This window comes from Ranitomeya imitator, chromosome 4 (genome assembly GCF_032444005.1).
Source record: "Ranitomeya imitator isolate aRanImi1 chromosome 4, aRanImi1.pri, whole genome shotgun sequence".
In the NCBI taxonomy this organism is placed as follows: Eukaryota; Metazoa; Chordata; class Amphibia; order Anura; family Dendrobatidae; genus Ranitomeya; species Ranitomeya imitator.
This window is the reverse complement of record NC_091285.1, coordinates 386,175,298-386,752,013: the sequence shown is the minus strand read 5'-3', so window position 1 is coordinate 386,752,013 and position 576,716 is coordinate 386,175,298. Positions and strand designations below refer to the sequence as shown.

The 576,716-nt window shown below is 43.4% G+C and overlaps 2 protein-coding genes, 1 long non-coding RNA gene and 2 pseudogenes across 10 annotated transcripts in view; 3 read left to right on the top strand and 2 right to left on the bottom strand.

The window, feature by feature from the left end:
• Positions 1 to 133,536: 133,536 nt before the first annotated feature.
• On the bottom strand, positions 133,537 to 140,451 carry LOC138674518 (uncharacterized; annotated as a pseudogene).
• Positions 140,452 to 157,610: 17,159 nt separating this feature from the next.
• On the top strand, positions 157,611 to 184,210 carry LOC138674517 (piwi-like protein 1; annotated as a pseudogene).
• Positions 184,211 to 267,919: 83,709 nt separating this feature from the next.
• On the bottom strand, positions 267,920 to 517,208 carry USP6NL (USP6 N-terminal like). 6 transcript variants are annotated; one of them, XM_069765232.1, is made up of 15 exons: positions 517,043 to 517,208; positions 510,975 to 511,022; positions 410,441 to 410,514; positions 404,724 to 404,806; positions 381,509 to 381,548; positions 378,346 to 378,426; positions 377,741 to 377,848; positions 375,706 to 375,815; positions 363,529 to 363,577; positions 343,796 to 343,916; positions 343,597 to 343,691; positions 333,532 to 333,597; positions 328,189 to 328,288; positions 285,711 to 285,863; positions 267,920 to 272,738 (listed from the first exon to the last, which is right to left on the bottom strand). In XM_069765232.1, the coding sequence occupies exons 6-15, from the start codon at positions 378,382 to 378,384 to the stop codon at positions 271,345 to 271,347; spliced, it is 2,235 nt and encodes a 744-aa protein (XP_069621333.1). In that variant the 5' UTR covers positions 378,385 to 378,426; positions 381,509 to 381,548; positions 404,724 to 404,806; positions 410,441 to 410,514; positions 510,975 to 511,022; positions 517,043 to 517,208; the 3' UTR covers positions 267,920 to 271,344. The 6 variants fall into 6 exon arrangements, with proteins under 6 accessions (XP_069621333.1, XP_069621334.1, XP_069621336.1 ...); XM_069765233.1 differs by lacking the exons at positions 510,975 to 511,022; positions 517,043 to 517,208 and adding exons at positions 465,347 to 465,409; positions 465,539 to 465,741; XM_069765235.1 differs by lacking the exon at positions 510,975 to 511,022 and having other exon boundaries at positions 517,043 to 517,181.
• On the top strand, positions 489,734 to 491,013 carry LOC138676213 (uncharacterized). The gene is made up of 4 exons (XR_011320764.1): positions 489,734 to 490,062; positions 490,154 to 490,213; positions 490,322 to 490,390; positions 490,954 to 491,013. It is a non-coding gene; the product is annotated as an uncharacterized lncRNA (long non-coding RNA).
• A 40,032-nt stretch (positions 517,209 to 557,240) lies between the features above and the next one.
• ECHDC3 (enoyl-CoA hydratase domain containing 3) overlaps positions 557,241 to 576,716 on the top strand; it is a 42,017-nt gene continuing 22,541 nt past the window's right edge. Inside the window, exons 1-2 of one of the 3 annotated variants that reach the window (XM_069765227.1) lie at positions 557,241 to 557,421; positions 575,218 to 575,339. In XM_069765227.1, the coding sequence (XP_069621328.1) occupies positions 557,288 to 557,421; positions 575,218 to 575,339 (256 nt within the window). In that variant the 5' untranslated portion in view covers positions 557,241 to 557,287. The remainder of the gene's footprint in view (positions 557,422 to 575,217; positions 575,340 to 576,716) is intronic. The other 2 variants (XM_069765228.1, XM_069765229.1) reach the window with 2 other exon arrangements.

Here is a 576,716-nt window from a genome sequence, read left to right as displayed (position 1 = left end):
TGATGCTCAGTAGTGTGTGTGGCCTCCACGTGCCTGTATGACCTCCCAACAATGCCTGGGCATGCTCCTGATGAGGTGTCAGATGGTCTCCTGAGGGATCTCCTCCCAGACCTGGACTAAAGCATCCGCCAACCCCTGCACATGCGAGACATGATGGATGGTGCGAGACATGATTTCCCAGATGTGTTCTGTAATTTACATCATAGGTAGACCTCAACTATGGGAGACAAGCTGAGAAAAAAAAATCCAAAAAATCACATTGTCTGTTTTTTTATCATTTTTTTGCATATTATGGTGGAAAATAAGTATTTGGTCAGAAACAAACAATCAAGATTTCTGGCTCTCACAGACCTGTAACTTCTTCTTTAAGAGTCTCCTCTTTCCTCCACTCATTACCTGTAGTAATGGCACCTGTTTAAACTTGTTATCAGTATAAAAAGACACCTGTGCACACCCTCAAACAGTCTGACTCCAAACTCCACTATGGTGAAGACCAAAGAGCTGTCAAAGGACACCAGAAACAAAATTGTAGCCCTGCACCAGGCTGGGAAGACTGAATCTGCAATAGCCAACCAGCTTGGAGTGAAGAAATCAACAGTGGGAGCAATAATTAGAAAATGGAAGACATACAAGACCACTGATAATCTCCCTCGATCTGGGGCTCCACGCAAAATCCCACCCCGTGGGGTCAGAATGATCACAAGAACGGTGAGCAAATATCCCAGAACCACGCGGGGGGACCTAGTGAATGAACTGCAGAGAGCTGGGACCAATGTAACAAGGCCTACCATAAGTAACACACTATGCCACCATGAACTCAGATCCTGCAGTGCCAGACGTGTCCTACTGCTTAAGCCAGTACATGTCCGGGCCCGTCTGAAGTTTGCTAGAGAGCATTTGGATGATCCAGAGGAGTTTTGGGAGAATGTCCTATGGTCTGATGAAACCAAACTGGAACTGTTTGGTAGAAACACAACTTGTCGTGTTTGGAGGAAAAAGAATACTGAGTTGCATCCATCAAACACCATACCTACTGTAAAGCATGGTGGTGGAAACATCATGCTTTGGGGCTGTTTCTCTGCAAAGGGGCCAGGACGACTGATCCGGGTACATAAAAGAATGAATGGGGCCATGTATCGTGAGATTTTGAGTGCAAACCTCCTTCCATCAGCAAGGGCATTGAAGATGAAACGTGGCTGGGTCTTTCAACATGACAATGATCCAAAGCACACCGCCAGGGCAACGAAGGAGTTGCTTCGTAAGAAGCATTTCAAGCTCCTGGAGTGACCTAGCCAGTCTCCAGATCTCAACCCTATAGAAAACCTTTGGAGGGAGTTGAAAGTCCGTGTTGCCAAGCGAAAAGCCAAAAACATCACTGCTCTAGAGGAGATCTGCATGGAGGAATGGGCCAACATACCAACAACAGTGTGTGGCAACCTTGTGAAGACTTACAGAAAACGTTTGACCTCTGTCATTGCCAACAAAGGATATATTACAAAGTATTGAGATGAAATTTTGTTTCTGACCAAATACTTATTTTCCACCATAATATGCAAATAAAATGTTAAAAAAACAGACAATGTGATTTTCTGGATTTTTTTTCTCAGTTTGTCTCCCATAGTTGAGGTCTACCTATGATGTAAATTACAGACGCCTCTCATCTTTTTAAGTGGTGGAACTTGCACTATTGCTGACTGACTAAATACTGTTTTGCCCCACTGTATAAGCCAAGCATAATAAATAATAATAAAATGCAATTCCTTTACATAAATGCAAGAAGAAAATGAATTTTAGTTAAGAAATTGAAACAGTGGTTGTATATTCCATAGGAGGTAAATTGATGAGCAGTGACCACTAGGTTTAAAAATTGCTTCAGGGTAAAAAATAAAATTAGAGGTTAAGTATCCATCAAAGTCAAGGTCACCAGGTTGCATTTTTTTTACAGCAAAAAATCCAGAAGGTGGTTATCTGAAAATTATTTGGCACTTCGTATCTTGAAAGAGATGAAAGAAGAGGAGAAAGGTGAAAGGAGTCAAATCAAGCTATGGCGGAGGTGATGATTAGGTCAGGTGACACACGGTAAAGACAAAAAAAAGAGATCAAAGTACAGAAAGGCAATTAGATGATCAAAGAATCAAGAAATGTTATGAAATACAATGGCAGATTTGGAGAAATTAATAATTCCAGGCTCTCTGGGGGAATTGTCAGTATGAACAATGTTATAATATACAGGACATTGTATTCACTGACTTCAGTTGACTTATTTACTTTAACCCTATCTTAGAACTTAATGTATGGATATCATATTCTTTTCAATATGTGATCAAAGCATTGATGCATTGAGGATGACCAGCATGTTTCAGACATATTTGTACATTTTATATATATATATATATATATATATATATATATATATATATATATATACATATATATATATATATATATATATATATATATATATATATATATATATATACTGTATATATACAAATACTTCTCACAAAATTAGTATTTCATGAAAATGTTAATTTACTCCAGTTATTTAATACAAATAGTGAAACTCATACATTATATGTAGTCATTATCAACAGAGTCATGTATTTCAAACATTAATTTCTGTTAATGTTGATGATTATGGCTTACAGCCAATGAAAACCCAAAAGTCAGAATATCAGTAAATTAAAATAATTAACAAAAAACACCTGAAAAGGCTTCCTAAGCATTTAAAATTGTCCCTTAGTCTGTTTCAGTAGGCTCCACAATCATGGGGAAGACTGCTGACTTGACAGATTGCAAATGGTAAGGTTTAAGACTGTGGTCCCAGCTCTCTTCATGCCATTGACGAGGTCCTCCCATGTAGTTTTGGGCTAATTTCTGACCTTTCTCAGAATCATCTTTACCCCACAAGGAAAGATCTTGCAAGGAGCCCTAGACCGAGGAAGATTGACAGTCATCTTGTGTTTCTTCCATTTTCTAATAATTGTGCCAACAGTTGTTGCCTTCTCACCAAGCTAACTGCCTATTGTCCTATAGCTCATCCCAGCCTTGTGCAAGTCTACAGTTTTGTCACTAGTGTCCTTAGCTCTTTGTTCTTGGCCATGATGGAGAGGTTGGAGTGTGATTGAGTGTGTGGACAGATGTGTTTTATAAAGGTAATGAGTTCAAACAGGTGCAATTTATAGAGGTGATGAGTGCAGAGTAGGAGGGCTTCTTAAAGAAAAACTAACAGGTATGTAAGAGACAGAATTCTTGCTGGTTGGTAGGTTAGCAAATATTTATTTCATGCCATAAAATGCAATTTAATTATTTAAATATCATACAATTTGATTTCCTGGTTTTTATATATAGATTTTATCTTTGAAGGTGGGAAAACTTGCAAACTCGGCAGTGTATCAAATACTCATTTTCCCCTCCGCATATATTACATTATTATCAATTTTACAGTCATTAAAAGGGTGGATATGTGAGAATAACCTTTTCTTTAGAAATATACAGTACTTACCTTGAATCTGATTTTCTACTGACCATTAACAGAATATAAAAATAATATTTAATGCTTTTGCTAACCTCACAATGGAAAAAGTGAAGAAATAACCAAGGATTAAACTAAGAAATATTTTTTGCTATCTTGGCTAGACCTTTAGTGAACATAAGGAAAGGTCTGGAGTTGCTAGAAACTGTGTCACATTAGTCCATAGGTTGTGCCCACGTCTGTTTTCATGTCTTTGTATAACCAGCCAGGTATTCTTTATACAACTTAAGAGCGAAGAAGTGCTTTCATTATTTCTAAAATATATAACATGCATGAAATCCGAATATGAAAGGCAATCTGTTCCTTCCATATCTGTATGCATAACCTTAGAATTAATCATGGTAACTAATGATGTAACAATAAGGGATGCAGAGGTAAGAGACCATTCACCAAGCTCATCTTGCCTATGGCCCCCTTACTACTCATCGTAGGTTGAATATTGATTTTATAGTGGGACCTTGAAGCATTAAGCTACTATTCTGTTATTCTGTAGTAAAAGTATTCCAACTTTTAGAATAGTGTTAGTATCTTTCAGGTGGATTTTGGTGCCCAATAATATCTCATAATCTATAATGCGTGAGTGTCTACCCCTTCTGGGCAGAGTGCATGTCGTCACATATTAGTGTACTTTATGCTAATACTTACAAGTGGAAAAGGTTTAAATTACTTCATATTTCTTCTATGTATTAACTACTGTGTACCTACCACTTAATAATCATCATTTGCACAATAATATTATTCTGTCCTTGGAAGCTTATTATGAACTCAAGTGCTTTACACACAGTAGCTTGATCAATTTACTGTTCTTTGACCTTCTACTTTTACTTTTAAATGTTCCCCGGCTCATTTATTCATTAGGGAGCCATCCTAAGGTTTTTTCTTGATATATAAAGGGACCATGAATTACACAAGGTGGAGTAAAAGGTAATGGGAAAAGGGAATTTGGCACTAATAACCTTATATATGCTAATACAGTATATGTATACAATACAAAATATAATGCAATAATGTCATATTTTCATGTTTTATATATTTGAATAAAATACTTATTTTTAACTTAAGCTAACTCAGGCAATATCTAGCAGAATCCCATAAACAGTAGTGAGCTTGGAATATCACATCATAAAGCCTCATGTACATGCTGCCTTGAGGCATCCTTGGTATGGAGACTTCAAATGTCATCTATGGCACCATATTTGGCATCAGTGTGAAACCAATACCAAGTTCAAAATCCTGCTTATGAATATCAATAACCTTCAAGAACAATGCACTAGTAATTAGACAAATGTCCAATGACCTTTATAATACATTTTCACCACATTTATGATTCGTGCATACTCCGCTTTCCAGGAGCTGTGGTATGGGCTGACCATGAACTGGAGCAGCCCTGCATGGTTGGACACAGCCATTACACAGTACACAGCAGGTGCACTTTTATAAAATTATCTCAGCGCAGGAAAATGTTTTGAAACACATCCAATTGTGGAATTTATTATTATTCAAAGATCTATTAATTAAAATGTATTTTGCTCATAGGAGATCTCCTCTAAGGTGGTTATTGTATTTTAACCCCTTAATGACAGCCAATATGCCTTTTAACTGACCTGAGATATAAGAGAATAGCCTCCCCATACAGTTAACAATCCAGCATCTGTCGGTTGTGCACAATAGCTGACAACTTTCTGCATCAACCACAATCAGCGTTTGCATCATCCAAATCTGTTTAACCCCTTAGATGCTGCTGTAAATAGTGACTACATCATTATAAATGGTTAACAGAGTGTGGGGGCTTCCTCTTTATCCCAATTGGTGTCCTCAGATCATGATTTTGTGTTCCTGATGTTTGCGGTGGCAATTCATGACCAAATAGCGGCTTTAGAGTCTGACAGCTGTAGTAATCTGTTCAGAAGTTAGAGACATTTAGGTGGTAAAAATGCACATTTTCACTTCTGTCATACCACTTTGCATTAATTCCTGTAAAGCACCTGAAGGGTTAATACTACCTGACTGCAGTTTTTGATATGTCAGGGGGTGCTGTTTTTAAAATGGTATCATGTTTGGGGGTTTCCCAATATATGAGACCCTAAAGCCACTTCAAACATGTTTAAGGCCCTAAAAAAATAAATTTAGTAAATTTCCTTGAAAAAATGAAAAATTGCTGCTACATTTTTAAACCTCCTAAAATGCTAAAAAAATAAAATAACATTTTACACATGATGCTGATGTAAAGCAGACATGTGGGAAATGTTATTTATTAATGTTTTTTTTGTAGCATGACTATCTGGATTAAAGGGATAATCATTCAAATTTTAAAAATTGCTCATTTTTTAATATTTTTCTCAAATTTTTGATATATTTTATAAATAAAAACAAAACAAATTGACCTAAATTTACCATTATGATAAAGTATAATGTGTCACGAAAAAACAGTCTCAAAATCACTGGGATTTGTTCAAGCATTGCAGAGTTATTACCACATAAAGTGACACTGGTCAGATTTCAAAAATTTGGCTCCGTCACTAAGGCGTTAAGGTTTGATTAAAATAACATTAAAAGTTGCTCTGCTTTCCAACATGGTACAATAGATTTAGAGCATATAAAGTTCCACATCTATATATTATTCTTATTAGATAAACTCGAACATTATTTCATATTTAGTCTATAGAGTGGACTTGTATAAAAAGATTTACTACAGTTGGGATACCCCAAAAAAACCTCACTAAGAAGCCCTAAAACTTAGCTTTTATTATTTATTAAATAGTAGGGTGAATAGACCATTATACATAAAACATTCTTTCCCCATACTGCCTAAATAATTATGATATAGTATACAAGCAATTACCTAAGTATTATTTGATGAAACCCCAGGGTGTCATCTCTATTCGACAAAATGGACAGTTGTACTAAAATGCACTTTGCCCCAACATGTTTCACTGCAGATGTGGCATCATCAGGCGATGGGACAATAGCTAGATATGTAGGGAGCTGACAGATGATGTCAGGGGAGATAAGGGTAAGCCATTTTCAACTTTAATGCCTGATCCTTTACTTATTCAGGAGAGTTGTATGGCATGAGCATTCTCCTAATTCCCCTTTGAAAATAAATGCACATGTGCAATTAATGGAGGACTTGAGAGAAATACTCAATGGCCAAATGAGCGCTCTGCTGTCAGCCATGGTATAGAGCAGTGTTACCCAAGTCTGGTCCTCAAGAGCCACCAACAGATCGTGTTTTCAGGATTTCCTTAGTATTGCACAGGTGATTGAATGCTTGTCTGTCCAGGTGATGCAATTATCACCTGTGCAATACTAAGGAAATCCTGAAAACACGATCTGTTGGTGGCTCTTGAGGACTGGACTTGGGGAACACTGGTATAGAGTATGGCCACCTTTACACTTTATCAAGGTCCCATCCCGCCACTGTGCCTATTTGGTGCAACTAATTATTGGCAGGCATTTGCGCATAGAATGGGAGTAGAGACCAGTACACCGATCAAATTGTAACCTGGTACAAAAAAGTATGAACACATTTCAGTGAATGACGACTCCCTGCTCCAGATTTGTACTTTGTTTCATGCAGGAAAATGTCAGCATAGTACAGTGTCAAAGTTAATAAGCAGTTTGTAGAAGAAAGTTCTGCTGGGCTGAAACAACTTGGACGTACCGTTCCATTACAAGGATGCTTTCTGATGTGTCTATTCGAAGGGGCAATTTTTACTCCACGATGATAACACAGCTGTGTTTGGTAAGTCCGCTGACACAGCATCTGCTTTCTGATGAGTCTAACCATATGTTTGGGGCAGCCCAAGTCCCTATTTTATCTTTCAAATTGAAAATCATATTCAACAGGTCTGGAAAAAAATGTCACCGTTTGATTTGTAACGCTAGAGTGAATGAAACAGTGTAATTACCCCATGACTTAGAATGCCTAAATCACCCTTCGCTTCCAATGTTACGAGCTTTGCATCTCGCAGCATACATAATAATTACACTCCAGAGTTGCCAGGTCATTCAAACTGTAATTATAATGTGATTTGTATTGTTTATTTCATAGTAACATAAAGAACCTTGTACAGTAATTACTTTTTAAGTGCTTGTTCTTGATAATTGCAAGGTTGAATTGAGGAATGCGTGGATGCAGCTAGATTTTCCATGGGGCTGGTCTCTTTCCCACCTCTTCCTTTTCACATAACTCAGGGTCCCAGAACAAAGAACTAGCAGGAAATCAATATGCAATTTAAAAAAACATTTCACATGCACTTTTATTCAGATTAGAGTTGATATTATCGTGTCATACTCTTATAGAGGGCCATTTTCAGTAATGGAAAAACTAATGTTGAACTGTCTGAAGAGGACAAACTAAGTATGCAGAACATAATAATATTGTGCAGGATGGAAACGATCCATACAAGCATTTCCATGTACAACAATTAGGCACCAGGTTGTACTCTAGTGCTTAGATTCCTAAGAGACCATTAACATATTGAAATTCACATTTCAATACACGCCAAGCTACTTTGCCATTAGCTTCCATTATTTTCTTCTAAATTGCATGCTGTGTGTCAGATCTATTGTCATCTACGTATGAACCGGAGAGTTTTAAAGGAACAGACATTGCAGCATATTTATCAAAATAGCTTCACATGGCATCTATGCAGATGGTACTGTAAATTTAATATTTTTATTTCGAGTTATAAAGTACATAGTAAGGATCAAGTATTACTTTTCCGTGTAAAAATTCATGTGTCTATGTGCGCCAGAAAACGTATATTATCCCTTACAAGTCCAAAATTCAACTGTATTATAAGTGTCACATATAAAGACAAGTAGGATACACAAAACTATTGATTCTTCTATGAATGGAACCTGTAAAATTGAAGTTGTACACACGTAGCCAAAAGTTTTGAGAGTAAATCAAATATTGATTTTTACAAAGTTTGCTGCTTCAGTGTTTTTACTTTAAGTCAGATGTTTCTTTCGGTACGGAAGTATAATTAATAGAACTTCATACCTTTTTATACTTTTATTGACAACTATCAAATTTATGCAAAGACTCAATATTTATAGTATTGAATTCTATTTTTAAGAAATTTTTCAATTTGCCCTGGCAGCTGGATATCAGATTTTGGAGAAAATCCTGACTGATGGCAACCCATTCTTGTCTAATAAGTGCTTGACGCTTATGAGAATTTCCATGTTTTTATTTGTCCAAACACTTTTTGAGGATTGACCATAGTTCTCAAAGGAGTTAGTAATTCCACTGAGACCTGTGGTCAATCCACAGCAGTCACTTTTGCCTTGTGGCTTAGTGCTGTAAAAAGCATTGCTCATCACCAAATTGCTCCTGGATTGCTAGGAGAAATTGCTATTTTAGGATGTTTAGATACCATTCCTTATCCATGGCAGTTGTTAGGCAAAGTTTTCCAAGTAAACAGCCAACTACCATGGATGAAATGCAACGCCATAGATGAATGGTTCCAGGATGCTATAATGGCATCACAAAGGACTCAAGGTAGCACTCACCTTATCTTCTCCAGACAGTCACTCATCCAGGTGTCCCAGACAGACTAAAGGGGGCTCTTTCAGAGAAAATAACTTTACCTCAGACCTCTGCAGTCCAATCCCTGTATTTCCTGCATAATGTGTGTCTGTCCTTTATGTTTTTCTTAAAGAGAATTTGCTTTTTTGCTGTCCTTCTAGACACCAGGTGAACCTCTAAAAGCCTTCGACTCACTATACATGCATATGCACTGACTTGCCTACAGTCATTCATGCAGTGGTGTGAAACTGATCCTGTATTTGAATCCCCTTTAAGAGTCTTGGCACTTGCTGGACTTTCTTGGGCACCTTGAAGCCTTCTTCACAGCAGATGAACCTCTCTAAAGTTTTTGATAATCTGAGAAACAATTAATTTAGGAACAATTTTACAAGCCACAATGTCCTTGCCTGTAATACCATTTTGATGCAAAGTAATGACTGCATGTGTTTCCTTGGTTCAACTTCTGGTCCATTCATTGTTTAAGGGTCTGTGCTTGACTATTTCCAGCAATTTCATAGACAATTAATGGTATGGAGTTCAAGCATGCGCACTTCCACTCTATTCGAAAAGGAACTAGAACTGCAGCGCCCCAATGTCAAGATACCTGGGGGTCCAAAAGGACAGACTTCCAGTGATCAGCAATTTATCTCCTTTCCTACTAATACCCAATAACTTGATTGTTGAGGAGTTACCCTTTTATTATTCACATCTATCACTTTAAGAGCATTAAAAAATACAAACAGGGATAAAGTAACATACAATGAATATAAACAGTCTACACACTCCTGTTAAAGTACCAGGTTTTTGACAGGTACAAATATAATACCATGAAAAATAACATTCAAAACTTTTTCCACCCTTAGGCCAAGTTCACGTATTCTATATTTTACATCAGTATCTATAAGCCAAAATAAAGAGTGGAACAATCAGAGGAAAAGTATAATAGAAACACGTCACCACTTCTGTATTTTTCACATACTGGTTTTGGCTTACAAATACTGATGTAAAATACTGACCAAACACTGAATCTGTGACCGTCGCCTTAATGTCACTCATAATCTGCATAATTCAATTGAAAAATTGAAATCTTTTGGGGAGGAAAAGAAAAAATAAAGAAATAAAACACCCGGATTGCATAAATACACACCTTTAAACTAATACTATGTTGAATTACCCTTTGTATCTAAGACATCATTCAATATGTTTGGGTAGCAGTCTAACAGCGTGGCATATATACAATTGGCAATCTTTGCTGACTCTTCTTTGCAGTAGCAATCGAAATCTGTAAGATTGTGGGGGCATCTCCTGTGTAAACCCTTCTTCAGATGCACCAATGGTTCTGGAAGCGTACCACGATGGAGGAGGACACTTCGGATGGAAGAAGTTAGAGATCCTACTTTGTGGAAGGTTCTACTGGATTGGCATGAGAAAAGCCATTGAAAAGTGGTACCGAGAGTGTGGCCCATGCAACCTGCACAGAAAGGACCGTGCCAGCCAGAAGGCTCCCCTACAGCCCATAGTCACTAAACAGCCACTTGAACTGGTGGCCTTAGACCACGTGAAGCTAACTCAAAGCCGGTCAGGCTATGTCTATGCTTTGACTATTGTGGACTATTGCTCCAGATTCCTGGTAGTAGTACCTGTCAAGGACCAGACAGCGAAGATGGCAGCCAAAGCCTTCTAACAACACTTTTGTCGACCACACAGATACCCTGATAAGATACTCACCAATCAAGGCCCAGCCTTTGAAGCAGAAGTGTTTCAAGAGTTCTGCAACCTGTACGGATGCAAGAAGATAAGGACAACCCCGTATCACCCACAAACCAATGGTATGTGTGAAAAGATGAATCAAATAGTAATTGACCAACTAAAGACCTTGCCTTTGCAAAAAAGAAACTTATGGCCAGAGAAGTTGCCAGACTTGGTAGATCTGTACAATCACATCCCAGTGAATTCCACCAACTGCACTCCAGCCTACCTGATGAGAGGACGATCTAGCAAATTACCTGTCGATCTACACATGGGAGTTCTAACACCAGAAACTACCTCACCAGATGCAGATTGGGATAATGAGCAACAACAGAAATACCGCCAAGTACAAGAGTGTAGAAAGAAGCTTGTCCTATGCGAGACAAAAACAAGAGATAAACTACAATCAACATGCCCCTGCAATTCCCTTGACACCAGGTGAACAAGTGCTAAAGCGTAAAAGGAGAATGCACAAACTTGATGACCAGTGGGAAGCAGAACCATATATCATCTTACATCAAAGTTTGACAATACTAAAGTCTGTCTAATAAGCAAAGATGGAGGAGAAACTTCAACTGTGGTATCCAGAGATCACCTTAAAGTATGCCCTGATAAACTGAGAGACAAGGAAAAAGACCCCGGTACTTCTAAACCTACAGTAGAAGAAGAAAAGAAAATACATACTGTTCTTGGAAATTTTCCTCAGTCTTGGACTCAAGTACACCAAGCCATAGTGATACCTGTCTTGACTTTTCCCCAGTTGGAAATACCAGAAATGATTCAGAACCATCCTGAAACAGTAGAGACTTTACACCAGCGGGCTCAAGTAGCAAACGTCTCCCCGGCAGTGGAACAGAGAATCCACCCTCTCCTATCGGCAGTAGCATAGCAGAGGGTGTGGGCACCTCGGTGCTCAGAGGGGGCCCACCCGGAGCTACGCTACTGTAACTGATACAGTTACCTTCTGCGAAAGAGCAGGGAGAATCGATCTCCCTGCTCTGCCGATGGGGCCCCAGAGCAGGAGGGGGGCCTGGTGCCAGCAGTGGGCCCCCCGCCTGTCATCGCAGGGTCAGCTGTACAGGTAAAAAATCCAAAGTTTGTTAAAAAAAATGCATTTTCCGAGACCCGTAGCATCTCCATTTTCCATGATCTTGGATTGAGTGAGGGCTTATGTTTTGCATGCCAAACTGTCATTTTTATTGATACTATTTAGGTGCAGATACGATCTTTTGATCGCCCGTTATTATGCAATGTCGTGGCGACCAAAAAATCCCATAATTCTGGTGTTTTGACTTTTTCTTCTCACTACGCTGTTTAGCTATCAGTTTAATCCTTTTTTTATTGATGGATCGGGCAATTCTAAACGCAGCGGTACTAAATATGTGTATGTTTGTTTTTTTATTGTTTTATGTCTCAATAATCTCCACGGGAGACTAGAAGCTGCCCTAACCCGATCAGCTCTGCTACATAAAGGCGATGATCAGATCACCTGTATCTAGCAGAATTGCTGACTTGCTATGAGCGTCGACCATCGGGCGACCTGTGTATGTGTATATTGTATATATGGTGTGTGCATGTTCCTGAACATATGTGCATAGGTGTATGTGCCTACATATTTGTGTATGTGCATACTGTATATATGGCAGGGCCGAATTGGTCATCTGGCAGTTCTGGCAATTGCCATATGGGCCAGTTCCAGCAGTGGGTCAATTAGTCACTCTGCGTGTCTCTCCTGTAATAGAACATTTAGATCCTTATGCTCTCGCCCACGTGACCTTTTTGTGCTCCACTTTACATGAGGCACATGGAGAAGGAGAGAAGTCAGCCAGTCAGCATCAGTCTCAGATGCACTCAGCCAACACATCCTCCAAGGCTGAAGAGCAGCATGGTTACTGCCTAAACTACAGCCCCCTTCCCCATTCCGGCTGGTGAGTAAAGGTACCGTCACACTAAGCGACGCTGCAGCGATACCGACAACGATCCGGATTGCTGCAGCGTCGCTGTTTGGTCGCTGGAGAGCTGTCACACAGACAGCTCTCCAGCGACCAACGATCCCGAGGTCCCCGGTAACCAGGGTAAACATCGGGTTACTAAGCGCAGGGCCGTGCTTAGTAACCCGATGTTTACCCTGGTTACCATCCTAAAAGTAAAAAAACAAACGCTACATACTTACCTACCGCTGTCTGTCCTCGGCGCTCTGCTTCTCTGCTCTGGCTGTGAGCGCGGGCAGCCGGAAAGCAGAGCGGTGACGTCACCGCTCTGCTTTCCGGCCGCTGTGCTCACAGCCAGACCAGAGAAGCAGAGCGCCGAGGACAGACAGCGGTAGGAAAGTATGTAGCATTTGTTTTTTTACTTTTAGGATGGTAACCAGGGTAAACATCGGGTTACTAAGCGCGGCCCTGCGCTTAGTAACCCGATGTTTACCCTGGTTACCAGTGAAGACATCGCTGAATCAGTGTCACACACGCCGATTCAGCGATGTCTACGGGGAGTCCAGCGACGAAATAAAGTTCTGGACTTTCTTCCCCGACCAGCGACAGCACAGCAGGGGCCTGATCGCTGCTGCCTGTCACACTGGACGATATCGCTAGCCAGGACGCTGCAACGTCACGGATCGCTAGCGATATCGTCTAGTGTGACGGTACCTTTAGGCTTTTTCCGGTATGAGGTGACCTATGAAACACTCATGCTCTGTTCCCCTCCTGCACCTCCCGCCTCTGATATGCAGCTCCCATTTAATTACACATCTTCTTATCACCCTCCTGTGTTTATAAAAGTTATTTGTACAGGACCCTTTCATTGTTAACGCTTGTTAACCCTTTCATTGCCTCCCTGCAGCTGAGAAAACAATGTTTGGGTGAGCAGTGAAAGGGTTACATTTTGTGACTGGTACAAATAGCTTTTTATAAAGGACAGTGAGTGCAGATGATGTGTGCTGACACTTGGTCTCTGACTGATGCAAATGCTACTGACAAAAGGCCCCTCCGCACATTACATTATGGTCGGGTTCAGGAGGTTTAAACAAAATGGCCAATCACATCCACAAATTGCGTACATGATGGGCTTAGGGTTAGTTTTCCAGCAAAAATGCAGCGTTTGACAGTGCCAGCAAAGACAATGAGATTTCTGAAGCCTCATACACACGCTGCTTATGCTTTCCTTTACAGATTTCACATCTGCTGCATGTCAATTCTGTCAGCATTTTTGCAGCATTTTTCAATTAATAGACAAAAATTGAAAATCTCATATTTTATGCAGCAATTTTCCTGCCAAGAGACACTTTTTTTATGCAGAAATGCAAACCCTTACATAGACCGACCAACAGCAAATAAACAACTGGCAATCGATAGATGTTTACCAACTGGCTGTTGTTTAATAGCCTGTTAATACAGGCAAACTGCATTATAGGATGCGCACAGAGTGATCAATAACAGATCGCTCAGCATACATAATGTCACGCGGTGACTATCACAGTGTGACACGACCCAATAGATGGTCGGTCAGCTAACGGCACAATACACGAGGATGGTATAGGTGAGAGGAAGGCCCTACCTGTAGGGAATGGGATAGCAACTTATATGACGTTTCTGCATGGTACATGCAATTAATTTGATTTGATTAATAACCAGTACCCATATACAAAAGGACTACCTGACCTATCATCATTATTACATATCAAACACAGAAAAAAGATGATACTAAAATCAAAAGAGTATCAAACTGTAAACAACTTTATTATTAAAATCATCAGACACAGGTGAAGAAAATGAAGTGCAGACCCATAGTTGAAAGAATGCTGTACAAAAAAGGGGGGCACGTGCCCAGAGAATCTAATGATCCACATATACAATCTATAGTTTCTCACGTTTCACAATGTAGACATGTTTACTATAGTCTCTATTAAGTGTCACAACCTGAACATATTATATATAAAATCTGAAGAGACATAATCAAAATAGTAGTATGGTCACTGCAACTCAGTGGGTGGCACAATCCACCATCATATCTCCTATGGCTAAAGGCGCCCTGGATTATCTAATAGATTAATGGCATAGCACCAAAACTATTTACCCGTCAAGAAGTGCAATCAAGATGTCCTGGGGACGCGCCTCCGCCCCAACCCGTGTTTCAGAGAACAATCTTCATCAGGGGGCATTCAATTCTGAGTCGCAAGTGGATTAAAAAGGTTTGAACCTTTTTTGAACCTGTAGGGAATGGGGAATGGTCACAACTAGGGTTGAGCGAAACGGATCGGACAAATTCAAAAATCGCCGACTTTCGGCAAAGTCGGGTTTCATGAAACCCGACCTGATCCTAGTGTGGGATCGGCCATGAGGTCGGCGATCTTCGCGCCAAAGATTGATGCTTTCAGCGCCATTTTTCAGCCAATGAAGGAGGACGCAGAGTGTGGGCAGCGTGATGACATAGGTCTCGGTCCCCACCATCTTAGAGAAGGGCATGACAGTGATTGGCTTGCTTTCTGCGGCGTCACAGGGGCTATAAAGGGGTGTGCACGCCAGCTGCCATCTTACTTCTGCCGATTGTAGCATAGGGAGAGGTTGCTGCAGCTTCATCAGATGAAGGGATATAGTTAGGGAGGGAAGATTAACCCCCAAACTGCTTGTGCTGTAGCGATTTCCAGTGTCTAACACCACCATTTTTTTGCAGGGACAGTGGAGGTTATATTTTTGTGCATCAGCGCTGTTGCTTATTAGGCTGCCTTATAAGGCTCCCTGATAGCTGCATTGCTGTTTGTATGCTGCTGTGCAAACCAACTGCTTTTTTAAAAGCAAAAATCCTGTTGCTCCTTTCTGCACAGTTATCTTGTTCATTTGTCCACACTTTTGTGTGCAGCGGTCCTTTTTATTGCTGCCATACTTGTCCTGAGATCATTGTAGGGAGATTGAAATTGTACTACAGTTCTTGTATTTTTTCATATATCTTCCAGCCACTTTCTGCCACTTACATTGTATTGTTTTATGCACAGGGCCTGAGGTTTGGTTTAGTCTCCCCCCCCAAAAAAAAGTGAGATTCAAATTATCACAATGTGGATAAATTTCAGTCCTGTTTGTTTGTGGTATATCAGCCAGCCACTTTCTGCAACTTACATTGTGTTGCTTTATGCACAGGGTCTGAGGTTTGGTTTAGTCTCCCAAAAAAACAAGTGAGATTCAAATTATCACAAAGTGGATATACTTCAGTCCTGTTAGTTTGTGGTATATCAGCCAGCCACTTTCTGCCACTCACATTGTGTTGTTTTATGCACAGGGCCTGAGGTTTGGTTTAGCCTCCCCCCAAAAAAGTGAGATTCAAATTCTCACAAAGTGGATATATTTCATTCCTGTTAGTTTGTGGTATATCAGCCAGCCACTTTCTGCCACTTACTTGTGTTGTTATATACACTGGGCCTAAGTTGTGGTTCATAGTATACAAGTGACTAGCACACTCCAAGAAATTGTGATGCAAATAAAGTGGGGTTTATTACATACAAAGATCACAAACGTTTCGGTCTATTCTTTGACCTTCATCAGTGTGCTGGAGAGAAAATTATGTACAGAACGGAAAATTATAAACACTTATAAAACAAGGTGGGGTGTCAACAAAATAGGACATGGTAATAACAAACAACAACAAAAAAAGTATATACATCACGAGATATGACGTCATGGGACATAACGTAAATTTATAAAGAACAATCAAGGAGAACCATCAACAGATACATGTCTATACATAGATAATGTTGCAAATCGACGTATGTGAAAAGGAACCGTAAGGATGGAGCAGTGTAGAGGAACCGTAGCGGATATACAATGTGACCTAGTAAATGAAACGGTAACAAGGTGTATGGTGTGAGACCTACCTAAGTACACTTGTATGCCTATATGGGCCCCAATAATGGATAGTATATTATTGCATCTATAATAAACGAAATAAGAAAATGACATATACAGTGGTGGTGCCGTTACAGTGTACTATGTGTGGCTCCGTATGGATACAATGTGGGGGTACATACCAGTATAATACATGTATAATACATCTGGTGGACTTGAACCAGATAGGATTTACAGGAGGCTGTCTATAAAGGAGAGTGATGGAGTATAATAAACGCCACAATCAAGTAAAATACTGGGATACCAACTGGCTATACTAGGAAAGGTACATACCCAAAACAGAGGTAAAGCCAAAACGAAACTACGGCTGTACAATACAAACAGCCAATCTGTAAGGGCAAAATACTTGGTCAGCACGGCCGCTTAAAGACCTACATGTTCGGTAGAAGACCCCTAACAGAATTATAATGGGGAGATCACATAAAGCTAAACTTACCAGCGCCAAGAAGAGGATTAGATCTCCGCGGTATCCACCGCAAGGAGCTGTAAGGAAGTGTGCCTAGTTCTGCCTCTTATATTGTGTGTGAGACGCCTGACATGCGCGCGGTGTGAGCCGGCATGTGAATCGGAAACGGGGCAGGGCGATAGTGACGCAGGTGTCAGATGACCGCAGGGGGCGGTGACTGGTGCGTTCCACAAAGGAAAGAAAGATGGAAGTGCGTTCCAGGGAGGAGGGTGGAAGACAGCTGTGCAGGTGGCCGTAGAGTGTCACAGGCGGCAGCGGTCGTGGAATCAGAACGGACGATTCTGTAGGGACAAGACTGAAATTAGTATAGGATAAAGATGAAACATAATAACAACCACATAACAATAATAAATGACTATTGTATGGCTAGTCTGGATCGTTACAAGGTCCCTATTTGTAAATAAACAGAACACTAAACATTGTAGGTGATAAGGACGTATCCCAGTATAAACATAGTATCTATTACCGACAATGCGGATATATAACATACAAGTCCGATACCTGTTAACAAAGATAAACGTGTTAGCAAAGATACACGTAAATGGTCTAATACCATAGACCATATTACTAAGTAACTCATCTACTAAGATGTCGGGGTGGAGGCCCCTATGGGTATCAAAGGGCCCATGTTATGACTAGGGTGTCAAGTAATAGTGTCAGGATGGGATACCAAGGTACGCTTACAAAAACTTGGTGTAGGGACATCATATAAGGTTCCAAATAGGTAAGTTGTTCTGGTCCAGAAGAGACAGCTGCAAGTTATAGACGGTGATACGATTACACGGTAGTTCACAGAGACAGACATTGGTCCAGATGCTGCTATTACTGGCCTAATAGGTAAAACATAGTCTGGCTACTCAAATCTAGGATATAATAAAGCTTAAGCCTTAAAAAAGGAACATGATAGGAGAAAAATATATATATACAGCTCTATTAGAAGGACAAGAAATGAGGCGAATATTACATGAAGGACAGAAGTTCGTAGTCCCTATTTAGTCCTCTGGGGGTGAGAGTGTTGAGTTCATGGATCCAGTACGCCTCTCTACGTTTCAACATAGAGATGCGATGCCCGCCCCGTCTAGGTGAAGTCACTTGTTCTATAATTTGAAATTTAAGTTGAGACAGGTTGTGGCCTTTTTCAATGAAGTGTGACGGTAGGGGAAGTAGTAGGTTCTTGCACCGGATGGTGGATTTGTGTTTAGATATCCGTGATTTGACTGATTGAGTAGTCTCACCCACGTACAGCAGACCGCAAGGGCATTTAATGAGATAGACTACAAAGTTGGTGTCGCAGGTGAAGAAGCTGTTGATTGGATATCTTTTCCCAGTATGTGGGTGGTGGATGATATTACCTTTTATAACATTATTGCATTGGTTGCAATTGAGACAAGGGAAGGTGCCTGTTCTTGGGTTACTCAGGAATCGTTGAGTAGGCCCAGGGTGTATTGGACCAATGTCTGCACGAACCAGACTATCCTTAATGTTGCGAGGTCGCTTAAAACATGGCATGAAGGGGTGTTGGAACTCTTTGACTGTTGGGAATGCTGTTTGGAGGATGTGCCAATGTTGGCGAATGGTTTTATGCAATCTGTATGCGGCCGGATGGTACTGGTGCACAAATGGAATACGGGACACTGCAGAATCCCTTACCCTCCTGGTATCATTGGTATTGGCAACATCTAGGATGCGTGGGGGATATCCTCTCTCTCGGAATTTGGACTTCATCTCTGATGTCCTCTGTTCCTTGATTGCAGGATCCGAGACGATTTTGGTTACCCTATGTAGTTGTGATTTAGGGATGGATTTCTTCATATTTTTAGGATGGAAACTATCGTAGTGTAACAGACTGTTGCGATCCGTGGGTTTGGAGTATAGGTCTGTTGACAGGTTGCCATTACATAGTTACATAGTTACATAGTCATTAAGGTTGAAGGAAGACTATATGTCCATCTAGTTCAACCCATAGCCTAACCTAACATGTTGATCCAGAGGAAGGCAAAAAAAACCTTTAATAACTACTGTGTCTAGGAAACTTATTCGGTAAGGGTCATGTGTCATGGTAAAGTCCAATCTGGGCCATGCCGTTCTAAGAAATAGAAAGAAATCCTGCAGAGAATCAAGATCACCCCTCCAGATGCAGAAGACATCATCTATATATCGCTTCCATGTCAAAACATGGTTCTGGAAGAGTTCGTGGGTATATATAGATGTGTCTTCGAAGTGGGCCATATAGGCATTGGCACGAGTCTTTCTAACAAAAAAACATCCAATTACACCAGTTTTCTATATCTTGCCCAAGATACACAAGAACCTGCAAAATCCACCCGGAAGACCCATTGTGGCTTCCACAGACTCGATTCTGGCTCCTCTCTCTATCTATCTGGAGAAAATTCTGACACCTCTCATCAGGAACACAAGCTCTTTTCTACTTGACACTGGGGCTTTCCTTGAAATCATCAGGAACATTACACCTATCCCTCCTGATACCTTTCTGGTATCATTCGACGTTAAAGATTTGTACACGTCTATACCCCATATGAATGGTATACAATCGACCCGGTGGCTCCTCTCCATTAATGACACCAATCCTGATCTTGTCGACCTATGCTGCGATCTTTTGTCCATCGTTTTAAACAATAATTTTTTTCTTTTCGAGGACACCTATTACCTCCAAATAAGGGGCTCGGCCATGGGCTCAAATGTGGCACCTCCTTATGCCAATGCCTATATGGCCCACTTCGAAGACACATCTATATATACCCACGAACTCTTCCAGAACCATGTTTTGACATGGAAGCGATATATAGATGATGTCTTCTGCATCTGGAGGGGTGATCTTGATTCTCTGCAGGATTTCTTTCTATTTCTTAGAACGGCATGGCCCGGATTGGACTTTACCATGACACATGACCCTTACCGAATAAGTTTCCTAGACACAGTAGTTATTAAAGACACTAATGGCAACCTGTCAACAGACCTATACTCCAAACCCACGGATCGCAACAGTCTGTTACACTACGATAGTTTCCATCCTAAAAATATGAAGAAATCCATCCCTAAATCACAACTACATAGGGTAACCAAAATCGTCTCGGATCCTGCAATCAAGGAACAGAGGACATCAGAGATGAAGTCCAAATTCCGAGAGAGAGGATATCCCCCACGCATCCTAGATGTTGCCAATACCAATGATACCAGGAGGGTAAGGGATTCTGCAGTGTCCCGTATTCCATTTGTGCACCAGTACCATCCGGCCGCATACAGATTGCATAAAACCATTCGCCAACATTGGCACATCCTCCAAACAGCATTCCCAACAGTCAAAGAGTTCCAACACCCCTTCATGCCATGTTTTAAGCGACCTCGCAACATTAAGGATAGTCTGGTTCGTGCAGACATTGGTCCAATACACCCTGGGCCTACTCAACGATTCCTGAGTAACCCAAGAACAGGCACCTTCCCTTGTCTCAATTGCAACCAATGCAATAATGTTATAAAAGGTAATATCATCCACCACCCACATACTGGGAAAAGATATCCAATCAACAGCTTCTTCACCTGCGACACCAACTTTGTAGTCTATCTCATTAAATGCCCTTGCGGTCTGCTGTACGTGGGTGAGACTACTCAATCAGTCAAATCACGGATATCTAAACACAAATCCACCATCCGGTGCAAGAACCTACTACTTCCCCTACCGTCACACTTCATTGAAAAAGGCCACAACCTGTCTCAACTTAAATTTCAAATTATAGAACAAGTGACTTCACCTAGACGGGGCGGGGATCGCATCTCTATGTTGAAACGTAGAGAGGCGTACTGGATCCATGAACTCAACACTCTCACCCCCAGAGGACTAAATAGGGACTACGAACTTCTGTCCTTCATGTAATATTCGCCTCATTTCTTGTCCTTCTAATAGAGCTGTATATATATATTTTTCTCCTATCATGTTCCTTTTTTAAGGCTTAAGCTTTATTATATCCTAGATTTGAGTAGCCAGACTATGTTTTACCTATTAGGCCAGTAATAGCAGCATCTGGACCAATGTCTGTCTCTGTGAACTACCGTGTAATCGTATCACCGTCTATAACTTGCAGCTGTCTCTTCTGGACCAGAACAACTTACCTATTTGGAACCTTATATGATGTCCCTACACCAAGTTTTTGTAAGCGTACCTTGGTATCCCATCCTGACACTATTACTTGACACCCTAGTCATAACATGGGCCCTTTGATACCCATAGGGGCCTCCACCCCGACATCTTAGTAGATGAGTTACTTAGTAATATGGTCTATGGTATTAGACCATTCACGTGTATCTTTGCTAACACGTTTATCTTTGTTAACAGGTATCGGACTTGTATGTTATATATCCGCATTGTCGGTAATAGATACTATGTTTATACTGGGATACGTCCTTATCACCTACAATGTTTAGTGTTCTGTTTATTTACAAATAGGGACCTTGTAACGATCCAGACTAGCCATACAATAGTCATTTATTATTGTTATGTGGTTGTTATTATGTTTCATCTTTATCCTATACTAATTTCAGTCTTGTCCCTACAGAATCGTCCGTTCTGATTCCACGACCGCTGCCGCCTGTGACACTCTACGGCCACCTGCACAGCTGTCTTCCACCCTCCTCCCTGGAACGCACTTCCATCTTTCTTTCCTTTGTGGAACGCACCAGTCACCGCCCCCTGCGGTCATCTGACACCTGCGTCACTATCGCCCTGCCCCGTTTCCGGTTCACATGCCGGCTCACACCGCGCGCATGTCAGGCGTCTCACACACAATATAAGAGGCAGAACTAGGCACACTTCCTTACAGCTCCTTGCGGTGGATACCGCGGAGATCTAATCCTCTTCTTGGCGCTGGTAAGTTTAGCTTTATGTGATCTCCCCATTATAATTCTGTTAGGGGTCTTCTACCGAACATGTAGGTCTTTAAGCGGCCGTGCTGACCAAGTATTTTGCCCTTACAGATTGGCTGTTTGTATTGTACAGCCGTAGTTTCGTTTTGGCTTTACCTCTGTTTTGGGTATGTACCTTTCCTAGTATAGCCAGTTGGTATCCCAGTATTTTACTTGATTGTGGCGTTTATTATACTCCATCACTCTCCTTTATAGACAGCCTCCTGTAAATCCTATCTGGTTCAAGTCCACCAGATGTATTATACATGTATTATACTGGTATGTACCCCCACATTGTATCCATACGGAGCCACACATAGTACACTGTAACGGCACCACCACTGTATATGTCATTTTCTTATTTCGTTTATTATAGATGCAATAATATACTATCCATTATTGGGGCCCATATAGGCATACAAGTGTACTTAGGTAGGTCTCACACCATACACCTTGTTACCGTTTCATTTACTAGGTCACATTGTATATCCGCTACGGTTCCTCTACACTGCTCCATCCTTACGGTTCCTTTTCACATACGTCGATTTGCAACATTATCTATGTATAGACATGTATCTGTTGATGGTTCTCCTTGATTGTTCTTTATAAATTTACGTTATGTCCCATGACGTCATATCTCGTGATGTATATACTTTTTTTGTTGTTGTTTGTTATTACCATGTCCTATTTTGTTGACACCCCACCTTGTTTTATAAGTGTTTATAATTTTCCGTTCTGTACATAATTTTCTCTCCAGCACACTGATGAAGGTCAAAGAATAGACCGAAACGTTTGTGATCTTTGTATGTAATAAACCCCACTTTATTTGCATCACAATTTCTTGGAGTGTGCTAGTCACTTGTATACTATATATCAAGGTTTGGGCACCTATAGACTGTGCACCTCCCCTTTAGGCTGTGCTTTACATTTTCTATACCACTAAGTTGTGGTTCAGTCTCCCAAAAAAAAGGGGAAATTCAAATTCTCACAAAGTGGATATACTTCTGTCCTGCTAGTTTGTCGTATATCAGCCAGCCACTTTCTGCCACTTAGATTGCGTTGTTATATACACTGGGCCTAAGTTGTGGTTCAGTCTCCCAAACAAAAAGAGGGAGATTCAAATTCTCACAAAGTGGATATACTTCTGTCCTGTTAGTTTATCGTATATCAGCCAGCCACTTTCTGCCACTTAGATTGCGTTGTTATATACACTGGGCCTAAGCTGAAGTTCAGTCTCCCAAAAAAAAGGGGAGATTCAAATTCTCACAAAGTGGATATACTTCTGTCCTGTTAGTTTGTCGTATATCAGCCAGCCACTTTCTGCCACTTAGATTGCGTTGTTATAACAATGGGCCTAAGTTGTGGTTCAGTCTCCCCAAAAAAAGGGGAGATTCAAATTCTCACAAAGTGGATATACTTCTGTCCTGTTAGTTTGTCGTATATTAGCCAGCCACTTTCAGCCACTTACATTGCGTTGTTTTTTGCAGAGGGCCTGATTTTTTGTTCAGTCTCCCAAAAAAAAGGGGGATTTAAAATCTCAACACGTTTATATACATCTTCTACCTTGTTTTACAGTATCATATAACGGTTGTTATTTTGGTTAGACTTTCCATAAAATGAGGAAGTCAGGTGGAAGAGGCCGTGGCTGGTGGTTGCGAGCTGGTGCTGATACTGATGGTGGTGGTGCATCTGGAGGTAGTGGCAAAAGCACAATAGCACCTAAGGCTGGAGGTGTTGAGCCAGCGTCATCGTCTGGCTACACAAGGCTTCGAAGGCTCCCTTATCTGGGAGTAGGAAAACGGCTTTTAAAGCCGGAGCAGCAGGAAAAAGTTTTGGCTTTCCTTGCTGACTCAGCCTCTAGCTCTTTCGTCTCCACTTCAGAAAGTTCCAAATATTAAAGCAGCGAGTCGTCAGTGGATGCTCCCGGTCAGGAATAAGACGTTTCCTTGTGTCCTTCACCCAAACCAAAAGTGAAGGATGCGTCAGGCGACACTACAGGTTACTCCATGGAGCTCTTTACACATACCGTGCCTGGGTTAGAACGGGAAATTGTTAACTGCCCATTACAAGATGATTCGGACATGGAATGCACTGATGCACAGCCACAGCTAGATTATAATGCTGTTCCATTGACTGAGCCAGAATCTGACCCTGATGAAACTATGGTGCCCTGTCCCGAACGCTATAGCACCTTACACGGTGACACAGAGGAAGGTGCACAGGACATTGAAGAGTAGGTGATAGATGACCCAGTTGTTGACCCAGATTGGCAGCCATTGGGGGAAGAGGGTGCCGCTGCCAGTAGCTCAGAAGCGGAGGAGGATGATCCACAGCAGCCATCTACATCGCAACAGCTGTCATCTGGCAGGCCCGTATCAGGCCAACAACGTTTGTCAAAAACAAAAACAGTTTTAGGACAGCGTGGCCATCCGGTGAAAGTAGCACAGCGTGCAATGCCTGAAAAGGTATTCCATAGTAGGAAGACTGCAGTGTGGCAATTTTTTAACCAAGATCCGAATTATCAGTCAAAAGTTATCTATAAGAAATGCTCAAAGACCTTTAGCAGAGGGAAGAATCTTCAAAATTTAAATACAATGTGCATGCTTAGACATTTAACCAGCATGCACTTGCAAGCCTGGACTAACTACCAAACGTCCCGTACCGTTGGTGCACCTGCTTAGAATGAAGGTAGTCAGCAACGCTACATAGCTTCCCTCACTGTAAGCCCACCGGTTAGGACACCACCAGCAGCAAATGTGGAGGTATCGTCGCAAGGCCAAAGCAGTCAGGGAATCACAAGGTTATTGGTAAGAAACACTGTATATAGGCCAACATCGAGAATACCATCACCAACCCTCTCTCAATCCGCCATGTCCACCACCACCACCACCGCTAGTTCCACCATATGCACCTCTCCAGTCCAGCTCACCATACAAGAGACTCTCGTTAGGAAAAGAATGTACTCATCCTCTCATCCGTGTACACAGGGTTTGAACGCCCACATTGCTAGACTAATCTCGTTAGAGTTGATGCCCTACCGGTTGGTTGAAAGCGAAGCTTTCAAAGCCTTGATGGCCTACGCAAAACCACGCTATGACCTACCCAGTCGACACTTCTTTGCAAGAAAAGCCATCCCAGCCCTCCACCAGCATGTCAAAGACCGCATTGTCCATGCACTGAGGCAATCAGTCAGTAGAAAGGTGCACCTCACAACAGATGCATGGACCAGTAGGCATGGCCTGGGACGTTACGTGTCCATCACGGCACACTGGGTTAATGTGGTGGATGCATGGTCCACAGGGGACAGCCATAGTGGGACAGTTCTGCCTAGCCCACGGTCTAGGAAAGAGTTGGCTGTAGGCTTTCGCCACCCCTCCTCCTCCTCCTCCAGAAGCGAAATCTCATCCACAGAGCGCAGTCGCACAACCACTCCATCTGCATCTGCCAGTGTTGCACACGAGGTGTCACATTATCGAATAGCTAGTGGTAAGCATCAGCAGGCTGTGTTAGAAATGAAGTGTTTGGGTGACAACAGACACACCGCGGAAGTACTGGCCGAGTACTTGCAGCAACAAACTCAGTCATGGCTGGGCAGTGTACATCTTGAGGCAGACAAGGTAGTCAGTGATAAAGGAAGGAATTTTATGGCTGCCATAGCCCTTTCAGAACTGAAACACATACCTTGCCTGGCTCACACCTTGAACCTGGTGGTGCAGTGCTTCCTCAAAAATTATCCGGAGTTACCAGCCCTGCTCCTGAAGGTACGAAGACTTTGCTCGCACATCCGCCGGTCGCCCGTACACTCCAGCCGTATGCTGAACCATCAGCGATCGCTGAATCTTTCCCAGCACCGCCTAATAATCGACGTTGCAACAAGGTGGAACTCCACACTGCACATGGTACAGAGGCTGTGTGAACAGAGGCGTGCTGTAATTAATTTGTGGGAGGATACACATACACGGGCAGGCAGTTGGATGGCAGACATGGAGTTGTCTGGTGTGCAGTGGTCGAAGCTCCAAGACCTCTGTCAAGTCCTTCAGTGTTTTGAGGAATGCACATGGCTGGTAAATGCAGACAACGCCATCATAAGCATGAGCATCCCACTAATGCATCTGCTGATGCAAAGTTTGACGCACATTAAGGAGCTGGCATCTGCAGCCGAGGAGGAGGGAAGCCTTGATGACAGTCAGCCATTGTCTGCTCAGGGAACTCTCCTGGACGAGGTGGTGGATGAAGAGGACGAGGAGGAGGATGATGGGGATGAATATTTATGGAAGGAGGATGCTTCACAGGGGGCAATAGAAACTGGTGGCATTACAAGATCAGGTACAGGGTTTTTGCGGGACACAAGTGATGTTGATTTGCAAGAAAGTGCTCCTCAACCCAGCACAAGCAGTGAATTGACACCTGGAACATTGGCTCACATGCCTGAGTATGCCTTGCGTATCCTAAAAAGGGACCCCCGCATTATCAAAATGATGACTGATGACGATTACTGGTTGTCCTGCCTCCTGGATCCACGATATAAAGGAAAATTACAAAATATCATGCCACATGAGAACCTTGAGCAAATATTGGCTACCAAACAAGCAACTCTTGTAAACCGTTTGGTTCAGGCATTCCCAGCACACAGCGGCGGTGATGGTTCTCTCACGAGCCATAGGGGCAACATGGCAGAGGTGTTAGAGGTGCACAAATCCGAAGTGGCGTTGGACAGAGGGGTTTTGTGACCAGGTTGTGGAGTGATTTCGCAATGACCGCTGACACAACAGGTACTGCTGCATCGATTCAAAGTGACAGGAGACAGCATTTGTCCAGTATGGTTACGAACTACTTTTTCTCCTTTATCGATGTTCTCCCTCACAGGTCATTCCCCTTTGATTACTGGGCATCTAAAATAGACACCTGGCCTGAATTGGCAGAATATGCATTACAGGAGCTCGCTTGCCCTGCTTCTAGTGTGCTATCAGAAAGAGTCATCAGTGCTTCTGGTTCAATACTGACCGAAAAAAGGACACGTCTGGCTACCCAGAATGTTGATGATCTAACCTTCATTAAAATGAACCAATCATGGATTTCAAATTATTTTGCTCCACCTTCTCCTGCTGACACGTAGCTTGCCTGAAAAATGTCTTGCTTTTGGCCTCTTCTTACTGACTTCTCCAATTCCGCCATTTACAGATGCTGAATGTCCACCATAGGCCATTTTATACCTCCCTAAATGGGCTGACTCCCCCCACAGGGCCGTGGTCACCACCTGGCGCAAACACCTATGCAAGTGCCGTTTGCCTGGACAGGTGGGTGCGCCCACTCTTGGGCGACGGCACTGGCACAGGGTCCCTCATAGTACAATGAAGTGTCTCTGACGGTGGTGGTGCACAACCAACGTCAGACACACCGTTGTAATATGGGGGGCCCTGTGCCAGTACCACCGCCCACGAGAGAGTGTTCCCCCCAGCTCAAACAGTGCTCTACCACATGCAATACTTACCTCTCCCTGCTCCACCACTGTGTAGTCTGTGCTGTTAAATCCTTCAATGGCACTGCCAATACAAATCTGTTGAAATGATAGATGATAGTTAAAATATACAGGGGCCCTGGCCTCCATTTAGACCAGTTAATACTTTGCGCCTACTACCACTTTCTGCTACTCAGCAGAGGAGCCCACCCCAGTACCTAGCTATGCCGCCTGTTTAGTCCTGTTACCAAGTTTGAACTGCTTTTAGCCTACTTTTGTATTTGGGCCTACTAACCGTGTCTGCGTCACTCATTACAGTTGTCCTCCACTGAACAAAGCTAGGCCGCCTGTTTAGTCCTGTTACCAATTTTGAACTGCATTTAGCCTACTTTATTATTTGGGCCTATATCTGTGTTTCCTCCTCATCCTGCCCATTGTCCAGCCACTGCTAGATGAGTCTGCTGGTACATTGACCCAGACCACTACATTCCCTTGCACTCTACAGAGCCAGAATCTGACCCTGCATCAGGTTCCCCTTCCTGCATACTATACCACCTTACACGGGGACAAAGAGGAAGGTGCAAATGAAAGTGCAGGTTCCTTCATCAGGTGAGGGGGCATACTCATTGGCGACGTCACTGGCACAGGGCCCCTCATAGTACGCAAAAGTGTCTCTGGCAGTGGAAGGCACCACCCGCCATCAAACACACTGCTGTACTATGAGGGGCCCTGTGCCAGTGCCAATGAGTGGGCCCCCCCTGCTTGCTCAGGATCACAGCACTTGCAAAGTTGAAATACTTACCTCTCCCTTCTCCACCGCCGTGACGTATTCCGTTTCCTGGGCCCACGAAAATCTTGAGCCAGTCCTATCCCCCCACAACTTTAGCCAAATGACCCCCAGTTTTCAATGCCTAACTATTATTATAAAGTAAATTAAGATTGACAAGCTTAAGAAATAAGAATTGATGTTTTTGGCATTAAAATGGGCACTGTAGGTGTTTTCCTGTCCTCCACTCACTGCCGACTTTGATTCCCCATTGACTTTCATTGGGTTTTGTGTTTCGGTCGGCCCCCGACTTTTCGCAATAAACAGCCGATTTCACCCGACCCGACTTTTGACAAAGTCGGGTTTCGCGAAACCCGACTCGATGCTAAAAAACTAAAAGTCGCTCAACTCTACACAGGACTATGTGCCGCTGATGACAATGACAAATAATTGCACCCAAAGAATGAGTAGTTTTCGCCTTCATCCAGTGTTTTACAGCTTGCTTAAATGGGCTGATAATTGGGAATTAGCGTTCCTATAAAGGTCATTTCCTGTTTATCTTCCCATCTTAAATGGATGCTTCCAAATTATATTGATCACCACATTTTCGAGACTGTACTGTGCACCATAAATTAAGAGACTGTGCAAGCTCTTTATACAGTTGTTTCAAGAAATATCACTAAAGTGTAAGCTTCAGACATGCCATGTGTTGTCCTCCTGACTCTTACATTATACATACAGAAACTACATTATGAAGGCATTGCTCATAGTGGCACATACATGTTTTGGAGGAACATGCAAAAAACGTATCAACCAAATACCCTGTTTTTTCCATCTTTTTACTAGCACTTGCTGTCCACTGTGATTTTTTTGCAACAGTGTGTTTTTGGTTTTACTGTGCTTTTCTGTGTTTTCAAGTCTCTTGGTGGTGTGAACATGTCTCTATGGGCTTGTTCACTGTGCGCGCACCTCATGTGTTCTGGTTTCATATAATTGTTTTCTTGTGTCCACAAGACTGGGGAGGCCTCCACCCCTCTTTTTTTGAGCTGTGTGCACAGGAGCTGTTCTGTCCAGCGTGTCCACATGGACATTCCTTTTTCTGAATCCTGCTCATACAGGTATTGTACATATGACCAAGTTTTAAATACATCAGATAGGGATTACATACATTAGTTAGGACTGCTCTGATATGGGTATACCTTGATATTGGTAGAGCGGCTTAATATACATTTTTTGCAAAAAACGTATCAACCAAATACCCTGTTTTTTCCATCTTTTTACTAGCACTTGCTGTCCACTGTGATTTTTTTGCAACAGTGTGTTTTTGGTTTTACTGTGCTTTTTTGTGTTTTCAAGTCTCTTGGTGGTGTGAACATGTCTCTACGGGCTTGTTCACTGTGCGCGCAGCTCATGTGTTCTGGTTTCATGTTTTGGAGGAAGGTGCTGAAAAAAAAACCATTTGTTTGTTTTATGCACATGAATTGTAACAGAAATTACAGAAAATAGAAGGTGTAGAGAAATATATATGGAATGGCACAAAATAATTTAAGGGAAAAAAAATGAAAAATGTTGTTTACCTGAAGCTTTGTACGTTCATGGAATCAGGGGGTGTTATTCCTAACCTCGTGTGATGTCAGACTCAGGTGGGGTACATATTTAGAAGCAGCAGGATAAATGTGAGCTTTTATATTAAATAAAATAAATTTGAGGACATAATGGAAAATTCAATGTAGAAAGCCATATGGTGTAATGTCACGCAGCTCATAGAAGGCTGCAAAAGTGCGTCCCCTGCCAATTTTAAGAGTCTGCTCTTGTTTAAATCTGTCTTAAGTTTTAGTCTTTGAATTATGAACAGGGTATGCAGAAAGCCACAGAAAATGTGACATCCGTGTGCTTTCCAAAGCTTCATTCTGCAGTCACACAACCATGTCCATGCTAAGAACACTCCACCTAATTTCCATGTCTCATTGAACAAAGGAACTGTAGGTAACTGTTCAGCGGAGATGCAAAACACACAGCTATTCTGATGAATACCTTACAGAATTTATTTCTTCAGCTTTCTCACTATAGACAGAGTCAATACTATTTTGCATTGAATAAACTTCAGTATACATAGGCAAATTGAAATCACACACCCCGCTGAATTGTATCTGATGTCTTCAAAATACCACTCATATTTAACATATATTGCATATTAGATAAATGCTGCTTCAGGTAAATGTTTCTTTTATTTTGCCTTGTCATGGACATTGAATGTATAAACTGGAAGAACATTTCTAAGAATGTGCCAAGAAGAAGAGGTTAGAGGGACTCAAGACATGACCTTTAAAGCTGATTGTGATGTTATAAATACAAAAAGGTGCTTCTCACAAAATTAGAATATTATCAAAAAGTTAATTTATTTCAGTTCTTCAATACTAAAAGTAAAGCTCCTATATTATATAGAGTCACTACAAACAGAGTGATCTATTTCAAGTGTTTATTTCTGTTGAAGTCATTATCTCAGTAAATTAGAATACTTTATAACACCATCTTGAAAAATTATTTTAAAATCTGAAATGTTGGCCTACTGAAATGTATGTTCAGTAAATGCACTCAATACTTGGTCGGGGCTCCTTTTGCATCAAGTACTGCATCATTGCGGCGTGGCATGGAGGCGATCAGCCTGTGGCACTGCTGATATGTTATGGAAGCCCAGGTTGCTTTGATAGCAGCCTACAGGTCATCTGCATTGTTGGGTCTGTGTGGCCTAGCCATTTTCCAAACATGAACCAAATAGAAAATCTTTGGAGGGATCTGAAACTCAATGTTGCCCAACGCCAGCTAAAAAAAGCCTGAAAGATCTGTAGAAGATCTGTATGGCGGAGTGGGCCAAAATCCCTGCTGCAGTGTGTGCAAACTTGGTCAAGAACTACAGGAAACTTCTGACCATGCAAAAAACACATATAAAAATATGTGAGGTATTAGTTAATATTTAAGCCAAAATACGCAAGCTCGCAACCCACGTCAAGGGTCACACTTGCGAGTCCTACACTAAACAAATATAGTACAAAAAGAGGATTTATATGTGTTTTTGCACTTTATTATTCAGGGTGCAGTTGGGCCCATTTGGTCTTGTAAACTGTGGTGTCTGTTCACATGGGATGCATCTGGATAGCGCTGGGCAGCTTGCCTGGTCTAATAGAAGGGCGTAACTAATAGGCTGTTAGCCTGGATGCTGTGCATTTCCATTGTGTGAACAGCGCTACATACAAGTCTTCTTTGTGCAATTACGTACCAAGCAACCACCCCCACTGGGATTGGCAGGCTGTGAGTGGTTGCCTCATTGGTATTTTTGCACCTGTGTTGCCATCTTAACTACATGGGTCAGCTGCATCCTGCATTTGTTTGGAGGCCTGGGCAGGTAAGCATATCTGCCTTTTGCTACTGTTTTTTTGAATTGTTGGAGGATCTCTGAATCCTCTTTTGTGCTATATTTGACCTCTGTAATTGCAAACAAAGATTTCTGTACCAAATATTAAGTTCTGTTTTTCTATTTTATCAAATTCATATTTAATACAGTAAAATGCAAATTAATTATGCAAAGATCAAAAAATGTGATTTTCTGGTTTTTTAATTTTTAGATTCTGTACCTCACAGGTGAAGTGTACCTACAATAAAAATTGAGCAAAAAAGGGGAGAAGCCAGCGCAGCCTAAGGTTAAAACGCAATACATAAAGTGCAAATGCACATATTAATTTCTAACTGTATTATCAAAATGAGACATTTAGCAAACAATTGATCAAATCTTTGAGCCACCCCGCCTCTTCACGGCAATCTCATATTGGGGCAGTCCTACACTACGTTTTTTATATTCGCTGTGCCATATAGGCCTCCTAAATGTATTAAAAGCAAGACCACATTAAAAGCATGCTGTACCTGGAGCATTACTGAGTCACCCCCATGGCGCCAGAGTGGGCAAGCGAGGATAAAGGTTGACCAGGTCCAGACAGACATTTCGGATCCAACCTCCACACTGCCCATCCAGTACCACAGATGAAGAGTGAGACAGGCTGAGGCACAGGTGCATAATTAAACAAAGCCTGAGGCAGGGCAGGGCTGCTATGTGTGTGTACAGCAGCCTATCAATCACTGAGACACAGAAAGAATGGCGCACAAGGACTGCCCCAAGAGATTGCCGTGACGTGGCGGGGTGGCTCAAAGAATTGATCAATTGTTTGCTAAATATCTCATTTTGATATACAGTCAGAATTTAATATGCGCATTTGCGCTTTTCAAATTGCGTTCTGACCACAAGCAGCGCTGGCTTCTCTCTTTTTGTTTTGTATTGGTTTGTGGCTGACCACCACTGTTGCCGTGCGCGCTTGGGTCATTTACGCCATTCTTTCTGTTTCCATTGTGATTGATCTAGGCTGCTGTACACACTTACAGCAGCCCTGCCCTGCCCGGGCTCTGTTTTAATTAGTGCACCTGTGCCTGGGCCTGTCTCTCTCTTTAAGCCATGGTGCTGGTCAGGCATTGTGGAGGTCAAATCTGACATGTCCATGCTTGGACCTGGTCATAGTAACATAGTAACATAGTAACATAGTTAGTAAGGCCGAAAAAAGACATTTGTCCATCCAGTTCAGCCTATATTCCATCATAATAAATCCCCAGATCTACGTCCTTCTACAGAACCTAATTGTATGATACAATATTGTTCTGCTCCAGGAAGACATCCAGGCCTCTCTTGAACCCCTCGACTGAGTTCGCCATCACCACCTCCTCAGGCAAGCAATTCCAGATTCTCACTGCCCTAACAGTAAAGAATCCTCTTCTATGTTGGTGGAAAAACCTTCTCTCCTCCAGACGCAAAGAATGCCCCCTTGTGCCCGTCACCTTCCTTGGTATAAACAGATCCTCAGCGAGATATTTGTATTGTCCCCTTATATACTTATACATGGTTATTAGATCGCCCCTCAGTCGTCTTTTTTCTAGACTAAATAATCCTAATTTCGCTAATCTATCTGGGTATTGTAGTTCTCCCATCCCCTTTATTAATTTTGTTGCCCTCCTTTGTACTCTCTCTAGTTCCATTATATCCTTCCTGAGCACCGGTGCCCAAAACTGGACACAGTACTCCATGTGCGGTCTAACTAGGGATTTGTACAGAGGCAGTATAATGCTCTCATCATGTGTATCCAGACCTCTTTTAATGCACCCCATGATCCTGTTTGCCTTGGCAGCTGCTGCCTGGCACTGGCTGCTCCAGGTAAGCTTATCATTAACTAGGATCCCCAAGTCCTTCTCCCTGTCAGATTTACCCAGTGGTTTCCCATTCAGTGGTCGACCGTTATTGTCGCATACCCTTTCTGGCGCCATGGGAGTGATTCGGAAAAGCTACAGGTACGGTTTGCATTCAATATGGTCCCGCTTTTAACACATTTAGGAGGCCGTAATGGCACAGTGAGTAAAACATAAAAAAACTTACAGCGGGACTAATGTGGTCTTTCTCCCAGCATATTAAGGAGGCCGTAATGGCACAGCGAATATAAAAATCGTAGAGCAGGACTGCCCCAAGAGATTGCCGTGACATGGCGGGGTGGCTCAAAGAATTGATCAATTGTTTGCAAAATATCTCATTTTGATATACAGTCAGAATTTAATATGCGCATTTGCGCTTTTCAAATTGCGTTCTGACCACAAGCAGCGCTGGCTTCTCTCTTTTTGTTCTACAATAAAAATTACAGACCTCTCCATTCTTTCTAGATGCGGAAGCTTGCAAAAATGGCAGTGTATCAAATACTTATTTTCCCCACCGTACATTCAGGCGCCATTAAAAAAAATATACAGATACAGTATACTGTATATATCTAACAGGAAATGCAAAAATAAGGTCATTTTCTAAGTGATACTTCGAAATAATATTGTACAAACAATACTGAGAATATTTTTATTTATACAGTACATTAACCATTTCAGTCTTCAGTGCCGTAGAAACTAATCTAGATAATTTATAGCTTAGACCTCAGTCATCCGTTACAGAAAATGTAATTCTTTCCACAACGTATTATGTTCACTTATGATTTTAATTATGGTGGGAAATAGGTTCTTAATCATAACAACTTCATTAACACCACAGTACATACGTCTTCAGTTTTCTGTGCATATGGGATGTTATAATAGGGGAAATAAGTATTTGATCCCTTGCTGATTTTGCAAGTTTGCCCATTGACAAAGACATGAACAGTCTATAATTTTAAAAGGGTAGGTTAATTTTAACATTGAGAGATAGAATATCAAAAATAAAATCCTGAAAATCAGATTGTATAAATTATATAAATTTTTTAACAGTGAGAAATAAGTATTTGATCTCCTCCCAACCATTAAGAGTTCTGGCTCCTACAGACCAGTCAGACGCTCCTAATCAACTCCTTGCATGCATTAAAGACAGCTGTCTTATATAGTCACCTTTATAAAAGACTCCTGTCCACAGACTCAATTAATCTGTCAGACTCTAACTTCTAGAACATGTGCAAGCCCAAAGAGCTTTATAAGGATGTCAGGGACAAAATAATAGACGTGCACAAAGCTGGAATTGGCTACAAAACCATAAGAAAGATGCTGGGTGAGAAGGAGACAACTGATGGTGCAATAGTAAGAAAATGGAGGAAATACAAAATGACTGTCAGTCGACATTGATCTGGGGCACCATGCAAAATCTCACCTCAAGGGGAGTCATTGATCATAAGGAAGGTGAGAGATCAGCCTAAAACTTTGCAAGGGAACTTGTTAATGACCTCAAGGCAGCTGGGACCACAGTCACCAAGAAAACCATTGGCAACACATTACACCTTAAAGGTTTAAAATCCTGCAGTGCCCGCAAGGTTCCTCTGCTCAAGAAGGCACATGTGCAGGCCCATCTGAAGTTTGCCAATGAACACTTGGATGATTCTGTAAGTGGTTGGGAGAAGGTGCTGTGGTCAGATGAGACAAAAATTGAGCTCTTTGGAATTAACTCAACTCGCCGTGTTTGGGAAAAGTGAAATGCTGCCTATGAACCAAAGAACACTGTCCCCACTGTCAAGCATGGAGGTAGAAACATTATGTTTTGCGGGTGGTTCCTCAATAATCAGAACCTCCCACTCCCGTCTCCAAGACTTTACACGTGCTGCGCCGATTCTTTGGACTGCACTACCTAGGTTAATACGATTAATCCCCAATCCCCACAGTTTTAAGCGTGCCCTAAAAACTCATTTGTTCAGACTGGCCTACCGCCTCAATGCATTAACCTAACGATCCCTGTGTGGCCTATTTATAATAAAAAAAAAAAAAAAAAGGTTCCTCGCATCATGTTCTCATACACTTTATGCAGTATTAGCCCTCTGTGTCTGTACTGCTACATACTTAGGCAGGTAACTGGTTCATGCAGCTTTACATGAACACCTGAGCCTTACACTATAGCTGGTCCGAATAACTAAAGCAATTGTTACCATCCACCTCTCGTGTCTCCCCTTTTCCTCATAGTTTGTAAGCTTGCGAGCAGGGCCCTCACTCCTCCTGGTATCTGTTTTGAACTGTATTTCTGTTATGCTGTAATGTCTATTGTCTGTACAAGTCCCCTCTATAATTTGTAAAGCGCTGCGGAATATGTTGGCGCTATATAAATAAAATTATTATTATTATTATTATTTCTCTGCTAATGGCACAAAACTACTTCACCGCATCAATGAGAAAATGGATGGAGCCATGTATCGTAAAATCCTGAGTGACAACCTCCTTCCCTCCACCAGGACATTAAAAATGGGCATGGCTGCGTCATCCAGCAAGACAATGACCCAAAACATACAACCAAAGCAACAAAGGAGTGGCTCAAAAAGAAGCACATTAAGGTCATGGAGTGGCCTAGCCAGTCTCTAGACCTTAATCCCATAGAAAACTTATGAAGGGAGTTGAAGCTCCGACTTGCCAAGCAATAGCCTCAAAATCTTAATGATTTAGAGATGATCTGCAAAGAAGACTGGACCAAAATTCCTTCTGACATTCACACAAACCTCATCATCAACTACAAAAAAAAGTCTGACTGCTGCGCTTGCCAACAAGGGTTTTGCCACCAAGTTTTAAGTCTTCTTTGCCAGAGGGATCAAATATTTATTTCTCTCTGCAATATGCACATACATTTATATAATTTATACAATGTGATTTTCTGGATTTTATTTTTGATATTCTATCTCTCAATGTTAAAATTAACCTTCCCATAATTATAGACTGTTCATGTCTTTGTCAGTGGGCAAACCTACAAAATCAGCAAGGGGTCAAATACTTATTCCCCTACTATACATAAGTAATGAAATAATCAATTGGTAAAGTAAAGGGTGTTGAATTAACCCCTCTACCACTCATGGCTGTAAATTTTTCAATTCTGACCAGTGTCATTTTATGAGGTAATAACTCTGGAACGCTTTAATGGATCATGCTTATTCTGAGATTGTTTTTTTCTGACATATTGTACTTCATGATAGTGGTAACATTTCTTTGATATGACTTGCGTTTATTTGTAAAAAACCAAAGTGGCAATTTAGCAAAACAATGTAAAAATTTTGCAACCTTCAAACTTTTATTTTTTATGTCCTTAAATCAGCTATATCACATAAAATATTTAATAAATAACATTTTTCACAGTCTAATTTACATCAGCACAACTTTTGAAATAATTTTTTTGTTAGGAAGTTATAAGGGTTAAAAGCTAACCAGCGATTTCTCATTTTTCTAGCAAAATTTACAAAAACATTTTTTGTAGGGACCACATCACATTTAAAGAGACTTTAATGGACTTATATGTCAGAAAATACCCAAAAGTGACACAATTCTAAAAGCTGGACTACTTAAGGTGCTCAAAACCACATTTAAGAAGTTTAGTAACGCATCAGGTGCTTCACAGGATTTTTTAGAATCTGGAAGTAAAAAATAAACGTTTATCTTTTTGTCACAAAAATTTTATATTAGAAGCAATTTTTATTTTTGCAAGGATAACAGGAAAAAATGGACCAAAAATTTGTTGTGCAATTTCTCCTGAGCCTTACAATACCTCATATGTGGGGGAAAAATAAACAATGTTCGGGCACATGGCAGGACTCGGAAGGAAGGAGCACCATTTGACTTTTTGAATGTAAAATTTGCTTGAATAATTAGCTGATGCCCTGTCCCGTTTGGAGAACCTATGATGTGCCTAAAACATTGAGCCATGAAAATAAAACAAATCACATTTTTCCCCGAAAAAATGTTTTTTAACCCCAAATCTTGCATTTTCACAAGGGTAACAGGAGAACTTGCACACTACAAATTATTGTGCAATTTCTCCTGAATACTTGAGTATACAGATACCCAATGTGTGAGAGAAACCTAATCTTTGGGCTCACGGCAGGGCTCAGAAAAGAAGAAGGAGTGATGTTTTGTAATGTAGACTTTGGTCGAATGGCCTATCTGGTCTCATGTTGTATTTGGAAAGTCCCTGATATGCCTAAACAGTGATAAACCTCCACAAGTGACACCATTTTGAAAGCTAAACCCCTCAAGGAATGTATCTGGATGTCTGGTGAGCACCTTCATCCCCCAGCCGCTTCACAGAAGTTTATAACATTGAGCCTTGAAAATAAAAAATCACTTATTTAACACTAAAATGTTTTTTTTAGCCCCAATGTTTTTTTTATTTTCACAAGGATTGCAGGAAGAAATTGACCCCAAATTTGTTTTGCAATTTCTCCTGGTTATGGAAAAACCTCATATGTGGTCAAAAACTACTTTTGAGACACAGTGCAAAGCTCAGAAGGAAAGTAGCACCATATTGGAGTTCACATTTTGCTGGACTAGTTTGAGTGTGCCATGTCCCATTGTCAGAGCCCCTGAGGTGTCAGAAGAGCAGAACCCCCCATAAGAGACCCCATTTTACAAACTACATCTCTCAATGAATTCACCTGGGGTGCCGTGATTGTATTGACATCATAGGTGGTTCACAAAATTTTATACCATTTGGCAATGAAGAAAAAAATAATTAATAATAATAATTTTACCACCAAAATTTTATTTTAGCCCCCAATTTCACGTTTTCACACTGGGAAATTGGTAAAAACGTCACCAAAATTTGACCCACAATTTCTGATGAAGGTAGAAATATTCCATATGTGGCTGTAGAGTACTGCTTAGCAATACAGTGAGACTCGAGAGAAATGGAGCGCTATTAGCAAATAGTGATCCGTCCTACCTACCTGAGTCTCGCCACATGGCTAAACAGTACTGTTATACAGGAGGCATCATGGAATGCAGAATTTTCTATAATAGTTTGCAGACTCCATATACAGAGTCCCTAAGTGCTAGACAAGCAGAATACCTCCAAGTCACCCCTTTTTGGAAATGATATCCCTTTGGGAATGTATCTACAGGTGTAGTGACGATTTTAACATCATGGCCATTTTCCAGAAACAAGCAGTAGTGGATGTTGCTGGCTGAAAATTGCAAACTGCCGTTGTAGTGCCCGTACATTGTGCCCAGCTCATGCACTCATAAAGTAGGCGGACTCTCACCACTACAGAAATGTCAAACATGTGGACACTAACTGTGGTTTAGGCACACTGGGACTCAGAAAGGAGGGGGGCATTTGGATATGGGAGCTTAGAATTTGCTGAATTTCTTTTGGGGAGCGTGAAGTCATTTAGCTTTTCCAGAGCCTTTGTACTACCTGTAACGTGGGAGCCCCCTATATTTCCATTAACAGATGACAGACCTGAGTGGTACTATTTTTTGCGGATTGAGTTAAAGCTTGGGAACATTTGGGATCACATTTATTAGGCACTGCACATGATCTAACTAACTTGCTAGTGCTTGGTGACCCTGATGTCGTCATGATGACATCAGGTCACCATGGCAACTATGGGAACCCCACAATGAGGTTGTGGGGTTTACGATCCAAGGGCAGAGGGGTATTATTCTCTCTGCTTGCTTGTTAAATGCTGTGATCGCAGCAATTAGGGGGTTTAAGTGCCAGGAGCAGTGCAGGCACAGCTCCTGGCACTGAGAGACAGGTGTCAGCTGTAAGAATCAGCTGACAGCTGCTGACAATCATGCATGCACAGCCTCTGTGCACGTAAAATCACCTAGACGTATCCATACATCCAAGGTCGCTAAGCTCCAGATGACCTGGACGTATGGATACGTCTAAGGTCCCTAAGGGGTTAAAAAGTACTTGTCATTTTAATTTTTATTTTAGATCTCAATAGAAGGCATGAAAATAAAAAACTTTGTAATATATTTTATCAGTGATATCTTCTTCTTTTTTTGCCAGGACTGATCATTCAGTCCTGAGTAAAATCTGTAATAAAGGGAATGAGCTGTAATTTTTTACTATTTATTATAAAAAAAGAAAATTGAAAATTGAAAAGATTTTTTCAAATAAGCTAGACTATATTGTGTTTATGTTTTGTTTTTTAAATTGTAATGCAGCCACTGGGGGCTGCCATTTTACATTGCAGGTCTGTAATGGTCTGCAAATTCAGCAGCCCCGGTCATAGGAGACAACAGTGGTCAGCTGTGAACTGGGCATGCCTCTATGGGCTGCTCAAGTCACAGCTGTAGCTATGGCCAGGTGCCATTATATTAGAGGCCAGCACTATTTGCTGAGCTCCATTTAAACTCTAATTTATGTTATGCCAGATGCTGTACTGTTCACTTCTGGCATAACAGGTCCTGGGCAAGCTGCGCATATCGGAGGAGCTGCAGGAGATCAGAAGAGGTTACCCAACGAGCTGCTGGAGAGCAGAGATACTGCTGGAGATCAGACGAGTTGCTAGATACCGTGGGTGCTGCTGTGATGACAGGATCGTGGAGGTGACATCAATTGGTATCTATTAGGGCTACAGAGGTGAAGGGCCAGGAATGCTGCTTAAGTGCTGTGTACAGATGGAGGCCAAGCTGGTGTTAAACTCCTGTTTGCCGCAGTGGTTAGGTGTCCTGCCATGATCCACCAAAAGCCAATCACCATGTGAGATAAACATGATCAATATGCCAGCAGCCCTGTTATGGAAGTCGAGTTAGAAGGCCCGCAGGTACCCTATCTAGTTGACACTGGGTTGGAATGCACCATTATGGCCCTGGTGTTCTTCAAAAGACATTTTGGGCACATGAGGGAGCCAGAAGATGGATGTGTCATCAGGCTGACGGCTGTGGAAAATAGTGAGATGGACGTACAAGGATTAGTCTGGACGCTAGTCTTATTGGCAAGAAGAAGGTCATGTTGTGGACCAACCGTCCTGGAGAGGATTGGACGTGACGCTGGGCATGAACGTGTTGAGGGACTTACACCACCATCTCTATGCCAGAGAAGGACCTAAGTATCGGAAATAGGCCACCACACATGGCCAACCAAGAAGAATCTGCAGCAGATGGTAAGAAGCTATAGTCTGCAAAAGACCACCATGTGCGGCCACTCCTTTGGACAAGTGAGGGTGCCGCCGATAACTCCGCTCAAGATCCCGCCACATTAGGAACAACTATTGATACTTTTGGTGAGAGCTGGGTGATGACAGAGTGGGCTGGAGGTCCTGATCAATCGCGCCACCCAGGGGGAGGATGTTGACCAGACCACTGGGAGTCCAGGCCTTCTCTGTGAAGGATGAGTGTGTGCCTGTACACTGTATTAATGTTCTAGACAGCAAGTTAACTGTCCCCTAAGATACCCTGCTGGCAGAAGTCTACAGTGGCTTGCAAAAGTATTCACCCGCTTGTCTTTTTGCCTATTTTACTATAATACAACCTGTGTTTAAATATTTTTAAATCCGATTTGTGTGTGATGCATCAGCACTTAATAGTCTAACTTGGTGAAGTGAAGTGAGAAAAAAATAGGCATAAATTAAATTTATGGGATCATACAGTTAAGTCCATATATATTTGGACAGAGACAACATTTTTCTAATTTTGGTTATAGACATTACCACAATAAATTTTAAACAAAACAATTCAGATGCAGTTGAAGTTCAGACTTTCAACTTTCATTTGAGGGTATCCACATTAAAATTGGATGAAGGGTTTAGGAGTTCCAGCTCTTTAACATGTGCCACCCTGTTTTTAAGGGGACCAAAAGTAATTGGACAGATTCAATCATTTAGATAAAATGTTCATTTTTAGTACTTGGTTAAAAACCCTTTGTTGCCAATGACTGCCTGAAGTCTTGAACTCATGGACATCACCAGACGCTGTGCTTCCTCCATTTTGATGCTCTGCCAGGCCTTCACTGCGGTGGTTTTCAGTTGCTGTTTGTTTGTGGGCCTTTCTGTCTGAAGTTTAGTCTTTAACAAGTGAAATGCATGCTCAATTGGGTTGAGATCAGGTGACTGACTTGGCCATTCAAGAATATTCCACTTCTTTGCTTTAATAAACTCCTGGATTGCTTTGACTTTATATTTTGGGTCATTGTCCATCTGTAGTATGAGACGATGACCAATCAGTTTGGCTGCATTTGGCTGAATCTGAGCACACAGTATGTCTCTGAATACCTCAGAATTCATTCGGCTGCTTCTGTCCTGCGTCACATCATCAACAAACACTAGTGACCCAGTGCCACTGGCCGCCATGCATGCCCAAGCCATCACACTGCCTCCGCCGTGTTTTACAGATGATGTGGTATGCTTTGGATCATGAGCTGTACTACGCCTTCGCCATACTTTTCTCTTTCCATCATTCTGGTAGAGGTTGATCTTGGTTTCATCTGTCCAAAGAATGTTCTTCCAGAACTGTGCTGGCTTTTTTAGATTTTTTTTTAGCAAAGTCCAGTCTAGCCTTTTTATTCTTGATGCTTATGAGTGGCTTGCACCGTTCAGTGAACCCTCTGTATTTACTTTCATGCAGTCTTCTCTCTATGGTAGATTTGGATATTGATACGCCGACCTCCTGGAGAGTGTTGTTCACTTGGTTGGCTGTTGTGAAGGGGTTTCTCTTCACCATGGAGATTATTCTGCGATCATCCACCACTGTTGTCTTCCGTGGGCGCCCAGGTCTTTTTGCATTGATGAGTTCACCAGTGTTTTCTTTCTTTCGCAGGATGTAACAAACTGTAGATTTTTCCACTCCTAATATTGTAGCAATTTCTCGGATGGGTTTTTTTCTGTTTTCGCAGCTTTAGGATGGCTTGTTTCACCTGCATGGAGAGCTCCTTTGACCGCATGTTTACTTCACAGCAAAACCTTCCAAATGCAAGCACCACACCTCAAATCAACTCCAGGCCTTTTATCTGCTTAATTGAGAATGACATAACGAAGGGATTGCCCACACCTGTCCATGAAATAGCCTTGGAGTCAATTGTCCAATTACTTTTGGTCCCTTTAAAAACAGGGTGGCACATGTTAAGGAGCTGAAACTCCTAAACCCTTCATCCAATTTTAATGTGGATACCCTCAAATGAAAGGTGAAAGTCTGAACTTCAACTGCATCTGAATTGTTTTGTTTAAAATTCATTGTGGTAATGTCTATAACTAAAATTAAAAAAATGTTGTCTCTGTCCAAATATATATGGACTTAACTGTATCACTAAAAATTGTCATGTGCAATGCTCAGCACAAAAACAGGGGTGGTACTATTACTTGGGGAGATGTGGTCACATGAAGAGGAAGAGTGGCCAATCTACAGTTATTAAGGGCAGAGGGAGGACGTTCCAGAGAGGGATCCTGCAACATCCATTCGTGGAAGCATTCGACTAGGACCAGAACAGTGTAGCTGATCGCATCCGTGACCAGATCAAGACCATATGGGAGATTTCTGCTAGGAACTCTACTGAGAGATGGAAAAGGACCTAGCATGAGCGGTGTTGGATATCGATGAGATGTGAGCGGCAGCCAGAACCATAGCCATGGCCCACACAGATGTCTGCTTTAGCACGCCCTGACCACCTGCACCACATACACACAGTCCCACTGTCTCACTTGCCTGGTTTTCAGGGTCCTCTCTGAGTCGCAGAGAAACTTCTTCCTTCATTTTAGTGCATAAAGAGACATAAAAAGTCCAGTTACAACTTTAAATGAACAACTTTATTTGATTCTATACGCAGCACATCCAGATCAGTTACAGCATTGACATGGGATTCCACACAGTACACATCCTTCACTCTCACTGTGCTCCTCCTCACATCCCTGGGTATGCTCCTGGGTCATACTGTCTCACTTGGTACTGCAGCGTTTTCCCTGTATGGCTTAACTACTTTCAGAAGTACCGTTTAGACCAAGACATGAGGCCATCTGCCCACGTAGGAAGCCGCCACATCTTGGAGCGACCTGCATTTCTATTCTGCTGTGACTTCTGCTGTAGCCGTCTCATGTAGCTTCTGGCCACTACAGACCCTGGACGGCTGGGCTCCTAGCTTCACAACGTTGTGGGGTCACTATGCTGTCCCAGGGCTCTAAAGCCCGTCCGGACTGTTTGGGCTCCCTGGCCCTACTACTTACAATCAGGAAATATTCCTAGCTTACCCACAGTGGCCCCTCCTATCTTAACTATGTATCCTAATGTACCCCATCTAGTGTCCTAATTGAGGTACTGGACTACCCCTAAGTAACAGTATACATTAAACAGCACATGAGTAAAAACAGTATATAATAAGACAGTGTAACAAGCCAGAGCTGGTATGTTACTCTCCAGAAAGAGAGACCTTACCCCTTAGACCTCAGTCCAGAGCCTCTCACCTAGCCAAATCAGTTCTCATGCTTCACACTGACAAGGGCCAACAGCCTGAAACACCATGTTTGTGAATTGAGATACTGATTTGGCTTTTATCCTAAGTCATATTGCAAGAATCGTTAAAGGATTGATTGTGACTTGTAGGATCGCTACTTCCAACAGGTGGCCCTATAGAGTTTAAGTCCTCTTTTTCTCTGAACAGGCAATTTGCATATTAAATTTCCCAGAGGAGCATGGCATGGTGAATAAGCCTCCTTACCTTGACAAGCCAGAGCTGGTATGTCACTCTCCACAAGGAGAAGCCTTACCCCTTAGACCTCAGTCCAGAGCCTCTCACCTAGCCAAATCAGTTCTCATGCTTCGCGCTGAAGAGGGCCCACAGCCCGAAACACAGTGTCTGTGATTTGAGATACTGAGTTAGCTTTTATCCTAAGTCATATTGCAAGACTCGTTAAAGGGTTGATTGTGACTTGTAGGATCGCTACTTCCAACAGGTGGTGCTATAGAGTACAAGTCCTCTTTTTCTCTGAAGAGGCAATTTGCATATTAAATTTCCCAGAGGAGCATGGCATGATGAATAAGCCTCCTTACCTTGACAAGCCAGAGCTGGTATGTCACTCTCCACAAGAAAAAACCTTACCCCTTAGACCTCAAGACAGAGTAACACATTCAGAACCAAGACAAGTAATAATAATGTCCCTGTAAACCCCTTACATTCTCCCTTCCTTCAATAATGGTCATCCCCAACCATTCGCGCATAAGACTTTATTATGTACAGCGTAATACTCCACACAGGGAGGCAACTGAACTGAGATATATGGCTCACCGGAACAACATTTTTTTAATGACACATAAGAGTCCTTATTTCTCTGAAGAGGGCCTTGCGCACAGTCCTCTACACCCCAGTCTCGTCCTCGAGACCCGAACAAGAAAAACAAATTGGACCTATCTGTTAGGTCCTCAGTCATTGGGGAGGCTGTTCCCCCCTTCCTTTGTCCATAGTACTGCCCTTTCTTTGCATGTGCACTGCCCGTAACTGGAGCACAGTCTGTTGCCACAGCCGCACATGTTCCGTTCCTAGTCCAAGGGCATAGTCCTGCTATCCAGCTGGAAAAGCCCAACAAGCGCAACAAAACAAAAATGCAAACTAAAAATTTTTTCTTGGGCACATCGTCCTTATTGCACCCAACTCTGGGGGTGCCTCATGGAAAATGCTGGTAGAAACAGATTCGCAGGGCACTGGTCTGTCAGCCATAGACTAAAAACGAGGCCACTGTACAAGGGTCATGCAAATGCTTTTGATCTCCTCTCTTGATCAGCTTTATCCAGGTTTAAGATGCACCAGATTTATTAAAGGCAAGTTCTAATCAAATGTCTTCATAGTGCTGACATTAGATATGAGTGAATAAATTCAAGTGGAGTTGAATTTCACAATAATCCGCATTTGCTAAAATGCCGATTTTTGTAATTCGCTTCTGTACGGATTTAGCATAAAGTTTGCCACTGGCTGCATTTTTCTAAAACTATGAAAGGCCATCAAAATGTTAAAAAATAAAAAAAAACACTCATACTCACCTTACCTCTCACCTCTAAGGCTCCTTTGCTTCAATGTCCAATCCTCTCCTCATCCTTAGAGCACCTTAGAAATACTGTATATATCTATCTATCTATCTATGTATGGATTTGTGTTATATCTATGTTATATCTATTATTTCCATATAGTGTGTGTGTGCGTGCGTGCGTGCGTGCGTGCGTGCGTGTTTTAAACAGGACAGGTTAATAGTATGTAAATGATGAAAGAATAGAAACAAACATTTCAAAACACCTCCATTTTTTCATTTTTTTAATATCATGTATGAAGTCTGAGAGCAAAAATACACTCACTTACATTGTTTGGCATGCTATCAGTGAGGTTATTAATGGTTGTCTGAGGGATGTCCCGGAACGCTGAATGCGCGTGGGTATGCAAATCATCAAAATCCACTGTTAGCAGCTCCCTCTACAACTGTCGACCAATCATGTCCCAGTTGTGCTTGATAAGAGGCAAGACCGGAGATGCTGCAAGCCATGGTTGTATGTTTAGGCCATACAGGCTTCTAACAGTATCACAAGCAACATGGTAACTCATTGGCACATCGCAATTGCTCCATGGTTATGCAATGAGCGTCTGAAATGATTAGACACTATGTTCTGCACCTAAAATGCAGCTGTCAGCATTTAGGGGGTCAACTGCAGCAACTTGGGGCTAGTTCTGTCTACTGTTGTTATGGGCAGTTGCCATCGGCCCCATGTAGTGCTTGCTCACCTATTGAGCCCACTCCATACACATGCACCTGACATGTATGGCAGAAAACAGGAATGTGTTCAAATGCATCAGCATAGAAAACATGTTACTAGTCAGCATGGTGAACAACCTTTCTACAAAAGTATTATACAATACAATTTTTTCACCATGAACCCCCACACCACCACCTTCATTACCACCACTATCCTTCAAATTTTTCCCAGAGCCAACTTGTAATATATTGACTTCAATTGAAGCAAAATATTATTTTTTAACCCCTTTCTGCCATAGGACGGAATAGTACATCCGATGGCAGTACCCCCACTTTGATGTGGGCTCCAGTGGTCAAAGTTTTGAACAGCTGACATGTGCTCGCAATAGGTGCGGGTGGAATCGTGATCCACCCGCACCTATTAACTAGTTAAATGCCGCTGTCAAACTCGGACAGCGGCATTTAACAAGCGCTTCTGGCACTTCAGCGCACAAAAAATAATCCCTCACCCAACCTGAGATCATGAAAAATGCAGACTCTACGGGTATCAGAAAATTGCACATTTTTTTTAGCAAAGTTTGGATTTTTTTTCACCACTTAGATAAAAAAGACAACCTAGACATGTTCAGTGTCTATGACCTGGAGAATAATAATGGTGTGTCAGTTTTGGCATTTAGTGAACCTAGCAAAAAAAACAAACAAAAAACAAGTGTGAGATTGCACTTTTTTTGCAATTTCACCACACTTGGATTTTTTTCCCTTTTTCTAGTACACAACATGGTAAAACCAATGATGTCTTTCAAAAGTACAACTTGCCTGGCAAGAAATAAGCCCTCACATGGCCATATTGACAGAAAAATAAAAAAGTTATGGCTCTGGGAAGGAGGGGAGCGAAAAACAAAAACGCAAAACGGAAAAAAGCTCCGGGGGTTAAGGGGTTAAAATTAGTCCTTTTAGATCAACTACTTTATGTACATTTCATGAAAATCAAAACATTAAAAGGAAAAAGACAAGACAAATACCCTTGTTGACAAATTCCTGGTTTTGCCTTTTTCACACACAGTATATGGATTTGTGGAGAGATTTTGTACAGTCGAGGATTAATACTATGGCATGAAAGAACTGTCTTTGGAAGTCAAACAGTTAAAGTACAGGTGTTCTATTTCTGCACTATTATTAAAAAAGACCATAATCAAAAGCTTAGCATTTACACCAAATAACTGTAATTAATAGATTTTGTATAACGGCAAGTCAAATAACTTCAACCAGAAAAAAAAACAGAATAATCAGAAAAATACCACAGTACTTCCAAAATGCAGATTCTATCCTTAGAAAATTACAAGTATTTTTCAATATGGTTTTGTATTTGTTCCTTGTTCTTACTAAGTTGTTAAAAAAAGATCCCAACAAGGTTTTCTTTGCGTAATGCCAGTTCCATAATTACCATTAGGACACTAATGCTAGCTGTGTTCCCCTCCATCGCCCTTATATACCAGTGAAGAAAATTACTTACAAATTACAGCTTTCAGCAAGGTTGAGTGGCAATTACCCAATTGAAGAGTAGTGGGCTGTTAAATTTAAAGTAGATCTGAGCATCGGAGCTATTGGTTATTTGTTTGCAATAAAATATTTTATGCAAATAGTTTTGACCCTGGATTACATGAAAGACAATATAATAGACATGTTCCGGAATGTATGCATTATGGCAATTTACCGGTATGTATTGTTAATTAAGAAAATTCTGCTTCCTTTTCTATAGTATTTCTTTATAAAGGTATTTCTAAAGAAAATAAAATGTATGTTTACAAATTACATTTAATTAAAGGAATCACAGGGTATTAAAGGACACTTTCCTGAAATTCTATCTCCTCAGTCTTTTCATAGCCTAATCGTAAAATTATATTAATGCTATTTTTGTGTCAACTGGCTGTAAGTAATATGTAATATGGAAAGGTACTGAGCTGGAGAATGCAGGCATGGATCTGTTATGTAGAACATGCTAAGTTTTGCTACCCAGAGAAATATGATGCTTGCACCCTCTTCCACACCTTTCCTAGGGCCAGTTCCTGTACTTCCTTGCCAGGTAACAATACAGTTCTTCTGGATATAGGAGCCATGCAAATTTTCTCACCACCCAGCCACAAATAGGTTTAGATTAATCTAGTGGAAGTTAGCAGACTCATGGTCTCACCTGTATATATGACTATTATTATTTTAGAAAGCATTTGGTTTACATTTGCTTAAAATGTACTTAATATGATAACATTTTCATTCTATTTTATCTATCTAAATAGTCTTGGCATCCATCACCAGCAATAGCAGGTTGTAGCCATGAGTTAAGTCCAGGGATGAGATCATAACAGCAAATTAAAATTTATATGACATAAATCCACATTCTCCACCCCAAAATCTTGATTTTGTCATCCAAATTTTTTTTTAAATGAGCCACGTACCACACAAAAAAGTGCTACAAAGATTCAGTCTATTGCACACACTCTACTGTAAGATAAGGGTCCAAAACTCGACATACCACATTCTTCACCAGAAGGCCAAAGCAAGGGTCAATATATGTGGTCTCTCCTTGCCAGATCTTACGGAGAGCTTAAAATGGATAAGCCCTATGACTAAGGGCGCCGTGGTGCGCCAGAAACGCGTCAGGCAGAGAGAGTCTCCCTCTCTCTTTTTTAATATTGTTTTTTAAAATGCTTCAATAAATTTTGGATATTTTACTTACACTGGATGGACGTGCTGGATATTCCCTTTTCCTTTCTTCTACTTCAGCTGAAATCACCAGCAGGTACTGCACCCACCAGTTACATTCATTTGCAACGGCTTACAGATGCATATCTCGGCGTGTCAAACTCCTAACTTTTCCTCTCCCCCCCTCCTCTTTTCTTGAATGCTTAAAATGGATATATAAAGTCTACATATCCCTTTTGTCATATAAAAAAAATCATACCAAGAAGAATCCTTTCAGAACTTTATCTACCTTTAATTAGTCACCCACAAATCAATTGAGTAATCTAGTTGCAACTTTGAGTCTATCAGCATGGCACATGTAGAATTTGCAGTCTGTGCCCTCTCTTCCTTGCAGTAGTGCTCCAAATCTGTCAGATTGTTAGGGCATCTCCTGTGTACAGACTTCTACTTCAACTCACAGTTTTTCAATTAGTTTCAGGTCTGGGATCTGGCTGGGCCATTCAACAACTTTGATCTTCTTCTAGTGAAGAAATTATTTTGTTGATTTGTGTTTGTTTTAGCTTTTAGTAGATGCATGAAGGTTGTGATGCATCCTGCAGATCCTTTAAAGTTGCTGTAGGCCTCTTGGCTGCATCCTGCACCAATTTTATTTTTGACTTTTCATAAATTTTTGATGAATATCCAGTTTTAGGTCACTGCTGTGCAATATTAAGCCACTTCTTGATGACTGTCTTCACAGTGTCCCATGGTTTATCTAATGACATTGGACTGTAATTGTACTCTTCTCCTGACTGATATCTTTCAATAATTAAATCACCTTGTTGTGTTATAAGATTTTTAGGGGCAAAGCTTTTGCTGTAGAATATACCTAAGAAAATGTCAAATTCTACCAGAGCAGCTAAACTTTATGAGGTTAATCAGAATCCCAAAAGGTAGAGAAGCGTATGTAAATTTAGCAAATCTTGGCTCTGGCATGTTGCCTGAAGACAGGATAGTGATGAGCAAAAGCCCAAATGAGCTCAGCAAGGGGCAAGGGTGTTGGTTTTCACTAAAGAGATGTCAAGTAGTATGGAGTTTGCAGCAAGGGTGGAATCTAACCACACAATAGTAATACCCAGTCAAATTATAGTGATAGCAGCAATAGGTATAGAAAATCTAAAACATAACTTTTAATGTATAAATTAAAGTGACATAGTGCACTCAATACTGACTAAGCACAAAAAGAGGAAAAATATTGGAATCACTCTAGACAAAATGTGGTTCTTCCCTGCTTCCTCCATTTGACTGAAAGGTCTCAACCTTAGTGCGTATATAGGCATAGACCAATCAGTCAACTGGAGTGTTGAAGGGAGAAGCCGGCCAGGGACACGCCTTGGAATAGTCAGCCGAGACACAGTCCATGGCCAGCATTTCAAAGTATGTTTACTCTAAATTCTACAGCATTTCAGACATACTATGCTGCAATTGTGTGGTCCAAGCAGCATGAATCTTAAGCAGTATGAATCTTTAAGAGAGATTTTTTTGTTTTGAAAACATTTCCGTAAAATCTGAAAATACAAAAAAATAATATATAACTTTTCCACACATTTCCCTTTCTGGGTGTGTGTTCTGATTGGCATCTAGAATAAAAGTATTTATAGATATTATTCTAGACATTTACTAGCATCCTGGATAGGACCTGTGCACAGTATATACAGTATGGGAATAAACAGACTAGAAATAGGAGGAAACCAATATGGCTAAATAGAGCTGTAAGGGGCGCAATAAGTGACACAAAGAAAGCATTTAGAGAATGAAAGGAAGTAGGTAGTGATGAGGCATTAAATAAATACAGAAAATTAAATAAATTCTGTAAGAAGCAAATCAAGGCAGCAAAGATTGAGACAGAGAGACTCACTGCCAGAGAGAGTAAAAATAATCCCAAAATATTCTTTAACTACTTAGATAGTAAGAAACTAAAAAATGATAGTGCTGGTCCCCTTAAAATAGTCTGGGTGAAATGGTGGATGAGGATGAGGAAAAAGCCAATATGCTAAATGACTTTTTTTCATCAGTATTTACACAAGAAAATCCCATGGCAGACAATATGATCAGTGATAACAAAAATTCCCCATTAAGTGTCACCTGCTTAACCCAACGGGAAGTACGGCGGCATCTAAAATTCACTAAAATTTACAAATCTCCGGGCCCGGATGGGATACACCCCCGAGTACTGCAGGAATTAAGTACAGTCATTGATAGACCATTATTTTTAATCTTTAAAGACTCCATAATAACAGGGTCTGTACCACAGGACTGGCGTATAGCAAATGTGGTGCCAATATTCAAAAAGGGGACAAAAACTGAACTCGGAAATTATAGGCCAGTAAGCTTAACCTCTACTGTGGGTAAAATCCTGGAGGGCATTCTAAGGGATGCTATGCTATTATATATACTAGATTCCTTGATAGGCCGTTGATCCACGAGACTAGTCCGATTGCCGTATGTGGAGTCGGGAAGGAATTTTTTTCCCTAATATGGAGCTTACGCTTTGCCACATGGGGTTTTTTTTGCCTTCCTCTGGATCAGTGTTTCTCAACTCCAGTCCTTAAGACCCAACAGGTTGTGTTTTCAGGATTTCCTTAGTATTGCATAGATGGTAGAATTAATGCTTGAGCAGGTGATGAAATTATCACCTATGCAATACTAAGGATATCCTGAAAACATGACCTGTTGGTGGGTCTTGAGGACTGGAGTTGAGAAACACTGCTCTGTATCAACATGTTAGGGCATGTAAGGTTAGGCTATGGGTTGAACTAGATGGACTTAAAGTCTTCCTTCAACCTTAATGACTATTATGCAGTAATGCAATGTCCAATGTTAGGCTCACTAAAATCATGAAGCAGCAGATCAGGTTGGACAAATGAACACGGGGCATTGGCATAGCAGTCTGGAAAGGATATAGAAGAGCAAGAACTTGGACACACTTGCAGTCGCAGAAACAGGCGGAAAGATGAAGAGGAAAACAGCAGGTCTAAAGCAGATCACAGCTGAAGGTTGCAGAATCCCAACAGACTGTATGTTATGTGAACAGACTCTAACAACCATCTGTGATGCATGTAGCACAGGAAGAAATACCCAGCAGGTCTGAGTGTTTGTAAGATTCATAGGAGTTTGCAAAGAAGAATGCAGCATAATATTAACCCCTTACTGGCATCGGACGTACTATACCGTCCGATGCCGGCTCCCCTGCTTTGATGCAGGGCTCCGCGGTGAGCCCGCACCAAAGCCGGGACATGTCAGCTGTTTTGAGCCCGCACCTATTAACTAGTTAAATGCCGCTGTCAAACGCAGACAGCGGCATTTAACTACCGCTTCCGGCCGGGCGGCCGGAAATGACGTCATCGCCGACCCCCGTCACATGATCGGGGGTCGGCGATGCGTCTGGATGGTAACCATAGAGGTCCTAGAGACCTCTATGGTTACTGATCGCCCGTCGCTGTGAGCGCCACCCTGTGGTCGGCGCTCACAGCACACGTGCAATTCTGCTACATAGCAGCGATCAGCAGATCGCTGCTATGTAGCAGAGGCGATCGTGCTGTGCCTGCTTCTAGCCTCCCATGGAGGCTATTGAAGCATGGCAAAAGTTAAAAAAAAAGTTTAAAAAAATGTGAAAAAAATAAAAAAAACATAAAAGTTTAAATCACCCCCCTTTCGCCCCAATCAAAATAAATCAATAAAAAAAATATCAAATCTACGCATATTTGGTATCGCCGCGCTCAGAATCGCCCGATCTATCAATTAAAAAAAAGTATTAACCTGATCGCTAAACAGCGTAGCGGGAAAAAAATTCGAAACGCCAGAATTACGTTTTTTTTGTCGCCGCGACATTGCATTAAAATGCAATAACGGGCGATCAAAAGAACGTATCTGCACCGAAATGCTATCATTAAAAACGTCATCTCGGCACGCAAAAAATAAGCCCTCAACCGACCCCAGATCATGAAAAATGGAGACGCTACGAGTATCGGAAAATGGCGCAATTTTTTTTTTTTTTTTTAGCAAAGTTTGGAATTTTTTTTCACCACTTAGATAAAAAATAACCTAGTCATGTTTGGTGTCTATGAACTCGTAATGACCTGGAGAATCATAATGGCAGGTCATTTTTAGCATTTAGTGAACCTAGCAAAAAAGCCAAACAAAAAACAAGTGTGTGATTGCACTTTTTTTGCAATTTCACCGCACTTGGAATTTTTTTCCCGTTTTCTAGTACACGACATGCTAAAACCAATGATGTCGTTCAAAAGTACAACTCGTCCCGCAAAAAATAAGCCCTCACATGGCCAAATTGACAGAAAAATAAAAAAGTTATGGCTCTGGGAAGGAGGGGAGCGAAAAATGAACACGGAAAAACGAAAAATCCCCCGGTCATGAAGGGGTTAATAGTCTCTAAATATAAGTTTGTAATTGTCACTGCGAATGATGGCTTAACCAGTAGTTAGAAAAAGGAGGGTTAGCCTGCAGTACTAAGGTTTTCTAGAGTTTGCAAAGATGAATGCAACAGATAGCAATAAATTGTGGGAAACTCTGAACAGCAACTGAGCAAAACACAGAATGAGGCCTCATTCACACGTCAGTATTTTGTCAGTATGTTGCATCAGTGTTTGTGTGCCAAAGCCAGGAGTGGAACTTACAGAGATAAACTACAATTGAGAGATTGACACCTGTTCTGTGTTTTGAAGACATTTCTGGTTTTGGCATACAAATACTGATGGAGAAATACTGACATGTGATTTAGGCCTTAGTTGTAAGACACAGGGGTTGTGTCCAAGAGTGTGTTAAAAGACACTGAGATAATGTAAAAGAAAAATGGTGTTCTATTTCTACTTTTAAGCCCTGACGTGAGGAGTAGCATACATAACCTTATCCATCTGTACAGTTTAGAGAATTGTATTCTAGAGTCATGGCAAAATGTGTTGAGACTGTCACAAACCTTGGTTTTCAAACATTTTGGTACGTCAGTGTTTTTATAATATTTAGTCAGATGTTTGCTTGTTTAAGTTTTAATACTTTTCAAAATCTTTTATTAACTAATTCATCAAGTTTATGCAAAGAATCAATATTTACATGGTAGATCCTTATCTTTCAAAACTTTTGTAATTCGATCTGGCATGCAGGATATCAGCTACTATCCTAAATCCTCACTGATGGCAACTAACATTTATGTGCACATGCAGCCTGCCTTCCAGCAGAGCGGACCCGATCCCCATTCCCTTGAATGGGGGGTCCACAGTACAGTGTTTGACACGCTGTCATATGCATGAAAGCGCAGCAAACACCGCTTCTGATCGGCGGGGAAATACTCCCCGCCAGTCTGAGAGCCACTCTTCCCACCCTGTCATAAGACAGCAGGGAGCGCTCAGCTGTGATTGGAGGTATAAACTTAATTTCTGGTGCTTTGCCCAGGTCTTCCCACTTGCCGTGTTGAGGTGGCAGGCAGGGTAATGAGGGGTTAATGTCACCTTACTGTTGTAAGGTGACATTAAGCCGGCTTAGTAATGGAGAGGTGTCAATAAGACACCTATCCATTACTAATCCTATAGTAGTTAAAGGGTTACATGAACCAACACAGTAAAGGCCCCGTCACACTTAGTGACGCTAAAGCGATCCCGACAACGATACAACCTGTCACGGATCGTTGCTGCATCGCTATGTGGTCGCTGGTGAGATGTCAAACAGTGAGATCTCCCCAACGATGCAGCAGTGATGCGGCGACCTGTAGCGACCTGTACAACGATGTCACATGGCAGCTATTTCATGACGATTCAGACCTCAATGAGGGACGTCCTGTCAACGAGGTCGTTGGTAAGGTGTCAAACACAGCGATGTGTGCTACCCAGCGGGACCTCAACGATCAAAAAAAGGTCCAGGCCATTCCGACACGACCAGCGATCTCACAGCAGGGGCCTGGTCGCTGCTACGTGTCACACATAGCGAGATCGCTACTGAGGTTGCTGTTGCGTCACAAAACTTGTGACTCAGCAGCGATCTCGCTAGCAATCTCGCTTTGTGTGACGGGGGCTTAAGAAAAATGTATTTTAATGAAATAAAACACCACACAGTTTTGCAATCTTTTTATTGTTCTGCCATTCCAAGCGAAGCCATCGATCTTCTGAAATAAAAATAAAATAAAAAAGTATACTCCCTGATCCATCGTAGTCCGATATAACAAGTGTCCCACGCAGTATCTGGGGGAGATAAATCATACAGCCGGGCGCTCTGCTAATGCGACCGCTCCCGCTGGAAGCTACTGGGGAATGAATGAGAAGCAGTGGGCGCAGGCTCAGCAACTAGCGGTGACGTCACTGAGCCTACACTCCCTCACAGCCTGACCTGAGGTAACCTCTGGACCATGGGAAAATGCCAGTGAAGAGGTTACCGCAAGTAATCTATCTACTGTATCTATTCTATCAATCTATCTATTCATTCTATATTTTCTATCTATTCGATATATTCTATCTATTCATTCTATCTATAGGAAGATGTTTTTTTTCTCTGTGTGCACTCAACTTTATCGGTATGCACTAAGAGAAAAAAAACACATGAAAGAAACGCACCAAAAACGTGGCAACAAACGCACCAGAATGCACCTAAAACCTGCGTTTTTGGTGCAGCTTCTTTCCTGCCAAGAAATCAGGTTTTGCTGTAGAAAAAAAAAGCAACAAAGACGCCCTGTGTGAACTTGCCCTTATTGCAATTGTTTTTGCTTAATCCTTGCTGGGAATTTATCACAATTTGTGTTTTTGCTTATCAACCTAATATTTGAGGATTGCTCATAGGTTCGCAATTAAATTCAGATGTGAGAAGTTTCCTGGCAATGGACTCGAAATGTCAATGTACAGTATTGTTCACTGAGCTACTTAGTTATCACTTTTGTCTTGTGACATGGTGCTCCAATATACAGGAAAAAACATTGTTGATAGCAAAATTTCTTAGGAGAAGCTGCCCTTGGCAGTATGTTTAGGATACTATTCATTATTCATAGTAGCATTCTTAGGTACAAGTGTTAGTGAGCCTACTCTGTTGGATGAAAAGCAATCCCATACATCTATTGATACAAGACGCTTTACAGCTGGTATGGCACAGCAATCATTCTTCCATACAGTATGTACCAATATTGTTAATATTGGTTGTAATCTCATGCTTGCATTTTCTCTTTCATTGCCACCACGTGCCCATTTAGTTAATAGTAAAGGTTTTTTAATATTTCACTACTATTTTTTATTTTGGACCAGTTATTCGTGGGGGTTCTCATTTTTTATGTCTATAAGGCTGGGTTCACATTGCGTTAATGGGAAAGCGCTAACGGACAGCGTTGCACGGCGAAATTAACGCCGTGCAACGCGTCCGTTAGCGCGCCCATTCACAGCAATGGGAACACGCAGCACTAGTGTTTCCTGGCGCGCCGCGGACGCTGCTTGCAGCGTCCGAGGCGCGCCCGCGGTCCGTTTCCCGCTCTCGCAGATCGGGGATCTGCGAGAGCGGGGACGTTACCGCGACCCCGGGACGCGGCCCCATTAAAAACATTGCGTTAGCGCAACCCGCTAGCGCTAGTGCTAAACGGGTTGCACTAACGCAATATGAACCTAGCCTTAGAAGGTAACCATGGCTATCACAAACAGACAATGGTCTCAATTCATCAAAGCTTTACACCCAAAAAGTGGCATTTGGAAAAGGCTTTGGAAAGCCTCAAAATTTTGGCACAACTCTTGCAGCAATAAGCATCATGAAGGCATCACGTCATTACTCCGTCACGCTACAGCTCCATCACCCAACAGCTCTTCTAATTCATGACAAGTTGAAGTAAGATTTATGAAGTGGCACAAGGAGGCACACACCACTCATCAGATGCTCCTGATTCTTGAAGAGGCATGAGTCAGGAGCGTTCGACTTCAACAACATCCCCTTTGAAAGCACCAATCCCCTTTAAAAGTCTGCTCTTATAATTCAATCAGCATGGATGAGTGATATTAGCTGCCTTGCCACTATAAAAACTGAAGCAGCAAACTTTGTGAAAACCAACATTTCTGTCAGGTCTCAAAAACTTTTGCCCATGACCTTAGTTTGTGTAGACCTCCCTCAGTACAATACAGCTGTCATCTGTTGTCAAATCTTCTGGAATCTAAAAAAAAAATTGGATTTTGCTGAAAATATCTCGGTCTATACAGAAAAGCTGACACTGCTAATATATAATTTTTATTATTTGTATTTCAACAATAAAAAAGAGAGGATAAAAGGAAACAATTATACATCGCAGAAATTTTGCAATAAGTAGCCACATCCATGATCCCTCTAAGCTGAGTGATCTGGAAATTAAAAAGTTAAAACAGCAAACCATTGAGATGAACAAATCTAATTGCAAATATAAATCTACAAAGACTGGTATGTTACATAGTAACATAGTAACATAGTTAGTAAGGCCGAAAAAAGACATTTGTCCATCCAGTTCAGCCTATATTCCATCATAATAAATACCCAGATCTACGTCCTTCTACAGAACCTAATAATTGTATGATACAATATTGTTCTGCTCCAGGAAGACATCCAGGCCTCTCTTGAACCCCTCGACTGAGTTCGCCATCACCACCTCCTCAGGCAAGCAATTCCAGATTCTCACTGCCCTAACAGTAAAGAATCCTCTTCTATGTTGGTGGAAAAACCTTCTCTCCTCCAGACGCAAAGAATGCCCCCTTGTGCCCGTCACCTTCCTTGGTATAAACAGATCCTCAGCGAGATATTTGTATTGTCCCCTTATATACTTATACATGGTTATTAGATCGCCCCTCAGTCGTCTTTTTTCTAGACTAAATAATCCTAATTTCGCTAATCTATCTGGGTATTGTAGTTCTCCCATCCCCTTTATTAATTTTGTTGCCCTCCTTTGTACTCTCTCTAGTTCCATTATATCCTTCCTGAGCACCGGTGCCCAAAACTGGACACAGTACTCCATGTGCGGTCTAACTAGGGATTTGTACAGAGGCAGTATAATGCTCTCATCATGTGTATCCAGACCTCTTTTAATGCACCCCATGATCCTGTTTGCCTTGGCAGCTGCTGCCTGGCACTGGCTGCTCCAGGTAAGTTTATCATTAACTAGGATCCCCAAGTCCTTCTCCCTGTCAGATTTACCAAGTGGTTTCCCGTTCAGTGTGTAATGGTGATATTGATTCCCTCTTCCCATGTGTATAACCTTACATTTATCATTGTTAAACCTCATCTGCCACCTTTCAGCCCAAGTTTCCAACTTATCCAGATCCATCTGTAGCAGAATACTATCTTCTCTTGTATTAACTGCTTTACATAGTTTTGTATCATCTGCAAATATCGATATTTTACTGTGTAAACCTTCTACCAGATCATTAATGAATATGTTGAAGAGAACAGGTCCCAATACTGACCCCTGCGGTACCCCACTGGTCACAGCGACCCAGTTAGAGACTATACCATTTATAACCACCCTCTGCTTTCTATCACTAAGCCAGTTACTAACCCATTTACACACATTTTCCCCCAGACCAAGCATTCTCATTTTGTGTACCAACCTCTTGTGCGGCACGGTATCAAACGCTTTGGAAAAATCGAGATATACCACGTCCAATGACTCACCGTGGTCCAGTCTATAGCTTACCTCTTCATAAAAACTGATTAGATTGGTTTGACAGGAGCGATTTCTCATAAACCCATGCTGATATGGAGTTAAACAGTTATTCTCATTGAGATAATCCAGAATAACATCCCTCAGAAACCCTTCAAATATTTTACCAACAATAGAGGTTAGACTTACTGGCCTATAATTTCCAGGTTCACTTTTAGAGCCCTTTTTGAATATTGGCACCACATTTGCTATGCTGTTATGGCTGGCAATCAGGCAACACAGCGTGCAGTAATCAGCGCACATACAGAGATCTGGCAATAACCAAAAACAATAGGACGAGCTCTGAGACGTGGAATCTCTGTAGACTGCAGTACCTGATCTATCCTCACACAACTATAAGCAGCAGTGGATTGCACCTATCACTACCTATGCAACTCGGCACTGCCTGAGGAGCTGACTAGCCTGAAGATAGAAATACAAGCCTGACTTACCTCAGAGAAATACCCCAAAGGAATAGGCAGCCCCCCACATATAATGACTGTTAGCAAGATGAAAAGACAAACGTAGGAATGAAATAGATTCAGCAAAGTGAGGCCCGATATTCTAGACAGAGCGAGGATAGCAAAGAGAACTATGCAGTCTACAAAAAACCCTAAAACGAAAACCACGCAAAGGGGCAAAAAGACCCACCGTGCCGAACTAACAGCACGGCGGTGCACCTCTTTGCTTCTCAGAGCTTCCAGCAAAAGTTAATAGCAAGCTGGACAGAAAAAACAGAAAACAAACTAGAAGCACTTATCTAGCAGAGCAGCAGGCCCAAGGAAAGATGCAGTAGCTCAGATCCAACACTGGAACATTGACAAGGAGCAAGGAAGACAGACTCAGGTGGAGCTAAATAGCAAGGCAGCCAACGAGCTCACCAAAACACCTGAGGGAGGAAGCCCAGAGACTGCAATACCACTTGTGACCACAGAAGTGAACTCAGCCACAGAATTCACAACAGTACCCCCCCCTTGAGGAGGGGTCACCGAACCCTCACCAGAACCCCCAGGCCGACCAGGATGAGCCACATGAAAGGCACGAACAAGATCTGGGGCATTGACATCAGAGGCAAAAACCCAGGAATTATCTTCCTGAGCATAACCCTTCCATTTGACCAGATACTGGAGTTTCCGTCTAGAGACACGAGAATCCAAAATCTTCTCCACAATATACTCCAATTCCCCCTCCACCAAAACAGGGGCAGGAGGCTCCACAGATGGAACCATAGGTGCCACGTATCTCCTCAACAACGACCTATGGAATACATTATGTATGGAAAAGGAGTCTGGGAGGGTCAAACGAAAAGACACCGGATTGAGAATCTCAGAAATCCTATACGGACCAATAAAACGAGGTTTAAATTTAGGAGAGGAAACCTTCATAGGAATATGACGAGAAGATAACCAAACCAGATCCCCAACACGAAGTCGGGGTCCCACACGGCGTCTGCGATTAGCGAAAAGCTGAGCCTTCTCCTGGGACAAGGTCAAATTGTCCACTACCTGAGTCCAGATCTGCTGCAACCTGTCCACCACAGAATCCACACCAGGACAGTCCGAAGACTCAACCTGTCCTGAAGAGAAACGAGGATGGAACCCAGAATTGCAGAAAAATGGAGAGACCAAGGTAGCCGAGCTGGCCCGATTATTAAGGGCGAACTCAGCCAACGGCAAAAATGACACCCAATCATCCTGGTCAGCGGAAACAAAACATCTCAGATATGTTTCCAAGGTCTGATTGGTTCGTTCGGTCTGGCCATTAGTCTGAGGATGGAAGGCCGAGGAGAAAGATAGGTCAATGCCCAACCTACCACAAAAGGCTCGCCAGAACCTCGAGACAAACTGGGAACCTCTGTCAGAAACAATATTCTCAGGAATGCCATGTAAACGAACCACATGCTGGAAGAACAAAGGCACCAAATCAGAGGAGGAAGGCAATTTAACCAAGGGCACCAGATGGACCATTTTAGAAAAGCGATCACAGACCACCCAAATGACCGACATTTTTTGAGAAACGGGAAGGTCAGAAATGAAATCCATCGAAATATGTGTCCAAGGCCTCTTCGGGACCGGCAAGGGCAAAAACAACCCACTGGCACGTGAACAGCAGGGCTTAGCCCTAGCACAAATTCCACAGGACTGCACAAAAGCACGCACATCCCGTGACAGAGATGGCCACCAGAAGGATCTAGCAACCAACTCCCTGGTACCAAAGATTCCTGGATGACCGGCCAGCACCGAACAATGAAGTTCAGAGATAACTTTACTAGTCCACCTATCAGGGACGAACAGTTTCTTGGCCGGACAACGATCAGGTTTATTAGCCTGAAATTTCTGCAACACTCTCCGCAAATCAGGGGAGATGGCAGACACAATGACTCCTTCCTTGAGGATACTCGCCGGCTCAGATAACCCCGGAGAGTCGGGCACAAAACTCCTAGACAGAGCATCCGCCTTCACATTTTTAGAGCCCGGAAGGTATGAAATCACAAAATCAAAACGAGCAAAAAATAACGACCAACGGGCCTGTCTAGGATTCAAGCGCTTGGCAGACTCAAGATAAGTAAGGTTCTTATGATCAGTCAAAACCACCACGCGATGCTTAGCACCCTCAAGCCAATGACGCCACTCCTCAAATGCCCACTTCATGGCCAGCAACTCTCGGTTGCCCACATCATAATTACGCTCAGCAGCAGAAAATTTCCTGGAAAAGAAAGCACATGGTTTGAACACTGAGCAACCAGAACCTCTCTGTGACAAAACCGCCCCTGCACCAATCTCAGAAGCATCAACCTCGACCTGGAACGGAAGAGAAACATCAGGTTGACACAACACAGGGGCACAGCAAAAACGACGCTTCAACTCCTGAAAAGCTTCCACGGCAGCAGAAGACCAATTAACCAAATCAGCACCCTTCTTGGTCAAATCGGTCAATGGTCTGGCAATGCTAGAAAAATTACAGATGAAGCGACGATAAAAATTAGCAAAGCCCAGGAATTTCTGCAGACTTTTTAGAGATGTCGGCTGAGTCCAATCCTGGATGGCCTGAACCTTAACCGGATCCATCTCGATAGTAGAAGGGGAAAAGATGAACCCCAAAAATGAAACTTTCTGCACACCGAAGAGACACTTTGATTCCTTCACGAACAAGGAATTAGCACGCAGTACCTGGAAAACCATTCTGACTTGCTTCACATGAGACTCCCAATCATCTGAGAAGATCAAAATGTCATCCAAGTAAACAATCAAGAATTTATCCAGATACTCACGGAAAATGTCATGCATAAAAGACTGAAAAACAGATGGAGCATTGGCAAGTCCGAACGGCATCACCAGATACTCAAAATGACCCTCGGGCGTATTAAATGCCGTTTTCCATTCATCTCCCTGCCTGATTCTCACCAGATTATACGCACCACGAAGATCAATCTTAGTAAACCAACTAGCCCCCTTAATCCGAGCAAACAAGTCAGAAATCAATGGCAAGGGATACTGAAACTTAACAGTGATCTTATTAAGAAGGCGGTAATCAATACACGGTCTTAGCGAACCATCCTTCTTGGCTACAAAAAAGAACCCTGCTCCCAATGGTGACGACGATGGGCGAATATGTCCCTTCTCCAGGGACTCCTTCACATAACTGCGCATAGCGGTGTGTTCAGGTACGGACAAATTAAATAAACGACCCTTAGGGAATTTACTACCAGGAATCAAATCGATAGCACAATCACAATTACTATGCGGAGGTAGGGCATCAGACTTGGACTCTTCAAATACATCCTGAAAGTCCGACAAGAACTCTGGGATGTCAGAAGGAATGGATGACGAAATAGACAAAAATGGAACATCACCATGTACTCCCTGACAACCCCAGCTGGTTACCAACATAGAGTTCCAATCCAATACTGGATTATGGGTTTGTAGCCATGGCAACCCCAACACGACCACATCATGCAAATTATGCAGTACCAGAAAGCGAATAACTTCCTGATGTGCAGGAGCCATGCACATGGTCAGCTGGGCCCAGTACTGAGGCTTATTCTTGGCCAAAGGTGTAGCATCAATTCCTCTCAACGGAATAGGACACCGCAAAGGCTCCAAGAAAAATCCACAACGTTTAGCATAATCCAAATCCATCAGATTCAGGGCAGCTCCTGAATCCACAAACGCCATGACAGAATACGATGACAAAGAGCACATTAAGGTAATGGACAAAAGGAATTTGGACTGTACAGTACCAATAACGGCAGAGCTATCGAACCGCCTAGTGCGTTTAGGACAATTAGAAATAGCATGAGTAGAATCACCACAATAGAAACACAGTCTGTTCAGACGTCTGTGTTCTTGCCGTTCTACTTTAGTCATAGTCCTGTCGCACTGCATAGGCTCAGGTTTACTCTCAGACAATACCGCCAGATGGTGCACAGATTTACGCTCGCGCAAGCGACGACCGATCTGAATGGCCAAGGACATAGACTCATTCAAACCAGCAGGCATAGGAAATCCCACCATTACATCCTTAAGAGCTTCAGAGAGACCCTTTCTGAACAAAGCCGCTAGTGCAGATTCATTCCACAGAGTGAGTACTGACCACTTCCTAAATTTCTGACAATATACTTCTACATCATCCTGACCCTGGCACAAAGCCAGCAGATTTTTCTCAGCCTGATCCACTGAATTAGGCTCATCGTAAAGCAATCCCAGCGCCTGGAAAAATGCATCAACATTACTCAATGCAGAATCTCCTGGTGCAAGAGAAAACGCCCAGTCCTGTGGGTCACCGCGCAAAAAAGAAATAATAATCAAAACCTGTTGAATAGGATTACCAGAAGAATGAGGTTTCAAGGCTAAAAATAGCTTACAATTATTTCTGAAGCTCAGGAACTTAGTTCTGTCACCAAAAAACAAATCAGGAATCGGAATTCTTGGTTCTAGCATCGATTTCTGATCAATAGTATCTTGAATCTTTTGTACATTTACAACGAGATTATCCATTGAGGAGCACAGAGCCTGAATATCCATGTCCACAGCTGTGTCCTGAAGCACTCTAATGTCTAGGGGAAAAAAAAGACTGAAGACAGAGCTAAGAAAAAAAAATGCTGTCAGGATTTCTTTTTTCCCTCTATTGGGAATCATTGGTGTGGCTCCTTGTACTGTTATGGCTGGCAATCAGGCAACACAGCGTGCAGTAATCAGCGCACATACAGAGATCTGGCAATAACCAAAAACAATAGGACGAGCTCTGAGACGTGGAATCTCTGTAGACTGCAGTACCTGATCTATCCTCACACAACTATAAGCAGCAGTGGATTGCACCTATCACTACCTATGCAACTCGGCACTGCCTGAGGAGCTGACTAGCCTGAAGATAGAAATACAAGCCTGACTTACCTCAGAGAAATACCCCAAAGGAATAGGCAGCCCCCCACATATAATGACTGTTAGCAAGATGAAAAGACAAACGTAGGAATGAAATAGATTCAGCAAAGTGAGGCCCGATATTCTAGACAGAGCGAGGATAGCAAAGAGAACTATGCAGTCTACAAAAAACCCTAAAACGAAAACCACGCAAAGGGGCAAAAAGACCCACCGTGCCGAACTAACAGCACGGCGGTGCACCCCTTTGCTTCTCAGAGCTTCCAGCAAAAGTTAATAGCAAGCTGGACAGAAAAAACAGAAAACAAACTAGAAGCACTTATCTAGCAGAGCAGCAGGCCCAAGGAAAGATGCAGTAGCTCAGATCCAACACTGGAACATTGACAAGGAGCAAGGAAGACAGACTCAGGTGGAGCTAAATAGCAAGGCAGCCAACGAGCTCACCAAAACACCTGAGGGAGGAAGCCCAGAGACTGCAATACCACTTGTGACCACAGAAGTGAACTCAGCCACAGAATTCACAACACTATGCGCCAGTCCTGCGGAACAGACCCTGTCGCTATAGAGTCACTAAAAATAAGAAATAATGGTTTATCTATTACATTACTTAGTTCTCTTAGTACTCGTGGGTGTATGCCATCCGGACCCGGAGATTTATGTATTTTAATCTTATTTAGCCGGTTTCGCACCTCTTCTTGGGTTAGATTGGTGACCCTTAATATAGGGTTTTCATTGTTTCTTGGGATTTCACATAGCATTTCATTTTCCACCGTGAATACCGTGGAGAAGAAGGTGTTTAATATGTTAGCTTTTTCCTCGTCATCTACAACCATTCTTTCCTCACTATTTTTTAAGGGGCCTACATTTTCAGTTTTTATTCTTTTACTATTGATATAGTTGAAGAACAGTTTGGGATTAGTTTTACTCTCCTTAGCAATGTGCTTCTCTGTTTCCTTTTTGGCAGCTTTAATTAGTTTTTTAGATAAAGTATTTTTCTCCCTATAGTTTTTTAGAGCTTCAATGGTGCCATCCTGCTTTAGTAGTGCAAATGCTTTCTTTTTACTGTTAATTGCCTGTCTTACTTCTTTGTTTAGCCACATTGGGTTTTTCCTATTTCTAGTCCTTTTATTCCCACAAGGTATAAACCGCTTACACTGCCTATTTAGGATGTTCTTAAACATTTCCCATTTATTATCTGTATTCTCATTTCTGAGGATATTGTCCGAGTCTACCAGATTAAGGGCATCTCTAAGCTGTTCAAACTTTGCCTTCCTAAAGTTCAATGTTTTTGTGACTCCCTGACAAGTCCCCCTAGTGAAAGACAGGTGAAACTGCACAATATTGTGGTTGCTATTTCCTAAATGCCCAACCACCTGCAGATTTGTTATTCTGTCAGGTCTATTAGATAGTATTAGGTCTAAAAGTGCTGCTCCTCTGGTTGGATTCTGCACCAATTGTGAAAGATACACAGCTCACAGCTTAGAGGGAACAGTGGCTAGTTTTAGAAAATATTTAATTTCTAATGATCATAATTTTAGAACGTATATAATATTATAGAAGAAAGGCTTCATTATGGAAATGTAAATCATTCATCTCTTTCAGTGCCTTTTTCTTTTAATAACGATTTTTATTTTGGTGGAAGTTTATATATACTTCAGAAGGTATGATAAATTTTGCATATTCTATTGATTGTTGAATGTTGGGAATTACAAGAATGTAAAAAATACAAAATTGCAGGATATGATTTTCTTACTCATTTTAAATTTAGGCAATGCTGGATGAATATTATTTGGGGGCCGTTTTTAAGAGATTCTAGTCAGGCTGGTTCTTGTTATTCCTGGATGTTAAGAAATAAAATGCCAGAAATATGTCTTTGTCTGGTAAAATGTAGAACAGCGAAAAGAGAAATATGGAAGCAATAAGCATGAAATGGGAGAAGCAATTTAAAGGTGATTACTAACACTGTCCTTTTTTATTTAGTGCCAATATAATGTTCTATAAATAGCTGCACAGAGCAAAACATTAGTATTAGAAATGTCAATAAATAATTCCACTTGCACCAAAAAAGGGTAAAAATGAATGCTCAGCTTGTTGAAGAGCAAACCATAAAGTTTAAATTTGCTGTTTCCTTTATAAATTCCATAACGTCCAAGTAGACTTTAGGTCATATTGTATATGCATTCTATCCAGCCACAACAACCACAATAGGACACCGTAGATATGTGACATCATAGTGGATGGGACATAACTACTGTACCTGCTGGACATGCAAAACTTTTTTTTCAAGCAAAAGCTTGAAAAACTTCAAGACATTTACTTTAAACCTTTGCTCTATATCCAACACACTAATGGAAGGGGGATCAGCTGACATTCTAATGTCCATGGAGGCCTCACCAACATATGATGAAAAGGACCCATCCAGCTGAAATTCAGTGACCGATCCTTTTATTCTCTGGGAGATAAGCCACGGTCAAAGGAGACTCGTAGTGGCTCTCTCAGACAAGAGTACTCAGCAAAGTACTGCTGCAAATGAAGGAGTCAGGAGAAATAGTTGTGACTGACAACTATCTAATATGTATGAGGGTCTTTAGGTCACTTTCAAATGAGCATACGAAAAATCATCTGAATTTCATTCAGAAAATTAGGACGATTTTTACCCGCATTGTCATCCGTATTCAATACAGTACCTTGAAACTCTATTCATATCCCATGAACCTTTGTAGGACCACCTTTTGCTGTATTTACTGCTACAAGTCTTTTGGGGGATGTTTCTACTAGCTTTGCATATCTATATGCTGAAATGTTCACCCATTTTTCTTTGCAAACTAGCTGAGCTCAATGAGATCAGATGGAGAGCATCTGTGAACAGCAATTTTCAAGTCTTGCCACAGAATGGGATTTAGGTCCGGATTTTGACTGGGCCAATCAAACACATGAATATGCTTTGATCTAAACCATTCCATTGTATCTCTGGCAGTATGTTTAGGATCAGTGCCCTGCTGGAAAGTGAACCTATGCTCCTGTCTTAAGTCTTTTGCAGCCTCTAACAGGTTTTCCTCCAGAATTGCCCTGTATTTAGCTACATCCATCTTCCCATCAACTCTGATAAGTTTCCATGTCCCTGCTGAAGAAAAGCATCCCCACAACATGATGCTGTCACCTCCATGTTTGACAGTAGGGATGGTGTTTTGAGGGTGATGTGCAGTGTTAGTTTTCCACTACACATAGCATTTTGCATTTAGCCCAAAACGTTTTACTTTGGACTCATCTGACCAAAGCACCTTCTTCCACATGCTAGCTGAGTTCCCTACATGGCTTTTTACAAGTTTAAATGGGACTTACTTTCAAAAATGATTTTCTTCCATAATGGACATATTTCTGGACTTTACAACTAATAATTGTCCCATAGACAGATTCTCCCACCTGAGCTGTGGATCTCCGCAGTTGCTCCAGGGTTACTATGGGCCTCTTGGCTGCTTCTCCAATTAATGCTCTCTTGGTTTGGGATGTCAGTTCAGCCATGACTTGGTAGGTTTTCTGTTGCACTATTCTCCTTCCATTTTTGGATGATGGATTAAACAGTGCTCCATGAGATGTTCAGAGCTTGGTCTATTTTTTTAGAACATAACCTTGTTTTAATCTTCTCCACAACTTTGTCCTTGGCCTGTCTGGTGTGTTCTTTGATTTCTATGATGCTCTTTGATGCCTAATGTCCTCAAACAAACCTCTGAGGTATTTCAGAACAGATGTAGTGTTGGCAACATATTAATCTCTGTACTGTCCAGCCATTCAACAGTGTAAATATATTTAGGAACAAATAATACACACCGTAAAACTCGGGTTTCTTATAGCTTAGGGAGCTTACGTGTCTGTCAGCTTGCTATGTGAAAGTAAAACTGCTTCAGCTATAAGCACAGTGAACTGTAATTTCCTTCTTTTTTTTTTACAGTGTTTTACTGGCAATATAACTCTATTGCTGGAGACAGAAAACCATGAACTTTTAAACAGTAGTAAATAGTAGTTATTGAAATATATACAATAATAAGCATTGTTCCAATGCCTCTATTCGACAACTACTTATCCTTTTATTCCGATCGAAGTTCTGAATTCTTCAAATTTGGCTCCTGAAAGTGGCTTTGTCATAATATCAACTATCATCTGGTCAGTCTCGCAATAAACAAACTCAATTTTGCCACATTCTATCAAATAATGCAGGTGATGATGTTTAATGTTAATGTGCTTGGTTCTCGCATTGATCTTCTCACTGGATGCAAGTTTAATGCATCCTTGTTAGTCTTCATAAATTACCATCAGTTAAGTTTATGGCTTACCTAGGTTGCCTATCAATTGGTTTAACCAAATGAGCTCTTGAATTGCCTGGACTGCAGACACATACTCTGGTTCTGTAGATGACATGGCTACAGACACCTATTTTCTGCTAGACCAAGAAATTGAACTTTCTCCAAGCTTGAACAAATAGCCAATTGTTGATTTACGATCACTTAAATCACCAACCCATTCTGCTTCCACATAACCTGTGAGTTTTAGATCTACTGTTGCAGATATCTTAACATTCTAGCATTCTATTCTTTTTGGCATGGTTTTTCCACATACAAGTAGCTGCAGAGAATTCCAATTGTTGTTGCGATATCCAGTCAAGTCATATTTGCTATGTATAGAAGTGACCCCACTGCTTATCTGTATTTCTCATTGTTAGGTAACAGATCATCATCTCCTTCCAACTTTAAGTAGCATTCCATTGGGGTAGATATACCTTTTGCTTCTAATATTCCAAATTGATTCAGAAGAGAGTTGACTTTTGCACTTTGGATTAGAAAAAAGCTTCCATATTCCTGTCTTTGGACATTTCCAAGATCATTAGTTTCAAAATGCTGATTTAAAATTTAAGTAATCTGTTACGCCGCCTAATACTTATCTGTCCAGCCAGCGCGCTCACAATGCTCCTTCTCATTCTCCTTCCTCTGGGTTCTCGGGCGCTTGTCCTTTCTGCAGTCCGCGCATGCACAGATGTGCTCCTTTCACCACTGTGGCTTCTGGGAGGTCGTGACCCGGTGGCTCCACCTCCAATACGGCGGTGCCCATCGGGTACTTCTTCCCTGCATCTGTCCAGGTAAGACGCCTTTGCGTCTATTGCATTTGCTGGCTTCTTGCTGGCGTCTATTTAGGTTCTTTGGCTCCAGTCTCTGCTCCTCAGGCTTTGACTCTGACTTCACTCGCTACTGTTTGCCGTTGTCATTCTTTCCAGCCGTTCCTGCCTGTCCTGTGTTTCCAGCTGTCCCTGCCAATCCTGCGTTCCTCCCTATACTGTGTTCCTGTCGTACCTACCAGTCCTGTGTTCCTGCCGTCCCTGCCAGTCCTGTGTTCCTGCCGTCCCTGCCAGTCCTGTGTTCCTGCCATCCCTACCAGTCCTGTGTTCCTGCCGTCCATGCCAGTTCTGTGTTTCTGCTGTCCCTGCCAATCCAGCATTTCCTGCCGTCTCTGCCAGTTCTATGTTCCTGCCATCCCTGCCAGTCCTGTGTTCCTGCCGTCCTTGCTAATTCTGTGTTCCTGTCGTTCCCCGCCAATCGTGTGTCTTCGCCATACCGGTCAGTACTTTGTCTTTGTAGCCTCTGCCCGTCCTGTGTCTCCGCCGCTCTGGTAACCTCAGTGGCCTCGTCTCTCTCCCATCTTCTGTTCTTCTTTGGTCCAGCCCCCAGTCACCCCTTTGGCTCCAGCAGTTGCGGCTTCATCCTCCTTGGGCCTGTCCCAAACACTCCCTGTACAGGGGGTGGCACTATCTGGTCCACTCGTCCTCAGGGGCTCTGAAGCCGCTAACCAGAGGGTCCACTTCTCGGGTTCTTATAGTATGCAAAGGCCATGGATCCCGCTGGACCTGCGGCTGCTCAGAAAGAACTTGTTTTCCTGAGGGAGAATCAGACCCGGATGAAGTCCTTTATGAAATCTATGGACTCCCGTCTCTCAGCTCTCCAGTCCTCTGATCCGTGGAATGCCTCCCAGCTGGCCAGTTTGCAACAAGAAATGGCACACCATATCCTGGGTTATATGGCATCTGTTGATAGCTGAGTTCTGTCTCTACAGTCAGCCGCATCCGTTCCTACACCAGCTCTTGCTCCTCATCCTTCTCCCCGTTTGGCCAAACCTCCTCGTTTTAATGGTGATCCCAAACTATGTCGGGGATTTCATAATCAATGCTGTCTTTATTTCGATCTCCTTCCTCTGCAATACCCTACAGATCGGGCCAAGGTGGCCTTTATTATTTCGAATTTGGAGGGTGATGCTCTAGCATGGGTTAATCCTCTTTGGGAGCAGGATGATCCTGTGGTCATTCAGCTCACTCCATTTTTGGAGACGTTTTGTCGAGTATTCGATGAACCGGGTCGCTTGGCCTAAACCACTGAGGCTTTGTTTAATTTACAGCAGGGGTCTTTAACTGTTGGGCAATACGCTATCCAGTTTTGGACCTTATCTTCCGACTTGGGCTGGAATAATGAAGCATTAATAGGGGCTTTCTGGTGGGGGCTATCTAGCCGTATCAAGGATGAACTAGCTGGCCGAGATACTCCAACTAATTTGGAGGATAAAATTGCCTTCGCTTTCAGGAGCAAGCTCGGGAGAAAAAATTTCCTCGTTCTTCTATGTCTTCTCGCAGACATCCCAGTCCACGTCCCAGAGTCTCAGCTTCGGTTTCTGGTCCTGAGCCGATGCAAGTGGATCATCTAAAACTCTCCAAACAACATCGTAAGGAGAGACGTGCCCAGGGTCCCTATTTTTACTGTGGAAGCTCCTCTCATCTTCTCCGAGCCTGCCCAGATCGTCCGGAAAACTCCTCCACCTTGGTCAGGTAAGAGAGGCCTCCCTAGGTGCATGTGAAACCTCTCAGCCCCTCACTCTGCCTGTCTTGTTGCATATTCATGATAAACGTTTTTCTCTTGAGGCTTATGTGGATTCGGGTGCAGCGGGAAATTTCATTAGGTTAGAGGAGGTAATTACATTTTCTGTCCCTGTTAGGTCTTTAGAGAATCCTCTTTTTCTAGCTTCCATAGGCGGAAAGCATCTGCAAGAGACTATAACTCAAGTTACGCAGTTGGTAGAGCTTCAGGTAGGGGCTTTTCATAGGGAGAGAATTTCATTTTTTGTTTTAGCCAACATCTCTCATCCTATTCTTCTCAGTCTTCTGTGGTTGCGGATCCACGAACACTTCTTAGATTGGCATAGGGGCAACATTATTCGTTGGGGAGATTCCTGTCGGATTCATTGTCTGCTGCCGGTGCATCCTGTGGGCGTCCCCTGTCCCTCCCCCATTCCTTCCGGGGTTGCCCTCTGTTTATTCTTCCTTCCCTGATGTTTTTGACAAAAAGGAGACAGAGACTCTTTCGCCACATCGACCCTACGACTGTCTTATAGACCTCGTTGCTGGTACCACTCCTCCTAGAGGAAGAATCTATCCTCTCTCTCCTGCAGAAACTCAAGCTATGTCAGACTATGTTCAGGAGAACCTCGCCAGAGGCTTCATTCAAAAATCTTCGTCTCCAGCTGGGGCAGGGTTCTTTTTTGTGAAAAAGAAGGATGGTACTCTATGTCCTTGTATTGACTACAGAGGGTTAAACAACATTACTGTGAAGAATAAATACCGATTGCCTCTTATTGCAGAACTCTTCGACCGCCTGAGGGGAGCACGAATTTTTACAAAACTTGATCTTCAGGGAGCCTACAACTTGGTTCGTATCCGTGCGGGGGACGAGTGGAAGACTGCATTCAACACTTGGGACGGTCACTATGAGTATTTGGTTATGCCATTTGGACTTTGTAATGCTCTCGCTGTATTCCAAGAGTTCGTCAATGATATCTTTCGTGATTGCCTCTATACTAGTGTTGTGGTCTACTTGGATGACATGCTCGTCTTCTCTCCAGATTTATCTACTCATCGATGAGACGTTCGCCAAGTCTTACTACGTTTAATGGAGAATTATCTATTCATGAAAATTGAGAAATGTGTCTTTGAACAGTCTTCCGTACCCTTCCTGGGTTATATTGTCTCTAAGGTTGGCCTGAAGATGGATCCTGAGAAGGTGTCTGCCTTTCTAAATTGGCCATGTCCTTTGGGAGTAAAGGCTATTCAGCGATTTCTTGGCTTTGCTAATTACTATAGACAATTTATCCCTCATTTCTCCTCCTTTGAGTAAACCAATTTCTGCTCTGGTCCGCAAGGGAGTCGACCCTAATCTTTGGCCTCCGGAGGCCGAAGCTGCCTTCCAAACCCTGAAGCAAGAATTTGCTTCAGCACCTGTGCTCCGTCGACCGGATACCAATAGACCATTTATTCTTGAAGTGGATACGTCCTCTATTGGAGCTGGAGCAGTACTTTTACAGAGGTCTAACTGGGGTCGATTAGTCTCCTGTGGGTTTTTCTCTAAAGCATTTTCTCCTCCTGAATGTAATTAATCTATTGGTGACAAGGAATTATTGGCCATAAAATTGGCCTTGGAGGAGTGGCGGTACCTCCTTGAACGGGCTGTACATCCTTTCATTATTTTTACGCATCACAAGAATCTGGCCTATGTCCAGTTCGCCCAAAGGCTGAACCCTCGACAAGCCAGATGGTCTTTGTTCTTCGAATGTATCGACTTTGAGCTACATTTCCGACCTGGAAATAAAAACATCAAAGCTGACGCTCTGTCAAGATCATTTCAAGATCATTTCAACCTCTGGATGAAGAGGAGAGACCTGCGCATATTCTTGATCCTGCTAAGATCGGTTTCTTTAGCTCCCCTGGATGTGATCACTCCTCCTCTGGGAAAAACCATCATGTCAAATCGTGACAAGATGAAAGTTTTACATTAGGGTCATTCCTCCCGGTTCGTTGGCGGCAAGAAGACTCTATCCCTGATTTCTCGCCATTATTGGTGGCCTTCACTTCGCCAAGATGTCCTGGATTTTGTTGCTTCCTGTTCCTCGTGTGCTAGGAACAAAGTTCCTCAACAGCTTCCTTTGAGATCTCTGCATCCACTTCCTGTGCCTTCTGTTCACTGGAGTCATATTGCGATAGACTTTGTCCCCGATTTACTGAAGTCTTCTAATTGCACTGTAATTTTGGTGGTGGTGGATAGATTTTCCAAAATGGCCCACTTCATCTCTTTACCTGGTTTCCCTTCTGCTCCTGACCTAGCGAAGATCTTTTTACATCAAGTATTTCGACTTCATGGATTCCCTCAGCATAATGTGTACCGAGGAGTTCCGGTTTCCTCTTGTTTTTGGAGAGCTACTTGTGGACTTATGAAGGTATCATTGGATTTTTCTTCTGCATACCATCCCCAGTCCAACGGTCAAGTGGAGCGTGTAAATCAAATTCTCACATCTTATCTTCGGCATTTTACCAATGCTCATCATGATGACTAGGTGTCTCTTCTTCCCTGGGCAGAATTCGCCTATAATAATCACACTAGTGAACCTTCATCTAAGTCTCCTTTTTTTATTGTTTTTGGGCAACATCCCGGCATTCTTCTCCCTGTTCTCCCCACCTCAGGTGTACCAGCGGCGGATTCGTTGTCCTTGGAATTTTCCAAGATTTGGCAGGAGGCTAAGGAGGTGCTTGAGAGGGCTAGTAGCAAAATGAAAAGGTATGCTGACAAAAGGCGTTTAGATGTGTATCATCCTGGCGATATGGTCTGGCTATCTTCTCACTACATTAGACTCAAGATTCCATCTCAAAAGTTGGGTCCACGTTACATCGGTCCCTTTGAGATTTCTAGTCAAATTAATGATGTAGCTTACAAGTTGAAGTTGCTCGCCTCGTTACGCAATCCTAAAGCTTTTCATGTATCGCTGCGTTCCTGCCTATCCTGTGTTCCTGCCGTACCTACCAGTCCTGTGTTCCTGCCGTCCCTGCCAGTCCTGTGTTCCTACCGTCCCTGCCAGTCCTGTGTTCCTGCCATCCCTGCCAGTCCTGTGTTTCTGCCGTCCCTGCCAATCCAGTGTTTCTTGCCATTCCTGCCAGTCCTGTGTTCCTGCTGCCCCTGCTAGTCCTGTGTTCCTGCCGTCCTTGCTAATTCTGTGTTCCTGTTGTTCCCCGCCAATCGTGTGTCTTCGCCATACCGGTCAGTATTTTGTCTTTGCAGCCTCTGCCTATCCTGCGTCTCCACTGGTCTGGTCACCTCAGCGGCCCCGTCTCTCTCCCGTCTTCTGTTCTTCTTTGGTTCAGCCCACAGTCGCCCCTTTGGGTCCGGGAGTTGCAGCTTCACTCTCCTTGGGCCTGTCCCAAACACTCCCTGTACAGGGGGTGGCACTATCTGGTCCCCTTGTCCTCGGGGGCTCTGAAGCCGTGACCCAGAGGATCCACTTCTCGGGTTCTTATATCATCTTTGCCATTTCTGTTTTCTGTTGATGAACCATAATCATACTATCTACATATAGGAGAATATACATCGATTTTCTGCCTGTACATGTTGTGTATAAACATGGATCAGCTTGACCACTTTTAAATCCTTCTTCCAAGAAGACTTTGTTCATTTTGGTTTTCCACTCTCTAGCCGATTGCTTAAGACTATTGAGAGATTTTTGTAGTTTGCAAACGAGATTCTCATTATCCTCTTTGACATAATCCTCAGGTTACATCATGTACAAGTCTTCTTCAGTATCTGCATTTAAAAAGGCAGTTTTGATGTCCTAATGTTTGACAAACTTCTTTTGTACAGCAGCTATAGCCATTAGACTCTTGAATGTGGTCTGTTTAGCAAATGGAAAAAATGTGGCATCATAATCTTCACCACATTTTCTCACATATCCTTGTGAAATTAAACTTGCTTTAAATATGTGAACCTTGCCTTCAGAGTCATACTTGGTTTTACAAACCCATTTACATTTGATTGCTTTCTTGCCTTCTGGTAGTTTGGTGAGTTTCCAAGTTTGAAGATAATGAAAGCACTTCGTTTCGTCATTAGCAGTATTAATCCACTTCAATTTTTCATGCCAAGCAGTTGTTGCGTCTCACCCCATGACTGCGACTCAGGTAGTGTTTTGACAAAAACCTACCAAAGAAGGAAGTACATGCATAATCTCAAAAATATATAAATCTTTGTTCATGCAGAAAAGATGGTATATACAAATAAAAAGACACAAAATGCAGAGTTGCCATGTTATTTGGAGGAATGTTAAAGATTTTTCACAAATGTAATATCCTTAAGGTGCCATAGTAAACAAGAGTTAAAAAATACATTATTCTAATAAATAAGTCAGAAAAGTCTACTGAAAGTAATAGAAAGCCTGTCAATAATAAGATTTATACATCAAAAAATAATAAGTATAATGGTCCTAATCAAAATTACAAGTGCAATACTTATGATGACTAATGTTTCCCCAGAGCCACATGAACACATCTATAAAGTGCTGTGCAATAAGAAGCCTGTAAGAATTTTTGTGCAATAAAATGACAAAATGGTCACATATGGTGCAATAGAGATAGATAAGCAAATTTCAGAGATATCAGGTAGGACATATACAAAAACAATGGCACAGAAATGATAGATATGTTAGAAGATCAAGATACAACCTGAATGACGATAACACAAAGACCCCAATGCGTCTTTCGCGTTTAGCCTCTTCCTGGGGTGTTTAGGGAATAGGGTGGGAGCATCATCCTTTTATATCAAGACTTACCAATGGAATTTGCGGTTGGAGAAAGCGCTCACACTGCCCAAGCCGAAAATCAGATGTGCAGAGTTTTTCTAAAGCCCTTGAAAGCATGGTAAGTGCATAAAACATAAATGCATAAAACATAATAGAAAAAGATTAAAAGAATGAATGAAAAATGGAAACAGGAAGTGAAATAATAACTTGATTAAAATATAAACAAATGATGAAGAAGACAAGATAAACCAAAAAATGAACATATAAATGGAAAAAGAATCTATCCCGGTTAGAGGCCAGATGGAAGATTAACTCCATTCGGCCAAGTGGCTTAAGTCAAGTTATCACCTTTGCCCCTTTTTAAATATAAATAAGAGGTTCCTTTGTTTTTTGGCGGTGTTTTCTGTGTTGGTTTTAACTATTTATTAATTATGTTTTTATATATTTTTATATTTACTTAAATATTTAGGTATTTGAAGTTGTCCTGTGCTTACCTTGACATCCGATGACATGGAGCTTTCGATCTTTGGACGTGTGCCTCATTGCCTGGTCCTCTATAACTGGACGTTTTTTCTTGGGAGACCTTTTAAAAATTTTCAAACTCAAAAAGAAAGAGAAAAAGATTTGCTTAATTATTTTCTAATTTTTTTGACTTTCATTATTATTTTTACTTTTTTATTTCTTCAGTCTATATACTTTTTCTTACTTATGAGTGCAACCACCATACTGGTTGTTTATATATACACTCCATAGGTATACATGAATTACATTCATCCCCTTGTCATGGATATTTTCTGCTATTTTCTAGCATTCACCTACAATCCTTGTTTATTGCTGAAACTTTCATTCCTATTTTGATTATCACTAATAAACAAAAATATATAGATATATATTTTCTTGTCACGTCTTTTATGTATGCACAATGTATATATTATGTTTGGGTTAGATTTATCATCTTTGTCACTTCCATCACTTAAATGTTGTCTATAAATGGTGCTTTTCACTTTTGTGTCTCTTTTATACACTACTCAAAAAAATAAAGGGAACACTTAAACAACAGAATATAACTCCAAGTAAATCAAACTACTGTTAAATCAAACTGTCCACTTAGGATCAATTTCACATGCTGTTGCGCAAATGGAATAGATAACAGATGGAAATTATTGGCAATTATCAAGACACACTCAATAAAGGAGTGGTTCTGCAGGAGGGGAACACAGACTACATCTCAGTATCAATGCTTTCTGGCTGATATTTTGGTCACTTTTGAATGTTGGGTGTGCTTTCACACACGTGGTAGCATGAGACGGACTCTATAACCCACACAAGTGGCTCAGGTAGTGCAGCTGATCCAGGATGGCACATCAATTCGAGCTGTGGCAAGAAGGTTTGCTGTGTCTGACAGCGTAGTGTTCAGAGGCTGGAGGCACTACCAGGAGACAGGCCAGTACACCAGGAGACATGGAGGGGACCATACGAGGGCAACAACCCAGCAGCAAGACTGCTACCTAAGCCTTTGTGCAAGGAGGAACAGGGGTAGCACTGCCAGAGCCCTGCAAAATGACCTCCAGCAGGCCACAAATGTGCATGTGTCTGCATAAACGGTTAGAAACCGACTCCATGAGGATGGTCTAAGTGCCCAACGTCCACAGATGGGGGTTGTGCTCACAGTCCAACACCATGCAGGATGCTTGGTATTTGCCACAGAACACCAGGATTGGCAAATTCGCCACTGGCGCCCTGTGTTCTTCACAGATGAAAGCAGGTTCACACTGAGCACATGTAACAGACATGACAGAGTCTGGAGATATCGTGGAGAGCGATCTGTTGCCTGCAACATCATTCAGCAAGACCGGTTTGGCAGTGGATCAGTAATGGTGTGGGGTATCATTTCTTTGGAGGGCCGCACAGCCCTCCATGTGCTTGCCAGAGGTAGCCTAATTGCCATTAGGTACCGAGATGAGATCCTCAGACCCCTTGTGGAACCATATGCTGGTGCCGTTGGCACTGGGTTCCTCCTAATGCAGACAATGCCAGACCTCATGTGGCTGGAGTGTGTCATCAGTTCCTGCAAGATGAAGGCATTGAAGCTATGGACTCGCTCGCCTGTTCCCCAAACCTGAATCCAATTGAACACATCTGGGATATCATGTCTCGCACCATCCACCAACGTCACATTGCACCACAGACTGTCCAGGAGTTGGTGGATGCTTTAGTCCAGATCTGGGAGGAGATCCCTCAGGAGACCATCCACCGTCTCATCAGGAGCATGCCCAGGCATTGTTGGGAGGTCATACAGGCACTTGGTGGCAACACACACTACTGAGCATCATTTCCTTGTCTTGAGGCATTTCCACTGAATTTGGATCAGCCTGTAATTTGATTTTACACTTTGATTTTGAGTATCATTCCAAATTCAGACCTCCAGGGGATATTCATTTAAAATTACATTGATCATTTTTATGTTTTATTCTTCTCAATGCATTCCACTATGTAATGAATAAAGATTTGCAACTGGAATATTTAATTCAGTGATATCTAGGATGTGAGATTTTAGTGTTCCCTTTTTTTTGAGCAGTGTATTATGCAAACTTTTTTCAAATATTTTTTATTATTATTATTATTTATTTATATAGCACCATTAATTCCATGGTGCTGTACATGAAAAAGGGGTTACGTACAGAGTTATAGATATCGTTTACAGTAAACAAATTTACAATGACAGACTGGTACAGAGGGGAGAGGACCCTGTCATTGCGGACTTACATTCTACGGGATAATGGGGAAGAGACAGAACGTCGGGGGTGCAGCAGTTCTGGTGGTGGTGAGGCGCCAGCTCTGATGATGGTGAGGCGGCAGCTCGGGTGGTGGTGAGGCGGCTGCATGGTTATTGCAGGCTGTAGGCTTTCCTGAAGAGATGTGTTTTCAGGTTTCGTCTGAAGCATTCGAGGGTGGTGGATAATCGGACGTGTTGAGGCGTGGAAATCCAGAAGATGGGGGATATTCAGGAGAAATCTTGGAGGCGGTTGTGTGAGGAAAGAATAAGGTTGGAGGAGAGTAGGAGGTCTGGGGAGGATCAAAGATTATGTGAGGGAAGTTATTGGGAGACTAGTTCAGAGATATAGGGAGGGGACAGGTTGTGGATGGCTTTGTAGTTCAGTGTTAGTAGTTTGGACTGGATTAGTTAGGGAGCCAGTGGAGGGATTTGCAGAGGGGAGAATCAGGGGAGTAGGGAGGAGAGAGGTGGAGTAGCCGGGCAGCAGAGTTTAGGACAGACTGGAGAGGTGCAAGAGAGTTAGCGGGGAGGCCACAGAGGAGGGTGTTACAGTAATCAAGGCGGGAGATGATGAGGGCATGCACAAGAGTTTAAGTAGATTGTGGGCTGAGGAAGGGACAGATTCTGGCAAAATTTTTGAGTTAGAGGCAATAGGAGGTGGCAAGAGTTTAGACATGCGGTTTGAAGGATAGGGCAGAGTAGAGAGTAACCCCGAGGCAACAGATTTCAGGAGTGGGAGAGAGTGTGATGCCGTCCACCATAATAGATAGATCAGGTAGGGGCTATACGCGGGGTGGGGGAAAGATGATGAGTTTGATTTTGTCTACATTGAGTTTTAGGAAGTGAGAGGTGAAAAAGGAGAATATGGCTGATAGAAACTCTGGGATTCTGGACAGCAGAGAGGTGACATCTGAGCCAGAGAGGTAGATCTGAGCGTCGTCCGCATACAGGTGGTATATATTATTTTGTTTTTAAATTCATTATTTTCACATTATCTTCATTATTTTTGTTTATTTTTTTATTTTTTTCTCATAACGTATTTTCTATTTTTCACATATTTATTATTTTACCCATTTATATATTCATTTTTTTCTTTATTTCGTCTTCGTCATCATATATTTATATTTTTATCACGTTATTATTTCACTTCCTGTTTCCATTTCTCGTTCATTCTTTTAATTTTTTTCTATTAAGTTTTATGCACTAACCAGGCTTTAACCCCTAACCCCGAAGATTTTTTAGTTTTTGTGTTTTCATTCATCCCTTCTTCCCAGAGCCATAACTTTTTTCCGTCAATATTGCCATGTGAGGGCTTGTTTTTTGTGGGACTAGTTGTACTTTTGAAAGACACCATTGGTTTTACCATGTCATGTACTAGAAAGCGGGATTAAAAGCAGTGAAAGCACACTTGTTTTGTTTGGCTTTTTTACTAGGCTCAGTTAGTGCTAAAACTGGCATACCATTATGATTCTCCAGGTCATTGTGAGTTCATAGACACCAAACATATCTAGGTTCTTTTTATCTAAATGGTGAAAACAAATTACAAACTTTGTTAAAAAAAAATTGTGCCATTTTCCTATACCATAGCGTCTCCATTTTTCGTGATCTCGTGTTAGATGAGGGCTTATGTTTTGCATACCGAGCTGATGTCTTTAATGATACCATTTTGGTGCAGAAACGATCCCTTTATCACCCGTTATTGCATTTCAATGCGATATCGCAGTGACCAAAAAAACATAATTTTGGCATTTTTACTTTGTTTCAACACTACGCCGCTAGCGATCAGGTTAATCCTTTTTTTATTGATAGATCGGGTGATTTTGAACGTGACGATACCAACTATGTGTATTTTTTATTTTGTTTTTATTGTTTTATTTTTTTATATATTTTTAAGCCATTCAAGATGCAGCCCTTTTTCGTTTTTGCGTTTTAATTTTTTACTCCCCTCCTTCCCAGAGCCATAACTTTTTATTTTTCCGTCAATATGGCCATGTGAGTTGTATTTTTGAATGACATCATTGGTTTTACCATGTCTTGTACTAGAAAACAGGAAAAAAATTCCAAGTGTGGTGAAATTGCAAAAAAAGTGCAATCCCAAACTTGTTTTTTTATCTAAGTGGTGAAAAATAATTCCAAACTTTGCTAAAAAAAAAAAATTGCGCCATTTTCCGATACCCGTAGTGTTTCCACTTTTTGGGATCTTGGGTCGGGTGAGGGCTTATTTTTTGCGTGCCGAGCTGACGTTTTTAATGACACCACTTTTGTGCAGATGCGTCCTTTTGATCGCCCGTTATTGCATTTTAATTCAATGTCACGGCGACCAAAAAAACGTAATTCTGGCGTTTTTAATTTTAATCTCACTACACCATTTAGCGATCAGGTTAATCCTTTTTTTTAATTGATTGATCGGGCGATTCTGAACACGGCGGTACCAAATATGTGTATGTTTGATTTTTTTATTGTTTTATTTTGAATGGTGCAAAAGGTGGGTGATTTAAAGTTTTATATTTTTTTATTTTTTCATATTTTTTACAACTTTTTTCTTAAACTTTTGCCATGCTTCAATAGCCTCCATGGGAGACTAGAAGCTGGCACAACTGGATCGGCTCAGCTACATAGGAGCGATCATCAGATCGCTCCTATGCAGCTGAATTGCAGGCTTGCTATGAGCGCCGTCCACAGGGTGACACTCACAGCAAGACGGCATCAACAACCATAGAGGTATTAAGGAGACCTCAGGTTGTCATGCCGACGCATCGCTAACCCCTGTTCACATGACGGGGTCGGTGATGCGTGCATTTCTGGCCCGATGGCCGGAAGCAGTAGTTAAATGGCGCTGTCAGCGTTTAACAGCGGCATTTAACTAGTTAATAGCAGCTGGTGGATCGCGATTCCACCTGCCGCTCTTGAGCGCACATGTCAGCTGTATAAAACATCAATTATGCCCGATGTTGTTAAGGGGTTAAAGGGTTTTAGAAAAACTTCTATGTTTGATGGTATTATGGCTATGCATCTTTGTACTATTATGTGCACTTACTTTGCAATGTACATTTGTTTGGCCCAATAGAAGGACCAATAAGCTGTTGTGGGCTGTAACCTAATATCTATGGCACTCCTAAAAAATCCTTGTCGTGCTTGATAAAATATCCAATTGATGCTTTATATGGCACCTTATATTCTATTTGTTTTACAATTCTATAAGGGTGGTTTCACACTTGCGTTTTTGTCTGCAGCGTTATTTACCAAAAAAACGCATGCGTTTTTTTTGCCCTATATTTAACATTGAAAACGCATGCGTTTTTAGGTGTACGCGTTTGCACGCATTTGTGAACGCATGCGTTTTTTAACTGCATGCGTTCATTTTATAAAATGCAACTTGTAGTATTTTGAGGGGCGTTTTTTTTTACCAAAAAAACGCATGCGTTTACATGTGTTTTTTTTTTTTACAAAAAATGCATTGGAGTCAATGGGGACACATGCGTTTTTTTGGACATGTGTTTGCATGCGTTTTTTTGACGCCTGCGTTTTTTTTGGCACCATTGAATTAACTGTAGATAAGGATGTCTAGACACTGATAAGCCTCCCCCATAGCAGCAGGGTTATAAAAGGAAGGTTGGGGGAAGTTTCTGGTCACTTCTCATCAGACTCCAAAGAAGACAGCACCCTGCCCGGACACATTGTTGGACAAGACACAGAGCAATGTGAGTATATCCTAGCCAATGCATTCATTTTCAATTTTTTGGATCTACATGTCCTAATTTCTTCTATTTTTTTCTTTCAACACGCATCAGAATGTCTTCTCCGGTTTCCTCGTCTGATGAGGAGTTCCAGCCACGTCAATCAGAAGTGGATCACGTGAGCGAGGTAAGTTTTTTGTCCGTCAGCTTGGTAAGTATTGACTGTCACATCGACACATGAGGCAATTTTTTTTTTAAATTTTATAGAGCACTTCAACTGAGGGACAGAGAGGTACTGAGCAGCGGAGTCAAGGTCCAGGTGGAAGACGGCAGCGGGTATGTATACCAGGCAGACTGTCCTTATTGTAATATTCTTTTAACTTCCTTTCTGTACCCTTGTTTTTCTTTACATTTTTCTTGTATCATCCTTTTCTGAAAGTTGTCTTTCATATTCCTGCCCTTTCTCATCTTCGTGTCTTATTTTTTCCAAATGTGGTTGAGCAAACTTAAATGATTTTCTTTTAATTTTAGGTTTCACAACGGGATGACGACCGGATTGATAATGACCTGCTGATCAGTCTGGTCCAGGAGCGAGTCCCGTTGTGGGACAGCCGGGATCAACAGCACGCCGTCAATAGTGTTCTCCGTCGTTTGTGGAGTGAGGTGGCCCAAGCGTTGTGGGATGGCTGGGAGAATTCCCCGCCACGGGTCCGTAATGCATTTGGTAAGTATTGCACGGTAGTGTGAAGCAACAGACCTTGGCCATGCTCTCTTGACTGTGTGTGATGAAAGAAACTTTTCGCAGTTTCTGTCATCACACACAGTCACGAGAGCACGGCCAAAAGTCCTTATTCTGACCATTATATTTTATTGTTATTTCACAGTGGACAAAGTAAGGACACGTTGGCGATCCATGAAGGACCGCTTCAACAAGGACCTGCGTGCAGAGAAGAGTGCAGCTAGTGGTTCCGGAGCAAGGCACCGGCTCTACAAATACCACCGTGTGTTGGCCTTCCTGAGACCGGTCCTTCTCATGAGAATGTAAGTATTTCTCACATGCCTCTGGTTGTATTGCATTGACATAATCTGTCATTTTTAATTCCACAGGATGTACCGTCTTGTTATAGTTTGGTATTAATTTTCTATTTTCTTTTTTCACAGCACACACTGCACGACTGTCGCCACAGGTTCTGGATCGGTCCTTCAGCCGGCAGCCACGGACCCGTCCCAGCCATCCAGCAGCGCAGCACCAGGTGGGTCTTCCACACTCACTGGAGACCAGGGGGCTGGCCCATCAGGTCTTCCCCTTTCGCAGTCCTCTTTCGCTGCACCCATTTTTGCGGGCTCATCCCGGCAGCGACAGAGGGCTTCGGATAGGTCCCTCATGCCCGAGTTTTTGCACTTGAGCTCGGTTTTACACGAAGCTATCAAGGCTTTAGGTGACAGAATGGATGAGTCCCATAACCTGTTAGAGTGCCGCATCCAGGATGTCCCCAAAAGCGTTGATCAAGTGAAAGCCGACCTCCAGAAGCCAGCTCATCATTTTTTTAATCAAATCGAACAGGGCATGTCGGAACACCTTAGCCCTGATCTCCAGCTGAGTGTGATGCAGGCCTGCAATGTTGCTTTTGTGCAGGCTATGCAGCAGAGTCAGAGTCGTAATGTGGCGGCATATCCAACTGTGCCGTCACTGTCACAAGTAAACACTATTCCTACCTCTGCTGCATACCACTGCACGGCCACCTCTATTCCCTCTACAGGTGTACTCCACTACAGCGCCAACACGATGACGAGTGCTGTTGGACATCCCACCGCCACCACCGTGACGACCGCTGCTCCGGCTTGGACCTCCTCCGCTGACACCACGATGACGCAGGACCCTGGCGTGGCTTATCGGCCCGGCACCCTCCCGATGCAGCAGGACCCATCCATGCAATATCGGACCGGCCCACCCCCGATGCAGCAGGACCGAGGCCAGGCATATCGGACCGGACCCACCCCGATGCAGCAGGACCGAGGCGTTGCTTTCCGGGCAGGACACCCCCCGATGCAGCAGGACCCATCCATGGCGTATCGCACCGGGCCCCCCATGATGCAGCACGACCAAGCCATACCTTTCCGGACAGGATCCACCCCGATGCAGCAGGACCCATCCATGGCTTTATGTTCCCCCCCCAACGAGGCACTAGGATCCTGGGAGGGTTTTTGTTTCCACCCCCCCAACGAGGCACCAGGACCCAGGCGGGACTTTATCTTTCCCCCCATTGGACTCAGACATTGCCGAGCGCTCCACAATGGAGACTGACTGTGTAATTGTGGAGCCGGGTCCTGACGTGTCTCCCGCCCACACTTTACAACCTAGCCCAAGAAGACTTCCCCCAACCCGGAAAACCCAACGTAAAACTGGCAAAACGCATAAAAAACAAAAAACTTTGATTATTCCTCCCCCATCACCTACCGATGTGTCTCAACCTTCCAGTGTGTCTCAAGCCCCTCATGTTTTAAACCCCATCCCCGAACTTCCAGACCCTTCAAGTTTTCTTGCCCATTCTCCTGCCACCTCTGCCTCCTCCACGGTGAGCCAGGCTTCAGTTCTGAATACCCCCCAGTTACGTCACTCAACCCCAAGCCGGCGTGGTTCAACCCGGCGCGGTACCAAAAAATAAATTTGTTTTGTTTTTCCTCAATAAAAAAAAAGATTATTTGCAACAATTATGTTTGGTTTATTGTGTCTTTCACCGCTCTCAATACACACCAATAAACTTCGTCACACACTTATTCTTTTGGCCTACACATATCTCCAGTAGTATAAAATACCAGACAACATCTATATGTGTTTCTTTAGTATACAGATATGAGTTGGCCAAAAAAATAGTAGTTATTTCCATACTCTTATTTTTAATTTTTAACTAGTGTAGTGTCACTGTACAAAGAGAAAATGGTGGCAATCAAGTTCAGAACTCAACTGAACCGGTCAGATGTCAAAATAGACACCTGACCTGTTTAGTTGATTACTGACTTGTATATTCACCATATTCTATATAGCACATTATGTGAAAATGTTTGTCAAACTGATGGGACAAGGGTTGGCACACGCTAACTATCTATCCTCACCTGGGCAGGTGTAGAATTTTGAATTCATGATCATGTATATGTTCATCATGAATTTATTATTTCTTACACTTGACTTGACGGGTATAGAGAGCGTGCCAGTCTTGACGCAATGACGTCAAGAAGATTACCAATAAATAAATTTAAATCTGGTTACATTATTATAAGTATGCGTGTTTATATCATTCTTTGTAAACCAAAATAGGGAGTGCAACAGAGGTCAATTATGATTAAAAAAATCTAATTATTACCTCATCAACTATCACCCACTCCTAGTTTTGGATTACAAATTATGATATACATATCTACTGCCCATCTTTGTTCAACCTTTTTTTAGAGAGGAAAAAGACAGGAGACCTGGTGAACACAAAAAAGTTTATTAATTAGAAAAATTTGTATCAGTATTTAATAATTGGTAAACATTAACATACAACAGGACATTTAAACAACATTGTCCTGCCATGAAACCCGTCCAATATCGGACACAAAATAGGCCGCAAATTGGTCCCGCATAAGACCAACGGCTGCAGTTGACCGCATCGGGTGATGCTGAAAATCTGGCAATGGGTGTGAAACTGGTTCATCAAGTTCAATGTAGGGTCGCTCCTTAGCCATTATATAATTGTGTAGAACCACACAGGCTTTGACCACCTCGTCCACTGTTTCCACTTTTAGATTGATGGCTGTTGCAAGAATGCGCCATTTAGCAACCAGAATGCCAAAGCTGCACTCTACGGTTCTTCTGGCCCTGGTCAGTCTGTAGTTGTATATTCTGCGTGTGTGGTCCAAGTCCCTACTAGAATAGGGCTTCAGGAGATTTTCACACATCTGGAAGGCCTCATCCCCAACCATAGCAAATGGCAGCGGTGGGCCTTGAGTGTTGGGGAGAGGCTGTGGAGGGGGAAAATTAAAATTGTTGCCATATACCCGACGGCCCATATCCGAGCTCTTGAAGGTCTGGGAATCATTGCCACGGCCAAAAGCTCCAATGTCCACGGCGATGAAGCGACACTCCGCATCCACTATTGCCATGAGCACTACCGAAAAATATTTTTTATAATTAAAAAACTCAGATCCGGTTCTGGCAGGTTTAACAATGCGGATGTGCTTCCCGTCCACCGCCCCTAAACAGTTTGGAAAATCACACACGTTCAAAAATGTTTTTGATATTTCCCGCCACATGTCCACGGTGGGTACGGGTATAAACTCCTCACGGAGTACATTCCATACGCACGACAGGTGTCCACAACAATTCCGGACAGGGTTGAGATTCCAAGGCGGTATTGGAAGTGCAGGGAAGATAAACTTTCTCCTGTGGCCAGAAATCTAGAAGAAAAGGAAACAAAAAAACATTTAAAATTGGCTCTTAATGGTGTTTTTAAATAAGAAAAAGGTAAAAAAAATACATGTCATAACAAAAAATTTGGACTGTCATTGGTTTAGTTTTGGAACGTACCGTAATGTCACTAACAGACGTTCCTCGGGTGGAATTGCTCTACGGAGCCGTGTGTCCTGTCGCCGTATGGAACCTTCTACACGAGACAGTAAATCCCGGAAAGAATCTTGAGACATTCTGGTGTAATCCTGGAATTTCTCCGGGTTGGCATTCAGCTCCGCATAGAGCGTGTGATATGCTCCACGGGTCTCACGCACTTCAATGATGGGGTGCCTCCAAAAATGCCGACGCTGTCTCCTTCTCCATCTTTGGCGGTTTCGATCTTGCTCCCAAGCAAAAACACAGGCAAGGAAAATCTTGAAGCTGAACTCCAGTTTGAAATAAAAGTTCGCCATTGAAAGATCCATCATGACACCGGAAACAGTAGCAAGCTCTGAAAATTTCTGTTTCCCTAGGGTCTATATATTGATTGCCAATCATGTACGCCCTCTCTATTCCCATTGGTTGTGTCTGGTAACCTTTTTTTTTTTTTTTTTTTTTTTTTTAAATCCCCAAAAAAACGCAAACGCATGCAAAAACGCATGTAAACGCGTGTAAACGCTGCGGTTTTTTAACGCACGCGTTAAACGCGTGCGTCAAAAAAACGCAGCGTTTACATGCGTTTACATGCGTTTTTGTACCATGCGTTTTTTTTAAAAAACGCATGCGTTCAAAAACGCAAGTGTGAAACCAGCCTAAGGTAATTGCCCCTATTATTGTTCTCCATGGCAACACACCTAGTGGCGAGTAATGTGATGTTCTGCGTTCACACCTCTATTTGTTTCTCTTTTCTTCTTCACTCTACATGTTAACACATCTGGCAATGAGTCATATGATGCCTTGTATCCATGCCCTTACTCTGAGGTCTTCTCTGGTGTGCCTCCCAGCAGTGTGCCTTCCCTCTGGCCACCCGATACTGGGTATCCAAGGCAACACATCCTATGATGTCCTTGTTCCATGTCTCCATCCAGAAGCATTGGATAGAGGTACGGATTAGTGATGTGGGATGCCGAGCCCCTCACATCCGACTTTCAGCTTGGGCAGTGTAAGAGCTCTCTCCAACCACAACTTCCATTGGTAAGTCTTGATACAAAATACTCCCACCCTATTCCCTAAATCCCCCAGGAAGAAGTTAAACATGAAAAACACATTGGGGTCTTTGTGTTATCACCATTCAGGTTGAATCTTGATCTTCTAACACATGGAAACATACACACACCATACTAAAATATCATAAAAGAGGCCTATAAGGGGGTAGCCACACTATATATTGGGTAAACTTGGGGACAGGTTCGCTTTAAACAGAAGTGTTATAAAGCAGGTGAAAACACAACTGAATTAGAGTACTTGTATTTTAAAAGTTGCACAAAGTTTGTGTCCCAAAATTCCGCCACAATTTACTATTAAAATGTGGCATAAATGCAATAGTACATGTTCCTCAATATGTTAACTATCTCGACGAATAAATAATTGGAACAAGTAGGTGCACCTTTACCGTACCAGAAAATTAGCCTAGATGTAGCCTAAAATCCTAAACTAATTCATGTAGTCAGCAACCAAAGCACATGCATATAGCTGTGCTTTAAAGGAAAAATAATGTTTTCAGTAAACAATTTATTCATGTTTCTGTGACTCTACCTGCAATCCACTTACTATGTATTGAAATTGACTTTGATGTCCTTTCCCGCTACCTCAAAATTCATAAGATGAAGACAACTATTAGAAATTGTAAAAATGACATGCCAAAAATAAGACAGAAATGTCGGAACCAAAAAACAGAAACAAAAACATCTATATATATTCCAAAACTGATATATTCAAGCTATCCAAAATTAAAAAGTATAAAAAATGTTACACCATCCCAGCACAGACATTTATGATGTTTAATTACTACAAATATTTTATCCCCATCTTTATTGAGCAACAATTATAATTTATCATTTTTCATCAACGTATTAAAATGAGGAGTTTCTGTATTTGGAACAAGTTTTAAGTCCCACAATTGAGTGAAAAAATATTTGAGAGGTGAAATATAAAAAAATTGTAGGAATTCAGTCTTTGTTGCTCAGGTTTAAATATTCGTTGTGTGGTATTACGCATTAAATTAAAACTGCAGTTCAGTACAATTATGGCAATGACAATTATCAATGTCTATGAAGAATGGTTAAAAGAAAAAGAGGTTTGGTACCGTGTTAGCCTTAGCCAGTTGAAAAAAGAAGGCTCACAGTGGGAGAAACAAGATAATGTTGTAGTTATGATACCTTTTAATGGCTAGCAAAAATAAAATTATTTTTATTATTATTTATTATTATAGAGCCATTTATTCCATGGTGTTTTACATGCGAAAAATGGTATACATAATAAAAAATAAGTTCAATATTCTTAAACAATACAAGTCACTACTGGTACAGGCGGAAAGAGGACCCTGCCCACGAGGGCTCACAATCTACAAAGGATGGGTGAGGATACAGTAGGTGGTGTCACACAGCAAGCTTTCAAGACTTCTTAGGCGTCTTCCTCAGTCAAGGTATAATAAAGTATCTGAAGAAATGCAAATATAATGTATGCTCACAAAAAACAGTGGCATGGCATGATAAATGGACATTTAAATAAACAAACAAACTGAGCTCAGAGAAGAAATCCTAAATTGGATTACATTAGTGGTGTGAAATTTTTATAGTCCCAATATCCATGTGAGATCAAGGGCCTGGTGCCCTCACAGTCTCTGGAGGGCACCAGGCCTTTGAAAAAATGTACAGATTATCTACAAATTATCTAAAATTTACACGATTACAGATAAAAAAAAATGGTGGCAAAATATTTCTGTGGTCCAGAACATAACATAAACAATATGAAAGTTATCATATTAAAATGCAACTTTAAATCACAAAAACATTGAATAGTTTGGGAATGCAAACTCTTTAGAGTCTTTGATACCCTCCACACAGGACTAAACCTGTCAGGATTCATGACTCACTACAAAATCTGAAGAATCTGCTCAAGAGACAGTGTTTTCTTCTGGAGTTTGCAAAAGTTGTAATTGTGATCCTAAACGATTCTTTAACACTTTTCATTACCTCCTCAGTCCAAGAGTGGAGGCCTCCACCACCAACCTCAGTGCTGAAAACAGGCCAATTATTTCATAGAAAAAAATGATCATATCCGACAGGAAATTTTTTCCCAATCTCCAATATCATACATTCTCTTCTCTCCTGCACTTCATCTAGGTCACTTTCTGTCTTTGAAACAATCACAGAATAAGAAGTTGCCAGGTTCTCGCATTTTCTTACCCTACTACCTGTACCAGTGACCTTATTCCCTCACATCTCTTCAGTACCTTTCCCTGGCTGTCACCACTCACCTAAAAAATATTTAACCTCTCTCTCATCTGGTATCTTTTCCTCCTGCAAACACGCCAGCATACAACCGTTACTTAAAAATCATCCCTCGACCAGAAAGGCGCTGCTAATTACAGATCTTTCTCTAATCTCCCCTTCATCTCTAAACTCCTGAAATGCTTGGTCCACTCCCATGTAATCCACTATCTCTCAGATAACTCTCTTTTTTACCCTTTTCAATCTGGTTTCTGCTCTTTACACTCTACTGAAACTGCCCTTACTAACATCTCTAATTATCTACTAACAGCTAAATCTAATGGTGACTACTCCCTGCTAATTCTCCTGGACCTCTTGGCAGAATTCGACACTGTGGATCAAAAGCTCCTCACTATGCTCTGCTCTGTCGGCCACAAGGATGCTGCTCTCTCTTGGTTCTTCTCCTTCCTCTATGCGTCTTCACGGTATTGTTTGCTGTCTCCTCTTCCTCTCCTCTTCACCTTACCATCAGGGTTCCTCAGGGCCCGGTTCTAGGTCCCTCTTCTCCTTATACACCGCCCCTATTGGACAAACCATTAGTAGATTCCATTTTTAGTGCTCAATGCGGATAACCCCCAATTATATGCATTGTCTCCTGACATCACCCCTGCATTACTACAAAATACCAGTGATTATCTTTCCGCTGTCGCTAACATTATGTCCTCCCTCTATCTAAAACTAAATCTGTCAAAAACTGAACTCCTTGTTTTTCCTCCCTCTACTAATCTAACTATGCCCAATATTGTCATTTCCATGTGTGGTTCTATCATTATTCCCCAGCAATATGCCTGCTGTCTTGGAGTCATATTTAATTTAGACCTTTCATTCACCCCTTCAATCACTCACTCTCTCACTTATGTCACCTACACCTCAAAAACATCTCTAGAATTCAACCATTTCTTATAATAATAATAATATAATAATAATAATCTTTCTTACATTTTACTCTGCAAAAACAATTTTTTGCTCATATTCATTCTCATCTGGACTATTGCAACTTTCTGTTAATCTAATCAGTCTCCTTCTTACTAAACCCCCCTCTTCAATCTGCCCTGAATGCAGTAGCCAGGATCAACACCACCAAACATCGTCTTAAGGTACCGTCACACTAGACGATATCGCTAGCGATCCGTGACGTTGCAGCGTCCTGGCTAGCGATATCGTCCAGTGTGACAGGCAGCAGCGATCAGGCCCCTGCTGTGATGTCGCTGTTCGGGGAAGAAAGTCCAGAACTTTATTTCGTCGCTGGACTCCCCGCAGACATCGCTGAATCGGCGTGTGTGACACCGATTCAGCGATGTCTTCGCTGGTAACCAGGGTAAACATCGGGTAACTAAGCGCAGGGCCGCGCTTAGTAACCCGATGTTTACCCTGGTTACCATCCTAAAAGTAAAAAAAACAAACAGTACATACTTACCTACAGCCGTCTGTCCTCCAGCACTGTGCTCTGCACTCCTCCTGTACTGACTGTGAGCGTCGGTCAGCCGGAAAGCAGAGCGGTGACGTCACCGCTCTGCTTTCCGGCCGCTGTGCTCACACAGACAGTACAGGAGGAGTGCAGAGCACAGCGCTGGAGGACAGACGGCTGTAGGTAAGTATGTAGTGTTTGTTTTTTTTACTTTTAGGATGGTAACCAGGGTAAACATCGGGTTACTAAGCGCGGCCCTGCGCTTAGTTACCCGATGTTTACCCTGGTTACCGGCATCGTTGGTCGCTGGAGAGCGGTCTGTGTGACAGCTCTCCAGCGACCAAACAGCGACGCTGCAGCGATCCGGATCGTTGTCGGTATCGCTGCAGCGTCGCTAAATGTGACGGTACCTTTACTCATCTCTGTCTACCATCCTACCCTAGCTCTATGTTCTGCTAATGACCGAGAGCTAACATCCTCAATAATCCGAACCTCCCACTCCCATCGCAACAATTCGATTACTTTTTGAAACAGTGCCGCCTACAACTAAATTCCTGACTGGTTGGGATAATTAGGTGGTTCAATTTTGCATTTACTTTTGAACTCTCACGAATTGGAGCCTATGGCTTCACCAAGTGGTTCATTTGCATAAAAATTTTCTATAAGAAAAAATATTTTTCACTTGTAGGTGTACGCATTGTCTGTGTTGCAAAACACAGCCTTTTTTACTATAAGTTTATACTTAAACCTTACAACACCTTGCCAAACAAGCCTACTTCAACACACTCATCTCTTCACTATTCAATAATCTAAAATGTCTCTGACATGTTTTACTCCTTCCATAATTACAACATACAGGCATCCATCTCTAACCTCAGTGGTGAAAGAAAAAAATTGACAAATTCCAGCAAGAAGTTATCTCGCAGTCCAGTAGCATTGTTCCTGCTCCCTGGATTTCTCTGCAGCGTTTGACACCATAGATTGCCAATTTTTACTTAGTAAGGTCCATTCCATTGGTATAAAAGATACTGTTTTTCATGATTCTCTTCCTAACTCTGTAACTGCTCTTTCAGTGCAATGTTTGCTGGCTCTTCTTCTCCTCCTCTCACCCTTGCTGCTATTGTTCCTCAGGGTTAAGTCATAGGTCACCTCCTTTTAATCTCTACACTAGGGTTGAGCGACCTTGACTTTTTTAGGGTTGAGCCGGGTTTCGCGAAACCCGACTATCTCAAAAGTCGAGTCGAGTGAAATCGGCCGATTATGGCGAAAAGTCGAGGATCGACCGAAACACGAAACCCAATGCAAAGCCAATGGGAATTTTTTTTTTTTCTCTCTCTCTCTCTCCCTCTCTCTCTCTCCTCCGTCCGTCCGTCCCTGAACTGAAAAGCTGGTGTTACACAGTGCAAATCGCTACAGCGCACAAGCGACAACATGGCGATAGGCGTCCACGCCCCTAAGACCTATGTCATCACTCTGCCCACGCCCCTTCATTGGCTGAAAAAAATGGCGCCAAGCGCGTCATACGAAATGCGACTTTGGCGCGAAAGTCGCGTACCGCATGGCCGACCCCACACAGGGATCGGGTCGGGTTTCATGAAACCCGACTTTGCCAAAAGTCGGCGACTTTTGAAAATGAACGATCCATTTCGCTCAACCCTACTCTACACAGCTCCTAAATTACAACCTATCAGCAGGTTTGACTTTCGGTAATATCTTCACAATGATGACACAAAATTATATATTACTACTAGTGACATCATCTTCATACTACTACAAGTCGCCAGTGGATGACCATCTGCTCTTTCTAGCTTAACTCAAACTGAATCTGTTTAAATCTGAACTCCATGCATTTCCACCTTCTACTAATACTAACCATTTATGCCAAAACAATAAGTTATTATTGTTATTTATATAGCACAATTGATTCCATGGTGCTGTACATGAGAAGGGGTTACATACAAATTACAGATATCACTTACAGTAAACAAACTGACAATGACAGACTGATACAGAGGGGAGAGGACCCTGCCCTTGTGGGCTTACATTCTATCGGATGGTGGGGAAGGAGACAGTAGCTCTGGTGTTGGTGAGGCTGTAGCTCCGTTAGAGGTGAGGAGGCAGAGTGGTCATTGCAGGCTTTAAGTTTTCTTGAAGAGGTGGGTTTTCAGGTTCCGTCTGAAGGTTCCTAATGTGGTTGATAGTCGGATGTGTTGGGTCATAGAATTCCATAGGATGGGGGATATTCGGTAGAAGTCTTGGAGGCGATTAGGTGAGGAGCAAATAAGTGTGGAGGAGAGAATGAGGTCTTGGGAGGACCAGAGATTACGTGAGGGGAGATATCGGGAGACTAGTTCAGAGATGTATGGAGGAGACAGTTTATGAATGGCTTTTGTAGGTCAGTATTAGTAATTTGAATTGGATACGCTACAGGAATGGGTGCTAATGAAGATATTTGCAGAGGGGAGAAGCAGAGGAGTAGCAAGGAGAGAGATGAATTAGTCGGACAGTAGAATTAAGAATGGACTGGAGAGGTATGAGAGTGTTAGCAGGGAGGCCTCAGAGGAGAATGTTTCAGTAGTCAAGGCGGGAGATGATGAGGGCATGCACAAACATTTTAGTAGATTTAGGGTTGAGGAAGGGATGCATTCTGGAAATATTTTTGAGCTGGAGGTGACAGGAGGTGGAAAGAGCTTGTATGTGCAATTTGATGGACAGAGTCAAAGGTTACCCGAGGCAGCGGACTTCCAGTACAGGGGAAAGTGTGATTTCATTTATTGTTAAGGAATTAAGGAAGATCTGTGAGATGGAGGAAAGATGATTTCAGGTTTTTCCACATTGAGTTTGAGGAAGCGAGAGGAGAAGAAGGAGGATATGGCTAATAGACACTCCGGGATTTTGGACAGCAAAGAGGTGACGTCTGGGCCAAAGAGGTAGATCTGGGTGTCATCTGCATAAAGGTGGTGCTGGAATCCATGGGACTTCATGAGATGTCCAAGGCCAAGTAGTAGAAGAAGAGTAGGGGTCCTAGAACAGAGTCTTGGGGGACTCCAACAGAGAGAGGGTGGGATGAGGTAGTGTGAGAGACGCTGAATGTGCGGTTGGAAAGGTATGAGTAAAGTAAAGGTAAGATAACATAGACTAACTGTTAGGGCCAGCGGAACGCACCAAGTAAATATAGATGTTTTATTGTTATTGGTGCGTTCGCAGCCCGGTGTCCACCGTGCAGGAGAACCTGCTGCTAGCAAACGGCAGAACTATATGGCGGTATGAACTAGCTCTGTTTTTTCACAGAGTAGCCGTGAAAGCAAAGCACTGCGCCCTGTTAGACTTCACAGAGGCACAGGCTAACTAACCAACTGAGAGCAGTCAGTGGTCATGCATGCACACAAAACTCCTCGCTGGAGGTGCCAGCATTCTAGGGGCTTATTTCAGCCAGGTCCCGGAATACACACAAACACAATCTCCTCGCCGGAGGTGCCAGCATTCTAGGGGCTTATTTCAGCCGGGTCCCTGAACACACTCTTACATGACCACACTGGCGCAAAGCATAAAACATAGAAAGATACTAGCCGTGCGGCCATGCAAGCTTTAAATAGTTGCAGCACGTACAGGACCTTCCTAGCAGGACCAATGAGAGGCTGCCACAGAGCCTGAGCACCTACAGGACCTTCCTGAAGGACCAATGGCTTTAGCTGCAGTATCTGAAAATGTGACCCTCAATCTCCACTGAGAGATCTTACTCTGGGCATGCTCAGAACGAGAAAAGCAGGACTTAGTCCCAGAAGCGTCTGCTCGCCGCTGCCCAGCACTGACTTCAATGGCAGAAGCAGGAAAAGCAGCAGTAACTCTTTGTACAGAGTCAGACTGAGCGAGACGCTGGGACTGACATCTCCCCTGAGCAGGCTCCTCTGTAGCAGGAGAAGAATGGGAGACCGCAGCGGAGATGGCCCGAGATTTCCCCTGTGCAGAGGTGGGAACTCAACCCCTAACATTACCCCCCCTCCTGGGGCCTCACTACGTTCGAAGGCAGCAATGAGCTGAGGAGCCTGAATGTGCTCAGCAGGCTCCCAGGACCTATCCTCAGGACCGTAACCCTTACAGTCCACCAAATAAAATTTTTTGCCACGTACCACCTTGCACCCCAAAATAACGTTCACCTCGTAATCGTCCGTAGATGAACTCGATGTCCCGGCAGATGACTTAGAAAACCGGGACATGTATACGGGCTTAAGGAGGGACACATGAAAGGTGTCGTGATACCTAGGCGTGGAGGAAGGGCCAGACGGTAGACCACAGGATTAACCTGTTCGAGGACCTTGAAGGGACCCAAGTAGCAAGGTGCAAACTTAGTGGACTCTACACGCAGCCTGATGTTACGGGCGGAGAGCCACACTAAGTCGCCAGGAGCAAAAGGTCGGGGCAGGGCGCCGATGTGCATCGGCGGAGGACCTCATTCTCTCCTTGGAGGCCAGGATGGCATCCTGAGTTCGGTCCCAAATGTCCCATGCCTCCAATGCCCAGTCTGCCACCCTGGAGTCAGCAGAGGACACGGCATAGGCACAGGAACCCGCGGATGCTGACCTTAATTAAGGAGGAAAGGAGTCTGACCAGTGGAGTCGGCTACAGCATTGTTAAGGGCAAACTCTGCCCATGGTAAGAATCTGATTGGCCCTCTCAACCAACCCATTTGTCTCGGGATGATAAGCCGAGGAGAGATTCAACTCAATACTGAGTAGACGACAAAGCTCTCTCCAGAATCAAGACTCAAACTGGGGACCCCGGTCACTGACAATCTTGTCCGGCATACCGTGTAAGCGAAAGATATGCTTGATGAACAATGCTGCCAGAGCCCGTGCAGAAGGTAGCCGTGGAAGAGGCACCAAATGAACCATTTTGGAAAAATGGTCGGTGATCACCCAGATAATGGTGCAGCTACGAGACTTGGGTAAGCCCACTACAAAGTCCATCCCAACCATCTCCCAGGGCCTGTCTGCCACCGGCAAGAGGTAAAGCAACCCAGCTGACCTTTGCCAAGGAGACTTGCTCTTGGTGCAAGAGACACACGCCTGAAAATAGTCTGCGACATCACGAGCCATATGCGGCCACCAGTATGTCCTCGCCAGTAACTCAGATGTCCTTTTGGAACCAAAATGTCCACTCACCCTGGACGAGTGAGCCCAAGAGAGAACCTCTGGTCGCAAACTGGATGATACAAAAGTCTTGCCTGGAGGCACAGACTCTAGCAAAACCGGGGCCACAGTTCTCAGGCTCTCGGTGGGGACAATAAGCTGAGGCTCCTCTTCCTCCTCCACAGATGATACAACGGAGTGAGAGAGAGCGTCGGCACGAATGTTCTTTTCCCCAGAAAGAAAATGGAGGGTAAAATGAAAGCGGGAGAAGAACAAGGACCATCTGGCCTGGCGAGAATTTAACCGCTGGGCTGTCTGCAGGTACACCAAATTCTTGTGATCTGTGAAGACTTGGAAGGGAAAACAAGCTCCCTCCAAGAGATGTCTCCACTCTAAGAAAGCAAACTTCATAGCTAGCAACTCCCTGTCCCTGATGGAATAATTCCTCTCTGCTGGTGTGAAGGTCTTGGAGAAGAAGAAGCAAGGATGCTTCCGACCTTGAGCATCCTTTTGGAAAAGGACTGCTCCAGCACCAACAGATGAGGCATCCACCTCCATAATAAATGGCTTATCTACATCGGGGCGATGTAGGCTGGGAGAGCTAGTGAAATGTGACTTAATGGAGTTAAAGGCCTTGGAGACCTCCTCAGACCACAATTTGGGATTTGCTCCCTTCTTGGTGAGGACAACCAAGGGAGCTACCAAAGTTGAGAAGTGTGGAATGAACTGGCGATAGTAGTTAATGAACCCTATAAAGCACTGCACCACTTCAAGAGAATCGGGTTCCTGCCAGTCCATCACAGCCTGTAGTTCGGCAGGATCAATAGTTAATCCCTGGGCGGAGATGATAAAACATCTCTCCGGTGGGAGTCAATATCTGGAGAGTAGATGAGAATATCATCCAGATAGACTACGACCAAGGTGGAGAGCATATCCCGGAAGATGTCTTTCACAAAGTCTTGGAAAATGGCTGGGGCATTACAGAGCCTGAAGGGCATCACCAGATATTCATAATGCCCATCCCTGGTGTTAAAAGCCGTCTTCCATTCGTCTCCCTCACAGATGCGAATCAGGTTGTAAGCACCCCGCAGATCTAATTTAGTAAATACCCTTGCTCCCCGAAGCCTATCAAAAAGCTCAGATATCAGGGGCAAAGGATACTTATTCTTAACGGTGATGGCGTTAGGACCCCTATAATCTATGCATGGACGTAGTTCCCCATTCTTCTTCTGCACGAAAAAGAACCCTGCCCCAGCAGGTGAAACTGACTTCCTGATGAACCCTCTTGCCAGATTCTCTTGAATGTACTGAGACATTACCTCCGTCTCCGGGAGAGATAATGGATAGACTCGACCCGGTGAGGCTCAGCACCAGGCAAGAGATCAATAGGACAGTCATAGGGGTGATGGGGCGGAAGGGTCTCCGCCGCCTTTTTGGAGAACACGTCCGCATAGGACCAATATTGCTTGGGGAGAGAGGATAGATCTGCGGGTACTTCTGTAGTAGCAACCTGAACGCACTCCCTCTGACACCTACCCCCACAAGATTCACCCCATCCCAGAATTCTGCCTGAGGACCACTCGATATTAGGAGAGTGGTACCATAGCCAAGGTATCCCCAACAGGACCTCATCAATTCCCTCAGGAATGACGAGCAGAGATATAATCTCCTGATGGGATGGCGACATGGACAGAGTGAAAGGGATGGTCTGGTGTGTTATCTGTGAAGGCAGTTTCGACCCATTCACCACTCATACCGTTACTGGTTGAGCTAGCATAACCAAGGGTATTGCGTGACGTTGGGCGAAGGCAGAAGACATAAAATTGCCCTCCGCCCCAGAATCCACGCAGAGTTCTACTGAGTGGGAGGATGAGCCTATAGTAATTGCCCCCTTAAAGGACAATTTGGAGGCAAACGTCGCCGTGTCTAGTGTACCTCCACCTACTACCACTAGATGCTGACATTTCCTTGACCGCTGGGGACATCTGGTGGCAAGATGCCCTGACTGCTGGCAAACATGACAGACCTTGAGTGCACAAGCGGTCCGGCACTTAGATCCCGCTCGTGACACTTCCATGGCCTCATGTGACTCAGGGACCAGGACCGGAAATTCCAGAGGTTTGGCGAAGGTGGGACCCAGCCAAAACCACTGCCTACACTGGGCTCGCTCTAACCTCCGCTGGTTAAAACGGAGGTCAATATGAGTGGAGACAGCTATTAACTCCTCCAGTGTGGCAGGAATCTCCCTAGTGGCCAGAGCGTCCTTCACGTTATCAGCCAGCCCCCTCCAAAATAAGGGGATAAGAGCTTTATCCGACCACTCCAGCTCAGATGCTAAGATACGGAAGTGGACGGCAAAATGGCTGACCAAGGACAAACCCTGAGTTAATGCCAGCAGGTGGAGCGCCGTGTCATGGGTGACTCGAGGTCCTAAAAAGACCTGTTTCAGAGTGCTCAGGAACAGCGGAGCACTCTGCACCACATGATCACCACGCTCCCACAGCGGCGTAGCCCATTCCAGCGCCCTGTCCGACAAGAGAGACACAATAAATCCCACCTTTGCCCGCTCTGTGGGAAAATGTGCAGCCAGGAGCTCGAGGTAAATAGAGCACTGACTCACGAACCCCCTACAAGATTTACTATCTCCAGAAAAATTTTCTGGCAGCGGGAGGCGAGATAATGTCGGAACAGGGGTGGCAGTGGACAAGGTTGCTGCAGCCACGCTAGCAGCCTGTACAGCAACTGTGGTAACATCCACAGCTGAGGTTGTGCTCTCAAGAGCCGCCAACCTACCCTCCAGCTGCTGGATATACCGCAAGGATTGCTGAATGTCTGCCATTTACTAGCCAGACCCTGGCACTAGTATTCTGTTAGGGCTAGCGGAATGCACCAAGTAAATATAGATGTTTTATTGTTATTGGTGCGTTCGCAGCCTGGGGTCCACCGTGCAGGAGAACCTGCTAATAGCAAACGGCGGAACTATATGGCGGTATGAACTAGCTCTGTTATTTCACAGAGTAGCCGTGAAAGCAAAGCACTGCACCCTGTTAGACTTCACAGAGGCAAAAAGTCACAGAGAAAAATGCAGAGATGTTTACCTGCTGAAGCCTCCAACTGAATGCACTAGCAGGGTGCGACGGACACGATTTATGATGGCAAAAACACAGGTGCAAAAATTACCGATGAAACAACCACTTTCAATCCAGTGCTGGCTGTTTGGCATTAGTGCACAAAAAGATAAACGATAATAGTCTGTATGTGGCGTTGTTCACACAGGCAATGCAAAGCATCTGGTTTACACCCTATTACTGACGCATATATATGCGGGCCGCCCAGTGCCGCAAAATGCATGCTGTGTGAATAGAGGCCAACAGTTTACAGAGCCATCTTGGTCCGACCGCACCCTGCAAGATAAAGTGCAAAAAAACCCACATATCAATGTATGTAAGGTATTAGTTTATATTGGGGCCTCAATACGTAAGCTGGCAACCCACTTCAAGGGTCCTTACATCTTGCCAGTCCTAACGCTAAACATAAAGTAAAAGCTCACCGATACAAAAAGAGGACTTAGAAATCCTCCAAAATATGGAAAAAAGTCACAGAGAAAAATGCAGAGATGTTTACCTGCTGAAGCCTCCAACTGAATGCACTAGCAGGGTGCGGCGGACACGATTTATGATGGCAAAAACACAGGTGCAAAAAATACCGATGAAACAACCACTTTCAATCCAGTGCTGGCTGTTTGGCATTAGTGCACAAAAAGACTTCACAGAGGCACAGGCTAACTACCCAACTGAGAGCAGTCAGTGGTCACGCATGCACACAAAACTAAATAGTTGCAGCACGTACAGGACCTTCCTAGCAGGACCAACGAGAGGCTGCCACAGAGCGTGAACACCTACAGGACCTTCCTGAAGGACCAATGGCTTTAGCTGCAGTATCTGAACATGTGACCCTCGATCTCCACTGAGAGATCTTACTCTGGGCATGCTCAGAATGAGAAAAGTAGGACTTAGTCCCAGAAGCGTCTGCTCGCCGCTGCCCAGCACTGACTTAAATGGCAGAAGCAGGAAAAGCAGCAGTAACTCTTTGTACAGAGTCAGACTGAGCAAGACGCTGGGACTGATGTCTCCGCGGAGCAGGCTCCACTGTGGCAGGAGAAGAATGGGAGACTGCAGCCGAGATGGCCCGAGATTCCCCCTGTGCAGAGGCGGGAACTCGACCACTAACACTGTTGTTCAATAATATTTGCCTGAATGAAATGTGGCCCTGCGTGTTGTGTTGCTTTATAGTTAATTATATAAACCGTGATTAGAAAACTAAAGGTTACATTTTTTCCTCCAAAAGACTGTGTTTGATTCTGTTTGGGCAGAAAAACTCCCTTTACTGTACAGCTAAAAAAAAGTGTTTGCCCCCACCCTGATTTCCTATTGTTTTGCATGTTTGTCACACTTAAATGTTTCAAATCACCCAAAAATGTAAATATTACACAAAGATAACACAAGTAAACACAAAATGCAGTTATTAAATGAAGGTCTTTATTATTAAGGGAAGACCATATCCAAACCTACAGGGCCCTGTGTGTAAAAGTGACCCCATGTCATGCATGCATCTGAGCCTCTTGATGATCCTAATTGGTGAAACTCGTTGAGACGTGTTTGGACATCATATATGATGAGTACCCTTTTTCACTTACTGTTATCATTATGATATAGTATATAACACCAGTTGTCAATGTGTGCTGTGTGTGTCATTTTGTTTTCATTCTGCCTTAAGTTGTATAACATGGCCACCCTTTGGGTCTATCACATGGCTAGTCTATAAAGCTAATAGTAAATCTTCAGGGATTCCTAGGGTGAGCAGCCGATGAGTGGGGGCGCCATATCCACTGAACATTAGGGTGCCAACCCCCGCAGATAGGCAGTATCTTACATCAGTAGGGAACCGTTTAGTGAGGTACTACATGTGTAATATGCACTTTTGTACTTTGTTATTGTGTCATTCACCCTTCCACACTAATCTAACATTGCCATCTGCCATTCATCATTTTTCCTTTGGCAATCCCTGTCTTTTTCCATTTTCCTGTGGTGTTTAAATGGTGGTCTATCTGAGACACCAGTTCAGGGTGCAATTAGGAGATTAAGGGAGGGTGCCAACATCCGCTGACAGGCTGTTTTCAATCAGGCTAAAGTGTTAACGTACCGTCACACTCAGCAACTTTCCAACGATCACGACTAGCGATACGACCTGGCCGTGATCGTTGGAAAGTCCTTGTGTGGTCGCTGGAGAGCTGTCACACAGACAGCTCTCCAGCGACCAACGATGCCGAAGTCCCTGGGTAACCAGGATAAACATCGGGTTACTAAGCGCAGGGCCGCGCTTAGTAACCTGATGTTTATGCTGGTTACCATTGTAAATGTAAAAAAAAAAAAACACTACATACTTACATTCCGGTGTCTGTCACGTCCCTCGCCGTCAGTTTCCCGCACAGACTGTGAGCGCCGGCCGGCCGTAAAGCAGAGCACAGCGGTGACGTCACCGCTGTGCTTTACGGCCGGCGCTCACAGTCAGTGCGGAAAGCTGACGGCGAGGGACGTGACAGACACCGGAATGTAAGTATGTAGTGTTTTTTTTTTTTACATTTACAATGGTAACCAGAGTAAACATTGGGTTACTAAGCGCGGCCCTGCGCTTAGTAACCCGATATTTACCCTGGTTACCAGTGAACACATCGCTGGATCGGCATCACACATGCCAATCCAGAGATGTCAGCGGGTGATCCAGCGACGAAATAAAGTTCTGGCCTTCTAGCTCCGACCAGCGATATCACAGCGGGATCCAGATCGCTGCTGCGTGTCAAACACAACGATATCGCTATCCAGGACGCTGCAACGTCACGGATCGCTATCGTTATCGTTGTAATGTTGTTCAGTGTGAAGGTACCTTTAGGGTTATTTAGTCAGCATGGTTGTCTGCATGTTGATTGTGTTTATCTCATGGTTTTAACCCCTTCACCCCGAAGCCTGTTTTCACCTAAGTGACAGGGCCAATTTTTACAATTCTGACCACTGTCACTTTATGAGGTCAGAACTCTGAAAATCTTCAATGGATCCTGGTGATTCTGAGAATGTTTTCTCGTTACATATTGTACTTTATGATAGTGGTAAAACTTCTTCGATATGACTTGCATTTATTTGTGAAAAAAATCTAAATATGGCGAAAATTGAGAAAATTTAGCAATTTTCAAACTTTTAGTTTTTATGCCCTCAAATTAGAGAGTTATATCACATAATATAGTTAATAAACAACATTTACCACATGTCTGCTTTACATCAGCACAATTTTGGAAACATAATTTTTTTGTTAGGGAGTTATAAAGGTTAAAAGTTGACCAGCAATTTCTCATTTTTGCAACAAAATTTGCAAAACCATTTTTTTTAGGGACCACCTCACACTTGAAGTGACTTTGAGGGGTCTATATGACAGAAAATGCCCAAATGTGACACCATTCTAAAAACTGCAAAAACTACACCCCTCAAGGTACTCAAAACCACATTCAAAAAGTTTATTAACCCTTCAGGTCCTTCACAGGAATTTTTGGAATGTTTAAAAAAATTGAACATTTAACTTTTTTTCACAAAATTTTTACTTCAGATCCAAATTGTTTTATTTTAACAAGGGTAACAGGAGAAATTGGACCACAAAAGTCGTTGTACAATTTGTCCTGAGTTTGCCGATACCCGATATGTTGGGGTAAACCATTGTTTGGGCACATGGCAGAGCTCGGAAGGGAAGGAGCGCCATTTGACTTTTCATTGCAAAATTCGCTGGAATTGAGATCAGACACCATGTCGCGTTTGGAGAGCCCCTGATGTGCCTAAACAGTGGAAACCCCCCACAAGTGACACCATTTTGGAAAGTAGACCCCCTAAGGAACTAATCTAGATGTGTTGTGAGCACTTTGAACCTCCAAGTGCTTCACAGAAGTTTATAATGTAGAGCTGTAAAAGAAAATCATATTTTTTTTCACAAAAAATGATCTTTTTGCCCCAAATTTTTTATTTTTCCAAGGGTAACAGGACAAATTGGACCACAAAAGTTGTTGTGCAATTTGTCCAGAGTATGCCGATACCCCTTGTGTGGGGGTAAACCACTGTTTGGGCGCATGACAGAGCTCGGAAGGGAAGGAGTACCGTTTGACTTTTCAATGCAAAATTTGCTGGAATTGAGATCGGAACCCATGTCGTGTTTGGAGAGCTCCTGATGTGCCTAAACAGTGGAAACCCCCCACAAATGACCCCATATTGGAAACTAGACCCCCCAAGGAACTTATCTAGATGTAATGTGAATATTTTGAACCCCCAAGTGTTTCACTACAGTTCATAACACAGAGCCGTGAAAATAAAAAAATATTTTTTTTCCACGAAAATGATATTTTAGCCCCAAAATTGTTATTTTTCCAAGGGTAACAGGACAAATTGGACAACTTTTGGGATCCAATTTGTCCTGTTACCCTTGGGAAAATAAAAATGTATAACACAGAGCCGTGAAAATAAAAAATCTTTTTTTTCCACAAAGATTATTTTTTAGCCCCAGTTTTGTATTTTCCCAAGGGTAACAGGAGAAATTGGACCCTAAAATTTGTTGAAGAATTTGTCCTGAGTACGCTGATACTCCATATGTGGAATTGGCTGGAATTGAGATGGGACGCCATGTCGCATTTGGAGAGCCCCTGATGTGCCTAAACAGTGGAAACCCCCAATTCTAACTGAAACCACAACCCAAACACACCCCTAACCCTAATCCCAACCATAACCCTAACCACACCCCTAACCCTAATCCCAACCCTAATCCCAACTGTAAATGTAATCCAAACCCTAACTTTAGCCCCAACCCTAACTTTAGACACAACCCTAACCCTAACCATAACTTTAGCCCCAACCCTAACCCTAACCCAAACCCTAGCCAACCCTAGCCCTAACCCCAACCCCAACCCCAACCCTAACCCTAGCCCTAACCCCAACCCTAACCCTAGCCCTAACCCCAACCCTAACCCTAGCCCTAACCTTAACCCTAGCCCTAACCCCAACCCTAACCCCAGCCCTAACCCTAGCCTTAATGTGAAAATGGAAATAAATACATTTTTTTAAATTTTATTATTTTTCCCTAACTAAGGGGGTGATGAAGGGGGGTTTGATTTACTTTTATATCATTTTTTGGCGGATTTTTATGATTGGCAGCCGTCACACACTAAAAGACGGTTTTTATTGCAAAAAATAGTTTTTGCAACACCACATTTTGAGAGCTATAATTTATCCATATTTTGGCCCACAGAGTCAAGTGAGGTCTTGTTTTTTGCAGGACAAGTTGATGTTTTCATTGGTACCATTTTCGGGCACATGACATTTTTTGATCGTTTTTATTCCGATTTTTGGGAGGCAGAATGAACAAAAACCAGCAATTCCTGAATTTCTTTTAGGGGGGGCATTTATACCATTCCACGTGTGGTAAAATTGATAAAGCAGCTTTATTCTGCAGGTCAGTACGATTACAGCGATACATCATTTATATCATTTTTTTATGTTTTGGCGCTTTTACACAATAAAAACTATTTTATATAAAAAATAATTGTTTTTGCATCGCTTTATTCTGAGAGCTATAACTTTTTTATTTTTCTGCTGATGATGCTGTGGACAAGATGACATTTTCAGCGGCACCATGTTTATTTATATCCGTTTTTTTGACCGCGTGTTACTCCACTTTTTGTTCGCCGGTATGATAATAAAGCGTTGTTTTTTGCCTTGTTTTTTATTTATTTTTTTTGCGGTGTTCACTGAAGGGGTTAACTAGTGGGATAGTTTTATAGAGTGGGTCGTTATGGACGCGGCGATACCAAATATGTGTACTTTTATTGTTTTATTTTTTTATTTACATAAATAAATGGATTTATGGGAAATTTTTTTTATCTTTATTTGGGGATTTTTTAAAAAAAATTTTTTATATGCATTCTATTTTTTTTTTTTACCTTTCTAGCATTGTCCCAGAGTGGGACATCACTATATTTCATCAGATCGCTGATCTGACACTTTGCATAGCATTGTGTCAGATCGGCGATCTGACAGGCAGTGCAGGAGGCTTTCCGGCGCCTGCTCTGAGCATGCGCTGGTTAGCCATCTCACTTCGTGACCCGGAAGTAGTCCCGTGGCCATCCTGGATCTGGGGACTCCTTCCGGATCACCGGAACAACGCGAAGCGATCGCGTTATTCCGGTGGGAGAGCGCAGGGAGCCCCCATCCCTGCGCGATCCCTCTCTATGCCGCTGTCACTACTGACAACAGCATCAAAGGGGTTAATTGCCCGCGATCGGCGCTACAGCTGACATCCACTCCCGATCACCGTGGCGCTCAGCGCAAGACTGCTGTGATTGGTGCGCCGTACTAATACTGCGGCTGGCACAATTGCAGCTGCCGCAGTGCCGTACTAGTATGGCGCATGGCACGAAGGGGTTCAAGTGACTAATAAAAGGATACATTTTATGTGCCATATCATTGGTATATAAGGTTATTTTTGTTGTTTTTCTTGATTTTTTTAACCTTATTTAAAATATTTTTTTTTCAGTTTTTTGTAAAAGTGACCCCCCCCCCTCCTTAAAACATAAATTATCTGTGGCTTATCACATCTTTAGTAAGCGAAGTACAAATTCCCTAGCCACATGCAGCCCAGATTACTGCCACATCTATTCCCAATGAAGAAATCAACTAAATAGGACCTGCCTGATAAAGTGAAGTTGATCGAAAGAACCTCAAAAGGTACACATCGTGCTGCGGTCCAAGGAAATTCTGGAACAAAGGAGAAACAAAGTACCAACAAAGTACCTTCTGCAGTGGGCTCGACCTCTGCTTGGTATTCTGGAGTGGTTACAGACTTTCTGGTCCCCCAAGCAGTGTACACTGAGCTTCTCCTTTCAGGCTGAACCACAATAACTGGTGATGGTGACATCTGTACAACTACTTGAGTGTGGTAATCAATCCACCAGACTCCAAATCCCAGCCAGTACTCATCCACTGCATACTGATCCCCATATTGACTCTCACCACTTATGTCCTCTGTCTCTGTTGGACGATCCGCCATTGTATTCCAGAAGTGTTCTTCTTTGAACACGAGTGATGCTGTTTTCTCTCTGACTCCCAGCAGACTAATGGCACCAGCCTTCTCTTTACCGCACACTTCCTGTCACTGCTCTGTCTTTCGCTGGGTGGGGTTTTCCCTGGCATACCATCCCGTTTCTCTAACTCCTCTGCCCATTTTCCTGAGTCACACCTTCTTGGGTGGGCCTTTTCCTTCTTTAATAATAATAATAATTTCCTTCGACATCATCTTACCGCAGCGGCCACTTCTCGCTGTAGGCTGGCACTTCCAGTTCTGACTCTCCCACCGCTAGGCATAACCTCTGGAAGGCTGGATAGCTCTTTGTGCCTTTTTGTTTCCTCTATGCCCACGATGGGAGGGACCTTCTTGCTTTTCTGAGTCACTGAATTCCATGTCCCCATAAGGCCTATAACTTATAACTATAATAAACACAAGACACCTTTATTGGTTGGAATAAAATGGCCGTGAGGTTTTATTTTGGGTTACAAAATTCCAATTAATTAAATAAATAACCAATAAATAATATCCATAAGTTCATAAGTCCAAATGTCCATAAAACTTCCAGAAACCAAATCCACCCAAAGTTGAGTGATTTTTACCCACAAATAAAACCAAACGACAGGTGAATGATAACATAAAGGGAGGGAGGGCGGGCTCTTCTTTTCTTCAAGCGCCGGCGAACTGAGTCTCCAACGCCGGCACCCAGGCATATATACTGTAACAACCAATTCTGCCCAGCAACTGATTGACAACCAATCAACTGTCAAAAATTTAGGCGGGCAAAAAGCCAGTCAAAACCAGATCTGACTGCTTTTACATACATTAACCATAAATAGCCTGACCTCAAATTGACCCCCAGTGAATATAATATTAATGAAGGTGCCAGGCCTATGTGGACATGGGACCCCCGCTATATTTCTGCTGTCTGAGCGGGGGGGCTTACATGTCCCCATAAGGCCTATAACTTATAACTATAATAAACACAAGACACCTTTATTGGTTGGAATAAAATGGCCGTGAGGTTTTATTTTGGGTTACAAAATTCCAATTAATTAAATAAATAACCAATAAATAATATCCATAAGTTCATAAGTCCAAATGTCCATAAAACTTCCAGAAACCAAATCCACCCAAAGTTGAGTGATTTTTACCCAGAAGGCCAAGGTTCAAAGAGCCGATGCCCCCCCCCCCCCCAAACCGCACAGCCATTTCTCAATTATGTTGCCCATGTTAAGATTAAATATATCAAGTCCGATATCGGACAAATGAACCAAATCAGTTCTAAACATTCCAGGTAAAAAACCTTCTAAATCCGTGTGTCTAAAAGAAAACCCAGAAATAAGAGGTAAAAACTTCTTCATGGAGAAATTAACCCTCCTCCGGATCTTATCCAAAAATGAAAGTTGACTACAGTGCCAAGCACGCCTGGGAATGATTTCTGAAAAAACGACACCAGACAACGGAAAAGTCTGTCTTAAATAAGTAAGATCTGACCGCATAATGGCCAGCAAATTCAAAGTGTTGATTCTTCCTAAATCATTCCCAGCGAGATGCACTACAATTAAATCCGGATAAGGGAACCTCTCCAAACAACTCTTTACCTCGTACACCAAAGAAGGCCAATTCAGGCCGCGAATGCCGTGCCAAAAAACTTGAACTTTAGAGGAATGGAACGACAGATTTTCAGAATATGATCGAAGGCCGGCCCTCTTCTGAGCCCAGAAGACAAATGAATGCCCAACGATCCAAATAACTGCGGGGTATAAGAGAAATGAAAATTAATCGGGATATAAATCAGGACGAACATAAATTTTGAATCTTTTCGACTCCCATCTTCCCATTTTTTTAATTCTATCATCAGACAAGCCGGCTCTTGAGGCTTCTGTAGCCGCACCTATTCTGAAAGAATGGGAAGTAATTTTGAGATGACCTTTACCCAAAAATGCCAAACATTTCTTTAAAATAAAATTGAATTGAAATACCATCACCGGGGATGAATCCCTATGAATAAATAGGGAGCCATCAGCTGGAGGCCTAAACGTAATCCATTTGGACAGAATAGCCACAGGACAAATTTTAGAGACAGGAAACGAATTCAATCTTAGTTCAGATCCCCTCCCCAGCTGATCCGTTTTAGACTTTCTAATAAACAAAAGAAGAAACGATTAAAAAATTCTGACATCCGAGAGCATGAGCCCAGACGGGACAGATTTCTTGGCTGACACTACCTCACTAACCCTCAGTGCCCCAAAAAAGGAGATAGAAAATATGGAATTAAACAAAAGTGCTTCCTCAAAATTCTTACAAACATGCGCAAGGGCAGAACCAGTGGCGTAACTACCGCGGTCGCAGCGGTCGCCAGTGCGACCGGGCCCGGCAGGTCAGGGGCCCGGGCCCGGCAGGCAGGCTCGGACTGGCAGTGCCTCCCCCCGCTCCAGGGCCTCCCCCCCCCTTCCCCGCCGCCGCCGCTGCCTTGAATACTCACCCTGCTCCAGCGATGGTCTCGGCGTCTGCACTGCAGCTCGTTCCTGCTTGAGCGGTCACGTGACACCGCTCATTAAGATCATGAATATGCGCATATTCATGATCTTAATGAACGGTGTCACATGACCGCTCAAGCAGGAAGAAGGTGCTGCGCCGGCGCCGCCGTCTGGAGTCGGGACAGAGCGCGAGGGATGTCGGCACGGCCGTGCAGTGGGAAGACAGGTGAGTATGAGGGACGAGGGACGAGGGACGGGGGGACGGGGGGACGGGGGGACGGGGGAACGGGGGGGGGGGATGAAGGAGGACATAAGCCGGCGCGCCGAGCAGGAGCGGAGAGCTAAGCCTGCATACAGGGGGGAATATGAGCCATGCAGGGGGGGATATGAGCCATGCAGGGGGGAATATGAGCCATGCAGGGGGGAATATGAGCCATGCAGGGGGGAATATGAGCCATGCAGGGGGGAATATGAGCCATGCAGGGGGGAATATGAGCCATGCATACAGGAGGGGTAATATGAGCTATGTATATGGGATAGGAGGGAGATGAACCATGCATACAGGATGGGGGTCATTATACAGTATTGAGCATCATGTGTGGCCGTTATACAGTATGCAGCATCATGTGTGGCCATTATACAGTATGGAGCATCATGTGTGGTGGCCGTTATACAGTATTGAGCATCATGTGTGGCCATTATTCTATGGGGGTTACATTGAGTTGTATGGCAGGGCTGCAGGGGGGGGGCCCCATTTGGAAGTTCGCACCGGGGCCCCTAACTTTGTAGTTACGCCACTGGGCAGAACAAATGTCAATTAACAAAGAAATGGAAATAGGGCACCTTGAATCCGGAAAAAACCTTTCCCTTTTCAGGCCCTTCAAAAATTGCTTAACTAAGAAAAATTCTGTTAACACGGTACCGCCATGCAATTTCAAAAAGAAAGAGACTCCCGCAAGGCATTTGGCTACTGCGGAGTAAGATAAGCCCTGCTTAACCAGAGACTCAGCAAATTTCAAAGCCGAAGTCGGGTCAGAAACAGGGGCGTCAAAACCGAAAAGTACAGAAAAATCAACCCATTTCTTCCATGCAGCTGAGTAATCAGCCCATGATCTGCTTGATAACGAATTCTGAATAAAATAGGGGATTAAATCGGAATCAGGTCCTGAATTGAAAGGGGGCAATCGTACGCCTCTTTGTCTGCCATTGGGACCTGTAGATAAAAATCATGCCACTGACGATGCAATATAAAATCAGCTAAATAACTAACTTTACCACCCCCTGAGACTGCCTTTAACCAAATATTGCAATTTAAACATTCCAAAACTAATTTTCTCAAAATTTTTGCTGCATATGCATTTTTGGATGAAAGGGTATTGATAGAAAAAATTACTGCCTGATTCATTGAATGTAGTAGAACCCTGGAGTTTCGCAATTCACGGCCCCATAAGCAAATACATAGCAGGATTGACAAAAGCTCAGTAATAAAAGGGGTTTTGTTCAATTTCCTAGCAACCCAATTGACAGGCCAGTCCAGGGATACCCAGTGAGATTGGAACAAACAAGCTACTCCTAGAGTAGCGTCTGTAGAAAAAACGAGGGGAATAGAATTCGAAGAGATAAAAGGAGATTGGACTATTGATCTGCCATTAAAACCTGCTAAAAATGATAGCCAGATTCTGGCATCCTCTTTTACCTCGGAACGCAATCTGATATGAGAAGTAGGGGAAGAATGCCCTTTAGTAGCTTCGTAAAGCGACCTGGAAAAAACCCTGCCAATCGGAATGACCCTCAAGGAAAAGTTCAGCAGCCCCAGCAGGGACTGAAGCTCCTTAAGGGTGATTTTGTCTTTTGATAACAAGGTTTCCAGAGAGCTACGAAGCTTGTCAATTTTCTCCTTAGGCAGGACAGTCTCCATTTTTTCCGAATCGATCGTGATGCCCAAAAATTCAATGCGACAAGAAGGGCCTACTGTTTTCTCATGGGCAATTGGGACTCCGAAAAATGCGCACAATTCAAGAAACCTAGAAAGAGTATTTTCACACAACATAGAATGGGATGGGCCAACAAAAAGGAAGTCATCTAGATAGTGTAGAATACCTGCCTCACAACCGCTAGACTCTAAAACCCAATGCAAAAAAACGGGAAAAATTCTCAAAATAAAAACAGGACAGGGAAAAACCCATAGGGAGGCATTTGTCAAAAAAGAAGCAGTTATCAAAGTGAAAACCCAATGAATTAAACCCCTCCGGATGCACTGAGAGAAGTCTGAAGGCAGATTTAATGTCTGATTTGGACATAAGGGCATTAGGGCCAAATTTTCTAAGCATATCCAGAGCGCCATCAAAGGAGGAGTAGGAGACAGAACACATTGTCTTGTCCACCTCATCATTCAGTGATTGGCCGACTGGATAAGATAAGTGGTGAATCATCCGGAAAGACCCCGGCTCCTTTTTGGGAACGATACCCAGGGGAGATAAACGAAAATTTAAAAATGGGGGGGACAAAAAGGGGCCGGCGACTCTGCCTAACTCGATCTCAGAACAAATTTTCTCCCTAGCGACGTCAGGGAAGTCGGCAATGGACGGGAGATTTTTAACTAAAACACAACCAGAACCCTTGAATTGAGGAACACGAAAACCTAACGAGAAACCGTCATATAGTAAATTACTGATCTCCCTGTCTGGGTATTTGCTTAGCCAGTGGACCATTTTTCCCAGCCTCACTGGCGATTGAGCCCTTTGAAATTGATTCCTTAGAGGATTGCTGGGCAGCCTGCTTTTTAAAGCACTTGGACATAGAATGGGAATGCCCACAGAAAGAACATTCGTGCCGAAAACGGCAATTATTGTTCCACTTACAGAAAGAATCATTGTAAGCAAAACAAACACCTTTTTTACTGACAGAAACAGCAGGCTGCCTAGCAACAGCATTCCTCATAGGAAGCATTAGATTAATCCATAGCCCAATATCTTTGGAGCCCCATTTTACCTCCGGGTGAACTGACAGTTTATGTCTAAATGCCTCATCATAACTGAGCCATGCGGAGCCACCGAAATTCCTATAAGCCTCCAGAATAATGTCGACGTGTTGAAAGAGACTACTACAAAGATTAGGTGATTTCTCTCCCAACACGGCAGCATAGATGGCAAACGCCTGGACCCAGTTATTAAAGGACCTAATACTACGTTTAGGGTCATCGTGCTCAGATTTGTCATCTTTTTTCTCAGGCTTAGGGGGGTGATCCCTACTAGGTAGCAATGAAAACAGATCGACAAATTGATTATTCCAAATGAGCTCCTTCACAGATGGGCTCAGATGGAATCCCAGAGGGGAAAGCTCACAAGTTAAAGCCTCCTTGAACGGGTTCATAGGAGGCACGCTAAGGGCAGGAGCTTCTGAGCGAAAATTAGCAGGAGAAGCTGCTGCCCGAGATGAGCTATTAGCCTCGCTTAACGCTTCAGCTACTACGGACTTAATTAAGTCTCTTAACTGGTTCTGAGGGACAGACATGGGGATATTACAAGCCTCACCCCTCGCAGGTCGGTCGTCCGGTCTTCCTCCTTTTTCACAGCCCGCGCTCCAGCCCGCAGAGTGGGGCGAGCGCAGCTGCCTTGTGATTCTCGGATCATGGTCCTCCTCTTCGTCAGATGACAGGGGGGGCGGAGCGGACCTCGAGCCCCGTGCAGCAGCCGCAGGAGCCGACCGAGCGCCAGCGGAGAGGGGCACCGCAGCGCTTTTACGGCCGGTGCCCTTTCTGGCTCTTCCGGCCGCTCCTGATGACGTGGACGGCTCACCCAGCTGATGGCCGCCGAAATCTCGCAGAGGGCTGCGAGACTTCGACACGCAGCGGCGACGTGACTTCCGGCTTTCCTCTGACAGGCCGGGCCTGGACGCTGCAGGAGACGGAGCAGGGGAGGAAGCCGCCTTCTGACTCCTGGTCCTCACTGGAGGGCTCACGGCGGCCGGAGTTCCCGTCTCAATCCCCGCAGCTGGCACCGCTGGTTCCGGAACAGGAGGAGGAGAGACGGCTTCAGAGGCTGCTAGTGGAGGTTTCATAGCTAAGCAGCTCCTCAGCCAATCCTCTCTGTCATCCCCGCTGGCTCTTGATAGGAGTTCCTGAAGGAGCTTCTCCATCACTCGGTGAGGTCTCTTCTTTTCTTCAAGCGCCGGCGAACTGAGTCTCCAACGCCGGCGCCCAGGCATATATAACAACCAATTCTGCCCAGCAACTGATTGACAACCAATCAACTGTCAAAAATTTAGGCGGGCAAAAAGCCAGTCAAAACCAGATCTGACTGCTTTTACATACATTAACCATAAATAGCCTGACCTCAAATTGACCCCCAGTGATATAATATTAATGAAGGTGCCAGGCCTATGTGGACATGGGACCCCCGCTATATTTCTGCTGTCTGAGCGGGGGGGGCTTACATTCTACAATTCATACTCTGCACCATCTTAGACAGCATAACGGTCATTATCTTTCTTGTAACTCAAGCTTTCCCCGAATGCCAAGAGTGTGCAAAGCAGTAATCAAAGCAAAAGGTGGCTACTTTGAAGAACCTAGAATATATGACATATTTTCAGTTGTTTCACACTTTTTTGTTAAGTATATAATTCCACATGTGTTAATTCATAGTTTTGATGCCTTCAGTGTGAATGTACAATTTTCTTAGTCATGAAAATGCAGAAAAATCTTTGAATGTGAAGGTGTGTCTAAACTTTTGGTCTGTACTGTATATAGAGCAGATAGTAGTTTATCTTCAAGGATATTTCCTTAATCACAAGCGACATGAGCACACACATCACCTTCTTCTCTGAAAACAATCAATCTTCCTTGCTTTCTTCCTCAACCCTTTGCACAGCCCAGCACACTGTCTTGGGAGTTTCTGTTTTCTTCTGTGGGGTCCACACTGGTTGATGTGTAACGATATGGCCCCTTCTTCTCTGTGGGGACTGCATGGTTCGAATTATTACACTATGGCCACTTACAGCTACTCTCAGTTTCCAGTCCACATGAGTCAGACTCAATCCTGTAGCAATGTGACCTGTGATTTGTCCAAAGGAGAGGATGGGTCCGAATATGGCAGCGACACTTGACTTTCTTTGTGTAGATGCGTCGAAGCTACTCTGTACAAACACGGCCCCCGAAGAATCCTACACAAAAAGCGCATAGCGGCTGGCAGTCTGCTGACAACACCGTGACCGATATGGGTGAGGATCAATCTTGAGATAGCCACTATACTATTTGCAACTTAAAGGGGTATGCACACTATACAGTTGGGCTTGTTTCTCTAAGAACTGGATCCTACCGGTCATATACTTTTCAATCCAGTGTTGTCATCTACTGGGTGGGCCATTTATATGGATACACCTAAATATAATGGGAATGGTTGGTGATATCAACTTCCTGTTTGTGGCACAATAGTATATGGGAAGGGGAAAACTTTTCAAGATGGGTGGTGACCATGGTGGCCATTTTGAAGTTGGCCAGTTGGATCCAACTTTATTTTTTTCAATGGGAAGAGGGTCATGTGACACACCAAACTTATTGATAATTTCACAAGAAAAATAATGGTGTGCTTGGTTTTAACGTAACTTTATTCTTTCATTAGTTATTTACCAGTTTATGACTACCCATAAAAGCTATATGCCATAAAATTACACAAAACATTTTATTGATACAATATTAAAAGATTAAACATAAAACCAGTTAATATGGGAACAGCAATATGCAAAAAATAACAGACAAAAAAGGTACACAAATTACAGGTGAATCATCACCTTTAAGAATGGAGCTGTTGTTAGAATTAAAGTGAAGATTAAGTATTTTTAAATTTGTGGAGCAATGAAGCTTCCAAAAATCTTTTTTATATATCATACATAGTGAAGTAGTCAAAATATAACAAGCCCCATAACAGTGTTTGCAATATCCTTATATATATTCCTTTGTCAATCCATATAATAGTAACTGCCTCCATGTGATTCAGCCACAAAAGAATTATGAAAAAGTTTTCAATTAGTGCCTAATTATGATGTATGCAGCAAAAAAATTCATAAGAAGGGGGCATGATAGTAAGGAACAGGGATAGGAAACCTTAAGGATGGAAGTAAAGATAATAAGTACTGTACCTTTAAATGACTGTGGCACCCCAACGCGCGTTTCGCGTTTAAGCTTTTTCCAAGGGAGTGTGCACATACTTAGTGGTTCCATGAGCAAAACATTGACATTTAGGTCCATGGTCATGAAACTCCCAGATCTCAAATCAATTCATAACCTGCGCTCAATCCTCAAATAGTGAGTATACAAACAAAAAACAGAAATGGTGATAAACTCCAAAAATAGTTTGCCATCTGTGAGGATTTGCCCCAGAAGTGGATATTTAGTTTGCCAGAGTTGAGTGCAGAGGTCTTAAAAAATAAGGGAGAAAAATGTAAATACTTAGTCTAGCATAAACTTGATGTATTTGTCAATAAAAGCTGAAAAACGTACAAAATAATTGTCATTGTACTTAAGTACCTATAGAAACATCTGACTAAAAGATCTAAAAACACTAAAGCAGAAAACTATGGGGAAAATAAAATTGCTGTAAGCCTCAAAACCTTTGTCCATGACTGTATGACTGTACATTAAAGGGAATACCGGTAGTACTAGTGAGACACGGCACTTCAGGGCAATAGTGCTCAAGTAGGATCCTATCCCGGAATTCCAGTTTATATAAACTTGGCACTCAGATATGATGAAAATATTATTATTTTATTTGCTGATAGCAATCCAGAAAAAAATGATATTTCGGTGTGCATAATATACCTTCCTCAATATACTGGAAATCCCCCATGATAGAGGTAGCCCCATCATATTTCTCCTATGTCTTAAGGCTCCTCAGGAGGCTCTTGGAATAAACAATGCTCCTGTGACGTGCTGTTGCCCCATTTTTTCTCTTTATATTCTAGCTCTAATTTTTAAATAAAACTAATAAATGTTAAATGTTAGTGGGGCAATCTTCCGAAAAAAGAAGAAACCAAGGGAAAAAATGAGGGGGGGGGGGAGAGTAAAAAAAAGATGGAAAACAGTGTAAACCTGAGAGCCTAAGAGAATAGTGCATATGGAAAAAAATGATAAAGTATAAAACAAATAAGACCTATATATCAAAAGAGTGCAGTACAAAAGAATCAGACAATGGAAAGATAGAGTGGATAACTATGCTGCTAGGAAAAACGAACAGAGAGGGCAAACTGTGGATATACAGCTAGAGAGTTTTCCTCCACATATTTATACTTTAGGTGTGTTTTGTTATTTCTATGTATTTTTCCTCTTTATATTTTAACTGTAATTTTTAAATAAAATTAATGAATGTTAAATTTTAATGGGGTGATCTTCTGATAAGCTAATGTTCTTTGACCCGCCACTTGTTCAATATACTATTTCTTCTTTTTTCCCCGTTTTTTTCTTATGTTTTCATGATTTTCTGTGACTTGATGCCCTTGTATTTGATTTCTAGAATTCGCCCTTTTCTTACTTTCGACTCTGCAAAAACTCTTACTTTCACTCATTCATTCTTGTCTGGACTATTGTAACTCTCTACTAATCGGCCTCCCTCTTACCAAACTCTCCCCTCTCCAATCTGTCCTGAATGCTGCAGTCAGGATCATATTCCTCACCAACTGTTACACCGATGCCTCTACCTTGTGCCAGTCATTACACTGGTTACCCATCCACTCCAGAATCCGGTACAAAACTACTACCTTCATCCACAAAGCACTCCATGGATCAGCACCACCCTACATCTTCTCTCTGGTCTCAGTCTACCACCCTACCCGTGCCCTCCGCTCCGCTAATGACCTCAGGTTAGCATCCTCAATAATCAGAACCTCCCACACCCGTCTCCAAGACTTTACATGTGCTGCGGCGAATCTTTGGAATGCACTACCCAGGTTAATACGATTAATCCCTTCCCTCTCCTAGTGTATCCTCACCCACCCCCTGCAGACTGTGAGCCCTCGCGGGCAGGGTCCTCCCTCCTTATGTACTCGTGTGCCTTGTTATCTGCTCATGTTTAATGTATTTGTCTATATTTGCCCCGTATTCACATGTAAAGCGCCATGGAATAAATGGCGCTATAAAAATGTATAATAATAATAATAATGTATAATAATAATAATAATCCCCAATCCACACAGTTTTAAGCGTGCCCTAAAAACTCATTTGTTCAGATTGGCATACCGCCTCAACATATTAACCTAACTATCCCTGTGTGGCCCATTAACCCCTTAAGCCCCGAGGGTGGTTTGCACGTTAATGACCGGGCCAATTTTTACAATTCTGACCACTGTCCCTTTATGAGGTTATAACTCTGGAACGCTTCAACGGATCTTGGCGATTCTGACATTGTTTTCTCGTGACATATTGTACTTCATTTTAGTAGTAACATTTATTCGATATAACTTGCGTTTATTTGTGAAAAAAACGGAAATTTGGCGAAAATTTTGAAAATTTCGCAATTTTCCAACTTTAAATTTTTATGCCCTTAAATCACAGAGATATGTCACGCAAAATACTTAATAAGTAACATTTCCCACATGTCTCCTTTACATCAGCACAATTTTGGAACCAAAATTTTTTTTTGTTAGGGAGTTATAAGGGTTCAAAGTTGACCAGCAATTTCTCATTTTTACAACACCATTTTTTTTTAGGGACCACATCTCATTTGATGTCATTTTGAGGGGTCTATATGATAGAAAATACCCAAGTGTGACACCATTCTAAAAACTGCACCCCTCAAGGTGCTCAAAACCACATTCAAGAAGTTTATTAACCCTTCAGGGGTTTCACAGGAATTTTTGGAATGTTTAAATAAAAATGAATATTTAACTTTTTTTCACACAAAATTTATTTCAGCTCCAATTTGTTTTATTTTACCAAGGGTAACAGGATAAAATGGATGCCAAACATTGTTGTACAATCTGTACTGAGTACGCTGATACCCCATATGTGGGGGTAAACCACTGTTTGGGCGCATGGCAGAGCTCGGAAGGGAAGGAGCGCCATTTGACTTTTAAATGCAAAATTGACAGGAATTGAGATGGGACACCATGTTGCGTTTGGAGAGCCACTGATGTGCCTAAACATTGAAACCCCCCACAAGTGACACCATTTTGGAAAGTAGACACCCTAAGGAACTTATCTAGATGTGTGGTGACCACTTTGACCCACCAATTGCTTCACAGAAGTTTATAATGCAGAGCCGTAAAAATAAAAAATCATATTTTTTCACAAAAATGATCTTTTCGCCCCCAATTTTTTATTTTCCCAAGAGTAAGAGAAGAAATTGAACCTCAAAAATTGTTGGCCAATTTGTCCTGAGTACGCTGATACCCCGTATATGGGTGTAAACCATTGTTTGGGCGTATGGCAGAGCTCGGAAGGGAAGGAGCGCCATTTTACTTTTCAATGCAAAATTGACTGGAATTGAGATGGGATGCCATGTTGCGTTTGGAGAGCCCCTGATGTGCCTAAACATTGAAATCCCCACAAGTGACACCATTTTGGAAAGTAGACCCCTTAAGGAACTTATCTAGAGGTGTGGTGAGCACTTTGACCCAACAAGTGCTTCACAGAAGTTTATAATGCAGAGCCGTAAAAATAAAAAATCATATTTTTTCACAAAAATAATTTTTAGCCACCAATTTTTTATTTTCCCAAGGGTAAGAGAAGAAATTAGACCACAAAAGTTGTTGTGCAATTTGTCCTGAGTGCGACGATACCCCATATGTGGGGGTAAACCACTGTTTGGGCGCATGGCAGAGCTCGGAAGGAAAGGAGCGCCATTTGACTTTTCAATGCAAAATTGACTGGAATTGAGATGGGACGCCATGTTGCGTTTGGAGAGCCCCTGATGTGCCTAAACATTGGAACCCCTCACAAGTGACACCATTTTGAAAAGTAGACCCCTTAAGGAACTTATCTAGATGTGTGGTGAGCACTTTGACCCAACAAGTGCTTCACAGAAGTTTATAATGCAGAGCCGTAAAAATAAAAAATCTTATTTTTTCACAAAAATGATCTTTTCGCCCCCAATTTTTTATTTTCCCAAGGGTAAGAGAAGAAATTAGACCACAAAAGTTGTTGTGCAATTTGTCCTGAGTGCGACGATACCCCATATGTGGGGGTAAACCACTTTTTGGGTGCATAGCAGAGCTCGGAAGGGAAGGAGCGCCATTTGACTTTTCAATGCAAAATTGACTGGAATTAAGATGGGACGCCATGTTGGTTTGGAGAGCCCCTGATGTGCCTAAACATTAAAAACCCCCACAAGTGACACCATTTTGGAAACTAGACCCTCTAAGGAACTTATCTAGATGTGTTTTGAGAGCTTTGAACCCCCAAGTGTTTCACTACAGTTTATAACGCAGAGCCGTTAAAATAAATTTATTTTTTTTTCGCAAAAATTTTTTAGCCCCCAGTTTTGTATTTTCACAAGGGTAACATAATAAATTGGACCCCAAAAGTTGTTGTCCAATTTGTCCTGAGTACGCTGATACCCCATATGTGGGGGGGAACCACTGTTTGGGCGCATGGCAGAGCTCGGAAGGGAAGGAGCGCCATTTGGAATGCAGACTTAGATGGATTGGTCTGCAGGAGTCACGTTGCATTTGCAGAGCCCCTGATGTACCCAAACAGTACAAACCCCCCACAAGTGACCCCATATTAGAAACTAGACCTCCCATGGAACTTATCTAGATGTGTTGTGAGAACTTTGAACCCCTAAGTGTTTCACTACAGTTTATAACGCAGACCCGTGAAAATAAAAATTCTTTTTTTTTTCACAAAAATGATTTTTTAGCCCCCAGCTTTGTATTTTTACAAGGGTAACAGAATAAATTGGACCCCAAAAGTTGTTGTTCAATTTGTCCTGAGTACGCTGATACCCCATATGTGGGGGGGAACCACTGTTTGGGCTCATGGCAGAGCTCGGAAGGGAAGGAGCGCCATTTGGAATGCAGACTTAGATGGATTGGTCTGCAGGCGTCACGTTGCATTTGCAGAGCCCCTGATGTACCCAAACAGTAGAAACCACCCACAAGTGAACCCATATTGGAAACTAGACCTCCCATGGAACTTATCTAGATGTGTTGTGAAAACTTTGAACCCCCAAGTGTTTCACTACAGTTTACAACGCAGAGCCGTGAAAATAAAAATCCTTTTTTTCCCACAAAAATGATTTTTAGCCCCCCAAATTTTTATTTTCCCAAGGATAACAAGAGAACTTGGACCCAAAAAGTTGTTGTCCAATTTGTCTCGAGTACGCTGATACCCCATATGTTGGGGTAAACCCCTGTTTGGGCGCACGGGAGAGCTCGGAAGTGAAGGAGCACTGTTTTACTTTTTCAATGCAGAATTGGCTGGAATTGAGATCGGACGCCATGTCGCGTTTGGAGAGCCCCTGATGTGTCTAAACAGTGGAAACCCCCCAATTATAAATGAAACCCTAATCCAAACGCACCACTAACCCTAATCCCAACTGTAACCCTAACCACACACCTAACCCAGACACACCCCTAATTCTAATCCCAACCCTAATCCCAACCGTAAATGTAATCCAAACCCTAACCCTAGCCCCAACCCTAGCCCTAACCCTAACCCTAACCGGAAAATGGAAATAAATACATTTTTTTTAATTTTATTATTTTTCCCTAAGGCTAGGTTCACATTGCGTTAGGGAAATCCGTTTAGCACTAGCGGATTGCGCTAACACAATGTCTTTTTAGGTGTCGTGTTTAGTGGTCGCGTTAACGTCCCCGCTCTGGAAGATCGGGGATCGGACCTCGGGCGCGCCGCGGACGCTGCAAGCAGCGTCTGAGGCGCGCCACAAAAGAATGGCACCTTGCTAGCGCGAGCCGAAAATGGCACGCTCTAGCGATGCGCTACACCTGAAAATCACATTGCTGTCAATGGTTGTGCTAACGGACCCGTTGCACGGCGTTAATTGTGACATTTTCGCCGTGCAACGCTGTCCGTTAGCGTTAACCCATTAACGCAATGTGAACCTAGCCTAACTAAGGGGGTGATGAAGGGGGGTTTGATTTACTTTTATAGCGAGTTTTTTAGCGGATTTTTATGATTGGCAGCCGTCACACACTAAAAGACGCTTTTTATAGCAAAAAAGTTTTTGCGTCTCCACATTTTGAGACCTATAATTTTTCCATATTTTGGTCCACAGAGTCATGTGAGGTCTTGTTTTTTGCGGGACGAGTTGACGTTTTTATCGGTTACATTTTCGGACACGTGACAGTTTTTGATCGCTTTTTATTCCGATTTTTTTGTGAGGCAGAATGACCAAAAACCAGCTATTCATGAATTTCTTTTGGGGGAGGCGTTTATACCGTTCCGCGTTTGGTAAAATTGATGAAGCAGTTTTATTCTTCGGGTCAGTACGATTACAGCGACACCTCATTTATATCATTTTTTTTATGTTTTGGCGCTTTTATACGATAAAAGCTATTTTATAGAAAAAATAATTATTTTGGCATCGCTTTATTCAGAGGACTATAACTTTTTTATTTTTTTGGTTATGATGCTATATGGCGGCTCGTTTTTTGCGGGACAAGATGACGTTTTCAGAGGTAACATGGTTATTTATATCCGTCTTTTTGATCGCGTGTTATTCCACTCTTTGTTCAGCGTTATGATAATAAAGCGTTGTTTTTTGGCTCGTTTTTTTTTTTTTTTTCTTACGGTGTTCACTGAAGGGGTTAACTAGTGGGCCAGTTTTATAGGTCGGGTCGTTACGGACGCGGCGATACTAAATATGTGTACTTTTATTGTTTTTTTGTTTTTTTTTTATGTAAAGAAATGTATTTATGGGAATAATATTTTTTTTTTTCTGCTTTATTTAGGAATTTTTTTTTTATTTTTTTTTTTACAAGTGTGGAAATTTTTTTTTTTACTTTTTCACTTTGTCCCAGGGGGGGACATCACAGATCACCGATCTGACAGTGTGCACAGCACTCTATCAGATCGGTGATCTGACATACAGCCGGGCAGGATTAGAGCTGCAGCTGCAGCCTGATCCTGACCCGGAAGTGCTCCCTGCAGGACCCGGATGCAGCCCGGCGGCCATTTTGGATCCGGGGACTGCAGGGAGAAGACGCTCGGTACACGGTGAGCACATCACCGTGTACCGATCGTCTCAGGGAAGCCCGCAGGGAGCCCCCTCCCTGCGCGATGCTTCCCTGCACCGCCGGCACACCGCGATCATCTTTGATCGCGGTGTGCCGGGGGTTAATGTGCCGGGAGCGGTCCGTGACCGCTCCTGGCACATAGTGCCGGATGTCAGCTGCGATAGGCAGCTGACACCCGGCCGCGATCGGCCGCGCTCCCCCCGTGAGCGCGGCCGATCGCATATGACGTACTATCCCGTCCATGGGAATTAAGTCCCAGGTCACCTGGACGGGATAGTACGTCATATGGGATTAAGGGGTTAAAAAAAAAAAAACTTAAACCATAATCAGGTTCCTCGCATCATGTTCTCATACACTTTATGCAGTTAATAGCCCTCTGTTTCTGTACTGCTACATACTTAGGCAGTTAACTGGTTCATGCAGCTTTACATGAACACCTGAGCCTTACACTATGACTGGTCCGAATAACTAAAGCAATTGTTACCATCCACCTCTCGTGTCTCCCCTTTTCCTCATAGTTTGTAAGCTTGCGAGCAGGGCCCTCATTCCTCTTGGTATCTGTTTTGAACTGTGATTTCTGTTATGCTGTAATGTCTATTGTCTGTACAAGTCCCCTCTATAATTTGTAAAGCGCTGCGGAATATGTTGGCGCTATATAAATAAAATTATTATTATTATATTATTATTTCATACCTATTTTGTTTTATGTCTGATTGGTCCTTAGAAATCAGTTTTCTCAACATATTTTTATTAATTTGTTTTTTAAACTTACCGTATATACTCGAGTATAAGCCAACCCGAGTATAAGCCGACCCCCCTAATTTTGCCACAAAAAACTGGGAAAACTTATTGACTCGAGTATAAGCCTAGGGTGGAAATGCAGCATTTACCGGTGAATTTTAATAATAAAAATAGATCATTATTTCCCCATAGCTGTGCCATATAGTGCTCTGCACCGTTCATTATTTCCCCATAGCTGTGCCCCATATAGTGCTCTGCACTGTTCATTATTGCCCTATAGCTGTGCCCCATATAGTGCTCTGCACCATTCATTATTGCCCTATAGCTGTGCCCCATATAGTGCTCTGCACCATTCATTATTGCCCTATAGATGTGCCCCATATAGTGCTCTGCACCATTCATTATTGCCCTATAGCTGTGCCCCATATAGTGCTCTGCACCGTTCATTATTGCCCTATAGCTGTGCCCCATATAGTGCTCTGTACCGTTCATTATTGCCCCATAGCTGTGCCCCATATAGTGCTCTGCTCCGTTCATATTTCCCCATAGAAAACTCTGCCATTGTCGCTGCTGCTGCAGTTAAAAAAAAATAAAAACACATACTCACCTCTCTTGCTTGCAGCTCCCAGCGTCCGGCCCCGGCGTCTCGCCCCGGCGTCTCGTCCCGGCGTCTCTGCACTGACTGATCAGGCAGAGGGCGCCGCGCACACGATATGCGTCATCGTGCCCTTTGACCTGAACAGTCAGAGCGCAGAGACGCCGGGAAGATGGAGCGGCGCCCGGCGGCTGGAACGTGGACAGGTGACTATGCGATACTTACCTGCTCCCGGCGTCTGGCTCCTTCCCCCGCACAGCTGTCTTCGGTGCCGCAGCTTCTTTCTCTATCAGCGGTCCCCGCACCGCTGATTAGAGAAATGAATAGGCGGCTCCGCCCCTATGGGAGGTGGAGCCGCCAATTCATTTCTCTAATGAGCAGTCCCATATGACCGCTGATAGAGGAAGAATTGCAGCACCGAAGACCGTGGGACGGCAGGGGGAGCGTCAGGATCGCTGGAAGCAGGTAAGTATGCCTCAGCGCCCTCACCCCCTCACCCGCCGACCCTGCCACCCACCTTGACTCGAGTATAAGCCGAGAGGGGCACTTTCAGCCCAAAAATTTGGGCTGAAAATCTCGGCTTGTACTCGAGTATATACGGTACCTATTTTGCTAAGCATTGTATATATTCCTTTCAGAATACTGCGGAAGGTCTATTGTATAGACCAAAACGTCTTTTTTTTCTTGGTTGCTGTCATCAAATAAAATAATCGTCTTTTCATCATATTTGAGTACCAAGTTTATATAGAATGTATATTAAAGGGAGTCTGTCAGCACAAACAGAATCAACTAAGCACATAGCCTTTTTATGGGGGAAAAGTTGAATCTTTAATTTTCTAATCAGCGTCTCCATTCTTCAGAAACCGACGTTTAAACAAACATGCTAATTACAGTGCTTGGTGCAACCTTGGTGTGGTCACTGTTACATCCACTGGTTTGTGTGTGCCACCTTCCTCACTGATGATTGACAGCACTGGCTAAGTGGAACTATATATTGAACCTCTTGGTCACAGCAAGTATCTTCCAAACATCCTAATAACAATATTTGCTTAAACTTCAGTTTCAGCAGAATGAAGGCAGCAATAAGCAATTAGAACATCAATTGTGTTATTTTTATAAGGGCTATATTCCTAGTCAGATTATAATGAGGGCAATCTGGGCTACTGCCCAGGTCCCAAGACTCCGGGGGTCCATAGCCAGATTGCCCCCATTAAAATATTTTGTGCACCATCGTCGACGGCGCACATCTCCCTACAGGGAGCTTTCCTGAAGCTCCACAGCCGGTAATACAGAATGACAGCCGAGCTCCAGGAGTGCTCCAGTCGAATTTTCTGTAATGTCAGCCTGTGCCAATACCTCAGCCAGTACCGGCGCAATTACATCATTATGCGCAGGCCTCAAGAAACAGGGAGTTGCAGGAGACTGTATGGAGAGGTGAGTATTAACATCTTTTTTTTTTCAATAAAGTAAATTAAATGAGGTGGGAGAGAGGAAGGTATAATGAATTTAATCTAACATAGAAAAAAAAATGCTAATATACTACAGATATGAGGTTAATATACAGGTTAATAGCATTCTGAAGTTGTGCATTCGAAACACTGAGAGCAGCAGCTGTAACCATGTCCTCCCTCGACAATGACTAAGACCTCTTTCACACATCAGTTTTCTAGAATTAGTCACAATCCGTCAAAGTGTTGAAAAGACGGATCCTGTGCAGATTGTAAAAAACTGATGCACTGGATCTGTTTTTTTTACGGATCCGTCGAAGAAGCTGCTGCCGGAATTTACAGGAACAAAATTCTGGAGAGAGAGAGAGAGTCCGTCACTGGATTCCGTCATTTGATGGACAGCGACGGATCCTACTTCCATAGGCTTCCATTATAGCCAACGACAGACAGCACAGGATCCGTCGCTGGCCAATTTTTCAACGTAAACAAAAAATGTTACTATGTCCGTTGTCTCCGGGCGACACACAGAATTTACGACAGATCCATCAAACGACGGACAAGTCTATGATAAAAAAATGGATCCAGCAGCAACATTTGCTGGATCCGTTTTTTTTCACAAAACTATGGATTTTGACGGAAACAAAAAGACTGAAGTGTGAAAGAGGCCTTACAACTGTCCCTAATGCTGATCCAGCTGTTGGGCAGTGATGGGGACGAGGTTAAAGCCGCCGCTCACTATGCATCGAGTAGTGACTGAAACCAAACCGACTGTACTCCTATCAGTGAAAGCTAGAGGCTGCACCATCTTCAGAATGCTATTAACCTGCAAATTATCCCCCACATCTGCAGATTAATAACCTATTTTACATGACATGTTACCTTTAAAGGGAAGGGGTAAGAGAGAGGAAATAAATTATGAATTGAGGGTGGTGAATGGAACATGACAATGAATTAGGGGGCAGAGGGGCATGTAAATATAATAAATTGGGGGAGCGAGAGGAGCACAGTGGTGGGGCGTTGAAGATGCAGAAGAGTGACTGATATTGAATGAAAGAGTACAGAGACTAATTAATTTATATATTTATTGGGTGGGAAAAAGTGTCTAAGTATACTTAGATAATGGGTCACAGTGGCGGATTATCTTTTTACATTTGTAATGGTGGGTTGCATAAATATGCAATTTGTAATGGTAGATGCACTTCTGGGAATTGGGAATTTCTTATTCAAGAAACGTGTACATATACTGTATGTGACTTTTTTATTTTTAGGGGCACAGTGAATAGTGCAACAAACTGTGAGTCACAGAGTTAGAATGTCGAAGATGATGAAGAACAAGCAAAAGTCTGTAATCAGAGGAGACGTCAGCGGTAAGTTACTGGATGTAAATATTTATTCTGTATAGAGGAATGTTTTCATGGACTGACTGGCAGCACTAAAGTACAAATCGGTAAACCATTTCCGATCGTCCAGGTGCACGGCAAAATACTCCAATAATAACAACAGTCCAAGGATAGCTGGCCCTTTCATCTTCTTAAAATAATTGCTTTATTCATGCAGTAGTAAAAAAAGACAGAAAAAATGGTTGAATACAACAGCACAAAAATTAAAAAGGCAGAAAAGAATGGTCCTCTGCTTCCCAGGCAACATGCTTCAGACCTACATGGTCCTTTGTCAAGCTAGTTAGATAGTGTAGTTAGGGAAGAATAGAGATTTTTTTTATTAAGGTATATTAGAAAACAAGATTAGATTATGACTAAGGTTGATCGATCACCCTAAAAATCGGATCGGAAAGGATCGGTCCGATCACACTTGAAAATCGGCGATCGGGAATTCCGATTTCCGATCCTCATTGAAGTCAATGGGGATAAAAAATCAGAATTCCTAAAACACCTATTTCACATTGTGGTGTTTTCTAAATGACTAAAAATGCCAAAATAACATGTAGAATTGGTAATCGGAGGCAGCGGAGCCCGAGAAATCAAATAACAATGGGCATAAGTACTGTTTTTAGTATGAATAGCGGTTATAATGGGGCACACTTGGTCTACGGGTCAAAATAATAATGTAATGCATGGCAAACTCTTTGGAATTTACTTTTTCTTCATTCATTTCATTTTATTCTTCAATGGTGGGCACAGCGTTGTAGATATCATTATCATGCCTGTGGATCTCCCAGGCCGAGGTGCCTGCTTTGCTCTTTTTTCCGCTATGATCAAGGGCACAAACGGTTCTTAAATGATTGTCTGTCACTTTCGCTGCAATCTACGCTTGAGATGCAGGGAGGCCATACACTGGAACCAGCGGGGAAAACCACAAAATTCACAATAGATACTGATGACCCGAAATCACACCAACATCTTTCTAACCCACGTCGCACACGACAAGATGCTGGAAGGCTCTAGTCTACAGCTAACGCCCGGTCGCCACAGTCAATAAAAATGTTGAAGAGATCTAAAGCTGCGCACCACAACCCAAAATAGAGTGCGCTGTAGCAAGAGTCCTGCCTACATTTTTGGTTGCACATCATTCCGCGGCAGCAGCATTGATGCTATGTTTGCTGTTCCTTGCCCTGGGTACAATATATGGTACCAAGTTCTACCCACTATTAATTTCAATTTTTTTTTGTTACCTTTCATCCTTCATTTTTAAATAGCTCATTCTGATAGCTTTTTTAAGAAAATGTGTTTATTGTTAAAAAAAAATAATAATTTTGCTTGCCCTATTCCTCTGTTGTGTCGGACTAGGTTTAAATATAAGAACTTTGCATGGTTTAGCGACATTTGAAAATTACACCTTCCGGGAGGCCGGTCTCAGGGGACTCTCACTGGGAGGGGTCCGCATTCAGCTTGCTCCGCAGCAGCAGAGAGTCTCCAGGGGTACCACGAGGAGGAATCGACTCACCCCCCATACACTGTTTTGTCTTCTTCTGATTAGACTTATTTTTTTCTTCTTCTGCATTTTATCATTCTGCTTATTCTTATTCTGCTTATTCTTTTTTTCCTGGTCTTATGGTATCTGGTTCTTCTGGTTCTGGTGCTTTGGGTACTGGTGCTTCTGGTTCTTCCCTTTCCTAAACCCTTGCTTTATCTTCTTCTTCCTCTGGTTCTTCTTCTTCTTCTAGGTCTTCTTCCTCTTGTGCCGGTTTTTCTTCTTCCGGTTGTTCTTCTTCCTCTGGTTCCGGTTCTTCTTCTTCCTCTGGTACTTCTTCCTCTTGTTCCGGTTCTTCTTCTTCTGGTTGTTCTTCTTCTTCTGGTTGTTCTTCTTCCTCTGATTCTTCTTCCTCTGGTTCCGGTTCTTCTTCTTCCTCTGGTTCTTCTTCCTCTTGTTTCGGTTCTTCTTCTTTCGGTTGTTCTTCTTCCTCTTGTTCCGGTTCTTCTTCTCCCGGTTGTTCTTCTTCCTCTGGTTCTGGTTCTTCTTCTTCCTCTGGTTCTTCTTCCGGTTGTTCTTAGTCTGGTTCTACTTCTTCTAGTTCTTCTTGTTCTTCTTCTTTTAGTACTTGTATTTATAATTGTAATTTGTGAAGCATGTAGTTCAGGTGAACGGAGGAACAGCAACAAGTACCAGTGTCCAAAAGCACATTCGTGGACCAGCTGATATTAATGGAACCCGGATACACAGTAGAAGGAACCTGTGGCAAAGACATTATCGAGAACCAGGTGGTGGTGTTGGGACTCTGTTATTAAGCAGAAGGTATAAGTGTCATTGGCACAAGCGAGAACCATCTGGTGCTGCTGGAACCCTGTTACTAAGCAGAAGGTATAAGTGCCATTGGCACTATCGAGAACCATCTGGCAGTTCTGGAACTCGTATTGGACTGCAGGGTTAACATGTGTTACTAACCCCCAAAATAAAGGACAGCTTCTGTTACTGGAACCCGGAGCCACAGCAGGAGCCGCCTGGACTAACTGCACTCTGAAGACCCAGCTAACTACTGGGGCATGGAGCAGAAGCAGATCAAGTTGTGCATCTCCCTGATTACCAGTCTACATTACCGGAACCCGGAGCCAAGCTAGGACGCAAATGTCCTGCCGGCACTCTTGAGAACCAGAGAACAGAGGAAACAGTGCAGGGCAACAGCGGGTGGTGCTGAGGCCCAGTGGTACATGATTCATTGTAGGTGGACAGCAAAATTTGAATTGCCAGTAGCACAGCCAGAGTCCAGCTTGCGTTGCTGAACCCCGACAACACGGCATTGGGTGTTCACTGTGCTACATGCACTTCCGAGCAACAGCTAGCGGTGCTGAGGCCCAGGCAGACAGGATTCATTGTAGGTGGACAGGAGAATTTGAATTTCCATTAGCACAGCCAGAGTCCAGCTTGCATTGCTGAACCCCGGCAACACGGCAGCGGGTGTTCACTGTGCTACTGACACTTCCGAGCATCAGCTGACTGTGCTGAAGCCCAGGTGGACTGGAGTATTTGTAGGTGGACTGGAGTATTTGTAGGTGGAGTATCTGATTTGCCAGTGGCACAGCCAGAGTAAAGCTTGCGATGCTGAATCCCGTAAACAAAGCAGCGGTTGTTCACTGTGCGACTGACACTTCCGAGCAACAGCTGACGGTGCTGAAGCCCAGGTGGGCTAATCAATCTAGTGGTGCCAGAGGGCCAAGTGTGGACCTGGAGACTGTTGCCAGACATGTGTTTATTCAGTCTCATCTGGCGCAGGGCTTGCAAAGTCTGGCGAGATCCAGGGGTTCATCTTTGTAAAAGTTATGCAGTCAACATTATCTATGGATAGGCTTGTCTGTTAGGACTCCACCAGCGGCGCTAAAGACACGCTCCGATAACACACTGGCAGAAGGGCAGGCCAGCACCTCCAAGGCATACTGGCTAAGCTCTGGCCATATATCAAGCTTGGAGACCCAAAACTTAAAGGGGGCAGAACCATCCTGGGACACACTTACATGGCTGATCATGTAGTCTGCCACCATCTGACGGTAATGCTGCATCCTGCTGAATGGAACCATATGGGATGGTGCATGACGTGGTTGCGGGCACACAAAACTTTGCCACATTTTGGCAAGACTGAACTGGCCTTCTTCAGAAATCTTGCTCCAGCTCTGTGGTCGGCTTCCTCCCAGTCCTGGAGGCACTGAGCTGCCATGTGAAACACTCGAAGTAGTCCTCTCAGGTGGAAATGAGGACATCATCGAATGTACCAGTGTCTTGGAACTCTTGCATTTCATGATCCCGGTTCAACAGTGTTATCAGGGTTTGTAGGTTGTCCTGGTAGCGAGGATCCAGGAGGCTGGCCACCCAGTAATCATCAGAGTTGAGAATGCGAGTGATACGGCAGTCGTTTCGAAGGCACTGCAGCATCTGGACGATGTCATTGTCTTCTCTAAGACCTACGAAGACCATATGAAGCACCTGGCCGAGGTCTTTGAAGCACTGTCCAACTTTGGCTTAAAGGTGAAACCGTCCAAATGCCATCTGCTCAAACCCAAAGTACAGTACCTGGGCCATGTGGTGAGTGCCGAAGGAATGGCCCCAGACCCCGACAAGGTCACGGTGATCAAGGACTGACCGCAGCCCAGTAACATTCATGAGGTCCGGCAGTTCCTCGGGTTGGTGGGTTACTACCGGAGGTTTATCAAGGACTTCACCAAGAAGGCCGCGCCGTTGCAAGACCTGTTGGTGGGCCAGCCCAAGAAACCCAAGGGTAAGAATACCCCATTGGATTGGAACAACGGACTGGAAGGATCGTTCACTTGCTTAAAATCGGCATTAACGGGAGAGGAAGTACTAGCCTACCCGGAATACGACCAACCATTTGTATTGTACACGGACACCAGCAACGTGGGACTGGGAGCGGTGCTGTCCCAGGTCCAGAAGGGCAGGAACGAGTAATCGCTTATGCCAGCAGGAAGCTTCGCCCCACTGAAAGGAACCCAGACAACTACAGTTCCTTTAAGCTGGAGTTCCTCGCAGTCGTTTGGGCCGTGACGGAGAGGTTTAAGCACTATCTGGCCTCAGCGAAATTCACCGTCTTCACCTTCGGTTGTTCTTCTTCGGTGTTCCGGCCACCGGCTACCCGCCTCAGTAAGATGTTGCCTCGGTCTCACGGCACGACTCCTACTGGCTCTCCTTTGTGCTTGATCTTGTTTCTCACTGTTCCACAATATCCTTCGCTTCGTGTCTCTTTCTTAGAATACCGCCGCGGGGTGTGCAGGCGCGGTTCCGTAACGTTCTATTCTGGTCACTAGGTGCCTGCCAGGTTCCCACGCCTGACAGGGACTCCCCTGTGTCTTTTCCCTGCAACACCCCCTGCCACGGGATGTTGCCTGAATCCAACCCAGTCAGCTTCTGACTAACTTCCTATCCAACCCCTAGTTTTACCAGTGTGAGGAGTGGCCCAATAAATAAAGCCCTTTGCTCCCCCTAGTGGCCAGAGTGTGAAGTGTAATGTGTGCTGGTGATACCTGGTCAGTAGAATTCCTTCAGTGCCATCAGATGTACCATCACTCCCCTTAGTGGCAGAGTGTCATACTGCAACGACCAGATCTCTGGGGCGCTGCATTAATATCTGCCCTACGCTCTCTCTATGGGTCTACACATGTATTTATAATATATATATATATATAAAAAATCACTTATCCGTGTGTCTGCAATGTCTAAAAAAATTTTTTAATTAGTCCTTTTTTTAATCTGAGGAAGGTTTTTAATTACATTTTGTTATCCATTATAGATAAGGGACATGCCCGCCATACGGGACCCGGCCGGTGAGGCATACAAAGATAAATATGCTCGAGAAAATTGCTGGACGAGGATTGTACGTGACCTCTATCCGCATTATGACGGCTACAACTGTACCCTGCAGCTGCAAATTAGTATTATTTTTACACCTTGCATAAAAAAATTTTTTCAAGGGAATGTAATGATCATATTATTTTAATGTTTTAGGTAAAGAGGTGAAACAGCGGTGGCACTCAGTGCGAGACCGCTTCCAAAAAATTCTGACCAGCCAGTCCAAAAGCGGGTCTTCCCCGGTCAAAGGGAACTTTAGCTTGTATGAGGAGCTAAATTTCTTGCTCACCAGCAGGACTTTGAGGAGGTGATTTGTTAAAAATAACGTGAATGCAGTAATGATGAATATAATTTAATGTATCAAACATAAAAATTCCTTTTTTTTTCACAGCACTGAAGGGAACATTCCAGCTCCTGACCCCGTAGAGGACTCAACACAAGAAATATCAGAGTCAGCAGATGACGCATCTGCTTTGGGCTCAACAGACTACAGTATATCCCTGTTGTTGCAGGCACTTCGGGAAATATGTTCCAGTTCAACATCTTCAGCTGACCAAAGTGATGTGCTAAGAACCCAAGGAACCTCTGTCGTTCCAGTGCCAATAACCGTCCCACCCCCCCAAAAAAAATGAAACAAAAAAAAGAAGATAAAACCACAAAAAGGGTCAATGACACCATTGATCTTCTGAACAAATCAGCCAAAGAGGATTATCTTGATATTTTTGGGTCTACTATAGCCAACAAGGCACGGTTATTGGCACCAGAAAGACTGAGCAAATTTATGAGCTCTGTCCATGCCCTTTTGGACGCGTTCGAGGAACCTGCACCAATTGCCCCCCTAGCGGACATTGTAACAGGTATCACACGGAGTGTGAGACCTCCACCTCCACCACCAACACCGCCACAGCCACTGCAGCATGACCAACGGTATCACCGGCCTACCAGCCAGTACTACGCTGATACCAACTCTGACCACTTTGTATTTGGCCCAGAGTACAATAATGATGTTCCATTATATTCTGTCACACTATTTTTTTGTTTTAATACTCAGACCCGACAAGTTTTTTCTGAAAATCAACTCGTGCTATAAAATTGTGATTTAGTTAAAAAATAATTAATAAAAGAATGAAGTTTAACAAAGCAATGACTACTTTTTTCATACCTTTTTTATGATTTATATATAAATAAGGATTTCCACCATCCCATAGCGTATTTTTAAAACTGTATTTACTAAACTCCCTACAATTTGCCTTTTCTTTATTCTACAATAACATTTCTTTGACCTATAGAATATGCAACGAAAAACATATCTTTCTAGGCCTACAACTAATGACTGGGCCCTGATGAAGCCACTATGGTAGCAATCTGTTCACGGGACCACACACACACAGCAATTGGCCCCCAGTATTACATTATCTCTTTTTCCCATTACTCATAATTAGACTGAAATGAAAAAAATAAAGTATAATTCGAAATAAAGCAAAAAATAGTAATATTATTAAGTTTTTTTAATCATTTAAAAGAAAATACAATTTTTTTTCCATAAAAAGTGTAAAATGTTTCTTTGTCTTCAATTTAATTTTCAGTGTTCGGGTTAGTTTTCGTCCATCCTCTGCTGGTCCGGCTGCACATCACCGACACAGGAGTATTGCCAGTGCATGGCACCTTCTGGACTCATAAAGTAGTCAGTGAAGGTTTCTCTCACACACACACCGGAGCTGGATGGTCTTCCCAGACCCACATTGACCACTGGATTAAATACAGGCTGCTGGTGCTCCACATCTATGTCAATGCTGTAGTCACGAACATAGTTGTGGAGCACACAGCAAGCCTTAATCACAGTGTCAACGGTGTCAGTATCCAGCTGGATGGGTGTGTGAAAGATCCCCCACTGACTACTCATGATCCCAAAGGTGCATTCCACATATCTTCGTGCACGACTCAGCCGATAATTAAAAATCCTCCGTCGGGCATCGAGTCCCCTTCGTGGGTATGGGCGCAGCAGGTTAGTCGTTAAAGCAAAGGCCTCATCCGATACCATCACAAAGGGTACTGGATGTGTGGAACCCGGCAAAGGTCATGGGGCTGGGAGCGTTCCACCATCTTGAAGAATTTGCATCCCAATCTGTGAAGTTCGCAACACCCGAGAATCCCCAGTACTTCCATAGGCACCAACGTCAATGGCAACAAATTTGTAATGGGCATCAGCCACCGCCATCAGGACCACTGAAAAATACTTCTTATAATTAAAGAAGCATGATCCTGATCGTGGTGGCTGCTGAACCCTTACATGTTTACCATCGACTGCACCTATGCAGTTTGGGAAATTGGCCACAGACTGAAAGCCTGCTGCAACCTGCAGCCAAGTCTCCTCGGTTGGGGAAGGCATCACTATGGGCTGCAACTTCTGCCAGATGGCGGAAGTTGCCATGAAACAGGATGAAACAATACCAGCAAGCAAAAAAGAAAAGGGCACACAGCAACAAGTGACAGCAAAAAGTACAGCCAAGAAGCAACAAAGAGTGGTGGTGGTGGGAGACTCACTACTGAGAGGCACAGAAGCAGCCATCTGCAGACCGGACATAACTGCAAGAGAAGTATGCTGCCTTCCAGGTGCGATGATCAAAGATGTGACCGATAGGATACCAAAGCTCTTCAGCTCCAAGGACGTCCACCCATTTCTTCTGATACATGTTGGCACCAATGACACGGCAAGGAATGACCTACCGACAATCTGCAAAGACTTTGAAGAGTTGGGGAAGAAAGTAAAGGAACTGGATGCACAGGTAGTTTTTTCTTCTATCCTTCCAGTAGACGGGCATGGCACCAGGAGATGGAACAGGATCCTTGATGCAAACAACTGGCTAAGACGATGGTGCAGACAACAAGGATTCGGATTCCTGGACCACGGTGTGAATTACTTGTACGATGGACTCCTCGCCAGAGACGGACTACACCTCAACAAACCTGGGAAACACACATTCGCCAGAAGACTCGCTACACTCATCAGGAGGGCGTTAAACTAGAAGAAGAGGGGACGGGAAGAAAAACATTAGACTTGAACAAAGAAGATCCAGGAAAACATACTCAGAAGGGAGGTAAGAACATTTCTAAAACAATCCACAGCGAGGAGATTGGAACAAAACAAAATCCTCTAAACTGCATGCTCGCAAACGCCAGAAGCCTGACAAACAAGATGGAAGAACTAGAAGCAGAAATATCTACAGGTAACTTTGACATAGTGGGAATAACCGAAACATGGTTAGATGAAAGCTATGACTGGGCAGTTAACTTACAGGGTTACAGTCTGTTTAGAAAGGATCGTAAAAATCGGAGAGGAGGAGGGGTTTGTCTCTATGTAAAGTCTTGTCTAAAGTCCACTTTAAGGGAGGATATTAGCGAAGGAAATGAGGATGTCGAGTCCATATGGGTCGAAATTCATGGAGGGAAAAATGGTAACAAAATTCTCATTGGGGTCTGTTACAAACCCCCAAATATAACAGAAACCATGGAAAGTCTACTTCTAAAGCAGATAGATGAAGCTGCAACCCATAATGAGGTCCTGGTTATGGGGGACTTTAACTACCCGGATATTAACTGGGAAACAGAAACCTGTGAAACCCATAAAGGCAACAGGTTTCTGCTAATAACCAAGAAAAATTATCTTTCACAATTGGTGCAGAATCCAACCAGAGGAGCAGCACTTTTAGACCTAATACTATCTAATAGACCTGACAGAATAACAAATCTGCAGGTGGTCGGGCATCTAGGAAATAGCGACCACAATATTGTACAGTTTCACCTGTCTTTCACTAGGGGGACTTGTCAGGGAGTCACAAAAACACTGAACTTTAGGAAGGCAAAGTTTGACCAGCTTAGAGATGCCCTTAATCTGGTAGACTGGGACAATATCCTCAGAAATAAGAATACAGATAATAAATGGGAAATGTTTAAGAACATCCTAAATAGGCAGTGTAAGCGGTTTATACCTTGTGGGAATAAAAGGACTAGAAATAGGAAAAACCCAATGTGGCTAAACAAAGAAGTAAGACAGGCAATTAACAGTAAAAAGAAAGCATTTGCACTACTAAAGCAGGATGGCACCATTGAAGCTCTAAAAAACTATAGGGAGAAAAATACTTTATCTAAAAAACTAATTAAAGCTGCCAAAAAGGAAACAGAGAAGCACATTGCTAAGGAGAGTAAAACTAATCCCAAACTGTTCTTCAACTATATCAATAGTAAAAGAATAAAAACTGAAAATGTAGGCCCCTTAAAAAATAGTGAGGAAAGAATGGTTGTAGATGACGAGGAAAAAGCTAACATATTAAACACCTTCTTCTCCACGGTATTCACGGTGGAAAATGAAATGCTAGGTGAAAGCCCAAGAAACAATGAAAACCCTATATTAAGGGTCACCAATCTAACCCAAGAAGAGGTGCGAAACCGGCTAAATAAGATTAAAATAGATAAATCTCCGGGTCCGGATGGCATACACCCACGAGTACTAAGAGAACTAAGTAATGTAATAGATAAACCATTATTTCTTATTTTTAGGGACTCTATAGCGACAGGGTCTGTTCCGCAGGATTGGCGCATAGCAAATGTGGTGCCAATATTCAAAAAGGGCTCTAAAAGTGAACCTGGAAATTATAGGCCAGTAAGTCTAACCTCTATTGTTGGTAAAATATTTGAAGGGTTTCTGAGGGATGTTATTCTGGATTATCTCAATGAGAATAACTGTTTAACTCCATATCAGCATGGGTTTATGAGAAATCGCTCCTGTCAAACCAATCTAATCAGTTTTTATGAAGAGGTAAGCTATAGGCTGGACCACGGTGAGTCATTGGACGTGGTATATCTCGATTTTTCCAAAGCGTTTGATACCGTGCCGCACAAGAGGTTGGTACACAAAATGAGAATGCTTGGTCTGGGGGAAAATGTGTGTAAATGGGTTAGTAACTGGCTTAGTGATAGAAAGCAGAGGGTGGTTATAAATGGTATAGTCTCTAACTGGGTCGCTGTGACCAGTGGGGTACCGCAGGGGTTGGTATTGGGACCTGTTCTCTTCAACATATTCATTAATGATCTGGTAGAAGGTTTACACAGTAAAATATCGATATTTGCAGATGATACAAAACTATGTAAAGCAGTTAATACAAGAGAAGATATTATTCTGCTACAGATGGATCTGGATAAGTTGGAAACTTGGGCTGAAAGGTGGCAGATGAGGTTTAACAATGATAAATGTAAGGTTATACACATGGGAAGAAGGAATCAATGTCACCATTACACACTGAATGGGAAACCACTGGGTAAATCTGACAGGGAGAAGGACTTGGGGATCCTAGTTAATGATAAACTTACCTGGAGCAGCCAGTGCCAGGCAGCAGCTGCCAAGGCAAACAGGATCATGGGGTGCATTAAAAGAGGTCTGGATACACATGATGAGAGCATTATACTGCCTCTGTACAAATCCCTAGTTAGACCGCACATGGAGTACTGTGTCCAGTTTTGGGCACCGGTGCTCAGGAAGGATATAATGGAACTAGAGAGAGTACAAAGGAGGGCAACAAAATTAATAAAGGGGATGGGAGAACTACAATACCCAGATAGATTAGCGAAATTAGGATTATTTAGTCTAGAAAAAAGACGACTGAGGGGCGATCTAATAACCATGTATAAGTATATAAGGGGACAATACAAATATCTCGCTGAGGATCTGTTTATACCAAGGAAGGTGACGGGCACAAGGGGGCATTCTTTGCGTCTGGAGGAGAGAAGGTTTTTCCACCAACATAGAAGAGGATTCTTTACTGTTAGGGCAGTGAGAATCTGGAATTGCTTGCCTGAGGAGGTGGTGATGGCGAACTCAGTCGAGGGGTTCAAGAGAGGCCTGGATGTCTTCCTGGAGCAGAACAATATTGTATCATACAATTATTAGGTTCTGTAGAAGGACGTAGATCTGGGGATTTATTATGATGGAATATAGGCTGAACTGGATGGACAAATGTCTTTTTTTGGCCTTACTAACTATGTTACTATGTTACTATGTTACTATGTTACATGTGCACCTCACAATTTGAGAGATGGTAGATTTACCAACCCTAAATTGGAGGTGCAGGGATGTATAGCTCTCTCCTGTGGCCAGAAATCTGAGAGGAAAACAAAAGATTATTAGTAATGTCACCCTCTTGTTAAAGGAAACCTGTCAGCAGCCGCTATGTCACCGCCTTTCTGTTTTTTCAAGAACATCTTCCAATGCTGCCTCCCCAGTCACACTTCCCCAGTCAATGTAACAATGCAGTAGACTGGTCGGTGTTCAACATGTTCTATAGCGGCAAAAACTACTGACAGGTTTGTTTCACATGTCACAATACTAACGTTAAGTACTAATTGACCACTGATATCTGTGTACAGGTGTGTAAATGTGTCAGACATTAGTAACATATGGATGGCCACCATGGAAGAAGAAAAGCGCTGGTCACCAGCAGCAGGTGATAAAGAGTTTGGGTGCTGAGTCGGGGAGAATAACGCGATCCTCTTCATCACCTTCCGCTGTTGAACATCACTTTTCTTTCGTGGTGGCCATCCATGTGTGTATGTGTTTGTGTACCATGCGCCCGGAAAATCTAAAACAAAACAAAAAAAAATGTACATAACACCTAGCTGACCTGTGCGTACACCCAAACATTGGACCGGGATCACACACACACAGCGAGATATGGTCGAGTCTCACAGGTGAAATCACTCCTCTTGCGTCTGGACTCCAGAGCGGAGCGTGCACCCGCATAGCAACACATGGAGCTGCACGCTCCGCTCATGAGTGCCGGTGCCAGAGGTGGGATTTCACCGGCGAGACTCGGACGTATATCGCGTATGTGTGATCCCAGCGTTCAAAGGGAACTTGTCCCCACCAAAATCGAGGGTGAGGTAAGACCACCAGCATCAGGGGCTTACCAACAGCATTCAAGAATGATGTAGATAAGCCCCTGATGCCGGTGGCCTTAGCTCAGCGTTGATTTTGGGGGGGCAGGTTCCCTTTAAATGGTCATCTGTCAGTGTCTCCAGGACATGGGAAAACTTTCACCACATGTACCGGAGACATTGACGTGTCAAAGAGGACTTATGACAGACAAAACAAAAAATTCAAAAATACTTACCGCAAGGTGATGAGCAGCCTTTCCTCAGCAGAGATGGACTTCCGCATCACAGTGTCCATGTATGTCAGCTCAGCACGGACTACCGAAAGAAGTTGATCGAAAGCTGGTATGCTCAGTCTACAAAACGCTGTGAATTTATCTGGATATCTGGAAAAAAGGAGTAAAAGGTTCGGTCAGACATGGATAAATTTACAGGAAGTCATTTCACATAAGAAAACCTTACCTCCTCAAATCTTGATATAGAACATGAAAATGTCCCTTCATAGTTCTTTCTTCCACTATTGGGTGTACCCACATTTTTCTTCTTTTTCTGGTCTGCGACTGTAGGAAAAATATGCGTTACTGCACAACACAGTCAAAAAAAGAGAGCTGTAATCTTATTGTACACATGGTGTAGCTTAAGCTTCTTTCACACTTCCGTCGGTAGATGCCCGTCACAAATCATCGGCACAATGTACGGAAGGAAGTTTGCGCTTTCACATTTCTACCAGACTGCTGTGTGAGGAAATAGTGTGAGAGCGATATTTCCTGCTAGGCATGCGCAGTCTGAAACAGTGGATGCAACGGACAGAAAATAGTTCCCTTGAACATTTTTCAAAGAAAACGGTCTGCCAAAACCCGGCGCATCCAGTGCACGACGGACGCAACGTGTGGCCATACATCACGATCTATCGGCAATACAAGTCTATGGTAAAGAAACGCATCCTGCGGGCACATTTGCAGGATGCATTTTCTTCCCAAAAGGACGCATTGTGAGGGGCAAAAAAAAGGAAATGTGCAAGTAGCCAAGGCTTCTTTCACACATCCGTCAGTACGCGGCTGTCGCTAAGCATCAGCGCAACGTACCGACGCATGTTGTGCAAAATCTGTGCAACGTGAGCAGCAGACGCAGTATTTCAACACGTCCGCAGCCCATAGTTAAGTCCGAGGGAGGAGGGGCTGTAGTTCCGGTAGCGTCTGCGCACTTTATTGCAGGACCCGACGTACGAAAAAGTGTTCCCTTGAACATTTTTTCGCTACGACGGCCTACCAAATACCAATGCATCCAGTGCACGACGTGTGGAACGTGTGTCCATATGTAGCGATGCGTCAGTAATAAAAGTCTATGGTGAAAAAACGCATCCTGCAAAGTTGCCAGCAGGATGCGTTTTTTCCACAAAACGAAGCATTGCAACGCTTGCCAAAAGCCGGAAATGTGAAAGTAGCCTTACCTGCAATCTTTGCTGATTCAGATACTCCAGTAAAACCCCAATTATCTGGAGGCGCTGTGGCCTGCGTACCCGGACAGAAGTTTCAACATGCTGTTCTGTATGCGGTGGGCTACGTTCTTCATTACCAGCACTCATGGTGAAGCCTGTCAGAAAGTGGTTATGCCTTTACAAAATGGAGGTTGGACTAGGAAATTACATCACGGGCATATTTTTTTTTTTAACTTTATTATTTTAGCTTTAATAAAAAAACGCTTACAAAACTACATGAAAAACGCATAAAAAACGCAGTAAAACCCACAAAAAACGCACTTAAAAACTGCACCAAAACTGCACTAAAAAAAAGCATAAAAACGTATACAACACGCATAAAAAACGCATGAATTGTCAGCTGCGTTTTCTGCCAGAAGATGCAGATATTGTGCAGAAAATTCTGCACCAAATCTGCATCGTGTGCACACAGCCTTAATCTGCCCCTGGCTGTATCACTTATATGCTGAGTCTATACTTAAATATTTAGCTTTGGCTGAAAGACTCCTTTTAATATTTATTAGATTGGGTTCTGTATTGCCCAGCTTAGAAGAAATAAGGAAACAGTTCCAGGTCTCTAACTTCTCTGCTCATTAGATATAAATGCTTGATATTACCAATCATGCAGCTAAAATTTATGCTCAGGCCAGGGCAGTTGTCCGTAGTTAGAACCAAGATACTGTACATTTTGGCACCAGGGTTAATGATTTCTTACTTTGGTGTAAGCTACATAGATGCAGCATGATTCTAATATGTTATTGTGGCACCCCTAGGGGTATTTGCCACAAAAATAGTTACTGACAGTAAATACAAATACTAAAATAGCAAGACTGCACTACCACCTCCGGCCAGAAGGGGGAGCTCCAGAGACTCCCCTTGATCCATTCTGGTCTGAGAGAAGAAATGGCAGTTGGGCTAAGGAGCTGATAGTGAGAGGTCATACAGCTGAATTTCTAACAGCCCTATGACGGTTTCCAGGCCCAAATCACCGGCCTGAGGAGAAAAGGGACAGAGAAAAAGGACATTGTGAGAACCGGGTAGCATTAATCACTACCCAGAACAGGCGCAAAGACGGATACCGGATCCGTGGCTGTATTCATTATATATAATACAGCAACCGGAAAAACGTGAGGTGATATCAGCTTCACTAGGGCCGGACGCAGCAACAGACACAGAGTTCAGCGGTACTCCCAGAGGGGGTAAACCGATAAAAGGACTCGGGTTGCCCGTCGAACCAGGACCCGGAGGGGACAGATTGGGCCGGCAGCCAGTTCACATACAGCAGCAGGGCCACACAGAAATTGCGCACAATAAGAGGCGAAGACCCCGGCAGGGTCAAAGTAACTCAGAGTTCCCATACAGACTCCGGTGACAGGTTGTAAATCCTTTTATGTTAAAGTAAACTGGTTAAACGTTTCAGTGCCTCAGTCTTTCATTTGGACAATAGCCATCTATCCAGGATCGGGATCGTCACCGCTGGGAGAACCTGCTGCTGATCAAGTAAGTGCCTGTCCCCTCACGATACCCCTTACATTGTGCATTGCCTGAGGCCACAGCACCGGGTCAAGCCACCCGTGACATCCCCCTCAAGAGACAGACCCCATTGGTCCGGTGCTGGGTATCCCGGTCTCTTGGGCGTCACAATATGTTATCATATTGTGTTAGTAACTGAAAAATCTATTTGGGCCTGGGTTTAATGAGCCCAATAAAAACAATGACTTGAGTGCTACGGTCTGAAATACATAAGCTTTTTAGTGAGTTTGTTGCATTTTGGATTTCCGCAGTTGCAAAGATCAATTTAAAAAAAAAAACATGTTAATAATGGTAAAATAAGCTTGAGGGAATGTTTGCTTCAATCCATGTTCTAGGAAGGTCCTTAGGGTATCTGTTATGATAGTTTAGCAACTCACTCAGAAAAATAGGTAACACACTAAAAATTGAAACTGACCCTGCCGATTCCTGTACAGACTAGAGATCCTGACCCCGCAGAGCCTAGTAATTCCTGCACTGAGATAGCCCTAACCATAAGCTAGACGATGGCAACTCAGACCTATGCTGCCTAAAAGGCCGTCAAGCTCTTCATGTTCCTCCTAAAAAAAAAACCAGAAGGCAAAGCAGAGTGCAAATTACCTACAGAACGGAGTGTGTGCGGAAATAGAAAGTGATCCCAGAGTGAGTAAAACAAACAACAAAATAAAAAATTAATTACGTGCTGTTAGAGAATATGCTGCCTACTTCCCAAAAAGAAACTATAGATAGGTGCGGGGTAAAGAAACTAACAGCAGAGAGACCTAGCTTATCTTTCACTGACTGGCTTAAACTACAGCACTATGGCTAGACATCCAAGTGAGACTATCACCAGCAGGAAATACCAGCAGGAGGAAAGTATATAAAGCTGCACCCAAAAGGTGATAGGGAAGACAAATGAGTGAATGAAAACCCTAAAAAGACTGAATTAAGGATAAAAGAAACCAAACACCCAGAGAAAAGGTGTATCTGCTGACCACAAAGCACTGACTGAAGGTTTTGAACCCAGAATTAGATTTCTATAGCATAAAAAAGATCTGTAATTTAGCAAAATTTGCTCCAGTGGGAAGATATCTGCAGTAAAATATAACCACTAATTCTGCACAAAAATGATCAGCATTTAAAACTCTGAAATCCTGATGAATACAGAGCATAATATGGGTTAATATTTTGAGCTCGTGTTTTGTTTAGTGCTAGCATAGCCATTTCTTATTTCACTTACAAATGCTGTATCTACATGTGCTCATGTGTGAATGCCAGTAACCATTTCAGATCTATTTTATAGGATAATAAATCTCTAGAGTACGACTATGAAAATGGTTTGCATCACTAAGCACAACAACCAGCACACATCACAATAGAAAAAAAAATGTTCTCCAGGAATAACAAGATGGTTCCTGGAAACATCTCATTATCTTTACATATAAAAGAATAGTTGCAAAAGTTTTGCTTCGACAGGGTGTTCATCTAGTTTCCAAGTAGAATATGAAGCTATTCTGAATTTTCAATAGTTTCCACTACAATAAGTTAAAAAAAACCTAAGGTTTGCAGGTTTTTAGTGATTTTGCCCTGCTAGTAATGCCTGTCATCACTGCTTTGTTGCTTACCAACATTAGCAGAACAGCTCTATTGGTATCTAAATATTTTTTAAATATTTTTAAATTATTTATATGTGATGACTAAAACAATAATTGTCCAATGTTACATGCTATTTTGCTGCATTTTTTATGCATATGCATTTGATTCATGCATTGATAACATTTATTTTACAGAGAAGCTTATAGAAAAATGGCACAAAAATTGCCATACCCACATCGGTGACAGTCCAAGTCCCAGTATCCCTGCCAATTAAGTTGTTTGAAAGAAACCTAGAACTCCGTAATAACCATAATTTACCAGGCACTAGAAGTGTAACTATAGTAAGTGCTGGAGTTGCAATCACACTCGGGCCCTGGTGAACAAAAGTTCTTTTAATCAATAGATTTTGGAATAATAATAATTTCCACAATTGGATGTGTTTACGTAAAATGTTCCTGTGCTGAGATAATCTTATAAATGTGCCCCTGCTGTGTACTGTGTGTTTAACATGGGGGACGCATGCGTTTTTGTGTGTTGCGTTTTGCAACACTTGCGTCTTTTTTGCCGCTAGTGTCGGACCAAGAAAACGCAGCAAGTTGCATTTTTCTTGCGTCCGATTTTCGGCAAAAAACGACGCACGCGTCGCAAAACGCAGCATTTTTGCGTGCGTTTTGCCGCGTTTTTGTGTGCGTCGTGCGTTGCGTCGCCGACGCAGCGGCGCGCAACGCTAGTCTGCACGTAGCCTAATGGCTGTGTCTGACCGTACAGGGACATGGTCTGATCATACCACAGCTCCTGGGCGGGGGAGGACGCAAAAGAAAGAATACAGACAGGACAAATATGACAGTTAAAGACTAGTTATTTTCAGACATGATGGTTAAACACTAAAATGAAATCAGAAAATAATCTACTGTTTAAACCAAGCTTTTACTAAACATATTGGTTGATGTTAAACTTTTAATATTGATTTTTTTTTTGTCATTTGTATAAGTACATTTTTTTAAAATTCTGAAATCTTGCAACTTCCACTCTGGCCACTCAGTCTAATATTAGGATATTAGGCTGATAACCAATGAGTCACTGTGCTGTAACACTGCTTCCTTGCAGCGCTGGAGTCCAGGGATCAGATCCTACCAAGTACAACATCTGCAAGGAGTTTGTATCTTCTCCCCGTGTTTGCGTGGGTTTCCTTCAGGTTTCCTGCCACATTCCAAAGACATACTGATAGGGAATTTAGATTGTGATCCCCAATGGAGACAGTGATGATAATGTATGTAAAGCGCTTGCGGAATATGATAGCGCTATATAAGCACTACTTGTCAGTAGTCATCTCATTTTTACAGGCTCTATTACAGTGATTTCATATTTTAGCAGAGAAAATGTCAATGTGGATGTGTAGTGAGCATGCTTTATATCATGTGCAGAGGACCCTATGCAGGCAGAGAGGATGGAAGGGGAGATGATTCGCATGACTATGTTGTAAGTCCTGTATTTTTTTTATTTAAAAAAATGCTAATTGTTCTAGCAGAGGGTAGCAGAGGGTGGTTTGAACTTTCTAAATAAGCTTCTATATAAACTTTAAAAAAAATTTAATTTTATATTTTACTAGATGGAGGCCCGATGCTATTGCATCGGGAGAGCGGTAATGTCATGATGGGGGCAAGCATGCAGCACTGTTGTTGCCTAATAGCACCCTGTGATAATCTAATGACTTTTGCATCTGGGGACTCATGTGCTTGATGCCTATGCTTCTATGGATTGTTTTTGTCCCAGCGATGCTGTTGCTCTTCAAGAGTCTCATTTGCCCTTTGTGGTACCGTGCAAGAGGCTGCATGAGTGTGTGAGTGTGAGTCTGTGAGTGTGAGTGTCTGTGTGAGTGTGTGTGTGTGTGAATGTAAGAGTGTGTGAGTGTGAGCGTGTGTGTGAGCGTGAGTGTGAATGTGAGTGCGAATGTGAGTGTGTGAGAGTGTGAGTGTGTGTGAGTGTGAATGTGTAAGTGTGAGTGTGTGTGTGAAAGTGTGTGAGTGTATGTGTGAGAGTGTAAGTGTGTGAGTGTGTGAATGTGTGAGTGTTTGAGTGTGTGTGGTACGTACGGCGTATAGTGTGTGTGTGTGTGTGTGGTGCGACGGTGTTCCGCTGGTGGTACCGCGCAATAGGTTGGTACCAGCAGCAGTTTCCATATTGGGATACCCATCACTTGGGTGTCCCAATATGGCGGTCGGTGAACTTCCTCTGCTTGGAATTCCAGAATGCGGTGACATCTGGACAGAACAGAAAATGAAAACATTACAAGGCGATTATATAAATAGATTACAAAAAATCCTAACAAAATATATTTGGCCTAAATGTTTGTGTGTTTATGAATGAAAGCAGAAACCCTTTTTTCCTCGACTATATCTTTGAACAAAATATACCCCAGCAAGAACTTTCTTACTACTTCAACTGATCCAAATATCTATCTGTTTAAATGCTTGAGCCACATGATCAGACTTCCATTTATATTCATAAATTATGCTCCCTGTAGATAATGTTCTATCTAACATAGGAGAAGGGGAAATGACAGTACATGCTGTGGTAATTCGTGTTCATGCCTAAGCACTGAATATGCTCTTCAATAAATTGCTCCTATTCACACACTGGCTGGAACTTGGTGACACTGTTCAGGTTCACAGATATCAATCAGTGGAACTGTTTTGAAAGTGATGGAGTGTTATGAAACATTACAAAAGACCTTGATTTCTGGGCGCGTATAAATGCAGATTATGGCTTTCATGTACAGTGAAGTACTGTTCTGAGCAAGGCAGCTCTAAAGGTATTGTGAAGTTTAGTGTCTTGCCAAGAGCAAAACTGGTATTCAGACTACAGCAAATGTATTTCCACAGGCTGAACCACCTTTCTCAACAGCGTGCTTATGTATCTCTGTAGAGCCAAGCAGCACAAAGAATATTGCTCCAAGGACAGAAGGTCATATACAGAACTGCGTAGCTTCATTGTCCTGATTACTTAGCATTACTTTTGGTATCTAAAGTCATTCTCAGATTAATTGTCATTCAGTGCTCATGAATATTCTATATATCCATGCTTGAAATATTTGAATCCATAAAAAACCTTGCAAGGTAAATACTAAGTGGTAATGGAGAGTGTCCCACCTATAAAGAAGTTTGGGAAAGCGTGGGTCATTCAGTTGGGATCCCATTATTTGCTCAAAGAGTAAACGTCAATTAAAATTGTCTTTCCTATGTCAATAGCACAATAGGAGCTTGAAAGATGGGGTGCACACCTCTATAGACTTGGTTGCAGAAGTCACCAACAGTCAATCAGCTGGAGATTGATAAAATGAACCATTTATTAATGCATGTCATCTTTCAACTCCAGCATTCATCAGCCATAACAATAAGGCAGCAGTGACGTGTATGTACAGTATGTGTGCTAGCAATCAGTAATTACATCATCACTGTGATCAATCATTATATTGATATTTTGTTTCAAGTATCATTTCAATGGATACAGTGGAAAACACTTCGTGTGTCATTTTATAGAACAATATGTGCAAAGACTCTTATAATCCAACAAACATATAATTCGCCAGTGTATTCAGGCGCTCCATTCATTAAAAAAAAAACAACACATTACAAGTATGTTGAAATAATTCTATAGAATTCCTCCACACTTAGTATTCATGGTATTCACAGCATTCTAAGAATGGCCCATGTCCATGAGATGTCGACAGTGAGACCAAGGGGGAGTCATGTGACTGCCAGTATGCAATTTGCATACTGTAGGTCACATTCAGACCAGACGTGTCTAGCCTCACTCAGTTCACTTCTATTGCATGAAACCATGCACGTCTAGTTGGCACACATCCATATGTCTGCATTTTGCATACTGTAGGTCACATTCAGACCAGACGTGTCTAGCCTCACTCAGTTCACTTCTATTGCGTGAGACCATGCACGTCTAGCTGGCACACAACCATATGTCTGCAATTTGCATACTGTCGGTCACGTTCAGACCAGACGTGTCTAGCCTCACTCAGTTCACTTCTATTGCGTGAGACCATGCACGTCTAGCTGGCACACAACCATATGTCTGCAATTTGCATACTGTCGGTCACGTTCAGACCAGACGTGTCTAGCCTCACTCAGTTCACTTCTATTGCGTGAGACTATGCACGTCAAGTTAACACAAAACCATATGTCTGCAATTTGCATACTGTCGGTCACGTTCAGACCAGACGTGTCAAGCATCACTCAATTCACTTGTATTGAGTGAGACCATGCACATCTATCTTACCTGAAGAAGCTGCAGTCAGGGCGGCGATACGCATGGGTGTCTATCCTACACTCTCTCCCCTCCCAGCTACTATGGCTCCATCCAGGACTTGAGGACTCCCACATCTTTTGGTCTGAGTATTTGGGTTTTTGTTTCTTTCTTTTTCTTACTATCAGAAAAGAAATGACAACTCCCCTTTCTATTTCCAATATGGTGCTGTGAATAAGCACGGTTTTTCATGTTTATTTGATCGTGCCTTAGTTTTGTGTAGCATTATATTGCTATCATCTGATCTATCCTTTTTGAGAGCCATATTATACCATTATATTGTGAGGGGTCGTTTTGTGGGTTGTCATTGCGATTACAACAAGGCATGACTAACACATGCATCTTTGATGGTTTTTAAATGTTTTTAACACTGTTGTTGCTGTGTCCTGTTCAAAATTGTTTGAATTGTGAATTTTTTGTAGTTTTTGGATAATAAAGTATGTTTTTACCTGTTACGGGTGTTCCCATTCTGTGGGCATGTTCTGTTTTCTATTTCTTCCTTAGTATATTTCACATGCTTATGGAGAACCCCGAGTACATTGTTTAGTGGTGCTCTCCAACCTTTCCTTATTCTATCATGCACTTCTAGTCGGCATGCGACCGTATGTATGCAAATTGCATATTTGTGGTCACGTGCCTGCCTAGTCCTAGTGCCGATCACTGGATAATCCTGATAGCGTACACTATGCACCCTGTAAAGATTGACAAGTCTGCAGTTACATAGAGTGACAGCAGAATTTAACCCCAAGCCTGGACAACCCCTTTAATGAGCTACTTCTCCCCACCAAAAAAAGGATAAATTATTTACTATGTGGTCCCAATTGAAAAATATAAATTCATTAGCCACTGCCCCCATCAAAAACATTTTTTGTTCATTGTGTTTTCCCCCAATTTAATACCCAGTGTGCCTCTGCTCCCAAATTTATTAGCCATTTTGCTCGTTCCTTTTTAACTAATTTAATTGTAGGCTTGCAGCAAAGAAATAAAAAAAAAAAGAATGACCTCATTTCCTGATGATCCTATATGAGCATTATAGATCCGTTTAGGAACCTGCTGAATGGAATAGGCGGCACATAGACAACATCATGCTGCCTGCGGCCTAAAGTATGTGCCAATCAGGGAGCCAGGGAAGGCTTCCTGCCGCATCACTGCTTTATTCAATGCCCTTAAAACGCTGATACTAATTGTATATACCAGGCAGTGGAACTGTGGGAAACCATTTCTGCTCCCTGTGCTGCCATTACGATTATAGTGCAGGCAATATGGTCATGGGTCTCCCCAGAGCAATGAGCCATGACAGGAAGTAGCCCATATCGTCCATATTATAAATTGCCTCTGGTAATAATATTACAATTTGTGATGAGCGAGTATACTCGTTGCTCGAGTGTTCGGAGATTTTGTTTTCCTTGCCGCAGCTAGCTGATTTGCGACTACTAGACAGCTCGATTACATGTGGGGATTCCCTAGCAACCAGGCAACCCCCACATGTACTTAAGCTGGCTAATAGCTGTAAATCATGCAGCTGAATCAACAAAAACGAAATCTCCGAACACTAACAAATACTCGCAGACCACCCGAGCGTGCTCTGGAAAACTCGAGCAACGAGTATACTCGCTCATCATTAATTACAATGTCTGGTTGTTGGATCTCGAGAGGTGGGTTGCTGATCCAAGTATTCTCCTAGAGTCAGAAAGACATTTGTGATCTAAGATGAGGGAAAACTGTCTCCTACCTTATGTCTTTCTCTGGATCAACGGGCAGCACCTTGGCTCAGTGGATAGCACAGCAGCCTTGCAGCGCTGGAGTCCAGGGTTCAAATCCCACCAAGGATTTGCAAGGAGTTTGTATGTTCTCCCCGTGTTTGCGTGGGTTTCCTCCGGGCACTCCAGTTTCCTCCCACAGTCCAATAACATACTGATAGAGATTCTAGATTGTGAGCCCCATCGGGGACAGCGATGATAATGTGCATGAACTGTAAAGCGCTGCGGAATATGTTAGCGCTATATAAAAATAAAGATTATTATTATTAATCTGAAAAGGATGCAGTGACTAATTTAACCCCTTAGTGACAGAGCCAATTTGGTACTTAATGACCGAGCCAATTTTTGCAATTCTGACCACCGTCACTTTATGAGGTTATAACTCTGGAACGCTTCAACGGATCCCGCTGTTTCTGAGATTGTTTTTTCGTGACATATTGTACTTCATGTTAGTGGTAACATTTCTTCGATATTACTTGCGATTATTTATGAAAAAAACGGAAATATGGCAAAAAAAATTTAAATTTTGCAATTTTCAAACTTTGTATTTTTATGCCTTTAAATCAGAGAGATATGTCACAAAAAATAGTTAATAAATAACATTTCCCACATGTCTACTTTACATCAGCACAATTTTGGAAACAAAATTTTTTTGTTAGGGAGTTATAAGGGTTAAAAGTTGACCAGGAATTTCTCATTTTTACAACACCTTTTTTTTTTTAGGGACCACATCACATTTGAAGTCATTTTGAGGGGTCTATATGATAGAAAATAAAGTGTGACACCATTCTAAAAACTACACCCCTCAAGGTTCTCAAAACCACATTCAAGAAGTTTATTAATCCTTTACGTGCTTCACAGGAACTGAAAAAATGTGGAAGGAAAAAATGAACATTTAACTTTTTTTTGCAAACATTTTAATTCAGAACCATTTTTTTATTTTCACAAGTGTAAAAACAGAAATGTAAACATAAATTTTGTTATGCAATTTCTCCTGAATACGCCAATACCCCATATGTGGGGGTAAACCACTGTTTGGGCGCACCGCAGAACTTGGAAGTGAAGGAGCCCACAAATTCTTATTTTCACAAGGGTAACAGGAGAAATTAGACCACAAAAGTTGTTGTGTGATTTCTCCTGAATACGTCGATACCCAATATGTGGGGGTAAACCACTGTTTGGGCGCACCGCAGAGCTTGGAAGAGAAGGAGTGCCGTTTTACTTTTTCAACCCTAACTTTAGCCCCAACCCTAACCCTAGCCCTAAGGCTACTTTCACACTTGCGTCGTTTGGCATCCGTCGTTTTGGACAAAAAATGGATCCTCCAAATGTGCCCGCAGGATGCGTTTTTTTGCCCATAGACTTGTATTGCCGATGGATCGTGACGGATGGCCACATGTCACGTCCGTTGTGCACTGGATCAGTTGTGTTTTGGCGGCCCGTCGGCACAAAAAACGTTCAATGTAACTTTTTTTGTACGTCGCGTCCGCCATTTCTGACCGCGCATGCGTGGCCGTAACTCCGCCCCCTCCTCCCCAGGACATAGATTGGGCAGCGGATGCGTTGAAAAACTACATCCGCTGCCCACGTTGTGCACAATTTTCACAACGTGCGTCGGTATGTCGGGCCGACGCATTGCGACGGCCCCGTACCGACGTAAGTGTGAAAGAACCCTAACCCTGAATTTAGCCCCAACCCTAACCCTAAATTTAGCCCCAACCCTAACCCTAGCCCTAACCCTAGCCCTAACCCTAACCCTAGCCCTAACCCTAGCACTAACCCTAGCCCTAACCCTAGCCCTAGCCCTAGCCCTAACCCTAACCCTAGCCCTAACCCTAGCCCTAACCCTAGCTCTAACCCTAGCCCTAACCCTAACCCTAACTCTAATCCTAACCCTAACACTAGCCCTAAGCCTAACCCTAATTTTAGCCCCAACTGCTCTTCTCCTGTCGGCCGGCAGATGGCAATAGATGGCGGGCGCACTACGCATGCGCCCGCCATTTTCTTTTCCCCGGCAGCCAGGAGGAGCAGCAGGAGGTTCCAGGGACACCGGTAAGTATAATAGGGTCCCCGAATCCCCCTTTTTCTCTGTCCTCTGATGTGCGATCACATCAGAGGACAGAGAATTACACTTCGATTTTTTGTTGTTGTTGCGGTCGCCCGTAAACAGTTAATTACCGGCGATCGCAAAACAGGGGTCCGTAAAACCGACCCCGATCATGTTCTTTGGGGTCTCGGCTACCCCCGGCAGCCGAGACCCCAAAGATTCTCCAGGTGCCGGCCGGCGGGCGCACTGCGAATGCGCCCGCCATTTTGAAGATGGCGGCGCCCACCGGGAGCCACAAGGAGCACCGGGGGAGATAGGTGAGTATCGGGGGCTATCTGGGACCCCTTTTCTCTGTCCTCTGATGTGCGATCACATCGGAGGACAGAGCAATTAAAAAGAGATCGCGTTTTTTTTTTTTTTTGCGATCGCCGGTAAACGGTTAATTACTGGCGATCGCAAATGCTGGGTCGGTAAAAACTCCCTGAATCATGTTCTCTGGGGTCTCGGCTACCCCCGGCAGCCGAGACCCCAGAGAAAATCCGACTCTGGGGGGCGCTATTTACTTTTTCCACAGCGCCGTTAATTAACGGCGCTGTGGTTTAAGTACCCTTAGCGGCCGCCATTAAAAGGCGTATCGGCGGTCGCTAAGGGGTTAAAAGTCTGAAACTAGTAGGAAACTCATACTAACTGGCATCTTGAAACATTTGTGAAGGACCAAAAAATGGCAAAACCTTAATTGAACAGAGTGACTCTGGTGGATGTAGTTCATCTCTGTAGTACATGTAGGTAACGCATATATGGCTGCCCTTGTTTCTGTACACGGATTTCTGATGCCTGACTAATGACGATAACATATACACTCTAGGCCTGACACAAAAAATATGATGACATAGTAAATTCATAGACAACTTGCATATAACACTAGTTAAGATCTAATAGATAAAACGGCTTTTCTTTAAATAATTCAAAAACTAAGGGTCATTTCCATATAGTTATATATTTTTGCCGCAGTCCCATTCATATGTGCTTACTTGTTCCGCAGGACATGCTCCCTGAGCAGTATTTAGGCTTATTTGCTCATTAGTTCAATTTACCATTAACGAATAAACAAGACATCTTGCTAGTGAATATTGCATATGAATGAATATTGAGAAATGCATTATTTACTATTTGTATCCAGCTTTCCATACTGCTTTCCATTCCTTCTATTATTTGTCATGGTACAACTTAGGTTTATGTTAAAAGGGTTATTTTTTACTGAACTACAAGCTACCAGGATTCATATGTCTAATGTATATTCAAACGTCTGTTTGTCACATAGATGTTCTATCTGTGGTTTTCACAGATAGAACACGTTCCCATTACTGTCTATGGAGCTGTTCACATGCCCATGTTTCTTCGTGGACTGTGAGTCTGCAATGAAGACTTGTCCTTTTTTTATCAATGTCACATGAAAATCACCCATACGAGACTATGGGTCAGTGACAGGGCCGGCTCCAGGTTTTCATAGGCCCTGAGCGAAAGAGTCTCAGTGGGGCCCTTTAACACACACCATGATTTATGATGCACAGATACGGCAAAGAAATATAGGTAAAGCACAATGCCAAAGATTTCACTTGCTTCTTACATTACATGAGTGATATTTATTTTAAATTCTACAATCGCTCAGAAACAAGAAAGTATAGTCCTCCATACAGTGTTATGGACACCACATAGTGCTCCATACAGAATAATGAGCCCCATATATTGCTCCATATAATATTATGTGCATAGTGCTCCATACAGAATAATGAGCCCCATTTGTTGCTCCATACAGTATTATGGGCACCACATAGTGCTCCATACAGAATAATGACCCTCATGTATTGCTCTACACAGAATAATGAGCCCAATATATTGCTCCATACAGAATAATGAGCCTTATATATTGATCCATACAGAATAATGAGCCCCACATATTGCTACATAGAGAATAATGAGCTCCATATATTGCTCCATACAGTATTATGGGCATCACATAGTGCTCCATCTATCTATATAATAGTCTAAGGGGTACTTCCATCTGTTTGTTTGTCTATCTGTCTGTAATGGAAATCCGGCCACGAATTGGCCCCTGCCTACTCTCCTCAAGTCAGTGCCCCCTCCCTACTCCCCTCCAGTCAGTGCCAGTGTATCACCCCATCCCGGACCAACTTTTTACTATTGATGCTGCCTATGCAACATCAATAGTAAAAAGATATAATGTTAAAAATAATTTTAAAAAATTTAAAAATCGTGCTATTCTCACCTTCTGTCGTCCACAGATGACTTAGTGGCCTCGCGAGACCGCTAACTGGGTAATTTCGCAATGCATCACTGGGACCTGAAGCTGGCGGCAGCATCGCGCTCATCGGGACAGCTTCGGTGGACGTATATAACTATTTTTTATGTAAATTCTTTTTTTTAACAGGGATATGGTGCCCACACTGCTATATAGTACATGGGCTGTGTTATATACTACGTGGGCAGTGTTATATACTGCGTGGGCTGTGCTATATACTGTGGGGGCTGTGTTATATACTGCGAGGGCTGTGCTATATATTACGTGGGCTGTGTTATATACTATGTGGCTGCTATATACTACGTGGCTCCTATATACTACATGGCTGTGCTATATACTACGTGGCTGTCTGTGTTACATGGGCTGTGCTATATACTATGTAGCTGTGCTATATACTATGTGGCTGTGTTATATACTACGTGACTGTACTATATCCTGCGCCCCGAACCCCCGACATCCTGCGACCAATCAGCGACAGGCGCAGTCTGCCTGCGAATTGGCGCGGGATTTAAACACCACTTCGGTGATTGGTCGCGGCCCGCCAGGCATGACCAATCAGCGATATTGGCGCAGTATTTAAACACCGCTTCGGTCATTGGTCATGCCCGGCCGGCCGACAGGCTTAGTCCGTCCTCAAATTGGCACCGGATTTGAACCACGCTTTGCTAATCTGCCAGCCGGGCACGACCAATCAGCGATATTGGTGCGGAATTTAAACCCCACTCACAGCGCGACATACATACATACTTACATACATATTCTACAATAACCAATGCGTTAGAATCGGGCCACCGGGGGCGTGGCTAGCAGCTGAAGCAACAGGACGCACATTTCATGAGCTCCCTTGCTGAGACTTTAAATCGGGCCAATCCGAGGGTCTTGAAAGCCCTAATTCTCCATCTGAAAGCCCCTTTCAACTATCTGGGACCACCGGAGTCACTTGCTGCCGATCTGGCCCGTCTAAATTCATTCCGGACCTCAGAAGAGGCTTGAGGCCTAAGACGGGCAGGCCTGAGGCCTAACAGCAGAGACCTAGACCCCGGCGGGTGGCTCACCCTCCCAATAGTGGGAGCTAAAACATGCAGCGCTGAGGTGAAAACAACAACTCTGCCTAAAAAGCCCCAGTGAGCCCCGGAATCCCTGACGCATACGGGAGGTGAAAGAGACATCGCCGACTGGCTGAAGATTTCCCGCCCTCCCTCACCGCTGCCTCCGTTGCGGCGCCAAGCCTGAGCTCCCGGCTCATCTGCGGAGGAGACGGCGTGCCAACTTAACAGTGAGCACCTACCTACCTGCGGAGCGTCTAATAGAATCCTCCAACCGAGGCGAAGGAAAGCTCCCTTCCTGCTGCAGCTCCAGCCGGAGCAATCGAGGTGCGGCGCCGACCGACTGGCTCGTGTGGAGGAGCAGAGCCGCTTGCTGTGAGAGGTGAGGAGACCGACGTGATCGGGCAGGCCGAGCCGGTGCTGGCGGCGCTCCGCGCTCTCCTGGCCCTCCGTCCTCGTGGCGAAGCAGAGCTTGATTGGTGGTGGCAGCGCCTGAGGGGAGAGAGACTGGTGGCGCTTACCTGGCGCTGAATGCTCCGGAACTGCCTCTGGTGAAACGACTCCCTTCCAGCGGCACCTCATAGAATCGGATCCCCGCGGCGCTCACTGGGGGAGAGCGAGGTACGGGGGAACGACCGACTGTCGGGGGTGTGCAGTGACTGTAGTGTGCCGTCGCCTGGGGCTCTGAGCACAAGGACTGAGGAGATTGAGCCTGTGCTAGGTGGTGCTGGGGGCTTCAGGGCAGATCCCACACTATTGCCCATAAAACGCAATTAATCCCCCTAAGGAGGAGCACCCGAAACTGGGACTAAATACAACAGTCCCGCTAGCCCAAGAAGGGGTGCAAGCTGAACTATCAGAGGCTACCATCTTCCTTGGGCACGGAAGGAAAGGTGAAGCTGGGGCATTAACAACCCAAAACACAAACTTTTATTGCCCTTCCCCCGAGACCCTGTAGGGACATAGTGAAAACTACTATAAGAGACATTAGATTGCTTATCTGAGCTTAAGCAGACCTGTACTGACACCTACTGGTCACTTAGGGGAATTTCCAGCTGCAATATCCCCTCAGAACAGCAAACCTTCTATGTACTACCGCCTTGATTGTAGAGATAAAACTGACAAACTACAAGACTGTTGGGGTCCAAATAAGATGAAATAATAATAATAAACTCCACAGGCAGCTAAAGGAGGTATTAGAAGCACCCGTTTATAACCTAAAACAGTGCACAATGGTTAAATCCAGTACTAAAACACCGAAATCAACAAAAGCCAATACTCTTACTTCACAATCAAACATGGACAAATATCTAAAAAAACGCCTAACCGCCGCCAGTATTGCCAAAACAAACTACCCTTCTGACCCAGCTCCAGAGGGAGAGACAGATACAGATATGGAAAGTGACTCTGATATTGGCTCAGGAGGCAATGAAAGCGAATCTTATCCAAAGTATTGGAACCCATTGGGAGAGAGCTGATTGACATTAAGCAAGAGATATCCCAACAAGGCCACAGACTGGAGTCTTTGGAGAATGCCCAAAGCAACTATGTGGAATACTCCAATGCCATCTTGACCTGTATTAAAGCACAAGAGGAGCAGATACAAATTGTACACACTACATTAGAGGATCACGAAAATAGGGAGCGCAGGAACAACATCAGGATCAAAGGCCTGCCGGAATCTGTGGCTGCTGAAGCTCTAACCAAGGCTGCAACAGAGATATTCCGCTCCCTCCTAATGGACCAAGATCCACAAGATATGGAAATCGTAAGAATCCATAGAGCACTCCGTCCCAAGCCTAAGCAAGGGGAACCTCCTAGGGAAGTTTTGTGTAGGTTTCTTGATTTCCGCACTAAAGACTTAATATTAAGACGCGCGAGAGAGGCACGAGAAGTCAAGTTTGAAGGCTCGCTGCTCAAATTATTCCAAGACCTATCAACAATAACACTACGGAAACGCTACTTACTTAAGCCATTTACAGAGGCTCTCATCCAGAAAAAATTGCAGTACCGCTGGCTCTACCCATTTGGGATACAAGTCATTACGGAGGACAAAAGACTCCAAGCCAGAACATCGGTAGACATCAAGAAAATTTGCAAAGAGCTGAACATCACCCTGGACCAGTACCCGGACATTGAGTCCTTTCATGCAGCCTCCTCACTGCAACCCCTCCCTACTCCGGCACCATGGCAATCTGTTTCCACACCCAAATCTCAGAAGACGAGGCGCAAAGGACTCAAAACGACTCCCACTAAAGACCAGGACACTTGAGGAGAACTCCAAGTTACATGGATAACTTTAATAGTCCTGATTCTAAATGGTTTTCCTTGCCTGAGATTGGGTTCTTGCTTCCTTACCAATTGTGCACCTATTGCGCACTAGTTAAGGCACTGTTTTAAAACAATGTTTTAGTTATGGTTATTAAACACAGTTATGTTTTCTTAGCTTACCTCCAAACTAGCTGTCAGTATGTCGCTACTTTCAAACAAATACTCTAAAAGGTTGCACTCAAACGAGTGCGTGGTTGTCTTAAATTTCTATATGTTGTCTCAACCTTTCTTCTATTCTGCACTTTTCCCCTCCTCCCCCCCCCCCCCCCTGGTCCCTCTCCCCTCTTCATTTCCCCAGGCACCTTGGGATGATCTCCTTCGATTAATGAAACACCCAGATGGCTGATAACCAGAAAATATTCAAACTGCTCACGTTCAACACCAAAGGGTTCAACTCTCCGGTACCAAGAGGTCAAACTCTCTCGCACTTCAAGAAGAAAGGTATCGATTTACTCCTTTTACAAGAAACTCACTTTACTGACAATAAAGTCCCTTCATTTAGTAAAGCACACTACGATAGATGGTACCATGCCACCTCGCCACAAAAAAAGTCTAGAGGGGTATCAGTGGCCATAGCCAAGGATGTTCCTTTTCAACTCCACGATCAGATGATAGATACAAATGGCTGCTACTTATTCGTGAAGGGGATTCTGGCGGGAGTGGTTGTAACCATATGCAATGTTTTTGTCCCAAACAAGAAACAGCTGAAATGGCTGTTAGCCATATTCAAAAAAATAAGAGACTTTAGAGAAGGCATACTCATACTAGGAGGCGACTTTAATCTAGCTCTAGAACCAAGTATAGATACTACAAAAAAGTGCGATCTCCCTAAGAGACCTAGCCAGATTGAAGCAGTCCTTGCACTCTTTGAATCTACTAGACATTTGGCGCTACATGCACCCATCAACACGAGACTATACCTTTTATTCACACCCGCACGGCTCATATCACCGTATTGATTATATATTCACACCAAGATCCCTATTACCCAAAATTAAGCATGTGGAGATAGTCCCTTCCCTATTTTCTGACCACTCCTATGTAATGACTGAACTAGTGCTGTCCAAGCAATTTTCCCCCTGCAGAACTTGGCAACTAAATGATTCCTTACTTGATAATGCTGCAAACAAAAAACGTATCCAAAAAGCCATAACAACATATTTTGAGATAAATAATAATGCGGAAACATCACCACTAATAATTTGGGAGGCACATAAGTCGGTGGTTAGAGGAGAATTTATATCAATAGCATCCTATTTGAATAAAATGAAAGGCAGGGAGATTGATTCTCTTTACGAAGAAATAAAACACTTAGAATCACAACATAAGAAAACCTTACTGCCACAAACCCTAGCAGAACTCACAGCCAGGAGGCAAAGATTAAAAGACATTCTAAGGGAGCAATCAGCTAAGTTCTTTGCTTCTTGGAAAAACCGTATATTTGTACATGGTGATAAGGCCTCAAAACTAACCATGTCACTAATAAAAAAAAAGACAGGCCCGTACATTCATCCATCTTATTAAAACAAAATCAGGTTTAAAGACCCAGAACTACTCCGAGATAGAGAAGGAATTCTTGTCCTACTATAAATCACTATACCAATTACGCCCGGAAGAAGGAGAAAAAGAAAAAAAACAAAAGAAACAAGATATCCAATCCTTTTTAAAACGCTTAAAGCTCCCGACCCTATCTAAACCCCAACAAACACAATTAGTAAAACCATTCACACTTGCGGAACTCCGGTCGGCCCTGTCGAAGTGTCCTAAAGGGAAAGCACCAGGTCCAGATGGCTTCTCGGCTTATTACTACAGCACCAACTCCGAGATCTTACTCCCCCATTTGCTCAACATGTGTAATGGTCTTCGGGAGGGGGGAGTAGCGCCACGGCAGCTGCTTGAAGCCAGAATCTCACTGATCTATAAAGAAGGGAAAGATCCGGAACAATGTGGTAGTTATAGACCCATATCATTGCTAAATACGGATCTGAAGATATATGCGAGAATGATGGCAGATAGGGTTGCGGTAGTGCTCCCTCAATTAATCTCCCTGAACCAATCTGGATTCGTCAAAGGAAGAGAGGGGAAAGACAATACTTACAAAATCTTACATCTGATACAATTTGCTAAACTAAAAAAGCTACCAATTGCACTGATGAGTATTGATGCCGAGAAGGCATTTGATAGGGTCGACTGGATTTTCCTGCAAGAAACATTAACACAATTTGGCTTTCCCTCATCAGCAATATCTGCCATCATGGGAATGTACTCTTGCCCCTCAGCTAGAATTAAACTTAATGGATCATTGACAGACTCATTTCAGATTCGCAACGGCACGAGACAGGGCTGCCCCCTATCCCCGTTATTATTTGTATTATCAATCGAACCACTCTTACAAGCCATCCAATAATGCACTGAAATAACAGGCCTGCAGGTCCAGGGAGCCCACTACAAAACTGCGGCGTTTGCGGATGACCTTTTATTGGTAATCTCTAGACCACTGAGGAGCATTCCAGCCATACTAGCTATCCTGGAAAAGTTCAGTGAATTATCAAATTTCAAAATAAATGAAACAAAATCGGAATTTTTAAATTTAGGTCTGCCAACACACGTAGAAAATAAGCTTAAGCTAACATATTCGTTCCCTTGGCAACCGAAAAGCCTTAAATACTTGGGTATACAGTTGTGCGCGTCAGACAAAGACTTATTCGAACTAAATCTTAAACAGCTATTGAGAAACACAACCGAAACCCTCCACTCTTGGAAGGACACACATTTGTCGTGGATAGGTAGAAAAAAATATATTAAAAAGCATAATCCTACCAAAGTTTCTTTACGTATTTAACATGCTTCCAATCCAAATCCCTTCCTCCTACCTCTCTAAAGTGCATTCCCTTTTTTTTAGTTATATCTGGCGGAAAAGTAAACCGCCGATTAATTCAAAAACCCTAACATTACCAAAAGAGATGGGAGGAATGGGCGCTCCGGACATAATAAAATACTATCATGCAGCACACATTTCGAGAACAATTAACTGGATCAGAAAAACTGAAAGCAAACAATGGCTAAATATAGAAGAAGAAATGTCACCTCTCCCTCTGCGCTCTATACTACTCGGACAAAATGAAGACCTCGCCCCACCAAAAATAAAAAACATTCACACCTTAGCTACAATTAAAGTATGGGAAAAATACTGCCATAATTTGGCTCCACCTTTATCCCCCTTAACAAAAATCGCAGACTTGCTGGATTCCCTTCCAAAACAAGCCACACAAATTTCATTAGAGCACATACTGGAGGACGGTGCCCTTATATCATTAGAAAAATTACACAAAATCCCAGGTCTCTCAGGCCTGATATTCCTGCAGCACAGAAAACTCTCTCATATAACAAACCAATATAGCCGCCAGGCTGATCTTAACAGACCATTAACCGACTACGAAAGATTATGTGCCGGAATGAGACCTCCTACTAAGGTTCTGTCAATTATATATCAATCCTTAATCAAAATAGACACAACATTGAAGCGCGCCTACCTGGCTAGATGGGAAAAGGACTTGGGTTGTACCTTTACTGACACGCAAATTAAACAAATCTACAGGAACTCACACGGTCACTCAAAATGTGTGAGAATCCAAGAAAATTCTTTTAAACTGGTCACTAGATGGTATATTACGCCCATGCAGATCAAGAGATGGCATCATGCTACATCTGTTGACTGCTGGAGATGCGGCATAGAAGAAGGTAGCTACTTACACATATGGTGGTCATGCCAGTCATTAACCCCCCTCTGGAAAGAAGTTAATTCAATAATATATAAACTACTAAATAAACACATTACATGTAGGCCCGAAAATATATTCCTGCACATTCCAGTTTGGACAAACGACAGAGCAGCTGACAAATTAGCTCAATTCATCATAGCAGCAGGGAAATCATTGATCCCACTACACTGGAACACCAAGACAATACCCACAGCCACCCAGCTACATCTTAAAATAGAACAACTATATCATATCGAAGAATTGGCTGCCAGAGTCAATCATAATTTAGAAAACTTTAATCATATCTGGAAACCTTGGACCCTCTATAGGACACAACCAGCTTTCCTTTCAAAGATAGCAGAAACAACGTCTTAAGCCATTATACTAACATCCCAAGTGTCAACCCCCCCCCACCCACCCCTACTCTTCCACCCTAACTTTCATTCCCTTTCCTCTTCTATCTTTTCTTCTTCTTCTCCTCAAATGTACATGCTGATTTGTTTTCTTCTTACCAGATTTATCAATCAAACTTTGACTAAGAAGAGAGTTCACTCGATTTGGCAAAAAGATACTATGTATTTATGAATGTATATGTATTCCGGCCAAATGACACTTAAAGAATTAGTAACAAGAGACATTCTGGTATTATACTCTATATTCTAAAATTGATTTATGTTATCGTTAACTTACTGATAATGATTGTATGAACATGTTTTCAATAAAAAGAACATTGAAAGAAAGAAAGAATCGGGCCACCATCTAGTACAGAATAATGAGCCCCATATATTGCTCCATACTGAATGGGCCCCATATAATGCCCCATACAGTATATAATGGGTTCCATATATTGCTCCATATATAATGGGCACCATGTAATGGTCCATACATAATGAGCCCCATATAATGCTCCATACACAATGAGCCCCATATATTGCTCCATAAAGTATTTGATGGGCCCCATATAATGCTCCATACAGTATATGCTGGGCCTCATAAAATGCTCCAGTATATTATGGTCCCCATATATTGCTACATACGGTACATAATGTGCTCCATAAATTGCTCCAAACATAAAAAAATAATAAAATGAAATACTCACCTCTCTTCGATGGCCGCCACTCTGGTCCGGACTTTTCAGCATCGCCATCTTCACTGTGACTGTTCAGAGCAAAAAGCGCACTATAGTGACATCATCGCAACCTCTGACCTGAAACATCACAGTCAGTAGATGCGGAAGAGGAACGGGGAGAGGTAAGTATTGCATGTACCGGGGAGCTGAGCAAGCGGGAGGTGCCCACTCGTGGGCGCTAGCACCCAGCCCCCATAGAGCGCGGTGTCCATGAAGGCAAGTGGGCTCCCTCACCTGCTCAGGGCCCTGGTCCGTGAAAATTATGAACAGCACAGAAATGGCAGCAGTGTACAGTCTGTGGTTAACCATGTAATGGATAGGAGAAGCGTTGCAAGTTTTTATTTTTCCTTATGTGAAAATCACTGATGTTAACTGACATAGTGACTGAACACTGATGAAACTGGGATCCAAAATGCTGATGACACTCATACAATTTTTCGAGTGTAAGGAGGTGGCAGTGACCCTTGTGTGCTTCCTCTATCCTGAACACTGAGCACATGTGTCACGTGCGGCACCCTGACGGTTATTCATGTTCACTAATGCTAATGTAATGTGCGGTTCCCTAATGTTCATTAATGTGTGTCATGTATTGTAATGTGATGCATTTGTTATATACTGTGTGTAAGCTTAGGGACAGTATAGGACCTTAGGGGGATTAGAATAGAGGGGGCACATCAGAAAATGAGAATAAGATAGATAAGAGTATTCATTTAGGCACAGGCAGCAAGGAGTTAAGTAGATGGGAGGGGCTCAGAGCAGAGCAGAGCTGCACAGAGCAGGGAGATATAGGGCAGAAACTTCCTGGTTCTGTCAGACACCCAGGAAGTCTGCCCAAGGGGCAGAATGCATACAAAGTCAGTTACAGTTGTGGGGGATAGGTCTGCAGACAGCAGTAAGGGGCCCCCGGCTGAAGAATAGTACAGTCAGCACCAGCTCAACAGGACCATCCCCAAGAAGGATCCGTTATCTACGACCAGGGCGGGAGCAGCTGAGATGGCGTTCCCAATACCTTTCCTTATTGGAACCGGACAAGGGGCTAACAGGGAGCTGGTAATGCTGAAGGTACAGATGGGACGCAAACTGTCCAAAAATGCTGCCCAGATGGCAGAGGAAAGGAAGGCGCAGACAGGACAGAGTCTGGTTAGCGGTACGGCCGCGAATGCCGAGAGTAAAAAGAAAGAAATGACATAGATACTAGTGTCTGCCCGTATGGCAGAGGAAGGGAAAGTGATGTGAAGAATGCAGATAAGAAGCTGTCTCTGTGTTTGAACTGTGCTGTCTGTGAGATGCATACGCTGCTGTCTAGTAAAGTTAAGCTGTTGTAAAAAGTTCTCGTCTCTGAAGTGATTTGCGGCGCTCATGAATGCGGAGCCGACATGGCAGCAGCTGACGGGAGTCTGACAGAGCCTGTGAGTGTGCTGTGGTGCATGCTGCGCATGCAGCACAAGGGACTTTATCTTTTCATGTACAAGGTGCCGGGGTGCTCACTGACTGTTGCTTAGTGAACTCGCCCATGACTACCACCAAGTGCCACCCTGTTACACGTGCATGTGAAAAATCATTGACTTCCTAATGAGGCCTAACAAAAGCTTCCAGTCCTAATGAAATAGGGACATTTTGCCCAGTTAAGACCAACAGTAGAGCAGATAGATGACTTTAGCAGAAGAACATGACCACGTTCCGTCAATACAGAACTATAGCTTAATTTTATCTGTCCTGTGAAACAAATGCATTTAGAATTGCTTATACAATACCAGTCCCTTCTTGAAGTTAAAGACTCGGTAGGAAAGAGTTCTGTGCATTGTAGCAGGTACCTCAATCTTCACACAGTAAATGACACTCCACACTCACGGACTTACTATGTTGAAGTGTCATTGCCGTGGTGAGCAGTGCTACCAAGTAAGGTTGCCCTGACACTGTGCCATGTGTGATATCATGCTATAAACCAACAACAGCAGGAGTACCTATTTTAATTTTTGCTGTGAGGAAAACGAGGGGTGTGAAACGAAAGCATATATCCTGGGGGCAGATTTGTATTGAGAATAGTGGGGGCACCACACACCATCAGGTGAAACTCACCACCACTAATTCCCAGCTCCCCTTCCTTTGCTGTTTATCTGCTGCCCTAAGTAATACTGATAAATAACTGGGCTGCTTTTTTCAGATCTCTTCAAGTCTGAGCAAGGCATTTTTCTTCTCTGACCAGCTCCATTGTCAAAAAAGCTGAATTTCTCAGTGCCAGTGCCATTTCAAGCATTTGGCCAATTCCAAAGCTCCTGCTAACTTGCCTGCCCAGCAATGTTCTGCTCTGTTATCCCTGCATGGTGAGAAATGGGGTGACAGTGACAGGAGGACAAATTTCATATCCATAACTATGCACTTCAGGGCGGTGAGACACAAGGGACCAGAGGTCACATTTTCTGAAAAACTGTGTTGTAAGATGCCAAGAATGAGGGAGCGGTGATACTTTATGAGGCAGGAATACCCTGATGGGACAAAAAAAACCTCCCCTACATACAGGAGCTGATGTGGCCAAATACTGCATTCAGGTACAGGATAGCATGCTTGTCAGATTGATTGCTACACTGTGCAGTTATGGAGATAAAGCGTAAAAGTCACAACAACAATCAATAACCAATGTTTAACCCCTTCCCGATATTTGAAGTATATATACATCATGGTTGGGAAGTACTTCCCAACCAATGCAGTATATATATGTCATTGCTATCGCCTACGCACTGAGGGCTGTGCGCAGCCAATCGCCGCCAAGTGTTCAGTTGATATGAGAGCTGACACCGCCACTCACTGCCAGGAGTGGTGCCCACAATGCTCCCGGCAATTTATCCCACTGAGATTTAAACCGCTGTGATCAATATCGATCCTAGCATGTAGAAGGAAGGCAGAGGAAGGGGGCCCACTCTCCCCTCTGATCGCCGCCCCCCCCAGCGTCATTGCGAGGAGCCAATCGTTGCTCTGGTGACCTGATGACATCTGGGTCACCATAGCTAGCAAACTTGTTACACCATGCTCAGAGCTCAAGTAAAATAAATAAAAAATAAATAAAATTGTAAAAATATATTTTTTGAAACTCCCAAATAATAATTATAGTATACTGAATGTACAGTATATATATATATTTATATATATATATATATATATATATATATATATATATATATATATATATACTGTATAAAGCAAAACTTAAGAGACCACTAGTTTTTTCTTCATAGGTATATTTTTGAGTAAAATGTAAATTTATCTTTTATTCTATAAACTTCTGACAACATGTCTCCAAATTTCCAAGCAATAAATTTTGTATTTTTTTTCTGAAAAGGAGAAATGGTCAAAATGTAAAAAAATAACCAGTGCTTTCACACCTCAAATAATGCAAAGAAAACAAGTTCATAATTATTTAGAAACAACAATACTAATGTTTTAACTCAGGAAGAGTTCAGAAATCAATACTTTGTGGAATAACCATGATTTTTAATCACAGCTTTCATGCGCCTTGGCATGCTTTCCACCAGTCTTTCACACTGCTCCTGGTGCAGAAATTGAAGCAGTTCTTCTTTGCTTGATGGCTTGTGACTATCCATCATCTTGATTACAATCCAGAGGTTTTCAATGGGGTTCAGATCTGGAGACTGGGCTGCTCATGACAGGGATTTGATGTGGTGGTCTCTTAATTTTTGCCAGAGCTGTATATACAGTGGGTACGGAAAGTATTCAGACCCCTTTAAATTTTTCACTCTTTGTTTCATTGCAGCCAATTTGTAAATTCAAAAAAAGTTCATTTTTCACATTAATGTACACTCTGCACCCCATCTTGACTTAAAAAAAAAGAAATATAGAAATTGTTGCAAATTTAATAAAAAAGAAAAACTGAAATATCACATGGTCATAAGCATTCAGACCCTTTGCTCGGTATTGAGTAGAAGCACCCTTTTGAGCTACTACAGTCATGTGTCTTCTTGGGAATGAAGTCCAATAGTAGAAAAAACACACATCCGCACTGCTCAAAGGTCAAACTCAATGACCGTATTATATTATCGGTCTAGCACCACAGAAAGTGATACTGGCTGTATGAATCCTTTACACCTGAATCAACGGGGTGCTGCTGCCAGAAAAAATGTATACAGAATCCAATGGCAAAATAGAAAAAGTAGGCGCGCACTTACCCTGTTGCGGTGAATATCACTTTATTAGGATATATAAACAAACGGATAGCAGGGAGGGATAGAGTCAGCCACGGACAACGATCGTTTCGTGCTCTACGGCACTTCAACGGGGACCCGTTGAAGTGCCGTAGAGCACGAAACGATCGTTGTCCGTGGCTGACTCTATCCCTCCCTGCTATCCGTTTGTTTATATGTCCTAATAAAGTGATATTCACCGCAACAGGGTAAGTGCGCGCCTACTTTTTCTATTTTGCTTCTTGGAAATGATGCAACAAGTTTTTCACACCTGGATTTGGGGACCCTCTGCCATTCTTCCTTGCAGATTCTCCCCAGTTCTGTCAGGTTGGATGGTGAACGTTGGTGGACAGACATTTTCAGGTCTCTCCAGAGATTTTCAGTACCCACTGTATACCCGTCTGATCTAATAGAATGGGTGTGACTAATAGGCCTCTATTGTGCAAACATATACTAAGCAGTCACCCCCTCCATTAATTGGTAGGCTCTGAGTGGCTGTCTATTTAGTATTTTGCACTTGTGTTGCCGACATCTTTTCTACATGAATTGGATGCATCCTGTAGTGCATTTGTTCAGAGACATGGGCAAGTAAGCAGTGCTGCCTCTTTTGAGCTGTATTTTTTAATTTTGGGAGGATTTTCAATCATCTTTTGTGGCTTTGCTACTAAGTTTAATGTTAGGACTCGCAAGCGTGAGAACCCGTGATGTTGGGTTGCGAGCTTGCATATCTTGGTCAAAATATCGGCCAGTACCTCACATATTTATATATATTTTGTGCACTTTGTTTTTCAGGGTGCAGCCAAGCCCAGCATGTTGGGTCTTGTATACAGGAGTGTTCACATGGGATGCATTTAGAGAGTGCTGGCTAGCCTGCCTGATTGAATAGTATGAGACTGACTAATAGGCTGTGAACCAGACACTATGCATTACCTGTATGTGAACAGCGCCTTATACAGGCCTCTATTGTGCAAACATATACTAAGCAGTCACCCCCTCCATTAATTGGTAGGCTGTGAGTGGCTGTCTATTTAGTATTTTGCACCTGTGTTGATGACATCTTTGCTAAATGGGTTGGCTGCATCCTGTAGTGCATTTGTTCAAACACTCTGCAATAAACGCCCGACTGGTGGAGGGCTGCAGTGACAGTTGACTTTGTGGAATTTTCTCCCATCTCCCAACTGCATCTCTGGAGCATAGTGACCTTGGGGTTCTTCTTTACCTCTCTCACCAAGGCTCTTCTCCTGCAATTGCTCAGTTTGGATGGACGGCCAGGTCTAGGAAGACTTCTGGTGGTCCCAAAGTTCTTCCAGTTAAGGATTATGGAGGCCACTGTGCTCTTAGGAACCTTGAGTAACCTTGGCCAGATCTGTGCTAGTAGTTAATTGCCAGACACTGCATCCTTTTCACATGTACCTCAGGCCATTCTCACACGTCCAGATAATTCCGGTACCGGAAAAACCGGTACCGAAATTATCCGTGTCCGTGTGCTTACTATTGAACATCAGTGTGGCACACATACGGCAGCCATGTGCCGCCCGTGTGCCGACTGAGGACCACATGGACCATGCAGGAGACAGCGCTAGAGTTAAGCACTGTCCCCTGCATGCGGTGCTGAAGCCGGTATTCATCCCTTCTTCCCAGCAGCGTTCGCTGGAAAGAAGGAATGAATAATCTTTTTTTTATTTATTTTTGTTTTTAAAATAAAGTTGCCGGTAATCTGCCCCCTCCCACCCCCTGTGCGCCCCCCCGCTGGCATTAAAATACTTACCCACCTCCCTCGGCGCTTACATCTTCTCAGCCTCGCTGCTTGTCTTGTATGAGCGGTCATGTGGTGCCGCTTATTACAGTAATGAATATGCGGCTCCACCCCTATGGGAGGTGGAGCCGCATATTCATCACTGTAATGTGCGGCACCACGTGACCGCTCATACAGGACAAGCTCGCCCCTGGGTCACAGCTGTAAGCAAAGTTGTCAGAGTTTTGCGCCATTTTTACAGGTGCACCCAAAAACGTACAAAAATTAAACCAAAATGGAATTGGCGGAAAAAAAGGGTAAGGTACATCCTTTCCAGGCTAATGACTTGTATATAAGGCAAAATAATTTACCCCAGACAAAAAGTTCCTCCACCACTTGGCCTATGTTCACACGTAGCGTTTTTGATGCGTTTTTCAACTTTAACATTGCTTTCAACCAATACAAATGCATTCACTTGAAAAAATGTTGCATTGAATGCAAGGTTTGCCCTGCTATCAAGTCATATGCACCCCAGTAAGCCTTTGAATCCAGATACTGCCTGGCAACAGGAAAACCCACTTCACAGTCTTCAGTTGGTCCTGCCATACAGGTTCCTTATGTATTCAATGCAAGGGTCGCCTTTACCCAAATTTGCATGCACCCCAATCCCCTTTGGAAGAAACATGGAGGAGGGCCTCCTAAACAAAACTGTCCCATTACCAAGGAGCATATCTCCTAGACTTGTATTGCCCATACACTAAGTGTATGAGCTGACCAACATTTCCCTATGGGGGATAAAAAAAAAATTTTTTTAAATTCATGACAAAATAGTGTTTACTGTTTTGAGCTAGGGTAACACACAGCAATAAAAGGATAATGGAAGCCTCAAAAGCACACTTTGTAGCCCACAGATAGATGAGGCGTGTCACAGAACTACCACACTGTAATTTTTTTTGTTTTAACCAAGATAGTGTATAGACCTAGGGTATTAGACAGACCAAAAATTGGAATGTATGCATGAAAAAAAACAACTATTTTTAGACCACACATAAAATGGCCGTCGGACAGAGATAACAGACTGTTTCAATATGAGTGATATATTTTTTTAAATTGTAAAAAACCCAAAATACTGTCTACAGCAAGGGTATCAAACCAAAAACTGGAATGTATGGCTGAAAAGCCAAGATTTGAAGACCACATATAGACCAGACGTGTGACTGAGATAACAGACTGTTTCAATAAGTGGGATGTATTTTTTAAAATTTAAAAAACCATAAAATACTGCATACACCAAGAGTAGCAGTCTAGCAGACCCAAAAATGCAATGTATGCCTGCAATAGAAGGATTTGGACACCACAGATACACCGTGCATCTGACGGAGATAACAGAGTGATCAAAGTGTGATTTGGTTTTTTTTGGTCCACCAAAAATGTGTCCATAAGTGGGCTACAACACTAAAATAAAACATTTGGAGTTCTAAAATTGTCCAAACATTTCCCCATGGGCGATACATTTAAAAAAAATCTTTTATGGGCATCATAGACACCCTTGGCAAAAATTGGACTGCCTGTAGCAGCACAAAACCAGTTAACCCAGGTGATCTAGTGTTGGAGAATGAGGAGACATAAGATAAATCATACTGAAATGCAAGAAATAAATACAAAATGTGACTCCACCTATGAAAGAAAATAACAAAAGGGAGGGGTGAACACAGGTTCATAAATATGAATCCAGAATGTGTCCAACGAGATATGTTGTCCCTAGCAACAGTTCAGAGATAAATAAAAATATAATATAAAAGTCTTTGAATAATTTTATATTGTAGAGGTATACACTACCTCATTAGAGGACTGTCCAGAGCTATGCAAAATGGAAAACATAATAATAAATGGGAAGAAGATATATACATCTCCTTTTTACAGAATTTTGCCCTGGGGGGTAACATTTCTTTTGGTTTCAAATTGGTAACGGCCATCATAATGTCACGGGGGTATTGGGTAGACTAAAGCTGATTACCCGGGCCCCTGCGATATCCCTCAGACTAGGGAAAACCCTGTCTGTCCCTCTCCCAGAATTTACACTGATGGTGTACTTGTCTGGGCCGCCAGGCCTAACCCTGACTCCTGTTTCAGCCCTATGCTGAAACCTCCACCCGTCACCCAGTGATAAGACCACACACCAGCCTACACAGAAAGTACAGACAGGGAAAACTAAAAACGCACCACGCCGCAGACACACAGGAAAACACTATAATGCACACAGGGCAAAAATAAACACAAATATAGGAAGGAGAAATATGACAAAGGATAATACACCACCAGATACGATACTTCAACTCTTAGACCACCACTCCAGACCGAGATCACCAGGCACAAGACACAAGCTATAATCGGCGACGCCCAAAGTCCAGAATGACTATTTAAAGGCCACGGGCGTGACCCAGCCTCCAACCAGATTACCAGCCAGATTAACCCTGGAAAACCTGGATAAAATCTAGCCAGCGCCACTGAGTGTATAGTGGACAAATGTGGAATTACCGCTGTCTGTCAGACGCCCTAGTGTGAACAGCGTCCGACATGATACATATAGCCACTTTTGCCAAAAATTGCACTGGTGTATCAGCACAGAACACGTTAAATCTGGTGATCTAGTGGTGGAGAAGAGGAAACATTGATGAAGGCCTTATTAAAAACTTGGCCCAATGTAAAGGAGTGTGTCTCCCACACTTGTAATGCCCATATACGAAGTGCATGGGCTGAAAAACAATTCCCCATGGGGGTTACAGTTTTAAAAAATTATTTATGGGTATCATAGACACCCTTGCCCAAAAATTGAATGGCTGTAGCAGCATACAACATGTTCACCATGGTGATCTAGTGGTGGAGAATGAGGAAACATTGATGAAGGCCTCATTAAAAACTAGGTACAATACACACTAGTGCTTGGTGTGTGTGTACGAAGTGAAAGATCATCTGAAGAGCAACATCCTGGGCCCACGGCAGGAGCAAGCCCCACAAAGACCACCTGGACAGGTACAACAACCCCAAGGACCCCGGCCAGCAGTCAGATCTCAGCAGCCTTCGCCTGAGCCTTTGCTCATCGGAAGAGGGTGCCAGAGACGTCCGCCAGCAGCGGCAGCGGCAGCAGAGAAACCATCGCCCGAGTTACTGCAGGTGTCATCCGGACTTGCAGAAGTGTCTATTGGGGAACGGGGCAGCCGTAGGCGTGCCTTCCATGACATTGGGGTGAACACCTGGCAGACTATCGAACACGTCCAAAAATCGAAAGCTGGCGCCTCTGGAACCAAGATTGCTCTTGTGACCAACCACATCAAGATGGTGTCCCAACCTCAGTGGCCACTGTACCAGTATCACGTTGGCTTCAACCCCGCCATGCAGTCCAAGCGTTTTCGGTATGGCCTCCTGTACCAGCATGAAGAAACCATCTGGAAGGTGCGGGCATTTGATGGAACCATGTTGTTTTTACCAAAAAGACTGAATAAGGTCACCGAGGTGTTCAGCCAAACTCGAAATGGAGAGAACATGTGGATAACAAGCACCCTGACCAACGAGCTTCCACAGACCTCGCCCACCTGCTTCCATTTCTATAACATCATTTTCCAAAGACTCCTGAAGATAATGGAAATGAAGCAGATAGAACACAACTATTACAACCCGAATGACGCCACCGAAGTCAAAGCCCACCAACTCGTCATCTGGCCAGGGTTTTCCACCTCCATCTTCCAATACGAGTCCAGCATCATGTTGAGCATTGATGTCAGCCATAAAGTCCTCAGAAATGAGTCTGTGCACGACATCATGAGCAGCCTCTACTCCTCGTGTGGCCCTCAGAGGTTCCAGGACGCCTGCTGCAAGGAGCTGATCAGACAGATCGTCTTCACTAAGTACACTAAAAGCTACTGTATAGACGAGATCGCCTGGAACATGACTACAGCATCCACCTTCGGGAAGGCAGATGGAAGCAAGATCAGCTTTGTGGACTACTATAAGAACCAATACAATGAACAAGTGAAAGACATGATCCAGCCGCTAATCGTGAACATCCCCTGGAGGCCCAAGCCAGGAGCCACAAACAGAGCCATCGTACTGGTGCCAGGGTTCTGTAACCTTAGGGTATGTGCACACGTTGCGGATTTTGCTGCGGATCCGCAGCGGGTTGGCCGCTGCGGATTCGCAGCAGTTTTCCCCAAGTTTACAGTACCATGTAAACCTATGGAAAACTTAATCACCAGTGCACATGCTGCGGGAAAAAACGCGTGGAAATGTAGCGTTGTTTATTCCGCAGCATGTCAATTCTTTGTGCGGATTCCGCAGCGGTTTACACTTGCTCCATAATAAGAAATTCGCATGTGTAAAACCACAGGTGGAATCCGCACAAAATCCACAAAAAAACGCGGTAAATCCGCAGTAATTCCACAGGTAATCTGCAGTGCAGTTTACCTGCGGATTTACCAAAATCAATCTGGAAAAATCTGCAACACTTTCCGCAACGTGTGCACGTGGCCTAACAGGTCTGACCAACAGAATGAGAAACGACTTCAACGTCATGAAAGACCTAGCCGCTCACACCCGCTTACCACCAGAACAGAGGGAGCAGCAAGTTTGGAAGTTCATGAACTACATACACAAGGATGAAAGCGTTCAGAAAGAGCTACGTGACTAGGGGCTGAATTTCAATACCGAACTGCTACAGTTTGAAGGGAGAATTGCACCTCCGGAAATAAATCCTGCAAAAAGACAAATCTGCTGAATATGATTCACAGTTTGCTGATTCGTTGCGAGAGCTGAGGGGTCCTGTCCTGATCAGCCCCCGAGATATGAATAATTGGCTGCTCTTTTACACCCGTAGAAATTAGGATGTTCTTCTGCAGAACATGTTCAAGATCACACAGCAAATGCGCAACAAGATAAAGCGGGCGGTATTGGTTGAAGTCGAGGACTTTTTGGGGGTTTTTTTGGTGAATTTTTGAAAAAAGAGTGGAACAAGGCTAGCAGAGAGAACTATGCAATTTATGCCTGCAAAGCTACGATTTTTCCACCACAGATACACCAGGCCTCAGCGTGACATAACAGACTGTATATTTGTTTTTTTTGTTTTTTTCAGATTGTTTGAAAAAAAAAAAATGAGTTGAACAAGGCTGACAGACAGAACTATGCAACTTATGCCTGTGAAGCTACGATTTTTCCACCACAGATACACAAGGCAAGGCCTCAGCCTGACATTTATTGTAAAACAATACATACTGAGTACACCAAAGCTAGCAGACAGAACAATGCAATCTATGCCTGCAAACAGAAGATTTTGACACCACACATACACCAGGCGTGTGATGGAGATAACAGACTGTATAAATTTTATTTATTTTTTAAAAAAATTTAAAAACAATAAATACTGAGTAGACCAAAGGTAGCAAACAGAAGAATGCAACGTATGCCTGCAGAGCATGGATTTTGACACCACTGATACACCAGGCGTCAACCAGGGATAACAGACTAATCAAAATGTGGCCTTTTTTAGCACACCAAAATGTTGTCAAAAAGTTGGCTTTGACACCCAAAAATAAAATTGGAGTACTAAAATTTTAAGATATTTAGCACAATGATATGCGATGCGTGTGGCATACAACTCACAGTGATAACTATAACAACTGTCGCTAAATTTTTTGGGGCCAGCTAAAGTTTTTTGGGGCAGCAAAACGGTGCCCAAAAATGTTGTAAGACACTACAATATATTAGATAGTACCCCAAAAAAGGACAGATTTTTAATCCCACTCACATCTGATGCCTGGGTCCCCCCAAAAATAGGTAACAAATTATATTTTCACACTTTTGTATTGCAATGACCTGGCTGTAATCTGCAGCGTGACAAAGCAAATAAATGTCGAAAAAACATTATAACCTTAAAAAAACAAAAATTGCCACGGATAACTGCAGCTAGGTATATATAAAATACAGACAGTAATGGAGCCTTTTGATGTATGCAGGGAAATCTATACACTCACATACAGTGCCTGCAAGCCTTGCAGTTATGTGGATATGTGCACATAGACTCCCCTGCCCAACTAGCACAGTTAAAACTAGGCCCAATGATATGATACTAGAGTTGTAACGCCCATACACGCAGTGCATGGGCTGATGAACATTTCCCCAAGGGGATACACTTTTTAAAAATGTACTATGGACATTATAGATACCCTTGCAAAAAATTGGACTGCCTATAGCAGCACAGAACACGTTAAGCCTGGTGATCTAGTGGTTGAGAATGAGGAGACATTGCTGAAGGCCTCATTAATAACTAGGCCCAATGTAAAGGAGTGTATCTCCTACACTTGTAATGCCCATACACTCAGTGCATGAGCTGACGAACATTTCCCCAAGGGGGATACATTTAAAAAAAATATACTATGGGCATCATAGACACCCTTGCCAAAAATTGGACTGCCTATAGCAGTACAGAACACGTTAAGCTTGGCGATCTAGTGGTTAAGAGTGAGGAGACATAAAGATAAATCATACTGAAATAAAAAAAATGATGTGACTCCACCGATGAAAGTAAATAACAAAAGGGAGGGGCAAACACAGGTTCATACATATGATGCCAGATTGTGTCTAACGAGATATGTTTGTCCCTACCAACAGCTCAGAGACAGGGATATAAAAAAAATATAATAGTATTTCAATATTTTAATAGTGTAAAGGTATACACTAGTCATAAAAGGACGGTGCAAAGATATTAAAACTGGAATATATAAGAATAAATGGGAAAAATATACATACATCTCATTTTGATGAGAGTTCCTCCTGGGGGAGTTTATTTTGGTTTCTAATTAGTAATGGGCATTAGAAAAACAACCCTGCACAAAAATTGAGTGACTTTTGCATCACGGAATAAGTTCACAGTGGTGTTGTACTGGTTGTGGATGATGAGGATGAGGATAAGGAGGAGGATAACACCAGACTTAGGCCGGTTTCACATTAGCGTTTGCATGAGCTGCGGAGGGCTGCGGACTTCCTCCGTGAAGCCCTGCCCTCGGCCGCACCTCCGCCGCTAGCTCAGCCTACTTCTGCATGCGGCTGGCATGCGGCCTGCGTACCTATCTTTAACATTAGGTACGCAGGTCGTGCGGCTGTATGCAGATGCTTCCGCATGCGTCGTTTTGACGATGCGGCGACCAGCGTAGAACGCAGCTTGTAGCAATTTTTTTTCTGCATCGTCAAAACGACGCATGCGGAAGCATCCGCATACAGCCGCACGACCTGCATATCTAATGTTAAAGATAGGTACGCAGGCCGCATGCCGGCCGCATGTAGAAGTAGGTGGAGCTAGTGGCAGAGGTGCGGCCGAGGGCAGGGCTTCACGGAGGAAGTCCGCAGCCCTCCGCAGCTCATGCAAACGCTAATGTGAAACTAGCCTAAATCAGGACGCGGATACCCATGTGTGGTTGGGGAGAGGTGCATGACAATACACATCCACAAAAAAGATAATGTATTAGAGGTTATGTTTCACTGTTTTCACTTGGTGGTGTACAGAAATCATGCCCAATCCAGCAATTGTTCATTTTTATAAGAGTCAGCCTGTCAGCATTTTCAGTTGACAGGCGGATGCGCTTATCTGTTATAATTCCACCAGCAGCACTAAAAACCCTCTCTGACAGAACGCTAGCAGCAGGGCATGCCGGAACCTCCAAGGCGTAGAGAGCCAGTTCATGCCACGTGTCCTGCTTGGATACCCAATAATTAAAAGGCACAGAGGAATCATAGAGGACTTTTGCAAGGTACTCCCTCAGCATCTTTCCAAACACTGCACTTCTTGTCACAGCACCCCTTGCCTCTGTGCCAGCACGTTGGGAGTGTCTGAAAAAACTGTCACAGAGCTTTGCCATTTTTTCCCTGCTTGAGCTGGATTGTACTTCTGTCTCTCTCGCTTGGACTCCTTGGTTGTACAACAAACTCTGACGTCTGCTGCCAGTATTCTCACACGGGAATTTTCTAAGTAATTCCGCTACAAGGGCCCTTTGGTACTGCAACATTTTAGTACACCTCTCTGCGTCTGGCAGAAGAGATCGAAAGTTCTCCTTGTAGCGTGGGTCTGGAAGTGTCACCAATCAGTAATGAGTGTCACCCAAAATGTTTATAAGGCGAGGGTCATGTGAAATGCAGCGCAACATAAAGTCAGCCATGCATGCCAGACTGCTAACAGGCAAGACTTCCGTGTCCTCACCAACAGGACGACTGACCATGCTGTCCTCCTCATCATCCTTATCCTCCTCCTCCCTATCCTCAGGCCATCCCCACTGAACAGATGGTATGACACCTGGGCTTGTAGTACCATCTATAGTGCATGAAAGTAGCTCCTGTTCTTCCTCCTCCTCATTGCCTACCAATCCATGTTGGGAAGACATGAGCATGGGCTGAGTGTAATCACCCTGTATGGTTCCTTGCTCCATGTCTTCATGCTCTTCCTGCAATGCATCCTCTTTGTGAGCAGAGAGATATTCAGAATGCTGAGAAGTGGGATGTTGATGCTAATTATGGCTTAGTCACCGCTCACCATCTTGTTGCAGTCCTCAAAGTTTTGGAGAATGGTACATATGTCTGACATCCATGTCCACTCCAGAGGTCTTATGTGTGTGTGTGGAGTCTGAACTGAATATCGATGGCCTTGTTGATGTTGGTAGTCAACAACTGCCCTCTTCTGCTCACAATTCCTTTCCAACATATGCAGTGTAGAGTTCCAACGCGTGGGGACTAGTGATGAGTGAGTGAGTGTACTCGTTGCTTGGGTTTTCCCGAGCACGCTCGGGTGGTATCCAAGTATTTGTAACTGCTCAGAGATTTAGTTTTTGTTGATGCAGCTGCATGATTTATGGCTGCTAGCCAGCCTGAGTATATGTGGGGGTTGACTAGTTGCTAGGGAATCCTCACATGTATTCAAGCTGTCTATCAGCTGTAAATCATGCACCTGACACAACGAAAACTAAATCTCCGAGCACTTACAAATACTCAGGAGACCTTCCGAGAGTGCTCGGGAAAACCCAAGCAACAAGTATACTCGCTAATCACTAGTGGGGACATCACACACCAGTCGGTGAGCAGGAAGCTGCAAATGCTGCTGAAGCACGGCAAGGGCGGCTGAAGCTGTAGCTGACTTTCTAAAATGGGCAGACAGACAGCGTACTGGGTATTTACGCTTGCGTTCCAATGACTGGGGTATAGACAACCGAAGGCTGTAATGGGACAAGGACGTGGACGGGCTTGATGATGGTGCTGCATGACTGTGGGCAACAACAGGTGCAGTGCTAGAGCGATCTTCACATGCAAGGTGGACTGGGGATTGGCTTCTACGCAAAACAGTGGAAGAAACAGCGGTGTCACCTGAAGACAGTGTTCCTGGAACCTGGGGTTTGGTCCACAAAGTTGGGTGCTTTGCTGCCATATGCCTGATCATGCTGGTGGTGGTCAGGCTGGTAGTTTTGCTACCCCTGCTGATGCGGACATGTCAGGTGCTGCAAATGGCCTGTTTGGGTTTATCAGCAGAGTCTTTAAAAAATAACCAGACTCGGGAAGATCTAACAGTTGGAATGGCAACTTCCCTCATGTTGGTGTCACGGGGAACAGATGCACACTGTTATGAAAGGCAATTCAGTACCACAATGGACATAGCGGTCAGAGCACATACAGTGATCTGACAATAACCCAAAATCATAGAACGAGCTCTGAGACGTGGGAACTCTGCAGACCGCAATCCCTAATCCTCTCCAAACAACACTAGAGGCAGCCGTGGATTGCGCCTAACTCTGCCTATGCAACTCGGCACAGCCTGAAAAACTAACTAGCCTGAAGATAGAAAATAAGCCTACCTTGCCTCAGAGAAATACCCCAAAGGAAAAGGCAGCCCCCCACATATAATGACTGTGAGTTAGGATGAAAAGACAAACATAGAGATGAAATAGATTCAGCAGAGTGAGGCCCGACTTTCTTAACAGAGCGAGGATAGAAAAGGTAACTTTGTGGTCTACACAAAACCCTAAAGAAAACCACGCAATGGGGGCAAAAAGACCCTCCGTACCAAACTGACGGCACGGAGGTACACCCTTTGCGTCCCAGAGCTTCCAGCAACAAAATAGACAAGCTGGACAGAAAAAATAGCAAACAAATAGCAAAGAAGAACTTAGCTATGCAGAGCAACAGGCCACAGGAATGATCCAGGGAAAAGCAAGTCCAACACTGGAACATTGACAGGAAGCCAGGATCAAAGCATTAGGTGGAGTTAAGTAGAGAAGCACCTAACGACCTCACCAGATCACCTGAGGGAGGAAACTCAGAAGCCGCAGTACCACTTCCCTCCACCAACAGAAGCTCACAGAGAGAATCAGCTGAAGTACCACTTGTGACCACAGGAGGGAGCTCTGCCACAGAATTCACAACAGCACACCTTCTGTCTGTGGCCACCACACTGCTTCTTCCTGCCTGTTGGGGTGATATGCCTCCTTCCCCATGTGTGCTGCTATCCTTGCTCTGCATGTCCTCCTGCCAGGTTGGGTCAGTTATTATGTCATCCACCACCTCGTCTTCCACATCCGCACCCTGCTCCTCCTCCTGACTTTCTGGCAATTGTGTCTCATCATTGTCCACCTCTTGTGACACTTTCCCACCATCACCTTCCGTGACCGTGGCTGGTCAAAGCTTTGGGCATCGCTACATGCGATCTCATCTGACCCCACTTCAAGTTGACTGGCTGAAAGCCCGGAATCTTGAAAGGGAAAACTGAACAGCTCTTCATAGTGTCCAAGTGTTGGATCAGTTGTTTCAGGGCACTTGGCATGGTGGGAGGAAGGAGGGTAAGGGTGAGGAATATCCGGTCCACACTCACGGCTACTCAGACTTGACTGTTTGGAAGACATGGTGGTGGCTAAGTGACTGAAAGCATTATCCGCTATCCAACCAACTCCTGTTTCACACTACTCTGGCTTCAATAGTGGTGTGCTGCAATCCCCTAGAAACTGGGACAGGAAGGTCGAGCGAGAAGATGTGGGTCTTTGTTGTGTCCCACTTTCAGCTTGGCCTCGTCCTTGTCATGTCCACTTCCCCGTCCCTTGCCCCTTGCCTTACCCATTTTAAATGGACTACTGAACTATTTCAAAAGCTCAACACAAATGTATTTATTTGGAGCAAAATTATAGCTGATCAGAATGCCTTCAAAGCTATGATTTTTCCACCACAGCTACACCAGGCCACAGCCACAGTTAACAGACTGTATAATTAATTTTTCTGTTGCATGTGAAATTTGGAAAAAAATAAAAAACGAGTACAACAAGGCTAGAAAAATATTTAGAATTGAGAGTCCTCAGTGGTTTATACCTTTTAATGGCTAACTGAAAAGATGGTAACAAATTGCAAGCTTTTGAGACCAGTCAGGTCTTTTCATCAGGCATAGACTAAAAGAAATTCTGGAGAATCACATATTTATGCACAGAACATCACAGAAAAAAAAACATGGATAAGACAGGTGACATGAAGGCTACAACAACAAGGCTAGCAGACAGAACTTTGCAACTTATGCCTGTGAAGGTACGATTTTCCCACAACAAATACACCAGGCCTCAGCCTGACATAACAGACTGTATAATGTTTTTGGGGGGTTGGTGAATTTTTGAAGAAAAAAAGGAGTAGAACAAGGCTAGCACACAGAAGCTCATGATTGATGATATTGACATAACAGACTATACATTTTTTTGTGATTTTTGAAAAAAATGAGCGGAACAAGGCTTGCAGACAGAACTATGCAACTTATGCCTGCGAAGCTCATATTTTTCCACCACAGATACAACAGACTGTATAAAAAAAATTTTTTTCGTTTTTGTGAATTTTTGAAAAAAGTAAAAAAAGAGTAGAAGAAGGCTAGCACACAGAACTATGCTACATATGCCTACAAAACTACATTTTTTTCCACCACAGATACACCAGACCTCAGTCTGACTTAACTGACTGTATCTAAATTTTTTGGGGATTTGGGTGAATGTTTGAAAAAAATTAAAAAAAAGTAGAACACAGAACTATGCTTTGTATTCCTGCGAAACTATGATTTTTCCACCACAGATACACCAGGCTGCAGCCACAGATAACAGACTGTATAATTTTTTTTTCTGTTATATGTGAAATTTGGAAAAAAATTAAAAATGGGTACAACAAGTCTAGCAGACAGAATGATGAAACTTATGCCTGCGAAGCTACGATTTTTCCACCACAGATACAGCAGGCCTCAGCCTGACATAACAGACTGTATAAAAAAAATTATTTTTGTTGATTTTATGAAAAAAGGAGTGGTATAAGGCTAGCAGACAGAACTATGAAACTTTTGCCTGCGAAGCTACGATCTTTCCACCACAGATACACCAGGCCTCAGCCTGACATAACAGTTTGTATACATTTTTTTATTTTTGGTGATTTAAAAAAAAAAAAAAAAGAGTGGCACAAAGCTAGCAGACAGAATTATGCAACTTAAGCCTGCAAAGCGCAGATTTATCCACTACAGATACAACAGGCCTCAGCCTGACATAACAGACTGTATATTTTTTTTTGGGGGGGGGGTTGGTGAATTTTTGAAGAAAAAAAAGAGTAGAACAAGGCTAGCACACAGAAGCTCATGATTGGTGATAATGACGTAACAGACTATAAATAATTTTTTGGGGGTGATTTAAAAAATAAATAAATAAATAAGTGGAACAAGGCTAGCAGACAGAACTATGCAACTTATGCCTGCAAAGCTCATATTTTTCCACCACAGATACAACAGACTGTATAAAAAATTTTTTTGCTTTTTGTAAATTTTTGAAAAAAGTAAAAAAAGAGTTGAAGAAGGCTTGCACACAGAACTATGCTACGTATGCCTGCAAAACTACATTTTTTCCACCACAGATACACCAGGCCTCAGCCTGACATAACAGACTGTATCTACATTTTTTTTGGATTTGCGTGAATGTTTGAAAAAAATAAAAAAAAGAGTAGAACAAGGCTAGCACACAGAACTATGATACGTATGCCTGCAAAGCTATGATTTTTCCACCACAGATACACCAGGCCGCAGCCACCGATAACAGACTGTATAATTTTTTTTCTCTTGTATGTGAAATTTGGCAAAAAATCAAAAATAAGTATAACAAGGCTAGCAGACAGAACTATGAAACTTATGCCTGCGAAGCTGCAATTCTTCCACCACAGATACACCAGCCATTAGCCTCAGATAACAGACTAATCTAAATGTGGCCTTGATTTTTTTGGGGCACAACTAAATTGTATCAACAAGTTGGCTATGACACAAAAAAAAAAAAAGATTTTTTGGCGCACTCACATCTGGTGCCCGGGACAAAGAAAAAAAAAGGTAGATTTGCACGTTCTTCGATTGCAATAACCTGGCTGTAGTATGCAGCGTGACCAAGCAAATAAATGTTGAAATAAGGGGGCTATGGATTGCTTTAGAATAAAAGGAGCAGGTATAAGGTGAAGAAATAAAAAATGCCACACAAAACTGCTGCTAGGTATATATTAAATAAGCAGCAGCAGATAGTAATGGAGTTTTTGGAGGTTTGCAGTGAGAGCTATGTACTCACATAGAGTGCCTGAAGGCCTTGCACTGATGTGGATATGTGCACAAAGACTCCCCTGCCTACTTAGCGCTGCAATCTCTGGACCCCTGAATTAGCCCTAAAAAGGACTGTTGGTTTCTCAGGAGTTGTGGATTCAACAGTTGCAGACCTACACTAACTATTAAAAGGACGATTCTGACCCTATCTCAGCAGTAGCTTTCCCTACACTCGCTAAGTGCGGAGCAGAATGCGGCGAACAGGGTGTCACCAGATCTCTTATAGACTTGATGACGCTGTGCGGCCAGTTAATCACTGTAATAACGCAACACAGATGGCTGCGGCATTACAGTGCATGGCTGACAATCCCTGCATTGTCATTGGTGCTCTAAAGAGCGCCAAATTTGCAGGGTGGAGACTCAAGCTCCTGCCGAATAATCCCAGAAATACTCGGTGCTTGGGCTCCAGCACAGTGGTTCCACCACCCAGACCACTACAGTATACACAGGCCATGGAATGCGCTGGCTCCCAGATGTCTTCTATCTCGGAGTTATACTAGGAGGTCTCCCTACAGAAGGATCAGGTGAAGCCATCTAAGCATTGCCAGGAGGTTTGTCGTGCTGAAGGAACATGCTTCTATTGCGGCAGTAGAACCCAGAAGAAAAACTGAGTAATCAGTCCAAAATTTATAAAATATCCATATCAATTTATTGCATCATCAGTTATTAACGTACCAAACAAGTATAACAACAACTACATATAGAGGGTTAGGTCAGTCACAAGTGTACCGGCAAAATATCATAAAAACATAAAGTGTCTAGTGCTCATGGTTCCTATGGGAAGCATCCACATTACCACCCACCAAAGCATGCCTTAGCTGAAATCAAATTCACTGCATAGTTGCGGCATATTAGTATATGGCGGTGATTATCAGGAATGCTTACCCATCTTATCGTATAGTGCCGGACCCGTGTCTCGCCGCTACCGACGCGCGTTTCGCTGTTCTTTCTCAAGGTGCCTTGAGAAAGAGGAGCGAAACGCGCATCGGTAGCCTACCACAACGACCACTGATGACTGCACGAAGAAGCAGGAACCTCAAAGACATCATAGTAAAAAGCCATTATGTACAGAAAAAACCTAACCTTTTTGGAGTCAGCAATCCAAGGACGGGCTTTTACCCTTGTGGTAATTTCTTGGCGTGTAAAAATTTGAGATGTGCCACATCTTTTATGTCATCAAACGGCCATAAGGAATATACAATCAGGGACCATATTACCTGCAGTACCACCAACGTGGTGTACTATGCAGTATGTCCCTGTAATTTGATCTACATAGGTCTCACATCGAGGGAATTGCATGGTCGTATACGCGAACATGTAAGGGACATAAGGGCCGCACGTGACATGGAGGATGTGGCTGTATTGAAGCCGATTCCGAAACATTTTTATCTCAAACATAATAGTGATCCAGATGGCTTTAAAGCTTGGGGGATTGACAAAATTCGTGTGGGCATGAGGGGGGTGACACCAAGCGTTTCTTGGCTCAAAGGAAGTGTCGGTGGATCACGGTATGAAATACCGTGACACCGGCAGGCCTGAATGAACAATTGAACTTAAGAAAAGAAAAGACCGCACCTTGAGAAAGAGCAGCGAAACGCGCGTCGGTAGCGGCGAGACACGGGTCCGGCACTATACGATAAGATGGGTAAGCATTCCTGATAATCACCACCATATACTAATATGCCGCAACTATGCAGTGAATTTGATTTCAGCTAAGGCATGCTTTGGTGGGTGGTAATGTGGATGCTTCCCATAGGAACCATAAGCACTAGGCACTTTATGTTTTTATGATATTTTGCCGGTACACTTGTGACTGACCTAACCCTCTGTATGTAGTTGTTGTTATACTTGTTTGGTACGTTAATAATTGATGATGTAATAAATTGATATGGATATTTTATAAATTTTGGACTGAGTACTTCGTTTTTCTTCTGGGTTCTATTGTGACTAGGAGTGTCCACTCGAAAGAGATTGCCTGAGACACAGGGTCTTATTGACGTGTTTCATGGGCTTCATATTATCAAAATTCTATTTGGTCTGGCTTTATATTTCTATTGCAGCAGCTCTGAACACTTTATTCAATCCTGCCCTGAGAGAACGGGAAAAGGCAAGATTCCTTCTTCTCCATCATTGGCCCTAACTGTATCTGTCTCCTGCGGCCAAAGGTCTTTTGTTGAATTGGCCCACCTGAACTCCAGCTCCGTGGGCAATTTTGTGGAACAGGCTGTAGTCGAGCGGTATGAAATCCCTATCCTACCTCTTCCAGATCCATTGATTTCTTCAGTGGATAGAAAGCCTCTTCCCGAGACCATTCAGCTCATAATAGAGCCCGTGGAGGTTCAGGTGGCGATGATACTTTCTGAGAAGATTTCTCTCTATGTGATGTCTGGTCTATCTTATTGTCTGCTTCTAGGTCTCCCATGGCTGCAAACTCACGAACCTGTTCTTAACTGAAAGTCTGGAGAAGTACTGTGTTGGGGTTCAGGTTGTCACGAGAGATGCCATGGTCCCGTTCGTCCTGTCTGGTCTCATAATTCTTCCGCTAATTTGCCTGGCATGCCTGTGGCTTATCGGAAGTATGCGTATGTCTTTGACAATAAAAAGGCTGAGACCTTGCCACCTCATAGGCCGTATGACTGCCAGATTGACCTCCTGCCTGGTGAATCACCTCCACAAGGCTGAATCTATCCCCTGTCCCAGGCTTAGACTCATGCCACGTCTGATTGTATTGAGGAGAACATTGCTAGTGGATGTATCCGGAAATTTTCCTCTCTGTCCAGAGCTGGGTTTTTATTTGTGAAGAAGGAAGGCTCTCTGTGACCCTGTATTGACTATAGGGGCCTTAACCAAATCACAGTAAAAAATAAGTACCCCCTCCCTCTCATCTCTGAGCTGTTTGATCAACTTAAGGGTTCCAGAGTCTTCACGAAGCTTGATCTATGAAGGACTTACAACCTCATTCGGATTTGTCAGGGAGATGAATGGAAGAAGGGCTTTAACACCCATGATGGCCATTACAAGTATCGTGTTATGCTGTTTGGACTTTGCAATGCCCCGACTGTCTTCCAAGAACTGGTAAATTACATCTTGGTATTCTCTCCCAATCTGCAAACACACAGGAGGGACATTCGCTTGGATCTGCTAAGGTTAAGAACAGTTTGTATGCCAAATATGAAAAATGCATCTACAAATAGACTTAAACTCCATTTATTGGTTACATCATTTCCGAGACTGGTTTGAAGATGGATCCCAAGAAGTTATCCGACATCCTGAAGTGGCCTCGTCCAGACAGTCTTAAGGCTATCCAGCAGTTTCTCGGTTTTGCAAATTATTATCGCCAATTTATTCTTCATTTTTCCTCCTGGACTGCTCTCAGTCCTAACCCACAAAGGGGACATTCCTAAGGAATGTATACAGTGACATGAGCACAACCACAGAAGGTGCCAGAGTAGGTTCCCACACCATAGATAATGTATCAAAAAACTCGGCACTCAACTTAATGAAGTCAAAGTAGCAAATTTAATGTTGTCCACAGCATAGTAAACAGAAAACGCTTTGGTCACTCTTGAACCTTCATCAGTTACTACAAAATAATCAAATACAAAATAAAAATTATTGACAAATTAAACAACAAGAACAAAACTAAAACAGAAATAAAGTATATACAATATTCATGGTCGATATGACAATAGGAAGAATTGTGAGTTGCAGATATATAAGCAAAACAATCCAGCCTTACGTATTTATTTTATCAAAACACATCCATGTAAATGAATAAGGCAAAAAGACGGATGGGTGAATAAGAAGACTAATGATAGAAAAGGTATACTAGAACCGTACCGGTTCACTTGCTTATACGAAGTCACCACAGTCTTCATCCCAACCCTAACACACCTCTTCAACCTCTCACTCACAACTGGTGTCTTCCCCTCATCCTCCAAACATGTCAAGATCACACCCATCCTCAAAAAACCCTCCCTCGACCCATCCTCTGTGTCTAGCTATCACCCGATATCCCTTCTCGCTTATGCCTCAAAACTACTAGAACAGGATGTCCATCTTGAACTGTCCTCCCAACTCTCCTCTTACTCCCTCTTTGACCGGTTACAATCTGGCTTCCGACCCAATCACTCAACTAAAACTGCCCTAACTAAAGTCACCAATGACCTTCTAACCGCCAAGAGCAAGCAACACTACTTTGTCTTCCTTCTCCTGGACCTGTCTTCTGCCTTTTGACACTGTGGTCCATTCCCTCCTGCTACAGATTCTGTCATCTCTTGGCATCACAGACTTGGCCCTTTCCTGGACCTCGTCATATCTAACAGACCGAACTTTCAGTTTCTCCCTCTCCCACACCGCCTCCTCACCTCGCCACTTGTTTGTTGGTGTCTCTCAATGCTCAGTTCTGGGACCCCTGCTCTTCTCCATCTACACCTTCGGCCTGGGACAGCTCATAGAATCCCACGGTTTGGAGTATCATCTCTACGCCGATGACACACAGATCTACCTATCTGGACCTGACCTCACCTCCTTACTCACGAAAATCCCCCACTGTCTGTCTGCTATCTCGGCTTTCTTTTCTGCTCACTTTCTAAAACTGAACTTGGACAAAACAGAATTCATCATCTTTCCCCATCTCACTCTACCCCTCTACCAGACCTATCCATCAATGTCAATGGCTGCTCACTTTCCCCAGTCCCGCATGCTCAGTGCCTCGGGGTGATCGGGGGGATGCTCTGCCCTCTCTTTCAAGCCACATATCCAAGCCCTTGCTTCCTCCTGCCATCTCAAACTCAAAAATATTTCCTGGATCCGCGCATTCCTCGACAACGAAACCACAAAAACACTAGTGCACGCCCTTAACATCTCCCGCCTTGACTACTGCAACCTACTACTCTCTGGCCTCCCCTCTAGCACTCTGGCACCACTCCAATCCATCCTAGACTCTGCTGCCTGACTAATCTACCTGTCTTCCTGCTATTCCCCAGTCTTGTCCCTATGCCAAGCCCTTCCTATCGTCCAGAGACTCCAGTTCAAAACCCTTACTATGACAAACAAAGCCATCCACAACCAATCTCCTCCATACATCTGCAACATGGTCTCCCGATACTTACCTACACGCAACCTTCGATCCTCACAATATCTCCTTCTCTACTCCCCTCTTATCTCTTCTTCCCACAACCGCATCCAAGACTTCTCCCGTGCTTCCCCCATACTCTGGAATTCTCTACCCCAACACATCAGACTCTCGCCTACCATAGAAACCTTCAAAAAGAACCTGAAGACTCACCTCTTCTGACAAGCCTACAGCCTGCAATGATCCTCAACCTACTGAACCGCTGCACGACCAGCTCTACCCTCTCGTAGTGTAACCTCACCCATCCCCTGCAGACTGTGAGCCCTCGCTGGCATCGTCCTCCCTCCTTCTGTACCTGTTAGTGCCTTGTTTTTTGCTCATGTTTATTGTATTTGTCTATATTTGGCCAATGGTTAGCCAAGATCAATGGTTACTTCACCTGTGATGCATCTTATGCCATATATGTCATCAAATGCCCCTGCGGATTACTATAAGTGGTGGAAACCACACAATCAGTGAAAGACTGGATTTCAAAATACAAATCCACCATTCGGTGTAAAAACTTATTATTACCCTTCCCCCCCCCCCCTCATTTCATTACATATGGACATAGGATCACACAATTGCGATTCCAAATTCTTTTGCAGATACCACCACCAAGACGTGGAGGTGACTGCATAAGACTACTCAAAAGAAGGGAGGCTTAAGGTATTGTCACATTAAGCGATGCTGCAGCGATATAGACAACGATGCCGATCGCTGCAGCGTCGCTGTGTGGTCGCTGGAGAGCTGTCACACAGACAGCTCTCCAGCGACCAACGATGCCGAAGTCCCCGGGTAACCAGGGTAAACATCGGGTTACTAAGCGCAGGGCCGCGCTTAGTAACCCGATGTTTACCCTGGTTACCATTGTAAATGTAAAAAAAAAAACATACTCACATTCTGGTGCCTGTCGCATCCCCCGGCGTCCGCTTCCCTGCACTCCTCCTGCATCCTGTGTAAGCGCCGGCCGTAAAGCAGAGCGGTGACGTCACCGCTGTGCTCTGCTTTACGGCCGGCCGGCGCTGACACAGGATGCAGGAGGAGTGCAGGGACGCCGGGGGACGCGACAGACACCGGAATGTAAGTATGTAGTGGTTTTTTTTTTACATTTACAATGGTAACCAGGGTAAATATCGGGTTACTAAGCGCAGCCCTGCGCTTAGTAACCCGATGTTTACCCTGGTTACAAGTGAAGACATTGCTGGATCAGCGGGTGATCCAGCGACGAAATAAGGTGCTGGCCTTCTAGCTCCGACCAGCGATCTCACAGCAGGATCCTGATCGCTGCTGCGTGTTAAACACAACGATATCGCTATCCAGGACGCTGCAACGTCACGGATCGCTATCGTTATCATTCTAAAGTCGCTCAGTGTGAAGGTACCTTTACTGGATCCACACTCTGCATACCTTATCTCCTATAGGTCTTAACAGGGAATATGACCTTTTAACTTTTATCTAGTGAATTACCATTGTATTGGCTGTTTGAATGATACATCAAGGGCAATTCCCTTGGGCGTCCCCAACGTTTTTCATATATATTAGTACCCCCGTGGCCATTATTGTTATTGACATAAAATCATGATCCACCTCTGATTTATTGTCTTATGTATTGTTCGGATTTAATATTATGTTTCAAAATCACTAATGGATTCTTTTTTCATCTCTTTTAAAGCCGACTGTATTGACATCTTGAGTCCCAGCTGTACACTGACTATGATCTCCTCATTTCTAATCACCCACGTGTAAACACTGTCTCTGTACAATGAAAGAACGATCCTCTCTGCACTTTTCGGACTGTGGAACGCATAAAACTCCCATTGGAACAGACACTCTATTTCCAACACGCACGGCCATCTTCTTCCAGTGACGTCACATCCGGATTCCCATACCCAGCGCTGATTGGCCATACGCCATCATCAGAATTCCACCCACTCCTTCTTAAACAACCACGAGCGGGGCACACTGACATACCAGGACTTGCGGCGGATACCGTGTCCGGTATTACACTCTCTGCATCTAATTCTAAGGTCTGTATCCCGCTACAAATTCCCTCCCTCTCTGTTATAATGGTGGTAGTTTAATTTTTTTAGCATGTATTATCTATATCCTTGGGCCTATTTATAGATCCATTCAACGGCTGGAAGCAGCAGTTTCTTTAAAGAAAGAGAGCCGGATAGGCTCCTATATGGGTATGATAAAACACCTCACCAATTTGACCAGAGACCATTAGGATGTATATATTTATATTGGATATCTTTTCAATATGTGTTGCTTTCGATCCATCTGTGTTTTGCACAAGTACACTGGTGCATCTGACCACGACTTATTAGTGTTCATATAACTTCGTACAAGCAAGTGAACGGGTACAGTTCTAGTATACCTTTTTTATCATTAGTCTTCCTATCCACCCTTCCTTCCTTTTGCGTTATTCATTTACGTGGATGTGTTTTGCACTTTTGATTTAATACCTAACCCTAATTCTAACCCTAGTTGTAACCGCAACCCTAGTTCTAACCCTAACCCTAATTCTAACCCTAACCCTAGTTCTAACCCTAAACCTAGCCCTAACCCTAACCCTAGTTCTAACCCTAACCCTAGTGGAAAAATAAAATTAAATATATTTTCTTTATTTTAATATTGTCCCTACCAATGGGGGTGATAAAGGGGGGGTTCATTTACTATTTTTGTATTTTGATCGCTGTGATAGAACCTATTACAGGGATCAAAATGTACCTGGAACGAATCTGCCGGCGGGCAGATTTGGCGGGCGCACTGTGCATGCGACCCCCATTTTGGAAGACGGCGGCGCCCATGGAGAAGACGGACGGACATCGAGAGGGACATCGGAGGTCGGTAAATAGGCGGGGGTGGGATCGGACAGCAGGGGGGTGAGATTGGACGGCGGGGGAAGCGCACAGGAGGACAGAAAGGAGCGGAGCACATAACAGGACAGGACGGAGCACTGGGGAGGAGATCAGTGGCAGTGGCAGATCAGGGTTTCCAGCCATGGCCGATGATATTGCAGCATCGACCATGGCTGGATTGTAATATTTCACCATGTTTCATAGGTGAAATATAACAAATTGCTCTGATTGCCTGTTTCACTTTCAACAGCCAATCAGAGCGATCGTAGCCACGGGTGGGCGAAGCCTTCCCCCTGGGCTGAAGTACCACTCCCCCTGTCCCTGTAAGTCGGGTGAAATTACAGTTAACCCTTTTACCTGACACAGCATATGCGTCACAGGTCGGATTGGCACCGACTTTCATGACGCATACGCTGTGTCACAGGTCAGCAAGGGGTTAAAGGCACATTGTACCAAATGTAGGTGAAAATATGAAAAACAGACAAGAGCTGTTACTTATTTTAATTCAGTGACTTTTGGATGGCAGCCATTTGTGGAGGAAAATTAAGATGCAAGCACATTTGAATTTAAGCTTGGCACCTTCACAAAGAATTATTGAAGTAAAAAGGTTTTTTACAAAATGCTATGATGTTTTCTTACCAAAGAAAAGAAAAAAGAATGCAATTCCTTTGAGAAAATGGCACACTCAATTCCACTTAAAGCTACTCCATCTTGTTTTGTTAGAACATAGCTTATGAAATTATTTTAGCTATGATTTGCTGGGGCAAACCTGACCTAAGGCATTTTGAGTCTGTATAATAACAACATTTACCGTAGTAGAAAAAAATAGGGAAACTGTAATGTAAGGTGACCAAAACTAAAACTGTATGAAGGGTTACTAGACTCAACAATACAAAGTAGTCACTACTCTTTAATTCAGACTTTCCATTGCTGTGCAGTGTACAGTGATCCCCAAACCTCCACTACCATGACTTATAGTGAGAATACTGCCCCTGCTTCATCAAGCAGTTTTCTCTAAAAATCAGGAGTAAAAATTGTTTGAAATATTGCAATTTTTGTGTTCAACTAGTAGTTGTGAAAAAAAAGTTATGACATTTGGCATTTTCATGTCAGCCCTACTCAGAGATTCAATAGAAGGGCATGGCTAAGCTCAGCTGACAAACTTATCATAATTTATGGCACAGAACTGGCATAAATTACAAAATAAATGTATTCCAGTCTCTGACCAGGGTACATTTTTTATGGTGGTGTACGGCAGCTAAAAGTTGTGTCAAATTAATTGAGTGCTATGTATAGCCAAAATGGTCAGTCTTGTTCACCCTTCTTTTTGCTAAACTGCAGTCAGAACAATGAAGAGTGAGAAGGTGTGACAGGGTCACTGGCAATGTATGTGAGGGGAGATATGTATCATGAAGATTGTTATCTTCCGTGATGTGAAACCCAGAAACTTCTCTCTTACATGTTATGTGCTGAGAGGTTATTCAGCCATGACAGGGTTGGATTTTTTTGTGAGTAGTTGTAAGAGATGGGTGGGATGACTACTCACCATATCTCCATTTCAAAGGTGTGGTTTGGCAGGTTAAATGTCCAGCCACTGAAGGTTTTTATCTGGCTGTGTATCTGGAGTCAAGAGCTCAAGAGAAGTGCTTATGTGAAAGTGGGCTGAAGTCTGTTTTCTGTTGTTGTACCCTTTTGAGTGGATCCCCGCAGGCATATGGATTTACTATATGTTTGATTTCTTTTCCTGTTTTGCCAGAAAGGCCATATTTTTATATTGATCCCCACACTGGTTTATGCAGTGTTTTAAATATACCAGCAGAAGAAACGTTCCAGTGTCTACCTCTGGGAACAGCCGAGTGAGTAGCATTACCACAGTTGGTGTTTCAAATGCAAGCAACGTTCCAGGAACACGTGTAGCCGCTATGGACAAACTGCATATCTTGGGTAAAGGTGGCTATAGGATTGGAACAGCATTCAGACAAAATGGAGGAGCTGATCAAGCACCTCATCCTAACCTGGCAGCAGCACCGTGGGCAGTAGCAAGTACAGCAGGAGACAAATAAACTCCTGATGCAGCATATCCAACAGCAGCAACAGCAGATGGAATTCCGGGCAGGGGATGTCCACCGTAGAGAAACCACCCCTTTCTCAAATCCAGGTGATGACTAACACGTCCGGAAGACAGTAAGATGAGCCATACAGAAGATGTCCCCGGGGGATGATGTGGAGGCCTTTCTCATGGTTTTCAAGAGGCCGCTGATTGGGAGAGACTTCCGCCAAAGCAGTGGATGGATGTGCTGGTGCCATGTTTGACAGGTGAACCCAAAAGGTATATGAATTAGCACTGCAGGTTGCCAAGGAATACGCCAAGTTAAAAGCCAAAATCTTGGCATGCTTGGGACTAGCTATATCGCTTAGAGCCTAATGAGTCCACCACTGGGCATATGATGGCAATAAACCCCCTCGCTCGCAGATACTGTATTTGACTTGCTACATCTAGTCAAGAAGTGGTTGCTGCCAGATTCTTCGACTCCTGCCCAAAAGGTCAAGCAGGTGGTGATGAACAGATTCATCTACTCCCTTCCCAAGCCGGTGCAAATTTGGGTTGCCCAGGGCAAACCCTCACAACGCTGACCTAGTGGAGAGGTACCAGGTTATCGAGAAATTCCTAGGGAAGCAGGTCGTCATCACTTACCCTTACCAGAATACCAAAAGGGGGCAAGCTCACCATGGATGGAGTGTAGAGTTGTAAAAGGGGACATCCAAATTCCACTGAGGGTCCCCCAAAGACTGTTGTTAAGGACGTGATCTGTTGGCAATGTCACAATCCTTGACACATAGCTGCCCGGTGTCACATGTCCCCTAAACGGATGGACTGCAATATAGGGCGATTTGTTCCTATTACGCCTATTAGTGTGAACTGTCAACCTAGCAAAGGGCCGCATGCATGTCAGGTAATATCAGGTAATGTTGTAAAGGTACGTGGGACTTTTGGACTCAGTAAGTCTGGTGACCCTGATTTGTGCTCCACTTCCACACCAGTTGATCCCTGATAAATTTGTGTTTGCTGTATAAACATAGACGCCAAGGACTAACATGTGGCCTGAGTAACCATAGGAACAGACTGTGGTACCAAGTCCCATGGGGTCGGGGTAGTCAAGGACTTGATACATCCAGCCATATTTGGGCATGATCTTTCCTTATTTTTGGACTTATAACAAAAGTGGGCTGTATCGAGTGTTTCGGATAAAAGCCACATCCCTCGGGAAAAAACCCCATTGAAATCAAAGCTGGATAAGTTTCTCCTGTGTGTCCTTGATGGGGAGGAGGACGAGATGGTGACCAAGGAGACCACCCCCCCTGAGTTGTGAAAGGCCTTAGAGAACTTTGGGAATGCTCAAATTAGGGACCTTACCTTAACGGGGGCGTTTCACAATGTTACTGTCTGTAATGGAGTTGCTCAAGAGCCGGATGCAAACACCAGGTTCCCACACTTTGCACTCAATGTGGAGTTGTTGTAATGGGTGACTAAACTGAAGGGAGGGGAAATCGTGGAGCAACTGTTATTTCCAGGTCCCAGTCAGAGGAGAGAGGATAATGCGGAGGTTCCATTGGCCCGAATGCTACAGGAAGATCCTAAATTATTGTAGGACCTTCCCCATCTGCCAGGTAACCACTCCCTTTCTCACTTCCGTAGTCCACTAGTATCATTACCTGTTATAGAGGTCCAATTTGAGAGAATTGCGATGGACCTAGTAGGTCCCCTAGTTAAGTCTGTACAGGGACATCACTACATCCTTGTGGTTATGGACTATGCAACCCGTTAACCAGAGGCTATACCACTAAGGAACTCATCCACCAAGTGTGTAGCCCAAGAGATTGTCCATATTTTTTCCAGAACCAGCTTGCCAAAGGATATCTTGACGGACCAAGGGACACCCATCATGAACAAGGTGATGAAGGAGCTATGTAAGGTTCTCCACAATGCACAGCTGCATACCTCAGTATACCATCCGCAGATGGACGGCCTAGTGGAGCACTTCAATAAGACCTTAAAATCTATGCTTAAGAAGGTCATTGAGAAGGATTGTCAAGACTGGGATTATCTGCTTCCATTACTGCTCTTCTCTGTCAGGGAAGTTTCTCAAGCCTCCACTGTTTTCTCGACATTCGAGCTCCTGTATAGTTGACATCCACTAAGGCTCCTGGATATTGCCAAGGGAACATTGGAAGCTGAGGTCACACCCCACCACAGCATTATAGAGCACATCACCAATATGCATTAGAGAATGTCAAAAGTGATGCCTATCGTGAAAGCGCATCTCCTCCAGGCACAGGAGGCACAGGCAATAAGGGTGTATAACTGATCAGCGTGGTTGAGGTAAGTTCCTGGCCAAGTGGCAAGGCCTTTACAAGGTGGTGGAAAAACTGGGTAAGGATAATAACATGGTCCACCAGCCAGGACAAAGAAAGCCTCATCAATTATACCACATGAATTTGCTCAAGTGGCGTGATCTGTGACCACTGGAAGCCCCTTACCTGGGAGCCTGTCCCGAAGCCAATGTGGAGGATATCACAATTGCAGAGATTATCACAAGCCCAGAAGCAACAGTGTCGAGAACTGTTGCAGTGGAACAGTAACCTGTTCTCGGAGTTGCCGTGGCGTACACAGGTGGTGGAACATGATGTTCTGACAGAGGCACACAAAAGGGTGAATCTTAAGCTATGTAGGATTCCCAAAACTCACCGTGAGGTAATCTCAAACTAGGTGAAGAGAATGCTAGACCTCAGCGTGATAGAGGAGTCTAAAAGCAGATGGTTAAGTCCCATCATCCTTGTCCCTAAGTCCAATGATAAGTAGCCATTTTGGAACAACAACCGCAGACTAAATGAAATGTCCAGATTTGACACAGACCCCTTTGTCGCTGAGCTCATTTATTTGCAAGGTACATTACCACACTTGACCTGACAAAGGGTTATTGGTAGTTCCCCACGTCCCATAGTACCAAGGAGAAGACGGTCTTCTCGACACCTGATGGGTGTTTTCAATACTCCAGAATGCCATTCGAACTGCAGGGTGCCACAGCTACCTTCCAGAGGTTCATGGATCGGATCCTAGCTTCACATAAGAATTATGCTGCAGCCTAATTTGATGACTTTGTAGTCTTCAGCCCAGACTGGGGTAGTCATCTACTAAAGGTACAAGCGATTCTGGAGGCTCTGAGAAAGGCGGGTTTTACCATAAATCCCCCAAAAATGTGCCATGGTGAAGGAAGAATACAAGTACTTAGGCTATATTGTTGGGATAGGCGAAATAAAGCCACAAGTAAACACAGTCGAAGCAATCCAAAACTGGTCGCAACCACTTACCAAGAAGCAGGAAAGCGTATCTTGGATTTGTGGGATATGACTGGCATTTTATCCCAAATTTTGCCATAACCACTGACACATCTCCTTAAAGGCACCAAATCAAAAATGGCCAAATGGATGGCTGAAACATTTCAAGAGCTGAAGCTGTCCCTATGTAAAAAGCTGGTCCTTGTCGCACCGGACTTCAATAATTTGTGGTCCAGGCAGATGCTTCTGAAGTCGGACTAGGAACCATACTGTCTCAAGAGATAAATGGTGTAGAACCTCCCATCCTGTATCTGAGTCGGACGCTCTCTTCCTGTGAGAAAACCTATCCCATTGTCGGGAAAGAGTCCTTAGTAGTGTTGAGCAATACCTTCCGATATTGGAATCCGAAAAAACTTGGCACTCTAGATGAATAATTATCATATGCAAAAGGTTTATTGATGTGCATCCATAAAGGCAAGTCGAACGTTTTCGGTCCACATCCTGGTCCTTCATCAGAACAAATATAAGAGATATGGTGCAGGGAGAAACGTTAATCCTGTCTCTATAAATTCCAATATTGGTAGGGTAGCCTGGATGCAGCAAGAAGTCTTGTCCACGTAGGCGCACGTGTGATGCGACCGGAGTCGATGGGTAAAGGGCGCTCTCGGGAAATATCGGATCAGATTGGATCAGACCGATACCCAAAAAATATCGGGTATCAACGATTCTGATACCGGAAACCAATGCAAGTCAATGGGACACAAATATCGGAATGAAAATAAACCCTTTCTTTCCTTGCACATCCAGTTCGGGAGGGGGGAAGAGTGTGGGTGGTGCATGGGCGGAGACTGTCCGTGTCTGTGTGTGTGGGTGGGGTCTGTACGGGTCTCACAGGGGTCTGTGTGGGCCTGCCGGGGGTCTGTACGGACCTCTCGGGGGTCTGTGAGGGTCTGCCGGGGGTCTGTACAGGCCTCTCGGGGGTCTGTGCGGACCTGCCGGGGCCTGTACGGGCCTCTCGGGTGTCTGTGCGGGCCTTCTGGGGGTCTGTACGGGCCTCTCGGGGGTCTGTGCGGGCCTGCCAGGGGTCTGTGCGGGCCTCTCGGGGGTCTTTGTGTCTGTGTGCAGGCATCGTCCGATGGGACTATAAGTCCCATCGGGCGATGCCTGCTACAATGATTGACACAATAGCTAATGTGTTGAAAGTAAAAAAAAAACCACAAACATACATACTACATAATACTACATACATACAACATACATACTACATACATACAACATACTACATACATACTACATACATACAGCATACTATATACTACATACATACATACAAAATACTACATGTATACTACATACATACTACATACTACATACATACAACATACATACAACATATTACATACATACTACATACATGCAACATATTACATACATAAAACATACATTCTACATACATACAACATACTACATACATACAACATACATACAACATACTACATACATACAACATACATACATACTACATACATACTACATACAATACATTCATACATTACTTACATATAGACATACAGTACATATAACATAGAGTACATACTCACCATCACTTGTCACTTTGTTCCCTGAAGCCAGAGTCATCTGTAAAAAATATTAAAATAACAAACAAACAATACACTCCCTGATCCCCAGAAATCCACGAGTGTCCCACGACGATCTCCCGTGGAGAACAGCAGCATCAGCTGATGCGACCGCTCTCTAGGGGCTCCAGGAATACAATGACGGGAGGAAGGTATCCTTCCGCACTGTATTCCTCCGCCACTGTAAAAAATACTCCGTGGAACAACTCTACTGGCATCACGGCATGGCCTCTCATCTCTTACACTATCTTACCCACTGCTCCAGGCCATGATGTGGTTTCTCTTTCTTGCCAGCTCCAAATTCTGTGCCTCTGCCCTCTGCATGCTTCCTGGCTGTGTGTTTAGTGGGGCGGCGCCTGAACTCTCTGGTTCTTATAGGAATCAGGTGCACCTGTCTACTCTGTTCCTGGCCAATTACCAAGAGGCCTCCAGTATTTAGTGCAGCTCCACCCAGTGGACTGCGCCTGTGCAATGTGTTAGCTCAGTTTGTGTTTAGCTTCTGAGTTTGCCAGGCCTTGCTCTGTGTTACTCTCCCTCTGGAGGCTTTTCTCCTTGCCTTGCCTTGATCTTGTTGTCCGCCTTCCAGGAGACAGAATATCCTGGTCCCTGTGTCTTTGGCCTTGTGTCCTGTTCCATTGCCTTGTCTGTACTTAGTCTTATCTCGGTCTCCTTGTCTGTGGCTTCCTTCTCTGCTGTGTCTTTCCTTGTGTTCTCAGTCTGCTTTTGCTCCGCACTCTTGCGGCTCAGCCTGCTCTGTAGCTTTGTGGTTTTACCTCTGCTCCGCACTCCTGCGGTTCTGCTCCATTCTGCTCTGCTACTGCAGTAATCTCTTGCTGCAGCTCCTCTCTGCATTCCTTGCGGTTCTACTCTGCTTAAGCTTCTGCAATATCTCTTGCTGCAGCTCCTCTCCACATTCCTTGTGGCTCTGCTCTGCTTAGCTTCTGCGGCTGCAGTAATCTCTTGCTGCAGCTGCTCTCCACACTCCTTGTGGCTCTGCTCTGCTTGGCTCCTGCGGCTGCAGTAATCTCTTGCTGCAGCTCCTCTCCACATTCCTTGTGGCTCTGCTCTGCTTAGCTTCTGCAGCTGCAATAATCCCTTGCTGCAGCTCCTCTCCATATTCCTTGTGGTTCTGCTCTGCTTAGCTTTTATTGCTGCGCTATCTCTTGCTGTTATACCACTCCTGTCTGCAGCCTTGCGGTTCTCTTCCTGTGTGAACAGGTCCCAACCTGTTCCTTCATTCTCCTTTCCTTCTGGCTTGTTTCCTTTCCTGCACCTCCTGTGTGAACAGGTCCCAACCTGTTCCTTCATTCTCCTTTCCTTCTGGCTTGTTTCCTTTCCTTCACCTCCTGTGTGAACAGGTTCCTACCTGTTCATTCATACTACATATCCATACCTGCACCTCCTGTGTGAACAGGTCCCTACCTGTTCCTTCATACACCACACCTTCATACACCGTTCCTGTCAGCCCTGTGTTCTCTGCCGTGTTCCTGCCAGTCCTGTGTTCTCTGCCGTGTTCCTGCCAGCCCTGTGTTCTCTGCCGTGTTCCTGCCAGCCCTGTGTTCTCTGCCATGTTCCTGCCAGACCTGTTGTGAATTCTGTTGTTAAGCTCCCTCCTGTGGTCATGAATGGTACTTCGGCTGGTTCTGTCCATGGGCTTCCTCTGGTGGCTGTGAGTGGGGCTGCGGCTTCTGAGGTTCCTTCCACAGGTGACGAGGTTAATTCGTTTGCTGGCTGCTCTATTTAACTCCACCTAGATCTTTGCTCCATGCCACCTGTCAATGTTCCAGTATTGGTCTAGTTCGCTCCTGGATCGTTCTTGTGACCTGTCTTCCCAGCAGAAGCTAAGTTCCTGCTTGTTTTTCTCTGGTTGCTATTTTTTCTGTCCAGCTTGCTGTTTTGATTTTTGTCTTGCTTGCTGGAAGCTCTGGGACGCAGAGGGAGCGCCTCCACATTGTGAGTCGGTGCGGAGGGTCTTTTTGCGCCCTCTGCGTGGTCTTTTTGTAGTTTTTTGTGCTGACCGCAAAGTTACCTTTCCTATCCTCTGTCTGTTCAGTAAGTCGGGCCTCACTTTGCTAAATCTATTTCATCTCTGTGTTTGTAATTTTCATCTTAACTCACAGTCATATGTGGGGGGCTGCCTGTTCCTTTGGGGAATTTCTCTGAGGCAAGGTAGGCTTTATTTTTCTATCTCTAGGGCTAGCTAGTTCCTTAGGCTGTGACGAGGCGCCTAGGGAGAGTCAGGAGCGCTCCATGGCTATTTCTAGTGTGTGTGATAGGATTAGGGATTGCGGTCAGCAGAGTTCCCACGTCTCAGAGCTTGTCCTGTATTGTTAGTAACTATCAGGTCATTCCGTGTGCTCTTAACCACCAGGTCCATTATTGTCCTCACCACCAGGTCATAACACAGACCTGTGTTCTCTGCCGTGTTCCTGCCAGCCCTGTGTTCTCTGCCATGTCTCTGCCAGCTCTGTCTCAGCCATGCCAGCCTACTCATCTGAATCTCATCTGTGCTCATCTGCTAGACCTGCCTGATGCCCGCACCAATCCTAGTGTTTCTGTCTCCCAAGTGGGATCAGCAGCCACAGCCAGACACCACCCTGGAGTAGCACCTGGCAGCTGCCTGCTGCACAAGCCTGACCTCACCAACAGAGGCTCCAGTGAAAACCCAGGCAGCTGTCAAAGTCACGCCCCTTCCAGGGTAGTCTGGTTTGTGGCACAGTGGGGCCACAAACCCCCCGAGCTCACGCCCACCAGTCTGGGTGTGAGTGTGACAGTTTTCACAGGCCATGGTTCCCGCTGAGTCCCATGTCCTTTCGCTCTCGGAGCAAGATGCACCAATCTTTGTCTCTGATGCTATCTTTTATAAACTTCTGGCCTATGAAAAGCAAGCTCCTGTGAATCCGAAAAGGTACTATGGGGATCCAGTTTGTGGCACAGTGGGGCCACAAACCCCCCGAGCTCACGCCCACCAGTCAGGGCGTGAGCGTGACAGTCCCTAGTCTCACTTTTGGCATTGCTGTGTGAGAAAGTTCGCACGCAGCTTTTGCCATAAAGTGAGTCCAGTGAACTACAGTAACCTCTCAGTGATGCACTGCAGGAGCCATTGTCTCCTGTCAGTGTGTCATTGAGGGTCCTATAGAGCAGTGACATCACCCGATGTCACTGTTCTATAGGGGAGATCATCGTGGGACACTCATTAATTGGACTGTGGCAGACAGGGAGTATACGGTTTATTATTTTACGTTTTTTGCAAGCGCTGAAGTATGGTAAGTATGGTTAAATTAAGAATAATAAAATACTTTTTTCTGGCTGTGTCTTTATTTTGTTTTTAACCCTTTCACTACTCTAGGATTAATAATGGATTGGTGTCATATTGACGCCTCTCCATTATTAACCCGGCTTAATGTCACCTTACAATATCAAGGTGACATTAACCCCTTATTACCCCATATCCCACCGCTACTCGGGAGTGGGCAGAGAGGGGCTAAGTACTGGAATTAGTGCATCATACAGATGCGCCATTTCTGGGGTGGCTGCGGGCTGGTATTTGTAGCCGGGGGGGCAATATCCATGGCCCCTCTCTAGGCTATGAATATCAGCCCGCAGCTGTCTGCGTAGCCTTTCTGGCTATAAAATATAGGGGGACCCACGTCATTTTTTGGGGGGGTCCCCCTATTTTAATAGCCAGTAAAGGCTACGCAGACAGCTGCGGGCTGATATTCATAGCCTTGGAGGGGCAATGGGTATTAACCCCTTACCAGGCTACAAAAATTGGCCCCCAGCTGTCGGCTTTCCCCCTCTGGCGCAGAATGGAGCCCACGCCATTTTTTTCCCGTTTTTTTCTTTATGTTCATTAATCAACATCGGCCTATCTATGAATATATCTATCTGATATGGAAATTTGGTTTGGATAAATTTATCTCTGTGTGTGCTGTGGCTGTTCCCAATAAGAATGAGTATTTTGAGCGCTCATCAAGAATGGACTGTACACCATTGTGACAGAAAAGCATTTAAGACATCTGGAGTTCTTCCGCTTTTTTGGGTGGAAATCACCGAACAGTCTGTCTGGCTTAGGCTGGTTTCACATTTGCGGTTTTTTTTTGCGTTTTTGCGGTTAAAAATGCAAAAAAACGCATGCGTTTTTTTTCCTATGTAACATTAAAAATGCATGCGTTTTTTTGCATGCGTTTTGATGCATTTTTGCAACGCATGCGTTTTTTCTCTGCATGCGTTGTGTTGCAGAAATGCAACATGTAGTAATTTTAGCGGCGTTTTTTTGCCGCAAAAAAAGCATGCGTTTTTTCGTGGCAAAAAAAGGATTGATGTCTATGTAAACGCATGCGTTATTAAGCACACATTTTTATAGAAAAACACAAGAAAACACCCTAACCCTAACCCAAACTCTAACCCTAACCCTAACACAAACCCTAACCCAAACTCTAACCCAAACTCTAACATAAACCCTAACACAAACCCTAACCCTAAGGAATCCTAACCCTAACACAAACCCTAACACAAACCCTAACCCAAACTCTAACCCAAACTCTAACACAAACTCTAACACAAACTCTAACACAAACCCTAACCCTAAGGGATCCTAACCCTAACCCTAACCCAAACTCTAACACAAACTCTAACATAAACTCTAACACAAACCCTAACATAAACTCTAACACAAACCCTAACCCTAAGGCTACTTTCACACATCAGGTTTTTGGTTTCAGGCACAATCCGGCAAAGTTGCTAAAAAACGGATCCGGTGTAAATAGTGAAAAAACGGATGCAAACTGATGCACCGGATCCGTTTTTTACCCGGATACAGCTCTATGTACTGCGCATGGTTTTTGAGTTCCTGGGCATGGCTTTTGAGGAGAGAGAGAGAGAGAGAGATTTCTCCATGCCAGAATCAAAAGCAAAGCTTCTGGGCATGCTCAGTGTGTTAAAAACGGATTCGGTCACCGGAAATGTTCTTTCACACATCAGTTCCATGCGTTTATTGCCGGAAACGTCCCTTCAGGCTTTTTCGCCGGACACAAAAAACGTTGCAGGAGACGTTTTTTGAATCCGGCAAAAAAGCCTGAAGGGACGGATCTGGCACAAAATGGATGAAACGCATGTCCTTCAGGCACAATCCGGCAGTAATACAACTCTATGGGGAAAAAACGGATCAGGCATCAGAAAAAAACAGATCCAGATTGTGCCTGAAACTGCCGGATTGTGCCTGAAACCAAAAACCTGATGTGTGAAAGCAGCCTTAGGGTTTGTGTAAGAGTTTGTGTTAGGGTTAGGGTTTGTGTTAGGGTTTGTGTTAGAGTTTGTGTTAGTTTGGGTTAGAGTTTGGGTTAGGGTTTGTGTTAGGGTTAGGGTTTGTGTTAGGGTTTGTGTTAGAGTTTGGGTTAGAGTTTGGGTTAGGGTTTGGGTTAGGGTTAGATTTTGGGTTAGGGTTTGTGTTAGGGTTTGTGCTAGAGTTTGGGTTAGAGTTTGGATTAGGGTTAGGGTTAGAGTTTGGGTTAGGGTTTGTGTTAGAGTTTGTGTTAGGGTTTGGGTTAGAGTTTGTGTTAGAGTTTGTGTTAGAGTTTGTGTTAGGGTTAGGGTTTGTGTTAGGGTTTGTGTTAGAGTTTGTGTTAGAGTTTGTGTTAGAGTTTGGGTTAGAGTTTGGGTTAGAGTTTGGGTTAGAGTTTGGGTTAGGGTTAGGGTTAGATTTTGGGTTAGGGTTTGTGTTAGGGTTAGAGTTTGGGTTAGGGTTTGTGTTAGGGTTTGTGTTAGAGTTTGTGTTAGAGTTTGGGTTAGAGTTTGGGTTAGAGTTTGGGTTAGAGTTTGGGTTAGGGTTTGGGTTAGGGTTTGTGTTAGAGTTTGGGTTAGAGTTTGGGTTAGAGTTTGGGTTAGGGTTTGTGTTAGAGTTTGTGTTAGAGTTTGGGTTAGGGTTTGTGTTAGGGTTTTGGTTAGGGTTTGTGTTAGAGTTTGTGTTAGAGTTTGGGTTAGAGTTTGGGTTAGAGTTTTGGTTAGAGTTTGGGTTAGAGTTTGGGTTAGGGTTTGTGTTAGGGTTAGAGTTTGGGTTAGGGTTTGTGTTAGGGTTTGTGTTAGGGTTTGTGTTAGAGTTTGTGTTAGAGTTTGGGTTAGAGTTTGGGTTAGAGTTTGGGTTAGGGTTTGGGTTAGAGTTTGGGTTAGGGTTTGTGTTAGAGTTTGTGTTAGAGTTTGGGTTAGAGTTTGGGTTAGAGTTTGGGTTAGAGTTTGGGTTAGGGTTTGTGTTAGAGTTTGGGTTAGAGTTTGGGTTAGGGTTTGTGTTAGGGTTTGTGTTAGGGTTTTGGTTAGAGTTTGTGTTAGAGTTTGTGTTAGAGTTTGTGTTAGAGTTTGTGTTAGAGTTTGTGTTAGGTTTAGAGTTTGGGTTAGGATTTGTGTTAGAGTTTGGGTTAGGGTTTGTGTTAGGGCTAGGTTTAGAGTTTGGGTTAGGGTTTGTGTAAGAGTTTATGTTAGAGTTTGTGTTAGGGTTAGGGTTTGTGTTAGGGTTAGGATCCCTAGGATTACTAGGGATCCTAACCCTAACCCTAGGTATTTATGTTTATAGTGGGTTTTCTAGTTGATTTTGATGATTGGCAGCTGTCACACACTTCTCATCATGCGTTTCATAAACGCAAATGCAGGAAAAAACGCGTTTAAACGCGTCAAAACGCCGCATTTGTGTTAAAACATGCAAAAACGCATGCGCCTAAAAACGCTGCGTTTAAACACATTTTTTCACCAAATGCGTTTGCGTTTTAAATGCTGCATTTCTAAACGCAAATGTGAAACCAGCCTTATATCAGTTTATGTCAGCTATTTTAACCAATTGATTATAGTGTATATAGATATATTTGCATTTATATGAGTATATATGATTATAGAGGAGTATACATGCAAGTGAGATCTACATGATATAAATATTTCTATCACAAGCCCCCCTTAGATATCACTTGCCCTAAACCTAGCCTCCTGTCCCAAAGCGCTGCAACTCTTTTGTGCTGTCGGTGAACTGACTCAAGCCTAGTGCCTATGCCCCACTCCGTACAGACTTTTCGCAAATGGGCGGTCAGGAGATGTGTCCCTAATGGGGATTCGTTGCAATCAGTCTCTTAGTCAACAGCATGTGTAGTGTATTCTTTATCAGGTAGGTCATCAATTCGGTCAGGCAGGGCATCCACAACATCATTCTGGCTTGGGTGTCATCTTCTGGTAGGGTAGCTTTCTTGCAATGCGATGCGTGGATTCAAGTGGGTCTTCCCTCCAGCTTCACAGAGGTTGGTGTCATCAGCGGCACTTGGACAGGACCATCAGATCTGGGATCGAGTGGTGTTCTCCTTACAAACTTTTTTCACCAACACCCAGTCTCCTGGCTTCAAGGAGTGCGTACCGGACACTGAATCTGGATCTGGCAATGAAGAAAAAAACTCGAGAATGGATGTTAGCAAGTTTCTTGGTGAGTTCAATTACATAAGCAGACAAACTATCATATTGCATAATCAGCTGCTGAGGGAAAGAATACCCCTAACCTGGGGCTAGGCCCAAACAAAATTTCATATGGTGACCGCTTTTCTGGACCTCTGGAAGTGTGCCTTACACTAAGCAGTGTGATTGGGAGTGTCTCCTGCCATGGTTTGCGTGTCTCTTGGGCAACTTTCAACATCCTGTTCTTAAGTGTCCCATTCAGTCTATCCACTTTCTCGCTACTCTGGGGATTGTAGGGAGTGCGTAGGCCTAAGTCTGACACTACTGCTGACCAGATCTCCCGTGTGAGATTTGCTGTGAATGCGGGTCCCCATATCTGCAAATCTCATCTCTGAGAGTAGCTTCTTTGCAGTGGTCTTTGCTGACTGGTTACTCACTAGGAAAGCTTCTGGTCATCCTGAGAACACGTCCACGACCACAAGGGCATATTCAATTGGCCAGAGTGCATCACCTGCTTTTTAGTTCCATTTATGGCCCAGACATCATTCCAGATGGCTATATATGCTCGCTGGTTCTGCTACATTCTTCAGTAAAATGGCATGGGATGCATCCCTGGGTCTGGAAGATTGTCACCTGACTTGAAGTGCAGTGCAGATAGTGTAATGGTGGTGCCTCTATCTGCCCCTGCATTCTTGGTGCCTTTGGGTTTCTTTTCCTAGTCCTGGACAGCATGTATGATGTTCCCTTTTCATCTTCATCAGAGGAATACTTGTGATAGCAAGTGCTGGGGTCATACACTGGCTGATTTTTGGACTTAGAAGCTGCCTTTTTGTGTGAGGATGTCTCCCCCATTGCTGAAGCTGCGGTGGACCAGGCACACAGCTCCATGCCGATGTCAATGCAGGCAGCTCCGACCGGCGCCGAAGCTGCACACCACCAACAGACGATGACGACACCAGTCCCCCCCCTCTGCACCCAGGGCTGAGCTGTCTGCTGCCTACTGTAGCATGGGGGGTGCCTTCTACTGGGGCATCTCCACCTTGCTCCCCCGATACCATGACTATCAGAGGCTGGGATGTATTGGGAACATAGAATGTGCCTTGTGCTGTGAGCACCTGATACAGAGACACCTCACTGCTTGAATTTGGCATCTTCCCAACAGGCAACAAAGCAGGAGAAGGAAAGTGTGAAACAGGAGGAGATACATGGTGCAGAGGAAAAGAAGGAGGTAGAGATGTAAGGTGCGCAGAAGGTGGAGATGAAGAGTGGGAGGGAGGAGGTGGGTGTGGTGTAGGAGGAGGAGATGAAGAAGAAAAAGAAGGAGGGGTTGATGAAAGGGGTATAGGAGGAGGGGGTGTGGAGGAGAGAGAGAAGGAGGAGAAGAGAGGAGTGGAGATGGATGTGGAGAAGGAAGAGCAGGAGGAGATAGGTGTGGTGGGGGAGTGAAGAAGGAGGAGAGAGATAGAGAGAGGGGAGAGAGAGAAGAGAAAAGTGTGGAGAAAGAGGAGAGGAAAGGAGAGTGAGAGAGAAAAAGGAGGAGAGAAAAACAAGAACAATAGAGAGGAGCAATGATGCCTTCTCCCTGTAGGGAGGGACGGGGCACGCCACATACTGTGCAAAAACTCCCTATACCATGGATTCTGCTGAGAGCAGACTGCGCAGATCCAATATCTCCCATCTTATACACACAAAAATCACTTCCTGGTTTGCTCACATATCTCTCTGTACCACCTAAACGATGTAAGCTCTGCTGCTACTGTATACCATGTATTAGTATTCAGCAATTTAACATCAGCTAACTTCCCTTATTTTCCCTTCTACGTCATGCCATTCTGCAGCTTGAATTCTGCCGTTCTGATGAATTTCACATACGTTATACCTTCTAAAATGCTTCACATACTTAACACCTTCGTGCTCCGCCACTATCTGGGGGGCTTTTTGCTCTCCAGGAAGTAAAAGACCCTCCTGTTGCTTGGCCACCTTATTCCCCATGGCAAAAACAAAAATGAAAAACACACAAAAAGGAAAAAGAAAACAACACCAAAAAACTTCTAAAAATGAAAATATGAACCCCCCCCAAAAAAAAACTCCAAAAGAACAGAAAACCTTCAAAAAGTTGTTTTTTTTTTCCAAAACTCTTTGCGCTCAAACGCAATCAGACACACACACTTCCCCTTTTCTTATGCCGCTGTATCCAATGTTACTAAAATCACATGTCTGAAAAACAAGTATGTCACAGCAAAAAATGATAGACACCATTTACAGTAGTTTCACCTCTTCAAAAATAGCTACACCATAGCCAGCACTACAGAAATAGTAAACTTAGCAAAAAGGAAAAAAAACAGATATGACAGTGTGATTTACAATGGATATATCTCTACTAGAAGCGTTGAGAAGGAAAATGAGGAAGAGATAAAAAACTTCTCTATACAATTATATGCTCTTAACGCAGCAATACGTGACTCGAACCAAACAGATACAGACGTCCGGGAGATGCCCTTTTAATTATTCTGTGACACGTGCAGGTTGCGCTGGGAACAGACTACTGCCAATCGCACTGGGCACACCTGTGCCTGTGCCGCCTGAGTGAGAACCACAACAAGCGGGAAATCTACCACCCCGGTCCGGTCATCCTGACTGGATCGCCGGCACTAAGGGAATCTGCAGTAGCCCTCTAAGTTATCACTACCCGTGCCTGGAGCTACCTGCCCCCCAGAACTACCTGTTCCTCCTATGCACGGGAATCCTGCAATAACTTATCGAGCGATTTGACCTCCTGCGGTCTGTTACTCAGCAACCACAAGCAAAACAGCCACTGTTCCATTCTACTGTCTCCCGGATCTTACACAAACACAGAACACATACAGGGCACACAGCAGACACCTTGATCCCAGGGTTTGGATACAGGCTTTGGACTTTTTACACTACCTAGGAATGCGGTGGTGACCACACCTGACCGGCAAGAGGTATAGACCCGGACTGGGCACAGGGGACTTTCAGGTAAGATGATAACATTTTCTTACCTTACTTATGGAGCTGCGCAGTCTCTGTCCCATGAACCAAAGCCGTGGTCAACACCTCCGTCTCTCCGGTCAGCTGGGTCGCCGTGTGTTTCATCCACGCCTCGCTGTTGGGCGCCATTTGATATGGAAATTTGGTTTGTATAAATTTATCTCTGTGTGTGCTGCGGCCGTTCCCAATGACAATGAGTATTTTGAGCGCTCATCAAGAATGGACTGTACACCATTGTGACAGAAAAGCATTCCATCAATAATGACACTTTATTGTACATACATAGTTTTATAATTGCATATAGAAAGGAGTGGTTAGGGGTGGTTAGTTAATTACCATATTGTCTTGCTCCTCTGCTATTGGTTATCTAAATATATATGGAACATTGTGATTAATGCACATATGAATGCTGATTAAGCAACTAAAATGAAGTTCTCTGCATCTAGGACAAAGTTGAGACATCTCATCAGCACTTAAGACATCTGGAGTTCTTCCACTTTTTTGGGTGGAAATCACCGAACAGTCTGTCCGGCTTATATCAGTTTATGTCAGCCATTTTAAGCAATTGATTATAGTGTATAAAGATATATTTGCGTTTATATGAGTATATATGATTATAGAGGAGTATACATGCAAGTGAGATCTACATGATATAAATATTTCTATCACATATCTATAGATATATCTATAGATACATAGATGTTTCTATCCACATATCTATCTGGTTAATTTCACACATCAGGTTTTTGCCGTCAGGCACAAACCAGCGAGTTTTGAAAAAAAAGATACTTTTTTTTCTCATAGAGTTGTATTAGCGCCGGATTGCGCCTGATGGCCACACGTTTCATCCATTTTTTGCTGGATGTTGTATGTATGTATGTATGCAGTATGTATGTAGCATGTTGTATGTTGTATGTATGTTGTAAGTATGTAGTATTTTGTATGTAGGTTGTATGTTGTATGCATGTTGTATGTATGTAGTATGTTGTATGTATGTTGTATGTATGTAGCATGTATGTAGTATGTATGTAGTATGTATGTAGTATGTTGTATGTATGTAGTATGTATGTAGTATATTGTGTGTAGTATGTATGTTTGTGGGTTTTTTTTACATTCAACACATTAGCCGGATGATGGGACTACTACTGTCCCATCATTGGCTAATGTGTCAATCACTGTCATTGTTGCAGGCATGGCCCGATGGGACTTGTAGTCCCATCAGACGATGCCTGCACACAGACACAAAGACCCCCGGCAGGCCCGCAGAGACCCCTGAGAGGCCCGTACAGACCCCCGGCAGGCCCGCACAGCCCCCAGAGAGGCCCATTCAGACCCCTGGCAGCCCGCACAGACCCCCGAGAGGCCCATACAGACCCCCGGCAGGCCCGCACTGACCCCCGAGAAGCCTGTACAGACCCCTGGCAGGCCTGCACAGACCCCCTAGAGGCCCATACAGACCCCCGGCAGGCCCGCACAGACCCCGAGAGGCCCGTAGAGACCCCCGGCAGGCCCGCACAGACTCCCGATGGTCACGCACAGACCCGGCCCGCAAACACAGACACGCAGTCTCTGCCCACGCACCGCCCACACTCACTCCATCATGACATCATTTGAGCAGCCAATAACAGCCATGCCATTAGTTAACATGGCTAACATGCCTAACACGATGTGCCCACACTTCTTAGGATCCTCATTGGCTGAATAGAATAAAACTGGCTCATTGCACTATGGGAACTTTCGATTCCGGTATTCGATATTGTATAAGTATCAGAACCCAGTATCGGGACTCCGATACAGCGAATATCGGCCGATACCCGATATTGCAGTATCGGAATGCTCAACACTAGTCCTTAGCCATCAAATGGGCTGTGGATATACAGAAGTAGTACCTACTAGGCCATAGGTTTAAACTAGTGTTAGACCATGCACCTCTGAGATGGTTAAGGGAACAAAAAGGGTAAGAATGTCTGAGTGACAAGGTGGTTCTTAGGCCTGCAGGACGTTAGTTTCCACATAGAATATAGACCCGGGAAATTAGATGTTAACTCTGATGCCCTTTCCAGAATTTCCCATTTGGTGTCTGAAGGTGTCAAAACCCCCATCTTTGGGCAGATGGGGGATATGTGACAGGGTCAATGGTAATGTATGTGAGGGGTGATATGTATCACAAAGATTGTTATCTTCCATGATATGAAACCCAGACGTTTCTCTCAAGGATGTTATGTGCTGAGAGTTAATTCATAGAAAAACAGCCGCACACAAGTACTTTTGATTTTTTGATGCAAAGAAGAGCAGTTTATTGTATTCACCACAGAAATATATAGGTGTGCTGAGGTAACGTTTCGGCCCCATACTGGGCCTTTGTCAAACCTCACTTATTGTAGAGAAAATTGTGATGACACATCACCACATGGACTCCTACAGCCCGGTCCCGCAGCCCTGACTGGGACCGCTTCGCCTTCTTCTCTTACCTCCTAGCGCACCACGCATCACCAAGTGCTCTTTCTTTTTGGAGCCTGCTCAACATATTTACTTGTCCCATCTCTGCGGGGTCCTTTGTTCATCACAATTTTCTCTACAATAAGTGAGGTTTGACAAAGGCCCAGTACGGGGCCGAAACGTTACCTCAGCACACCTATATATTTCTGTGGTGAATACAATAAACTGCTCTTCTTTGCATCAAAAAATCAAAAGTACTTGTGTGCGGCTGTTTTTCTATGAATTTACTGGTCAATTGGATAACATCCAAGTTCAGCCTGCACCTGTCCCTATTGAGTAAGAGTGCACGCCATTCCACCACTAATGTGCTGAGAGTTAATCGGCCATGAGAGGGTTGGGAATTTTTTGTGAGTAGCTGTAAGAGATGGGTGGGATGACTGCTTACCATATCTTCACCTCAAGGGTGTGGTTCGGCAGGTTACGTGTCCGGCCACTGAAATTTTTTTTCTCTCTGTGTTCTAGAGGCAAGAGCTCCACAGAAGTGCTTATGTGAAACTGGGCTGAACTCTGTGGGTGGATCTCCGCAGTCATATGCACTGTGCTATACGTTTGGTTTCTTTTTCTGTTTTGCCAGAAAGGCCATATTGTTATATAGAACCCTGCACTGGTTAATGCCATGTTTTAAATAAACCAGCAGGAGAAGCGTTCCTGTGTCTACCTCTATGAGCAATCAAGTGAGTAGCATTACCCCAAAGAGTAAAATAAGAGCACAGGGTATGGTTTGTAGTTTAACACCATGGAGACCCCTAGGTGTGTATAGGGCTATATACACAAATGGTATTTTCAAAGGTGATTTATTGCTTTTTTCAGATGCATTGGAGCAATAAAGCAAAAAATTACAAAAGTGTTCATCCTCTTTAAGTTGTGGGTGACTCAGTTGTCCATAAATGATGCAGAACTTGAGACTAGCCTTCTGTAAAAGTACCATCATAAACGTAATCTCATAATATAAAAAAATAAAATAAAACAAAGCCATTTTTCCCTTCTGAAAACCTAGATCCATATTTCATACACTGTAGGAGAACAAAATCACAGCATGATTTGATTGTATTGTGAAACACAAAGGTTGCACACAGCAGAAGAATGCTACCAAAACACCCCGAGAAGTAATATTCAATACTGGCAGCCAGCATGAAGCATTTAAACAGCTGAATGTTCCACCAATGACATTTACTGCTACAATAAACCATCTCCAAAGGACAAGATTAAAAACAAAATTATATATATATATATATATATATATATATATATATATATATATATATATATATATATATATATATATATATATGAATGACACAGATCTGAGATTTATGCCTGCCTCTTCTAATTGCTGCCGCCACAACACACATGGTCATGCTTTATTGAATGTATCTGAGATGGTGTAGCCTGAAGCATTTGTCAGATAATCCTATGGATTTAAGAAAGATGAACTCCATTCCCCTCCAATTTCCTCTGTTGACAGCACAAAATCACACTTCCATGCTTCGTGCTAGTCATTTCTTTTTTTAATATAAAGGGTTGAGTGTGTGAATTGTGATAAATATAACTCAAAGTTTTTTGTTAATATCAACACAACTATTCACATAACTATAAAGCGACAGCTCAATTTCAACTTTTTGTAGTGCGTGTGATTTATTTTAACTATTGAGAAACGGGCTGCAATCCAAAGCAGTGCATAGCATTATATGCAGCAGTGTGGACTTCAGCTGCAAATTAAAAGAGTTTTCCACTACTGGACAACCCCTGCTTAATAAACTTTAACTCTTACAACGATGCCTTTCCAGCGAGTTAATGTGAGCGCTGCTTTTCCCTGTGGGTCACATGAATGTTGTATAAAGCTCGTTAATATTCTACAAATTTTATAAAATTTCTGCACCTGATATAAAAATGTTCATTCTTTTACTGAATCATAGATAAAGATGCATGTAGTCACATGCCACAGCCACAGCCCGAGAATATTAATTTTTGGATTTATTACCATGAGTCCACAGTCCAGGAGACTGGTTATTTGTATTCCAACCTCTTTTGATACAGGAAAGAAATATATCTTGGTACCGTGTTAGCCAGTGGATAGAAAAATATTTAGAATTGAGAGTCCTCAGTGGTTGATACCTTTTAATGGCTAACTGAAAAGATGGTAACAAATTGCAAGCTTTCGAGACTACACAGGTCTCTTCATCAGGCAAAGACTAAAACAAATTCTGAAGAATCACATATTTATGCACAACATAGTATAGGGGAAAAAAAAAAGAGGGGAAAAAAAACCATGGATAAGCCAGGTGACATGAAGCAGAATTACCATGGGTGATAAACAGTTACGTCCATAAATATTGGGCCAATTCTTAGATAAGGATTGTTTTATTGTCCTGTGATTAGGGTCTCTGTTGTAATGACCCTTCATGGTCTGAGGGGCAAGTTCCTTAGTTGATGTAAAAAGACATAAATCCATGTGACACATTCATTCCTGCATTAAGAGTGTCAAAGGTCATCATCAGTTTATATTCCCAGACTCTCCTGTCTTTCTGCGATTTGAAGTTTCCTTTCAATACAAGTAATTTCATGTCCATAATGTTATGATTTGGGAGACAGAAATGTATTGCCACCGGTAGATCCATTCTTTTTTCTCTTATTGTATGGCGATGGGAGTTCATTCTTGTTCTAAGCTTCTGCCCTGTCTCCCCCACATACAGACCCCCAGTTGGACATTTAGTACATATAATTAGGTACACCACATTAGAAGTGACACAGCTGAAAGTACCTGGGATCTTGTAGTCCTGATGTGAATTGGGGATCTTTATCTTGTCCGTGGTCATTATAAATGGACAGGTTTTACATTTTTTCTGGTTGCAAGGAAAGGTTCCTGCAGCTGTTGGAGAGGACAGGGAGCTCTTGACAATGATGCTTCTTAGATTTGGGGGCTGCCTAAAACACAGTAGTGGGGGGTCTGGAAAAATGGATTGTAAGCGGGCATCTTTTTGCAGTAAAGGTTGCAATTTCCGTGCAGCTCCCCTTAGCACCTCCAGATTTGGGTTGTAGGTAACCACTAGAGGTACCCGGTTATTTTCTTCTTTAGTTTTGTAATGTAGCAGGTGATTCCTTGATATTCTGGTGGCTCTTGTGAGCTGATTTTCAATTGTTCTTGGATGGTAGCCCTGATTCAAAAAGATCTTTCTGAGGCGACCAAGGTGCTCATCCCTATCCATGGGGTTGGAACATATACGATTGTATCTGATGGCTTGGCTGTAGACAATAGAGTTTTTTATGTGTTTTGGATGGAAACTGTCCCATTTAAGGTATGTTGGGCGGTCGATTGGCTTCTGATACAGGGATGTCTCTATTTTATTGTTCTGCAGCTTAATGATGGTGTCCAAAAAGTTAATTTCAGTACAGGAGTAGTTGAGTGTCAAGTTGATGGTAGGATGAAATTGATTAAACTGATCATGGAACGTCTTTAGCTGTGGCTCAGACTCCGTCCAGATGATTAAAATGTCATCAATGTAGCGGTAGTACGCCAGAGGCCTGATGGGGCATGAGGACAAAAAATCGCTTTCAAGCTTGGCCATGAAAAGATTTGCATACTGTGGGGTCATTTTACTTCCCATTACTGTGCCAGTCTCCTGTAGATAGATCTTCTTGTCAAACGCAAAGTAATTGTGGGTGAGGATGAATTTTATAAGTTTCACCATAGAATGTGCATCAGTCCCTGCGTTTTCCAGGAAGAATTTGCAGGCATTTAATCCATCCTGGTGTGGGATATTGGAGTACAAAGATTCCACATCCATGGTGGCCAGGATGGTTCCTTCTGGTAGAGGACCTATTGCTGATAGTTTATTCAATAGGTCAGTTGTGTCCTGAATGAAGCTGGGTGTATCTTTTACCAGGGGTTTAAGAATACCCTCTACCCATCCAGATACCTGCTCAGTAAGGGTGCCCACACACGAAATAATTGGTCTTCCTGGGTTTCCAGATTTGTGGATTTTGGGAAGCATGTAGAATGTCCCTGTTCTTGGACTTTCTGGTATCAGGTCATTGGTTCTTATGGATTCGTCGGGCAGACAAGATACCAACTTGTTTAGTTCCTTGTAATAATCCTGTGTAGGATCCGACTCCAATTTTTTGTAGTAGCGTGTGTCCATAAGTTGTCTGTTTGCTTCCCTCATATAGTCTGATGTGTTCATCATGACTATTGCACCTCCCTTGACAGCAGGTTTGATGACGATTTCTTTGCTGGTTTTCAGAGACTGTATGGCCTTTCTCTCCTGGGCACTGATGTTGGATTCTTGTCTCCTGTTAGTATCTATGATGGTGGATTTTATCAAATATCTGAAGGAGTCTATATAGTTATCCAAATGAGGATTGCGTCCAGGTGGAGGTGTCCAGTCTGACCTCTTCTTTGTTGTTAGGATCCCTTTTCCTTCCGTCCAGGTGGGTCCTGAATCTTCTGCATCACTGAAATATTCCCTCAGGCGCAGTCTCCTGAAAAAATGTTCCATATCACTGCAGAGTTCAGTTTTATCCAGGGCCTTAGTGGGACAAAATGAGAGTCCTCTGGAAAGCACGGCCAGCTCCACTTTGTTGGGTTTATAATCTGAGAGATTAATGACACAGTTATTTGTGCCTGGAATGGAGTGGTTGTCCAAGTTGTCAGGTTTTGGCTTTTTGTATCTGTTTGCATAGAGTCCTGAATTGAGGCGCAATCTGTGCAGTTTCTTTTCCTTGTTATGAATTAGATGGGTCTGTAGTTTGTTGTAATATAGTTGTAATTTTTGCTCTGCGTCTTCTGTAAGTGTTTTCCTCAGAGTTTCAAATTGCCCTTGGACTTTACTCTTTATGCTGTAGCAGACATGCAAAAGATGATTCCTTAATCTCTCAGAAGTCCTGTGACACAGGTTCTGTGCATAATGGGTATTGTAGGTATGAAGAATTGGGTTTGTAATCCAGAGTCCTTTGGGAATTAGATTCTCCTTTTTGCATTTAGATAGGAAAAAAATGTCGCTGTCCATTTGTGCACGTTTCTTCAGAAGTGGTTTTAGTTCCATAAAGATGCGGTACATTCTGGTATCCTCCATTTTGATACAGGAAAGAAATATATCTTGGTACCGTGTTAGCCAGTGGATAGAAAAATATTTAGAATTGAGAGTCCTCAGTGGTTGATACCTTTTAATGGCTAACTGAAAAGATGGTAACAAATTGCAAGCTTTCGAGACTACACAGGTCTCTTCATCAGGCAAAGAATAAAACAAATTCTGAAGAATCACATATTTATGCACAACATAGTATAGGGGAAAAAAAAAAAGAGGGGAAAAGAAACCATGGATAAGCCAGGTGACATGAAGCAGAATTACCATGGGTGATAAACAGTTACGTCCATAAATATTGGGCCAATTCTTAGATAAGGATTGTTTTATTGTCCTGTGATTAGGGTCTCTGTTGTAATGACCCTTCATAGTCTGAGGGGCAAGTTCCTTAGTTGATGTAAAAAGACATAAATCCATGTGACACATTCATTCCTGCATTAAGAGTGTCAAAGGTCATCATCAGTTAATATTCCCAGACTCTCCTGTCTTTCTGCGATTTGAAGTTTCCTTTCAATACAAGTAATTTCATGTCCATAATGTTATGATTTGGGAGACAGAAATGTATTGCCACCGGTAGATCCATTCTTTTTTCTCTTATTGTATGGCGATGGGAGTTCATTCTTGTTCTAAGCTTCTGCCCTGTCTCCCCCACATACAGACCCCCAGTTGGACATTTAGTACATATAATTAGGTACACCACATTAGAAGTGACACAGCTGAAAGTACCTGGGATCTTGTAGTCCTGATGTGAATTGGGGATCTTTATCTTGTCCGTGGTCATTATAAATGGACAGGTTTTACATTTTTTCTGGTTGCAAGGAAAGGTTCCTGCAGCTGTTAGAGAGGACAGGGAGCTCTTGACAATGATGCTTCTTAGATTTGGGGGCTGCCTAAAACACAGTAGTGGGGGGTCTGGAAAAATGGATTGTAAGCGGGCATCTTTTTGCAGTAAAGGTTGCAATTTCCGAGCAGCACCCCTTAGCACCTCCAGATTACAATTGAAAATCAGCTCACAAGAGCCACCAGAATATCAAGGAATCACCTGCTACATTACAAAACTAAAGAAGAAAATAACCGGGTACCTCTAGTGGTTACCTACAACCCAAATCTGGAGGTGCTAAGGGGATCTGCACGGAAATTGCAACCTTTACTGCAAAAAGATGCCCGCTTACAATCCATTTTTCCAGACCCCCCACTACTGTGTTTTAGGCAGCCCCCAAATCTAAGAAGCATCATTGTCAAGAGCTCCCTGTCCTCTCCAACAGCTGCAGGAACCTTTCCTTGCAACCAGAAAAAATGTAAAACCTGTCCATTTATAATGACCACGGACAAGATAAAGATCCCCAATTCACATCAGGACTACAAGATCCCAGGTACTTTCAGCTGTGTCACTTCTAATGTGGTGTACCTAATTATATGTACTAAATGTCCAACTGGGGGTCTGTATGTGGGGGAGACAGGGCAGAAGCTTAGAACAAGAATGAACTCCCATCGCCATACAATAAGAGAAAAAAGAATGGATCTACCGGTGGCAATACATTTCTGTCTCCCAAATCATAACATTATGGACATGAAATTACTTGTATTGAAAGGAAACTTCAAATCGCAGAAAGACAGGAGAGTCTGGGAATATAAACTGATGATGACCTTTGACACTCTTAATGCAGGAATGAATGTGTCACATGGATTTATGTCTTTTTACATCAACTAAGGAACTTGCCCCTCAGACTATGAGGGGTCATTACTACAGAGACCCTAATCACAGGACAATAAAACAATCCTTATCTAAGAATTGGCCCAATATTTATGGACGTAACTGTTTATCACCCATGGTAATTCTGCTTCATGTCACCTGGCTTATCCATGGTTTTTTTTCCCCTCTTTTTTTTTTTCCCCTATACTATGTTGTGCATAAATATGTGATTCTTCAGAATTTGTTTTAGTCTTTGCCTGATGAAGAGACCTGTGTAGTCTCGAAAGCTTGCAATTTGTTACCATCTTTTCAGTTAGCCATTAAAAGGTATCAACCACTGAGGACTCTCAATTCTAAATATTTATAACCTCTTTTTGTTCATCAATATTTTTTCGGCTCTGATGAAATTGTAAAGACTGTAGCTGATCAACAGCCGATGATTGTTGTATCACTTCTCTGCTGCTTGTAATAACAGCGTTGATGTTGCTGAAATAGATGAACATACAATGGGTGAAGTAAGTGTTTGATCACTTGCTAATTTTGTAACTTTGCCCACCTACAAAGACATGAACAGTCTATAGTTTTAAAGGTAGGTTAATTTTCACATTGAGAGACAGAATATCAAAAATAAAATCCAGAAAATCACATTGTATAAATTATATAAATGTATTTGCATTTTGCAGTGAGAAATAAGTATTTGATCCCTCTGGCAAACAAGACTTAATACTTGGTGGTGAAACCCTTGTTGGCAAGCACAGCAGTCAAATGGTTTTTGTAGTTGATGAGGTGGTTTGCGCACATGTCAGGAGGAATTTTAGTCCACTTCTCTTTGCAGATCATCTCTAAATCATTATGATTTTAAGGCTGTCGCTTGGCAATTCGGAGCTTCAACTTCCTCCATAAGTTTTCTATGGGATTAAGGTCTGGAGACTGGCTAGGCCACTCCATAACCTTAATGTGCTTCTTTTTGAGCCACTCTTTTGTTGCCTTGACTGTATGTTTTGGGTCATTGTCTTGCTGGAAGACCCAGCCACAACCCATTTTTAATGTCCTGGCGGAGGGAAGGAGGTTGTCACTCAGAATTTTACGGTACATGGCTCCATCCACTCTCTCATTGATGCGCTGAAGTAGTCCTGTGCCCTTAGCAGAGAAACAACCCCAAAACATAATGTTTCCACCTCTTTGCTTGACAGTGGGGATGGTGTTCTTTGGGTCATAGGCATTTCTCTTCCTCCAAACACGGCGAGTTGAGTTAATGCCAAAGACCTCAATTTTTGTCTCATTTGACCACAGCACCTCCTCCCAATCACTTACAGAATTATCCAGGTGTTCATTGGTACTCTTCAGACAGGCCTGCACATGTGCATTCTTGAGCAGGGGGACCTTGCGAGCACTGCAGGATTTTAAACCTTTACGGCGTAATGTGTTACCAATGGTTTTCTTGGTGACTATGGTCCCAGCTGCCTTTAGATCATCAACATGTTCCCCCCATGTAGTTTTAGGCTGATCTCTCACCTTCCTCATGATAAAGGATAGCCCATGAAGTGAGACTTTGCATAATGTCCCAGAATGTCACCCAGCGTCTTACTTATGGTTTTGTAGTGCATTCCAGCTTTGTGCAGGTCTATGATCTTGTCCTTGACATCCTTATAAAGCTCTTTGGTCTTACACATGTTGTAGAGGTTATAGGAAATATGCGTGCGAGCACCATCTATCTCTACCTTGAGGAAGACACAATTTTGTGTTGATATGCATGGGTCCATGTACCCACTAACCAGACTGCTTGCCTTAAAGGGATGACCACCTGACTGAAATGGGGCTAAGTATAAGCTGACTATGATCTAGCTGATCCTGATCTAGGTTTAGATATATCCATTGCAGGGGAACCTTTGAGGGGGTATTAGTATTTGGATTATGTTATTATATACTTTATTGTCACTTATCTACAGTCATGGCCAGAAGTATTAACACCCCTGCAATTCTGTCAGATAATACTCAGTTTCTTCCTGAAAATTCTTGCAATCACAAATTATTTGGTATTATTATCTTAAATGAAAAAAAACACAAAAAGAATTGTCCTAAAGCCAAATTGGATATAATTCCACACCAAACATAAAAAAGGGGGTGGACAAAAGTATTGGCACCGTTCGAAAAATCATGTCATGCTTCTGTAATTTGTGTAATTAACAGCACCTGTAACTTACCTGTGGCACCTAACAGGTGTTGGCAATAACTAAATCACACTTGCAGCCAGTTGACATGGATTAAAGTTGACTCAACCTCTGTCCTGTGTTCTTGTGTGTACCACATTGAGCATGGAGAAAAGAAAGAAGACCAAAGAACTGTCTGAAGACTTGAGAAACCAAATTGTGAGGAAGCATGAGCAATCTCAAGGTTACAAGTCCATCTCCAAAGACCTGAATGTTCCTGTGTCTACCGTCCGCAGTGTCATCAAGAAGTTTAAAGCCCATGGCACTGTGGCTAACCTCCCTAGATGTGGATGGAAAAGAAAAATTGACAAGAGATTTCAATGCAAGATTGTACGGATGTTGGATAAAGAACCTAGACTAACATCCAAACAAGTTCAAGCTGCCCTGCAGTCCGATGGTACAACAGTGTCAACCCATACTATCCGTCGGCGTCTGAATGAAAAGGGACTGTAAGGTAGGAGACCCAGGAAGACCCCACTTCTTACCCCGAGACATAAAAAAGGCAGGCTGGAGTTTGCCAAAACTTACCTGAAAAAGCCTAAAACGTTTTGGAAGAATGTTCTCTGGTCAGATGAGACAAAAGTAGAGCTTTTTGGGCAAAGGCATCAACATACAGTTTACAGGAGAAAAAAGAGGCATTCAAAGAAAAGAACACGGTCCCTACAGTCAAACATGGCGGAGGTTCCCTGATGTTTTGGGGTTGCTTTGCTGCCTCTGGCACTGGACTGCTTGACCGTGTGCATGGCATTATGAAGTCTGAAGACTACCAACAAATTTTGCAGCATAATGTAGGGCCCAGTGTGAGAAAGCTGGGTCTCCCTCAGAGGTCATGGGTCTTCCAGCAGGACAATGACCCAAAACACACTTCAAAAAGCACTAGAAAACGGTTTGAGAGAAAGCACTGGAGACTTCTAAGGTGGCCAGCAATGAGCCCAGACCTGAATCCCATAGAACACCTGTGGAGAGATCTAAAAATGGCAGTTTGGAGAAGGCACCCTTCAAATATCAGGGACCTGGAGCAGTTTGCCAAAGAAGAATGGTCTAAAATTCCAGCAGAGCATTGTAAGAAACTCATTGATGGTTACTGGAAGCGGTTGGTCGCAGTTATTTTGGCTAAAGGTTGTGCAACCAAGTATTAGGCTGAGGGTGCCAATACTTTTGTCTGGCCCATTTTTGGAGTTTTGTGTGAAATGATCAATGTTTTGCTTTTTGCTTCATTCTCTTTTGTGTTTTTTCATTTAAGACAAATTAAATGAAGATAATAATACCAAATAATTTGTGATTGCAATCATTTTCAGGAAGAAACTGAGTATTATCTGACAGAATTGCAGGGGTGTTAATACTTTTGGCCATGACTGTATGGATATTATTAATGGTGGCAATAGCATGAGTATGCATTATTTTTTGGACAGAGTATATACTTTGTCTGAATCCTTGATTTAATTATTTATAATCCTGTTGTTGATATATAGCCAGCCATTTTGAATTATTGGTTTGTGGGTGTATGAGTATTTGACTCTGTATTATGGATCTTTTTCTCAGTGCAATATCCATGTGGGATTTTTAAGTGTTTTTAAATGTACTGTATGTTGCTTTTCAATAAAATTGTAATTTTTTATGGTGATCCATTGTGGTCTGCATATATTTTTCTCTTTTTCATTGATGTTGTAGAGGTTAGAGTCTGACTGTGGACAGGAGTCTTTTATAAAGGTGACTATGTAAGACAGCTGTCTTTAATGCAGGTAACGAGTTGATTAGGAGCGTCTAACTGGTCTATAGGAACCAGAACTCTTAATGGTTGGTAAGGGATCAAAGACGTATTTCTCACAGCAAAATGCAAATTTATATAATTTATACTTTTTAATTACTTATTTACCCCACTGTATATTGCTTTTATTTTTTATGGAAAAAAGAGTTTAAGAAAAGGACAAATCCATTGTAATATTGCACGTATAGAGGGCAATTTAACAAAGCTTTTATGCCAGAAAACATGTGTGAAGGCTTTGAAAATTTACAAAAAAAGTTGCACTCTATCGTGCCAAAGCAGGTCGAATATGAAATATATGAAATATGAATAGCAAAATGGCTTTTTGAACAGTAGGAAAAATATTTGAGATGCTTTGCACAGAATTTGGCCAAATAGTGTGAGCCAATCAACCATCGTCACGGTGGTCTCATTAATCTGATGGGTCCCTAACCTCCCTGTCCAAATGTGAACACTTGCCGAAGGCTAATGTCTGTATGCATGGGTGAATGTGGACACCTCTCTCAGCAAAGCCTACATATGGGTTGGCCGGAACCAAGTGTGATTAGATGCAATTAAAAACCACATGGTGACGGGAGGAGTGCTCAGTCAGTAAGCTAACATAGAAATGGCAGAAAAACGACTGGCACATCCAAACTAGTGTGAATAGGTGCATACCAGGAGCAGCTACCTCGATATAAAATTTCCTTTTTTTGTACGTTGTATATGGAGGTAGCTGCTCATGGTATGCACGTATTCACACTAGTTTGGATGTGGCAGTTGTTTTTCTGTCATTTCTTTAAAGGCTTTGAAAAGTCATAACATTTTGTGACTTTAGGTACTTTCTGCCAATTTGACTCAGTTACTTAGAAATTGGTGGAACGGGGGCATGGCCATGTTTGCCCATCAAATTCACCAAAGATGCCAGTGCATACTACTCCAGCCACTGAGTAGCATGCAACTTACTAGAGGCACAGAATTCATTAAGTGCAGTACACCTTTTAATGAATTTGACATCTTTTAGTTCAGCAAGACTGGCGTAGCGCAATTTTGTGCTGCGTCAGTCTTAATAATTCGGCCTGAAAGACTCAAAAAACTTATAAGGTTATATGTTCATTAGCATAATATCTGCATGCAACATATCACCATTAACCCCTTCATGACCTTGGGATTTTTCGTTTTTCCGTGTTCGTTTTTCACTCCCCTCCTTCCCAGAGCCATAACTTTTTTATTTTTCCATCAATTTGGCCATGTGAGGGCTTATTTTTTGCGGGACGAGTTGTACTTTTGAACGACATCATTGGTTTTAGCATGTCTTGTACTAGAAAACGGGAAAAAAATTCCAAGTGCGGCGAAATTGCAAAAAAAGTGCAATCCCACACTTGTTTTTTGTTTGGCTTTTTTGCTAGGTTCACTAAATGCTAAAACTGACCTGACATTATGATTCTCCAGGTAAGTACGAGTTCATAGACACCTAACATGACTAGGATATTTTTTACCTAAGCGGTGAAAAAAAATTCAAAACTTTGCTAAAAAAATAAATAAATTGCGCCATTTTCCGATACTCGTAGCGTCTTCATTTTTCATGATCTGGGGTCAGTTGAGGGCTTATTTTTTGCGTGCCGAGATGATGTTTATAATGATAGCATTATGGTACAGATACGTTCTTTTGATCGCCCTTTATTGCATTTTAATGCAATGTCGCGGTGACCAAAAAAACGTAATTATGGCGTTTCGAATTTTTTTCTCGCTTCGCTGTTTAGCGATCAGGTTAATGCTTTTTTTTAATTGATAGATCGGGCGATTCTGAGCGCAGCGATACCAAATATGTGTAGATTTGATTTTTTTTATTAATTTATTTTGATTGGGGCGAAAGGGGGGTGATTTAAACTTTTATTTTTTTCACATTTTTTTAACTTTTTTTTTTTTTTACTTTTGCCATGCTTCAATAGCCTCCATGGGAGGCTAGAAGCAGGCACAGCACGATCGCCTCTGCTACATAGCAGCGATCTGCTGTTCGCTGCTATGTAGCAGAATTGCAGGTGTGCTGTGAGCGCCGACCACAGGGTGGCGCTCACAGCTACCGGCGATCAGTAACCATGGAGGTGTCAAGGACCTCTATGGTAACAATGGAAAAGCATCGCCGACCTCCGATCATGTGACGGGGGTCGGCGATGACGTCATTTCCGGCCGCCCGGCCGGATGCGGTAGTTAAATGCCGCTGTCTGCGTTTGACAGCGGCATTTAACTAGTTAATAGGCGCGGGCAGATCGCGATTCTGCTCGTGCCTATTATGGGCACATGTCAGCTGTTCAAAACAGCTGATATGTCCCGGCTTTGATGCGGGCTCACCGCCGGAGCCCGCATCAAAGCAGGGGATCTGACCTCGGACGTACTATCCCGTCCGAGGTCAGAAAGGGGTTAAGTTTACAAACTATATCCATAAAACTAAAGCACACACACAAGTGACATAAAATGACACAAAAGCAATAATAGCAGTAGGCTGAAAAGTGAAAAATTGCTCACAAACAATAAGTAAACTAAAAGTAGACAATAGTCCAACAATGTAGTAAAAGAGAAGAGTCTTAAGCCAAACATATTCCTGGAGTATAAATGTATTTCATTACAGGGACACAGTTAAAATATGTTATTTTTAAGCTCTCGAATTACATATGTGAATAATGAGTGAACAAATCTGTCAGAACTGCCAATGTATAATGTTCGGATGAGTGACTTTAATAGAGAGTTGCTGGAGGTTAGGGTGCCTGATTTCCCAAGTGGGATCTAGTCCCAGGTGTGAGATAGAACAGTTATTATCTAACTAAAAAGTAATCTAAAGGACAGGGGCTTATTGCAGTGTAACAATTTCACAGAAAGAAGGTCTTAAAGTGTTAACAATTTTTAATACTATTCACCTTAGCTGTGGAAATGCTGATGTTGTCAAATCCATAAATTGTAACAATTTACAATTATATTTAACCCCTTAGTGACGGAGCCAATTTGGTTCTTAATGATCGAGCCAATTTTTACAATTCTGACCACTGTCACTTTATGAGGTTATAACTCTGGAAAGCTTCAACGGATCCCGCTGATTCTGAGAACGATTTTTCGTGACATATTGTACTTCATGATAGTGGTAACATTTCTTCAATATTACTTGCAATTATTTATGATAAAAACGGAAATATGGCGAAAATTTTTAAAATTTTGCAATTTTCAAACTTTGTATTTTTATGCCCTTAAATCAGAGAGATATGTCACGAAAAATAGTTAATAAATAACATTTCCCACATTTCTACTTTACATCAGCACAATTTTGGAAACAATTTTTTTTTTTGTTAGGCAGTTATAAGGGTTAAAAGTTGACCAGCAATTTCTCATTTTAACAACACCATTTTTTTTAGGGACCACATCACATTTGAAGTCATTTTGAGGGGTCTATATGATAGAAAATAACAAAGTGTGACACCATTCTAAAAAACTGCACCCCTCAAGGTTCTCAAAACCACATTCAAGAAGTTTATTAACCCTTTACATGCTTCACAGGAACTGAAACAATGTGGAAGGAAAAAATGAACATTTAACTTTTTTTTGCAAACATTGTAATTCAGAACTATTTTTTTTATTTTCACATGTGTAAAAACAGAAATGTAACCATAAATTTATGTTAAGCAATTTCTCCTGAACACGCCAATACCCCATATGTGGGGGTAAACCACTTTTTGGGCGCACCGCAGAACTTGGAAGTGAAGGAGCGCCGTTTGACTTTTTCAAGGCAGAATTGGCTGGAATTGAGATCGGACACCATGTTACGTTTAGAGAGCCCCTAATGTGCCTAAACAGTGGAAACTCCCCACAAGTGACACCATTTTGGAAACTAGACCCCTTAAGGAACTTATCTAGATGTGTGGTGAGCACTTTGAACCCCCAAGTGCTTCACAGAAGTTTATAACGTAAAGCCGTGAAAATAAATAATCGCATTTGTTTACACAAAAATGATCTTTTCGCCCTCAAATTCTTATTTTCACAAGGGTAACAGGAGAAATTAGACCACAAAAGTTGTTGTGCAATTTCTCCTGAATACGTCGATACCCTATATGTGAGGATAAACCACTGTTTGGGCGCACCGCAGAGCTTGGAAGAGAAGGAGTGCCATTTTACTTTTCAATGTAGAATTGGCTGGAATTGAGATTGGACGCCATGTCGCGTTTGGAGAGCCCCTGATGTGCCTAAACAGTGGAAACCCCCCACAAGTGACACCATTTTGGAAACTAGACCCCTTAAGGAACTAATCTAGGTGTGTGGTGAGCACTTTGAACCCCCATGTGCTTCACAGAAGTTTATAACGTAGAGCCGTGAAAATAAAAAATCAAATTTTTTCTACAAAAATGATGTTTTTGCCCTCAAATTTTTATTTTCACAAGGGTAGCAGGAGAAATTAGACCACAAACGTTGTTGTGCAATTTCTCCTGAGTACGTAGATACCCAATATGTGGGGGTAAACCACTGTTTGGGCGCACCGCAGAGCTTGGAAGAGAAAGAGTGCTGTTTTACTTTTTCAATGTGGAATTGGCTGGAATTGAGATCGGATGCCATGTCGCGTTTGGAGAGCCCCTGATGTGCCTAATCAGTAGAAACCCTCCACAAGTGACCCCATTTTGGAAACTAGACCCCCCCATGGAACTTATCTAGATGTGTGGTGAGAACTTTGAATGCCCAAGTGCTTCACAGAAGTTTAGAATGCAGAGTTGTGAAAAAAAAAAAAAAAAATTTTTCCACAAAAAAGATATTTTATCCCCCAAGTTTTTATTTGCACAAGGGTAACAAGAGAAATTGGACCACAGAAGTTGTTGTCCAATTTGTCCTGAGTATGCTGGTACCCCATATGTGGGGGTAAACCACTGTTTGGGCGCACGGCAGAGCTCGGAAGGAAGGAGCGCCGTTTTGGAATGCAGACTTTGATAGAATGGTCTGCGGGCGTTATGTTGCGTTTGCAGAGCCCCTGATGTACCCAAACAGTAGAAACCCCCACAAGTGACCCCATTTTGGAAACTAGACCCCCAAGGAACTTATCTAGATGTGTGATGAGAACTTTAAATGCCCAAGTGCTTCACAGAAGTTTATAATGCAGAGTTGTGAAAATAAAAAATATTTTTTTTCCACAAAAAAGATATTGTAGCCTCCAAGTTTTTATTTTCACAAGGGTAACAGGAGAAATTGGACCCCAAAAGTTGTTGTCAAATTTATCCCGAGTATGCTGATGCACCATATGTGGGGGTAAACCATTGTTTGGGCGCACAGCAGAGCTCGGAAGAGAAGAAGCGCCGTTTTGGAATGCAGACTGTTATGACCTGGTGGTCAGGACAATAATGGACCTGGTGGTTAAGAGCACACGGAATGACCTGATAGTTACTGATAATAAAGGACGAGCTCTGGGACGTGGGAACTCTGCTGACCGCAATCCCTAATCCTATCAAACACACTAGAAATAGCCGTGGATTGCGCCTAACGCTCCCTATGCAACTCGGCACAGCCTAAGGAACTAGCTAGCCCTGAAGATAGAAAAATAAAGCCTACCTTGCCTCAGAGAAATTCCCCAAAGGAAAAGGCAGCCCCCCACATATAATGACTGAGTAAAGATGAAAATACAAACACAGAAATGAAATAGATTTAGCAAAGTGAGGCCCGACTTACTGAACAGACCGAGGATAGGAAAGGTTACTTTGCGGTCAGCACAAAAACCTACAAAAAGACCACGCAGAGGGAGCAAAAAAGACCCTCCACACCGACTCACGGTGCGGAGGCGCTCCCTCTGCATCCCAGAGCTTCCAGCAAGCAAGACAACAATAAAAATAGCAAGCTGGACCGAAAAATAGCAAACCAAAGAAATACAAGCTGGAACTTAGCTTCAACTGGGAAGACAGGTCACAAGAACGATCCAGGAGTGAACTAGACCAATGCTGGAACATTGACAGGTGGCATGGAGCAAAGATCTAAGTGGAGTTAAATAGAGCAGCAGCTAATGAATTAACCTCATCACCTGTGGAAGGAAACTCAGAAACACCCACCAGAGGAAGTCCATGGACAGAACCAGCCGAAGTACCATTCATGACCACAGGAGGGAGCCCGACAACAGAATTCACAACAACAGACTTTGATAGAATGGTCTGTGGGCATTATGTTGCGATTGCAGAGCCCCTGATGAACCTAAACAGTAGTAACCCCCCACAAGTGACCCAATTTTGGAAACTAGACCCCCAAGGAACTTATCTAGATGTGTGGTGAGAACTTTGAATGCCCAACTGCTTCACAGAAGTTTAGAATGCAGTCGTGAAAATAAAAAAAATATTTTTTTTTCCACAAAAAAGATTTTGTAGCCCCCAAGTTTTTATTTTCACAAGGGTAACAGGAAAAATTGGACCACTAAAGTTGTTGTCCAATTTATCCCGAGTACGCTAATACCCCATATGTGGGGGTAAACTACTGTTTGGGCGCACGGCAGAGCTCGGAAGGGAAGGAGCGCCGTTTTGGAATGCAGACTTAGATAGAATGGTCTGTGGGCGTTATGTTGCGTTTGCAGAGCCCTGGTGTAGCTAAACAGTAGTAACCCCCCACAAGTGACCCCATTTCGGAAACTAGACCCCCCATGGAACTTATATAGATGTGTGGTGAGAACTTTGAATGCACAAGTGCTTCACAGAAGTTTATAATGCAGTCATGAAAATAAAAAATAAAAATTTTTCCACAAAAAAGATTTTGTAGCCCCCAAGTTTTTATTTTCATAAGGGTAACAGGAGAAATTGGACCCCAAAAGTTGTCCAATTTATCCCGAGTACGCTGATGCCTCATATGTGGAGGTAACCCACTGTTTGGGCGCATGGCAGAGCTCAGAAGGGAGGGAGCACCATTTGACTTTTTGAGCGCAAAATTGGCTGTCGTGTTTGGAGACCCCCTGATGTACTTAAACAGTGGAAACCCTCCAATTCTAGCTCCAACCCTAACCCCAACACACCCCTAACCCTAATCCCAACCCGATCCATAATCCTAATCACAACCCTAACGATAATCACAAACCTTACCCCAAAACAACCCTAATGTCAACCCTAACCATAATCAAAACCCTAAATCCAACACACTCCTAATCCTAATCTTAACCCTAACCTCAAACCTAACCCTAATCCCAATACACCCCTAATCCCAACCCTAACCTTAATCCTAATCCCAAACCTAACACTAATCCCAAGCGTAACCCTAATGCCAACTCTAACCCTAATACCAACCCTAATCCAAACCCTAACCCTAATCCCAACTCTAACCCTAACTTTAGCCGCAACACTAGCCCTAACTTTAGCCCCAACCCTAGCCCTAACCCTAAATTTAGCCCCAACCCTAGCCCTAACTTTAGCTCCAACCCTAACCCTAGCCCTAACTTTAGCCCCAACCCTAACCCTAGCCCCAAAGGCTACTTTCACACTTGCGTCGTTTGGCATCTGTTGCAATCCATCGTTTTGGACAAAAAACGGATCCTGCAAATGTGCCCGCAGGATGCGTTTTTTGCCCATAGACCTGTATTGCCAACGGATCGCGACGGATGGCCACACGTCGCGTCCGTCGTGCACTGGATCAGTTGTGTTTTGGCGGACCGTCGGCACAAAAAAAGTTCAATGTAACGTCTTTTTGTACGTCGTGTCCGCCATTTCCAACCGCGCATGCGTGACCGTAACGCCACCCCCTCCTCCCCAGGACATAGATTGGGCAGCGGATGCGTTGAAAAACTACATCCGCTGCCCACGTTGTGCACAATTTTCACAACGTGCGTCGGTATGTCGGGCCGACGCATTGCGACGGCCCCGTACCGACGTAAGTGTGAAAGAAGCCTAACCCTAAATTTAGCCCCAACCCTATATTTAGCCCCAGCCCTAACCCTAAATTTATCCCCAACCCTAACCCTAAATTTAGCCCCAACCCTAACCCTAGCCCTAACCCTAGCCCTAACCCTAATTTTAGCCCCAACTGCTTTCTCCTGCCGGCCGGCAGATGGCGACAGATGGCGGGCGCACTGCGCATGCGCCCGCCATTTTGTTTCCCAAAGAAGATGCCGGCGGCCAGGAGAAAAAGCAGGAGAACCCAGGGACACCGGTAAGTATAATAGGGTCCCCGAATCCCCCTATTTCTCTGTCCTCTGACGTGCGATCACATCAGAGGACAGAGAATTACACATCGCTTTTTTTTTTTTGCAGTCGCCGGTAAACAGTTAATTACCGGCGATCGCAAAACATCACGTTCTTTGGGGTCTCGGCTGCCCCAAAGATCCTCCAGGTGCCGGCCGGCGGGCGCACTGCGCATGCGCTCGCCATTTTTTTGCCGGAAAAAGATGGCGGCGCCCATCGGGAGCCACGAGGAGCACCAGGGGAGAGAGGTGAGTATCGGGGGGCTATCGGGGACCCCTTTTCTCTGTCCTCTGATGTGCGATCACATCGGAGAACAGAGAAATTAAAAGGGAAATCGCGTTTTTTTTGCGATCGCCAGTAAATGGTTAATTACCGGCAATCGCAAAAGCGGGGTCGGTAAAAAACCGACCCGAATCATGTTCTCTGGGGTCTCGGCTACCCCGGGCAGCCGAGACCCCGGAGAAAATCGGACTCTGGGGAGCGCTATTTACTTTTTCCACAGCGCCGTTAATTAACGGTGCTGTGGTTTAAGTACCCTTAACTGCCGCCGTTAAAAGGCGTATCGGCGGTCGTTAAGGGGTTAATACAGATATTTGGCATTGTTATTTTCCCTTTCATTCACAAGTAATCTCATAAATCTGCTGAAATTTGTTCTGTTGTATCAAAAGGTGTGCTCCTGAATATTCATTAGTATTAGAATTCTGCCTCTGTCCACCCAGTACTATTAGAATACATCATTTAGCTTCTTGAAGACAATTAGTTGGCCACTCATACATTGCTAAGCAACACTGAATATGGTTGGTAACCGTGCTGCACCCCAAAGACTTATGTGTATTTCCAATTTGAGGTACATACATGTTGATTGCTTTTTATTGCATATTTTTAGGTAGGTGAGTTGACAAAAAAATTGGGGTGGTTTAATTTTTTTCTTTACCAAAATGGTTAATTAACTTTATATTTTTATTGACCAGACTTTTATGGATCTGGCAATATCAAATGTGTCTATTTATTACATTTCTTTATTTTTGACAAGGATTATATATATATACTTTTATATATATACATATATATATATATATATATATATATATATATATATACACTGTACAGACCAAAAGTTTGGACACACCTTCTCATTTATCATTTAAAGATTTTTCTGTATTTTCATGACTATGAAATTTGTAAATTCACACTGAAGGCATCAAAACTATGAATTAACACATGATTGCCTTGTGCAGGCATGTACTACGGAGGACAGAGAATGAACTTCAATCCAATATTGCAGCCAGCATGCAGCCAGCGGGTAAGGAAAGGGTGAATCAAACACCGAAAACCCCGCCCCTATGGCTCAAGATTGTTCCCTCCAAATTCAGGTGACAGAGTCCCTTTAACAAAAAGAGTGTGAAACAACTGAAATACAGGTTCTTCAAAGTAGCCACCTTTTGCTTTGATGACTGCTTTGCACACTCTCGGCATTTTCTTGATGAGCTTCAAGAGGTAGTCACCGGAAATGGTCTTCCAACAATCTTGAAGGAGCTCCCAGAGATGCTTAGCACTTGTTGGCCCTTTTGCCTTCACTCTGCTGTCCAGCTCACCCCAAACCATCTCAATTGGGTTCTGGTCTGGTGACTGTGGAGGCCAGGTCGTCTGGCATAGCAACCCATCACTCTTCTTCTTGGTCAAATAGCCCTTACACAGCCTGGAGGTGTGTTTGGGGTCATTGTCCTGTTGAAACATAAATGATGGTCCAACTAAATGATTGTCCAACTAAACGCAAACCGGATGGAATAGCATGCCACTGCAAGATGCTGGGGTAGCCATGCTGGTTCAGTATGCCTTCGATTTTGAATAAATCCCCAACAGTGTCTCCAGCAAAGCACCCTACCGCACCATCACACCTCCTCCATGCTTCACGGTGGGAACCAGGCATGTAGAGTCCATCTCTTCGCCTTTTCTGCATTGCACAAAGACACGGTGGTTTGAACCAAAGATCTCAAATTTGGACTCTTCAGACCAAAGCACAGATTTCCACTGGTCTAATGTCCATTCCTTGTGTTCTTTAGCCCAAACAAGTCTCTTCTGCTTGTTGCCTGTCCTTAGCAGTGGTTTCCTAGCAGCTATTTTACCATGAAGGCCTGCTGCACAAAGTCTCCTCTTAACATTTGTGCAGAGATGTGTCTGCTGCTAGAACTCTGTGCGGCATTGACCTAGTCTCTAATCTGAGCTGCTGTTAACCGGCGATTTCTGAGGCTGGTGAATCAGATAAACTTATACTCAGAAGCAGAGGTGATTCTTGGTCTTCCTTTCCTGGGTCGGTCCTCATGTGAGCCAGTTTCTTTGTAGCGCTTGATGGTTTTTGCAACTGCACTTGGGAACACTTTCAAAGTTTTCCCAATTTTTCGGACTAACTGACCTTCATTTCTTAAAGTAATGATGGCCACTCGTTTTTCTTTACTTAGCTGCTTTTTTCTTGCATAATACAAATTCTAACAGTCTATTCAGTAGGACTATCAGCTGTGTATCCACCAGACTTCTGCTCAACACAACTGATGGTCCAAACCCCACTTATAAGGCAAGAAATCCCACTTATTAAACCTGACAGGGCACACCTGTGAAGTGAAAACCATTTCCAGTGACTACCTCTTGAAGCTCATCAAGAGAATGCCAAGAGTGTGCAAAGCAGTCATCAAAGCAAAAGGTGGCTACTTTGAAGAACCTAGAATATAAGACATATTTTCAGTTGTTTCACAATTTTTTGTTAAGTATATAATTCCACATGTGTTAATTCATAGTTTTGATGCCTTCAGTGTGCATTTACAATTTTCATAGTCATGAAAATACAGAAAAATCTTTAAATAAGAAGGTGTGTCCAAACTTTTGGTCTGTACTGTATATATTAAAACTTTCTTAGGGAATTAACTTTACTATTTAGTACCCTTGAGGGACTGGAACCTCTGATTATCTGATTGCTTATACTACATACTGCAATACTGCATTGTTGCAATATCCTGAAAAAATCGCTGTCTCTTACGAACTATGATCAGCATATGAATATAGCACCAGAACCACCATCAGTATATGAACACAGCCCAGAACTGTCATCAGTGCATTAATGTAGTAATATCAATACATGAATTGAGAATCAGAACCACCATCAGTACATGAATACATTAATATAACCACCATCAGTGCATGAGCAATATACCAAAACCACCATCAGAGAATGTTTATAATACCAGTACCACCATCAGTTCAAGAATACAGTACAGGAATCATCATCAACACATAAATACAGCACCAGAACCACCATCAGTACATGAATAAATTTCTATACCCATCAAAAGTACACTAATATATGTCCAGACCCACAAACAGTGCAGGATTAAAACATCAGAACCATCATCAGCACATGAATACAGCATTAGAATCAATTCATGAATATACAACCAGAACCACAATCAGTAAATGTTTACAGCACTAGTACAATCAGTACAAGGAAATAGCATCAGAACCATCATCAGTACATGAATACAACACCAGAACAACCATCAGTACATGAATATATTTCTAGAACTACCATTAGTTCATCAATCTAACATAAGAATCATCATCAGTACATGAATACAACACCAGAACCACCATCAGTACAGGAATACAGCACCAGATCCATCATATCAACATGAATACAGCACCTGAACCACTATAGCACCAGAACTATCACATTACATGAATACAGCATCAGAACCACATCAGTACATGAATACAGCAATAGAGCAATCTTCAGTACATCAAAACAGCAATAAAAGCACTATCAGTAAAATACTCCACCACCAGAACTACCATTAGTACATGAATACATCAGAACCCTCATCATTACATGAGTACAGCAATAGAACCATCGTCAATACATGAATAAAGCACCAAAACCATCATCAGTACTTGAATATAGCACCAAAACTACCATCAGTTTATGTATCAACATCAACAAGCTTAGTACAATGATAAATTGCAAGGGAAGGAAAGTGCAATTCCACAATTATTCGGGGTTTTTTATGTAGTGTTCAATACATGATAAAAATTATCCAGAAGTATGATTCTCCAGGTCAGTACTGTTGTACATGGCAAAAATCACGGTCTCTTATGAACACTAGCCAGAAGTTGGCATTCACACACATACCATCATGACAGGCTCGGTGTCTTCAGAATGTTAAAGGTAATCATGGTAACACAACAGTACTCCAGGATTACATCACGGGAGCGCCAAGGGGTGCATAAAATGATGTGTCACCCCATCCAGTGCAATGTAAATGCTGCTGTCAGAGATTGACAGCAACATTTAACAGGTTAATAGCTGCTGGCGGAGCTCCACTCCATGCCTTCTAGTTCAACCACCCCCCAGCACTGATTAGTAACTTTCTGTCAATATGCAAATTGCACACAGAAAGCTGCCAATCAGTAGTGGGATACACAGGGCTCAACATTATGAGCTCTACTAAATTTGCAACATAGAAAACTGTGGCTCTATCTTAACTGCTGCACCAGTAAACCAATTGATACATCACTGGAATCATGGTCTTTGACCTCATGCTGCTTTCAGATTACATAAGGAAAACCTGCTGACATATTCAATTCAATCTTTTTTGTTGTTTGTACATGTATCCTCTGAATTCCAAAGTGCTATGGGATATGCGGACTATATAAAGATCATTATTATTATTAATACGATTGTTATTAAAAGACATTAATATATCTGGAATATTTTGTATTTACTCTTAACAAGACAATAAAGGTACATTCACAAATGGCAGACTTCTTGAAAACTGTCCCATCCATCTTGCAGAATTCCGCATGCTTGCTGCCAAAATAACCAAATTCAGAAGAAAAGACTTGATTTTGAGTTGTACAAATTATAAATTGACAAATCTGCTGTGTGTAAATTTACCCTAAAATCAGTAACAGATTAAAAACAAGTTTGATGCCAACCCATACAATATTGACACATGTAACTTGCTTGCTCCAGGCAGCAATTTTAAGAAATGCTGTACTGGATACTATATAGGCCAATGTACTAGAACACACTTCATAAAGAGTTGGCAACTGCTGTAACTATGGGAACAGTTCCTTATTAATGAGTATTGTATAGAAAGATAGACATTTATAAGAAGACTTGTATGTTAGGAGTAAGAATGTTCTATAAAATATGGTCACTGACAAAAGAGCAGCTGAAAAATGTGTTTGGCTAAAAGAAGTTTAAAAAATTCTAAAGTTTGCCGCAATGATTCAGAAAGCTGGCTTCAAATGGGTTAACTATTGGAAATGTAAATTCCATTTAGATCCAAAAACCCCAAAGCTGAACATCTCCCAGATATCAGATATTCTGGAGGAAAGGGAGATGAGCAGTCATCTGTGGACAAGGGTAATCATAGCAAAACTGCATGAAACAGAGCGTGCTCTATATTCAAGGCAGTTTGAAGCAGAAAGAGGCTAACTGAGATTGAAGAATTGAAAAGCAAGAAGCACAGGACAGACAGAGAAAACTCATTTATGCAGGCAGTACACTAGGTGCATGCAATGTTCTGCAGATCTTTCCATTAACATCGGGAACATGGAATCAAACATTATTTAAGCTGAACTGGTCATTTTTCCATGTAGCAGTCAAGTTTAATAATATCCTCAATTTAAATATGAACAATGCTAAAATAATTACAACTGGGCAAATCCAGGCGTGGAGTCTTGGCACATTCATTGAACACATTAGCTCCAAATTTCTGCCACAAATTCTTTACGAATCTATGGCATAAGTGTGTGAACAAAAGCCCAGATTCCTTGAGACTGGGGTTTTGTACTCAAATCTTAATTAGGGAAGTGGAAGAATAAGATGTGCTGAATTGATTAAAAGGCGAAAACCTTTGCCTCATCTTATTAGTGGCATTTGTCACAGTGTGCCTCACCAGAAATGTTACTTCAGTCAAGGACTGGAGTAACATTTCTGGCATAAGAAAAACCACCACTTTGGTTGAATGTAATTTCGTATCGTAGTATGTAAAATTCTGGGGACTAGTGATGAGCGAGTATACACGTTGCTCGGGTTTTCCCGAGCATGCTCGGGTGGTCTCTAAGTATTTATGAGTGCTCGGAGATTTAGTTTTTGTTGACGCAGCTGCATGATTTACGGCTGCTATCCAGCCTGAGTACATGTGGGGGTTGCCTGGTTGCTAGGGAATACCCATAAGTATTCAAGCTGTCTAGCAGATGCAAATCATGCAGCTGCGTCAACCAAAACTAAGTCCCCGAGCACTCACAAATACTCGGAGATCACCCGAGCGTACTCGGGAAAACCCAAACAACGAGTATCCTCGCTCATCACTAGCGGGCATCCCTGTTCAACTTACTGTTATTGTGAACTGTTAAGCAATTTGAAGGTGAAATGATCTCTAAAGCTAAAGATTAGTGATGAGCGAATATGCTCGTTACTCGAGATTTTCTGAGCACGCTCAGGTGACCTCCGAGTATTTTTTGTGCTTGGAGATTTAGTTTTCCTCATCTCAGCTGAATGATTTACATCTCTTAGCCAGCTTGATCACATGTACTTATGCTGGCTAACTGATGTAAATCATTCAGCTGCGGAGATGAAAAATAAATCTCCGAGCACTAAAAAATACTCGGAGGACACCCGAGCGTGCTCAAGAAATCTTGAGTAACGAGTATATTCGCTCATCACTACTAAAGATGACACATTTCCTTTGCATTTTAGGCAATATATATGCATTTTGGAAACAGGAATCGTTTCCAAAATGCATCAGGCTTGTTTAGATGTCTTTTGCATACTTCTGATGCTGAATTATATGATGAGGATGCAGTAGAGGTTTTCTTCTGATGACGCTTCCATGAAGGCCATATTTGTGTTGATGTCTCTGAACAGTAGAACAATGTACCACAACTCGTGAGTCTGCTAAATCATTCTGAAGGTCTTCAGCAGTCAAGTGGGGGTTCTGATTTCCCTCTCTAGCAATCCTATGAACAGCTCTCACTGAAAATGTGCTTGGTCTTCCAGACCTTATCTAGTCCTCTACTGTTCCTGTTAACTGCCATTTCTTAATGACATTTCGAACTGAGGAAAAGACAACTTGGAAATGTTTGCTATCTTCTTATATCCTTGTCCTGCTTTGTGAGCCTCCAACATTCATGGCTGCTGTTTTTTGGCACAAGGTTAGAGGAGGTTGGGTTTTTATAAAGCTGAGAAATTTGCATCACCTGGCCTTTCCTAACGATGCCAGTGAATGAGCCATAATCCTAACTGGCTAACTAAGGTCTGAAACCTTGGTCAAAGTTAGCTGAGCACACAAATCTTCAAGGGTGCCCCAACCTTTGCGTTAGCTGATTTTCCTGTTTGCAATTTTTAAAATGAAAAAAAAAAAATGACAATATATATTTTTTTGTCTAAAATACAAAGGAAATGTGTCGTCTTTAACTTGAGGCCTTTTAGAGATCATTTCATCTTCAACTTTAACTGTTCACAATAACAGGAATTTTGACCAAGGGTGCCCAAACTTTTACATGCCACTGTATATTGATATCCGGACATTATATTGTATACTTCCATATATCTATTTGTATATTTATGAAAAAATGCCAGTCCCAGATATTAGTGATTAGGAATTGTAGCAGTTTTCTTTAAATTAGCATACAAAAGACATTTCATACATAAAATATATGAAGGAATTGCACACATTTATCAAAACCATCTAGAATAAATAACGAAGTTGCCCATAACAACCAAACAGAAAACAGCTTTCACTTCGTAGGCTACTTTCACACATCAGGTTTTTCGTGCCATGCCGATTCTGGCATTGCGCCGTAGAGCCGTGAAAACCGGATCTCCATTTCCAGTTCAGACTTATGATTTCCACAAGCTGTGCATTGTGGGACTGTTTGCACAGCGAATTTATACCATATCTCACAATGGAGAGTTGGTTGGAAGTAGCCGAGAAATTCCAGCAAGTGTGCCAGTTTCCCAATTGCTTGGATGCAGTGGACGGGAAACATATCCGTATCATGAAACCGGCTCATTCTGGATCTGAATATTTAAACCATAAAAAATACTTCTCCATTGCGCTCATGGCCATCGCCGATGCGGAATACAAATTTATAGCGGTGGATATTGGGGAGTATGGCCGCTCCAATGATTCCCAAGTTTTCAAATTGTCTGCAATCGGGCGTCATCTGTATGGAAACACCTTCCAATTCCCTCACCCCCCCCCCCCCTTCCCCCAAGACCACTGCCTCAAACCTCTGGGCCACCAATGCCTTTTTGTTTGTGTTGGGGGATGAAGCTTTCCAGCTGTCGGAACACCTGCTGAAACCCTACTACAGTAGTGGATTAATGCAAACTAAAAGAATTTTTAACTACAGCCTCAAACGAGCAAGGAGAATGATGGAGTGCGCTTTTGGGATTTTGACCGAAAAATGCCGAGTTCTATTGACAGCTATAAACTTGAAGACTGACACTGTTGACAAGGTGGTGAAAGCGTGTGTTGTCCTGCACAATTATGTGATATGCAAGGAACATATTTCCATTGAAGACCACTCAGAAGAAACCACCTTGACTGATTATGACAACATTACGTATAGAAGTTCTGTGTCAGTTTCCCGAATGAGGGACCAATTTGCAGAATACTTTATTTCACCTGAATGAAGAATAGACTGGCAGGATGAGAGAGTTTGAAAAATTTGTCTTGGACCTTGTAACCCTTAGTATTTTACCTTATTGTACCCAAGTTGTGTATCTGTTTGTGTTGCCCCAAAGTATTTCACCTTTAACCTTCTTTTACCCAAGTTATGTACCTGTTTGGGTTGTACCCAAAGTATTTAACCTTCTTTTACACAAGTTATGTACCTGTTTGGGTCGCTCCCAAAGTATTTAACCTTCTTTACCCAAGTTATGTACCTGTTTGGGTTGTACCCAAAGTATTTAACCTTCTTTACCCAAGTTATGTACCTGTTTGGGTTGTACCCAAAGTATTTAACCTTCTTTACCCAAGTTATGTACCTGTTTGGGTCGCTCCCAAAGTATTTAACCTATAACCACATTATTAAACCATTTTTACCCAACATATTTAACCTTATACCTTCTAAATAAAAGACAAATTAATAAAACAGTTTTTTTTTTTACACAAACTAAATTTGGAAACAAATATAACTTTATAAGTTAAAAAAGTTTGGGGTGGAGATATTGCTGGAGGGGCTGTCAGATTGGGACACTTTGACAGTGGGAGTGTGGAGAGAGGAATGTGGTGGTGGTGGTGAAGGATCAGTAGGTAGCGGTGAAGGGGTGGAGAAAGAAAGAGAAGGGGTGGACATGAAACTTGGAGTTGTATTTGGAATTTGGAAGGTTGGAGGTGTCTAGTTGATGGATTGGGAGGCAGAAGAGGTGATGGGAGGAGAAGAGGGTTGGGATAGTGACAGGATGGGTGAAGGAGACTGGTGGCAGTGGGCAGGGGGAGTAGACGCAGAAGATGTTGGTGGGAACTGGTATGGGGCAGGATGCTGTTACGTGTCAGGATGCTGGGACGGGTCAGGATGCTGGGACGGGGCACAAGCATTATGCTGGTATGGGGCAGGGGTAGGATGTTGGTATGGGGCAGGATGCTGGTAGTGGCTGGAGGGAGGGACAGTGGCTGGAGGGGGGGCAGGTGCAGGAGGGGGGCAGATGTGGTGGCTTGGGAGGTAACAAGTGCTAGAGTAGACTGGCACGATTGCATTACTTGCATCTGCTGATCAGGAGATAACTTATCCATGCGCTCAAGTACCGACCAGGAAAAAGTGTGGTTCGGTGATTGACTTGCATCTGAATGCATCCATAGTAGAAGTGTATGCAACTCGAGAATGCTTTTATTTATCAAATTGAAACCTGCAGCCATTTACTCCGACAAAAATCTCAGACAGTTCTGGAAAGATGCATTCAGGTGCAAGAACTCGGGCGCATAGCTCTGAACCTGACCCCTCTGGTGCTGCCGCCCTGAAGCCGTAGGTGTAGTAGAGGTGGCAGCATCAGAGGGGTGGGGTATAGGAAAAGCTATATCCTCACCAGCAGATTCATGCATTGCAGCCAGCCAGGATGCTCCAGCGCTGGTGGATGGGACCGAGGGATCAGATGTGAGGGAAGGCTGGGAAGGTGCAGAGGGGCCGCAATTGTCGAAGTGTCCTGCGGTGGTGGACTCCTGAGGGATTGCCCCAGAAGGGTTCAACTCTGCTGCAGGCTCACGAGTGCTGCCGATGGTGCTGTGGAACAAAGAGAAAAAAAATATATAATTAATATATTGATATTGCACGGCCCTGGCTGAAACAGCAAAAGAGGGTTAACCCCTTAACGACCGCCGATACGCTTTTAACGGCGGCAGTTAAGGGTACTTAAAAAGTAAGAAAAAGTGGAAAAAGTAAATATCGCCCCCCAGAGTCCGATTTTCTCCGGGGTCTCTGCTGCCGGGGGTAGCCAAGACCCCAGAGAACATGATTCGGGTTTTTTTACCGACCCCGCTTTTGCGATCGCCGGTAATTAACCGTTTACCGGCGATCGCAAAAAAAACAACGCGATTTCACCTTTAATTTCTCTGTCCTCCGATGTGATCGCACATACGAGGGCAGGGAAAAGGGGTCCCCGATAGCCCCCCGATACTCACCTGCCTCCCCCGGTGCTTCTCGTGGCTCCCAATGGGCGCCGCCATCTTTTTCCGGCAAAAAAATGGCGGGCGCATGCGCAGTACGCCCGCCGGCCGGCACTGGGAGGATCTTTGGGGTCTCGGCTGCCGGGGGTAGCCGAGACCCCAAAGAACATGATCGGGGTCGGTTATACCGACCCCTGTTTTGCGATTACCGGTAATTAACTGTTTACCGGCGATCGCAAAAAAAAAAAAAAGTGATGTGTAATTCTCTGTCCTCTGATGTGATCGCTCATCAGAGGACAGAGAAATAGGGGGATTCGGGGACCCTATTATACTTACCGGTGTCCCTGGGTCCTCCTGCGTCCTCTCCTGCCCACCGGCGTCTTCTTTGGGAAACAAAATGGCGGGCGCATGCGCAGTGCGCCCGCCATCTGTCGCCATCTGCCGGCCGGCAGGTGAAAGCAGTTGGGGCTAAAATTAGGGTTAGGGTTAGGGCTAGGGTTAGGTTTAGGGCTAGGGTTAGGGCTAAATTTAGGGTTAGGGTTGGGGCTAAATATAGGGTTAGGGTTGGGGCTAAATTTAGGGTTAGGCTTCTTTCATACTTGCGTCAGTACGGGGCCGTCGCAATGCGTCGGCCTGACATACCGACGCACGTTGTGAAAATTGTGCACAACGTGGGCAGCGGATGCGGAGTTACGGCCACGCATGCGCGGTCGGAAATGGCGGACGCGACGTACAAAAAAACGTTACATTGAACGACTTTTTGTGCCGACGGTCCGCCAAAACACAACTGATCCAGTGCATGTCGCGGATCCGTCGGCAATAGAAGTCTATGGGCAAAAAACGCATCTTGTGGGCATTTGCAGGATCCGTTTTTTGTCCAAAACAACGGATTGCGACGGATGCCAAACGACGCAAGTGTGAAAGTAGCCTTAGGGCTAGGGTTAGGGTTGGGGCTAAAGTTAGGGCTAGGGTTAGGGTTGGAGCTAAAGTTAGGGTTAGGGTTGGGGCTAAATTTAGGGTTAGGGTTAGGGCTAGGGTTGGGGCTAAAGTTAGGCCTAGGGTTGTGGCTAAAGTTAGGGCTAGGGTTGCGGCTAAAGTTAGGGTTAGAGTTGGGATTAGGGTTAGGGTTTGGATTAGGGTTGGTATTAGGGTTAGGGTTGGCATTAGGGTTACGCTTGGGATTAGGGTTAGGTTTGGGATTAGGGTTAAGGTTAGGGTTGGGATTAGGGGTGTATTGGGATTAGGGTTAGGTTTGAGGTTAGGGTTGAGATTAGGATTAGGGGTGTGTTGGATTTAGGGTTTTGATTAGGGTTATGGTTAGGGTTGACATTAGGGTTGTTTTGGGGTAAGGGTTGTGATTATCATTAGGGTTGTGATTAGGATTATGGATCGGGTTGGGATTAGGGTTAGGGGTGTGTTGGGGTTAGGGTTGGAGTTAGAATTGGGGGGTTTCCACTGTTTAGGTACATCAGGGGATCTCCAAACACGACAGCCAATTTTGCGCTCAAAAAGTCAAATGGTGCTCCCTCCCTTCTGAGCTCTGCCGTGCGTCCAAACAGTGGGTTACCCCTACATATGGGGCATCAGCGTACTCGGGATAAATTGGACAACAACTTTTGGGGTCCAATTTCTCCTGTTACCCTTGTGAAAATAAAAACTTGGGGGCTACTAAATCTTGTTTGTGGAAAAAAAAAAATTTTTTATTTTCACGACTCTGCATTCTAAACTTCTGTGAAGCACTTGGGCATTCAAAGTTTTCATCAGACATCTAGATAAGTTCCTTAGGGGGCCTAGTTTCCAAAATGGGGTCACTTGTGGGGGTTACTACTGTTTAGGTACATCAGGGGCTCTGCAAACCCAACATAACGCCCACAGACCATTCTATCTAACTCTGCATTCCAAAACGGCGCTCCTTCCCTTCCGAGCTCTGCCGTGCGCCCAAACAGTGGTTTACCCCCACATATGGGGCATCAGCGTACTCGGGATAAATTGGACAACAACTTTAGTGGTCCAATTTCTCCTGTTACCCTTGTGAAAATAAAAACTTGGGGGCTACAATATCTTTTTTTGTGGAAAAAAAAATATTTTTTATTTTCACGACTCTGCATTCTAAACTTCTGTGAAGCACTTGGGGGTTCAAAGCTCTCATCACACATCTAGATAAGTTCCTTAAGGGGTCTAGTTTCCAAAATGGTGTCACTTGTGGGGAGTTTACACTGTTTAGGCACATCAGGGGTTCTCCAAACGCAACATGGCATCCGATCTCAATTCCAGCCAATTCTGCATTGAAAAAGTCAAAAGGCGCTCCTTCACTTCCAAGCTCTGCGGTGCGCCCAAAAAGTGGTTTACCCCCACATATGGAGTATCGACGTATTCAGGAGAAATTGCACAACAACTTTTGTGGTCTAATTTCTCCTGTTACCCTTGTGAAAATAAGAATTTGTGGGCGAAAAGATCATTTTTGTGTAAACAAATTCGATTTCTTATTTTCACGGCTCTACGTTATAAACTTCTGTGAAGCACTTGGGGGCTCAAAGTGCTCACCACACATCTAGATAAGTTCCTTAAGGGGTCTAGTTTCCAAAATGGTGTCACTTGTGGGGGGGTTTCCACGGTTTAGGCACATCAGGGGCTCTCTAAACGTGACATAGCCCGATCTCAATTCCAGCCAATTCTGCATTGAAAAAGTCAAACGGCGCTCCTTCCCTTCCGAGCTCTGCCATGTGCCCAAAAAGTGGTTTACCCCCACATATGGGGTATTGGTGTGTTCAGGAGAAATTGCGTAACAAAAGTTATGGTTACATTTCTGTGTTTACACATGTGAAAATAAAAAAAAAATGGTTCTGAATTAAAATGTTTGCAAAAAAAAGTTAAATGTTCATTTTTTCCTTCCACATTGTTTCAGTTCCTGTGAAGCACGTAAAGGGTTAATAAACTTCTTGAATGTGGTTTTGAGAACCTTGAGGGGTGCAGTTTTTAGAGTGGTGTCACACTTGGTTATTTTCTATCATATAGACCCCTCAAAATGACTTCAAATGTGATGTGGTCCCTAAAAAAAATGGTGTTGTAAAAATGAGAAATTGCTGGTCAACTTTTAACCCTTATAACTCCCTACCAAAAAAAATGTTGTTTCCAAAATTGTGCTGATGTAAAGTAGACATGTGAGAAATGTTATTTATTAACTATTTTTCGTGACATATCTCTCTGATTTAAGGGCATAAAAATACAAAGTTTGAAAATTGCAAAATTTTAAAAATTTTCGCCATATTTCCGCTTTTTTCATAAATAATCGCAAGTAATATCGAAGAAATGTTATCACTAACATGCAGTACAATATGTCACAAAAAAACAATCTCAGAATCAGCAGGATCCGTTAAAGCGTTCCAGAGTTATAACCTCATAAAAGGACAGTGGTCAGAATTGTAAAAATTGGCTCGGTCATTAAGTACCAAATTGGCTCTGTCACTAAGGGGTTAAACATGTAAACATTGATAAATGTGGTGGGTAATATTTACCTTCGGCTCACCATCATTGACTTGAGGAATGACAGGGCTTGGGCACATTTATATCTGCTCCTGCGTCCTCCAGATCCACTCGGGGCCTGCATGTCTTTGTTGAACTCCTTCTTGAAGCGATCCCTGATCGACCGCCACCGCTTGACAATCCTCTCACCTGAAAAAAGTGAAAGCACAAATTGGTTAGTATACAACACTTTAAATCCAGCAACATAACTGCACTGTGTATACTTACGTGCTTGATTCTGGACCCAAACATCGAGGTCCTCCCAGTTGTCTACAAGCTGTTGGCAGACTTGCTCCCAGAGTCGACGGGTCACAATTACATCTGCATGGCGTCGGTCACCCATATTCCACAGCGGCTCCCTCACTCGGATCTGATCGATGAGGAGGTCGATAATTAGCCAGACCTCCTCACCGTCCGACTCAGGAGTACGCTATGAAGCCTGTTAAAAAAGTATATTGTGTTAAAAAAAAGTAGTATTAAAAAAATATTGGGATGCTTACACGTTGATGGCCGCCTGAACTCTCACGCCGACGACCCTGGGAGCCGCTCTGAGGACCTCTAGATCTCTAGATCGAGCACCAGAATCAGAAGACTTTAAGAAAAAAAAATTAAAAATTATGTGCTTGTATGTTGCCTTTTTATGTGTTGTGTGCAGTGTGATGTCTATAATGATCATTTTGTATGTGTTGTATGTTGTGTAATGTCTGTAATGATGAGTTTGTATGTGTTGTGTGCAGTGTTCTTTCGGTAATGAACTTTGGTTTTTATGTGTTGGGTGTAGTGTGAGATTGTGTTTCTGTGATGCATGCAAGAAACTTACCAATTGCGATCCCATTCCAGGTCTCTCTCCACCCCTTCGGTTTTCTTCTGGAAGCACCTCTTCTGCTGCACCTTCCTGTTATACAAAAATGATAGACTGATAAATGCATTAATTAAGAAAATATCTATATAAATAGATAGATATGGGATAGACAGATAGATAGATAGATAGATAGATAGATAGATAGATAGATAGATAGATAGATAGATAGATAGATATGGGACAGATTGATAGATATAGGACTGATAGTCAGGGCAAAAAAAGGCAATAAAACAAAACATATATTTACCTCAGTGCGCTGCCGACGCGGGGGAGAGCTCCCAGAAGAAAACATGGCTGAGGCTCTCTTGATGGCAGGCAGGCAGGCTCTCCTTGCTGGCAGGCAGGCTCTTTGCTGGAAAGCAGGCTCTCCTTGCTGGCAGGCAGGCTCTTTGCTGGCTGGCAGGCAGGCTCTCCTTGCTGGCAGGCTCTCCTTGCTGGCAGGCAGGCTCTCCTTGCTGGCAGGCAGGCTCTTTGCTGGCAGGCAGGCAGGCTCTCCTTGCCATCAGGCAGGCTCTTTGCTGGTAGGCAGGCAGGCTCTCCTTGCTGGCAGGCAGGTTCTCCTTGGTGGCAGGCAGGCTCTCTTGATGGCAGGCAGGCTCTCTTGATGGCAGGCATGAGTGAGGGCCTCACTAGCATTGTTTATATATGTGTCCTGGGGGCAGGCCAATTGGTTCTGAGCATTCTCAGATTAAAAAAAACGGATCAGGTCACCGGATCCGGCTTTTTCCATATCCAGCGGATTCTGGCGTCCATAGACTTGCATTGTAGCAAAAAGCCGGAAGCGCCGGATCCGGCCTTTCTGGCTTTTCGCCGCAGACAAAAAACGTTACTCTAGACTTTTTTTCCCAGACGCCGGAATGGAAATTTTCTCCAGATCTGGAAAAATACGGAAGGAGTGGTGGGCAATGCAGCGCAATCCGTCACTAATACAAGTCAATGGGGAAAAACCGGTTCCGTTTTTTTTGCCGATTCCGTTTTTCTAAAAAGAGCCGTAATGGGCCGGAATGAAAAAACCTGATGTGTGAAAGTAGCCTTAAACAGCTCTGCTAAAGTGAAAGCAGCTTTGTGATTGGTTGCTATGTGCAAAAAAGAAATTTATTTGGGACAGTTTTAATAAATTTACAGGACCCCGTCCCACAAGCCAGGTCAATATTCCATGGCCATCAGACAGGCGCCCTGAGAACCACCTCCTCTGAAATGTATCCCATTGTCTATTGAAACATTTTTTTTCTTTTAGAAAATGTGAATGTGAATGTTTTTTCGAATACACTTTAATTAATATTACATTGAAGAATTTATAGTAAATTTGTTATATAAATAAATATATATATATATATATATACACACACACTTCCTTGTCACCCCAAAGGGGAGTGGTCTTTGTTGTCCTTTCTCATTCTTGATTCCTCTACCAGATTCCTGGGAGTTTGAGGGTTCTGCGCAGGATCTTAGTTGTTGCCAGCATTGCGCTTTTCTGGAGAGAGAGCTCAGATGTTGCTCCTGGGTTCTTTTGTAGACATTCTTCCAACTTCGGGGTCGCTGCCCCAAGTGCTCCTATCACCACTGAAATCACTGTTGCCTTCACCTTCAAAATCTTCTCCAGTTCTCCTTTGAGGCCCTGGTATTTCTCCAGCTTCTTATATTCCTTCTTTCTGAGGTTGCTGTCACTTGGCACTGCCACATCTATTATCATTGCTGTCTTCTGATTCTTCTCTGGTTGGTTAGCCAACACCTGCTTATCCATATGGATCTTGAAGTCCCACAGGATTTTAGCCCTTTCATTCTCCACCACTTTTTCTGGGGTCTCCCATTTGGACTTAGGGGGACTTAGCCCATATACTGTGCAGATGTTCCAGTATACAATTCCCGCTACTTGGTTGTGGCGTTCAGTATACACTGTTCCTGCTTGCATTTTGCATCCTGCCACTAGGTGTTGGACGGTTTCTGAGGTTTCTTTGCATAGTCTGCACCTTGGGCTTGTCTTGTGTGGTAGATTCCTGCTTCTATGGATCTGGTACTTAGTGCTTGCTCTTGTGCCACTATGATTAGTGCCTCTTTGCTGTCTCAGAGTCCTGCTTTCTCCAGCCATTGGTAGGATTTCTCCATGTCAGCCACCTCCATTATCTGTCAATGGTCATTTCCTGTTGACATTGTAGAGAGCCAAGCATTTACAGGTCCATGTGTGTGGCTTTCCTGTAGTCAATCCATGTTGTGCTGAGATTGGTCTGTCTGGATCTTGAGTCTTGAGCGACTGCTCTATCTACTAGGAGCTGGTGCTTGAGCCTCTGGTGTCGGACCCAATGCCTTTCTCAGCTGCATTCATGTACATATGGTTCTGTAACTTGGTGGCTATGATGCCTGACAAGAGTTTCCATGTTGTGGTAAGGCAGGTTATTGGGGCGGTAGTTGTATGGAACTGGTCCTTCATGATCAGCACAGTTCTACCTTGTGTTAGCCAAGCTGGGTGGTGGCCTGCTTCTAACAGTTGGTTCATCTGCTTTGCCATGTGTTCATGTACCGCTGTTAATTTCTTTAGACAGTAGGTGTGGATCATGTCTGGACCAAGGGCTGTCCAGCTCTTCATGTTCTTGACCCTCTGTTGGATGTCTGCTTCTGTGATGGTGACTGGTTCTTGCTCTAGGTGGTTGCTGTTTCATTCTCAGATCTTGCAGCTACATTGCACTGATGTTGTGTGTTTTTTCGTTCTCCCATAAGTTCCTCCAGTATTGTTCAGTCTCTGCTATTGGTGGAGTTGCTGCCTTTGTTCCAAGCAATAAATTTTGTATTTATTTTCTGAAAATAAGAAATGGTCAAAATAACAAAAAAATGCATTGCTTGCAAACCTCAAATAATGCAAAAAAACATGTTCATAATCATTTAGAAACAACAATATTAATGCTTTAACTCAGGAGGAGTTCAGAAATCAATATTTTGTGGAATAACCATGATTTTTAATCACAGCTTTCATGCGTCTCGGCATGATTTTCACCAGTCTTTCACACTGCTTCGGGCAGTTCTTCTTTATTTGATGGCTTGTGAATATCCAGCTTCCTCTTGATTACATTCCAAAGGTTTTCAATGAGGTTTAGGGCTGGAGATTGGGCTGGCCATGACAGGGTTTTGATGTGGTGGTCCTTCATTCACACATTGATTGACCTAGCTGTGTGGCATGGTGCAATGTCCTGCTGGAAAAAAAACAGTCCTCAGAGTTGGGGAACATTGCCTGAGCAGAAGGAATCAACTGTTTTTCCAGAATAACCTTGTATGAGGCTTGATTCATATGTCCTTCGCAGAGAACCTGCCCAATCCCAGCCTTGCTGAAGCATCCCCAGATCATCACCGATCCTCCACCAAATTTCACAGTGGGTGCAAGACACTGTGGCTTGTACGCCTCTCCAGGTCTCCGTCTAACCATTAGACAACCAGGTGTTGGGCAAAGCTGAAAATTTGACTCATCAGAGGAGATTACCTTACTCCAGTCCTCTATGGACCAATCCAGCCTCGCTCTCCTTTGCTTCTCATTGATGAAAGGCTTTTTTCTAGCTTTACATGACTTGAACCCTGCCTCTAGGAGCCTGTTATGAACTGTTCTTGCCGTGCACTTCACCCCAGCTGCCATTTGCCATTTCTTTTGTAGGTCACTTGTTGTCACCCTGCGGATGCTGACTGACATTCGAATAAGATGACGGTCAACCCGGTCAGTGGAGAGTCGTTTTCTCCCTCTGCTGGTCTGTAGCTTTATTGTCCCCAATGTCTGCTGCTTGACCTTGTTGTAATGGAATGCCCTCTTAGAAATATTAAGGATGGAGGCAACATGACGCTCACTGTGTCCCTTTGCTAGTAAAGCCAGAATTGAGCCCTTCTTTTCCTCACTCAAGACTTTTCTTTTCAACTCCTTTGGCATGGTTAAAAGTTATTTTTTCATTCCTATTACTTTTGGGAATTACTAGCACTTGTTTTGCGATCCAGCTTGTCCTATTGCAAGAGGATTGTGAACACCACAGCAGTGTTTTTTATACTTTCCTTCGTTAAATAAGATTTGGTTCAGGTGATCACCTAAGTAGAAGCACATTAAGTAGAATGAGTTGTACTCTGGTTGGAATTCAACTGACACTGGTATGGAATTGTCAGACATGTAGAGAAGCTGATTTTTATAAAACTGTGCAGTGGTCACTTAATTTTTGCCAGAGCTGTATATGTGTGAAAAACCACATAACAGCACTTCCACAAGAAATAATAAAATTATGTCCTGCCATATTCTTAACGATAAATCAGCATTGTTGGTTTCACCCTTTAGCACACAGTAGTAATAAGCCTTCATAGTCTTCATTTCTTCATTGCTGGCTGGAGCAAGTTTACCCATTGATGGAATAAGAGCAGAGGTCAGTGGCTTTAATTACAAGTGGTTTCCTCCATGGTCAAGGTCACTGTTCATACATTAAATTGCTTTCAATTGAAATGCACCACTTCTGTTTTGTGCAGCTTTCAGCAGTTGAACATTACCTGGCAAGCACAAAAAAAACAATGACAAGGATTTTCCATAGCACAGTGATAAGTAAAAAGGAGCAAACATTCAATGCTGCCAGGCTGTCAGCCATCAACTTAATGAGGGTCAGTTTAGAACTCACTGTGTATTTTCTTTGTCAGTATGGGGCTGATGTCCCAGAGACACTTATTAGGGGATTGTGAGTGGCAGTAAGGACATACACAAAAGGTATCTATATTCAGACAATAACATGTGGCGTTGCATATTTGATGTAGGTTAGCTTTATTGAGGAAACAGCACTATAGAAAACTCATTATTTTGCTATCGTATGCTTCTGACATACATTTTCAGCTTGCAACTAGCAGGACAACATGAAACAGCAATAGGCGATTGGCTTATTTTCCATAGTAGACCCAGTTGTTCATATCACTGCTGAATTGCTAAACTAGGGAGACGGAAAGATCAGACCTGATGTTTTCTCCCCACAACTTCAGATGCCCCCTAAAATGTCTTGCCTTGGCATTCAGCACCTTCAATAAACAAACATTAGATGTAGATTGTGAGCCTTCGCGGGCAGGGTCCTCTCTCCTCCTGTACCAGTTATGACTTGTATTGTTTAACATTATTGTACCTGTTTTTATTATGTATACCCCTCCTCACATGTAAAGCGCCATGGAATAAATGGCGCTATAACAATAAATAATAATAACATCTTGTATGATCTTCTGATGTGCACATCTCTGACATGCACCCTTCACAATACCTGTTGTTAACCAGTGTGACAGGGAGGAGTTGGTGCTGGAAACAAATTCTGCATTGGAGAGTTGGTGTTAATGTGACCCACCCATCAAACATCCCACTATTCCTGCTGCCCCCCTACCACTAACTACCCGTTTACCCTCTTACTAGGTGCCTAAATGTTCCTGCTGTCCCCCTCTCACAAGGAGGCTACCTATAACTGCTGTCCTTTTTCATCAGGTGCTGCACTATTCCTGCTGTCACTCCTTTCATCAGAAGCACAACTGTTCCTGTTTACCCCTCCCACCAGGAGATTCCCTGTTCCTGTTGCCCCTCTTGCAAAAAGCCTCACTATCCCTGCTATCCCACACTGTACACACTGTTTGATACCATAGGTTTTGTATGTGACGTCTAATTTCACTTTCAGTACAATATGGATAGCTACATGCCATACTTCAAATCTGAAGAGACTAAGTGGGCAATGTCATGAAGACGATTTCAAGAGGGAACGTCCCACCAGTCTTACTCCCAGGATTTTGTTGTGGGGTGGCATAATGTATATCCCTCAATTCTTCATTACAGTTACACCAACAGCTTGGAGTTACATTGATTGGTATTGGAACCAGTGGTATGGTTATTTTTACAAAGTGTTCCAGGAACCATTTTTCAACACGACATTGCCAAGCCACATGTTTTTGGTGCTATTCTGGACTTGTCTCACATCAAGCACATCTGGGATGTCATTAATCAGCAACTGAAAAAGGAACGGCCAGTTGTGAATCTTGATGATTTGCATGGTCAAGTGCATTCAGCATGGCAGAACAATCCTCATACAACCATTTCTAACCTCAATGATAGCATTTCAAGGCACTCACGTTTGGTATTTCTACGCATGGTGCTCCTTCTTGATACTGAGTAAATTGAGATGTTTTGAAAATGCAGCTTCCATTATTTCATCATTTGCATATTATTTACATGTCTAAGTATCATGTCTATGTCACGTAGTACACACCATAAATTGGTTTCTGGCACCTGTAGTTCCATACTAGCCTGCCTGGTTGACTTTCTATGACTAAGCTTGAATGTGGCTTGAACCCTGTTTTCTGTCTCTTCTGAAGTTTCTGGGTGGCCCAGCCTTTTCCCATGACAAACAACCTGTAGTTTCAAACTGCTTCACCCAATGCGAAATACAGGATCTATGTAGAGCACATTTACCAAATTTATGCTGAATATTTTTGCTGCACTCATAACATGCAAAATTGAGAAGTCCATGTGCACAAGCAACAAGGTCAACATTGGATGCTTGTGATCTATGGGCCCTCAGTTGTCACAGCATTAAAATCAGGCAATTTTTGTTGTGAAAATCATTGCATGAAATCAGTAATACTTCTGGAAGACATTGTCTGTGCTGCATAGAGCTTTCACTTGCACTTGCGGATTGTGATGTGTGTTCAAAGTAGCAGGCAAATAGCAGCACAATCCAGAAATACTACTGTCTTCTCTGGACCAAAGCTCATTTAAAATGGAAAAAGGCAAAATGGAAAATTGTATTATTCTCTAGTCAGATTGTTCAAAATGTGAAATTCTTTTTGGAAGTCACTGATGCTGTGTCCTGCAGACAGTTCAAAAGCTTGCATCTTTGATGGTACAGGTGCTTCTCACAAAATTAGAATATCATCAAAAAGTTAATTTATATCAATTTTTCAATACAAAAAGTGAAAATCATATATTATATAGAGTCATTACAAACAGAGTGATATATTTCAAGTGTTTATTTCTGTTAATGTGGATGATTGTGGTTTACAGCCAATGAAAACCCAAAAGTCATTATCTCAGTAAATTAGAATACTCTATAACACCTTTATAACAGCTTGAAAAACTATTTTAAAATCCGAAATGCTGGCCTAACGAAATATATGTTCAGTAAATACACTCAATACTTGGTTGGGGCTCCTGTTATCTCAATTACTGCATCAATGCAGCGTGGCATGGAGGCGATCAGCCTGTTGCACTGATGAGGGGTTATGGAAGCCCAGGTTGGTCTGATAGCAGCCTTCAGCTCGTCTGCATTGTTGGGTCTGGTGTCTCTCATCTTCCTCTTGAAAATACCTATAGATTCTCTATGGGGTTAAGGTCAGGGGAGTTTGCTGACCAATCAAGCACAGTGATACTATTGTTTTTAAACCAAGTTTTGGTACTTTTGGCAGTGTAAACAGGTGCCAAGTCCTGCTGGACAATGACATTTCCATCTCCAAAAAAGCCTGTCGGCAAAGGAAAGCATGAAGTGCTCTAAAATTTCCTGGTAGATGGCTGCGCTGATTTAGGTCTTGATAAAACACAGTGGAGCTACACCAGCAGATGACATGGCTCCCCAAACCATCACTGTTTGTGGAAACTTCACACTAGACCTCAAGCAGCTTGGCTTGTGTGCCTCTCCACTCTTCCTCCAGACTCTGGGCCTTGATTACCAAATGAAATGCAAAATTTACTTTAATCTGAACACAACACCTTGGACCACTGAGCAACAGTCCAGTTCTTTTTCTCCTTGGCTCAGGTAAGACGCTTCTGGCGTTGTCTATTGGTCAGGAGTGGCTTGATACTAGGAATGCTACACTTTTTGCCTATGTCCTGGATACATCTGTGTGTGGTGGCACTTGAAGCAATGACTCCAGCAGCAGTCCACTCCTTATGACTCTCCTCCAAATTTTTGAATAGCCCTTTCTTAACAATCTTTTCAAGGCTGCGGTTATCCCAGTTGCTTTTGTACCTTTTTCTACCACACTTTTTCCTTCAACTCAGCTTTCCATTAACCCCTTCACGACATGTGCCGTACTAGTACAGCGCATGTCGTGTCTCCCCCTTGTTTTGTACAGCTGACATGTGCGCGCAATAGAGGTAGGTGGAATCGCCATCCACCCGCCGCTCTTAACTAGTTAAATGCCGCTGTAAAATGCAGCAGCGGCATTTAACTACCGCATCTGGCCATCGGGCTGGAAATGCGCGCATCGCCGACCCCCGTCATGTGATTGGGGGTCAGCGGTGCGTCGGCATGACAGCCTGAAGTCTCCTTGAGACCTCTATGGTTGTTGATGTCAGCTTGCTGTGAGCGCCACCCTGTGGTCGGCGCTCATAGCAAGTCTGTAATTCAGATGCATAGGAGCAAACAAACAAACAACAAGTGTGGGATTGCACTTTTTTGCAATTTCACCACACTTGGAATTTTTTTTCCCATTTTCCAGTACAAGATATGGTAAAACCAATGGTGTCATTCAAAAGTACAACTCTTCCTGCAAACAATAAGCCCTCACATGGCCATATTGACAGAAAAATAAAAAAAGTTATGGCTCTGGGAAGGAGGGAGCGAAAGACCAAGACGCAGCCCTTTTTCGTTTTTGCGTTTTCAAGGGGTTAATATGCTTGGACATAGAACTCTGTGAACAGCCAACTTCTTTAGCAATGACCTTTTTGTGGCTTACCCTCCTTGTAGAGTGTGTCAATTACTGCCTTCTGGACATCTGTCAAGTCAGCAGTCTTCCCCATGATTGCGGAGCCTACTGAAACAGACTAAGGGACATTATTGAACGCTTATTAAACCTTTGCAGGTGTTTTTGTTAATTATTCTAATCTAGTGAGACAATGACTTTTGGGTTTTCACTGGCTCTAATAATCATCAACATTAACAGAAATAAAAGCTTGAAATAGATCACTCTAATGAATCTATATATGGGTTTCACTTTTTTTATTGACGAACTGAAAAATTCATTTTAATGATATTCTAATTTAGTGAGAAGCACTTGTACATACACACATAAAACACGTGCATGCTCGCTCTAAAGGATGGGTTATACAGCTTTCTATAAAGGCCTAGCTAGGCCGTTATTATGAAATCTAAGATTCAGTTATGTTGAATGTGTGCCTGTGACAGTCTGCATATTTGACTGCTTTAAATAATAGAAAAAAAAACATCTTTCACACACTAACAAGGATGGGAGCTTAAGTACAGTGATTAATTTAAGTCAAATTTGGGAGAAGGAAAGCCTTTGTTTGCAAGCTATACTGAATCCTAGGTATAAAGTGGATATGGCAACTGATCTACGGAGTCTTTTTCTATGTTCTCTAGAATTTATAAGCTTCAGAAATCCATATTTCTCCACTGCAATGGGTAAAAAAAACTGAAACATGTATGGCTTGCTGTTTGATAATAATGCTTAATGATATTTACACCTTGGAAACATTCATTGGATGCATTTTTCACTGAGCAATTTTGCAGCAGCAAAATTGTCAACACGTTTCAAATGTCTTCCATAGTCATATTTATAATGACATTTCAAATTTCAGTACAAAGAAGCAAGTATGTAATGAGGCTGCAGTTTTATTAGTAACAGAGAGAAGGCTGTGGTCAAAGAGCAGGAGAGAAGTTTAATAAAGTTAGAATCTGAGCAAAGAGAGAAAAAGGCCAGATCAATTTTGATCATTTGCAGAAAATTTGTAAAAGGCTGAATAAGGAGAAACTGAACGGCAGATGGGGAGATTGGGTTTTTAAAGGAGGTGTTAAAGTAACCCATAAAAAAAAATCAGTGTTTCAAAGGATAGGAAATAAAACCATGGCTGAAAGGGATCGGCCCAGGGGGTAAAAGACCACCACCACTGGCAGGGAGAATGGTAGAAGTCTGAGGTTATGGACATTAAAAGGAGGGGAATGTGAGTGAAGGTATCTGAGGATTGACAGAAGTATATAGACAACCATATGAATGACACCACTTTCTCTGTTGCAGTGACTGTTTAAGCCATGTTTCCGTTAGAACCATCAGGTTGGTAAATGAAGTTTGATGCACACTGGCAGAGTAAGAAATAATTGTTAAAATATTCAATGACGTGTTATTTCTAAGACAAATGGGGGATTGGATTGTCAATAGGGAATTTAAGGCCTGGCCGCAAATGACCAGGAAACTGGTGGGATGAATCTGGGTGGCTCTAGCCCAGGAGAGCTCACAATCTACAAGGGATGGGTGAAGATACAGTAGGTGAGGGCAGAGCTCGGTATGCAGCGATTTGTAGTCTTGTCAGAAGAGGCAGGTCTTCAGGTTCCTTTTGAAGGTTTCCACAGTAGGAAAGTCTGATATGTTGAGGTAGAGAGAATTCCAGAGTAAGGGGGGCAATGCACGGGAGAAATCTTGTGATTGTGGGAAAAGGGGATAAAAGGGTTGTAGAAAAGGAAATCATGTGAGAATTGGAGGTTGCATTCAGGTAAGTAGCAGGAGACTAGGTCACAGATGTATGGAGGAGACAGGTTGTTGATGGCTTTGCATTCCAAGGTTAGGAGTCTCTGGGCAATGGGGAGCCAGTGAAGTGATTGACAGAGGAGAGGCCTGGGAAAAGCGAGGGGATAGATGGATTAAATGGGCAGTGGAGTTTAGGATAGATTGGACGGGTGCGAGAGTGTTAGGAGGGGAGGCCACAAAACAGGAGGTTACAGTACTAAAGGCAGGAGATGATGAGGGCATACACTAGCGTTTTTGCTGATTCCTGGTTGAGGAATGTGCAGGATCTGGGAGATATTTTTGAGTTGTAGTCAGCAGTAAGCGGAAAGGACTTGGATGTGTGGTTTGAAGTAGAGATCAGTCAAGAGATAACCCAAGGCAGCGAGCTTGCGGGACTGGGGAGAGTGGGCAGCCATTGACTTTGATGGATTGGTCTGTTGGAGGTGTTGAGTGAGAAGGGGGAAACATGATGAATTCCATTTTATCCATGTTAAGTTTTAGAAATCTAGCAGCGAAGAAAGATGAAATAGCAGATATTGTAGAATTCTGGTTACAAAGGTTTGATATCAGGTCCAGAGAGGTAGATCTGTGTGCCATCAGCATAGAGATGATACTGAAAGCCGAGGGAGTTTATGAGCTGTCCCAAGCCAAACGTATAGATGGAGAAGAGCAGGGGATCCTAGAATTGAACCTTGGGGGACACCAATGGGGGGCGAGATGGTATGTGAGTGGGAGATGCTGTCTGGTCTGTTAGGTATGAGGAAATCCAAGATAGGACCAAATCTGTGATGTTAAGAGATGAGAGAATCTGTAGTAAGAAGGAATGGTCCACTGTTTCCAAAACAGTTGCCAGGTCCAGGAGGAGGAGGACAGAGTAGTGTTGCTTGGATTTGGCAGTTAGTAGATCATTGGTGACTTTAGTCAGAGGAGTTGCATTGGAATATAGAGGCCAGAAGCCAGCTTGCAAGCGGTCAAAAGGGAGCGGGAGGAGAGGTGGGAGCACAGTTCAGTTTTGAGGCATAGGGGAGAAGTCATATGGAGCGATAGCTAGACTGAGAGAATGAGTCAAGGTAGGATATTTTGAGGATGGGTATGATTAGGGCATGTTAAAGCATGTGAAGACATCAGTTAGTGACAGATTGAAGAGATAGGTTAGGGTTGTGATGAAGACTGGTGAGGTTAGGGACAAGTTCACAGGTGGTGAAATTTCATTTGGAGAGTAACACGGAAAATTGATCTTCTGTAATGTTGGAGCACTGAGTAGTTATGAGGAAGGGCAGTGGGGGCTGTATGCCAGAGCTTTCTGTGTTGTTATCAATCTTTTGCTTGAAGAATGGGGCAAAATCTTCAGCTGAGATGAGAGGGAAGAGGCACAGGGGGGCAAAGGAGAGAGTTGAAAATGTTGAATAGCAATTTAGGGTTGTGAGACAGGGAGGATATGAGAGATGAGAAACATGTTTATTTTTTTGCAGTGAGCATGAACTTGAAAGTAATGAGGGATGGTTTGAATGTGCTGAAGTGCTCATTGGAATGGGACCTTTTCCATCGTCGCTAAGCAACCCTGGAAGTCCACCTCAGTTTAGTCACGCTGGTGTGCCAGGGTTGCCTGTTGATTGTGCAAGCTTAGGTAACAGTGAGGGGGCGACCAATTTGAAAGCTGCAGCTGTTGTGGTGTTATACAAAAAAAGGCAGCAGTAACTGCATCGTGTAAGGAACTTATGTCTGTAAGAAGGAGAAGCGATACAAGGTGTTTGAGATTTCTGCGAGGGTCTGCAAGCTTGTGGAGTGGGGATTGTGGACCAGGACAGGAGAGGGAATAGTATGTAAATAGATTATGGTCAGAAAGAGGGAGAGGTGAGTTAGATAGGGAGAAGAGGCAAGTGAAAATGAGGTTGTGTGGCTATTTTTGTGAGGGGCTGTGGAAGACCATTGAGGCCGGAGGAATTGAGAGACAGACACTTAGAGACAGCTGAGTAGGAAGTGACATTGGGGATGTTGAAGTTGCCCATGATGATAGTAGGGATGTCAGCGTAAAGGAAATTAAGTAGCCAGGTGGTGAAGTGATCAAAGAACATGGTGGCTGGACATTTGAGGTGTGAAATAACAGCTAGTTGGAGTTTGGAGAGGGAGTAGATGGGTGCACAGTGCACCTCGAAAGAAGGAAGAGTAATCAGGGTGGCAGTGGGATTTTGGTGAAAGAGCAGTTATCAGACAGGAGAAAACCAACTCCTCTGCCATGCTTCCTGCTGGAGTAAGGGTGTGAGAAAGGTGGAATCCACCATACGAAAGAGTAGCAGGGGAGGCTGTGTCAAAGAGGGAGAGCCAGGTTTCTGTGATGGCGAGGAAGACAAGTTTGTTAGTAATGAAAAGACCTAACAAACTAAGACAAAGTATAAGTGCAGCAAAAAATGTATTTTTATTGAATATTTCATATTAAAAACAAGAAAAAAAAAAAGCATAGATAATGTCAGAAGCCGCAATGCCAAATGTTAACAGGAGAACCTGCATAACCCCTTTCTGCCATCGGACGGAATAGTATGTCCAATGGCAGAACCCCTGCATTGATGCGGGCTAAGGCAGTGAGCCTGCATCAAAGCTGGGACGTCAGCTGTTTTGTACATCTGACCTGTGCCCACAATAGCGGCGGGTGGAATTGCAATCCACCCGCTGGTATTAACTAGTTAAATGCCACAATCAAATGCTGACAGCGGCATTTAACAAGCGCTTCCGGCCATCGGACCGGAAAAGCGTGTACCGCTGACCCCGTCACGTGTTTGGGGGTCGGCGGTGTGTTGGCATAACAAGCAGAGGGTCTCCTGAAGACCTCTATGGTTGTTGATGCCAGACTGCTGTGAGCGCCCCCTGGAGGTTATTTAAGCATAGCAAAAGTAAAAAAAAGTTTTATAAAATATGAAAATATAAAAGTTCAAATCACCCCCCTTTTGCCCCATTCAATATAAAAACAGTAAAGAAAAATAAAACATAATAATAATCTTTATTTTTATATAGCGCTAACATATTCCGCAGTGCTTTACAGTTTTGCACACATTATCATCACTGTCCACGATGGGGATCACAATCTAGATTCCTTATCAGTATGTCTTTATTTATTATGTACAGTACAGACCAAAAGTTTGGACACACCTCCTCATTTAAAGATTTTTCTGTGTTTTCATGACTATGAAAATTGTACATTCACACTGAAGGCATCAAAACTATGAATTAACACATGTGGAATTATATACTTAACAAAAAAGTGAAACAACTGAAATTATGTCATATTCTAGGTTCTTCAAAGTAGCCACCTTTTGCTTTGATGACACTTTTGCTTTGCACACTCTTGGCATTCTCTTAATGAGCTTCAAGAGGTAGTCACCGGGATTGGTCTTCCAACAATCTTGAAGGCGTTCCCTGAGATGCTTAGCACTTGTTGGCCCTTTTGCCTTCACTCTGCGGTCCAGCTCACCCCAAACCATCTCGATTGGGTTCAGGTCTGGTGACTGTGGAGGTCAGGTCATCTGACGTAGCACCCCATCACTCTCCTTCTTGGTCAAATAGTCCTTACACAGCCTGGAAGTGTGTTTGGGGTCATTGTCCTGTTGAAAAATAAATGATTGTCCAACTAAACGCAAACCGGATGGAATAGCATGCCGCTGCAAGATACTGTGGTAGCCATTCTGATTCAGTATGCCTTCAATTTTGAATAAATCCCCAACAGTGTCTCCAGCAAAGCACCCCCACACCTCCTCCTCCATGCTTCACGGTGGGAACAAGGCATGTAGAGTCCATCCGTTCATCTTTTCTGCATCGCACAAAGACATGGTGGTTGGAACCAAAGATCTCAAATTTGGACTCATCAGACCAAAGCACAGATTTCCACTGGTCTAATGTCCATTCCTTGGGTTCTTTAGCCCAAACAAGTCTCTTCTGCTTGTTGCCTGTCCTTAGCAGTGGTTTCCTAGCAGCTATTTTACCAAGAAGGCCTACTGCACAAAGTCTCCTCTAAACAGTTGTTGTAGAGATTAGTGTTGAGCCACCTCCCTAGTGTTCGGGTTCGGTTCATCGAACAGGGATGAGTTCAACGAATGTTCGTCGAACGTTCGACGAACACCGTCGAACCCCATTGAAATCAATGGCAGGCAAACACAAACACATACAAACACATAGAAAACACCTTAAAGGTGTCCAAAAGCTGACAAACTGCTCAGAAGACACAACAAACACATGGAAAAGCCACAACTACATATAGTCATGTGAAAAGAAAAGAGGTGGAGGAGTAAAAGGAAGAGGAGACACAGATATAGGCATGTCATGCCCTTCTAAAATCAAGAAAGGCTGGAGTAAAAATCTAAAATCACTCTACCAACACTCAGATGGCTTGACAAAAAAAAATAAAAAAATAAATATCTTTAGGCAGAATGGCAGCGGGTCCATTCAGAACACTTTCCTTAGAAGACGTAGTGGTACCCCCGTTGGAAGTTGTGCCAAAAAATGAACCCAATACATTCAGACTAATCCACCATTTGTCATATCCAAGGGGCAGGTCAGTAAACGACAACATCGACGCGGAACTAAGTACAGTACTATGTACTGTACTTCCTTTGACGAGGCAATCAGGCGGGTCAAGAAGTTGGTAAGGGGCACCCTAATGGCCAAAACAGACATTGAGGGAGCGTTCCGGTTACTACCTGTGCCTCCGAATAGTGTCCTCCCATTGGGCTGCTTCTGTGAAGGAGCATACTACATAGATCGCTGTTTGCCCATGGGGTGCTCCATATCCTGCTCACTATTTGAGGCGTTTAGTTGCTTCCTCTAATGTGTCGTCATGGACGTTTGTAAGGCGGCGCATATTATCCATTACCACGACGACTTCTTATGCCTGGGCCCAAAAGATTCGCCACAGTGTGAATACCCGCGGTAGTTCACCTGTGAGGAGAGAGTTGGAGGGAGAGCGGAGACCCGAGAGCCGAGGGGTTAGATTGAGAAAGGAAGAAGGTGGTGTAGCTTGCTTCATGGGTGGGGTACTCTGCTGAGTAGCAGAAATTGCTACTAGGCCCAAAAGGATTTCCTGGGCCAGATGCTGTTAAAAATTAGTAATTAGATCAACAGGTGGTGTTGGTTGCTTCATGGGTGGGGTACGCTGCTGAGTATCACCAAATTCTACTAGGCCCAAAAGGATTTCCTGGGCTAGATGCCGTTAAAAAATAGTAGTTAGGTAAACAGGTGGTGTAGCTTGCTTCATGGGTGGGGTACTCTGCTGAGTAGCACAAAATACTATTAGGCACAAAACGATTTCCTTGGCTAGATGTAGTTAAAAATTAGTAATTAGATCAACAGGCGGTGTTGGTTGCTTCATGGGTGGGGTACGCTGCTGAGTATCACCAAATTCTACTAGGCCCAAAAGGATTTCCTGGGCTAGATGCCGTTACAAAATAGTAGTTAGGTAAACAGGTGGTGTAGCTTGCTTCATGGGTGTGGTACGCTGCTGAGTAGCACTAAATTCTACTAGGCCCAAAAGGATTTCCTGGGCTAGATGCTGTTACAAAATAGTAGTTAGGTAAACAGGCGGTGTAGCTTGCTTCATGGGTGAGGTACGCTGCTAAGTAGCACTAAATTCTACTAGGCCCAAAACAATTTCCTGGGCTAGATGCCGTTACAAAATAGTAGTTAGGTAAACAGGCGGTGTAGCTTGCTTCATGGGTGGGGTACGCTGCTGAGTAGCACTAATTTCTACTAGGCCCAAAAGGATTTCCTGGGCTAGATGCCATTACAAAATAGTAGTTAGGTAAACAGGCGGTGGGTGGCTGGGCTACTCTGCTGACTAGCAGACACTGAAGCTTTGGAGCAGACCTCTGAATCCCAGTATGAGTAAACAACTCTGCAGACGACTCCACCCACCTGGAATTGACGACGGCAACGTCATGTAAAACTCAGCAAGGGGACTAAATAAAGAGTCTCCATTTTTTCCAAAAATTCGGCCAGACACCACTTAAGTGGCATCAATTTCACCAGAGTTTTTTTTAAAACGGTTGGTGAGGTGATTTTCAAAAATCATCAAGCTTTTAGTCTCCCCAAGATGACATAGGGGTATAAAAGTCCTTGTGGATCCAGGATTTGTTCATCTTGATGAACGTTAGTCTGTCTACATTGTCACTGGACAGCCGCGTGCGCTTATCTGTCAGCACACCACCAGTAGCACTGAACACACGTTCAGAGAGAACGCTGGCTGCGGGGCACGACAAGATCTCCAAGGCATGAGTGGCGAGCTCAGGCCATTTTTCAAGATTGGAAGCCCAAAATGAGCAAGGGTCCAGTTCAACAGTCATGGCATCGATGTTAACTTGGAGATACTCTTGTACCATCCTATCTAGGCATTGGCTGTGCGTCAGACTTCTTGTCTCCTGTGGCCTTGCAAAGGATGGTCTAAAAAAATCTTGAAACGATTGGAAAAAATTGCTGTTACCACCAGATACGATGTTACTGTTACGATTTGAGTGATAACTCGATAGTCATCAAGTTGGCAAGTTAGAACTCAGAGATACACTACGTGCACCACTGGTGTTTTCTGGAAAAGCAGATGTTAGATTCTGTAACAGTCTCTGCTGATACTTCTGCATGCGTGAATCCCTTTTCTATGGCAGGAATTATTTCGGCAAATTTACTTTTGTACCGGGGATCTAAGTGTGGCAACCCAGTAGTCGGCATTACTTCGGATTCTGACAATCCGAGGGTCATGTTGCAGGTAGTGCAGCAAGAAGGCACTCATGTGTCTTGCGCATCCAGGAGGACCAAGTCCTTGTTGTCTTGGTGGTGGCGAGGTGAGAATCATGCTTCCTTCCTCTGTCCTCTCCCCCCAACCTCGCACAACAGAAATTTGATCAAGGTCTCCCTCATCTGATGAGTCTTCCATGCCCAGCGCCAGTTCGTCCTCCACTTCTTCCTCACCTCCTGCACCTTCCTCAACAGTTTGGCTGCTACCATGCGCCCTCGGTAATCCCTCTCCCCCAGCCTCCAATGCCAGCCACCCTGGTGCTGCCAACCTTCATGACCTTGGAGATATGATCCCTTCCGCATAAGACACCTCCTGTTCCTCCTCCTCCTCTTGTTCCACCACCTGACTCTGAACACTGTGTAAGGTGTGCTCCAGCATGTAAATCACCGGAATGGTCATGCTGATAATGGCATCGTCAGCAATAAACATCTTCGTTGCTATTTCAAAACTGTGCAGAAGGGTGCATAGGTCCCTGATCTGAGACCACTCCTGCAGCGTGATTTGCCCCACCTCTTGATCTCGTTGGCCCAGACTATACGTCATAACGTATTGCACTAGGGCTCGTCGGTGCTGCCACAGTCGCTGCAACATGTGCAGAGTTGAATTCCACCATGTGGGCACATCGCATTTCAGCCGGTGAACTGGCAGGCCCAACGACTTCTGTACAGATGTAAGTCGTTGAGCTGCGGGATGCGAAATGCGGAAGTGAGCACACAGCGACCGTGCCCTCTGCAGAAGCCCACCTAGTCCGGGATAGTGGGATAAAAATTGCTGGACAACCAGGTTCAAAACGTGAGCCATACAAGGCATGTGTGTGACATTGCCTCGGCGAAGAGCCGCACCCAGGTTTGCAGCATTGTCGCACACAGCCTTCCCTGGCTGCAAGTTGAGTTGAGACAACGATTGATGGAACTCGGTTTCCAGAGCTGACCACAACTCCTCTGCTGTGTGACTCACATTTCCCAGACATTTCAATGTAAACACTGCCTGATGCCGTTGAGCCCTGGTGACAGCATAGTGAGGAGGTGTGCAGGATTCCTTCTGCACAGTTACAACGCGGGTGGCATTATCAGACAGGCTTTGGGTGCAGGTGGACCGAGAGGAGGTTGAGGAGGCAGAAGCAGTGGAGGAACTTCTAGATACAGAGGATCGATGAGCAACTCGTGGGGACGGCAAGACTTTGACAGCAGCCCCTTCTCCAGATGTCGCCGTAGTTACCCAGTGCCCAGTCACCGACATGTAATTCTGCCTGAGTGCATTATACTGTATTGAGTATCTGATGTATTATGTTATATGGAGGCTATCTAGGGGGCCACCATACAGTGTGGAGATGATAGTGATGGGGCCATCATACAGTATTGGAGCCATTAAATAGTTTGGAGGATATTAAGGGGTAAGTATATATACAGTGAGGGGGGCATTATACTGTGTATAAGAGATCATTATACTGTGTATAGGGGAGCTGTACAGGGGGAGACTCAGGACATTATTAAATGTAAAGTGGGCACTTATTGTTATAGGGGAACGCAGGTTACTGTGACTATCAAAGGGGCACACAGGGCATTATTACTTTCTCGGGCACTTGCACCCGACATTACTATATTATAGAGGGGTGCTTTAGAATTTAGAGGGCACAGAGAACCACACAGCAGGGGCAGTAATAGGGTCACATATGGCAGCAGCAGCTCAGTATTGGGGTATCAGGAGCAATAATAGGGACATATATGGCAGCAGCAGCGGCTCAGTATTGGGGTATCAGGTGCAGGGGTATCAGCAGGATGAGGAATTTGTGCAGGTTGGGAATAGATGGCAATGGGGCTGGAATATGAGAAGTGAAATGTGTCTGTTGTATATTCTGCAGACGATTTGTAGCTGGAAGAAGTTGTCATGTCAGTCTGGGCCAGATGGAAAAGACGGAAAAAATGAACGATTCCATCAGAAAGGATGTCAGCGGTAAGAGACTATCTGTAACTGTGCTCTCTTATATGTTCTGTAGGGCTGGTATCTACTACTGATCATAGGACAGTAATATCCATATTGGTCTTTATATAGAGATCATCTTCAGTAACAGCGCAGTCATCTGCTGAGGTTCTCCTCCAGTATTAGAGCGCATCGCCGAGCTGTAATCAAGGTTACCTGGTTAGGGGCCAACTCAGAAGCTTCGCCCCCCCTGGACCAAAACCCTAGCTACGCCTCTGCTTCAGAGCCGTCATGTGCCAAAACAGTAGTTTTCCACCATATAGGGTATCTGTGTACTCAAGAGACCTTGCACAACATATTTTGGGGTTATCTCCCGTTACCCTTGTAAAAAGAAAAAATCTGGGACTAAAGCAACATTTTTGCCGGAAAAAAAAATATTTTTTTCATTTTCACGGCTCAAGGTTATAAAATTCTATGAACCACCTGTGGTTCAAGGTTCTCACCACATCTCTCGATAAGTTCCTTGAATGGTGCAGTTTACAAAATGGGGTTATTTTTGGTGGATTTCCACTGTTTAACCCCTTCACGACCTCCGCCTTACTATTACAGCGGAGGTCGGATCCAATGCTTTGATGTGGGCTCCGGCGCTGAGCCCACCTCAAAGCCGGGATATGTCAGCTGTTTTGAACAGCTGACATGTGCCCGCAATAGCAGCGGGTGAAATCGTGATTCACCCGCCGCTATTAACTAGTTAAATGCTGCTGTCAAATGCTGACAGCGGCACTTAACTGGCGTTTCCATCCACCGGGCCGGAAAGGAGCGTATCGCCGACCCCCGTCACATGATCGGGGGTCAGCGATGCATCTGCATAGTAACCAGAGGTACTTGAAACCTTTATAGTTGCTGATGCCGGATTGCTATGAGCGCCACCATCTGGTCGGCGCTCATAGCAATGCAGGAATTCACCTACATAGGAGCAATCTCATGATTTCTCCCAGGTAGCTGAGCCGATCGAGTTGTGCCAGCTTCCAGCCTCCCATGAAAGCTATTGAAGCATGGCAAAAGTAAAAAAAAAAAAAAAGTTTAAAAAAAAATATGAAAAAAAAAAATATATATATAAAAAAGTTTAAATCTCCCCCTTTCACCACATTCAAAATAAAACAGTAATAAAAAAAAAAAAAACACATCTGGAATCGCCGTGTTCAGAATCGCCCGATCTATAAATAAAAAAAAAAGGATTAACCTGATCGCTAAACAGCGTAGCGAGAAAAAAAATCGAAACGCCAGAATTACTTTTTTTGATTGTCGCAACATTGCATTAAAATGCAATAACGGGCGATCAAAAGAACATATCTGCCCCAAAATGGTATCATTAAAAAAGTCAGCTCGGCACGCAAAAAATTAGCCCTCACCTGACCCCAGATCACGAAAAATGGAGACGCTACTGGTACTGGAAAATTGCGTGTTTTTTTGTTGTTGTTTTTTTATAGCAAAATTTGGAATTTTTTTTACCACTTAGATAAAACGTAACCTAGACATGTTTGGTATAAAAAAGAGAAACCTGAGTCAATGCTAGTTTATCAAAAGTGAACAATATTTTTTATTTTGATCAGTAGAACACACCATATTTTAATCAAGTACAAAGGTTAAAAAAAAGCAACGTATAGAGCAGTTTAATGGACAAATATATATACACTGGGTCAGTGACCAAAATCCAAGATGATGAGTACCAGTCACCGTGCAGTGCACCACGGGTAAATAGGAAGTAATAATACTGCCATATACATAATGCCAATAGGTGATAATGCGTTGGTACAGTGTAAAGGCACAACGGAGTTCACAGTAGATATTAAACGCCTATTAGCTCAGGAGTGCAGATGGATAACCATCTGGGGGACCATGTCTCCCAATGGACTCAATGAGTCACAAGGTTTTGCCTCATTTTTATAGAATACCTTTTTCTTCTTTGCCTTCGTGTGCCCTTGCCATTGCCCTGTCATCTGTATGATTTTAATGGCTTGTTTTATGTATTTTTGTATTTGTCCTGTGCACTCACATTTGTTCACTTTTGATAAACCAGCATTGACTCAGGTTTCTCTTTTTTATATCACATATTATTTGAGTCGCTAACTTCGCCATATGCAATTAGCATATAGATGTAATTAAATGTATCGCAATATACGTAGCTAAATAATGATTTGGAGAATTTATATACTAGACATGTTTGGTGTCTATGAACTCGTAATGAGAATCAAAATGGCAAACAAAAAACAAGTGTGGGATTGCACTTTTTTTGCAATTTCACGGCACTTGGAATTTTTTCCCCGTTTTCTAGTACACGACATGCTAAAACCAATGATGTCGTTCAAAAGTGCAACTTGTCCCGCAAAAAACAAGCCCTCACATGGCCAAATTGACGGAAAAATAAAAAAGTTATTGCTCTGGGAAGGAGGGGAGTGAAAAACGAGAATGCAAAAACGGAAAAGGGCAAGGTCGTGAAGGGGTTAAGCACATCAGCGGCTCTGTAAATGGACATGGCATCAGCTATAGATTTCAGTCAATTGCGTGCTCCAAAAGTTGAAGGATGTTCCTTCCTTTGCAAGTCCCAACATAACCCATATGTGGTGGAAAACTACTGTTTGGGTACATCGGCGTACTCAGGAAAAACTGCTCAACAAATTGTATGACTTGTTTTCTCTTGTCACCCTTTTGAAAATGCAAAATTTGGGGCTAAAACAATATTTTGGTGGTAAAAAGTAAAATTTTCATTTTTTTTTTCCTTTCACATTGCTTTAATTCATGAATGTGGTTTTGAGCACTTTAAGGGGTGTAGTTTTTAAAATGGTGTCACTTTTGTGTATTTCCTGCCACAAAGGGATCACATTCGTTTTGAAGGGCCCTAAAAAAAAATTGGTTAACATTTAACTTTTCTAACTTGCTAACAATAAAAAAAAAGTTTTAAAAAAATGATACTGATGTGAAGAAAACATGTGGTAAATGTTAGTTATTATATATTGTGCAGTATAACTATCTGGTCTAAAGGCATAAGAATTCAAAGCTTATGGTAGGTTTTTATACCTTCAAAAAACTCCATGAACATTCCCTTAAGGTACTGTTACACTAAACGATTTACCAAGATCACGACCAGCGACACGACCTGGCCGTGATCGTTGGTAAGTCGTTGTGTGGTCGCTGGAGAGCTGTCACACAGACAGCTCTCCAGCGACCAACGATGCCGAAGTCCCCGGGTAACCAGGGTAAACATCGGGTTACTAAGCACAGGGCCGCGCTTAGTAACCCGATATTTACCCTGGTTACCATTGTAAATGTAAAAAAAAAACAAAAAAACACTACATACTCACATTCCGGTGTCTGTCACGTCCCTCGCCGTCAGCTTCCCGCACTGACTGTGAGCGCCGGCCGTAAAGCACAGCGGTGACGTCCCCGCTGTGCTGTGCTTTACAGCAGGCGCTCACAGTCAGTGCGGGAAGCTGACGGCGAGGGACGTGACAGACACCGGAATGTGAGTATGTAGTGTTTTTTTTTTACATTTACAATGGTAACCAGGGTAAATATCGGGTTACTAGGCGTGGCCCTGCGCTTAGTAACCCGATGTTTACCCTGGTTACAAGTGAACACATCGCTGGATAGGCGTCACACACGCCGATCCAGCGACGAAATAAAGTTCTGGCCTTCTAGCTCCGACCAGCGATGCCACAGCAGGATCCTGATCGCTGCTGCATGTCAAACACAACGAGATCGCTATCCAGGACGCTGCAACGTCACGGATCGCTATCGTTCAAAAGTTGCTCAGTGTGAAGGTACCTTTAGTATCAGTTTTGAAAGCACTGTGGCATCACAAATGTGTTTGTCAGTAAGCTCCCATGACATAAGTGGCCATCAGTCAAGTAAGCAGATGTGACTAAACAAATGTGGTTCTACTAACGCATCTTGATGCAACATCATACACATGTAGCTTATAGGTGAACTGCTTTGGTATGGAAAGTGGATTCACTAATAGGCTTTGCTCTGGTACAGTGCTGTGACAGCAAATGTGGTTTATTTCTGGTAAAGGACAAAGATTCTGTCTTCACAAATTTGGTTTAAATAAATCACAAACTAAAATGTGATGTCAAACAGGTGATCTGCCTGGCTGAAATGACTGATTTTAGTCAGGTAATTATCTATCAACTAAAAGAGCTTCAGAAATGGGAACATGATGTGACAGATGTGCTACAGTCAGTCTGACTATGCCCTTTGAACTATTAAAAATGACTAAATTGAACAGTATATCAAATCCTTGAAATATTTTTGTGAAGGCAACCTCTTCTGCTGGTGCCACCCCTTGCATCAATTAGCATTTATTGAAAGAAAAAAAATGGAGAGGGATGAACCTCTATTGTGGTGGGTCTCAAATGATTCAATTGAAATCTGCCATGCTGCTTCCATTCTTCCACGCGCTTAGGGATCATGCAGATGGGCATATAAATTGGCCAATTTTTCATTGGATACCATATGGACAGCACACATACCCATGTTATCCAATAAGTTAATTATTTTTTTCTCAATCGGACCATCTGTGAGACTATATCTACATTATAATATGCATGATTTCCTCCCTCCTCTCCTCCCAAGTGTCGGATGAGACTCCTGGGTGCCTGCAAAAAAACACACCTTGCATGCTCCTCTAGAGAACTAAGTATGCAAATTGTCTCTTTAGAGGAAGGACTTTAACTTTAGTACCACCTATTTGGCTTTTACCCCAAGTTATGTTGCGAGACTCGTTAGAGGGTTGATATTGACTTGTAAGATGGCTACTTCCTATAGGTGGCTTTAGAGTTCTAGTCCTCTTCCTCTCTGTAATTTGCATAAAGTAAAGCTGGGAAACGAATGAACTTGTAGACTTTTTAATGTAGATGTATAAAATCTGATCGCACAAGGACAAAGAAAACAGGCACAAGGATGAAAATTAAAAAAAAAAAAAATCTATTTTTCTGGAAGAACTTCTGACGATTTCTCACACGCAAGTCTGCCAACGGCCTGGAAATTGAAGCAAGGTCTTGTGTTACTTTTGGAGTACCATTTCCTGCCATTACCAATGTAGAACAAGCGAACTTAACGTTTGCAAATAAGAGACACAGTCTGTAGGTACTTAATAACATTAATCTTTAACATATTAAAAATACAGTCACATTAAAAACAGTTAAAAACTGTAGCGAATGACATATGAAAATAGTGTGTATATATTTATACATTAAATCTACAATATTTACCATCACTGGCATTTTTTAAGGAACAGTGTTACCAGCTCAGCACAGTAGGTTGTACAGCTTGATTAGGAATAGGCCTGCAATTAGGACATTATTACAGTCACAGTTATGTACATTGTATTAGAATTCATTTCTGTATTTCTGGAAATGATCAGCAACAGACAACTAACAATGATCACAAAAAAATATCATTTGTTGGGATGTAGTGCTCAGCTAGCTGTTCAAACCTTAAGGCTAATTCCCATGATGAGCTTTTGATGTTCTGCACCTATTATGTTAGAGGGTTTTATTTTTATTTTTTTTTAAGTGCTTTTTACATGCATTTTTAATGCTGCCATTTTTCGTCTTTTGTTGTATGACATGTTTTAAACAAAGCTGCTTTATTTTTTTTTTCATTTTTATTTTTTACATCGTGGTATTTGGCTTTGTCAAAACTTTCTTGATAGTGTCATGTGAATGACATGCTTTGTTGCGTTTCCGCCACGGAGACGATGTGTTTTAGACGCATTGAAAATACACAATCAAAAACTGACAAGATACCCATTGTGGGCGCACAGCCTTACTGCTATGATAGACCGAACACACAGACCACTCACTGCTGACGTTACTACTACACACAGCTAACCGGTTTCCTTTTTTTTCCTAAAAATTTATTACAACTGTACCTTAAAACTTGGAAAAAATAAAAAAAAACACAACTTTTCTGATCCAACTTAAAATACTTACAGAATATGAAATAGAAACGTAACACTTCTATGTAATTAAGGTATTGTGTGTTCCCTGCAAAGAAGCATGCCGTGGTGCAGTACTACTTTGGTTTATGACGCTGCCAAGCGAAAACTGAAATGACTAACTGTTCCAGAAGAAGAGTATAATCTTAAAGAAAGCAGGGGAAAAAAAAGAGAAGTCAAAGAAAAACGTGTCAATCAGAAGTAGGTGAAAAACCCACTTAGCCCAGCACTTGGAAATAAAGCAGACAATTCAAATTGATTTGCCTTCTCTTAACTATTAGTGTCATTTCGGCACACAATGCATTGCTTCGTAAAAGGTGTGATCGTGTAATGATAAAACAGCAGACATTAAGCCATTAAAAGCCAAGGCACACAGTGAAATACACATGCTGATAGAGCAGAGTGCATGATTACTGAAGGAGGGGAGAGATTCATCTGAAAAAATGAACACGCGGAAAAAATATCAACTGTGGAATGTTTACCTATTCAGAGAGCGATCGCAAGGTGTTATGTTCCTACACAAAGGGGTGTAATTACAGGAGATATTGCTACAAATACAGATATTTTTATTCAACTTCATAGAGATAATGGAAATATTGCAAGTGTTATGCATCTGGGGGGGGGAAGAAAATGCAATACGTCAGTAATGTTAAGAGGAATATGCACTAAATGCCTCGTGGATCATCATAGATGGAAAAGAGGTATGTGACCAAAAAGGCAACACAACCGCTACTGCAGCAGCAGTGTGGAGATGTCACCTGTGACTGACCAGCTGTCTGTATACTATACTTCGTATACCAACCTCACATCTCTCTGCTTCACAAATACTATGCTGTCTCGCCTAGAAAAAAAAAAAGAAAATTAAAGTTTTTTTTACCATATTCAAACTGATTTATCAGTGGGGATCTGGTCGATTGGACTCTTACTGATGAGAACCAGGGTCCTTGAGTACCCTATATGCATAAAGCAGTGGTGCACATGCGAGTCCACCACTCCATCCCGTAGCTCTGTCTAACATAGTCAAACGCTGCAGTCTGCACAGTCCCATAGACTTTGAATGGAGCAGCAGTGCGCATGCTCAGCCTCATTCAATACAAGGGAGTCCGGGAGCAGTGGAACACTTACCACCCATTCTATGGATAGTGGATACATTTTGGTTATGGGAAAAACCCTTAAGGGTACGTTGCAATATAGCATGTCAGCCGTGGACATATCAGAAGGAATATCACTGCTGATGATATGGTGAAAAGACTGCATGTGAGCATTTATATGCAATGACCTCCACAGGATAAATTGGTCAATTTAAGCTGCTGATATGATATTTTTGCTTAAGTGTGCATGACATTTCCTAAAATCTCAATCATAATGCTGCTACTGTAAGACAACAGATTTTCCTCAAGTGAACCATGCATTTTTGCTAAGTGGGAACATACCCTTAAGGTTTATAACAAACCAATATAACTAGATCCAAGTGCAGTAATACAAAGAAATGCAGCGTTTTACCATCTTCCATAAGCATATAATATAAATTCACTATTAAGGAGGTTTGTTTTGAGTACATTTCCCAAAACTGCTTTGAATTCTGTCAATGATCATATAGGATTTCTGTGACTTTAAATTTGGACATTCTGACATTATTGCATTAGCTTTTGTTTTGCATGGGATGCACTCAACACCTACATCTCACAGCTGGTACAGCACTTTCAAAATCAATATCGGTAAAGTGCATAGTGTCAAATGGATACAATAAAGCATTTTACAGCGTGAGTAGGCTGGAGTTGTTGGAAGACACACCATTAATCCTAATACAACCTAGGCAGAATCTATAGCAGCTGCTGCTCACTGTTGAAGCACTAAAAAGTTTTACCCCCCACAAGTACAGAACCATCATTAAAAGATTGCAGGGCCTGGTTATTGTTAGCCATCCCATGCATTAGGCGTTATAATACTTTCATGTACTGTCTGTAGAACACAATAACCCTCGCTAACGCAGGTCTCCGATATCTCAACAGAAGAATGTCAAAGAACTCACATGGAGTTTACATTAAAACTTTCATTAGTCTGAGGCATATCAAAACATTTGATAAAGCTAACACAAGTAGTAGGCACATCTTAATTGACTCTTTGCTAAAACTGTATACAGATGTACTGTAGAAAGTAACTGTAGAGAGGTAACAGATTTCCAAAGTTCGTAATATTCTGGGAATAATCCCCAAATGTTATTCTTAGATAAGAATACTTTCATAAATTTCACCATAATCAATAGTCGCATTACTTAAATCTTTTAAATAATTTCATGAACTAAAATCCATTATTGAGGCACTAAAGTTATGTAGCTAAAGAATTAATAAATATCTCAGGACAAATATGTACAGAAAAGGCTACATATAGGACATTCTAAGTAACACATAGTTGGAAGTCTACGCCAACTTTACTGAATGCTTCCATGTATGCTATGGTATACTGTCCCATTCCGGACAATTTTAAGAGACTCACAATAAGTTCATGCTTGAAATGTTGCTTGTGAAGACAAAGCAACCTATCTCCACTGTGAAACCATGAGTATTAGCGGTTCACAGCATAACAGACTCATGCATTATCAGTCCATCACGGTGATTTCGAAAGTGCGGTGCTCCAGGTTTTGAATGTAGATACCGTGGCGGAGTTACTTGCTCGTTGTGAGGTGAAGTCCTTAGCCTCACTGGACTATTAACAGATAAAGAAGAAAAATTGGTCACTGGGCTAGATGGCTGGTAAGAGCCCGGGGATTTCTGCAAATTGGACAAGTAACTTCTAGATGCCTCCCGGTTTAATGGTTGTCCAAAGGTCCCAAAAGACACTTCAGGCACGAAAGTGTGGTCCAGTTGGTAATCTATAGGTGGAATAACAATATATCTGTGGTTTTCCCTCTGATTAAAATTACCTAAGCGTAGAGTAGCATTCTCTTCTGCAGGTAGAACTTCAATTCTGTTGGAAGGCGAGGTTACTGGGTTTTGCCTACCAGTAGAGTTCATAGGTATTTTATCTGAGGGAAAATCAAAACTGTCATCATATGACATATTTGATTGACCGATCCGGGTTGGTGAATGGTGTCCACTATTTAGTCTACTCAATGAGTATTTTGCATTATTTTGATAAAGTGGTGGGCTGCTGTAAGATGGTGGTGGTTGTTTGTACCCATCACCAGTACCCTGAAATGGTGTTGAACGTCCAGGAGAGCGTGGTTGCATACCAAAAGCTGAATTACTTTCAGTTGTTCTTGATGGACTGGATCCTTTAAACGGAATCTGTGATGAAGTGCTATTAAAATACATCACATTTTTGTCAGACAAATCTGACTGTTGTCTGGAATCTTCAATATGATTGTCAATCTCATTTTCACCCCCAGAAACATTATCATACTGTGATGCATTGGATCCTCTCTTACCTCCGGCATCAAATACTCTATTTTTCTGCTTCACTGCTAAACCTCGAGATTCAGTCTGACCTGAAACTCTATATTCTGGGGGATTGCCCCTTACATCACTCATGTGTTTTAGTAGAAGTTCTTTATTTTTGGATTCTGATGGCAAATTCCATTTAGGAGCTATTCCCTTTGATGAACTGGATGTTGCATTTGAGTTTTGATTGGCGGCAGCATGGTCATAGTACTTAACTTTGTCCTGAGTTGGAGTAACCGGCTGAGGAAATTTTCGATTGTGTCCATTTGTCTTGAAATGTTCAGTGCGATATTCTCCAGATTCTCTCTTTATGGATTTCAATGTTGACTTATCAATCGAATTCTTTCTCCTCTTCTCGGTTGGGGAAGCTTGTGGTGCTTTACTTGGAGAATTAACTTTTTCAGGTTTAATTTGGTTTGGAAGCTTGCCGGTACTCTTTTGTCCATTCATCACATGATTTGCAAGTATTTGAGCAGGTTCAGAAGGAATTAGACCAAGAGTTTTCTTAGGCTGTTCATCGTCTTTGCCTAAAATATAAAAAAGAAAGAAAATATGAATAAAAAAAAAATAAAAATAAAATAAGGAGTAAAATGGTATAAAGCTTTCTGTATAAAAAATGTTGGCATTTTACGATAAGATGAAGTAATTAAAATTAATAAGATTGGTCCACTTTATGAGCGAACAATGTAAGGAAACCTTGAGGTCACTCATGGGAAGTGCCAATCTCATAATAAACCATTCATCATGGCAAAGCACGTGTTACCATGGGTCCACATAGCCTTACAGGATAGCTTAACTTCAGTTTAGGAGAACACACATTTCTCTGCTGAAATAGCAGTACAGCATTAAGAATCCCGAGCATTAAAACTGTAAGATGATAATATCCTCCCAGCACAAAAAAACACAATGCGGCACAGGCACCAAGCACAGATTCCGTCCCAAAGCAGATATTGCAAAGCTCCCCCTAAGAAGACGACTTGTTGGACAATTGCTATCGCATCATTCCATAAACAGTGACGTGTCCAGCTCTAAATGTGCAGTATACTATAGGAAGTGTGGATTAAATCCGCGCTGCCGTAATAACGATGAGGCATGGTTTTTAAGTCTACTATCAACTGAAACCTCATCATTATTACGGCAGCGCGGATTTAATCCACACTTCCTATAGTATACTGCTTCATATGGTCGGTGACCGGCTTGTGGATCTGCGGCAGCCAAAATCTTTACATGCCTGCCTTCAGCTTCACCAGGAGAGCGATTTTCTTGGCGATTCCTCCATTCTTTTGTGAGATAAGACCCTATTTGCACTTTGTGTCTCCCTTTTTCCCTTCAAATATTAATCAGCTCTAAATGTGAGAATGCTTATACAACACCCGCTCCTCCTTGGGTATGGGAGTGATGATTTGATAATAAGAGGCTTTTAGGAATCTATTTATAAATTAGACTTGCTTTATTTCCCTCGCACCCTTCCAGTAGACTCCCTTAAAGATTTTAACAGCATTTGCTAGTTACTCAGTGTGATTTCAAAAGTAGATTTGACACATTGCATATAGTAGAACGTATCAAGCCAATTGTAACTTCTGAAGCTTGTTTTTATTGTAGTTTAGTAAAATAAAATACGAAGGAAGGAACATTGACACTTCCAGAGGAACAGTACAAAAGACAAAACAGTGTGTGTACGAGTATAATATGTGAAGGATGCTGCTCAACATCTGTAACCTGTACAAAACGAGTAGTCCCGCTTGTGAAAAGTCTTGTATAAATCAATCGCACTTTGTTTTCACTAGCAAGAGGAAAAGCTTGCTTTGTCATCATTTTGGTGTAAACAAAAAAAAACAACAAGAATTTAGCAATATTATTTCAAGGCTACCCTAGTCTCAAACCAAAACCTTGTATTTAAGTCAAGCAAAAATCAGAGCCAAAATGTATAAATTTCTTTAAAAAAAAACATAAAAAAAAAAAAAAACGCGATCCAGGTTGACTTTTGGAAAGTGAACGTTTCCAGGCAGTAATTGTAATTCTAAATCTACTCAACTATACAAAAATTAAAAAAAAAACAACCTACATAATCTAGTTGTACAATGATTTATTGGCTTAAAATTCTGAAAATGACTATAAATGGATTCGGTTTTATTTTAATTACAAACCTTTCTACATAGAAGACATTGATCATGGCAGTGATGCTTGAGATTTTCTTTATATAAAAGACATATCGAGACCTAAGTTTTGAAGGGTACATACGATGTTTTTATTTACTACAGAATTACTTAAGCGCATATAGATGCAGTGATCCAAGTTCTGGGTGGCTGGGTTCATGTTCTCTGGAATGTTAATTATTCAGGACATTCTTTCTTCGAGAAATAATTTGTTAAAACGAAGAGGGGGGAAAAAAATCAAAGCCAGTAGCACTCTTCTAAAACAAAGCCTTCTAATATAATCCATCTTTGTCTTGCTTGGTATTTAAATGTATGTCCCCTTTGTTAATAATGTCACTCCTGCAGTTCTTTCAGGAGTTTAGCTTAAGCTTGCCTCCCACTTTTCACGGTTTATGCTGATTTTGGAATTTAAATACCAGGTGAAGTCAGATTTAACACTTGAGCTCACAAATCCAGCAAGTGTGTAGGTGAAACTCACAAAGAAAGAAATCTTAACTAGCAGTGTTGCATCAAATATTCAAAGGAGTTCCACAGCATAAATAATTTAGTATATTTACTACACAAAACAATCTGTTTAAAGAACATCAAGTTCTCAATGGTTAGCTTCATAAGCCCAGAGAAAAAAATAAAAGAAACCAAGACCTCCTTGCCTCACAATCTATGATCAACCATTGTGTCCTGACCAGCACACTAGAGAAGAATTGATCTCTTAAAGAGGACTTTTCACCAAATTTTTCATGTTGAAAGGTATTACCTGATAAGTTTTCACAGGGAGCGTTATCTTTTTCCTCATTGCCCAATCATAAGCAGGCAACGCCAATCAAAAGAAAGAGGAAAATGATCATCATAGCTTAGAGAAGGGTTCTCAGTGTGTGGTGAGATTTAGAATGTCAGACAGCTCCGACCTTCCGGCCTAACCTCCTACATGAGTAGTTCTCTTCCTCTCATAGCACTGTCAGTTCTGCTGTACTGCCCCTCCCCCGCGCTGACTTAGAAATGAGGTTAGACCAGGAAATCAGAGCTGTATCATTATATCTCACTGAGTAACCTGCTCTATGTAATGGTGAGGTGGTGTTTTTTTCTACGGAATAATGATGCCTGCTTATGATTGGTCAGGATCATACAGGGAGAAGTACATGCCCCCATTGAAATCTGCTAACACCCACTTGGACGTAACGAAAATTAACTGATTGGAAGCAAATACTTTGATTGCCATTACCTCCGCAATGAAGGCAGAGCCTTAAAAAAAATAGGTTTTTTTTAAATCTATGTTCCGCTCTTGCGCAGTCACTATTACATTGTGTATCTAGTTCAACATGAAAAATGTGGCGATACGTCCCTTTTATAGAGTAACACCAGTTCTGCAAAAGAGCATGTAAGGTTGTTATTGGCAGCAACGAATAAGGTCCATTGTTTCATGACAAGTAGGAAGGTATGAACCATGTTTGAGCTCCCTACTGCAGACTGTGCAGCGACCATTCTCAAATACAGTTGAAACCAGAAGTTTACATACACTATATAGAGACACAGATGCATGTTTTTCTCAATATCGGACATGAAATCAGAATAAACCTTTCCCGTTTCCGGTCAATTGGTATTACCGTAGTCATTAATATTTGCCAAATGCCAGAATACTGAGAGAGAGAGAGAGAGAGAGAGAGAGAGAGAGCGAGAGAGAGCGCGCGAGCGAGAGCAAATGTTTTAAAGCATTTTTATTACTTACTGCAAAGTAAAAATTTTACATTTATTTCATTAGCATTTGGTACCATTGGCCTTAAACTGAATGACTTGGGTCAAACATTTGGGATCTCCTTCCACAAGATTCTCACAATAGTTGGTCAGAATTTGGGCCCATTCCTCCTGACAAAACTGGTGTAACTGATCCAGGTTTGTAGGTCGCCATGCTCTCACCGAACTTTTCAGCTTTGCCCATGAATTTTCTATAGGACTGAGATCAGGGCTTTGTAATGGCAACTCCAAAATATTGACTTTGTTATCCTTAAGCCACTTTGTTACCATTTGGCAGTATGCTTCCGGTCATTGTCCATTTGGAAGAACCATTTCTACCCAAGCTTTAATTTCCTGGCTGATGTGTTGAGATGTTGCTTCAGTATTGCCACCTAATCTTCTTTTCTCATGATGCCATCTATTTTGTGAAGTGCGCCAGTCCCTCTTACAGCAAAACAACCCCACAACATAATATTGCCACCCCCGTGTTTCACAGTTGGGATGGTGTTCTTAGGCTTCCAAGTTTCTTCTTTTTTCCTCCAAACAGAACGATGGTCGTTATGCCCAAAAAGGTCAATTTTAGTTTCATCAGACTACAGGACGTCTCCAAAAATTAAGGTCTTTGCTCCTTTATGCATTTGCAAACATTAATCTGTTTTTGTAATGTTTCTTTTGGAGTAATGGCTTCTTCCTGGCAGAGTGGCCTTTCAGCCCATTTCGTTTCACTGTGGATATTGACACAATCTTACCAGCTTCCGCCATCATCTTCACAGGGTCTTGCTTTTGTCCTTGGGTTGATATGCACATGTTGGACCAAAGCACGTTCATCTCTGGGACACAGAAGCAGTCTCCTTCCTGAGCGGTATGATGGCTGGACATTCCCATTTTGTTTGTACTTGCGTATAATTGTTTGTACAGATGAACGAGGTATCTTGAAATTGTGCCCAAGGATGAGCCAGACTTCGGCAAGTCCACAATTCTCTTCCTGATATCTTGGATGATTTTTTGAAACTTTCCTATGATGCCACACAAAGAAGCAGTGTATTTTAGGTGTGCATTAAAATACATCCACAGGTGTGGACACTAGATAACTCAGATGTTGCCAAAAAATTTATTAGAAACTTCCAACACAAACACATGACATAATATTCAGCAGTCCAGAATAGTTTAAGGGCATAGTAATCTTGGTGCATGTAAACTTTTGAATTTGCAGTAAGCAATAATAATGCCTTAAAACATTGTATCTCTTATTATTACGGAATTTGGTAAATAATAATTATGGTAATCCTAATTGACCTAAAACGGGAAAGGTTTATTCTGATTTAATGTCAGATATTGAGAAAAACATGCATGTGTGTATTTTTATATACTGTATGTAAACTTTTGGCTTCAACTGTACATGTAAAAAAGTGAGGCTCTTAATGCACATTTTGATAAAATTATGTGAGCTCATCTGCCAGCAACTAGACAAGACACTATACAGACTCACTCAAAAGAACTAAAAAGAATTGAATTCAGCTATACTTTTTATACATTTTTACGTGTGTAGTAAAAGTGGGATTCACGTAGTCAATGTTTTGTTTTCAGAGTGCAGTTACGTAAGTGTTTGTGTCTACATTAGTACTTCAACCTCAGTGTAGTTTATTTTTGTGGTTGCATACCGCCCCCTAGTGGCATTACTACTTATAGCACTATTCAGTCAGTCTACCTTGAAGCCATTTCCAGTGAGGATTCATCAGCTTTATTAATTACAGGCTAGTCAGTATAGCTGAAATTTAAGACTGCATCCTCTGCTCTGTAAAATCAAGACTCAGGGAAAAAAAAGAAAAAACTTTACATTTAAAAGATTTAATAAGGTAAGAACTGACACTAAGTAAAGCGTTTATTTTAATTAAGGTTTATATCATTCATGAATTGTTATAAGATATCCCAGTGCAATATGTACACTGATTATTTATGCCTTTAACAGCAGTAATACAATGGGTTAAAAGAAATACATGTACCGGATTTCCTGCTACATTTAGCAACAGCTTTAACATATATGTGTGAGTGCACTATATACATGCATTAATATAGTAACGTAAAACATATCCATCTTTATCTACACATACACATATACACGCCCATGCACACACACACAGATAGACAGAGAGATGTGCATGTGTATTTCTATGTATATCTAGATGCCTTGGGGAGACTTTACAAGCATGAATGTTCCCTTTACCATCACAGCATGGATTCAGTCTAAAGAAAGGGCAGCCATTGCTTTTTTTTTTAGTTAAATGTCACAAGAAAGCACCTGCTTTCTACACTGATAAAAAATTGACACCCTGCTGCAGCATTTAGCAGTCATTATAACGAAAAATAATGTGCTGAAAATTGCCAGTGAAATCAAAGCCTCTTCTACCTGAATGTGAAGGCTACAATGGGCATAAGGTAGATGATCACAAAACGCCTACGACAAGTGTGAAAATAGGTTTCTACCGCTCTGTACAACACAAGAGCGATTCTGGGAGTTACAGAGCACCGAGTGTCAGACGAACACGTTCTAGGCCACTTCACGACCAGTCTATTGTAGCCTACACTCTGCAGCCCCGGTGGGAGAGAAACACACGGCTGAAATGTTTCATGAGGGGTAAAGGTTGGCTCTGTTATTTTTGTTTTCATGTTAACATCATTTTGGATGGATTTTAGTAGTAAGACATTATGTGAGGTAGCACTCCCAATTCACAGGTCTACTCCTAAATAATTTCTTGTACAGTTTAGACTAGGGGTGGGCAATACATTTTCCAGAGGGGCCACAGGAGACACCGTGACTGTTTTGGAGGGCCTAACCAATAGGCTAAAGCCAATTCTGATCAATTTTAATATCAATATATAATCATTACATTATTGGAAATTATATTAATATTAATTGCATCACTTAATATTGATCAGAAGTATGCTGACATCCCCCTTTATCATTTGAACCCCACCCAGCCGCCCAATGCCAGGATGAGGTCCCCACAGCCTCCCCATGTCTAGGCCTCCCAATGCCCAGAGTGAGGCCCCCACAGCCACCCCATGCCCAGGGTGAGGCCCCCACAGCCACCCTATGCCCAGGATGAAGCCCCCACAGCCGCACCATGCCCAAGATGAGGCCCCAGTCACCCAATGCCCAGGATGAGGCGCAGCCTCCACATGCCCAGGATGAGGCCCCCACAAACTCCCTATTTCCAGTGTGAGGCCCCCACAGCCCCCCCCACGCCCAGGATGAAGCCCCCATAGCTGCACCATGCCCAAGATGAAGCCCCACAGTCGCCCAATGCCCAGGATGAGGCCCCCACAGCCTCCCCATGTCTAGGCCTCCACATGCCCAGGTTGAGGCCTCCACAGCTGCCCCATGCCCAGGATGAAGCCCCCACAGCCGCGCCATGCCCAAGATGAGGCACCACAGCCTCCCCATGTCCAGTGTGAGGCCCCCACAGCCTCCCCATGTCCAGGATTGGGCCCCCACAGCCTCCCCATGCCCAGGATTAGGCCCCCACAGCCTCCCCATGCCCAGGATGAGCCCCCCACATGCCCAGGGTGAGGCCCCCACAGCCTCCCCATGTCCAGTGTGAGGCCCCCCACAGCCTCCCCATGTCTAGGATGAGGCCCTCATAGCCTCCCCATGTCTAGGATGAGGCCCTCATAGCCTCCCGATGTCCAGGATGAGGCCCTCATAGCCTCCCGATGTCCAGGATGAGGCCCTCATAGCCTCCCCATGCCCAGCCATACATGTCATGCACATGGAAAAAAAAAAATATGACCACCACATACTCACCTAGGTCCCGTTCCCCAGGCGCTATGCTTCTGCTCCCGTTTTGGAGTCTTCGATGTGCTGACTCTTCACAGTACATAACTGATGTAATGAAATGATGTCATCACATCAGCTGTTTCACATGCAGATTCGTTGAGGAAGTGGACAGAGGCCCCTCCTCCACCACTGGTCAGTGCAGATGGAGACAGCAAGCAGGAGAGCATGGGAGGGCACGGTGCGGGCATGAAAGGGCATGGTGCGGTCCGTCGGCCACCGTTTTCCAGCCCCTCAGCTGTCTCTGTCCATGTGCCAGATTGGGACAGCCAGAGGGCACTTTGCCCAGGAATGGTTTAGACTGAAGATTTTTCAGTCATAGTTAGGATTGAAAATGTATACCCAATCTTTATTGCAGCAGAATAAAAAAAATAAATACTTTCCAGGTACAAGCCAAGGACTAATTAAAGCGCCACTCCAGGGTTATTTTGTAATCTAAGGTCCCTAACCCTACTTTTATACTCACCTACAGCAGTCTTCACTAGTGATGAGCGTGTGTACTCGTTGCTTGGGTTTTTCCGAGCACGCTCGGGTGATCTCTGAGTATTTGTTATTGCTCGGACATAAAGTTTTCATCGCCTCAGTTGCATGATTTACGGCTTCCAGATACCCTGAATATATGTGGGAATTCCCTAACAGGCATTCCTTACATGTATTCAGCGTATCTGGAAGCCGTAAATCATGCAAATGAGGCAATAAAAACTATATCTCCGAGCAATAACAAATACTCGGAGATCACCCGAGTCTCCTCGGGAAAACCCAAGCAACGAGTATACTCGCTCATCACTAGTCTTCACCTTTTATCACTGCAGCACATGTCGGACTCCAAAGGTTAATGGACCTGCCACATCGGCTCCAGTGTTCCAAGGAGTGAGCCAGAGGTTACTATTCAATGCAAGCCTATGAGAGCACCGTTCTGGCTCTCAGACTGCATTGAGAGCTTGTGAAGTAACTTCTACCTTATAGCCATTCAGAAGTTGCGGTCACAAAGTAGTACTGAGGGACCGAAGCAGCGCCAAAGAAAAATAAAAAGCTAAATATGCCAGAAGGTGAGTATTGGACCAGGGGCAAAAGCACCACTGCAGCGTTGAGGGAAAAAAACCAAAACACTGGAGTGGTGTTTTAAATAATTTCCTACGAAGCACCACTGCAGCGTTGAGGGAAAAAAACCAAAACACTGGAGTGGTGTTTTAAATAATTTCCTACGTGTTTCAGACAAAAATATAGGTTTAATTCAAACGAATGAGCAAAGTGCTCGATTAGCAGCCACTATTGGTGCATCTATGTGGCACTTACACTAATGTAAATGTATATGATCTAAATCAGCAAACTAAAAAGGGGACTGCGAAAACAGACCCATTCTTCTATTGATGAACAGCTAAAAGTTAAGGTTAATGGAAAGCATAAAATGACCCATTAAAAAAAGAGAATACCGTATGTCTCTTCAAGTCCATAAATACGTTTCATCTTCCTATTAGACTGTCTTTCAGAAAAGATACACTTGAAGTGCAAATTGAGTGCCTGAACCTTTTTTGTTGCATATCATGTCCCCCATTGTTCTGTGGCTGCAGTGCTTATGTGCTAGCAGTTTTATAACAATCAGTAATTTACTATGGTCATCACAGAGCCCTGATGCTAGCAAGTATGGCACATAACCGCTGTCACCCATCACATAACATTATTAACCATCTTGTGTTTCACTTTTGTTTATTTTGGAGAACATTTTCTAACCTTGGGACAGGCGCATTTCTGGCACTCCCGAGTTCAGGAACAGGTTAGAAACCATGTATAATATCTAATTATCTCAATTTCTCAGCTCTAAAAGTAATCAGTGACCTTCATATGGATGTATTAACAGAGAGTAGACAAAATCAAATGCAAACAAAAAAATAAAAAAATGCAATAACCATAAAATTAAATAAAACAAACAGTACCTCGAGAGGCCATTTCTACAAAATATCCACAAACTTTGCATTATTCATTCATAAAATGAGCAAAATAAACAATTGTGATGAAAACCCGCCAGAAAGTACAAACCTTCAAAAGTGAAGTTTATAATAGTGATGAGCAAGTATACTCGTTACTCGAGATTTCCGGAGCACACTCGGGTGATCTCCGAATATTTGGGTGTGCTCGAAGATTTTGCTTCCGTCTCCGTAGCTGCATGATTTGCGGCTGCTTCCTAGCCTGAGTACATGTGGGGATTGCCTGTTTGTTAGGAAATCCAGACGTATTGATGAAAAGGAATGGTGGTTTTATTCAACACGTTTCGAAGTCTATATATGACTATATATGATATGTGTGTGGTGTTTCCCGAGGAAGAAGTCATATATAGACTTCGAAACGCGTTGAATAAAACCACCATTCCTTTTCATCAATACGTCCGGATTTCCATTTGTTCAGCAGTGCAGACAATATCCACAAAAATCCTTTGTATGGTTCCTGATATGGTCATTCTTTGACCTGTGGATCTGCGACAGCTGACGTTTACATGCCCTATCAAAGGGGCACCAGGTGAGCAGTTTTCTGAATAACAGATTCTGAAATTGTTGGATAAGCCACTATGTGCACTTCTTCTCTCCTATAGTTTCTTTGTTTGTTAGGAAATCCCCACATGTATTCAGGCTGTCTAGCAGCCACAAATCATGCAGCTACGGAGACAGAAACTAAATCTCCAAGCACATCCAAATACTCAGAGATCACCCGAGCGTGCTCGCTCGGGAAATCTCGAGTAGCGAGTATATTCGCTCATCACTAGCTGATAATGACACACGTTCTGTATGATTAAAAATAAACTTAAAAGGGTTGTCCACTATTGAGACAACCTCTACTCATTCTTTTACTGGAGGAGGATGAAGAACCGTAGTAACACCTATACTTACCTCTAATATCCTCACTAGTTATGAGCGAACGTGCTCTGATAACATTTTATTTGAGCATGGTCGGGTTTATCCAAGTATCTCAGGCATGCTCGGATAATATATTCACGTCCCCGCGGCTGCATGATTTGCGGCTGTTAGACAGCTGCAACACATGCGGGGATTGTCCAACAGCCGCAAAACATGCAGCTGCAAGGACTCGAAAATATTATCCGAGCACGCCCGAGATACTCCGATAACATCTTATCCGAGCACGATCGCTCATCACTAATCCTCACCCATCTCTTGTAGGCTGTGAGCCTTCGCATGCAGGGTCCTCTCTCCTACTGTAGCAGTCGGTAACTTGTAATGTTCAAGATTATTGTAGTTATTTTTTTAGGTCTACTCCCTTCACATATAAAGCGCCAAGTAATACATGGCACACTAAACAATAATAATAACAATAATAATTATGCCAGCGTCATTCCAGCGGTGTCAGCACTGGCTCTCTCGGAGCTCACGTAAAAATTTACCTGGGCTAAATCAGCGGCTGCTTCAATGACTCTTCCTTTCAGACACAACAGATATCTAGAGATTGTGAGAGCAGCCGTAGCTCGGATTTCCTCTAGGTGTCAATTACACCCAAAGGAGAGTGGCAGTGAGACACGTCACATGGCACTGCGATGTGCATGGGAGGGGGTGGTACGCAAATTAACACCAGAGGCAGAGTTTTCTTCCAGGCACCGTACGCCCCGGAGCCAGGCAGAACTAATTAACAAGACTAAAAGTCTATTTCTCACCAACAGGATTGCAGCTATGAGGCTTATAGGTAGGACTATTTTAACAACTCTATCACCTGTATGCCCATAGTAATAGCTTATGAGTGCCTCAGGGGTTAACAGATTCCCTTTAACTGCTTAAATGTTTTTTAATGATAGTGGCATATCTAGCTTTGCAAACTATGTAGCGGCAGAGAGTCTACATTAATTGCAGGGGTTTTTTTAAGTCGTTTTTCTCTATCTTTTAGTATTTGCTCACAAATGTCTGTTCTATTCCTGATCTAAGCTTTTAGTGGAGACAATTCTGTGCTACACTTTATGTACATGCTCAATAGTGGGGCAGTGCTGTGAAGTCGGAGTTGTGGAGTCAGATTTCAGCGAAACTGAGGAGTCTAGGTAGGTGGTTTGGCTTACCATCTTGTTGCATCTTTTTCAAAGTGTCAAAAAATGGTTCAAAAATTCAGGCGAACATAACAAAATCACTCCAGTGGGGAGGACTGGAGAAGATTTGCCCCACATTTTGCGCCTTTTTTTAAAGTTACAAATTATAAGTTAAGCAAAAACATCTGGAAACTAAAAATAAAACAGACATTAAAAAGTGCGCACGTGGAAAGATACATTTAGTGAAGAAAAAAAAATAAAGAGCAATACACTAAAACCTACACTAAAAACAGGCAGCAATACAATAATAAATACAATAATAAACTGGGCCGATAGACTACAGAATGAAGTACGGAGGTTGTTCCTGTAATGCAATTGTCATATCACAAATGCTAAGGAAGTTTGACAAAATTTTTCATGAGAAATGCTACAAAATGGAGGTTCACAGCGTAGAGATTTGAACAATTGCATTCATCAGTGCCGTTCGTAAAAAGAAATAACTTCATATTTAACAGAGCTGAAGACTTTGATAACTCTGAACATTAGAGCAATGGTTAGTTTTTGTACAGTAAAAATATCTTGGAAATGCCTAAATTATCGTCACTGAAAAAGGCACCACAAGCTGGTCATACATGCTAGATAATTGTCAGATTGGCGATGCATCACTGTTCCCATTCTGGGTCACAAAGAATCGGCCTTGTTGGATTTTAGCCTGTCCAATTGCCTGCTCCCCCGGTAGATAATTGTAAAAAGCTATCTAGCGGTATGTTCTGCAGAACTTTTTTCCTGCTAAACCATCCACTTTCAAAAGCTTTCAGGATTCAAAAATAAAGCACATCACTAAACATTTCTGTATGTGAAGGTAAACCCTAGTTATACTTGGTTACAGTGGAGGCATATCACGCCATCACCATGGGCTCATTGAGTGAAAGCTTGAAATATTAATTTTATTTTATCATCCTCAACAGCAGCCAGTTCTCTAGAGCAGCTGCGTGAAGAGCCGCTTGGTCAATAAGGCTAGAATCACAAAATCAGTTCTTGATGCAGTTTTCTGAACCAAAGTCAGGAGAGGATGCAAGAAAAGAGATAATAAATGGAACAAATGCTATGCCTTTTGCTGGATACAGTTTATCTTTGGAGCAAACTGCGGCCAGAACTGCTTGAGTGGAAGCTGTCTGGCCACACCAGAACGGTAAAGCATTTCCTAATTTCCCTGGGTTCTCTTTGGGACCAGTCCTTTAAGTGTGGAAGTGCAAAATATCCAGGGCCTATTCCTTTTTTAGCATTTAAAAGATTATGTAATACTGTTAGATATCTTAAAGATAAGCTTTACATCTTTGCATTAGCCATAATAGTAGAAATAAAGCTTATTCCATAAAGTAGGAATAAGCATTATGCGGCTTAAAAGTGGTTCACTGGTACACCCACCCCTGGAATTGGCTTCCTACAAAGAAGCAATGAAATCATGACAACTAGTGATCCGACTACAGATGCCACCGAGGCGACTGGTACTTGGGACTTCATAGATTACAGCCCTTCTGAGACTATGAGAATGGCGCCGGGAGCAGGGGTGAGTTTGTCTTTTTTCCCCCCTTTCTCTAGGCTGGCTTCCCCCTATCAAGTTTATAAATATACCACAGAACCCCTTTAAATTAAAAAAAAAAAATATCTACAGAAAAACCATGTTTTTCAAAATTCAAAGGTGAGGGAATCTCTACTTTCACTATAGACCTAGATCACAAAGACTTGCAAAGTTTCCTACCTGGAGGAGGAAGGTCAAGCTTTGCACGCCTTAACTCAGTCATTGAGAGTTGCAGTTGTTCAATCACATAGTCATCTTCATAACCGAAATTCTTAGCGAGGCTCTCCTGTAGGAACTCGATTAGATCTTCCATAGTCAGCTTCATTAAGTATTCTAAAGGAAAACACAATGAGGTTACTTAAGAACAAAACGAGCAGGTAAAGAAAAAGAAGAGAAAATTACTTCATCACATAACAAGCTCCAATAGCTATAAAGGAATCATTATAGCTTTTGGGTTATTAGCATTTACTTATTTATGAATAATTAAACTGGGAACAACAATAGTGTGAAAAACGCTATGCTAAATTATAAAACTTCATTAAAAACGTATGGTTTCATGGAGAGCATATTAATGATGGCTGGCACATCCCAGCTTGTAGAGAGCGCCTTGTGAATGCATCCAAGTGTTGATTGTGAGGCCATTCAAAGAAAAAACATAAAAACGCAGCGGACACAAAATGAAAGTCATAATAAATACAGACAAGGAAACATTAACATGGCTAACAAATAAAGAAGGTATAGTATGTGGGGAACTCACTTTAACCTTATGCAGGGTTTTAATAAAACAAAAATCAGCCCATTAATGTAGGAAATAAAATCAAACCAACAACAATAAGAGCAATAAGAGCATTATTTAGCCCTGTCTACCTATCTATATCCGATATTATAAAATAAACTACTTGACAATTACCACAAGGGGAGCAAGGACCCCGTGAGGCAGCACTTACAATCTATGATGAAAAAGATGGGACCAAGATTGACGATGCAGGTTTTCCAAATGGTCCACCTACGTTTATTACAAAAAAATAAAAAATATAGAGTAGTACACAAAGCAAAAAACCTGAAAACAAGGATCCCTAAAATGTTACTTTTAATGACAAGTTAAAAACATATTCAAATTTCATTCAGACACATTAAGGGAATATGGTGTGTACCTACTGAACCCTATAGGGTCACTATACTTAGCCCTAACTGACAGTGGAGGTAGGCACCCTAAATTTCTGCAGTAGGCGCCCACACTCCTCGACGGCTCACCCTTGATATCTCTAAAGTTCCCTACAATGCAGGAATCCTAGTGAGCCCTATATGTGATCCCTATTCCGGGTCCTGCCTGACAGTGGAGGTAGGCACCCTAAATTTCTGCAGTAGGCGCCCACACTCCTCGACGGCTCACCATTGATATCTCTAAAGTTCCCTACAATGCAGGAATCCTAGTGAGCCCTATATGTGATCCCTATACCTGCCTGACAGTGGAGGTAGGCACCCTAAATTTTTGCGGTAGGTGCCCCCACTCATCAACAGCTCACCCTAAAGTCCCTATCAATCCCTACAGTGGAGAGACCAAATAAATGTCCCAATACACCCGGCACCCATATGAAACAAAAACAAAAAATAGAGAAGTAAAGAATGCAAAAATATTGATAGCTCAAAGTCAATTAGTCAGCAATTGTCGTCACAAACTAATAAGATTGATACTTATACAACATCCCTTCAAAGAAAATTACCCTGAAAGAAAAAAATATCTAAAAAAATACGGATATACAGGATACAATAATGATACATCATTGTCCAAACGGTATTAACCATATAGGGGTCCCCAGACAAAATCAAAATAATCCATAATGAGATTAAAACAGCATTAAAGTGCACAGTGCAAAGACCGTCATCTTTTCAGCAAAAAAGAGATAATGTGCACAATACAATACTTAAAATAGCTATGTACTCATCTATTTGCCGTAATATTCCTATTATCCAAGAATCCCAAAATAAAGGATTGAATAGTGCTTGATTTGGGTTTCAGAGTCTGCGACATCCCCAAGCAATTTCCAACGCGTTTCCCCACCATAGGACTAACGGGGGTTCATCGGGGTATGATAGCCACACATATAGTGAAAAATGCTGCGGAGAAAACCACTCACCGTCTCCTTCTTATCGTGGCACCATCAATGAAACACCTGCGGCCAGGATGCACGCGGCACACACGTGGTGTTCCCGGAAATGATGTCATATGGCAATGTGGAGCGCATAATGCATTACAGCTCGAAAACTTAACCCGAAATGATGAAGAGGGGAGGCGCAAATGCATTTATGCAGCTCTGTAAGATGCTCCATAGAATAATATGCCCCATATGCTGCGATAAAAAAAAAAAAGACATACTTACCTCTTATCCTGAGCAGGCGGGGACACCGGCACTTGCGATATTCACCTGTCTCCGTTCCACCACCGCGCGTCGCTGTGTCTTCCGGGTCTCTGCAGTGACTGTTCAGGCAGAGGGCGTGCATTAAACACGTAATCGCGCCCTCTGACCTGAGCATCACAGCCAGAGAACGCGGAAGACACAGCATGGCGGTGGAACGGGGACAGGTGAATATCGCATGGCTCACCCTCCTGGCACGATTACGTCCCTGCTTCTCTGATGGTCTCTCCGGCGCCGGCAGCTTGTTTCTTTGTTCAGCGGTCACTGGTACCACTCAAAGTATGTGCTCCACCCCTATGTGAGTGGAGTCGCGTCCATATTAATTACTTTAATGAACGATACCATGTGACCGCTAAACACAGGAACAAGCTGCTGGCGCCGGAGAGACCATCGGAGAAGCAGGGACGCGCAAAGACAGCGCCGGGAGCAGGTGAGCATGATGTGACAGCTGCCACTCCGGCCGCTAACCCTCCCCCCGCCGACCCCCTGGGACAATGACTCGAGTACAAGCAGAGGGGGGCACTTTCAGCCTAAAAAAATGGGCTGAAAATCTCAGCTTATACTCGAGTACATATATATATATATATATATATATATATATATATATATATATATATATATATATATATATATATATATATATATATATATATAATGCACATCAGTGTCTATACAATACATCTGTCACATCACAGATAAAATTGCACATGATAGTCACTAAATGATAATTACCCACACACTAATGCAGTATTTTTGTGCCCAAATGAGACTTAGAATGACTAAATAGCGGCATTTTAAAAACACATCTGTGCATATCATCTGATTGCCACAGCAAAAATAAAGCTGCACACGGTTATAACCACAACATTATGGTGTACATAAATGTTCTAAAGGGGAGTGAGAATCACAGCAAAAATTAAACATACCAAAAAAGGCCAACAAAAAACGAAAGAAAATAACACAATCCGAAAAAAATACCAAAGTCGTCAAATAACATGGCGAACAATAAAACAGTATAAATATACATGGCAGAAAAAAGTTCCCAAGAGATATACACCAGGTGAACTTAAATGAAGATCGTAAAGGACAACTGCTCATTTAGGCCTAACGGACTCATGGATCTCAAGATATACATCAATCTTGTTTCACATTATACAATCTTCTTATCCCAGTCTCCTAATCTCACTGAAGGAGGAATAACCTCTCTAACTATAAAGGACAGTGAACCAAGGTCACCCCCATGCTCTGTATTGATATGATGTGCAAGTGGTGTATCTCTGCCGTGCCTGATGTCTCCAATGTGGTCTCCAATGTGTTCCCCAATGCAGACACGTAGTTCCCATTTAGTTTATCCAACATAGTTTTTGTTTTTAACTTGTTCTCATTAAAAGTTAAATTTTAGGGATCCTTATTTTCAGGTCTTTTGATTTTTCTAGGATTCTGCTTTATTGCAATTGGTTTTGTTGTTAATTGTTATGGCAGGTTTCCTCTCAGGACTATTAGACACAAAGAGGTGGCTCGATGATGCAAGAGAGGTTTTTTCTGTCATTGAGGGCACTAACTGCTCTTCATCCACTCTTAAGGCCCCGTCACACATAGCGACGCTGCAGCGATACCGACAACGATCCGGATCGCTGCAGCGTCGCTGTTTGGTCGCTGGAGAGCTGTCACACAGACCGCTCTCCAGCGACCAACGATCCCGAAGTCCCCGGGTAACCAGGGTAAACATCGGGTTACTAAGCGCAGGGCCGCGCTTAGTTACCCGATGTTTACCCTGGTTACCATCGTTAAAGTAAAAAAAAAACAAACGCTACATACTTACCTATCGCTCTGTCCTCGGTGCTCTGCTTCTCTGGTCTGGCTGTGAGCGGCAGGCAGCCGGAAAGCAGAGAGGTGACCGATTCAGCGATGTCAGCGGGACCTCAACGATCAAAAAATGGCCCAGGCCATTCCGACACGACCAGCGATCTCACAGCAGGGGCCTGATCGCTGGTACGTGTCACACATAGCGAGATCGCTACTGAGATCGCTGTTGCGTCACAAAACTTGTGACTCAGCAGCGATCTCGCTATGTGTGAAGGGGCCTTTACTTTAAGATATTTTTTTTTCAGACCTTCTAGAAGCATATAAAAATAACATCAAGTCCTGGTGGGAGGTTCAATCATTGGATAACTATATAAAACATAAGATTATACCACGTGGTTTAAGGATACACCTTTTACAAACTCCAAGGTGTGTTTCCCCCACATTACTATTGAAGTGGGAGGAGGAGTCAATTTCGTCGTCCGGGATTTATGCAGATCTTATTGGACGAAGAGAAAAAAACGTTGGCAAGCTCTTCCTCCATATCAAAGAATCTCATTGAGAATATTTTGAAATTTAAAAGATATCCAGAGTTCACTAATAGAGAGGAAACCCTAAAGAGTGTGGTAGAGAAATTTCATTTGGAGATAAAGGAGAGGAAACAAACGTATTGTAAAGGACTCATTATGGACCACACAATGCGTTTGTACTTGAACTTCTGGATTTTGTATTGCAGCGGAATTATTTCCTTTTCAGCGGTAAGTGTTACCACCAGCTCAGGGACACAGCGATGGGGAGCTCTTGTGCTCCCACTTATGCTAATTTGCTCCTAAGCTGGTGGGAGGACACATTTGTCTTCAGGGACGGGGATGATGTATGGAGCCCCAGAATTATTTTCTGGGGCCGTTATATTGACAAAATACACGTCCTTTGGAAGGGTGATGCTGAATCCTTTTTGGATTTCCTTCATTACGTTAAAGGGAACCTGTCATTCCCTCCCCCCTGTCACCCCCTCCTTTTTTTAAGTAAAAGAGCCATCTTGTGCAGCACTAATGCTGCATTCTGTCAAGGTGGTTCTTTTAGTTGGGGTCCCTGCCAACGCTGAACTATTCGTTATTAGAAATTGCCTTTCCTACCTGCAGTTTGTCAGGGGGACATGTCTTTTCCCCCTGACACAAACGCCTCCCAGCCATCACTCAGGGCCTCTGTGCGCTGCCTCCACTTCCTTCATTAACGTCCCCGGCGCCTGCACTGTAAGTTCCCATCATACGATAGGAGTCGAAGGGCAGGGCAAGCAGCGCATGCCCGTAAAAAAAAAAAATGACAGCGCAGGCATCGGGGATGTTAATGAAGGAAGTGGCGGCAGCACATGGAAGCCCTGAGTGATGGCTGTGAGGCGTGTGTGTCGGGGGGGGGGGGGGGGAAGACATACCCTGACAAACTACAGGTAGGAAATGCAAATTCTAAAAACGAATAGTTCAGCGTGGCAGGGACCCCAACTAAAATAGCCACCTTGACAGAATGCAGCATTAGTGTTGCACAAGGTGACTCTTAGTTAAAAACGCCTGGGGGGGTGACAGGTTCCCTTTAAAACCAATCTTGAGGGTTTGACCTTCACTTAGGATTGGAGGTGATAGTATAACTTTTCTTGATGTCTCTATCCATAGACAGAGTGATGGCTCTCTCAATACCACCATTTATTGGAAACCCACGGCTACAAATAGTCTTATGAGGTGGGAGAGCCATCATCCTTTTCTGCTGAAAAGGGGTATCCCTAAGGGACAGTTCCTTTGATTATGGAGGAATTGTTCCTCCTTGAGTGATCTTAAAATTTAAATCATCTGAGCTTAAACATCGCTTTAGAGATATGGGGTACCCTGATGTTCTAATAAATTTCGATTATGGTGCTGCATTAGATATGAACAGAACCTCATTATTAAGACCTAAAGTTAAATCTGATCCTAAACCAATTACACGATTGATCGGCACTTTTGATGACCAGTCTAAGAGAGTACTTGATATTTTCAAGAGACATTGGCAGATTCTTAGATCGACCCTGATGTCTGAATTTATTTCTCCACATCTGTTGATCACGTACAAAAGGGGATAGACCATAGTCATTTCGTCGTCCTTCCCCCCCCCCCCCCCAAAAAAAAAGGAAATTGGTTGGCAAATAGGTCTATTGGAACTTTTAGATGTGGGCATTGCTCTTTTTGTAGACATGTAGGGGTTTCAAAAGTCTTCAAGAGCTCGGTTACCGACAGGAGCGTTTTCATGAGACAGTTTGCTAACTGTAGGACATCGGGAGTGGTGTATCTCTGCACGTGCTCTTGCCCCAAGGACTATGTTGGAAAAACTAAACGGGAACTACGTGTCCACATTGGGGAACACATTGGAGACATCAGGCACAGCAGAGATACACCACTTGCACGTCATATCAATACAGAGCATGGGGGTGACCTTGGTTCACTGTGCTTTATAGTTAGAGAGGTTATTCCTCCTTCAGTGAGATTAGGAGACTGGGATAAGAAGATTGTACAATGTGAAACAAGATTGATGTATATCTTGAGATCCATGAGTCCGTTAGGCCTAAATGAGCAGTTGTCCTTTAAAAGCTTCATTTAAGTTCACCTGGTGTATATCTCTTGGAAATTTTTTTCTGCCATGTATATTTACACTGTTTTATTGTTCGCCATATTATTTGACGACTTTTGTATTTTTTTTTCCGGATTATTTGTGCTCTTTTTTCGCTTTTTTGTTGGCCTTTTTTGGTATGTTTAATTTTTGCTGTGGTTCTCACTCACCTTTAGAACATTTAAGTACACCATAATGTTGTGGTTATAATCATCCATTAATTCATCACCGTGTGCAGCTTTATTTTTGCTGTGGCAATCAGATGGTATGCACATGTGTTTTAAATTGCCGCTATTTGGTCATTCTAAGCCTCATTTGGGCACAGAAATACTGCATTAGTGTGTGGGTAATTATCATTTAGTGACTATCATGTGCAATTTTATCTGTGATGTGACAATTGCATTGTATAGGCACTGATGTGCTTTCCATATGGCTACGATTTCGTTATTTCAAGCCTCATTTTGGCACCAAACATGTCATTTCTGGTGTTAACTCTTGGTGGAGCGCACTTGCGCCTCACCTCCATCATTTTTCGAGCTGGAACGCATGATGCGCTCCACAATGCCATACGACATCATTTCCGGGAACACCACGTGCATCCTGGTCGCAGGTGTTTCACTGATGGTGCCATGATAAGAAAGAGATGGTGAGTGGTTTTCTCTGCAGCATTTTCACTATATGTGTGGCTATTATACCACGATGAACCCCCGTTATTCCCATGGAGGGGAAACGCGCTGGGCATTGCTTGGGGATGTCGCAGACTCTGAAACCCAAATCAGGCACTATTCAATCGTTTATTTTGGGATTACTGGATAATGTATTATGGCAAATAGATGAGTACATAGCCATTTTAAGTATTGTATTGTGCACATTATCTTTCTTTTTTGCTGAAAAGATGACTGTCTTTGCACTGTGCACTTTAATGCTGTTTTAATCTCATTATGGATTATTTTTGATTGTCTGGGGACCCCTATATGGTTAATACCATTTGGACAATGATATATCACTATTGCATCCTGTCTACCCGAATTTTTTTTTTTTTTTTTTAGATATTTTTGCTTTCAGGGTAATTTTCTTTGAAGGGATGTTGTATAAGTATCAATCTCATTAGTTTATTGTGACAATTGCTGATTAATTGACAATGAGCTATCAATATTTTTTGCATTCTTTACTTTTCTATATATATATATATATATATATATATATATATATATATATATATATATATATATATATATATATATATATATATATATATATATATATATATATATACACACACACATACACCGGTATAATATATATATATATATATTATTTTTTTTTCATACGAGTGCCGGGTGTATTGGGACATTTATTTGGTCTCTCCACTGTAGGGATTGATAGGGACTTTAGAATGAGCAGTCGAGGAGTGGGGGCACCTACAGAAGAAACTTAGGGTGTCTACCTCCACTGTCAGCAGGACCCGGTATGGGGATCACATATAGGGCTCACTAGGATTCCTGCATTGTAGGGAACTTTAGGGATATGAAGGGTGAGCCGTCGAGGAGTGTGGGCGCCTACTGCAGAAATTTAGGGTGCCTACCTCCACTGTCAGGCAGAGCTAGGTATAGTGACCCTATAGGGTTCAGTAGGTACACACCATATTCCCTTAAAACGTGTCCGAATGAAATTTGAATATGTTTTTAACTTGTTCTCATTAAAAGTTACATTTTAGGGATCCTTGTTTTCAGGTTTTTTGATTTTTCTAGGATTCTGCTTTATTGCAATTGGTTTTGTTGTTAGTCAACAAAGCAACAAGAGCCATTCAGTATCTCTAAATGCATAAATATCAAGCGCATTTGTATATTCAAATGTATGAGATGTGGGGAATCCTGCAGAATGAAGAGATCAATTTTGCATAAGTAATGTAAAAGGGGTAAACTAAAAGGTAAATAGAAAAAATTGGAGTCCGACTCAACAGGACTGGATTTTCCTTTTCTTTTTCAAAAGAAATTTTAGTGCATACAAAAGAAAAATGTGCATGGTCGACATGACCCAGTCAATGCGTTTCGACTGCACTAAGCAGTCTTACTCATGACCTGTTGAGCTGGACTCCAATTTTTCTATTATCCTTGATGTGAGGCCAGGGCGAGGCGGGTGTCTGAGCCCCAGGTGAATGAGCATAGAGCAACTGGGTGAGCTGGAATCAAGTTTCTATAAACAAAAAGATAGATTAGTAAATGATAAATGTGAGAAGAATGACTACAAAGGTGAGTGTTAGGGCAGATTTAATATTGTGAAGATTGTAAATGAACCGTAATGTCTGGAGTAGCACAGTTCAGAGAACTGGTGCAGCTTGAGAAGAGTCTTGGAGATAAGAATGGGATGTTCAGATTGAGAAGGATGATAGTCGTAAATCATTGGCAGAAAGGAGAGATAGGTTAGGGTGGTAAATATAAATGAGGGAGGAAATATTGGGAGGTGCAAAACTGGAGAGCTTTGTGGGTTAGGTTGATCATTTAAGTTGTATTCTTTAGCAGATGGGCAACCAATGCAGTGTCTGGCACAATGTAGATGCATTGACATAGTGATTGATCAGAAATATGAGCTGCTGATTTCAGAGAAAAACACATTACATAGAGGAATCAAGACAAGGATGATTCAAAACAATAGCAGCTTGCTGCAATAAGAGAAGGGTGGATTCTGTAAATAATTTTGAAGTACAGACGGATGTATATATGAATATAGGAAGTGAAGTAAAGAGCTAAGGACAGGGGTGGGAAACCTTTTTTTCTGCCAAGGGCTAATTTGGAAAATTCTATCATTGGGAAGCCAGGTTTGCATCAGTCTAGTGTGCAGTCAACTTTGTGATAATAAGCTTTGTAAAGCATAGATATCACTGGGGAGGACATAGACATCACTGGGGATGGTGGGGCTGCCGCTGCTCTGTGCATTTGTGGGCCAGGAACTCCACCCATGAAGTACAGTTAGGTCCATATATATTTGGACAGAGGCAACATTTTTCTAATTTTGGTTATAGACATTATCACAATGAATCTGAAACAAAATAATTCAGATGCAGTTGATGTTCAGACTTTCAGCTTTCATTTGAGGGTATCCACATTAAAATTGTATGAAGGGTTTAGGAGTTTCAGCTCCTTAACATGTGCAACCCTGTTTTTAAAGGGACCAAAAGTAATTGGACAGATTCAATAATTTTAAATAAAATGTTCATTTCTAGTACTTGGTTGAAAACCCTTTGTTGGCAATGACTGCCTGAAGTCTTGAACTCATGGACATCACCAGATGCTGTGTTTCCTCCTTTTTGATGCTCTGCCAGGCCTTCACTGCGGTGGTTTTCAGTTGCTGTTTGTTTGTGGGCCTTTCTGTCTGAAGTTTAGTCTTTAACAAGTGAAATGCATGCTCAATTGGGTTGAGATCAGGTGACTGACTTGGCCATTCAAGAGTATTCCACTTCTTTGCTTTAATAAACTCCTGGTTGCTTTGGCTTTATGTTTTGGGTCATTGTCCATCTGTAGTATGAAACGAGGACCAATCAGTTTGGCTGCATTTGGCTGGATCTGAGCACACAGTATGGCTCTGAATACCTCAGAATTCATTCGGCTGCTTCTGTCCTGTGTCACATCATCAATAAACACTAGTGACCCAGTGCCACTGGCAGCCATGCATGCCCAAGCTATCACACTGCCTCCACATTGTTTTACAGATGATGTGGTATGCTTTGGATCATGAGCTGTACCACGCCTTCGCCATACTTTTCTCTTTCCATCATTCTGGTAGAGGTTGATCTTGGTTTCATCTGTCCAAAGAATGTTCTTCCAGAACTGTGCTGGCTTTTTTAGATGTTTTTTAGCAAAACCAGTCTAGCCTTTTTATTCTTGATGCTTATGAGTGGCTTGCACTGTGCAGTGAACCCTCTGTATTTACTTTCATGCAGTCTTCTCTTTATGGTAGATTTGGATATTGATACGCCTACCTCCTGGAGAGTGTTATTCAATTGGTTGGCTGTTGTGAAGGGGTTTCTCTTCACCATGGAGATTATTCTGCGATCATCCACCACTGTTGTCTTCCGTAGGCGCCCAGATCTTTTTGCATTGATGAGTTCACCAGTGCTTTCTTTCTTTCTCAGGATGTACCAAAGTGTAGATTTTGCCACTCCTAATATTGTAGCAATTTCTCGGATGGTTTTTTTCTGTTTTCGCAGCTTAAGGATCGCTTGTTTCACCTGCATGGAGAGCTCCTTTGACCGCATGTTTACTTCACAGCAAAACCTTCTAAATGCAAGCACCACACCTCAAATCAACTCCAGGCCTTTTATCTGCTTAATTGAAAATGACATAACGAAGGGATTGCCCACACCTGTCCATGAAATAGCCTTGGAGTCAATTGTCCAATTACTTTTGGTCTCTTTAAAAACAGAGTGGCACATTAATGTGGATACCCTCAAATGAAAGCTGAAAGTCTGAACTTCAACTGCATCTGAATTGTTTTGTTTAAAATTCACTGTGGTAATGTCTATAACCAAAATTAGAAAAATGTTGTCTCGGTCCAAATATATATGGACCTAACTGTATGTCCTCATGCTGGCACTGGCCAGCGTGAGGACGTAATCCTTTAATGCATGCACACACAGTGTTCACTCGCAGTGCAAGTGAGGACTTAAAAGACCGGCAGTCGGCAAAAATCAGCTGCCTGCCTAAGCACTGCGGTCCCCGGGCCGCAGATATTGTTATTGGGGGCCACATGCAGCCAGCCGGCTGGGGGTCCACTACCACTGATCCAAGTTTGTGCGATAGGTGATGTATAGAGGGAAAACCACAAATTAACTAGGACTCAATTCTGAAGCTCCTAAAGGAGTGGTAGTTTAAGTTGTTGAAAAACGGCAAATGTCCATCAAGTTCAACCGTGGGATGGGAAAGTAGTATATACACAACCACAGTTCATGATCCAGTTTGACCTACGAGATCTAATTTTTCTTCCCTCTTTCTTCAACTATGCCTTTTTTTAAATTATCAACAGTTCTCATTCTGACCAGCTTCTGAGGTAGACTATACCAGAGATTAATATTTCTTACTAGATGGTGGCCCGATTCTAAAGCATCGGGTATTCTAGAATATGTATGTATGCATGCATGTATATAGCAGCCACATATAGTATATAGCACAGCCCACGTAACAGACGGCCACGTAGTACATAGCAGACACTTAATATATAGCCCAGCCACGTAGTATATAGCCCAGCCACGTAGTATATAGCCCAGCCACGTAGTATATAGCCCAGCCACGTAGTATATAGCCCAGCCACGTAGTATATAGCACAGAGACGTAGTATATAACAGGCCACGTAGTACAGAGCACAGCGATGTAGTATATTGCCCAGCCACGTAATCTATTGCACAGCCACGTAGTATATTGCCCAGCCACATAGTATATAGCACAGAGACGTTGTATATAACACTGGCCATGCAGGATATAACACAGGCCACATAGTATAGATCACAGCAATGTAGTATATTGCCCAGTCACGTAATATATACCACAGCCCACACAGGCCACATAGTATAGATCACAGCAATGTAGTATAGTATATTGCCCAGTCACGTAATATATACCACAGCCCACATAGTATATAGCATAGAGATGTAGTATATAACGCAGCCCACGCAGTATATAACAATGTGGGCACCATATCCCTGTTAAAAAAAAAAAAGAATTAAAATAAAAAATAGTTATATACTCACCCTCCGTCGGCCCCCCGGATCGAGCCTAGGCGTTTACCGATGCTCCTCGCGATGCTCCGGTCCCAAGAGTGCATTGCGGTCTCGCGAGATGATGACGTAGCGGTCTTGTGAGACCGCTACGTCATCATCTAGCGAGACCGCAATGCATGGACCGGTCACTGGAGCGTCGCGAGGAGCGGGAAAAGCCTCGGCTGGATCCGGGGGTCAACGGAGGGTGAGTATATAATGATTTTTTATTTTTAACATTAGATCTTTTTACTATTGATGCTGCATAAGCAGCATCAATAGTAAAAAGTTGGTCACACAGGGTTAATAGCAGCATTAACAGAGTGCATTACACCGCGGCATAACGCGGTCCGTTAACGCTGCCATTAACCCTTTGTGAGCGCTGACTGGAGGGGATTATGGAGCGGGCACTGACTTCGGGGAGTAAGGAGCGGCCATTTTGCCGCCGGACTGTGCCAGTCGCTGATTGGTCATGGCAATACGGCCATGACCAATCAGCAACTTGGGATTTCTGAGACAGACAAAGACAGACAGAAAGATGGAAGTGACCCTTAGACAATTATATAGTAGATGATAAAGAAATAAAGAAGGCTTGTGTACTATGGAGATGAAACTTTCATTCTGCAGGCAGGAGGAGTGCCCCCTTATCTTTTGAAGGGGTTGTACAAGTTACTCAAGTTCCGCCTTAGACATCTCCTGTTTTCAGTTTTGTGACTCTTTGCATGTTTCCTAGCTCAAGAGAATATTCTATTAAACGGAGGCCTAGAAGTAAACTGCATATTCTAGGTTGAGCACTGAACCTTGGGGTACACCACTTATAACCTGTTCTTATAGAAGGGCGTCGCTAATAGGCTGTTAACCTGGATGCTGTGCATCTTCATTGTGTGAACAGCGCCACATACAAGTCTCTTATGAGCAGTAATATACCAAGCAGCCACCCCCTCCATTGGGATTGGTAGGTTGCTAGTTGTTGCCTCATCAGTATTTCTGCACATGTGTTGCCGCCATCTTAACTACATGGGTCTACTGCATCCTGATAGTGCACTTGTTTGGAGTCCTGGGCATGTAAGCATCTCTGCCTTTTTGCTAGTATTTTTTGAATTTTTGGAGGATCTCTAAATCCTCTTTTTGTCATATATTTGTCTAATCAATATTTGATTTAAACAAACCACAATATTCATAAACTTCTCATCGGCACCGAACCAACTGACTGCAGATGTAGTTTCCTTTCAACTCAGGATGTGATTCCTGGGACAAAGGATACCTCTTCACTTCTCCATTTATGGGTAAACACATGTACCTTTGTTATCTTGACCTTAAAAAAAAAGTTATTTCCTGTTTAATTACCTGTACTCTGTAGGGAGTCTTGCTTAGTTTTGTCACTTCTCAGATAGTTCGTATATATGCAGGCAGCACTCCAATATTTACCAAAAAATAAAGTGGACTTTATTTTTTGGTAAATATTGGAGTGCTGCCTGCTTTTTAAACTTGTATATTTTTGGGCAAATTAAGGATAATTCTGTTTATATAGTGTGCTGTTCCATAATATATTTATTGGTTACGTATAGCTAAGTGACAAAAGCAAGTAAGACTTCCTACAGCTTACAGGTGATTAAACAGGAAAGATTCTAAATTTATAATCTATATCTATATACATACATACATATATACATACACACACACAAAGAAACTGCTAAGTAGGAATTGCACATAACCTTGGGCGCATATTCTCTGTGTCCAGTAGAGTTCATGCTTTATTGATCTTGTAAAGGGAATATGTATATTCAATTCTGGATAGTTAAGCAAGCACAAAGTTGCAATCTTCTTACTCCTCATTTGAGGCAGAATATAAAATACTGGCAAAGCAGTTAAGGCATATAATAAAATGGGAATAAAAAGGCTGCATATTTCATCAAACACAAGAGCGTCTTTGAGATAATTATGGGTAATTTAGTGTGAGCTCTTTTAACCATTTATAAAGACTCTGAATTATGCAGGTGCTTTTTAGCCACAATTTATTCCATGGAGAACAAACTAAACTGTTCAAAGTGAATGGATAAGACCAATTTCAAGAATAGAGGAAAATAAAGCTAAAAACTTGCCTACGGCCTAATCACATACCACTACATTGTAAGATGCAGGTTCACCTGTAAAAGTAGTAAAGATTTTATCTCTTCCCAACATCTGCTTTACATGTCCAACATTCCTGCATATTGCTGTGCATGGTGCGGCATGATTATCAACGTGGCTCGGAAGCAGAGCAGGCTTCATCAGCTGAGGGTCTCATCAATATATCATAGCTGAGAACCTACTGCAATGGCTACAACTGGTGGTAGCAACAATTGCAGCTGTTTAACCTCTTGCATAGTTTTAATATTAATATTACAATCTTGCTGGTTAGTTGAGCGACAGTGCTTTCTTATTATATGACACTGTGTATTTACAATTGCCCATTCATCCTATCTACCCAGCTAATTCCTGTTTCTACATAGAGCAGAGAAAAAAAGTCTCCAGAAACGCGTTGAGATTCTTACCCATATGGTTCGTGCTGAAGTCTGTATCCTCTATGCTTAAAGTTTGTGAATAAAGAAAAATCTTTTTTACGGATTCAGTGAAGCTGGACATTCTCTTCTTGTTTTGGACTTTATACGCCTGGATACAGCGGGTCCGTGCTCCTGAAGTTTGGTTTATGCATCACGGGTGAGCTGGCTTATATTTCTTCTTTCCAAGAGAAAAAAAAATCCCTTGTCCCTGCATTTATCATCCCCCTGTTCAACTCCTGACCCAGCTGCTCCCAAGTTTCATGGGAGTGCTTCTTTCAAGAGAATCTGCTGACATTATATGAGTTTGCAGGTCATAGGAAACTGAATAAAATATTACATCTTTGCACCTGTGATCAGAAATCTGATTTAAGAGAAATACTTGTTTTTCTTAATATGTAAATGAGCTGTTAAGATTTATGGGCTGAACACCCATCTCCCTGAGAATCTAAATCCAGAGCTTATTTTAACCTCTTAACCACCAGAGGTATTTTTGTTTTTGCATTTTCATTTTTTGCTCCCCTTTTTTGCAGAGCCATAACTTTTTTTATTTTTTGGTCAAAATGGCCATGTGAGGGCTTGTTTTTTGAGGGATGAGTTTACTTTTTAAAGACACCATTGGTTTTAACATATTGTGTACTGGAAAACTGGAAACAAAAATTCCAAGTGCAGAGAAGTCGCAAAACAAGTGCAATCCCATGTTTTTTTTTTAACCATGTTCATTAAATGCTAAAACTGACCTGCCATTATGATTCTCCAGGTCATTATGAGCTCAGACACCATGTCTAGGTTTTCGTTTTGTTTTTTATGTAAGTGGTGAAAAAAAACATTCAGACGTTTGTTAAAAAAACAAAACAAAAACAAATTGTGCCGTTTTCCGATACCTGAAGTGTCTCCATTCTTCGTAATCTCAAGTTGAGTGAGGGCTTTCTTTCTGTGTCCGAGCTGACGTTTTTAACCCCTTAGCGACCGCCGATACGCCTTTTAACGGCGGCCGCTAAGGGTACTTAAACCACAGCGCCGTTAATTAACGGCGCTGTGGAAAAAGTAAATAGCGCCCCCCCCAGAGTCGGATTTTCTCCGGGGTCTCGGCTGCCGGGGGTAGCCGAGACCCCAGAGAACATGATTCGGGGTTTTTTTTTACCCTCCCCGCATTTGCGATCGCCGGTAATTAACCGTTTACCGGCGATCGCAAAAAAAAAAAAAAAAAGCGATCTTTTTAATTTCTCTGTCCTCCGATGTGATCGCACATCGGAGGACAGAGAAAAGGGGTCCCAGGTGCCCCCCCAATACTTACCTATCTCCCCCGGTGCTCCTCGTGGCTCCCGGTGGGCGCCGCCATCTTAAAAATGCGCACCGGCCGGCCCCGCGAGAATCTTTGGCCGAGACCCCAAAGAGCATGATCAGGGTCGGTTTTACCGACCCCTGTTTTGCGATCGCCGGTAATTAACTGTTTACCGGCGACCGCAAAAAAAAAAGTAAAGTGTAATTCTCTGTCCTCTGATGTGATCGCACATCAGAGGACAGAGAAATAGGGGGATTCGGGGACCCTACAATACTCACCTGCGTCCCTGGATCCTCCTGCTGCTCCTCCTGGCCGCCGGCAAAAGAAAATGGCGGGCGCATGCGCAGTGCGCCCGCCATCTGTCTCCATCTGCTGGCCGGCAGGAGAACAGCAGTTGGGGCTAAAATTAGGGTTAGGGGTAGGGTTAGGGGTAGGGCTAGGGTTAGGGGTAGGGCTAGGGTTAGGGCTAGGGTTAGGGCTAAGGTTAGGGGTAGGGCTAGGGTTAGGGTTAGGGCTAGGGTTGGGGCTAAATTTAGGGTTAGGGCTAAATTTAGGGTTAGGCTTCTTTCACACTTACGTCGGTACGGGGCTGTCGCAATGCGTCGGCCCGACATACCGACGCACGTTGTGAAAATTGTGCACAACGTGGGAAGCAGCTGTAGTTTTTCAACGCATCCGCTGCCCAATCTATGTCCTGGGGAGGAGGGGGCGGAGTTACGGCCACGCATGTGCGGTCAGAAATGGCGGATGCGACGTACAAAAAAACGTTTCATTGAACTTTTTTTGTGCCGACGGTCCGCCAAAACACAACTGATCCAGTGCACGACGGACACGACGTGTGGCCATCAGTCACGATCCGTCGGCAATACAAGCCTATGGGCAAAAACGCATCCTGCGGGCACATTTGCAGGATCCGTTTCTTGTCCAAAACGACGGATTGCGACGGATGCCAAACGACGCAAGTGTGAAAGTAGCCTTAGGGCTAGGGTTAGGATTGGGGCTAAAGTTAGGGCTAGGGTTGGGGCTAAAGTTAGGGTTAGAGTTGGGATTGGGGTTAGGGTTTGGATTACGGTTGGTATTAGGGTTAAGGTTGGCATTAGGGTTACGCTTGGGATTAGGGTTAGGTTTGGGATTAGGGTTAAGGTTAGGGTTGTGATTAGGGTTAGGATTAGGGTTGTGATTAGGGGTGTATTGGGATTAGGGTTAGGTTTGAGGTTAGGGTTGAGATTAGGATTAGGGGTGTGTTGGATTTAGGGTTTTGATTAGGGTTATGGATAGGGTTGACATTAGGGTTGTTTTGGGGTAAGGGTTGTGATTATGGTTAGGATTAGTGATTAGGATTATGGATCAGGTTGGGATTAGGGTTAGGGGTGTGTTGGGGTTAGGGTTGGAGCTAGAATTGGGGGGTTTCCACTGTTTAGGTACATCAGGGGGTCTCCAAACACGACAGCCAATTTTGCGCTCAAAAAGTCAAATGGTGCTCCCTCCCTTCTGAGCTCTGCCATGCGCCCAAACAGTGGGTTACCCCCACATATGGGGCATCAGCGTACTTGGGATAAATTGGACAAAAACTTCTGGGGTCCAATTTCTCTTGTTACCCTTGTGAAAATAAAAACTTGGGGGCTACAAAATCTTTTTTGTGGAAAAATATATATTTTTTTTATGACTCTGCATTATAAATTTCTGTGAAGCACTTGGGCATTCAAAGTTCTCACCACACATCTATATAAGTTCCTTGGGGGGGTCTAGTTTCCAAAATGGGGTCACTTGTGGGGGGTTACTACAGTTTAGGTACATCGGGGGCTCTGCAATCGCAACATAATGCCCACAGACCATTCTATCAAAGTCTGCATTCCAAAAAGGCGCTCCTTCCCTTCCGAGCTCTGCCGTGCGCCCAAACAGTGGTTTACCCCCACATATGGCGCATCAGCGTACTCGGGATAAATTGGACAACAACTATTGTAGTCCAATTTCTCCTGTTACCCTTGTGAAAATAAAAACTTGGGGGCTACAATATCTTTTTTGTGGAAAAAAAAAATATTTTTTATTTTCACGACTCTGCATTCTAAACTTCTGTGAAGCACTTGGGCATTCAAAGTTCTCACCACACATCTAGATAAGTTCCTTAAGGGGTCTAGTTTCCAAAATGGGGTCACTTGTGGGGGATTTCTACTGTTTAGGTACATCAGGGGCTCTCCAAACGCGACATGGCGTCCAATCTCAATTCCAGCCAATTCTGCATTGAAAAAGTCAAACGGCGCTCCTTCACTTCTAAGTTCTGCGGTGCGCCCAAAAAGTTGTTTACCCCCACATATGGGATATTGGCGTATTCAGGAGAAATTGCATAACAAAATTTATGGTTACATTTCTGTTTTTACACTTGTGAAAATAAAAAAAATGGTTCTGAATTAAGATGTTTGCAAAAAAAAGTTAAATGTTCATTTTTTCCTTCCACATTGTTTCAGTTCCTGTGAAGCACGTAAAGGGTTAATAAACTTCTTGAATGTGGTTTTGAGAACCTTGAGGGGTGTAGTTTTTAGAATGGTGTCACACTTGGGTATTTTCTATCATATAGACCCCTCAAAATGACTTCAAATGTGATGTGGTCCCTAAAAAAAAATGGTGTTGTAGAAATGAGAAATTGCTGGTCAACTTTTAACCCTTATAACTCCTTAACGAAAAAAAATTTTGTTTCCAAAATTGTGCTGATGTAAAGTAGACATGTGGGAAATGTTATTTATTAACTATTTTTCGTGACATATCTCTCTGATTTAAGGGCATAAAAATACAAAGTTTGAAAATTGCAAAATTTAAAAAATTTGCGCCATATTTCCGTTTTTTTCATAATCGCAAGTAATATCGAAGAAATGTTACCACTAACATGAAGTACAATATGTCACGAAAAAACAATCTCAGAATCAGCGGGATCCGTTGAAGCGTTCCAGAGTTATAACCTCATAAAGTGACAGTGGTCAGAATTGCAAAAATTGGCTCGGTCATTAAAGGGCCACTGTCACCCCCCTGCAGCCGTTATAAACTAAAAGAGCCACCTTGTGCAGCAGTAATGCTGCATTCTAACAAGGTGGCTCTTTTAGTTTTGTGTTCAGGTATTATTAAAATAAAGCGTTTTGAAACTGCAGAAATACCTGTCTTTGTCCACGGAGGCGGGTCTGAAGCCTCCTCTGTGAAGTGCCCAACAGCCGTCACTCACATCTTCTGGGGCGATGGTCGCCGCCCCCTGCGCGCTGTTTTCTTTTCAAATCCAACTCTCACCCACGTCCCCCGCCCCCCGCCTTCCAGCCAGCTAGCAGGCAAGTTTGTAGGTTGTTTCTTTCCCGGCGATTGCTATGAGCAGAAGGAGGAGGCGGCAGGATGAGCTCAGCCAGAGGCTGGAAGGCGGGGGACGTGGGTGAGAGTCTGAGACACACAGTGCACATGCCCAGGAATCCTAGCCCCGCACTGTGCATAATGCATAACACATTGCGGGGCAGGGAGTCCCGAGGTGGGTGGCCGCACTGCCAGCACAGGCGCAGTCTGCAAGCCTGGCTGTGACGTCAGACAGCCAGAGCTTACTGCGCCTGCCCCACAAATAGTTACACAGCGCCAGCGTTGGATTTGAAAAGAAAACAGCGCGCAGGGGGCGGCGACCATCGCCCCAGAAGATGTGAGTGACGGCTGTTGGGCACTTCACAGAGTAGGCTTCAGACCCGCCTTCGTGGACAAAGACAGGTATTTCTGCAGAGTTTCAAAACGCTTTATTTTAATAATACCTGAACGCAAAACTAAAAGAGCCACCTTGTTGGAATGCAGCAAGGTGGCTCTTTTAGTTTATAACGGCTGCAGGGGGGTGACAGTGGCCCTTTAAGTACCAAATTGGCTCTGTCACTAAGGGGTTAATACTATTTTGGTGCAGATACAATCTTTTGATTGCCAGTTATTGCATTTTAATGCAATACTGCGGCAACCCAAAAAACGTAATTCTGTCGTTTTGACTTTTTTCTCAATACGCCGTTGAACAAGCGGGTTAATTTTTTTATATTGATAGATCGGGCGATTCTGAATGCGATGGAACCAAATATGTGTGTGTTTAATTTTATTTTTTTTACTATTTTATTTTGAATTGGGCAAAAGAAGGGGGTGATTTGAAATGTTATATATTTTTAATATATATATTTATTTTTATTTATTTATTTATTTATTTTAGTCTCCATAGGAGACTAGAAGCTGCAGTTGTCCGATTGGCTCTGCTACATACAGGCAATGATCAGATCGCCTGTATGTAGCAGAAAAATGATAATTACTTACGGGTAATTTGATTTTCCAGAACCATGACAGCACCGCACCTGAGATGGCATCCGCCCCCAGGAACAGAAAACCTGTAGCAGAGATATAAGAATGGGGCGGCCCCTCTCTCCTCAGTTTGTTTCAGAGTATGGAAGATGACCGCTTTGTTAGTACACAGTTATGTATTATATTTACATTGTATAACCTTTCGTTAGTTTCTATCTATACAAATATCTCCTTACATATATATTTACTTATATATAAGTTTTTTTTGTGTTTTTTTTGTGAATCACACAACCATCACCAAGATAGGGCGGGAATTAATGCGGTGCTGTCATGGTTCTGGAAAATCAAATTACCCTTAAGTAATCATTTTTTCCCTTCACCATGACAGCACCGCACGTGAGAGGAAGAAATAGAAGATTCCTAGGGTAGTACAACAGCAGATAACACCTTTATCCCAAAAGACAAGTCTGATAGACCTAAGTCTAGCCTATAATGTCGGAAGAAGGTAGAGGGTGAGGGCCATACTGCCGCTCTACAAATCTGTTCCACCGAGGCGCTTGCCCTTTCCGCCCAGGATGTGGCAATAGCACGCGTGGAGTGGGCCGTAACACCCTGTGGGGGAACTTGACCAGAAGAGGAATATGAAAGTGAAATAGCCATACGCAACCACCATGCAATAGTTGCCTTTGAGGCCTTTTTTCCCCTGTTTGTCCCCTGGAAGGTGACAAAAAGGGCCGATGACCGACGCCAAGATTTTGTGGCTTCTATGTATTGAAGAAGGCAGCGTCTGACATCGAGACAATGGAAGGTTTGCTCTCCCTGGGATTTTGGTTGGGGACAGAATGCGAGCAGAATAATTTCCTGGTCTCTATGAAATTTTGAGTTGACCTTCGGAAGGAAGGCAGGGACGGTTTTGATAACCACTTTGTCATCATGGAAGGTAGTGTAAGGGGGGGGTTCACCAACATAGCTTGCAGCTCACAGGTACGACAGGCTGAAGTTAGGGCAACCAGGAGGACCGTTTTTAGGGTCAAGGATTTTCTTGATATAGAATCAAGAGGCTCAAAGGGGGAAACAGTTAGAACATTTAATACTAAATTTAAATCCCAGGGAGCCACCTTAGGTAATAATTTTGAGGGTCTGGATGTAAAAGAGGCTCGGATGAACCTATAGACCAAAGGGTGGTCAGCAAGTTTATGATCAAACAGCGCACCCAGGGCGGAGACTTGCACTTTTAAGGTGCTAGTAGACAGACCCCTTTCCAACCCTTTTTGGAGAAAATCAAGAATTTCTTTTACCGGGACTTGCTGACTCGTTTCGGACAATTGTTGTCGCCCTGAGAAATCTAGGAACTTTTGCCAGATTTTTTGGTATTTCTTTGAGGTGACCTTTTTCCTGCTGGCGAGCAATGTGGTCACCAAAGGGTTTGAGAATCCTTTTGCTAACAGAAGTCCCCTCTCAAGTTCCAGGAGGTGAGATGTCGCCTGTGTACTTGGGGATGTTGAACTGGTCCCTGGTGTAGGAGATCCGGGGCATCCGGAAAGATCCACGGGTCCGAGATAGACATGCGTCTGAGCCACGTGAACCATGCCCTTTTCGGCCAAAAGGGAGCTATGAGGATCACTCGTGCCTTGTCTTCCCGAATTTTCCTGAGGACTGTAGGGATTAATGGTATTGGGGGAAATGTGTATGCTAGATGGAAGTTCCACCGATATAGAAACGCGTCGTCTACCCCCTCCGGGTGTTCTCTTGGGTTCAGAGAATAGAACTTCTTCACCTTCCGATTTTCTTTTGTGGCGAACAAGCCTATCTCTGGAACGCCCCAGCTGGCACATATTTTCCCAAACACTCGCTGGTTCAGGGACCACTCCCCTTGATGTAACGTGTGACGGCTTAAGAAGTCGGCTACCTGATTCTCTGACCCTTTTAAGCATGTTCCGGTTAGTGAAAGAAGGTTGTTTTCGGCCCATATAAAAAGTTCTTTGGCTTCTGCCATAAGGGATGGTGATCTTGTGCCCCCTTGGCGATTTATATAGGCTATCGTTGTGTTGTTGTCGGACAACACCACAACATGTCTTCCTCGAATCCTCTCTCCTATATGAAGAAGTGCTAGCCTTACCGCAGACAATTCCTCTAGATTGGAGGACGCTGTTGTCATTGGGCCCCCCCATTGACCCTGTAGGACCTGATCTTCTAAGTGTGCTCCCCATCCCCATGGACTCGCATCGGTAGTAACGACTACTGGATCCCATACTGACCACGGCACTGCGTTGCTTAAATTTTCTGTTTTCAGCCACCATTCTAGTGAGTTCTGAATCCTTGGAGATAGAAGAATCTTTCGATTTAGATTGTATGGATTCCTCCCTTGTTCGGCTAGTATCTGCAATTGTAACGCTCGTGTGTGGCTTTGTGCCCACCGTGTTGCTGGAATTGTTGCCATTAGGACTCCTAAGAGCGACATTGCATTCCTTAGAGAGATAGTCCGTTGTAGCTGGAACAATTGTATTTTCTTTTGAATAGATTGAATTTTCCTCTGTGGGAGGACACACTCCTGCTTGACTGAATCTAATAAGATTCCGAGGAATTCTTGAGTCTGTGTTGGGATAAGTCTTGATTTTTTCAAGTTTATCATCCATCCTAATCTAGTCAGTACCTCCAGTACTCTTGTGGCCGCTTTCTCGCAATTTTCTTTGTTGTTCGCTATTACCAAAAAATCGTCCAAATAAGGTACCAACATTATGTCTTCTTTCCTGATGAAAGATGCCACTTCGGAAATAATTTTTGTGAATATACGGGGCGCTATGGCTACCCCAAAGGGAAGACATTGATACTGTAGATGGACGGGGTTTTTTGCAAGGTTTACCACTAATCTCAGATATTGTTGGTGTTGGACAGCGATTGGCACATGGTAGTAAGCATCTGTAAGATCGATCACTGCCATGTAACAGTTTGGGTCGAGTACTTTCACTGCGGTTGTTAAGGTCTCCATTTTGAATTTGTCTATTTGAATATAATGGTTTAGGGCCTTTAGGTTGAATATCACTCTCAGTGAGCCGTCTGGTTTTGGCGTTAGAAATAAGGTGCTGTAGAATCCTTTTCCTATCTCTTGATGAGGTACTTTTACTAATACCTCCTTTTGCATGAGGAGATGAATTTCTCTCTCTAGTGTGGCCTGATTTTTTCCGGCCACTTGGGTCATTTTTACACGATTTGGTGGGAGGCTGGAGAACTTGAGTCTTAGACCCTCTGACAATAAGTTGGTTACCCACTGAGAAGCCGTCAGTGTTGCCCAGTGGTGGACAAACCGCCGGAGTCTTCCCCCCACCGGAATGCTGGCGTCATTGATGTCTGGGATCAGACTTGGGGGGAGGCTTGTTGAAAAGAAATCTCTTTTCTTTTCGGTCTCTCCAGGGTCTGCCTCGACTAGACCTGTCATCTGATCGGCCGCGGGTTCCTCTATATCCAGATCCACAAAAGGACAAACGAGAGGTTTCCCATCGGCAACTGGGAAAGGAAGGAGGTGGAAACCGCTTTTTCTTGTCCGATGCCTTCTCAAGGATCTTGTCCAGAGCCTTGCCAAAAAGGTATTGCCCTTCACAGGGTACCCCACCGAGTTTGACCTTCGATTGGAAGTCAGCTGTCCAATTTTTCAGCCACAATGCTCTACGTCCAGAATTGGATAAAGCACATGCACGTGCGGCACTCCTAACAGAATCTATTGAGGCATCCGCCAGGAACCTCGCGGCGCCCTGTAGAGAGGGCAATGCTTCCAGAAGTCTCTCTATCGGGCATTTGTTTTTGATTTGGTCACTTAACTCCTCTAACCACTTGACCATAGCACGTGCCGTGCAAGTGGCAGCAACCCCGGGTTTAAATGACCATGTCGCTGCTTCCCAAGCCGACTTTAGAAAAGCATCTGCTTTCTTGTCGAGGGGGTCTTTTAGGGCTCCCATGTCCTCAAATGGTAACGCAACCCCTTTAGATGTGCTGGCGATGGCTGCATCTAACTTAGGAGCCTTATCCCACTTCTCACAGACCTCCTCATCAAAGGGGTATTTGCGTTTTAAAGCCTGAGGGATGGACATCTTTTTATTAGGCTTTTTCCACTCACGTTTTATTAAATTGACTATATGATCATGGAAGGGAAAAAATTTTCGCTTTTTCTCCTCCAAATTACTAAACATGGTGTCTTGGATTGTCCGCGGTTCCTTAGGGGTCTCTACCCCCATAGTCGTTCTGACGAGTTTGAGCAGCTTTCCAATATCTTCGGACTGAAAATAAGGGTGGCCATACTCCTCATCTGAGGAGTCTAAATCTGAGGCATCAGAGGGGGTTAAGGCTCCCGGCTCATCCCCTGAATCTACGTCCGACCCTTGCTCACTTGTTGGGGGATGGGAGGTTTCCTTTGCTGTATGATGTTTCAACTGCTCCTTAACCGTAGATTTAACTTCCTTCCGTATAATTGTTTTAATATTTTGTAATAAGGAAGAAGATTCCTCCGCAACCGTTTTGTCGATACATAGTTACATAGTTACATAGTTATTAAGGTTGAAGGAAGACTTTAAGTCCATCTAGTTCAACCCATAGCCTAACCTAACTTGCCCTAACATGTTGATCCAGAGGAAGGCAAAAAAAAAACCATGTGGCAAAGAGTAAGCTCCACCTTGGGGACAAAAAATTCCTTCCCGACTCCACATACGGCAATCAGACTAGTTCCCTGGATCAACGCCCTATCAAGGAATCTAGTGTATATACCCTGTAACATTATACTTTTCCAGAAATGTATCCAGTCCCCTCTTAAATTTAAGTAATGAATCACTCATTACAACATCATATGGCAGAGTTCCATAGTCTCACTGCTCTTACAGTAAAGAATCCGAGTCTGTTATTATGCTTAAACCTTCTTTCCTCCAAACGTAGAGGATGCCCCCTTGTCCCTGTTTCAGGTCTATGATTAAAAAGATCATCAGAAAGGTCTTTGTTCTGTCCCCTCATATATTTATACATTAACATAAGATCACCCCTTAGTCTTCGTTTTTCCAAACTAAATAGCCCCAAGTGTAATAACCTATCTTGGTATTGCAGATCCCCCAGTCCTCTAATAACCTTGGTCGCTCTTCTCTGCACCCGCTCTAGTTCAGCTATGTCTTTCTTATACACCGGAGACCAGAACTGTGCACAGTATTCTAAGTGTGGTCGAACAAGTGACTTGTATAGAGGTAAAATTATGTTCTCCTCATGAGCATCTATGCCTCTTTTAATGCATCCCATTATTTTATTTGCCTTTGTAGCAGCTGCCTGACACTGGCCACTAAATATGAGTTTGTCATCCACCCATACACCCAGGTCTTTTTCATTGACGGTTTTGCCCAGAGTTTTAGAATTAAGCACATAATTATACATCTTATTACTTCTACCCAAGTGCATGACCTTACATTTATCCCCATTAAAGCTCATTTGCCATTTATCAGCCCAAGCTTCTAGTTTACATAAATCATCCTGTAATATAAAATTGTCCTCCTCTGTATTGATTACCCTGCAGAGTTTAGTGTCATCTGCAAATATTCAAATTCTACTCTGAATGCCCCCTATAAGGTCATTAATAAATATGTTAAAAAGAAGAGGGCCCAATACTGACCCCTGTGGTACCCCACTGCTAACCGCTACCCAGTCCGAGTGTGCTCCATTAATAACCACCCTTTGTTTCCTATCCCTGAGCCAGCTCTCAACCCACTTACACATATTTTCCCCTATCCCCATTATTCTCATTTTATGTATCAACCTTTTGTGTGGCACCGTATCAAAAGCTTTTGAAAAGTCCATATACACTACATCTACTGGGTTCCTTTGGTCCAGTCCGGAACTTACCTCTTCATAGAAACTGATCAAATTAGTCTGACATGAACGGTCCCTAGTAAACCCGTGCTGATACTGGGTCATGAGGTTATTCCTCTTCACATACTCCAGTATAGCATCCCTTAGAATGCCCTCCAGGATTTTACCCACAGTAGAGGTTAAGCTTACTGGCCCATAGTTTCCGAGTTCAGTTTTTGTTCCCTTTTTGAATATTGGCACCACATTTGCTATACGCCAGTCCTGTGGTACAGACCCTGTTATTATGGAGTCTTTAAAGATTAAAAATAATGGTCTATCAATGACTGTACTTAATTCCTACAGTACTCGAGGGTGTATCCCATCCGGGCCCGGAGATTTGTCAATTTTAGTGATTTTTAGACGCCACCGCACTTCCTGCTGGGTTAAGCAGGTGACATTTAATGGGGAATTTTTATCACTAGTCATTTTGTCTGCCATGGGATTTTCTTGTGTAAATACTGATGAAAAAAAAGTCATTTAGCATATTGGCTTTTTCCTCATCCTCATCCACCATTTCACCCAGACTATTTTTAAAGGGGCCAACACTATCATTTTTTAGTTTCTTACTATTTATGTAGTTAAAGAATATTTTGGGATTATTTTTACTCTCTCTGGCAATGAGTCTCTCTGTCTCAATCTTTGCTGCCTTGATTTGCTTTTTGCAGAATTTATTTAATTTTTTGTATTTATTTAATGCCTCCTCACTACCTACTTCCTTTAATTCTCTAAATGCTTTCTTTTTGTCACTTATTGCGCCCCTTACAGCTCTATTTAGCCATATTGGTTTCCTCCTATTTCTAGTATGTTTATTCCCATACGGTATATACTGTGCACAGGTCCTATCCAGGATGCTAATAAATGTCTCCCATTTTCTTTGTGTATTTTTGTGTCTCAGGATATCGTCCCATTTAATTGCACCAAGATCCTCTCTCATCCATTGGAAATTTGCCCTCCTGAAGTTTAGTGTCCTTGTAACCCCTCTATTACACATCTTTTTAAAGGATACATGAAAACTTATTTTGTGATCTCTATTTCCCAAGTAACCCCCAACCCTTATGTTTGATATGCGGTCTGGCCTGTTGGTTAATATTAGGTCTAGCAGTGCCCCCCTTCTTGTTGGGTCCTGAACCAGCTGTGAAAGGTAATTGTCTCTCACAGTTGTCAAAAACCGATTACCTTTGCTGGAACTGCAGGTTTCTGTTCCCCAATCTATTTCAGGGTAGTTGAAGTCCCCCATAATAATGACTTCTCCTTGAGTCGCAGCTTCATCTATTTGCTTTACGAGGATATTCTCCATTGCTTCCATTATTTTTGGAGATTTATAACAAACCCCTATCAGTAATTTATTATTTTTTCCCCTCCCCTTATCTCCACCCACAGGGATTCTACATTTTCATTAAATTCACCTATATTATCACGCAGGATGGGTTTTAAGGACGATTTTACATATAGACACACCCCTCCCCCTCGCTTATCTGTACGGTCATTTCTGAACAGACTATAGCCCTGCAAGTTAACAGCCCAGTCATGGCTCTCATCCAGCCACGTTTCAGATATCCCCACCATGTCATAATTATGCTCCAACAACATTAGTTCTAATTCGTCCATTTTGTTGGCGAGGCTTCTGGCATTAGTATACATGCACTTGATGTTCCTCTCTGTACCTCTACTCTTTCTTAAATTATTAACTGTTCTAACCCCACCCCCCATGCCACCGCCACCCCCAACTTCCTTATTTGTGCCCAGGTCTCTGTCTGCACTATCTTCCCCTCCTATAAATTGAATACCCTCCCCCCCAATTCCTAGTTTAAACACTCCTCCAACCTTCTAGCCATTATCTCCCCCAGCACAGCTGCACCTTCCCCATTGAGGTGCAGTCCATCCCTAGCGTAGAGCCTGTAGCCAACTGAGAAGTCGGCCCAGTTCTGCAGGAACCCAAACCCCTCCTTCCTACACCAATTCTTGAGCCACTTCTTAACCTCCCTAATCTCCCGTTGCCTCTCTGGCGTGGCACGTGGTACAGGCAGTATTACGGAGAATACCACGTTGGAGGTCCTTGCTTTCAGCTTGCAGCCTAATTCCCTGAAATCATCTTTAAGGACCTTCCACCTACCTCTAACTTTGTCATTTGTGCCAATGTGCACCATGACCGCTGGGTCCTCACCAGCCCCTCCCAGTAATCTGTCCACCCGATCAGCGATGTGTCGGACTCGAGCGCCAGGTAGGCAGCACACCGTTCGACGATCCCTGTCTTTGTGACAGATTGCCCTATCTGTTCCCCTAATAATTGAGTCCCCCACTACCAGCACCTGTCTGGCCTGCCCTGCTCTCCTATTTCCCTCCTTACTGGAACAGTCACTCCCCCGGCTTTCAGAGGACATGCCTGGCTGCAGCAGTGCTACCCCTGTACTGGCACCCCCCTCATCTGCCAACTTAGCAAACTTATTGGGGTGTTCCAGATCAGGACTAGCCTCCCTGGCACTCTTCCCTCTACCCCGCTTCCTAACTGTCACCCAGCTTGCTACTTCACCGTCCTGCAGCTCCATCCTACCATCCCCCCCCTCATCTGTCCCATTGAGCGTCTGCTCCGTGAGCAGAAGACTCCTCTCCATATTGTCAATGGATCTCAGTGTTGCCAGCTGCACATTTAGAGTCAGAATCTGGGTTTCCAAATGCACAACGTGCTCACATCTCGCACAGCAGTATGCACCCTCGACCGGCTGCTCAAGGACTGCATACATGTGGCAAGATGTGCACTGGATGGCATTAACAAGAGTGGAGCACATTTCCTAATGGGGATTGCACCAGACAGAAAAGTTAAATAATAAAAAAATAAATAAATAAATACAAAGTATTAATACAAAACAGGCAGCAATTCAGTAATTCCTCCCTTGGAAACTCCCTGACTCCAAAGTCACTGAATCACAAGTCACACTTACCGCCGTCCACACTTACACTCAGCTCACACTCAGCTCGCTCACACTCAGCTCGCTCTGCTGAAGATTTATAGATTATTTTTTTTTTTTTCTAGTTCCCCACAACAGCAATCAACCTTGCTGTTCAAATGCACTTCCAAAATACAGGGCTGGCAGATTTTCTTGCTGTATAGCCTAGGGAGTGTTTCTTTACATAGTGGACAGACCCTATTTTTCTGTTTGGAGGTGGCTTTCCTTCCCTAAAAAACACAGTGTACAAGGTATCAGTGTGTGTGGTTTGCCTTACAAAGGCACTCACCCCTCCAGGACCCCGGATACCGCGCCAGCTTGAGTCTCCTCAGACATTCTGGGCGCAGGCATCAGCAGCGTCTCTGGATCCATCGCTGGTTCGGTCATCTTCAGGCAATTGCTTGAAGTGCAGGACCAGCGACTCCTCTTGCCGCTCTATTATATAGAAGGAGCGGTGTGTGCGCCTCTGGAACAGCTTCCGCCCGGAAGTGTCCAGCACACCGGCTCCTTCGGCGTGTGACGTCACTTCCTGTGCGACCGGAAGCCGTCATCCTTCACTTCGGCGCCAGAATCAGTGAAGGACACGCCCCCTTATCCCCGGACCAGCCGGGGAGTCCAGTGAGGGGGAAGGAAGGCGCGGACCTAGCAGCCTCTTCACCGGACAGCACCGCACGCGATGACGCAGAGTATGGCTAGCCCCCCCGCGGACCTCGGCCTCTGGACCGGAATCATCAGAGGGGGATCCCTCCGGAGGTAGGAGCTCTGCGACAGGCATCCACCTGCAGGAACAGGAAACCAAACTGAGGAGAGAGGGGCCGCCCCATTCTTATATCTCTGCTACAGGTTTCCTGTTCCTGGGGGCGGATGCCATCTCTCACGTGCGGTGCCAACCCATCGGTGACCCGCAATCACGTGACGGGGGTCATCGATGGGCAGGATTTCCGGCATGCTTCCCGGATGCGCGAGTTAAATACCGCTGTCAGATTGACAGCGGCATTTAACAGGTTAAGAGCCACAGGTGGATAGTGATTCCACCTGCGGCTGTTGCAGGTATTTGTCAGCTGTATATATCAGCTGACATGGGCCCGGAAAAGTGCAGGTTCAGGGCCGGAGCCTGCATCAAATAGGGGGACTATTAAGCCTGATGTCGGAAAAGGGTTAAATAAATGGTGGGCAAGATACATGCGTGGGACTTGTAATGACTGACAGTCTGCTCTCCTGATCTACATGTCTCACACTAGTAACGCCCCTTTCATTTTAAATAAGATCTGGAGCCAGACTTATGCAGATCTGTGCCCGTTCTATAGATATTGAAAGGCCATTAACATATTAAGAAACGTATATTCCTCTGCAAAAAAAAGACATCCTTTTGCAGATATTTTATTTATCTTTCTATGGACTGCATGCCCATATAGATGGCTGAGGATAGTTGATCCTGACAGATGCCCTTTAATCCTATTAGCACCCTGTGGGGTTCCAATGGTTGCCATAGTATGCCTAGCAATTACCTCAAGTTCAGCCAGTGGTAGCTTCAATAATCTGCAATACATGAGTATGAACGAAGTGATGCACGAGCAGAACACAACAACCCTCTACATTGCTTAATGGCCGATATTAAGAGCTGCGCTTTAGCTTCAACTGAAGTGCAGCTCTATGCAGCGACCATTATGCAATGCACGGAGTGCTGTTGTGTTCTGCTCGTACATCGCTAAGTACTGGCTGTTGACTGACCGGTGGATATTTGTCATTTCTGAGATGGGGGTGGTGGAGATTTGGGTGGTTGTACTGTTTTGGCACCTCAAATGATCTGCAAGTGCGACATGGTGTTCACAACATCTCCAAAAGTCAAACAGCCCCCCTCCCTTCTAGGACATGTCGTTTGCCAGATTCTAACTGCATATGTGGCATTATCAATTTCAGAAGAAATGGAGTAACACATTTTCGAGTATTTTCAATTTGTGAAAATGAAAAATTTTAGTCTAAATCAACATTTCAGTAGGAAGAATCTAATTTTTCCACTCTACTTTGCAGTAATTGCCATGGAGCACCTAAAGGGTCAATGATATTTCTGAATGTATTTTTAATACTTAAATGGAAAACCCTCAAGTCACTTTAAAACTGAAAAACTATGTAAAAGAATACACTTTGAAAGTTTGTTGAAAAATTGGTATTAAACTTTTAACCTAAAATTCTGTAGACAAATGGGAAATGTTATTTATTAACTATTTTGTGTTGCATGACTGTTATAAGGGCAAAATAAAAAAAAAAAAAGAAAATTGCAAGTTATACAACACTTACATTTGCTTAAGATATATGTTTCAAAATAAAAGAAAATGTTATCAACCTTAACTTACCACTGTAATGTAGTAAAGTACGGTATATGCAAAAAAAACAGTTCAGGATGACTGATTGGAAGGAGCATTTTAAAGTTATTACTTTACCACAATGTGAGACCCATCTAGATTAAAGAATACAGATCTGTCAAGGCGGTCAAAACTGGCTTTGGTGCTAGCGAGTTAAATAGCAGCTGACCGCTGATACATGCTGCCCAATTACACTCAGCCAGGTATTTTCGATTCTGAAACACTGCAGGCTTCAGACAAAAACCTACTTGAATAGCCGCCGGACTGAGCCGTGCTGTAAACTAGTCAGACAGGCGGGCCCCTGGCTGCCCTGAATTGAAAGATCTTTGCCTATATGCCCACATAGGCAGAGACCGGTCAATCGGCACAACGGGCAGGGAAAGACACGCTGAAGTGTTTCAGATTCAAACATACCGGGCTGAGTTCATACGGCCAATGTCTGATACAAGCTGTCCAATGAATGGGCACCATGTATCAGCTGTTAGGTTCACTGTCCGGTGAGTCACAAGGCCGGAACCACAAATTATGTGTATGACTGACAGGTTTCTCCCCATGTGTGCACTCAAGGGATGAGAATAGGGGCAAGGAGAAGCCGGCAGGGACATAATGCCATGATTAGACATTTTTACCACTTCATTCCCAGCCCATGTTTTAAACGAAGTATTCTCTGAAAAACTGCAAAATTTCAGAGTTAAGCATACAGAATTTTAATAACTTGGCCTGTCTCCGCTTCATGCTGCTCGTGGTTCAGACACAATGAATCATCTAACAGGATACCTTTATCTCAATGCACCAATATGCCGGTCATATTGTAAGGGGGTTAAGCCTTACCTCCCCTCTTGCACAGGACAGACGACACAGAAAAAATAGTTGGATGCAGGAGGGAATGAAAGGGTTTGTCCTTTTACAGACAGAAGGAGAACCAGAGTTCGTGAAAAACTTTAGATGAGGGATAATGGGGGCTGGGAGATTTTATGGAGATGCAGCAATTACTTCCTCTCTCCAGACTAAAAGCTTTTCCAGATTAGCTTTGGTTGTTAGGGGGTTAATGCAGGCAGTTTCTGAGACGGGTCTGGTCCAGAGATTGTAACTTATTTACATATCAGAAAAACATGGATTTGTCTGGAATAAAACATCAGGTCACAGCTATCGAGGTTTCATTTGTCCTACATGCCCATATAGACGGATAAGGAGGGTTGATCCTACTGACAGATTTCCGGTAAGACCGGAACCTCACAATGAACCATTGCCAATTGTAAGATAAAGCAACCGCATTGTGGACTCTTAAGGTCAGGGCACAGAACTCGGAAAATTACCATTTTATAGTTCAGCAGTTACTTAACAGAATACATTGCATAAAGAGGACTGCTCTGATTAAATCATTTTTCTATAATCACTTCCTTTGATGAAACAGCAATGGTGCAGATCTGGATAACAGTTCATTGAGGAAAATTGCTCGCGGCATTACACACACATGTACTTGTCATAATCAATGTACTCGCTGTCCCTTAATAATGGTTAGGCAATGCCCAGAAGACATGGGGCTTTTTACATGGAGATGAAATGGCCTGCACTCTCCGAGAGTCATCTTAAAGCTGAAGCTTTTTGTCATGTAATCTTCCCCTTTACAGCATAGGGAGAGCATGCATATTTCAGGAGTGAGAGCAATGCACCATTTGTTCTTGACATACATCACACAATTGTCTCTCTCCGACTATATTAGAAATGGTAATTTCACTTCACAGCGGCTCCGGGATCACACTTGTATAAACGGATTTCCTGAGAGGCTGATAATAGCTCAACTAAAACTACATATGACTTAGTGGAAGAATAGTAATGCACATTACTGCGCACTTACTCATCTTCATATACATTTTATGATCTCCATGGATCACTAAATATACAGAAATCCTATATAGCTAAACACATATCGGTTATCATTATTCAAATGGCACCATCTGGACAAATTACAATAAAACAGGACCTTGTTTCACGAAACATTAAATCAGAATATAATAATTTTTTTGAACAACATAGTACAACTAACACAAATGTGGATTAAACAGGCGACGTTAAAACAGAGGTGAGCTACACACTGTGGTAGCAATTATATTATTGAGTAGGTGCAAACATAGGGATTTTTGTGTTACTCACCGTAAAATCCTTTTCTCCGAGACGCTCATTGGGGGACACAGGACAGTGGGTGTATGCTTCTGCCGCCAGGAGGCTGACACTAAGTAAACTTGAAAAAAAAGTTAGCTCCTCCTCCATCGTATACACCCTGACACTGGCTACCAGAGACTCCAGTTTGGTGCAAAAAGCAGTAGGAGAACAAAACAAAAAATAATATAACAGCATAAATACAGAAACTTTATGTCTAGAAAAGATCCTACTGACTAATGTAATCAGATATAACCAAAGCAGCCATAAGGCTACCAGGGAGGGAGCTGTGTCCCCCAATGAGCGTCTCGGAGAAAAGGATTTTACGGTGAGTAACACAAAAATCCCTATTTCTCCTTCGCCTCATTGGGGGACACAGGACAGTGGGATGTCCTAAAGCAGTCCCTGGGTGGGAAAAATAACTCACCAGTCAAAGACATCCAGATGATGGTTGTCTATAAATGCGCCACTGCCGCTTGAAGAATCCTTCTACCCAGACTTGCATCTGCAGAGGTCTGGGAGTGGACATTATAATGTTTGACAAACGTATGCAGGCTAGACCAGGTCGCAGCTTTGCAAACCTGTTCTGCTGAGGCCTGGTGCCGAACGGCCCAGGAAGCCCCCATCGCTCTTGTTGAATGAGCCTTGATTCCGGCCGGAACCGTCATGCCCATGGTGCGATAAGCCTCCTGAATGGTCGCCCTTATCCACCTGGCCAGGGTAGATTTAGAAGCAGCGCATCCCTTCCTGCGACCCTGCGGAAGGACAAACAGAGCATCTGTCTGGCGAAAAGGAGCCGTTCGGGAAAAGTATCTCCTCAGAGCCCTTACCAGATCCAACGTATGGAGAGCTTTTTCTACACGGTGCGTAGGTGCCGGACAAAAAGAGGGCAGAACAATATCTTCATTGATGTGGAATGACGAAACAACCTTCGGCAAAAAGGACGGTGCTGGTCTGAGAACTACCTTGTCCTGATGAAACTGCAGAAAAGGGGAACGACAAGAAAGGGCTGCCAGCTCCGATACCCGTCTTATGGACGTTATGGCCACTAAAAATACGACTTTCCAAGAAAGAAACATCAAAGAAATATCTTGAAGAGGCTCAAAAGGAGCGTTCTGTAAAGCCCTTAAAACCAGATTAAGGTCCCAAGCTTCCAAAGGAGTCCTATAAGGAGGGACCTTATGAGCGACTCCCTGGAAAAAAGTCCTGACCTGACGATTCGTAGCAATCTTGCGCTGAAAAAGGACTGATAAAGCCGAAATCTGCCTTTTAAGAGTACTTGGAGCAAGCCCAGAATCCAGGCCTGCTTGAAGGAAGGCTAGAATGTTCGGAATGGAAAAACGCATAGGAGGCAGCCCGCGCTCTCTACACCAGGAAAGGAACACCTTCCAAGTGTGATAATAAATCTTGGCCGAGACGGGCTTACGTGCACTGATCATGGTATCCGCCACTTCTTGAGAAAACCCTGCCTGGGTTAAAACCCAAGATTCAACGGCCAGGCCGTCAAACGTAGGACCTCTGAGTTCTGGTGGTAGATCGGCCCTTGAGATAGAAGATCCGGCCGATCGGGGAGCCGCCAAGGAACCCCGGCGAGAAGTTGTACCAGGTCTGCATACCAGGTCCGTCGTGGCCAATCCGGAGCGATCAGGATGGCCGGTGCTCTCTCTGATTTGATTTTCTTGATTACCCTCGGGAGCAGTGCCAGAGGAGGGAACAGATAAGAGAGATGAAACTGGTTCCAAGACAATACCAGCGCATCCACGGCGATCGCCCGGGGGTCTCAGTACCGAGAGACAAAACTGGGCACCTTGGCATTCATCTTGGACGCCATTAGATCCACGTCCGGAGTCCCCCAAAGATGGCAAATCTGCAAAAATACCTCGGGATGGAGACGGCTTAGGAAATCTGCCGCCCAGTTTTCTTCGCCCGGAATGTGGACCGCTGAGATTACAGAGTGATTCCTCTCCGCCCAGAGTAGGATTTGCTTTACCTCCCGCATGGCTGCCTTGCTGCGGGTGCCCCCCTGGTGATTTATGTAGGCTACCGCTGTGGCGTTGTCCGATTGAATTCGGACAGGGCGACCTGCCAGAAGATGGTGGAAATGTAACAAGGCTAGTCGAACTGCTCGAATCTCTAAGATATTGATGGGGAGGGCTGATTCCAGAGGAGACCAGAGCCCCTGAGCAGTGTGATGAAAGAATACTGCTCCCCAACCCAGGAGACTGGCATCTGTTGTAACCACTAGCCAATTGGTTGGGGGAAAGGGCTTCCCCCTGAGTAGAGATGAGCTGTTTAGCCACCAAGAGAGGGCCAGCCTGGCCTGGAGAGACAACCGAAATCTGCGGTTGAGAGAGAGAGGATTTCTGTTCCACACTGATAGGATTGCTTGTTGGAGGGGTCGAAGATGAAGCTGCGCAAACGGAACCGCCTCTATAGTCGCAACCATCTTTCCTAACACCCTCATGCCAGACCGAATCGTATGAGGGCCTGGTTGTTGAAGATTCCTCACTTCCCGCCGAAGGGCTAGGACCTTGTCCTGGGGAAGGATTGATAGGGCTTGAGAGGTGTCGAAGATCATGCCTAAAAATGAGATCTTCCGGGACGGCTGTAGGGATGACTTCCTTAAATTCACCAGCCAACCTAGACGAGAAAGGGTGTCCAGAGTGAAGCCGACATTTTCCCTGCAAGATTGAAAAGTCGGTCCCTTGATCAGCAGATCGTCCAGGTATGGCAAGACAACTATACCTCGGGAGTGCAGAATGGAAACCACAGTAGACATGACTTTTGTGAACACCCTGGGAGCGGAGGCCAGCCCGAAGGGTAATGCCGTGAATTGAAAGTGTAGATTGTTTACGGCAAACCGGAGAAATCTTTGATGAGGTGGAAAGATGGGAATATGTAGATAAGCATCCTGGATGTCTACTGAGGCCAAAAACTCTCCCTTTTCCAAAGAGGCGATGACTGACCGGAGAGACTCCATCCGAAAGTGACGAACGCGGACAAACCTGTTTAAGAGTTTGAGATCTAGAATAGGCCTTACTGCTCCGTCCTTTTTGGGCACTACAAAAAGATTGGAATAAAAGCCCTGAAACCTTTCCTCCCTTGGAACAGGAGAAATGACACCGCTGATACGAAGGGACTCTACGGAATTGAACAGGCTTTGACGAAGAGACTTGGACCTGGGAAGACGGGATGGAAAGAACCAGGGAGGAGGCAGCTGAACCAGCTCTATTTTGTACCCTGATGATACGAGTTCTCCAACCCACTGGTCGTGGATTACCTGAAGCCAGACCTGGCGAAATAAAAGTAGACGTCCGCCTACTCTGTTGGAGACACCCAGAGGAGGCCTCCAGTCACTTAGCCGAAAATCTTTGAGTCCTAGATCCTCTGGATCTAGTAGATTGGGGATGCATTCTTCCCCCCTGGCTGGCCGTATAAGGGGTCCGACCGTCTCGGTCCTGATTGGGTCGACCCTGCGCAGGAGAGCCTGATGCTGGGGCCCATCTAACGTTGCGAAAGGTTCTAAAACGGGCCTGAAATTGGCGATGAAAAGGCTGTCTAGACCTCTGCTGAGGAAGAAACTTACTCTTCCCTCCTGTGGAGTCAGAAATAAGCTGATCCAGCTTCTCTCCGAACAAATGACCACTCTGATACGGTAGGGATGTAAGAGATTTTTTAGAGGTAGAATCAGCCCGCCAGGACCTTAACCAAAGGGCCCTTCTGATGGCAATAGCATTAGATGCAGCCGAAGAAGCACAATCTGCCGCATCTAGGGATGCGTTAATCAGATAACTACCAGCCATTGCTACCTGAGATGACATTTCTGCCAATTCTGCTGACAAATTACCTTCTTGGAGAGCCTTAGATAACGACTCTGACCAAGAAATCATAGCCCTGGCAACCCAAGTTGCTGCAAAGGAAGGAAAAAGTGCTGAACTTGAAGCCTCAAAGACGGAACGAGCCAAGCTCTCTATAAGACGATCCATAGGATCCTTAATCGATGAGCCATTAGGGAGAGATAGCAACGTGTTAGAGGCTAAACGGGACACTGGAGGATCTACAGAAGGGTTTCCTGCCCAGTTACTACAAAGTTCCGAGGCAAAGGGATACCTGGCCTTCAGAGCTCTTTGCCCTGAAAAACGCTTGTCCGGGTGCTCCCGGTTGCGTTGAATCAGATGCTCAAACTCAGGGTGAGAGGAAAAAACCCTATGGGCCCGTTTAGCCCGCTTAAATGAGACCTTATGATCAGAGGATGAGGCGAGCTCGTCCTCTATCCCCAAAGACTGATTGACAGCCTCAATCAGGCTATCTACCGACTCCTGAAAACCAGGTTTCTCAAAATTAAGAGACCCTTCTGACTCGTAATCAGTCTCAACTTCCCCGCTTTCTGCAGGGGAAGGAGAACGAGATACGGAACTCCAGGATGCGGAAGCACCTGAGTGCCTGGACGACGCTTTGCGAATCCGCTTTCCATGCGTCTGTCTAGAGTGAGCGCGGCCCCTGCAGGCCGAAGGCTCCTGAGACCCCGAGGCCCTCTCCGAGACAGGTGGACTACCGTCCCTGACTGCTGGGGTCTGCAGAGATTTGATCGCTTCAGTAAGGGACGCCATGGATTGCGACAAGGACGTGACCCATTCTGGCGGAGCTGCCCCAGCATCTGCTTGAGGAACCGGAGCCGGAGAGACTACTGGAGAACTGGCAGGGGGGGCTCCTGGGCGCGTTCAGAGTCACAGGCCTCGCAGAGGCGATTACTTTGGGCGTGCGGAAAAGGGGCACGACAAGATACACAACCGGTAAAAAGAACCGTGTGAGTCTTAACCCTTCTAGACATAACGATCCGTAAAGCTATACCCAGGGCCAGAGACTGGGACAAAAAGAATGCTTCAGCCAGATGGAGGGAGAAGCACTTACCCCAGTCCTGTGTCCCCCGTGACAGATCCTGAAAGCATATAAGACAGCCCAAAAGCGCTGTCTTATATGCACAGTAGGCCTTAGGGGGGGAGGGACCGCCAAACGATGCTGCGGCCTGGAGCAGGCCCGAAGCCGGGGCCTCAATTTTTCCCCCTTAGAGAGAGGAGAGCCGGAACCGGAAGTGACGCGCCGGAGGGGGCGGAGCCTCACAGCGCGGTCTGATGGCCGGAAGTCCCGGGCTCCAGGAAGCTGCCCCACGCCCGTAGCAGCCAGGCAGGGCCGAAGCCTCTGGGGGGACAGCGGCGCCAAACATACCCGCAGCGCCGCTCCTAACGCCGCGGCGGCGCCCGGATCACGCTGCAGCGTAGCTGCGCCGCAGTCCTAACGCCACAGCGCCGGATCACGCTGCAGCGCCGCTGTCCTAACGCTGCAGCGCCGGATCATGCTGCAGCGCCGCTGTCCTAACGCTGCAGCGCCGGATCATGCTGCAGCGCCGGCCCAGCACACCAAGACACCTCAGCAACGCTAAAAAAGGCACCGCACTCCCGGAGGACGCAGCAGCAGGTAATGCCAGGAGCCCCCCTTGTCATACCGCACTCAGCGAGGGGTAGAACAAATGACGGTGCAGGAACCCTATCTCTATTATCCCCAGGATAAGGAGAGGGACCGTCCACCACCCCAGCTAACACCCGCAGGGGTGTAGAAATCAGGGAGAAACACACGGACATCTTACGGGCACCTGTACAGCCTGGAGTCTAGCTACCTCAGGGTGGTCAGGGCTAAGTCCGGTGAAGAATCCCACGTAGCGGGGAAGGATACATGGAGAAATATCGCACGTACTTGCCTGTTGATGGTTTGGGGAGATCGGACCCTCAAAAAGGTCCGTCGCCCATTCAATCCAAAGATGTTGAAAAATCGGGTCCAACGATCCAGGACCCAGAGATGTGCCTCCTTGAGACACTAAGCATAAACTGGAGTCTCTGGTAGCCAGTGTCAGGGTGTATACGATGGAGGAGGAGCTAACTTTTTTTCAAGTTTACTTAGTGTCAGCCTCCTGGCGGCAGAAGCATACACCCACTGTCATGTGTCCCCCAATGAGGCGAAGATATTTATTTTACCATTGCTGTAATATTTTGGTGTACATGTATTTTTTATACACTAAATGGGATATGGTTCACATCTACAGAGGATACGGAAAGTATTCAGACCCCTTTAAATTTTTCACTCTTTCATTGCAGCCATTCGGTAAATTCAAAAAAGTTAGTTTTTTTTCTCATTAATGTAAACTTTGCACCCCATCTTGACTGAAAAAAAAATCAAATGTAGAAATGTTTGCAAATGTATAAAAAAATAAAACAAAACTGAAATATCACATGGTCATATGTATTCAGACCCTTTACTCAGACACTCAGTGAAAAATGTAAAAGGGGTCTGAATACTTTCCGTACCCACTGTACATTGTTTAGTAGCAATTAGAAGATTGAGTAGGTGCGCAGTGTGTTTTTCACCTGTTTTAACATCTCCATTTTGGTCTATAATTATATTAGTTGTACTGTATGTTATTTAATAAAATTAGAAATTTTATTGATCTTGACCAAGTCTAAATCCTACACTCAGTAAGGAGTATGATGGTTATGAGCACCTTCTATAATAAGATCCATTTATAGATTTCTACTAATGTTTTGTCGGGTCCGTGTGTCAGTGTTTTCCACCAGTGTGTCATCAGTGTTTTCCACGGACACAAAGAAAAAAAAGAAAAAATAAAGCTCCTCCTATCCTTTGTAGCGTTAAATACATATAGCAAACGGATAGCATACAGATGCCATCTATGTGCAGTACGTGCTTTCACCTACCCATAGACTTGTAATGACCAGTGATGAGCGAATATATTCGTTGCTCGGGTGATCTCCGAGTATTTCTTAGTGTTTGGATATTAAGTTTTCATCACGGCAGCTGAATTTACATCTGTTAGTCAGGCAACCAGGCAACCCCCACATGTACTCAGCCTGGATAGTAGCTGTAAATCATTCAGCTGAGGCTATGAAAACTTAATCTCCGAACACTAACAAATACTCGGAGGACCCTCGAGCGTGCTCTGGAAAACCCGAGCAACGAGTATAGTCGCTCATCAATTCTGCAAAAAAAAAAAAATGGGCACGACTCCATGTAGTTGGCACAAACACACAGTACACGAAAAACATGGACATGTGAATAGCACCAAAGATTATAAGGGTGTTGTAACCGTGAAAAAAAAAAAAAGGATAAAATACGTACGGGATACATTCAAAACACTTAAGTCTGAATGAGGCTGAAGTGACTTTTTCTTCAAAATGATTGGCCCACGAAATACACTTATCACTTTTCAACAGAATGGGTAAGAGATACATGATCACAAAAGGTCCCATCACTAGTGCACCTATAGATAAAAAGGGCTTTGCATCCTGGTCTGAAGGAGAGTGAATGGAGCGGATGTCATGACTAAAGCGGTTATACATGTACGACTATCTCTACGCTTATAACTCCTACAGAATGAGATGTCAGGACCTCCATTCTATGACTTACAGACTTCTGCAATCATATATTTATCACCTAACTTGCGCATAGGGCATCAGAAAACTCCTATAAGGCCAGAATAGAAAAAAGCCTTTTAGAATTAAATCTGCTTTTCTGAAGCCTGACCTCAGTAGGACAATTTGGTTATGCAACAAATCTTTACAATCATTGGTGGTTTGATTGCAGCGCAATGGCTCAGTGGTTAGCACTGTTGCCTTGCTGCACCTCTATCACAGACTTGAACCTAACAAAGGATAACATCTCCATGCAGTTCGCATGTTCTTACAATAATTTCAGTTTGTTTCCTCCCGTTCATCAAAAACACTTTTTTTCGCCGATATGAAAAAAAATGTAGATCTAGAAACAGCAATAGCTCTGCTACCTCTATCTACTCAGGACCTAGTAAATAAATACATCGTGACTCTGGAGGTCTCGCTCAGTAGCTGTTGCCAGCGCACTCCTCTACAGACTGGCAGCATTGGCAGGAAGAAACTGCAATCTGCTAACTATTGGAGAGAGGGAGAGTGAGCACAGAGCAAATACATGCCAAGCCATCAAAAATCGTGCTAAATAACAGCCCACAGAAAGAAGATGATTGCTATGTGACAATAAGCTAAGAAATGAGGATATTTTATCAACAATTTCTGAATTGAAGGAAACTAAGGAGCAGATTCATCAAGATTGGTGGCGTGCATGGTCACCCTACGCCAGTCTTCCTGGGGTAGAAGGAGCCAAATTCGAAGCCAATATGTAATGATTTTGCCACTTCTGAGTGGCGTGCACCATGGCACAAATGCTACTCCAGTGAGGGACTGGTGTACAAAATGCTGGCACTTTTGATGAAATTGACGAGCAGGCATGGTCACGTTCCCAGCCCGCCCAAGCTCCTCTCCAGCTCCGCACATTTCAGCAAAACTTATTCCAACTGACATGAAAATGCCAAAAATTGCAAAAAAGTTGCATACTTCCCAGTTGCGTAAAAAACCTGAGACTTTTCAAAGCATTTAAGCCAGTTTTTGTGGTATAAAAGCTTATTTAATCGGCCCCAATGTGTCATTGTGCACTTCTCTTTTGATCAAGGTAACACGTGACGCCGTCAACTGCAAAATGGTTTACAATTAAAAAATTACTTACTTTTATGAAGTTTCAATATTGTGTAGGACATTGTAGTAAGAACTCTGTCACCTTCAAGTACGTAAATGTCCCATATCCTCAGGTTCAGCGTGAAAGGAGTCTATATAGGTGAAAATTATAAGGTTTATTCAACTCATACCCAAACATGGCTTAATGATCACTTAAATTCTATAAGACTCACAAATATGCAAGAAAAGAGTAGAAAGGCAATGTAAAAGTGATAAAAGAAAAAGAGTTTCCCTCTTCAGTTAGTTAGTGAGCTACAACACCAGTACAGTCATCATCAAAAGTACAAAGCTGTGACTGGCAAACAAATAGATTTACTGCAAGGCTACAGCCACTTCAGTCAGATAATGAGCCGAATAGTCTAGAGTTATCACAACCTCTAAATCTGATACAGATGGCCAAATTTAAAAAAGGACTCCCATCACGTTTTTATCCTCTTAATATACTGCAATCATATTATATAGCACTGTGCGCTTACAATTGCTCATTTTGCCTTTCTACCCAGCTAATTCTTATCTTTTCTCTGCTCTATGTAGAAACAGGAAATCTTTGTTCCTGCATTTAACATTCCAAAAAAACCATACTGTTAAGGATTCTAGATTGTGAGCCCCATTGGGGACAGCGATGATAATGTGTGCAAACTGTAAAGCGCTGCGGGATATGTTAGCGCTATAAAAAATTAATTATTATTATTATTCCCCTTTTGAACTTCTGACCCAGCTGCTCTGCTCCTCCCCCCGTCAGGGAAATTTGCAGTGACTCATAACTCATACAACTCAAGTAACTCATAACTAACCTCCTGTTTCAACAAAGTTTAGCAGGATTCAGCTACTCCGTTTTTAATCATGTGATATCATAGACCTAATGAAAAACAGAATTAGCCACGTAGAAAGGCAAAATGAGCAATTGTAAGCAAACAGTGCTATCTAATATGACTGGAAGATATTTGGATAACAATTTGGATAAGAGAGCTTCTTTATCACTAGATATCAATATTATTTTCCAAAATGGAGTTGTGCCACGGAAAACAAAGAAAGGCCAATAACCATCAGTCCCAAACCCCCCCGAGGCTATCCTTACAAATGTGAAACCTGTCAGCTTGGCTGTGATATTACATTTTAATCTTGAGCAGCAGTTTCTCTATACAAATCACTTTAGTGATGCAGACATACCGCTACAACAGTGTGACTACATTACCTATCAGTTCATACTGCTCTAACTGCGTGACCATAGAGCCACCGATGGGCTCTTAGCCTACTGGATCGGTAATTTGGCCCACTTATCTTTATCCACCATTTCATGGAAAAATAGATGACTAGAATAGAGATAGATGTCTTTTTTTTTGTAAAGGAGTGAAACGGACTAGTGGCAATTTGTGATCAGTGCAAAAACTACTTGCACCAAAACGGTGAATAATCATTTTGCTTCCATATGAGCGCTGTACCCGATCCTATTCCTATTCATACCTTTGCATGATGCACACTGGGTGTTGCACTGTTGTCCTGTTAATTGCATCACGGTACTCTTGTGTCTTTACATGCTGCAAGTCAGATGAGGCAGGAGAGCATCCTTGAAGGTACACTCTCTAACAAAGCCCTATCTCTAGTCACGCATTACAATCTTTTGTGAATTCAACAAGGGTATAATTAGAATTTTGCATATGAATAAGCTTTTGAAATCCCCATGAATGGAAAGACAAATGTATACATGAAAAAATAACCTATTTTTTTCTTTATTTCAAGAAGCTTTGAATAATATGCTGCTGATTAGAAAGCTTGTGTTCAAGTTATATTAATGAAATATATATACACAAATGTGAGCGTGGCTTAGTATAGGACAGAACATGGAAGGAAAATCCCCAGATCGGTTACATTTGAGAGAAGGGATCTTTAAAGTGGGCCATAGATGTACAATATCACTAATGGGTGGTCACCCGAAGTGTTCACCACTGCTAGTGCACATTTTAATGAGAGGACATTTCAGATGCTAGAGAAATAAAAACCTAGACCTGTTACAATCAGCCTACCAAGTGTTGTTTTTTTTTAGGTAGGAAACATCAGGGAGAAAAGAGCTATCTCCATACACTATACAAGCTAAATAAACATACATGAGCAATTTAGGAATACTTTGGATCTCCAACCTTTAGCCTCATCTCAACTTTTAGAAAGCTGAAGAACATTTCTTAGTTTACCCAAAAATCTCTAGTTTGCAAAACGAAAAGGGGCTTTATTTTTTTTTTTGTTCAAAATAACACCAGATATCAAGACAATATTATGATTGCTCATTTAATTACCGGTAATAATTCTTTACCCCTACCCACCCAAATAAATTCTCCTCTGAATACTTTTAAGCTAGCCCTGGATAGGAATGCCTAGGACTAGAGATGAGCGAATTTGTTTGGGTCAATCCTTATTCGCCAAGCTATAGCACTTACCGAATAAGCTGCAGAGGGAACCCGGCTTCCTGGATTGCGCTGGCTGATCAGCTATCCAGCGCCGCAACTGAATGTGTCGCGGATGTTTCACTGTCACAACACATGTATGAAGAGCCCAACACACAGGCTATCCATGCATGTGTCGTGACTGTCACACAGCCGCGATACATGCAACTGCGACGCCGGACAGTTGATCAGCCGGAGCGATCCAGGAAGCCGGGTTCCCTCTGCAGCTTATTCGATAAGCGCTATAGCTTGGGGAATAAGGAGGGACACAAACAAATTCGCTCATCTCTACCTATGACGTCATTAGGCAGTGCCTTTGTGACAGGAACCTATTTAAAATCATGATACATGAGGAAATCCTGGTTGGACAAAACGTGATGGTGTGAAGCAAGATAATGGTTTTGCCACTATCCCCATTTGGATTGAATGCAGACACAGCGTTGTTGCCTGAAAGGACGCTGGGGTCTATAAACTTTTCTATCAACAAAACAATCTAATATCGTCAGTACCTCTAGTGTTGAGTTTGTGCTTTTAATACTTTATGCTTGTAAATGTATTAATTGTTTGTGCTGAAACAATGGACAGAATCCGGTTACAATCATTTGTTTATGTTTGGATATAAGATGTTGGCCGCGGGTAGCTTGACAACTGAATGGACTCCTTTTTCTTTTACCAACACAAATTATATCCAAATGCCGCTGCATTGGCATTGCGTAGACAGCATAAATGTAATGCATGCAGAAAGATCATACAGTAAGGATTGTGGATTTCTCATGTTCTAACAATGATCACATTTCCTTATGGGCAAATGAAACACATCCAATGTGCCCATCTACAGTTGGGTGCAGAAATCTTTGGACAGTGGCCGAGTCTTCGTGATTTGGGCTCTGCATGCCGCTATTTTATATTTAAAATGAAACAACGGAGATGTAATTGAGGTGTAGAATTTCAGGTTTAATTAATTAAAGAGGTTCTACAAAAATCTCCTGTGAAAAGTTTAGGAATTGCAATTATTTCGCTACAAAGCCTCCTCATTTCAGGGGCTCAAAAGTGATTGGACAAATTTACTATCATAAATAAAATGTTCATTTTTAATACTTTGTAGGGAATCCTTTGCAGGCAATGACTGCCTGAAGTCTGGAAGCCATAGACGTCGCCAAACTCTGATTTTCTTCCATTATGATACTTTGCCAGGCCTTTACTGCGTATGACTTCAGTTATTGCTTGTTTGTGAGTCCTTCTGCCTTACAGAGTCTTAAGCATGTGAAATGCATGTTCAATGGGGTTGAGATCTGGCGATTGACTCTGCCATTGTGAATGTTTTTTCTTCTCCATGGAAAGGTTTCTGCGATCATCCACTACTGTTATGTTCCGAAGATGACTGGGCCTTTTTATTTTGTAGCAGAGTGTATCAAACTGTTGATTTGGCCACTCCCAAGATTTCTGCTTTCTCTCATGGATTTCTTCTTTTTTTTTTTTTTTTTTTTCATTCTGGTCAATTTCTTTTCTACCAAAAGTCCCTTTGACCGAATGTTGTGAGTTCATAGCAACAACTTCTAAATGCAAATGCCACATCTGGAATCCGCTCCAGACCATTTACATGCTTAATTGATGATATATATGAGGTAATAGCCCATGCAGTCCATTAAAAAGCTTTTGATAGATCTCAAATTACTTTTGGTCCCTTTGAAAATAGTCAGCTACATATTAAAGAGCTGTAATGCCTAAAACTTTACTCCAACTAGGATGTGAATAACCTCAAATTAAAGTTGCCAGTCTTCTCTTTAAGCTGACATTGATTATATGAATATAATAAATATTGAATATGTTTTGGAAAACAGCTAAAATGTTAAAACTTGTGTCACTGCTTAAATATTTCTGAACCTAACTGTATCTCTACCAAGCTAATTGGTTAGCAAGAAAGTGATTTCTTCAGTGTCTGTATTATTTTTTCCACATATTTGGCCACGTACAATTAGCTTTAATATTTTCTATAGGCGCCAACTTGATTATTTATATTACAATTTATTTTGGTCTCTAATTTTTTTTTTCCATGTGGGAATCTGTCTACTTCTGGGTAGAAAATGGTTATGCTTTTAATTTTTATAAAGATCATATATTTTATCAATGGTTAATTACATTTTTCGGTCTCCATATTTTATATAGGTTTGCTAGTTTCTGATCTGCAATGCTTTTTTTCATATTTAACTTATGATGCATAAGAACCCTTTAGTAGTAACTTGTTATATAAGAAAATAATAGATATCCAGGACTGTCCAGATTTGGTGTATACATTTTCTGCAATAGTACACCATCAGACTAACACTGCAGGTCGTAAGTTAACAAGTTTCTGGAACCAAGCCATAAACATGTTTTTGTGGCACAGGTGGGAAAGTAGTTGAAATGGGACAAGCCTTTCATACAGAGGTACACCAAAATGGAGGCGCTAAAATATTTACACTTAGTATAAAAGTTTTTTTTGCTACATCTCTGGATATAGTAACAGTAAGATAGTGCTTCTTTGCGAAGTATATTGGAGATATAATTTCATGTCAATCATTTGTATCCTATTTGGTATGTGATTATAAAATCTCCTTCCGTTGTGCAGCTGTAACAGGACACCTAGCTCAGCAGGGGGTCAAATCTTACTAAAATATGTACACTTTATATAAGAGAGTTTTTTCACATCTCTGGATATAGTAACTAGTGGTACAAGATAGTGCTCCTTTCTAATGGGAGAACATGTAACAACAGACATCTTAATTGATCTGGTTAAAAGTATTGTATCTACATTTTCCTCTATTTGGATATTTCCTAATTCATGAAGCAAATTTTGTTGATTACAATTGTTTAAGAAAAATAGAAAAGCTGTAAATGTACAGAAACTTCATATTTACCCGATCTAGGAAGCACTGGAAAAACCACTTCATGGTATAAAGACTTGTATAGAGTTCCTGAGTTTCCTGGGAAATTAAAACAACTTGGGTTAAAGGATTCAACAACAGTGCTAAAAACCTAAATAAATTGTTACCGTAATCTGCACAACGATAAAGTTTTATCTGTAAATCAAGACATGTACCCTCATTAACTGGCACTGGGCTTTAGAATGAGACACTGATGTGACATGGAGGGAAAGATTTGAAAACTATTTTACCATGTCTGAAGATACATTTAATAGTCAGTGAAATTCAATTTCAATAGACATTCTTTTTGATTTTTGTAAATGGAATATTTAAAAAAAAAAAAACGACTAGTGTAAAGCACGTCAAGAGTGCAGTCCACATGATGCTTCGGACGATATTTATACAATCTGGGCACTATTTTTTCTTACCATGCATCATATATAAACGGTGTGCTTTTATGATAACTGACTTATTTGTGGGATGTTTCCACCCAGTGATCACTACCTGTGCACAATGTTGGAACAAGAGAGACGTCACTTCATGAAGACAACTGATTGATGGATGAAACTTGCAGAACCACATTTTTCTACATTATGTGAACAGATTATTGTAGGATACTATTCCTGATGACTGATCGTGGCATATTACCACAACGAGTGCAAACATTCCATGTCATTCCTACTAGCACAAAGTACAGAAGCCCATGATGAACAACACTGCGGCAACACAACAACCTGCTGCCAGGCTAAGTCGCAACAGGCTGTCCTACAGGTAAGTCAGCAGTAACAAGACTTACATTGGCCTGTATGTGAGGAACAATGGCAATATTGTCAGGTCTGACTAAGGCCAGAGTAGCGTATTCATGCAAAGTTATTCAGGCTTACAGCTTCTATGAATTTCCAGGAAAACAAAACAAGTGGAAGTAAAGTCATGTCTGAATTCAGGTCATGGCAACCTTAACATTACAATAGACCGATCACTGTGGCATTCATGCCTAATCCAGGAAGCATTTTAATAAATACTTATTTTCATCAATCTGTATTATACCCTTTCAGAATCGGTGGATGTCAGACAATTCTCACACTGTCTATATACCAAAAAATAAGTGAACAGAAATCACATTATACAGGCAAGGTCGTGCAAATCTGAAAATAATAATAAGCATAAAAGATTATACATGTTGCCAAATTCCTTGCCGTAGCACCGCACGCTATCAGGGTTTAAAAATCTGTAGTCACAGAGTAAAAGACTTTTATAAGTAGACTGGACATCCCCTTTAGGGCTTGTTTTCACTTGCGAGGAACACGTCCGTGTCTCGCATGTGGAAACGAAGCTCTGGTGCCGGCACTCCGGAGCAGAGCGTGCGGCCGCATAGCAACACATGCAGCCACACGCTCCGCTCCGGAGTGCCGGCACCAGAGCTTCGTTTCCACATGCGAGACACGGACGTGTTCCTCGCAAGTGAAAACAAGCCCTTAACCCCTTCAAGTCGCGGCCCTTTTTGGTTTTTGCGTTTTTGTTTTTCACTTCCCTCCTTCCCAGAGCCATAATTTTTTTATTTTTCCGTCAATATGGTGATGTGAGGGCTTATTTTTTGCAGGACAAGTTGTACTTTTGAACAACACCATTGGTTTTACCATGTCTTTTACTAGAAAACAGGAAAAAAATTCCAAGTGCGGTGAAATTGCAAAAAAAAAGTGCAATCCCACACTTGTTTTTTGTTTGGCTTTTTTGCTAGGTTCATTAAATGCTAAAACTGACCTGCCATTGTGATTCTCTAGGTCATTACGAGTTCATAGACATCTAACATGTCTAGGTTATTTTTTATCCAAGTGGTGAAAACAAAATTCAAAACTTTGCTTAAAAATAATTAAAAAAAAAAGTGCCATTTTCCGATACCCGAAGCGTCTCATTTTTCGTGATCTGGGGTCAAGTGAGGGCTTATTTTTTGCGTGCCGAGATGACGTGTTTAATGATAACATTTCGGTGCAGATACGTTTCTTTTGATCGCCCGTTATTGCACTTTTATGCAATGTCGCGGCGACCAAAAAAATGTAATTCTGGCGTTTCGGATTTTTTTCTCGCGACGCTGTTTAGCGTTCAGGTTAATGCTTTTTTTATTGATAGATCGGGCGATTCTGAACGCGGCGATACCAAATACGTGTAGGTTTTTTTTTTTTTTATTGTTTTATTTAGGATGGGGCGAAAGGGGGGTGATTTAAACTTTTTTATTTTTTAACCCCTTAAGCCCCGAGGGTGGTTTGCACGTTAATGACCAGGCCAATTTTTACAATTCTGACCACTGTCCCTTTATGAGGTTATAACTCTGGAACGCTTCAACGGATCTTGGCGATTCTGACATGGTTTTCTCGTGACATATTGTACTTCATTTTAGTGGTAACAGTTATTCGATATAACTTGCGTTTATTTGTGAAAAAAACGGAAATTTGGTGAAAATTTCGCAATTTTTCAACTTTAAATTTTTATGCCCTTAAATCACAGAGATATGTCACGCAAAATACTTAATAAGTAACATTTCCCACATGTCTACTTTACATCAGCACAATTTTGGTACCAAAATTTTTTTTTGTTAGGGAGTTATAAGGGTTAAAAGTTGACCAGCAATTTCTCATTTTTACAACACCATTTTTTTTTTAGGGACCACATCTCATTTGAAGTCATTTTGAGGGGTCTATATGATAGAAAATACCCAAGTGTGACACCATTCTAAAAACTGCACCCCTCAAGGTGCTCAAAACCACATTCAAGAAGTTTATTAACCCTTCAGGTGTTTCACAGGAATTTTTGGAATGTTTAAATAAAAATGAATATTTAACTTTTTTTCACACAAAATTTATTTCAGCTCCAATTTGTTTTATTTTACCAAGGGTAACAGGATAAAATGGATGCCAAACGTTGTTGTACAATCTGTACTGAGTACAATGTTTGGGTGCATGGCAGAGCTCGGAAGGAAAGGAGCGCCATTTGACTTTTCAATGCAAAATTGACAGGAATTGAGATGGGACGCCATGTTGCGTTTGGAGAGCCCCTCATGTGCCTAAACATTGAAACCCCCCACAAGTGACACCATTTTGGAAAGTAGACACCCTAAGGAACTTATCTAGATGTGTGGTGACCACTTTGACCCACCAATTGCTTCACAGAAGTTTATAATGCAGAGCCGTAAAAATAAAAAAATCATATTTTTTCACAAAAATGATCTTTTTGCCACCAATTTTTTATTTTCCCAAGGGTAAGAGAAGAAATTAGACCACAAAAGTTGTTGTGCAATTTGTCCTGAGTGCGACGATACCCCATATGTGGGGGTAAACCACTGTTTGGGCGCATGGCAGAGCTCGGAAGGAAAGGAGCGCCATTTGACTTATCAATGCAAAATTGACTGGAATTGAGATGGGACGCCATGTTGCGTTTGGAGAGCCCCTGATGTGCCTAAACATTGAAATCCCCACAAGTGACACCATTTTGGAAAGTAGACCCCTTAAGGAACTTATCTAGAGGTGTGGTGAGCACTTTGACCCAACAAGTGCTTCACAGAAGTTTATAATGCAGAGCCGTAAAAATAAAAAATCATATTTTTTCACAAAAATGATCTTTTCGCCACCAATTTTTTATTTTCCCAAGGGTAAGAGAAGAAATTAGACCACAAAAGTTGTTGTGCAATTTGTCCTGAGTGCGACGATACCCCATATGTGGGGGTAAACCACTTTTTGGGCGCATAGCAGAGCTCGGAAGGGAAGGAGCGCCATTTGACTTTTCAATGCAAAATTGACTGGAATTAAGATGGGACGCCATGTTGGTTTGGAGAGCCCCTGATGTGCCTAAACATTAAAACCCCCCACAAGTGACACCATTTTGGAAACTAGACCCCCTAAGAAACTTATCTAGATGTGTTTTGAGAGCTTTGAAAACCCAAGTGTTTCACTACAGTTTATAACGCAGAGCCGTTAAAATAATTTGTTTTTTTCGCAAAAATTATTTTTTAGCCCCCAGTTTTGTATTTTCACAAGGGTAACAATAAATTGGACCCCAAAAGTTGTTGTCCAATTTGTCCTGAGTACGCGGATACCCAATATGTGGGGGGAACCACTGTTTGGGCGCATGGCAGAGCTCGGAAGGGAAGGAGCGCCATTTGGAATGCAGACTTAGATGGATTGGTCTGCAGGAGTCACGTTGCATTTGCAGAGCCCCTGATGTACCCAAGCAGTACAAACCCCCCACAAGTGGCCCCATATTAGAAACTAGACCTCCCAAGGAACTTATCTAGATGTGTTGTGAAAACTTTGAACCCCCAAGTGTTTCACTACAGTTTACAACGCAGAGCCGTGAAAATAAAAAATCCTTTTTTTTTCCCCACAAAAATGATTTTTAGCCCCCTAAATTTTTATTTTCCCAAGGATAACAAGAGAACTTGGACCCAAAAAGTTGTTGTCCAATTTGTCTCGAGTACGATGATACCCCATATGTTGGGGTAAACCCCTGTTTGGGCGCACGGGAGAGCTCGGAAGTGAAGGAGCACTGTTTTACTTTTTCAATGCAGAATTGGCTGGAATTGAGATCGGACGCCATGTCGCGTTTGGAGAGCCCCTGATGTGCCTAAACAGTGGAAACCCCCCAATTATAAATAAAACCCTAATCCAAACGCACCCCTAACCCTAATCCCAACTGTAACCCTAACCACACACCTAACCCTGACACACCCCTAATTCTAATCCCAACCCTAATCCCAACCGTAAATGTACTCCAAACCCTAACCCTAGCCCTAACCCTAACGGGAAAATGGAAATAAATACATTTTTTTTAATTTTATTATTTTTCCCTAAGGCTAGGGTTAACATTGCGTTAGGGAAATCCGTTTAGCGCTAGCGGATTGCGCTAACGCAATGTCTTTTTAGGTGTCGTGTTTAGTGGTCGCGTTAACGTCCCCGCTCTGAAAGATCGGGGATCGGACCTCGGGCGCGCCGCGGACACTGCAAGCAGCGTCCGAGGCGCGCCACAAAAGAACGGCACCTTGCTAGCGCGAGCCGAAAATGGCACGCTCTAGCGATGCGCTACACCCGAAAATCACATTGCTGTCAGTGGGTGTGCTAACGGACCCATTGCACGGCGTTGTGACATTTTCGCCGTGCAACGCTGTCCGTTAGCATTAACCCATTAACGCAATGTGAACTAAGCCTAAGGGGGTGATGAAGGGGGGGTTTTGATTTACTTTTATAGCGTTTTTTATATCGGATTTTTATGATTGGCAGCCGTCACACACTAAAAGACGCTTTTTATAGCAAAAAAGTTTTTGCGTCTCGACATTTTGAGACCTATAATTTTTCCATATTTTGGTCCACAGAGTAATGCGAGGTCTTGTTTTTTGCGGGACGAGTTGACGTTTTTATCGGTAACATTTTCGGACATGTGACAGTTTTTGATCGCTTTTTATTCCGATTTTTTGTGAGGCAGAATGACCAAAAACCAGCTATTCATGAATTTCTTTTGGGGGAGGCGTTTATACCGTTCCGCGTTTGGTAAAATTGATGAAGCAGTTTTATTCTTCGGGTCAGTACGATTACAGCGATACCTCATTTATATCATTTTTTTTATGTTTTGGCGCTTTTATACGATAAAAGCCATTTTATAGAAAAAATAATTATTTTGGCATCGCTTTATTCTGAGGACTATAACTTTTTTATTTTTTTGGTTATGATGCTATATGGCGGCTCGTTTTTTGCGGGACAAGATGACGTCTTCAGAGGTACCATGGGTATTTATATCCGTCTTTTTGATCGCGTGTTATTCCACTTTTTGTTCAGCGTTATGATAATAAAGCGTTGTTTTTTGGCTCGTTTTTTTTTTTTTTTTCTTACGGTGTTCACTGAAAGGGGTTAACTAGTGGGCCAGTTTTATAGGTCGGGTCGTTACGGACGCGGCGATACTAAATATGTGTACTTTTATTGTTTTTTTTTTTTTTTAGATAAAGAAATGTATTTATGGGAATAATATTTTTTTTTTCTTCTTCTTTATTTAGGAATTTTTTTTTTTTTTTTTTTTACACGTGTGGAAATTTTTTTTTTTACTTTTTCACTTTGTCCCAGGGGGGGGGGGGACATCACAGATCACCGATCTGACAGTGTGCATAGCACTCTGTCAGATCGGTGATCTGACATACAGCCGGGCAGGATTAGAGCTGCAGCTGCAGCCTGATCCTGACCCGGAAGTGCTCCCTGCAGGACCCGGAAGCAGCCCCGCGGCCATTTTGGATCCGGGGACTGCAGGGAGAAGACGCTTGGTACACGGTGAGTACATCACCATGTACCGATCGTCTCAGGGAAGCCCGCAGGGAGCCCCTTCCCTGCGCGATGCTTCCCTGCACCGCCGGCACACCGCGATCATCTTTGATCGCGGTGTGCCGGGGGTTAATGTGCCGGGAGCGGTCCGTGACCACTCCTGGCACATAGTGCCGGATGTCAGCTGCGATAGGCAGCTGACACCCGGCCGCGATCGGCCGCGCTCCCCCCGTGAGCGCGGCCGATCGCATATGACGTACTATCCCGTCACTGGGAATTAAGTCCCAGGTCACCTGGACGGGATAGTACGTCATATGGGATTATGGGGTTAAAATTTTTTCATATTTTTAAAAACATTTTTTTTTTTTTTTTTAACTTGTGCCATGCTTCAATTGCCTCCATGGGAGGCTAGAAGCTGGCATAGCCTGATCGGCTCTGCTACATAGCAGCGATCATCAGATCGCTGCTATGTAGCTGAAATGCAGGTGTGCTGTGAGCGCCGACCAAAGGGTGGGCGCTCACAGCAGGCCGGCATCAATAACCATAGAGGTCTCAAGGACCTCTATGGTTACCATCCTGATGCATCGCCGACCCCCGATCATGTGACGGGGGTCGGCGATGACATCATTTCCGGCCACCCAGCCGGAAGCGCCGGTTAAATGCCGCTGTCTGCGTTTGACAGCGGCATTTAACAGGTTAATAGCGGCGGGTGAATAGCGATTTCACCTGCCGCTATTGTGCGCACATGTAAGCTGTACAAAACAGCTGACATGTCGCGACTTTGATGTGGGCTCACCGCCGGAGCCCACATCAAAGGGGGTGACACGGCATGCGCAGTAATAGTACGTCGCATATCGTGAAAGGGTTAAAGGCAGTCTATCACCCCCAAAAAGCAAATTATTCTACTTAAACATTTATATAGGAGACTTAGCCCCTATAGAAACCTTACCAGTAATATACATTTTAGACTTAGTAAATCCATTTATCCATATACAAAAATGGGCACTTTAGTGCACCGTTGGCATGACCAATGGCTTGGTGCACAATTATGCCCTCCGATTTGCATATCTTGCAGTCTCTTAAAGGGAATTTGTCAACACATTTGACCTATGAAAACTATTCATATGGGCATACAGGTTATAGAATGCAAAAAAAAGCCTTGCTATTGAGAAATCATCTTTTATCACTATATAAAATGCCCTCTTCCAGGCTCCATTGAGACTATGTCCTTTAAGATAACTCTGCCCAAGGAGCTTGTTTTACAAGAAGGGGAGTTACCAGTGTAATGGCTGCTCTCCTGATCTCACCACAGAGCTGTGTGTGATTATAACCGACACATCTTCAGGTTCCCCTCCGCTTCCAACTCACATACAACAGAGCTCAGGAGCCGCAAAAAATACTTATGCAATCTGTTGCTCAGTGACTGAAAAATCACTGGTTTGAAATTCCTATGAAAGTGTGCTCTGGGTGTCATCAGAGCACTTCCTAAGCCCCTGCCCCAAAGCCCAACGTTCCTCCGCTTGATTGACAGCCCAGTACACTGTGTAGTCAAGATAGTGAGCAGTCAGTCAAGCAAAGGAAGGTGGGGCAAAGTAGGGAATAAAGCCAAAGTGGAAGAGACTTCGGAAGTGTTTTGACACTCCCATAGCACTTAAGCCTTACTTGTATATGAACTGTGACAGTGATTTTTTTTTAGTCAAGGAGCAACAGACTGCATAAGGTGTGGATGACATCATTGCTCAGAAACAAACATGACCATATAAACAGTTGTGTTTGGGGAATCATTCTGACAGATTTCTCTTCAAGTCACCTTAAGACGGCAGAGTACAGATAAACTATATATAGATCGTACATGAAGAGAGAAATGCCATTTACTGTATATACTTGAGTATAAGCCGAGATTTTCAGCCCAAATTTTTGGGCTGAAAGTGCCCCTCTTGGCTTATACTCGAGTCACAGTCGGCGGTGGGGTCGGCGGGTGAGGGGGAGAGAGGGCTGAGGCATAATTACCTGCTTCCGGGGCTCCTGGCGCTGTCCCTGCAGTCCCACGGTCTCCGGGTGCCGCAGCTCTTCCCCTGTTCAGCGGTCACGTGGGACCGCTCATTAAACTTATGAATATGGACTCCACTCCCATAGGGGTGGAGCCGCATATTCATTCCTCTAATGAGCGGTGCCAGTGACCGCTGACAGAGGAAGAAGCTGCGGCACCGAAGACCAGCTGTCCGGGAGAAGGAGCGGGACGCCGGGAGCAGGTAAGTATTACATATTCACCTGTCCGCGTTCCACCCGCCGGGCGCCGCTCAGTCTTCCCGTCCTCTGGCTCTGACTGTGCAGGTCAGAGGGCGCGATGACGTATAGTGTGCGCGCCGCCCTCTGCCTGAACAGTCAGTGCGGAGAGACGCCGGGACGGGACGCTGAGGAGCTGCAAGCAAGAGAGGTGAGTATGGCATTTTTTTTTTTTTTTTTAATTGCAGCAGCCGCAGCATTATATATATACCGGTAGCACAGTTTTATATGGCACATCTATGGGGCAATAATGAACTGTGCAGAGCACTATATGGCAGAGCTTTCTATGGCACATCTATGGGGCAATAATGAACGGTGCAGAGCACTATATGGCAGAGCTTTCTATGGCACATCTATGGGGCAATAATGAATGGTGCAGAGCACTATATGGCACAGCTTTCTATGGCACATCTATGGGGCAATGATGAATGGTGCAGAGCACTATATGGCAGAGCTTTCTATGGCACATCTATGGGGCAATAATGAACGGTGCAGAGCATTGTATATGGGGCACAGCTTTCTATGGCACATCTATGGGGCAATAATGAACGGTGCAGAGCACTATATGGCAGAGCGTTATATGGAGCATCTATGGGGCAATGATGAACGGTGCAGAGCACTATATGGCACAGCTTTATATTGCACATCTATGGGGCAATAATGAACGGTGCAGAGCACTATATGGCACAGTTTTATATGGCACATCTATGGGGCAATAATGAACGGTGCAGAGCATTCTATATGGCACAGTTTTATATGGCACATCTATGGGGCAATAATGAACAGTATGGAGCATTATATATGGCACAGCTTTATATGGAGCATCTATGGGGCAATAATGAACAATATGGAGCATTATATGTGGCACAGCATTATATGGAGCATCTATGGGGCAATAATGAACAGTATGGAGCATTATATGTGGCACAGCTTTATATGGAGCATCTATGGGGCAATAATGAACAATATGGAGCATTATATGTGGCACAGCATTATATGGAGCATCTATGGGGCAATAATGAACAATATGGAGCATTATATGTGGCACAGCTTTATATGGAGCATCTATGGGGCAATAATGAACAGTATGGAGCATTATATGTGGCACAGCTTTATACAGAGCATCTATGGGGCAATAATGAACGGTATGCAGCATTATATGTGGCACAGCTTTATATGGAGAATCTTATGGGGCGATAATGAAAGGTATGGAGCATCTATTTTTATTTTTGAAATTCACCGGTAGCTGCTGCATTTCCTACCCTAGGCTTATACTCGAGTCGTTAAGTTTTCCCAGTTTTTTGTGGCAAAATTAGGGGGGGTCAGCTACACTAATCAGTAGAAGGAAAGTATTTATGAAGATAAAGATTTTACCTCACAAATGACATCTTTAAAACTTCCATTTATAACATTAGTACAATCTGATGCCTCCAGTAACCCATCCAGCCTATATTACTTGTATCCTGTAAAGTTTACTTACAAAGTGCTGTTTAAGTTTAGGCATATATTTCTTCATTATTTTATCATGATGTTCCTGAAATCTCAATAACTTTGGAAAACCTGGGACAAAAAAGCCTATAAATAAAGAGAAATGGAAAGCATGTATGTTAGATATATGTCTGTATAACAAACATGCATTGAACATGAGAGAATATGAAATGAACGTGAGCGACTCTTACCATGAAGTGTATGTTTAGCCCCAGAGAACAGTCTAACAAGTGCCCAAAACGCATCTTCTTCATTCATGTACATGAGTAGTAATGCAGTTATCTGGCTCATGCCCTGACAATAGCCAACCTCCTGCACAAGAGAATAAAAGATAAAAATGCGAACAAAGTTACTTTACAAAAATAACCTGAGCTTCAACTTGTAATGTGTTTACACTAGTGGCGTGGCTGCTGTACATACCCTGAGGTGTCTGAAGGATCCCAGTGATTAATTGGAAGTTTTAGGATTTCTGGAATTCTCAGTACTGAAATAGGCAATTTTTGAATTACGTGGTGAGGTGGGGGTTGGGTCGAGACGATAAAAAAATCTTGACCCACACAGAACCCGCTGCAAGCAGCAGCACTGGTCGATTATTAAGCAAACAATTCATTTTACAGAGGAAGAGTTGTTTCATCCAGAAAACATCTAAAATGGCCAGATGGTTTGGAAGGTTAAACAGCTGCCCCCCTGCAAAACCAAATTATTGCTTATGCTCACAGCTCAGTGTACTCTAGAAAGTATGCAAATTGTCTCTTCAGAGAGGACAAGGACTAGAACTCTAGTGCCACCTATTGGAAGTAGCAATCCTAAAAGTCAATATCAGCTCTCTAACAAGCCTTGTCATATGACTTCAGATAAAAGCCAAAACCAAAATCTCAATTTGCAGACACTGTTTCGGGGTACTGCCCCTCGTCAGTGCAAAGTGTGAGATCCGGTTTGGCTGGGTGAGAGACATCTGACAAGGGTCAGGATATGCTAGGTACATTGTGCGATCAAGAGAAGTTAAAGATAAATCTTTGCTCAAAAATTAATGAGATACTGCAAGATCTGCCATGGCTGTAACCCCAAAAGCTTCAAGGTAAAAGGTATAGCTACAATTAATTGTGGTATTAAGAGGGGGGGAATGTGGAGCAACTCCAAGCCAAGGTAAAGTGAGGGCGGATAGTTAACATTGACAGTTTTTAATGAAGATCATTAGGCATCATAAGGAGCTTTTCCCCGTTCCTGTAACATCTTTATCCTGCAATCAGATTGTTTAATTTGTATTTCCTTTTGATTTAGTTTTTAGAATGATTTATGTGATTTTGTTTCTATAGAGTCGCTCCTCTTCTACTATTTTGTGCCCCAGTTTTTAAACAGAAATGGATGATACAAATAAGTATCTCGGCCTTTGATGCTCTTCCTCACTGGGATAATTGGGACTACTTAAAGGGAACCCATAGCGTCCTAAATGTTTTTAACCTGCAGATATAGGGTTAATCTGAAGGTTCATCACATTCCAAAACTAAGCGGCTGCCGTGCTGAAAGGAGCGTCTGAAGGTTCATCACATTCCAAAACTAAGCGGCTGCCGTGCTGAAAGGAGCGCTACTGGAAGGAAATTAAGGTTATTCCTCCCTGCAGCCTCCGGCTTTCAGTCAGAGGCACGACCGAAGCAGCCACAGTGATCACTCAGCATACAGTGAGCGGCGGCTGTACATCGGCACACAATTAACATGCAGATTAACAGCATTTGAGGACACGACATGCTCCCTTTACATAACATAGTATTTTATTTTTTTATTACTTGATTCACAGTCTATAGTATTTTAGGAATTTTATTTATATTTTTTGGTGTCAGGAAAAGATTATTATTATAGCAAGATTACACTGGTGCTTTCCTAATTAGCTATACTGTGTCAGTTGCTGGCACCCTGGCAGGTGGGATGTGCAAACCTGCCCAAGCAAACGTCCAAAAAGAAAGTCAAACAGAGGGCTGCCGCGCTGATACACATATAACGATGCCCACCCTGTGATCGCAGGCACAGTAGGGTGGGCATCGTTATGTGTATCAGCGCGGCAGCCCTCTGCTTGACTTTCTTTTTATTATTACATTTGGATCATGCTGCACGTTAATCATATGAGAATTCTTTACGATTTATTTTACACACTGCACTTTCTTTTAATTAAAATGTTCTGTTGCATATTACTTTGATGCTTCCATCACTGCAGATATTTATGATTACATTTCCACTTTATCCACAGTGGCTAGGTTTACTCATTGGGAGAATGTGCACATGACTTCTTTAACACGCCATGCAACCTCATCTGCTTTCCTGCCAAGCTTTAGGAAAATGCAGGCAGTGCTTTCCCAGAAGCTTTTCTGATGATTTCTGATGTAAATCACAATCTGTAAAATGTTTGTGCAATGCAGCAATGCGCAAAATGCTACAACTTTTTGCCGTTTTCATGCCAGCTTTAGATGGAGCTGGGCGGTACATTCGGCACGACAAATTCATGAAGCACTATGGCATTCCTTATGCCAAAAATCTTACTCAGGTCCCTGACTTGAGTAAGATTTCTGACAAGGTGCAAGCCACTTGTCAGACGTTCCCGTTTCATTATGATTGCCGGTCTTAATGAATTGAGGCCATAGTGTGTACTTTAAACCATTAAGCCCTATGTGATTTTTCATTTTCTTTCTCAAACTATTTTCCTGCCAAAATAGTCAAATGAGGGCTTGTATTTTGCAGGACAAGTTGAAGATTTGTGTGACTCCATTCATTTTGCCATACATTGTTTAGAAAAGATCCATGAACCTCAGCGTTGCACTAAGCAGTAAACATTGACATTGGTCCCCATTCACAAGACACAGGAATGTCCTTTTAAATGAGACTCGTAAGCCAGATGCAAACTGTATAGGAAAGTACAGCAGACCAGGTTATCCCAAGCCAAAAGCCACTGCAAAGACCATATATCACACAGTATAGTATTTCTTGGGAACGCGTCCCTATTGTGGCCAGATTACACGTAGTCCAGACTGTAGTATATCTCTTGAATCTAAGTCATTTCTCCACCCCGTCTGTCCCTGTTGTCCGCAATGTGTTAGTGAAATAGAGTACGTGTGCGCCATAGTTGGCGCATGTGCAATTAAATCTTCGGTCGCGGTGATAAATGAAGATGAAACGCCGCCCATCGGACCGGTAAAAACTCATTTAAATATTTCGCCAATTTGAGGTGACAGGTTCCCTTTAAAAACCCTTGTGCAAGTATGTTAGTACAGCTGAAAACAGTTTGGCTGATTAGCTATTAGCTATAAACCTGACCTTCCTTTGAGCTAGTTGAGAATCTGGAGTATTACATTTGTTGGCTCCATTAACCCCTTCCCGACCCATGACGCCACGTAGGCGTCATGAAAGTCGGTGCCATTCCGACCCATGACGCCTATGCGGCGTCATGGAAAGATCGCGTCCCTGCAGATCGGGTGAAAGGGTTAACTCCCATTTCACCCGATCTGCAGGGACAGGGGGAGTGGTAGTTTAGCCCAGGGGGGGTGGCTTCACCCCCTCGTGGCTACGATCGCTCTGATTGGCTGTTGAAAGTGAAACTGCCAATCAGAGCGATTTGTAATATTTCACCCATTATAACGGGTGAAATATTACAATCCAGCCATGGCCGATGCTGAAATATCATCGGCCATGGCTGGAAATACTAGTGTGCCCCCACCCCACCCCACCGATCGCCCCCCCAGCCCTCCGATCTGGCCGGTACACTGCTCCGGCTCCCCTCCGTCCTGTGCTCCGCTCCCCCCCGTGCTCGTGTCCGCTCCCCCCGTGCTCCAATCACCCCCCCGTGCTCCAATCACCCCCCCTGCACTCCGATCCACCCCCCCCGTGCTCCGTTCCACCCCCCCGTGCTCCGTTCCAGCCCCCCCGTGCTCCGTTCCACGCCCCCCGCGCTCCGTTCCACCCCTCCCGCGCTCCGATTCCCCCCCCCCGTGCTCCGATCCCCCCCCCCCCGTGGTCCCCCCCCACCCTATCATACTTACCGATCCAGCCGTGGTCCCGTCCGTCTTCTCCCGGGCGCCGCCATCTTCCAAAATGGCGGGCGCATGCGCAGTGCGCCCGCCGAATCTGCCGGCCGGCAGATTCGTTCCAAAGTGCATTTTGATCACTGAGATATAATCTATCACAGTGATCAAAATAAAAAAAATAATAAATGACCCCCCCCCTTTGTCACCCCCATAGGTAGGGACACTAAAAAAAATAAAGAAATTTTTTTTTTCCACTAATGTTAGAATAGGGTTAGGGTTAGGGGTAGGGGTAGGGGTAGGGTTAGGGGTAGGGGTAGGGTTAGGGTTAGGGGTAGGGGTAGGGGTAGGGCTAGGGTTAGGGGTAGGGTTAGGGGTAGGGTTAGGGGTAGGGGTAGGGGTAGGGGTAGGGTTAGGGCTAGGGTTAGGGTTAGGAATGTGCACACGTATTCTGGTCCTCTGCGGATTTTTCCGCTGCGGATTTGATAAATCCGCAGTGCTAAACCGCTGCGGATTTATGGCGGATTTACCGCGTTTTTTTCTGCGCATTTCACTGCGGTTTTACAATTGCGATTTTCTATTGGAGCAGTTGTAAAACCGCTGCTGAATCCGCACAAAGAAGTGACATGCTGCGGAATGTAAACCGCTGCGTTTCCGTGCAGTTTTTCCGCAGCATGTGCACAGCGATTTTTGTTTCCCATAGGTTTACATTGAAATGTACACTCATGGGAAACTGCTGCGGATCCGCAGCGTTTTCCGCAGCGTGTGCACATACCTTTAGAATTAGGCCATGTGCACACGGTGCGGATTTGGCTGCGGATTCGCAGCAGTGTTCCATCAGGTTTACAGTACCATGTAAACATATGGAAAACCAAATCCGCTGTGCCCATGGTGCGGAAAATACCGTGCGGAAACGCTGCGTTGTATTTTCCGCAGCATGTCAATTCTTTGTGCGGATTCCGCAGCGTTTTACACCTGTTCCTCAATAGGAATCCGCAGGTGAAATCCGCACAAAAAACACTGGAAATCCGCGGAAAATCCGCAGGTAAAACGCAGTGCCTTTTACCCGCAGATTTTTCAAAAATGGTGCGGAAATATCTCACACGAATCCGCAACGTGGGCACATAGCCTTAGGGTTAGGGTTGGAATTAGGGTTGTGGTTAGGGTTAGGGGTGTGTTGGGGTTAGTGTTGTGGTTAGGGGTGTGTTGGGGTTAGGGTTGTGATTAGGGTTATGGCTACAGTTGGGATTAGGGTTAGGGGTGTGTTGGGGTTAGTGTTGGAGTTAGAATTGAGGGGTTTCCACTGTTTAGGCACATCAGGGGTCTCCAAACGCAACATGGCGCCACCATTGATTCCAGCCAATCTCGTATTCAAAAAGTCAAATGGTGCTCCCTCACTTCCGAGCCCTGACGTGTGCCCAAACAGTGGTTTACCCCCACATATGGGGTACCAGCATACTCAGGACAAACTGCGCAACAATTACTGGGGTCCAATTTCTCCTGTTACCCTTGTGAATCTAAAAAAATGCTTGCTAAAACATAATTTTTGAGGAAAGAAAAATGATTTTTTATTTTCACGGCTCTGCGTTGTAAACGTCTGTGAAGCACTTGGGGGTTCAAAGTGCTCACCACATATCTAGATAAGTTCCTTGGGGGGTCTAGTTTCTAAAATGGGGTCACTTGTGGGGGGTTTCTACTGTTTAGGCACACCAGGGGCTCTGCAAACGCAACTTGACACCCGCAGACCATTCCATCAAAGTCTGCATTTCAAAAGTCACTACTTCCCTTCTGAGCCCCGACGTGTGCCCAAACAGTGGTTTACCCCCACATATGGGGTATCAGCGTACTCAGGAGAAACTGGACAACAACTTTTGGGGTCCAATTTCTCCTGTAACCCTTGGGAAAATAAAAAATTCTGGGCTAAATAATTATTTTTGAGGAAAGAAAACGTATTTATTATTTTCACGGCTCTGCATTATAAACTTCTATGAAGCACTTGGGGGTTCAAAGTGCTCACCACACATCTAGATAAGTTCCTTTCAGGGTCTAGTTTCCAAAATGGGGTCACTTGTGGGGGGTTTCTACTGTTTAGGCACATCAGGGGCTCTGCAAACGCAACGTGACGCCCGCAGAGCATTCCATCAAAGTCTGCATTTCAAAACGTCACTACTTCAATTCCGAGCCCCGGCATGTGCCCAAACAGTGATTTACCCCCACATATGGGGTATCACCATACTCAGGAGAAACTGGACAACAAATATTGGGGTCAAATTTCTCCTGTTACCCTTGGGAAAATTAAAAAATTCTGGGCTAAATAATTATTTTTGAGGAAAGAAAACGTATTTATTATTTTCACGGCTCTGCATTATAAACTTCTATGAAGCACTTGGGGGTTCAAAGTGCTCACCACACATCTAGATAAGTTCCTTTGGGGGTCTAGTTTCCAAAATGGGGTCACTTGTGGGGGGTTTCTACTGTTAAGCCACATCAGGGGCTCTGCAAATGCAACGTGACGCCCACAGAGCATTCCATCAAAGTCTGCATTTCAAAACGTCACTACTTCACTTCCGAGCCCCGGCATGTGCCCAAACAGTGATTTACCCCCACATATGGGGTATCAGCGTACTCAGGAGAAACTGGACAACAACTTTTGGGGTCAAATTTCTCCTGTTACCCTTGGGAAAATAAAAAATTGCAGGCTAAAAGATCATTTTTGAGAAAATAATTTTTTTTTTTATTTTCATGGCTCTGCGTTATAAACTTTTGTGAAGCACTTGGGGGTTCAAAGTCCTCACCACACATCTAGATTAGTTCCTTTGGGGGTCTAGTTTCTAAAATGGTGTCATTTCTGGGGGATCTCCAATGTTTATGCACACAGGGGCTCTCCAAACGTGACATGGTGTCCGCTAATGATTGGAGCTAATTTTCCATTTAAAAAGCCAAATGGCGTGCCATCCCTTCCGAGCCCTGCCGTGCGCCCAAACAGTGGTTTACCCCCACATATGGGGTATCAGCGTACTCAGGACAAACTGGACAACAATATTTGGGGTCCAATTTCTCCTATTATCCTTGGCAAAATAGGAAATTCCAGGCTAAAAAATCATTTTTGAGGAAAGAAAAATTATTTTTTATTTTCATGGCTCTGCGTTATAAACTTCTGTGAAGCACCTGGGGGTTTAAAGTGCTCAATATGCATCTAGATAAGTTCCTTGGGGGGGTCTAGTTTCCAAAATGGGGTCACTTGTGGGGGAGCTCCAATGTTTAGGCACACAGGGGCTCTCCAAACGCGACATGGTGTCCGCTAACAATTGGAGCTAATTTTCCATTCAAAAAGTCAAATGGCGCGCCTTCTCTTCCGAGCCCTGCCGAGTGCCCAAACAGTGGTTTACCCCCACATATGAGGTATCGGCGTACTCGGGAGAAATTGCCCAACAAATTTTATGATCCATTTTATCCTACTGCCCATGTGAAAATGAAAAAATTGAGGCGAAAAGAATTTTTTTGTGAAAAAAAATTACTTTTTCATTTTTACAGATCAATTTGTGAAGCACCTGAGGGTTTAAAGTGCTCACTAGGCATCTAAATTAGTTCCTTGGGGGGTCTAGTTTCCAAAATGGGGTCACTTGTGGGGGAGCGCCAATGTTTAGGCACACAGGAGCTATCCAAACACGACATGGTGTCCGCTAACGATGGAAATAATTTTTCATTCAAAAAGTCAAATGGCGCTCCTTCCCTTCCGAGCCTTACCATGTGCCCAAACAGTGGTTTACCTCCACATGTGAGGTATTGGTGTACTCAGGAGAAATTGCCCAACACATTTTAGGATCCATTTTATCCTGTTGCCCATGTGAAAATGAAAAAATTGAGGCTAAAAGAATTTTTTTGCGAAAAAAAAGTACTTTTTCATTTTTACGGATCAATTTGTGAAGCACCTGGGGGTTCAAAGTGCTCACTATGCATCTAGATAAGTTCCTTGGGGCGTCTAGTTTCCAAAATGGGGTCACTTGTGGGGGAGCTCCAATTTTTAGGCACACGGGGGCTCTCCAAACGTGACATGGTGTCCGCTAAAGAGTGGAGCCAATTTTTGATTCAAAAAGTCAAATGGCGCTCCTTCCCTTCCAAGCCCTGCCGTGCGCCAAAACAGTGGTTTACCCCCACATATGAGGTATCAGCGTACTCAGGACAAATTGGACAACAACTTTCGTGGTTCAGTTTCTCCTTTTACCATTGGGAAAATAAAAAAATTGTTGCTAAAAGATAATTTTTGTGACTAAAAAGTTAAATGTTCATTTTTTCCTTCCATGTTGCTTCTGCTTCTGTGAAGCACCTGAAGGGTTAATAAACTTCTGGAATGTGGTTTTGAGTACCTTGAGGGGTGCAGTTTTTAGAATGGTGTCACTTTTGGGTATTTTCAGCCATATAGACCCCTCAAACTGACTTCAAATGTGAGGTGGTCCCTAAAAAAATGGTTTTGTAAATTTCGTTGTAAAAATGACAAATCGCTGGTCGAATTTTAACCCTTATAACTTCCTAACAAAAAAAAATTTTGTTTCCAAAATTGTGCTGATGTAAAGTAAACATGTGGGAAATGTTATTTATTAACTATTTTGTGTCACATATCTCTCTGGTTTAACAGAATAAAAATTCAAAATGTGAAAATTGCGAAATTTTCAAAATTTTCGCCAAATTTCCGTGTTTATCACAAATAAATGCAGAATTTATTGACCTAAATTTACCACTAACATGAAGCCCAATATGTCACGAAAAAACAATCTCAGAACCGCTAGGATCCGTTGAAGCGTTCCTGAGTTATTACCTCATAAAGGGACACTGGTCAGAATTGCAAAAAACGGCAAGGTCTTTAAGGTCAAAATAGGCTGGGTCTTGAAGGGGTTAAACTCTCAAAATGGCCAGAAAAAGAGAACTTTCATGTGAAACTCAACAGTCTATTCTTGTTCTTAGAAATGAAGGCTATTCCATGAGAGAAATTGCCAAGAAACTGAAGATTTCCTTCAAAGGTGTGTACTACTCTCTTCAGATGAAAGCACAAGCAGGCTCTAACCAGAGTAGAAAGAAGTGGGAGGCCCCACTGCACAACTGAGAAACAAGACAAGTACATTAGAGTCTGTAGTTTGAGAAATCGACCCCTCACCGGTCTGCAACTGGCAACTTCATTAAATAATACACGCAAAACACCAGTGTCAACGTCTACAGTGAAGAGGCGACTCCGGGATGCTGGCCTTCAGGGCAGAGTGGCAAAGAAAAAGCCATATCTGAGACTGGCTAATAAAAGGAAAAGATTAATATGGGCAAAAGAACACAGACATTGGACAGAGGAAGATTGGAAAAAAGTGTTATGGACAGACGAATCCAAGTTTGAGGTGTTTGGATCACAAAGAAAAACATTTGTGAGATGCAGAACAACTGAAAAGATGCTGGAAGAGTGCCTGATGCCATCTGTCAAGCATGGTGGAGGTAATGTGATGGTCGGGGGTTGCTTTGGTGCTGGTAAAGTGGAAGATTTGTACAAGGTAAAAGGGATATTGAATAAGGAAGGCTAGATTATCACTCCATTTTGCAACGCCATGCCATACCCGGTGGACAGCGCTTGAATGGAGCCAATTTCATCCTACAACGGGACAATGACCCAAAGCACGCCTCCAACTTATGCAAGAACTATTTAGGGAAGAAGCAGGCAGCTGGTATTCTATCTGTAATGGAGTGGCCAGCGCAGTCACCAGATCTCAACCCCATTGAGCTGTTATGGGAGCAGCTTGACCGTATGGTGCACAAAAAGTGCCCATCAAGCCAAACCAACTTGTGGGAGGGGCTTCTGGAAGCATGGGGTGAAATTTCTCCAGATTACCTCAGAAAATTAACTGCTAGAATGCCAAAGGTCTGCAATGCTGTAATTGCTTTCGTCAAAGAATGATCCCTTTGCAGCAAAGTTTGAAGGAGAAAATTATTATTTCAAATAAAAATCTTTTTTTCCAATCTTGTCAATGTCTGGACTAGATTTTCAATTCATTTGGAAACTCATTTGATTAATAAAAGTATGAGTTTTCATGGAAAGCACAAAATTGTCTGGGTGACCCTAAACTTTTGAACGGTAGTGTACATAAACACATGCACAAACACATACGGTATATACAGTATATGCGCGCACACACACACACACACATACACACACTGCTGTGTGTAGATCTCTATATGCACTGAAAACAGAAAACTCCTGCATCTCTCTCATCTTAGAACATATAGTACAAAGTACAGACCTTTTAATGATAGTAATTTAACAGCATGCTAAAGAGTGAAAACTCTTTAAGAAAACTGTAGTTTGAAACATAATGATTTTAATAATAGCCAGTCTTTTCTTCAAAGGCGCAGGCTGTGAAGTCTATGTACTTAAGACATTTTTTTTTTCAATTCAACACAGGCGCTGTGGCTAGTCAAGCTTTCAACACATTGCCAGGTTCGGAGGGTTAACAAGTCTGGTTTTGACACCATGCAGAACTTTTGCCAAGAGATTTCTTGCATACACTTAAATACCATCTGGTTGTACAGAGATGTAGCATGTGTAGCGCTCCCCAAGCAGTGCGAATTCTCTGCGCATTGTGACCAACATGATAATTACACACAGATGTTTCTGTAAAAGAGATGGCGAGACCACCGATATTAACACAGAAGAAGGGACCTGCAAGACCTTCCAAGCACAGGTAGTGCAATCTATATATAGAGGCTTCATGTTGGGCTATTAGAAAAACTATCAGAACCTTGTACCCCTGCCACCTGTTCAGAGTCCTCAATATGTGAGCAGATTTCCCAGCAAGCACCTTCTGTGCTTTAGCTATAATTTAATGCAGATGAACTGGGGAATTCATCACTCTGTACAATTAGGCCTGTAGAAATCGCACATTATTTCTACAAAAAACACAAGAGAGTCAGTGACAAAACATACGGTTCTCCACTGAACAAATGTTTTATTTTCTTCCCATTTAGGTGAGGGAAAAAAAACAGAACAGAAAGCTAAAACAAATCTCAAGATCCGGTCAAGGCGTTCAAGATCAGATCATGCAGTGAGGTTTGGGTAAAACTACACATGCTGTACATCTAATGCAAATTCTACATTTAGAAGGCAACAACAACTCCCATGTGCAGCATGTCAGTAGGTGCCGGACCTCCACTTGGGTAGACGGTGTGTGGGCCATCAATCACCATTGTAATCAGATTGCCGACCTGGCATCTTCCTCACACCACGCCATGACAACGTACTGGTAAAGAGCACAATCCATCTTCATTCAGTGTACTAATTGGAACTGGCGCCAAGTCAGGAGTTATCTCACCGGGCAGAATAGAGAACAACAAGTGACTTTGGTTCTGGCTCATTACACGAGTGTCTGACGAGGAGGTGGCTACAAGGTCTCACTAACATATGGGATTTTGGAGTTTGGCGTTATATATGCATATCGTCTCCTGAGAGAGCACTGTCTGGCTGTATAGTCCCAAAACATCACTGCTGAGAACAAGGCCTAACTAGCTCAATATATCAGAAAATATGTGTAAAAAGCTGCGTGTCAATAGGCAATAAAGCAGATCAGCAGTTGTTTTACCCCTTCTCACCACATGACATACATCACGGCGTGGGTGCAGGTCTATGGAGCGGGATCAGGAGCTGACTGCCCCACAGGCTCAGATTCTGGCCAGGTTACACAGCATGTAGACGCGTCTAACAGCAGCGATTGACACCAACGCCAATTGCTGTTGACTACTGCATGATCCTGCCTGGGTATTCTTTCTGGCAACTCATCAACCCCCTCTCCTGCTGAATGCCCCAGTGCCAGTCATGCCAATTCTCCTTTGGCGTCTGGGTTGCCAACCGTCTATACATGTACGAGCAGTCCGTAAAGGTCTGGTGCATTTCTCTGCCGTCCGGAAGAAAAAAGGACTGCCCCTGCTCATTTAAAAATGATCCTGACATTTGTACTGCACATATGCATACATTAAGAGGATGCCATGCACCGCACCAACAGGATTGTACCAGAAAGGATGACATCCAAGAGAAGATCAAATCACCATTGAGACAGCTGGATCTCCAAGGCAACCCCGTCTTCTGCCCATGAAGTGTCGCGGCCAGCGCTGGGCAAGTATAGAACAGTGTGTGCCTATAACCGACTGTGGTGTATATACAATATAGGGTGAACTTCACACTATATGGCATACACACCACAAGGGCTGTTGCACTGTGATTCGGGGCCTGCATTTTTTTTTAATAAAGTTTAATTTCATTTTGAAGCTTTGCAAGCCTCAAGGGGAGGTGCTGGGCCTTCACTGCCTCTCAACTACCACATCACCGAAGGAGGTGGAGAATGTTCCGGAAACTTTAATGTTTCTCAGTAATGACTACTTTCATGATCTTATGAAAAAAAGAAAATTATCTAATACTCAAGTATTGCATGCCTGTTAGATCCCACAGAGTGGCATATTCAAAAAAGCTGCTGACGCGCAGAGAACTCCACAGAGGTGCCTTCCTCTTTCCTACTGTGATGACCAGTGACTGTTAGTCCAAAGCTCCGACCATGCTTATATAGGGACCTATATACTGTGCCTGTTCAGGACCCTGTCTTTTGCTGCCCTTATTCACACAGGTGACTGCTGACACATGGACAGTGTAGGAACGTCCCGAATAGGGTCACCTTGACATGGTGGGATGGCTTTTATGCCATTTTTGATTAAAACAGTGTTATTGAGAACCCTATGCTATTTAAAAGCACTTTTGCTTTTTACTTAATTAGGTACAGCAGGGTATATGCTCATTTTGTCTTTATTAGGTGGTGAGGAATGTCTGAGAAACTGTATAGCTGCAGATATGGAATGGGATACTCAGTATCTGCATTATACTGAAAATATACACTGCAAAATATCACCTCTCCTAACCTGTATACTAGGAGTAATTCTCAATATTTGCATTATTCTGCATCTATACACTGCACAGTACCACTTATCCCGTCCTGTATCCTGGGTGTAAATCTCAATAGCTGTATTATTCTGCATATATACACTGTCCAGTACCCCTTCTCCTGTCCTGTATACTGAGTGTAATTCTCAGTATCTATGCATACATATACACACACAGTACCACTTCTCCTGCAATGTAAAGTGGGTGTAACTCAGTATCTGTATTATCCTGTATTTATACACTATACAGTACCACTTTTCCTGGCCTATATATCTGTTTGTATTCAGGATGCAGTTATGGGGGCATGGTCTTTATTGGGGTGTGGCAAAATTTTGTCTGGTCCGTGAATTTTGATCCAGTTGTCCAGAAAAATTTGAATAGTAGGTTGTCAACCCTGTGTGGCGTCCAGCCATAAGTTTAGCGTCTCAGGAAACAAACAGATTTTCTGTACATACTGCAATAGTCATATTGCAGAATGTAGAACAAGCATTGGAATGAAAAAGTCAAAAGTTAAACAAAATAACTGTTCATTATTGAAAACTAAAAATGTTGAAATCCCTCTATTTCTTAGTTACAAATTAAGAAATGTAAAAAAGTAAAGCATTAAAGCGATGCTCCCATCCCCAAGATACTATCCCAATAGGTAGCGGGTGTAATAATAATATTTGCAACCACTTCCAATTAGAAATGTAGTATAGTCCTTCCGATAAGCTATGTTGCTTGGCTAGGTTCACATTGCGTTAATGGGTTAACGCTAACGGACTGCGTTGCACGGCGAAAATGTCGCAATTAACGCCGTGCAAGGGGTCCGTTAGCTCACCCATTGACAGCAGCAATGTTATTTTTAGCTGAAGCGCATTGCTAGCGCATGCCATTTCCGGCACGCGCTAGCGATGTGCCGTTCTTTTGTGACGGACCTCGGACACTGCTTGCAGCGTCCAAGGCCCATTCCTCGCTAGCGCAGATTGGGGATCTGCGCTAGCGGGGAGGGTGAACGTCGACCCTCTAGAAACATTGCGTTAGCGCAATCCGCTAGTGCTATGTGCTTAACGGATTGCCCTAACGCAATGTGAACCGTATCCATGGTTATAACCTCTCATAGTGACAAATAGTTGTTAAGGGTCGTAACAATGGATATCTCAGCTACTGCAATGGCGTGGACATGGAATAAATTACATAGTGGAGCAGAAGAACTATACTACATTTCTAATTGGCGACATTTTATAATATTATTACACCCGCTACATATAGGGATATAATATTGGAGATAGGAATGACCCTTTAAGTAACTCTGCCTACAAATTTGATGTATCAAAATCTAAAGACATCTACCTCAAAATGGTATCCATACAAATGTCATCTTACCATGTAAAAAATGCCATCTAAAGTGAATCTACAGAATACATTTTATAGGTCTCAGAAAAAAATGTCCCACAAAAACAAGACTATATGGCTCTGTTAACTTTTAAAACGATGAAAAAAAAAAACTGCTTTTGGAAGATGTAGCAAATAAATAAATAAAAGGGTCAACTAAAATTGGAACACAATGGTGAAGAGAAAAAGTAAAAAATATTAATATATTCATATCTGTTTCTAATTTGAAGAAAAAAAAATATATACCATACTAGCTGAAGAGCCCGGCGTTGCCTGGGCATAGTAAATATCTGTGGTTAGTTATAGCACGTCACTTCTCTTATTTTCCCATCACGCCTCTCATTTTCCCAATCACATCTTTAATTTTCCCCCTCACATCTCTCATTTTCTCCCTCACATCTCTCATTTTCTCCCTCACTCCTCTCATTCCCGCCTAACACTTGTCATTTCGACCTCACATCTGTCATTTTCCGATCACTACACTATTTTCCCTCACTCCTCTCATTTTGCACTCACACCTTTTCATTTTCACCTCACACCTCTCATTTTCACCTCAGTATATACATGTTTGTCATCTCCCTTATATATAGTATACACCTGTATGTCATCTCCTGTATATAGTATATACCTGTATGTCATCTCCCCTGTATATAGTATATACCTGCTGTATGTCATCTCCCCTGTATATAGTATATACCTGTATGTCATCTCCTCCTATATATAGTATATACCTGTATGTCATCTCCTCCTGTATATAGTATATATCTGTGTGTCATCTCCTTCTATATATAGTATATACTTGTATGTCATCTCCTCCTGTATATAGTATATACCTGTGTGTCATCTCCCCTGTATATAGTATATATCTGTGTGTCATCTCCTCCTATATATAGTATATACCTGTATGTCATCTCCTCCTATATATAGTATATACCTGTATGTCATCTCCTTCTATTAGTAGTATATACTTGTATGTCATCTCCTCCTGTATATAGTATATACCTGTGTGTCATCTCCCCTGTATATAGTATATATCTGTGTGTCATCTCCTCCTGTATATAGTATATACCTGTATGTCATCTCCTCCTGTATATAGTATATACCTGTAGGTAATTACTCCTGTATATAGTATATACCTGTGTCATCTCCTCCTGTATATAGTATATACCTGTATGTCATCTCCTCCTGTATATAGTATGTACCTGTATGTCATCTCCTCCTTTATATAGTATATACCTGTGAGTCATCTCTCCTGTATATAGTATATATCTGTGTGTCATCTGCCCTGTATATAGTATATACCTGTGTGATCTCCTGTATTAGACCTCGTTAACACGTTATTTGCTCAGTATTTTTACCTCAATATTTGTAAGCTAAATTGGCAGCCTGATAAATCCCCAGCCAACAGGAAGCCCTCCCCCTGGCAGTATATATTAGCTCACACATACACATAATAGACAGGTCATGTGACTGACAGCTGCCGTATTTCCTATATGGTACATTTGTTACTCTTGTAGTTTGTCTGCTTATTAATCAGATTTTTATTTTTGAAGGCTAATACCAGACTTGTGTGTGTTTTAGGGCGAGTTTCGTTTGTCAAGTTGTGTGTGTTGAGTTTTGTGTGGCAACATGCGTGTAGCAACTTTTTGTGTGTCGAGTTGCATGTGACAGGTTAGTGTAGCAACTTTTTGTGTGTCGAGTTGCATGTGACAGGTTAGTGTAGCAAGTTGTGTGCAGCAAGTTTTGCGCATGGCGAGTTTTGCGCGTGGTGAGTTTTATGTCTGGTGCCTTTTGAGTATGTGCAAGTTTTGTGTGAGGCAACTTTTGCATGTGTTGCAAATTTTGTGCATGTGGCAATTTTTCCGCATGTGAAAGTTTTGCGTGTGGCGAGTTTTCCATGAGGTGAGTTTTGCACTTGTGGCGAGTTTTGCGTGAGCCTATTTTTTGCATGTGGCGAGTTTTGCGCGTGGTGAGTTTTGAGCGGCGACTTTTGTGTTTCGACTTTTATGTGGCGAGGTTGGTGTATGTGTGGTGAAATGTGTGCTGAGGGTGGTATATGTGTTCAAGCACGTGGTAGTGTGTGGCGCATTTTGTGTGTGTGTGTTCATATCCCCGTGTGTGGTGAGTATCCCATGTCGGGGTCCCACCTTAGCAACTGTACGGTATATACTCTTTGGCGCCATCGCTCTCACTCTTTAAGTCCCCCTTGTTCACATCTGGCAGCTGTCAATTTGCCTCCAACACTTTTCCTTTCACTTTTCCCCATTATGTAGATAGGGGAAAAATAGTTTGGTGAATTGGAAAGCGCGGAGTTAAAATTTCACCTCACAACATAGCCTATGACGCTCTCAGGGTCCAGACGTGTGACTGTGCAAAATTTTGTGGCTGTAGCTGCGACGCCTCCAACACTTTTCATTTCACTTTTTCCCCATTATGTAGATAGGGGCAAAATTGTTTGGTGAATTGGAACGCGCGGGGTTAAAATTTCGCCTCACAATATAGCCTATGACGCTCTCGGGGTCCAGACGTGTGACTGTGCAAAATTTTGTGGCTGTAGCTGCGACGGTGCAGATGCCAATCCCGGACATACACACACACATACACACATTCAGCTTTATATAGTAGATATACTCGAGTATAAGCCGACCCGAGTATAAGCCGAGACCCCTAATTTTGCCTGGGAAAACTTAATGACTAGAGTATAAGCCTAGGGTGGAAAATGCAGCAGCTACCAGTAAATGTCAAAAGTAAAAATAGATACCAATAAAAGTAAAATTAGTTGAGACATCAGTAGGTTAAGTGTTTTTGAATATCCATATTGAATCAGGAGCCCCATATAATGCTCCATTAAGTTTGATGGGCCCCATAAGATGCTCCATATTAAAATATGCCCCATATAATCCTGCATAAAGGGTAATACGGGCCCCATAAGATGCTCCATAGACACATTTGCCCAATATAATGCTGCACAATCGTTATGGCCCCATAAGATGCTCCATACAGTCACTTGCCCCATTATAGTGCTACACAATCGTTATGGCCCCATAAGATGCTCCATACAGTAACTTGCCCCATTATAGTGCTGCACAATTGTTATGGCCCCACAAGATGCTCCATACAGTCACTTGCCCCATATGCTGTGGCTGCGATATTAAAAAAAAAAAAAAAAAAAAATCACATACTCACCTCTCCGTCGCTCAGGACCCCGGCACTTTCACCTGCTCCTCGTTCGGGTGCGGCTCCGTCTAGCACTGACGTTCAGCAGAGGGCGCACACTGACGTCATCGCGCCCTCTGACCTGAGCGTCACAGCCAGAGGACACTGATGACGGAGCCGCACCGGAACGAGGAGAGGTAAATATCGCGCAGCGCTGCGCTCCCCCTCCCCGTATACTTACCTGCTCCTGGCACGGTGCAGTCCCTGCTTCTCCTGGCGCTGCATTCTTCCTGTACTGAGCGGTCACCGTTACCGCTCATTACAGTAATGAATATGCGGCTCCACCCCTATGGGAGGTGGAGCCACATATTCATTACTGTAATGAGTGGTACCATGTGACCGCTCAATACAGGAAGAATATGAAGCGCTGGAAGAAGCAGGGACCGCGCCAGGAGTAGGTGAGTATAATTAGATAGCCCCCGCTCCCCCTCCCCTGCCGACCCCTGGGTATGACTCGAGTATAAGCCGAGAGGGGGACTTTCAGCCAAAAAAATGGGCTGAAAATCTCGGCTTAAACGGTGGGTGGGTGTGTGTGTGTGTGTGTGTGTGTGTGTGTGTGTGTGTGTGTGTGTGTGTGTGTGTGTGTGTGTGTGTGTGTGTGTGTATGTATATATATATATATATATATATATATATATATATATATATATATATATATATATATATATATATATAAAATGGAACAGCACAAATCCTTGTCTTCGGGTGAAAAGCCCTCCACCAGCCTGTCCACTGGTTATCCTTAGTCCATACAATTCAACAAAGCAGGCAGCACTCCTTTTAGATAATATGCAGGATTTACTGTATTTAAACCCAAATGTCTGGGCCCAGACATGTGGGTTTAAATAAATTCTGCATATTATCTAAAAGGAAAATGGAGCGCTGCCTGCTTTGTTGAAATACCGTATATACTCGAGTATAAGCCGACCCGAGTATAAGCCGACCCCCCCTAATTTTGCAACAAAAAAAATGGGAAAACTTATTGACTAGAGTATAAGCCTAGGGTGGAAAATGCAGCAGCTACCGGTAAATGTCAAAAATAGAAATAGATACCAATAAAAGTAAAATTAATTGAGACATCAGTAGGTTAAGTGCTTTTGAATATCCATATTGAATCAGGGAGCCCCATATAATGCTCCATACTGTTCATTATGGCCCCATAAGATGCTTCATACAAAATAGGCCCCATATAATGCTCCATACAGTTCATTATGGCCCCATAAATGCCCCATATAATGCTCCATGAAGTTCTTTATGGTCCCATAGATGCTCCACATAATGCTCCATGTAGTTCTTTATGTCCCCATAGATGCTCCATATAATGCTCCATGCAGTTCTTTATGCCCCCACAGATGTTCCATGCAGTTCTTTATGGCCCCATGTAGTGCTCCATATAATGCTCCATGCAGTTCTTTATGCCCCCATAGATGTTCCATGCAGTTCTTTATGGCCCCATGTAGTGCTCCATATAATGCTCCATGCAGTTCATTATGGCCCCATATAATGCTCCATACAGTTCTTTATGGCCCCATAGATACCCCATATAATGCTCCATGCAGTTATGGCCCCATAGATGCCCCATATAATGCACCATGCAGTTATGGCCCCATATAATGCTCCATGCAGTTCTTTATGGCCCCATAGACGCTCCATATAGCATTGTGCCACATATAATGCTGCTGCTGCACTAAAAAAAAAAAAAAAGACCTCTTCGCTGCCCCTCAGCGTCCCGTCTCTCCACAATGACTGTTCAGGCAGAGGGCGGCGCGCACACTAATACGTCATCGCGCCCTCTGACCTGAACAGTCACTGCAGAGGACACGGAAGACGAGGCGGCGGTGGAACGCGGAAAGGTGAATATGACATATTCACCTGCTCCCGGCGCGGTCCCCGCATGTCCCACGTCTCCGGGAGCGGCAACTTCTTCCTGTAGTGAGCGGTCACATGGCACCGCTCATTACAGTAATGAATATGCGGCTCCACCCCTAAGGGAGTGGAGTCCATATTCATAACTTTAATGATCGGTACCAGTGACCGCTGAACAGGGGAAGAAGCTGCCACGCCCGAAGACCGTGGGACATGCGGGGACCGCGCCAGGAGCAGGTGAGTATTTGACAGGAGTTGCTCCCCCTCACATGACTCGAGTATAAGCCGAGAGGGGCACTTTCAGCCCATTTTTTGGGGCTCAAAATCTCGGCTTATACTCGAGTATATACGGTATATATATATATATTTTTTTTTCAATATATTTCTATCCGGTTTTGCGGGTTATCAGAACCACAACATAAGTGGTCTTCTTGGCTGACATTTTCAAAAACTGCCATTTTAGAGAAAATTAGTGATCATAATTATACTTTAAATAACCACTTACCGTATTATACAATGAATATGCTGCCAACACATGAAATAAAGCCTGTTGCCTGTAGGATAAAACAAAAACTTTCAGAAATACATCATTAAGACTGCTTTAAAACATTTCATACATTTCATCCAATTTTGCATTTATACGTGAAAAGCCATTTGCAGTGCTCTAATAAACTAACGAGAGGCTGAAAGGAACAAAGCATGTGAAATCAATATGAAAAGTACTGACAGCTCTATTCAATAGAGTTTAGCCTGGAAGACATCCAGGGCTCGTACTTCTGCTATAGAAAACTTCAATATGATAAGTGGCTCTATGAAGATCACAAGCCTTACACGCTACAACAACATTCAAGTCAACCAAGTGGCTTCACTTAAAGAGCACTTGTCCTAATGGTTTAAAAAAAAAAAAAAAGTTCCAATCTCAGATTTTGGCTTGGAAAATATAAAGCCCAGTTTCAGTCATGTTTCATACATATGTCTGAAGAAGTCTTTAATTGTTCAGTTAATTTTCAAGATATCTTCAAACTGGAAGTGAAATAACCTGGATCGGATGTCATTTACTCCAGGTACTGAAAGTATTCAGACCCCTTTAAATTTTTCACTCTGTTTCATTGACGCCATTTGGTAAATTAAAAAAAGTTCATTTTTTTCTCATTACTGTACACTCTGCACCCCATCTTGACTGAAAAAAAACAGAAATGAAGAAATTTTTGCAAATTTAAAAAAAGAAAAATTGATATCCATAAAAAGTGTAATTTAAAGTTTACAACAAGCCACCAGGGAAACAAACCAAACACGTGGAAGAAAGTGTTCTGGTTAGATGAAACCAAAATCGAACTTTTTGGCAACAATGGCAAACGATATGTTTGGCATAAAGGCAACAAAGCTCATCACTCTTTACACACCATCCCCACTGTCAAACATGGTGGTAGCAGCATCATGGTTTGGGTCTGCTTTTCTTCAGCAGGGACAGGGAAGATGGTTAAAGCTGATGGGAAGATGGATAGAGCAAAAACCAAAAAGAACGAACAAAGACCTAAAAGATATATGTTTTAATGTAATGATTAAAACCAAAAAACAAAAATACCATAAAGACCAATAGGTAGAAAAACCTGCAGGATCTATGGTCTCCGATGTACGATACCGGACAAAATGTATATCAGAAAGGGCTAGGGAAGATAGACGTGCCTATCCCTAAAGGATTCCCTTCCTGACAGCGGAGGTTGGCACCCTGGGATACGATATGGCGCCCCCGCTCAACGTAGACTGACCCTGAAGACCCTAGCAGGTGTCCCTACCAAGCCACCACCAAATATATCACCACAAAAAAAAAGAAAAGAAAAAATGTGATAGTGTACACTAACAGTGCTGCTAAATGTTGGCTATTGGTGCAATGATAGCACAAGTAAGCTTATATTCAATTGACTCTGGCGTATAGCGTGAGCTGAAGATGAATTATAGTGCTTAGAAGGATTGATAATAGTGTTGTATACAATTACCAAAAAAATGCTTGCCTCCTTTTATTATAATATGCACACATTACAGAGGACAAGCCAAGGTATCAGTAGGATAGTACCCTCAGTGTTCCAAGTATATTCACTTTAGTATTAAGGACATAACTAAGGCCTCAGGCCCCTCCATATAATATTTGATTACGCACCATAGTAATGCCCTTTCAAAACAGTATGACTTGTACAAATGAGATTGAAACAATGATAATAGTAGCTCATATACAGTGCCTACAAGTAGTATTCAACCCCCTGCAGATTTAGCAGGTTTAATAAGATGCAAATAAGTTAGAGCCTTCAAACTTCAAACAAGAGCAGGATTTATTAACAGATGCATAAATCTTACAAACCAAAAAGTTTTGTTGCTCAGTTAAATTTTTATAAATTTTAAACATAAAAGTGTGGGTCAATTATTATTCAACCCCTAGGTTTAATATTTTGTGTTATAACCTGTGTTTGCAATTACAGCTAATAATCGTCTTTTATAAGACCTGATCAGGCCGGCACAGGTCTCTGGAGTTATCTTGGCCCTCTCCTCCATGCAGATCTTCTCCAAGTTATTTAGGTTCTTTGGGTGTCTCATGTGGACTTTAATCTTGAGCTCCTTCCACAAGTTTTCAATTGGGTTAAGGTCAGGAGACTGACTAGGCCATTGCAACACCTTGATTTTTTGCCTCTTGAATCAGGCCTTGGTTTTCTTGGCTGTGTGCTTTGGGTCGTTGTCTTGTTGGAAGATGAAATGACGACCCATCTTAAGATCCTTGATGGAGGAGCGGAGGTTCTTGGCCAAAATCTCCAGTTAGGTCGTGCTATCCATCTTCCCATGAATGCGGACCAGATGGCCAGGCCCCTTGGCTGAGAAACAGCCCCACAGCATGATGCTGCCACCACCATGCTTGACTGTAGGGATGGTATTCTTGGGGTCGTATGCAGTGCCATCCAGTCTCCAAACGTCACGTGTGTGGTTGGCACCAAAGATCTCGATCTTGGTCTCATCAGACCAGAGAACCTTGAACCAGTCAGTCTCAGAGTTCTCCAAGTGATCATGAACAAACTGTAGACGAACCTTGACATGAAGCTTTGAAAGTAAAGGTACCTTACGGGCTCGTCTGGAATGGAGACCATTGCGGTGGAGTACGTTACTTATGGTATTGACTGAAACCAATGTCCCCACTGCCATGAGATCTTCCCGGAGCTCCTTCCTTGTTGTCCTTGGGTTAGCCTTGACTCTTCGGACAAGCCTGGCCTCGGCACGGGAGGAAACTTTCAAAGGCTGTCCAGGCCGTGGAAGGCTAACAGTAGTTCCATAAGCCTTCCACTTCCGGATGATGCTCCCAACAGTGGAGACAGGTAGGCCCAACTCCTTGGAAAGGGTTTTGTACCCCTTGCCAGCCTTGTGACCCTCCACGATCTTGTCTCTGATGGCCTTGGAATGCTCCTTTGTCTTTCCCATGTTGACCATGTATGAGTGCTGTTCACAAGTTTGGGGAGGGTCTTAAATAGTCATGAGGGCGGCACGGTGGCGCAGTGGTTAGCACAGCAGCCTTGCAGCGCTGGAGTCTGCAAAGAGTTTGTATGTTCTCTCCGTGTTTGCGTGGGTTTCCTCCGGGCACTCCCACATTCCAAAGACATACTGATAGGGAATTTAGATTGTGAGCCCCATCGGGGACAGTGATGATAATGTGTGCAAAAAAAAAAAAAAAAAAGTAAAGCGCTGCGGAATATGTTAGCGCTATATAAAAATAAAGATTATTATTATAAAAGGCTGGAAAAAGAGATAATTAATCCAAACATGTGAAGCTCATTGTTCTTTGTGCCTGAACTACTTCTTAATACTTTAGGGGAACCAAACAGAATTCTGGTGGGTTGAGGGGTTGAATAATAAATGACCCTCTGAAAAGACTTTTCACAATTTAAAAAAAAAAATAAACAAAGAAATAACATTCTTTTTTGCTGCAGTGCATTTCACACTTCCAGGCTGATCTACAGTCCAAATGTCACAATGCCAAGTTAATTCCAAATGTGTAAACCTGCTAAATCTGCAGGGGGTTGAATACTACTTGTAAGCACTGTATGGACCAGATTTGCCATACTGCAAAATTAAATAAAATGCAGAGGTGAGAGGGTTAATTCCTCAGCTTTACAGCCGGCTGTGCTCTGCTTTACGGCCGGCCGGCGCTGACACAGTCAGTGCGGGAAGCGGACCCCGGGGGACGTGACAGACAACGGAATGTGAGTATGTACTGTTTTTTTTTTGTTTTTTTTTAACTTTTACAATGGTAACCAGGGTAAATATTGGGTTACTAAGCGCGGCCCTGCACTTAGTAACCTGATGTTTACCCTGGTTACCCGGGGACTTCGGCATCGTTGAAGACAATTTCAACGATGCCGAAGTCATTCCCCTGATCGTTGGTCGCTGGAGAGAACTGTGTGTGACAGCTCCCCAGCGACCACACAACGACTTACCAACGATCACAGCCAGGTCGTATCGCTGGTCGTGATCGTTGGTAAGTCGTTAAGTGTAACGGTACCTTAAGTAACAGACCGAAACGTCATGAATTTGGGATTGCACTGAAATAAATCTTAATTGCAGATATTTTCCATGCCGGATTTCTTTGATTTATATATGATAAGAGAGTGGTATCCCTTTCCGAGCACCTCCCTAGTTACAGAGTGACGTGTATAATCTTTTTATTTCACATTGCGTTATAGGCGTCCGTTAGACGGACTGCGTTACACCGCGGAATAACGCTGTGTAACAGTCCGTTAATGTTGTCATTAAGCACTATTTCGGGCGCATCGCTAGCGCACACCCATAATGGGCGTGCGCTAGCGATGTGCCGTCATTGAGTGACAGACCCTGAGACGCGGGCTGCAGCGTTTCCGGGTCCGTCACTGCTAGCGCAGATAGAGCATCTGCTAGCTCTATCTGCGCTAGCGATATGACACGTCGGCACTTGCTTTAACGCAGCCTGTTTAACGCACGTGTTGAACGGGCTGCTTTAAAGCAATGTGAACCTAGCCTTAGAAGCAATATGGCCGCAGCCTGCTGCTGTTTGCCTGTACTCTCCCTGCCTGACTCCTATTGCTTACTATGAAGTATAATGAAGTTTTTCCCATGATGTGGTGAGTGCCGTCTACTTCACGTCTACTACTTGGGACTATTAGAAGCAATATTTGTAATATCTGTCGTTTGTTACTTATCGATAGTTTGGGTGACTATGCATGTACTATTACACTTTATCTTGTATAGGATGTTAAAACGATGATATAAGCAGATTTTTTTTTTTTATTAATGCTGCCCTATTGTAATACGTAGTGTCTAAAGAACATTATTATAACTGCATAATTTATATTCTACTTCTCTCACAAACTTGCACTAAAACTGATATTTTTTGAGGGATATTTTGGTGAACTTTATTTATACTGAAGTTCTTTTAGTATAATTCTCTGAAGTGATGCAGGATCAAGATGGTCATGTAGAGCTGGAGTCCTGGGTTCAAATCCCACCAAGGACAACATCTGCACGGAGTTTGTATGTTCTCCCCGTGTTTTTTGTGGGTTTCCTCCCAGAACTCTGGATTCCTCTCATTCTCGAAAGGCATAACTAAGTCCTGAAAGGGGACAGTGATGATAATCTGTAAAATGTGAATAAAATAAAAACTGCACATAACGGACCTGCCATGGCTGCATACCGTTAATTGTTCAATGCATTTCCTGTTCTGTCCAGCCATATAATTGCTGTCTAGAAAGTTTAGTCATTTTTTTAACCCCTTAATCCCATATGACGTACTATCCCGTCCAGGTGACCTGGGACTTAATTCCCATGGACGGGATAGTACGTCATATGCGATCGGCCGCGCTCACGGGGGGAGCGCGGCCGATCGCGGCCGGGTGTCAGCTGCCTATCGCAGCTGACATCCGGCACTATGTGCCAGGAGCGGTCACGGACCGCTCCCGGCACATTAACCCCCGGCACACCGCGATCAAAGATGATCGCGGTGTGCCGGCGGTGCAGGGAAGCATCGCGCAGGGAGGGGGCTCCCTGCGGGCTTCCCTGAGACGATCGGTACACGGTGATGTGCTCACCGTGTACCGAGCGTCTTCTCCCTGCAGTCCCCGGATCCAAAATGGCCGCCGGGCTGCATCCGGGTCCTGCAGGGAGCACTTCCGGGTCAGGATCAGGCTGCAGCTGCAGCTCTAATCCTGCCCGGCTGTATGTTAGATCACCGATCTAACAGAGTGCTGTGCACACTGTCAGATCGGTGATCTGTGATGTCCCCCCCTGGGACAAAGTGAAAAAGTAAAAAAAAAAATTTCCACACTTGTAAAAAAAAAAATAAAAAAAAAATTCCTAAATAAAGCAGAAAAAAAAAAATATTATTCCCATAAATACATTTCTTTACATAAAAAAAAACAAAAAAACAATAAAAGTACACATATTTAGTATCGCCGCGTCCGTAACGACCCGACCTATAAAACTGGCCCACTAGTTAACCCCTTCAGTGAACACCGTAAGAAAAAAAAAAAAAAAACGAGCCAAAAAACAACGCTTTATTATCATAACGCTGAACAAAGAGTGGAATAACACGCGATCAAAAAGACGGATATAAATAACCATGTTACCTCTGAAAACGTCATCTTGTCCCGCAAAAAACGAGCCGCCATATAGCATCATAACCAAAAAAATAAAAAAGTTATAGTCCTCTGAATAAAGCGATGCCAAAATAATTATTTTTTCTATAAAATAGCTTTTATCGTATAAAAGCGCCAAAACATAAAAAAAATGATATAAATGAGGTGTCGCTGTAATCGTACTGACCCGAAGAATAAAACTGCTTCATCAATTTTACCAAACGCGGAACGGTATAAACGCCTCCCCCAAAAGAAATTCATGAATAGCTGGTTTTTGGTCATTCTGCCTCACAAAAAAATCGGAATAAAAAGCGATCAAAAACTGTCACGTGTCCGAAAATGTAACCGATAAAAACGTCAACTCGTCCCGCAAAAAACAAGACCTCACATGACTCTGTGGACCAAAATATGGAAAAATTATAGCTCTCAAAATGTGGAGACGCAAAAACTTTTTTGCTATAAAAAGCGTCTTTTAGTGTGTGACGGCTGCCAATCATAAAAATCCGCTAAAAAACTCGCTATAAAAGTAAATCAAACCCCCCTTCATCACCCCCTTAGTTAGGCTAGGTTCACATTGCGTTAATGGGTTAACGCTAACGGACAGCGTTGCACGGCGAAAATGTCACAATTAACGCCGTGCAACGGGTCCGTTAGCACAACCATTGACAGCAATGTGATTTTCAGGTGTAGCGCATCGCTAGAGCGTGCCATTTTCGGCTCGCGCTAGCAAGGTGCCATTCTTTTGTGGCGCGCCTCAGACGCTGCTTGCAGCGTCCGCGGCGCGCCCGAGGTCCGATCCCCGATCTTCCAGAGCGGGGACGTTAACGCGACCACTAAACACGACACCTAAAAAGACATTGTGTTAGCGCAATCCGCTAGTGCTAAACGGATTTCCCTAACGCAATGTGAACCTAGCCTTAGGGAAAAATAATAAAATTAAAAAAAATGTATTTATTTCCATTTTCCGGTTAGGGTTAGGGTTAGGGCTAGGGTTGGGGCTAGGGTTAGGGTTTGGATTACATTTACGGTTGGGATTAGGGTTGGGATTAGAATTAGGGGTGTGTCTGGGTTAGGTGTGTGGTTAGGGTTACAGTTGGGATTAGGGTTAGTGGTGCGTTTGGATTAGGGTTTCATTTATAATTGGGGGGTTTCCACTGTTTAGACACATCAGGGGCTCTCCAAACGCGACATGGCGTCCGATCTCAATTCCAGCCAATTCTGCATTGAAAAAGTAAAACAGTGCTCCTTCACTTCCGAGCTCTCCCGTGCGCCCAAACAGGGGTTTACCCCAACATATGGGGTATCAGCGTACTCGAGACAAATTGGACAACAACTTTTTGGGTCCAAGTTCTCTTGTTATCCTTGGGAAAATAAAAATTTGGGGGGCTAAAAATCATTTTTGTGGGAAAAAAAAGGATTTTTATTTTCACGGCTCTGCGTTGTAAACTGTAGTGAAACACTTGGGGGTTCAAAGTTTTCACAACACATCTAGATAAGTTCCATGGGAGGTCTAGTTTCCAATATGGGGTCACTTGTGGGTGGTTTCTACTGTTTGGGTACATCAGGGGCTCTGCAAATGCAACGTGACGCCTGCAGACCAATCCATCTAAGTCTGCATTCCAAATGGCGCTCCTTCCCTTCCGAGCTCTGCCATGAGCCCAAACAGTGGTTCCCCCCCACATATGGGGTATCAGCGTACTCAGGACAAATTGAACAACAACTTTTGGGGTCCAATTTATTCTGTTACCCTTGTAAAAATACAAAGCTGGGGGCTAAAAAATCATTTTTGTGAAAAAAAAAAGAATTTTTATTTTCACGGGTCTGCGTTATAAACTGTAGTGAAACACTTAGGGGTTCAAAGTTCTCACAACACATCTAGATAAGTTCCATGGGAGGTCTAGTTTCTAATATGGGGTCACTTGTGGGGGGTTTGTACTGTTTGGGTACATCAGGGGCTCTGCAAATGCAACGTGACTCCTGCAGACCAATCCATCTAAGTCTGCATTCCAAATGGCGCTCCTTCCCTTCCGAGCTCTGCCATGCGCCCAAACAGTGGTTCCCCCCCACATATGGGGTATCAGCGTACTCAGGACAAATTGGACAACAACTTTTGGGGTCCAATTTATTATGTTACCCTTGTGAAAATACAAAACTGGGGGCTAAAAAATTTTTGCGAAAAAAAAATAAATTTATTTTAACAGCTCTGCGTTATAAACTGTAGTGAAACACTTGGGGGTTCAAAGCTCTCAAAACACATCTAGATAAGTTCCTTAGAGGGTCTAGTTTCCAAAATGGTGTCACTTGTGGGGGTTTTTAATGTTTAGGCACATCAGGGGCTCTCCAAACCAACATGGCGTCCCATCTTAATTCCAGTCAATTTTGCATTGAAAAGTCAAATGGCGCTCCTTCCCTTCCGAGCTCTGCTATGCACCCAAAAAGTGGTTTACCCCCACATATGGGGTATCGTCGCACTCAGGACAAATTGCACAACAATTTTTGTGGTCTAATTTCTTCTCTTACCCTTGGGAAAATAAAAAATTGGGGGCGAAAAGATCATTTTTGTGAAAAAATAAGATTTTTTATTTTTACGGCTCTGCATTATAAACTTCTGTGAAGCACTTGTTGGGTCAAAGTGCTCACCACACATCTAGATAAGTTCCTTAAGGGGTCTACTTTTCAAAATGGTGTCACTTGTGAGGGGTTCCAATGTTTAGGCACATCAGGGGCTCTCCAAACGCAACATGGCGTCCCATCTCAATTCCAGTCAATTTTGCATTGAAAAGTCAAATGGCGCTCCTTTCCTTCCGAGCTCTGCCATGCGCCCAAACAGTGGTTTACCCCCACATATGGGGTATCGTCGCACTCAGGACAAATTGCACAACAACTTTTGTGGTCTAATTTCTTCTCTTACCCTTGGGAAAATAAAAAATTGGTGGCGAAAAGATTATTTTTGTGAAAAAATATGATTTTTTATTTTTACGGCTCTGCATTATAAACTTCTGTGAAGCACTTGTTGGGTCAAAGTGCTCACCACACCTCTAGATAAGTTCCTTAAGGGGTCTACTTTCCAAAATGGTGTCACTTGTGGGGATTTCAATGTTTAGGCACATCAGGGGCTCTCCAAACGCAACATGGCATCCCATCTCAATTCCAGTCAATTTTGCATTGAAAAGTAAAATGGCGCTCCTTCCCTTCCGAGCTCTGCCATACGCCCAAACAATGGTTTACACCCATATACGGGGTATCAGCGTACTCAGGACAAATTGGCCAACAATTTTTGAGGTTCAATTTCTTCTCTTACTCTTGGGAAAATAAAAAATTGGGGGCGAAAAGATCATTTTTGTGAAAAAATATGATTTTTTATTTTTACGGCTCTGCATTATAAACTTCTGTGAAGCAATTGGTGGGTCAAAGTGGTCACCACACATCTAGATAAGTTCCTTAGGGTGTCTACTTTCCAAAATGGTGTCACTTGTGGGGGGTTTCAATGTTTAGGCACATCAGTGGCTCTCCAAACGCAACATGGTGTCCCATCTCAATTCCTGTCAATTTTGCATTTAAAAGTCAAATGGCGCTCCTTCCCTTCCGAGCTCTGCCATGCGCCCAAACAGTGGTTTACCCCCACATATGGGGTATCAGCGTACTCAGTACAGATTGTACAACAATGTTTGGCATCCATTTTATCCTGTTACCCTTGGTAAAATAAAACAAATTGGAGCTGAAATAAATTTTGTGTGAAAAAAAGTTAAATATTCATTTTTATTTAAACATTCCAAAAATTCCTGTGAAACCCCTGAAGGGTTAATAAACTTCTTGAATGTGGTTTTGAGCACCTTGAGGGGTGCAGTTTTTAGAATGGTGTCACACTTGGGTATTTTCTATCATATAGACCCCTCAAAATGACATCAAATGAGATGTGGTCCCTAAAAAAAAATGGTGTTGTAAAAATGAGAAATTGCTGGTCAACTTTGAACCCTTATAACTCCCTAACAAAAAAAAATTTTGGTTCCAAAATTGTGCTGATGTAAAGGAGACATGTGGGAAATGTTACTTATTAAGTATTTTGCGTGACATATCTCTGTGATTTAAGGGCATAAAAATTTAAAGTTGGAAAATTGCGAAATTTTCAAAATTTTCGCCAAATTTCCGTTTTTTTCACAAATAAACGCAAGTTATATCGAATAAATGTTACTACTAAAATGAAGTACAATATGTCACGAGAAAACAATGTCAGAATCGCCAAGATCCGTTGAAGCGTTCCAGAGTTATAACCTCATAAAGGGACAGTGGTCAGAATTGTAAAAATTGGCCCGGTCATTAACGTGCAAACCACCCTCGGGGCTTAAGGGGTTAATGTCTACGTTATTACAGACATTGTATTTTGTGTGTGTGTATTAATCCTTCCTATATTTCAAGGTAACAGCACCAGCTGCTGGCCGTTTAATGCATAGATTCTAGTTTAATTTGCAATAATATCTGGGAAGTAGGGTATTGTGGGATTGTTCCTGTTGCATCATGGTCTTATTATGACACTGAAGGGAACAGCAGCCATTATTCCTCCATGCATCTTAGGAGAAACTACAGCATTCGTGTTCTTCATGCTCCTTAGATAGTGCTTACCAACAATGCTTAGAGCAGGCTATTTATGTGTTATAATTCTGTGCTTATCAATACGTTTGTTGTACTAAGGAGGTAATCATCAGTTTGTATTACCTCGTGTTACCCGTGTATTACCTCGTGTTACCCGTGTATTACCTCGTGTTACCCGTGTATTACCTCGTGTTACCCGTGTATTACCTCGTGTTACCCGTGTATTACCTCGTGTTACCCGTGTATTACCTCGTGTTACCCGTGTATTACCTCGTGTTACCCGTGTATTACCTCGTGTTACCCGTGTATTACCTCGTGTTACCCGTGTATTACCTCGTGTTACCCGTGTATTACCTCGTGTTACCCGTGTATTACCTCGTGTTACCCGTGTATTACCTCGTGTTACCCGTGTATTACCTCGTGTTACCCGTGTATTACCTCGTGTTACCCGTGTATTACCTCGTGTTACCCGTGTATTACCTCGTGTTACCCGTGTATTACCTCGTGTTACCCGTGTATTACCTCGTGTTACCCGTGTATTACCTCGTGTTACCCGTGTATTACCTCGTGTTACCCGTGTATTACCTCGTGTTACCCGTGTATTACCTCGTGTTACCCGTGTATTACCTCGTGTTACCCGTGTATTACCTCGTGTTACCCGTGTATTACCTCGTGTTACCCGTGTATTACCTCATGTTACTGTGTATTGCAGACTATTTGTGTTTCATGCTCTGTGCAGTTATATATTCTGAAATGCTCCTGTTATTGCATCCTATAGTTTCACCCTTTCCTGTCACATCTGCAATCAATAAAAGAAGGTTACAATTTTACAGCCTCTTTTCTTAAAAGAAGACAGGGGGTTTAGCTACATGTCTCATTGCACACACTGCTAACGTGTATGAGGACAGTGTAATGTCCAGTCTTTGAGGGACTCTTCATCTTTCCAGTCAGTGCATGTCCTACATGTGCAGTCTCACACCATTTATACATTCAGCTTCACAGAGCCCTCTTGGTATGTGTATTGTATGAGCTGGGAGTACCTCCATCACACACCAAAAAAGGTCTAGGTAGAACCTTACAAAAGGATCAACACAATTCCAAAAATCACACATAACTGGCAGTAATGGCAACAACTGCCTCGCTTTTCAACGTATTGTCCAATTCAGTTATAAGGCGTAGTCCGATACCCATAATGCCCTTTATAAATATCCATCTTGTAATTTGCTTTAATATAACATTTCCAGCCATTCTCACTATATACGGTAGTTTTTTTTCCCCCTCATTTCCCATGAGGTTTCCTTTGAGGGCATTCTGGAACAGGAGGTCACAGAAGGATGGCCCTGCATTCATTTCCCAACAGCTTCTATCCCCCATCTGAAACAGGATGTAGGCATCAGACAACCCCTTTAAAAAGGAAGTGCTATTCTTACTGGATACAAGGTCGTACATACTTAACACCATATCGATCTCTAAACATTATGTGGTCTCGAAATGTCCGATTCACATCCAGATCAATCTGTCTGATATCAGGTGAAAGGTTTCTTGCTTTTTGTTTAAGAATCTAAGAAAGAAAAAAAAAAAAAAGTAAAATGCAGCAAATTATAATACTCAGCAAATCCTTGTAACTACTAGTAATATTCTACTCATAGAATTCCTTCAATTCAGAATTAATGAGATCTGATTGGTGACGGATTAGTAGTTGTAAGTAGGCCTAAAGGTACCTTCACACTGAGCAACTTTAGAACGATAACAATAGCGATCCATGACGTTGCAGCGTCCTGGATAGCGATATCGTGTTTGACACGCAGCAGCGATCAGGATCCTGCTGTGACCTCGCTGGTCGGAGCTAGAAGGCCAGCACCTTATTTTGTCGCTGGATCACCCGCTGACATCGCTGAATCGGCGTGTGTGACACCGATCCAGCGATGTCTTCACTTGTAACCAGGGTAAACATCGGGTTACTAAGCGCAGGGCCGCGCTTCGTAACCCGATATTTACCCTGGTTACCATTGTAAATGTAAAAAAAAAAAAACCCACTACATACTTACATTCCGGTGTCTGTCACGTCCCAGCCGGCCGTAAAGCAGAGCACAGCGCTGACGTCACCGCTGTGCTTTACGGCCGGCGCTTACACAGTGCAGGGAAGCTGACGCCGGGGGACGCGACAGACACCGGAATGTAAGTATGTAGTGTTTTTTTTTTTTTACATTTACAATGGTAACCAGGGTAAACATTGGGTTACTAAGCGCGGCCCTGCGCTTCGTAACTCGATGTTTACCCTGGTTACCCGGGGACTTCGGCATCGTTGGTCGCTGGAGAGTTGTCTGTGTGACAGCTCTCCAGCGACCACACAACAACTAAACAGCGACGCTGCAGCGATCGGCATCGTTGTCTATATCGCTGCAGCGTCGCTTAATGTGACGGTACCTTAAGGGGCAAGGTTTCTCCATGTGGAGAACCAAGTCTGTGTAATGAGACTTATAGGTCATGCAAAGCTGTAAATAACCTTGTCAGAGAGGAAGAAAACAAACACTAGTGTCACTTATTGGGTATAGTAATCCTAAAAGTCAATATCGACCCTTTAAAGGGCTTTTGCACACTATGACTTCAGATGAGAAGATAAACCAGAAACTCCATTTGGGTGCTATGAGCAATGGGCCTTTAAGGGGTCCAAGAGTGACTTTAAGGATAGCTACATTCAATATTATCATCATGTAGGCAAGTGTGACGAAAAAGAGTCAGATCCTCAAAATAAAAACAAAGAATCAATATTAAAAAATATATATTTTTCAAAAATTCAAGCTTTATGAAGTAATGCTCGAATTCTGGGTTCTATTGCTCCTAAATGCGGTTTATTTTAAAGTACCAAGCAATGACTGTTAGGCTAGTTTCACATTTGCGTCTATGTGCGCAGAGTATCATCCACTACTGCAAACGCATGATAACGCAGCGTTTTTTTATCCGCATCAGCTTACGCATGACGGCAAAAAAAAAATGCAGCGTTTGCATGCTTTTTTACATGTTTTTGCGTTTATGTGCATGCGTTTTATATTTCCAGGAGGGCATATCATAATGGGCATGTCTAAATCAGTTCCTGGACATGCGCAGTCCAAAGTACGCAAGCGTATCGAATGCATGCGTACACAGAGACATGCATGTGTTCCCATAAACAGTCACATTTGACGGAAATTAGCCGCCTCAAAAATGCCAACATGGTGCGTTAGCCGCGCCCCACGAAAAAACGCATGCGGAAGCAAATGCGGGAGAATGCATGCAAACACATGCACCTGCGTCTACAATGTTAAAGATAGGAAATCAAAACGCATGTGGATGTATGCGTCAGAAACACTGCGGACACAACCGCAAATGTGAAGCCAGTCTTAATGTGGCAGATTTTCACCAGAAACTTCAGTTTCTGCAATGTCGAGGGTGGCACGTATGAATAAAGGTCTACAGAGAAAACTGTAAAATACAACAAAACCTTACTGTGTAAAGATCTTTTTTCTCGTCCTTTAGTTTCGGGACGTCAAGTATTAGAGACCATACTTGACCACGCAGCTGAAGGGGAATTCCTTTGTAAATTCTTCTGTGCAGCTTTAAATAAAAAGAAAATATATATATATATCGTATATATCGATATTCATGGAGTGTTGGTGTTCCAGCAAATACGGCTTCATTTACATGTTTTGATGTGAACATCTTTTTGAAGGTGGAAAACTTATTGCATCTATGCATATTTTCCCGATTCCACTGTAAACAGGCCTACTCCTGAAAATTGCAATAAGCATCTTCCCCAATGAATATACATTAGATAGCAGACCCCCATCTCGCCTGAGGCCTCCATACATAAAGGTTTTGCTGCGGCTACTCTAGCAGCGGGTCATCTCACATAGAACAATGCATTGTCCCGGATTCTTATTTCCCCCAAAAAAATTACGGTAACTGTCGGAGGAGAGTCGGGAGGCCACTGCAAACAGCCTGCTGGCTGATCTGTCGGCTTTAGTCTACTGCGACCTTTACACCGTGCAAAAATAAATCATGAAATGGGACAGCTGGAAAATGGGACCTGTATAAAAAGTCCCAGGCATTACCTTTTCTGAGTTCTTGTATTTGTCCCAGCTCTTCAACATTTTCAGCCATTTGGAAGTTCGCTCAATTTCAAGAAATTTTTGCTAGAAAAACAAAGAATTGACACAATCAACTCAATGCCGCACCCTCCAAGTCATGTCATGTTCAATAATAACTTCTTACACTTGCTTATAATATTTAAAGGGAAATCGAGACGAGCATCTTGACTGTATACGGACATTCTTTGTCCATGCTGTAGGTCTTCAGTAACTTTGTGGTTGGTTCTTATTGGAATAACAAATTGCGTAATTACTTTTGCTGTACGTATAGTCCGTGTAAAGAGTGATTTCATTGTGAAGAGCACAAGTAGCCACTTCTCACATATCTGTAGTCCCAATGATGCCTTAACAACAGTTTTGTGATAAATAATCACAGTCACAATCTCTTTGTATTCCCAGTGTGGATGGGCTGTCAGGTGACAGTGTGCATGATCTTCATACTTGCAGTCACATGCCGACTAGTCTCACTCAGCTTCCCTCAAAAGAGAACAGAAGCACAGGCAACTAGTAGACAGGTGACCGCAGGAATGCAAATTGCATACGTACAGTCACATAACCGCACACCCGCATTGGCAAATACAGGGAACGCTTATCACACACAGTCAAAAATTTGTCAATAACTGCAGAATTTTCATTTCAACCCAGACTACCTGTTTAATATAGATAACTTAGTTAATATTCAGATTTAACCCTTTAGTGACCATGAAAAAGTCTTTTTATGGACTAGAAACATAAAAGAATAGCATTCCCCATCAGCTGTACACTAGGTACTGCATCAGCCACAATCCGTGTTGGCACTGACCACGGCCGTATAACCCCCTCAGATGCTGCCATCAGTAGTAATTACGGCATCTAGATAGTTAACAGAGCGGCACCCTGTGATCATGATTATGCAGTCCTGATGTTTGCCACAGCAATTCACTGACACAAAATGGCAGACTAAGGCATTATTTAAGTTGAAAATTGCTAATATTTTTTGTTTCAACATTTTTGGAAAATTTCTGACATTTCTATAATCGAACACAAAACATATCAACTTAAATTTACCATTAATAAAGTATAATGTGTCCTGAAAAATCTCACAAATTACTGGGATATGTTGAAACATTCCAGAGTTATTGCCACATGAAGTGACATGTCAGGTTTTAAAAGTTAGGCCTGGTCATTAAGGGGTTAAGAAGTGGCAATAGTAGACCTACATTTCTGTGGCCATCCAGTGATACTTAAAGTAGAGGAAATCTCCTTTAACTCAAGCGAATTTTAACTGTTAATCTCAAAAGGACACAGAGTTGGAAAATATACACAAAAAATAAATAAATTCCCCACCCATAGTACCCTTTTTGGAGCGGTGCCACTTCTCCCCTCTCGCTATGGTGTCTCTCACTGGGCCAGATATTGGGGCGTAATGTTACTGCCACAGACAATTCTGCCAATCAGATGGAATAGAAAGGCTGCAGTGGTTATGTGACACCCCCCCTTCAGAAGGAAATGCTGCGAGAGCGGTGGAACAGTGGGGAGGAGCAGCGCCAATCCAGGAGAGGAGTGTGGAAGCTTTATTTTTCTGGGCCCAATGAAAAGGACTTTTAAAGTAAAGGGGAAAACTCCCCATGAGTATTGCCAGTCAGATTCATTTCAAACTATTGAATGCTGGATTAAAAGTCATTTTATTGCATTTATGACTATAAAGATCAGCCAGGACACAGCGGTGGGTAACATAGCAGGAAGCCTGAGTACATCATCCATTACAGACTGATTGTTCATGCGAGTACCTATATGATACAGTGCTCCCATTAGTACTTGTCATGTTACATGGGTAGCGCGAGAGACCGTCTGTATAAGGCTACTTTCACATTTCCGTCGGTACGGGCCTGTCGCAATGCGTCGGGCCGTCGTACCGACGGACGTTGTGAAACTACTGCACGACGTGGGCAGCGGATACAATTTTTCAACGCATCCGCTGCCCATTCTGCGGTCTGCTGGAGGAGGGGGCGGAGTTTAGGCAGTGCATGCGCGGTAGAAAATGGCTGACGCACAAAAAAGTTAAATTGAACTTGCCAAAACACGAGGGATTCGTCGCACGACGGACGCGACGTGTGCCCATCTCTCGCGATCCGTCACTAATACAAGTCTATGGGCAAAAAACGCATCCTGCGAGCACATTTGCAGGATCCGTTTTTTGCCCAAACCGACGGATTGCGACGGAGGTCAAAAGACGGAAGTGTGAAAATAGCCTAACAGAACTCATTCTTCCTAATGTCACGTTCACAATCCATGTAACGTTCCTAGCACCGGCTCACACTTGGGATTTGGGAGGGGGAAAAAAAAATTCAATGAATACAAAAGAAAAAGACCAAAAAAGTATCATAAAATAGCAACAGAAAAAGAAAAAAGAAAAAAAAAAAAAAAAAAAAAATCACACAATAACGTTACCAATACACTCATGTGTCCTCCATACAATGATCATTTGCGGGTTTTATTATTATTATTACTAGATGGCAGCCCGATTCTAAAGAATCGGGAGTCTAGAATCCATATATACTTTATTTATTCAAATGTAAGAATAATACAATTAATAAATAATAGTAAGAAAGAACAAAAATAATAGGCAGTATATGGAGAAAACACCAAACAAAAGTTCAAAATTGGTGTGAAAATGTCACTGAACCACTTCACAACTAAATATATATAGTTTTGGTAAATGGTATTATCATTTTTTTGACGAAATTCGGCAGGAGCTTGAAGAGCAACGTCACTGGGACCGCCTCCACGCAGTAGAAACTTGCTGTGAGGTAAAAATTCAAAAATCACACCAAAATGGCGGGCGGAGTGTGTCACAGTACGGCACGTTTCTGATTGGTCGCTCGCAGCAGGCGGCAACCAATCAGACACTGGACACTGTTGACGTCACTTATCTCCGGACATTAGCTCCGGACATTAGCTCCGGACAAAGCCACGGAAGTTGGCACAAATTGCAGGAAGTAGTATTCTAGGCAATTATATATTAGATTACTACTACTACTACAACTGCTTGTAGGCATCACAGTCCTGGATTCTTTTTGAGAGAAAATCTAAATGAACCCAGATCTGGTGTAATGCACTAGATGTAAAGAACGTTGTCTGTACATACCCGGTCTATTGCTCCATCGTGGATTGGTAGTTCTTCTTCACTAAAAGGGACAGTAAATGAGAGGTGAATGAGTAAGCTGCATGACATGTCCTCATCCAGTTAGGGGCAGTATAAGCACAGACATCACTTCTCTCTGCATTCAGTAGATCAGACAAGCAGGATCACAGCCAAAGCGCACATAGGCTCCAAGCTGCAGGGGAAGTTTCCAAATTTATTGTACCCATCCCCCACCCTAAAAGGATGCAATTAAAGCATTGTGTTTCCAAGACCTTGTCAGTAGATGGTTAACAGAGCGACCAAAGGGACTGCTGATATCTCATACCTAATATTATGAAGGAAAGCACATAATGCAATTCTGAGGAACTAGACCAAGACTTTTATATAGCTTCAAAAACTGTAGAAATATACAAAGACCAAAGTCCTTCATTATTGCTTTAAAGGGAACCTGTCACCCCGTTTTTTCAGATTGAGCTATAAATACTGTTAAATAGGGCCTGCGCTGTGCGTTACAATAGTGTATGTAGTGTACCCTGATTCCCCACCTATGCTGCGAAATACATTACCAAAGTCGCCGTTTTCACCTGTCAATCAGGCTGGTCAGGTCAGGTGGGCGTGGTGACATCGCTCTTTTCTTCCTCAGCTTTACGTTGGTGGCGTAGTGGTGTGCGCATGTTGAAGTGACGAATCCACTGCGCGCACGTGAAGAAGCAGCGCGCGATCTGCGCTATTACCCCCCTGTCATCGGTGGGGGCGGCCATCTTCCTGGGGCCACGCGTGCGCAGATGGAGTGCTCTGCTGCACGGGGCTTCAGGAAAATGGCCGCGGGATGCCGCGCGTGCGCAGAAGAGATCGCGGCGGCCATTTTTCTGAAGCCGAGTATGCAAACATGTATTTCGCAGCATAGGTGGGGAATCAGGGTACACTACATACACTATTGTAACGCACAGCGCAGGCCCTATTTAACAGTATTTTTATCTCAATCTGAAAAAACGGGGTGACAGGTTCCCTTTAATGGCATTTCCACCTTCGGGTGCACTTTCTATACCATTTTAGATTAACTGAACAAATCCGGGTCTTATGAAGACAAGCCATATTTTTATTAATTCTGGCAAAGTGATTAATTGAGTGATTAATTCTCAGCTGTTATTGCAAAGGGGAAGCTGCAGTTACCCATACGTGCCTCTCCATAAGAATTATGGTGCCCTTACACAGGTATATTATAGTCATTGATGGATTAGAGGAATGCTTGTTGTTACCCATCGGCCACTGCAAACAGGCGGCTAATCACCCAGAACAATCGCTCTTTCAGTGAAACCATCTTTAACCCCTTCATGACCTTGGGATTTTTCATTTTTCCGTGTTCGTTTTTCACTCCCCTCCTTCCCAGAGCCATAACTTTTTTATTTTTCCGTCAATATGGCCATGTGAGGGCTTATTTTTTGCGAGATGAGTTGTACTTTTGAACGACATCATTGGTTTTAGCATGTAGTGTACTAGAAAACGGGAAAAAAATTCCAAGTGCGGTGACATTGCAAAAAAAAGTGCAGTCCCACACTTATTTTTTGTTTGGCTTTTTTGCTATGATCACTAAATGCTAAAACTGAGCTGCCATTATGATTCTCCAGGTCAGTACGAGTTCATAGACACCTAACATGACCAGGTTATTTTTTACCTAAGTGGCGAAAAAAAATTCCAAACTTTGCTTAAAAAAAAAAATTGCGCCATTTTACGATACTCGTAGCGTCTCCATTTTTCATGATCTGGGGTCGGTTGAGGGCTTATTTTTTGCGCACAGAGATGACGTTTTTAATGATAGCATTTTGGTGCAGACACGTTCTTTTGATCGCCCGTTATTGCATTTTAATGCAATGTCGCGGCGACCAAAAAAACATAATTCTGGCGTTTCAAATTTTTTTCTCGCTACGCCGTTTAGCGATCAGGTTAATGCTTTTTTTTAATTGATAGATCGGGCGATTCTGAACGCGGCGATACCAAATATGTGTAGATTTGATTTTTTTTTATTGATTTATTTTGATTGGGGTGAAAGGGGGGTGGGTGATTTAAACTTTTATATTTTTTTTTATTTTTTTCACATTTTTTTAACTTTTTTTTAACTTTTTTTACTTTTGCCATGCTTCAATAGCCTCCATGGGAGGCTAGAAGCAGGCACAGCACGATCGGCTCTGATACATAGCAGCGATCTGCTGTTCGCTGCTATGTAGCAGAAAATAAGGTGTGCTGTGAGCGCCGACCACAGGGTGGCGCTCACAGCTACCGGCGATCAGTAACCATAGAGGTCTCAAGGACCTCTATGGTTACAATGTACAAGCATCGCCGACCTCCGATCATGTGACAGGGGTCGTCGATGCCGTCATTTCCGGCCGCCCGGCCGGATACGGTAGTTAAATGCCGCTGCCTGCGTTTGACAGCGGCATTTAACTAGTTAATAGGCGCGGGCAGATCGCGATTCTGCCCGCGCCTATTACGGGCACATGTCAGCTGTTTAAAGGGAACCCGTCACCCCTAAAATCGAAGATGAGGTAAGCCCACCAGCATCAGGGGCTTATCTAGAGCATTCTGTAATGCTGTAGATAAGCCCCCAATGTATCCTGAAAGATGAGAAAAAGAGGTTAGCTAATACTCACCCAGGGGCGGTCCCGGTCCAGTTCTGGTCCGATGGGAGTCGCGGTCCGGCGCCTCCCATCCTCTTACAATGACGTCTTCTTCTTGTCTTCACGCTGCTGAGGGCAGAGCAAAGTACTGCAGTGTGCAGACGCTGGGCCTCTCTGTTCTTTCCCGGCGCCTGCGCACTGCAGTACTATGCTCTGCCCTCAACAGGGCAGACAAAGTACGCCTGCGCCGCAGCGTGAAGACAAGAAGAGGACATCATCGTAAGAGGATGGGAGGCCCCGGACCGCAACTCCCATCGGACCAGAACTGAACCGGGACCGCCCCTGGGTGAGTATAATCTAACCGCTCTTTCTCATCTTTCAGGATACATCGGGGGCTTATATACAGCATTACAGAATGCTGTAGATAAGCCCCTGATGCTGGTAGGCTTACCTCATCTTCGATTTTGGGGGTGGCGGGTTCCCTTTAAAAACCATGGTCAGCAGCAAAATCATCCTGTGTAAACAGGACACAAGCTGCAGTTCTCTGCAGCACATGTGCACGAATCGTATTACCGCTCATTCTGTGCGTTTGGAAAGCGCGGTTAGCCTGTAAACAAGTCACAAGTGGAAACACTGCATTGGTCTACATGGACTGGGCTGTGGAATACTGCAGGTAAAATAAAAAAAAACAACTACAGATCTCATCCAGGAGGTGCAACATTTTTATAAACAGAAAATGTTCAGTTTCGCTGCCTGTTAAATTCTGTTACATATTTGTAAAGTGGATTTTACGTCTATCAAACAGTGGTGAAGTGTAGGGTGAATCTGCAGCATAATCTACATATTGATATGATGACTCCACGTGGGCCATCACCTAACTGCGTAATAAACCAAAATACATACCACAAAGAAATTCTCACCTGTAAATACACAATGTAGTTATGCGAGCTCAGCATCTTCACTCTTCCAAACATATTATGGCGCTTGCCTCCTGAAATAAACCAGGAACCCAAAACTTGGGAGGTTCCACTAATATTTGCATCTCTGTTTAGGTTTGCTTGGATGAGGGAGGCCACAATCCTGTGGTTCCTCTGCACGTGTTCAGATTAACCCCTTCATGACCCAGCCTATTTTGACCTTAAAGACCTTGCCGTTTTTTGCAATTCTGACCAGTGTCCCTTTATGAGGTAATAACTCAGGAACGCTTCAACGGATCCTAGCGGTTCTGAGATTGTTTTTTCGTGACATATTGGGCTTCATGTTAGTGGTAAATTTAGGTCAATAAATTCTGCGTTTATTTGTGATAAAAACGGAAATTTGGCGAAAATTTTGAAAATTTCGCAATTTTCACATTTTGAATTTTTATTCTGTTAAACCAGAGAGTTATGTGACACAAAATAGTTCATAAATAACATTTCCCACATGTATACTTTACATCAGCACAATTTTGGAAAAAAAAAATTTTTTTGCTAGGAAGTTATAAGGGTTAAAATTTGACCAGCGATTTCTCATTTTTACAACGAAATTTACAAAACCATTTTTTTAGGGACCACCTCACATTTGAAGTCAGTTTGAGGGGTCTATATGGCTGAAAATACCCAAAAATGACACCATTCTAAAAACTGCACCCCTCAAGGTACTCAAAACCACATTCAAGAAGTTTATTAACCCTTCAGGTACTTCACAGCAGCAGAAGCAACATGGAAGGAAAAAATGAACATTGAACTTTTTAGTCACAAAAATTATATTTAAGCAACAATTTTTTTATTTTCCCAATGGTAAAAGGAGAAACTGAACAACGAAAGTTGTTGTCCAATTTGTCCTGAGTACACTGATACCTCATATGTGGGGGTAAACCACTGTTTGGGCGCACGGCAGGGCTTGGAAGGGAAGGAGCGCCATTTGACTTTTTGAATGAAAAATTGGCTCTACTCTTTAGTGGACACCATGTCACGTTTGGAGAGCCCCCGTGTGCCTAAATATTGGAGCTCCCCAACAAGTGACCCCATTTTGGAAACTAGACCCCCCAAGGAACTTATCTAGATGCATAGTGAGCACTTTAAACCCTCAGGTGCTTCACAAATTGATCTGTAAAAATGAAAAAGTACTTTTTTTTCACACAAAAAATATTTTTGCCTTAATTTTTTCATTTTCACATGGGCAATAGGATAAAATGGATCATAAAATTTGTTGGGTAATTTCTCCAGAGTACGCCGATACCTCATATGTGGGGGTAAACCACTGTTTGGGCACACGGCAGGGCTCGGAAGGGAAGGCGCGCCATTTGACTTTTTGAATGGAAAATTAGCTCCAATTGTTAGTGGACACCATGTCGCGTTTGGAGAGCCCCTGTGTGCCTAAACATTGGAGCTCCCCCACAAGTGACCCCATTTTGGAAACTAGACCCCCCAAGGAACTTATCTAGATGCATATTGAGCACTTTAAACCCCCAGGTGCTTCACAGAAGCTTATAACACAGAGCCATGAAAATAAAAAATAATTTTTCTTTCCTCAAAAATGATTTTTTAGCCTGGAATTTCCTATTTTGCCAAGGGTAATAGGAGAAATTGGACCCCAAATGTTCTTGTCCAGTTTGTCCTGAGTACGCTGATACCCCATATGTGGGGGTAAACCCCTGTTTGGGCGCACGGCAGGGCTCGGAAGAGAAGGCACGCCATTTGGCTTTTTAAAATGGAAAATTAGCTCCAATCATTAGCGGACACCAGGTCACGTTTGGAGAGCCCCTGTATGCCTAAACATTGGAGATCCCCCACAAATGACCCCATTTTGGAAACTAGACCCCCAAAGGAACTAATCTATATGTGTGGTGAGGACTTTGAACCCCCAAGTGCTTCACAGAAGTTTATAACGCAGAGCCATGAAAATAAAAATAAAAAATTATTTTCTCAAAAATGATCTTGTAGCCTGCAATTTTTTATTTTCCCAAGGGTAACAGGAGAAATTTTACCCCAAAAGTTGTTGTCCAGTTTCTCCTGAGTACGCTGATACCCCATATGTGGGGGTAAACTACTGTTTGGGCACATGCCGGGGCTCGGAAGTGAAGTAGTGACGTTTTGAAATGCAGACTTTGATGGAATGCTCTGCGGGCGTCACGTTGGGTTTGCAGAGCCCCTGATGTGGCTAAACAGTAGAAACCCCCCACAAGTGACCCCATTTTGGAAACTAGACCCCGAAAAGAACTTATCTAGATGTGTGGTGAGGACTTTGAACCCCCAAGTGCTTCACAGAAGTTTATAACGCAGAGCCGTGAAAATAATAAATACGTTTTCTTTCCTCAAAAATAATTTTTTAGCCCAGAATTTTTTATTTTCCCAAGGGTTACAGGAGAAATTGGACCCCAAAAGTTGTTGTCCAGTTTGTCCTGAGTACGCTGATACCCCATGTGTGGGGGTAAACCACTGTTTGGGCACACGTCGAGGCTCAGAAGGGAAGTAGTGACTTTTGAAATGCAGACTTTGATGGAATGGTCTGCGGACGTCACGTTGCGTTTGCAGAGCCCCTGGTGTGCCTAAACAGTAGAAACCCCTAACAAGTGACTCCATTTTAGAAACTAGACCCCCCCAAGGAACTTATCTAGATGTGTGGTGAGCACTTTGAACCCCCAAGTGCTTCACAGACGTTTACAACGCAGAGCCGTGAAAATAAAAAATAATTTTTCTTTCCTCAAAAATGATGTTTTAGCAAGCATTTTTTAATTTTCACAAGGGTAACAGGAGAAATTGGACCCCAGTAATTGTTGGGCAGTTTGTCCTGAGCATGCTGGTACCCCATATGTGGGGGTAAACCACTGTTTGGGCACACATCGGGGCTCGGAAGTGAGGGAGCACCATTTGACTTTATGAATACAAGATTGGCTGGAATCAATGGTGGCGCCATGTTGCGATTGGAGACCCCTGATGTGCCTAAACAGTGGTAACCCCTCAATTCTAACTCCAACACTAATCCCCCACACCCCTAACCCTAATCCCAACTGTAGCCATAACCCTAATCACAACCCTAATCACAACCCTAATCCTAAGGCTATGTGCCCACGTTGCGGATTCGTGTGAGATTTTTCAGCATCATTTTTGAAAAATCCGCGGGTAAAGGGCACTGCGTTTTACCTGCGGATTTACCGTGGATTTCCAGTGTTTTTTGTGCAGATTTCACCTGTGGATTCCTATTGAGGAACAGGTGTAAAACGCTGCGGAATCCGCACAAAGAATTGACATGCTGCAGAAAATACAACGCAGCATTTCCGCGTGGTATTTTCCGCACCATGGGCACAGCGGATTTGGTTTTCCATAGGTTTACATGGTACTGTAAACCTGATGGAACACTGCTGCGGATCCGCAACGGCCAATCCGCTGCGGATCCGCAACCAAATCCGCACCGTGTGCACATAGCCTAATTCTAAAGGTATGTGCACACGCTGCGGAAAATGCTGCGGATCCGCAGCAGTTTCCCATGAGTTTACAGTTCAATGTAAACCTATGGGAAACAAAAATCGCTGTACACATGTTGCGGAAAAACTGCACGGAAACGCAGCAGTTTACATTCCGCAGCATGTCACTTCTTTCTGCGGATTCCGCAGCGGTTTTACAACTGCTCCAATAGTAAACTGCAGTTGTAAAACCGCAGCGAAATGCACAGAAAAACCGCGGTAAATCCGCGATAAATCCACAGCGGTTTAGCACTGCGAATTTATCAAATCCGCAGCGGAAAAATCCGCAGAGGAACAGAATACGTGTGCACATACCGAAACCCTAACCCTAGCCCTAACCCTAATTCTTACCCCAACCTTAATGGAAAAAAAAAATATTTTTTTTTATTGTCCCTACCTATAGGGGGACAAAGGGGGGGGGGGGAGGGGCATTTACTATTTTTTTTATTTTGATCACTGAGATATAACCTATCTCAGTGATCAAAACTCACTCTGGAACGAATCTGCCTGCCGGCAGATTCGGCGGGCGCACTGCACATGCACCCGCCATTTTGGAAGATGGCGGCGCCCAGGAAAGAAGACGGACGGATCCCGGGAGGGCAGGTAAGTATAAGGGGGAGGGAGATTAGGGCACGGGGGGGGCGTCGGAGCACGGGGGGGTGGATCGGAGCATGGGGGGGGGGTGGATCGGACATGGCTGGATTGTAATATTTCACCAGGTTTTTAGGTGAAATATTACAAATCGCTCTGATTGGCTGTTGAAAGTGAAACTGCCAATCAGAGCGATCGTAGCCATGGGGGGGTGAAGCCAGCCCCCCTGGGCTAAACTACCACTCCCCCTGTCCCTGCAGGCCGGGTGAAATGGGAGTTAACCCTTTCACCCGATCTGCAGGGACGCGATCTTTCTGTGACACAGCATATGCGTCACAGGTCGGATTGGCACCGACTTTCATGACGCATACGCTGTGTCACAGGTCGGGAAGGGGTTAATGCATGCTCCGGCACATCTGACATGAAGCTGGGTCTGTACACCCAGAGTCAGTGCGCATGCCCGGGGAGCCGATGGACAGTGCGCATGTTCGAGATTTACTGTGTGGTTGCTGTGACTAGACATGAGCGAGTATTGTCGCCTCCCTCCTTATCCGGCTCACTAATAGCGCTTACCGGATACCTGGAGCGCTCCCGATACACAGCTGTGTGACAGTCACAACACAGTCTCCATGCAAGTGCTGGTCGTGACATTAAGCCAATCACAGCAACCATTCGCAATCCTGCATAATTTCACAACCACACTGACTGATCCATGACTGAAAAAGACAGTCACCACCCCCATGACTGAAAGAACAGGTATGTGAGGGAATCCTCCAAAAGGTATAAACATTTTTTTTTTTAAACCTACCGCAATACTTGGCGATTTTGTTTGACAAATTCATGTTGGTGATGCAGATTGCTTCACAAACAGCACACTGGGACCTTAAAAATGAGGTGACAGGTTCCCTTTAACACAGCTCCATTAATGGGGTGGGGGGGTATCAGCATATAGTCCACATAAAGTTGTAATAGTGGACTGGATACCAGTAAATATATATGAAAGAATACAGAGTGTAGAGGTGTATTTGGGAAGATCTACATATACGTCCTTCTAAAATCACACTAAAATCAAACAAAAAAAAAAAAAATAAGAGAAAAAATTAAATATATGCCACATATAAATGTGTAATTACTAAAGTCTTCCTTGGACTGCATTTTAATCTATCCCAGGACAGTTTATATGACTTATTTCTTATAAAGGATAGTAAAACTGACCCTGTAGACGCATAACCCACTTAATTTACATTGAAATGGCTAATAAATAATATGCGATACTAGCTTTAATTTGTAGCTCCAACATTTTTATGTGCGCTTCGGGCAACAGTCTGAAATGACAAATCGCTTAAAACATAAAAGTCTAAAAAATGGCTGCTCAAAATAAGATCATTCAGGAGAACATGAAGCATCTGAAGAAAGTGCTCAGGAATTTTAAGTGGGCTGAATAGCCTTATAACCACTGAATTGCTTCTGTAAAGGTACTTAAACATAAGGATATAGTACTCAGGAGATGGAGAAGAATATACAAACTGGTAAGCTCAGCTTAGAAATGGGCAGGTTAAAACCAGAATGGTGACATCTACAGCTAGACGTTTCAAAAAAAAAAATGCCTTATTCCTAACCAACCTAGACCAAGAGAGTCCCAGGTCTGAAACAAAAAACTGGGAACATTTCCAATACAAAGAAATAAAAGCTCCCAACCTATAGGAAGTATCAGCCAAGTGGAGGTCACCTATGACAAGGACCCTTAAGGAGCCTAATAGACATGACCTGCAGAGGCACACAGACTTATGCAAGCATACTGCTGAGGAACCTTCCATGTGCTACTGGATTGTTCCAGAAAAGCTTTGAATTAATTGAGTCACATCGCGCACTAAACGTTACACTGACAAATTAGAACAGCCCCATTAAATGAGAATGTTTTTTGACCAGCCTTATGGTTTCATACACAGCCATCTGGGTCAGTTCTACAAGCTAATATTATGTGACTATACTTGTATAGTGCGCCAGGAGCAAATGCTAATGATAGACAAGCTATAAAAAACAGCAGGGTATCTCGACATCTAGCCAAGGACATCTGCAAGGAGTTTTGAGCGAAGAGGAAACAAGAGTACCAAGAGGAAACCCATACAAAGACCTACTGATCGGTAACTCAGATTGTGAGCCCCAATAGAGCCAGTAACGAGGTTTGTAAAGAGCTGTGGAAATAATGGTGTAATACAAGATAAATAAAATATCATCCATCTCCCAAACTTCCACATAAACACCTAGATATGACAACTGCTTTAACATGTAATGCTTGGTTCATCGAACACGAGTAGGCAGGTTTGCCAGGGCAATAAACTAGAGGTAACTATAGGAAAGGGGTCTCCAGCTTGTAGCTCAGTAGTCACATGCGACTCGAGGTCCCATGAATTGTGGCTTGCGGCTGCCAGCCAGTGTGGTGCAGTAGCACCGGGTTTAGCAAACAGGTATGAAGAGCATATCTCAAAATGGAGAATTTTGTAAGAAGCCCTAAACACAGAAGAGCAGATCTGGATGCACATACAGGTGCTTCTCACAAATTTAGAATATCATCAGAAAGTTAATTTATTTCAGTTCTTCAATACAAAAAGTGAAACTCATTATATAGAGTCATTACAAACAGAGTGATCTATTTCAAGTGTTTATTTCTGTTAATGTTGATGATTATGGCTTACAGCCAATGAAAACACAGAAGTCATTATCTCAGAAAATTAGAATACTTTATAATGCCAGCTTGAAAAATTATTTTAAAATCCAAAATGTTGGCCTATTGAAATGTAGGTTCAAGTAAATGCACTCAATACTTGGTCGGGCTTCTTTTGCATCAATTACTGCATCAATGCGACATGGCGGCGATCAGCCTGTGGCACTGCTGAGGGGTTATGGAAGCCCAGGTTGCTTTGATAGCAGCCATCAGCTCGTCTGCATTGTTGGGTCTGGTGTCTCATCATCCTCTTCACAATGCCCTATAGATTTTCTATGGGGTTAAGGTCAGGCGAGTTACCTGGCCAATCAAGCACAGTGATACTGTTGTTTTTAAAGCAGGTATTGGTACTTTTGGCAGTGTGGACAGGTGCCAAGTCCTGATGAAGAATTAAATTTCCATCTCCTAAAAGCTTGCCGGCAGAGGAAAGCATGAACTGCTCTAAAATTTCTTGGTAGATGGCTCCGCTGACTTTGGTCTTGATAAAACACAGTGGACCTACACCAGCAGATGACATGGCTCCCCAAACCATCACTGATTGTGGAAACTTCACACTAGACCTTCAAGCAGCTTGGATTGTGTACCTCTCCACTCTTCCTCCAGACTCTTCGAGACCTTGATTTTCAAATGAAATGCAAAATTTACTTGCATCTGAAAACAACACCTTGGACCACTGAGCAACAGTCCAGTTCTTTTCATCCTGGACCCAGGTAAGACGCTTCTAGCGTTGCCTAATGGGCTACAAGTGTCGCATTCCTTGTGTCAAGCCACTCATGACCATGTCCTGGATACATCTGTGTGTGGTGGCACTTGAAGCAATTACTCCAGCAGCAGTCCACTCCTTGTGAATCTCCCCCAAATTTTGGAGTGGCCTTTTCTTAATAATCCTTTCAAGGCTGCGGTTACCCCGGTTGCTTGTGCACCTTTTTCTACCAGGCTTTTTCCTTCTACTCAACTTCCCAGTAATATGCTTGGATACAGCACTCTGTAAACTGCCAGCTTCTTTAGCAATAACCTTTTGTGGCTTACCCTCCTTGTGGAGTGTGTCCATGACTGCCTTCTGGACACCTGTCAAATCGTCAGTCTACCCTATGATTATGGAGCCTACTAATACAGATTAAATGACCTTTTTGCTTAGGAAGCCTTTGCAGGTGTTTTTTTGTTAATTATTCTGATTTACTGAGATAATGACTTGGGTTTTCATTGGCTGTAAGCCATATTCATCAACATTAACAGAAATAAACACTTGAAATAGATCACTCGGTTTTTAATGACCAATATATGAGTTTCACTTTTTGTATCGATGAACTGAAATAAATTAACTTTTTGATCTAATAATCTCTCTTTTATTTATATAGCGCCAACATATTCCGAAGCGCTTTGCAGTTTTGCACACATTATCATCACTGTCCCTGATGGGGCTCACAATCTAAATTCCCTATCAGTAGGTCTTTGGAATGATATTCTAATTTTGTGAAAAGCACCTGTATATTGGTCTTAGCAGTTTAGAGATAAATTTAAGTATGGTACGCTGAGAACAGGAAGATACTAGCTGTCAGAGGAGGTGCTTGAAGCTGGATGCGACACTGTGGTGGGAATGTTTGATGGGAGAATACTGAATGGGAATTGCTGGATCTTGGTATACTGATTTTGGGAGACTTCTGTTGCAAAGCTTTGGGGATCATTATACCCGTAACGGGGGTTTTGGTTGCCACTACTGTGAGGAGGTGGGAGCTGAATGTGGCTCTCAAGGACAGAAATGTTGGGGCCGCTGCTCTAGGGTAACAAATTATAGATCCTCTGAAAATCCAACATGCCTGACGTTTTTTCCTGATAGCAGATCTGCCTCCTTTTAGGTTAGAATCTTGGCCACAAAATTGATGGCTTTGGATAAAACCCAATGTGTGGCCAGCAATGAAATAGTGAATTGACTGAATAGCCAACAATCAAACAGTGACTTATCAAGGACAAAACAGAACCTTGCTGTAAAGTTTCAAAATGTTTACATAGCAATGAATTAAAATTTCTATTTTAACCCCTTAACGACCGCCGATACGCCTTTTAACGGCGGCAGTTAAGGGTACTTAAACCACAGTGCCGTTAATTAACGGCGCTGTGGAAAAAGTAAATAGCGCCCCCCAGAGTCCGATTTTCTCCGGGGTCTCGGCTGCCGGGGGTAGCAGAGACTCCAGAGAACATGATTCGGGGTTTTTTTTTACCGACCCCACTTTTGCGATCGCAGGTATTTAACCGTTTACCGGCGATCGCAAAAAATAAACAAACGCGATCTCCTTTTTAATTTCTCTGTCCTCCAATGTGATCGCACATCAGAGGACAGAGAAAAGGGGTCCCAGATAGCCTCCCGATACTCACCTGTCTCCCCCGATGCTCATCGTGGCTCCCGATGGGCTTCACCATCTTTGTCCGGCAAAAAAATGGCGGGCGCATGCGCAGTGCGCCCGCCGGCACCGGGAGAATCTTTGGGGTCTCGGCTGCCGGGGGTAGCAGAGACCCCAAAGAACATGATCGGGGTCGTTTTTACCGACCCGTTTTGCGATCGCCGGTTATTAACTGTTTACCGGCGACCGCAAAAAAAAAAAAAAAAAAGCAATGTGTAATTCTCTGTCCTCTGATGTGATCGCACATCAGAGGACAGAGAAATAGGGGGATTCGGGGACCCTATTATACTTACCGGTGTCCCTGGGTCCTCCCGAGTCCTCTCCTGCCCGCCGGCGTCTTCATGGGGAAAGAAAATGGCGGGCGCATGCGCAGTGCACCCGCCATCTGTCGCCATCTGCCGGCCGGCAGGAGAATGCAGTTGGGGCTAAAATTAGGGTTAGGGCTAGGGTTAGGGTTAGCGTTAGGGTTGGGGCTAGGGTTAGGGTTGGGGCTAAATTTAGGGTTAGGGTTGGGGCTAAATTTAGGGTTAGGGTTGGGGCTAAATTTAGGGTTAGGCTTCTTTCACACGTCGGTACGGGGCCGTCGCAAGGCGTCGGCCCGACATACTGACGGACGTTGTGAAAATTGTGCACAACGTGGGCAGCAGATGTAGTTTTTCAACGCATCCGCTGCCCAATCTATGTCCTGGGGAGGAGGGGGCGGAGTTACGGCCACAAATGCGCGGTCAGAAATGGCGGACGCGACGTACAAAAAAACGTTACATTGAACATTTTTTTGTGCCGACGGTCCGCCAAAACACAACTGATCCAGTGCACGACGGACGTGACGTGTGGCCATCCGTCGCGATCCGTCGGCAATACAAGTCTATGGGCAAAAACAGGATTTTTGGTTGCTTACCGTAAAATCTGTTTCTCGGAGCCTTCATTGGGGGACACAGGAACCATGGGTGTATGCTGCTGCCATGGTTCCTGTGTCCCCCAATGAAAGGCGATAGAGAAATTAGTATTTGGTCAGAAACAAAATTTCATCTCAATACTTTGTAATATATCCTTTGTTGGCAATGACAGAGGTCAAACGTTTTCTTTAAGTCTTCACAAGGTTGCCACACACTGTTGTTGGTATGTTGGCCCATTCCTCCATGCAGATCTCCTCTAGAGCAGGGGTCCCCAACTCCAGTCCTCAAGGCCCACCAACAGGTCATGTTTTCAGGATTTCCTTTGCATTGCACAGGTGATGCAATTATTACCTGGGCAAGACTAAGGAAATCCTGAAAACATGACATGTTGGTGGGCCTTGCGGACTGGAGTTGGGGACCCCTGCTCTAGAGCAGTAATGTTTTTGGCTTGTCGCTTGGCAACACGGACTTTCAACTCCCTCCAAAGGTTTTCTATAGGGTTGAGATCTGGAGACTGGCTAGGCCACTCCAGGACCTTGAAATGCTTCTTACGAAGCCACTCCTTCGTTGCCCTGGCGGTGTGCTTTGGATCATTGTCATGTTGAAAGACCCAGCCACGTTTCATCTTCAATGCCCTTGCTGATGGAAGGAGGTTTGCACTCAAAATCTCACGATACATGGCCCCATTCATTCTTTCATGTACCCGGATCAGTCGTCCTGGCCCCTTTGCAGAGAAACAGCCCCAAAGCATGATGTTTCCACCACCATGCTTTACAGTAGGTATGGTGTTTGATGGATGCAACTCAGTATTCTTTTTCCTCCAAACACGACAAGTTGTGTTTCTACCAAACAGTTCCAGTTTGGTTTCATCAGACCATAGGACATTCTCCCAAAACTCCTCTGGATCATCCAAATGCTCTCTAGCAAACTTCAGACGGGCCCGGACATGTACTGGCTTAAGCAGTGGGACACGTCTGGCACTGCAGGATCTGAGTCCATGGTGGCGTAGTATGTTACTTATGGTAGGCCTTGTTACATTGGTCCCAGCTCTCTGCAGTTCATTCACTAGGTCCCCCCGCGTGGTTCTGGGATTTTTGCACACTGTTCTTGTGATCATTCTGACCCCACGGGGTGGGATTTTGCATGGAGCCCCAGATCGAGGGAGATTATCAGTGGTCTTGTATGTCTTCCATTTTCTAATTATTGCTCCCACTGTTGATTTCTTCACTCCAAGCTGGTTGGCTATTGCAGATTCAGTCTTCCCAGCCTGGTGCAGGGCTACAATTTTGTTTCTGGTGTCCTTTGACAGCTCTTTGGTCTTCACCATAGTGGAGTTTGGAGTCAGACTATTTGAGGGTGTGCACAGGTGTCTTTTTATACTGATAAGTTTAAACAGGTGCCATTACTAAAGGTAATGAGTGGAGGAAAGAGGAGACTCTTAGGCCGGCTTCACACTCAGCGTATGAAAATACGGTCCGTATATTACGGCCGTAATACGCTGAAATGTCCCGAAAATAGTGGTCCGTAGCTCCTTCGTAGGCAGGGTGTGTCAGCGTTTTTTGCGCATGGCATCCTCCGTATGTAATCCGTATGGCATCCGTACTGCGTGGTTTTCTCGCAGGCTTGCAAAACCAACATACCGCTATAGAAATGATCCATGTGTCCCAAAAAGAAAAATATATATATATATATACTGTCATATATATATATATATATATATATATATGTCAGTAGACACATATATGTATATATATTACTATTTTTTCCAGCGCTATACAGCTTGAAAGCCGGTAATTCAATTACCGGCTTTTTCTTTCTCCTTCCTAAAACCCGACATGATTTGAGACATGGTTTACATACAGTAAACCATGTCTTCTCTCCATTTTTTTTGCAGATTCAACACTACTAATGTCAGTAGAGTGTATCTGCAAAATTTGGCCGTTCTAGCTCTTAAAATAAAGGGTTAAATGGCGGAAAAAATTGGCGTGGGCTCCCGCGCAATTTTCTCCGCCAGAGTAGTAAAGCCAGTGACTGAGGGCAGATATTAATAGCCTGGAGAGGGTCCATGGTTATTGGCCCCCCCCTGGCTAAAAATATCTGCCCCCAGCCACCCCAGAAAAGGCACATCTGGAAGATGCGCCTATTCTGGCACTTGGCCACTCTCTTCCCATTCCCGTGTAGCGGTGGGATATGGGGTAATGAAGGGTTAATGCCACCTTGCTATTGTAAGGTGACATTAAGCCTAATTAATAATGGAGAGGCGTCAATTTTGACACCTATCCATTATTAATCCAATTGTAGTAAAGGGTTAAATAAAAGACAAACACAATATTTAAAATTATTTTAATGAAATAAAAACAATGGTTGTTGGAGTATTTTATTCTACGCCCAATCCAATCACTGAAGACCCTCGTTCTGTGAAAGAAAAAACATAATAAACCAACAATATACTTACCCTCCGCAGATCTGTAACGTCCAACGATGTAAATCCTTCTGAAGGGGTTAAAACAGTTTGCAGCAAGGAGCTTTGCTAATGCAATGCTACTCCTCGCTGCAAAACCCCGGAGAATGAGTCTAAATATAGATCAATGAGCTATATTTAGCTTCATTTGCGGTGAGGCGCCCTCTGCTGGCTGTTCATAGATCGTGGGAAATTACCTAGAAAGCATGGGAGCATGGGAGCTTTCTAGGTAAGTTCCCACGATCTATGAACAGCCAGCAGAGGGCGCCTCACCGCAAATGAAGCTAAATATAGCTCATTGATCTATATTTAGACTCATTCTCCGGGGTTTTGCAGCGAGGAGTAGCATTGCATTAGCAAAGCTCCTTGCTGCAAACTGTTTTAACCCCTTCAGAAGGATTTACATCGTTGGACGTTACAGATCTGCGGAGGGTAAGTATATTGTTGGTTTATTATGTTTTTTCTTTCACAGAACGAGGGTCTTCAGTGATTGGATTGGGCGTAGAATAAAATACTCCAACAACCATTGTTTTTATTTCATTAAAATAATTTTAAATATTGTGTTTGTCTTTTATTTAACCCTTTACTACAATTGGATTAATAATGGATAGGTGTCATAATTGACGCCTCTCCATTATTAATTAGGCTTAATGTCACCTTACAATAGCAAGGTGGCATTAACCCTTCATTACCCCATATCCCACCGCTACACGGGAATGGGAAGAGAGTGGCCAAGTGCCAGAATAGGCGCATCTTCCAGATGTGCCTTTTCTGGGGTGGCTGGGGGCAGATATTTTTAGCCAGGGGGGGGCCAATAACCATGGACCCTCTCCAGGCTATTAATATCTGCCCTCAGTCACTGGCTTTACTACTCTGGCGGAGAAAATTGCGCGGGAGCCCACGCCAATTTTTTCCGCCATTTAACCCTTTATTTTAAGAGCTAGAACGGCCAAATTTTGCAGATACACACTACTGACATTAGTAGTGTGGAATCTGCAAAAAAAATGGAGAGAAGACATGGTTTACTGTATGTAAACCATGTCTCAAATCATGTCGGGTTTTAGGAAGGAGAAAGAAAAAGCCGGTAATTCAATTACCGGCTTTCAAGCTGTATAGCGCTGGAAAAAATATTAATATATATACATATATGTGTCTCACTGACACATTATATATATATATATATATATATATATATATATATATATATATATATATATATATATATATATATATATATATATATATATATATATACCTATTCTATGTGTACACATTTATTCTACCTATTCTACTGTAAGCTGTCAGTGTGATATTTCTGTACACCGCACTGAATTGCCGGCTTTTCTCTCTAACAGCGCTGCGTATTTCTCGCAAGTCACACTGCTTGTCCGTGTGTAATCCGTATTTTTCACGCTTCCATAGACTTTCATTGGCGTATTTCTTGCGCAGTACGGTGACAAACGCAGCATGCTGCGATTTTGTACGGCCGTAGAAAGCCATATAATACTGATCAGTAAAATACGGCAGATAGGAGCAGAGGCATAGAGAATAATTGTGCCGTATTTTTTGCGAGTTTTACGGACGTAGTTTCTGCGCTCTTACGTCCGTAAAACTCGCAAGTGTGAAGCCGGACTTAAAGAAGAAGTTACAGGTCTGTGAGAGCCAGAAATCTTGATTGTTTGTTTCTGACCAAATACTTATTTTCCACTATAATATGCAAATAAATTGTTAAAAAAACAGACAATGTGATTTTCTGGATTTTTTTTCTCAGTTTGTCTCCCATAGTTGAGGTCTACCTATGATGTAAATTACAGACGCCTCTCATCTTTTTAAGTGGTGGAACTTGCACTATTGCTGACTGACTAAATACTTTTTTGCCCCACTGTACATACTGAAGTACTAGAAAACAGTGATTTGACATCAAGGACTTGAACTTTACAACACGAGAGCCCATTTGTCACCTGACAAGCAGAATAAAAGGTGCACAGTGAAAGCAAATAGTGGTCTTTACAGGGAGAAACACCTTCAGTGGCTTGTGAAGGTATTCACCACCCCTTGGCTTTTTTGTGTCTTGCTACCACACAACCTGGAATTTCACTGTTTTTTAGGGTTTGCATCAGTTCATGTAAAGAACATCCCTACAACTGTGAACATTTGGTTTTCTTTTTATTGTGAAGCAAACCGCAAATATGCACATTGAAGGTTTCCGTAAAGATGTCCTAACTATTCACCGCCCTAAAGTCAGTACGTTGTAGAGCCTCCTTTTGCTTTAATTACAGCTGCAAGTCTCTTTAGAGAAATATCTATGAGCTTTCCACATCTTGATACTGGAATTTTTGCCCATTCTTCAATGCAAAATTGCTCCACTTTCTTCCAGTTAGATGGCTTCTTCTGGCAAACAGCAATCTTCACGTCTGACCACGGACTCTCAATTGGATTAAAGCTCTGGGCTTTGACTAGGCCACTCCAAAACAAATACACGATTCCCCTTAGACCGCTTGAGTGTTTTAGCAGTATGCTTTGAGTCATTCTCTAGTTGGAAGGTGAACCTCCATCCCAGTGGGCAGTGTCAAATCACTGAGATTGAAACAGGTTTTGTTCACGAATATCTCCATATTTCACACCATATATCTTTCCTTGTACTCAAGACAATTTTCCCTGTTCTGCTGCCAAATATAATCTCCATAGCAAGATGCTGCCACCATCATGTTTCACCAAGGGTTAATGTTCTTGGGGTTGATGAGCTGTGTTGGTTTGGCACCAGACAAAGTGTTTACTTTGGGTTCCAAAAAGATTACTTTCGGTCTCATCTGACCACCACAGCCCCCTCTTCCATATATTTTGGGAGTCTCCCATATGTCTTTTGGCAAACTTAAAATGAACTTTACAATTTTTGTGTGTACGTAAAGGCTTTTTTTCTGCCCACTCTTCCATAAAGGCCACCTCTATGCAGTGTACATGTTATTGTGGTTGTATGTACAGATACTCAATTCTCTGAGAATTCTGCAGCTCCTTCTGGGTTACCTTTGGCGTCTTTGCTGCCTCTCTGATTAATGCCCTCTTTGCCCAGGCTGAGAGATGTGGTGGTCAGCTCTCTTGGCAGGTTTGTTGTGGTACCATGTTCTTTCCATTTGATAATAGATTTGATGGTACTCCGGGGTATCAACTGAGATTGGGATATTTTTTTTTATTTATTATTTATTTAATTTTAACCCCTTCATGACCTTGGGATTTTTCGTTTTTCCGTGTTCGTTTTTCACTCCCCTCCTTCCCAGAGCCATAACTTTTTTATTTTTCCGTCAATATGGCCATGTGAGGGCTTATTTTTTGTGGGACGAGTTGTACTTTTGAACGACATCATTGGTTTTAGCATGTCGTGTACTAGAAAACGGGAAAAAAATTACAAGTGCGATGAAATTGCAAAAAAAAGTGCAGTCCAACACTTGTTTTTTGTTTGGCTTTTTTGCTAGGTTCACTAAATGCTAAAACTGACCTGACATTATGATTCTCCATGTCAGTACGAGTTCATAGACACCTAACATGTCTAGGTTATTTTTTACCTAAGTGGTGAAAAAATTTTCCAAACTTTGCTTAAAAAAAAAAAAATTGTGCCATTTTACGATACTCGTAGCATCTCCATTTTTCATGATCTAGGGTCGGTTGAGGGCTTATTTTTTGCGTGCCGAGATGACGTTTTTAATGATAGCATTTTGGTGCAGATACGTTCTTTTGATCGCCCGTTATTGCATTTTAATGCAAGGTCGCGGCGACCAAAAAAACGTAATTCTGGCGTTTCGAATTTTTTTATTGCTACGCCGTTTAGCGATCAGGTTAATGCTTTTTTTTAATTGATAGATCGGGCGATTCTGAACGCGGCGATACCAAATATGTGTAGATTTGATTTTTTTATTGATTTATTTTGATTGGGGCGAAAGGGGGGTGATTTAAACTTTTATATATTTTTTTTTTTCACTTTTTTTTTTTTACTTTTGCCATGCTTCAATAGCCTCCATGGGAGGCTAGAAGCAGGCACAGGCACAGCGATTCTGCCGGCGCCTATTACGGGCACATGTCAGCTGTTCAAAACAGCTGACATGTCCCGGCTTTGATGCGGGCTCACCGCCGGAGCCCGCATCAAAGCGGGGCTTCTGACCTCGGACGTACTATCCCGTCCGAGGTCAGAAAGGGGTTAAATACCCCAACCTTGACTTGTACTCCTGAACAACTTTGTCTCCGACTTGTTTTTAGATGTAAATGGTCTTCATGGTGGTGTTTGGTTACTGATGCCTCTTGCTTAATGGTGTTCCAGCCTCTGTGGCATTTCAATAAAGGTGTGTATATACTCACAGACCATGTTACATTTCGACTGTACACAGGTTTACTTCCTTTCACTAAGCATGTGACTTAGAAGGCAATTGATTGCCCCAGAAATTTTTAGGGGATTCATTGTGTGATGCAGTGACCCCTGTAACAGGTAGGGGGCACTGCATAGTCTCCCCAGTATACGCACGGAGGCGTACTGAGGCTGTGAGAGTGCATAGCAATTGCATGCATGGATGTGATTATGTGGCAAAGTCCGGCATTGTGGTGAATGGCCGATATATATGTGTCGCAGTGGAGGGGACTCTGCGCTGCCAGCCTGAAGCGATGTGGTGTTCTGGGACCTATAGTCCCACAAGTGCATGCTGTATGTTTATAATGGAAGGTTGGCAGGGCTAGTTATGTGAGATGGGCGGGAAAAACTAGCCACACACCCACACTCCCACCCAGGGGAGTGGTTAAGGATATATAATGTGACCAGGGTCTGGGTCACATGTCCTGTGTGGTTCCTGTGTTGGAAGACCTGGGAGTAGGCTTCCTGAAAAGCACATGCTGGTGTTGGGAGGTCCTGGGAGTAGGACCTGATCCCTGAGCAGCACCCAGTAAAACTGTGGACCTGGATAATCTGGGTTGGGGAAGCTACCGACCTTCGGTGGGTCTGGACTAACTAATGTGTGCCGCCGAGGCAAGTTGGTGATCCCCGTGGGCAGCTTTCCCGGGAAGAGAGGACTGACAAGGAGTCAGCAGGTGGAGCAGGAGCTCCCGTAAGGTACCTCCACAGACTGTTGGTGCTTGTGATATGAACTGTGTGGTAACCCACGGCAACTAGTCAAAGGAGGACCAGCGTGTTTAGTTGCTGCAACCGTAATGTCATATGTTGGTGCCTGTTGTGCTCCATGGACATTAATCAACTGTATGGCGTGCGGTCACCCATGATAACTGGACACACAGGTTCAGCGTGTTTAGTGACCAAGTTTCAGTCATGTACTGTTAATGTGAAGATTGATTCAAAGACTGTTTGCTTATTGTTCATATTTCTGTGGTTTATGGTGCCATAATAAACCATGTGGACTGTTTAAGTGGAAAAAAACGTGCCCGTGTGCTTGAATCCCGTGCTAAGCGAGTGTCCCCCAATACACTCAGTAAGAGCAATCTTGCAATTGCAAAAGGGGTGAATACACATGCCATTTTTTATTTGAGCCCATACATGTATTGTATGACTAAATTTTTCCTCACTTCACCAACTTAACCCCTTAATGACCGCCAATACGTCTTTTAACTGACCTGAGATATAAGAGAATAGCCTCCCCATACAGATGACAATCCAGCATCTGTTGGTTGTACACTATAGCTGACAACTTGCTGTATCAGCCACGATCAGTATTTGCACCTTCTAAATCTGTTTAACCCCTTAGATGCTGCTGTCAATAGTGACTACATCATTATAAATGGTTAACAGAGTGTGGGGGCTTCTTCTTTATCCCAATTGGTGCCCTCAGATCATGATTTTGTTGTCCTGATGTTTGTGATGGCAATTCATGGCCAAATAGCGGCCTTAGAGTCTGACGGCTATAGTAATCTGTTTAGAAGTTAGCAACATTTAGGTGGTAAAAATACACATTTTCATTTCTGTCATGCCACTTTGCATTAATTCCTGTAAAGCACCTGAAGGGTTAATAAACTACCTGACAGCAGTTTTCAATATGTCAGGGGGTGCTGTTTTTAAAATGGTATCACGTTTGGGGGTTTCCCAATATATGGGACCCCTAAAGTCACTTCAAACATGGATAAGTCCCTAAAAAAATAAATGTGGTAAATTTCTTTGAAAAAATGAAAAATTGCTGCTACATTTTTAAACCTCCTAAAATGCTAACAAAATAAAAGAACATTTTACAAATGGTGCTGATGTAAAGCAGACATGTGGGAAATGTTATTTATTAATGGTTTGCTGTTGTATGACTATCTGGATTAAAGGGATAATCATTCAAATTTAGAAAATTGCTAATTTTTTAACATTTTTCTCAAATTTTTTATATTTTTTATAAATAAACACAAAAAATGTTGAACTAAATTTACCATTATCATAAAGTATAATGTGTCATGAAAAAACAATCTCAAAATCACTGGGATTTGTTGAAGCGTTGCAGAGTTATTACCACATAAAGTGACACTGGTCAGATTTCAAAAATTTGGCTCGGTCACTAAGGGGTTAAACTATCTAGTGCTGATGCATCACACACAAATTGGGATTACAAAAACATTTACATACAGGTTGTAATGTAACAAAACAGGTAAAAAGCAAAAGGGGGGGAATACTTTTGCAAGCCACTGTATAAGTGACATACTACACATCTGTAAAGAGGATAATACAGATATACATGTTAACTGACAATACGTTACGAACACTTTCACAATCACCAGTGTAAACCGTTCAGCGCTATCCCTTGGAAAAATTCTTCAGCTTTCGCTAAATATGAGCTACACAGCAGCAAGTTCATAGAAACAAGAAGGTAGGGAGGGGTGTTAGAAAAGAGAATGAAAATAACAGCGTAAATGAAGCCGTTCATCTTCATTTTACGCTCTGAATGAATCACTTGTGTTCTCCAGACTCACATAATTTCATTTTAAAAAGACACACATTAAAGTTTAATAACTGGAAATCGGCATGCAAGCACAAAGTCAATCACGCGAGAACTCGGCAATAAACGTTATTAAAATGCAGGCAATATCAGTCACCCCTTACAGCCTACCCCAGGAAGAAACTTACTGAAGAAAGCCAAATCTGTCGGTGACCTTGTAAACAAGATAATCCGCGTCCTCCCAAGGCTCAATCTTTGCACCTTCTCGGCCCTGTTAATGGAAAACAGAGTCATTTTCAGAAGATCACAGTGTGACATGTATATAAAATTCTGGAAGATTAGCACAGTATCCAATATCAATATTTTAGGGAAAAAATTTACAAGAGCCATTATTCACGCATTTTTAGCTCTAGGGAAACTAATTTCTTGGGTAAAGAATGGGCCTATAGCGGCATTAAATTGTGGACCACTCTGCTACATGATATAGGTGTGCACATTAGAGAAGAAAGCAGCCATATACAGTCAGGTCCTGTAGTATTGGGAAAGGGTCAAGACTCAAGAGTTTCATTACTTTACCGCTTACACTCATACAAATGAATTTAAAGCAAAAGACAAAGGCGATATTAAAATGAATTTCAGGTTTAATGAAAAGTATTTTTAAAACATCTAAAATATACATTTTGGAATTATAGCCATGTTCCTAGGTAGCCTTGCCATTTTCACATGCTTGAAAGCAATCTGTCAGTGGTCTGATGAGCCATTTCATGGCAACTGTTGCTTGTTATCTTAAAAATTAATAAGTAATTTAAAAGGGGTTGTCCAACAAATACATTTCAGGCAAGGATTAGTGCTATAAAAAAAAAAAAAAAAAAGTACGGTAATCCACGCTACAGAGGTCATAGAACCACTGACTGGATAATTCTCTGTGACGCACTGTTTGTCACCTGACCACTGCAGCGGACCTTTGCAAGAGAAAACTGATAACCATTAGGCTGTGTGCACACATTGCTGATTTTTCGTGGTTTTTCGCTATAAAACCGCAAAAAAAGCATACATTATGCATCCCATCATTTAGAATGAATTCCGCAATTTTTGTGCACATGATGCGTTTTTTTCCACGAAAAAAAAAACGCATTGCTGTAAAAAATGCAGCATGTTCATTAATTTTGCGGATTATTTGCGGATTTCCCACTATATAATGCATTGGGAAATGTCTGGAAAAATCCGCAAAAAAAATGCACCAAAAACGTGGTAAAAAACGTGCAAAAAACGCATGCAGATTTCTTGCAGAAAATTTCAGGTTTTTCTCAGGAAATTTCTGCAAGAAATTCTGAACGTGTGCACATAGCCTTAGAGTTGGCCAGCACTGGATGCGAAGGGCGAGTTTACTTTTTTAATTACGGTAATCCATAGCTAAAGGATTTTTTTTAAAAACCCCTTACCTTCCTGACAGAGCCCCATTCTTCATATCTGACGTGTCACTTAATCTGGTAATTTGAAATTTTCAAACTTTACAAATGATGCCATTGTAAAGCAGAGTTTTGAGGAAGAAACGATTTTGCATGGTAAGGGCATAAAAAAAAGTGATTTACTTTTTTACATACTGTACCTATGAAGCCATCGTATTAGAACCCCCCCACAAGTGATAACATTTTATACACAACCCCCTATCAAAGTATTCAAATCCACAATCAGGTGCCTCGCAAGAATTCATGCAATGTAGAATGATTGCTATTGCATAGCCCCGGAAGTACCCCTTACAAGTGACCCCATTTTGGAATCTATACCACGTCAAGGAATTTGTCTGGGGTGTAGTGACCATTTTAGACTCACAGGTGATATACAAGTGTTTCTATAGCTTGGGGAGTTAAAATTAAAATATTTTTTCCCCACCAAAATGTTGCCTAAGCTACATATTTTTCTTAGTAGAAAATAGACTACACAATTTGTGAAGAAATTTCTGCGGAGTGTGTCAATACCCAATACGTGACGCATAGTAAGTAAGGCTCAAGAGAAAAATGTTATTTGGCCTTTGAAGTGCAAATTTGGCTAGAATAGCTTGCAAGTGCCACTTGCAAAACCTCCAAAGTGCCAGAATAGTTGAAAATCTCCACATGGGTCACCATTTCAAAACCTAAACCAATCAACAAATTCATCAAGGGATGTGCTGAGCATTTTGAACCCACAGCTGCTTCAAAGGATTTTTTACTTCTGGGACATAGGAATGAAAAAAATATATATATTTTTTATACTAAAATAGTGCTTTAGCTCTAAATTTTTCATTTTAGAAAATGTGAGAAAAATAAATTGGGAAACTACAACCCTCAAGAAATTTACCTAGTGAGGAGTAGTTTTATCCCACATAGGTTTGACCGATTTCTTTATCATTGGGCTGTGTGAAAATAAAATAACTTACATTTATTACAAAAGATGATTTAGGTTTCATCTTTACAATGGCTAACTAGTAACAAAAAAACAAAAAAAAAAACAAACCTGTGAATAATTTCTCCCAAGTCTTGCAATATCGTATATATGGCCTTATACCACTGTCTGGGCACATGGCTCAGAAGAGAGGGAGCGCCACTCGGCTTTTGGGGAGCAGCTTTTCCTGAAGACGATTGGGAATGCCATTTGCTAAGCCAACGAGTTGCCAAATCAACAGAAATCCGCACAAAGTGAACACGGAGGTCAGTTATCAAGAGGTGGTTTTAATCTATCACAACAGTGACATTAGCTAAAACTGGACGTTCTTCAAAAATTGACGCAGACAAGGAATTCCTGCATGTGACAACCATCTCCTGTATTCTTCATATATCTAGCCTGTGGTGTAGGATGGAAACACAGAAGCCTTGTCTTACAAAGAAAAGCACCAAATCCTGGCTATGTTTTGCCAAATCTACACAAAGTCTGCCAAAAGCTTGTGGGAATATGCGTCGTGGTCTGATGAGTCCAAGGTTGGATTTTTTTGGCCATAATTCTAAAAGGAGAAGGTATATTTGCCACAAAGTCAACACCGCACATCACCAAAAGCATACCATACCCTAGTGATCCATGGTAGAGGCAGCATTGTGCTTTTGGGATGTTTTTGGCAGCTAGAACTGGGGCTTTAGTTAAAGTGGAGGGAATTAATGCAAGTTCCAAATATATCAGCTAATTCTGAAACAAAAACCTTCAGGCCTCATTAAAAGCTGAAGATGTAGAGGAATTTCACCTTTCATAAACACTAAACATACATGCCAATCAGCAAAAGAAGGGCTTCATCAGAAGATCAAAGCTTTGGGATGGGCAAGCCAGAGCCCAGATCTGAATCCAAATAAAAACCTGTAGGTGACTTAAAGGGGACTGTACACAGGAGTTGACCTTGCAATCTACCAGATTTGGCATGCTACTGAAAGGAAGCGTGGGGACAGATTGTAAAATCTAGATGTACTATGATGATAGACTCCTGCCAAAATGGACTAACTAAATGCTGCCAGAAATTCAAAGGGTACTTCACAGTATTAGATTAAGAATGGGCATATTTATGCAACCCGTTATATTCTTTATTTTTATTTTTCCACCCAAAAAGATCTCAGGATTTCAATTGAATATTACAAATTTTTATGGGTGGCAATACTGGTGGAAAAAGTTTTGATACCCGCTGAATAAGTCGGCTTTTTCATTGCCTGCTGTGCCAGACATGTACGGTGGTTGTTGGGAGGGAGTTAAATATCGACAACCAATTTCATTGCAAGTGTTCAATTAGAATTTGGTTGCTGTATATGGGATTTCCTCATGTGCAGTACATGTGATATGTCAATGTGATATGTCAAGGCAGGTGGAGGCCATCATTAAGCTGAAAACTAAATGTATCCAAGAGAAAAGCAGAAATTGTAGGATTGGCCAAATTAACAGCTTGGCACACTCTGAAAATGGTTGGAATGCACGGCTGTGCGCAGAACGAACAAAAGACCTGGAAGAGCACATTAGAAAAGTAAACTAAAACAGGAGGTGGGTGCATCACTGCGAAAGTCTTCAATCACAACATGCTTTCATGGATATAAATCCAGACGGTTTATCCAAAGACGCACACTGCTAGGAACTCTCATGAACAGGAAGATTGGATTAGACTTTCGTTGAGAAAAAAAAAATCTATGAAAGCTGCGCATCTCTGGATTGTATAGGAAGATGAAACAAAGAAAGTTGTACTAGAATGATGGGGAGCAAATGGTATGAAGGAAAGGAAGAAATCGTGATCTGAAGCAAATCACATCTTCGTCATTTGTGCATAATGTAACGCTCTGCTGAGATTAGTCAAATGCTTCAAAACGGATAGGGCAGTAATTCCACATAGTGAGTACAGATAATTACAGGTAACACCATCTAAGGATTCAATACATACAGCAAAAGCAACCCCATATTTTCCTATGGTAAAGAAACGGGATATTCGGGAATAGACGAGCCAGTCACCTGGCCTTGGAAGCATTTGACATTCATGTTCTGTTGGAAGCCTACAGTTAGGTCCATATATATGAAAAATGCTGTCTGTCCAAATATATATGGACCTAACTGTAGGTCATCAATATCAAAGTGGTGGAAAACCCCTTCAGCCTGATTTTTTCATGCGTTTTTACTAAAAACCGTACAGTTCGACTTCAGGGATTAGTGGACAGAATCTGCATGAAGCAGTAAAACCATTGCTCATATTTAACATGTTCTTAGTGTAGTTATTCCAATTAGCTTGTGAAAATACAAGATTGTGTGAAAATATCTAGTTCTCAAGCAATGATGACATGTCTACAATATGACTACCGCAGCCAATCAGAGGGCACAGCGGTCTTACATTGTCTACGTGACATCATCGTTGAGACCAGCGATTGGCTGCACCACATCACCTCTCGTGGTCCCGTGAATAAAGAAAGGTACGGGGAAGCAAAGGCAGGGCTTCTGGAGGTACAAAATGCTCATTTAGCATTTTAAAGCATAAGCAGCCTTGGCCTTGTTTTTTTGCAGTTCATCCATACAACATTTTAATTAGATAAAATTATTAAATGACAAATGTTTTTTTTTGTTTTTTTAATAATTCCCATATTATTTCTCACCATATGCAGTAATAGCATGGGTATGAGTAGTTGCGCATCAGCAAAGTGAATAATATAACAAAAAAAAAATGTAAAAAAAATTCTTGAAAGTAACAAGTCAGCCACGCAACCTAGTGTACATTATAAGCAGCAAAGGGATTTAGCATGCAGCGTTAAAATAAATTCCCTCCTGGTAGAATGTGGCCAGATCTTCCGTGCGCATGCTGAGCTCTTGCCACTTGTCGAACAGTGATGATCACAGCTCCGCTCGTGTAGTCAGTGCTGCTAAGAGGTGAGAAAACAGCAGAAAAGTGCAGAGAAAAACAACTTAATATGGGCTTCTAATTATGCATCTCTGTTTCGGGGAACATGGGGGCTGGAGTTTACAGACACACATGCAAGGATGTAAAAAAGATGGAGGGATCTGCATATGAGCATTCAGCACTCAATAATTGACAGTGTGCACGGTCAGACAGGATTTGGGAGGCACCGACCGTGGCTGCAGGATCAGCAGTGGGCACCTCCAAAATCCTGGCAGGCCGAGAGCACAATGCACACTCCAGAGAACACACCACAATATTACTTCAAGGGGAGGAAAATCTGTCCTGATAGTGTGATGTACATACCTTGTTACAGGGCCCTAATGACAGCACAAATTGTATGTGCAGGGAAAACCAAGTCAGGCTCTGTTTTCTACTAAAAAAAAATCATTCCTAGCAGTGGTGATTGGCCGGGCAAGGAGTACATAACTGGCACATAAGAAATCACAGAGACAGAAGCTTGGCTGCACCGGCCAAACTGTCAATTACTGCCAAGGGCGTCTACATAACGATGAGCAGACTCACCTTGTCATATTTGGCAACTATGTCGGCTCGTTCTTGTGCAGATTTAAAAGCCACATCCTGTTCGGAATCTGGATCTGTACAAAAGGGAAAACACAATGAGCTTCATACAATTCTATATTGACTTAGAAATAGGTATTCCAGCAACTCCTCCTTACAGATTTTTTTGGGTAACGGATATTGAAGGCTGAACCTTATTAGTATCAAATCCAACTTCTGGCACCCCACCAATAAGCTGACAGAGGAGGCCCCTGGAGACTAACTTGCAAAACAAAATCATAGACACTGCAAAAATCAGCATTATGCCTACTAAAGTATTAAGGTGACAAGGTCCACTCTGGAATTCTGTGGTCCTCAGTCAGATCATTGAGGGTGCCTAAAGTCGGACACACGCCAAGTCCACGCGGATGGCTGATTTTAGTATTACAAGGGGTTTTACACTTTGTGCAAAGAGGATTCAAAACACTTGCAGGAATGTACAATAAAGCCAGATGGCATTCACTTTCCTGCTCCAGTCTCCCATGTTTTGGTTGCAGCGTTGACATCAAACATCACCACTGCAGCCAAACACTGGGCTAAGCGGTAATACTGATGTACACAGCACGAGCTTCTGAGCTCAGTGTTAGGCTGATGTGGTGATCAACAGGACATCACTGCTACACCCAAAACACAGAGCTCAGCAGGAGGACAAGTACCTCTGGCTTTATTTTACATGACCACCAGCATTTGCAGTCCTCTTTGACATTAATGAGTTTTAAGAGTTTTGTATCCATTTTTGTTCCATTTGTAATCTCCATTTATACTAGAGGGGTCTCAGAGAACCGTGTAGTGTTCAGGGAATGTTCAGTGCTTTACAAAAAGAAAAAGTTGTTCCATATTCTTATTTAGGTAAAAACATATCACAGTCAAGAGGAAGACATTTTTTTTTAAATAGTCCTCATTCCAATTAATCGATCCTTTATTGGTTTTATTTCTATTTTTTACACCCTAAAACACATCCAAACCGGGATATACACCCGGTGTGAAACCGGCCTATTGTTTTTATCATGTTCCATTTATTCTGTGTGTGTCCAGGAAGACCATCTATTTGTCCCTTGTTCTCACAAGTCAGTGTCTGGATGTATAAGTCCGACTACAGTTTGCTACGTAGTGCCAGGAGAGGTCTGCTCGTCATTGTCCTTACCACCCCTGAACCATTGTTGCAGTTCCGGAAGCATGCACGATTCTGACGCAGCGCTGTTGCTCGCCCACAGGCCACTGCATGCATGGAGGGCATTACTCCAGAGCAGTGTTATTATTTCCTAGGCTTCTAGGACGATCAAGGAGCACTGCATGACAATTACCAGCCACCTAGCCGAGATGTAAGGCACATACCGGGTGTAGCAGCTTTACTTCACATAAAGCCGCTGTCAAACTACAAGCCATGACAGATAATCCGCAGGGTTACTAGATGCTTTTGTGCTCAGCACACATCTGTAAGCCATATTTTTAGCAATTAAATTCACGCTGTTGAGATGTGGCAAGTAAAATATATTTAGGAAGAAGCGGCTCATCCAAGTACAGGACAGGGAACATGCCAGCACCGCAGGGTTAATAACCATAATGACCGCACAGAACATGCCAGCACCGCAGGGTTAATAACCATAATGACCGCACCTACTGAACAGAAACCGCTGAAACAAAAAGAACCTCTGTGCCATGCAGAATCCCGTCCATTACAGCTGCGTCTATCCAGAGGGTTATTAATGCACTCCTCCGCAAGGGACATTTAATTAACTTGACTGTCCACTTTTCTTGGCATTTACATCGGATGCCTAGGAAAGGTTGCCAGCGTCCATTTGTATTCATGTTGTGCCTCCTTAAGATTAATGTTGTAGGTGCTGTAAACAAAACGCCTACACATCAAGACTAAAGAAAGCCAGACGGATCGCTAATAATTAACTAGTCACAAAGACCATTTATACTGAGCCGCCAGGAGCTCACACAAGAAGCTGAACTTTTAGATAGATTTATATCCATCCCAGCCATTGTACGGTGAAGATGAACCAGTATCAGCCCACTATTCTCACTGCGCTGCCAAAGACAAAACGGATCTCAAAAGTGCCAGTTTTGATTTCTCCTTCCCCTTGTCAGTAACAGCGTCGGGACATGAGGTAGATAAAACCAGAACACCAGTGACCTCCATTCATGCTCCTAGTTTATTGGAGAAATTCATTACCCTTTTGTTCTCCGTGGAAATGTGCCTTACTATGGAAATGTAAGAGTGCTAACATCACTTTCCCCAATCCCAGGCCCTAAACAGCTGTCTGAGCCGATTCAACGTTTGATTTTGAGGACCGAGAGCCAACAAACCTAATAAACTAAAAGAAATATATGTCCCAGAGTCCTTCAGTGTGATATGGACACAGAAGTGTCTTATTCTGAAGGCAATGGGTGCTGTGTCTGAGGAGGAAAAAATAACAGCACCAGACAACTGGACTGGCATATACTCTAAGCCAGTGTTCCCCAAGTTCGGTCCTCAAGAGCCACCAACGGGTCATGTTTTCAGGATTGCCTTAGTATTGCCCAGGTGAGAATTCCATCATCTAGACAGGCAATAATTCCATCACCTGGGCCATACTGAGGAAATCCAGAAAACACGACCTGTTGGTGGCTCTTGAGGACCGAACTTGGGGAACACTGCTCTAAGCCTAGAAGAAGCGAAGAATATGCATCCGTTGTCAGGACCCTTCCCTGGATAGTTGAGAAGAAAGCTGGAGCAGTCCAAGACAATTACTAGACTGCACACACTCCTTATACAGGTCTGATGCATTGAATGAGGACCAGACATTGGATTTCCTACAATTGTGGGTCCGGCATGGTTTTTAGACGGCCTCAGAGCAGAAAAAGCAAAAAATTACCACAAAGAAGTTCTGTGGTATACTCCCAGTCAGCTGAAGAGCAAATCTGCTCCATTAACTTTGGGATGCAGGGGCACAGAAGAGAAAAAAACTGTTCAAACATCAGAGGAGCAGCAGGAATTGGAGGAGATGCCAAGTTTCAATTTAAAAAACATCCAACAAAAGGTTTACTTTAGGAGAAAGAATTCTGCAATACCCTAATAGATCTGCTCACTAAATATGACTAAATTGTACTTTACCAGTAATCTTATAATGCGCAAATAGTATTAAAGCGACTGTCACCCCCTCCAGCCGTTAGAAACTAAAAGAGCCACCTTGTGCAGCAGTAATGCAGCATTCTGACAAGGTGGCTCTTTTCGTTATTGGTGCAGTTAAAGCCAAAATAAAGTGTTTTATAATTTTGCCAAAATACCCGTCTTTAGTCCTGGAGGCAGGTCTTAACCTCCCTGCTGCAAACGCCACACTGCCGTCACTCAAATCATCTTCGGTGCCGCGTGCCACCCCCTCCGCACTGTTTTCCAATCAAATCCGGCGCCTTCGCTGTTTATTACTGGCTGGTGCAGGTGCAGTGAGCTCTGCCAGTCTGACCTCAGATGCAGTCTTGCAGACTGCGCCTGTGCGGCCGCCCTGCCTGTGAATCCCAGCCCCGCACTGTGCATAATGCATAACACACTGCGGGGCTGGGATTCACAAGGTGGGTGGCCGCACAGGAGCAGTCTGCAAGACTGCATCTGAGGTCAGACGGGCAGCGCTCACTGCGCCTGCACCAGCCAGTAATAAACAGCGGAGGCGCTGGATTTGATTGGAAAACAGTGTGGAGGGGGCGGCGCCGAAGAAGATTTGAGTGACGGCAGTGTGGCGTTTGCAGCAGGGGGGTTAAGACCTGCCTCCTTGACTGAAGACAGGTATTTGGGCAAAATTTTAAAACGCTTTATTTTGGCTTTAACTGCACCAAGAACTAAAAGAGCCACCTTGTCAGAATGCTGCATTACTGCTGCACAAGGTGGCTCTTTGTTTCTAATGGCTGGAGGGGGTGACAGAGTCCCTTTAAACCTATTTTTGGATTTAAAGTATATTCAGGTTTCCTAACCAGCATTAACCCCTTAGGTTACCTTTAAAGGTCAAAATTGGCTCAGTCACTGTCAGCAGGATTGTGCACAGTAACCTACAGTGTCAGGTCGGCGCCGTTATACTGAGTAACCCGTTCACCTTCCAGACCAGGTCAATTTTTACAATTCTGACCACTATCACTTTATGAGATAACTCTGGAACGCTTCAATGGATGCCACCGATTCGGAGACTGTTTTCACGTGACATTGTTCTTCATGCTCGTGGTAAAATTTCTTTGATATGACTTGCGTTTATTTGTGGGGGGAAAAAAGGAAATTTGGCAAAAATTTTGCAATTTTCAAACTTTTCCTTTTCATGTCAAAGCAAACCGTCTCTTTAATGTTCAGCTTACATAAAGTAGACAGCACACTATATCCTCCAGATCGCAGCCAGGAAACATGCGGCCAACACACCAGTCTACCTCCAAGACAGTTTGCCGTGGGCGACTGCACCCCCGTGTACGCTGTGGGTGCCAGGCCTTTCAGTTCCCTAGGCTGTTTGGCTCCGCTTGCCTGTGTTGCCTCACACAGGTGGAGCTCTGCAGAGCCTGCCGAGTTATTTTTCGATGGATCCGGCAAAAAACGGATGAAACGTTAAGCTATCTGTCGCAATCTGGCGCTAATACAACTCTGAAAAAAACTGATCCGGCGGGGGAAAAAAACGGATCCGTTTTTTACAAAATTTGCCTGATTGTGCCTGACAGCAAAAACCTGATGTGTGAAAGTAGCCTTAGACACACTGGGGCTCAGAATGGAGGAGGGGCACTTGGATTTGAGAGCGAAGATTTTGATGAATTTCTTTGGGGGGCGAGGAGCTATTTTGCTTTTCCAGAGCCTTTGTGCTACCAGTAACGTGGAAACCCTTATATTTCCGTTAACAGTTGACAGTCCTGAGTGAGGGCTTAGTTTTTTGTGGATTGAGTTGAAGCTTTTATTGGGAACATTTTACATAACATTTATCCGATGCTTTACGCTGATCACTTACATCGGGGTTTCCATCTACATCTCCAAATGACGTGACAGATGAACACCCTCTTCCCGGGGGATCCATTCACTATGAGGCAGCAGAGTTACTCTGGACTCTGTCTGGCCTCTACTCAGCAGTGTCCTACTTTTCAGAAGTGAACAAAACTGCGTCCGACGGTCCTATGGCATCCACAGTACCTCCATCTGCCTCATTATAGGGAATCTTCCGCCGGGGGTTCTGTCTGAATCACGTATTTCAGAGATTTGCAAAGAAAACCTGGTGTAAGCGCTCAGTGTAAGGCACAGGATAAATGTGCGCCTAGCCATACTGCGATCTTTGGGAGGCAGAATTTAAAAAAAAAAAAAAAAATCAACAGTAGGTGAAGAATTGATTTTTTTTTACGCCGTTCCGTGTGCCTTATAAGTGATTAGGTAACTATTCTTCGAGTCGGGGCAATAAGAGCAATAAAAGATTTATATCATGCTTTTATGTTTGGCTGCTGTCACACTAAAAGACGCTTTTAATTGCGAAAACTAGTTTTTGCATCACCAGTTTGTCGTGTGAAATATGGAAAAATTATAGCTCTCAGAGTCATGTGACGGCTTGTTTTTTTGTGGGATGAGCTGACGTTTTTATGGGTACCATTTTCCGATTTTTGGGAGACAGAATGAACAAAAACCAGCAATTCAGGAACTGCTTTTTGTTTTTTTATACTGTTCCGCGTGTGGTAAAATTAGTAAGGCAGCTTTAATCTTCGGGTCAGTACGATTACAGCGATACCTCATTTTTTCATTTTTTTTTTTATATTTTGGCGCTTCTACACAATTAAAACTATTTTATAGAAAAAAATTATTTTTGCATTGCTATATTCTGAGAGCTATAACGTAAATTTTTCTGCTGATGAGCTGTAGGAAGGCTTTTTTGCGGGACAAGATGACGCTTTCAGCGTTATTTTTATTCACATTCGTTTCTTATCGCATTTTATTGCACTTTTTGCTCGGCAGTATGATAAAGATTTTTTTTGCCTTTTTTATTTTTTTTACGGTGTTAACTGAAGGGGTTAACTAGTGGGACCGTTTTATAGAGCGGGTTTTTACAGACACTGCAATACCAAATATGTGTACTATTGTTTATTGTTTTATTTATATAAATAAATGTATTTATTGGAAAAATATTTCATTTTTTTTCTTTATTTGGGGAATTTGTAAAAAAAAAATATTTTAACACTAATTTTTTTTTACATTGTCCCGGTATGGGACATCACTGTACTACATCAGATCGCTGATCTGATGTTCTGCAATGCAGAACACCGGAGCAGCATCTGACAGGCAGGGAAGGAGGCGTCTCAGGTCCAGCTCTCAGCAGGCACTGGGAAGCCACCTTCCCTGCAGGACCCAGAAGGACCCTGCGGCCATCTTGGGGCCGGGGGTCTCCATGGAGACCATAAGAACAACGCGATCATTGACAGCGCCATCAGAGTTAAAGGCAACGATTGGTGCTAGCACTGATCATGGGCATTGCTGCGGGGTCACATACAGCTGACACCGGCACCCGATCGCTGCAGCACTCAGCGTGAGGCCATGCGATCGGTGCGCCGTACTAGCACTGCTGTTTGCGGAGCAGTACTAGAATGGCGTATTTAGGAAAGGAGTTAAAATGATACCTTGTTTGATGAAATTCGTCTTATGGTTGTTTTTTAATGTTTAATTTTCAGTTGTGTGTTAATTATATGCCCATGCTCCGGGGCGGGGTCTGCTGACGGGTCACTGATCCCTCACTGACCTGCCCCTTAGTTTCATAATGAATAACTGTACATACTGAAGAAAAAAAACCTTCTGCAGGCAGGTGACAGCCGTGGCACCTGCACAGCAGCGTAACTGCATGTTTAGTGTCCAGATAAGTATTCTTGGAACTATTAATTGTAAAAAAAAAAAAAAAAAGTAGCAGCTATCGGTGTGTATAGAGATCCGATAGCTACTATTGCGCAGGAAGCGGCGGCGTCATCTTGCTGGAGAAGAAAAAAAATTCCTCCCCCAAGATAGTGCCACCCGTGCCTGCACAGTAGCAGCTCTCGGAGATAAGAACACTTACAAAGGAGTGCGAGGTAGGGAGACTGTGGATGATATAGGGACGAGTTATCCACAAGAAGCAAAAAGGAGGGCGGCGATCATAAGATGGACCCAGAACGGCGACTCCCCTCGGACAGGACCGCCCCCCAGGGGAGTATAATAAAAGCTCTTTTTCTGGTCTTGCAGGTCGTGTTGGGCACATAAAATGCTGTATAGCAGCCCTGAAAGGTGGTGACGGTAGCTCATATCAATCAACCCTGGTGACAGGTTCCCTTTAAGTGAATGAAGCAAAGCTACAATACCACGTAAAACAAATTATTAGTGGGGGGGGGGTGCTTTTTTTTTTTTTTTTGCTCCCAATCCCATAAAAATACTTCAGGCTACAATTGACAAGTTTGATTTAGCAAACACTTAAATTCCCCATGAAATAAATATGAAGCCACTGAAGAGTCACTAGACGTCAGTGTAAGTCATTATGTAACTGGGAACCACACTGACATGATGCCTAGCAATTACAAGAGGAGCCCAGCATGCGGGCATTTGCTTGCAGACTGAGTATCTTCACACTGGCCATGTCAGGCTGCCACAAAACCCTGGATGCTGAACCAAGGCCTTACGAAAAGTTTTTTTTTTTTTTTTTTGGCTATAATAGCGTACTGAAATAAAACTATTAATATTGGCAGAACAACAAATGTAAGATCACAACGCTGTGAACAGCAATTTGTATTTATTGTGTAGTAAGGCGCACAATTGAAACAATGTAAAGATGAAATTTAATTAGGGAACCAATTACCATTGCATTGAGGATTAACAAAGATGCCTTTGTGATAAATTGTTGGGAATGCAGATCCAACAGCCCACAGATTAACCTTCCACAGCCAACATTTCAGTAATCCAAGCACAGCATGAGGGATTACAAAAGCCTGCTGATATTGCAAGGGTAAAACAAACATTATTGTATTCTCTTAGGTCACAGTCATGACATGTATCAATAGATGGTCCTCAATCTATAAGCTCCAGCCAGCCTCATGTCAATGGCAGTTTCACGTCATGTTCAGCAGTGGTAGAGTTGCCCGGGTTTCTGCTGTGAGTAGCACCCTTTAACAATTGGATTTCACCCCAAGAATCTCATATATGCAGGTTGTCAACATGTCAGCATGTGGTATGACTCCAGAGAGTTGTAAAAAACAAAGTTCTGACCGGTTTTACAGAACGTTGTTTTAACTAAGAGATAACTATAAACAGAAACCTATTATTCATGACATTGCAGGTGCTTAAGACCAGACTACATCACTGACATTTACGACATTTTAGAAGATCTTTTTGACAGGATTTAAAGAGTATCTGTATTGTCCAAAAAAGTGTCTCATGAGTTTTTCAACATCATGTTGCTTGTGCAACTGTGAGCAGCCTACATGATGTTAACATGCATTCCTCAAGGGCTGCAAACAGGTCATATTTTCAAGATTTCCTTGTACTGCACAGGTGATAATTTAATCACCTACACATCATGATTACAGCACCTTGTGCAATGCTAAGGAAATCGTGAAAACACGCATGGTTTGCGGCCCTCGAGGAATGCAGTTTGACACCCCTGCTGCACAGTCTCCGACTTGTCTCTCATCAAGCACATCTGTGACTTCATTGGTCATCAATTACAAAAGGTAGCTGACAGCAGCGGATCTTGATGAATTACATGCCCAAATGTATGCAGTGTGGCAAACTTTCCTGAGACAACCATTAATGCCATAATTTATAGCATGCCAAGGCGTGTAAGTGTGTGTATTTCTGTGTGTGACACTCAGATCAAAGTGATTTGAACATTTGTTTCCTTGTGTATATTTACTATTTGCATACGATTAACATATCCATCTATCCTGTGATTTACAAAATTCCACAACTTTTCCTTTCTGGTGTTGCGATTTCAATATTGTGGAGTGCGGAACTTTACCTGGTATACAAACCCTGGCAAAAATTACGAAATCACCGGCCTAGGAGGATGTTCATTCAGTTGTTTAATTTTGTAGAAAAAAAAGCAGATCACAGACATGGTACAAAACTAATGTCATTTCAAATGGCAACTTTCTGGTTTTAATAAACACTGAAAGAAATTAAGAACAAAAAATATGGTAGTCAGTAGTGGTTACTTTTTTTTAGCCAAGCATAGGGGAAAAATTATGGAATCCCTCAATTCTGAGGAAAAAATTATGGAATCACCCTGTAAATTTTCAATCCCAAAACTAAAACCTGCATCAAATTAGATCTGCTCGTTAGTCTGCATCTAAAAAGGAGTGCTGAACACCTTGGAGAGCTGTTACACCAAGTGGACCAACATGAATCATGGCTCCCACACAAGAGATGTCAATTGAAACAAAGGAGAGGATTATAAAACTCTTAAAAGAGGGTAAATCGTCACGCAATGTTGCAAAAGATGTTGGTTGTTCACAGTCAGCTGTGTCTAAAATCTGGACCAAATTCAAACAACATGGGAAGGTTGTTAAAGGCAAACATACTGGTAGACCAAGGAAGACATCAAAGCGTCAAGACTGGAAACTTAAAGCAATATGTCTCCAAAACAGGAAATGCACAACAAAACAAATGAGGAACGAATGGAAACTGAAGTCGGTGTCTGTGACCGAACTGTAAGAGACTGCCTAAAGGAAATGGGATTTACATACAGAAAAACTAAACGAAAGCCATCATTAACACCTAAACAGAAAAAAGCAAGGTTACAATGGGCTAAGGAAAAGCAATCGTGGACTGTGGATGACTGGATGAAAGTCATATTCAGTGATGAATCGCGAATCTGCATTGGGCAAGGTGATGATGCTGGAACTTTTGTTTGGTGCCGTTCCAATGAGATTTATAAAGATGACTACCTGAAGAGAACATGCAAATTTCCACAGTCATTGATGATATGGGGCTGCATGTCAGGTAAAGGCACTGGGGAGATGGCTGTCATATCTTTAATAAATGCACAAGTTTATGTTGATATCTTGGACACTTTTCTTATCCCATCAATTGAAAGGATGTTTGGGGATGATGAAATAATTTTTCAAGATGATAATGCATCCTGCCATAGAGCAAAAACTGTTAAAACATTCCCTGAAAAAAGGCACATAAGGTCAATGTCATGGCCTGCAAATAGTCCGGATCTCAATCCAATTGAAAATCTTTGGTGGAAGTTGAAGAAAATGGTCCATGACAAGGCTCCAACCTCAAAGCTGATCTGGCAACAGCAATCAGAGAAAGTTGGAGCCAGATTGATGACGAGTACTGTTTGACACTCATTAAGTCCATGCCTCAGACTGCAAGCTGTTATAAAAGCCAGAGGTGGTGCAACAAAATACTAGTGATGTTTTGGAGTCTTTTTTTGTTTGTTTTTCATGATTCCATAATTTTTTCCTCAGAATTGAGTGATTCCATAAATTTTCCCCTAGGCTTGGTTAAAAAAGGAACCATTTCTCACTACCACATTCTTTGTTTTTGATTTCTTTTAGTGTTTCTTAAAGCCAGAAAGTTGGCATTTGAAATGACTTTAATTTTGTAGAATAAAAGCAGATCACAGACATGGCACAAAACTAAACAACTGAATGAACATCTTGCAAGGCCGGTGATTCCATAATTTTTGCCAGTGGTTGTAAATGTTGCTGATCTCCTGAATCTGGCTGGCATGGCTTTTCTTTTGTTCCAGTAACATATGCCTCTCTGTTCCGTCTATGTAAATCTAGACTTTTAGCCAACTGAGTGGTGTCTTCAAGAAGACTCCCGCAGAGAAAAGTCAAGTACAACTTCCACTTTGATAAAAAGCTGATTTACATATAGCAAAGAGGGGGCCATATTGAGGAGAACCAGGTAAAAAGTTACAAATTTATGGCAAGCAATAGGTCCTCTTTAAGGAGATAATGACAGGAGATATTATACTTTACAAGCGCTGCATTCCTTTAGTTCCAGAGTTAAGTGAGGCCCAAGTGCACCCAGCAATGCAAAAAAACACCCCAAACACCTAATATTCACTTTTTTTTCCTCTCAAATTCTATTCTCTTCTGCGGAAGTTATACTTAGTTGCTACTATATAAATAAGTATAATACTTCCAAATCTTTCTAACTTCTGCATTCAGTTTCTAGAGACAGGAAAGAGCATTTATCGTGAGAGAAAAAAAAATGCTGGGACGTATCGTTCAAGGATGCCATTTTTCAGGTAGGGAGAGAAACAACAAGCCTGGAAATCTGGGACAAGAAAACAAAGGCATGGCATTACTAACCAACCTTTAGCTGGTCATTTTTGCAAGTTGAAAGGTCAATTTAGATCATTTTCTGCCGAGTGAAAGATACAAGTTGACCTTTCGTAAAATAAGAACGTTACTTTTTACAAAACACCGGAAATACATTATATACCGATCGACAGGAGGTAGGCCAAGACTAAATTCCACAAAACAATGATGCCATGCCCATACTTGGGAAAGAAGAAACGTTTGGATTTAATTCTTCCGATTACACATTTTTAGTAGACAATAGTCAAAAACAGGAAATCCCTGCCATTGTGTATTTAAGGCCGTTCCATTGTATGATGTAAAGTGTGAAAAAGAACGCAATGACATGAGCTGTCTGCTAGAATAAGGCTCACACAAGCTTTCCGGTCAGTAGTGAGAGAACAAAAAAAAAGGACGGATTTATTTTTACCCCCGCACATTAGACTGCAACGCGCAGCAAAACTCACGCAAATAGACTTTTTTCTTCTTTTGGCACCATCAGGCACATGAAAATTAACTCCAAATAATAGCATCATAGTGTCCTGATCATTCAGATTTGCAGCCTTTGAATATGTATTCAGAACTGCTGTTTATGGCCTAGAATGATTATACAGCAGGGCTCCGGTAAGACAATTATAGTAGTTCTGCCTATGTAGTATGTGTAGAATTACTATGTAGGCTACACGTCACCTCGGAAGGTTCTGCTACAGAGGCTGCAAAACATCCACCAGATCAACTCTCTACAATGCCCCCATAACATCAGGACTGATCTTACCCAGCAGAATATCACAGAGAAGGATGCATACATGAAATCCTAGAAAATCAAGGAATTAGACCTCCCGCCACACTTATCAGCCATCAAGGCAACTTAATAATTAACAGTCAAAACTATACATGAATCTGCTCACAGGTAGAGCAACATCACAGATCCACTATAAGAAGCTAAAGGTACCTTCACACATAATGATTTCGTTAACGATATCGTTGCTTTTTGTGACGTAGCAACGATATCGTTAACAAAATCGTTATGCGTGACAGCGACTAACGATCAGGCCCCTGCTGGGAGATCGTTGGTCGCTGGGGAATGATCGGGACCTTTTTTTGGTCGCTGATCACCCGCTGTCATCGCTGAATCGGCGTGTGTGACGCGGATCCAGCGATGTCTTCACTGGTAACCAGGGTAAATATCGGGTTACTAAGCGCAGGGTAACGCTTAATAACCCGATATTTACCCTGGTTACCATTGTAAAAGTAAAAAAAAAACAAAAACACATACTCACATTCCGATGTCTGTCACGTCCCCCGGCGTCAGCTTCCCTGCACTGTGTCAGCGCCGGCCGGCCGTAAAGCAGAGCACAGCGGTGACGTCACCGCTCTGCTTTACGGCCGGCGCTTACACAGTGCAGGGAAGCTGACGCCGGGGGACGTGACAGACATCGGAATGTGAGTATGTGTTTTTGGTTTTTTTTTACTTTTACAATGGTAACCAGGGTAAATATCGGGTTACTAAGCGCGGCCCTGTGCTTAGTAACCCGATGTTTACCCTGGTTACCCGGGGACTTCGGCATCATTGAAGACAGTTTCAACGATGCCGAAGTTGTTCCCCTGATCGTTGGTCGCTGGAGAGAGCTGTCTGTGTGACAGCTCCCCAGTGACCACAGAACGACTTACCAACGATCACGGCCAGGTCGTATCACTGGTCGTGATCGTTGGTAAATCGTTTAGTGTAACGGTACCTTAAGTCAGGCCAGAAGATATTTAATTTAATTAGGTCATAAGCACACTCATTAAAAGCAGACCCTCTCCTTGGAGCAGCCCCCAAGCACAGAGCTGGCTGACAGCGCTGGAATGGTGATGTGCTGCTAGGTAGACTCCAGTGCCAAGTCCTATTTCATTACATCAGTGTTTATACTTTCCATGTACAATAGTATAAGTGTATGATCTATTCCAACAAAGCATCCATGACACAGCCATAACAATGAATGGATGCGGTTGTGGCAAAAGTACGATTCTCTTACCTATGTTATATTGCTGTACAACACCAAAAGTCATTAATAAAATTGGTGAGGAACATGAGCTACACTTATTTGTTTACTTTATGCACTTATATAGCGCCATTAATTCCACAGCGCTTTACAGATATTATGGGAACTGTCCCCATTGGGACTCAAAATCTAGATTCCCTATCAGTATGTCTAAGGCTACTTTCACACTAGCGTCGTATGACGCACGTCGCAATGCGTCGTTCTGCAGAAAAAACGCATCCTGCAAAGTTGTCTGCAGGATGCATTTTTTCTCCATAGGCTTGTATTAGCGACGCATTGGGACGCATTGCCACACGTCGCAACCGTCGTGCGACGTTTGCGTCGTGTTGTGGCGGACCGTCGGCTCCAAAAAACGTTGCATGTAACGTTTTTTGGTGCGTTGTGTCCACCATTTCCGACCGCCCATGCACGGCCGGAACTCCGCCCCCTCCTCCCTGGAGCTCACAATTGGGCAGCAGATACGTTGTAAAACTGCATCCGCTGCGCCGTTTGTGCTGCGCTTTCACAGCACGCGTCGGTACGTCGCCACGACGCATTGCGTCGTACGATGCTAGTGTGAAAGTAGCTTTAGGAAATGTGGCAGGAAACTCACGCAAACACGGGGAGAACATACAAACTCCTTGCAGATGTCGTTCTTGGTAGGATTTGAATCCAGGACTCCTGCGCTGCAAAGCTGCAGTGCTAACCACTGAGCCACTGTGCTGCCCTGCTAACCACTGACTTCTTTGGTTAAAAGGCTCTTTGACAATCTACAATCTGGTTTCCGCCCTCATCACTCAACTGAGACAGCCCTGACCAAAATCACCAACGACCTACTTACCGCCAAAGCTAACGGACAATACTCTGTACTCCTCCTTCTAGACCTGTCCTCTGCTTTCGACACAGTTGACCACTGCCTCCTACTACAGATCCTCTCCTCCTTTGGCATCAAAAGACCTCGCTTTATCCTGGATCTCCTCATACCTTTCCAACCGCACATTCAGCGTCTCCCACTCCCACACTACCTCCTCATCCCACCCTCTCTCTGTTGGAGTCCCCTAAGGCTCTGTTCTAGGACCCCTACTCTTCTCAATCTATACCCTCGGCCTGGGACAACTCAAAGTCTCATGGATTCCAGTACCACCTGTATGCTGATGACACTCAGATCTACCTTTCTGGCCCAGACGTCACCTCTCTGCTGCCCAGAATCCCAGAGTGTCTATCAGCCATATCCTCCTCCTTCTCCTCTCGCTTCCTCAAACTCAATGTGGACAAATCTGAACTCATCATCTTTCCTCCATCTCATAGATCTTCCTTACCTGACCTATCTATCGCAGTAAAGGACATCACGCTTTCCCCTGTACCGGAAGTCCGCTGCCTCGAAGTAACACTTGACTCTGCCCTGTCCTTCAAATCGCACATCCAAGCTCTTTCCACCTCCTGTCGCCTCCAGCTCAAAAATATCTCCAGAATCCGTCCTTTCCTCAACTGTCAATCTACTAAAATTCTTGTGCTTGCCCTCATCATCTCCCGCCTTGACTACTGCAACATCCTTTTCTGTGGCCTCCCTGCTAACACCCTTGCACCTCTCCAGACCATCCTTAACTCTGCAGCCCGACTAATTCATCTCTCTCCTCGCTACTCCTCCGCCTCCCCCCTCTGCAAATCTCTTCACTGGCTCCCATTCCCTCAGCGTATCCACTTCAAATCACTAACACTGACCTACAAAGCCACCCATAACCCGTCTCCTCCATATATCTCTGAACTAATCTCCCGATATCTTCCCTCATGTAATCTCCGGTCCTCCCAAGACCTCCTCCTCTCCTCCACACTTATTTGCTCCTCAACCAATCGCCTCCAAGACTTCTCCCGAATATCCCCCATCCTCTGGAATTCTTTGCCCCAACAAGTCTGACTATCAACCACATTCGGCTTCCTCAGACGGAACCAGGAAACCCACCTCTTCAGGAAAGCCTACAGCCTACGCTGACCCTGCAGCCTCCCTCACCACTACCGAAGCTACCGCCTCACCAACACTGGAGCTCCTGCAACCCTCAACCTATTGCCTCCATCCTGTAGAATGTAAGCCCGCAAGGGCAGAGTCCTTGCCCCTCTGTATCAGTCTGTAATTGTTAGTTTGCTTACTGTAAGTGATATATGTAATTTGTATGTAACCCCTTCTCATGTAAAGCACCATGGAATCAATGGTGCTATATAAATAATAATAATAATATGCACAAACACTTTTCCTAAATTGCACTAAAAACAGGTGCGGACAGCGTCTAAGAGGCACATTACCTGTAGTATACGCCTTATTCCCCACAATAGTTTGACTATAAATGTCATTGAATCTTCATTTCCTAATTAAAATGTATAAAAACAATGTAGTACAGTACCAAGCAGGAGAGGCAGAAGGGGCAACTGTGGCTTAAGTTTTCCCAGGTACTGTGCAGAAATAAGGTACTGCAGCTATTCATGTGGGTCTCATAGGATATAGAGATATTCCTAGGGAATTAGATGTGGTACCTTAAGTGCAGCATTTCCCCAACACATCATGGTTTCAGGATTTTCTCAGTATTGCACCGGTGATGGAATTATTAAGGCATCAGAAACAGACACCAGTTATCTCATCTGGGCAATACTAAGGAAATTCTGAAAACCTGATGTCTTGAGGGTTTGGGAAACACTGTTCTATGGTATGACCAAAATGGCTTATATAATGCAACACTGTGATCAGATCAAAGAAATTTGCAAAACCAAACTGGATAAGAAAAGTAGAAAATTACAGTACATCTTCAGATGGCCATGTAAAATTTAAGGACCTAAAATGAAGACTAACATTTGTGCAAGCCAGTCTTTATAAAAGGTCTACTGGAGGAAGCTGCGGCCTCCATGTACTGGCTGCAGTGGTGATGTCACAACTAGAGATGAGTGAATTTGATCGGGTCAGGGCTTATTTGGCAAACTATAGCATTTACCGAATAGGCTGCAGAGGGAACCCGGCTTCCTGGATCGCTCCGGCTGATCAACTGATCGGCTTCGCAGCTGCAAGTGTCGTGGCTGTGTGAGTTACAACACAGGCATGGAGAGCCCAACAAACAACACGTCCCTGTGTTATACACCCATTCGTACTTATCTGCCCTGTTAAGGGCAAAGTACTTGCAACGCTCAGGTTCCGGGAAAGGTCAGAGGGGCCCAGCGCCTGCGCACTGCAGGACTTTGCTCTGGATAAGTACGCCTGTGCAGGAGCACGATGCCGGAGAGCCTGAGTGGATGACACAGGGACACGTCATTCACATGAAGCAAGAGGATTGGGATCCCAAGAAGATGGGTGGCTCCGGACCAGCAACACCCATCGGACCTGATTATAGAATGCTGTATATAAGCCCTGAAAGGGGGTGGCCGTAACTTCTATCGGCCAAACCTGGTGACAAGTTCACTTTAAAGTCCCAGAATTTTCGAGCTCCAAAAGGTAGAAATGTTAAAATGACCCCTCTCTGGGACTTCTAGTGTTACCTGTTAACAACAGCAGTAAATTTGACCAGGGATGTCCGAACTTACATGCCACTGTAATAGGCCTGGGCCTCTTAATTTAACATCTCTCTCAGTGGCTGTGTGCTTGATGTACTCAAGTCTTTATTACAATTTTTTAGGGTAAATTATTACTAAAATGTCAGTTTTGCCTGTGCCACACTTAAAGGGAACCCGTCACCCCCAAAATCGAGGGTGAGCTAAGCCCATCGGCATCAGGGGCTTATCTACAGCATTCTGTAATGCTGTAGATAAGCCCCCGATGTATCCTAAAAGATGAGAAAAAGAGATTAGATTATACTCACCTGGGCAGGCGGGCGGTCCGATCCGGTGGGAGTCGCGGTCCGGTCCGGGGCCTCCCATCTTCATAGGATGACGTCCTCTTCTGGTCTTCATGCTGCGGCTGCGGCGCAGGCGTACTTTGTCTGCCCTGTTGAGGGTAGAGCAAAGTACTGCACTGCGCAGGCGCCGGGAAAGGTCAGAGAGGCCCAGCACCTGCGCACTGCAGTACTTTGCTCTTCCCTCAACAGGGCAGACAAAGTACGCCTGCGCCGCAGCATGAAGACCAGAAGAGGACGTCATCTGATGAAGATAGGAGGTGCCGGACTGGACAGCGACACCCATCGGACCGGACCGCCCCTGGGTGAGTATAATCTAACCTCTTTTTCTTATCTTTTAGGATACATCGGGGGCTTATCTTCAGCATTACAGAATGCTGTAGATAAACCCCTGATGCCGATGGGCTTAGCTCACCCTCGATTTTGGGGGTGACAGGTTCCCTTTAATCACTATTAATCTCCGCACACTTTATATCTGCATTCAAAACGCTACAAAACACAAGTGATTTTATGGCCAAGAAAGCAGATTACAGCTATGTGCACACGCTGCGGATCCGCAGAGGATTGGCCGCTGCAGATTCGCAGCAGTTTTCTATGAGTTTACAATACCATGTAAACCTATGGAAAACAAAATACGCAGTGAACATGCTGTGGAAAAAAAACGTGTGGAAACACTGCGTTGTTTATTCCGCAGCATGTCAATTCTTTGTGTGGATTCTGCAGCGGTTTACATCTGCTCCATAATTGGAATCCGCTGGTGTAAAACCACAGGTGGAATCCGCACAAAAAACGCATAAAATCCCCAGGTAAAACACAGTGCTTTTTACCAGCGGATTTCTCAAAACAGGTGTGGAAAAATCCGCAGAGGATCCATCTACGTGTGCACATACCCTTAGGCTGCAGGGGGGGGAAAAAAAGCAGTGAAAACGCTGCATATTAACAATAATGAACCCCTACCTAAGAGTTATTAATGGGCATGCAGCAGTGTAAGAAAAGTAGCTTTAGGGTAAGTGCTCACAACGTTTGTTTTTTCCCCTCATCTTCATGAATCCAACAAGGTTAAGCATAAAATGCATCAGGAGATGCAGGGGGTGTTTTGTTTTGTTACCTTTTTTCCTAGTAATTTCCTGAGCAATTTTTAGATGTTTTTTGACCAACTTTTTTGGGGGTGTTTTCCAGCTTTGCAGACTTTTTTCCCCATTTTTAAACACCATTCAACAATGGAAAAAAAAAAATTCAAAAAATATGCATGCAAAATGCTGACAAAAACACTCAGTCTCCAGAGCGTATTCTGAGAAATTGGTTTCTAAAGAGAAATTGTCACAGGAAATAATCAGGTCACTTCTTTTAACCGATCAGTATTTTTTGAAATCTGAAACGATTAAAAGACGCACAAAAGTCTTAACACATGAACAGCAAGTCATTTACATAGAAATGAACATATGCATTCTTCTGAACGATTCGGGGAGCAATTTCAGGCGGTTTTCAGAACAGACTTGCTCCAAATCCACCTCCCAAGAATAAAAATGGCATGTGAATTAACCCTTACTCGTCAAGCAGACCCTTCAGCATAGCACTCTATGTACATTTAGACCAAATTGATAGATAGCAGATCTCTGATAGAGTACATGACAATTTGTATTTGTACCCTGGAAAGAAAGAACACTTGCTAATCCATATAATGTCACCCTGCCTTGTGTAAGCAGGTTATGTTTAAAGAGCACTCAAGCATTTCCAGCCTGGATCTTAAAGTGAACCTGCCAGGACAATTTTGTACTAAAACTAGTTGTATGGCTCCATACGTCGCAGGAAAGTAAAAATGACAGTTGTCGTTTAGTACAGGTCGATTCACTTTACCAAGAAAAATAGCTATAACTTCTAAAAGACGATCTATCGTACTGAAATTTGGTCTGTACATATGTTCACAAAAAGTCGGCAGGAGTGAAATGCAAGAACCACATACAAACTACTGATGCCCAGAAAGGCGTGCGGCAAGTCTCCTAGTGGAGACGACCGGTGGGGTGACAAGTCAGTGAGACCACGTTGCGCACGGATGCTTCTCGTCGCTGAGGTTCACTTCTCATGAACCAAAGCATGTACAGTCCAAATTTCAGTACGGTCAACTGTCTTTCAGAAGTTACAGCAATTTTTCTGGGTAAAGTAGCCAGTGCATCACCCTGTATAGTGTGCCAGCACTGAGAAATTGAGACTTGAAGCTGAAAGTAAGTTAGCCCAAAAGTGCATTGGGAGTATGTCCATGTGTTCAGAGTGCATCATAACACCCCCTCATGCACAGTGTCATACAGAAAAAAAAAGTTAAATCCATACAGACTTTAAACATATGGGAAAGATAGAAAACTAATAACCGAGGAAGGGAAAAAAACTAAAAAGCAAGGAAAGTAAGATCTGGCCTCAAACTCCATTGAAGTAGCAGCCCCCTGCAGTGGCCAGGTAATTACAGCAGGGAGGTTTGGGAAAGAGACAATCAGTAAGATTCATTTACACAGAGGAGAAGAACCCCAGGCATAAGCATCCTCTCATCAAAGCAACTTTCGTTGTCACCACCTCCGGTGTCCAATGATAAATATCAGGGTTTGCATTGATCCGATAACTGTAGATCTATTTCCAGTATCGTAGGGAAGGAACTAACAGAACGCCTTCACTCACATCACCATAACGTCATAATAACCCCCTACAACTTAATAATGGCCTGAGAGATGATGCTACCCAGGCCTGTTCTGATCTCTTTGTAAAGTTAAAATTGCAACAAAAAATATGACAATATCTACTGCCTGGGACCTCCAGGGGTAAAGATATTCTGTAAGTTAGGGGTGTGTGTGTGTGTGTGTGTGTGTGTGTGTGTGTGTGTGTGTGTGTGTGTGTGTGTGTGTGTGTAGGGGGGTAATATCATAATTCTAACAGACCGAGGAAATTTGCACCCACCCCCTCCCCCACATATGCCAATTTGCATGTGGAATCAAAGCTCTTGATTTCTCAGTGCTGGCTCATTGGATCACTAGAAGACTAGTACAATTTTTATTGTAGTTCAATGACCTATACAGCTACACCGCTGGTTTCAGAAGTAAAATCACATTGACAGGTTCCCGTTAACAAGGAAGACTGGAAAATAATCACATTTTTTATTTCAGCTCATGTATCAGATATTCGGCATAACTAACAATTCAAGTACTCTCACTAGGCTCCGAACAGCAGGAATATGTACAGCTAATGGAAAAGAAGAAAAGTTGATATAATCATGGGAACAAATATTATATTTAGTCAGTTATGTGCCACTATAGATTGTACATTGTGTGGGTGGTTTGAGCTCTATAGTCTCACTGAGCGCACCACTGGGGATCACTTATACATGAATTACAATGGGAATGATTGCGCACAGGGACGCATAGCCCAGCAGCTAGTTATTTTCGACTAAAGAAATGAAGAAATATAATACAATCGTCACAATCTAACGGTATTCACCAGAACAACAAAAATGGGGCAAAACTGACAAAACGTTGTAACATGAATAAGAACATACAGAACAATAAACGGTGGGCACTATAATTATATAGAAATCAACTCTCCAAGTACTCCAACAAAAGACAAGGAAGAGCACAAACTAGGGCGAGGATCACCAATAAGGAATACATTAAGAGACAGAACACCAAATAAAGAACAAGATTAAAGTAACATAATTTATTCTATGGGGGTCTATGTTAACCCCTTTACCCCCAAGGGTGGTTTGCATGTCAATGACCAGGCCAATTTTTACAATTCTGACCACTGTCCCTTTATGAGGTTATAACTCTGGAACGCTTCAACGGATCCTGGTGATTCTGACATTGTTTTCTCGTGACACATTGTACTTCATGATAGTGGTAAAATACCTGCGTTTATTTGTGAAAAAAACGGAAATTTGGCAAAAAAATTTAAAATTTCGCAATTTTCCAACTTTGAATTTTTTTGCAATTAAATCACAGAGATATGTCACACAAAATACTTAAGTAACATTTCCCACATGTCTACTTTACATCAGCACAATTTTGGAACCAATTTTTTTTTTTGTTAGGGAGTTATAAGGGTTAAAATTTGACCAGCAATTTCTCATTTTTACAACACCATTTTTTTTTTTTTTTTTTTTTTAGGGACCACATCACATTTGAAGTCATTTTGAGGGGTCTATATGATTGAAAATACCCAAGTGTGACACCATTCTAAAAACTGCACCTCTCAAGGTGCTCAAAGCCACATTCAAGAAGTTTATTAACCCTTCAGGTGTTTCACAGGAATTTTTAGAATGTTTAAATAAAAATGAACATTTAACTATTTTTCACAAAAAATTTAGTTCAGCTCCAATTTGTTTTATTTTACCAAGTGTAACGGGAAAAAATGGACCCCAAAAGTTGTTGTACAATTTGTCCTGAGTACGCCGATACCCCATATGTGGGGGTAAACCACTGTTTGGGCGTATGACAGAGCTCGGAAGCGAAGGAGGGCAATTTGACTTTTCAATGCAAAATTGACAGGAATTGAGATGGGACGCCATGTTGCGTTTGGAGAGCCACTGATGTGCCTAAACATTGAAACCCACCACAAGTGACACCATTTTGGAAAGTAGACCCCCTAAGGAACTTATCTGGATGTGTGGTGAGCACTTTGACCCACCAAGGGCTTCACAGAAGTTTATAATGCCGAGCCGTAAAAATAAAACAAAAATTTTTTCCCACAAAAATTATTTTTTATCCCCCAGTTTTGTATTTTCCCGAGGGTAACAGGAGAAATTGGACCCTAAATGTTGTCCAATTTGTCCTAAGTACGCTGATACCCGATATGTGGGGGGGATCCACCGTTTGAGCGCATGACAGAGCTCGGAAGGGAAGGAGCATCATTTGGAATGCAGACTTAGATGGATTGGTCTGCAGGCGTCACATTGCGTTTGCAGAGCCCATATTGGAAACTAGACCCCCCAAGGAACGTATCTAGATGTGTTGTGAGCACTTTGAACCCCCCAGTGTTTCACTACAGTTTATAACGCAGAGTCGTGAAAATAAAAAATCCTTTTTTTCCCCCACAAAAATTATTTTTTAGCCCCCAGTTTTGTATTTTTTCAAGGGTAACAGGAGAAATTGGACCCCAAAAGTTGTTGTCCAATTTGTCCTGAGTACGCTGATACCCCATATGTTGGGGTAAACCCTCGTTTGGGCACACGGGAGAGCTTGGAAGGGAAGGAGCACTGTTTTACTTTTTCAACGCAGAATTGGCTGGAATTGAGATCGGACGCCATGTCGCGTTTGGAGAGCCCCTGATGTGCCTAAACAGTGGAAACCCCCCAATTAGAACTGAAACCCTAATCCAAACACACCCCTAACCCTAATCTCAACGGTAACCCTAACCACACCCCTAACCGTGACACACCTCTAACTCTAATCCCAACCCTAATCCCAACCGTAAATGTAATCCAAACCCTAACCCTAACTTTAGCCCCAACCCTAACCCTAGCCCCAACCCTAACGGGAAAATGGAAATAAATACAATTTTTTTAATTTTTTTATTTTTCCCTAACTAAGGGGGTAATGAAGGGGGGTTTGATTTACTTTTATAGCGGGTTATTTAGCGGATTTTTATGATTGGCAGCCGTCACACACTGAAAGACGCTTTTTATTGCAAAAAATATTTTGTGCGTTACCACATTTTGAGAGCTATAATTTTTCCATATTTGAGTCCACAGAGTCATGTGAGGTCTTGTTTTTTGCGGGACGAGTTAACGTTTTTATTGGTAAGATTTTCAGGCACGTGATTTTTTTTATCGCTTTTTATGCCGATTTTTGTGAGGCAGAATGACCGAAAACCAGCTATTCATGAATTTCTTTTGGGGGAGGCATTTATACCGTTCCGCGTTTGGTAAAATTGATAAAGCAGTTTTATTCTTCGGGTCAGTACGATTACAGCGACACCTCATTTATATCATTTTTTTTATGTTCTGGCGCTTTTATATGATAAAAACTATTTTATGGAAAAAATTATTTTTGCATCGCTTTATTCTGAGGACTATAACTTTTATTTTTTCGCTGATGATGCTGTATGGCGGCTTGTTTTTTGTGGGACAAGATGACGTTTTCAGCGGTACCATGGTTATTTATATCCGTCTTTTTGATCGCGTGTTATTCCACTATGTTTGGCGGTATGAATAAAGCGTTGTTTTTTGCCTTTTTTTGTGTTTTTTTTTTTTATTACCTCCCTAACCATCTGAGGCATACTCCAGATGGATGAGGATATAAAAGATTTAGTGGGTGAAAGACCACACATCACCTATAGAAAAAGCAGGACGATAGGAAACCGCCTGGTACACAGCCATTTTGTTACGCCTGTGGCAAACAGAACGTGGTTACCAGTAAGAACTAAGGGATGCTACCGATGTGGTGATAGTGTAGCCTGTGAATACATTTTGGTAGGTAGGAAGTTTGATGGCACAAGTGAGTCTTTTGAGATCAGAGACTTTATCCACTGTAAGACCAAGGGTGCCATTTATCGCATTACCTGCAGATGTGGCAAAACCTACATAGGAAAAACCATCAGAGAATTTAGGAGGAGGATAGGAGAGCATGTAGGTGACATCTGGAACAGGAGAGACACACCCGTGGCCAGACATGTAAATGGGTCACACAATGGAGATCTGAAGGCCATACAGTTTATGGGGATTGAGAAAGTTAAACCACCAAAGAGAGGGGGAGATTTTGATAGGATTCTACTTCAGAGAGAATCAAGATGGATATTTCGTCTTAACACCCGTCATCCTTATGGTTTAAATGAGCAATTGAGTTACAATTGCTTTCTGTGAAATTACAGAATTAAATATAATGACATCCCCCTCCCCCCACCCCCCTTCTTTACCCGGGAAACTTCGTTGTTGCTTATTGATATGTTGGAATATGGGTTCCTGCCCCCTAAGAATACTTAGCCAATAAAACAGTCTGTGTACAATCTACTATGATTTAAGGGCAAATAATAGCCACTGCTATATTTGGTATATGTGTTTCTCTGGCCTCATTATATATGGCTTAAAACAGAGAATTATAGTTTCTTTATATGGATAATCATAAATGGACGGATTTGTTTCTCCACTTTCTATATTTTCTCTCCGATACATCCCCTACTGTATTTACAGTTTATATAAAAATCATAGGGGTGTTTCTTATCACTCCCGGTATTTCTGGGTTCCATAAACAGGTGCATAATGGAGAGCTGCAATGTATGGCCCAATGAAATCTTAAAATGGTGTTATTAGGCCTATCATGGCCTGCAATGTATGGCCCAATGGAATCTTAAAATTGTGTTACTAGGCCTATTATGGCGATTTATCATGTAGCCATTTTTATATGCATGCAGCAAACGTACCATGGTATTATAGATGTGCTATGGTGTCGCTCATGTATGCGATCTATATGCCGGGTACCATCTAGCATCTCCGGGGTTACGTATATGTGCGTTACCTAGAAACATCAATAATGGTATTACAGATGTATTACGGTATTGCTCATATGGGTGATCTATATGCTGGGTACCACCTAACGCCTCCGGGGTTAGGTATGTGTGCGCTACCTAGAAACAGTAACAATAACACATTTGGTGTCTAAACATGAATCTGGCATATTTTATTGTGCGGGGCACGAACGTATCCATGGCAATGCGTTTACATGTTGCTCGGAAACATCAACAACGTCACCTCCTCTGTCCACGGGTCATAGCTTCTGCCGCGAACCGGTAGTATAAAGCACAACCTGCTGGTCTGCATGGTTTATCTCTCTGGTGTCGCATGCGCACTAGCGTGCGGCCCAGGGAACACGAACCGGAAATGCTAGTATAATCGGCAGATCAGGATTCATGTACCATACTAGGTGCTGCATGCACACTAGTGAGCGGCACTGACACCAGAAGTATACGTAGATTTAACTGAGGTATAACAGCGACACAATCAGCTGGTCGGCATGTATTTATCCCTTAGGTGCCGCATGCGCATTAGCGCACAGCCCAGGGAATATGAACCGGAAATGTTAGCATAACCGGCAGACCATGATTTACGTACTACACTGGGTGCCGCATGCGCAGTAGCGAGCGGCACTGATACCGGAAGTATACATAGATCAAATGGAGGGAGAACAGCGACACAGTGTCATTACCGCTGATGATATCAGCGGTTATCTAGAGCACGTGACCTGACGGAAATGAGGTAGGACGCTGTGTAATTGTTGAAAACAGGAAACTATTTAAGTGGCAGTTCACCGTCTTTCATCTCACCCTACCATAGTCTGTACCCATAACTAGGTGCATCGGACATCGGAGCTACCTCCCGATGTAGGGGCTCCTTTTTTCAGAGAAGAAAATCCCACAATTCTTACATATTTTTTCCCCTGATGAATCTCCCCTATAAGAGAAGAAACGCGTCGGGAATTTTACATGGTGATGGTGGGTACAATTTATTAGTCTGACTTGGGGACTGCCCTTGTCAGGGCGGGAGCAACACAGGGGCACGACTGGGGTAGTATAGTAACGGTTTTTCCCCCTCCCCCTCAATGTATATGGATGCTCCCGTGAAGGAAACTACATATTTGGTGAGATAAAACCATTTTTTTTTACTGAGCACTGGTTACATGAGCACTTTTTGCACTTTATCACTGTATTGTCTTGCATTATCCATTTTTTAGACATTTACCACTAAAGGTTATGTTTTAATCTATGTAAGGTGTTCTCCTAGCTAGTCTGGATATTTACAAGTAGAGGACCTCCAGGGGTATCAAATTGGGATACACCCTATATTTGGCTTATTTCGGACTTCGGTGCCAACAGCTCCAATTCCAGGGAGACCCCCACCATCCAGCAAGTGGAGGTCACCATTTTGGAAAATCACTGCGTAACCATTCGCCACCTAGCGTCAAAATGTCAAGATTACTGTGAAGTCCATGGAAAAAAATCATCCAAGACCATCTTCACATAAGATATCGGCTTGCTGGGTTCCCCAGCTGCTCACACCTTTCCAGAAGCAGGAACGAGGCGAATGCTCTCAGGCTCTATTGACGATGTGCCATGGAAACCAGGAGGACTTTTTCAACAGACTGATCATACAGGATGAAAGCTGGGTCCATCTCTAGGATCCTGAGACTAAAGAACCTTTGATGCAATGGAAGCATCATAACTCATCGCCACCAAAGAAGGCACGTGCCCAACCCTCGGCAGGCAAGGTCATGCTCACAGTATATTGGGACCAGCACGGAGTAGTATTGATGGATTTCCTAGGAAAGGGTACCATGATCACTGGGGCATACTATGCTTCAATGCTGCAGATATTGCGGGAGGCCATCAAAACAGAGACGTGGCATGCTCTCCAAAGGTGTCTGCCTTCTGCAAGACAATGCACCAGTTCACAACTCCCATGTTGCCCAAATGGAAGCACGCTCCTGTGGCTCTGACATTCTACCTCATCCCCCTTATTCACCAGACCTCGCACAATCAGACTTCCACCTCTTTCCAACTATGAACTTATTTTTGAAGGAAAAGAAATTCCTGATGAGACTGATTTCCGAAGTCACAACATGGCCTTTGGAGCAATCTGTTGACTACTACAAGCGAGGCGTTTACAGATGCTTAAAGAGATGGAAGACGTGTGTGTCCTTAGGTGGCACCTATGTAGGGAAGGACTAATAACTGTGCCAAGTGTCATTGCTCTCAGTCCACAGGAAGTGGGGCAGGGGAAATCATTAATGAACGCACCTCGTATGTCATACTCTATCGTGTGTGGAGAATATTTCCACACTAAAAAAAAAAAAAAGGTGACACGTTTTCAGGTGCAGGCTTGAAACTGCATGAAAGGCAGAAGAGAAACCTCGCTCCATTCCATCATTTACCATTCTGAATATTACAAAAGAATTGTAAAGCAAGAATATTGCCAAGAGCAAACTGATCTGGAAGGGAATATTGAAGAACTGTCCTTGTCAGTGACACAAACTTATCCATTCTCACTTTTTAAATTAAATCATACAAGACAATAAAGAGAAAAAAGCAGGGATGAAGCAGATATTAGGAAGGTTGAAAGGGGTCCGGTGCCCTAGGCTTATTAATGGAGGGGAGCGCAGAGCAATGCTGGGAAAGTTTATCTGCTGATCAATAGGAAAGAAAATGTAGACTAGCCAAACACCAAGATCACGCTTCAGAATACTAATAAGCAAAGCCCTTCCTAAGGACTCTGACAAGGGGAAAAAAGTTTTCAAGTAAGTCCTCATACACATGACATTGCAGTGGAACTAATGTGCAGCCATCAGATAGCTATTCCTATGCATCTACATGCTCTGCACAGAATGTATACGGTATTTCTTTTAATGGGAAGCGGGAGAAAACTCAGGCAGCGGAAGGGATTACTTCCATGAGAACAAAGATTTTTGAAAATATCCCACCTGCCTGCTACTTCTTTTTCCGACATCTACCATCAATAGATGGTCAATAGCAATGAGCGAACGTGCTTGGATAAGGTGTTATCTAAGCATGCTCAGGTGCTAACAGTGACTTCAGTGTGCTCGAAAACTATGTTTGAGTCCCTGCGGCTGTTTGTTAGATAACACCTTATCCGAGCATGTTTGCTCATCATAGCTGATGCCACTGAAACCAACATTTACCAAATGTGTATGGTCACCATAAGAAAAAGCTTCATGGCAGGAAATAAACAGTTCATCAAAACACTTGGTTGGCTGCTTAAAGGCGTTGCCCAGTGTGAGAAGAGAGGTCTGCAGTCACACGAGCGCAGGGTGTCAAATGGTGGCAGCATGCAATGTGCACACTGTCAAGATTCCCCTGCACCACCTGTGAAGATAGGCGGGCAGGTGTATGCCACTTGCGGCATGTGCCAACTAGACACTCTGCAGCTTTTCAAATAGAAGAGTTTTGATGTCACCGGACTGCAAGCACGGAAATCCCATAAATGCAGGTAATGGAGTGCCAATACCACGCTGCACACTGACTGCAGAGCTTTCCTAGACTGGACGACCCCTTTAAATTGTAACTAACGAGAATGAGCTGAATGCACAGAGCAATGATAACAGGGTTCACTAGTAACAGGGTTCACTAATGACAATCACTTCTACAGCTCCTTTTCCAATCCTAGCATTTTGTTACCATTCCACAAAATGTGTTTATGGAGATGGGTGACGTGAATACATGAAAGAGAAAGAAAAAAAAAGTCAAATATTGTTATAATATTTCAAAAGCTTTCAATAAAAAGTCTGTTTCCTTTGCCCAATGGGAAATACTAAATATTTTTTATAACTTGTCCAAAAACAACCCAGGTCCCTGCAGGATATCACCGAGAACTAATCTGCAGGGGATGAAAGGCAAGAGTGCGCCTTCAGATCCAGTGTGCCTCCATTTTCTGTGCTTTGTATGAATACAGATGATTGTTTGCTTCTAATCTGTAACGTGTCAGCTCGTACACTGACATATACAGCACAAGAGGCAGGAAGCCATGTCAGGACGCCAGCAGAGATCTGACAATGCCTCCATACTTCAAAGTGGACAGACGCCTAAACCTCAGACTGTTTCTCTAGCCTTTCCCTTCTTACCGCACATATCTCACACTGCGATGATCATAGGCTCCGCACTTTACTATTGTCGGACTTTATTGGGCACTCCACAAGAGATCTTCATGCCAAAACGTGCAAGAACATTTTAATATTAGGCATTTTCTAGTTACGCCCCTGTATATGGCAACCTACGTATTGTAGACTCCATAGTTGCTGGAAGAAATACAGATAATAAGAATACAGCAAAATAACTTCACCTGTCATAGTTCTTCAAAGAGCAATAACTTTATTTTTCGTCAACATGACCATATGACGGCTTGTTGTTTGTGGGACGAGTTGTATTTTTGAATGACACCATTGATTTTACCATAAAGTGTACTGGAAAACGAGGGGGAAAAAATGTGTGGTGAAATTGCAAAAAAAAAAAAAAAAAAAAAAAAAAAAATGAAATTCCCCAATTGTTTTTTGGGTTTATTTCCCATGTTCACTATATGGTAAAACTGACCTGGTAATAGGATTTTCCAGGTCACTACAAGCATGCAGATTAAAAAAAACAAAAAACCTATGCATGTTTGGTAACTTTCAGAGGAGAAAAACAAATTCTGAAATTTGTTAAAAATAAAAAACTCTAATGTCATCATTTTCCAAGAGCTGGAGCTAGATGAGGGCTGGATGTTTTGTGGCTTGAGCTCACTTTTTTTTATTGATACCATTTTGGAGTGGACAGTGTTTTGATCGCCTCATTTTTCAGGTTATTGCAATGCTGTGGAGGCCAAAAAAACGTGATTCTGGAGGGTTTTTCCTATGTATGCCGTTTAAAGATCGTATTGTTTTTATATTTTGATGGATCGGACTTTTCGGAACTCCGCGATACCAAATGTGTATATAATTTTTTTGCTTTTGAAGCAGGGCTTCAGCACTGACACAAAGCACCATGTATAGCAAAAATCATGATCTGCTATGATGCCAGCCATGAGCTGGCATTCACAGATTTCCAATGACTGGCACGGGGGTCTTTTGAGGACCCCGGTTCTCATGACAACCTATTGGCACCCCGTGATGAGTGCAAATAGGTGGGATTTGTGGCATGATTTCGGCCAGCGTGCTAAATCCCACTGTCAGTGACTGATAGTGGTTTTTAACAAGTTAACAGATGTGGGTGGAGCGCTGCTCCACCTTTTTGGCAGTAAGGCTATGTGCACACGTTGCGGATTAGCCTTAGGAATTTCTGGTGCGGATTCTGCCTCTCCTGGCAGAAAACGCACCTGCAGATTTGTTGCGTTTTTTGTGCGGTTCCGCAGCGTTGTGCGTTTTTGCGGCGTTTTTACCCCTGCGGTTTTCTATAATGGAATGGGTACAAAAACACTGCAGATTCACAAAAAAGAAGTGACATGCTACTTTTTAAACCGTAGCGTTTCCGCACTGGATTTTCCGCAACGTGTGCACAGCTTTTTTTTTTCTCATTGATTTACATTATACTGTGGTCCCAATTCTTGATGATCCCTTCATTTGGTGAGAAGTCTGTATGAGGAAGCGTTTGTGTAAATACACGCATATTCATTACCAAACGTGGACGAATTGACTCATTCACAATTAGGGGAAGTTCCAAAATAACTCAAGACGTTCCACAGTGGAAGTAAAGTGGACATCTGAAGCATCATGTACGGTCTGCGACACTCATCGATCCCAAGCTTTAATTAGTACACGGATATATAACCTGACCATTAGCATCCTGGTTTATGTTTCTCATCACCACACTGGAAACACAAAGCTGTTTAGCCTAACTGGTGTGAACAGCATACACCATTTTACCAAAACCAGCAGGCAGCATCTGTACCAGCCAGTACTGCAGATGAGCACATGGAGATGCACACAGATTTTCACACTGCACATCTGATCCCAGCCTTCAGATGTGAAGACTTCTTCCAGAAGATCCACCCCAGCAGCACCAATGGTAGACGTGAAGTGTACATATTTTCACATCACATTTGCACCAGACTTGCGGTTGACGTCCGTTGTAGGTGCCAGCAGTTAGGCTGGGAAAGTTCACACAGAAGGAAAGTGTCAAATGTATTGTAGCATTTTTGGATTCCCCACTAATTGCCATCAGTTTAAAATCTGTCAGCCCGTGTCATGCATAACCTATTGCTATGGGCATACAGGTAATAGAAATGTTACACTAGTCCTACCTGAATGCTTCATGTTAATGTTCTTGTTGAAAAATAGTCTCTTTTCTTTATGCTAATTATTTCTTTCAGGCACCGCACGCCCCTAAGCTTGGAAAGAAATCATTAGCATAAAGAAATAAGACAATTTATAAACAACAAGACCACAGCTATGAGGCATACAGGTAGGACTAGTGTAACATTTCTATTACCTGTATGCCCATAGTAATAGGTTATGCACATCCCAGGGGCTGACAGATTTTTTTTAAAAAGAGTCTTGGCTAATCCATTTAAAAAGGGGTTATCACATGAATCTTTTTCATAGCAAAAGTTCGAATCTTTTAGGACTTTTGGTGTGAAAACAAATCATGGGATAACTCATTTTAAAGGGATTAGCCAAGACTCTTAGTACTGATGGTGCATTTATCATGTATGCCAGAAATGCTACTAGTAAATCCACACTGACAGAAAAAGATGGCATCTATTTTTTCCCAGTGTATTGATTTTGAACCAAAATAAAGTTTCAGTGACAAGTCTGCGGCATGTTCCATTTACCGTATCTTGTGTAATCTACCCAGGTTTCCAGAGGGAGCCTTACACATGCACCTTGTGAACATGCCTCAGGAGACTGCCCAACAACATTACACATATCAAGAGACAGTAGGAGACTGCGGCAAGCTAAGGCCTTTTTCACACTTTCATCTTTTTGAAGACATTGCAATGCGTCGTTCTGTGCAAAAAAACGCATCCTGTAAAGTTGCCCGCAAGGATGCGTTTTTTGCACATAGACTTGTATTACCGACGCATCGCAACGTATGGGCACACGTTCCACACATCGTACACTGGATACGTCGGTAATAGGCGGACCGTCATCATAAAAAAACATTCAATGTAACTTTTTTTGTGCGACGGGTCCGCCATTTTCGACCGCCCATGCGCGGCCGAAACTCCACCCCCTCCTCCCCGGACTGCAGAATGGGCAGCAGATGTGTCTATCCACTGCCCACGTCGTGCAGAGAATTATTATTATATTATTATTTATTTATATAGCACCATTAATTCCATGGTGCTGTACATGTGAAAAGGGGTTACATACAGGGTTATAGATATCGTTAACAGTAAAAAAAAAATTAACAGTGACAGACTGGTACAGAGGGGAGAGGACCCTGTCCTTGCGGACTTACATTCTTCAGAGAATTCATAACGTCCGTCGGTACATCAGCCCGAGACATTGCGAAGGGCCCGTCCCGACGGAAATGTGAAAGAGGCCTTAAGCTCAAGCCCAGATCTCTGCTGTCAGATCTGATACACACAGATGGATGTCAGTAGTCAGTTCAGCAAAGACCGACGTGCAGCTCATGTGCAATTACAACAAATACATTAGCAAGAAACAGAGCGGGACTATGCAGAGAAGACTAATCTGTGGTAATAGTCCGTGTACACACGATTCGGAAGTGGCAGCACTATGGATGCAGCGTCTAAAAAGCTGTCATCTATTAAAAGCAGGTGAATCCGCATGTGTTCACTGAACCGTGCGGATTCACAGTGTTCAATGCATTGTATGGGTAAAATTTATATTGCTGAGGCTCGCATCTACACAAGAGAAATTGACATGCTGCAGTCTGGAAAAACGCACCGCATGTCCGTCTACACAGGTGATCTGCGGGCATCTGTGGACGCATAGTGGGCAAGGGATTTCTTGAAATCTCATCCATTATGCTGTAACATCTGGCAGCTGCAGGTTGGGTGCAGCACAAGTACGCAGTGTCCAACCTGCAGCAACCCAAGATCACGTGCACATACCCTTCGGCTGTGTTCACATGTTGCGGTTTTGTAGCTTTTTCCTGCATTTTTTATAGTACCAGTAAAAGCAATGATTTCAGAAATCTTGTGCACACGCTTGTTTGTTTTTTACCTAATTGAATTGGTTTTTAAAACTGCAGCATGCCAATGATCTCAGCGCTTTTCCAGCATTGTTCTGCGCATTAGTTGGGAAAGACCAAAAAAGGAGCGACCAGTGCACATGCACTACAATACTTTGCTCTGCTCAGCAGGGCATAGAGAAGTACGTCTGCACAGGAGCACGATGGAGGACACTGGAAGACATAGGATGCGCCATCCACACTAAGCAGAGACGCAAAACTGCATCACAAGAGGAAAGGAGGCACCGGACCAAGACCAGCGACGGCCATCGGACCAAGACCAGCGACGGCCATCGGACCGGACCGCCCCGTAGGAGAGTATATAAAGCTCTTTGTTTTGCAGGGCGGCTTAGTGACTTATATACAGCAGTCTAGAATGCCGTAACAGCTGAAAGGAGGTGGACCTAGGTTATATGGGACGAACCTGCTGTCAGGATCCTTTTAAAGCTTAGTTTTGGGTGGAGATGACCTTTATTTCTTAAACGGATGACAGATTTATATTTAGCTCTCTTTTGTCTTGCATCAATGCCCCTTCTTTCACATCATCCCCCACCACACCCAGTTATCTATTAGCAGCTGGTAATATAACTACCTGGAGATAGTGAAAGCACCATTTCTATAGAGAAGGATTAAAGAGTTGTGATCTTTTGATATAAAAGGAAAAAAAATGGGAGGGAGACAGGGAGAGAAATAAAAAGTACAGTCCTCTACTTTCCACTTTTAGTACGTTTATATGATGCTCTGCCTTTTAATTAAACTTCATGTCTCCTGGAGTAATAAGGGCACATTAATGAGTCTGCTGGAAGATAAAACATCTTTATCATTGTACTATGGGAAAGACAAGGAGAGCGATCTACCCCAGGTGTAGTAGTTATTAGAGAATATGTACCACACCACATACACTTTGTTATTACATATATTATCCAGAGATCTATAAGATGTACGGTATATAATATAGATAATATACACACAGTTAGGTTATATAGTCCACACATTCTTTGTCCTGTTCCTAGGATTGAGCAGAAAACGGAGCAAAAGTTAAAATCGGCCCATGCACACGATGCAGATTTGTCACAAAACCTGAAGGGATTCTTGATGCCACAGTGACTGAGAATCTTGGTGTCTCATGCACAGGTCGCTCATTTGTGAGAACAGGAAAAAAATTAAAATTACAAATATTTTATTAACTAAAATAATTAAAATATTTTTACCAGACAAGATTTTTTAAACATAAAGGGTATTTCATAAAAATATAGCTAAAGGGCAGAAAAATACTTAAATAAGGACTTTTACAGCACTCGGGAATCTCTAGGGAATGTAATCCCAAGTGTATATGATCATTGAATTTAACAACATTTTTTTTGCTTAGAAGTGTAAAAAGTACAATATATGCGAGTAATAAGTAAATAAATATATAAATAAATGAACCTGTTCAGATGATGGTACATCTAATATTAAAGGCCAAAGTTAATAATACACTGGTAAAGAAAAAAAACCCTAAATATGATCTTTGCAAAAAGTGCCAAATGCTGAAATCCATGTGAAATCAGCATAATCAGGAAATGTGACGGCTCTATAGGCCTCCAGTGACAAACTGGCAGGAGACAATGGCTACTGCAGTGTTATCGCTGATGGATCAATGGCCTCTCACTTTACGGCACTGCTGCGTGAGAATTTTCCCACGCAGCAGTGCCGCAAGTGCAAATATAAACTATACTGTACTCACAGCGGCAGAGGGATACAGTGCGGAAGGATACCTTCCGTCATTGTATCCCGGCGACCCTGGAGAGCGGTTTGCGTTTGCCGATGTGATGGCTCTCCACGGGAGATCATCGTGGGACACTCGTTATTAAATGGATTACATTGGATCAGGGAGTATACTGTTGGTTTATTATTTTAACAGGCGATCGAGGGCTTTGGGGACTAGGTGATTGGTGAGCATATACTGTATGTCTATATGTATGCACTGTATGTGCGTGTATGTTTTTTTTTTAAAAACACAGTAGCCGGATGATGGGATTGCTACTGTCCAATCATCCGGCTACCTGTCACTGTAGCAAGCATAGCCGGATGGGACTAGTAGTCCCATCGGACAATGCCTGCCTATACACAGACCTGCACGCACACATACACATTCAGCCCCGCACATCCACACAGATACACACAAACACAGCCCCCTACATCTTCTCTGCACACACAGTCTTCGCCTACACACAGTATCCACCCACACACTCTCCCCCCTCCCGATCTGCAGCGTTTCTCGCAGGCACATTCGCAGCAAAAGATCTTTTTCACACTTGCAGTTTTGCTGCGGATTGGCCTGACACAATGGAAGTCAATGGGAGCAGATCTGCAAAAAGAATTGACATGCTGTAAGAAAAAAAAAGCTGCGATTCCGTGTGTTTTTTTCCGCAGCATGTGCACATCAAATGCCAAATTTCACATTGACCAACATTGCTTGTGCACTACACTGCGGATTTGATGCAATTCTGCGCATCCAAAAATGCTGCGGATCCGCATCTAAATCCGCAAAGTGTGCACATAGCCTTACTGTCTGGCTCATGTGGGCAAAATCTTATACCACATAGGAGGGGTACCAACTTAGCAAGTTCTGGATTATCCATCGGTGATCACTAGGACCCCTGCTGAGCCTACAAACCCTGGAGGGAACCTTTATAAATAAAGCCATGGACATGTACGCCAGCGCTCCATACACTGACTATTGGACTGTCAGATCTGCACAGTAACAAGAGTCACTCTGCCGCCTGTGTACACGAAGTTCCAAGTGGTCAGACGGGCCAACTGAGCCTGTGGTGTCTTACCCCTAGCCTAGAGCATCAGCAGGATGGGGGGGAACATTTTTTCTAATTATTACAGATAAAATACATGTTTCATACGAAAAGTTAAATATTAAATATATGGCTTATTAAGCATCAGCCTGAATTTATTTTGCAATGATGCCGCACAGAGACCCAGATCTGAATATGTGCACATTCTAGAAATGTATGCCTAACGCTTTGTGAGCGGAAATAAAGAGAATGAAGCTGGATATTTCAGCCACACAATATGAACCATTTAGTACTCACAGGATGAAAAGATGAAGGATTTGAAACAACCTTTACTGAACCCTGATCTTTACTGGAAAAGTTACAGTTGGTGAAAGAACCTAAAAATGTGTCAGGCGTGGGAAAAAAGGTGCTCAAATAGGAGTGGGCAACACAGGCAGTGCCAGGCTCTAATAAGGTGGTGAGCAGGACGGCGCTTTACCCCACAGTGAGCACTGATGCCCCTCTCGTTATTACATAATAAAACTTCAGACTGAGTGAGGCGTTCCTACTCTACATTTCGTTTTTACTGAGAACATGAGGTTTTATTATTATTCGTTGCATGATATAGGTGCCAAGTTATTCCTACTGACTAATGTGGAGGGAAAAAGTCGCTGTACACCGTGTTTACCCAGGCAAGCATGCTGCCAGACATCTCTGGGGGCGGCCTATTTCCCCACAGAGAACCATGAGGGAGGGTCAGAATTGAATAACCTGACATTATCTGATCAGGGGGAGAATTGGGAGGCTCACATATACATTACAGCACACTTGGTCATAAACCATCTTCGTGGGACTGGCAGAGTGTGGCAAATTATAGTCTTGGCTATAGGAAAGATAACAAGGTTAGTAACCCATTCACATACAGCAGGGAAAAAAAGAATAAAGAAATGTAACTATATTACAGATTTAAAAGGCATGCTCTATAGCAAGTTACTTTTACAGGACTGCAGAACCCGATCACTACTTCATTTTGCACTAACAGAATAAATAGGAGGTTTGCATGTGAATTGTAAGATCACTTACAATTTGCATGTATGGTATAAAACCACGGCTGTGGGGTCGGTAAGCCAAACCTCCGACGCCTCAGATTCCCTGACTCCACAGCCCTGGTCATTACTGAGCATGTGCATAAAGTGCAGCACAGATTCATCTCAGGTAAAAGCCCAGATCCTTGGATCAGGAACAGAACAGACTATAATAGGACATTTCATAACTTTCCCAAATTATTATAAAAACAATTTACAGCACATCCTGCATTGTACTACTGTACATGACGAGGAAAAAGCTAACATATTAAACACCTTCTTCTCCACGGTATTCACTGTGGAAAATGAAATGCTAGGTGAAATCCCAAGAAACAATGAAAAGCCTATATTAAGGGTCACCAATCTAACCCAAGAAGACGTGCGAAACCGGCTAAATAAGATCAAAATAGATAAATCTCCGGGTCCGGATGGCATACACCCACGAGTACTAAGAGAACTAAGTAATGTAATAGATAACCCATTATTTCTTATTTTTAGGGACTCTATAGCGACAGGGTCTGTTCCGCAGGACTGGCGCATAGCAAATGTGGTGCCAAAGCGTTTGATACTGTGCCGCACAAGAGGTTGGTACACAAAATGAGAATGCTTGGTCTGGGGGGAAATGTATGTAAATGGGTTAGTAACTGGCTTAGTGATAGAAAGCAGAGGGTGGTTATAAATGGTATAGTCTCTAACTGGGTCGCTGTGACCAGTGGGGTACCGCAGGGGTCAGTATTGGGACCTGTTCTCTTCAACATAATCATTAATGATCTGGTAGAAGGTTTACACAGTAAAATATCGATATTTGCAGATGATACAAAACTATGTAAAGCAGTTAATACAAGAGAAGATAGTATTCTGCTACAAATGGATCTGGATAGGTTGGAAACTTGGGCTGAAAGGTGGCAGATGAGGTTTAACAATGATAAATGTAAGGTTATACACATGGGAAGAAGGAATCAATATCACCATTACACACTGAACGGGAAACCAATGGGTAAATCTGACAGGGAGAAGGACTTGGGGATCCTAGTTAATGATAAACTTACCTGGAGCAGCCAGTGCCAGGCAGCAGCTGCCAAGGCAAACAGGATCATGGGGTGCATTAAAAGAGGTCTGGATACACATGATGAGAGCATTATACTGCCACTGTACAAATCCCTAGTTAGACCGCACATGGAGTACTGTGTCCAGTTTTGGGCACCGGTGCTCAGGAAGGATATAATGGAACTAGAGAGAGTACAAAGGAGGGCAACAAAATTAATAAAGGGGATGGGAGAACTACAATACCCAGATAGATTAGCAAAATTAGGATTATTTAGTCTAGAAAAAAGACGACTGAGGGGCGATCTAATAACCATGTATAAGTATATAAGGGGACAATACAAATATCTCACTGAGGATTTGTTTATACCAAGGAAGGTGACGGGCACAAGGGGGCATTCTTTGCGTCTGGAGGAGAGAAGGTTTTTCCACCAACATAGAAGAGGATTCTTTACTGTTAGGGCAGTGAGAATCTGGAATTGCTTGCCTGAGGAGGTGGTGATGGCGAACTCAGTCGAGGGGTTCAAGAGAGGCCTGGATGTCTTCCTGGAGCAGAACAATATTGTATCATACAATTATTAGGTTCTGTAGAAGGACGTAAATCTGGGGATTTATTATGATGGAATATATGCTGAACTGGATGGACAAATGTCTTTTTTCGGCCTTACTAACTATGTTACTATGTTACTATGTTACCCAATGTAGCATATATTTTAGGAGTCGGTCCTTTTTATACAGATACCACCAAAATGGACAGACTCCACAGCCTTGTAAGAAACATTGTAAGATCCTGTAAATAACTGTATCCTACGTATAAGAGTTTCCCCATTTAAAACCATTCCAACTATTGCATTGTTCCAGACTGAACAGGCTGCTCTTTATAACAAGACAAGTGATCCTTTGTTACCAAACATCTTCAGAGCAAAGGAAGTTTCTTTTGAAACACAGTTACTTGTATGTAACCATGTACAGAACACAACAATCCAAAATATCATTATACTGAGGGCTACATAAAATGTATTCTTCAAAATGTGTATTCCTCTACCATGTTTCACGAAGTTGCTACACTGCAGCACGGTGGCTCAGTGGATAGCACTGGCTTTCCAGTGCTGGGGTCCTGGGTTCATATCCCACCAAGGACAACATCTGCAAGAAGTTTGTATGTTCTCCCTGTGTTTGGGTTTCCTCCCTCACTCCAAGACATTCTGACAGGGACTGCAATTGAGGACAGCAATAATAATACATGTAAATCGCTGCGCTATATAATCAAAGCATAATACGGCAAGTACCCCTCAGAAACATTGCGGCCTTCTGTCCTATGCGGTTTATGTAGAAAGGCCTATTTGGATGTTCCTATAGTAGCCAATGCGAAGAAATCAATATTTCCACTTCAGCCATGGCTGAACATGGCAAGAGTAACCCTTTAAGTTGGAGATTGTTGAGAAACGAAGTGGTCCTGATGAGATCACAAAATTTACTATTTCACTGCCAAACTTATGCATAATACATAATGTTAAAAGGAACCTGTCACCCCCAAAATCGAAGGTGAGCTAAGCCCACCAGCATCAGGGGCTTATCTATAGCATTCTGTAATGCTGTAGATAAGCCCCCGATGTATCCTGAAAGATAATAAAAAGAGGTAAGATTATACTCACCCAGGGGCAGTCCCGCTGCGGTCCGGTCTGATAGGAGTCACGGTCCGGTCCGGGACCTCCCATCTTCTTACGATGACGTCCTCTTCTCTTCACGCTGCGGTGCAGGCGTACTTTGTCTGCCCTGTTGAGGGCAGAGCAAAGTACTGCAGTGCGCAGGCGCTGGGCCTCTCTGACCTTTCCCGACACCTGCGCACTGCAGTACTTTGCTCTGCCCTCAACAGGGCAGACAAAGTACGCCTGCGCCGGAGCCGCAGCGTGAAGGCAAGAAGAGGACATCGTAAGAAGATGGGAGGCCCCGGACCGAACCGCGACGCCCATCGGACCAGAACTGGACCGGGACCGTCCCTGGGTGAGTATAATCTAACCTCTTTTTCTCATCCTTCAGGTTACATCGGGGACTTATCTATAGCATTACAGAATGCTGTAGATAAGCCCCTGATGCTGGTGGGCTTAGCTCACCTTCGATTTTGGGGGTGACAGGTTCCTACCTTAGGCTACCTCAGCCTTTGTGCAAGGAGGAACAGGAGGAGCACTGCCAGAGCCCTGCAAAATGACCTCCAGCAGGCCACAAATGTGAATGTATCTGCACAAATGGTTAGACACCGACTCAATGAGGATGGTCTGAGTGCCTGACGCCCACAGATGGGGGTTGTGCTCACAGCCCAACACCGTGCAGCACGCTTGGCATTTGCCACAGAACACCAGGATTGGCAAATTCACCACTGGTGCCGTGCTCTTCACAGATCAAAGCAGGTTCACACTGAGCACATGTGACAGACGTGACAGAGTCTGGAGACGCCGGGAAGAGAGATGTGCTGCCTGCAACATCCTTCAGCATGACCGTTTTGGCAGTGGATCAGTAATGGTGTGGGGAGGGATTTCTTTAGAAGGCCGAACAGCCTTCCATGTGCTCGCTAGAGGTAGCCCGACTACCATTAGGTAGCAAGATGAGATCCTCAGACCCCTTGTGAGACCATATGCTGGTGCGGTTGGCCCTGGGTTCCTCCTAATGCAGTACAATGCCAGACCTCATGTGGCTGGGGTGTGTCAGCAGTTCTTGCAAGATGAAGACATTGAAGCTATGGACTGGCCCGCCCATTCCCCAGACCTGAATTCAATTGAACACATCTGGGACACCATGTCTCGCACCATCCACCAACGTCACGTTGTACCACAGACTGTCCAGGAGTTGGCGGATGCTTTAGTCCAGGTCTGGGAGGAAATCCCTAAGGAGACCATCCGCCGCCTCATCAGGAGCATGCCCAGGCATTGTAGGGAGGGTCATACAGGCACGTAGAGACCACACACACTACTGAGCATCATTTCCTTGTCTTGAGGCATTTCCACTGAAGATGGATCAGCCTGTAACTTAATTTTCCACTTTCATTTTGAGAATCATTCCAACTCCAGACCTCCGTGGGATATTAGTTGTGGTTTACGTTGATCGTTTTTAGGTTTTATTGTTCTCAGCACATTCCACCATGTAATGACTAAAGATTTACAACTGGAATATTTTATTCAGTGACATCTAGGATGTGGGATTTTAGTGATCCCTTAATTTTTTGAGATATATATATAATCCGTTATCACCCACAAACATATTTTGAAAGGAGATTTTCAAGTTTGGCATAATCCAGGTGCATCTAATCTAATTTTGAAGTTTATATTCCATAAGGATGACTAACGATAAAGAAACCTGACTACGTAGTGTACCCAGTGTAAATTAGACTTCGCACACCAGAGTCGTGCATGCCTCTAGGAAATTATACAGCCAGAATTAGTTATTCAATAGCTGCATCATGGCCTGTGAGCCAATCAATAATTCATGCCCTCCTTGGATGCCTTGTGGAATCTCAATCCTCCCAATACCTGCATGTTTCCAATATATTGACCCACTGGCTCGAATGCCGTAGACCAACTCATTCCGGCTTTGCTGCTGGGGACAAAGCAATACCCAACCCATGTACATTTCATGTTCTGCAAACAGGCACTGAGCGATGAAAACAGACAGATCATCAAAGCTATTTTCTAAAAAAATCACACCAGTCGATTTCTAATTATAGTTTTCATTTCTTTTGAGTGTCTGGTTCCTCTTGAAAACGCCTTTCTCAAACTCTGTTCCAAAATAACGCTGTTGAAAAGGTTCAATGTCACCGAAGCTTCTGGATGCAGGCATTACACAGGAGGCCTGTATGAAAGCAAATATATTTACCTACAAAAATCTCTAGCAATTGTGCTAGAGACGATAAAATGTAATTAAAAGTCCAGAAACTGAACTTCTGTCTTCTATGTCCAATCTCCTGCCTGCATTCAGAGCGTGAATGAGGCAAAAATGCTTATTAGAAATACAAAAAGGAAGAACATCCTAAGCACTACACAAAACTGGATAGATTACAAGGAGAAAACTACTATAAATGTGAGAGATTCACTACCCAGCATTTTATTTTTGCCTTATTGCCCAGGCAATATTGAAATGGATTTGACAAAACCAGCACGGTATTTTTTTCCCTTTCATTACGCAGACTTCCATAGGAACAACAAGTGTTACACTGAAAGAGTATTGGCCTCATCAAGTCGTCAGATCTCGAGGCGAAAACGGGTCGATGAGATAAAACGGAACACATTTATCAGCTAAGTCATTTTGGCTTTCTCTGGTCAATCAATATTGTGTGTCCTACATTACATCCAAGACACAAGACTTCTCCTCCAGACCCTGTGTACAGTAATTCAGAACACGATTGGGGAACTCCAGTTCTTTTACATCACTGAACAAGGTCAAAAATCAAAAGGAAACAATTTTTTAACCCCTTAATGACAGCCAATACGTCTTAACTGACCTTACATATAAGAGACTAGCCTCCCCATACAGGTAACAATCCAGCATCTGTCGGTTGTGCACTATAGCTGACAACTTGCTGCATCAGCCACGATAAGTGTTTGCACCGTCCAAATCTGTTTAACCCCTTAGATGCTGCCATCAATAGTGACTACATCATTATAAATGGTTAACAGAGTATGGGGGCTTACTCTTCATCCAAATTGGTGCCATCAGATCATGATTTTGTGGCCCTGATATTTGCCATGGCAATTCATGACCAAATAGTGGCCTTAAATTCTGACGGCTGTTGTAATCTGTTCAGAAGTTAGAGGCATTTAGGTGGTAAAAATGCACATTTTCATTTCTGTCATGCCACTTTGCATTAATTCCTGTAAAGCACCTGAAGGGTTAATAAACTACCTGACTGCAGTTTTCAATACGTCAGGGGGTGCCGTTTTTAAAATGGTATCACGTTTGGGGGTTTCCCAATATGAGACCCCTAAAGTCACTTCAAACATGGATAAGTCCCTAAAGAAATAAATTTTGTAAATTTCCTTGAAAAAATGAAAAATTGCTGCTACATTTTTAAACCTCCTAAAATGCTAACAAAATAAAATAACATTTTACAAATGGTGCTGATGTAAAGCAGACATGTGGGAAATGTTATTTATTAATGGTTTGCTGTGGTATGACTATCTGGATTAAAGGGATAATCATTCAAATTTAGAAAACAGCAAATTTTTTAACATTTTTCTCAAATTTTTTGATATTTTTTATAAATAAACGCAAAACATATTGACCTAAGTTTACCATTATCATAAAGTGTAATGTGTCAGGAAAAAACAATCTCAAAATCACTGGGATTTGTTGAAGCGTTGCGTAGTTATTACTACATGAAGTGACACTGGTCAGATTTCAAAAATTTGGCTCCGTCACTAAGGGGTTAAAATGTAACTGTTCACATTTGTTTTTTTCAAATACATAAATAGTACACTAGAATATAAGCAACTTTGATGTAGATTTTATCAGAGAAATCCACTCTCCCTTCCTGGACTAATTCTACATTGTCAAAATTCTTTATTTACAGGTATAAAAAAAAAAAAATCTGTCTTCAGTGAATAGAGACTTTCAGAGTCTGCCCGAGATAAGAGATGAAAGTTGGTGATCGCACCGTTCTATGGAGGAGAATTTGCAGTAGAAAGTCTAGCTACTACAATCTCCATAGAATTTTGAAAGCACCAACTCATCTCAGTAATTGGGGGGGGGGGGGGGGAGAATCTATCTTCACCAAGTACAGACTTTACCCATGAATTGAGAAGGAACGATCAATCCAGGAGCAGCATGGATGGATTCCTTTAATAAGAAATATTACAAAGTTTACGCTCTTGTGTTTTGTTTTGTTTTTAAAACAGAAATATATATATTTTATATCCATAGCACACAACATGACATGCAGCTATGCCAGATGACAAAGGTTGTCCTAGCCTTCATCTTTTAACCCAAGCCAGGGCTAAGGCGTCAGCTGCTGTCTGGTGGAGCAAGCTGGCATGTAAAGTCAAGTAGCCGGGTTTCGATCAGGAGGTATAGGACTAGAGCTTCAAGTCAGGTACGCAAGACATTGACTGGCAGTGAACGTCTGAAACCCAGGAGTTTAAAGGGGCGAATGCAAATAAAATATAATAATAATAATACATTTTATTTCTATAGCGCCAACATATTTCGCAGCACTTTACATTTTAGAGGGGACTTGAACAGACAATAGACATTACAGCATAACAACGAACACATAGATCAAAACAGATACCAAGAGGAATGAGGGCCCTGCTCGCAAGCTTACAATCTATGAGGAAAAAGGGAGACACAAAAGATGGATGGTAACAATTGCTTTTGTTGTTCGGACCAGCCATAGTGTAAGGGTCGGGTGTTCATGTAATGCTGCATGAACCAGCTATCAGCCTAACTATGTAACAGTACAGATACAGAGGGCTATTAACTGCATAAAGTGTATGAGAACATGATGCGAGGAACCAGATTATGGTAAAAATTTTGAATGGGAAACACAGGGATAGCTAGGTTAATGTGTTGAGACGGTAGGCCAGTCTGAAAGAGTGCGTTTTTAGGGCATGCTTAAAACTGTGGGGATTGGGGATTAATCGTATGCACCTGGGTAGTGCATTCCAAAGAATTGGCGCAGCACGTGAAGAGTCTTGGAGACAGGAGTGGGAGGTTCTAATTATTGAGGATGTTAACCTCAGAACATTAGCAGAACGGAGAGCACGGGTCAGGTGGTAGACAGACGAGGGAGGAGATGTAGGGTGGTGCTGAGCCATGGAGTGCTTTGTGGATGAGGGTAATAGTTTGTACTGGATTCTGGAGTGGATGGGTAACCAGTGTAATAACTGGCACAAGGTAGAGGCATCGGAACAACAATTGGTGAGAAATATGATCCTGTCTGCATCATTCAGGACAGATTGGAGAGGGGAGAGTTTGGTAAGAGGGAGGCCGATTAGTAGAGAGTTACAATAGTCCAGACGAGAATGAATAAGAGCAACAGTGAGATTTTGCAGAGTCGAAAGTAAGAAAGGGTCGAATTCTAGAAATGTTTTTGAGGTGCAGATAACAAGAGCGAGCCAGTGATCGGATGTGGGGGATGAATGAAAACTCGGAATCAAGTATGACCCCAAAACAGCGGGCATGTTGCTGGGGAGTAATGGTGGAACCACACATGGAAATGGCAATGTCGGGCATAGGTACATTAGTAGAGGGAGGAAACAAGTTCAGTTTCAGATAGAGGGAGGACATGATGTTAGAGACCGTGGTAAGACAATTACTGGTGTTCTCTAAAAAGGCAGGAGTGATATCAAGAGAAGAAGTGTATAATTGGGTGTCATCAGCATAGAGATGGTACTGGAAACCAAACCTACTGATTGTTTGACCAATAGGGGCGGTATACAAAGAGAAGAGGAGGGGGCGTAGAACCGATCCTTGAGGAATCCCAACAGTAAGGGGAAGGTGAGAGGAGGAGGAACCAGCAAAATATACAGTGAAGGAGCGATCAGAGAGATAGGAGGAGAACCAGGAGAGAACTGTGTCCTTGAGGCCGATGGAGCGGAGTATGGTGAGGAGGAGCTGATGATCCACAGTGTCGAATGCTGCAGAGAGATACAAGAGAATTAGCATGGAGCAGTGACCGTTAGATTTAGCGGTTAGTAAATCATTAGAGACTTGAGTAAGGAAAGTTTCGGTGGAATGTGAAGAGCGGAAACCAGATTGTAGAGGATCGAGAAGAGAGTTATCTGAGAGATAGCGGATAAGACGTGAGTGGACCAGGCGTTCCAGGAGTTTAGAGATGAAGGGAAGATTAGAGACAGGTCTATAGTTAGCAGCACAGTTTTGATCGAGGGATGGTTTTTTAAGTAATGGATGTATGATGGCATTCTTAAATGAGGGAAAGATACCAGAAGAGAGAGAAAGGTTTAATATTTTTTTTAGATGAGTGGTGATAGCAGGGGAAAGGGACTGGAGGAGATGTGACAGAATGTGGTCACTGGTGCAAGTAGTTGGGCGAGAAGATGCAAGGAGCCTGATTACTTTTTCTTCTGTGACTGGTTCAAAGTCAGAGAGTGAGCTAGATGCAGTGGGGGAGAGAGGGCAGTGCATGGTATGAAGAGATTGGGAGATAATTTTTTGTCGGATATGATCAATTTTTCTTTGAAATAATTGTCCAGATCGTCAGCGCGGAGATCCGTAGTTGCGGCCTGGACTCTTGCATTGAGTAGATAATGAAAAGTGTCAAAGAGACGTTTTGGGTTTTTGGATAGTGAGGTGATGAGGGTGTTGAAATAGGTTTGTTTGGAGAGGTGAAGGGCAGTGTTGTATGTTAAGCGTTTAAATGTTTCTAACCATCTATCCTTACACTATTAGCACTTTTGCAATTTGCTTTACTGGCACAATACCTTACACTTTTCCTTATCTAGCTAATGCCTAAATGTGTTTTGTGTTTTTACTTTAGCCTCTGTAATGTTCAGGCTGAACTTACTCCACGCAGTATCCATCACCCCTCCTGGAACAGGATGACACAGGGGGCAGCACTGCAATTACGCACTAGTTTCTTGCGTCTCTGCCTCCTTTGAAGACATCTAGATCTTGAGTGATTCACGCTGTGGGAGTGGCAAGTGCAGCACTGGCACTGTGCTTCCATCTCTCCACGCAGCAGTAGCTTTGGAGAAAGAACACCTCGAGGATAGAGATAGTCAGTCAGTGACACCAGCATAGGTGTCAGTCACTGCTCCCATCACCACCCTCTGAGTGTGAGGACAGGGCTAGAAACTGTGGGGCGGGGATGGTGTCACTCACTGCTTTTATGTTGGTCTCCTGGTGACATCGTTCACAGGTAAAAGTAGAATGCAAGAGTGTGCAGGAGTCAACTCTCCCACAAAATCCATCACGTTTTCAGAGGAAGGCAAGAAACCAGTGAGTAACTGCAGTGCTGCCCCCTGTGATATCCTGTTCCAGGAGGGCCAAGGACATTGTGGGGAGAGTGTGCAGCCCCAGTCACCTACGACACCACTCATCTCAACCAAAATGTAACAAAGTACAGTTTAAAAAAAAAAAAAAAAACACCACATTTAAGGATTAACTAGATAGGGAAAACTCTAGGGCATGGTGTCATAAAGCAAATTACAAACATAGCTAGGGTGTAAGGATATATATTTTGAAAGTACATGTTGGGTGCCGGACCACCTTTTGAAATAACAGCCACCCCTCCTCCATACAAGGCTCTCAGAAAGGAGTAATTAAAACCAAAACAACCCTACAGTTCCCTGATTTAGCGGAACCAAATGTCCAATTAGCAAAACAGGACTGATGCAGTTACCCACAAAAAAGGCGAGGTGCAGCCTAGGGTCACAAGGGATACAGGAACCAGCACAGATGTTACTAATGTTATTTTTCCCATCTCACATGTCTTTTCTCTGCAGCGCTTCTGAAAATGCTCCCAAGATACACTGCTCAAAACAAATAAGGGAACACAAACATAATATAACTCCAAGTAAAACCAAACCTCTGAGAAATCTAACTGTCCACTTAAGCTGGAGTCACACATAACGATATCGTTAACGATATCGTTGCAACGTCACGCTTTTGGTGACGTAGTAATGATCCCGCTAACGATCTCGTTATGTGTGACAGCGACCAACGATAAGGCCCCTGCTGGGAGATCGTTGGTCGTTGGGGAATGATCAGGACCATTTTTTGGTCGCTGATCGCCCGCCGTCATCGCTGGATCGGCATGTGTGACGCCGATCCAGCGATGTGTTCACTTGTAACCAGGGTAAATATCGGGTTACTAAGCGCAGGGCCGCGCTTAGTAACCAGATATTTACCCTGGTTACCATTGTAAAAGTTAAAAAAAAAAAAAAAAAAACAGTACGTACTCACATTCTGATGTCTGTCACGTCCCCCGGCGTCCACAGGGTTAAAACTGCTTTCGGCAGGAGCGCTGCTAATGCACGCGCTCCAGCCGAGAGCTTCCCTGCACTGACTGTCAGCGCCGGCCGTAAAGCAGAGCACAGCGGTGACGCAGACCCTGTGGACACCGGCGGGGGACGAGACAGACATCAGAATGTGAGTATGTAGTGTTTTTTGTTTTTTGTTTTTTTTTACTTTAACAATGGTAACCAGGGTAAATATCGGGTTATTAAGCGCAGCCCTGCACTTAGTAACCCGATGTTTACCCTGGTTACCCGGTGCTGCAGGCAGACTTTGGCATCGTTGAAGACAGTTTCAACAATGCCGAAGTCGTTCCCCTGATTGTTGGTCGCTGGAGAGAGCTGTTTGTGTGACAGCTCCCCAGCGACCACACAACGACTTACCAACGATCACGGCCAGGTCGTATCGCTGGTCATGATCGTTGGTAAGTCGTTTAGTGTGACTAGCTTTTTAGGAAGCAACACTGTTTGACAATCAATTTCACATGCTGTTGGGCAAATGGAATAGACAACAGATGGAAATTGACAATTATCAAGACACACTCAATAAGAGGAGTGGTTCTGCAGGTGGGGACCACAGACCACATCTCAGTACCAATGCTTTCTGGCTGATATTTTGGTCACTTTTGAATGTTGGTTGTGCTTTCACACTCGTGGTAGCATGACATGGACTCTACAACCCACACAAGTGGCTCAGGTAGTGCAGCTCATCCAGGATGGCACATTAATGGGACCTGTGGCAAGAAGGTTTGCTGTGTCTGTCAGCGCAGTGTCCAGGGGCGCTACCAGGATACAAGCCAGTACACCAGGAGACATGGAGGGTGTCGTAGGAGGGCAACAACCCAGCAGCAGGACCGCTACCTCCAACAGGAGGAGCACTGCCAGAGCCCTGCAAAATGACCTCCAGCAGGCCACAAATGTGCATGTGTCTGCACAAACTGTTAGAAACCAACTCCATGAGGATGGTCTGAGTGCCCGACGTCCACAGATGGGGGTTGTGCTCACAGCCCAACACCATGCAGGACGTTTGACACTTGCCACAGAACACCAGGATTGGCAAATTCGCCACTGGCACTCTGTGCTCTTCACAGATAAAAGCAGGTTCACACTGAGCACATGTGACAGTCGTGACAGTCTGGAGATCGATCTGCTGCCTGCAACATCCTTCAGCATGACCGGTTTGGCAGTGGGTCAGTAATGGTGTGAGGTGGCATTTCTTTGGAAGGCCGCACAGCCCTCCATGTGCTCGCAAGAGGTAGCCTGACTGCCATTAGGTACGGAGATGAGATCCTCAGCCCCCTTGTGAGACCATATGCTGGTGCGGTTGGCCCTGGGTTCCTCCTAATGCAGGACAATTCCAGACCTCATGTGGTTGGAGTGTGTCAGCAGTTCCTGCAAGATGAAGGCATTGAAGCTATGGACTGGCCCACCTGTTCCCCAGACCTGAATCCAATTGAACACATCTGGGACATCATGTCTCGCACCATCCACCAACGTCACGTTGCACCACAGACTGTCCAAGAGTTGGCGGATGCTTTAGTTGAGGAGATCCCTCAGGAGACCATCCGTCGCCTCATCAGGAGCATGCCCAGACGTTGTAGGGAGATTATACAGGCACGTGGAGTCCACACACACTACTGAGAATCATTTCCTTGTCTTGAGGCATTTCCACTGAAGTTGGATCAGCCTGTAACTTCATTTTCCACTTTGATTTTGAGCATCATTCCAACTCCAGACCTCTGTAGGATACTAGTTGTGATTTACGTTGATCATTCTCAGGTTTTATTGTTCTCAACATTTGACTATGTAATGAATAAAGATTTACAACTGGAATATTTCATTCAGTGATATCTAGGATATGGGATTTTAGTGTTCCCTTTATTTTTTGAGCAGTGTAGTACTGAGGTATTGTGGGAGGACATAACGACGTGCTAGGAAAGATAAAGTGGCAACAAGTGGTGAAGCATTGGACCTTTCCATTTGGACTGCACAAGTTCTCCAGTTACAGTTGCAGGTTTCTTTTGTCTTAATTTGTATAAACCATCATGGCTGTAAAGCCACAGTCACACATTCAGTATTTGGTCAGTATTTTACATCAGTATTTGTAAGCCAAAACCAGGAATAGGTGATAAATTCAGAAGTGGTGACGTGTTTCTATTATACTTTTCCTCAGATTGTTCCACCCCTAGATTTAGCTTACAAATACTGATGTAACATACTGACCAAATACTGAACGCGTGAACGTGGCCTTGCATGTGAACCCCAGTATAACTATTCAAGGAAATGTATAAGACTTTTTTGTTTCCAAAAGCATATAGGTAATTCTACTTTGATCTGTAATATGTAATGTTCTGCTGTTAAATATGGTATGTATTTCACACAATTTGTCGCATCTGGATTCACAGTACATGAAATCTAATCACAGCACCCATAGCTGGAGGGATTACCTCTGGGCTCGCTGTTTGCATGCCGTCAGGTTTTTCCACTGACACATTCACATGTCATATTCTAGCCTGTCGCGTGGACAGAACTCGCCTGTTCACATGAATGGGTCAGTGACAAACACTTTGCCATCTGCTTTTCACTTACTGGTTTATTGAAGAAGCTTGAAAATCTATTGGGGGGGGGGTTATTTTCTTCAATATAAGAAAAACAAATCACACTGAAGGTGCGACACGCAGACCTAAAAATATATACCATATATACAGTACTCGTGTATAAGCCAAGATTTTCAGCTAATTTTTCATACACTAGTCACGGTCCCAGAAAGCTGGCGGCTGTGACATCATATTTACCCTCCTCGCGCGGTCCTGCACGTCCTTGCATCTCTCTGGTCCGGCGAGGGCTGGGCTCTCCTCAGTGGTCACGTGATACTGCTCATTAAGGTAATGAATATGTACGCGTCTCCACTCCTATATGCCTGGAGAGCATATTCATTACCTTAATGAGCAGTATCACGTGACCGCTGAGGAGAGGAGAGCTGCCCGCGCCGGACAATGGAGATGCAGGGACATGCAGTGACCGCGTGATGAGGGCGAGTATGACAGGGTAGGACGCCGAGCCATGCATAGAAGAGGGAGGACCCCGAGCCATGCACAGAAGGGGGAGGACGCCGAGCCATGCACAGAAGGGGGAGGACGCCGAGCCATGCACAGAAGGGGAGGACGCCGAGCCATGCACAGAAGGGGGAGGACGCCGAGCCATGCACAGAAGGGGGAGGACGCCGAGCCATGCACAGAAGGGGGAGGACGCCGAGCCATGCACAGAAGGAGGAGGACGCCGAGCCATGCACAGAAGGGGGAGGACGCCGAGCCATGCACAGAAGGGGGAGGACGCCGAGCCATGCACAGAAGGGGGAGGACGCCGAGCCATGCACAGAAGGGGGAGGACGCCGAGCCATGCACAGAAGGGGGAGGACGCCGAGCCATGCACAGAAGGGGAAGGACGCCGAGCCTTGCATAGAAGGGGAAGGACGCCGAGCCTTGCATAGAAGGGGAAGGACAGGGAGGACGCCGAGCCATGCATAGAAGGGGGAGGACGCCGAGCCATGCACACAAGGGGGAGGACGCCGAGCCTTGCATAGAAGGGGAAGGACAGGGAGGACGCCGAGCCATGCACAGAAGGGGAGGACGCCGAGCCATGCATAGAAGGCGGAGGACGGGGAGGACACCGAGCCATGCATAGAAGGGAGAGGACGGGGAGGACGCCGAGCCATGCATAGGAGGAGAACAGGGGAGCCACACATAGCAGGACAGTGATGAGAGGACAATGCATACCCAGCTTATACTTGTGTCAATAAGCTTACCCAGTTTTCCGTGGCAACATTAGATGCCTCAGCTTATAATCGGGTCGGCGTATACTTGAGTATATACAGTATGTGAAAAATTTGGCAGCTTAAGGGTATATTTCCTTCCTGACTGGGTAATTTTTTTTTTCTTATGCTTGTGCCTCCATTTATTCCTCATCTCCAGAAGTCAATATTTTATATTTTACAGTCAGACATATGGGGGCTTTTTTGTGGGAAGAGTTGCTAAAAACGTGTGGTGTCAATTAAAAACTCAGGTAGAAGTGCTAGAAGGTGGAAAAAAAAAAAAACATCTTAGTTACCGTATTTACCGGTAACCGGATTTTACAGAGCCCATGACAGCACCACCTGAGAGAGAGTATCCACCCACCAGGACAGGGAACCTACTGAATAGAAAGGCATTGCCTCTCCTCCACATCAGTTTGGTTTCAGAGCACGAGAGGACCTCCAGTTAGTAACATAACCATCACCAAATACATTTTTGTTAACACCCTTAAAAGTGCACACCACAAGTGGGGGAGGGAATATAAGGGTGCTGTCATGGGGTCTGTAAAATCCTGTTACCGGTAAGTAAGATGTTTTCCCTTCTCCCATGACAGCACCATGTGAGAGATTTAAAAAGATCAAGAGAACCCTAGGGAGGGATTACCGATTGCAATACCTTCCTCCCAAAGGACAGGTCATAAGAGGAGGACAGTTTGAGGCGATAGTGTCTATAGAAGGTGGAAGGGGAGGACCATGTAGCTGCCTTACATATCTTGTCGATCGACACCATCACTCTTTCAGCCCAGGAGGTCGCCATGGCCCTAGTGGAATGGGCTTCCAGGTTTCCAGGAACCGGCTAATCACTAGAGGTATAAGCTAAGCTAATGGTGTCCCTTATCTATCTAGCTACGGTCTCCCTTGTAATAACACACTCCTTCCCGATTCCCTGGAATGACACAAATAAGGCCTCATCCTTCCTCCATTGTTTAGTTTTATCTAAAGTACTGCATCAAGGCCCTCCTGACGTCTAGTATGTGAAGTCTGTGTTCTTCTGCAGTCTTTGGTTTTCTACAGAAGGAGGGAAGAACTACCTCCTGACTCCTATGAATCAGCGAGGCCACTTTGGTGACATTAGCTGGATCTGGCCTCAAAATCACTCGATCATCTAATACCTGAATAAAAAGGATGATTAACAGATAGGGCCTGTAAATCACTAACCCTGCAGGCCAACATCAGGGCTACTAGAATCACTGTTTTTAGCGTTAGTGGTAAAATGACTTGGCAAAATTCTTCACGTCAGTGATAAACATGCTATTTTTTTTTCTTTTAACGCAGTAAAAAAAAAAATTTGGAAATTTGCAAAGTTAAAAAAAAAATGCACTCGTGTCGCTATTTATCGAAATCATTTGTGAGGGATTGCTTTTTGCTAAATGAGCTGACATTTTTATTGATACCAATTTTTAGGGTAGATAAAAAAAGTCTTATTGCATTAATTCAAGCTATCACGGCGTCGGAAAAAACGCAATTGACGTTATGATGTTTTTCCTCATTAGAGCATTTACCAATCAAGTTAATTCTAGAGTTTAACAGATCAGATTTTAAAGGGAACCTGTCACCCCATACCCCCCCCTTCCCAGGCGTTTTTAAGTAAAAGAGTAACCATGTGCAGCACTAATGCTGCATTCTGTCAAGGTGGCTCTTTTAGTTGGGGTCCCTGCCAAAGCTGAACTATTCGTTTTTATAATTTGCCCCTCATACCTGTAATTTGTCCGGGGGGCATGTCTTTTCCCCCCCGGACATAAATGCCACCCAGCCATCACTCAAGCCCGCCGCACATTGCTTCCACTTCCTTCATTAACGTCCCCGATGCCTGCGCTGTAAGTTCCCATCATGTGATGGGAGTCAAAGGGCAGCGCAAACTGCACATGCCCCCCAAAAAAAAAAAAATTACAGCGCAGGTGCCGGGGACGTTAATGAAAGAAGTGGAGGCGGCGCCCGGAGACATATTACAGGTATGAGGGGCAAATTATAAAAATGAATAGTTCAGCGTTGGCAGGGACCCCAACTAAAAGAGTCACCTTGACAGAATGCAACGTTAGTGCTGCACAAGATGGCTCTTTTAGTCAAAAACGCCTGGGTAAGGGGGGGGGGGGGCAGACAGCTTCCCTTTAACGGACATAGCGATGCCACACATTTTTCTTTTTATTGCTATATTTTTATTGGGAAGGGGAAAATGCTGTGGCCTTTTTTCACATTTTTAAAACCTTTTACTGCATTTTGTCATTTTAGGAGTTTAAGGAGTATAACTGTACATAGGATAAATCACAGTATACTAGGAATACCAGCCACAGGTTGGCTTTCCCTCGAGTACCATCATGATAGGCACGGGGGGTCGTCGGCAAACCTATTATGGCAGTCGATCGGTACTCCACTATTCCATCATGGGGAAACCGATGGGTTATTAGGACAGCACACCCCCTAGGCTGTGCGCTGTACATGCTGCTGTCGGAGATTGACAGCAGCATTTAACAGGTTAACATCCACAGGCAGAGCTCTGCTCCACTGGCATCAGAAGATGGGTGCCAGAGTCCAAGCACATTTGACTTTTGGCTGTAAAAAATTAAAAACTGGAAACCTTTTCAAAAGATTTTGTCCACTACTGGCCAACAAGCAAGGCCCCCCCAGATAATACCCCCAGTGCTGCAGCCAGGGTCATGTCACCTGCAGGAACAGCAGTGCCCACATTGCTGCAGGAGTGCTGTATTGTCCAGGAGCTGTTCAGATTGTGTGGCTACAGTGTATCATATATCATACATGCACCATGATATGAAGTGTGTGCACACATTATAGCTACACAAACACCACACGCTGTAGCATTTCTTTTTCCCGATAACCCATTAGGCAAACATCTCAATTCTGATTCTTAGAAGAAAAATATGCTAATTTGAAAGCGTTTACATAATGGGAAAAAAACATTATTAAGGCCATTTATTATGCATTACGCCTGACCTAATTATCTCGCCACTTTCGACATTCATTCTCTCTGAATGTTAATGATTTCCTAAATTTCATACAGGGCATTTTCAGATACCTGCTAACATATATCCGAATGCAGCTAAGCCGAGCGGCACCAGACCTGACATCTGTATGCTGAACGCTCGCATAAGTTGATAAAGTCAGTAACAAATCCTACAGACAGATACATCAGGGCAGTAAGCATGTTACAGCTTGGCCTCTGACGGAATGTCACCATAGCCCTTTATGCTGTAGAAGAAAGCAGTACAAAAGGGTTAACATGGGAGAAAGAGAAAAAAAAAAAAGAAGTATCCCCATCACTGACCACTGCTTATGTGAACATCTCAAAGGCTGAGTGTCTGGTGAGAAAAAGGCTGGGGACCACACTTTCCAAAGCGCCTACCTTTCTTTGCTGTGGCGGCTCTGCGTCTCGATGGGGAGACCAGTTCTTTCACAATCTGCAAGACTTGAATCATTGCTAGTTAGCGAGACAAGACGCCAGCTGCTCATACATAAAGCCAACAGGTTTCATCGCTAGAGCTCATTGTGTTCCTCGCCTATGAACTCCAGCAATGCAGAAAAAGGAAGATCATACCTTCTCGTAGATGCTTCCCCAGATGCCTTGGCAGGCTTTAAGGCAGCCTTCAGGACTCGCAGCAGATGCACGGAGCATGGATGGATCAGGCAATGCGGCTACGTTCATTACCGTCAAGTAAAGCATATCCAGCCCTCAAAGTCTAGGAGTGTATAGCAGCGTCAATAATCACCTCTTGTAATGTTCATAGAGAGAAGAAGAGCACGACAACAATAAGAAGATGGCAAAGCGCAAACACCGGGAAACTTTTACACAATGAGACGATGCCAAGAAGCTTCGATGTGGAATCTCATGCCGTGCTATCTGCATCACACAGCCCTGCAGCCATACATTACACACCAAGTCAGATCAGGAGGCATTTCCTTAGGTTTTCTGAAAAGGCGCAACCTTTATGTTGTCTACAGATGAAAGCCAGAGACAGGTGCCGTTCTTAATAAGCTTGGAGTTTCCAACTTTAACCCTTTAACTCGATGACATTTTTTTCGGTTTCGCGTTTTCGTTTTTCGCTCCCCTCCTTCCCAGAGCCATAAGTTTTTTTTATTTCTCAGTCAGTATGGCCAGGCGAGGGCTTATTTTTTTGCTGGGCGAGTTGTACTTTTGAACGACACCATTGGTTTTACCATGTCGTGTACCAGAAAACGGGGAAAAAAATCCAAGTGTGGTGAAATTGCACAAAAAAAAAAAAAAAAAAAAAGTGCAATCCCACACTTGTTTTTTGGCTTTTTTTGCTAGGTTCACTAAATGCTAAAACTGACCTGCCATTGTGATTCTCCAGGTCACTACGAGTTCATAGACACCAAACATGTCTAAATTTTGTAAAGAAAAAAAACAAAACAAAATTGTGCAATTTTTTAGAGACACGTAGCGTCTCATTTTTTGCGATCTCGGGTTGGGTGAGGGCTCATTTTTTGCACGCCGAGCTACTGTTTTTAATGATACCATTTTGGTGCAGAAACATTTTTATCACCTGTTATTGCATTTTACTGCAATGTCGTGGTGACCAAAAAAAACGTAATTCAGGCAATTTAAATTTTTTTTCTCGCTACTCCGTTTAGTGATAAGGTTATTTTTTTTTTTTTCCATTGATAGATCAGGCTATTCTGAAAGCGGCGATACCAAAGATGTGTAGGTTTGATTTTTGTTTATTGTTTTATTTTGAATGGGGCGAAATGGGGGCGATTTGAACTTTTAAAAAATATGAAAATAGTAAAAAAAAAAAAAAATATAAAACATTTTTTCTTTACTTTTGCCATGCTTTAATAGCCTCCATGGGAGGCTAGAAGCTGGCATAGCCTGATCGGCTCTGCTACATAGGAGCGATGCTCAGATCGCTCCTATGTAGTAGAATTACAGCACTGCTGTGAGCATAGCAATCTAGCATCAACAACCATAGAGGTGTTCAAAAGATCTCTGGCTTTTATGCAAACGCACCGATGACACCGATCACATGACGGGGGGTCACCAGTGCAAGCATTTCTGACTTGATGGCAGGAAGCACTTGTTAAATGCCGCTGTCAGCGTTTGACAGTGGCATTTAACTAGTTAATAGCAGCTGTACAAAACAGTTGACACGTCTCAGCTTTAATGCGGGCTCACTGCCGGGACTTGGGGCTGGGTGAGGGCTTATTTTTCGTGTGCAGAGCTGCCGTTTTTATTGATACCACTTTGGAGGAGATACGATCTATTGATCACCCGTTATTGCATTTAAATGCAATGTTGTGGCAACCAAAAAAATGCAATTTTGGCGGTTTGATTTTTTTTCTCGTTACATCATTTACGGATTGGATTAATTCTTTTTATGTATTGATAGACTGGGCGATTCTGAAAGCGGCCATACCAAATATGTGTTTTTTTTATTGTTTTATTTTGAATGGGACGATCATCGGATCGCTTGTGCTACACCCAAACACTCATTTGTTATGAGTGCCAACCACTGGGCAGCGTTCATAGCTATCCAGCAATGACAATCACAGGGGGTCTCCTGCAGACCCTGGGTTGACATGCCAACCCATCGGTTACCCGCAGTCATGTGACACAAGCGTCAATGGGCAGGATTAGTGATGCACTTCTGGCGCGAGCATGTTAAATGCCACTCAAGAGCGACAGCGGCATTTAACTTGTTAGCAGCCGTGGATGGATCACGATTCCACTCACGGTTGTTAGGGGCACATATCACGTAATAAAATTAGCCAACATGTGCTGGAAAGGTTGTGGGCTCATTGCCGGAGCCCACACCAAACAAGGGGAGGCAACCTTAGACGTAACTATACGTCTAAGGTTGGAAAGGGGTTAAAGTACAACTTTTTTTTGCATTTTACAACTGGAAAATACATATACATTTACTGTGCGTAGTAAAATACCTCCAGATCACAGTCTTCTGCTGTTGCAGCCATCGCTCCATTCCTCTTTTACACCACGTGACCGGAGTTATGACCAGTGTCACTTCTTAATGCAAGTCTATGACACTCAGAAAGAAGCGCTCATAGGCTTATAGAAATGAAGATCACGACTTAGCAGCGACTTCCGGCCAGCCAGATCTGTGGTCACAAGATGACGGAGAAAGACCTGAACACAAAACAGTGGAAGACAGCCACCGCTAAATATTTTACTACACAAAGCCTAAGTTACTGATAGCTATTCGGTCGTTAAAAAAAAAAATTGTGCTTTAAATGTATCCAAAGGGCTTCATTCTTATGATGAAAGCCAATGTAGTGTCCTTTCTGCCTCCAGTGAGGTGGTAAATACATCTCTTCAGTGACAAACTCATGGACTAATCTATTTTCAAAGATTGTTTTTCTGATTTGCAAAAGACTTTAAGGCTTCAAAGTCTTCTGTGCTTCCCATTAATCGAGTCCTAAACCAGCAGGAGGAGCGTTGCTGAAAGTTCCAGCTCCACCAGCTAATCAATACCATCATCCCAGTGTCTACACAGAAAACCTGTTCGATGCATTATAGATCGCACACGCTGTGCACATGTTACAACAGTAAGCAAGAAGAGAGCTTACACGGCAAGGAGTGTAAAACGCAGAACAGATAGGCCTCACATTCCAAGTACAAAAATCCATGCTGTTCTTATGTTCCCCTGTATGTGAACATGGTTTTGTCAAATCACATTAATTGTCCTTGTACTCTATTCCATCGCAGATTTCCGCTACATGACCCCAAACTGAAATGGGCGACAATTGCGTGCAGAGCTTTATGCCTATGACGCACACCACACACCACGTGGAAGTGTTTTCTTAGCATATTGTAGCACAGACTGACAACTTGTACAATTTTTCTGGGTCTGGCCAAAAAAAAAAAAAAAAACAACTACTTACCGGTAATTTGATCTTTCTGAAACCCATGACAGTACCTGCGAGAATGGGAACCGTCCCTATCACTGGTCAGGAACCCAAGAGCACAAAATAAAAAAGCAACTCCCACTTCCTCCTTTAGTGGTTTCCAAGAAGACACGTAGGAGTCCCCCAAATTACAGTATAATTAATCTTATTATTTATACATTCACTCAAGCCCATTCTTCATTGTGAGAAGAGAAGGACCACCACCAACCATAAGCCAGACTGAGGGAAACAAATAGGGGCGCTGTCACGGGTATCAGGAAAATCAAATCACAGGCAACTAATTATCATTCTACCTTTCACCCATGACCGCACCTGACAGACGATCACCTCTGTAAGATCTTACACCCAATATTGTTGATATCTTCCAAGTAAGTGCCCCCTCCCCAGACCAAGATCTGGAAAGAAACCCTTTTAGTGTCAATGACCACCTACTGATTTAAAATATCTACCCAACTATGGTATCAAGAGTAGGTTAAGCATCCCAGAAACAGAAGAAATTATATAGTACTTGATTACAATCTGACTTTAACAATATTTTGTTTTGGTGTGCCCCTGAGGATGTAACAGTAAGTCCTCCTAAAAAATATATTTAAGACAAAACCAACTGTAGATAGAGATTTCCATCTTAGAGAATTTCTGGTTACCACGTCCTAACCAAGTTTTAAGAATTGATACAACTAGAACAGGCACACAAAAAAAAAAAAAAAAAAAAAAAAGATCTGCGCTAATCAATGTAAAGAAGAGCCACAATCTAACATTCATTTAGGGATGATCAGCATCCAGGAGGTATCATTTCTCCTTGAGAGTGACATGTCATGAATAGGGTTGAGCGACCTTGACTTTTTTAGGGTCGAGCCGGGTTTCGCGAAACCCGTCTCTCTCTCTCTCTCTCTCTCTCTCTCTCTCTCTCTCTCTCTCTCTCTCTCCCTCCCTCCTTCCGTCCCTCCGTCCGTCCGTCCCTGAACTGAAAAGCTGGTGTTACACAGTGCAAATCGCTACAGCGCACAAGCGACAACATGGCGATAGGCGTCCACGCCCCTAAGACCTATGTCATCACTCTGCCCACGCCCCTTCATTGGCTGAAAAAAATGGCGCCAAGCGCGTCATACGAAACGCGACTTTGGCGCGAAAGTCGCGTACTGCATGGCCGACCCCACGCAGGGATCGGGTCGGGTTTCATGAAACCCGACTTTGCCAAAAGTCGGCGACTTTTGAAAATGAACGATCCGTTTCGCTCAACCCTAGTCATGAATGCCGAGATGAGGAGACTTTCATGTCGCAATGTTCCTCTGAGAAATATGCAAATTGTCTCTTCAGAGAGGAATTTTATCCTAGGTCATGTGACAAGGCTCGCTAAAGGGTCGACATTGACTGTTAGGATTGCTACTTCCAATAGGTGGCACTAGAGTCCTAGTCCTCTTCCTCTCTGAAGAGACAATTTTCATTTAGAGATGATTGAATTGGTGCCGTTATAGCGAATAGGATAAATTCTGTCACATAAATGCTTACAATGCAATCCAACCATGAAGTTTAGTTTAAAACAGTTAAATGCTAAATAGATTAGTTTTCAAGCAAAGAGACTAGGAAATCCAAGTGATAACCATCACCTCTGATACATTACTTTTTTCTGCTCATGAGGAAGCGATTCAGTCAGAAAGAGATATAGATTTATCAGCCCCATACCGGCAAGTCCAACTCGCACCTCCATTAGGGGGGCAGACCAGTATAGTACCGCTCGTCTTGGCACCATCAAGTTCATCTTACCACTTCATACCAGGAGGGTAGATTGGGGCATTGAAAGTTTAATCACTTAGCGACCACAAGGCCATTTTGTGACTAAAACCATGAGCCTTAACAGGACTTCTGGTGGTTTTAATCAGCTTAGCACAGCCATGCCCATATTGGACCTCCAACTTGGAGGATAAACTGAAATGTAGATGTTTAACAGTTTAAATACTTTGCAGTCCATGCTATGACACCAGAATAGAAGGATCAAATGGACTGAGTGGTTGTGTCCAGCTTAGCCGTGCCTAAGTTACAAATCCCACTAGAAGGATAACATGGAAACTAAACGACTGACTAACTTAAAGGGAACCTGTCACCTGAATTTGGCGGGACCGGTTTTCGGTCATATGGGCAGAGTTTTCGGGTGTTTGATTCACCCTTTCCTTACCCGCTGGCTGCATGCTGGCCGCAATATTGGATTGAAGTTCATTCTATGTCCTCCGTAGTACATGCCTGCGCAAGGCAATCTGTTTTCAGATGAAAGTAAATTTTGCATTTGATTTGGAAATCAAGGTCCCAGAGTCAGGAGGAAGAGTGGAGATTAACACAATTCAATCCAAGCGGCTTGAGATCTAGTGTGAAGTTTCCACAATAATTGATGGTTTGGGGACCATGTCATCTGCCGGTGAAATGTAATTCTCTAGCAGGACTTGGCACCTGTCCACACTGCCAGAAGTACCAATAACCGCTATTAGTAAACAAGACTTCCAAAGGGTATAAAGTCATCTCCAAAAACCTTGATATCCCAGTTTCAACAGTGTGCAATTTTATTAAGCAGCATGACAAGCAGGGAATCATCTAGAATCACTCTGGATGTGGGGAAAGAGAAAAATTGACAAGAGAGGTGTTCGAAGGTTGGTGCGAGTGGTGGAAAAAACACCACGTCAAACATCCAAAGACCTGAAGGCCAACCTGGAAAAGTCTGAGGTCATGGTTTCAACAAAAATCATAAGCCTCACACTAAACCAATCAGAGCTTTATGGGCAAAGGCCAAAAAAGAAACCATTACTGAAGAGAGGACATAAAGAGGAATGACTGATCAGTGCCAAACGGTACCTTAACAAACCATGATTCTTCTTGGAAAATGTTCTGTGAACCTATGAAACAAAAATAGAGTGTTTTGGCAATGCAAAGCAACAGTCTCTTTACAGATGGTGCAATGAAGCTGATAAGGAAAAGAACAGCCTACCAACAGTTAAGCATGGTGGATGATCCATAATGCTGTGGGTTTACTTTGCTCTGTCTGGTACTGGAGGCATTGATCATGTCACAGGAATCATGAAATCAGAGAAATAGCATGAGATTTTAGAGTGAAATGTCCTACCCAATGTAAGAAAACTTGGTTTGGAGTTGAAGATCTTGGGTCCTCCAGCAAGACAATGCCCCAAAGCATACATCCAAAAGTACACAGAAATGGTTGAAAAACAAACAAAAAAGGATAGTTTTAAAATGGCCAGCAATGAGTCCTAACCTCAATCCCATCCGAAATCTTTGGGGTGAGCTGATATCTGCCATTGTGAAAAAGAACCCTGCAAATGTTCAAGAGCCTGAACAAACTGCAAAGGAAGAGTGGGAGAAAATACCAGCTGAGAAGTACAAGAAGCTTATAGATGGCTACAAGAAATGTTTGGAGGCTGTCATCAATGCAAAAGGGTGTGCAGCAGAGTATTACCTAAGGGTGCCTTTACGGCTGTACATGCGGTTAATCCAGTTTCTTCTTTGAAATTGCAACATATTTTTTATTGTTGTATTACTTTGGACCACTAATTAAAAAATCCTGAGGATATATATTTGGTACATTTCCATTTATTCCTAAAGATATTGTGCAGTCTGAGAATAAATAAGGGGTGCCAATAAAAATGCATAGACTGTATATCCTATTTTCAGGCAGCTGTGGAAAAGTGACAGCAGCAGACCCTTCAGGACGTTCCATAGGACCTTCTTAGCATGCACTGAGTAGTCTCATGCAGAACATCAGTGGAAGTGGAAAAAAAAAAAAGATAAAAATTAGAGTTGCTCTAAAGGCTTAGGAAGATGTAAAAGTTTATTTTACAACTATTATGCCAAAACACAACATTTCTAGAAATAAATATCTATATAAATGATTGACTAAGGGGTACTTCTGTCTTTCTGTCCTGGAAATCTCGTGTCACTGATTGGTCTCGCCAGCTGCCTGTCATGGCTGCCGTGACTAATCAGCAACGGGCACAGTCCGATTAGTCCCTCCCTACTCCCCCGCAGTCAGTGCCCGGCGCCCGCATACTCCCCTCCAGTCACCGCTCACACAGGGTTAATGCCAGCGGTAACGGACCACGTTATGCCGCGGGTAAGGCACTCAGTTACCGCTGCTATTAACCCTGTGTGTCCCCAACTTTTTACTATTGCTGCTGCAGCATCAATAGTAAAAAGATCTAATGTTAAAAAGAATTTAAAAAAAACATAACCTGCTATACTCACCCTCCGTAGTCCGCCGAGCCACACGCGGCCTCTGCCATCTTCAGTTCCCAGAGATGCATTGCGAAATTACCCAGAAGACTTTGCAGTCTCGCGAGACAGCTAAGTCATCTGGGTAATTTCGCAATGCATCCTGGGAACGGAAGATGGCGGCTGCCGCGTGCTCATCGCCTGCACCAGAGGTTCGCTTGATTGGATCCCAGCAGGTGAGTATATAACTTTTTTATTTTAATTATTTTTTTTTTAACAGGGATATGGTGCCCACACTGCTATATACCGTGTGGCCTGTGTTGCACACCGCGTGGCCTGTGTTGCACACCGCGTGGCCTGTGTTAACGCATCGGGTATTCTACAATATGTATGTATGTTTGTATATAGCAGCCACATAGTATATAGCACAGGCCACGTCATATTTGTCTATTATATACTACATGGCTCCTATATACTACGTTGCCTGTGCTATATAATATGTGGCTGCTATATACATACATATTCTAGAATACCCGATGCGTGTGAATCGGGCCACCATCTAGATAGATAGATATATATATATATATATATATATATATATATTGTGAGGTGCCAAGGGGAGAAGTACTAGAAAACAGATTTGTGAAGCTGTTTATTTCTCTGTAATCCGGTCCTGGTTTCTTTAGTGATCAGCCTGAAAGCTCTGGTGCTTCCCTTCCACACATACGATCCAGCTTTTGCTTCAGCTGATATAATCAAGGAACTGCTGGGATCTCAGTCTCTCATCTGCTGGTCTGGGAGCCGACACAGTAAGGTTGCACAAACTTCTTTCTTGTTGTATAGGTTTATTTTGCAGTTAGTATTTTGTTGTTAGTTAGTGGCCAGACGGCCTTAGACATTTTATTTCATGTTTGGCACGTGTAACATTGTACGGCAAATGTGTACAATAAATACACCTGACACATACCTGTGTGGAGCTCGCTAGCCTGCTATTGTTCGCTGTGACTCCATAGCCACCTGCTTGGGCCAAAGCAGAGATCCCTGATGAGCTATATTCCCACTATATATATATATATATATATATATATATATATATATATATATATATATATATATATATATATATATATATATTTTGAAGCCATTGGTTTGGGAAGCGCTGCACAACAATTGTGGTAACATCAGATGCTGTTCCAATTGTTATGTGTATATATATATATATATATATATATATATATATATATATATATATATATATATATATATATATATATATATATATATATTTATATATTACACACATTTATATATATATATATTTATATATTACACACATTTATATATATATATATATATATATACACACACACACACACACACACACACACACACACACACACACACACACACACATATATATACAGTCATGGACACAAATTTTGAGAATGAGACAAATATTAATTTTTCCAAAGTCTACTGCTTCATCTTTTCTAATGGCAATTTGCATATATTCCTGAATGTCAGAGTGATCAGCTTAACAGCAATTACTGTACTTGCAAAGTCAATATTTGCCCAGAAAATGAACTTTAACCACCAAAACATATTTCAACATCATTGCAGTCCTGCCTTAAAAGGAGCAGCTAACATAGTTTTAGTGATTGATCCATTAACACAGGTGTGGGTGTTGATGAGGACAGGGCTGGCGATCAGTCAGTCATGATTAAGAATGACATCACTGGACACTTTAAAAGGAGGCTGGTGCTTGGTATCATTGTTTCTCTTCAGTTAACCATGGTTATCTCTAAAGAAACACGTGCAGCCATCATTGCACTGCACAAAAATGGCCTAACAGGGAAGAGTATCGCAGCTACAAAGATTGCACCTCAGTCAACAATCTATCGCATCATCAAGAACTTCAAGGAGGGAGCTTCCATTGTTGTCAAAAAGGCTCCAGGGCACCCAAGAAAGACCAGCAAGCACCAGGACCGTATCTTAAAATTGTTTCAGCTGCGGGATCGGACTGTTATGTTTGCAATGACAGGTGTTATGAAGGCAATCCAGAAACACAGTGTGCTTAGCGATCAGAGCGCACACAGTGATCTGACAGATACCCAAAAATACAAGAACGAGCTCTGAGACGTGGAAACTCTGTAGACTGCACACCTGAACCTATCCTAAACACAACTAAAAGCGGCTGTGGATTGCGCCTAACGACTACCTAGGCAACTCGGCACAGCCTAAGAAACTAGCTAGCCTGAAGATAGAAAAATAGACCTGACTTGCCCCAGAGAAATTCCCCAAAGGAAAAGGCAGCCCCCCACATATAATGACTGTGAGTAAGATGAAAAGACAAAACGTAGGGATGAAATAGATTCAGCAAAGTGGGGCCCGATATTCTAGGACAGAGCGAGGACAGAAAAACGAACTTTGCAGTCTACAAAAAACCCTAAAGCAAAACCACGCAAAGGGGCAAAAAAAAACCCACCGTGCCGAACTAACGGCACGGCGGTACACCCTTTGCGTCTCAGAGCTTCCAGCAAAACAAAAGACTAGCTGGACAGAAAAAAAACAACAAAAAAGCAAAAGGCACTTAGCTATACAGAGCAGCAGGTCACAGGAACAATCAGGAGAAGCTCAGATCCAACACTGAAACATAGACAAGGAGCAAGGATAGCAGCATCAGGCGGAGTTAAGTAATGAAGCAGTTAACGAGCTCACCAGAACACCTGAGGGAGGAAGCTCAGAAGCTGCAGTACCACTTGTGACCACAGGAGTGAATTCAGCCACAGAATTCACAACATCGGACTACCAGCAGTGCCGAGCTTGCTCAGGAATGGCAGCAGGCTGGTGTGAGTGCTTCTGCATGCACTGAGGCGGAGACTCTTTGAGCAAGGCCTGGTTTCAAGGAGGGCAGCAAAGAAGCCACTTCTCTCCAGAAAAAACATCAGGGACCGACTGATATTCTGCAAAAGGTACAGGGAGTGGACTGCTGAGGAGTGGGGCAAAGTCATTTTCTCTGATGAATCCCCTTTTCGATTGTTTGAGACATCTGGAAAACAGCTTATTCGGAGATTAAGGGTATGTGTCCACGTGCAGGAAACGCTGCGTGTCTGACGCTGCATAGAGCCGCAGCGTCAGACACGCAGCGTCCAGATGTTACAGCATAGTGGAGGGGATTTAATGAAATCCCGTTTCCACTATGCGTGGTAACACGCACGCGGCGGCCCTGCGACTCCGGACATGCTGCGCGTCTTTTCAGATCGCAGCATGTCCGTATATCTTGCGGCGACGCTGCGGCGCCGCAAGATATAGCACAGGGCCCTATGGTGGGGAGCGATGATGCCGGATGTGTGCTGTGAACACATCCGGCATCATCGCGTCCCAGAAAGGGGGCGGGGCTTACCGCAGAGCGGCTAAGCCGCTCCGGCGATACCGCCGGCCATCCTGAAAGTGGACACATACCCTAAGAGGTGAGCGCTACCACCAGTCTTGTCTCATGCCAGCTGTAAAGCATCCTGAAACCATTCATGTGTGGGGTTGCTTCTCAGCCAAGGGAATCGGCTCACTCACAGTCTTGCCTAAAAACACAGCCATGAATAAAGAATGGTACCAGAATGTCCTCCAAGAGCAACTTCTCCCAACCGTCCAAGAGATGTTTGGTGCCCAACAATGCCTTTTCCAGCATGATGGAGCACCTTGCCATAAAGCAAAGGTGATAACTAAATGGCACATGGAACAAAACATAGAGACTTTGGGTCCATGGCCTGGAAACTCCCCAGATTTTAATCCCATTGAGAACTTGTGGTCAATCATCAAGAGACGGGTGGACAAACAAAAACCAACAAATTCTGGCAAAATGCAAGCATTGATTATGCAAGAATGGACTGCTATCAGTCAGGATTTGGTCCAGAAATTGATTGAGAGCATGCCAGGGAGAATTGCAGAGGTCTTGAAGAAGAAGGGTCAACACTGCAAATATTGACTTGCTGCATTAACTCATTCTAACTGTCAATATAACCTATTGGTACTCATAATATGATTGCAATTATATTTCTGTATGTGACAAACATCAGACAAACACTAATAAAAACCAGAGGGCAGCAGATCATGTGAAAATATAATTTTGGTGTCATTCTCAAAAATTTTGGCCATGACTGTATATACACATATATATACACAAACAAACACACACACCTTGCGGAAGTATTCAGCTCCCTGGAACTTTTCAACCTTTTCCCACATATCCTGCTTCAAACAAAGATACCAAATGTAAATTTTTGGTGAAGAATCAACATCGAGTGGAACACAATTGTGAGGTTGAACCAAATTTATTGGTTATTTTAAATTTTTGTGGAAATTAAAAAAACGGAAAAGTGGGGCGTGCAATATTATTTGGCCCCTTTACTTTCAGTGCAGCAAACTCACTCCAGAAGTTTATTGTAGATCTCTGAATGATCCAGTGTTGTCCTAAATGATGATAAATATAATCCACTTGTGTGTAATCAAGTCTCCGAATAAATGCACCTGCTCTGTGATAGTCTCAGGGTTCTGTTTGAAGCACAGAGAGCATCATGAAGACCAAGGAACACAACAGGCAGGTCCGTAATACTGTTGTGGAGAACTTTAAAGCTGGATTTGGATACAAAAAACATCCCAAGGAGCACTGTGCAAGCGATCATATTGAAATGGAAGGAGTATCATACCACTGCAAATCTACCAAGACCCGGCCGTCCCTCTAAACCAGAGGTCCCCAACTCCAGTCCTCAAGGCCCACCAACAGGTCATGTTTTCAGGATTTCCTTTGCATTGCACAGGTGATGCAATTATTACCTGGGCAAAACTAAGGAAATCCTGAAAACATGACATGTTGGTGGGCCTTGAGGACTGGAGTTGGGGACCTCTGCTCTAAACTCATCTTAAACAAGGAGAAGACTGATCAGAGATGCAGCCAAGAGGCCCATGATCACTCTGCATTAACTGCAGAGATCTACAGCTGAGGTGGGACAGTCTGTCCATAGGACGACAATCAGTCGTACACTGCACAAATCTGGCCTTTATGAAAGAGTGGCAAGAAGAAAGCCATTTCTCAAAGATATCCATAAAAAGTGTAATTTAAAGTTTGCAATAAGCCACCTGGGAGACACACCAAACATGTGGAAGAAGGTGCTCTGGTCAGATGAAACCAAAATCGAACTTTTGGCAACAATTCCAAACCATATGTTTGGCGTAAAGGCAACACAGCTCATCACCTTGAACACACCATCCCCACTGTCAAACATGGTGGTGGCAGCATCATGGTTTGGGCCTGCTTTTCTTCAGCAGGGACAGGGAAGATGGTTAAAATTGATGGGAAGATGGAGCCAAATACAGGACCATTCTTGAAGAAAACCTGTTTGAGTCTGCAAAAGACCTGAGACTGGGACGGAGATTTGTCTTCTAACAAGACAATGATCCCAAATATAAAGCAAAATCTACAATGGAATGATTCACAAATAAACGTATCCAGGTGTTATAATGGCCAAGTCAAAGTCCAGACCTCAATCCAATCGAGAATCTGTGGAAAGAGCTGAAAACTGCTGTTCACAAATGATCTCCATCAAACCTCACTGAGCTCGAGCTGTTTGCCAAGGAAGAATGGGCAAGAATTTCAGTCTCTCCATGTACAAAACTGAGAGACATACACCAAGCAACTGCAGCTGTAATCGCAGCAAAAGGTGGCTCAACAAAGTATAAAGTTAAAGGAGCCGAATAATATTTCACGCCCCACTTTTCAGTATTTGAATTTCCACAAAAATTTTAAATAACCAATACATTTCGTTCAACTTCACATTTGTGTTCCACTTGTTGATTCTGCACCAAAAATGCACATTTGGTATCTTTAGGTTTGAAGCATGATATGTGGGAAAAGGTTGAAAATATACACACACAAATCAACTTATGATAACTACAAAGAAAAAAAAAATGGATCCATAATCAAGAATAGCTTATCTATCTGCTGGCATTGATGTCATGGCAGATGAAAATGTATAGTACACATCCAATTTAATTGCCTTGCATATTACTCACTTGGAAATCAATATGGCGGTTTAGTCAAGAAACACAACATATGCTGAGCTTGGAAAATCAGCCAATTAAAACTTGGAAAACAATGGAAGACATCAGTACATCGCACAATACTTGAATACAGATGCACATTATGTAACTCAATCGTAATATCAATATCAGTTTTAACTTGATGTTGACTTTTTTTTTTTTTTTTTTTTTTTTTAGTAATAAAAAGAATATTTTCAGCTTTGACGTCATGCTGGTGGCAGTATTATTACATGGATGGATTCTATCACCAACTAACATAAGGAACATGTAGCCTGCCATTAACACAAGGTTGTATGTCACACTGAAGTGTTTTACACAGGGATCAATTAAACATTTATGCAATATACTGCAATACTGTGATGTTGCAGTATGCTGTAAAACAAATTTCCTTTTAAGTCCAATTATAGGCAAATCTGGCAGACGGGCCTTCAGGAGAATCCCTCACAAATAAAGTTGCACTCTAACACCAGAGTATCCAAACATGAAATAAATGAAACTGGAATTGCATAACTGCTCTGGACAATAAAGAAAATAGGAACTAACGAAGATACTTGGCGCATTAGTTTGCCAATTCATGTATGCCCAGCAGCCATCGACAAGACGATCCTCTTTGATGGGAACCTTACCTAATGTGATTCATCCCCTGGGCTGATGGCCTTCATTTATATGGGTAGGTAGGATCCCACGGTGATTCACCCCGCCATAGACTGATGGACAGAGATAGGTGAGGGGTGGTGATATTCAGGAGAATCCCTCACTGAGAAGGACATTGGCATCCTGCAATTATGTTGTGTTGATGTGCATGTCATTTCTCGTCATGGCACTTCTAATATATAATTGCCAATCGGCTCTGTCACAGCTTCCGGCGATCCACCGCCAAAGCCGCGCAGCTCCACTAATTGGCTCAGCCGCCCGCCAGCTGCGGTTTGGCGGGGGATTCAAATCCCGCACAGCACCGCTCATTGGCTCAGCCGGCGGGGCGGGGAATTTGAATCCCGGGGCGCTCAGCCAATGAGCAGTGCTGCGCGACTTTGACTTTGCCAAAGAGCCACCTTGTCAGAATGCAGCATTACTGCTGCACAAGGTGGCTGTTTTAGTTTCAAACGCCTGGGGGGGGGGGGGGTGACAGGTTCCCTTTCAAAATCAAAAAAACAAAAGCGTGGAACAAATGCAAGTGGCCATTCCCATATAAAATTATGTCAGGAGGATATTAAAAGTTCAACATAAGCGTGGCAATATTGGAGCCATCAGGGGATGGGATATGCAGCCGCAGTGAGCATGGCAAAGTGAGGACAAGACATTCCTCCAATTAGTATAGGGGCACGGTATGGGGTACAATAACAAACACAGTGCCCACCTCATTTACACTTGGCAACTAGCATTAGAAAGGATTCAATCCAATGTTCTAAATATTTAACTCGTCTAGGAAGCAATTCATTAATGGCCATTGGCCATTGACTTTCCAAGAAATTGATCAGTAATTAAAATGTTATGGGTGGAAAAAAATAATAGTAACAGTCCGACACCATGTACGTTGCTTGTAATGTGCTATAAATCCTGATTAAAATGCTCGGCCAGCCTTTCCTGTTCAAATATTTATAGGTCCATTTGTGTTACATGCAGCCCCATTGTGACATTCTGTCAATATCAATACAACACTCCCACACAATGAGGTCTGGAGTGGGTGAGGAGGGGACTATGGGATCTGAGGGGGAAAGGTCTTATTGGAATTTTAATCTATTTATTTAAAAAAAAATAAGATCTAGCAGTATACAAGGAATGTATTTAAATAGATGCTGGAGTCATCTCTATAAATCTCATCTGTAGATTTTACAAGCAAAGAAAAAAAATACAACATTTAATATTCACATCAGCAGATCAAAGTCAGCAGCAATACATTTACCATTAAAGGGACAGCCATGAAGGTTAATGCAATGTAAAGCAGATTCCTGCTGAAGAATAAGCTACCAGGTTTTTTTTACAGGTATGATAAATGTTATAATAGCAGCAGTGGAGAGTCAGTCTGCAGAGGTCATGTGTACGGGCACAGGTCGTGTGCATGTTATGTTACATAAAAAAAAGAAGAGGGGAATAGTAGTCCATTTGGGAAAAGGTTCATATTGCAACCAAAATTTTGCTTTATCTGAAAAATTACTTTACACTGAGACTTTGAGCCTCTGCTGAATAAGTAGCAGCATATATTGTCCCACAGAAAAGGCAATTCATGGGGCACTAAAGGGGTATCCAACTTCTCATTAAAAAAAATAAGGGACAAAATCCCACATCAACTCGCCTCTCTCTATTGGCAATCCAGTCGTGTCTTAATCTTCATATCTAATTAGCCGCTGCAGCCCATTATTGGCAGAAGTGATCACGAGCATCATGGCTCTGCTCTGGTACCTTAGTGCTGCAGCAGTAATGTGCTGGCCATTGGAAACAGAGGCCAGGAGACCTGCTCGAGCTTCAGCGCAGCGGAAAGAAAAGAGGAGTAGTGGTTTGGGGGTTTTTTTTGTTTTTTTCCCCCTCGCTCTTTCACAGGCTGCCAATTTAAGGACCTGCTCAACCCGTTAAATCGGTTCTCAGGATATGCCATCAATCCCTAATCAGTGGGGGTGCCAGAAGTTAAAATTACCACTCATCTCTAATCCCCACCAATCCAGAACAGAACGCTCAGGCAGTCGCCCTAGCCTTTGTTTTCCATATCCATACGTATCAAGCAATCCACATGTTTTAAAGGTTATATGTCACCCCGTCGGGACGTTTATCTGACCTATTAATATGGGCATACAGGTAATAGATATGTTACACTAGTCCTACCTGTATGCCTCATATTAATGGTGCTGAGAAAGGTTATATTTTGTCTTTATGTCAATGATTTATTCCAGGTTCCGGGGCATGGAAGAAATCCCCGCCTTCATTACAATACATATCCCCTCCCATCAGCGTCAGTTACGGACCAGAAATCCTGTGCCTGCACTCCCTCAGAAATACATACCTCATCCTCCCTTCTGAGGTCACTGACCTCCAGTGTGTGCGTGATAACTTGCTCTCCACACTTCCTCCCTAGGAACCATGTGTACATGGCGATGACTATGCAGGGAAGAAGTGGGGAAAGCACCTTAGCGCACACACCGGAGGTCACTGGATGGGAAGTCGTTGGCGCCTGCGCAGAAGATCCCTGAATGCAGTGCCCACAGAAGGGAGGATGAGGGATGTATTTCTGAGGGAGTGCAGGGCGCCGGATACCAGGGCCGTAACTGACGCTGATGGGAGGGGGTAGTATTACAATGAAGACAGGAGGTAGGGATGTCTACCAGGTACCGCACACCCCGAAGCCTGGAAGAAATCATTAACATAAAGATCGAATATAACATTTCTCCACATCAAGACCAATAATATGATGCATAAAGGTAGAACTAGTGTAACATTTCTATTACCTGTATGCCCATAGTAATATTTCATAGACCTGTGTACTTTTATGCAAAAAAAAAAAAACCCAATAAATCCCATCATTGCCAAATATGTGACTTATATGCCACCATTCATCATTATCTTTCAGCCTTTTTTCTCTGGAGTGAAAATAGTTTTTAAATAGTGACTTATAATTGCCCTTTGTTATTTAATTTGCACTTTTAAAGTTAGCTTTTCTTGACTTCATCTGCTTTAGGTTTTTTCCTGTTTGTTTTTCAGCTCGGCATTATTGATGTGATTTTAGCTCAATTTGTGATTTTTCAAAGTCTTTCAAAAGTTTTTGTGCAATTGTTCTCCAGTATCCTAGCGGAGCAAAAAATGTGCCTGGTTTTATTAGCACAGTTGAAAAGTAAAGTGCAACACCATAAAGAGGAGCATGCAACTTCTTCCTCTAATAAAAAAAACAGTGTAAGACATTTCACTTTACGTTAAGTTTAATCAATCTCCATGCGCCATTGAGGAATTTTGCATAAAAATACAGCAAAGCACTTTTGGGACACTTTCAGAGTAAGTGTACATGAGGAGCAACTCTTTACATGACTGTATCCTGTATTTTGTATAGTTTTCCCCCTGCACTAGAAGCCTCAGCAGTTTCAACATCCCTTTGCTACTGTCCCACATCCACCTACACCCAAATATCAGTAACAAAGCCTATAAAAGTTACAAGTTCAGAGTATTTTACAAGCTCCGGTAAGCGCATCAAAGCTTTCCAAACAGGCAAGATTAGAAAACTCCTTGAGTACACCAAACAGCAAATGAACACCAACTCTGCATCCTTTAGGGTATGTGCACACGTCAGGATTTCTTGTAGAAAATTCCTGACGAAAACCGGACATTTTCTGCAAGAAATCCGCATGCATTTTTTTTTTTTTTTTTTGCGCATTTTGATGTGTTTTTTTCCCAATGCATTCAATAGCGGGAAAAACGCAAAAAATCCGCAAAATTAATGAAAATTCTGCGTTTTTTTAGCGCGATTTTTTTTTTCCCGTGGGGAAAAAAAAGCATCATGTGTACTTATTGTTTAAATAATGTTATGTTTAAGGTTTTCTTTTTACTCACTTCTCCATAATGCAATCTATATTAAAAGTTAGAGGGGGGAAAAAAAAAAAAAAAAAAAGCACCCACACCGGAAATCTGTAAACATTGCACTGGCCACTTGGTTCATTACAATCATCACTTCTTACAACTCCTCTTTCACAGCACTGTCATTGTGGAGGAAGAGTGAATATAACAGAGCAAACCGTTCTGTATCTACAGCTCTCATCTCGCAGCAGTGTTGCCCTCACTGATTTCACTGTTGGAGACTACTATCATTATAAGCAGCAGAGGGGAGAAGAGCAGAGCTGTGGGTCATCACAAACATCTCTAAACCTGCAGCTTTCATTCCATTTCAGCTCTGTTCTACTCCCCCTCTTACCACACCGATCGTGCTGTGAGAGAATAGCTGTAAGAGGTGTTCATAAGGGCACACAACTCTGCGCTCCTCCAACTGCAGAGTAATGGCTAGCGGCTAGACCTCTATGACCTGGGTAGGTAGACAAGTATTTCCATGACACCGACAAAGCCAGAAATTAAATAAAATCTCCTTTTCATCCACTATTCCATGTTGTGGAAACTAAAACTGGTGTAAAGTACCCTTTAAAGTGGTGAGTTTAAGCAGCCAACAGAAGAAAAAAAAAAAAAAACACCACCTCTTCCCCATTAACATGTATGACAGAATTAGCCAAGATGGCCTATTTAGATGGGGTATGCCTCTACCAGTGTATATATGGCAGAGTAATAAAAAGGTCTAAATTCATAGTGATTCACATTACACCAGTTAATTTTAGATGTTTATAAGTTAAACTTTATAACAAATTCCCCTCCCAAAAAAGGCTCGGCAGGGGTCCTGGAAGTTGCATTCCAATCTATCGGAATACGCCGTCCATCCTCTTTAATAGAGTTTTTGCTAGGAATTAGGTGAAGATTCATTTTATTTTGAACACTCCGACATTATTTCAGTTGAGCTGTAGAAACATAAGACTTTCACCACCATACTGAGGAACTGTGTGTATACAAATGGAAACTGTGGTTGGAAAGGACCATGAATGTTCTCCTTTGACGTGAAAGCCGAACACTACCTACAGTGTGGTTCTGTACAGTTTAGCCCACAACCCCGACACAAGCGGTCAGTCTTCGGCATTCACGCAGGTCCTCTCTCAGTCAATAGTTTCAGTCATCCACAGCTCCCGCTAATTTCCAGGGACAAACGTATGAAAATTGCAAGATCAAACACATTTTTCAAGAAGCCTTATAATATTTTTATGAACACAATCTATATGAATACTAAAGCTGGACATACACATTAGGGCTTATGCACATTAGCATATAGTAGCAGTATTTTACAATCTGGAGGTGAAATACTCTTACAATTTCTATTCCTTTCCCCCCCAGTTGTCCACATCTGAACGTGGCCTAAAACAACCTCATTGAGCTTTCTTCTAATTGTCAACCGCATAGGAACCAGAACGTCCATATTCAGCAGATCATAGTATTCATTTGGATAAACACATAACAAAATGCCCTAATTGAGAGCAGAAGACTACTCAAGCTCAGCCAGAATAATCACTTCACTTTTCAGTTTTACGATCTGCTGTTCCTTCCTTTTTCTGTAGTCACATCACTTTCGATTGCAGAAGATCTTGTGCTAATCACAAACATTCAGAGCCACAACAGCCAATTCTAGTAAAGATTCACTCATACCATGCAATGCTCCAAGCCACAGAGGCTCAGAGCCAAAGAGCTGCCACATGGTGTCAGGACCATCCGCATTGGAGTGCTAGAACTGATCTTCCTATTAAACAGGTTTCTCGGGCTTCCTACACTGCAGACCTGCTCCTCAATATCAGACTGGTGCAGGCTCGTCACCTTTCACACCCACCAGACATTGGTGGCCAGATGTAAACAGTGAATGGAGCTGGAACAGTGTAATGGCCGTTCTCAGGTCCTGAAGAGCGCCTATTGAAGTGATGAAGTTAATAGGAGCAGGCCTGCCATACCAGGGAAAGGCCACTACCAGATCGGTTATGAAGCACATTCATCTCTTAGAATCTTTTGAGTTACATCTGGCTGTTTAGCAGAAAGAATATTAAAGCAGCACTAAACAAAAAAAAAAAAAAGTTGCCAGTCTGAAAAACCCTCTAGGAAACATTTAAACGGGGCAATAATTGCTTTCCAAACAATCCAAGAATCAGTATCAAGGGTCATCTTATATGCCGGCATAAAAGCCATTGTTTGTGGTCAACACAAACTATCTGTGCGTCACTATACATGTAAACTATCATGGGGGAAAAACTATTACCGCCATACATAAATTCAAGTAAACGAGCACTATTCATATATAGTTTTCAGCAATCACACATTACATACCTGCATCTACATTATGTCTATTTTATCTACTTATCCTTTCCACATACTTTGTGTTGAGGTTGTCTTTGTACTTTGCTGCCATGGAAGGAATCAGGTGATGGCCAGATCTCTGGTTCCCATATAAAAATAGGGACCTGTGGCTTTGTTCTCATATTGATAAGAATTTTTTGTTGTTCTTAAAAGGGAATCCGTCACCCCCAAAATCGAAGGTGAGCTAAGCCCACCGGCATCAGGGGCTCATCTACAGCATTCTGGAATGCTGTAGATAAGCCCCTGATGTATCCTGAAAGATGAGAAAAAGAGGTTAGATTATACTCACCCAGGGGCGGTCCCGCTGCGGTCCGGGTCAGATGGGTGTTGCGGTCCGGGTTCGGCGCCTCCCATCTTCTTACGATGACTTCGTACTGCAGTGCGCAGGTGCTGGGCCTCTCTGACCTTTCCCGGCACCTGCGCACTGCAGTACTTTGCTCTGCCCTCAACAGGGCTAACAAAGTACGCCGGAGCCGCAGCGTGAATACAAGGAGAGGACGTAATCGAAAGAAGATGGGAAGCCCCGGACCGGACCGCCCCTGGGTGAGTATAATCTAACCTCTTTTTCTCATCTTTCAAGATCATCAGGGGCTTATCTACAGCATTCCAGAATGCTGTAGATAAGTTCCTGATGACGGTGGGCTTAGCTCACCTTTGATTTTTTTTTTTGGGGGGGCAGGTTCCCTTTAAGTTTTTTTTTGGGTTAACCCATTTACATCCAACGGTGGTTTTCACATTATTGACCAAGCCAATTTCTACAATTCTAACCACTGTCACTATGAGGGAATAACTGCCTGCATTGCTGACAGAGGTGTCCACATTCAAACAGGAATTCAGACATCAGCCTAAGAGAGGGAAAAATGCTAAGAAACATTCCTGTGTTGACCTCAAGATGGTGGACTTTGTAAACCTGATAAAATAAAGTGTCTAAGGAAAGTATTCGTGGAATTCTATCATCAGCAGCACATCCAGTGACACTTCATTCGGATAGGTTTTCTCCAAGGCAGAGTTCACATTTGCGTTCAGGAGGGCTGCGGATGGCTGTGTACATCCTCCGTGAAGCTCCACCTACTTCTGTATGCATCCTGCTTACCTATCTTTAACATTGGGTTTGCAGGGACATGCGTTGTATGCAGATGCCTTCGAATGCAGCGATTTGACATGTGCAGCGACCGACCAGAAACGCAAAATTTTATATATTTATTTATATTCTTTTTAATTGCATTTTATTCCACTTTTTGTTTGGCGGGATGATAAAGCATTGTTTTTTGCCTTTTTACAGTGTTCAATGAAGGAGTTAACTAGTGGGACAGTTTTATAGGTCGGTTAGTTCCATCTCTATGCTATACAAGTTGTCAGTGCTGCACTGACTCATGAGCATGATCAAGCAACTTTACTAGCTCTGGCGACATTGGGTCACCATGGCAACGATCGGGACCCGCCAGGACGTTGTGGGGTTTCCGATCAAAGGGCAGAGGGGAAAAGGTCAATAAGTACCAGGCGCCCTGAACGTATGGATACGTCTATGGTTGGAAAGAGGTTAAACAAGTATCAAGAGATCAATAGTTTTGGCCATTGACTGGATTTTCCACTGCTGTAAAAATAATATTCAGTAAAACTTACTTGAACTGCAAGGTGCACACAATGTATCCTGTGGGGATTTCTAGCCAGAAATAACTAAATTCTCACCTAAACCCGGAAAGAACATGTATGTACTCGCTGTACTGGAAACTCTAGAGCTACAACACTAGTAAAAGGGAGACTGAAGTGTTTGCGGGGGATAGGTCTCCTAAACACTGAGCAACTTCACCCTTTTGGCTTCATAAAATAATATGTACACCTTTGAATAGATTTATTTTTATTAATTTCTTACTTCTGTGTTAAGCAGGGATCAGATGGCCATAGTTCAAGATGCCACCGGCAAATCTCCTGAACTGAATTAAGGGCCCATTTACAGGAGAGGGCAGTTAAAGGGAACCTGTCACCCCGAAAATTGCGGGTGAGGTAAGCCCACCAGCATCAGGGGCTTATCTACAGCATTCTGTAATGCTGTAGATAAGCCCCCAATGTTACCTGAAAGAGGAGAAAAAGACGTTAGATTATACTCACCCAGGGGCGGTCCCGCTGCTGGTCAGGTCAGATGGGCGTCTCTGGTCCGCTGCGGCGCCTCCCATCTTCATTCCAAGACGTCCTCTTCTGATCTTCAGCCACGGCTCCGGCGCAGGCGTACTTTGCTCTGCCCTGTTGAGGGCAGAGCTAAGTACTGCAGTGCGCAGGCTCCGGGCCTCTGACCTTTCCGGCACCTGCGCACTGCAGTACTTTGCTCTGCCCACAACAGGACAGACAAAGTACACCTGCGCCAGAGCCGTGGCTGAAGATCAGAAGAGGACATCTTGGAATGAAGATGGGAGGCGCCGCAGCGGACCAGAGACGCCCATCCGACCGGACCAGCAGTGGGACCGCCCCTGGGTGAGTATAATCTAACGTCTTTTTCTCCTCTTTCAGGTAACATCGGGGGCTTATCTACAGCATTACAGAATGCTGTAGATAAGCCCCTGATGCCGGTGGGCTTACCTCACCCACGATTTTCGGGGTGACAGTTTCCCTTTAAACAATTGTATTAACCAAAAAGATGACTACTAACACATAAAATACAAAAATGTAACATGTCAAACATGCCTATAGTCTAAGTGACAAATCTATACATCAATATCAAGTATTAAAGGGAATCTGTCAGCAGGTTTTTGCAATTTAATTGAATGTAGCATAACAGTGCAAGAAGCCCTGATTCCAGTGGTGTGGCAATTAGGCTGTGTGTTGTAGTTTCAATACAAGCAGTGATTTATCAGCAGGAGATTAAAAAACATGCCATGGGAGAAATATTACTAGGAAGATATGGGGCTAATCTGCAGGTTAATAGGGTTCTGAAGCCGCCCCTTAACTTCCTCCCAGCAGCGGGGCTCTAAATATTTCTCCCGGCAGTGTTTGGACTTCAGTCATAGGAAAGGTGCTGACGCAGGTTCAGCAACCACTCTGTGCATAGAGAACGGCAGCTGTAATGGCGGCCCCAGTCCAAACTGACAGCAGGATCAGCATTGGTGCCGGCTGTCAGTCAGGGCCGTGGACACAGACACTGCTCGCTATACACAGAGCGGTGACTGAGGCCTGAACGCTGCCAAGAGGAATAAAAAGTTGATTTCCCCTGGGCAGCGGGGTCAGAACATTTAACGTGCAGATTAATCCCATATCTCCAGGTTAATAGTGTTTTTGGCACAGGACAGGTTCCCTTAGCACTACAGCTCATGTGCAGAGTAGTCCACTCCCACCACTGAGTAGCAACTCTTTCACCCTGCACAGTGTACGCAGGAAGGGGTTAGGCTGGGTTCACATTGCGCTAGGTGTGTCCGTCTAACGGACTCGTTTTTAAGTAGTAAAAACGCAATGTAACGCACATACTAACGCGCCCATAGACTTGCATTGTCTGACGCATCGTGACGCATCCCTAAATTGGTATGCGTTTGTCACATAACGTTTTTTTTCTGACGGACCTTCAACGCGGCTTGCAGCGTTTTCGGGTCCGGCCAAGCTAACGCACTACTAACGGAAGCGTTCATTCTGCCATAGAAGGCTATGGCAAACGCAGTCAGACGCAAATCATGAAAAATTTCCAAATAGAACCACACGTTTTAATAGCTTTTGAAGGTGGTCACATGTGGTCATGTGACAGGAAATGTGACTTCGGCCATTAAAATATCCCACTCACACAAAGTCTCCTGCACGTGACAGAGTGTTTTGCCGTAGCTAAATTGTAAGTACATTTCTATATATTATATATCTCTGTATACATCATGGGAGTCTGTAATGTCCGTCGGATGTGTGTGTACTAAAAATGTATTGTTTTGTTGCACACAGATGTCGGATACAGATGTCAGCAGCAGCAGCGTGTCTGCGATTTTTTCTTCTGAGTCGGTAGGCTTGCACTTTAAAAAACCATGTTGTGTGAAACTCCATTGTATTGAGCTAGGCATAACAATCCTGTTTATTGTTTTATTGTGAATAGGAGTCTTCTGAGCCCAAGGCTGTTAGACCTCCCCCAAAAAAACACGCAAAAACAACAAAGGTACATAGCACACATGTTGAATTTTTCAGGCATAAATTTATTGATCCAATGAATGTTAACATTATTTAATGTTAAAATATTTTTTTTTACATTTTACATACACAATAGGTTGTGGCACAAGGAGGACAAAAAAGAAAAAAGGTCCCTAGCCGTCTGTCGTCGCCACAACTGCCAGTGGTAAATATAAAATAGAAATATTCTATCCAATATTTACCAACAATCTATCTATTCACTTTCTATCTACTATACCTATAAACTATCTATCAACTATCTATCGCTCCATCTATTTGTCTATCTATATCTATGTATCTATCTATCAATATCTATGTATCTATCTATCTATATCTATCTATCTAAATCTATGTATCTATCTATATATCTATCTATCAATATCTTTGTATCTATCTATCTATCTATCTATATCTATGTATCTATCTATCTATATATCTATCTATCAATATCTATCTATCAATCTATATCTATCTATCTATCTATGTATCTATCTATCTATATATCTATCTATCAATATCTATGTATCTATCTATCTATCTATATATCTATCTATCAATATCTATGTATCTATCTATCTATCTATCAATGTATATCTATCTATCTACATCTATCTATCTATCTATATATCTATATATTGCTATATCTATGTATCTATCTATCTCTGTATATATGAATATGGCCATCCAGTGAAATTGACACTATCAACATAACGTTTTGTGTTTACATAGTCCAAGTCAGCGCCAAAAAAAAAAAGGATTGTCGTTGACGAAGAGCCATTGACTATCCACAATGAGACACTTATTAACCTTGTGGAAGCCAACCCCTCCATATGGGACCAGAGCGACAGCTCCCACCATGACATCGTGAAGAACCGGAAGTTGTGGGATCAAATAATCTGTCACTTTGATCCCCGATACATGGAGAAGTCGACAACCTCAAAGAAAAAAATTGGTAAATATTGGTGACGTAACATCGGAAAATGTTTAAAAAAAAAAAAATTTTCTATCCTATCAACCTATCCACTTGTTGTCTGCTATCTATCTCTCAATTATCAACTATCTGTACACTATATATCTATCTATCTATACACTATTTCTACACTATTTCTTATCTAACAACTATCTATCTACTATTTATATATCAACTATCGTAGCAAACTATGAACAATTTTTCCTATATCTTAACACAATCTACTATTTTTATATATATATTTTTTTTTTTTAAATTTAAAGCCGATGCTGTCCATACCCGTTGGAAGTCCATCCGCGATCGCTTTGTCCGTGACTACCGGAACAGTCAGAATGCACCAAGCGGATCAAGTGGCAAACGGGTGACACCGTATGTGCATTATGACCAACTGCTCTTTCTTCAGAAAACAGTGTCTCAGCGCTCGTAAGTACAAGAAGGTCTGTGTGCGAGACTAAATTGTTTAAAGGAAAATAAGTAATTTTTGTTTTTGGGTTACAGCACGATATGCAGTACCGCTGCTCCTAGACCAGCAGAGGAACTTGAGCCTTCTTCAGTGGAACCAACGCAACCTGAAGATGTGTCTGGCATCACCGAGCCACGATCTGCGGATAGAAGCACTGTTGCTGCAGGTGTGAGTGCCCGGTTGCAATCACAGCGTGGACGCAAGCGAGCATCTCAAAAAGATGAAGCAGATGCAATTATCGTGGATGGACTCCAACGGGTAGAGGACATGTGTCGCAGTGAGCTCAAAGACCTGAGACGAGAAATTACCGAGCTGCAAGCACGCGAGTCTGTCTACTCTGCTAATGAGTGGAAGCTACTTTTATTATCCTATGTGCCTGTAGTAAAAAATATCCCGGCACATAGAAACCTTATGTTTCGACAAAGACTTAACGAGCTTGTAGAGGAATTTGTGGGCACCGAGGAACCCGCTCCATCGGGAAGAAGAAGACTGGACATGCCGCCCTACAACCCTCAATATAGAGGCCGGGGTGAAACGAGCGTGGAACCTCAAAGACAATGTAGTAGTCCATCATATAGTTGGGCAGACAATACTCCCGTGCAGTACCAAAGTCTTTAGTACAGTTCACTGTCCACAGCCAGGTGCAATTACCGCGTTGGAATTTTTTTTTTGGGGGGGGGGTTTTGTTGTTAATTTCTATTTTCCTTTTTTTTTTCATCCCTATGGGATATCATATGTTACACCTGTGTACCAACAGTTTGTTGGGAAAATACAAAAACATTTAGTAAACTGTTTCAAATTTCAGATTCTTGTATGACTTTAACTTTAACTTTTTACACGACATAAGGTAACTTTTTACACGACATCAGGTTAAACAACATAACTTTTTACACTACGTAACTTTTTACACGACATCAGGTTAAACAACATAACTTTTTACACTACGTAACTTTTTACACGACATCAGGTTAAACAACATAACTTTTTACACTACGTAACTTTTTACACGACATCAGGAAGACTTTAAATTATTTTCACACGTGTCTGTCTTGCCATGGAACCTGGCCTTCATGTGTGAAGTAGTGTGCAAATTGATCACGAATCCTCATTATTTGTGATGCAGAACGAACTGTAGTCGATTCAATGCTACTGAGGTTCGACTCACAATCATTGGGGTCTACCAACTGGGGTTCATGTCTCGCCACAAAATTGTGCAGACAGATGCATGCCTTCACAACACGGTCCACATTGTCTGGTTGCAGTTGCATGCAGGTTAGTAAAATCCGCCATTTTAATGTCAAAATCCCAAAGGCACACTCCACATAACGTCTAGCCCGGCTCAAGCGATAATTAAAAATGCGCCTGCTGGAGTCTAGACTACGGCTTGAGTAGGGCTTGAGGAGATTTTGTCCTAGTTGGAAGGCCTCATCACCAACTAAAACATAGGGCAAACTTGGGCCTTCGGTCCCCGGAAGAGGTCGTGATGACGGTATGTTTAAACTTTGGTTGTACAAACATTGGCCCATGTTGGAGTCTCTGAATACTCTGGAATCGTTAGTCCGGCCATAAGCTCCAATATCCACAGCAACAAAACGGTACCTGGCATCCGCAATCGCCATCAATACTATAGAAAAGTATTTCTTATAGTTATAGTAGAGGGAACCACTATGTGCAGGTTTCTGAATCCGAATGTGCTTTCCGTCCACGGCACCAATACAATTGGGGAAATTAGCCACATCCTCGAACTGTTGGGAAATTGCTAGCCACATTTCTGATGTTGGTGTTGGTAGCACAAGTGGTTGCAAGTTGTTCCAAATGGCATCACAAGTTTCCCGAACCAGTTGACAAATTGTTGACTTCCCAAGTCGAAACTGGTAATGCAGTGACGCAAAAGTTTCTCCGGTAGCCAGATATCTGTTGACATTCAAAAACAAAAAAAAAAAAATTAGGATTTTAATGATCATCTAAAGGCTAGTTGACAATATAATATACAATTGCAAAATGAACATTAGGCCACACGATACCGAGATCTAGTCTTTGTCAATAGAATGATAAAAAAAATGTATAATTACCTCACAGTCACTACTAAACGTTGCTCCGCACTGATGCTTTCACGAAAAGTGCTGCGATGATGATGTATCTCATCCTTCACATGTGAGAGCAGAACATCAAAGGTCTCAATGGACATCCGTAGATAGCGTTGGAATTTGAAGGGATGATCCCGAAGCTGCACATACAGGGTGTGAAAGGCACCATATGTACTCCGCAAGAAATTCACTTCGTGGATCCAATATCTCCTTTGCGAACTACGCTTTCTCTGCCGAAGTCGCAACCGCATCAAGCGAAATCTGACGAGCTCAGACACAAACATCTTGCTAGCAGAAGTTCACTCAATGCTTTCAAAATGGAGAATGAGTCTGTGCCCACACCCGACAATGACAAAAGGGAAAAAAAAAAAAAAAAAGAACAACTTTATTGACAGTGACAAACGCAGACAAACGGATACTTCGTAAACGGACATCAAAATGAAAAAACGCGATCACATGCGTTAACGCTAGCGTTACCGTGACGACGAATTTCACATATTTTTGCTCCGTTTCTGTACATGCGTTTAACGCATCCGTTTGACGCCATGTACTTGACGCAATGTGAACCTAGCCTAACACAGAGACTTGGCTCTGCTACAAAACAGGGATTCTATGAAAGCTACACCAAGTACCCTATTTTTCTGACCATAAGACACACTTTTTTTCCTCCAAATTTGGGAGGAAAGTGTGGGTGCGTCTTATGGTAGGGATGTAACGTGGGAAGGGGCAGCAGCGAGTGGGATTGCATTGGGAGGCAGAAAAATGTCCCTGCTGCCCAGAATCCAGAGCTGGGGAAACCTCATGGTCCTGATGATTAAAGTGCAGTGAGTATTCATTAGCTGCTTCCCCGCCCACCTGCTGAGCAGTGAGCAGGAGCAGCAAATGAATAGTCTGTCACTTAAGCAGCAGACACATGGTCTCCCCAGCGCTGGATTCCGGCTGGGGAGATCTGTGTGTGGAGTGGAGGAGGGGGCAGCAGCAAGGGTCTGGGGAGACAGCTGCATACCTGACAGCACAGCTTCTGCCTGCCCCAGCTGTGCTGGATGCTGAGTGCATAAGGACCTCTGTGATGTCATGAAGTGGGCGGGCTGGAGCATCACATGACAGCACAGAGCCCTCCCTCTTCTGACGTCATCACAGGTCCTTCAGACTCCCCACTAGAATCTGCTGGCTTCCTCTTATGACCCGAGCTGTGGAGAGGCAACAAGAGGGAGCACTCTGTGTGCAGTCATGGGATGCTCGAGCTTTTTACCTCACCACAGTGTGGCTGGCTGCCACAATTAAAAGGTTAGTCTTTACAACACACAATGAAGCACTCTGCCACTCCTGTGGTGAACTATAACTCCCAGCATGCCATAGGATCTGCAGGACATGCTGGGAGTTATAGTTCTCCCATGGGATCTTAAAGCAGCACTCCAGTGTTATTTTTCAGTTCTGGAGTGGTGCTTTAAATATAAGCCCTGTGCCCCCATTCTTATACTCACCCTCCAGCATCTTCATATAGTACTTTACAGACACCACACTGGTCCCGCAGCTTCCAACATAATAACATACTATTATATATAATAACACCACATATAATAGTATGTTATTAAATATTTTACCACTTTTTTTGCTTCAAATATTTTTTTCCCTATTTTCCACCTCTAAAACCTGGGTGCGTCTTATAGTCCGGTGCGTCTTATAGTACGAAAAATACAGTAGCTCAGGAAGCGATACATCCCTGGAATTAGGTTTTCTTGCCCTATGTTATGCTGCTCTCTGATTACATAGAAAAACTGATGACGGATTCCCTTTAAGTACAAGTCGTCAACCTTGGAGCGGAGAAAGGAGATGTATGCAGGTGTTCATTTACATAATCACTGTACGGTATATGACAAGTTATATACCACGCTCACAGTGCATAAGCTAATCTACATAGATACTGCAAATATACTAATTTATCTGTCAAAGCTGAAGAATTTTTTATATCTATATATATCTATAAATATATCTATATATATATATTTTTTTTTTTTTTTTTTTTTTATAGCACACACACACACACACACACACTATCAAGATTTTGTTAAGGGAGATTTGTGTATAATTTGGCTGTTCACAAGAGACGCATAGGTGAGCTTGTAAAATGCACTCTGATAAACACAACACAAAAAGGGTGGCGATGTCTTATAAAGTACTCAGTCACAGTTTCCATCAGGCCAGCGGGAAGAGAGGAAGTCAGCAGATTGCCAGAGGGACAATGGTTGCCCGCCCAAGATCAGATAGGATGTCAACCTACATTTGTTAGAATGAACTTTTAAAAGATTGATATACATGGACAGGGAAGCAGAATGCATTTGGCCAAGACTCATTTATTGGCTCAGTGATCAGGACTTATTAGCTGAAGGGGATTATAGAAAACACAATGGACACAGTATATTTTACTGGGAGATCAGGTTTTAACACGGTACATGATTTGTGATGCGGAATGTATGATACTACATCAAAATGCATGATACAGGGAAGCTCATTATAGTGTACCAAGAGACACCTCACTGGCACACTCTTCATCAACACTCATCCGCGGATTGCTTTACTCACCCTGGTCAACTAAACTCTGCTATGCTCAACATCGGACTTTGCAGATGGCCCAACATGATCCCATGCGATTACCTGCCTGAGCCTATATCATAATAATAATTTTATTTATATAGCGCCAACATATTCCGCAGCGCTTTACAAATTATAGAGGGGACTTTACAGACAATAGACATTACAGCATAACAGAAATACAGTTCAAAACATACCAGGAGGAATGAGGGCCCTGCTCGCAAGCTTACAAACTATGAGGAAAAGGGGAGACACGAGAGGTGGATGGTAACAATTGCTTCAGTTAGTCGGACCGGCCATAGTGTAAGGAACACATGTAAAGCTGCATGAACCAGTTAACAGCCTAAGTATGTAACAGTACAGAAACAGAGGGCTATTAACTGCATAAAGTGTATGAGAACATGATGCGAGGAACCAGATTATGTTTGTTTTTTTGTTGTTTTTTTGAATGGGCAACAAAGGGATAGTTAGGTTAATGCGTTGAGGCGGTAGGCCAATCTGAAAAAATGAGTTTTTAGGGCACGCCTAAAACTGTGGGGATTTCGTATTAACCTAGGTAGTGCATTCCAAAGAATCGGCGCAGCACATGTAAAGTCTTGGAGACGGGAGTGGGAGGTTCTGATTATTGAGGATGCTAACCTGAGGTCATTAGCGGAGCACAGAGCATGGGTAGGGTGGTAGACTGAGACCAGAGAGGAGATGTAGGGTGGTGCTGAGCCATGGAGTGCTTTGTGGATGAGGGTAGTAGTTTTGTACTGGATTCTGGAGTGGATGGGTAGCCAGTGTAATGACTGGCACAGGGTAGAGGCATCGGTGTAACGGTTGGTGAGGAATATGATCCTGGCTGCAGCATTCAGGACAGATTGGAGCGGGGAGAGTTTTGCAAGAGGGAGGCCGATTAGTAGAGAGTTACAATAGTCCAGACGAGAATGAATAAGTGAAACAGTAAGAGTTTTTGCAGAGTCGAAAGTAAGAAAAGGGCAAATTCTAGAAATGTTTTTGAGATGCAGATAAGAAGAGCGAGCCAGTGATCGGATGTGGGCGGTGAATGAAAGCTCGGAATCAAGTATTACCCCAAGGCAGCATGCATGTTGCTTTGGAGTAATGGTGGAACCACACACGGAGATGGCAATGTCAGGCAAAGGTAGGTTAGTAGAGGGAGAGAACACGAGGAGTTCAGTTTTTGACAGGTTCAGTTTCAGATAGAGGGAGGACATGATGTTAGAGACAGCGGTAAGACAATCACTGGTGTTTTCTAAAAAGGTCAGCGTGATAACAGGAGAAGAAGTGTATAATTGGGTGTCATCAGCATAGAGATGGTACTGGAAACCAAATCTACCGATTGTATACTGACCCTATTGGACAAACAAAGACGAGGGGGCCTAGGACTGATCCTTGAGGAGCCCCAACAGTAAGGGGAAGGTGAGAGGAGGAGGAACCAGCAAAAGATACAGTGAAGGATCGGTCAGAGAGATAGGAGGAGAACCAGGAGAGAACGGTGTCCTTGAGGCCGATGGAGCGGAGTATGGTGAGGAGGAGCTGATGATCCACAGTGTGAAATGCTGCGGTTAGATCCAAGAGAATTAGCATGGAGTAGTGACCATTAGATTTAGCTGTTAGTAGGTCATTAGAGACCTTAGTAAGGGCAGTTTCAGTAGAGTGTAAAGATTGGAAACCAGATTGAAGAGGGTCAAAAAGAGAGATATTTGAGAGATAGCAGGTAAGAAGGGAGTGGACCAGGCGTTCCAGGAGTTTACAGATGAAGGGAAGATTAGAGACAGGTCTATAATTAGCGGCACAGTTTTGATGGAGGGATGGTTTTTTAAGTAATGGATGTATGATGGCATGCTTAATTGAGGATGGAAAAATAATGGAAGTGAGAGAAAGGTTGAATATTTTTGTTAGGTGAGAGGCGACAGCCGGGGAAAGGGACTAGAGGAGATGTGACGGAATGTGGTCACTGGTGCAAGTGGTTGGGCGAGAAGATGCAAGGAGCCTGCTTACTTCTTCTTCTGTAACTGGTTCAAAGTCAGAGCGTGAACTAGAGGCAGTGGGGGAGGGAGGACAGTGCATGGTATGAAGAGGTCGGGAGATGATTTCCTGTCGAATGTGGTCAATTTTTTCTTTGAAGTAATTGGCCAGATCGTCAGCGCGGAGATCCGTGATTGGGGTCTGCACTCTTGGGTTGAGTAGCTACTAGAAAGTGTCAAAGAGACGTTTAGGGTTATTGGACAGCGAGGTGATGAGGGTGTTGAAATAGGTTTGTTTGGAGAGGTGAAGGGCAGAGTTGTATGTTTTTAGCATGAACTATCTACCTGTGTCTTGGTATTAAGATTTCAGTGTTTCTAAAGGTACCTTCACACTGAACGATATCGCTAGCGATCCGTGACGTTGCAGCGTCCTGGCTAGCGATATCGTTCAGTTTGACACGCAGCAGCGATCAGGATCCTGCTGTGATGTCGTTGGTCGCTGCAGAAAGTCCAGCACTTTATTTCGTCGCTGGACTCCCTGCAGATATCGCTGAATCGGCGTGTGTGACGCCGATTCAGCGATGTCTTCACTGGTAACCAGGGTAAACATCGGGTTACTAAGCACAGGGCCGCGCTTAGTAACTCGATATTTACCCTGGTTACCAGCGTAAATGTAAAAAAAACAAACACTACATACTTACCTTCTGCTGTCTGTCCCCGGCGCTGTGCTTCTCTGCTCTGGCTGTGAGCGCCGGTCAGCCGTAAAGCAGAGCGGTGACGTCAATCTGAAAGGTACCTTCACACTAAGCGACGCTGCAGCGATACCGACAACGATGTCGATCGCTGCAGCGTCGCTGTTTGGTCGCTGGAGAGCAGTCACACAGACAGCTCTCCAGCGACCAACGATCCCGAGGTCCCCGGTAACCAGGGTAAACATGGGGTTTCTAAGCGCAGGGCCGCGCTTAGTAACCCGATGTTTACCATGGTTACCAGCGTAAACGTTAAAAAAAAAAAAAAAACACTACATACTTACCTTCAGCTGTCTGTCCTCCGGCGCTCTGCTTTCCTCTGCACTGTCAGCGCCGGTCAGCCGGAAAGCACAGCGGTGACGTCACCGCTATGCTTTCCGGCTGACCGGCGCTGACACAGGATGCAGGAGGAGTGCAGAGAAGCAAAGCGCCGGGGACAGACAGCTGAAGGCAAGTATGTAGTGTTTGTTTTTTTAACGTTTACGCTGGTAACCAGGGTAAACATCGGGTTACTAAGCGCGGCCCTGCGCTTAGTAACCCGAAGTTTACCTTGGTTACCAGTGAAAACATCGCTGGATTGGCATCACACACGCCGATCCAGCGATGTCAGCGGGAGATCCAGCGACGAAATAAAGTTCTGGACATTCCTCAGCGACCAACGATCTCCCAGCAGGGGCCTGATCGTTGGTCGCTGTCACACACAACGATTTCCTTAACGATATCGTTGCTACGTCACAAAAAGCACCGATATCGTTATGTGTGAAGGTACCTTAAGACTTTCAGATTGTCAGCGCACCGGTTCTGTCTGCCTATAGCTTTCAGGAACCTTGCTACCCAACTGCAGTCTCCAGGAAGTCTCCTGTCTGCCTTTGACTTCCAGTAACCCTGTTTCTCATCTGTAGTCTCCAGGACTTCTCCTGCTTCCAGTACCTCTGCTGTGTTTATCCTGCATGCTTCACTTATCTGCTGTACTGACACCCGTGTGCCATCTAGACCTTGGAGAATCCACCCCACTAGGTGAGAATTGCAAATATGCTCTGAATCCAGCCTATGTCTCATATGTGTAGAACCAAGACCATCTGTATAAGTGTGTGTGTGTGGGGGGGGGGGGGGGGGATGCCCGCAATGATTTTCTCCTGAACACAAAGTCAAGCATCAGTGTGTTGTCTGTGAAATGTATCAAAATCAGACATGTCCAAAAATTGAGTGAAGAGCACCATAGACTGAGTAATGTTCTGTGAAAGTTAAAAAAAAATAAAAATATTCAGCTGCATACATCGAATACAGCTTGTACCTGAAAGGACTGGTGTACTTACTGGGGGTGGGGCAGTCAGAATGGCTGCCATATTAAAATAAGCATTTTATAGGCACAGCTAAAAAAAAACTCATGGGGTCAAATGTATTCAATCCTTTCCCACCCAGGGTGCAGGATGTACTGAACACAGATCACAACAGAGGTAGAGAACACACTGAAGGGCTGTCAAATAGGTAAAGGTACCGTCACACTAAGCGACGCTGCAGCGATACCGACAACGATCCGGATCGCTGCAGCGTCGCTGTTTGGTCGCTGGAGAGCTGTCACACAGACAGCTCTCCAGCGACCAACGATGCCGGTAACCAGGGTAAACATCGGGTTACTAAGCGCAGGGCCGCGCTTAGTAACCCGATGTTTACCCTGGTTACCATCGTTAAAGTAAAAAAAACAACCACTACATACTTACTTACCGCTGTCTGTCCCCGGCGCTGTGCTTCTCTGCTCTGGCTGTGAGCGCCGATCAGCCGGAAAGCAGAGCGGTGACGTCACCGCTCTGCTTTCCGGCCGCTGTGCTCACAGCCAGTGCAGGAGGAGTGCAGAGAAGCAGAGCGCCGGGGACAGACAGCGGTAGGTAAGTAATAATAATAATAATAATAATTTTTATTTATATAGCGCCAACATATTCCGCAGCGCTTTACAAATTATAGAGGGGACTTGTACATACAATAGACATTACAGCATAACAGAAATACAGTTCAAAACAGATACCAAGAGGAGTGAGGGCCCTGCTCGTAAGCTTACAAACTATGAGGAAAAGGGGAGACACGAGAGGTGGATGGTAACAATTGCTATAGTTATTCGGACCAGCCATAGTGTAAGGCTTGGGTGTTCATGTAAAGCTGCATGAACCAGTTAATTAATTTTTTTTTTTTTTTTTTTTAATATAGGCCACACAGGGATCGTTAGGTTAATGCATTGAGGCGGTAGGCCAGTCTGAACAAATGAGTTTTTAGGGCACGCTTAAAACTGTGGGGATTGGGGATTAATCGTATTATCCTAGGTAGTGCATTCCAAAGAATCGGCACAGCACGTGTAAAGTCTTGGAGACGGGAGTGGGAGGTTCTGATTATTGAGGATGCTAACCTGAGGTCATCAGCGGAGCGGAGGGCACGGGTAGGGTGGTAGACTGAGACCAGAGAGGAGATGTAGGGTGGTGCTGAGCCATGGAGTGCTTTGTGGATGAGGGTAGTAGTTTTGTACTGGATTCTTGAGTGGATGGGTAACCAGTGTAATGACTGGCACAAGGTAGAGGCATCGGTGTAACGGTTGGTGAGGAATATGATCCTGGCAGCAGCATTCAGGACAGATTGGAGCGGGGAGAGTTTGGTAAGAGGGAGGCCGATTAGTAGAGAGTTACAATAGTCCAGACGAGAATGAATAAGTGAAACAGTAAGAGTTTTTGCAGAGTCGAAAGTAAGAAAAGGGCGAATTCTAGAAATGTTTTTGAGATGCAGGTAAGAAGAGCGAGCCAGTGATCGGATGTGGGGGGTGAATGAAAGGTCAGAATCAAGGATGACCCCAAGGCAGCGGGCATGTTGCTTTGGAGTAATGGTGGAACCGCACACGGAGATGGCAATGTCAGGCAAAGGTAGGTTAGTAGAGGGAGAAAACACGAGGAGTTCAGTTTTTGACAGGTTTAGTTTCAGATAGAGGGAGGACATGATGCTAGAGACAGCGGTAAGACAATCACTGGTGTTTTCTAATAAGGCAGGCGTGAGATCAGGAGAAGAAGTGTATAGTTGGGTGTCGTCAGCATAGAGATGGTACTGGAAGCCAAATCTACTGATTGTTTGTCCAATAGGGGCAGTATACAAAGAGAAGAGGAGGGGGCCTAGGACTGATCCTTGAGGAACCCCAACAGTAAGGGGAAGGTGAGAGGAGGAGTGTTTGTTTTTTTACTTTTACGCTGGTAAACAGGGTAAACATCGGGTTACTAAGCGCGGCCCTGCGCTTAGTAACCCGATGTTTACCCTGGTTACCAGCGAAGACAACGCTGAATCGGCGTCACAGACGCCGATTCAGCGATGTCAGCGGGAGATCAAGCGACTAAACAAAGTTCTGGACTTTCTTCCCCGACCAGCGACATCACAGCAGGGGCCTGATCGCTGCTGCCTGTCACACTGGACGATATCGCTAGCCAGGACGCTGCAACGTCACGGATCGCTAGCGATATCGTCTAGTGTGGCGGTACCTTTAGATTGGTGGAGACAATGTATGAACTTTTAAAAAGGCCATTATGAAGTTGATTAGCCAAGTAAGTACACCAGCATCATCAGGGCTAAGATCCATTTAATGTACCGTATATAGGCTATATTGCAAAATCTCATGACAAATACACTTTAACCCCTTCATGACCATGGGATTTTTCATTTTTCCGTGTTCGTTTTTCACTCCCCTCCTTCCCAGAGCCATAACTTTTTTATTTTTCCGTCAATTTGGCCATGTGAGGGCTTATTTTTTGCGGGACGAGTTGTACTTTTGAACGACATCATTGGTTTTAGCATGTCGTGTACTAGAAAACGGGAAAAAAATTCCAAGTGCGGTGAAATTGCAAAAAAAGTGCAATCCCACACTTGTTTTTTATTTGGCTTTTTTGCTAGGTTCACTAAATGCTAAAACTGACTTGACATTATTATTCTCCAGGTCAGTACGAGTTCATAGACACCTAACATGACTAGGTTATTTTTTATCTAAGTGGTGAAAAAAAATTCCAAACTTTGCTAAAAAAAAAAAAAAAAAAATTGCGCCATTTTCCGATACTCGTAGCGTCTCCATTTTTCGTGATCTGGGGTCGGTTGAGGTTTTTTGCGTGCCGAGATGACGTTTTTAATGATAGCATTTTGGTGCAGATACGTTCTTTTGATCACCCGTTATTGCATTTTAATGCAATGTCGCGGCGACCTAAAAAACGTAATTCTGGCGTTTCGAATTTTTTTCTCGCTACGCCGTTTAGCGATCAGGTTAATGCTTTTTTTTTAATTGATAGATCGGGCGATTCTGAGCGCGGCGATACCAAATGTGTGTAGATTTGATTTTTTTTTTTTATTGATTTATTTTGATTGGGGCGAAAGGGGGGTGATTTAAACTTTTGTATTTTTTTAATTTTTTTCACATTTTTACTTTTTTTTTTACTTTTGCCATGCTTCAATAGCCTCCATGGGAGGCTAGAAGCAGGCACAGCACGATCGGCTCTGCTACATAGCAGCGATCTGCTGATCGCTGCTATGTAGCAGAATTGCACGTGTGCTGTGAGCGCCGACCACAGCGTGGCGCTCACAGCGACGGGCGATCAGTAACCATAGAGGTCTCAAGGACCTCTATGGTTACAATGGAGATGCATCGCCGACCCCCGATCATGTGACGGGGGTCGGCGATGACGTCATTTCCGGCCGCCCGGCCGGATGCGGTAGTTAAATGCCGCTGTCTGCGATTGACAGCGGCATTTAACTAGTTAATAGGTGCGGGCAGATCGCGATTCTGCCCGCACCTATTGCGGGCACATGTCAGCTGTTCAAAACAGCTGACATGTCCCGGCTTTGATGCGGGCTCACCGCGGAGCCCTGCATCAAAGCAGGGGATCTGACCTCGGACGTACTATCCCGTCCGAGGTCAGAAAGGGGTTAAAGAGACTTGTCAGCAGAGAATGACTGTTCTACCTTAGTACAAGCGCTAGGTGCACTCTTGTTGTGGCCAATCATTTAAGAACCGCTTCCCACCTACTAGATTTCCAACCCCCTTTTTCCTCTTTGATCGACAACTTTGGATTTATAGAGTCAGAGAAGGGTGGAGATTAGTGATAAGCGAGTATACTCGTTGCTCGGGTGTTCTCTGAGTATTTGTTAGTGTTCATCGCCTCAGCTGAATGATTTACAGCTATTAGCCAGGCTAATATGTATTCAAGCTGGCTAATAGCTGTAAATCATCCAGCTGCGGCGATGAAAACTCAATCTCCGAACACTAACAAATACTCAGGAGATCACCCGAGCGTGCTATGGAAAACCCGAGCAACGAGTATACTCGCTCATCACTAGTGGAGGTAGATATGAAGGTGCACTTAAAATGTTTGGCCACACCAAGGGTGCACTGAGCGCCAGGACTTGGTTTGTCACTCAATCTGCGCTGACAGACTCTTTAAGACAGGAGACATTTATGATGACAATCAGTGAAAGGAAACACACATTACTGAAATCCAGATTAGCCATCCTTTGTTTATAAAGGTACATCAATTATGCTATTAAATTTAATAAAATATACAACTCATGTAAGTTTATCTGTCAGACCTGATGAGCCGGGTGCAACTACTTTTTAAATCCTTGTCAAAATTATATATATACTTGCTTTATAAAACAAACAAATACATTATACACACTACACAAATGGTTGTATACAGGCAATCCTTTTTACCTGTTCTAGAGGAACTGTACCAATTGGAATATATATATATATATATATATATATATATATATATATATATATATATATATATTCCAATTGGTACAGTTCCTCTAGAGCTGCCTAAAACTTTCAAAAAGGATTGCCTGTATACAACCATTTGTGTAGTGTGTATAATGTATTTGTTTGTTTTATAAAGAAAGTACAAGCCCAATAAAGGTTTACTGCAGTGTAGATTGTGAAATCTCCAGAGCTAATGTTGCTGGCTCTTTCTGTGCTTTGTTCACACATGGTAGATTTGTTGCAAAAGTTTCTGCACCTCTCCCACTCACCTCAAGCTACAAAAGCAATCAGTGAGTTGCATGTAATAGTTTGCACATAGGGTATTTTCCTCATTGATAGAATTGTGGTCCCAAAAACTAAACTCATGTCTCAAAATCAGAACTGGTTCAAAACCTGCAGCGAAATCTATAGCAATGATAAGAGATTATACACACCTACACACTGTGAGACAGTGACTGGCGTTATTGTGAATGGTCGGTATGTGTCGCGGAGGTCCTCTGCGCTGTCAGCCTGGAATGTTGCTCTGGGACCTGTAGTTCCACGAGCCTTGCTTATTTTATGTGGGCAGGGCTTGCAGGTTAGCCGGAGAGCTGGGCGGGTCTGGCTAACCACCTACCTCCCATCAATGGGTGCGTCTCATGGGGTATAATGAGACTGTTTGGTCACATGCTCGGTGTTGGAAGGTCCTGGAAGATGACAGGTTTCCTTGATAGCACATGGAGGAGGACATGTGCCTGCAGAGTCCGTGACAGCTGTGTAAGTTGGGGAAACTACCGTCCTACTGAGGGTCTGGAACTGACGGGTTTGGAGCTTGCCGAGCAAGCCGGTGTATGGGTCAGTGATCCAAGCAAGGCAGTTTCCCTGGAAGCCAGAACTGACAAGAAGTCAGCATGTGGTGCGGAGCTCCTGGACGGTTCCGTTGATGTAATGAAATGGACTTTATGCGGTTTATGCTGTGTAAATAAACCAAATAGACTGTTTAAGTGGAAAACTGTTCCTGGGCCTTAATCCCGCTGCCAAGTGAGTGTTTCCCAACACATTCGGTGAGCGCCATCTCACAATACACACAAATAACTAACCACTATATTATTGGTTGCTAATGTACACACTGTGCACTTTCCTAAAGGTCAATGTTGTTGCCTATATGTGACAAGTGTACCTTAGGACATGGAGACGCACACCATTTTTCAGAGTTTTATAAACTTAAAGCGCTCGGGACATTCAAGGCAGCATTTTTTGTGTTTTTTTTATTTTGTAATATTTAAAAGGATATCGCTACTTTTGACCTGGAAGAAAAAGAAATGTTAGGGCTTCCCTTTTAGTTAATAATAACATGTCACTTTAAAGGGCACCTGTCAGCGGTACTGCACATCCCAAATCATTTATATGCTATTATAGCTCTTTCAAAGACAAGTCTAGCAATATCAGTCTGCTCCTCTGTAGGCTGTATATATAAAATCCGTCACTCCAGCTCTATTTTGCGCTCAGTGCTGACTCCTCCGGCTTGCTGACAGCCTCGATGCTGTGTGACTTCAGGCAAAAAGAGCCAGCGCTGAGTGGGGAATAAAGCTGGAGGGACAGAGGCTTCAGACAGACAATTCTCCAGCCTAATTTGGATGACGTCTATGAAAAGGCTTTGCTGCATTGGTTTTTGAAAGTGCTACATGCACATATAAATAGTTTTTGGTTGTTTTTATATTTTTTTTTTTTTTTTTTTTTTTTGGGAGGGGGGGGTGGAATCATGTTAACAGAATCCCTTCAAAATCCCCCATACACATTAGACCAAAGTTTTACTCAAAGGCCCCTTCACATTAAGCGACGCTGCAGCGATATCGACAACGATCCGGATCGCTGCAGCGTCGGTTTGGTCGCTGGAGAGCTGTCACACAGACAGCTCTCCAGCGACCAACGATCCCGAGGTCCCCGGGTAACCAGGGTAAACATCGGGTTACTAAGCGCAGGGCCGCGCTTAGTAACCCGATGTTTACCCTAGTTACCAGCGTAAAAGTAAAAAAAAACAAACACTACATACTTACCTACCGCTGTCTGTCCCCGGCGCTCAGCTTCTCTGCACTCCTCCTGCACTGACTGAGCACAGCGGCCGGAAAGCACAGCGGTGACGTCACCGCTCTGCTTTCCGGCTGACCGACGCTCACAGCCAGTACAGGAGTGCAGAGCACAGCGCCGGGGACAGACAGCGGTAGGGTAAGTATGTAGTGTTTGTTTTTTTAACGTTTACGCTGGTAACCAGGGTAAACATCGGGTTACTAAGTGCGGCCCTGCGCTTAGTAACCCGATGTTTACCCTGGTTACCAGTGAAGACATCGCTGGATCGGTGTCACACACGCCGATCCAGCGATGTCCACGGGAGATCCAGCGACGAAATAAAGTTCTGGACTTTCTTCAGCGACCAACGATCTCCCAGCAGGGGCCTGATCGTTGGTCGCTGTCACACATAACGATTTCCTTAACGATATCGTTGCTACGTCACAAAAAGCAATGATATCGTTAACGATATCGTTAAGTGTGAAGGGACCTTAATCGTTCGTGATCCGGTTATCTAGATGGGAAATTCTCAGTTGTCCGAAAGATTGATTACCGTAGATATGTCTGGTTTTTGGGCGACTGTCACCCACGGCATAATGTGTATGCGCTGATCGTTCGGAAAATAAGCGATCTGTTTATTCCTACACAGCCTTTGGGTGTATCAAGTTAAGATTATGGAACATTTTCCTTCAGTGTATAGCTCATTGTAGCTAGTGTGGCAGTGCACAAGGCTGATTTTCCATACAAATCGATGGTCTGCATGGGGGAACTACTCTGATCCATTTTATGGAACGATGCACGGAATGTATAAGGCAGACATACAAAAAGCTGAACCCAGTTTTCACTATGGCTTTCTGAACGCAAAAGCTTTCACAGATCTGCAATTTTTTTAATATAAAAAAAATATGATAACGTTAAAATCCTTCTATTACAGTTAACCTGTTATTACTAATTATTGGCCAATTATAAGAGAGTGGGGAAAAAAACGGAGTCACAACCTTGGCTTGGCTTTGTAATTTATGTTAAATGTTATGTTAGATTAACGTTGCATTTAGGAGATTAAAAAAAATGAAAAATCTGATATTTATTCACAGTTTAAAAAAAAAAAAAAAAAACACACTTTCTGGTGTGTTTTTTTTAATGTCCTATAGAGACACCTGTGGAAAAATGAGGGGGAAAAAAAAGCCACAAATGCAAATTTGTAAACACAATTTAATAATTTTCTTGAAACTGTTCAAACAAAAATGCAAATCGCTGCATGAAGCCAACCTTATACAGAAACCGCTTCACAAAGCAACACAAGTCATTGTAAGGGCTCGCTCACAAGAGTATACACTGGACAACTACCATCCAAGGTTATGTCCGATAGCACTGGAAAAAGAAGAAAAAAATCATAATTAAGTCTACTAGCTGAAACACGTTGGTTTGCCTTCCATGGATTTCCTCTGGTGTCCAGTACATTCATTTTTAACTTGATATAATAAAAGCAAGTTTTTATATCTTTTTCTACATTGGTCTTCATCTCTGGAGATTTTTTTTGCACTTTCTGCATTTGATGGTCACGCCAGAGACTGAAACGGCTCCGACAAGGTGCATTCGGATGTGGTGGGCTGACTTTCCATTTTTCCCCTCTTTTCCTTTGCCTCATCAGATAGCACTCGGCCCAATGTTATTCCATGGGGCAGTGCACATCGGATCACACATCCACTGAAGTCTGAGTGCATGGAAACCCTTCGAACTGCACTCGGATGACATCTGAGTACAGTTAGATTTCTGCAAACACACATTGGAGAAATCTTGTTCATCTTCACTTCACTTATGCTAAGATTCTCTCATCAGATCAGAGTTTGATCGGAGTCCCATTTACATAATGGATCTTATTGTTTTGCATGAGAGAATCTACGATAATTTGACCCTGGCATTAGACTGGCTAAAATATAGAGGCTCATTGCAATATATAACGTGATAGAGATATATATAAAATGTTATCTTTCCAACTCAACTACTGGCTTTTGCCTGATCGTATGCACTACAAACACATGTGGAAAAATAACATACGGTAAGGAAATCTGTCAGCAGAGATTCCACACCCCAAACAATTTATTTGTGCATGTACTGTAGCTCTTTTAAAGAAAAGTCCAATGCTACCTTTCCATGGCCAGTCTGTTCTTCTATTACTGAGAAATCGGCATTTGAATTGATATGCAAATAGCCGTGTTAGATCTGAAGCCTCTGTCACACCAGCTCTAGTACCCACCTCTATGTAGTGAGACTTCAATCAAACAGTAAGGGGCATTGCTAGGAGTGGAATAGAGCTGGAGTGACAGAGGCTGCAGATCTAAGGCTATATGCACACGTTGTAGATTTGACTGTGGAATTTTCTGTGCAGATTCTGCATTCCTTGGCAGAAAACGCAGGTCTGAATCTGCGCCTTTTTTGGTATGTGCACACAGCAGATTTCTGCCTTTTTTTCCCCCTTGCAGATTTCTATGGAATGGGTGCAGAAACGCAGCAGATCTGCAAAAAGAATAAAGGGTATGTGCACACGTATTCTTGAGGTTTGCGGATGTTTCCGCAGCGGATTTGTGAAAACCGCAGGTAAAAGGCACTGCGTTTTACCTGCAGATTTCCCGCGGATTCCACTGCGGTTTTCTATTATGGAGCAGGAGCAGGTGTAAAACCGCTGCCGATTCCGCAAAAAGAATTGACATGCTGCGGAATGTAAACCGCTGCGTTTCCGCACTTTTTTTCCGCAGCATGTGCATTGCAGATTGCGTTTCCCATAAGTTTACATTGTACTGTAAACGCATGGGAAACTACTGCGGACCCGCCGCTGCGGAAATGCTGCGAATCCGCAGCGTGTGAACACAGCCAATGACATGCTCCTTTTTTTAATCTGATGCGTTTTCAGTGCAGATTTTTCTGCACCATTAGCACAGCATTTTTTTTTGCATTGACTGTGGAATTTTCCGTGCAGATTCTGCATTTCTTGGCAGAAAACGCAGGTCAGAATCTGCGGGGTTTTTTTTTGTACGTGCAGACATCGCAGATTATTTGTGCAGATTTCTTCCCCCTGCAGATTTCTATTATGGAATGGGTGCAGAAACGCAGCAGATATGCAAAAAGAATTGACATGGTCCTTTTTTTAATCTGCTGCGTTTTCCGATTTTTTCTGCACCATTGGCACAGTATTTTTTTTTCCCCATTGATCTACATTGTACTGTAAATCACTTGCGGATGTGCAGCGTTTCTGCGCAGAAAAAAAAAGCTGCAGATCTGCAGGAAATCTGCAACGTGTGCACATAGCCTAATACAGAAATTTGCATACGAGTTCAAACACAGATTTCCCAGTAAACAGAGGAACAGACTGGCCATGTAAGGTATTTCTAGACTTGTCTTTGAAAGAGCTACATGCAAATAGTTTAGGGGGTGAAATCCTGCTGACAGATTCCCTTTAAACCAAAGGTTTAATCAAAAGTATTAAATCTAGCTTATAGCCTTGCAAGCACAAAGACTACTACAGACTGGATACAGACAAACACTGATCATTCCATCATTCCATGCTATGAAAGAGTCGAATGTTGTAATGCACATGCAGAGTAATGAGCGCTTCTCCGATGTTGGCATAACAGTAGTGCAAATAAACAGAAGTCATTTCAGTGCAAACGTATTCATTTTGGCACAGCGCCTTCCCACCACACATCACTACGCTTTAATCAAGGAAGCAAAAACTAAAAACATTCGCATGAACGGGGCATTCAAATGGTTCTACTGAGATTCTCAGAATAGAGGCTGATTACTTCACATTTAACTATCGCTAGGCAGACAGCGATCCTATTGTTGAGATCACTCAAAATAAGGCCATTTCCAACGGGGACACAAAACTTCACTTGTCTTGGGGATGTCATGGCCCGCGCAGGGCTCTGAGCAAGCTCTGTGACCATGCTTGGGTGTCACCAGACAGATGCTTCACACACAAGACAATCACTATGTGGAACGAGGAGACGTTTTGTGACAATTCACTGCGATGCAAAACAACAACAACACCACAACACACAGGACCATTAGTGGGATGAGTGCAGCGTAAAGGAACACCATTCTACCTTCGTTCTATTGCAAAGATATGGCTCACCACCAACTCTCCCCCAGCCCTGAAAGAGAGGGATATTTAGAGGATAGGTTATGGGTAAGGGTGCAGATCACATCACTTTATATATGCACATAATGCAAGAACAACACAGAAATACAGCAGATCAGAACAGAGAAACCTATAATGCAACAAAGTGTACATATTATCTAGGGCCTGGGCTGCACAACACTGACATGGAGACCATAGGTGGACTCCTGAAGGTTTATTTGCGTAGGAATACTCTCAACCTGAAAGCAGCACCATACAACGTAGGTACGGTTTCTGCATTGCCTACAACAGCACAGTCAAAGAAGTTCTGCAGTCAGGTAATCTGAGACAGGGTTATTAGTAATACAAACATAAAAGGTGGATTCCATGGCAGGTGAGTGTTATGGTTTTCGTTTAGGCTTTATGCTTTACAATTACAGCACACTATATCACTAAAATAAACACTGTGGCAAGATGGCCACATATCTAGGCCCTGGTTACCAAGCTCCTGAGACTGGTCTAGCTGTATCTGAGGCCGGTTTCACACGTCAGTGGCTCCGGTACGTGAGGTGACAGTGACACTGACTCACGTAGACACATTGAAAGCAATGTGTCACTGCACATGTCAGCGTGTTTTCACGGACCGTGTGTCCTTGTGCAAAACACGGAGACATGTCAGTGTTCGTGGGAGCGCACGGATTACACGGACCCATTAAAGTCAATGGGTCCGTGTAAAACACGTACCGCACACGGACGCTGTCCGTGTGTAGTCCGTGTGCCGTGCAGGAGACAGCGCTACTGTAAGCGCTGTCCCCCCCCCCCCCCCCCCCCCATGTGGTGCTGAAGCGGCCATTCATATCATCTTTCCAGCAGCGTTCGCTGGAAAGAAGATATGAAAAAAAAATTTTTTTTTGTCCTCGTGTTTAAAATAAAGATCTGTCGCCAAACCCCTCCCACCCCCCCCCCCCCCGCTGTTACTAAAATACTCACCCGGCTCCCTCGCAGCCACCTGTCCTCGCCACACCTTCTCCTGTCACATGGGGCCGCCGATTACAGTCATGAATATCTAGGACTCTAGGTATGTCCGGGGTACCTGCCACGAAGTTGGACCTGAGACCCTCCGGACAGAACAGTTTCCAAATTTTTAGATAAATTTCTGATGTGACCAGTTTCCTGCTGGCTTGGATAGTGGCTATGACTTGGTCTGATAAGCCCTTAGGCTACTTTCACACTAGCGTCGTGCACTGCATGTCGCAATGCGTCGTTTAGGAGAAAAAACGCACATCCTGCAAAACTGCTTGCAAGATGCGTTTTTTCTCCATTGACTAAAATACTCACCCGGCTCCCTCGCAGCGTCCTGTCCTCGCCGCACCTTCTCCTGTATGAGCAGTCACGTGGGGCCGCCGATTACAGTCATGAATATGCGGCTCCACCTCCCATTGGGGTGGAGCCGCATATTCATTACTGTAATAAGCGACAGGGATCTTTATTTTAAAGGGAACCTGTCACCCCGTTTTTTGAGATTGAGCTATAAATACTGTTAAATAGGGCCTGCGCTGTGTGTTCCTATAGTGTATGTAGTGTACCCTGATTCCCCACCTATGCTGAGATATAACTTACCAAAGTCGCCGTTTTCGCCTGTCAATCAGGCTGGTCAGGTCGGGAGGGCGTGGTGACATCGCTGGTTCTTCCTCAGCTTTACGTTGGTGGCGTAGTGGCGTAGTGGTGAACAAGCAGCGCGCGATCTGCGCTGTAATCCCTTGCATCGGTGGGGGCGGCCATCTTCCTGGGGCCGCGCGTGCGCAGATCGAGTGCTCTGCTGCACGGGGCTTCAGGAAAATGGCCGCGGGATGCCGCGCGTGCACATTAGAGATCGCGGCGGCCATTTTCCCAAAGCCGAGTTTGCATCTCGGCTTTGGGAAAATGGCCGCCGCGATCTCTAATGCGCACGCGCGGCATCCCGTGGCCATTTTCCTGAAGCCCCGTGCAGCAGAGCACTCGATCTGCGCACGCGCGGCCCCAGGAAGATGGCCGCCCCCACCGATGCAAGGGATTACAGCGCAGATCGCGCGCTGCTTGTTCACCACCAACGTAAAGCTGAGGAAGAACCAGCGATGTCACCACGCCTTCCCGACCTGACCAGCCTGATTGACAGGCGAAAACGGCGACTTTGGTAAGTTATATCTCAGCATAGGTGGGGAATCGGGGTACACTACATACACTATAGGAACACACAGCGCAGGCCCTATTTAACAGTATTTATAGCTCAATCTCAAAAAACGGGGTGACAGGTTCCCTTTAAACACGACAAAAAAAAAAAAAAGGATTTTTCATATCTTCTTTCCAGCGAACGCTGCTGGAGAGAAGATATGAATGGCCGCTTCAGCACCAGATGCAGGGGACAGCGCTTATCTCTAGCACTGTCTCCTGCACGCTCCGTGTGGTACCCAGTCGGCACACGTGTGCCGCACTGATGTACCACGGGAGCACACGGACAATTCCAGTACCGGAATTATCTGGACGTGTGAGACTGGCCTTAGAAGGGTTCCCCCGCCTGAGAACCCACTAGCCATCAGCTGTCCATTCTCTAGCCACCTTACATTTCTCCAATAATAATCGTGGAAAAATGGGGCATTGAATGACTGCCAGTCAGAAAAAAATAAAATAACCATGCAAAACGTGGTCATGCTGGTATCTGTAGTGTGGAAGCAATGCTTTGTAGGAAAGCCCAAATTGGAGAACTGTATTTATCATTGAATAAGTCTGAGAGACCACGTGAGGCTGTTGTACTTAGGATGATACAGCCATTCTGATATGGATTTTTAAGATGAGTGTTTTACAAGTAGCATATTCATTTCAATATCAGCCAGGAATTCAAAGCGATTCTAGGAGCGTGTTCACTTTTTCACCAAAAGAAATCAGAAAAAAAAAAAAAAAATGTAAAAATACCACCTCATTGTGAGCACATCCTAATAAGCATTTTCAAAGTAAATACACCATTAGGTCATGGGTGACAATGTCAAAAGAAAGACTTGGCTTATCTTATTGGCCCGTTGTGAGCTTGCACACAACCATGTTCTGCATGATGACTGTTGGTGAGCCATAGCACCTAATAATGAGGACTACAGAACCATGGAATTAATGGTGCTATATAAATAATAATAAAGACTAAGGCCACGTTCAGTATTTGGTCAGTATTTTACATCAGTATTTGTAGCCACAACCAGGAGTGGGTGATAAATGCAGAAGTGGTGCATATGTTTCTATTATACTTTTCCTCCGATTCTTCCCCTCCTGGTTTTGACTTACAAATACTGATGTAAAATACTGAACGGGTGAATGTGGCATTAGAAAAAGATTCACACAGATGTTTTCCTAAAAGTGCCAGAGTTTGGTGTGGCAAAAAGTCCCTTCCTGGGTGAGAACACTGATGTCATTGTATACAGCACATCTATACAACAGGTTGAGTAATGCACATTACCAATTTAGTGCTAGGACTAAGAACAGCAAGTGAATTTCAGACAGAGTAAATTGAAAGGCCATTTCTCCTAAAGTATGTAGAACCCATTAATGTAGGGGTATTACAGGTAGGCAGGGGGCAGACATTGTGGCTGCAGCTCGGAAAGCTCAGCAGTAGAATTGAGCAAATCGGTCACCGAATCTGAATTTGCCATATTGGTGCCGAATTTATGTTTGATGACCAGTTCTGAACATATTCGGTCATTTCTACTCACTGACTCCAATGGCTTTCGGCAGATATTGCAAAAACAATATTCACCGCCGATTGTAATCAGAACCGAATTTTGAAAACTTCGCTCAATGCTACTCAGCAGGACCATGTATTACTTAGTAGAAACTAGTATATAGAAACTAGGATGACACCCAATGGGGATGTAAACAGGGCTTGTGCTGTCAGTGATATTCTGTGACCACGGAACAATCAGTGCACATGAGTGCGGTCGTCCTACCCGGACAGGCAGTTAGACAGCAGCCGATCGTCACGCAGTGTAATCGCACCCTGAGACTGGTGATAAACAATTGCAGAGTGCAGAGAAACTGAGCAGCTGTCATTTCATAGACCGGCCATAAGCAGAGAATGAATGAGAACAGAACCCTGCTCACGGCAGCACATGTGCTGTTTACACAAGGCGACGTGCAGCTGAGAAGTTTGTTTTGTGTTTTTTTAAAGTTTAAAATTCTTTTCACCAGACAACCGAGTTTTGTTCGTTCTCTGGATAGTTGGCAGCCTGTTCAGACAGGCCAGTTACAAGAATACAAGAGCTCTTAGATACCTATTTTGGTTTGACCAGTGTAAATAGACCCCCTTTATAAAAATATACCGTATATATTTATATTATTTTTTTACAAGGCGAGATAACCAAGATCATCTAGTGTAAACCCAATCCAGGTGACCAGCTGGCATCCCATGGGCATACAATGCAGCAGGTATATAAATGGGCAGACTTGTAATAAGTGCGTGAGGTCGGCCAGAGTGACATCAATGCTTTTCTGGCTAATATGAGGAGAGAAACCCTCATTAATAAAAGGATAAACCAGCTCCTACTCCTGATTAGTACATACAGCAGCCTGCATTCCTTCTACAGTACAAAGACTTCCTTTCTGGACAGAAATGACTAATTCTAGAATGTCTCCGCTTCCTCTTCAATATCTGGAGGGTGACAATGTATATTCATGAGTATCTACTTATGTCCCATGCTTTCATGGTGATGTCACCTAGGTAGCATTGTATGCAACAATAAGGAAGATGCAGGAGGGAAACACAAAGTGTCAAAGTGTTCATGGAGGAAGCGGCTCCCATTGTCTCAGGTATAGCACCTACAATAACTCCAGACCAGAGCCTAATGATGTGACCACACAGGGGGTACACCCCCAGGTCCAGGGTACTACATTACAGTGGGCACAGACCTGAGCCATTACACACTGTGCTGGGCGCAGTACGGGGCACTGATCACTCAGGAGTCACCCTAATGATGCGACCACACAGGGGGTACACCATTACAGTGGGCACAGACCTGAGCCATTACACACTGTGCTGGGCGCAGTACGGGGCACTGATCACTCAGGAGTCACCCTAATGATGCGACCACACAGGGGGTACACCCACAGGTCCAGGGTACTACATTACAGTGGGCACAGACCTGAGCCATTACACACTGTGCTGGGCACAGTACGGGGCACTGATCACTCAGAAGTCACCCTAATGATGCGACCACACAGGGGGTACACCCACAGATCCTGGGTACTACATTACAGTGGGCACAGACCTGAGCCATTACACACTGTGCTGGGCGCAGTACGGGGTACTGATCACTCAGGAGTCACCCTAATTATGCGACCACACAGGGGGTACATCCACAGATCCTGGGTACTACATTACAGTGGGCACAGACCTGGGCCATTACACACTGTGCTGGGCACAGTACGGGGCACTGATCACTCAGGAGTCACCCCAATTATGCGACCACACAGGGGGTACACCCACAGATCCTGGGTACTACATTACAGTGGGCACAGACCTGGGCCATTACACACTGTGCTGGGCGCAGTACGGGGTACTGATCACTCAGGAGTCACCCTAATGATGTAACCACACAGGGGTACATCCCCAGGTCCAGGGTACTACATCACAGTGGGCACAGACCTGAGCCATTACACACTGTGCTGGGCATAGTAGGGGCACTGATCACTCAGGAGTCACCCTAATGATGTGACCACACAGGAGGAGACGCTCCCCAGGTCCAGGGTACTACAATACAGTGGGCACAGACCTGAGCCATTACACCCTGTGCTGGGCATAGTAGGGGCACTGATCACTCAGGAGTCACCAGTATGAAGACCCCTAGTGATCACTGTCACATCAATTCCAGGACAGCAGCCTTCTCGTGTCACCCACTAGCAGATCACCATGGCCCCCCACTGTGGAGGTGTGCAGAGCAGTGACGTGATATACAGTGTGTGCCACCCAGCTCCTGTCACTGCCCGGCTGCGGACCACCTCCCCCCACCACAACCCGAACTTTTCCCCAGCACTCACTCATAGCTGGAACAGGACGCGGTCTCGGCGGCTCCGTAACACTCCGGGACTCCCGGGCACTGCACTCCCCTAGCCGGACATCCCCGCTCCACACACCGTCTTCCGGTCCACCCGCCTCACTCACTGCTGGGGGCCAACTTCCGCATCTCACAGGGACAACGGCCCCACCCAGACGTCACCAGCCACGCCCACTGCCAAGGGAACGGCTCCTCCCATTGGCTGGGGCACCGGGTCAGGAGGCGGCAGACAGCGGAGATTTCGGGGTGACGTCATCAAGGCGGCGACATGGCCCTGGGCTCAGCAATGCTAAACACTGGCGCTATTTATAGCCGGCGTCAGTCATGCCATTGTCTCCGGGGCACGGGGAGTGTGGGAGCGGCCATTACCGGCCTCATTAGGGAGGGGTGGAGGATACCGGGGATAATATGGGGCTGAGTCACCGAGGTGCTTGTGCCACCGTCCCGGGGTACAGCACCGTTACATGGCGCAATGTTCTTCTGCACACAAAGTTGCGCCAAAAAATTGTGACTTTTGTTGTTTTCAGCCAATTCTGCTGAATCGGGTGGACGGGGCATGGTGAAGCCCGTAGATGAATTCACCAGAAGATGTGGCGTGCCTTATGCCAGAAATCTTACTTCCATCACTGACTGGAGTAGCATTACTGGCAGAGGCGCAGTCTGGTGACGTGTCTACTTCCTTAAAGGGGTTGTCCAGCCTCAGGTCACAAGTGTGCAGCCAGGAGGGGGCAGTCATGTGACCACAAGTCTGCCATATGCAATCTCTGACCACATGCCCACTATATACATATATATACAGTGGGGCAAAAAAGTATTTAGTCAGTCAGCAATAGTGCTTAAAAAGATGAGAGGCGTCTGTAATTTACATCATAGGTAGACCTCAACTATGGGAGACAAACTGAGAAAAAAAAATCCAGAAAATCACATTGTCTGTTTTTTTAACATTTTATTTGCATATTATGGTGGAAAATAAGTATTTGGTCAGAAACAAAATTTCATCTCAATACTTTGTAATATATCCTTTGTTGGCAATGACAGAGGTCAAACGTTTTCTGTAAGTCTTCACAAGGTTGCCACACACTGTTGTTGGTATGTTGGCCCATTCCTCCATGCAGATCTCCTCTAGAGCAGTGATGTTTTTGGCTTTTCGCTTGGCAACACAGACTTTCAACTCCCTCCAAAGGTTTTCTATAGGGTTGAGATCTGGAGACTGGCTAGGCCACTCCAGAACCTTGAAATGCTTCTTACGAAGCCACTCCTTCGTTGCCCTGGCGGTGTGCTTTGGATCATTGTCATGTTGAAAGACCCAGCCACGTTTCATCTTCAATGCCCTTGCTGATGGAAGGAGGTTTGCACTCAAAATCTCACGATACATGGCCCCATTAATTCTTTCATGTACCCGGATCAGTCGTCCTGGCCCCTTTGCAGAGAAACAGCCCCAAAGCATGATGTTTCCACCACCATGCTTTACAGTAGGTATGGTGTTTGATGGATGCAACTCAGTATTCTTTTTCCTCCAAACACGACAAGTTGTATTTCTACCAAACAGTTCCAGTTTGGTTTCATCAGACCATAGGACATTCTCCCAAAACTCCTCTGGATCATCCAAATGCTCTCTAGCAAACTTCAGACGGGCCCGGACATGTACTGGCTTAAGCAGTGGGACACGTCTGGCACTGCAGGATCTGAGTCCATGGTGGCGTAGTGTGTTACTTATGGTAGGCCTTGTTACATTGGTCCCAGCTCTCTGCAGTTCATTCACTAGGTCCCCCCGCGTGGTTCTGGGATATTTGCTCACCGTTCTTGTGATCATTCTGACCCCACGGGGGGGGATTTTGCGTGGAGCCCCAGATCGAGGGAGATTATCAGTGGTCTTGTATGTCTTCCATTTTCTAATTATTGCTCCCACTGTTGATTTCTTCACTCCAAGCTGGTTGGCTATTGCAGATTCAGTCTTCCCAGCCTGGTGCAGGGCTACAATTTTGTTTCTGGTGTCCTTTGACAGCTCTTTGGTCTTCACCATAGTGGAGTTTGGAGTCAGACTGTTTGAGGGTGTGCACAGGTGTCTTTTTATACTGATAACAAGTTTAAATAGGTGCCATTACTACAGGTAATGAGTGGAGGAAAGAGGAGACTCTTAAAGAAGAAGTTACAGGTCTGTGAGAGCCAGAAATCTTGATTGTTTGTTTCTGACCAAATACTTATTTTCCACCATAATATGCAAATAAAATGTTAAAAAAACAGACAATGTGATTTTCTGGATTTTTTTTTCTCAGTTTGTCTCCCATAGTTGAGGTCTACCTATGATGTAAATTACAGACGCCTCTTATCTTTTTAAGTGGTGGAACTTGCACTATTGCTGACTGACTAAATACTTTTTTGCCCCACTGTATATATATATATATATACATGACCACATGCCCACCATATACTTTGCCCTGAGCGCAGCCTCACCCATCTAGCTGGCACGTAGCTGCGGTATGCAAATCACATACTTGCAGTCAGACCGGAGAATCCTCGTACTGCAGGCAATGTGAGGTTACACTGTGTGACTGCACACTTGTAGTCTAAGGCTGGATGAACCCTTTAAGTGAGGTATGCATCTCATTCCAGCACGCCCTTCATTAAGACATATACAAAATGCCATTCTTAAAGGGAACCTATCATTTCCTTTTTGTATGTTCGTGATGCAATGTGCATCACTGAGAAAACAATTTTAAAGAAAAGATCCCATTAGATACAGTTATGCTCAAAAGTTTACACACCCTGGCAGAATTTTTGCTTTCTTGGCCTTTTACCAGAGCATATGTATGGTTAGTAGTTGGGTGAAGCCATTTGTTGTGAAACTACTGTGTTTTCTCTTTTTAAATCCTAATGACAACCCAAAACATCCAAATGACGCTGATCAAAAGTTCACCTACCCCATTACTTAATACCGTGTATTGCCCCCTCTAACATCAATGACAGCTTGAAGTCTTTTGTATTAGTTGTGGATGAGGTTCTTTATTTTCTCAGATGGTAAAGCTGCCCGCTCATCTTGGCCAAAAGCTTCCAGTTTCGGTAAACTCCTGGGCTATCTAACATGAACTGCGCCCTTGAGATCTCCCCAGAGTGGCTCAATGATATTGAGGTCAGGAGACTGAGATGGCCACTCCATAACCTTCACTTTGTTCTGCTGTAGCCAATGACAGGTCGGCTTGGCCTTGTGTTTTGGATCATTGTCATGTTGGAGCATTCCAGGCTGATGAGTACAAATTTACCTCCAGTATTTGCTGATAACGTGCTGCATTCATCTTTCCTTCAACTTTGACCAAGATCCTGTGCCTTTGTAGCTCACACATCTCCAAATCATCAGTGATTCACCTCCGTGCTTTACAGTAGGAATGGTGTTCCTTTCATCATTGGCCTTGTTGACCTCTCTCCTAATGTAACATTTATGGTTGTGGACAAAAAGTTCAATTTTGGTCTCATCACTCCAAATTACCTTGTTTCAGAAGTTTTGAGGATTGTCTCTGTGCTGTTTTGCGCATTGTAGGAGAGATGCCTTCTGGCATTTGCGCCCTAATTAAGACAAACATAGCAGCCACCTCGGTGGCCAGATCTATGTATCTATGGATGGGTCAGTTGGAACAGCATTTGTCCAATAAGACCCCTAAAACTGATATTCTAAACTCCCTCCCCTTCATGAAATCAGCCATGGCGTTCCTGTCTGATATGTCGGTCGAATCAGCTAGAAACAGCTATCTAATGCAGCTAGGAGGGCCGTATGGTTAAGATCTTGGTCAGGAGATAACGCCTCTAAGACGAAACTCTGCTCCAACCCATTTTCAGGGCTAAGAGTATTTGGGCAAGCCTTAGATAACATTCTGGAATCAGCCTCTGACAAAAAGAAACGGTTCTCTGAGGACAAACCTATGTGGCCTCAGCCCTTTCGAAGAGGATTCTTCTCTAGGAGACAGTATGACTTTAGAAATCAGGTGGGTCCTACAGGGGCTCCCGTAGCCAAGGTGGGCAGATCAAAGGTTTCTTCTTTAGCCTGGCCTCCAGATCCAAAAGACAATGACGCCGCTTGCATCGGGGGAAGGCTCCTCTACTTTGCAGAAAACTGGGCCCAGATCACACAAAATCAGTGGGTTTGCAGAACCATTGCAGAGGGATACAGCATGGAGCTTTACTTATCCCCACGCACTGGCATCCGTGGTGACTAGGGTTGAGCGAAACGGATCGGACAATTTCAAAAGTCGCCGACTTTTGGCAAAGTCGGGTTTCATGAAATCCGACCCGATCCTAGTGTGGGATTGGCAATGCGGTCGGCGATCTTCGCACCAAAGTCGTGTTTCATATGACGCGTTCAGCGCCATTTTTATACATATCTATAATATAACGGTGGGAGCGTCACTCTGTCCGAAGCCTTTATAGACTGCGCAAGCGCGACGCACCGCACCTGCGCAGTCTAGACCAGAGTGACGCTGCCGAACTTACTTATCCCCCCCATAATATACCGGCCACGGGGGCTCCACACACCCGCAGATCCCCCATAATATAGCGGACATGGGGGCTCCACACATCCCCGCACCCCCCCCCCCCCCCAATAGACCGGCCATGGAGGCTCCGTGCTCTGCAGCTCCAGTCAGGGTAGCTGCAGAGCCCAGCGGAGCTCCAGGACCTTCCATGATGTCACCACAGGCATGTGACTAGTGACGCGAGTGGGCGGAGTCAGCCCACTGGGTACCACACGGAGCGTTCCGGAGACAGCGCTAAAGTTTAGCGCTGTCCCCGGCATCGTGCTGAAGCCCCATTCATATGTTCCCTGCAGCAGCGTTTGCTGTAGGGAACATATATGAATATTAGTGTTTAAAATGCAGATCCAGGTCCCTCCCACCCCCTGTGCGCCCCCCCCCCGTGCCCCCCCTCCTGTTCGCCCCCCCCCCCCCGTGACCCCTCCCCTCCTGTGTGCCCACCCCCCCCCCCTCCCCCGCTGTGATTAAAATACCTAGCTTCCGGATCCCTCGCCGCAACGTCCTCTCCTGGCCGCAGCTTCTCCTGCATGCAGTCACGTGGGGCCGCCGATTACAGTACTGAATATGCGGCTCCGCCCCTTTGGGAGGCGGAGCCACATATTCATGATTTTAATCGGCGGCACCACGTGACCGCATACAGGAGAAGCTGCGGCCAGGAGAGGACGCTGCGGCGAGGGATCCAGAAGCTAGGTGAGTATTTTAATCACAGCGGGGGGGGGGGGGTCCTGGATCTGCATTTTAAACACTAATATTCATATCTTCTCTACAGCAAACGCTGCTGCAGGGAAGATATGAATAGCGGGTTCAGCACCAGTGGGGGGGACAGCGCTTAATGTAGCGCTGTCTCCTGCACGGCACACGGACTGCACACGGACAATGTCCGTGTGCGGTACGTGTTTTACATGGACCCATTGACTTTAATGGGTCTGTGTAATCCGTGTGCTCCCACGAACACTGACATGTCTCCGTGTTTGGCACGGAGACACGGTCCGCAAAAAATCAATGACATCTGAAAAGATGCATTGATTTTTATGTGTCTACGTGTGTCAGTGGCTCCGGTACGTGAGGAAACTGTCACCTCACGTACCGGAGCCACTGACGTGTGAAACTGGCCTTATAGCCAGCGCCGCACTCAGGCAGTAAGCACAGCCGCCCCCAGCACAGCCGCCCCAGCACAACCACTGCTACAGCCGCCCCAGCACAGCCACAGCTACAGCCACGCACAGCCGCCCCCAGCACAGCCACGCACAGCTGCCCCAGCACAGCCACAGCTACAGCCACGCACAGCCGCCCCCAGCACAGCCAGGCACAGCTGCCCCCAGTACAGCCACGCACAGCCGCCCCCAGCACAACCGCCCCAGCACAGCCACAGCTACAGCCACGCACAGCCGCCCCGAGCACACCCACGCACAGCCGCCCCCAGTACAGCCGCCACAGCCACGCACAGCCGCCACAGCCACGCACAGCCGCCCCCGCCACAGCCAAGCACAGCCGCTCCCAGCACAGCAGCCCCCAGCACAGCCACGCACAGCCGCCCCCAGCACAGCCTCCCCCAGCACAGCCACGCACAGCCGCACCCAGCACAGCCACGCACAGCCATCCCCAGCACAGCCGCCCCCAGCACAGCCACGCACAGAAGCCCCCAGCACAGCCACACACAGCCGCCCCATGCACAGCCACGCACAGCCGCCCCCAGCACAGCCACACACAGCGCCCCCAACACAGCCACGCACAGCCGCTCCCAGCACAGCCACGCACAGCCTCCCCCAGCACAGCCACACACAGCGCCCCCAACACAGCCACGCACAGCCGCTCCCAGCACAGCCACGCACAGCCTCCCCCAGCACAGCCACACACAGCGCCCCCAACACAGCCACACACAGCCGCTCCCAGCACAGCCACGCACAGCGGCCCCCAGCACAGCTGCCCCCAGCACAGCCACGCACAGCCGCCCCCAGCACAGCCACGCACAGCCGCCCCCAGCACAGCCACCCGCACAGCCGCCCCCTGCACAGCCACCCGCACTCGGGCAGTAGAGCCGGAGAGAGAAAGATGGGAGCAACATATGGCAGAATGGGAACAGGCAGAATGGGTGCAGCACATTACAACAGAATGGGGGAACAGGATGGGAACAGCACATGACAGAATGGTTGCGCACCATGGGAGCAGCACATGACAGAATGGGGGTGCACGATGGGAGCAGCATATGACAGAATGGGGGCACACACATGACAGGATGGGGGTGCAGGATGGGAGCACATGACAGGATGGGGGTGCAGGATGGGAGCACATGACAGGATGAGGGTGCAGGATGGGAGCACATGACAGGATGGGGGTGCAGGATGGGAGCACATGACAGGATGTGGACGCAGGATGGGAGCACATGACAGGATGGGGACGCAGGATGGGAGCATATGACAGGATGGGAACGCAGGATGGGGCAGCACATGACAGGATGGGGGTGCAGAATGGGAGCAGCCCATGACAGAATGGGGGCGCAGGATGGGAGCAGCACATGACAGGATGGGGGTGCAGGATGGGAACAGCCCATGACAGAATGGGGGCGCAGGATGGGAGCAGCACATGACAGAATGGGGGCGCAGGATGGGAGCAGCACATGACAGGATGGGGGTGCAGGATGGGAACAGCACATGACAGGACGGGGCGCAGGATGGAGCAGCACATGACAGGATGGGGACGCAGGATGGAGCAGCACATGACAGGATGGATACCATATACTAATATAAATGCTCGCCACCCGGGCGTAGAACGGGTTCAATAGCTAGTATATATATATGTCATTGAGACACATATATATATTTATATTTACTTCAGCGCGATATAGCAGAAAAGCCGGTAATTCAATTGCCGGCTTTTCATTTCTCCTTCCTAAACCCGACATGATATGAGACACGGTTTACATACAGTGCAAAATTTGGGCGCTGTAGCTATTAAATTCTATTAAATTTAAGGGTTAAATCTTGGAAAAAATCGGCGTGGGCTCCCGCGCAATTTTCTCCGCTAGAATGGTAAAGCCAGTGACTGAGGGCAGATATTAATAGCCTAGAGAGGGTCCACGGTTATTGGCCCCCCCTGGCTAAAAACATCTGCCCCCAGCCACCCCAGAAAAGGCACATCTGTTACATGCGCCTATTCTGGCACTTGGCCACTCTCTTCCCACTCCCATGTAGCGGTGGGATATGGGGTAATGAACGGTTAATGTCACCTTGCTATTGTAAGGTCACATTAAGCAAAGTATTATTGCAAAGTATTTGAATGAAATAAACACACAGGTTGTTGTAATATTTTATTCCACTCTCAATCCATCTGAAGACCCTCGACCTGTAACAAAGTAAAAATAATAAACCAACAATATCCCATACCTTCCGATGATCTGTCACGTCCCTTGATGTAAATCCATCTGAAGGGGTTAAAATATTTTACAAGCAGGAGCTCTGCTATAATGCAGCTGTGCTCGTGCCTGTAAAACCTCGGGGAATGAAGGTAATGTAGGTCAATGACTGTAGTTACCTTCATTCGCGGTGATGCGCCCCCTGCTGGATGTCGTCATATGACCTCGAGCGTGGGAACTTTTCTGAAAATTTTCCCAGCCTCGAGGTCATATGAGGACATCCAGCAGAGGGCGCATCACTGCGAATGATTGCGCCAACGCAATGTTTCTAGAGGCTCGGCGTTCACCCTCCCCGCTAGCGCAGATCCCCGATCTGCACTAGCGAGGAACGGGCCTCGGATGCACCTCGGACGCTGCAAGCAGCGTCCGAGGTCCATCACAAAAGAACGGCACATCGCTAGCGCGTGCCGAAAATGGCATGCGCTAGCGATGCGCTTCAGCTAAAAATCACATTGCTGTCTACGGGTGCGCTAACGGACCCGTTGCATGGCGTTAATTGCGACATTTTTGCCATGCAACGCAGTCCATTAGCGTTAACCCATTAATGCAATGTGAACCTAGCCTAAGGGCTTATCAGACCAAGTCATAGCCACTATCCAAGCCAGCAGGAAAATGGTCACATCAGCAATTTATCTAAAAATTTGGAAACGATTCTGTCCGGAGGGTCTCAGGTCCAACTTCGTGGCAGGTACCCCGGACATACCTAGAGTCCTAGATTTCCTTCAGGAAGGATTCAAGAAGGGGCGTAGGCCCAGCATCTTGAAGGTCCAGGTTTCCGCACTAAGCTCTTTCTTTGACTATCCTCTAGCATCACACTCAAGGATAGTAAGATTCATTCAAGCAATTCAGAAGCTGCACCCCACTATTAGGCAGTTACTCCGCCTTGGGACCTTAATCTGGTCCTCAGTTCCCTGTGTAGGGATCCATATGTCCCCAGCAAAGATATGCCCATATCAATTCGCACACGGAAAACTGAGTTTTTAGTGGCGAATCCCACGGCTAAGAGGGTAGGGGAGATCCAGGCCCTATCCACCAGAGACCCATATCTCCAGATCAGGGATGATCGTATAATCTTAAGACTAGACCCTGCATTCATACCAAAGGTAGGCTCTAGCCAGAACCGAAATCAGGTGATAGTGTTACCCTCCTTCTGTAGCAATCCCTCCAATGGGAAATAAGAGAGCCTCTACTCTCTGGATGTCAGACGGGCAGTTATTGAATATCTTGATGCCACTAGTAGCTGGCGTGTAGACCCATACCTGTTTATTCTTTTCGGGAGAAAACAGGGGGAAGAAGGCCTCTAAGGCTTCAATTTTAAAATGGATTACGACTGTAATCTCAGACGCTTACCGGGCTGAGTGGGTTGGCCCTCCAGTAGGCCTATGTGCCCACTCTACACGAGAGGTATCTGCTTCTTGGGCCGAGAGAGCAGGCGCATCATAAGAGCAGAGCTGTAGGGCAGCAACATAGGGCAGAGTTTACACATTCTGTAAGCACTATAAACTCGATGTACTGTCTGGCCAGCAGACCGCGTTTGGTAGGAAAGTTCTGCAAGCAGTAATACCACCCTAGGGAGGTTCTTTGGTACTCTCTATGGTGCTGTCAGGAGGGACGTCCTGGAAAATAGGTATTAGACCTACTGGTAATTATTTTTCCAGGAGTCCATCCTGACAGCACTGGTAGTTCCATCCCCGTTTTTTTATATGTCACATGATGTAATATGATTCTGTCATTAAAGTGTTATTTTCATTATCCATGTGGTGACACTTGTTACAACACTGAGGGAAAGGGGGTGGGACGGGACCTTTTAACCTCTCGTGTGCTTCCTGTCCCTGCAAGGCGGAGGAGGACATAATTAATTCACAAGTACCCGGTAAATATACGGTACATGAGGTAAAATACCTAAAAACATGTCTTTGAGCATATATTTGTGATACTGAACGTACCAACAATAAAAAGCGTCTCTCCTGATATCAGATTACCCAAACAATTCCTCTATTCATATATAAAGCTGCATAAGTGCCTAGTTCATATAGTCACATATAAAGGTGATTTGATAAACTAGTGATAAAAAAGTGCCCAGTGCTTAGTTTTGTTAATATATTGCATAGTGCAAATTAAGTTAGTATTCACCAATAAATGCGACATTATTTAGCAATGCTAGCTAATTGTAAAGTGCATGGAATATAGAAGTCAGCCAGATAAGTGGAGACTTGATCTAAAGTAAAAGCCCCATATCACAATGCCTATGCATAAGAGGTAAGGAAAGCACATATACAGTATATTAATACATGACCTGCACCTGCCGTCCATGTATTAATAATAGGGATAAATGCAATGCAAGTGGATTTTAGTACGTTGGTGATCTCTGACCGCCACAAAGAGTGAATGATTAATTGTCAAATTGAATTTGGCACGACTAACTCTAGGTACACAGTTTATCTAGACTTGAGCACAAAATGCTAGTCTTCATGAATCAGGGCATTTCTGTGACGGCGGACGTGATATTGCTGAAAAGAGGTGTGACTAGAGGAAAAGGGGCACGGTATAGCTTGCAATACAGCATCAAAAATTGGCCACAAATTGTGACACAAGTTTATGTCATAAAGTAAGCCAACAATAATTTGATGTAAGGTCATCGAGACAGGTTAAACATACTCCATGATTATAAACAGAATTACCTACTCTGCTCCGTTATTCAAACTTCATATTCAAAGCCCTTCCCACTAGAGTTTAGCAAAAAGATTTTCAGGACCCTAAGTCCAGCAGCTATGTCAGTAGCCTGTGACCCCTGGAACAGAGCTCTGTGAACCTCCTGACACCTGTTGTCATCCTCTGCCGTCTCTTCTGATTGGTAGGTCTTGCACAGTGTCACTCCCCCATGATGTTGCCACAGGCCTACTAATAGGAGGAGGTTCACAAGGTTCTGGTCCTGCAGCCTAGGACACCTAGTGTGGCCACTGGCCTTGGATAATTCTAGTTATTTTGCACAATTCTACTTGCCACCTTTTGCTATTTCGAATTTTAAAACATTTCTTGAATCTGCTCTTTTTTATCTTTTGGCTCAGCAGAAATGCTGGTACACGTCATGCCTTATCTCCAGACCAGGTTACTGCAATTTCATTCTTGGTGGCCTCTCATTTAACATTCTCTCATCCCTTTTAATCCATCCTTAATTCAGCTCCCCAATAATTCACCTGTCCCTGTGTTAATGTTCTGCTTTCCCTCCCCTTTCTTTGTAATTTCTGCCAGTCGGAATCACTCTCCACTGTCCAAAGAATCCAGTTCAAAATACGAAAAATGACTTCCAAGATTGTCTATAACTTGTAACCTAAAAACATCTCTGATCTAATTTCCCAACACATAATCACTTCTCCACATAATACTTCCTTCCCTGCTCTCCTCTTGTCTGCTGCTCACACAACCATCTCCAAGATTTGTCCCGTGCCTAGCCCAATTGATTAGTCTTTCCATCTTTTGAAGACTTCAAATATATCCACCTTTCAAGAACTGGTATAACTTGCAATACCCCTACTATCATAGTAGCAGCTCTTGCCCTCATCTACTGTATGCTTATCTTGTACATATTGAACCCTCTTGCGTATGGTCTCCCTTCCTATTGTACCTATCATTTATCCATGATTAGCTATGCTTGTTTTGTACCTTGCTATGTATAGCTAAATGATTGCTATGTACAGTACATGTTTTTCAGCGTATAAAGTGCTCTGAAATTAAGGGCGCTATGTAATAGATAATTTTTACCCCTTCGCCCTGAAGCCTGTTTTCACCTTCCTGACCAGGCCAATTTTTACAATTCTGACCACTGTCACTTTATGAGATCATAATTCCATAATGTTTCAATAGATCCCACTGATTCTGAGACTGTTTTGTCGTGACATACTGTACTTCATGATAGTGGTAACATTTCTTTGATATGACTTGCATTTATTTGTGTAAAAAAACAGACATTTGGCGAAAATTTTGAAAATTTCCCAATTTTCAAACTTTTAATTTTTCTGCCCTTAAATCAGAGAGTCACATCACACAAAATAGTTAATAAATAACATTTCCCACATGTCTACCTTACATCAGCACAATTTTTGAAACCTAATTTTTTTTTTGTTAGGACATTAAAAGGGTTAAAAGTTGACCAGCGACTTCTCATTTTTACAACAAAACCATTTTTTAGGGACCACTCCACACATTTGAAGTGACTTTGAGCGGCCTATATGGCAGAAAATACCCCAAAGTGACACCATTTTAAAAACTGCACCCCTCAAAGTACTCAAAACCACATTCAAGAATTTCGATTAACTCTTCAGGTGGTTCACATGATTTTTTGGAACGTGGAAGGAAAAAATAAACATTTTCTTTCTTTCACAAAAATTTTCCTTAGACCTAATATTTTTTACTTTCATAAAGGGAACAGGAGAAAATGGACCATACAATTTGTTGTGCAATTTCTCCTGAGCATGCCGATGCACCATATGTGGGGGAAATCTGCTGTTTGGGTACACTGCAGGGCTCGGAATGGAAGGAGCGCCATTTGACTTTTTGAAAGTAAAATATGCTGGAATAATTAGCGGATGCCATGTCGCATTTGGAAAGCCCCTGATGTGCCTAAACAGTGGAAATCCCCCACAAGTGACACCATTTTTTTAAACTAGGCACCTTTGGGAACTTATCTAGATGTGTACTGAACACCTTAAACCCCCAGGTACTTCACAGAAGTTTATAACGTTAAGCAGTGAAAATGAAAAAAAAAAAAAAACATTTTTCTCGCAAAAATCTTATTTTTAGCTCCAAATTTTGTATTTTCACAAGGGTAGCAGGACAAAATGGACCCCAAAATGTGTTGTGCAATTTCTCCCGAGTCCACCGATACCCCATATGAGGTCGAAAACTACTTTTGAGGCACAGTGCAAAGCTCATAAGGAAAGTAGCGCCATATTACAGTGCAGATTTTGCTGCACTGGTTTTTGAGGGTGCCATGTCACATTAGCAGAGCCCTTGAGATGCCAGAACAGAAGAACCCCCCCATATATAAGTGACACCATTTTACAAACTAAACCTCTCAATGAATTCCTCTAGAGTTGCAGTGATTATATTGACACCACAGGTTTGTCACATAATTTTATACCATTGGGCAGTGAAGAAAAAATAATTTACATTTTTACCACCAAAATTGTGTTAGCCCCAAAATTTTATATTACTATACTGGGAAAATTTTACAAACTAAACCTCTCAATGAATTCCTCTAGAGTTGCAGTGATTATATTGACACCACAGGTTTGTCACATAATTTTATACCATTGGGCAGTGAAGAAAAAATAATTTACATTTTTACCACCAAAATTGTGTTAGCCCCAAAATTTTATATTACTATACTGGGAAAATTGGAAAATGGCACCAAAATTTGTCTTCGAATTTCTGCTGATTGTAGAAATACCCCATATGTGGCTGTACAGTACAGTACTCTGGAGGGACGGAGCGCTATTTGCCTCCTGGAGCGCAGATTTTCCTAGAATAGTTTGTGGACAACATATACAGAGCCCCTAAGTATTAGAAAAGCAGAATCCCCCTGCAAGTGACCCCATTTTGGAAATTATACCCCTTTGGGAATTTTATCTACATGTGTAGTGATGATTTTTACAGGGTGTTTTCCATAAACAACCAGCAGTGGATGTTGATGAGTGAAAATTGCAAACTGCCGTTGTAGTGACCAGTACATTATGCCCAACTCATGCTTCTGGAGACACGATCTGTAAATTAGGCGGGCTCTGATGACTACACTAACCAAACATGGATACCACCGAAAAAAAGATGATGCAATGGTCAATTTATAGAAACAATCGATATAAACTTTATTAACACCAATTAAAAACTACATCACACCAAATTGGGACAGAGGGTGAAAAATGGAACAACACATACGCTCTGTGTGGTACATAGGTAGCTGACACAATCACCCGGCATAACAGCTAAACTCCATGGCATCTATATATATGTCTAGTCCTGTGTATAGACCACTGCCAGCTGTGACCACTACGTGCTCTATTAATTACTCCACAATATAATATACCGATATCCTGTCACTACTCACTGGTAAGAACTGTTGTGAATTCTGTGGCAGAGCTCCCTCCTGTGGTCACAAGTGGTACTTCGGCTGGTTCTCTCTGTGAGCTTCCGTTGGTGGAGGAAAGTGGTACTGCAGCTTCTGAGTTTCCTTCCTCAGGTGATGTGGTGAAGTCGTTAGGTGCTGTTCTATTTAACTCCACCTAGTGCTTTGATCCTGGCCTCCAGTCAATGTTCTAGTATTGGACCTGTTTCCTCCTGGATCGTTCCTGTGGCCTGCTGCTCTGCATAGCTAAGTTACTCTTTGCTATTTGTTTGCTGTTTTTTTTCTGTCCAGCTTGTCAATTTGTTTTTTACTGCTTGCTGGAAGCTCTGGGACGCAGAGGGTGTACCTCCGTGCCGTTAGTCTGGTACGGAGGGTCTTTTTGCCCCCTTTGCGTGGTTTTTGTAGGGTTTTGTGTTGACCGCAAAGTTACCTTTCCTATCCTCGCTCTGTTCAGAAAGTTGGGCCTCACTTTGCTAAATCTATTTCATCTCTACGTTTGTCTTTTCATCTTAACTCACAGTCATTATATGTGGGGGGCTGCCTTTTCCTTTGGGGTATTTCTCTGAGGCAAGGTAGGCTTATTTTCTATCTTCAGGCTAGCTAGTTTCTCAGGCCGTGCCGAGTTGCATAGGGAGCGTTAGGCGCAATCCACGGCTGCCTTTAGTGTGGTTGGAGAGGATTAGGGATTGCGGTCAACAGAGTTCCCACGTCTCAGAGCTCGTTCTTGTTTTTTGGGTTATTGCCAGGTCACTGTATGTGCTCTGACTTCTATGTCCATTGTGGTACTGAATTACCTAATCATAACAGTACTGGAGGCCGCAAGTACTAATGATTCCCAATAGAGGGAAAAAAGAAGTTCTGAGACCATTTTTTTTGTTCTCTGCACTGTGTTTTGCCCTTTTTTTCCCCTAGACATTTGGGTGGTTCAGGCCACAGGTGTAGCGATGGACATTAAAGGTCTGTCTTCATGTGTGGATCAGCTCACGGCAAGAGTACAAAGTATTCAAGACTTTGTGGTTCAGAATTCTATGTTAGAACCGAGAATTCCTATTCCTGATTTGTTTTTTGGAGATAGAACTAAATTTCTGAGTTTCAAAAATAATTGTAAACTATTTCTGGCTTTGAAACCTCGCTCCTCTGGTGACCCAGTTCAACAAGTTAGGATCGTTATTTCTTTTTTACGTGGCGACCCTCAAGACTGGGCATTTTCTCTTGCGTCAGGAGATCCTGCATTAAGTAATATCGATGCATTTTTCCTGGCGCTCGGATTGCTGTACGATGAGCCTAATTCTGTTGATCAGGCAGAGAAGAATTTGCTGGCTCTGTGTCAGGGTCATGATGAAATAGAGGTATATTGTCAGAAATTTAGAAAGTGGTCCGTACTCACTCAGTGGAATGAAGGTGCGCTCGCAGCTATTTTCAGAAAAGGTCTCTCTGAAGCCCTTAAGGATGTCATGGTGGGATTTCCTATGCCTGCTGGTCTGAATGAGTCTATGTCTTTGGCCATTCAGATCGGTCGACGCTTGCGCGAGCGTAAATCTGTGCACCATTTGGCGGTATTACCTGAGCTTAAACCTGAGCCTATGCAGTGCGATAGGACTTTGACCAGAGTTGAACGGCAAGAACACAGACGTTTGAATGGGCTGTGTTTCTACTGTGGTGATTCCACTCATGCTATCTCTGATTGTCCTAAGCGCACTAAGCGGTTCGCTAGGTCTGCCACCATTGGTACGGTACAGTCAAAATTTCTTCTGTCTGTTACCTTGATCTGCTCTTTGTCATCATATTCTGTCATGGCATTTGTGGACTCAGGCGCTGCTCTGAATTTGATGGACTTAGAGTATGCTAGGCGTTGTGGGTTTTTCTTGGAGCCCTTGCAGTGTCCTATTCCATTGAGAGGAATTGATGCTACGCCTTTGGCCAAGAATAAGCCTCAGTACTGGACCCAGCTGACCATGTGCATGGCTCCTGCACATCAGGAGGTTATTCGCTTTCTGGTGTTGCATAATCTGCATGATGTGGTCATGTTGGGGTTGCCATGGCTACAAGTCCATAATCCAGTATTAGATTGGAAATCCATGTCTGTGTCCAGCTGGGGTTGTCAGGGGGTACATGGTGATGTCCCATTTCTGACTATTTCGTCATCCACCCCTTCTGAGGTTCCTGAGTTCTTGTCTGATTACCGGGATTTATTTGATGAGCCCAAGTCCGATACCCTACCTCCGCATAGGGATTGTGATTGTGCTATCGATTTTATTCCTGGTAGTAAATTCCCAAAAGGTCGACTGTTTAATTTATCTGTGCCTGAGCACGCCGCTATGCGGAGTTATGTGAAGGAGTCTTTGGAGAAGGGGCATATTCGCCCGTCATCGTCGCCATTAGGAGCAGGGTTCTTTTTTGTAGCCAAGAAGGATGGTTCGCTGAGACCTTGTATAGATTACCGCCTTCTAAATAAGATCACGGTTAAATTTCAGTACCCCTTGCCATTGTTATCTGATTTGTTTGCTCGGATTAAGGGGGCTAGTTGGTTCACCAAGATAGATCTTCATGGTGCGTATAATCTTGTGCGTATTAAGCGAGGCGATGAGTGGAAAACAGCATTTAATACGCCCGAGGGCCATTTTGAGTACCTAGTTATGCCGTTCGGACTTGCCAATGCTCCATCAGTGTTTCAGTCCTTTATGCATGACATCTTCCGAGAGTACCTGGATAAATTCCTGATTGTGTACTTAGATGACATTTTGATCTTCTCGGATGATTGGGAGTCTCATGTGAAGCAGGTCAGAACGGTGTTTCAGGTCCTGCGTGCTAATTCTTTGTTTGTGAAGGGATCAAAGTGTCTCTTTGGTGTTCAGAAGGTTTCATTTTTGGGGTTCATCTTTTCCCCTTCTACTATCGAGATGGACCCTGTTAAGGTCCAAGCCATCCATAATTGGACTCAGCCGACATCTCTGAAAAGTCTGCAAAAGTTCCCGGGCTTTGCTAATTTTTATCGTCGCTTCATCTGCAATTTTTCTAGTATTGCTAAACCATTGACCGATTTGACCAAGAAAGGTGCTGATGTGGTCAATTGGTCTTCTGCTGCGGTGGAAGCTTTTCAAGAGTTGAAGCGTCGTTTTTCTTCTGCCCCTGTGTTGTGTCAACCAGATGTTTCGCTTCCGTTCCAGGTCGAGGTTGATGCTTCTGAGATTGGAGCAGGGGCTGTTTTGTCGCAGAGAAGTTCTGATTGCTCGGTGATGAAACCATGCGCCTTCTTTTCCAGGAAGTTTTCGCCTGCTGAGCGAAATTATGATGTGGGCAATCGAGAGTTGCTGGCCATGAAGTGGGCATTCGAGGAGTGGCGTCATTGGCTTGAAGGAGCTAAGCATCGCGTGGTGGTCTTGACTGATCATAAGAACTTGACTTATCTCGAGTCCGCCAAGCGGTTGAATCCTAGACAAGCTCGTTGGTCGTTGTTTTTTGCCCGTTTTGACTTTGTGATTTCATACCTTCCGGGATCTAAAAATGTGAAGGCGGATGCTCTGTCTAGGAGTTTTGTGCCCGACTCTCCGGGTGTATCTGAGCCGGCGGGTATCCTCAAAGAGGGAGTAATTGTGTCTGCCATCTCCCCTGATTTGCGGCGGGTGCTGCAAAAATTTCAGGCTAATAAACCTGATCGTTGCCCAGCGGAGAAACTGTTTGTCCCTGATAGGTGGACGAATAAAATTATCTCTGAGGTTCATTGTTCGGTGTTGGCTGGTCATCCTGGAATCTTTGGTACCAGAGAGTTAGTGGCTAGATCCTTTTGGTGGCCATCTCTGTCGCGGGATGTGCGTACTTTTGTGCAGTCCTGTGGGATTTGTGCTCGGGCTAAGCCCTGCTGTTCTCGTGCCAGTGGGTTGCTTTTGCCCTTGCCGGTCCCGAAGAGGCCTTGGACACATATCTCTATGGATTTTATTTCAGATCTTCCCGTCTCTCAAAAGATGTCAGTCATTTGGGTGGTCTGTGATCGCTTCTCTAAGATGGTCCATTTGGTACCCTTGTCTAAATTACCTTCCTCCTCTGATTTGGTGCCATTGTTTTTCCAGCATGTGGTTCGTTTACATGGCATTCCAGAGAATATCGTTTCTGACAGAGGTTCCCAGTTTGTTTCAAGGTTTTGGCGAGCCTTTTGTGGTAGGATGGGCATTGACTTGTCTTTTTCCTCGGCTTTCCATCCTCAGACTAATGGCCAGACCGAACGAACCAATCAGACCTTGGAAACATATCTGAAATGCTTTGTTTCTGCTGATCAGGATGACTGGGTGTCCTTTTTGCCTTTGGCTGAGTTCGCCCTTAATAATCGGGCCAGCTCGGCTACCTTGGTTTCACCGTTTTTCTGCAACTCTGGGTTCCATCCTCGTTTCTCTTCAGGGCAGGTTGAGTCTTCGGACTGTCCTGGTGTGGATACTGTGGTGGACAGGTTGCAGCAGATTTGGACTCATGTAGTGGACAATTTGACTTTGTCCCAGGAGAAGGCTCAACGTTTCGCTAATCGCAGACGCTGTGTGGGTCCCCGACTTCGGGTTGGGGATTTGGTTTGGTTATCTTCTCGTCATATTCCTATGAAGGTTTCCTCTCCTAAGTTTAAACCTCGTTTTATTGGTCCGTATAGGATTTCTGAGGTTCTTAATCCTGTGTCTTTTCGTCTGACCCTTCCAGATTCTTTTTCTATACATAACGTATTCCATAGGTCATTGTTGCGGAGATACGTGGCACCTATGGTTCCATCTGTTGATCCTCCTGCCCCGGTTTTGGTGGAGGGGGAGTTGGAGTATATTGTGGAGAAGATTTTGGATTCTCGTGTTTCAAGGCGGAAACTCCAGTATCTGGTTAAGTGGAAGGGTTATGCTCAGGAAGATAATTCCTGGGTCTTTGCCTCTGATGTCCATGCTCCCGATCTTGTTCGTGCCTTTCATATGGCTCATCCTGGTCGTCCTGGGAGCTCTGGTGAGGGTTCGGTGACCCCTCCTCAAGGGGGGGGGGGTACTGTTGTGAATTCTGTGGCAGAGCTCCCTCCTGTGGTCACAAGTGGTACTTCGGCTGGTTCTCTCTGTGAGCTTCCGTTGGTGGAGGAAAGTGGTACTGCGGCTTCTGAGTTTCCTTCCTCAGGTGATGTGGTGAAGTCGTTAGGTGCTGTTCTATTTAACTCCACCTAGTGCTTTGATCCTGGCCTCCAGTCAATGTTCTAGTATTGGACCTGTTTCCTCCTGGATCGTTCCTGTGGCCTGCTGCTCTGCATAGCTAAGTTACTCTTTGCTATTTGTTTACTGTTTTTTTTCTGTCCAGCTTGTCAATTTGTTTTTTACTGCTTGCTGGAAGCTCTGGGACGCAGAGGGTGTACCTCCGTGCCGTTAGTTCGGTACGGAGGGTCTTTTTGCCCCCTTTGCGTGGTTTTTGTAGGGTTTTGTGTTGACCGCAAAGTTACCTTTCCTATCCTCGCTCTGTTCAGAAAGTTGGGCCTCACTTTGCTAAATTTATTTCATCTCTACGTTTGTCTTTTCATCTTAACTCACAGTCATTATATGTGGGGGGCTGCCTTTTCCTTTGGGGTATTTCTCTGAGGCAAGGTAGGCTTATTTTCTATCTTCAGGCTAGCTAGTTTCTCAGGCCGTGCCGAGTTGCATAGGGAGCGTTAGGCGCAATCCACGGCTGCCTTTAGTGTGGTTGGAGAGGATTAGGGATTGCGGTCAACAGAGTTCCCACGTCTCAGAGCTCGTTCTTGTTTTTTGGGTTATTGCCAGGTCACTGTATGTGCTCTGACTTCTATGTCCATTGTGGTACTGAATTACCTAATCATAACAAAGAACTAGAACAAGTACACCCGCTTATCCTAACTGCCCATACACAGCAGGGACCGTATAGTCGGTCGATAATATTACCTGTATGGCGGGGATACCGGAGTAAAGCCGTAGTCCGGGCGAAAGCGTCTGCTCCGACGCGCGTTTCGGACCTTTTCCTTTTTCAAGTAACCAAACATGTGGGCGCTAAATGTGGCACACTGGAGCTCAGAAGGGAGGGGGGCATTTGGGAGTGGAGAATTCGCTGAATTTCTTTTGGGGGGCGAGGAGCCATTTCGCTTTTCCAGAGCCTTTGTGATACCAGTAACGTGTAAGCCCCTAAATTTCCGTTAAGACAGTAGATGAAGCACCTGAGTAACGGATTGCTTTTTTGTGGATTGAGTTGAAGCTTCTATTGGGAACATTTTCCCTAACCTTTATGATCACATTTATCCAGCACTCTATGCTGAGCACTTACATTTGGGTTTTCATCTAAATCTCCGAGTGACGTGACAGATGAAACTCCCGATGAATCCATTCACTATAATGAGGTAGCAGAGTTACTTTGGACTCCGCCTGGCCTCTGTTCAGCGGTGTCCTTTTTTTCAGAAGTGCATAAAACTGTGGCCGATGGCACATTTATGCAATCCTAAAAAGACAGACATCGCCGGATCACAATTGCTATTGCATCCACAATGCCTCCATCGACCTCATTATAAGGAATCTTCCACCAAAGATTCCATCTGAATCACGTATTTCAGAGATTTACACAGAAACCCAGTTGTAAGCGCTCAGCTTCTGTCACACAGAAAAGACCATTTTTATTTTGAAAACTAGTTTTTGCATCACCATATCTTGAGAGCTATAATTTTTCCATATTTAGGCCGACAGTCATGTTATGGCTTTTTTTTTTTTCCGGGACAAGCTGATGTTTTTATTGGTATCACTTTCGGGCACATGACAATTTTTTATCACATTCTATTGCAATTTTTGGGAGACAGACTGAACAAAATCCAGGAATTGCTTTTTGTTTATTTGTTTTTATACCATTCCACGTGTGGTACAATTGGTTAGGCAGCTTTATTCTTTGGGGCAGTACTATTACTGCGATAGCCAATTTATTTAGTTTTTTTATGTTTTGGCGCTTTTACACAATTTAAACGTTTATAGAAAAAATAATTATTTTTGCATTGCTTTATTCTGGGAGCTATAACTTTTTTTATTTTTCTGCTGATGGAGCTGTATGATGGCTGTTTTTTTTGCAGGACAAGATGACGTTTTCAGCAGTACCATTTTTATTTACATTTGTTTTTTTTTATCACGTTTCATTGCACATTTGTTCAGTGGTATGATGATAAAGCATTGTTTTCCAGGACGTCCCTCCTGACAGCACCATGGAGGAAGTCCTCCTTGCAGGGACAGGAAGCATACGAGAGGTTAAAAGGTCCTGTCCCACCCCCTTTCCCTCAGGGTTTCTCTGTCCCTGCATAGAGGTACACAAGGGAGATGCTGCGCAAGCTTACCGGGCTCAGAGGGATCGTGCGGCAGGGCCAATACCCTTCCCCCTGTCAAGAGGCCCAGGGCCGAAACTTCCCGGTGGGGAGTCCCTCTGCCCCAAAGGCCAGGAGCAGGACGAGGCCCCTGGATAGAGCCGCTCCTCCCGGTGGGAGGTTCTTGGCTTTGGACGCGGGACCGCGGTGGAACTCCTGGGTCCAGCGGGTGCTCCAGATGATTGAGCGCCGGTGCCCCGCAGGCAGCTGGGCTTCCTGGACGGGGCGCCGATTTTCGCACCACCACATTTGGCGCAGGAGGTCGGGCGTTCCAGGTGGAGCACAGATTCAGCCAAGACAGGCAGCGAGCAGCTCGGAAGGGAGCGCGTCACTTCCAGTAACATCACTTCCGGTGACGTCACTAAGGCGGGCAAAGCGTGCGCTCCAGCACTGGAACGCGTAGCAGAGAGGACGCTTCAGGCTACAGGATCCAGCGTCGCACCGCCGTGTTCCTGACTGCGCAGCAGGCTCCTAGGCCGCGGACAGAACAATCATGGAAGTGGACATGCTGGAGGACGGAGCTGAAAGTGCGCCTGGCGCAGACCACTCTCACCCCACATAGGTCTCAGGAAGCATCTACCCATGCATCTAGTCTGATTACTCCCTACTCCCTGGACGAAGCATTTCATTGCGAAACGCGCGTCGGGTGTGGTGGGTCTCCAGGAGCGCTCCGTAGGTAATTATTATATCATATACACTTGTATTTACTTTGACTGTTGTTATTTATATTTTTCTCTTGCATGTATGTACATGGTCACTTGGCACAAATGTTATGCTATGTTTGAATTATGATTTAGTCGTTACCATACTTGGAGTGTGTTTTCCTGGACAGCCCACCTTTTTTTCCTGTGCTGTGGTTTTTACCTATTACTGTTTACTCTTTTTAATATTTGTTAATAAAGTATACATATACATGGTTTTTATTGGAGTTGTGTGAAGGATGATTTCTTTGGTGTTTTGTACCCATTCATCTAGCCTGATTACTCCCTATCTTATGCTATTTAGGATAAGGGAACCACAGCTGCTCCCCCGACCACAGCTAAAAAGTCCGGCAAGGCCTAGGTGAAATCTAACAGATGCCTTGTATAGCACATAAAGCTCCCGGACTCCCATGGCAAAACTCTCTGTGCACCCTGTACATCATAGGTCATGAGAGATGAGCAGCTTTCACTGCTATCAGAGATGAGATCCCTAATCCGTGAAGAGGTTCAGGCCTCTGTGTCCAGCCTTGCACAGCAGCGGCCTTCCAGCCCCATTCCAGGCTGCAAGCGAGCCAGGTGGGAGACGGATCGGAGGGAGCCAGATCACAGCTCAGATGATGGGTTTAACCTACTGTACTCTGACTCAGAAGAAGAGGGGGAGCTTCCAGCAGAGTGCCACCACCGGGGTAGAAAATATCTTTTCCAGGCGGAGGACACGGACGAGCTTGTCCAGGTGATGAGGAGTACCATGCAGATTGAGGAGACCCCTAAGCCACAGTCCAGACAGGACCTGATGTTCGGGGGACTTACGTCACAGAGGCTGACTGTATTCCCTATAAGCGAGCATATGCAGGCCATGGTGCTAGAGGAGTGGAAGGACGCTGAACGCCGGCTGGTACTGTCCCATGACTTTAAGGGTCGCCTACCATTCGACCCTGAGGAAGTCAAGTTATGGAAGAGATTATTAAGATTGATGTCCCAGTGGCAAAGGTCACCAAAAAGACTGCCATCCCTTTTGAGGACTCATCTAACCTGCATGACCCAATGGACAGAAAAGCTGACATTCTCCTAAAGCGGGCCTGGCAAACATCCACGGCCCTAATTAGGACAAACATAGCAGCCACCTCGGTGGCCAGATCAATGTTTCTATGGATGGGTCAGTTGGAAGAACATTTGTCCGAAAAGCCCCCTAGGACTGATATTCTAAACTCCCTCCTCATCACGAAATCAGCCATGGCGTTCCTGGCTGACATGTCTGCCGAATCAGTTAGGTTTTCAGCTAGGTATAGCTCCCTATCTAATGCACCCAGGAGGGCCGTATGGTTAAGGTCTTGGTCAGAAGATAATGCCTCTAAGACCAAACTGTGCTCTATCCCATTTTCAGGGCTAAGAGTATTCAGGTCAGCCTTAGATAACATCCTGAAATCAGCCTCAGACAAAAAGAAAGGGTTCCCGGAGGACAAACCTAAGCGCCCCAGCCCTTTCGGAGAGGATTCTTCTCAAGGAGACAGTATGACTTTAGAGCAGTGGTCCCCAACTCCAGGCCTCAAGGGCCGCCAACAGTGCAGGTTTTCAGGATTTCCTTAGTATTGCACAGGGGTTGGAATCCAACCCATGTGCAATACTAAGGAAATCCTGAAAACCTGCACTGTTGGCGGCCCTCGAGGCCTGGAGTTGGGGACCACTGCTTTAGAGGTCAGGGTAGGTCCAATAGAGGGTCCTACTGGAGCTCCCATAGCCAAGGGTGGGAAGAGCAAGAGTTTCTTCTTTAGCTCGACCTCCAGATCCAAAAGACAATGACGCCACTTGCATCAGGGGAATGCTCCGCCACTTTTCAGAAAACTGGGCCCAAGTTACACAAAATCAGTGGGTTCGCAGAACCATTGCAGAGGGATGCGGCATAGAGCTTTACTCCCCCCCCAAAAAGATACATCTCCCCTACGGTAGTCTCAGCAGACTCCGTTATACGGACAGGCTTACAGGATATGGTCAGCTTGGCAATCATAATTCCGGTTTCTCCGGCAGAGGTGGGCAGGGGGCACTACTCCTCCCTATTTTCCATCACAAAGCTGTCAAGCGAGGCCCGCACTATTATAAATGTAAAACCTTTAAACGCTTGGGTCAGATACAAAGGTTCCGAATGGAATCAATTTGGTCGGCAACTCATCTCATAGACAGGGATGCAGTAATGTGCACTCTCGATCTGAAGAGCGCCTGCTATCAGGTCCCTGTAAAGAAGCTGTGGAGACACCATCACGTGTTTCTCGACGCAAGCAGTGAATAGCCAGGCCTTTCCCCGGGAAGGAACAACCACGGGAAGGGCAGCATCCTATGAAGGAAAGCCACCTATGCCAAGCATGGTATCCATCCACAGACAGCTGTTTCGGGGTTTTTGCCCCTCATCAGTGTGGAGTAGGAATCTGGCTATTAGGAGCAGTGCCTAGTAAAAAGGCTATAAAGGCACAGATGATTGGCCTCGGGGAGACCAAAACATCCAACACCGCGGAGACACCATCACGTGTTTCTCAACGCAGTGATTCCAGAACACTGCCCCCATCCCTTATGGGAAATATGCAGATGCATGTAAAGAAGCTGCGGAGACACCATCACGTGTTTCTCGACGCAAGCAGTGAATAGCCAGGCCTTTCCCTGGGAAGGAACAACCACGGGAAGGGCAGCATCCTATGAAGGAAAGCCACCTATGCCAAGCATGGTATCCATCCACAGACAGCTGTTTCGGGGTTTTTGCCCCTCATCAGTGTGGAGTAGGAATCTGGCTATTAGGAGCAGTGCCTAGTAAAAAGGCTATAAAGGCACAGATGATTGGCCTCGGGGAGACCAAAACATCCAACACCGCGGAGACACCATCACGTGTTTCTCAACGCAGTGATTCCAGAACACTGCCCCCATCCCTTATGGGAAATATGCAGATGCATGTAAAGAAGCTGCGGAGACACCATCACGTGTTTCTCGACGCAAACAGTGAATAGCCAGGCCTTTCCCCGGGAAGGAACAACCACGGGAAGGGCAGCATCCTATGAAGGAAAGCCACCTATGCCAAGCATGGTATCCATCCACAGACAGCTGTTTCGCGGTTTTTGCCCCTCATCAGTGTGGAGTAGGAATCTGGCTATTAGGAGCAGTGCCTAGTAAAAAGGCTATAAAGGCACAGATGATTGGCCTCGGGGAGACCAAAACATCCAACACCGCGGAGACACCATCACGTGTTTCTCAACGCAGTGATTCCAGAACACTGCCCCCATCCCTTATGGGAAATATGCAGATGCATGTAAAGAAGCTGCGGAGACACCATCACGTGTTTCTCGACGCAAGCAGTGAATAGCCAGGCCTTTCCCCGGGAAGGAACAACCACGGGAAGGGCAGCATCCTATGAAGGAAAGCCACCTATGCCAAGCATGGTATCCATCCACAGACAGCTGTTTCGGGGTTTTTGCCCCTCATCAGTGTGGAGTAGGAATCTGGCTATTAGGAGCAGTGCCTAGTAAAAAGGCTATCAGGTCCCGGTACATCCCTCATCCCAGAAACTGCTAAGATTAGCGGTATGACTACCAGCCCGGACCTTCCAGTTCCAGTGCCTCCCCTTTGGGCTCGCTTCGGCCCCCAAAATATTCACGAAGCTGGTGTCAGAGGTTGTGGCCTTCTTGAGAAACCAGGGTATCATAGTTATCCCATATTTGGACGACTTTCTCCTAGTGGCAAAATCAGAAGAGGTGCTGATAGAACACAGGAACCGGACAATATCGGTAATGGAGTTTCTGGGCTTGGCCATAAACTGGCAGAAGTCAGACTTGGTACCAGAACACAGGAGGATTTTCCCTTGATTACGCTTAGACTCCAGACGCAGTATATCCCACTTACCACAGGACAAACAGGAGGCAGTGCATGACCGAGTCAAGAATTTGCTGGAACACCGAACCTGCATAAGGGCCGCTATGAAGGTGCTGGGTTTGATGACGGCATGTATACCATGTGTTAGATGGGTACAGTCCCATTCAAGACCTTTGCAAAGAGAGATACTGTCCATATGGGACCACCGTCAGACCTCACTGGATGGGCTCATGAGCCTATCACGAGCGGTAAGGAGGTGACTCTTCTGGTGGATGCAGACAAAGAACCTGAAGGTGGGAGTACTATGATCCATCACCCCTTATGTAGTGGTCACCACGGACGCCAGCGTGTCGGTATGGGGAGCCCATCTACAGGGGAAAATCCTTCAGTGCAGGTGACCGGAAGACATCAGAGGCAGATCCTCCAACTTCAGGGAACTATATGCTGTTTGGGGAGCCCTAAGGCGGAACCGGTCCATGCTCTCAAATCGACACATCAGGATATTATCCGACAATGTGACAACGGTTTAGTTCCTGAAGCATCAAGGAGGTCCAAGACATTGACCACTTCAGGACCTGGAGAATATTCGCCTAGGCAGAAGGTACAGTCCTATCCATAACGGCAATACACCTGGTAGGGTCCCAGAATGTGGTAGCAGATTATTTGAGCAGACAGCGGGTCTGCCCAACCGAGTGGGAGCTGAACCAGGATATCTTCCAGGAACTATGTCGGCGTTGGGGAACCCACAAGATAGACCTTTTCGCAAACAGAAGAAACTCGAAGGTCTCAAAATTCTACTTTCTGAACCCCTCGGATGTTCCGGATGGAATAGATGCCCTGAGTCAAAAGTGGGTAGAACGCCTCTCATATGCTTTTCCACCCCTGGTGCTCATCCCAGCCGTCCTATGGAAGATCCAGGAGGATCGGGCAACAGTCATCACGGTCGTCCCGTGCTGGCCAAGGAGGAGCTGGTTCCCTCTGCTATTAGCGTTGGCGATCGAGAACACAATCGAGCTCCCCCTAAGGGAGGATGTCATCCATCAGGGCCCGATTCACCACCCAAACCAAGGGAGACTCCACCTCTCAGCCTGGATCCTGAAAGGGACTTCCTGATGGCTAAGGGCTTATCAGACCAGGTCATAGCCACTCAAAAAATTGATGAAGGACAGCATCCAATCCAGGTGAAAAAAACTTATTGTGCCAAGTGCAACGTTTCAACCATCAAAGGTCTTTTTCAAGCATGACTTTATGGCAGGTACCCCGGGCATACTTAGAGTCCTAGATTTCCTTCAGGCAGGGTTCAACAAAGGGCTTAGTCCCAGCACCTTGAAGGTCCAGATTTCAGCACTAAGCTCTTTCTTCGACTATCCTCTGGCATCTCACCCATGGATAGTAAGATTCATTCGAGCGACACAGAGGCTGCATCCCACTATTAGGCAGTTTACTCTGCCTTGGGACCTTAATCTGGTCCTCACGTTGCTGTGTAGGGATCCATTTGTCCCCATCAAAGATATGCCTATCTCAATTCGCACCTGAAAAACTGCATTTCTAGTGGCGATCACCACGGCCAAGAGGGTAGGGGAGATCCAGGCCCTTTCCACCAGAGACCCGTATCTCCAGATCAGGGATAATAGTATAATCTTAAGATTAGACCCTGCCTTCATACCAAAGGTAAGCTCTAGTCAAAACCAAAAGGCCTCTAAGGCTTCCATCGCAAGATGGATTACAACCGTAATCTCAAATGCTTACCGGGCTGAGCAGGTTAGCCCTCCAGTAGGTCTAAGTGCCCACTCTACCCGAGGGGTATCTGCTTTCTGGGCTGAGAGAGCAGGCGCCTCATTAGAGAATATCTGTAGGCAGCAACATGGGCCAGAGTTGACACATTCTGTAAGCACTATAAACTCGATGTACTATCTAGCCAGCAGACCGCATTTAGTAGGAAAGTTCTCCAAGCAGTAATCCCACCCTAAGGAGGTTCTTTGGTACTCTCCATGGTGCTGTCAGGAGGGATGTCCTGGATAATAGGTATTAGACCTACCGGTAATTAAGTTTCCAGGAGTCCATCCTGACAGCACCGGTAGTTCCCTCCCTGTTCTTGATATGTCATATGCTGTAATATAATTCTGTCATTAACCCCTTCATGACCCAGCCTATTTTGACCTTAATGACCTGGCCGTTTTTTGCAATTCTGACCAGTGTCCCTTTATGAGGTAATAACTCAGGAACGCTTCAACGGATCCTAGCGGTTCTGAGATTGTTTTTTCGTGACATATTGGGCTTCATGTTAGTGGTAAATTTAGGTCAATAAATTCTGCGTTTATTTGTGATAAAAACGGAAATTTGGCGAAAATTTTGAAAATTTCGCAATTTTCACATTTTGAATTTTTATTCTGTTAAACCAGAGAGTTATGTGACACAAAATAGTTAATAAATAACATTTCCCACATGTCTACTTTACACCAGCACAATTTTGGAAACAAAATTTTTTTTTGCTAGGAAGTTATAAGAGTTAAAATTTGACCAGCGATTTCTCATTTTTACAACGAAATTTACAAAACCATTTTTTTTAGGGACCACCTCACATTTGAAGTCAGTTTGAGGGGTCTATATGGCTGAAAATACCCAAAAGTGACACCATTCTAAAAAATGCACCCCTCAAGGTGCTCAAAACCACATTCAAGAAGTTTTTTAACCCTTCAGGTGCTTCACAGCAGCAGAAGCAACATGGAAGGAAAAAATGAACATTTAACTTTTTAGTCACAAAAATTATCTTTTAGCAACATTTTTTTTATTTTCCCAATGGTACAAGGAGAAACTGAACCACGAAAGTTGTTGTACAATTTGTCCTGAGTACGCTGATACCTCATATGTGGGGGTAAACCACTGTTTGGGCGCACGGCAGGGCTTGGAAGGGAAGGAGCGCCATTTGACTTTTTGAATGAAAAATTGGCTCCACTCTTTAGCGGACACCATGTCACGTTTGGAGAGCCCCCGTGTGCCTAAAAATTGGAGCTCCCCCACACGTGACCCCATTTTGGAAACTAGACGCCCCAAGGAACTTATCTAGATGCATAGTGAGAACTTTGAACCCCCGGGGGCTTCACAAATTGATCCGTAAAAATGAAAAAGTACTTTTTTTTCACAAAAAAATTCTTTTAGCCTCAATTTTTTTCATTTTCACATGGGCAACAGGATAAAATGGATCCTAAAATTTGTTGGGCAATTTCTCATGAGTACACCGATACCTCACATGTGGGGGTAAACCACTGTTTGGGCACATGGTAAGGTTCGGAAGGGAAGGAGCGCCATTTGACTTTTTGAATGAAAAATTATCTCCATCGTTAGCGGACACCATGTCGTGTTTGGAGAGCCCCCGTGTGCCTAAACATTGGAGCTCCCCCACAAATGACCCCATTTTGGAAACTAGACCCCCCAAGGAACTTATCTAGATGCATATTGAGCACTTTAAACCCTCAGGTGCTTCACAAATTGATCTGTAAAAATGAAAAAGTACTTTTTTTTTCACAAAAAAATTCTTTTCGCCTCAGTTTTTCATTTTCACATGGGCAATAGGATAAAATGAATCCTAAAATTTGTTGGGCAATTTCTCCCGAGTACGCCGATACCTCATATGTGGGGGTAAACCACTGTTTGGGCACACGGCAGGGCTCAGAAGGGAAGGCGCGCCATTTGACTTTTTGAATGGAAAATTAGCTCCAATTGTTAGCGGACACCATGTCGCGTTTAGAGAGCCCCTGTGTGCCTATGCATTGGAGCTCCCCCACAAGTGACCCCATTTTGGAAACTAGACCCCCCAAGGAACTTATCTAGATGCATATTGAGCACTTTAAACCCCCAGGTGCTTCACAGAAGTTTATAATGCAGAGCCATGAAAATAAAAAATAATTTTTCTTTCCTCAAAAATGATTTTTAGCCTGGAATTTCCTATTTTGCCAAGGGTAATAGGAGAAATTGGACCGCAAATGTTGTTGTCCAGTTTGTCCTGAGTACGCTGATACCCCATATGAGGGGGTAAACCACTGTTTGGGCGCACGGCAGGGCTCGGAAGGGAAGGCACGCCAATTGGCTTTTTAAATGGAAAATTAGCTCCAATCATTAGCGGACACCATGTCACGTTTGGAGAGCCCCTGTGTGCCTAAACATTGGAGATCCCCCACATATGACCCCATTTTGGAAACTAGACCCCCAAAGGAACTAATCTAGATGTGTGGTGAGGACTTTGAACTTCCAAGTGCTTCACAGAAGTTTATAACCCAGAGCCATGAAAATAAAATAAAAATTTTATTTTCTCTAAAATGATTTTTTAGCCTGCAATTTATTATTTTCCCAAGGGTAACAGGAGAAATTTGACCCCAAAAGTTGTTGTACAGTTTCTCCTGAGTACGCTGATACCCCATATGTGGGGGTAAACCACAGTTTGGGCACATGTCGGGGCTCGGAAGTCAAGTAGTGACATTTTGAAATGCAGACTTTGATGGAATGCTCTGCGGGCGTTACGTTGCGTTTGCAGAGCCCCTGATGTGGCTAAACAGTAGAAACCCCCCACAAGTGACCCCATTTTAGAAACTAGACCCCGAAAGGAACTTATCTAGATGTGAGGTGAGCACTTTGAACCCCCAAGTGCTTCACAGAAGTTTATAACACAGAGCAGTGAAAATAATAAATACGTTTTCTTTCCTCAAAAATAATTTTTTAGCCCAGAATTTTTTATTTTCCCAAGGGTTACAGGAGAAATTGGACCCCAAAAGTTGTTGTCCAGTTTCTCCTGAGTACGCTGATACCCCATATGTGGGGGTAAACCACTGTTTGGGCACACGTCGGGGCTCAGAAGGGAAGTAGTGACTTTTGAAATGCAGACTTTGATGGAATGGTCTGCGGGCGTCACGTTGCGTTTGCAGAGCCCCTGGTGTGCCTAAACAGTAGAAACCCCCCACAAGTGACCCCATTTTGGAAACTAGACCCCCCAAGGAACTTATCTAGATATGTGGTGAGCACTTTGAACCCCCAAGTGCTTCACAGACGTTTACAACGCAGAGCCGTGAAAATAAAAAATCATTTTTCTTTCCTCAAAAATGATGTTTTAGCAAGCAATTTTTTATTTTCTCAAGGGTAACAGGAGAAATTGGACCCCAGTAATTGTTGCCCAGTTTGTCCTGAGTACACTGATACCCCATATGTGGAGGTAAACCACTGTTTGGGCACACGTCGGGGCTCGGAAGGGAAGGAGCACCATTTGACTTTTTGAATAAAAGATTGGCTGGAATCAATGGTGGCGCCATGTTGCGTTTGGAGACCCCCTGATGTGCCTAAACAGTGGAAACCCCTCAATTCTAACGCCAACACACCCCTAACCCTTATCCCAACTGTAGCCGTAACCCTAACCACAACCCTAACCCCAACATACCCCTAACCCTAACCACAACCCTAATTCCAACCCAACCCTAACCCTAAGGCTATGTACCCACGTTGCGGATTCGTGTGAGATTTTTCCGCACCATTTTTGAAAAATCCGCGGGTAAAAGGCACTGCGTTTTACCTGCGGATTTACTGCGGATTTCCCCTGCGGATTCCTATTGAGGAATAGGTGTAAAACGCTGCGGAATCCGCACAAAGAATTGACATGCTGCGGAAAATACAACGCAGCGTTTCCGTGCGGTATTTTCCGCACCATGGGCACAGCGGATTTGGTTTTCCATAGGTTTACATGGTACTGTAAACCTGATGGAACACTGCTGCGGATCCGCAGCGGCCAATCCGCTGCGGATCCGCAGCCAAATCCGCACCGTGTGCACATAGCCTAATTCTAAAGGTATGTGCACACGCTTCGGAAAACGCTGCGGATCCGCAGCAGTTTCCCATGAGTTTACATTTCAATGTAAACCTATGGGAAACAAAAATCGCTGTACACATGCTGCGGAAAAACTGCACGGAAACACAGCGGTTTACATTCCGCAGCATGTCACTTCTTTCTGCGGATTCCACAGCGGTTTTACAACTGCTCCAATAGAAAATCGCAGTTGTAAAACCGCAGTGAAATGCGCAGAAAAACCGCGGTAAATCTGCCATAAATCCGCAGCGGTTTAGCACTGCGGATTTATCAAATCCGCTGCGGAAAAATCCGCAGAGGACCAGAATACGTGTGCACATACCGAAACCCTAACCCTAACCCTACCCCTAACCCTACCCCTAACCCTACCCCTAACCCTACCCCTAACCCTACCCCTACCCCTAACCCTACCCCTAACCCTAACCCTAGTTCTAACTCCAACCTTAGTGAAAAAAAAAAAAAATTCTTTATTTTATTATTGTCCCTATCTATGGGGGACAAATGGGGGGGGGTCATTTACTGTTTTTTTATTTTGACCACTGTGATAGATTATATCACAGTGATCAAAATTCACATTGGAACGAATCTGCCGGCCGGCAGATTCGGCGGGCGCACTGCGCATGCGCCCGCCATTTTGGAACATGGCGGCGCCCGGGGAAGAAGACGGACGGACCCCGCCAGGATCGGTAAGTATAAGGGGGGGAGATCAGGGCACAGGGGGGGGGAGATCAGGGCACGGGGGGGCGTCGGAGCACGGGGGGGGAGGGATCGGAGCATGGGGGAGAGTGATCGGTGTGCGGGCGGGTGGATCGGTGTGCAGGGGGGGTGGATCGGTGTGCAGGGGGGGTGGATCGGTGTGCAGGGGGGGTGGATCGGAGCACGGGGGGGGATCGGAGTGCGGGGGGGTTTGATTGGAGCACGGGGGGGTGTGATTGGAGCACGGGGGGAGCGGACAGGAGGACGGGGGAGCGGAGCACAGGACGGAGGGGAGCGGGCCACAGATCGGGGGGCTGGGGGGGCGATCGGTGGGGTGGGGTGGGGGCACATTAGTATTTCCAGCCATGGCCGATGATATTGCAGCATCGGCCATGGCTGGATTGTAATATTTCACCATTTTTTTAGGTGAAATATTACAAATCGCTCTGATTGGCAGTTTCACTTTCAACAGCCAATCAGAGCGATCGTAGCCACGAGGGGGTGAAGCCACCCCCCCCTGGGCTAAACTACCACTCCCCCTGTCCCTGCAGATCGGGTGAAATGGGAGTTAACCCTTTCACCCGATCTGCAGGGACGCGATCTTTCTGTGACACAGCATATGCGTCACAGGTCGGATTGGCACCGACTTTCATGACGCATACGCTGTGTCACAGGTCGGGAAGGGGTTAAAGTGTTATTTGCATTATCCATGGTGCTGTCAGGATGGACTCCTGGAAACATAATTACCGGTAGGTTTAATACCCATTTTTGCCTCTTTTTTTATATTAAAAAAAAATTACGTTGTTCACTGAAGAGGTTAACTAGTGGGACAGTTTTATAGAGCGGATCGTTTCGGACATTTCATTACTAAATATGTGTACTTTTATTGTTTATTTTTTTATTTACATTAATGTATTTATTGGAAAAATATTTGATTTTTTTTCTGTATTTGTAGCTTTAAAAAAATATATATTTTTACTTTCATTTTTACATTGTCCCATCCTGGGACATCACTGTATGGTGTCAGATTGCTGATCTGATACTCTGCACTGCAGAGTATCACATCAGCATCTGACAGGGAAGGAGGCATGTCTGCTCTCAGGAGCTCACAAGCCACCTTCCCGGCATGATCCTAAAGATCCCCATGCCCACCTTGCGGCCAGTGGTCTCCATGGAGACTATCAGGACAATGCAATCACATCGTATTGCCCTGATGGAAGTGCGCAGGGTTCTCATTCCCTGCGCGATGCTCATCTATGCCGCTGTCGCTACTGACAAGGGCATCAGCTGGGTTAAATGCCCACGATCGGTGCTAGCACCGATCTTGGGCGTTGCTGCTGGGTATCAGCTCGCAGACTCAGCATGAGGATATGCAATCGGTGCGCCGTACCTGTTCTGCGGGTTGCGGGAACACAGCTCCCGGAGAGCAGTACGTGTACGGCGCATGTCAGGAAGGGGTTAATCTGAAAAATTTTAAGCTGTCTATTCTAAGTTTGTTCTGTCTCAGAATTAAACAAAATTGATAAATATTCCCACTTTTATTTCAACGAATCCACTTGATACAAATGCTAAATCTGCATATTTAAATGTAGTTGACCCACTACTCATATTCTTCAAAGCCTATTTTCCCACTAGTCAGAATGGGAGATCTGTTCTCAGGAAGTTGAGATGTTTTAAAGTCATATTTATTGTGAGTTGTCTTTTCCTTCTGCCGTTGTTTCTCCATGAACTCTGTCAGGGGTCAGTGAAAGAGAAGCTATCATGAGGATAATATTGAATGACAGTAGCACTTATTGCTTGCAGCTGCTGCTACTTTATCTATGGTATCTCAGCAGCAGTAGCTCTGGGCGGAGGTAAAATGAAGTGCCCCTATCCCGGGTGACAGATAGTGGTGACTTGGGGGCCATAACGGATTACAATTTTCAGTTTTTCATGTGGCATCCTACATTGCTTCAAACCATTTACCTTGATGCGACCTTATACCTTCCCTTTAGAGCGATAAAATAGCAAACAATGGTTCTCAACCTTTTTGGCTAAGATACCCTTAAAAGGTTGGTTTGTGCTTAGAAATCCCCTAAGATTTTTTTGAAGGAACTAGTTCCATATTTTTTTGTGTGTGCTAAAATTTCAGTGTCAATCAGTCTTTTACACACCGTGAAGTCGACTTTTATTGTCAAATCTTTGTGATCCAGATTGTCACAGCTTTTTTCTTCGCACTGACGAGGGCCAACAGCCCGAAACACCGTGTCTGCGAATTGAGATATTGATTTGGCTTTTATCCTAAGTCATATTGCACGACTCGTTAAAGGGTTGATTGACAAGCCTACAACCTGCAGTAACCACCGATTGACCAAACCACTGCACAACCAGCTCTACCCTCACCTACTGTATCCTCACCCATCCCTTGTAGATTGTGAGCCCTCGCGGGCAGGGTTTTCTCTCCTCCTGTACTAGTTGTGGCTTGTATTGTTCAAGATTATTGTACTTGTTATTATTATGTATACCCCTCCTCACATGTAAAGCGCCATGGAATAAATGGCGCTATAATAATAAATAATAATAATAATTGACTTGTAGGATCGCTACTTCCAACAGGTGGCGCTATAGAGTTTAAGTCCTCTTTTTCTCAGAAGAGGCAATTTGCAGCTTTTTTCTTATATTTCTTAAGACTTCATAAAGGAGTTGTCCACTACTCAAACAATTCCCTTCTCAATCTCTCTGTCCCCCACTACCCCCCAGTAAAATGACACCTATACTTGCCTCCAGTGCCATTCCAGCAATGTTAGCACTGCATCTCCAGTGGCTTGCTTGACATTGTACCACCAGGCACTCGCACCCCACCCCACTCACTGCGTATTTCCCCTGGCTCCACCTAGAACTGACCATTGCTCTGAGCTGCTTTGTGCTTCTCTTACAGCTCGGTTGATTGTGAGTGATAGGTTGGAGCGCAGCTCACCACTGCAGAAATTTGTATCCACCCTGTTTGCTTCCCCAGACTATCACCTGACAGCAGGTGATATACAGTGGCATGTAAAAGTTATGGTACCCCTTGTCAAAATTACTGATATTGTGAACAGTTAAGCAAGTTGAAGATGAAATTATCTCTAAAGGGCCTAAAGTACAAGATGACACATTTCCTTTGTATTTTAGGCAAAAAAAATGTATATTTTCAAATTTTACATTTTTAAATTACAAAAAGGAAACCGGGCAGATGCAAAAGTTTGGGCATCTTGCATGGTCAGTACCTATAGCACCCCCTTTTGAAAGTATCACAGCTTGTAAACGCTTTTTGTATTCACACAAGGGTCTTTCAATTCTTTGAGGGATTTTCATTCATTCTTCCTTGGAAAATTCTTCCAGTTCTGTGAGATTCCTTGGTTGTCTTGCATGCACTGCTATTTTGTGGTCTAGCCACAGAGTTTCAATGATGTTCAGATCAGAGGACTGTGAGGGACATTGTAAAACCTTCAGCTTTGCCTTTTGAGGTAGTCTATTGTAGATTTTGATGTGTGTTTAGGATCATTATCCATTTATAGAAGCCATCCTCTTTTCAACTTCAGTTTTTTTACAGATGTGTTATATTTGCATCAAGAATTTGTTGAAATCTCATTTAATCCATTCTTAACTCTACAATTGAAATGTTACTGTGCCACTGGCTGCAACACAACCCAAAAGCATGATTGATCAACTCCCATGCTTAATGGTTGGCAAGATATTCTTTCCCTGAAATTTTGTGCCCTTTTTTCTCCACACATATATTTTGATGATTGTGGCGAAAGAGTTCAATTTTAACCTCATGGGTCCAATAGACTTGTTTACAAAATGCATCAGGCTTGCTTAGGTGGGTTTTTTTTTGCATACATTTAAAGCTGAATTTTATGGTGAGGATTCTTCTGATAACTGTTCCATGAACGCCATATTTGTACAATAGAACAATGTACCAACAATTCCAGAGACTGACAAATCGTTCTGAAAGTCTTTTGCAGTCAAACGGGGGTTCTGCCTTTCCTCTCTAGAAATCCTATGAACAGCTCTCACTTACATTTTGCTATGTCTTCCAAACCTTATCTTGATCTCCACTGTTCCTGTTGACTGCTAGTTCTTAATTACATTTTGAAACGAGGAAAGGGCAACTTGAAGATGTCTTGCCATCTCATAGCCTTCTCCTGCTTTGTGGGCCTCCACTATTATCAGAGTGCTAGGCAGCTGCTCAAAATGACTCATAGCTGCTCTTTTTTGGCACAAGGTGAGAGAAGGCTGCATTTTTATAAAGCTGGGGAATTTGCATCACATGGCCTTTCCTAATAATGATAGAACACTCATAAACTGTACATAAAAAATTGCCATGGTGTGGGTGTGGATCATGTCCCAGGTATTGACAAGTTACAGATCGACTCTAAAAATGATTTTCCACTTTAACCCCTTCACCCCGAAGCCTGTTTTCAACTTCCTGACCAGGCCATTTTTTTCAATTCTGACCACCATTTTCTCCTGTTACCCTTGTGAAAATAAAAAAAATTGGACTAAAAGTACATATTTGTTAGTAAAATGTAATTTTTTATTTTTTTATTTTCACAACTCTAAACAATAACAACAAAAAATACCTCTGCCAAATATAGCTATCCGCTCAGTGGTGTGTTTTATCTGTGCTCTGAACTCAGACATTCTGATCTTTTGTTGCCAGACCTTAGATTTGCCTTTTGACTACCCGTTTGTATTACCCCTTTTGCCTTGATGAATTTTGACCCTGGACTGTTACCTGACTACGCTTTTGTCTCTTCCCTCTGTTTTTGATGTACCCTCCTGGCTCTTGACCTTGGACTCCTTGCCTTCCCTGACTCACGGCTTGTCCGTGAGTAGTAACTCGGAGTCACTGTCACGGTTGTGTCAGATGCAACAGTCGAACTACATCTGGCTGCAAAAGGTCTCTGCGTTTGGCATTGCAGATGCCTTCTTAATCCTTCTGACTGTTGGACCCAGCGGTAATCTCTCTCTGGCTCTAATTGACACACCTGGACCTTGGTGTTTATAAACTCCCAGCTTGCTTTAGGGAGTCGCCGGTGATATTCACTATTTCCCTTGTGAAGTCTTAGAGCTGTAGCTGTCGGCTAACTTCCTCTCTATGACTCTTGGAGGACGTTCAGTGTGATCTCTCTAGAGTCTGCTAAAGCTAAGTTCTTCTCTCTTTGTTTTTCTCCCTTGTTGTCTTTAGTTATCATCAGTGGGGACTGACCAGTGCTCACCCCCCCCCCCACCCTATTCAGAGCCTAGCTCTAGGGATATGCAGGACTTAGGTTTCCTGCTGGGCAATTGGGGTGAAACCAATTTAGGGACAGTAGTGTAGGCATGTGTGATGCTAGTCACTTCTCACAGCCATTCCGTGAGTCGGAGTGGTCAAGAAGTCCAAGGTCAGAAGCCAGGAGGGTACGTCATAAACAGAAGAAAGAGACAAAAGCGTAGTCAGGTAGCGATCCGAGTTCAGAGTACCGGGAGGATAACGGATCAGAGCTGAAGGGGTTAAACAGGCAGATGGTGAGAACGAAGTCCAAGGTCGGGCAACAGATCAAGTATACAGAACTCAATGTCAAAATACGAAAATGGTTGCATTCAATTGTGTTAAAACATGTCAATGTGAAATACATGAAGTGGGAACAGCAAAATGGCTTTTGAAATTTAGGAAAAATACACATGAGACCTTTAGCACAAAATTTGGCCAAATAGTGTGAGCCCATCAACCAGCTGGAGAAATTTGTACACCTTAAACTGATGAGCAAGCAAATCGCTAATACAACACAACAATAAGATCGAAGTAGCAGTGCTCTGTAGAAAAATTCTGTGGCCAGGTCCTCACACTGAGCAAGAAGTTTTAGCTATACATCTGTCAGAAGAAAATGTCAAAATTAAAAAAAAAACCTCAATGTGTAATGCTCTAGCCTGAAGACCTGCCTGCTCAGCTTCTCAGTCTCTGTAGTATAATGCAGCCCCCGTAGGCAGACTCTATTATAATGCACCGCCTTAGGCCTCTATAGTATAATGACGCTCCATAAAAAATGAATGAATACAATACTCCCCTCTCTTCTGGGACATCAGCTGCTGACAGGGGGGAATCATGGGAGTGGGAGAGTAACGCTCCTTCTCTCATTAATGCGGTCAGCTATATCAGCATCCAGCCGATACAGTTGAACTTGCCATGATGGGCAGGGGGGCTCACTGCTGGCACCAGGCCCCTCCCCCGCCTGCTCAGGGGCCTCATAGCGAATCGATCTCCCTGCTCTGCCCCAGAATGTAACTTATCAGCGTGCATCCGCTAATTATTCCAGTAAATTTTACATTCAAAAAGTCAAATGGCGCTCCTTCCCTTCCGAGCTCTGCCATGCGCCCAAACAGTAGATTTCCCCCACCTATGGGGTATCGGCATTCTCAGGAGAAATTGCACAACAAATTGTATTATCCATTTTCTACTGTTACCCTTGTGAAAGTTTAAAAAAAAAATAGGTCTAAAGGTAAATTTTTGTGAAAGAAAAGTAAATGTTTATTTTTTTTCCAGATTCCAATAATTCCTATGAAGCACCTGAAAGGTAAATAAACTTGAATGTGGTTTTAAGCACCTTGAAGGGTGCAGTTTTTAGAATGGTGTCACTTTTGGGTATTTTCTATCATATAGACCCCTCAAAGTCACTTCAAATGTGAGGTGGTCCCTGAAAAAATGGTATTGTACATTTTGTTGTAAAAATTAGAAATAGCTGGTCAAGTTTTAACCCTTATAACTTTGTAACAAACAAAAAAAATTTCAAAACTTGTGCTGATGTGAAGTAGACATGGTGGGAAATCTTATTTATTAACTATTTTGTGTGCTATGACACTCTGATTTTAGGGCATCAAAAATTAAAAGTTTGAAAATTGTGAAATTTTTACCAAATTTCCGTTTGTTTTTTTTTCACAAAACAAGTCATTGCAAAGAAATTTTACAACTATCATCAAGCAGAATATGTCAGGAGAAAACAATGTCAGGCTGTGTTCACACGTTGCGGTTTTTTCGCTGTTTTTCCCGATAAAAACGCTATAAAACCGCAAAAAAACCGCATACAATAAGCATCCCATCATTTAGAATGAATTCCGCATGTTTTGTGCACATGATGCGTTTTTTTCCGCAAAAAAACGCATACCGCACAAAATCCGGACATGCTCTATCTTTTTGCGTTTTTTTTGCGGATTTCCCACTCCAAAATGCATTGGGAAGTGTCCGGAAAAAACCGCGGCAAAAACGTGTCAAAACCGCGGCAAAAACGCGTCAAAACCACGGCAAAATCGCGGCAAAAACGCATGCGGTTTTCTTGCGGATTTCATGCAGAAAATGTCCGGAATTCTCAGGAATTTTCTGCATGAATTCCTGAACGTGTGCACATAGCCTCAGAATCACCGGGATCCATGGAAGCGTTCCAGAGTTATAACCTCATAAAGGGACAGGGGTTAGAATTGTAAAAATTGGCCTGGTCAGGAAGGTGAAAACAGGCTTCAGGGTGAAGGGGTTAAGAATAAAAGTCTGATAAAAGTGAAGCAGCCTGTTTCTGCTGATCTCATGTGTGATCCGTTTAACAATGGCCATTGGCAGCAAATAGCTGTAGACTGTCAGCAGATCCCAGAGAGGCAGTACAGATCCTCCGTGCTAGGGGGCAGCACTGTGCTCCGGCTCAGCCTCTACCTCTAAAGTTGGGAGCTCGGAGCAGGCAGACATGTATTCCTGGTTGTGTCCTGCAGCTGTCCGGGCCCCGGCTCGCGCTGTGACTGCCCTCAGGAGCAGGCAGCTGGGCACAGTGCAGCAGGAGCCTGCCAGGCTCACCCAGTGCGTGCAGGACGCTGGCGTCAGGTATGGGGCTCAGGTGGCAGCAGGAGAAACTTCTGTGGCTGGAGAAGTATGTGGCAGTAGCTGCATGTCAGCAGGATTAGCGCTGTTGTCAGTTGTCAGGGAGTCTCCAGAAGCTATTGTGTGCCCTGTAATGCTGGGATTATCTTATTAGGGCTAATGACAGCTACTTCCTGCTCATCTGTGGTAATCCACAGTGACAGTGACTTCATGTGTGAGTCAGGGGAGAGGGAGGAACAGGAGGGCACAATACAGGTATGTGGTGTTACCATGCCTGGCGCACAGCATACACATACCCACTGTGTGCCCGCTTCTGTGTCTTAGTGCACGGGCATACACATACCCACTATGTGTGCCTGCTTCTGTGGTCTAGTGGACGGCATACACATACCCACTATGTGTGCCCGCTTCTGTGGTCTAGTGCACGGCGTACACATACCCACTGTGTGCCCGCATCTGTGGCCTAGTGCACAGCATACACATGCCCACTATGTGTGCCCGCTTCTGTGGTCTAGTGGACGGCATACACATACCCACTATGTGTGCCCGCTTCTGTGGTCTAGTGCACGGCGTACACATGCCCACTATGTGTGCCCGCTTCTGTGTCTTAGTGCATAGCATACCCATGCCCACTATGTGCCCGCTTCTGTGGCCTAGTGCACAGCATACACATGCCCACTGTGTGCTTGCTTCTGTGGCCTAGTGCACAGCATACACATGCCCACTGTGTGCCCGCTTCTGTGGTTTAGTGCACGGCATACACATACCCACTGTGTGCCCGCTTCTGTGGCCTAGTGCACGGCATACAGATACCCACTATGTGCCCGCTTCTGTGACCTAGTGCACAGCATATACATGCCCACTGTGTGCCCGCTTCTGTGGCCTAGTGCACAGCATACACATACCCACTGTGTGCCCACTTCTGTGACTTAGTGCACGGCATACACATACCCACTGTGTGCCCGCATCTGTGGCCTAGTGCACAGCATACACATACCCACTGTGTGCCCACTTCTGTGACTTAGTGCACAGCATACACATACCTACTGTGTGCTCGGTTCTGTGGCCTAGTGCACAGCATACACATACCCACTGTGTGCCCGCTTCTGTGGCCTAGTGCACAGAATACACATACCCACTGTGTGCCCGCTTCTGTGGCCTAGTACACAGCATACACATACCCACAATGTGTGCCCGCTTCTGTGACTTAGTGCACAGCATACACATACCCACTGTGTTCCCGCTTCTGTGGCCTAGTGCACAGCATACACATGCCCACTGTGTGCCCGCTTCTGTGGCCTAGTGCACAGCATACACATACTCACTATGTGTGCCCGCTTCTGTGGCCTAGTACACAGCATACACATACCCACAATGTGTGCCCGCTTCTGTGACTTAGTGCACGGCATACACATACCCACTGTGTTCCCGCTTCTGTGGCTTAGTGCACGGCATACACATACCCACTGTGTGCCCGCTTCTGTGGACTAGTGCACGGGCAAACACATACCCACTATGTGTGCGTTCTTTAGTGGCTTACCTTCAGTAGATTAGTAATACAGTTGTGGCCAAAAGTATTGACACCCCTGCAATTCTGTCAGATAATACTCGTTTTCGTCCTGAAAATGATTGCAAACACAAAGGCCGGCGTCACACTAGGCGTACAAAAATACGGTCCGTTTTTTTACGGCCGTAATACGCAGAAATGTTCCGAAAATAGTGATCCGTATGTCATCCGTAGGCAGGGTGTGGCAGCAAATTTTGCGCATGTCATCCTCCATATGCAATCCGTACTGCCAGATTTTCTCGCCGGCTCTCAAAACAGACATACAATGGATCCACGGGCTCAAATTTGTTAAAACATATATACAGTGTATATATAGTGTATATATATATTTTCTAAGGGGTACTTCCGTCTGTCTGTCTGTCCGTCCTTCTGTCACAGATATTCATTGGTCGTGGCCTCTGTCTATCATGGAAATCCAAGTCGCTGATTGGTCGCCGCAAAACAGCCACGACCACAGTCCAGAAGAAAATGGCCACTCCGCTACCCGCAGTCAGTGTCCCCGGCGCTCCGCTCCCCGCAGTCAGTGTCCCCGGCGCCGCTCCATACTCCCCTTCGATCACCGCTAACACAGGGTTAATGCCGGCGGTAACGGACCGCGGCATGGGTAACGCATTCCGTTACCGCCACTATTAACCCTCTGTGTCCACAACCTTTTACTATTGATGCTGCCTATGCGGCATCAATAGTAAAAGAAAGTAATGTTAAAAATAGTAAAAAAAAATAAAAAAAAACTGCTATACTCACCCTCCGTTGTCCGCTGAGCCGCTCGTGCCTGCCGCCATCTTCCTTTCCCAGCGATGCTTTGCGAAATTACCCAAAAGACCTAGCGGTCTCGCGACACCGCTATGTCATATGGGTAATTTCGCAAAGCATCCGGGGAACGCAAGATGGCAGCAGCCGCGCGCCCATCTGCACAGCGCCGTTGGATCCCAGGAGGCGGACAGACGGGACGCTGAGGAGTAGCGACCAGAATGGTGAGTATGTTCAACTACAAGAGGCCCTCGGATCGTTAGGTGAGTATGTTTATTTTTACCCCTCGCCACGACAGCACCCTACAGGAGAGTGGGATCCGCCCCACAGAAACAGGAAACCTACAGAAAGATAAAGGGGGGCGGTCCGCCTTTCCTCCTCAGTTTAGGTTTCCTGTTCCTGCGGGAACGACAGGACTCTAGAAGCTACAGAAGTACCTGGGCATGCACGCCGCCTGTGCAGTCTCTTCGGTACGGCAGGGGCTGCAGCCTGGAAGCAGCGTCGGGGGAGTTCCGCTAGACGGCTCCCTCCTCATCTGGGAGGCATACAGATGGCCGGGTCCGGAGAAAGCCGCCCGGCATCTGCATTATGCGGCGGCTTCAGTGTGGGAGTTCCTCGCCCGGCAGAAGGGGTGAGTGAGAGGAGCTTCCTGCATGGCGGTCCGGGGACTGGAGGCCGCTCCGCGCGCGCTGACCGCCATTAGTAAGTTCACCCCGGAAGTAGATGCTAAACTTCCGGGGTAAGCAGGCCGAGATCAGCGGTGGGGGTAGCGCGAGTTTGCGCATGCGCAGTACCGCTAAAAATTTTTTTAAAAAATGGCGCTCTATATAAACTGGCTAACCACTGTTACCTGCGATGCAAGATGTCATCTCCAGGTGCCATGGATCCTGCAGCAGGAGACCCAGTTCCCTCCAAGGACCGCTCCAGCAGAGGATCATCAGATGCCGGTCGAAAGAGCGACACAGTGGATAAATCCAAAGGATCTCGGCCGTCTGATCCGGTAATAAAAAGCTTCACTGGGTGAGTTTATAACTCTGCCTATTAAGCTGACGCCGTCTCCCCTCCTTTCTCTCTCTTTCTCCTCCTCTCGCTATGTCTTATCTGGATCAGGCCAAAAAACGACAAAAAACCAAACATAAGGAATGCGCCTTATGCAGCCAGCCCCTACCAGACTCATACCCCAAAAAACTCTGCAAAGATTGTATAGCAGAAACCACACAAGGAGCAGCGGTGTCTATTACGGACTTACGCGCCATTATAAGAGAGGAGTTAAAGGCTATGTCACAGGATAAACCACAAAAAAGTAAATCCAAAAAGCCAACACCTTGACGGGACGGGAAGAAAAACATTAGACTTGAACAAAGAAGATCCAGGAAAACATACTCAGAAGGGCGGTAAGAACATTTCTAAAACAATCCACAGCGAGGAGATTGGAACAAAACAAAATCCTCTAAACTGCATGCTTGCAAACGCCAGAAGCCTGACAAACAAGATGGAAGAACTAGAAGCAGAAATATCTACAGGTAACTTTGACATAGTGGGAATAACCGAGACATGGTTAGATGAAAGCTATGACTGGGCAGTTAACTTACAGGGTTACAGTCTGTTTAGAAAGGATCGTAAAAATCGGAGAGGAGGAGGGGTTTGTCTCTATGTAAAGTCTTGTCTAAAGTCCACTTTAAGGGAGGATATCAGCGAAGGAAATGAGGATGTCGAGTCCATATGGGTCGAAATTCATGGAGGGAAAAATGGTAACCAAATTCTCATTGGGGTCTGTTACAAACCCCCAAATATAACAGAAACCATGGAAAGTCTACTTCTAAAGCAGATAGATGAAGCTGCAATCCATAATGAGGTCCTGGTTATGGGGGACTTTAACTACCCGGATATTAACTGGGAAACAGAAACCTGTGAAACCCATAAAGGCAACAGGTTTCTGCTAATAACCAAGAAAAATTATCTTTCACAATTGGTGCAGAATCCAACCAGAGGAGCAGCACTTTTAGACCTAATACTATCTAATAGACCTGACAGAATAACAAATCTGCAGGTGGTCGGGCATCTAGGAAATAGCGACCACAATATTGTACAGTTTCACCTGTCTTTCACTAGGGGGACTTGTCAGGGAGTCACAAAAACACTGAACTTTAGGAAGGCAAAGTTTGACCAGCTTAGAGATGCCCTTAATCTGGTAGACTGGGACAATATCCTCAGAAATAAGAATACAGATAATAAATGGGAAATGTTTAAGAACATCCTAAATAGGCAGTGTAAGCGGTTTATACCTTGTGGGAATAAAAGGACTAGAAATAGGAAAAACCCAATGTGGCTAAACAAAGAAGTAAGACAGGCAATTAACAGTAAAAAGAAAGCATTTGCACTGCTAAAGCAGGATGGCACCATTGAAGCTCTAAAAAACTATAGGGAGAAAAATACTTTATCTAAAAAACTAATTAAAGCTGCCAAAAAGGAAACAGAGAAGCACATTGCTAAGGAGAGTAAAACTAATCCCAAACTGTTCTTCAACTATATCAATAGTAAAAGAATAAAAACTGAAAATGTAGGCCCCTTAAAAAATAGTGAGGAAAGAATGGTTGTAGATGACGAGGAAAAAGCTAACATATTAAACACCTTCTTCTCCACGGTATTCACGGTGGAAAATGAAATGCTAGGTGAAATCCCAAGAAACAATGAAAACCCTATATTAAGGGTCACCAATCTAACCCAAGAAGAGGTGCGAAACCGGCTAAATAAGATTAAAATAGATAAATCTCCGGGTCCGGATGGCATACACCCACGAGTACTAAGAGAACTAAGTAATGTAATAGATAAACCATTATTTCTTATTTTTAGGGACTCTATAGCGACAGGGTCTGTTCCGCAGGATTGGCGCATAGCAAATGTGGTGCCAATATTCAAAAAGGGCTCTAAAAGTGAACCTGGAAATTATAGGCCAGTAAGTCTAACCTCTATTGTTGGTAAAATATTTGAAGGGTTTCTGAGGGATGTTATTCTGGATTATCTCAATGAGAATAACTGTTTAACTCCATATCAGCATGGGTTTATGAGAAATCGCTCCTGTCAAACCAATCTAATCAGTTTTTATGAAGAGGTAAGCTATAGGCTGGACCACGGTGAGTCATTGGACGTGGTATATCTCGATTTTTCCAAAGCGTTTGATACCGTGCCGCACAAGAGGTTGGTACACAAAATGAGAATGCTTGGTCTGGGGGAAAATGTGTGTAAATGGGTTAGTAACTGGCTTAGTGATAGAAAGCAGAGGGTGGTTATAAATGGTATAGTCTCTAACTGGGTCGCTGTGACCAGTGGGGTACCGCAGGGGTCAGTATTGGGACCTGTTCTCTTCAACATATTCATTAATGATCTGGTAGAAGGTTTACACAGTAAAATATCGATATTTGCAGATGATACAAAACTATGTAAAGCAGTTAATACAAGAGAAGATAGTATTCTGCTACAGATGGATCTGGATAAGTTGGAAACTTGGGCTGAAAGGTGGCAGATGAGGTTTAACAATGATAAATGTAAGGTTATACACATGGGAAGAAGGAATCAATGTCACCATTACACACTGAATGGGAAACCACTGGGTAAATCTGACAGGGAGAAGGACTTGGGGATCCTAGTTAATGATAAACTTACCTGGAGCAGCCAGTGCCAGGCAGCAGCTGCCAAGGCAAACAGGATCATGGGGTGCATTAAAAGAGGTCTGGATACACATGATGAGAGCATTATACTGCCTCTGTACAAATCCCTAGTTAGACCGCACATGGAGTACTGTGTCGAGTTTTGGGCACCGGTGCTCAGGAAGGATATAATGGAACTAGAGAGAGTACAAAGGAGGGCAACAAAATTAATAAAGGGGATGGGAGAACTACAATACCCAGATAGATTAGCGAAATTAGGATTATTTAGTCTAGAAAAAAGACGACTGAGGGGCGATCTAATAACCATGTATAAGTATATAAGGGGACAATACAAATATCTCGCTGAGGATCTGTTTATACCAAGGAAGGTGACGGGCACAAGGGGGCATTCTTTGCGTCTGGAGGAGAGAAGGTTTTTCCACCAACATAGAAGAGGATTCTTTACTGTTAGGGCAGTGAGAATCTGGAATTGCTTGCCTGAGGAGGTGGTGATGGCGAACTCAGTCGAGGGGTTCAAGAGAGGCCTGGATGTCTTCCTGGAGCAGAACAATATTGTATCATACAATTAGGTTCTGTAGAAGGACGTAGATCTGGGAATTTATTATGATGGAATATAGGCTGAACTGGATGGACAAATGTCTTTTTTCGGCCTTACTAACTATGTTACTATGTTACCTTTATCAGACTCTGATAGTGAACAAGCCGTACTCTCAGATATCTCTATAGCCTCTTCATCATCATCATCATCATCTTCAGAAATTGAGGGACGTTCATGTTTCCCCTTAGTGTGGATAATCTAGTGAAATCAATAAGAGACACTATGGGGTGTGAGGAGACAAAGGGCGCACAAACCACGCAGGATATAATGTTTGCGGGTTTGGCGGAGAGGAAAAGGAAATGCTTTCCAGTCATTCCAGCAGTGAAAGCATTAATAAAAAGAGAATGGGAGAAACAAGATCAGAGAAGATTTTTGCCCTCGGCGTCAAAACGGAAATACCCGTTTAGTGACGATGAGTTACTTACGTGGACCAAAATCCCTAAGGTTGACGCAGCTGTTGCCTCTACCTCTAAGCCGTCCACATTGCCTGTTGAAGACGCGGGGTTACTCTCAGACCCTCTAGATCGCAAAGCCGAGTCGTCCCTTAAAAGATCCTGGGAGGCAACTACAGGCATATTTAAGCCAGCAATAGCGAGCACTTGTACCGCCAGGTCAATGCTCATCTGGATTGACCAGCTAGACCAAAGCATTGAGAATAAAATGTCACGGGAAAAATTACGAGCTGCTATTCCCTTAATACGAGGTGCAGCAGCCTTTATGGCGGACGCGTCTGCAGATTCTCTCCGCCTAGCAGCTAAATCCGCAGGTCTGGTAAACAATGCAAGACGGGCGTTATGGATGAAGAGCTGGAGAGGGGACGCACAATCAAAATCTAAGATATGCGCAATCCCATGTGAGGGTGAGTTCCTCTTTGGAAAAACCTTAGACTTAGCTTAAATGCAAAGATAACGTTGTCCCAGGAAGTTTTATGTTCTTTAACGTGGTGGCTGGATTCTAACCATTTGATGAGTGGTGTTCCATGGGTAATAACACCATCTCATATTATAACCACTGACGCCAGTCCTCATGGATGGGGCGCTCATATGGGAAATGATTTTTGCCAAGGGTTATGGGACACGTATGAATGCCACAACTCATCTAATCTGAAAGAACTAAATGCAGTAAGATACGCCTTATGTCATTTTCTCCCACAGCTCCGGGGAAAAGACGTCCGAATTCTTTCGGACAACACCACCACAGTGGCTTATATAAACAGACAAGGAGGTACTCAATCAGAGACTCTGATGTCTTCCGCTGGGAAAATTCTGGATTGGCAGAAAAACATCTATTATCCCTCACTGCAGTTCACATAAAGGGGAAAAACAACCAGCAGGCAGACTTCTTAAGTCTACATACCCTAAGGCAGGGAGAGTGGTGCTTAAACCATCATATCTTCCAACAAATAGTATCCCTATGGGGTTGTCCGCAAATAGACCTCTTCGCCACGAGAAAAAACAGGCAAGTCCAGAAATTTGCATCCCTATCGTTAGCAGATCATCCGGACATTCTAGACGCTCTCCAAACCCCTTGGCAATACAGTCTAGCGTACGCCTTCCCTCCGATAATATTGTTACCACAGGTTATTCGGAAGATCAGGGAGGATGGAGCGAGAGTTCTACTAATAGCACCATTCTGGCCCAAAAGGACATGGTTCTCATGCCTACAAGCCATGTCGGTTTCGGACCCTTGGGTCCTCCCCTCGACACCCAACCTTCTCTTCCAGGGTCCGTTTCTCCACCCCCAGGTGGACAATCTCCATCTGACGGCCTGGAATTTGAGAGGCAGATGCTAAAACTAAGGGGATTTTCCGAGGGACTAATTGACACACTCCTCCAAAGTAGAAAACGTTCTACCACAAAAATTTATACAAAAATCTGGAAAAAATTCCTACAGTTCCATAAATCTCCCAACACATCAGAAATTCCAGTACAATCTATATTGGAATTCCTTCAAAAAGGGAGGGAACTAGGTTTAGCTGTAAATACGTTAAAAGTTCACGTATCAGCACTGGGAGCCCTCTATGGCCATAATATTGCAGGAAATAGATGGGTATCCCGATTTATCACGGCTTGTGAAAGGATAAATCCTGTTAATATACCTAGAATTCCACCCTGGGATCTAAATTTAGTTTTACAAGCCCTAACAGACTCTCCATTTGAACCAATAGATTCAGTATCCATTAAATATTTATCACTTAAAACCGTCCTCTTGGTAGCACTGACTTCGGCTAGGAGAATCAGTGACATCCAAGCTCTTTCTATAGATCCACCTTTCCTGCTAACTTTTCAGGATAAGTTGATTCTTAAATTAGACCCTTCCTATCTCCCCAAGGTAGCGAAGAAATTCCATAGGTCACAAGAAATAGTCCTACCCACCTTTTTCAGTAACCCTTCCACTCCTGAGGAATGTAAATATCACACTCTAGATGTTAAAAGAGTATTTTTAAAATACATTGAAAGGACCAGTAGCTGGCGACAGTGTAGGGCTCTGTTTATATCCTTTCAGGGTCACAAGAAGGGTCATGCAGTCACAAAAAGCACCTTATCCCGGTGGATCAGGGAGTCTATCACACTGGCTTACTCCGCGAGGAAAGAAAACCCTCCGGAAGGCATAACGGCACACTCTACCAGAGCTATGGCATCCTCCTGGGCCGAAAGAGGAGACGTCCCAATAGAAACCATATGTAAGGCGGCAACTTGGTCAGATCCTTCTACTTTCTATAACCACTATAGGCTTGACCTATCGTCTACTTCTGACCTAGACTTTGGCAGGACTGTCCTCAGCACGGTGGTCCCCCCCTAGGTGATGGTCTCTGAAAGATCTCCTGTAGGGTGCTGTCATGGCGAGGGGTAAAAAGCCGGATTACTCACCGGTAATACTCTTTTAGTGAGTCCACGACAGCACCCTATTACATCCCTTCCTAGGTTAATATAGTATATACTAATAAAGTAAAAAGTTCCTCTTACTAAATATAGTGCAAATAAGTTTAAACTTAAATAATGATATTTTGCCTAATACTGGCGGTCCTCCGGGTACTCTGAAATCAAAACTGAGGAGGAAAGGCGGACCGCCCCCCTTTATCTTTCTGTAGGTTTCCTGTTCCTGTGGGGCGGATCCCTCTCTCCTGTAGGGTGCTGTCGTGGACTCACTAAAAGAGTATTACCGGTGAGTAATCCGGCTTTTTTATTTTTTTAACCTGTGACATACTTGGCTCGGTAATATACTATGTCACTGCGCAATATACTACGTGGCTCTGTGCTGTATACTACAAGGCTGGACAAAATACTACGTGGCTGTGCAATATACTACATGGCTGGACAATATACTACCTCGCTCTGCAATATACTACGTGGCTCTGTGCTGTATACTACGTGGCTGGACAATATACTACGTGGCTCTGTGCTGTATACTACGTGGCTGGACAATATACTACGTGGCTCTGTGCTGTATACTATATGGCTGGGCAATATACTACGTAAATGGCCAATATACTACGTGGCTGGGCAATATACTACGTCGCTGGGCAATATACTACGTGGACATGCATATTCTAGAATACCCGATGCGTTAGAATCGGGCCTCCATCTAGTGTGTGTGTATATATATATATATATATATATATATATATATATATATATATATATATATATATATATATATATATATATATATATATATATATATATATATATATATATATATATATATATATTAGATTGTGGCCCGATTCTAACGCATCGGGTATTCTAGAATATGCATGTCCCCGTAGTATATGGACAATGATGATTCCAGAATTTGCGGCAGACTGTGCCCGTCGCTGATTGGTCGAGGCAACCTTTATGACATCATCGTCGCCATGGCAACCATTATGACATTTACGTCGATACTGTGCCCGTAGCTGAATCAGAAAAGCAGGATTTCTACGTCCTTTATGACATCATCGTCGCTGTGCCCGTCGCTGATTGGTCGAGGCCTGGCAGCCTCGACCAATCAGAGACGTGGGATTTCTACGTCGATACTGTGCCCGTAGCTGAATCAGAAAAGCAGGATTTCTACGTCCTGTATGACATCATTGTCGCTGTGCCCGTCGCTGATTGGTCGAGGCCTGGGGGCTTCGACCAATCAGAGACGCAGGATTTCCAGGACAGACAGACAGAAAGACAGACAGACAGACGGAAAAACCCTTAGGCAATTATATATATACTAGATTGTGGCCCGATTCTAACGCATCGGGTATTCTAGAATATGCATGTCCCCAGTCAGTATATGGACAATGATGATTCCAGAATTCGCGGCAGAGTGTGCCCGTCGCTGCTTAGTCGAGGCAACCTTTATGACATCATCGTCGCCATGGCAACCATTATGACATTTACGTTGATACTGTGCCCGTCGCTGATTGGTCGAGGCGAATTCGCGGCAGACTGTGCCCGTCGCTGATTGGTCGAGGCAACCTTTATGACATCATCGTCGCCATGCTGTGCCCGTAGTATATGGACAATGATGATTCCAGAATTCGCGGCAGACTGTGCCCGTCGTTGATTGGTCGAGGCAACCTTTGACATCATCGTCGCCATGGCAACCATTATGACATCTACGTCGATACTGTGCCCGTCGCTGAATTAGAAACGTGGGATTTCTACGTCCTTTATGACATCATCGTCGCTGTGCCCGTTGCTGATTGGTCGAGGCCGCCAGATGCGGGATATCTACGTCCTTTATGACATCATCGTCGCTGTGCTCGTCGCTGATTGGTCGAGGCAACCTTTATGACATCATCGTCGCCATGGCAACCATTATGACATCTACGTCGATACTGTGCCCGTCGCTGAATCAGAGACGCGGGATGTCTACGTCCTTTATGACATCATCGTCGCTGTGCCCGTTGCTGATTGGTCGAGGTCGCCAGGCCTCGACCAGAGAGGCGGGATTTCCAAGACAGACAGACAGAAATACAGACAGACAGACGGAAAAACCCTTAGACAATTATATATATATATAGATAGATAATCTCTCATACAGCGCTAAATAGCAGAAAAGCCAGTAATTCAATTGCTGGCTTTTGCTATCTCCTTCACAAACCCAACAGGATATGAGACATGGTTTACATACCGTAAACCATCTCATATCCCTTCTTTTATTACATATTCCTCTTTAGTAATGTAAGAAGTGTCTTTGTGTCAAATTTGGGCTCTCTAGCTATTAAATTAAAGGGTTAAATCTTGGAAAAAATTGGCGTGGTCTCCCACGCAATTTTCTCCGCCAGAGTTGTAAAGCCAGTGACTGAGGGCAGATATTAATAGCCTAGAGAGGGACCATGGTTATTGCCCCCCCTGGCTAAAAAACATCTGCCCCCAGCCACCCCAGAAAAGGCAAATCTGTAAGATGTGCCTATACTGGCACTTGGTCACTCTCTTCCCACTCCCATGTAGCGGTGGGATATGGGGTAATGAAGGGTTAATGTCACCTTGCTATTGTAAGGTGACATTAAGCCAGTTTAATAATGGAGAGGCGTCAATAAGACACCTATCCATTATTAATCCAATAGTGCGAAATGGTTAATAAAACACCACACATTATTAAAAAGTATTTTAATGAAATAGACACATGGTGTTTTAATATTTTATTATACTCTTAATCCACCTGAAGACCCTTGTCACCTGGAGCAAAGTTAAAAAAACAAACAAACAATATTCCATACCTTCCGTTGTTACAGCCTTGTCCCATGCTGTAAATCCATCTGAAGGGGTTAAATCATTTTACACCCAGGAGCTCTGCTAATGCAGCTGTGCTCCTGACTGTAAGGCTGTGTTCACACGTTGCGTTTTTTTTCGCGGTTTTTCCCTATAAAACCGCAAAAAAACCGCATACAATAAGCATCCCATCATTTAGAATGAATTCTGCATGTTTTGTGCACATGATGCGTTTTTTTCCGCGAAAAAAATGCATCGCGGCAAAAAACGCAGCATGTTCATTTATTTTCCGTTTTTTTTGCGGATTTCCCACTCCAAAATGCATTGGGAAGTGTCCAGAAAAAACCGCGGCAAAACCGCAGCAAAAACGCGTCAGAATCGCTGCAAAAACGCATGCGGTTTTCTTGCGGATTTCTTGCAGAAAATGTCCAGAATTCTCAGGAATTTTCTGCAAGAAATCCTGAACGTGTGCACATAGCCTAAAACTTGGTGAATGAATGGAATGCAGGGGAATGTACTGTATTTACCTCGAGCCACGGTGATTCGCCCTCTGCTGGATGAACCCATATGAACTCGAGCGTGGGAACCTTTCAGATATATATATATATATGTATATATATATATATATGTGTATATATATATATATATATATATATATATATATATATATATATATATATATATATGTATGTATATATATATATATATATATATATATATATATATATTTTTTTTTTTCCGAGTATAAGCCGACCCCCCCCCCCCTAGTTTTTTTACAAAAAACTGGTAAAACTTAATGACTCATTGAGACATCAGTAGTTTAAGTGTTTTTGAATATCCATATTGAATCAGGAGCCCCATATAATGCTCCATACAGTTCATGATGGGCCCCATATTAAAATATGCCCCATATAATGCTGCACAAATGTTGATTATGACCCCATAAGATGCTTCAGACAGACACTTGCCCCGTATAATGCTGTACAAATGTGGATTATGGCCCCATAAGATGCTCCATACAGATAATTGCCCCATATAATTCTGCACATGGCCCCGTACAGATGCCCCATACAGTTATTTGCCCCCATATCATGCTGCACATGGCCACATAAGATGCCCCATACAGATACTTGCCCCCATATCATGCTGCATATGGCCCCACACAGATGCCCCATACAGATATTTGCCCCATATCATGCTGCACATGGCCACATGAGATGCCCCATACAGATATTTGCCCCCATATGCTGTTGCTGCAATTAAAAAAAAAATTACATCACCTCTCAGGCCCCCGGCATTTGCTATACTCACCTTTCCCGTTCCACCGCTGACCGCCGCTTTGTCTTCCCATCCTCTGCGCAAACGTTCAGGAAGAGGGCGGCGCGCACTAATCACGTCACCGCGCCCTCTGTCCTGAGCGTTACTGCGGAAGACACAGCGGCACCGACAGTGGAAAGAGGAGCAGATGAATATCGCGCACTGCTCCCTTCATACTTACCTGCTCCTGGCGCCGTTGCTGCACTTCTGTTCCCCGGCGCCGCATTTTCTTCCTGTAGTGAGCGGTCACCGTTACCGCTCATTACAGTAATGAATATGCGGCTCCACCTCTATGGGAGGTGAAGCCGCATATTCATTACTGTAATAAGCGGTACCATGTGACCGCTCACTACAGGAAGAAGCTGCAGCGCTGGAAGAAGCAGTGACGTGCAGGGACCGCGCCAGGAGTAGGTAAGTATAACTAGACAGCCCCCGCCCCCCTCCCCTGCCGACCCCTGGGTATGATTCGAGTATAAGCCGAGAGGGGGACTTTCAGCCCAAAAAAGTGGGCTGAAAATCTCAGCTTATACTCGAGTATATACATATACTATGTGTCCACATTTATTCTACCTCTATTCTATTCTGTCAGTGTGATTTTACTGTACACTGCGCTGAATTGCCGGCTTTTCTATAGAACACCGCTGCGTATTTCTCGCAAGTCACACGCATGGTCCGTGTGTTATCCATATTTTTTGCGCTCCCATAGACTTTCATTGGCGTTTTTTTTGCGCAATACGGTGACAAACGCAGCATGCTGCGTTTTTCTACGGCCGTACAAGACCGTATAGTACGGATCCGTAAAATACGGCAGATAGGAGCTGGGCCATAGAGAATCATTGTACCATGTGCAATCCGTATTTTCTGCGCCTCTCATACGTCCGTAAAACTCGCTAGTGTGACGCCGGCCAAATTCTTTGGTATTATTATCTTCATTTAATTTGTCTTAAATGAAAAAACACAAAAGAGAATGAAGCAAAAAGCAAAACATTGATTATTTCACACAACTCCAAAAATGGGCCAGACAAAAGTATTGGCACCCTCAGCCTAATACTTGGTTGCACAACCTTTAGCCAAAATAACTGCGACCAACCGCTTCCGGTAACCATCAATGAGTTTCTTACAATGCTCTGCTGGAATTTTAGACCATTCTTCTTTGGCAAACTGCTCCAGGTCCCTGATATTTGAAGGGTGCCTTCTCCAAACTGCCATTTTTAGATCTCTCCACAGGTGTTCTATGAGATTCAGGTCTGGACTCATTGCTGGCCACCTTAGAAGTCGCCAGTGCTTTCTCTCAAACCATTTTCTAGTGCTTTTTGAAGTGTGTTTTGGGTCATTGTCCTGCTGGAAGACCCATGACCTCTGAGGGAGACCCAGCTTTCTCACACTGGGCCCTACATTATGCTACAAAATTTGTTGGTAGTCTTCAGACTTCCTAATGCCATGCACACGGTCAAGCAGTCCAGTGCCAGAGGCAGCAAAGCAACCCCAAAACATCAGGGAACCTCTGCCATGTTTGACTGTAGGGACCGTGTTCTTTTCTTTGAATGCCTCTTTTTTTTCTCCTGTAAACTTTATGTTGATGCCTTTGCCCAAAAAGCTCTACTTTTGTCTCATCTGACCAGAGAACATTCTTCCAAAACGTTTTAGGCTTTTTCAGGTAAGTTTTGGAAAACTCCAGCCTGGCTTTTTTATGTCTTGGGGTAAGAAGTGGGGTCTTGCTGGGTCTCCTACCATACAGTCCCTTTTCATTCAGACGCCGACGGATAGTACGGGTTGACACTGTTGTACCCTCGGACTGCAGGGCAGCTTGAACTTGTTTGGATGTTAGTCGAGGTTCTTTATCCAACATCCACACAATCTTGCGTTGAAATCTCTTGTAAATTTTTCTTTTCCGTCCACATCTAGGGAGGTTAGCCACAGTGCCATGGGCTTTAAACTTCTTGATGACACTGCGCACGGTAGACACAGGAACATTCAGGTCTTTGGAGATGGACTTGTAGCCTTGAGATTGCTCATGCTTCCTCACAATTTGGTTTCTCAAGTCATCAGACAGTTCTTTGGTCTTCTTTCTTTTCTCCATGCTCAATGTGGTACACACAAGGACACAGAAGAGAGGTTGAGTCAACTTTAATCCATGTCAACTGGCCGCAAGTGTGGTTTAGTTATTGCCAGCACCTGTTAGGTGCCACAGGTAAGTTACAGGTGCAGTTAATTACACAAATTAGACAAGCATCACATGATTTTTCGAACAGTGCCAATACTTTTGTCCACCCCCTTTTTTATGTTTGGTGTGGAATTCTGAAGATAATACCAAAGAATTTGTGTTTGCAATCATTTTCAGGAAGAAACTGAGTATTATCTGACAGAATTGCAGGGGTGTCAATATTTTTGGCCACAACTGTAAGTACACAAACACACACACACACACCTACCCTCTTTGTAACCACTTTGGTGGTTTAGTACTGAGTGCACATCACACACATACTCTCAGTGTAACTGCTTTAGTGGGAGTGCAGAGCATGCATATACCCTCTGTGTTATTGCTTTGGTGGGTTAGTACTGAGTACACAGCATACACATTCAGTTTAGTACTGAATTTCACTGTTCTATATTCATAAAAATACTACTGCAACTTCGCTGTGAATTTCACCCTTTTCTCATGTCCATTATGGGACAACCCCATTAGTCGTGTCATATTATTAGGGTAATTGGGGGTCAGATGTACTATTAACATGGGCGAACAAATTTGCAGGGCTCTGGGCCAGTGGCCAAGTGAGTATTCCATGGTCGCTGGACAGAAGCCCTGCAAACTGTCTCCTACCTATTGGCAGCTTCAGCTCCTCTTTTGACAGGCTGGAGTGGTGCTACGTCATGTCAGATAATCAAAGGAGGAGCTGGGGTTGCTGACAGGGAGGTGATTGACAGGGCTACCCGTCCACTGGTCCAGAGTACGTCCCATCATAAGAGAGCTAGATGGGAGATGAAGGCATCGTCAGAGGAGGAACAATACTTTTTCTCATTTGAAAACACGGATGATTTATTAAGAGCAGTATGGAGTCCCATAATAATTGAGGATACTCGGGTGGCACACAATGTGAAAACAAGCTGTCCTAATTATATCACTTTTTTGATCAGTGGTGGTGCGGAAAAGATGCGGGCTCAACTCTGGAGCCCGCATTAAAGGGAAATACACGACTTAGGGTACCGTCTCACAGTGGCACTTTTGTCGCTACGACGATACGATCCGTGACGTTCCAGCGATATCCATACGATATCGCTGTGTCTGACACGCAGCAGCGATCAGGGACCCTGCTGAGAATTGTACGTCGTAGCAGATCGTTTCGAACGTTCTTTCGTCGCTGGATCTCCCGCTGTCATCGCTGGATCGGTGTGTGTGACACCGATCCAGCGATGCATTCGCTTGTAACCAGGGTAAACATCGGGTTACTAAGCGCAGGGCCGCGCTTAGTAGCCCGATGTTTATCCTGGTTACCATCGTAAATGTAAAAAAAAAAAAACACTACATACTTACATTCCGGTGTCCGTCAGGTCCCTTGCCGTCTGCTTCCCGCACTGACTGACTGCCGGCTGTAAAGTGAAAGCAGAGCACAGCGGTGACGTCACCACTGTGCTGTGCTTTCACTTTACGGCCGGCAGTCAGTCAGTGCGGGAAGCAGACGGCAAGGGACAGACACCGGAATGTAAGTATGTAGTGTTTGGTTTTTTGTACGCTGGTAACCAGGGTAAGCATCGGGTTACTAAGCGCGGCCTTGCGCTTAGTAACCCGATGTTTACCTTGGTTACCCGGGGACCGGCATCGTTGGTCGTTGGAGAGCTGTCTGTGTGACAGCTCTCCAGCGACCACACAATGACTTACCAACGATCACGGCCAGGTCGTATCGCTGGTCGTGATCGTTGGTAAATCGTATAGTTTAACGGTACCCTTATGATGTACCTATATGTCATGAAGGGGTTAAGATCACTCAAATAGTTTGAAGGTGAAATTCTGCTTATAGATTTGCTTAATGGCGCTGAACTACAGTACAAGACACAGCTTTATAGATCAAAATAGTACGGCTGACTAATAGGAATACCTAGTGTTAGACCACCCAATAATCACACACTGACAACCAATTGTATTTGTTGCTTATCATAATTGTAAAGTGCCGTAGTACTTGTTCGTTATAACCATCACCTATTTCTGTCCAGGAAAATAACACTGAATAATCCTCAGAAGAGAAATGCTCTGTCACTTGCTATGCTTCAATCGCTCGAGCAAGACATCTTACATGAAGTTGATGACAAAGATTTGAGGGTCATTGTGATTGCAGGTATTCCTAGAGTTACAATCTGTAGTCATACATTCTCTTTTATATGAATAATTCACACACGTCATGATCTAATACTCCAAGTATTTTAATAATTGAAAAAAAATAACCATTAGTAGGTAAGAGGGAAGACAGCGTACGCGCATTTAACAGCAACTCAAAGCTAGGTTGTAGTCTTTTCATTCATTTATTCATAATCAATGTTTTATTTATTAGTTGCCTTCAACTTTATTCATACGCATTCCGTTACCGCCGCTATTAACCCTGTGTGTCCCCAACCTTTTACTATTGATGCTGCCTATGCGGCATCAATAGTAAAAGAAAGTAATGTTAAAAATAGTACAAAAGCAAAAAACCTGCCATACTCACCCTCCGTTGTCCGCTGAGCCACTCGCGCCTGCCGCCATCTTCCTTTCCCAGCGATGCTTTGCGAAATTACCCATAAGACCTAGCGGTCTCGCGAGACCGCTAAGTCATATGGGTAATTTCGCAAAGCATCCTGGGAACGCAAGATGGCGGCAGCCGCGCGCCCATCTGCACAGCGCCGTTGGATCCCAGGAAGCGGAGAGACGGGACGCTGAGGAGCAGCGACCAGAATGGTGAGTATGTTCAACTACAAGGGGCCCTCGGATCGTTAGGTGAGTATGTTTATTTTTTATTTTTTTAACCTGTGACATACTTGACTCGGTAATATACTACGTCACTGGGCAATATACTACGTGGCTGGACAATATACTACCTCGCTCTGCAGTATACTACGTGGCTCTGTGCTGTGTACTACGTGGCTGGACAATATACTACGTGGCTCTGTGCTGTATACTACGTGGCTGGACAATATACTACGTGGCTGGGCAATATACTACGTGGCTGGACAATATACTACCTTGCTCTGCAATATACTACGTGGATCTGTGCTGTATACTACGTAGCTGGGCAATATACTACGTAAATGGCCAATATACTACGTGGCTGGGCAATATACTACGTGGACATGCATATTCTAGAATACCCAATGCGTTAGAATCGGGCCACCATCTAGTTTAGTCAATAAATAAATTATATGCATGCCAAAATATTACGACATACAACTTGTTCCACCAAAAACAAACCCACATTCAGCGGCAACAAAAAAATGAAAAAGTTTTGACCCTTAGCTTGGTCCCTGAAACCCAAAACAGGCCGATCCTCATTAGGGTACTCCAGTGTCAGACATTTAGAATGTTTGAGATAGGAATACATCTTTAAAAGGAATGTGCTATCAACATTTTTAATTATTTAGTTTAAAAAATAAATAAATAACTTTTTTATGTTATAAAAGAGGGGTGGGCAAATCATTTTCTCAAATGGCCACATGAGAGACATTGATTGTTGTAGAGGCCA

Bases quoted from the DNA above. Each gene is read 5' to 3' on its own strand.
- USP6NL (XM_069765230.1), bottom strand. From the start codon at position 465,419: ATGATTCAAGTCTTGCAGATTGTGAAAGAACTGGTCTCCCCATCGAGA. The intron at 343,917-363,528 runs GTAAGTGGTTAT...TCTCTTGTGCAG, and splicing joins CATATTCATTGTATAATACG to GAGGTTGGCTATTGTCAGGG. The intron at 328,289-333,531 runs GTAAATATGAAG...TCACCTATATAG, and splicing joins TCCAGTGCTTCCTAGATCGG to ACTCCTTTCACGCTGAACCT.